This window comes from Plodia interpunctella, chromosome 11 (genome assembly GCF_027563975.2).
Source record: "Plodia interpunctella isolate USDA-ARS_2022_Savannah chromosome 11, ilPloInte3.2, whole genome shotgun sequence".
In the NCBI taxonomy this organism is placed as follows: domain Eukaryota; kingdom Metazoa; phylum Arthropoda; class Insecta; order Lepidoptera; family Pyralidae; genus Plodia; species Plodia interpunctella.
The window spans coordinates 5,294,916-5,871,631 of record NC_071304.1 but is presented as its reverse complement, the minus strand read 5'-3'; the positions used below and the strand labels follow the sequence as shown (position 1 = coordinate 5,871,631).

The 576,716-nt window shown below is 34.5% G+C and overlaps 50 protein-coding genes and 3 long non-coding RNA genes across 87 annotated transcripts in view; 23 read left to right on the top strand and 30 right to left on the bottom strand.

Annotated features, from left to right (window-relative positions):
- Window positions 1-15,981: 15,981 nt before the first annotated feature.
- Window positions 15,982-33,075, top strand: LOC128673922 (chaoptin-like). Its single transcript, XM_053752095.2, has 6 exons — window positions 15,982-16,260; window positions 27,187-27,363; window positions 28,385-28,529; window positions 28,621-28,731; window positions 28,818-31,807; window positions 32,371-33,075. Exons 2-6 carry the CDS (start codon window positions 27,189-27,191, stop codon window positions 32,655-32,657), a joined length of 3,708 nt encoding a protein of 1,235 aa, XP_053608070.1. The 5' UTR covers window positions 15,982-16,260; window positions 27,187-27,188; the 3' UTR covers window positions 32,658-33,075.
- A 48,102-nt stretch (window positions 33,076-81,177) lies between these two features.
- Window positions 81,178-83,967, bottom strand: LOC128673943 (uncharacterized). 2 transcript variants are annotated; one of them, XR_008405130.1, is made up of 4 exons: window positions 83,881-83,967; window positions 82,827-82,929; window positions 81,976-82,056; window positions 81,178-81,548 (listed from the first exon to the last, which is right to left on the bottom strand). It is a non-coding gene; the product is annotated as an uncharacterized LOC128673943 (long non-coding RNA). The 2 variants fall into 2 exon arrangements; XR_008405129.1 differs by lacking the exon at window positions 81,976-82,056.
- Window positions 83,968-103,963: 19,996 nt separating this feature from the next.
- Window positions 103,964-111,078, bottom strand: LOC128673931 (aldo-keto reductase family 1 member B1-like). Its single transcript, XM_053752105.2, has 7 exons — window positions 110,900-111,078; window positions 109,817-109,959; window positions 108,259-108,400; window positions 107,269-107,463; window positions 106,508-106,707; window positions 104,591-104,746; window positions 103,964-104,127 (listed from the first exon to the last, which is right to left on the bottom strand). The coding sequence occupies exons 1-7, from the start codon at window positions 110,975-110,977 to the stop codon at window positions 104,082-104,084; spliced, it is 960 nt and encodes a 319-aa protein (XP_053608080.1). The 5' UTR covers window positions 110,978-111,078; the 3' UTR covers window positions 103,964-104,081.
- Window positions 111,079-111,797: 719 nt separating this feature from the next.
- Window positions 111,798-112,730, bottom strand: LOC128673941 (uncharacterized protein). Of its 2 annotated transcripts, XM_053752121.2 has the most exons (3): window positions 112,592-112,726; window positions 112,304-112,414; window positions 111,798-112,182 (listed from the first exon to the last, which is right to left on the bottom strand). In XM_053752121.2, exon 3 carries the CDS (start codon window positions 112,175-112,177, stop codon window positions 111,962-111,964), a length of 216 nt encoding a protein of 71 aa, XP_053608096.1. In that variant the 5' UTR covers window positions 112,178-112,182; window positions 112,304-112,414; window positions 112,592-112,726; the 3' UTR covers window positions 111,798-111,961. The 2 variants fall into 2 exon arrangements, with proteins under 2 accessions (XP_053608096.1, XP_053608095.1); XM_053752120.2 differs by lacking the exon at window positions 112,304-112,414 and having other exon boundaries at window positions 112,592-112,730.
- Window positions 112,731-113,287: 557 nt separating this feature from the next.
- Window positions 113,288-117,083, top strand: PolG2 (DNA polymerase gamma subunit 2). Its single transcript, XM_053752104.2, has 7 exons — window positions 113,288-113,725; window positions 113,847-114,424; window positions 115,381-115,512; window positions 115,653-115,812; window positions 115,912-116,024; window positions 116,311-116,415; window positions 116,976-117,083. The coding sequence occupies exons 2-7, from the start codon at window positions 114,023-114,025 to the stop codon at window positions 117,030-117,032; spliced, it is 969 nt and encodes a 322-aa protein (XP_053608079.1). The 5' UTR covers window positions 113,288-113,725; window positions 113,847-114,022; the 3' UTR covers window positions 117,033-117,083.
- On the bottom strand, window positions 117,078-122,078 carry KdelR (KDEL receptor). Its single transcript, XM_053752112.2, has 5 exons — window positions 121,906-122,078; window positions 121,552-121,811; window positions 121,076-121,222; window positions 119,746-119,851; window positions 117,078-118,551 (listed from the first exon to the last, which is right to left on the bottom strand). The coding sequence occupies exons 1-5, from the start codon at window positions 121,994-121,996 to the stop codon at window positions 118,517-118,519; spliced, it is 639 nt and encodes a 212-aa protein (XP_053608087.1). The 5' UTR covers window positions 121,997-122,078; the 3' UTR covers window positions 117,078-118,516.
- Window positions 122,079-122,321: 243 nt separating this feature from the next.
- Window positions 122,322-123,141, top strand: Lamtor2 (Late endosomal/lysosomal adaptor, MAPK and MTOR activator 2). The gene is made up of 2 exons (XM_053752118.2): window positions 122,322-122,531; window positions 122,689-123,141. Exons 1-2 carry the CDS (start codon window positions 122,464-122,466, stop codon window positions 122,996-122,998), a joined length of 378 nt encoding a protein of 125 aa, XP_053608093.1. The 5' UTR covers window positions 122,322-122,463; the 3' UTR covers window positions 122,999-123,141.
- Window positions 123,142-123,972: 831 nt separating this feature from the next.
- Window positions 123,973-126,419, bottom strand: Mys45A (Mystery 45A). Its single transcript, XM_053752097.2, has one exon. The coding sequence runs from the start codon at window positions 126,275-126,277 to the stop codon at window positions 124,121-124,123; it is 2,157 nt and encodes a 718-aa protein (XP_053608072.1). The 5' UTR covers window positions 126,278-126,419; the 3' UTR covers window positions 123,973-124,120.
- A 719-nt stretch (window positions 126,420-127,138) lies between these two features.
- LOC128673929 (uncharacterized protein) lies at window positions 127,139-130,972 on the top strand. Its single transcript, XM_053752103.1, has 6 exons — window positions 127,139-127,329; window positions 127,423-127,704; window positions 127,984-128,135; window positions 128,978-129,181; window positions 129,343-129,580; window positions 129,854-130,972. Exons 1-6 carry the CDS (start codon window positions 127,263-127,265, stop codon window positions 129,955-129,957), a joined length of 1,047 nt encoding a protein of 348 aa, XP_053608078.1. The 5' UTR covers window positions 127,139-127,262; the 3' UTR covers window positions 129,958-130,972.
- Window positions 130,973-131,703: 731 nt separating this feature from the next.
- Window positions 131,704-136,355, bottom strand: LOC128673924 (translation factor GUF1 homolog, mitochondrial). Its single transcript, XM_053752098.2, has 11 exons — window positions 136,176-136,355; window positions 135,907-136,096; window positions 135,433-135,555; window positions 134,671-135,184; window positions 134,216-134,426; window positions 133,726-133,857; window positions 133,284-133,399; window positions 132,766-132,998; window positions 132,214-132,342; window positions 132,037-132,120; window positions 131,704-131,845 (listed from the first exon to the last, which is right to left on the bottom strand). The coding sequence occupies exons 1-11, from the start codon at window positions 136,241-136,243 to the stop codon at window positions 131,720-131,722; spliced, it is 1,926 nt and encodes a 641-aa protein (XP_053608073.1). The 5' UTR covers window positions 136,244-136,355; the 3' UTR covers window positions 131,704-131,719.
- A 1,150-nt stretch (window positions 136,356-137,505) lies between these two features.
- Window positions 137,506-144,630, bottom strand: rempA (reduced mechanoreceptor potential A). The gene is made up of 11 exons (XM_053752094.1): window positions 144,238-144,630; window positions 142,820-144,040; window positions 141,101-142,660; window positions 140,838-141,012; window positions 140,223-140,401; window positions 139,638-139,823; window positions 138,967-139,209; window positions 138,527-138,599; window positions 138,266-138,358; window positions 137,951-138,067; window positions 137,506-137,712 (listed from the first exon to the last, which is right to left on the bottom strand). The coding sequence occupies exons 1-11, from the start codon at window positions 144,382-144,384 to the stop codon at window positions 137,618-137,620; spliced, it is 4,089 nt and encodes a 1,362-aa protein (XP_053608069.1). The 5' UTR covers window positions 144,385-144,630; the 3' UTR covers window positions 137,506-137,617.
- Window positions 144,631-144,902: 272 nt separating this feature from the next.
- nbs lies at window positions 144,903-147,051 on the top strand. Its single transcript, XM_053752099.1, has one exon. The coding sequence runs from the start codon at window positions 145,037-145,039 to the stop codon at window positions 146,945-146,947; it is 1,911 nt and encodes a 636-aa protein (XP_053608074.1). The 5' UTR covers window positions 144,903-145,036; the 3' UTR covers window positions 146,948-147,051.
- LOC128673926 (uncharacterized protein) lies at window positions 147,039-149,773 on the bottom strand. Its single transcript, XM_053752100.1, has 5 exons — window positions 149,181-149,773; window positions 148,814-148,952; window positions 147,679-148,105; window positions 147,245-147,398; window positions 147,039-147,173 (listed from the first exon to the last, which is right to left on the bottom strand). The coding sequence occupies exons 1-5, from the start codon at window positions 149,540-149,542 to the stop codon at window positions 147,095-147,097; spliced, it is 1,161 nt and encodes a 386-aa protein (XP_053608075.1). The 5' UTR covers window positions 149,543-149,773; the 3' UTR covers window positions 147,039-147,094.
- A 23,628-nt stretch (window positions 149,774-173,401) lies between these two features.
- Window positions 173,402-193,377, bottom strand: LOC128673938 (uncharacterized). Of its 2 annotated transcripts, none has more exons than XM_053752117.2 (5): window positions 193,003-193,377; window positions 185,533-185,671; window positions 181,345-181,462; window positions 177,287-177,384; window positions 173,402-176,811 (listed from the first exon to the last, which is right to left on the bottom strand). In XM_053752117.2, exons 2-5 carry the CDS (start codon window positions 185,585-185,587, stop codon window positions 176,690-176,692), a joined length of 393 nt encoding a protein of 130 aa, XP_053608092.1. In that variant the 5' UTR covers window positions 185,588-185,671; window positions 193,003-193,377; the 3' UTR covers window positions 173,402-176,689. The 2 variants fall into 2 exon arrangements, with proteins under 2 accessions (XP_053608092.1, XP_053608091.1); XM_053752116.2 differs by having other exon boundaries at window positions 177,287-177,402; window positions 193,003-193,370.
- Window positions 193,378-206,189: 12,812 nt separating this feature from the next.
- On the top strand, window positions 206,190-210,156 carry LOC128673932 (uncharacterized protein). Its single transcript, XM_053752106.2, has 4 exons — window positions 206,190-206,405; window positions 206,487-206,769; window positions 206,979-207,289; window positions 208,432-210,156. The coding sequence occupies exons 1-4, from the start codon at window positions 206,293-206,295 to the stop codon at window positions 208,676-208,678; spliced, it is 954 nt and encodes a 317-aa protein (XP_053608081.1). The 5' UTR covers window positions 206,190-206,292; the 3' UTR covers window positions 208,679-210,156.
- LOC128673934 (uncharacterized) lies at window positions 210,149-212,548 on the bottom strand. The gene is made up of 4 exons (XM_053752111.1): window positions 211,849-212,548; window positions 211,175-211,266; window positions 210,883-211,096; window positions 210,149-210,669 (listed from the first exon to the last, which is right to left on the bottom strand). The coding sequence occupies exons 1-4, from the start codon at window positions 211,952-211,954 to the stop codon at window positions 210,299-210,301; spliced, it is 783 nt and encodes a 260-aa protein (XP_053608086.1). The 5' UTR covers window positions 211,955-212,548; the 3' UTR covers window positions 210,149-210,298.
- Window positions 212,549-212,891: 343 nt separating this feature from the next.
- Window positions 212,892-215,636, top strand: LOC128673933 (uncharacterized). Of its 3 annotated transcripts, none has more exons than XM_053752110.1 (5): window positions 212,892-212,912; window positions 213,186-213,325; window positions 214,231-214,322; window positions 214,524-214,734; window positions 214,957-215,636. In XM_053752110.1, the coding sequence occupies exons 2-5, from the start codon at window positions 213,244-213,246 to the stop codon at window positions 215,322-215,324; spliced, it is 753 nt and encodes a 250-aa protein (XP_053608085.1). In that variant the 5' UTR covers window positions 212,892-212,912; window positions 213,186-213,243; the 3' UTR covers window positions 215,325-215,636. The 3 variants fall into 3 exon arrangements, with proteins under 3 accessions (XP_053608085.1, XP_053608082.1, XP_053608083.1); XM_053752107.1 differs by having other exon boundaries at window positions 212,904-213,045; XM_053752108.1 differs by having other exon boundaries at window positions 212,904-213,045; window positions 214,231-214,339; window positions 214,550-214,734.
- A 9,841-nt stretch (window positions 215,637-225,477) lies between these two features.
- Window positions 225,478-239,070, top strand: LOC128673936 (protein dimmed-like). 2 transcript variants are annotated; one of them, XM_053752113.2, is made up of 5 exons: window positions 225,478-225,698; window positions 232,525-232,680; window positions 234,704-234,933; window positions 236,268-236,407; window positions 236,654-239,070. In XM_053752113.2, the coding sequence occupies exons 2-5, from the start codon at window positions 232,533-232,535 to the stop codon at window positions 236,757-236,759; spliced, it is 624 nt and encodes a 207-aa protein (XP_053608088.1). In that variant the 5' UTR covers window positions 225,478-225,698; window positions 232,525-232,532; the 3' UTR covers window positions 236,760-239,070. The 2 variants fall into 2 exon arrangements, with proteins under 2 accessions (XP_053608088.1, XP_053608089.1); XM_053752114.2 differs by lacking the exon at window positions 225,478-225,698 and adding an exon at window positions 228,409-228,537.
- LOC128673942 (uncharacterized) lies at window positions 236,487-240,310 on the bottom strand. 2 transcript variants are annotated; one of them, XR_008405127.1, is made up of 2 exons: window positions 240,099-240,310; window positions 236,487-236,818 (listed from the first exon to the last, which is right to left on the bottom strand). It is a non-coding gene; the product is annotated as an uncharacterized LOC128673942 (long non-coding RNA). The 2 variants fall into 2 exon arrangements; XR_008405128.1 differs by lacking the exon at window positions 240,099-240,310 and adding an exon at window positions 239,756-239,981.
- A 310-nt stretch (window positions 240,311-240,620) lies between these two features.
- dco (discs overgrown) lies at window positions 240,621-248,077 on the top strand. 3 transcript variants are annotated; one of them, XM_053751299.2, is made up of 8 exons: window positions 240,621-240,986; window positions 241,277-241,387; window positions 241,761-241,953; window positions 242,502-242,644; window positions 242,737-242,939; window positions 243,473-243,632; window positions 244,057-244,137; window positions 245,138-248,077. In XM_053751299.2, the coding sequence occupies exons 1-8, from the start codon at window positions 240,911-240,913 to the stop codon at window positions 245,221-245,223; spliced, it is 1,053 nt and encodes a 350-aa protein (XP_053607274.1). In that variant the 5' UTR covers window positions 240,621-240,910; the 3' UTR covers window positions 245,224-248,077. The 3 variants fall into 3 exon arrangements, with proteins under 3 accessions (XP_053607274.1, XP_053607273.1, XP_053607275.1); XM_053751298.2 differs by having other exon boundaries at window positions 245,135-248,077; XM_053751300.2 differs by lacking the exon at window positions 245,138-248,077 and adding an exon at window positions 245,105-245,127.
- Window positions 248,078-248,758: 681 nt separating this feature from the next.
- LOC128673457 (D-erythrulose reductase-like) lies at window positions 248,759-251,565 on the bottom strand. The gene is made up of 5 exons (XM_053751302.2): window positions 251,403-251,565; window positions 250,261-250,513; window positions 249,934-250,048; window positions 249,634-249,836; window positions 248,759-248,913 (listed from the first exon to the last, which is right to left on the bottom strand). The coding sequence occupies exons 1-5, from the start codon at window positions 251,452-251,454 to the stop codon at window positions 248,802-248,804; spliced, it is 735 nt and encodes a 244-aa protein (XP_053607277.1). The 5' UTR covers window positions 251,455-251,565; the 3' UTR covers window positions 248,759-248,801.
- A 1,029-nt stretch (window positions 251,566-252,594) lies between these two features.
- Window positions 252,595-255,427, bottom strand: LOC128673456 (L-xylulose reductase-like). Its single transcript, XM_053751301.1, has 5 exons — window positions 255,201-255,427; window positions 254,831-255,083; window positions 254,507-254,621; window positions 254,116-254,318; window positions 252,595-253,248 (listed from the first exon to the last, which is right to left on the bottom strand). The coding sequence occupies exons 1-5, from the start codon at window positions 255,250-255,252 to the stop codon at window positions 253,137-253,139; spliced, it is 735 nt and encodes a 244-aa protein (XP_053607276.1). The 5' UTR covers window positions 255,253-255,427; the 3' UTR covers window positions 252,595-253,136.
- A 361-nt stretch (window positions 255,428-255,788) lies between these two features.
- On the bottom strand, window positions 255,789-269,993 carry LOC128673557 (uncharacterized). Of its 2 annotated transcripts, XM_053751490.2 has the most exons (6): window positions 269,722-269,941; window positions 261,387-261,422; window positions 259,047-259,309; window positions 258,705-258,781; window positions 257,520-257,700; window positions 255,789-256,929 (listed from the first exon to the last, which is right to left on the bottom strand). In XM_053751490.2, exons 3-6 carry the CDS (start codon window positions 259,231-259,233, stop codon window positions 256,829-256,831), a joined length of 546 nt encoding a protein of 181 aa, XP_053607465.1. In that variant the 5' UTR covers window positions 259,234-259,309; window positions 261,387-261,422; window positions 269,722-269,941; the 3' UTR covers window positions 255,789-256,828. The 2 variants fall into 2 exon arrangements, with proteins under 2 accessions (XP_053607465.1, XP_053607464.1); XM_053751489.1 differs by lacking the exon at window positions 261,387-261,422 and having other exon boundaries at window positions 269,722-269,993.
- Window positions 269,365-274,074, top strand: LOC128673554 (uncharacterized). Of its 2 annotated transcripts, none has more exons than XM_053751484.1 (5): window positions 269,365-269,559; window positions 271,797-271,943; window positions 272,273-272,469; window positions 272,555-272,707; window positions 273,097-274,074. In XM_053751484.1, exons 2-5 carry the CDS (start codon window positions 271,806-271,808, stop codon window positions 274,004-274,006), a joined length of 1,398 nt encoding a protein of 465 aa, XP_053607459.1. In that variant the 5' UTR covers window positions 269,365-269,559; window positions 271,797-271,805; the 3' UTR covers window positions 274,007-274,074. The 2 variants fall into 2 exon arrangements, with proteins under 2 accessions (XP_053607459.1, XP_053607458.1); XM_053751483.2 differs by lacking the exon at window positions 269,365-269,559 and adding an exon at window positions 270,881-271,158.
- On the bottom strand, window positions 274,071-277,460 carry LOC128673556 (protein yellow-like). The gene is made up of 4 exons (XM_053751488.1): window positions 277,318-277,460; window positions 275,697-275,854; window positions 275,287-275,465; window positions 274,071-274,990 (listed from the first exon to the last, which is right to left on the bottom strand). The coding sequence occupies exons 1-4, from the start codon at window positions 277,324-277,326 to the stop codon at window positions 274,089-274,091; spliced, it is 1,248 nt and encodes a 415-aa protein (XP_053607463.1). The 5' UTR covers window positions 277,327-277,460; the 3' UTR covers window positions 274,071-274,088.
- An 866-nt stretch (window positions 277,461-278,326) lies between these two features.
- On the bottom strand, window positions 278,327-287,712 carry LOC128673555 (protein yellow-like). 2 transcript variants are annotated; one of them, XM_053751486.1, is made up of 4 exons: window positions 287,293-287,712; window positions 281,469-281,640; window positions 280,920-281,101; window positions 278,327-280,169 (listed from the first exon to the last, which is right to left on the bottom strand). In XM_053751486.1, the coding sequence occupies exons 1-4, from the start codon at window positions 287,525-287,527 to the stop codon at window positions 279,253-279,255; spliced, it is 1,506 nt and encodes a 501-aa protein (XP_053607461.1). In that variant the 5' UTR covers window positions 287,528-287,712; the 3' UTR covers window positions 278,327-279,252. The 2 variants fall into 2 exon arrangements, with proteins under 2 accessions (XP_053607461.1, XP_053607462.1); XM_053751487.1 differs by lacking the exon at window positions 287,293-287,712 and adding an exon at window positions 284,000-284,072.
- Window positions 287,713-289,390: 1,678 nt separating this feature from the next.
- Window positions 289,391-294,340, top strand: LOC128673889 (uncharacterized). Its single transcript, XM_053752043.1, has 6 exons — window positions 289,391-289,627; window positions 289,837-289,986; window positions 292,640-292,792; window positions 293,215-293,508; window positions 293,599-293,768; window positions 294,096-294,340. The coding sequence occupies exons 1-6, from the start codon at window positions 289,426-289,428 to the stop codon at window positions 294,240-294,242; spliced, it is 1,116 nt and encodes a 371-aa protein (XP_053608018.1). The 5' UTR covers window positions 289,391-289,425; the 3' UTR covers window positions 294,243-294,340.
- Window positions 294,341-294,527: 187 nt separating this feature from the next.
- On the top strand, window positions 294,528-296,168 carry LOC128673415 (ATP synthase subunit O, mitochondrial-like). Its single transcript, XM_053751227.1, has 3 exons — window positions 294,528-294,691; window positions 295,249-295,440; window positions 295,790-296,168. Exons 1-3 carry the CDS (start codon window positions 294,613-294,615, stop codon window positions 296,131-296,133), a joined length of 615 nt encoding a protein of 204 aa, XP_053607202.1. The 5' UTR covers window positions 294,528-294,612; the 3' UTR covers window positions 296,134-296,168.
- On the bottom strand, window positions 296,153-310,356 carry LOC128673412 (protein yellow-like). Of its 2 annotated transcripts, none has more exons than XM_053751223.1 (7): window positions 310,214-310,356; window positions 300,549-300,800; window positions 299,476-299,645; window positions 298,953-299,117; window positions 297,783-297,954; window positions 297,251-297,429; window positions 296,153-297,151 (listed from the first exon to the last, which is right to left on the bottom strand). In XM_053751223.1, the coding sequence occupies exons 2-7, from the start codon at window positions 300,766-300,768 to the stop codon at window positions 296,711-296,713; spliced, it is 1,347 nt and encodes a 448-aa protein (XP_053607198.1). In that variant the 5' UTR covers window positions 300,769-300,800; window positions 310,214-310,356; the 3' UTR covers window positions 296,153-296,710. The 2 variants fall into 2 exon arrangements, with proteins under 2 accessions (XP_053607198.1, XP_053607197.1); XM_053751222.1 differs by lacking the exon at window positions 310,214-310,356 and adding an exon at window positions 301,311-301,602.
- Window positions 310,357-319,641: 9,285 nt separating this feature from the next.
- yellow-e lies at window positions 319,642-346,264 on the bottom strand. Of its 2 annotated transcripts, none has more exons than XM_053751225.2 (8): window positions 346,203-346,264; window positions 331,202-331,475; window positions 327,520-327,717; window positions 323,729-323,873; window positions 322,329-322,515; window positions 321,423-321,617; window positions 320,832-320,964; window positions 319,642-320,498 (listed from the first exon to the last, which is right to left on the bottom strand). In XM_053751225.2, the coding sequence occupies exons 2-8, from the start codon at window positions 331,469-331,471 to the stop codon at window positions 320,394-320,396; spliced, it is 1,233 nt and encodes a 410-aa protein (XP_053607200.1). In that variant the 5' UTR covers window positions 331,472-331,475; window positions 346,203-346,264; the 3' UTR covers window positions 319,642-320,393. The 2 variants fall into 2 exon arrangements, with proteins under 2 accessions (XP_053607200.1, XP_053607199.1); XM_053751224.2 differs by lacking the exon at window positions 346,203-346,264 and adding an exon at window positions 340,240-340,398.
- Window positions 321,020-326,962, top strand: LOC128673416 (uncharacterized). Its single transcript, XR_008405077.2, has 4 exons — window positions 321,020-321,266; window positions 321,436-321,632; window positions 325,577-325,739; window positions 326,056-326,962. It is a non-coding gene; the product is annotated as an uncharacterized LOC128673416 (long non-coding RNA).
- On the top strand, window positions 343,295-349,493 carry LOC128673414 (uncharacterized). The gene is made up of 5 exons (XM_053751226.2): window positions 343,295-343,653; window positions 344,575-344,722; window positions 347,609-347,805; window positions 348,158-348,378; window positions 348,983-349,493. Exons 1-5 carry the CDS (start codon window positions 343,433-343,435, stop codon window positions 349,264-349,266), a joined length of 1,071 nt encoding a protein of 356 aa, XP_053607201.1. The 5' UTR covers window positions 343,295-343,432; the 3' UTR covers window positions 349,267-349,493.
- A 122-nt stretch (window positions 349,494-349,615) lies between these two features.
- On the bottom strand, window positions 349,616-358,081 carry Usp15-31 (Ubiquitin specific protease 15/31). The gene is made up of 13 exons (XM_053751659.1): window positions 357,643-358,081; window positions 356,553-356,879; window positions 356,203-356,337; window positions 355,717-355,820; window positions 355,375-355,495; window positions 354,948-355,095; window positions 354,562-354,708; window positions 353,823-354,007; window positions 353,430-353,536; window positions 353,045-353,176; window positions 352,669-352,764; window positions 351,560-352,593; window positions 349,616-351,476 (listed from the first exon to the last, which is right to left on the bottom strand). Exons 1-13 carry the CDS (start codon window positions 357,982-357,984, stop codon window positions 351,436-351,438), a joined length of 2,919 nt encoding a protein of 972 aa, XP_053607634.1. The 5' UTR covers window positions 357,985-358,081; the 3' UTR covers window positions 349,616-351,435.
- Window positions 358,082-359,372: 1,291 nt separating this feature from the next.
- On the top strand, window positions 359,373-381,612 carry Abca3 (ATP binding cassette subfamily A member 3). 2 transcript variants are annotated; one of them, XM_053752151.1, is made up of 32 exons: window positions 359,373-359,487; window positions 360,229-360,332; window positions 360,521-360,744; window positions 360,868-361,124; window positions 361,344-361,517; window positions 361,720-361,964; window positions 362,316-362,426; window positions 362,564-362,705; window positions 363,913-364,092; window positions 365,938-366,150; window positions 367,368-367,471; window positions 368,148-368,280; window positions 369,108-369,337; window positions 369,660-369,825; window positions 370,400-370,633; window positions 370,814-370,955; window positions 371,287-371,387; window positions 372,262-372,647; window positions 372,900-373,109; window positions 373,276-373,380; window positions 373,656-373,827; window positions 374,263-374,388; window positions 374,702-374,825; window positions 375,248-375,369; window positions 376,189-376,313; window positions 376,410-376,593; window positions 377,034-377,195; window positions 377,433-377,590; window positions 377,867-377,963; window positions 378,387-378,578; window positions 379,418-379,520; window positions 379,663-381,612. In XM_053752151.1, the coding sequence occupies exons 3-32, from the start codon at window positions 360,527-360,529 to the stop codon at window positions 379,841-379,843; spliced, it is 5,097 nt and encodes a 1,698-aa protein (XP_053608126.1). In that variant the 5' UTR covers window positions 359,373-359,487; window positions 360,229-360,332; window positions 360,521-360,526; the 3' UTR covers window positions 379,844-381,612. The 2 variants fall into 2 exon arrangements, with proteins under 2 accessions (XP_053608126.1, XP_053608125.1); XM_053752150.1 differs by having other exon boundaries at window positions 373,656-373,831; window positions 374,267-374,388.
- Window positions 381,424-401,941, bottom strand: LOC128673958 (phospholipid-transporting ATPase ABCA1-like). The gene is made up of 33 exons (XM_053752149.1): window positions 401,840-401,941; window positions 397,873-398,141; window positions 397,051-397,391; window positions 396,601-396,774; window positions 396,132-396,379; window positions 395,927-396,037; window positions 395,681-395,825; window positions 395,152-395,322; window positions 393,972-394,181; window positions 393,648-393,733; window positions 393,435-393,564; window positions 393,035-393,264; window positions 392,619-392,784; window positions 391,770-392,003; window positions 391,512-391,653; window positions 391,129-391,241; window positions 390,913-391,028; window positions 390,488-390,591; window positions 389,575-389,737; window positions 389,158-389,373; window positions 388,768-388,872; window positions 387,517-387,688; window positions 387,216-387,341; window positions 386,901-387,024; window positions 386,521-386,648; window positions 386,273-386,397; window positions 385,821-385,992; window positions 385,450-385,611; window positions 384,717-384,874; window positions 384,269-384,391; window positions 383,458-383,623; window positions 383,064-383,181; window positions 381,424-382,714 (listed from the first exon to the last, which is right to left on the bottom strand). The coding sequence occupies exons 2-33, from the start codon at window positions 398,106-398,108 to the stop codon at window positions 382,537-382,539; spliced, it is 5,193 nt and encodes a 1,730-aa protein (XP_053608124.1). The 5' UTR covers window positions 398,109-398,141; window positions 401,840-401,941; the 3' UTR covers window positions 381,424-382,536.
- A 5,036-nt stretch (window positions 401,942-406,977) lies between these two features.
- LOC128673499 (ATP-binding cassette sub-family A member 2-like) lies at window positions 406,978-430,535 on the bottom strand. Of its 3 annotated transcripts, none has more exons than XM_053751376.2 (33): window positions 430,381-430,535; window positions 425,773-426,018; window positions 423,903-424,375; window positions 423,648-423,821; window positions 423,225-423,472; window positions 423,030-423,140; window positions 421,891-422,035; window positions 421,427-421,600; window positions 420,372-420,584; window positions 419,889-419,974; window positions 419,672-419,801; window positions 419,185-419,414; window positions 418,936-419,101; window positions 418,615-418,848; window positions 418,199-418,340; window positions 418,000-418,112; window positions 417,604-417,719; window positions 417,223-417,326; window positions 416,655-416,820; window positions 415,895-416,110; window positions 415,125-415,229; window positions 414,722-414,893; window positions 414,427-414,552; window positions 414,196-414,319; window positions 413,857-413,984; window positions 413,423-413,547; window positions 412,781-412,952; window positions 412,302-412,463; window positions 411,510-411,667; window positions 410,372-410,494; window positions 409,546-409,711; window positions 408,352-408,469; window positions 406,978-408,265 (listed from the first exon to the last, which is right to left on the bottom strand). In XM_053751376.2, exons 2-33 carry the CDS (start codon window positions 426,006-426,008, stop codon window positions 408,061-408,063), a joined length of 5,361 nt encoding a protein of 1,786 aa, XP_053607351.1. In that variant the 5' UTR covers window positions 426,009-426,018; window positions 430,381-430,535; the 3' UTR covers window positions 406,978-408,060. The 3 variants fall into 3 exon arrangements, with proteins under 3 accessions (XP_053607351.1, XP_053607352.1, XP_053607354.1); XM_053751377.2 differs by having other exon boundaries at window positions 425,773-426,040; window positions 430,381-430,512; XM_053751379.2 differs by having other exon boundaries at window positions 425,773-425,939; window positions 430,381-430,510.
- Window positions 430,536-431,057: 522 nt separating this feature from the next.
- mRpS7 (mitochondrial ribosomal protein S7) lies at window positions 431,058-432,717 on the bottom strand. Of its 2 annotated transcripts, none has more exons than XM_053751380.1 (4): window positions 432,578-432,717; window positions 432,198-432,392; window positions 431,856-432,090; window positions 431,058-431,317 (listed from the first exon to the last, which is right to left on the bottom strand). In XM_053751380.1, the coding sequence occupies exons 1-4, from the start codon at window positions 432,643-432,645 to the stop codon at window positions 431,099-431,101; spliced, it is 717 nt and encodes a 238-aa protein (XP_053607355.1). In that variant the 5' UTR covers window positions 432,646-432,717; the 3' UTR covers window positions 431,058-431,098. The 2 variants fall into 2 exon arrangements, with proteins under 2 accessions (XP_053607355.1, XP_053607356.1); XM_053751381.1 differs by having other exon boundaries at window positions 431,182-431,317; window positions 431,830-432,090.
- Window positions 432,718-434,837: 2,120 nt separating this feature from the next.
- On the top strand, window positions 434,838-437,573 carry Polr1F (RNA polymerase I subunit F). The gene is made up of 4 exons (XM_053751891.2): window positions 434,838-435,168; window positions 435,453-435,644; window positions 435,800-435,952; window positions 436,835-437,573. Exons 1-4 carry the CDS (start codon window positions 434,990-434,992, stop codon window positions 437,178-437,180), a joined length of 870 nt encoding a protein of 289 aa, XP_053607866.1. The 5' UTR covers window positions 434,838-434,989; the 3' UTR covers window positions 437,181-437,573.
- Window positions 437,574-438,753: 1,180 nt separating this feature from the next.
- On the top strand, window positions 438,754-443,903 carry LOC128673689 (dual specificity mitogen-activated protein kinase kinase 4-like). Its single transcript, XM_053751714.1, has 8 exons — window positions 438,754-439,005; window positions 439,095-439,287; window positions 439,439-439,591; window positions 440,098-440,242; window positions 440,720-440,889; window positions 441,444-441,573; window positions 442,033-442,253; window positions 442,445-443,903. The coding sequence occupies exons 1-8, from the start codon at window positions 438,972-438,974 to the stop codon at window positions 442,626-442,628; spliced, it is 1,230 nt and encodes a 409-aa protein (XP_053607689.1). The 5' UTR covers window positions 438,754-438,971; the 3' UTR covers window positions 442,629-443,903.
- Window positions 443,904-443,959: 56 nt separating this feature from the next.
- LOC128673691 (uncharacterized protein) lies at window positions 443,960-445,083 on the bottom strand. Its single transcript, XM_053751715.2, has 2 exons — window positions 444,637-445,083; window positions 443,960-444,316 (listed from the first exon to the last, which is right to left on the bottom strand). The coding sequence occupies exons 1-2, from the start codon at window positions 444,908-444,910 to the stop codon at window positions 444,021-444,023; spliced, it is 570 nt and encodes a 189-aa protein (XP_053607690.1). The 5' UTR covers window positions 444,911-445,083; the 3' UTR covers window positions 443,960-444,020.
- Window positions 445,084-445,698: 615 nt separating this feature from the next.
- Window positions 445,699-448,349, top strand: LOC128673645 (uncharacterized protein). The gene is made up of 2 exons (XM_053751627.1): window positions 445,699-445,864; window positions 445,974-448,349. The coding sequence occupies exons 1-2, from the start codon at window positions 445,842-445,844 to the stop codon at window positions 448,330-448,332; spliced, it is 2,382 nt and encodes a 793-aa protein (XP_053607602.1). The 5' UTR covers window positions 445,699-445,841; the 3' UTR covers window positions 448,333-448,349.
- A 195-nt stretch (window positions 448,350-448,544) lies between these two features.
- On the top strand, window positions 448,545-469,553 carry SecCl (Secretory chloride channel). 5 transcript variants are annotated; one of them, XM_053751639.2, is made up of 8 exons: window positions 448,545-448,736; window positions 463,030-463,219; window positions 463,325-463,637; window positions 463,721-463,879; window positions 464,827-464,982; window positions 465,358-465,523; window positions 465,713-465,911; window positions 467,904-469,553. In XM_053751639.2, exons 1-8 carry the CDS (start codon window positions 448,669-448,671, stop codon window positions 468,165-468,167), a joined length of 1,515 nt encoding a protein of 504 aa, XP_053607614.1. In that variant the 5' UTR covers window positions 448,545-448,668; the 3' UTR covers window positions 468,168-469,553. The 5 variants fall into 5 exon arrangements, with proteins under 5 accessions (XP_053607614.1, XP_053607612.1, XP_053607615.1 ...); XM_053751637.2 differs by having other exon boundaries at window positions 463,721-463,885; XM_053751640.2 differs by lacking the exon at window positions 464,827-464,982 and adding an exon at window positions 464,652-464,807 and having other exon boundaries at window positions 448,546-448,736; window positions 463,721-463,861.
- On the bottom strand, window positions 456,902-459,312 carry LOC135309813 (uncharacterized). The gene has a single exon (XM_064436239.1). The coding sequence runs from the start codon at window positions 458,807-458,809 to the stop codon at window positions 456,902-456,904; it is 1,908 nt and encodes a 635-aa protein (XP_064292309.1). The 5' UTR covers window positions 458,810-459,312.
- Window positions 469,554-470,534: 981 nt separating the features above from the next.
- Window positions 470,535-491,646, bottom strand: LOC128673646 (kinesin-like protein KIF19). 2 transcript variants are annotated; one of them, XM_053751628.1, is made up of 14 exons: window positions 491,339-491,646; window positions 489,691-489,759; window positions 487,589-487,699; window positions 486,170-486,355; window positions 477,981-478,222; window positions 477,393-477,566; window positions 476,884-477,049; window positions 476,497-476,612; window positions 475,719-476,000; window positions 474,500-474,677; window positions 473,274-473,487; window positions 471,715-471,853; window positions 471,288-471,407; window positions 470,535-470,858 (listed from the first exon to the last, which is right to left on the bottom strand). In XM_053751628.1, exons 1-14 carry the CDS (start codon window positions 491,402-491,404, stop codon window positions 470,768-470,770), a joined length of 2,154 nt encoding a protein of 717 aa, XP_053607603.1. In that variant the 5' UTR covers window positions 491,405-491,646; the 3' UTR covers window positions 470,535-470,767. The 2 variants fall into 2 exon arrangements, with proteins under 2 accessions (XP_053607603.1, XP_053607604.1); XM_053751629.1 differs by having other exon boundaries at window positions 475,719-475,997.
- On the top strand, window positions 487,511-499,369 carry Dic1 (Dicarboxylate carrier 1). Of its 3 annotated transcripts, none has more exons than XM_053751643.1 (6): window positions 487,511-487,532; window positions 494,961-495,142; window positions 495,482-495,594; window positions 496,083-496,222; window positions 496,576-496,783; window positions 497,411-499,369. In XM_053751643.1, exons 2-6 carry the CDS (start codon window positions 494,971-494,973, stop codon window positions 497,654-497,656), a joined length of 879 nt encoding a protein of 292 aa, XP_053607618.1. In that variant the 5' UTR covers window positions 487,511-487,532; window positions 494,961-494,970; the 3' UTR covers window positions 497,657-499,369. The 3 variants fall into 3 exon arrangements, with proteins under 3 accessions (XP_053607618.1, XP_053607617.1, XP_053607616.1); XM_053751642.1 differs by lacking the exon at window positions 487,511-487,532 and adding an exon at window positions 487,612-487,749; XM_053751641.1 differs by lacking the exon at window positions 487,511-487,532 and adding an exon at window positions 494,035-494,775.
- Window positions 492,001-493,969, bottom strand: Elp6 (Elongator complex protein 6). 3 transcript variants are annotated; one of them, XM_053751645.1, is made up of 2 exons: window positions 493,859-493,969; window positions 492,001-492,780 (listed from the first exon to the last, which is right to left on the bottom strand). In XM_053751645.1, exon 2 carries the CDS (start codon window positions 492,777-492,779, stop codon window positions 492,033-492,035), a length of 747 nt encoding a protein of 248 aa, XP_053607620.1. In that variant the 5' UTR covers window position 492,780; window positions 493,859-493,969; the 3' UTR covers window positions 492,001-492,032. The 3 variants fall into 3 exon arrangements, with proteins under 3 accessions (XP_053607620.1, XP_053607619.1, XP_053607622.1); XM_053751644.1 differs by having other exon boundaries at window positions 493,855-493,950; XM_053751647.1 differs by lacking the exon at window positions 493,859-493,969 and adding an exon at window positions 493,719-493,856.
- Window positions 499,370-499,621: 252 nt separating the features above from the next.
- Dgkepsilon (Diacyl glycerol kinase epsilon) lies at window positions 499,622-505,536 on the bottom strand. Its single transcript, XM_053751634.1, has 12 exons — window positions 505,214-505,536; window positions 504,802-504,964; window positions 504,525-504,643; window positions 504,087-504,210; window positions 503,776-503,849; window positions 503,494-503,628; window positions 502,912-503,051; window positions 502,577-502,748; window positions 501,790-501,964; window positions 501,266-501,321; window positions 501,085-501,174; window positions 499,622-500,636 (listed from the first exon to the last, which is right to left on the bottom strand). The coding sequence occupies exons 1-12, from the start codon at window positions 505,406-505,408 to the stop codon at window positions 500,508-500,510; spliced, it is 1,572 nt and encodes a 523-aa protein (XP_053607609.1). The 5' UTR covers window positions 505,409-505,536; the 3' UTR covers window positions 499,622-500,507.
- An 815-nt stretch (window positions 505,537-506,351) lies between these two features.
- Window positions 506,352-508,204, bottom strand: LOC128673653 (26S proteasome non-ATPase regulatory subunit 10-like). Its single transcript, XM_053751648.2, has 4 exons — window positions 508,062-508,204; window positions 507,194-507,439; window positions 506,914-507,083; window positions 506,352-506,543 (listed from the first exon to the last, which is right to left on the bottom strand). The coding sequence occupies exons 1-4, from the start codon at window positions 508,161-508,163 to the stop codon at window positions 506,393-506,395; spliced, it is 669 nt and encodes a 222-aa protein (XP_053607623.1). The 5' UTR covers window positions 508,164-508,204; the 3' UTR covers window positions 506,352-506,392.
- Window positions 508,205-509,402: 1,198 nt separating this feature from the next.
- Window positions 509,403-523,622, top strand: oys (oysgedart). Of its 4 annotated transcripts, none has more exons than XM_053751631.1 (11): window positions 509,403-509,502; window positions 509,886-510,029; window positions 510,825-510,964; window positions 512,954-513,031; window positions 513,638-513,729; window positions 514,854-515,095; window positions 516,906-517,035; window positions 518,457-518,677; window positions 520,162-520,362; window positions 520,888-521,039; window positions 521,399-523,622. In XM_053751631.1, the coding sequence occupies exons 2-11, from the start codon at window positions 509,946-509,948 to the stop codon at window positions 521,628-521,630; spliced, it is 1,572 nt and encodes a 523-aa protein (XP_053607606.1). In that variant the 5' UTR covers window positions 509,403-509,502; window positions 509,886-509,945; the 3' UTR covers window positions 521,631-523,622. The 4 variants fall into 4 exon arrangements, with proteins under 4 accessions (XP_053607606.1, XP_053607607.1, XP_053607605.1 ...); XM_053751632.2 differs by lacking the exon at window positions 509,403-509,502 and adding an exon at window positions 509,544-509,628; XM_053751630.2 differs by lacking the exon at window positions 509,403-509,502 and adding an exon at window positions 509,544-509,723.
- LOC128673654 (uncharacterized) lies at window positions 523,612-526,138 on the bottom strand. Its single transcript, XM_053751649.2, has 3 exons — window positions 525,596-526,138; window positions 524,685-524,900; window positions 523,612-524,588 (listed from the first exon to the last, which is right to left on the bottom strand). Exons 1-3 carry the CDS (start codon window positions 525,879-525,881, stop codon window positions 524,455-524,457), a joined length of 636 nt encoding a protein of 211 aa, XP_053607624.1. The 5' UTR covers window positions 525,882-526,138; the 3' UTR covers window positions 523,612-524,454.
- A 544-nt stretch (window positions 526,139-526,682) lies between these two features.
- Window positions 526,683-529,549, top strand: SCCRO3 (Squamous cell carcinoma-related oncogene 3). Of its 2 annotated transcripts, none has more exons than XM_053751855.1 (3): window positions 526,683-526,779; window positions 526,957-527,191; window positions 528,170-529,549. In XM_053751855.1, the coding sequence occupies exons 2-3, from the start codon at window positions 527,119-527,121 to the stop codon at window positions 529,078-529,080; spliced, it is 984 nt and encodes a 327-aa protein (XP_053607830.1). In that variant the 5' UTR covers window positions 526,683-526,779; window positions 526,957-527,118; the 3' UTR covers window positions 529,081-529,549. The 2 variants fall into 2 exon arrangements, with proteins under 2 accessions (XP_053607830.1, XP_053607829.1); XM_053751854.2 differs by having other exon boundaries at window positions 526,692-526,871.
- An 8,884-nt stretch (window positions 529,550-538,433) lies between these two features.
- On the bottom strand, window positions 538,434-547,760 carry eRF3 (eukaryotic translation release factor 3). Of its 2 annotated transcripts, none has more exons than XM_053751596.1 (12): window positions 547,211-547,760; window positions 545,605-545,822; window positions 545,021-545,126; window positions 544,785-544,931; window positions 544,413-544,558; window positions 543,689-543,843; window positions 543,097-543,214; window positions 542,719-542,922; window positions 542,088-542,246; window positions 541,235-541,339; window positions 540,905-541,073; window positions 538,434-540,040 (listed from the first exon to the last, which is right to left on the bottom strand). In XM_053751596.1, exons 1-12 carry the CDS (start codon window positions 547,452-547,454, stop codon window positions 539,997-539,999), a joined length of 1,815 nt encoding a protein of 604 aa, XP_053607571.1. In that variant the 5' UTR covers window positions 547,455-547,760; the 3' UTR covers window positions 538,434-539,996. The 2 variants fall into 2 exon arrangements, with proteins under 2 accessions (XP_053607571.1, XP_053607572.1); XM_053751597.2 differs by lacking the exon at window positions 547,211-547,760 and adding an exon at window positions 546,909-547,026.
- A 484-nt stretch (window positions 547,761-548,244) lies between these two features.
- Window positions 548,245-576,716, top strand: part of snama (something that sticks like glue) — a 29,124-nt gene continuing 652 nt past the window's right edge. The window contains exons 1-18 of one of the 3 annotated variants that reach the window (XM_053752048.2): window positions 548,245-548,746; window positions 549,368-549,599; window positions 549,677-549,788; window positions 549,947-550,074; window positions 550,256-550,422; window positions 550,548-550,638; window positions 550,782-550,888; window positions 550,970-551,038; window positions 551,205-551,381; window positions 552,245-552,291; window positions 552,405-552,479; window positions 552,789-552,853; window positions 555,121-555,222; window positions 555,530-555,763; window positions 557,416-557,508; window positions 557,733-557,936; window positions 558,232-558,300; window positions 574,400-576,716. The exon at window positions 574,400-576,716 is cut by the window's right edge and continues 652 nt beyond it. In XM_053752048.2, the coding sequence (XP_053608023.1) occupies window positions 548,581-548,746; window positions 549,368-549,599; window positions 549,677-549,788; window positions 549,947-550,074; window positions 550,256-550,422; window positions 550,548-550,638; window positions 550,782-550,888; window positions 550,970-551,038; window positions 551,205-551,381; window positions 552,245-552,291; window positions 552,405-552,479; window positions 552,789-552,853; window positions 555,121-555,222; window positions 555,530-555,763; window positions 557,416-557,508; window positions 557,733-557,936; window positions 558,232-558,300; window positions 574,400-576,716 (4,455 nt within the window). In that variant the 5' untranslated portion in view covers window positions 548,245-548,580. The remainder of the gene's footprint in view (window positions 548,747-549,367; window positions 549,600-549,676; window positions 549,789-549,946; window positions 550,075-550,255; window positions 550,423-550,547; window positions 550,639-550,781; window positions 550,889-550,969; window positions 551,039-551,204; window positions 551,382-552,244; window positions 552,292-552,404; window positions 552,480-552,788; window positions 552,854-555,120; window positions 555,223-555,529; window positions 555,764-557,415; window positions 557,509-557,732; window positions 557,937-558,231; window positions 558,301-574,399) is intronic. The other 2 variants (XM_053752049.2, XM_053752050.2) reach the window with 2 other exon arrangements.

Genomic DNA, 576,716 nt, shown 5'->3' with positions numbered 1-576,716 from the left:
TTTTAAATAGTTTGAAACATTCTTTCTTTCACTTGATATCCTATTTAGATAGTGGGTATGACTAGAATAAAAGTAGGGCGACGACTGCGCATGTAAACTGCTGCTGCAATTCTTTTTTGAAATTAAGTAAGAAAATGGAATTAAAAAACCAATTACTCACAAAACACGTTACAAGTGAACGTAAATACTGTTAAATGTTAATGTATGTGTTACTTCTTTAAAAATTTATCTTGCCAAAAGATTTAGTCCTGTGGAATCATATAAGTAAACAATAAAAATATAGCTATCATTTTATGAAAAAAACTGTTACGAATTAATGGTTTAAACAAGACAATTGTTTACAGAAATCTAAAAAAAAATCAATTTCCCAAATGGAGCTTATAACTTTGCATCATTATGAGTTGATTAGTAGTTTTTTATAGTGAGGGCAATACATTTTTTGCGTATGTAAAACTATTTCGATTCAGAAAGAGAGTTCATAATAAAATCGTCTCTATTTTCTTTATTACTGTACTGAAGTCGACTCTCCGCTGATAAAAGTACACCCAGCTGTGTCAATATTGTATTTTTAAAGTGACTTGAGAAACTATTCGAAATGGTTTTAGACCGTTATAGTGTTTTAGAAGATATGTCTGTTTATAAATACGGTCCATAGGTGCATGCTGTGTTCCGGTGGAAGCGGTGGTGGTCCAGTGGTTAAGACCGATTATGATCGATAGGTCTCAAGTTCGAATTTCTGTGCGAATTCGAACGTTTGTGCTCCAATCTGACTCATGCCTAGAAGTTTACATAGACTTAGTAAAGGAAAACATCGTGACGAAGCCTGCTCACATGTTGACAAGCTTTAAGCGATAACCTGCCGAGTAACGAATTAACCTGAGTGTTGATAAACCTGAAGAAGTTTCTCTTCACATCGTGTCAGGGATTCCTCAAAGCATATTCATTATACGGGCACCTATCGTACCAGTAGGTAGTCAGATGCCTTCAGGCGACTTGAATGAAATCCGACACCAGTGTTGGCAATAATACAATCGATAAGAAGAAGACTATAATATTTTATATTATACCCAAACAATTGCTGTGTCAAAAACGACGTTTACACCATGTTGTACCTATGTTAATTGTTAATATTACCATTTGAAAGCCAACGTAATAGTGACAGACACGCACAAACATTTATATAATACCATCATGCCTGGGGTAGGTAAGTGTGAAAAATCCGTGACTACAAAAAATTGCAGACAATGAAATAAATAAATATTTATTACTTAAGGAGTTCGTCAACAATAACGTTTGTTATAAAGCTCTTCCATAAAATTAAATTCTTTATATTCAATTGAAAGCTAAAATAAACGACCCGTTGAATATTTTATTTTTTGGTTTGATTAATAAGAAAGTTTTTCATTTGAATTAATTTTATTGGTAATTTCCAAGAGAAGTCATACTACTAATAGTTTAAGATCATGTTTTCAAAGTAATTTTAATATTTAAATAAGTACAAAATTTTAGAACAACAGTATAGATTCAATCTAAGAACAATAACCGTTCTTAAAACCAATAATTTGTTGTGATAAATACATTAAGTTAGAAGTCGACAGGCCAAGTCCAATAAACATCACAACAACAAATTAATAATATTGTCATTCAAAAATTACATAGAGTTACAAGACGGCCCTTTGTGATTGTTTTAATAATTTCCGAGGCACTCTCGTTACTTATTCAAATATCCGTAATAATCAAAACTGAAAGTAATATTTTGCCAAAATATTTCTTCCTTTCAAAAATTTCTTTGGCTACATTGACGTTAAAAGCATTCCAGAGCTACTTAATCAACAGTCTACGAATATTAATTTAATTATTTAAAAGTTTTTATAACTTTTAAGTAAAAAGGTGGGAAGGAAAAAAGCCTTCGAAGAGATATAAAGAAAACTTCGGACTTTCAAAGCTGACTAACTAAATACATTTTATCTCACTGTGTATTTTACCTCTCTACTTCGGTGATCAATTAAAAGAATGAATAGCTGGAACGTTGCTGGTATTCTAGAGTGTGCAAGCGAAGGTCCGTTAAGGTAATATCTTGTACGTTATCGCGTTTCTCGCAAAATATGAGTGTAAATTGTGTAATGACTAATGTATATTCATAGCGGCGCAGGCGGAGCGAGGGCTCGGAGTGTCTCAGAAGCAAGATGTATTACAGCTCGCACGTCTCGGCGGAACAAATATGTAGGGTAACTATACCCGGGCGGCCCCCTCCGCCAGAGACGCTCCTCAAACATCACGTGCTATTTGTCGTCAACTAAAATTGAACTTTGCACAAATAAATTAACTATGCAAATAAATTTGCGCTTGTTACGAACTGGAAACTCAATTAAAATCTTTACACGGCGCGAAGTACGAGTAAGGTAAGCATAAGTATCTTAAATATACGGATGGCCACGCTGGCACCAATAAGAAATTATTTGAATTTGAAATCTACATACCTGAACGAGAGATGGCTATCGGGATCTGCAATAGGATTTAAATTTCCGATTTTATTCATGATTTGAATTTAATTTTAATATTATTACTTAATAACGACGGCGCTGACGGCACGGCGGCATCATATCTTCTCCGCAGTAATCTGGCAATCTTTCCTGAGCGGAAAAAATAAACACTTGGAATAGCTGAGGGTGAATTAAATAGTGAGCCGGAAAGTGTCGCGAGTTGAGCGTAATCCCGCTTTTACGTAAATAAAGCGTGGGAGATTCGAGTCCATGCCTTAGCGGGTTTCGGGCTCGCCTCTTTGAATGCTTAATGAAGGGCCTTTTTGATAATTAAATATACTTAATATTTGCTTTATGAATCTGACTAAGTTATTTTCTTATTGCTCTAACGGATATTAACTGTGAGCTAATCAACACATTTTAATAGGAAAGGGTGGCCACCCATTCCAATTAAAGTATCTTTTAAAACAGATTAATTAATAATAACACGTAAATTGTGTATTAATAACACGTAATTGTGTAAATTGTTGTCGTGACGTTTTAATATAAATGTGTATTCACAATATTATAATATTGAAACAACTGATAAAGGATGTAAAACGTTATTTTTTCATACTACTACCTCAAAATACTAATAACTTCTTTTATGTTAAATAAATATATAAATCATGTGATAAATTAGTAAACGGCACAATAAATAATCGTAGCAATTTTGAACATTATACCGCCTACAACTGCAACATAATACAGATGGCGTAGCAATGCTACGAACTGCAGACGGCGTCGTAGCAGCGCTACGACAATTCTACGCCGTAGCACTGCTCGGTGGGAATCTATTGTATTTCCCCTGAGAATATATTACAAAAAACGTGATACTTGTAATGTATTGTGATACTAGTTACTACTTATTTGTATGTTTATTAACGTGAAAAGTCATTCAGATTATTTATTTATATATTCAATGTAACAACATTATTATCATCTGAATAGTTGACAGTACAATAATATAAACTTTTTCGATATTAATGTTCTTTAGCACTGATATTCATGTTATAATTATAATTGATTTTAAAACTATTTTTTTGTAATCAGCACAATATTTACCTAAAATGTATAGCGTTGCGTAAGTTATAATTAGAATAGGACAATTAGTGTAAACTGGCAGTCGCATGTTTTTTCTATGTAAATAAATATAATTGTTACCGTCACGCAAATGTTTAATTATCGTACGTACCACTTACAAATACATAATGTACCCATACATATTGTCGCTTTCGCGACTCATCTAGTGTATTCATCTAATGATCGTCATTTAACTTTACGTTCTAAATAGAAATTCCACAATTTTACTCTCGTCATCTCGTATTAGTTATATTCGAAGCTACGTCGAAGCTGAAGCGAGCGAGCCGAAGCCCAAGGATCGCGTAAAAAATAAACCCTTAAAATTTGAATATTTGGCTATATGCTTATATAATCGGCTGCCAGCCTAACGTCAACTCGCTTTGGGGACGCTATTGTTGGCTAATCGTTGTTAAGGCATGTGTCCCTTAATCGCCTCGTATGTCATCCATTGGACGAGGACGTTTTGGAGAAATTTTATATTTATTTTTTATTTTCTATTAAAATTAGCTGTGTGTTTCCGATCTAATTTATCTGATAGGATTAACCTGTATCGTATTTGATATAAAAAAAAACATATCCATACTAATATTATAAATGTGAAAGTCTGTCTGTTCCGGTTTCAATCAACCCCCAAGTTACTACAATGGGGCGTGAAAAACACGCGGATGAGGTCGCGGGAAAAAGCTAGTTCTAAATTTGCTTTGTATGTGCTAAGCAAAATTTGCTTTGTAAAATCAGCGTTCGTTAAATTATGTTGTCTTTGCTAAAGAAATAGCCGAGATAAAATATAACACCTACTCCTGGCTTTGGAAGCGGAAGGGAAGTTAGGAACGTAAGTAAATTTTCTGTCTCGCCGAAGAAATTCAAATTCAAATCATTTATTCAGAAATTAGACCTTCACAGGCACTTTTTCTCGTTAATTTTTATATTTTTAGTTATTTCTCACAAGCTACACTACTGGCATTTCGGAACGACCACTGCTGAGAAGAAATGCCGAAAGAAACTCATTTGAACAGTGTTGGTCCCTATCATGCCAGATACAAGAAGAAAGCTTATTCAGAAGGAAATTATATAATTACCCAGTAATTTCTCTTTAAAATTAGTGTGCCGTTTTTCATTATTCCAGGTATCCTTTAATTAGTTTTTATCACGACTGGAACTTTAATTTTGCGCAAATTGGCCAAGCTTGTAGACTAATTGTCGCATTCATTTTTTTTTAATTTAAATGTTAATTTTTTAATTTAATTATGTAAAGTATATATTTGAATGTACTTTTTATATATAAATTAATAATAAAACTAAATATATAATAAAATTAAAACTAACTAAATTAAACTTATACAAAAGAATTACAAATTAATTAATTTTCGATTTTTTTTTCCACAACCATCCTATATCCACAACAAAAAAAAAGCATTTTTTAACGATCAAAATTACCATTTATATAAAATATTATCGTAAATATATTATAAATATTAAATACTATTTAAAATGTTTTACACACACGCCATTTGCATACTCGTAAATATGTGAAAAAGGATATATACACATAAATATTTGTGAAAAGAAATATTACGACCCATAAACATGTTATTGCTGTACAGAAATTACTAGCATAAGTTATAAACTGAATTACAATTATGTCATTACTGATACTTCCAACGCTGGGCAACCTTTTTCATTAAACATTATACAATACAATACTCTGATCCAAAATTTAGTCTTCCATTCCTCCACAGATAAACAGTCCTTCGTCTGCGCAGGTCCCAATGGTCACCCATCTTAGTTTATGTATATACGAAGGCGGATGCAATCACCCAACATAAATATCAGAGACTCCAACCCATTTGAATATAAGCCGCAGCGAGAATCTCCCGAGTCTTGACATCGCTAGCTGCGCATCATCGGTTATCCCGGGCTAAGCTGGTGCTGCTTGTACTGGAAATACAGTGCACCTGAGACAAGCGGAACTTATAAATTATTCAAGTAGTGAGCCACTTCAAATATAGCTCAGACTGAGACTGTTATTTTGAGAACCGCGACTACCGCCGACACCGGGCGAGCGTTCGGTGTTGCTTCGCGCTTGACCTCGTTTTGACGGCAGATTCCAAAAATAGTTATTGCACTGAAAATGAATACGTTCAATATCTAAAACACAAAGACTTTGTGTCATTAGATTATGGTGTAAATTGGATTTAGTAAAAACTATAAAATTACCTTTATTCAATGGCCCGACCGTAACGGGATGTCAGCGTGTCTGAAATGCATATGCTTTCAAATAGCACGTAGTTTATTCTATTATTTTTTTGTTTTGAAACAATCGTTACAACAAATTTTACATACATACACAATTTACACCATCATCATCAACCTACCCTTATCCCACTTTATGTGGGGTCGGTACAGCATGTCAGTCTCCTCCACTTTTCCATGTTACTTCCTTTTTAGCCATATGTTGCCTAATGCACCTAATCAACCTCTTCTTCGGTCTGCCCCTATTTCATTTCCCATTCAATTTCAAATCCATAACCTTTCTTACAATATACACCATTATAAAAATTGCTCAAGCTCTTACTCCATGCATATTACAAAAGTAAAAACAATGTTCGAAATGCTACAATACAAAGCAAAATTGGCTTGATCTTTGACTATAGGTATATATTATTATACTAAAAAGAGTCATCTTTATGTTTTTATCAAAAGACTATAAATTGTGTAAGTAGTTGTGATAAATGTTAGGGAGATTATACAAGATTCTACTGAGAGAAAAACCCTCTGGGCGCAAGTTATCTCAAACTTGTCAAGTCAGAAGAATATTTTCCTTGTCTTACTTTGAGTTTTGAAACATTTTTTTTATGAATATCATCAACTGTGCTTTTGCAAAACATCTTCGTAAAATCGTATAGCTCTACAATTTAAAAATAAATGTTTAATAATTTTTAGCTGCCTAAAATTTATTCCCCCAATTTTATCATGGGCTTAGTACTACTTCCATTTTTATGCAAATCTGGTTCAGTATTTATTAGCAATTCAAATTAATATGTATAATTTTGTAATACTAGTAACACCAGCCGTCTATCAAACGCCATTCTTTTGATTTTAACAATAAGCTAGTTTTTGCGCTTTCCCTGTTTTTAAATGTACGAAACATTTTAAAAGATAATATATCTAATGATGTAATTGTATAATGTATTTGATTGTACTTGATTATATCATTTTTTGATTATAGCACGTTATACTCGCAATGTTTTTAGCGTCTATCTAATGAGATTTTTATTTCATTTCAATTGTTCCTGCAGTACCATTCTTAGAAATGTTCCTTAATCTACTCTTAACTTAGGTTTTACTGTTACGGAAGACGTAGCGTGCGAAACTTCAGAACAGCGCGTAATAACAATTTCAATACAATGTTTCACTATATTCCTTTATGCAGTGCCACTTAAGATATTGGGAAAATACTTTATATATGTGTTTCTGAACTGGTTCATGCTGTTATGGGATTTGCAATGGGAGCTACTTATGTCTAGAAGTTGATTTATTTTTACGTATATTCTAATTGTTAAGCCTAAAATGTTTATATTTATGAGCACAGTAACAATTACATCTAATGATGTATTATAATAATGATGTAATTGTTACTATCGTTCTACTGCACAATATTAATTAAATAGATAGATAGATAATTCGTTTATTTGATTGCCACAGATACATTGCCACGTAAAAAAACCTAAAATTAAAAAAAAAATGATGTGGAGCAGTAAGCCATGTGTCAAACTTTCTGCATCTTAGTACAGAAACACTGATTTTCAGTTATTGCCAATATTATAGGTACGAGTGCTTATTTTAAACGTAATAAGAAGATCTTTTAAAGAGTTTGTAAAGTGAACAGTTTGTAAAGTGAAAAGCAAATACGTCTTAATCTAATAACTTTTAAAATTAATATAGCCATAAGTAATCAACTTAGTGTTGATTACTTATGGCTCCAGAACAATAAAAAACAATCGTGCAGCAATTCCATATTATGTGACTACTAATTCCAAATATTATGCCAATGGTTCTATTAGAGAAAATAGATGGATATCCAACCAATATAGTATTCAGTAGGCCGATAGTTCCCCGATCATGATTGTGATATATGTGTAACTAAACTATGTCTAGCAATAATCCGGTGCAATCCTAATATGTGGGCGTGTGAGATTGTCTGCTGTCCCAGTTCGATGAACAGACTTGCGAGACAAATATAAACATACGAAACATTATTTTTGTTCTGAAATAAAATTGTGATGGTGGCGCGTATAAGCCTTAGAAGTGAGTACGTTTACGGTGTGTTGGCACCAATTACTTACAAACCAAGTTGCACCAACATTTGACTTGGTTCATAGAATTTTTGATTATGTTCGATATGAAATCTGAATAATAGTAATCCATTACTTTATACTTGGTGATTTACCCGTATTTTTTATTTATTTGAAAATATATGAAAAATAGCTAGAATAATCTAAAATCCGGTTCAGGAAACATGTTTACATTTATTTTAAAACCTATGCGTATGAGCGCATTGTACCTGTCCACTCCCAGGGGTGTAGTTCCAAGTTCGTGACAGAGTGTAGAGATTTTTGAAACGCTCCCAACAATGAGAGCGAGGGGACAGGAGTGCGTTCAATTTAACGTACACTGTGGCAATCGTAGCTTTTGTTAAACTAAAATTCAAGCAGAATTGATTATTAAACTGAAAAGTATTGGCAACTTATTACTGAATGAAATAAAAAAAATGTTTTTTTATTACATAATACCAATTCACAATTACAATTTAATTTGGGATGTGGACTGAGTCTAACAAATAATAAATAAATAAATAAATATATTCGGACAAATCACACATATTGTGCTAGCCCCAAAGTAAGTTGTAGACTTGTGTCATGGGATACTAACTCAACGATAGTATATTTTATAACAAATACATATGTAGATAAACATCCAAGACCCGGGCCAATCAGAAAAGATCATTTTCCATCATGACGCGAACGGGGATCGAACCCGGATTGCGAATTCTTGCCTCTAAACCGAGAGGTTCAGAGGCAAGAACTTTACCACTGCGTCACCGAGGTCGTCAAACATATCTATAAATTTATTTTAATATACATACTTAAACAAATTACGATATTAACCACCTACTTCAATTTGTAAAGTATTCTAACTGCTGCTAGTATTTGCTTGCCACAATGGAGAACGACAACGAAGACATCAATAATACTGGTCGAACTCGCAACAAACATCGCTCTTCCCTTCGAACCACGACTTATCGCGCTACATCCATCCCAGAACTGACGAGCGCCTAAACTAATACACATAGCGAATATGTAGTTAATTCAATAAGTTTTTTTTATACTACCAAGCAGGTCTATCAACGCCTGCAACACCAGGGGAGCCACGCGCGTTGCCTACTTTGTGGCCTAGGATTTTTTAACTACAATAATAATAATGCACTGTCTCGCTCACCCTTCAAACCAGAACACAACATTGCAAGCACTGTTATTTGGCTTAAATTCTTAAGTATAGATAAAATAATTTATATCTTGTCACCTTTTACCGAACTAGCTACGTTCCCCTGAATACAACCTTGTTTATTTCACTATAAGTTGGTACTCAATTTATTAAAATTAAAGATGAATTTTGATGTTATATGTTATAAAATCACATTTCAAACAATGTGTGATTTTTGCTTTGACCTGTATTAACTTTATCCCGATTTTGTTTGCGAACACAAGTAGTTTTTAACAATCCTATCTCTTAAATAATTTTTAAACCACTCGTTGTTGAAGATGAAATAGTAAATTGTGAAAAAGTATGTCAGAGAGACGAATAAAGTATCTCTGAGCTGGGAACTTTACGAGCTGTTGGTCTGTGTAGCGCGCGCCAGCTACAATATTAACCTTGTATCAATTTCCACCACGGTCAGCGCTTGAATAAAATATAAATTACATCCTAGCTCTGCATTATTCGGGCTTACTCGTTCATTACTTTCTACAATACAAAACCCTTGGCCCTCGTATATTAATATGATTTGTTCGGGTTATTCATGAAATGCTAATACGCAATCAGGGTCATGCAGTCAAATAGACTTTAATTAATGTAACTTCCGTTAAAATCACGGAGCAACATTTATGTATTTATAAAATTTAAGTTTAAAGCAAAAATGTCATCTAAAGCCAAATCAAGGCTGGAAGAAATATTTACCATGTGTATAACTTTGTTATATTTTAATCATTTTTCTCTTGTTTTAAAAGATTATCTACACTAAATTTTACACTCTTAAATAAATATAAAAAATACAATAATTACGTAGTTATTTCCAAATCTATGAAAATCTATATAGTTATTTTACGTAAATATTGGAAATAAAATTGGATTTAATTAAAGTTTAAATTAATAAAACACGGATAGGCCGTACACAATTTATAGGCAGCTTAAGTAACAAGATAAAACAAAATTCTACCAGAGACAAAGCCTGTCCCGGTCTATAAAGATCATTTTCAAGGAAGGCGCGACTACCTGAGGCGGCCGCGGATAAAAATAAAGCCTACAACAGACGCCTTTACATTGCCTGTTATAAACAATTTTCGTTGGCTATATACTCTCCATCTCATGAATAGCTTGAAACACAAAATATTTGCAGCACAGAATTGATACATAATTATCCCTAAAGTACATACTAATTGTCTCAATTTTTATCTTAGTGTTTCATATATGTACACCAAACAAGTTGATACCAATATAAAATCGTTTTATTCGTTCATAAAATTAAGCAGAATTTATATTGAAATTAAATTAATAACATGCTAACAACGGAATAAATTATTTATGGCGCATACTTGTCTTCATCCGTCTCGGAATAGACGGTTATCGATATGTGACGCGTAACGTGTAACGCGTTGTAATTTACTTTCATTAATTCGGCTTTCAGAAATAGCTTAAGTATAAAAGGTAAAATCTCGTATTACACCGCTAGTCAAAATCGATACGTAACACGGATCTATTTTTATTTTCGTGTTTATTACTCGTTTGAGTAAATTATAATTTAAGTGTAAATAAGAGTTTAATTAAATTTATTAATTCTTAGTACTTTACTCGACTCAAATACCAGCCTGAATTTTACAATGTATTTATTTTACACATTTTTAGGATAATCTATTATGTATCTGAGTTATCCTTCTGTGTATTCACTATAAAGACTGAATATAAACTGAGGCGGGTCAGTCCAGATCGGCGCTCCGCAAACAAACATTTCGCGCCAACTGCGGCGTTATGTCACAGAATAATGACACAAAGGCCTTATTTTAAGAACCGCTATTATCTCTCCGCTGCACAGCTTTTACCACTTTTCCTCACTGAGCAGCGAAACCCTGTACCACGCAATGCGACTATGTAAGAAATTTATAATTATTTCAGCGACGATACGTGCGATGATGGGTATTTAGGAGTGGCCTACACCACAATATACACCAAAATACACACCCACCAAAAGAAATAAAGAAAATATTATTATAAATATTTATTAGCTAATCACAGCCGCACGTTTGATAATGTTGCATCGTGCCGCGTCGTGCACAAGGCAGCGCTTGTCGTATTTGTAGCTCAGCTAGGACGCCGTTAAGCCCGAGGCAAAATTAAAATATCTTGCTAGTACAGCCGAACCGAAGAAACCTTCCAAGTACAGTTTGCGAAATTGTAATAAAGTCCAAGTACTGCAACATAATTATCATAAAATATTTTATTATTATAACTAAGAATCCACGTAAAAGCTTTTGGTTACTGCATATTGAAAGAAAATGAGGTTTTGTTTATGCTATACATTTATAAGGGTTATATGTATATTTTTTCAGTAAAATTGAAGATTTTATTATAACTTTAATATGAATTAGAAGAATACTAGAAGAGAATGAAGTTTTTCCTCCCAATCAACATTTTTCAAAGTGCTTATTGATACCTAAATATGGAATTTGAAAAGGTACATTTTTTACACGGCCCTAAAGCCAAAAACATTATCTTACAGTCAACCGGTGGTCTTTATTCGGTGTATGATATAACAAAAAATAATTCATAAGTTACAATGGATAACGGACGCCATACACATTTACAAAATGGTGAAATAACGATGTATAAAACATGTGATGACATACACACATTTATGAAATGTAATGCAAAAAACATGTAACTTAAAAGCCTCACTATATATATATCATGAGCGAGCAAGTACTTACGTCGCATTTGCAAACCTTAAAAGGTTCTACGCCTTTGTTTCAGTCTAAATTTAATATCATAGCTCCCAGGTGGGTTTCAATTCAACGGTATTTTAGTTCAAATGTCGATTGAATGTGTTTTTTTTTAGTTGAAGATAATTGACTCATCACCAGCCATCTTAATGTCCCCAGTGCCCCAGCACTGGGGTCGTAAAATGCCCTGATACTGACAACTGTTTTCCTAACACTAAACAAGAAACAAGAACTATTGAACACAATTATTTATCCTTAAAAAAGGCCAGTGTCCCAGCACTGGGACATTGAGATGGCTGATGGCAACCTGTATGGTTGTATTGTAAGCAGCTTCCATGACAAGATCGAAGATATTGTACGAATTATGACCACAGAAGTAATTTTGATTTAATTAGATAAATTTCAGGAGAAGACAGATGGAATTAATATTAAATACTTTCATAGCTTTCCTTTCATTGAAGCTTTCCTAGGAAAGCTAAGAAAGTATTTATAGATCAAACAAAACATAGGTACAGACTTCATTTTATGAAAATATTAAACAGAGTTCATGAAGTAGTATTTCTGGTACTAAATGAACTTACAAGAATGACGAAGATATTCCCAACTTGCAATTTTTTTATAGTCATTACTGTCGTTTTCTACTGGACTGGATAAGTATACTATCCTGTAAAACCGACAAACTTATTATATCTTACATGATGCGCAATTTATAAAACTTTGTAGCTAGGAAAATTATGCAGACATACCTAGTTCACATAAGTAGTTACTTAGAGTTCTTAACACGGTTCGCCAGGGCGGCCGCCGCGCGCTCTTGGCGCGAACTCAAGACCTCTTCATTCCCCTATGTCTCGGCGGTAAATAATTGCGACTGTACCGCCTAGTACACTCACCTCGACAATTATGTGCACTTTATTCCAAGCCGCATACCCTGTCTTGGCAAAGAGAAGAGCCTTTTTACAATTGGTGAATACGATGGTTCCGTAATTGTTTCAGGTATGAAGTTCAAAATACTAGGTTTTTACAAATTAAGTTACAAATAATAAAAATTCTGAAATTATCCATATAACTATCGTCGAGCAGTAATAACTAGAGTTATTATGACTATCATGAAAACAATGTTGCTAAGAAAAGTATGATGTAGGATTTAACAACGCAAGTTCATGCTTTGTGTATTTACTTTGATGCACTCCATAACAATATTCATACAAGAGATAAGTTGGGTCAGGTTCAGTATCAAATTAATTTACCCAGTACGGAACGCATATAACGAAAGTATAAACTTCAGAAATTAAACGCGCTAGGACGTGGTGTAATGTTATCAAATATCACAATCTGGGTAGGAAAAGTTGGTAAACTCATTGTTAGATTTTAGTTCGGTTTATTTACCTGAACGTGGAAAATTTTCTATGCAAATCGCAAATTGGAAACTAGAATCTAATTAAAATTAGTAAACATTATGTTAACTGATTAAAATTTGTGAAGTTAGAGTTAATCAAAATTGTAAAAATGTAATCTATAGTTTTGAAATACAATTAACTTAGTTATTAAATACAAACTTAGCCAAATCAAACTAGAAATTGTCAAACAATACATTATTACGTATTTACTTAAAACATAAAAATACATTCAAACAGATTGGTGTCTCAGTACCTACATCTTTACTTTACTTTTCTTTAGAACATAATTCATCAAACATATCTACAATTGACTAATCGGACTACAGACTCACTGCTCCCCCAAGCAAAAACAATATCGTCTAGACGCATTCAAACAGCGCGAGTAGGCAATGTGCAAGCTGCGTGCTGCACGATTCAATGCAGGAGGAAAACTTTTCACACTTGTTTTTACGTTAGTTCCAAACTGTTTGGATCGTTTTCAAAGTTACGTTATTAGTGCAAACTGAATCTGAGGGAAATTTTTAATGCGTTTTGTTCATATTTTCAGTCGAGACTCTGGCTCGTATTAAATTATGAACAAACAAAATGTTAATTCACTGCATTCTGCTAATGTTCATATCGCATCATTCGTGTTCGATAGTAATTCTTATAAATAGAAACTACTATTGAAACTCGATTTTGTTATAGTAGTTTTATATTTGAGTAAGTGTATTTTTAAAATTTTCTTAGAAATCAAATACGTCAGCTAAATTAAATCTAAAAATGTTGGTAATTTTAATCGGTTGATTCATGAATTACTTATTCAAACTTGTTGCAATTTATTTGTAAAAACCCTTTTACAATTTATGCTTCGGCTGAGTTACATTTAAATCTGTCTATAAATACAGTCATCGTCAGGCTTCACTACACTATTTTTGCTACACTGGAATAGTGATAGCTTAAAATTTGTAAGTAACTTTAAAATTAACTTATTTTCTGTAACTAGTTTAACTAAGTTTTAGTTTATATCAATTTTAGAGATTTATGAATGCGGCCTAGTTCAGTTTTTGTTTGTGTGTGTTGTGTTTGGTGATGATGTTTTGACAAAAACAAATAAATGTAGGCATCATGAATGATTTTACCTTATGAAGAGCAATATAGAATAAAATTGCATATCAAGCTCCTCCTTGGTCCCAATTCAATTTATAGGGAAAAACAAAAAAACGATGGTAAAATCTTTTTCAATACATTGAATCTGGCGTCGCCGCGGGTCAAACGATCCCTTCCGTCAGAAAATTGATTCATTAGCGTATAAACCCATACAATTGGTGTCTGTAATACATCATGCGCTTGATAATGTTGACGTCACAAGATCTCGTGTTGAAATATATTTTTTTAACATATTTGCTCGTAAAGGGTCACTTATTTCACCAATTCAATATCGTATTGTATCTCATTAGGCATTTGTGCGTTATTGTAATGTAAAAGATATAATTTTTTTAAATAAAGTAAAACGCACGAATTATTAACATGCTCCATCTAAAAACGAACGATACTTATTTAAATCTTAGCAAAGAGTCATGTCAGAAAGAGTTATGTCAGAAAAGTGGTCAACATTTTATGAATAAAATTAACTTTAGATAATATGAATTTATAACTGCTTCAACAAGTAATTAAAGATTTATTCGTTTTCCGAGTTTTATTTAATTCCTCGCAAATATGTTATAAAACGTCATTTGACATACGTGCGCTTTTAAAAATAACAGGCTCTGGTTTCTTGTAGGCCTAGCCTACGGCTCCGGCTAGCAATATCGCCTCGGCTGTAATTTTTAACTTACCGCACTTATATCATAATGCAGTATTAACATACTTTATACCATAAAAAACAACACAAATAAAATATTAAATGCAAAATAAAATAAAAATGATTATATTTTGTTTCAGTTCATAATACATTACAAAATATTAACACAGGTTATTGCAACTATGCTATAAGCTATAACATTGAAATAATGATGTAATTTGTTAAATTTTCCAATGAACAGTAAAATAAAGTCTACATTACACATCTGTCGCCCATATTAATCGTATCATAATACAATAAAATAAATTACAGAAGAAAGATAATATTTGACGGAACTTTACTGCCAAAGCATGGCTGTTAAGTTTTATGATAATAGTCAATTTTTATAGCTCCATAGTTCAGTTTATAGCGGATTTGTATCGAATATTTATTGTTAGCATATTTATATTTAAAGCTATCTGGTACTGGGACTAAGAATACAATAAGTAATTAGTTTTCTGGGAATTTCGTTCAAAGCAATCTTGAGATTAATCAGAAAGCTTGCCAAAATAACTTTCAACTGAAAATGAATAGGTTAGGTAATAAATCGTAATTTTTTGCTTCAAAATATTTTCCGTGACAATGCTATCTAGCGCACCGCGCTGCATGAGAAATGTCTGCATGTACTCACTCAACTCTTAAAAAATACAATGCTTAAAATGTAATAAGACTTGAAGTAACTAAATAACACTCCAATGTCTCTGTCTTCAGAGAGGTTGAGATTTAAAATCTAAAATTTCTAAGAGGCACACGGTTAAGGCGACAATGTTATCGAGTTTGCAGAGCTCAATAAAGTTACAGTTTGTTAGTATGTAAGGAGGCAAATATTTTTGTTGGAAATTTTCAAAAGGCAGATAAGGTGCCTGGTACGGGTACCTGGAAGGTGTAGTGAGGTTGTGGCGCTGCCCGCCCACTGCGGCTCGCGACGGCAGTCCGCTGTCGGCCGCCGTCAGAGAGCGGTGTCCGTGTCTCGCGCTCCCAGCGCCCCTGCCGACCACTTAACTTAAACTTAAAATGTACCACGAATCCCTTTACACCCCAGTGAAACTAAAACTAGTGACTGATGTTACTGAATAATTTAACAGGAAAATTTTAAACTGTAACTTTGGATTCCTACCCGATTTGGTGATTATGCGATGTGATTAAATAATAGTTAGCAATTCGTAAGTACAAAACAAGTATTATTTATTTCAGTTATAATTTAGAATGCCAACTTTTGACAAATATATTTATTTTTTATTGCAAATGTAATCTGATTTAATTTAAATAGTTTACTAATTTACAACCGGTGACTAACTAGGTACCTATTCATTTTACTGGCTACTGATAGTAAAATTAAACCTACTAGTTAAAAAAATATAGATAGGTAGACTATATGTTTGTTTCGATTAAATTTTTGGCTTGTATGTAATTTGATTGGAACACAATTTTATTTACACATTGGCGGAAAATCCGAGCGACTATTTTTCCGGCGGATTCATCAATTTGAATATTTGTTCACATTTGAATCGAATCGAATTTTAACGAGTAATGCAGATATCCATTATTTAAATAAAATTTGCGTCATCTTCGTTAAAACTGCTATGATTAAAGTATCGATAATATTTTAAAAATTACAATGTGTTTTGAATACACGCAATCGACTGTAATATGAATTCGGTTTAAGTCTTTAATTTAAAGAAGGAAGAACGTAATCTTAGTGTGACATATATTATTTAAAACAGAAATAGCAAGAGATTACTAAGGCCAACAGTAATTTCCATGATCGCAATTAAGACCCATTGACAGTAATTTACAGCATGAAATAACTCACTTGAGCTTCGCTTTGATGTTTGGTGCCATTTTACATGACTCTACTACACTATACTTACTTTTGTGTGGGTATATAATAACAACCTTACGAATTCATTAAAGGAAGGTAACTATTTTGACACCCTTCAAATACCTACAATTCTTGTCGCGTTTTTGAAGGAGTATCAATTGAATTAAACGTCGTAAAGAAAATAAAATAAATGAAATTATAAGAATGATCCTTTTTTAATTTTCATTGTTTTGGGAGATATATTTATTATTACCCCTATTTCCCGCGAGGCTAGGCATATCTAGTTGCTACGATTGGTACAGTCAAGCTTGGGTTTTAAACCTGATTCGAATTGTGACCCGGTTCCTGTCAACCGCTAATGGATCATACCAGTTTCTCTCTTCATACATTTGAAAGATGTTATTGAAAACTGGAGCAATATTGTGTATATTCCTTTCATTTAAATCAATTTAACAAATAGATTGCCCGTTGACAGAAATATCAGAAGTATAAATCTTTCACATACCTCTCTCTCTCATTTTAGCCTTGTTGCCGGACGGAGCCCAGGATCCGTTTTCCTACCTATTCTTCTCCTTCTCGCACGGTCTTTCTCATGTTTTCAGACCGTTAACACGCAAATCACATTTGACGACATATTTTTCACATACTTAGTATAAATAAATAGAAATCTATTTTTCAGGGATATATTCCACATAGGAAAATGGAAGCAAAAACGGTATACTTATTCTTTTGTGTTAGTTTTGCTCCCATTTTCCAGAATACGAAAACGGTATTTCATATGTCGCCCTGTCTTTCAACTGTCTCTTCCCTTTTACTATTTGGCTTTCATTTCAATAAATTTCAATCAATCTTTAATTTTTTTTGAGCATTAGCTCGCTTGAAATTTCTAGAGGTTTTAGTAATATAGCAAAATATATATATATATATATATATATATAAATAGTTTTATCTTAATTGTCTCATTTTTACCGGGATACTAGAATTGGGACTGGAGAAAATTAAGTATATAAGAGACGACCACCCTAACCGAAACGAATATGAAAAAAACCTAAGTGACTGCATAGTAATGTAGTCACTTAGGTTTAAGAAATCAATAAAAGCAAAAGTATTTTAAATTTACATTGTACTTTATTTGTGCTTGTTGATAAATCAAAGAACAGAATAACGAAAATCATCGCCTTTATATCATATTCATTAGCGAAAATATATTCGCAATAGTCTCTGTGACAAACGAGTTGAGAGAAAGATATCTCTCCTAACATTTCCACTGGTATTTTATCAACGGACCGTCCTGCCGTGTTAGTTTTCCATTAACGACCTATTCCAATTATTATTCTACTTGCCTTTCAGTTTTTTATTGGTTTTATGCGAAAAAGGCTGGTCAAACAAAACACTGTTTACATGAAAAGCATAAAAATGACATCCTAGCTGTATTTTGACAGTATAGGTATAGAACCCTTTTTAAACTCGAGGTTTTTCGGGTGACATTTATAAATATGAAGCTTGTATAATGTAATATGCGCGGTAATATTCTACACATAGCCTTTGAGGAATAAAAATTGCCAGACAGATGTAACGTTGTTAAGTACTTACGTTTTTCAATTTTCAAATTTATTTTTTGTTAACGTAGAATCCAACGGTTTGACATGTGTGACATAGAACTAACTTTGATTTAGATGTTTTTGTCATGTCAATATTGGCCTATCTTCTCGCATCGCGCTACCTTGTATAGATTGGTAAACTTATCTAGCCTAGTGAGTGGGTCGCTGCTGTTGAATAAATGTAATAAGAAAATTACATTTTAAAATTACTTTTGAAATTTTCCAATATAAATTTGTCGCTTAGTTAGAGCTTGGGGTATAATGCATTAGCTCACCTGAATAAATACTTCGATGCACTAGAATAACACAAATGCGTGACACACAATCAAAACACGAAAATAGATATGAACAATTACAGAATTTCCTTTGTCGGTCTGCATATCCAATGTGATCTACCGATAATTCTCTACCTTCGATGGTAACCTTCATTCGATATGTGCCATCAGTTTGAAACTACTTAGGATGTATGTATAATTTATTACTCCGAGCTACGAAACAAATATTGTGTAGGGTAAGTCTCATCAATCGGTTGGATAGTTCTGGGTCACGTTAGCACAACTTCACGCCTCATTGACGACGAGACGCCATTTTTCCCAATTTCCATTAACGTTGAGTTAGGTATATAATACCAGCAACGTAATAAGAACTTACAAATACCATTTACAATATTTATTTACATACGGCATCGTTATACTTTTGGGATAAAAAGTACTAAAACTAAATTGGCCCAGACGTTTGAGCGCGAAGAATTAACAAACATAGGTACTCACCAAATATTAGTGAAATGGGATAGTGGAATATGAAATATATTCCACTTTAACATTAATGCCACTAACTGTTATATTTTAGTTTTCAAGCCTCTGCTGTGACGATATTCTTAATAAGGCAATTAACCATGGCATTTCTCGACCAGAATAAACACATCAAATAGGGCTAGAGTGGCATTTGTTTTCTTTCCCTATTTATTCCGTAGAATGGTACTTAACTGATTATTTGTTTTTCTTGAACCTGAAAAAGATAGTTGACTTATATATAGGTAGTATAGTAGATAGGGTAGTTACTTGGAACCCGGAGACGGACAAGTAGACTAAACCATAGCCCTCATTTTTAGACTTGTCTACTTGCAGACTTCCACTCAATTTTCAAATCGTCAATGATTTCTTCAAAACTTAGTTGTTATCCCTAATTAATTCCTCTTTTATAAGTCTACGTCAAAGTAGAAAGATACCGATACATACCGATATAGTTATTATATATTATAGTATACAATGTAACAGTGATTATAAACTTTAAATTAATATTTATTTTCTAAAGACCGCTCAACCTTCTCCCCAGCATCGTCTTTCACGTTGTTTAAGAGCCGTTCAAAGTTTCGCAAACAAGGAGATTATCAGACTTCGTAAATTTCCTTTACTTATAACACGTACGAAATCGCTTTGATTTTATGTCTAAAAATAAAAATTATAGTTTAATTATATAGTCTAAAAATAAAAATTAAAGATTTTTATTTTTAGGCTATTAAGATTAATTATAGTAGGTAATATAATTTGAAAGCAATGCTTTTAAATAATTATATAAAATATTAAGCATAAAATCCAATAAGTTAAGTAAGTGAAAGTACATATATATTCGTTTCCAATTGTGTTTAAGTATTTTATGTTACAATTTTCTAGATACCAATTTAATACTTACCTATAATAGTTCTTATCATGCACATTATTATACATTCAAGTGTAATTGGTCAAATTATGTACGGTAGAAAAGTATTATTTACTCACTGAAACGTTTTTCTGTTCGGGGACTAGCGGCACATAGTAGTTTCATATAAATGTTAAGCCTTTATTTTCCAAACACATTAGGCGTCCAAGATGGTGAAATAGTAGCTTCATAAAACCTATATAATATATCCAAAATAGATGTTTATGAATAAAATTAACTAATATTCAAAATTATTCATAATACTGAAATCGAATTATACATTTTAGCCCAGTTACTAGCTATATGTGCGACATCGTAATGTTTTTATATATTTCTTTTATCTATGGTTTTGATGCTTTTTAAAAGTTATCAAGCCAAATCTGATACTTCTTTTAAATAAAAAATTAATATGATTTACACAAGTAAATGTGATTGTAATGTCTGGTAATTGGTATGACATGATGATACGTAAATAATTTAATGAGAATTAAAAAATACCATCACACAATTAATACATAAAATTAAAGACAAATTAAACCGCAATACGTTTTCCATATTTTTTTATTCATGTTAGTAACATTAATAAAAAATATGTTAATAAGTATGATACTTATTTATTAGTGGTCGCACGAAGACGCTTCTAGACGCAGGCATCTTTCAGTCAGTCTTATGTCCAGCAGTGGACTTCTTGAGGCTGAAATGATGATAAAGCTTTAGATTTTAAAATCAATACGAAATAGAACTAACGAGCGGCCAGTTCAAGTTTAGTAACCAAACCACAATGTTTCAAATATTTATAGAAATGCTAGTTAATTAGGCTGTGGATAGCGGTCAAATTACGCAGTATTATGGTTTTCTGCAGGGAATTTGAACACTCTTTTATGTATAGATCATTTAAAATTGCGTATTATATTAAATATTCATTACCGACCTCCGTGACTTAAGGACTTCCAAAGATTATTGGATGTTAATTTGTATGTGAAATGTTTTAAAATATAGTATTGTTGAGCTATGTAGCTGAGTTGAGAGCTGTATGAAGCTGAGAGTCTTGATATTATTTATGAGGCTAATTCAATTTATGTGATTTGTCCCTATATGTATACTTAAGTAGAATGTCAAAGCGCTTTTAAATAGTTAATAGTCTTCAAGATGTGACTTGGCACGTTCATACCGCTTCCATAAATGGATTAATTAGGCTAATCAATTAAAATTTGTATACAAAAAAACTTTTAAATGCTTTGTTTAAGAATAAATAAAATAAAGACTTTTAGGAGATCCTTACAATGTAAGTTACACAGATGTCTATCATTATCATTTATCAATACAAAACTACTAGGCGTAAAAAGCTAATATTTCTGTATTTAGGGAAGCATCCCTAGATATAAAAATATCAGCTTAAGAGAGAATTACCTGAAATTCTTACTAGAATACTTAGCAAAATCTAGTCATGTAAATAAGAATAAGGTAATTAAGAATAGCAAGAAATAGGTTGGATTATGTTCCTGCTGCACCTGAGCCCTGTACAGCAGCAATTATTTTGGACTTAACACAAGCTTTTCAATTCCACACCAAGTAGTCCAGATATAAGTCAAAATCAAATAATTTATATATTCATGCCATATAGTTATTTACACTATGGTAGTCATGGAATTTTTAAACATTTCTCTTGATTGTACAAAAATTCTGGTATCCATAAAACGAAACGCTATCTTCTGAAGCGCAAAATTCAACTTTCACGGGTGTTTCACCCAATATGTTCGTACCATTGTTTCGATTTCAAACTACAGGCAAAACAGAACAGTTTTTTTTAAATCCTAAACGTAATGTATCTGACATTTGGTTAGTAAGCCATTACCGCAGTAATGTAAATCCATAATCAAATGACTTTGTATGGCAATCTATAATATAAGTCGTACTTTTAAATCCTAGGAAATTCTATTAAATTTAATGTATGTATTTATTTATCTACGTTGGGAAAATAGCAAAAACAACGATTGTATAAATTCCAAATATATTAATACAAATTAAACCTAAAAACAATGTATTACTTTAATTTAAATGGAAAATCCTTTCATTCATAGAACATACTAGCGACTCGCCCCGGCTTCGCTTGTGAAAAACCATAATAAAAATGTAGCCTTTGTTACTACTGTGGAAAATTTCATCAAAATCAGTAGTTTTTGAGTTTATTCCTTACACACAAATACATATCTTTTCTCTTTGTAATATTAGTTTGGACAGAAAAAATTGTCATAAATAGATCCCCTGAGATCATGTGCCAGTCAGGGATGCTGTTTGAAGCACAATCTGAATGAAGAAACCATTCTGTATTCTTTTTATGTTTGATTACGGCTTCGAGAATAATGTATTTAACTCTCGGAAATGCTGTGTTTCGCTACTTTGAGGCACAATCGCGTACGAATCGCTGCTTTAACATTGCACAAAGCGGGCCTCACAGAGTCGCCATTTTAATAATAATAATGTATATGTTTTTAAACTCTAATTATATGTTTTCGAAAATGAAATTATTTAAATTATATATCTGTGATACAACACCACATGGTGTTATACAAAATAAGCGTCTATACATAGGTATATGCGCTTCTTGTCACATGCTATGTCATGCTATGTATTTTTATAATTATAACATTTTGTTTGGTACTCTTTCCCTATATTTCAAACAAAACTGAATAACTTGCATAATTTTTTAAAATGTAGTGTACCATATTATTTTGTAACTACAATTAAGTAAGTATTTGTAACTTTCAATATATAAAATTTCCACAATTCATAACAAAAATTGTATACGGAAATTCTCCTGTACAGACCTTTTCCTAAATCTCTTGAGACAAAATTGCTTTTAAACAAATCAGAAATAACTTCTCTTAAGTGACTGATAGCCTCAGTAACTTGACATTTTCTTTTATACTTGCCATTTTCAAAACAAATTTTGTTTGCAACTTTATAAAGAAAGTGAAAATTTTGGAGTTTATTTAACAAAGCGTTAATTTTTATAGAAACGCTTTAACTTTAGAAGGCGGCTTGAACTTGTTTAACTGATTAAATCTATGGGATTTATCTTGGAGACCTATTGTTGCCCCTATTGTCATTCAATGATAAGCTACCTACTCGATCTGATAGCGTTCGATCTCCTTGCCAATAAGCCTATGTGAAATAAATTATCTAAGAATTATGTTCCGACGAATTGTGATTCCGACTTGCAACTTCAGTTGCTCAAAGCTTGTGTAAAGTCTTATGTATTTTATTAAAATATCGGAACCCAAATAACCAAATGTTCGTAACAATTTCGAGCATTTTTCGTATTCCTTCACTGAATGACTACAACTTATTTTTTAAATTGTAAAACGAATCAAAGGATAGCGCAGCAATGACAGACATTTTACCGTGAATCATTTTAAAAAAATTACGAATACATTTTAAGGTGACGCTTAATCCGATTGCGGCACTTGGAATGTTCCCAGATTACCATTTAACGTGAAAATCTGTGCAAAAACTTTTGTGCTACTTATTACTGCTTCGCATTTCTTCAAATAATTTCTCACTTGTTTCATCGAGGTACTTCATCTTTTAATTTCATTCTCAGTTCGTTTATTTTTTTCGAATTTCGGTCCCTGGTGCCTAATGTTTCAATTACAGCGTAAAAGGAAATGCAGTAGACAAAATTCAAATAGGAACTGTGTTGCGACGTGAATAATGATCACGGCAGAAAATATATAAAGCTCATCGCCATAACTAAATTGAATATATTTCTCACATTTACCTACTTACGAACGAATTCCAATTCCGAGCGCTGAATCCGATTTATGAATAAAACGTTGAAGCCAGATTTTCCACTATCCCCAGACTCACTATTGTTTTACATTTCCTGACTCTGAGTTCATTTATGTTCGGACTTTATGTTATTTCAATGTCATTTTGTATCAAGACAGTTGGATAATACTATTTCATGATGATCGTTTTCTATCGCACAGTCAATAAAATAGCTGTAGTTTGTTTTTAACTAATATAATTTAATTATCTAATCTAAACAAAAAAAATAATAGTATTTTACATTACCATCATTATAGTTCGTGATAATCATTTCCAATGGCTGTAAACAGAACTTTTACCTACCTAGTATTAGCACCAAATAGCGCATAGATACAGAATACTACGATTACATTAGTTTATATATCTGTAAACTATGTAATTAGAGATAGTGAGTCCTAAGAGAAGTTGCACCGCAGAAGGGAATTCATGAATACGACTGCCTACCTCCTACGTAAGCATATTCTTGGATTTTTTTTGATTTGCTTTTGAACACATCAAATAGATTTTATTAGAAATAGATCTAAAATAAATATCTATTTTTGCAAAAACATGATGACTGAAAATCAATCTTGGACAACTAAACTACTTTTATTACGTGTAACTATAGTTATTAAGATTATAATCTTAATCTACAAAGTTTTTCCAGTGAATTACTACACATATAACGAACTTAAGAAAACAAACTCTGAAGGTTTAAGTAAGGGTACCAAGTAATTATATTCTAGTGTAAGGAGAAAAGTTTGCCACACCCGATGAATTTAAAACTCTTAAATAGAAAATAAAAATGTTACTACATAAAAGTCTTATTGAATTAGTTTGTATTTATCTTTGTTTTTGTTTTTATTGAAGGTATTATGTAGGTACATAGTTTTAAATTTGGCTCGCTGACCTTTAAACTGGGGAGTAGAAAATGGGTCGCGATGGATTTGAATTGTTTATAAGTACTTTAATAAATAAATCTATTTACCCGATTCGGTGATTTATAGTGAGACTGTCGTCAGAGTAATAATATGGTGGTATAAAACAAAAGCGTATGACTGTTAAGTTCTCGAGTCGGTAGTACCATCGATTTGTACCATTTGTAATGATACAGATTTTTGTGGTGTGATTTTTCTTTAATATTATTACCGAATACTAAAATATTACGTTTAAATGGCATTTATTGCGTTTAATTCAAAGTTAATCATTAAAACCGGTATGTGAAAGAACGTTTTTATATAGGTGAGTGGTGTCGAGTGAAGCGAGCGCAGGGCCTCGTTTGGCGGCACTCCAATCTTTACTTTCTCGTCTTCCATAAAGCACCTTCGTAGAGCGTAAATAACCAAACAACTTTAGCTATCAAATAAATTCCCTTTGAGAGTTCGTGTGTATAAAATCAAATTTCTTTTCTTTTTGATTTCGCACGTACAAATAGCTATAGTTGAAGTGAAAGGAACGTTCAAAGAATTCTCAAAATGGCAGGGCTCGGCAGCGAAATCCTTCTCATTTAGATCCGATCAGCGAACACGTACAGTTTTATTAATTAATAAGACCCTTTTCCTTGAACTTTCACACAAAATGTTGAAATCTGTTACACAAAGTAGGGCCAAAAGGGTCAGTTTCGTATAAGTATACAATGTTGTTATAGCTAGAATCAAGGAATTAGGAAACTGAATATTTTTAATACGTTTCCTTGCTAATATACTTCTTTAATTCAGGGCATAATTTATAATACTAATAATACTGAAATCGAATTATAAATTTTATCTGTTATTTAACTGTTACATAGAACAAACCACTACTAGTTTCGAGATAAATATAAAATATTATATTGACTTTCGAAAACGTACATTATTTGTTTGTAAATACTTATTTAAAACTCATTCTTTTCAAACGCATGTCATCTCCTACTGGTAACTGCAAAATACGTACTAAAAGTATATTTGCTTTATATTTCGCAGACGGACATTATGATATTTACGATGACAGCAAAAATTGAATCACGATTCACATTATTGAGCGTGGATTGTCGTAAAACGCTCAATCCTCTACTCCCGCAGACTGGCGCTCACTCGCGGTGATATCCCAAAATATATTACAAAATAATCCTTCATCGAATGCATGCCAATAGCTATTCGGCATATAAATCAATGAATTTGCCGCAAACACTGTATTTGCTTGATGGGTTTTTATATTCCACTTTCGCGGTTAACTGTGATGGATTTCATGTTTCCGACTCTATTATTCTTTGACGACTGTTGCATATACAATTTTAAATGAATATAAATGGAAAGCTCTTATGGAAAATACAGAAAGGACAAAAATGACAGGTACTATATTTAATCAAATACCTTTATTAATAATCATGATAAAATTCAATTCAAATAAGAAAAAAAATATTGAATCAACGATTCAAACCCAGCACTCATTCGCAAATCAATTAAACGACAGCATGACATTCATACAATTAAATAAATAAAAAATATTTAAAATTCAAGTGGCAGTCAGTGTTTTAAATGGAACGATCCGCTGGACTCGAATAATTCTATTTATCTTTCCGCCTCGGCAAAATCGTGTAAGCCATTGGACGCCATCTTACTGCTTTTAGGAGCTGAATTTCGCTGCCAGGGTTTGAAATGTTGCCATTACGGGACGTGGTAACGTATGGCTGGGAACCAGAATTTATAGTTGCACGAAAATCACTGCTAAGTTTGAATTAATCTACGTTGGAATGCCATTGTTTGCTGTTAGTGCTAGGTTTCAATAAAATTATTTTAAGTTATGATTAGAAAAAAAAACACTATGTTTGGTTTACGCATGATACACAGATACATATGATTTCTGATAAGCTTATAAATTTCGACGTACAGTAATTCGGGGAAAATTTACTGTAACAAATGGACGAAGAATCACTCGCATGATCCAATAACGTCCGTTTTTCCGGTTTGAGATATGTAACGCTGAAAATTTCGTACTTTTTTAACTAGGCACCTCAGGGCGATTTTCATCGTCCATCGTTGTACCTGTATCGAAAATCACATAAAAAAGGAGCAAAAGTTCAGCATGTTCACATACGTAATTTAGTAAAATAATAGATGTTAAATAAGTTAAAAGGAAAAAGAAAGTGAAACAAAAAAAAATAAAGACAATTGTTACAGTGATGGTGTTGGGCTATGGTTGCGCGCGGTGGGCGCTCCAGAAAGCGGCGCTGGTGGCCTGCCTGTTGGTGGGCACACTGGCGCCCGAGCGACTGGAGCCTTGCGCGACCAGCCCGCTGTGCTCCTGCCGGGAGGCCCACATGTCCTGCATCGCTGTCCCACTCCACAGATTCCCAGGTCGGTATCGCTTCACAAGGAAGACTGCTAGTTGCCGTTTGGCCCGGGCGACTGAAGCCATGCGCGACCACCCCCGCTGTGTTTTTTCACCATCTGGAATTCAAATATTTATTACCGGTGTGTCATATGATTTTATGAGATTTATCCTAACATTCACAAGGGAATTAGTATTAAATAGCTACAAATTCTTTAATAAATAAATCTATTTAAACAATATAACACGCGGCAAAAGGGTGTGCGATGCTGATATCCTACGTTATAACTTCTAAAAACTTTATGAGGTTTCGCGGGCAAATAATATGTCTATAACCACGACCGTAAAATGTTTGAGTGTGTACTAGAGTGCTTTTACGCTACAGCTAAAAACTGCAGATCTAATTTTACTTCAAAAAGTGTAGTGACTTATTTATGTCGTTGGAAAGTGGACCCTTTTTCCAACGAGAGTAATTACAAACGGAGTTATATCAGTAGAGGTTCGGTAGTTGTCTACGCGGCCATAACAATTCCATGGTTAACCCTCTAAAAGTTTGCTCCATTTTTTATATCAATTTGCATATTTTGCATCGTAATCGAACACGAACGTTGGCAGTTGATTAATTTAGAAAATAACGGCTACACGATTATGTATGTACAGTCAACAGCATATCAAGTTAACCTGCATGAACTTCTATAGTGCGGTAAAAGCGGCGAGTTTGCAATGTATTTGGGTAGGTAGATGTGCTGTTAATACTAAATGTACTAAACATACCGCCAACAAACAATTTTGTTATTGTGTGCCTTTGCACTTTTTCAATTGTTTTTTTTTAATTTATTGTTTTTGATTATTTACATGGAGAAGGCAAGAATACAATTTAAAAGAAGAAGAAGTAGAAGAAGCAAGAATGGCAAACCACTCTATTAATATTGTCAAGAGAATTGTTGTATATCACGACCCTCCGCCATGAGGAGTAGGAGTATCTTTATTCAGTCTGCAACAGTATTTTTGTTTAGTTCAAAAATAAAAACCATGCTATTGTTACAGATTGGCCTCGCATGGAATTACAACACTTGGATATCAGCTTGTCAAATCTGGAAGTTCTGACAGAGAGTGCGCTGGACGGGTTGAGACTACAGACTTTAGTTTTAGTAGCAAACAAATTACATTACATCGAACTTCATTCTTTTAGGTAATATATACAGCATAGATATGCATAAATATTTTCATTCGTATTTATTACGGTAAGAACTAAAAAGTTCTCAAATTAATTTTCTTTACAGTTCCATGGCTACGACGCTGGCCTCCCTAGACCTCGGATACAACGAATTCACTGAAATACCGCAACAAGGATTGAGAGATTTAAAAGTTTTAAACTGGTTGAATCTACAAAAGTAAGAGCGTGTTTTGAAATTTGAATACTATGCATTTAAATTAAAACTTGCTGAAGTTATAAATAACTTTGTTTTTATTGTTCTAGCAATAATATTGCACATCTCGGACCAGAAATTCGATGGCACCACTTGGAAGAAACGCTGACGAGTATATCTTTGAGTAATAATCAAATAACCCAGCTGAAATCACAATCATTGACATCGCTGTATCGATTAGTACAATTAGACCTTGAAGGAAACTACTTAAGGAGTATCAGGCCAGATTCCCTCCCATCCACCATTAAAATTCTTAAACTTTCCAATAATTTTCTACACGAATTATCCTGTGATTTAATATTTAATCTTCCTAAATTACAATCGTTACACGTACGACATAATTTTGTTAAATTCGATAATAATACTTCATGTTCGAGCAGTAAAAATAGGAGAATTGAAAAGTTAGATTTAAGTAATAACAAAATTAATGACTCTTCGGAAATTTACGTGCTCCTGGAAGTGCAAATACGGCAAATAATACTAGATCTTAATGAACTTACCTTCGTACCGCGTTTGGTGTTCGCAAATAATCGAGTCGAGAAATTGTCAGTGTCGTACAATAAATTAACTTCAATCCATCGGGACCTGTTCTTGTCATTGAAAAATTCACTGGAGCACTTGGAAGTGGAGCACAACAAATTGTCTCAGTTGCCGGACAGCTTAGGCCAGGTCGCGCGCCTCCGCCATTTATCTTTAGCTTACAACCAGCTGGACGAGGCGCCCCCCCTCCCGAGCCGCATCCAAACGCTCTCGCTCGCAGGCAACTTTTTAACTTCGATACCCTCCGCACTTCAAACGCTAGAGCCAGGATCCATTCGTTATCTCGACTTAAGCTACAACCGGATATCTAATTTGTTACCAAACGAATTCCTCGACTGGTCTACTTCTCTGGGGACTATCAACTTAAGAGGTAACAGGATTGCGCAGATTTATAAAAACGTTTTCCCCCCGACCATGCTCGTAAAAGAGATTAATTTGAGTTTTAACGATTTATATTACATACACCCGCAGTCTTTCTCGAACATAACGGGCTCACTGCACGTGTTAGAGTCTTCTTCTACTCTATTCAGTGGATATTTTCCGTTCGAAATTGAAGGTCTTGAAAATCTTAGTTTGCTTTCGTTTGACAATAATGATTTCCATATTCTGAAACTATCCGACTTAATAACTTTTCCTTTTCTTAAATATCTAAATTTAGATTACAATCGTATTGTAGATATAGTTATAGGAGAAAATTATCAAAATATATCCTTACCTGTAAGCAATATAAGACTTGCTTACAATTTTTTAAGCTCTATACATATTCGCACGTTTACGTATATGACCAACTTAAGAAACTTAGATTTATCTTATAACCGAATCAATAACTTAACTAAGCACAGTTTCACAAACTTACCAAACTTGAGATATTTATCTCTTGCGGGTAACATAATCGATTCGATGGAAGTCGAGACCTTTGCTAATTTACCGAAACTGGAAATATTGGAGCTGCAGGGAAATAACTTATCGTATTTATCACTCAACTCGTTTTGCAATGTCTCGCATCCGGATGTAACATTCACTCTCAACGTGAGCAGAAACCACTTAAGATTTATAGACGGCGAATCTACTATTTCTGTGAATATACTAGACGGCTCCTACAATGAATTGTATGAAGTGCCAAATAATTTCTTTATAGCAGTAGAATCTTCTATACGACAAATCATTTTGTCTCATAACAAAATCACTTATGTGTCGAGTGAAGCTTTTGGCGATGCAATACACTTAGAAATTTTAGATTTGCACAAAAACGGTATAAACACATTAAGAAGAAAATCATTTTCTGAACTTGTATCATTACAAATATTAGATCTTTCATATAATGTTATTTCGCAACTGTCCGTAGAACAATTTTACAATTTAAATAAATTAAGGTATCTTAAATTGGAACATAATAGTATAAGATTACTGCCTAGAGACGTGTTTAAGAATACTATAATTGAACATCTAGACTTAAGCTATAATGACATATCTTTGTTTCCTGTCACAGCCCTTTCTCAAATAGGATTTACGCTGCGGTTCCTCGACCTATCCAACAACCGCATAGAGTACCTAGACAGTAATATATTTCGTAACACGCAATTCCTATTAAATTTAAATCTAGGTAATAATTTGCTGACGGTATTGTCTGACAACACGTTCTCGAGCGTAGGGGGACTGCGCCGCCTGGACCTCAGCTCCAACTCAATAAAAGCAAACTTCAAGGAGCTGTTTCACAACCTTCCGAACTTGAGGCATTTGAATCTTGCAAATGTAAGCTTAAAGTCAGTGCCTTATCTACCTTTGACAAACTTAACTAGTCTCAATTTGACTTCAAATTACATTAACAGTTTTAAAGAGACTGACGTAAAGCGGCTCGTGAATCTTCGACATTTAGATCTTAGTCATAATCGTCTTACCTCTTTAGTGCCAAAAATGTGGTTCCATTTGAATAATTTAAATGTCCTCGATATATCATACAATCCTATTGTAAGAATCACGCCAAATAGTTTCAAATGGTTGAGTAACTTATCTCATTTAAATTTAAACGGGCTTAAGTACTTAGACATAATTGACCAAGATTCCTTCCGTCCCCTAATATCCTTGCGAGTACTGCATCTTCAATCGTGGTCTAAGATAAATCATTCTACTTTCCGCTTATCCAATGTAACATCTTCCCTTCCCTCCCTGTACAAATTAATTATACACTGGGCAGATGATACTATGGATACTCAGCTGCATGGAATAGATGCAAGAAATATACGATATTTGGAAATAAAGGGAGTTAGTCTCCGTAGAATAGCCGATGAAGCTTTTGAATCGTTTTCCAACAATCAAGAAATCTTCATTAGGATAACTGAGACTTCTTTGACGAAGCTGCCCACAGCGTTTATGAAACACTTGGGGCAAATCCCGCAGTTGGGAGTCGACCTAAGTTATAACCAAATAACAACAGTGAATCCAGCTATATTCTATCCAAATTTCACAAGCTGGAGCCAAGTCGCAACAAAATTGTTGTCAGGTAAATAAAGTTATAATTTGTTATTGCTTTTTCTTGATTTTATGTTCTTTATTACATCCTTAATTTCATTTTTAGTTGTTACAATAATTTGTATGCTTTTTACTTTCGCTTATTTTCAGTTTAGGAATACTGGAACACTATTGTAACAAATCATGATAGATGATGTTTCATACTGTGGTTTAATCACGGTTTAATCAATCAAAATAGTTCAGTGAATAGGTAAATAAGGTCGGAACACTGACTGATCGTTAGAGCAACAAAGTTCAACAATGCATATCCGTTAGTTATATAGTTCCTTTGTCTACATATAATAAAGTTCATGTTAACTTAGTGGCCACAATTTTATGTTAATAAATAAGTACAAAATCTAGAATGAGGAAACGTGCTAACTACACAAAATGATTTAAAATTAATGTCAACCGCGCAAGCTGCGGGGAGAAGCTAGGATTTTATTAAACTTTATGGAGCCTTCCGTAATGAGTTTTAATTCTTAATAGCGATCTCGGAACTTTTCTAGGCATATTTAATCTAGGGGCTCGGTATAAAGAGGACATTTGTGGCAGGTGGGCTGATCCTGAGCGGGAATCCGTTGCGGTGCGAGTGCTCGTTGGCGTGGCTGGGCGCGTGGCTGCGGCGCTGGCTGCAGGAGAACGAGGCGGGCAGCGAGCTACAGCGCGCGGTGCGCAGCGCCACCTGCCGGGACCAGCTCGGGCGGCGCGTGCCGCTGCTGCAGCTGCGCGCCGACGAGGCCGAGTGCCACGCCAGCGCGCTCTCCAGCGACGCGCAGCCCAACTACACCGATATCGTCTACACCCTTGTTGCGGCGCTCTGGACCATCCTTCTCAGATGATACCCAGTAATGTGCGTCGAGTGAATGTGAATTTGTAGTAGCAATTTTGTAAATATGTTTACACACGAGGTCTATTAATAGGTCAAATTTACGATTTCGATGAACTGTAGTTGAATACAATTTTATACACGGTACAACTTCAAGTTAGGGTCGTTAAAGTTCTAAGTAGAGTACTTAACAAGAGCATTTGTCTATAAGATATCTGTGTTATAAATAAGGTCACGATAAGTTTTATAGTGTCAAATTACTTGTAGGGTTAAGTATTTTTTATTTTGCATATTATTCAACTGGACAAATCTTAATACACTCAAGATTGTTCATGAAAGCGATACTATTTAAATTCATTTATTCATTTCACGAATAAAAACTTTATGTTACATTACCTATGTAAATATTGTACAAAAGTAAATATTTTTTCAAAATATTGTCTTTCTGTTTTAATACTACATCAAAGATTCATCAAAGAAATAACGTACCTTCACGTAAATTGGTAGAAATGATTCATTACGCGCTTAGTAATTTTGAGGACTTCGTTAAACAGGAATTTGCGATTCTGAACGTACGTACGTTGGTATAATGTAATACTCATTGTGATTTCAGCATCAGACCTTTTCGTAGCATCGTGCTTAATCTCCGTATATATATGAACTCGAAGCAAATTGCCCCACTTTATTCTTTGTGTCAATTCGTGTATTTCTATGTTTATCGAAAAAGCGCGTTACTGGTGCGAGTAGAAACGATACGTGAACAAAGTCGGGGTCGTAACCGCATGCCAACGGGGTAATAAATCGCTGTTGTAAGCCAGTTGAAATAAATCAAAACATTAGCGATGAATACATTTAATTTCCGAACTAGCTTTGACGCCGTATCGATTCGCAGCTATTTCGGCGACCGTTAATGCGCTAGAATTAATTCAATTGGTCTGAATGGTTGTGATCGTTTGGGACGCAAATGTACTTTTAGTACCTGCAGTGGAATTAACACGTAGGTGTACTCTAATGTACAGAATCAAATATACAACGTTCGCCGTGTTGGTGGAGTAATGTCGCATAATTGTGGCACACTGGAGAATTTATTAAGGAAAGTTCCACGAAGTTATTACGACGTAATGAATGCGCGCTAGATTTGTGTTCTCATGTCACGTCCACTCGTCAAGGGTCTGTACTTGTGGAGATACTTAAAACATATTTCATTGAGGTACTTTTAATTTGGAATACCCTTAAAAAGTGTTCACAAAGACGGCAAATCTTGCGTGCGATTGAATTACAAACATGTAGCAATGTATGTAATTGTTATACTGTATTGAATAGCAGATACTGATTTTAATTAGGTCAAAACTTTTGTTTCCAAATTTCACTTATTAAACATATCCGGTGTTGAAACGCAAACAATGGAAATGAAAAGGTGAAAGATTATTTTAACAAAAATATTGATTTTTGTATTGTTGTAAATAAAAACATAAACCCATCAATAGAGCATGATTTTGGAGATAAGTTTTAAATTTTTTGGGCCGGGTCACGACCGACTAACAAAAGTTTACCATGCATACGTAAGTTACCCTTGCCCCAAAACATTAAAAATGTTAAGACCGACTTTAGGACTCCAGCCACTTTCATATGCATTCGATACAACTTTTGTTTCCGAAATATACGGATTTATTTCCGGTGTATAGAGCAAGATGTAAACCGAACAACCTACTTAATTTCATACACCTTTTGCACCTTTTTAATATGCAGTCTTATATTATGCAGTAGCTGGAAATTCTTTGTATATTTTTTTTCATTTACTAAAATATACAAAATGCCAAAATACACAAGAGGAGCTAGCTCAATGATCACAGTTGTGTTAGGCCTCAGCCTGCGATTGTGGCGGTTATGTCATTCTCATAATAGTCGGTCATTAGACGTGTGACCAAAAATGATTATCTTGAGCTCCTCCGTGCTTCGGAAGCCGTTAGTCTCGGTTATATTTGTAGTCGTCAAAACCCGCCTTTTTGGATTTAAGTATTTCACATTTGTTTATTAATCGTAGCCCCGTTTTTTTTCTTATATACTTAGGTAAGTGCCAGCTGCGTGCCAGAAATTCGCTCCCGTGAAATTTTCAGAAATTATGAATTTACAAAATTACACTATGGGTGAGTTGCATCAGTCAATTTTCAATGTTGTTAAATTTGACTGGTACAATCCACGGTATGTACCATTTCTGATTATATTCTACCCGTGTAATTTAATCGAAGTCCGTCCAGCCACTAGAATTTGCGTTTTTGTATAACAAACATCTTCACACACACTCTGTCACATCCGAACTTTAGCATTTATAATATTTCATAGATTTACTAATAGGATATTAAAATTATAAATCAAATAAAAGCAGTCGGTACACTATAGATAATCAATTTTGTATTCACCTCATTACCATTTTAGATTTACACAACCAAATATTGAGCATTGGCGTCAAATGAGCATTGGCGTAAAAGGGTGACAAGCTCAATATTCAACTGAACAAATATGTACTAAAACGCTTTCCACAGTTATTTCAGACTATAAACTTTTCTGAATAAAACTCGTATTGTAGCTCTGCCATAGAAAAATATTGTTTTGACAATTGATATTTGAGCGACATATAGCTAAGTCAATCAAGGAAAAGGGCTATAAACTGGAGATTCCTCTCACAGGCGATAAGCAAGCAACCTATCGCTATTTAGTTTCAATTCCACTAGTAAGCCCGCCAGTATTAGTTATATGTACGTTGATAATTATACAGAAATATTTCAGTAGTGAATGTATAAATCCTCATTATTATTTACTATCCCAAGTGAAATAGACAGAGCGCTTATACACGCTTAAGCTATATTACAAATCTCATTTTAACCGACATAAAAAAGGCGGAGGTCCCCAATTCATCGCGATCGATTATAGAATGTCTGTAAAATACAATATGAATTGAATTTAAAAGCAAGTCTACTGACACGTTCTACAGTTTGGTAATTGCATGCTGGCAGCCCACGAGGCATACCAATGTCGCACGTCGCTCTAATCTCGAACTAATGCAACTAATCCCCAGAGGCTCCCTGCGAAGATAACAGTAAATAGTGGAAGTTTGTCCCACTGGCATGTGTGACGTAACTACATAGATCATTGTTGAGATGTTTGCAATTAGCTTGGGAGATCTACTGAGTTGTCTTTACACCCAATTCATACTGTTCGAGTCTCTTAGACAGTGGGCAAAATAATTTACACCTTATGATGATTCGGAGACAAAATTATATCGATGAGAAAATGTACCTAAAATTAAAGTTATGCTTATTACATACATTTTCCTCAATTTTCTATGAAACAGTAAGCATACTTACATAAAAATATTTAAGTCACTCATTGTCTAGTCAGGTTCTGACTGCTCCTATACCTATACATAGTATAGGAGCAGTCAGTACCGTAACACAGGATGAATGATAAAAACGAAGAGCGATTTAAATATTTTTTGGATTTCGTAGTAGTAAAGGTAGTGGTTGAGACATCCATATGTGACCGAAAGTTCCAAATTCCAATCCTATTCCCGCCATATGAGATTTTGTATACCAATTTGATTCATATATGGCAGTTTTCATACACCGTCACTTGCTTACAGTGAAGGAAAAAAAAGGCTAAAATATACTAATGGTTCCTTTAGCTTTTTGAAGAAAATATAATATATGAAAAAATGCAAGAAAAATAGTTGCATTATGTTCCACGTAATGACACCAACGAATTCGAAATAGCAACTTAATAGGAAGTAAAAGAAGTGATAGTGAAGCAATTCGATCAATGTGAGCGTGGTCTGTATGAGATAGCAGCCGCTCCCTGAAACCACACCAAAACTTTCTCTCCATATCTCACTTACTTAATTAAAACAACATGTGACTACGTAAGTGCATGCTTTTACCTTGATATTGGTTTTTTCGTTATGGTACGTCGGGGGATCATTACCAATACATCTAGATATTATACAAGATATAATCACCATAAAAGCTTTTATGCTGTCAAGTCACCCTCGGCATTTATTCAATCAACTTGTCCATTTTAATTTTTTGCTGAAATTTAAAAGCCAGAAATGGCTTAGTTATAATATTGTTTGTTTATCTGTCAAAGTTCTGGGCTCGGACGCATTATGGCTGTGGAAGTAACCGAGAAAACTTTCAAATAAAAGAGATCAATCCATGTTTTTTTTTGTCAAAAGCAAGAATAATTATGGGCTATTGAATATGATATTATAACAAAACACAAGGTATTGTTTTGATATAATATCATATTCAATTGGAGAATGTTTTGTAGAAGTTCATTTATTATGGGAAAAACATATTTGATTACTTTGTTTCTGTTAAAGTTCCGAGAAGATATTCTCGGAACTCGGAGATCTTTATTATTAATGATATATCAAACCTGAGCACATCCTTTCATATTTTAACATAAAGTAAATTACTGTCCCTGTGTTAAAAATCAATTAAATAATATTACCGTGAGTAACCTATATAATACTCGTATAAGTGAAAATAATATTTCTTTTCACTTACTCTAACCGGAAACTTCCTAATACATAAAAGACGTTACTCATACTAAACAGCTTCTTTGCTTTGATCTCCAATGTACAAAGAAAAAACAAAATCACATACTCACTTTTCTCTCAGTATGTGCTCTGTTAGAAGAAGTACCTATATATTTATATCATGTGACGCTATGTTAATGACGCATAAGGAGATACATTTGTTTTCATTTTAACTGGCAATTAGCAATCGGAGACGTTTAATTTAGCTAAACGTTCGTAATATTCGCAATTAGAAACCGTGATATATCTGGCGCGTGACAGCCGCCATAACGCTAGCGTAATACGCTGGGATTAAATCCGAGACCACATTCCTGAAGATTCTCCTGATATCCCAACTCTCAGAATCGACCCCCTACGTGAGTCTCACAATTTATAGCTCAATCCCGACTCTAACTTAGGAACTGGGACAACTTCGGCCAACTACAAAAATAACACTGTCAATAGCCAAGTTCTTGGCTTCCTTTAAACGGTCGCCGTTATAACATTAAAGTATTTACAAAGTTGAATTTCCACTTCACTGTTAATATTTTATAGCCACTTTCGACATATTAAAGGACTTCAATTAAGGCTTCGTTAACATTGGCAATATCGAGTGTAGGAAGTTACTGATCGTTTATGATATTACACAATATAGGTGAGTAAAGTGCCTACTTGACGACGTATAGGGTTTTTAGTACTGCGCAATTATAATTTTACTTGCAAAATCCGAAAAAGATATTATAAAACAAAGTCCTCAACCGCGTCTGTCTCTCTGTTGTCACATTCATGAGATGACAGGGTATTCATGCGATTTTCACCAATAGATAGAGTGATTCCTGAGGAAGGTTTAGGGGTAAAATTTGTTATGTTTTTACCCGAGTCAAGCCGGGACGGGCTGCTAGTTTGAATATAAATTAATATATTAGTGTAACTAATAACTATTAGTTACACAAAAAATTGTAACTACAACAGAAATATTGATCTAATTGTGAATATGCGTCATATGTACTTATAGTCTTGACGACTACATAAGAATACAATGAGGTACATATACTAGGTCGAGCCGACAGGTTGGGTAGGGCTCTCCGTATCCAATAAACCCAAATCTTAAGGGTCACTTCTGGGACAGGAATATACGACGCTTCCGTATTGAAAACTAATTCGTTGTTTGTGTTAGTAAATACACATAACAACAAAGAGACCTATTGCAAACCTGTAAACATAATCGTTACACTTGTTTTCAAATTACCCACACAATAGTAGTTATGTCCGATGATTCATTCTAACCTTATCATGTTACGACAGCTAAGTCTATAGACGACTCGTGTGGTTTAGTTTTACAGCAGAAGGCGGAGACATGCTTACTGACCTGTAACTGTACTGTGCTTACAGTTCAAGAAGCAGTCCTCAAAACGACTGCAATGTTTATTTATTATTATTGTTCAAAACGATTACATCGACTTTATTCGTAAATATGCTATCTCTTTAATTAACAAATTAGTAACAAGATTTTTGGACAGCAATAATGCGGTATACAAACTAAATATATATGGATTCTTCTTCGAAGGCCAGAGCAGTGTATCGAACGCATAAAACAATACAATTGATTTTACTTCAAATCCACTACACCTACCTTGTATCGAGTACTTACGTACACCGAGACGGCATATCGGTATAAAATGTATAGTAGGTAATGCACAACGAAGTGTCACGGTAACGTTTCGTGTCGCCGTAATGATATATTAATTTAACTAAGAAGTTTGCCTTAATCAACAAGACATTAGCTACAGGCATTAATAATGTAGTATCCAAAAGACACGTTCAACATACGTTCTAAATACAACACATAATGGAAACGCAAACGGCACCGCAAGCGGCAGTGTAATCTATCCATTAAAATTCGCTTGGAAATGAAAATTAACGTAGTGCTTTGTATACCAACACCCCTGGCGTTGTGGCGCTATATTGCCTAATTCTCACTCGTGTTCCAACCAGCCTAATACCACAAGTAATAAAACCATAATATCGCGTATAGTTAACTAATTATTGTTTAAACGATAATATGGAGAGGAATTTTCATTTATCGGATAAATTTAACATGCGAGTTTATTATGGTTAACAAATTAATTGAGCAGTATTTTGCGTAGGCGGATTTTATTACCTACAAATACAATTTTTGTTTTAAGTAGCATGGGATTTAACCCTGTAAAAAATAAAATATTCTAATAATATTTCTGTATTTTAAATATGATGTTAACAATATAAAAATGTAAGCAACGTGTAACTTAAGATCTTCTTCCGAACACCGAAAAACAAAGCTGTCATCATCAATTTATACACCGACGTATCCAATAATCGAGAACCTTTTGTAAATAGTTGACCGACACGGGTACATCTCCTGCCTGCGCCGGGCCTGGCCCCAGAGCCTCGACTCCCTGCGGAAAAGGATTGACTGGCACACTTCAATTACACCGCACACGCCCTCTGAATCATCAACCAACTTTGTCGTTCCTCACACCACAATTTCCAGAACGCACTCCATTTATTTAGATGAGTCGTTCATTCTTTACGCGAACGCTAAGCAACATTCAAGGCTACAATAAGCCGAGAAATTTATTCATGCGTAAGTTATGCTGAATGTCGGAATTGTAAATTATTCTAAGTATCCGTCGAATTGTATTATTTTAATTTGTACGTTTATATACAAAACGTAGGCTATTGAGAATATTTCTTCATAGTCGTATTTCCTCATGGCTGAGGGGATCCTAAGAGATTCCACGTAATAACCACGAGGTTATTACGTGGAATGAAACACACACAACAACTTTCTTGGCATTAGTAATGGAGTGGTTTTTTCTCCATTTCACACACAAGTTAATAAGAATCAACCAGTGTGCAGGTTTTCTCACGATGTTTTTCCTTTATCGGAAGCAAGTGGTGGTCAAGAAAACTACTATACACGAGTCAGATTGGTATACAAACTCATGTGGCACGAGTAGGATTCGAACCTGTGACCTTTCGGTCCACAGGCGGGCGTCTTAACCATTACACCACCACCGCTTCTTGAGAATATTTATAAGGTACAAAATATCTTACTTCGAATTCATCAAGTTATGTACCATATGCTACCGTCTCTGAAGCCACCAAAAGTGATATTAGAAAAGTTTGCTCTGGAATCGACCCTTGACATTTGTTTGTCTCTTATTTTTTATATAAATAGATAAGAAACTTCGTAATCAATTGATAGTCGAAATTATAAAAGGTTATATGATCTATTATGTCATACAGACTGGCACAGAGAAATCAGACCCCCTAAGAGATTGTGTTCAAATCGCTGGGTCAGATTTCTCGTTGGCAGACGATACTTACGAATCCTAACTGATCGACGATATAATGAATATTTGACTTTAAGCTTCTCGACATGGAAAATACTCGCAACAGCCTTACATGTTTTCCTGGGCAATGAGATCATTCGCAGACCTTTGACACCAGCATACCCGGTTCCTCGTGAGGTAGTTGACATTTTAATAAAATTTTCAAAGTAATTTTACGTGGTATAATTTTGTATCGATATATGTATTGATAGACAGAAACACCACACAAGATTCCCTCCTGGCCGACATCACACGTGACATGACACCCCATCACACAACACTATATATACACAAGTTTAATTACCGGAACGCACTCTATTTTTGTTTACTGTTTTGTAACAGGAACGACCAACGGCCGCATTTTCAGACAATGATATTCGGAAATCGGAGGACCCTACGCGTTCTCTGAACCCCTTCAGATGTAGAGTAGCTGATGTAGAGTATTTTGTATATAAGTATTTTATTTTATTGATTTTTTATGAATAGCTATATAATTTAACATTGAATTTAAATTATTTATTAGCATTGGAAATTTGATACAAAACATATTTTTCGAAAACAAATACTAATGAGTACATTTTTGCATTTCTTCGAATTGAGTGAGTTCCGCCAGTCAACCGTCGTTTAGACAAAATGGCATGCATACTTTGTGTTTTTAAAGTTAACATTAAAATTAACTGGTGCCTAATAAGCAACTCTGGACTCGCGACTGTTCTCATGTTTGAACAAGAAAAACATATATTGCTGATCTACACAAGATTAACACATAATGTAACTTGGACCATCTACTACTCTTTGTGGATTGCACACGCGATGCAGTTCAACTACCTTTTAATTGCTGCAGTTATTTTAAATTGCGGGTGTTTTTGTTAAGTGAATCGATTGATGAAATAAGCTACATTTTAGTAAAAATATTGCTTATATATCTAGTGGCAAACATCTCGATGTGAATATAAAAGTATTTTATCATATCACAAGAGTTTTCAAGGATAAAAACGCATATTATATCTTTAATCAGTCCAGGTATTAGCAAGTCGATAAAACTGTCACTCAATGCATGAAAATCTGCTGAAAATACGTTACCTTTCTTTATAAAATGCGGGTACATTCATTTTAAAACTGTCAAAAATATAGGCCATCAATATTAAAACGGTTTCGTGGCGAGTTTCATGACGTCATCAGCGTGGCTGAATAAAGGCGATATGCTCGCCACCTCTCACGTCCGGGCTATAAAACAAACCGCGAAAGATGGATGTTCTGAATGTCGAGGTTCCACCACGGTTGACATTCTCAAATACTTGCCCTATTACATATAGGAACACATATACAGACACTATACTTATGGGTGGTATAGTCATTGTAAAAAATTACGTTAAGTTTTTTGATGAATGGTAACACAACGCTTAGTAGTACTACTACCTACTATTTAAGTAAATAAAAACATTGTATGCATCATCATACATAATTTAGAATACTCTTCTATGATCTATAATGATGATGCGTCGTTGGTATAAATCGCGTGGGGAAATCATGCAAATACTATATAATAGGTACAAAATTCTGGATACCATATGATAAATACGTAAAAATAAAAAGCATTATATTGTAGGTACCTTTTTATGTCTTTGACAGTTTTATTCGTTTCTATTGTGTCGAAAACAATAAATTAAGAAACTCGGGAATCCGTATAAGTTTTAAAGGATGTTTCCGAGGCAAAGTTCGAACTTTATTTTCTACCCTGAAAACGATAAACAAAAGACAGAAAACCAGAGAAGTACCTACCTAAATTGTATGAGGTATTTACAAGTACGTAGCCAAACAAAAATCGATTCGAACTCAATAAAGAATTGCGTAGATTTCATTTCAACTTTATGAGCTAATGCAATAATTCAGTTCATTTGAACGCCCTTTGACATTTAAATCAGTACAGGTTTAATCGAATAAGCAGCATTTAATAAGTTAACATCCAAGAGGGTTTATAATTAATTGCAATAATTTGCTCTCCAAGCCGCCCGCTAGTTTATAAGGATCAGCGTTATTGAAAAATAATAGAACCAGGAAAACAAGGGATCGGAAAAACATTGCCCTGTCGTAGCTTTGACCTTATTTAACTACAAACCAATAACTATAAAAACAAATATAGATATGACGCACATTGCATTATACCTTAAAAGGAACAATTTTATTTGAGAGATCTTCTGTAATGTCGTATCATAAAATTTGGTCGTCAGGGAATAACATTAAGAAAATTGCACGAAACCCGGCAGCAATAAGCAATAGAAATCGTTTGCTGTGAGTACGGACAATTACATTCCAGCTTGGAGACGATTCTTCTTTCAATTCGCATTTCTTTATTGAAAACGGAATGACTATCGCAGATCTTATACCTACAACAAATTAATGCGTAGTTATTTTCTTTTATTTCATACATATATTATGCGTAGTTTATTTCATACATATATTTTTTAGATTCTCATAATTAGCTACCAAAATTTCTAAATGAAAGAGAGGAGAAAAAAGGAACTACGGATTCTATGGTGACATAACTAACTGAAATATAATCCTTCAGGATTGATCCTTCAGGAAATGAAAGGTATAATAATTTTTTGTACATTCTCGATTACCTAGATGCTATTAAACCTTCTGTGCTTAACTATGTACATTAAGCAATAGCCTCAAGGGCACGGTAACCGTACAAAGGGCTCAGTTGGGACTAGTCTCGGCTGTGGCCGATGTTCACAAAATGGTTTGAAGAAGTAAATCGTCAAATGCCTGAAGGTCCGATTGGAGAGAAATATCTAATTAGACGGAAGGATACTGTGTGAATATTGAAATTCACACAGCCATAGAAAAACTGCATTTTTTGTTTATTTATTTAAGGAACACCAACAGGTTGCATAATCACACTTACAGACACGTTCTAGGGTACTTAGTCTAGCATGCAACCCAATTATAGGCGAACACAGCATTCGTAAAAGTAAGTAGGTACATTTCAAAAACACAAATTTACAATAAAAAAAGGAAACATTACCGAGTCTTATGACTTTATTTTATCCTTGAATTTCGGCAGAGAATCGTAGTGAATATCTAAGTCACACTTTTTGTTTACCTTATTATAAGCAGTGAGCTTCTCAGTATGGGCGTACTTCGCCCCAGGTTGGTTCGCGATCGAGGTATGACAAAGTTTCTCCGACATTTTGGTCTAGGAACCGTGTACCGTGTAACCGGGTCAAATTAAATAGAAATACTATCTATCATCTGGCGACGCTTATCAAGAGACATGGGCATTGGGCATTAGCTAATCAGGAACTGAAAGAAATCGTAAAGTAAATATCAATAAGCAAATGAGTAATCATACCATTTTCACAGGGTTTAACATTTCATAAAATCATATAAATATAAATATATCATATAAATTAGTGAAAATAAAATATTAAATTCTAATAAAAAAATTTACGCCGCGGACTACATATCGTGGTAATAATTGCACATAACTAGGGTTGGATCACGGTTGAAACTTGATTAGCATATAGGATTCTGTTTGACCCAGAATTCCCTAGAAAGTAGAGCCATGAGACTACAACTACATGGCCTACTGAATATGCATGAATGAGGTAAACATATTTATAGGAAAGAAAACAGGGCTATTAGGATAACATTATCATTATATAAAATAAGAGAGGCTGTTTTTTTTAATCTCAGAAGCACAATAGTTATTCGATCACAATAATGTGACGAATAAAAAGCACTTGTAACTATTTAAATAACATCAGCATTATTACCATGATCATTTGTTATAAATTTGCTCGCAGCTTCGCCCGCTTGGAAATTAATTTTCCCACATTTTCATATAAGTTTTACCTTCCCTGGCAAATAAAAAAATAATTTGGATATATAATAAATACAAAAACCATATAAAATTAAAGTTATATTCACTGAAACAGTAACCATACCTACTCTCACGCTATCATATTATAGCTACAATATATTTGGCAGGTACTCTGAAACGACATATTTGATATTAATATTTGATTTAGCCGAGCTTCAATTTGACACCCACTTAATCCCATTACTCGTTAATTACAGCCTTCAAATGTCATGTTATAATTAAGCTTACTTACTCTCGCCTTATTAAGTAGCTTTTCAGTACTGAGTATCAGTACGGCTTAGGGTGGGTTGCACCTTCAACTTTGACATTGACTTTAACCGGCGCGCCACTTAGACATAATGACGTACTTTACATTTTTCTGCGCATGTTAAAGTTAACGTCAAAGTTGACGGTGCAACCCACCCTAATATATTTAAATTTTATTCTATAATTTACTCGCCCCGGCTTCGCTCGGGTAAATTCATAATAATAATAAGGTTTCGCCTATCTTTGTACCAAATTTCAGCAAAATCGGCCCATTAGTTCTTGCGACGAAAAATACAAATCTTTTCTCTTTATAATATTAGTATGGATTATTAGTCTATTTTTAATTCCTATCATTTATGTTCACGTTCCTGCTTTTAAAAAATTACGAGCCGGATATAAGATAATACGCTTGAAGAATAAACAATTAACCTTTGTCCGAACTATCCGGTCCATAATAGCTGCTCCTTCACTTCCAGTAAAAACTGATGGTGCGGAAACAGAACGAAATGAACAACCGATGACTTTCGTTTTCTTTAATTCTTTGTTTTGCGGACGATCTACCACGCCTATATTATATGATACACTGAGCAGAACCAAGTACGAGCGAGGTGAGATAAGGGATCTACTAAGCGAGACACGCTAAAAGATTTCAATGACATAAATGTGTGTTATTTCTGAATTTAACATTTTCTTAGTAGTATTCGTTTTACAAATTTTCAGGATCTTTCTACACAATTATTTTCTTGGTTTGCCATTGCCATCTCCATATCACTCACTACATGATAAATTATCGACTAGTGTGTAGGTTTCTTCACAATGTTTTCCTTCACAGGAAGCGACCGGTGGTCGATGTAAACAGCCATATATTAGTCAGATTGGTATACATACTCACGTGGCATAAGTAAGTTTCGAACCTTTTCGTTCACAGGCGATTGACTTAACGATTAAACCACCACCGATGTCTATAGTACACACCGTCAATAAAAACAAAAAAATGCAAACTGCTAAGAAAAATATCATCCATTAATCTTAGGTGTATAAATAAATTATATCACTACAGATTAAGTATACCATTCCCAGTTCCACTTGTATACAAACACATGGGGTCTTTTACTGGCATAATATTCTATATCGCTTCAATATGTATATATATGGAGAAGGAAAACGTGGAGCCACTTGAGTCTCTACTTGAATTTCCCTTTTATTGTTTTACTGTCAAAGACAAGGATAACATCAACGATATGAATGAAAATGGGATTTACCAAGTGGGGCTCGGAATACAAAAATAACTTTAAGAGTATCTGATATGGCGGGATTCGGTTAGCTTAGGTAGACATTATCTGGTCGGTGTAAAATGAGCAAAAGAATTCAACCTTAGGAAAAATATATTAGATCATAATATGATATACATTAACGTACGAGTAAATCGTGGATATACTTATTCTTTACGTATTTGACATGTATCGACGTGACTGATAGACAGGAGGAAATTATTTTACTCAATTACAAAAATAACTGTGAAATCTCTTATATAAGTTGATATAAAAAGATCAAAGATAAGTTAAAATTTAATGTTTTGAGAGGAGAATCCATTTGCCGGTTAAAAGCTTTGAATTACTTTAAGAGGTAAATTAAGCAGACATTGAGAATGCGGTTGAAGGTTCGCAGTAAGAGTAAACGTTGACTTAGGCCAGTCGATGAAAGCTGTAAACAAACTGAACTGACCTTTCCAATTGGTAGGTAATTTGATTTATACCACATTCGTCCCTCGTGGGTTCGCCCCGCTTTAAAATATCTGCTTTAGCCGATGTCTGCTTTATATTTACCGCGTACATTTTTAAATTTAATGTAAAATTGTCATAATGTACTACCTGTCATATTTTTCACAGATATACCGCTTTATAATATACGTTTTAACCAATGTCTGTTTTACATTTGCCGTGTACATTTTAAAATCTATTGTAAAATTCACATAATGTACTATATCATATATATATATATGTAACGTTCTTATATATGTGATATTTTTGTTGCAACTGATAGTATATTAATTTATAGGTAAATGCGCGCGCCTGACATATAATTTATCTATATCTATTACTAGTTGCAGTAAGGTCGGGCTTACTTGGTTCGTATTGACCACATAAATAAAGTAACCTATCTCGAAACGATAATCGATTAGTTTATAACACTATAATTGTGCACTCGGCTTTGCTGGTAACCTGTAGCACGTAAGACAAATAAATATGATTATTTCCATGTAAGTGAATTTCTATCATTTTAATTGATAAAATATACTGTTGTGGATAAAATATTCTCATCATCAATCATTAATTAATTTACGAACTTTGTTCTTGTCGGTGAAGCATTTTCCATCTCAGCCATCGATTTCACCTCCCTATACGACACGACCTCTGCATTCTTTTTTATTTCATCTAGGAATGCCCTTGGCTTTCCTTTTCCTCTTCTTGCTTCGATTTTTCATTCAATCAGATATTTCATAAAGTTGTAGTGTCATATAAGGTGGCCAAACAGTGCCCCCTTCTTGTCACTATTGTTTTCAATAACGTTCTTCTTTCTTTAATCTTGTCTAGTACTTCTTCATTTGTTTTCTTATCTGTCCAATTAATTCTCTCCATGCGCCTCCAGCACCACATTCTCATACTTAAGATTATTTATTTATGTACAAAACATAAAAGTGTAAAATATAAAACTTACTTATACCTATTAAATAATAAAAGTAAATAAACTCAAATCACTTATTTTTTCCAAATAAATTAGCAAATATTGCAACATCATTCACAATTCTTATCAAGATTTGTTCGTTTGTCAGCAGTCCCGAGATTCATTGTAATTGCACTAATCCAATTAGGCGCCAAAGGAAAGATATCTAAATGTCTCATCGTTCGCGTACGTATCTATGGTTTGTGTTTTGATCTCTCCAACAACTCGCAAACCAACAACAACGGGAAATATTCAACACAAAAACTACCAAAAATGTTATTTAAGTACAATTTCATTAAACTGTATAAAAGCTTTAGATGGTTGCTTGTACTGCAATCTGATATTTTTTTAAATATGTAAGATTTTCCCAGTATTATTTAACATTCGAAAATAGTTTAACTCACAAAATTTAATTGTTATCGGTAGAGTAGTTAGGTAGGTCAATGGAAGTTAGATAAGTGTCTATAATTTACATTCCTTTTTTTTAAATCAATGATTTTTAGTTTTAAATAGTAGCTACATAGTTATATAGTACTACAAGTATACCAAGTAATTAAAAATATATATATTTGATTTAAATGTTGACTGCATTTCATTTCAATTAAAAATAAATACACGGACACGGAGTTACAAGGTAAAAATAACGAATGTCTCTGAAGTTTTGATTTCAATCGCACAGGTGACGACACTGTCCCTTATCGTTCATAGAGTTAAGTGTTCAATAGTAGTGTTGTTATTTTTTGTGAGAAAATCCAGCTCAATGTTGCAATCCAGTAATTTTATTACTTCATCGAGTTTAATGCACAACCGGCCGGCGCATTGTGCTGAGTACTGTTTAACTACGCTTTCACGCGGTGCAATGAAATTCTATGGTTAAAGTAGTACCTATATTTGAAATAAAATTGGCACATTCTAGACCCACACGTCTATTATGTAGGAGTTCACGCATGTGATTAAATTAGAAAGCGTCACTATAGAAATTATTCTTACACTTTGAAACCAAAGAGATGGAAATAATGTATGTATAGGTATACAAGTTTAAATCAAATACTTTGACGAAACAAAAGGCAATAAAACAAATTACTTCCATTGAATGACGCAACAAACACCACTCCGCTAACAATGGGTTTTCTGATGAATTATCAATTTTCTCTTTGTCGCACACCAAACAAAAACTCGTGATCGTTCCACCTGCAAGCGTTATCTTGGCAGAGACGTATCACCTTTATTTGTTCGTGTGGTGCGTGTACTTGTTGGTGTACATGTGTGCGTGGTATCAATCAATCAGCGGAGACAGGCGGACTGAAGGAATGCTCCCCCAATAGAATAGAAATCTCCAAGATATTATGGCTTCTTGGAATAAACGATGAAGTGATAAAGCACGAGGAAACGGCCAATTTATACTTGCTGGTGACGGATTTGTAAAGCCTAGCATCAGAAATAATGTATAGTCACGTATTGGATAAGTATGTGTCACAGTTATTCATATCTAAAAAATATGATAGTCACTTTAATGGCAATCAAACTATGCCACTCAAAAATTGCACTAATTCAGTTAACCGGACTACACCGGTACAATTATTGCTACCTGAGGTAAAGGCGTAATCTATTTGACAGAAATAGTTATTTTCTTGAGTAATTTCTTTATTTGACTTTGTACCTATCTAATTTTGAAATCGGTGCTAATAACAGTTCGATGAATAATAAATATCACTCATCGTAAATTAATTCAATAAGTCGACCTTCACATTAACGACATATCAATTACCTGATAGATTAATTTATGGAGACGTTTTCCTATCACTCACCTCTAGTGACATCGGTCACTAGAGAAATATGGAATAGAGCAATTTGTATTTGATGAGACATTGTCTTAGCGCTATGATGTCTACTGATCCACGTCGATTGAAAGCAGTTTGCATTCAGCGTCTTCCTGTGAATTTGACGATATCGTCAGAATACCTGGCTGGCGGATATTTTGCGCATCTCTTAACGGTACATGGATGTTACTCTTCTGCCCCTAATAGTTCTGTGCTAAAATGGAAACTCCCAGAAATGGAAACTTCTGTTGATTTTCACGTTCTTTTGTTGATTTCCTGATTCTTTGAAGCGACCTTGGCACATGATTCCTTTTAACAATTTAACATTTAAACTTTTGTATTCAGAATTATGTCAAAGCAACGTCGCGTCGCCATTAGACTCGAAGCAATTGGATGAAACAAAGATGATTGAGACTTTATTTACTTAATATTCAATCTTGATTCATTCATTGACCCACTTCACAAAATATCTAAAATCTACTTAACCCTTCATCGAGGAATTATAAGATGCTTCGTATGACAGTGTTTATGCAGCGACTAATTTTCGCTATGCGATAGTGGACAAAGGATGTTGAGACAGCAACTCTCTGCACAAAGGGCGACACTTGGGTTAATGACCAGGCTTGCTCACTCCGAAATGTTACGCGGACGAGTATCGTCGAGTTTGTATTCGATATACTTATATACATTAATCATTTCATGTTGATAATTTAGATGTATCATTGGGAGGAAATTGCACACTGGTTGATTATTTAGTTCACCTGTGTATATGCCATTACTGGACTCGCCACTACTACTAGTGGCGAGTCGTAGTCAAACAAGTATTAGTATTAACTGAGAAAAAAGTGAGAAAAAAGTCACTGATTCCATGGAAGTCTTTGCCAGTGGAACTAGAAAGAATGATCCATAACAAATTATTTAAGAAATAAGTTGTATTACCTATGCTAAGCCCCTAAGCTAATGCCTAGTTTATTATTTTTGTCTGAAAAGACTTCTTAAATCCTGTCGTTATGAAACCGTGTGAATATCTAATTTTAGGAAATTACTTTGAAATGAAGTTGTAATTTTTTAAGTCCCCTAATGGAGCATTTACAATTTTCGCTACATTTTATCGCCATTACTTCATATTTTACGCTCAAATTGCTCCATAGATCGGAGATAAAATAAAACAGGAAAGTAGATGAAATCAGCCACGCCGCGTGTCGAGAATTTAGTACTTGCGACAAATATAAGGTGCTATATAATTTTTATGGCCCACGAGAAGTTTCTTCGAATGTTTTGTTATGAATAATCGCACACTTCACCTCGGCAATTTATTTTAATAAAATGGAAATAGTAAATGGAACCCGCTCGGTTCTCCGTCTGTCTGCCAATACTCTTATTCTCAGGAATGTGTAGAGGTAACAAGTTTATCTAAAATACTCGAATTTACGGTTTCTTTTAGATGTAAAAAAAAAACAAACTTGAACATGAAATTTTACAAGATATCCACAGTATAAAAAAGAAATCTAAAAACCGTGAATAATTATTTTTTAGTATGTACTAAGAAAGTTATTCTTACGGTTTTCTCGGTGTTCAAGTTGACTCGCACTTGACCGGTTTTTTTTTACAATTATGGCCTTTGAGGATAAAAACAATTTAACTAAGTCACTAAAGTAGACTGAAACAAAATGAAGCTCGGTCTCAGAAATAACTGTATTTGCTACGAAAATCTTCGTAGTGTGTATGTAGATGAGGTTTACGAGCTACGAGAAAGCTACAAAATGTCGTAGCATAAACAATGATTACTGTATTCTTATAAGAACATGTTCAGTTCAACATAAAAAAAATATTGTGGTCCCAACTTAAAATGTGACAATTTATCAACATAAGTTATCACATTTATAAGACAAAGAGCCCCGGTTTTATCTGTCCAGGACAAATCTAAAAACGATTTAACGGATTTTTGCTGATTCTAGCTGGAGTAACGCACACCATTTTTCACCATTCGATTTATTCTTATTTATTCATTATAACTGCCAAATTCCCAAGATGACCGGTTGGAAGAGGCCTGAGGAATGGGATGACCTGTCATCCCACCATTTGTTAAGTGGTTGTCTCACACTCATTCTGGTTTGAGGTCACCATTCGCTGAATTATACTCACTAAAACTGAATTATATCCATTCATTCAAGTCAGAAACATTACAAAATTTAACTAAATTGAGATATCGCATATATACGAAACAAGGCAAACAAAAGCCATACGAATACCCATACGACACCGGCCACTCTGCTAATATGTAGTTAATTAAATATTGCTTTTTAATTACATTCATTACAACTATTAGTATAAAATACTACACCCGATACTAAGGCCAATAAACGATATTTTAGAAATGGCACAGAATAGGAAAGAGTGGAAAAGTCTATCAGATCCTCTTCGTGTCGTTGAGCCAGGGAAATAAATAAATATTTTTTTAGGCAATTGAAGTTTTTGCCAAACTGCAATCCTCTCCGTGAATTTGTATTATAAACCAAGCAAGTAAAATTCCAGAATTTGCAATGTTGATATTATCAGGGTTGTATTCAGGGTCGCAGTTCATACAGCGGGCGATGTCAGGGCCGGATTAGGGTCGTCGTTTGCGTGCACCTGCCACAGAGATGAATTTAGGCAGGCGACGCAAGCGACACCTGTCTGACACGAGATAATACGCTACTTATACGCTGGTGAAATATGAAATTCTTCGTGGGGATTATCAACCACAGGCGGGCGAGACCCACGTAACAATGGATCTTTTGAGTGACGCAAATAATAATGCGCGCTTGTCGGAACTGTGTAGTCTTTGAGTAGCAATGTTTGATTGTAAAATGTGTATTTATTTGTCATCTCTCTCTCTCTCTTTCTCATCTCAAATCCTGGAGCCTCGAATCCCAAAATTCGATAACGTACTTATTTGTTGTCTAGGGCCTGAATAAACTGCACTAAATGTTAAAAAATGCACTAAATGTTGAAATATAAATGGTAAGAACTTTTGTTTCCTTGGTTGGCAAAGAAGGAGGATTTTCTCAAATGTCACCTCAAAAAAGTATCTCTGGCATGATAGAATCAGAAGATTAATTTGTATTCAACAGTATTCGTTCCGAAATGTTATTATAGAATTTTGAAGTATTATTATTAGATCGTTTATAGCTTTGAGTAATAATTAAATAGTTGTATTTATAACGATATAAATTCTGAATATTTTTTTTAATTTCTTCTATTTTCGCGGTAAAGATGTTTTTCTTTAAGAAATTACAAGTAAATTCCTATTGATAAGTATAGCCAATTCACATTAAAAATACTGATGTGAAGATAATGCAGAAAAACGATAGCCAACCCTAATATGCAAGCGGCGGTTACCAAGTATTGTGGGCGCAGTGGTACCCGATATCCATTACGGTAACGAATTTTGTGCTGGCAGCCGATTCATTAGAAAGCCATTCATCTCACGAGCCACACAGGTACGCTACACCGACCTAATTGAGAATCGAATAGCTCCCTACTTACTACACCGCGTACTTTATTTATTAGTTTATTTCAGGATACCGACGTGTTTTTATGTAAAGTAACATGTCAATGACATTTATGAAATGAATCTAAAACGAAAACAAATTTAAGTAGGCCTACCATAAACATAACTAAGTAGATCGTGTACGCAAGAACTATGCGCTAATGAACAAAAGTGAACATACTACAATCATCTAATATCCTACATTGAATGAGAAGCAACAAAAGTGCTCGAACATCAGTACTAAATTCAAAAGGAAATTTATACCACAACAGGTAGTTAGCGCGGTTTAAAGTTTCTAACTTGACAAATGTAAAGCCCGGCTGAGCGCACAAACGGGACGGCCTTATGCATTTAGTTGAACGTAAACTTTTCGCTTTGTAAGGAGAGGTGTGCAGTTAAACTGCGCTCGGCTATCCAATATCCGTCAGAGAGTGAACATCGCGTGTGTATTCAGCTGCAGAGCCGCCGAGACGATTGTCCCGCTCCGCTGCCGCCGCCGTTCCATAGCGCGATAACAAACTCTCTCAAAAGCTTATTGTACTCTAACTTTTCTCTTTCTCTCCATATCCCACGCCTAAAAGCATTAAAGATAAACATTATTCGATTTTCGCGCGGTCCAAAGTTTTATTGACATAATTTTAACGGCACTCACATCCGAAAACATGAAATTCCCCGATGAGCTGGCTCGTTAAGTGTAGTGTATACGACGCTTGTTTGCGCGCCGCCCTCAAAACCGGCAAACATTCTCAAGTTACACCCTCACAATCTCTGAAATAAACATGCGTTGAGGCCACTATTGCTAACAACCTTAGCAACTTGGGCTCCGAAAGCTTACTAACTCTAGAGGATTAATCTTGAGCGAGATTCCCTTCAATGTATGTTACTAACTTTAATTAAGATCAAATATTAAGAAGTTGAAAACTTTCAGTGTACACACAGCATCAATATTAGATGTCGGGCCTCTCGTTAATTAGGGCAAAGTCGATAGGTTTCGTTTAGTTATTCCATTTACGTCGAAAATTTGGTGTTGTGGGAATTAAAAGCACTCCGACCTCAAACATCTCATTACAAATCGATAAAGAATTCATCGACTGGAATCTAAAATAACTTTTTTAAACAGAATTCATATTTCATCGTTTGACGTAAAGTTCATCATTGTTGGTTTGACATTTTGTCATAATTTACGAACTTATTTGACGATTATAGTATATCAAATAAATAATCGAACACGCTACAAGATCAAATTGCGCCATATTAAAAATGTCGAATTATATAAACTAGGCGGGTACGAGGTACTCTTCAAAATAGTGACATCGGAATGTTACCAAAATCAGGAATCTTGGCAATGATTTATAATTTTGTAACTCAAATTGACTGACTTAAATTGGTGGTAAATACTTCACTACATTTTTAGATAGATATATCTTGAATTTGAGAGTATTAAAGAAGAAACGAATACGTTTAAAAGACAATTTGTAGAAAATCCGAAAAACAACAAACAAATTATATTAATTAAATCGGTATTAAAAATTGAATTACCGTCATGTTCACCACGTACACCACGTACCAAACCGACTTGTTAAATAATGAAGAGTTTTAATTTTAGTAAGTGAAAACGCTGAGGCGAGATAAAGAATTTGTTACAAGTTGAGAGCTGAACTCCTGGGGCTAATTACATTGTTACATGACAAAACTTTCGGGTCGAGCGAAGTTTCTTTGCGTTCCTTGCAAGCTCACGCTCTGTTGAGACCAATAAAATCACCTCTGCATCAGAGCACACGTATCTTTATACTATATTATTCATATCCAAATATGTGTTTGATGTCTGATTCAGATATTTAACGGAATCTTTGTGGCCTGTGAAGTACGAGTATGTAAATGGTCTACCTGCTGTACTGATGTGTGTATGTTATATAGTATGTTAAGATAAATAAAATATTTCACTTTATTATGTGTTTACATTGATTAGAATTGTATTTACTTAACTATAATGTTTAAATTATCGTCAATATACGCGAAGACCACCCGCCGCCGACTATCCCCAATACGAGTAGGTATACCTGCAAATTATCGCCTGTTGCCATTCGCTTACGTCCACACAAATTGAATAGCCAAATACCACACCTCTTTCTTAGTAATTCCACGTTTAGCAAGTTATTGAAAGGTTGCAGCCCATTAACTTGCAAATTCGGTAGAGGAAAAACCTTTTTAATTCTGATCTCGTAGCAATCGACAGAGCGAGTCCATAGTAAAATGAGCGCAGGGTGACTAGCCAAAAAAAAATTAATAGGAATTTTCCAAATTTTGAATACAAAACAATATTTCATAAACATTTTAAAATTAATCATGTTTTGACCACGTCCATATAAATTCTTTTACTGAACGAATTATCAGGCTACCAATAAAAATATTTGCTTGAATGCCGCGTAACGTAATGTTTCGTAGTAACGATTTAATGACCTTTGAGAAAACGTGCATTACATAGAGGAAATTATATAAATCACATGATTGGATACACAGTTAATATCCTTACATGTAAGACAGATTGTTCTGAAGGAAATTTGATATTTCAGTCCCGATTATAATTTTATTTCAAATGTAAATGCAATTTTATAAAATATTTTTAATTTTACACTTTCTAAACTCTAATTACTCTGTTCTTTGATAAAAAAACAATCGACTATTAATACGTCAGATTTCTCCAACTTCACAACTTTATCGAGCTCGTCAATAAGATTTTTATGACCTCTCTTATGAGGAATGATTAGATACTTAGAACTTTGATGATTTCGCATTTTTGTGTGAAAAAGATTTTAGTCAGAAAGAAAGGAGACCATTTCTGTGTTGTTATGAAACCGCGTCATATCAAGAGTTACTAAATAATTAACCTTCAATCTGAATCTTTTATACCTACCATGTTAAGCTTTCACATAATACTTACCGCGTCTACTGTCACTTTCTCTACTGTGTGTATATAAAACAAAACTTAGCGCTAAAAATTATTAACCATAGTAAATTTGACATTCCGTTAGAATTGTTACGATTCGGTCTTTATACAAAGCGTAGGATTTTTCATTAAATGGGTGGGCATTTATGGCCTAAACCAAAACGTTATTCGCGTCTACTGAATAAAATTAATAACAAGCAGCGGCCGGGGCCGCCGTGACCTTAATTTGCATTCCTGAATGTTATCATAATTATGTCGGGTCAGATAGTCGTAAAATAATGAGAAAACAAAAGCTGAAAAAATATTGAGTTCATTAAATATTGATAGTGTTAGTTGGATAACACCTGTTGGTAAAATATGCCGTGCTGACATAAACTTGGTTATCATGTAATGATCGTATCCGATTACTATTAATTTTTTATGGACATTATCAAACCATTATAAATATGAATCACAGAAATTGTATTAACATACTTATACTTGGTATAACGACCATGATGATCTTTACATACGATATGGTATCCTTATGGCTGAGGATCGTGATCACTGTAGCTGTGGCTCTCTTGACTAGGGTAATCCAGGCATTGCCATATTATTATGCCCGCTTTACGGCCAGATGGACTTTGCTACGTGTGTTCCCAACGACGTCCAGGAGCATGACCAAGCAGGATGAGTTTCTCTATGTATGATGATATTATGATGTATTAAAAACTTTGTCGTTCACGTATTTATAATCGTAACATGTGACACATGCATATGGTATGTGCATCATTCTCTATCCTCACAGAAAATTGCGTGAAGAAAAGTTGAAAAATTATCAATGACTGACCCTAAGTTTGCAAGACGTTTCAATGAAGTTATTCCTGATATAACATATTTGGTCATTACAACAATACATATCTACAAATACCTACGTCTCATTTATAGCCGCAATTTTATCTAACCGAAACAAAAATTAATGGCATGGAAAGAAATCTCATCTTATTGGGCATTCCTAAAAATTACTTCGTCGGAAAAACAACAGTCTGATATTAATAAGAGGATTCGGAAGCCGATTTCTTTGTGGGTCATGTTTAATTCACAATTCAATAATCTGGGGCTGTAAACGTTTCATTTATATTGAACTGTGCGACTGAAGTGGTTCAGTCGCTTAGATAACTTTACAGAATTTTATTTTGAATGCACAATTCTCATTCCTTTTAAATAAAATGTTGCAATATATTTTATAGGGTTTAGAAGAAAAAACATAATGCATATCTGTATTCTTTCTTTCTGTCGTTTTCATATGGACGGAAAGAGATCTGCTCTTACAAATTTCCTTCCTCGTACAAGTCCAAACGGCGTCAATCTGGATTTACGTCTGCGTATGCAGTTTGATGTTACTTACATCAAACTGCTTTATGTCAATAATGAAACGACTTTTATTTATTATAATTTTTATAAGTAAGGTCTAAAAATTGACAGACAGCTAAAATTACTTTTTAATTTTGCGTTATCATTCAAGTCTAAATTAAGGTTTACGTCATGATAAAGGGTTAATTTCGGCCAGGAGCACTTTAACTTCAATGGCTTTTAAAGTAGCAAAGTTTAATGAATCCTTCGGTTTCTTACAATCCCTATCCCAAGTCAATCATGTCTTTAGAAGTCACGGATCGAGTTCTATAAAATAATGGTGAAACGAAAACGTCAATTCCAATTGATCCTTTATTTAATGAAAAAATCCATGAACGAGGTATTGACAACGGTTACCTAATCTCAGAGGTTTATTTTTAAACAGGGATTAATATTTGATTTGGATGAATATGCTCGGGTATGAATACTCAATATTTGGGATATATTGCAAATACTTTATATACGATCTTATTAATTAGATATTCTATTATGTAAAAATATAGTTGCCCGATATTTGCAATTTGCAACCATCTATTTCAAAAATATCGTTTTTTCGACTTTCAATTTTAAAAACAAACGGCAATTTAAAAAAAAAATCTGCTTACGTTGTTCATGGACGGAAACATAAATAAGTACCTACATCTATTTAGTTATTTCACTGTTTGAGACTCATTCAGTTTTGTTATTATTTTGTTTGCCCCCTTATAAAAATATAAAATTATTTCCATTACCAACATCTCTTAAGAACGAAACCAAGGTACTTAGTTTTCAACCACTTTTCAGCCCAGAAAAACGAAACGAAAAAGCGGAATCAAAAATTTAAGTGGCAGCTAATTCAACGTAGCCACAAGATCAGGAAGGCCTTATCCATTACTGGGGTCTGATTTGTCACGGTAGCTGATTCATTAGAGGCGCATTAATCTTAGACGGAGGTGTGAGTGCCGCGGGGAGGGGCAGGGAAGGGAAACAAACCAACTAGCGCGGTGATAAGACTTTACTTTGTTCAAGAAACCGTGACGGCTCTCAAGACATCGGGCTCGCAAAGCCCGACACTGGAATTTAATTAACCCAAATTTGTCCTTTTGTCTTAACAGTATCGGACCGACCCTCGCAAAATGTTTGTCAATATGTGGTTTCTCAATGTACTACTAGTTTAAAATAAGTATGTTTATTAATTTCGAAATAGTAATGTAATTTAAGTTGTAATTCCAGTAGCATTTATATTAAAACAACTTCAGAAAGTCGCTCAAATTAAGGATAATACTTATGTAATTTATACACGTTGACATTGCTGCCGGTCGCAAGCAGGGCGATATTGTATGACACTATTATAGAATAAAATCTGCTGAACATTCACAAGTCTCTCCACTACATTAACTTTTTATAGTTGTTATTGCATAGGACTGCTAGATTAACAAGAGAAATACTACTTAACGTACGAAACGTATTCCGGCGACTAATCCCACAAAGTCTGGACTTTAAATTGGATATAAAACTCTTCAATCGACATACATATAAATATTTTACAGTTAACGAAAAATTACTATTTTTCTACTACGACGACTGCAGAATAGAATAGAAATCATTTATTCCAAAGAATATGGTGATATAAATAGATGACAACAATCAAAAGTACAACATGTATCGTGATTGATGTATGTATTGTACAGTCGTTCAAATAGTATTAATTGGCTTGAACACTAGATTTTGGAAACGACATCAGTCGAGCCAGTCTTTGTGAGTCAAGTGGGCCCGCGGGGTCAGTTGACGGAATACTCGTTTGGAAATCCGTTTGATGTTGGACTTATGAAATCTATGCTTATCCCATGAAAGGCACACGTCCCGAGATTTGCGCTGTCAGTGTTTGTGTACTTAGATCTAGCGCCTTCTACGTTATACATAACGTGATTATATGCAATGCATATGAATAGGTTCATCTCAGGCAACATAAAAAGTTTTAAACCATACTGTTTCATTGTATTCTCATTCATGTATATCAAATCTTAAGACAGCCTTCCCTGAAACGACCCGTTTTATCTACATATACTTAGCCAAATTAGGTAAATTTTTCCCAACATTAGACCTTTCGGATGTTTCCAATAGAAACGACTTATCTTCTCTCATCCTCAGTTCAGAAGAACCTGTTTATAATAGAGAAAAAGATAAATGAAATAGTTATATTACTTACATTTATTAACTGAAATAAAATGTATTACTAATATATCGCTACAATAAATTGGAAAGTGAACAATTTTTTATATTTTACACGGATGTTTTAGTATTCCGTATTAAATCTAATGGTATCATTATAGTAAATACAGGAAATGAAAATATTATGATGTACATTAATAGGGAACGACGAATCAATACCACTTTCGAAATAGAAACTTTCTGCCCGAGCATACATCGAGAGTCATGACTTGTTTACGTTTTGCAGGAAGTAAAAATGTTAACCAAACCATTTTTTTTACCGCGTCAACTCAAAAGCTTTGTTTGAGGACTGCCCGTTTTATTCTTTTTTTATATAAGGAGCTCATAAAAGCGGATACCTCGCGAAGATAAGGAAGTTATACGAGGCCGCAGTTCGAGCTGGCAATCCATCTCACGTAATTGCATTATATTCGGAGTGCGTGGCCGGAGTGCCGGGGCTGCTAGTTATGATTTCTTTCCAATATCGACACTTCTTTTGACGTTTTTATCAGCCGCCGTCTTTGATGTCGATACTTTGTATTGTTTTTTACCAAAGACAAAGAAAACTAGCTAGTGTACCCAGAAAAAAGAGAAAATTCTATACATTTTCCCGACCCATCTCATACAAAACAGGAGATTTGGCCTAAGGCCTTGGCCTTGTAAAACTGGGTACATGAAATAGAACAAATGAAGTCCCAATCCGTTTTTTCTCATGTTCAAAGAAAGATATGACTCAGTCAGAAGCTGACTTCGTCATTAATTATATTTTTAGCAATATACAGGTGTATTTGTATATTTATTATAAGACTATTAATTGTTATTATTAACTGTTTATTTTAGATTTTTTAAAAGTGATATTTAACTAATTCGTTTCCAACAAGCTAAATCGGAAAAGAAACTGCGCCACAAATTTCACTGTGGCCATTCAAATATGGGTGCAACGAATACTAAAAGAATTTGAGAATAATTAGTTTGGAAAACTTCTTACGAAAAGTTTGCTGATATATAATACTAGGCTAGAGAAATTATAAAGTATTTCACATTTTCCTGAGCTTAGGGACCTCCCTAAGCTCGTGTAACAACTTTGACGTTTACTTGAAGCTGCTCAGAAAAACGCAAAGTACGCCATTTTGTCTAAACGTCATGGGCGCACAGGTCAAATCAACGTCAAAGTTGACTGGTGCAACACCCTTACTGTACTGCAATGCAACACAATATTTATCTAATCAGGTCAACCAATGAGCAGCCAGCTTTATTTCAGTCACGTCACCCATCCATATTCTAGTTTTGATATTTCGCGACACAGATAACTAAATCTACGTAACGCCACGGTTACAATGGACAGGGTGGGTTTACAATTAACTAAGTTTGGATTTCCGTCCGTAATTCAGCGCGTATTCCGGTTGGAATAATTTGATAAGCCGAGGTTTGCTTACCATTACTATACTGATACATACAAATTCAGTATTAAACATATTAGGTATATAAAGGAACTTAAATGATAATTTAAACTGCATTTACTGAATTGTTATGTAAGAAGCGGTTTTGCACAAGTAGGTAAATCTAAGTATTTCCTTTATTAACTCTATTTTAATATTGATTATTGAAGAAACATAGTACCTACGTACGACTGTATGGCCACTAGATTAAAAGCCATGCCAAATTCCTTCGAGTAGTTGAATAAAATATGATTATTTAGAAACAATAATAAATACCGCACATATTTTATTTTAAACCCAGTCAGTTACCCACCTCCAACGAAGGTAATTAATAAAAACAAAAATTAAATCATTCCTAATAATTAAAAGAACATTATTTAGTTTAACTGCTGCACATTACTAACAGCCTCTCGCGGACATAAATTAAATCTAATTACAGGCGTAAATGCGAGAGATAAGGTAAATATCACACCGTAGGGGAACATTTTATTTCCTTTCGTGGTTAGTGTGTAAAGTATTCGTAATATCGCCGTGTGTGTTGTAAAATAATCCTTATCACGTCGGAATAGGGCGATGCGAAATGATTGGCAAGGCATGGTGGTGCTCCGGCAAGCTGTTCGGAGCCCCGGGCGCTCCACGTGGGACCTCGTTACGCATTCGCGATTGAAATATTTCCGTACCGGCTCACACGTATCTCTATTTGTTTACTTGCGTCAATAAAGGGGTAACGCTATTCGTAGACCTTTATTTTATCCTCCTGAGGTTACTACTATATATTTTGTATTATAGATCCCACGCAAATGGAATTCCTTTGCGGGTAGTGAAGCGCACTGACGCGTTTCGGCCGGAAACGAAAGCGTCTAATTAGAATTCAGTGCCAACTGCATTGATCTGTGTTTAATATTATATCGCCGCGGTTAACTTCAATGTTCTCTGTAGCATTTATGTTCTCAATTTCAAAAGCTAATGAGTTCCGAAATTTGCACAAACACGGGCCATTGCTTTGGTATTGGGAATCCGCGTGCTTGCTTTACGGCTCTCTTACATGGGGCACCGCGACTTTCTGCTACTAGAGTTGACAATTTAAATGGCACGCGGGATCATTTATCGGTGATACAAATTATATAGATTAATTAAAATTTTTTCATCATAAAATAACACTGAAAATATCAACTGAATATCAACTGTTATTGGTGTAACAAAATGTTACATGTCGAAATCTATTAATACCTAACTAATAGATTTCGACTAAATTGTATTAACCAAATGTTTTAATATTATGCATAATCTAATGAAACTAGTTGTGTAATCACAACAGTAACGTATTCAGTGGTCACAAAACAGTTGACCAACATGCGTTGTGCCATTATACTTGCATGCACCAACTCATTTGGCTCAGTACGGACATACCTATTAATTTTAAAGTTTCACTAACTGCCCATGGTTATCTTTGCCAAAACAGATAGCAATGTTATATCGGTAAATACTACTAATTCGAGGATTCAATAAGTATGTCAATCAGATTAGAAAGACCTTCACTTTTCTAAAGTTCAACTATATTTAACTATATTTTTACATACTTATGTAATAAGCCGGATATGCACTATGTAAATGAAAAATATTGTCCACATTGAAATTACAATTTTCAAATATCCAACTAAGGCAACGAGCGAAGGCAATGAATCATGAAACATGATTAATATCGCTGTGGAATACAGGCGAAACTTATTTTCCACAAGTAAATAATGCCTAGCCAATTCTACTCCCTGTGCTCTTCGGGAAATTGCACTATCACTTATGTGTCTACGTACTATGTACCTAGTTGACTAGACGAATGTTGAACATTCACATTACATTTACACATCATCAGGATGCATACCAATGAGCTCGCAACTATACCACCGGGAAATATAATATGTATCATATACAGGGTGTATGTATGTATGTGTTGTAATGCCTACGTAATGTGAGCGTTTGCTTTGACAGCCATATTTGACATTGTCCAAACACGTAAGTATGCGGGCGCGTGGTCACAATCACAACTGCGTACAAAGTACTGGAAAATCACTTTAACTTATTCATTCTTATTAATACTTTAATGACTCTCCGTAGTAAGTAATTTATGAATAAGTAATGAAAATAAATAACCGGCCAAGTGTGTGTCGGGACACACACAGTGTAGGTTTCCGTAATTTAATACAACAACTAAAATTATTATTTTGTAACCAATGTTAAATAAACATGCATAATATAAACAAACTTACAACAGTCAAATTGTTTATAAGTACTCACCAATATATTTTGCGCCGGAAATACAAAAACTGCATTTAGTAAACGTAGCCCGTGTTTTGCTAAGACGAAGGGAAGTTGTCTCGCTAATCCCGCAATCCCGGTCTGCATCTGTAATCCCCAAATAGGAGAATATCGATACCCTGTTCCAATAAAAGTTGCGAGAAACTAACTTGCTATTATAGGACTGTTTGTTATCTTGGGGGACCGTTCCCTAAATACAAAACACATAAGTTTAAAACTGGGGAATCGGAATTTAATCCCTTGTATTTGGAGGGTAACATTAACGAGTGCTAATAGAGGCCGGGGAGTATTTCAGATCAGACCTGGAGCCAGGTGCGGCCTTAGGAAACGTTGTAAGTATTGAAACAACTGCCTTGCGCAGCGACATGAAAGGGCGCTAACTAAATTATGAATTTCAACCACGATATGGCGTGAATTATTCCAGTTTTGGAATAATATAGATTGTTTAGAAGTTACAAAAATATAATTTGTAATACATTAGCGCAAGAAATCTACCGCGTCTGATACACATAAATTAGATGCCTACCACAATTATAAACATTCTATTGCCCAGCAGATCATGTCTCCTCGGACACCTGCGAAGTTAGTAAAACTCATAGCAGAGACATTTTATTTGTATTTACTAACTGATGTACTCCTCTTCCAGTAGCCTTTGTGTGACCTCAGGTCATTAACTATATATACATAAAATTTTACTACATTCAGCCCAGTGGTTTGGCCGTGAAAGCGGGACAGGCAGACTTACCGACTTTCACATATATGTATGTATGGATATATATCTATGGATTAGAGAATTCACATTAGGGGCGCTAAGTGAATCTCGAGGATGGAACACTAGCAGTTGGATCCGCCCCTGCGCCGAACACCTATTACGTTCTCATTAACGAGGCCATAGTGCGCCGCTTTACCCGCTCGTTAACAATACCCCAGCAAATTGTGCCTTCAAAATGAATGTGTACGATGCCTTTAACCAGCTTTCGTCACTTATTGATAATTTTACCTTTTAGTAAAATAATAATAATTCACTGCTCAATTTAATTTGTTTTGGAAAGGCTTTGCAACGGCTAAAAATGAATAGTAGCAAAATCAGCCGAAATTAAATTGAAGCTTAAGAGCTTTGACCTCTATTCATACTTATAAACCAGTATCATTCATAATTCAAATATTTTCAAATATATGTTTATTTTGTAATGTGTATGATCGTTTGTGCTAAGCCGGGTGACTACGGCTCTTTTGAAGTAGAAAGGATGTCGACTGGTAACGAGCAATGACAAAGTATTTTTTTTACAAACCAAATAAATATCGGCCTTTGCCATCGCATTGCTTTTAAACTTGCTGTACCCCGGGGCTTCGCTCCCGTTAAATTCGAGTTAAATCGTATCCTATATACAATTCCTTATTTTATTAAACCCGTGTATATAATTTTTTTCGAAATCCATCTAGTAGAATATTTGTAATTGAGTAACAAAAATGTTAACATCCAAATATTCGTTTGTGCGATGGGTATTCTGAACCTGAAAATGTTAAAACATACAACAGTATTATATAGATTGTTAGTCAAAGCAGATGCTTTGACTAACAATCTTCCAATACTGTAAGGTATCTACCTTCAAAGGTACTTTTTCAAGTCAAATTCAAGTGAAATAGCATTTCTCAGACCTACTATCTGAGATTTTTATCTAAGATAGTAGGTCTGAGAAATGCTATTTCACTAACATTATTTCATAATATTCCCCATAAATTCAAATTCAAATCATTTATTCAGAAATTAGACCTTCACAGGTACTTTTTCTCGTCAATTTTTATATTTATAGTTATTTCTCACAAGCTACAAACTACTGGCTACTACTACTACAAAAAGACGTCCTGCCCGTCATATGTATGGCTCGCAGGACGTCTTTTTGTTCTTTTTGGGGATGTTACTCTGTATACTAATTATGTATGTATGCTAACTAAGCTAAACTTTCATTTCCATGTCAAATAATGATTCTACGTGAATTACATATGAGCAAACCTGTTCGATATTCACACCATATCTAAACAAGAGAAATAGAACAAAGAAGTAAACCAATAGAAACTTAAACATAGTAGAAGTCAAAGGCGCCTGTCGCACGTACTACCAAAAGGAAAGTTTGAATAAGTTGGACCGGAGTGCAAGTCACAGCGGTGGTTTTTATTACCTTTTTCTTCTGAGCACTGCTGGCCAGCGGTGAGGCGGTCTGCACCAGGTGCGAAGCCTTCGATAAAGCTTTTTGTATCAAACGATTACACGACATTTTTGCTGCAACTAGGAAACGAGAAAATGTAGAATGCTAAATCGTTTTACGCTATTTCCAGTTTAAGGTACTATGGTGCATTTATATTAGGTCTTTATTAGATTTCGAATAGGGTAACAAATGTAGGATATTGAAAAGTAGCTTTTCATCTATTTTTACCAGATTTAGGAATTTAACTTGCAATGTAACTATGCCAATATATATCGCTATGTGGAATATTGCAACTCAAATTTTAAGCAGATATCATCAACAGATTTTGTTCACACGTTTAGTTTGGATGACAGTGCATTACTATGATAAGCATATGATGGTGTACGTAGGAATGACTCCAGACTCTCCTCAACGGTTTACTGCACGGACATGAATTATTTGTCCCACGTTGAATGCAATAAGATATCTCTAACAACAATAAAAGCAAAAAAAAAACATTTTTATAAAAAACTCATCAACAAGATATTAAAAAAAAAAATGTCATTTTTGACAAAATAACATTGTTATAAAAAAATATGATAGGTCTTCCATTATGGACTTTGCGATTGTTTGCCCTTAGTCCTCTGTCAATTTAAAATCAAGGTATAAAATAAGGCAATATAATCTCTAATCGCTTCTATTTTTTATACAAACAAAGAACAAACAAATGCAGCACCTTCAATAGGTACGAGTATAACGTGATAATTACGCTGTTTGAATGGCGCTATACAAAATTACCAGCCCATTTACACAACCTGTCATAAAATAAAAACTGAACAGAATTAGCATTAGATTTAATGACCATGACATTCTCCGTAATGCAGAATGTATTGCTGTATTACTAGTACTTTGTGTTTCATACACATTAAATCTCGCATATTTATGGATCTGGAATTAAATTAACAAAATTAGTCTTTGATCTGTATGATATGATTAAAATACGGTGTAAAAGTTTTAAAAAAGGTGTACGATAAGTATGGATTTTTGTCCGTCTTATTTACTTGTAATTTGCAATATAAAAAACAAGCCTAATACAATTATCATCATTGTTTTCAGGACATATACATAATATACAATATCAGACACCAGTGTTGGTATAACACACTCGAAAAGAAAAAAGAAAGGACATCTAATGAGCATATTGCACATTGTTATGTTCTTTGTAGTGTCATTAATTTGCAAAATGGCTATTGTATATCGGTCTCCCTCGGTCAGCTTCCGGGGGGACAAATATTTGAATACATAAGAAAATTACTTGTTTTGCTTTCGGATGCTAAGATTTTATCATTGCTGTTTACTTTTTCTTCATTACAGCTGCATACCTATCTAAATAATAACTAACAAATGATGTTTCTCTGCTTTAATTGATAACATATTGTTATTGCACAACTACTTATATACAAATAACAGGTAGAAAATGTAATTTTTTCAACACAATTATGTGTATAAGTTTTTGAGCAATATCGTAAAAACAAATAATAAAACAACCTACCCCGATAATGCCTGAGACAAAATCAAATATTATGTTAAGAAAACTTCTATTTTTAAATCATTTTATGAAAACAGTTTTCCACCTGTCTGACCATGAATTTTTACGAATGACTGAGTAAAGTTAGCTATCAGTAACAAATGTATAAATAAAATCGATAACTGCTAAGGCCGTTATTCAGGCGCATCGAAAATAGAGGAAAATAAAGGAAAACAGTTGAAAACGGACAACAGGCACGCTAAAGGCGCCGCGCGGCACGGACAGGAATTACTATTGAATCGGGACAACTCAGTCGCGAATATTTGGAGCTGACGCAAATTTGCTGCCATTGCTTTGTACACTGCTGACGGTTTGGATTTCGCTCTTCGAGTTTTGTACTTGTTTCCAACGGAGATTTTCAACAACCTTGTCGATCGGATTTCTGATGCCTTTAAAATCAAAGTTTGTTCCAAGTATTATATACTGTATACGGTCCGTTCACGGATCAACGCAGAACAACCTATAAAATGTGTGGAGTTTCTATGTACATCAACGCACGTTAAACCCTATAGAAAATAACGCACCGGAGCTTCAACGTGCTGCGTCGTCGCAAGGGAACGCAGCAATGGGGCATAATCCAAAAGATTTCTACATGGGATAAGTCCACCATTATACATGTATATTTCTTATTATATATTCGTTTTTATTTACTTCTATTACGTATTTTCGTGCAATAAAGTTAAATTATAAACAATAATAAGTACACGTACACACGACTACATTGTTACTTATCTGAGCACATTTCAGCCTTTGTGCCGGTATTCCTTTTCGTCTCTGCGCATACTATGACTGATGGAAGAACATTCAGAGAGCTTTAGTGATAGCGTTCGTGTAATATAAATTATAACTCTGTAGGTAGTTGTACTCTGTAGATAGCTACCTCTACAAATAAATATAAAACAGGGTATTTATTTTAAGACAGCACAAGTTTTGTGAGCTTACACGGATAATGAGTCTATGGAAATCCATGTCAAAAAGTGTTCGGCCTGCATGATGCATATTGGGTGATCAGCTAAGCGAACTTAGTATAGAAAGTCGAAGGCTTTCGTTTTATTTCACATATATTTTTTTATATTGTTGTACTGAGTATGTCGTGAATTAGTTCGTAGGTTTAGTGAATATTGACAAAGACAATAACAAATGCTCTTCCAATTTTGCAACGAAGAATTTAATATGACTGTTCGATAGGACTGATCGAAAATGGAAACAATGAAAAAACTCATCAAAGAGTATTGTTAGATACACGCTCCGGTCGTTGTGTCGGCATGACTGGCAGAGGTGATTCCCGGGAATTACTATTGAATGGCACACGTAGTACAGTGCCGGCATTGAAATCAAATTCCCCTGCATTGCTGGCTATTGGGCAGATGATGCGGCTATGTTGTTATTAATTAATAACACGTTGTTGTTAAGTTTCTCACTTCATCAACAGCCATTTAAACGTCCCCACTGCTGGGACATAGGCCTTCCTTATGGATGGATAAGGAGTATGTGTCATGACCCACCATGCGGGCCCATTGTGGATTGCCGGGTTTTAAATTGCTATACAATCGAGACCGGCTTAACAAGCCTTCCGGAGCTTTTGGTCACCCATCCAATGACCCACCAATGTGGAAATGCCTTAACCTATCACAGGCCGAGCGCGCTAATCACTGTACCGCCTTTGAGCTCCTTTTATTAGATCGTCATTCCGGTTCTTCCTTATCCGCAAAGTGTTGGTACCTCCGACTAGTTCTTCCCCTCTTTGCACGGTTTTCGTCGACATTATTTTGTTCCGATCATGTAACCTAATTTGATTTCGAATAAGTATCTTTATGACAAATAAACTTCCTACTAAAGTTGTAGCTGGTAAAAAACATTATGACAGTACGCAGATGAGTGATTTCACTGCATTTAAAATTGGTACTGCAATCGAAATCAGTGGAGTAATTGAAATCTGTTGAATGTATTATCGTGTCAAAACTATATTGCTACGTATAACTTTAAAAATATATATGGTGTAATATTTTTTTCGTACATATGAACACACAACACGCTCTCGAATTATTACTATTATCATGCAGCGGCTTCCATTATGGTCGCAAGTTAAACCTTTACCTCTTTTGTATCGCCCTAGAACAGACTACTAAGGAACACACGTCTTTACAGCTGATAGAAAACACCCCCAAAGAGGGTTGACGCCAAGCTGGCTTCCAGTGATAAAAGCCAAAATCTTCAAATTTTTAGGATCTATTTTTACCGCGTTACAGCCGCGAATCACGCTTAACTGGGAGAGTATACTATTTTTGTATTATACAAATAGGTATGTTTATAATACATGATCGGAACTTCAAAGTGGAGCAGCGAATTAATTTACAGATGTCCGCCAAAGTTTGTAAGTGTATGAACCTAGCAAGCCAATTCCGCCGTTTAGCAAACACGAAATATTCGAGTCGACTATACCTAGCCACTTGTTAATGAGAACCGCCCATTAAGTTAGTCCCGCGAGCATTCATCGAGGTCGTGTCTGGGACACGTCACAATTTGGTAACGAGGTGGGATTATTGATTGAATCCAACATTCCCTTGCGAATTGTATTTATTAGCAGTGACGAATGTCTATGTTCCGGCCGCTTGTTCGTGAATGAATTAGGCTGTTTCATTTCGTTTTCATATACTCAGTTACTTTCTGCGGGTCTAAAATACTTTTTACTCTCTATTATATTGAGCTCCTTTTCGAACTTCTTTTATTTCACTCTGCGTTTGATCTCCGGGCGCCAAGTTATTGGCTTCAAGTCTTGTAGGAGACAATATTTCCATTGCTTTCTTTCTCGAGGTCCATTTCATATAACGAGTGTTTAAAATTTGAAATCTAAAACTACTTTTACAGTCCTACTGTCTGGAACTTGGTAATTGTCACATGACAAGACTAATAAACCTATTGATCAGGGAAATTGGGTATCAACTTGTAATCTACGATATTGATTGTGCTATTTGGCCTAAGATAGCCCGTCAGTTTCAGGAAGTCAATTTGTCGAGATGTTTCGTCTCTCAACACAGATAATTACTTACCAAGTCCTTTAGGAGTCAAACCGTTAGATGGTCATCACCTTGGCACAAACGGACATTCCGCATTAGCCGTAGCTATTTTAATGCGCCTTTCTCACATCTGAACGTTCTTCCGGTTTCTTCCTCGGCCGTCCGGCGTCGGAGCACAGTCTTCACATCGCACAGTCGTTGGCATATCATCCTAACGACATCCAGTGCCAGCACTTCTTCACACTTCCTGTTATAATTTAATGATAACAATTATGTTGTATAAATTCAAAGTCTCCTCATGTTGTTTAATGCTTTGCCTCAAACACCCACAGATTATTAATTGAAAATAAAAATATACTTATCGCATTTATAACACATTAATTAATCAATACATAAGTAAAGTAAATACGTATTTTTTTAGATTAGAATACTAAAAAAATACAGCTTATTTAACTTCGATGAGCGCTTGCAATCAATATATATTTTGTTTCATTCTAAGCAGAATTTAATAGCTGATTATGATACTCGACGATATATGATTTCGATATTCAGTCTCTTACAACATAGTACATATAACAGCAAAACCCAAAAAATAACCAAATTTTAGGTACATTTTAACACCCCACCTTTTATCCATACCACATTTTGGAAGCGATAGAATAATCATAATTTGTTGCCCAAATGAAAATCAATCAAAATAATAAAACCTTCCTTTATTTATGTATACATAATGCACTGCAACATTCGTCTAATTTTACTGCTTTTTATTTTACAGGTTCAAATTTATTATAAGAGTCTTTATCTTGAAGGACCACTAAAATGATCGAAGTCAAAGAATTTGAGAAACGTAGGCGTTGTTATATTGCTTGTTAGTAAAAAAAATAATTCCGACCGCCAGTACGTTAAAACAGAGTCAAGACAGGTTTCGGGGCTAGGCAGGAACACAAAGCCTTATCCATTATCGCGTACTGATTTGTCACTGGAGCTGATTCATTAGGCGAGCATTAATCTTGGGACGCGGAGGCGGTACATAGCAACATGATAAAGCTTTACTTTGTTTGACTATATATATAACACGTACATGATCAGGCTAACCGCAAAACACGCCAGATTTAAACCGTCATATTTTTTCTTTTGTGAATTACATACAGGGTGAATAGAAATGCGGCTTTGTTTCCTTATTCCTTTGTGAGTCCACCGTGACACACATACTGCTGTACCACAGCTTTGTCCCCATTACCATATCAAACTTTAAATATTAACAGGTCTGCATTTGGCAGAGTTTCGCCGCAAACGAACACGAGAATACTCAGACTCACAACGGTAAATATAAAACACGGGGTTTAAAAGACAGAACTGGCTTCGTTTTAAATTGTTAAACATAAATGAGAAAAAGAATATTAACACATTAGCCGCAGCTCGAAACCGTGGGAATATTAAAATATCGTGCCGGTTGTTTTATTTCTGCGTATATTTGTATTTTTTATTATAAAATAAATGTGAATACGTATAGATAAGACTTTAAGTTTTAAGACGGAAAATATTCATTCTTAAACCATTATAAAAAGCCATATTTGTATCATACAAACATTTAAAAACAAAGCCTAATATTTTTTTATTATATATAATGTTTTAACCATACATAAAATATTTGTTATGTATGGTTAAAACATGCAAGTATATTTTTGTGATCACTTTTCAAAATATTAGATTTTTGATACTTTGATGGTATTGGATTTTTATTTGTATGCAATTTGTGGAGTAGATTATCAATATACTCGTAATATAATTTGACCCAAAGCCGTGCCTTTACTCATTGGCCCAAAGCGGCGCGATGTGTCGTGACTACGCGCAAAACGTACGCGAAAAATCAAAACTATGGAGGTATATTACAGTGTCTTATATAGTCTAAACCGGACATATACTTCCATACATTTTATATTTAACCATTGCATCGTATCGCGCCGCTTTGCCTCAATGAGAAGAACCTGCGGCCCAAGCAACGCATCATTGTTTGCGGAACAACCCATGCGATGACGCGACCTGACGCGCCACGTATCCATGTAAACAAAGCCTAACAAAAAACAAAACATTGGTTGTCATATATGAACACACCTTTGTACTTTTGTATCAGTAAATCAACTTTAACATTGTTCGAACTAAATGTTTGTGTTGAGAGCGTTTCTTTGTGGAATCGTTGATACAATTCATACGGCGGATACCACGTAACATGTGGTTACGTACTTTCAGTGATTCTACCATAGGTCATGCAATGCTATCATTAGTACACAGTCTCGGAGTTCCATTTCTCGGCGATGAAGACAAAACAATATTGATATTGGATAATGGAAAAATGGCGTGTTAGAAACGAATTACGGCGGAGGAAAATTGCCATTTCCTTACTGTTTTCTATCTAGCGCTTCTTAGTTATTGCCTGAGATATTACAAGACAGTCTTTCGTAAATGACATGATTTCTGACAGTTGGATTGAAATATGACATTATTTTTAGAATCTAATTCGATGAATAGGATATACAAAATACCTTTATTGTACATTTTTATAAGTCAATTACTTATATGTAATTACTTACTACATGAAACTCATACGTAATTTTACTTGTATGCTATGCTATCACTGTTCATGATTCAAAATATGAAATTATCGCTGTACCTCTATACCACAATACCGATATTTTTTTACCCTGGTATAAAGAAATATTTTAAAATACTTTAATATATCACTTGATATACGATTACTTGATAAAAGTCTCTTTTATAGTGAGTTTTTGATATATTCCACTATCATCCAATAAATTTCATACGAGAATATGCGTATTCGCCATTAAGCGTGATTTAAGGGCTCGTAATTCAGGTATGACGTATAATCGATCGCCATCCCCTACAAGGACATATCATCCTTTTCCAACAGCTACCGCAGTTGGCAAGGATGGTGCCTTACAAATTAACCAGTGATTGTTACTTACATTAATTAAAAGTAGAACATATTATTAGCAATAATTTAATATATCACTGATATTGTGGTTGAATATTGATATTCAGGATTAAATCTATAAATAAGAAAAACGTTTATTATTTTCGCGGTTTCAATGGCCCAAATTGCCAAACTGCCAAATATGTATTTTTTTAAATTTTCATTTGAAATTGCAGATTCTATTTCATTTATATTGTATAATTTTAATAAAACATGACTGGCACACTGCGTGTTTGATGTCGAATTTACATATCAAATAAAATTTTTCATTACATTATTTATTTTTAATGCCTACATCGCTTTCCTACTATATTAACTAATTCCTTTACTCCTCTTTCCACTAAAACTATTATTGTAAAAGCTTAGATATGAGTGTGTATGTGTAAGTATGTCTGTTAGTCGATCACATATTTCGAAGAAATTTGTTACTTCACTTTACCCTGACATAGTAATAAGATTTCTTTCATCCTGAATTTCCCATAGCGAAGCCTCAGGGCGCAGCTAGTACAAGAATATTTTTTCAATAGGTATAAAAATAAACAAAACAAAAAAGTTAAGCATATAACAATAACCGATTTGGTACCCCTAGTGGGAAATTGTACGAGGCGGAAATATTAATATCAGCCTGTCACGTGGTGGGACCAGCCCTCAAGTTCGTGTAGCTTTCTTTCGCCTCTGATTAAAAACGTTGCGTGTCTCCAGACAGCAATAGATTCGCTTGCCGCCAATGTTTTGTGTGGCAACTTCAGACGTTTACCCTCTTTCTAACCTTTGCATTGTTTATTAAGTAGATTTCATGTCACTTTTTGTTTAAGAATGTGCTATGTAATAAATTTAGTTATAATATTTAAAAATTCAACGTAACTCATTACAAAAAAGAAAAAAATTACACTTATTGACATTTTAACTAGATAATTTCTAGTTTGGAGTAATATTTTAATACATAATCGTTGGCAAATTGGCTGCTTAATATGTAAAACATAAACTAAAATAACTCTAAAGTAAAGAAATAATATATAGGTTAACTCTTGGGCTGGCATATCTTTATAAAGCCCGTTAAAAATTAAATTTAAAAAACGATTTATCAGTTAGACGCAAGCAGAGCCCCGAGACATAGTGAATGTGAATGCCCGTGAATATGCAGAGTGACGTGATCTAAAGGTATTTTTACGCACAGCCTTCCAAAGTAATCATGTCACGAGATGTTAAGAAGTTTAATGTCACCAAAAGGAAGTACGCTAACTGTAATATATTATGCACGAAATTTGTTAGGGTTGTCTGTAATCCGGAAATTCATCACACCTGCGGTAGAATTATATAGGTTTTCATCGTCCCGATGCCTCTGATTCCCATATGTATTACTCCGCTACCGAAAGACTAGAAGGCTTTTCTTAAAATACTAATGTACAAAAAGTACGCCTTCGTAACCGCCCTAACAAAAAATAGACGTATTTGTTATCTGTGTCATTTACAGAATGCAGAAATCATGAAACAAGCAATAATTTCTTTTTCTTAATGTTAGGAATACATATTGATAACTTACGAGTACAATCCGAAATAAAGGATATTAAACATCATATTATTTAAATTTCTTTAAATGTGAACACGAAGAAACGTATGTACAAATTTTCGCGTTGCAAAAATACAAGGCGAAAGAGCCCGAAATTTAAAATTCAGTAGCACTGCATTTCACACGTGTTTCCTATTTATATGTTCAACTAGGTCGGAGTTATAGTTTTTCCTGTAGCTTTTGGGTTACTTTTCTCGTTTCCTGTCACAATTTTGACACCTTGCGTAGGTGAGTGTAACAGTAGACACTAGAGCCCCTGTCATTATTCATATTTCCTTTGATGCGACATCCTCTGAATTCACAGCATCGGGGGGGATTAAGTGCCATCCATATACAGCTGCGTCCTGTCGGATAAACATAATTTACTAACGACATCTGCCGACAGTACCAACACTAACTTAATAATCGTACAAATTACGCCTTCCAAGATAATTGTATCACGAGTTTTAGCTGACGTAAACGAGCAATCTCGGAATAGAAAGGATTGTTTTCTATTATTATTATAAGAGACAGGTACTTCTGTACGTTTATCGTTCCCGAAAAGAACAGGGTAAGCAAGTCCTCCGTCGAGCGGAGATTTATATACGTACAATGGACTAATCCGCTGACGATGGGATTGGAAAGGACACCTGCTGCTCACAAATGGAAACTGTTTTTCGGACAACAGATTTTTTGTGACTTGAAAATAAACTCGAGTTCACGCAGCTCCTAGCGAACGTAATGGAATCTGTAATACACGTCGTCGGTTGAGGAAGGATTATGCAGTAGGATTAAAACCGTAGTACAGTTCAGGCAAATACGGGATATTTTCCTCAGTGCGTTCTGGGCCCTTATACCCTTCCCATTAACACAATCTCGTCATGAATAGAAATCACGATGAACTTGATGGGAAAGTCTAAATTAAAACCAAGATTTCACGAGGAGGCCTTCCATTCAAATAAATAAATAACGGATCTTGATTAAACTTGTGATCTTTCTTTAATACTTTGGAATTTTGTTATTATAAATTCTTTTACGTTTGTACATAATTTAAAATCTAAATTTAAATGCTCATTATTGTTTTATCTATAGCAGTTACATATAACTGTATTTACAAAATTTACCATTATTTTATTTGGGAATAGTTTCGTGCCAGGAATAAATTCATACAATTTCCGGTAACGTTTCTCCCGACATTCTCTAAGAATGATGAACAAGTCCAAAGTGGTATAACACGTATTGTGACAGTTCTGACACGCGTCCCGAGCCTCTCTTCCCCATTCCAACATTTTATCGTAACCGAATTCTAAATGAAACACTGTTAACGTCTAGAAATTGCTACATCCAAAACCAAAGGATAAAATTTTTGAACATAATAAACAAGTCGTAAACCATGAAATCTTTATAGAAATCTATAGGAAAAAAGTCGAAGTTAAAGTATTTGTTCAGAAATTAGACCTTCCCAGGCACTTTTCTTTACGTTACGTTACGATAAATAATTTTTCTAAAACTACTATTTTGGAACGACCTCTGCTGAACAAATAGCGAAAAATATGCCACAGGAATTCCCATTACCTATTTTTATAAGCATACATTTTACAAATATAACATAGTACCTCAATAAAATATAACATTATTGTCTAGAATTAAACTTGACCAGTTACTTCACTGATAGATGTCATTCCAAACTACTCGGCAACTTAATTAAATAATTGAAAATTTCATACTCTCCTGGGAGAAACTCTAAGAATTAACTGTTAAACTATTCAAATAGATAATGCCCAAAACATTTACTAGGAACTGAAAACCGAAAGCTGTGAAAGCTACCGACATCAGAGATTTGTTTTAGAACAAAGTTATACTTGGTCAAAGCTTTGTTACCACATTTTAATCAATAAGACAAATGTAGGTGCACAATTTGTGAGATAACATTCTTAAAATACCATTGATACCTAAAGAATTACAAAGAGATACAGTACCGGCCCGTGTTCGAACAAGACTCATTCTGTGATTCATCATTGATAAACACCCTATTGTTGCGGCATACTTATCGTATATATTTTTTTCATTCCATAATCTATTTATGTCATGATGTCAATCCTCCTTGAAAATGCTATTGTTGCCTATCAGCTGCCTAGGCTATGTGTCCCTTAGTCGCCTCGTACGACATTTACAAGAGGACGTGGTGTGGTGGTGTGTGGTTCCGCCACACGCCAAACAAGAGATGCAATTTTATATTCAATTCAATTTTATTTCTGCAATTTTCTTATATTACGGTTAGTTATATCACGACTCAACAAGTAATTATTTTAATTTCTACATGTCAAATGACAATTTTTATTCCTATAGGTAGGTACCTAAACGTATAGGTGTAGGTGGGTATAGGTGGGTTCCTATAGGTAATAGGTACACGTGATAAGATAGATCTACTTAGCACGCTTGATGAGTATATGTTTACCTCAGTAGGAACATTATGAAAGTATCTAATAAAATATTTAATATATTAAAAATTTAAAAAACACAAGACTTTAAATCGAGTAATGAGTTTTATATTTGTTTGAGGAAAATTGTATGTTCATAATAATACATCTAGATATTAGAAATAATTAAACAAACTTATCAAAGATAGGAAATTATATGATTCATAGTTTAAAATTCAATGGATAAATCCAAGAATAGCGTGTAGAAATTGTTAGGTAGCAGGAGAGATACCAGGCTATTTTTTGCCGGAGGCGGAGCCAGGGGCAACAATAAGTTTTTAATAAGGCAAATTCACATATTATTATTACAAGCACCTAAGTATACTAACATTTAATGCCGGGTAGCACTTACATTTATACTTTTGTTTCCTTTAGTCGTAAAAAGTTTGGACATCAACGTTCTAATGATGTAAACTTCTTGTTTATTACTTATGAACTGCTATAATTATGTTTTGTTCAATTCGGTTATGCAAGTTAGAAATTTATCTTCAATTAACAAGTTACGATCATTATTCCTCAACTTTGAAAGTAAAACTCACAAAACATGTTATCAAAAACAATTTATTGGAAGTGTATTTAAATGTTCTGCCCACGTCTCGAAAAACATTTAGATATTCATTTTATTTATATTCTCGACTTTATTAAATAAATAAATATATTAGGACAAATCACACAGATTCAGTTAAAGTAAGTTCGAGACTTGTGTTATGGGTTACTAACTCAACGATACCGTATTTTATAACAAATACATGTATAGGTAAACATCCAAGACTCGGGCCAATCAGAAAAAGATCATTTTCTATTATGACTCGACCGGGGTTCGAACCTGCGACCTCTCGGTTCAGAGGCAAGCACTTTACCACTGCGCCACCGAGGTCGTCAATTATTTATTAGTATTGGAATAACATGACTTAAAAATCATCGATATCCGTTTGCGTTTGGAGCCTCGAAGCTCGGGAACATAGTAAAAAGTAACCTTAAAATGTTAACCGGCTGTGATTTTATAACTGTCCAACTGTCATGATGTCAATCCTACTTGAAAATGCTATTGTTGCCTATCAGCTTCCTAGGCTATGTATCCCTTAGTCGCTTCGTACGACATTCACAAGAGGACATGGTGTGGTGGTGGGTGGTTCCGCCACACGCTAAACAAGAGATGCAATTTTATATTCAATTCAATTTTTATTGGCACTATTAATGGAGTTTGCCATTGCTTTCTCCATTTCACACACAAGTTGATAATCAACAAGATTGCAGGTTTTCTTAGGATGTTTTTCCTTCACCAGAAGCAAGTGGTGGTCACTAGATTGGTATGCAAACTTATGTAGCACGAGTAGGACCCGAACTTTTCGGTTCTCAGGCGGAAGTCTTACCATTACACCACCACTGCTTCGTGAATATCAATATCAAATACAAAATTATTCGTATAGATTTACATCTTCGCACTATTTTTCGCACGGGATTCCTAAAAATAAAATATTTCACGTAATCACATGTTAGTGCGACCTCATGGGAAGTAACGTCGGTGAAATTAATAAATTCGAGTATTTCCGCTCGCAGTTAGAGCGAACTTTGAGAGTGCTCTGAATATTAATACACAGGTCAGAGCAAAATTAATTTATACGAACCTACCAACCTCTGTTTTACTGGAATTTTCTATTTCAAAATTCCTTCCTCGTCCAATTTGGGAATCACGGCCATCGGATATTCCTAATACTTAAAGGAGGCCACTTTTAATTTTTCTCATTTACTTTATCTTTCTCTTTACTGTTCATGACGTACCTAATGTCCGACTTTTTATTAGTAGAACTACAGTACAGTTATTATAGATAAGAATAATATTTAACTTTTGTTTAAAATAAATAATATTAAAAAATTAAACAATTGAACTAATATAAATTATGAAAAGAAAAAAAGGAGATGAATATAATTGATTTGGCTGTGAAACTTTTCAAAAATCTGTCACAACCACGTATGAATTTTATCAAAAGCATAGTCGCCAGCCATTGTTATGCTTGTTCATATGATTTAAAACTTATTAACATGAATGTACGTTGGCAAGTTGACACGATTACTACTAAATTTGGATATAGATGGTAACTTCAATCTACCGTTCCTGGATCTGACAGGTTTATTAGAGTAGAACATCGGATGCAATCTGCATATTCGGAAGATAATTTTAACTCAATTTCATACACGGCTGTAGCGACGTATCACGTACGTGTAATAGGTATCAAATCGATAATAAACTTAAAAAGTAAAAAACACAAATAATAATGAAAATGCCACCAAAATTATCAAACGGTAGTATATATAATAGGTATAGGTAATATTTGACTAAGTCTGTCTGAATAGCAGTTTCCAAAAAGGAAAAAAATCTTACGATAGTATTTACTTTAAGGACTGTATGAGACCTACTATTGTAGACTCTTTTGTTATTTTTAAAAGTTGTACCAGTCAACTTTCACGTCAATTATAACCTGCGCAGAAAAACGACGTTGACTGGTGCAACTAACCCTAAGTATATCAGCCAAATGAACATTTTAATATAAAAATTAGTTTGACTTTTACGTTGCTACCTCAGCAAGGAACCATTTCCCGTTGCGAACCTTTTATCGGATCCGCCCCGTGGCTGGATCTCCCAATTAGCATTTAATTTAGTTTTCATCCCTTATTTCATTTCAATGCTCAATAACAGCTAGCGACCCTCGTCACGAGAGTCTTTCATGGAAATATCAGGTCCTTTGTTTATTTTCTTTATCTTTTAGAGGGGAATGCACCTACTGAGCAATAATTACGCTCGAGAAATCAAAACTCATACCTAAAACAACACGCAAAATAGGGCACTCTCCGCTAGTAAACATAACATTGTCGGAATAGACACAGTGTGGACATAAAGGATAGTGTAACATTCTTGTAGTTCATAATCTTCAAAATTTATAGTAATTCTTTATAAAAACCAGAGAATATCTTGCTATTTTCACAATCCTTATCAAATGATAATGCGTTTACATTGCTGTGACACTACTTCTATGAAGTGCTTTAATATATTAGTGTTTTTTCACGTTTAAGATATTGCCTGATATTGTGTATGTACCTGATGTTATTTCTAGATACTTATTTATCCTAAATAACATAATGTCGCTTGTTATTTGACACATATCGTATCGTAGTTATGAGTATGGCTGAGCACTGGTGCGTAACTTTGCACGAAGCGAGGGATTTTCCCTCAAAATTTGCTTGTTAATATTCCAGTAAATCTTGCCTACTAACTGCACTGTACCTATATTAGACATATAAACAGTATATTTTCATCCAATTACTATTTTTTCGAGCGTTGTCTACCCTTTGTCTCCCTTTTTCATCGAGTTCACTTAATAAGTTTTTTTATAAACAAAATATTTTACCTAAATCTATTAATATGAATTATCTCTTTTTTTAATATATTACCTAACTGTTATATAGTAAAGTTTGTATCCCAATACAAACTTGCAAATACTTATCTTTACGTTCGTTGCAAATAGGTATCTTAAACTGCTATAAAGCGGAGATTGTCCAATCTCAATGTCGTTGTATATTCTAGTTAAAGAGGTTATAGAGAGCGCTCGGCCCTGTCCGGAGATCGCCTGATTTGCATTGATTTGTTGTAAATCGATTCACTTATAGTCGAGATTATTCAGGTCTATTCTAACACTATTGCGAGGATTCCCAAAAAGCGCCTGAGTGGGGTGGATGGCGCGAGAAAGCGACGCGCCTATTTATCTCGACTTAGATAATTCGCGCTGAACTGACGTAGGATGAGGGTAAACATCTTGACGTGATTAATAGTAATCCTTAGTAGTTTAATAGTGTAGGATTTAGTTGTTTGAATAATATTATCTAAAACAGCGAGGGCGGTAATTTGCAAAGCCAAGATGCAGAGTCAATCCGTGCGAGTACGTACGGCGCGCTCTTGTCTGGTTAATAGAGTACTATAATTAATATTTAAAATCCATTTCCATAAGTATTACTATTAATTGAAAAGTAAATAACACTTGACAACCAACAAATTGAGTTCCTAGTAATACATATGTTTTTTAAATATTATAATGACTAGTAGGCAAACAGGTATGCTGCCCACCTTTGTACATGGACAGTCCATGGTGGTTATTCACACGATTCAACGGCAATCGAATAACATTCCACCACAAATGGTAAACCGTAGCACTCGTAGCGAAAGCTACAAGTTATGGTTACGGCGTAGCACATGCTACAATAAAATTATTTTGTGGTGATACTCATATTTATTGCCCTATGTGGTAATACATATTCAGCAAAATTCAAACACAGCACAACAATTATTTAATCCCAGGTGTTAGGTAAAGAAAGTTAATAACCATTAGGTTCTATGATAATTTCTGTAACCTTAATATTAGTATATATTACTTGTCAGAAATAAATTTGTGTTGTAATTTGGTAACCTCGCGCATGATAAGCACGCACAACGTACATTAAACTCGTAAGCAACTTAAGCGCGCTTGAACAATATATTGGTTGTCCTAGAAATATGACACAGAGAATGAAAAACGCATAATGACTTCATTGACAATATTAATGGAGTGGCGCCATTACCGGATACCGGCCGCCACGTACTGAGGACGGAGAGTCGGCACCCTAAAAAAATAAGAATTGCACTTTCAATGTTAACATATATAATAATTAACATACATAATAACATATAACATCTTTCTCCCAAAAATATATATTCAAATAAGGAAAAATTATATTTGATTTATATACCCTTCACAAATAATTGTGTGATGTAAATAAAAATATGCGTTCAAATATGCCCTTATAGTCAAAGTATTTATTATTTATAAAGGCAGGCAAATTGATAAAGGAAACGCGGATTCATATTAATTATTTTATTAAGTTACAACAGTGCTATCTTAATCTGCACCAAAATTACTTTGTGTTGATTCAATAAGTTCTCAAACTAAGTAAATTAAAGACGTGTTCTTTCAGAGGCCGCAGAACAACGTTAGCTGAAGTAATCAATCAATAAACTAATTGAATTCGCTACGTGGCATCCGCTACATACCGCTGAGAGTATTTCCGATCTGTCTCTTCACGTTTTGACGCCATGGGGAACAGATCAGAAAAAAGTTTATCTGACCACCATCTATGATAACGAACGAATTAACGTTTTATTCAAATTTTATATCCATGACATTAAATATACAGTAATGGCATAATTCGCAATCGACCTATTGCAAGAACAATTGGTGTTACTGAAATAGGTCAAACTACATGAGTTTTTGTAATGAAGCAGACAAAAAACTATGATTGCAATTTGAACCAAAATTGTTAGTCCTTTCTTTTATTGTATAAATATTTTCATAAAATAATTGTTTATATTAAAGTCTGGGTACAAACGGGAATAACATTTTCATCTGTCTCCTATTGCTAATAGGAGGATAGATAAAACTTTTTGTCTGCCTAAGGGGACAAATCAAGGTGACAGATCGGAATAATTCCGTGCTGATACGATCGCGTCTGTAAACAAGTGGTTATCTGTGTTAAGATGGGAACGGGTGTGCAAACACTGGGCCATTTCGATCGAAGCCAAGTTACAAATTGCCGATTTAAAGCTAAACAAACTGGCAAATACAAACACCGCTTTTATTACTTCACTACGCGATTTCTGATCATTAAAGTCCAGACGTAACCTGTTGTGTAAAGTGTACCTTCAATTTTTACTTAGGATTTATTTTACTAACTTGATTTTATAAGGTTTTTGTTAGCTCTGATTCACATGGTACATACGATAATATAATAAAAAAGGCACAGATAATTGTAATCTTTGCTTATAATTAAATAGCCAATTGTATCAGTTTGTAAATTGTGTTACGAAATATTCAGTAACGCTATATACTTCAAAACTACACTTACATCATATGTTCTATATTGAACGTAGCAACCGATCACTTATAAAAGGCCCCATTGCTAAGTTGCGCTCCGTAGTCATTCTCGTACGTCTCCGTTGCGTTAACGTCTGTCGACGGATAAACGTACAAATTGTATTCAATTTCGACGTACATCGACGCAAGTCAATGTCAATACCTATTGAAAACAAACGAAGCGACGTCTACATCGACCCAATGGACTAATGGAGCCAGACTCATCAGAGAGATTTTCGTCTTAACTTCATGCCTAGCCCTAATTAACGTGTGTGGTGTCAGGGCTCGACCGTAACACATCGATGTGGGACGCGGACCGTCCTCGCCGACACGGCACCTGGCGTTACACTTCAGATATTTTTGCTAAATATTAAATTAATTACAAGAAAACAAAATATTGTACATATTAAACTTATTTCGACTAAAATTAACTTATTATGGCAAAATGTGTTCACATTAAGGTAAAAAAATATTTGGATCACTAACGTGAAAATTCCCAGTCGGTATTAATTTATTTCCGTGGCTTGCGACACAAAGGGGAAGGCTTTGTTTATAAATAATCTAAAGAAATCGAGATCCTGGTTCTGATCTAGCCGGATTTGCTATTATACCTTTCTTATTTCTACGTTTCTCGAAAAACAGTGAACCCTCGTCAAGAAGGATTTGTTAACTGAAAAAAGATGTACAATTTGCTTTTTATGTTTTGTTGCGTCATTTGATCACGATACGGCGACGAAGATCGCTTGTTACGAAAACTTCTGCGCTGATAACTTCGACCACTCACCACAACCATTCAGATTTTTTTCAATAAAATTCATATTATCACGCTTAAAGTTCATGAACGACTGCACAAATATTATTTAAAGTTTACTTTAGTATGATTTTCCTCTTGTTTTTAGAGTTCCGTATCTCAAAAGTTAAAGAGGGAACCTTTATAGAATCACTTTGCTGTACGTCTGTCTCTCTGTATGTCGACATTACTAGGGTATACATACAAACGAGTAGTTATAAAACTACTCGTTTGTATAAATGTAAGTAACACTTACGGCTATATTACGGCTAAACCCAGAAGTGCTGCTACACCTAGGTTTATCCCAGAATACTCTTGTGCTTTCGGGTTCAGCTTATGGTTCACCTTTAAACTTTTTAATAATAATCAAATAGTAATACACAGGAATACGAAACAAAAAGTTATTAATCAATGAATACGAGCGTAGATTTTCACATCGCAATCGACCGTTTAATCACGTTGTAACTTGGTTCTTACCTCATATAATATAATTCTACTTGCTCAAGTTTAAATTAAAATAACATATACCTAGCACCGTTCAAACACACGAGGACTGTTCAAACTTTTCTTGGAAATAACACACAAGTAACTTACGGAAACTTTTATCCTCCTTTATTTAGTACTTACGAATTTGACCACATTTTATAATTTTACAAATATAATTAAGCATTTTCTGTCAAGGTCGGTGTATTACATTATATTTGATAGTAAAGCTAAAGTATGCTTTGGCCATGGATCTTATAAGTTACTTCGTTGTACGGAGTACCTACTAATTCCATTACGGCTTTGGCACTATCGCACTTTACAAATTTGACATTGACAGAACAAGACAAAATCTATTCAAAGCATGCCTTTACTTTTCTAAAAGATGCCAACTAACGCAACTAATAGATTTTTATAATCGTTTATCAAAATGTATTTTCGGTATCTTCCCTCTTGTGCAATAGTCATATTACAACCGACGACAGGGACGCGCAGGATCTTTAGCAACGTCAAAAGAATCTACCTTAGATGACTTGTCAAAACACAAACCCAAATTAGAGGCTTTTTCGTTTACAAATCTCCCTTGACAAGGGTCGCCTTCCGGCAATACTAGATCTACGTACAAACGTATTCTCGGAGTCACCCCTTCCTGGGAATGTCATGAAAATGCTTACGACGGGAACCAAGGACCCGGATATCATCATATTCATATTTGAGACAAAAATATGCTCTCAAATTCACATTCTTTTGCACAATATCTGAGTAATCTGTTATTGTTTCGTCTGTGATTATCTCTACGCACGTATATATATTTAATTTCTAACAAATTGAACAATTTTGCCTCGATTTCTTTTTTAGAAAAGTAAAATATGCGAAGATAAGATCACAAGATTCATAACATTCAATAAATACTTGTAAATAAATATTTTCGATAATTCCACAACATTCGTGGGAAAACCAACTGATGAATTAGTATTTTTTTTAGTCATGCTGGAGTAAAAATATCATAAAAATTGCTCTTGTATCTCGGCAGAGGGGAACTCGTAGGCAAGGCGTATCGTTTACTACCTAAATAAAAATACTAATATAAATAGGTAGCGCTAAAATTAGTTTATTAAGTGTTACGCGCCTTTGAAATCATCTCAACAAATTACAATTTTGATAATTTTGATCGAATTGAGGATATCGTATAAACCAACGTAATTTATGCGAATTGACTACGGAAAAATATGTTTTAATACGCAATACGACGATGGGCAAGCGTTTTATGAGGGCATGAGTGGCTCCGTTAATCACACACGGTTGATTCGACGCAGGTAATCCTGGGCAAGATGGATGGCGCGCCGGCCGAGTGCCTCCTGCATCTCCCTACTACTGGACTACGCTATAGCTGATGTCGTTGCCTGTAAAATTACTCTCCTTTTTTATGAAGTTAATTTAAGATACATTGAAGTATTTAGTTGTGATGATTTACATAAGGGAATTTATCCCGGTGCATATGAAATTTGAAACCGATGTTAGTTATCAACAATGATATTGTAACTCATATAAGTCATATCTCATCACTTCACTCGGGTAAAAACACAAATTATAAACTTAAACCTTCCTCAAGAATTACAATATATATTAATGAAAACCGCATGAAAGACCGTGCAGTAGTTTTTGAGTTTATTATGAACAGACAGATATATAAACAGACAGGCGCGACAAAGGACTTTATTTTATAATATGTAAAAATTAGGATATATATTTTGTAAATAAATACAATTGTGACCAGAACTGAAGGTCTACCAACAATTTCCATAATATCATACCATTTACTTTTTCCAAAGAAAACTCCTTGGTGACAAATTGCCAAAGGGTCCTAAGAAAGAAACAAGACGATATTAAAGCATTGGGTCATTTCTGTCCGGAAGAAGTTCAACGATCCATCACTCGTAATTGCTACGGTTCCGAGTGTCCATCTCTCTTTATTTGATTATAACTTATTCATTTTCTTTATAACAATCTTTTCCGTTTAATAACTACTCAACAGTTATGCTTTACCATTTTCTCCAACACTTTAATTATGAAATTCTTAAATCTTTTTCTTTTTCTAAAGGCTTTGGCTATATTCCGTACGTAATTTTTTAGATTAAAACTTGATGTTGACTATTAATTTAAATTATAATAAATAAAACAAAGTCTATTTAGAAATCAGTTCTGGTCAGTCGATAAATAGTCACTTGAAGGAACAATTAATGACAGCCTTCAAAATTTTTCAACCCAGTTTTTGGCAATGAAAATCAGAATGTTAGACATCAGTCAGATAGCCACATGGCTCGCAGGATAACTGGTTTTGCTAACAATGGGCCCTGCGCCCCGCGCCCCCTATGCGAATCGACAAGCTGACAAAAATAGAATTTGAATCTTCACATTTGTTGAGCATATTAGTGTTTGTTTATCCTTCTTTCGCATCACAACGGTGCGATGAATTTTTTTGGGAAGATAGAAAAATAAACAGTAACGACATATCCGCTATGCTATTATTTCTCATTGATTTCACAAATGGCTGTTGAAAATATAATGCAAGACATGTGGGTCATCTATAAAGCCGTATATTAGGCAAAATGAATCAAAAGCTAAAGCCTATTAAGAATTCGTTTGGTAACTACCACTACTGCTACACCCCTTTGGATTGATAATTTCTATGTATTTGGATTAAAAAGGTTATCTTGTTGATTTTATGAAGTGTTTAAATAATAAGAACGGAATCGAAATTGATACATACAGTTTTAAAAATTAAAAACCACAAAATGACTAAATGAATGATTCTGTAATCTACAACACAGAAAATAATTGTAAGTACTGTAAACCGTGTGTAGAATGCAATTTGCTACACATATTGTCTGAACTAAATGAAATAAACGCTAACACAGTTTTCTAAGAAATTCCCAGATTTATATCGAGTATTAAGTTACAAAATGTGGGTTAAACTCGTTTTGAGCGTTTACTGAACCCATTGCTAAAATAGAACATCTGGAACAGCAATTAGCAGAATAGTGAAATAGGCTAAATTTACACATTATCTGCGTAATGGTAGCCTCACGGCGCGCTTTGACTCTTAGCCAAGCTTGCACAAGCTTCGACTTATATAACAAAAGGCTGGGAAGCGAAACGTTAAAATTTGAAAACCAAGTTTAACTTTTTAATAGTCTGGAGTTTTTAAATAAAAGTTTTATTTTTCAATTTTTGGTAAGCGCCTTCGACGAATGGATTAATTTTGTAGATTAACGACTTTCATTTATTTTACTTTTTTAAATCGAATGTAATTTAAATTGTAACAAAATTGTTTACAATTTGTTCAACGAAAATAACCTGTTATTAACAGGTTTAGTGGCCATTCGAGCAAATTTCACTGAGCACTTTCAATTAAATCTATTTACTAATTATAAAACTTTGAAAAAATAAATACAGTGACAAAAACTACATGATCTTTGTGTAGAGCTCGAAATAAAGATATCCATATATTCTCACATAGTCATGGTCTGTGTATTTTATTACTTATTTTCAGTTTATATTACAGTCACTTACGAAAAATAATTATTTCTGAAGAAGCATGGGGAAGGCTAGTTAGTTTGTTCAACGGAGGTGGAATGGAACACGTCAATCCGTTCAGAGCGGGCAATATCCGGCCAACGCCATTCATTACATACGTTTCCGCGCTGCGACGCGGGTGTTTGATTTCTCTAATTGTTTACGTTAAAATTATTTTGAAAGTCTAGCAATGGAAATTTACGATTATGTAGTACGCTTAATTATATACTGTATACTGTGAGATAAATATTTATATACTGTGCGATCAAATGGCCAGTGGAAGCGCAATATTAAAAACAGATACTACATTTGTATGAGTTAAGGCTGTTTTAACCATTTAACCATTACGTTCCTATACTTTCGCACATAATAACATTATTGGTAACAGAACAGATTATAATCCCTCGCTGAGATAGTTTCTATCTGTTATTATGAGCGTATATTATGTCGGTATATTATGGGCTAATATATCTACTTCATGAATAAATTGGATGTTTTTTTTATTTGTAGTATTTTATAAGATATATATCAAAAGAGTCATTTAGAATCAATGTTGATTTATCTCTACTATTGTGATACCAATACCTTTATATACAAGAATATTCCAATTCAAAAGCAAATTCAATATTAAATAATCCAATTACATAAAGCCGGAATAAAAAAATGAAAACGTCGTGTTGCAGGACCTTTGTTAAACTGTATCATGGGTGTGGCCGCGTTACATTTAGCGTTTGCTCCTTTTTTGCAACGTTGCGCGTTATTTTGTGTTTGAGGGACCACGAGTCCGCGGTGGGTTATCCAGTATCCTGTAAACCGGGTATATAACTTTGTAAATGCATGAGATTTTCGTTATTTTCCCCCGTGAGAGTGCGGCGAAGAGCCAGCGAGTAATTCCGCCGGTCGTATGGGTCAAACGAGAAAAAGTTTTGGAACTGTTATTTCTGTTTGGGTACATGAGATTAACTGACTGTTAACTGGCGCGACACGTGGATGTGACTTTAACCTGGGTCCGCCGAGGATTTGCGTAGGTACGAGGCCGGCATTTTAATGTCAGGGGTCGTCCATATTTTTCGATTCCCGTAAAGATGTCATAAAGTTTCCCTTCGGAGGCAGATAAGAAAGTTATATGGATGGCGCGACCCTTACGGCCGCATCTAACTCTCACTATCCATCACAGGTAATTGCAGCACTTCCTTCAGTGTTCACAAGAAGCATAAATGGGACGCCCTGCACGTGACCAGCCCTATCTAGCCGTTTATTACGACCTACTCACCTGTTTTCCACTGAAGATATTACGCACTTTGGTGTAGGTGTGCGTAATTGATCGAAAACTTGTGATTTGTAAAAAAACGAGTTGATATAATCTTACAATAATTTTTTGTTTAAACTACATATGGTTATTTATTTTAAGTGATTTCATACTTTGACTGTGAATTAAAGCTGAGCGCCCAAATTTAATTAATTGGTACGATATCATACTTTGACTGTGAATTAAAGCTGAGCGCCCAAATTTAATTAATTGGTACGATATCATACTTTGACTGTGAATTAAAGCTGAGCGCCCAAATTTAATTAATTGGTACGATATCTTTCAATGTGTCTGTTTATTGGTACATAATAGTTTACTCATGCTAAGCATGGCAAGCAGGGGAGAATTAATTAGTTTGACTTATACAATATACATATTAGATATTTTTAACATGAATAAATCACGTACTTCTTATCACGTCTTGGCCGTGAGTTCAGTCCATGCCACTAAATTTCATCCCTCCAATAACTCGCCAGTCCACGCCACTTTCTGTGGTTAATAAAATTGCCCACTAGTGCAGCTGGTACTCCCTGATAACACTGCATGTTTTTAGTTAGGAAAAGTGTTTTTAATAGTATCCAACTTTCTACCAATATTCTAAAATTGCAAATGTGCTTTATTCACGCAGAAGCACGTAGAGGTTTTTGATGAAGGCTAAAGGTATAAAATGTTATAGGTCAAACCTAAAATATATATACCTAAGCCAATTATAATTCTGGAATCACGAGAACTTGGCCCTGGATGTATCTAGTAAAATTTACTCATAAATACTATCTTAATTCCAACATACTCAAAGACTTTGTGAAACTGAATTATATCGGTAAGCCCACTTTCAAACAATGGCGCTAATCTAGCGTGCTTTGTAGTGGTCAGGCGCAGGGAGCGAGGGGCGGGGGTCGGGGCCTTGATTATAAATTCATCGGCCCATTATTCACAATTGGCTTCCAGCCATTGACAGCTGGACGATAATTCGTTAAGTCCAAAACTGCTGCGTGGGGACGATAACGCTCTCTCAACAAATACACTCTGGTATAGCGCGAATTGTGACACTCGTTTAGTTTAATCTTCTTTCGCTCAAATGTGGATAGTTGGATAACTATTTTAATTTTACATTGAAATGAACCGTTAAGTTATATAGAAAACTACTTTTACAAACCTTGACAATAGAATTAGATATATAAAAATTTGTATTCCCTATGTGTTTTTATGGGATTCCCCTTAAATCATAATGTAAGTCCTCTATAGTCCTATTTCAAAGCCCTACAAACAAAATAAAATAAAAATCTCGATGTGTTGACTCGTTAGCCAATCCAGTTACGCTCCCTACAAACTTTACCCAAAGCCTGTCTCTGACATATGCATGTAACATTCTGATTTCTGTATGTCAGTGTGTCAAAAACTTCCTAACAGTGCAACAAAATTCCGACTTAATATTTTTATACCTGAGTATTAATTTGAATTCCTCGTGCTTATGTTCCCTTAAAACGTCACCATTATCACCATGTAATGTTGCCACCATTTCATCTTTGCCTGTGTAAATACAATTTTTTTGCTCGAAAACTTTTTTATATGTCTATACAAGTTGAATTTTAAAAGAAGGCATATAAGTAAATAGTGTTCTAAAGACGTAATAATTTTAAAAACTAGCGGTTGGCCTTGTTTCAGTTTCAGAGTACTAAATATATTACATATACAATATGTTGGTTTAAACAATTGTGTAAAATTCCAAACAAACAAATGGTCACATAAAATTAATCAAATCAAATAAATTAAACCTCTCCATCGTATTCTGAGATTTAAAAAAAATCGTGAATCAAATGATTAGACAAAACTTAATTAGTGCGAATTTAATGAATTTATCTAATAAGGAGAGATGGACACTTGTGAGAACTAGAGCAATTACGAGTGATGGATCGCTGAACTTCCCTGCTGAAGCTGGACCGAAATGACCGATTGGTGATTGTTATCGCTAGGTTACTGATGACGACTTGAATCATGTAAATGTAAACTTATAAACTTTTAGTTTATAGGTTTACATGTTTGCTTTTTGAACCCGCCAACCAGCAAAATGTTAGCAGGTTTCGATGACAATACAGAGAAAGATATCCAAATACTGACTCATGGAAATCTAATCCCATTTTCCGGTAAATTTTCTTTTTACGCTTTTTACACATATCAATGTATAATCAGTATAAAGATTTAAGTATGATCTAGAAATGCACGTACAAAATGGACAATACAAACTTATTAAAAAAAAAGTTATGCATTCTCGCCATCCATCTTGCCCAGGATTACTTGCATCGAATCAACCGTGTGTGATTAACGGAGATAAAGAAAAAATCTATTAGCCTATATAATATGCATAAATCATGGCGCAATGACTATATTTGCATCTATAGTAATTATGAGATCATATTAGTAGATTAATCAGCCGAAATGTAATTTGATTGGATTATTGAGGCTGGTTGCATTAATAAGCCAATGAAATGTTATAACGTACTTAGATCAAACGTTAGTTAAGGGTTATAAATTTATTGTATTAAATTTTGTGCTTCATGTTTGCTTTTGATTTGTCGATATCGAATCTTATGAAAAGTCAAATTACAAATATATCGTAATTATAAATATATAAAAAATAAAAATAGTATTAACATATAGAATGAAAAACCAGTAGCAAAGATTTAAAATGATGAAAATGAAACGAAATTAACTAAGATTAAAAATTAAAAATCACGGTTGACGTCCAGGAGTTGTGAACTAAAAATTATCAAAAGTTTGCGAAATGCTGAAACAGCGGGCTGCGAGACGTGACAAGCGCCCGTTAATTCCGACTCCGGCGCTTCTAAACTGTTAAAAGAGTAAGGTAATTAAGTATGATGGATATTCGGAGTTATCGCGGGTGCAGGCGACGCGGCCACTCGCAACTTTCTTATCGCCAGGAACTTCGCGACGCCTTTATGAGACTAAATATTGCGTGCACATACGTTTCTTGTACTTGCTTGTTCAATTTGCAGTACACGGCTTTATCCGAGTCTGAAACGGTTTTCCGACAGTTGCTTCGTTTATGAACATTTCGTCGACAGAATGGAGGAGACGTTCTGTCAGCGAATCGTTCGTAGATGAAGGGTTCTGTCGTTCAAACGCCCGATGTCGAAACATTCTGTCGACGAAATGTTCGTAGACGAAGCAACTATCAGAAAACCGTTTCAAACTCGCTTTATCCAGTGTCCTGGGTGAATAAAAAATTGAATGAGTGATTTACTTGTAGCCACAATGAATCAGTCATACACGCACAGTGATGTATCGCGTCACCTGGGTAAGATTCAGTTAACCCAACCAATTGATGCTGTTCCATCCTAAGATCACAGTAACGACACAATATAAATTTAAATTAATTTAAAAATGTTTAAAGCAAAAATTATGCTAATTAAATTGCTAATCCTAAAAACTATCCCTTGCATGTGCCGTCATGTTTGGTTACCACAAACTAAAAAGAGAACTACTGGTATTAAAATATTTGTGCACACCTCGCTGACTGAACTAAATGGCAAAATGGATTAAACCAGACTTACCAACTCCCGGTGAAAAACACGTACAAAACTGTATATACACACTGAAACTGCACGGTCTGTCGATATGCATCTGATACATAGGTAAGTGAAAACATACGAGTACATTGTTTTTACCTCCATATAAAGTGTACATTGTCAAATAACTACATCAAGGAATATAATATGTTAAATAGCATAATTAGTTAATTAAATTGAACATAATGACTAGTACGCGTTTTACAACATTTATTTCACAATATTATTTGATGAAAGTTTGATTATAATATACATTATGGACTTCATAAATTTGGGTCAATAACAATTAACTCTGCTTTTTGCCTGTTAGCTAGATTGTAATTAATATTGGAGTTGCATTAATTTCAAATAATTATTGGAGATCACATTTAATTAATGGCTTTCTAAAGGTTGTGATGATGAAATTAATCATTAATCTTTAGGCAAACAATAATCAGGGATATCAAAAGTCAACGCCCCTTAGCGAGATTCAGTTGCAGAATAGTTTACTTCTGACAAACAGCGATTGTTGCTCAAATGTCAACAAAATGAAAAATGTTTGTCCAAATCAAGTCCGAAATTGAAGACTTAATGAGACATGTGCGTGTTGTATCGCGCTCGATTTTACCAAATTGCGACACGATTTATATTCCGTAAGTAGATCTAAGTTATTACAACACATATATGTAACCCACATCAACTATACATATCACCCATCATTTTCTCTAATGTTCAAAAATATGTGGTTATACTTTTAAAGTAGCCAGTGACAAATAATTGTATTTCTGGTGTGAATGCCCAGTGAATATTAGTGGCCATAACGTGAACCACGCTATGCTGTATTCGTACCGTTTGCTACGACGCTCGTAGCATTTGCTACGCCGTAGAACAATTTCGTATGTGATTGACTGTTTTTTGTTGTGTTAATTCTAAGCACATATTTTTCCATTACTAACTAAGATCCGGGGCTTCCTCCTTGAGAATATCGGGATAAAATGTAATCTACTTTATTCAGGAATAATAAATCTCACTCGCTTCCTCTATACTTATTCTCTTCATACATGCTCTTCGGCTATACTCTTAATATACCCTTCACAGTGGAGATCCGCAGTCTGATTAGTCTGCGGTAGGTTTTCGAGATTGACAGCAATATAATAGATCTCAAATCTCGACTACAAGTGAATCAATTTACAAGAAATAAATGCAAATCAGGCGATCTCCGGGCAGGGCGAGCACTCTCTATAACCTTTTTAACTAGAATATAGATCGACAGTGAGATTGGACCACCCCATTTTATAGCCATTTTAAGATGTCAATTTGCAACAAAACTTCAAGAAAGTTGTATTGGGACATAAAACAACGATAAATTCCGTCCGTCTTGCCTGCAGTCGTTTATTTGCGATAGGCTTTAGACCATTTTTAGATTCAATATTTGAACTTCGACTTACATAATGTTTAACCGCGGGGCTCTTTCTAAATGTATGTATTATGTTAATAAATCTACTATTAATACTGTATTGTTTATTTTAAAAAAATGTACATTTATGTCCATGAACAAAATATTCATTGTATGAATACAATGAATAATTTTCATGTAGTTCAATTGCATTTCACTAAGATCTTCATGTTAGTGTTTACTGTTTTTATGCATTTGTATTGTTATGCACTTTCCATTTTTATTCTACATAATCGCCAAATCTCACAAACAATATAAATTTGACTTACAGTTAATCAATTAAACGTAGGAATCATCTGATGAGATATCAAATACAAATAAGACGTAAAATATTGTTGAGCGAAGCCGGGACGGGCCACTAGTGGTTTTATATATAATTAAAGTCGGTATAACATTTAATATTTTAAGTTACTGAACATTTTCGTTTTATTTACGTATTGACTCTACAGTCGCTAATGTTTACTCTGTCACTATCACAAAGCTGATTGTATTTGAACTGAAAACGGCGTTCAAAATTTGAATGTTACAGATATATCAATTAGAAAAGGTATTTGCAGACTGAAAATATTATTATTTATTTTTAAAATTGGGAAGCCATCCAATACCATCAATACATTGATTGAATCTGTGAAAACAATGTAGTTCCCAAAAAAAAATATGCAAACTCAAACTGTGTTGCGGAACAAAACTGAAAGTGACAAAAGCGTAAAATGCCGTTTTATAACGTGAGGGAAGGTACTTGTGAAATTATTTTCGGTGCGAAATGTGCAGCGTTTCTACCTCAACCAGATATTGCAGATCCAAGCTGTTCCCGACGTGTATTGTGCTGTGGCGAACTCTGGAAATTGCTTTTCCTGACGATAAATATTTTAATCTGATTGGTGGTCTGTAACCAATTAATTGCGGCTTTAAATTTTCACAAAAACCTGCCATGCATTTGCCAATTTGGCTCCTCATTGCTTAAATAAGCGCAAACCAAAGTACACTAATTAAGAAATTCTGTTTTCAAATCACATTTGTAATTATAAAAACTGAGCTGCGTTTGTGTTTTACAACCAACTTCTATATACAATACACTTAGGTGGGAATAGTCATCGTATCATTATCATTATATTGTATAAAACAAAGTCGCTTCCCGCTTTCTGTCTGTCCCTTTTAGGTCTTTAAAACTACATAGAGTGATGGTTATGCGAAGCCGAATATAAAACAGAAATATTAACCGGCAATTTTGAAGGGAACCTTGAATAAAACTGCGCACCAGTGCACAGTGTTGCAAAATGTAATGCGGGAATTATGCAACATTATGATAATGTACCTTTCTTCGGAAAAATCATTGGGTAATATTTACAAATCAACCGACTGCCCCTGTACAGACACTGTTTTTTTTTCATTGTTATTATATACTTGTTTAATATTTTAATATTGCGTAACAGTGGTTAAATCAAATCTTCGAGTTGGTTGCATGAAAGACAATAAATTATACAAATATTTTTTTGTTTGTTTATATAACATAAGCCTTGCACTTATTATAGCAAAATCAATTAGATAGACTTGAATAGCTACGTAGTTTTTCAATATATTACAAAGATTTATTAAACATGACACTGAACTTATTAATAAGCCCATAAAAAGAGACTCGAGAAAACTGAATTGCATTAGCGTGATAAATTTTACTAAGGCAATATTTCATGATTTCGTATTCATAGTAAGCTCTTCTTGACCAAGAATAGATTTATGATTATTTAAAACGAATGTTACTTTAAAATTAATAATGTTAACGTTTACTTCCTAAGTCACTCTTGGATAGAACGGTTTAGTTGAGTAGAAGTTAAAGGCGTATAAACCATTGATAAGTAAATAAAGCAGACGTTCCGACTGCAACTCCAGTAAGACCGGCTGTTCATTTAAAGAGTTATCTAACTCTCCGGTCGAGTTTATCTTAGGACTTCGCCTCAGCCAGCGTGACGCTTTAACTTCGGCTGCATCATCAATGCCGAGAATTGTCGCCAACTTATATTTTGTAACAGAATTAAGTTTGTTTTGTATTTAATTAAAGTCGCATTTTGTTTTAATAAATTACGATGGTAATTACTGGGGAAATCATATTAGCCGCTCTGAGCCTGTGTCGCGACTTGCGGTCCGAGTGGTCGGAGCGAAGATAAGGCACAGCGTGTTGTTTTTAAGGATCGGGTTTTAATTTACAGAGAGTAATTGTTACTTTAGTAGCTGCATTCCGCGGGGAAAAGATAAAGAAAATAAACAACGGTCCTGTTATTTACCCATGAAAGCCTCTCGTGACGAGGGTTGTTTTCTGTAGCTCAGCAATGAAATTAAATGGATGAAAGCAAAATTAAATGCCAATTAGATACTCGCAGAATTCAAAAATGATGACCATAATACTTAAACATACTTACAATATTTTTAGCACAAATAATTTATTGTCATTTACAAGAGAATGAGTATACTATATTCTACTTCAATAGCCCATCTGTCTCAAGAACATGTTTTGTAACAAAAATATATATATTTACCGATATATCCTTCCCTAATGACTTCCTGAAGTAATTTGGCTAAAGATCAATAATTCTAATAAGTACACCGTAAAAGGGAAACGGCTAGGCAAATATGAAGCTGAACCCTTCATTTATGTGATAACTGGTGCCGAGTGGGAGCGAAAGGAGTTTTTCCCGTTTATTGGGTCGTTAGGATATAATTTCATCTCGTGTTTATGGCGCTATAAAAAGTTTGCAACGCTGATACAACCACTGTCAATTACCTCCGTCTCCCTCGCGACTTCGATTCGGAAATTCACCTGTTACTTTACCCGACCCAGTAATTTATCAGAAATATCAACATTGCCAGTTTAATATGCGGCTTTACGAAGCTGTTCATTTGCGACTCCGAACTGGTAAATATTAATTAGTTTTATTTCATAATTAACATTTTATTAATATGTTTATTGCTATTTCCGTTGCCACGTTGACCTGCTGAGACAGTGCTGTTATAAAGCAATATTCCTAGCAGGTAGTATGTCCGTAACAATAATCGCACCACCTATACATACTCCTCATGGTTTATGCGTACGATGTGTCAATTTACCTTTGAGTACCTACCTACAACATGTTTAATTATACGGTTAATAGACAGACACTCAATGGATCAATCCCACATATTGATAATAATTACCGGTGTAGACTACACCGAACGATAAATGTCGTTATCAGATCACAAACATTATTTGGTTAATAACTAGTTTCTATTAACGCGAGAGATACGTTTTAGATAATGATGAATGATGTGAAAGATGAATACATACCATAAGGAAGGTAAGTAGGTACATATTAAGTTTATTGATTCAGATATGCACTCACTTCAAACTTAATCGGATAAAGTGATTTAAAATCATATAAAGAACTGTTTACTGATCTTTCACACGATCCATTGTCCAAATTATTTTATAACAAAATAATATACTAACGCTTACTTGCCTAAAAATTTACATTTGTAACGTTCCATGGGTAAAGGTACTGGATGGATATTCGTGTGTTTTTTTTTAAATGATTTTGTTCAATTCTTGCTGGATTCCAGAACTGTTTTATCTCATTATTATTTTCAAAAATGTTTTATAAGTTTGATCTCAATAATTTTTGAGTAGCAGATTACAGAAACATGGTCGATATTTAGTTACGCATAACGAAATATCGACCATGTTTGTGATCTGATAACGACATTTATCGTTCGGTGTAGTCTACACCGGTAATTATTATCAATATGTGGGATTGATCCATTGAGTGTCTGTCTATTAACCGTATAATTAAACATGTTGTAGGTAGGTACTCAAAGGTAAATTGACACATCGTACGCATAAACCATGAGGAGTATGTATAGGTGGTGCGATTATTGTTACGGACATACTACCTGCTAGGAATATTGCTTTATAACAGCACTGTCTCAGCAGGTCAACGTGGCAACGGAAATAGCAATAAACATATTAATAAAATGTTAATTATGAAATAAAACTAATTAATATTTACCAGTTCGGAGTCGCAAATGAACAGCTTCGTAAAGCCGCATATTAAACTGGCAATGTTGATATTTCTGATAAATTACTGGGTCGGGTAAAGTAACAGGTGAATTTCCGAATCGAAGTCGCGAGGGAGACGGAGGTAATTGACAGTGGTTGTATCAGCGTTGCAAACTTTTTATAGCGCCATAAACACGAGATGAAATTATATCCTAACGACCCAATAAACGGGAAAAACTCCTTTCGCTCCCACTCGGCACCAGTTATCACATAAATGAAGGGTTCAGCTTCATATTTGCCTAGCCGTTTCCCTTTTACGGTGTACTTATTAGAATTATTGATCTTTAGCCAAATTACTTCAGGAAGTCATTAGGGAAGGATATATCGGTAAATATATATATTTTTGTTACAAAACATGTTCTTGAGACAGATGGGCTATTGAAGTAGAATATAGTATACTCATTCTCTTGTAAATGACAATAAATTATTTGTGCTAAAAATATTGTAAGTATGTTTAAGTATTATGGTCATCATTTTTGAATTCTGCGAGTATCTAATTGGCATTTAATTTTGCTTTCATCCATTTAATTTCATTGCTGAGCTACAGAAAACAACCCTCGTCACGAGAGGCTTTCATGGGTAAATAACAGGACCGTTGTTTATTTTCTTTATCTTTTCCCCGCGGAATGCAGCTACTAAAGTAACAATTACTCTCTGTAAATTAAAACCCGATCCTTAAAAACAACACGCTGTGCCTTATCTTCGCTCCGACCACTCGGACCGCAAGTCGCGACACAGGCTCAGAGCGGCTAATATGATTTCCCCAGTAATTACCATCGTAATTTATTAAAACAAAATGCGACTTTAATTAAATACAAAACAAACTTAATTCTGTTACAAAATATAAGTTGGCGACAATTCTCGGCATTGATGATGCAGCCGAAGTTAAAGCGTCACGCTGGCTGAGGCGAAGTCCTAAGATAAACTCGACCGGAGAGTTAGATAACTCTTTAAATGAACAGCCGGTCTTACTGGAGTTGCAGTCGGAACGTCTGCTTTATTTACTTATCAATGGTTTATACGCCTTTAACTTCTACTCAACTAAACCGTTCTATCCAAGAGTGACTTAGGAAGTAAACGTTAACATTATTAATTTTAAAGTAACATTCGTTTTAAATAATCATAAATCTATTCTTGGTCAAGAAGAGCTTACTATGAATACGAAATCATGAAATATTGCCTTAGTAAAATTTATCACGCTAATGCAATTCAGTTTTCTCGAGTCTCTTTTTATGGGCTTATTAATAAGTTCAGTGTCATGTTTAATAAATCTTTGTAATATATTGAAAAACTACGTAGCTATTCAAGTCTATCTAATTGATTTTGCTATAATAAGTGCAAGGCTTATGTTATATAAACAAACAAAAAAATATTTGTATAATTTATTGCCTTTCATGCAACCAACTCGAAGATTTGATTTAACCACTGTTACGCAATATTAAAATATTAAACAAGTATATAATAACAATGAAAAAAAAACAGTGTCTGTACAGGGGCAGTCGGTTGATTTGTAAATATTACCCAATGATTTTTCCGAAGAAAGGTACATTATCATAATGTTGCATAATTCCCGCATTACATTTTGCAACACTGTGCACTGGTGCGCAGTTTTATTCAAGGTTCCCTTCAAAATTGCCGGTTAATATTTCTGTTTTATATTCGGCTTCGCATAACCATCACTCTATGTAGTTTTAAAGACCTAAAAGGGACAGACAGAAAGCGGGAAGCGACTTTGTTTTATACAATATAATGATAATGATACGATGACTATTCCCACCTAAGTGTATTGTATATAGAAGTTGGTTGTAAAACACAAACGCAGCTCAGTTTTTATAATTACAAATGTGATTTGAAAACAGAATTTCTTAATTAGTGTACTTTGGTTTGCGCTTATTTAAGCAATGAGGAGCCAAATTGGCAAATGCATGGCAGGTTTTTGTGAAAATTTAAAGCCGCAATTAATTGGTTACAGACCACCAATCAGATTAAAATATTTATCGTCAGGAAAAGCAATTTCCAGAGTTCGCCACAGCACAATACACGTCGGGAACAGCTTGGATCTGCAATATCTGGTTGAGGTAGAAACGCTGCACATTTCGCACCGAAAATAATTTCACAAGTACCTTCCCTCACGTTATAAAACGGCATTTTACGCTTTTGTCACTTTCAGTTTTGTTCCGCAACACAGTTTGAGTTTGCATATTTTTTTTTGGGAACTACATTGTTTTCACAGATTCAATCAATGTATTGATGGTATTGGATGGCTTCCCAATTTTAAAAATAAATAATAATATTTTCAGTCTGCAAATACCTTTTCTAATTGATATATCTGTAACATTCAAATTTTGAACGCCGTTTTCAGTTCAAATACAATCAGCTTTGTGATAGTGACAGAGTAAACATTAGCGACTGTAGAGTCAATACGTAAATAAAACGAAAATGTTCAGTAACTTAAAATATTAAATGTTATACCGACTTTAATTATATATAAAACCACTAGTGGCCCGTCCCGGCTTCGCTCAACAATATTTTACGTCTTATTTGTATTTGATATCTCATCAGATGATTCCTACGTTTAATTGATTAACTGTAAGTCAAATTTATATTGTTTGTGAGATTTGGCGATTATGTAGAATAAAAATGGAAAGTGCATAACAATACAAATGCATAAAAACAGTAAACACTAACATGAAGATCTTAGTGAAATGCAATTGAACTACATGAAAATTATTCATTGTATTCATACAATGAATATTTTGTTCATGGACATAAATGTACATTTTTTTAAAATAAACAATACAGTATTAATAGTAGATTTATTAACATAATACATACATTTAGAAAGAGCCCCGCGGTTAAACATTATGTAAGTCGAAGTTCAAATATTGAATCTAAAAATGGTCTAAAGCCTATCGCAAATAAACGACTGCAGGCAAGACGGACGGAATTTATCGTTGTTTTATGTCCCAATACAACTTTCTTGAAGTTTTGTTGCAAATTGACATCTTAAAATGGCTATAAAATGGGGTGGTCCAATCTCACTGTCGATCTATATTCTAGTTAAAAAGGTTATAGAGAGTGCTCGCCCTGCCCGGAGATCGCCTGATTTGCATTTATTTCTTGTAAATTGATTCACTTGTAGTCGAGATTTGAGATCTATTATATTGCTGTCAATCTCGAAAACCTACCGCAGACTAATCAGACTGCGGATCTCCACTGTGAAGGGTATATTAAGAGTATAGCCGAAGAGCATGTATGAAGAGAATAAGTATAGAGGAAGTGAGTGAGATTTATTATTCCTGAATAAAGTAGATTACATTTTATCCCGATATTCTCAAGGAGGAAGCCCCGGATCTTAGTTAGTAATGGAAAAATATGTGCTTAGAATTAACACAACAAAAAACAGTCAATCACATACGAAATTGTTCTACGGCGTAGCAAATGCTACGAGCGTCGTAGCAAACGGTACGAATACAGCATAGCGTGGTTCACGTTATGGCCACTAATATTCACTGGGCATTCACACCAGAAATACAATTATTTGTCACTGGCTACTTTAAAAGTATAACCACATATTTTTGAACATTAGAGAAAATGATGGGTGATATGTATAGTTGATGTGGGTTACATATATGTGTTGTAATAACTTAGATCTACTTACGGAATATAAATCGTGTCGCAATTTGGTAAAATCGAGCGCGATACAACACGCACATGTCTCATTAAGTCTTCAATTTCGGACTTGATTTGGACAAACATTTTTCATTTTGTTGACATTTGAGCAACAATCGCTGTTTGTCAGAAGTAAACTATTCTGCAACTGAATCTCGCTAAGGGGCGTTGACTTTTGATATCCCTGATTATTGTTTGCCTAAAGATTAATGATTAATTTCATCATCACAACCTTTAGAAAGCCATTAATTAAATGTGATCTCCAATAATTATTTGAAATTAATGCAACTCCAATATTAATTACAATCTAGCTAACAGGCAAAAAGCAGAGTTAATTGTTATTGACCCAAATTTATGAAGTCCATAATGTATATTATAATCAAACTTTCATCAAATAATATTGTGAAATAAATACCATAAGGAAGGTAAGTAGGTACATATTAAGTTTATTGATTCAGATATGCACTCACTTCAAACTTAATCGGATAAAGTGATTTAAAATCATATAAAGAACTGTTTACTGATCTTTCACACGATCCATTGTCCAAATTATTTTATAACAAAATAATATACTAACGCTTACTTGCCTAAAAATTTACATTTGTAACGTTCCATGGGTAAAGGTACTGGATGGATATTCGTGTGTTTTTTTTTAAATGATTTTGTTCAATTCTTGCTGGATTCCAGAACTGTTTTATCTCATTATTATTTTCAAAAATGTTTTATAAGTTTGATCTCAATAATTTTTGAGTAGCAGATTACAGAAACATGGTCGATATTTAGTTACGCATAACGAAATATCGACCATGTGGTACTTTTACCCATGGAAAATCAAATATTATACCTATACATATCTATACTCTTTGTACTCTAAAAACAACTTTTACAACTGTTTCCAACATGAAATATCATGATCTAAAATAGCCATAGATGTACCAAAATCGCATTAATTATAAACATTGACACAAAGCAGATGTTTCATTTGTCATTTTTCACTTCTAAAATTCAGTTAAATAGAAACCCGAGCCAGAGTTTCGTATTCGGTTTCGCACCAATGAACTTCTGTGTCAAAGGAAATATCTAAAACAAAATAAGCCATTACATCTTTATCGCCAGAGCTAATAAAGTGTCAGTGGGAAATTATGAAATTAACTTTATATAATTTACTTAATAAATAATAATGTAACTCATGTTTTTGCCAAAAGACAAACTTTGTCTATAAATGAAACAAAATACGTAGATTTAGGTCAGTAAATACCGGAGGATGAACAAACTAACATGACAAAACAAGGTTATAAAGTTTCTTGCGGCCAACGAAACCTTAAAAATCCAATCGAAATTGCGAATGTGGGCAGATTACCTTCAAATCACGTCATTTTACGTTGGAGATTTATACCATAATCCCAGCTCATGCAAAAAAGATTTGCTATTCCGCGCGGAGGAATTAAATGTAAGCCTCCATCAAAAGTAATCAAATGGCAAAACCCCGTTTATGATCGTGACATAATAGTAATTAACTAACCATCCAACAGGCTTTCGTAGAAAAAAAATAGGTACGACCTCACATACTTTGTTATAACATTAGCTATGTACATTTGGAAGTAAATAAGTATCTTCTTAATTAAACATACCTATGTAGGACATACCTTCGGAACCCTTTAATGCCCTTGGCCCCACACGCACTTGACCACTTATTTTTCATATGCATTAGTAAAAAAATTGTTTCAACTATGAACTTTGTAAAATGATATTTGTGATGTGTGTTAGAGTTTAATTGCAAACAGTGCTAATCAAGTAATTATAGGATTAGAATGTTATTATTCCAAATACTGAAATCGAAAGTAAACATAATGACTAGGTAATTATAATTGTACTCGTTTAATACAAGTGATTGTGTAGTAGGTACGAAATTAAAAGCTAGTCGGAAACCTCGGTACCCGAATGTAAACAACTTGTTTACAGAATGACTTGGTTCTACTGGTTCATAAGTTTGTAGCTAGCAAGTAATAAAACACCGGGCGTCTAGTTCAACTTCGCGATATAAATTGGAATTTCGAATTTACATTCTTTAATATCGAAGCAACTAAGTTTGACCCAGAAGCTTTTCGTTGTATTTCCCCCAAGACTACGCAGCAGCAACGATTTGTTAGGTACTACAGAAATATATTTATAGTTATAAAAGGAAAAACAATGAGCGGTGCGACAAATGTAATAACAATAATCATATACTTAACAGTATTGTGATATTATTTGAATTCGGGCGTCGTAATTTTCAAAGGTTTCAAAGTTTGAAATGAGTATTGACTTCAATTTATTCGTCGCCATGGGCAAATGGATGATCCTTGTGCTCTCGCCCTCTGCAAAATGAGAAAATAATTTGAAGCTTTATAAAATATGGAATAAAAAAAATTAAGACCATGTGTGGATCGTGCTGATTAATTTGTATATATTTTTTACATACTCTACAGTTTAATTATATTTGTGATAAGTAAAGTATTTATCTCAAATTTGTCTTTACTTCAAATCATTTATTTTATAATTACCAACATTTTGTATTCATTAAATAAATGATTTGAAGTAAAAATTACAAAAATCTAACTACTAGTTCTTCCTCAAATTTTGAATGAAAATTGGAGTATCCGACACGATCGAAAGTTGTAAATTCCAACTCGGATGTAGCCGCTGTCACCAGTGTAGGAATTAACCTTTCGAACCACGTCTATCATTATCATTCGACTAATTGTGATTGCCACAGTGAAACCAGGTTGGTATGCTATGCGATAACGAACCTTCATGCCTTAAACAAAATACATCACTTACTCCGCTTGAGGGATGAGGCGACCATTGCAGTCCAGACTTCCGATCTGCTCCAAGTCCTGTGGCGTCAGCTTGAAGTCGAACACATCGAAGTTCTCAGCGATGCGTGACTTTGTTGTGCTCTTGGGAATCACAATAATTCCACGATCGATAACGCATCTATTATAAGAAATATATCGTTACTATTAAGTAAGTATATAAAAACTATAACGTTCAAAAGTTTAATACACTTTTTTTAAACTCTCAGTGTTTATTAATCTGTCTCATATAATAATTAAAATAAAATTACTACATAATTTGATTTCTTGTTAAAGTGCACTTCGTCTGTTCAACACCTGCGCAGTTCAGCGAAAACGCCTATTTAAATGAGCACTGTTAAGCAGAATAATCAAGTTTGCGTTTACACAAAGTGCGATGCAAATGTCATAATCGGTCTCTATTAACATTTCTATTGTGGACCGGAACTTTGCAACGATAAGCTGCCGGTTAGCAGTTACTTTATTTAGAGCCGCATTTCCTGACTCATTCTTCAACCGTAAAGTAATTAATCGGTGACATTTTAGCTGCCCGTTCCACCTCTATTTATGCAAAGACCCTCTATTTATATCAGGCCTACGGCCATCGATGTCCACTTTTTGTCAACGTAGACACTGCGCCATTAATCGTGCTACCCTCAGCTACCGTTTGGACGTAAGTACATATATTTAACAACACGTACGCGAGTGTTTATGACTACGGCGGGCAAGCAATGGCTGTGAAGCACGCGTAATGTTGCTGTCATTTAAGTATATTAATTTTGATGAACACGAAACATTTCGCTGAACTTTGGCGGATTCCGCATACATAGTTAGTTTTTCATTACGATAAATAAAAGCTCCCATACAAACTACGCAATGTTCTTCGGCTTTTCATTGTCTCAGTTCCGCGATAGTGTGTAGCTGGCATGATAAACATCAACATATTTCTATACGTGATAATACTTAGTATTAATGAGCTATATACATTCCTTAACATAAAGAAACTTTATGTTATGGAAAATATAGGTATATAGCTCAACTACAATATTAAGTATTACTTAAACTTTCTTTATTGAAAAATTACGTAAGTTCATTTGTTAGACAAATTAAAAAAAAACACTAAAACTTTTGAACGGATGAACCGATTTTGATCAAATGGATCAAACATATCTAAGAACCACCGCATAAAAATTTGCTATCAAATAAAAAAACCGCATCGAAATCGGTTCACCCGTTGATGAGCTACGGTGGCACGTAGGTACACAGACACACTTAGCGGTCAAACTTATAACACCCTTCATTTTGTGCCAGGGGTTAAAAATTATTGAGCTAGCCGCTCAATTTTTTTGATTTTTCAGTAACTGTTTATTAGTTAACATACTATTGGATTACATGAAATTGCCTGTTCATAGAAACTATATTTTCTTCCATAAACTAAAAAGTCCCACAAAAAAATCTTTGCGACTCATAACTTTACAGTAAAACTATAAATGAGAGTATTATATGGATGTATATGAGTCTTGCAACAATATAAACAAGTCAAAGGCGCAGCGGCATTATATTACGGCTCAGGGAGTACACTGAATTTCAGATAAGCTGCAAGATAAGGTTCAAGTTCGAAGGAATATTAAAAACATGTATGATATTACTGAACTTGGAGCCAGGAAGAACATTTTTAACGTCGGTTAAAAATGATAAGTTACGTTTATTTACATGTAGGTACTTATATATAAGATGAGTTACACAACTCATCTTATATATAAGCACCTACATGTTTGTGTATATATATGTATCCCTCTGTGGCATCGGTGAATCGTTTTTTATCTATTTGATTGGTCGATTATACTTGCAAAGAATTTTGCTTGGTCAAAATATTTTCGAACAGATATGTCACCTAAATTACCTTATAAGGACTTGTGCAGGTGATTTATTATATTTAGCAGCGATAGTCTTGATAATGGGAGTATCTAGTACATTGATGTCTCCAGGCTTGGCCCAGGGCCTCTGAGGACTGCCGAGGGGGCTATAGGCTGTTAGTGTGATACCTCTTTCTTTGCAAAAGCTGTGTAATTTCTTCTGGAATAAGTAGGGGTGACATTCTACCTGTAAATGGAAAATAACAAGGCAAACCGTGTAAATATTCATATATTATTACCTACAATTATATATATATATATATATAGTGAAAGTGTATATTGCTTGAAAAATCTTTTTCGTAGTTAAGTCTCAGAGAGAAGAGGCAAGTGCAAACTTATACGGAGGCATAAGATATTTCCATAGATTTAAAAATAATAGATAAAAATAATCTGTGACTCAGGTGAAAAAAAAAAATCATGGCAGAAAACCGAACTTAAAAACATGTTACAGCTATTCGACTGGGTAAAAATTATAATGTATAAAGATATTGAAATAATCAAACACAATAATTAAATGTCACTTTAAATGATCAGTTTTATTGTTTACGAGATTTACCATTTTTTCGGTCTCATTATAATATATTAGGAATGCTTTTTGACTTCAAAATCTGTGACGTCACAATTTACTGTCATACAAGCTCTGTATAAAATTTTGTTTTTAACATTTAAAAAAGTGTCCGATTTGACTAGTCTCAGCGTATTGCTTAGGTACCTATATATCTGTTTGGATATTATGTTAGGTGCTCACCTGATTTGTCACTGGTTTTATTTTCGCAGCATCCAACACTCGCTGTACTTGTTTCGTATTGAAATTACTCAGACCTATGCTCTTTACTAAACCCTTTGCGACCAACTTCTCCATAGCTTTCCACGTGTCCACATAGTCAACGTCTGAATAAATGATTTTCCCTTTTCCATCCTCAGGAAACGGGTCGGAGCCTTCCTGAAATCAATAAAAAATAAATATAATAAATAAATAAAATAATACATAGCATAATATAAAACAAAGTCACTTCCCGCTGTATGTCTGTCTTATGTACCTAAATAATTAAGTATGTTTACCTTAATCTTTAATAGTAAACAACGGATTTTGATGCGGATTTTTTAATAGATAGTGTGAAGTTTATTGTGTATAGTGGGAAGTTTTATTTCTATAATGTATTATGATTTTATACGAGCGCAGCCGGGACGGGCCTCTAGTATTTTTATATTGCGTTAATAGGCATAGAAATCATTTATTCTCGTACCATAGAACGAATTATTACATTCTCTTTCGCTCGTTATGAAAATCTTTATATGCGAAAGGGTCCACAACAATTCGTGATAACCTCCGCGATAGGACGACACAAGTCACGTCGTAGCTCGAAGTTTTTGACCACGCATATGTGACACTGCGATAACACGCACGTGCGGCCGTAGCAAATGGTACCTATTAGAATTGAATATAAAATAGTTTATTCGCCACTCAATTGTAAACAAAAAATCCACAATGTTTTCTTAATTGTGGGCGAACTAAGCTTCCGCTCCGCTCAACATTGGTCTAATAGATGCATCCTATAAATACCGAATAAATGAATCAGAGCTAGTATTCTACGAATACCAGGGGTATGGCAGAAGAATTCTCAATTTACTCTTAAGTCTCAAATTTAACAATTATCGCATTCTCTGTGAAATACAACATATCGTCTTGAATTTATAAACATGATAATTATCAACATTTGAAACATGGCAGTTTCACCTTATAAGCCATCGGCCAATGAATAAGGTAAAGATCCAGGTAGTCCAGCTGCAGATCGTCCAGAGAGATTTGAACAGCTTTTTCAACCAAATCCGGTCGGTGATAGGTATTCCATAACTTAGAAGTTATAAACAGATCTTCCCTGAAAAATTAGAATTTCGTTAGTCACGTGCATTTTTATAATCTTACTCATAATATAAGTGCGAAAGTTTGTGTATGTATGTGTATGTTTGTTCACGCAAAATCTACTGGACGGATTTTTATGAAATTTGGTACACGGGTAGAATATAAGCATTTTATCCCGAAATTCCCATAGGACCAAAGATCCGGGGCGCAGCTAGTACTCTATAAAATAATAAAATACATCTGTCATTTACGATAAGTAATTCAATCTGTTATAAGGATTAATATTTTTGTGAATAAAAACGAGACACTTTAAGATTATATAATCAAAGACTGGATACGGCATAATTTAATTAGGTATAACGGAAAGAACTTTGAAGCCTACAAGTCCCAAAACTTTTTTAAAATTCTATATAGATATAGGTAGGTAGGGTGGTTCATTTAACAAATCTCAATTTGTGGGCTCCTCATGAATTAATCACGATGAGAATTTACAAACATTACGTTGGCATGACATTATTGATTCAAGGGAGGTAACTACATAAACAGGATAATACCTATATCCACACGAGTACCTACAAGGGGCACACTTTATTGACACAGGTATTCATGACATCATTCTAATCCAACTGCAATCTAAGCCATCGCTCCTGTTTAATTGACTAAGACAGTTGTTTCAGTCAGGTAAAAGTAAGCAAAAATAAGGTTTGAAATACCTATCATGATTTCTTATTTAATCTCATAGTTTACGTTACACTTCATTTTTATTCTGTGTCACACCGATATTAGTTTATGTCGACGCGAATCCATGAACATTGCGTGGTTTGTATGGCTTTTATTTACCGCAATGTATAAACCACCAATGTATGCCGAATCCGTCAAATTTCGGCGAACTATTTCACAAAAATGTAGCTAGATATAGCCTGCATTACGACTACAGATGATTATGTACGACGATTATCTAGTGACAAATCGCATAGGTACAAAATATAAATATGAACACCAAGTAGGCTTCGATAAAATAAGCAGGTATATAAGTATATGTACTTAATTTATATATATAAGTATACTTACCTAATAAATTGTGTTCTTTTTTGTTGGCGCACAAAATCATTTTTTGTTTTTCCTGATCGTTCACTGAGTACTTAACTAAGTAATACTGTTAAATAGGAGACTAGTATGCAACACGATGTTTTCATCATGGATTTAGTAAGTACTTCGTGTACATACTAATTCCATGGTTTTCATTCACCAGAAGCAACTAAGTAGGTATTAAAGCATGTAGACCACAGATCAACAAAAAAGAAAAAATGCGATACCTATAGGCACAATAAAAATTAAATATAGGCCTATTTCAAGAATAAGTTTCGTATTCTCTCTCTTATCCTAAGTAATTGGTATTTATCATTACATGGAATAATGAAAGAACTCTCACCTCTTAACTACTCCCGAATTAATCTTGTCCCTAATCGCATCTCCAACCTCCTTCTCGTTGAAGTAGAGATGGGCGCAGTCGATATGTCGATAGCCAATGTCGATAGCATCTCTCACTGCTTCTCTGACCTCGCCAGGCTTTGACTGAAAATATAGGTAGGGAGGTAAAATTGAAAGGTATAACAAATTCTTACGGCTGTAAAAATGTAAATAGTATATCACACGTTCAAAGAAGATATGACCACTCAGTCATCACGTCGCAAAATCGGCAATGCATAGGAGTCCCATGTCGTGTTGCTAGTAGTTTGTAGCCTTGATAAATATTTTTTAATTTGGAAAATGACGTGAAAAAGTGCCTGTGAAGAATTTCTGAATTATCTAAGCTGAATAAATTATTGATTTTGACAAACAAAAACTCTAAATATATGCTGCATAATGAACTGAACGCATTTCAATAAAATTGGGTACAAAGGTATATGACACGGAACACGTCGGAAATATGTACTTTGTATTCCCGGTATTCCCTCTGGAGCGAAACCCCGGGGCGCAGCTATAGTATTAGAGTAACTACTGTACGTAGTCGATGCATTCAAATAATACTCCTATCACTTCCAATTTTCAACGAAATATTGGCTGATACATACATTTTTTTCAATTTCCACTCGCCAAAATCCGAAACGCACTTCAACCTTGTCCGGCGAAATCAATTGTCAGTTTCATTATCGTCTTTGTCGCCCACTTGCACCAAAGTATTTAATTAGGGTATTAATTTAGGTACATACTCCAAGTAATCGGTAATTATGAAGATATTTATTTTGTGTTTTTACATAAATATCGTTTTTAACCTTTGTTGAGGGAATGAAATTTCCAAAATTTATTTCTCCTTCCAAAATATCAAGTTTCTATGTTCTGCGGTTTTGGCTCTACTTGAGGATGGAGCCTAAGGCAGCAGATTTTAGGGGGCGGCAAAAGTGTAGGATGAACTTTTTACGTATTTGCGAAGTTACATTTCTAAAAATCTGAATTGCCTGCTGGCGGCAATTGTTTTAATCCGCCAGTAACCAACTATAGTATATAAACTTACCTGCCATGTTCCCAATCCCAATATAGGAATTGATAACCCATTGTTAAATTTAACCAAAGGGACTGTGCTGGCTGCCATTATGAATACAAGACAAACAGTGATCAACTACCCGATACCGGAATAAATGGACGTGTTTAATTTATACACTTATGTGTACGACAAGGTATATAATATTATATAGCTTGAAACTCATGAACATTGTTTAAATATTGATTGACGGCGAGATTTAATAACTCTGATAACCTCTACTTCTTTTCACGGCCACGATTTGATAAAGTGTACGAAATAATTGTAAATAAATTTAAGTAAATAAAGTACCTATCTATTAGATAAAACGTAGAGCAAGCATCCTCTTATGTACGATATTATATCATTATATAGTATACTTAGCTGTCCGCCGCGTGTCTAATATCGCGATATATTAACTCAGACAACTTGCTTTTTCCATGCGGTCATCACCAAATGGCGCGGTGAATCGAGGGGATTTAGGGAATAGTTAACGCAGACGAAGCCGCATGCAACAATTGTTATATGAATACCGAGCGTTAAGTCCGTGGGTTCGCCGGACGTCGACTCATCTCATCGTCACTCAAGGAGGCTCCCTACATGATACGTCTAATGTTAGCCACCAATGAGGCTGCGACCGTGGCGCAACTCAACTTCTGTCTGTCCAGAAGGCAAAGACCAATCATTAGCAGGCATTTTTGATTTGGTATTAGCAGCACTTTTGTACTTAACTACTTTCCGATTTACCTATCTCTTCTTGTATGTGTACTGTTAAATAAATAAATGACAGTGCTGGCTTGATGTATCACCACAAATTAGATGTGTTCCCTTATATTTCAAAAAAGATATGAAAACAGGAGTAACTCCATCAGACATTCCAAAAGGCCAAGAGGAATCATTAATATATTTAATTGTTTCACATTATATCACATCTTTATTTATAATTTTAACCAAGTAATTTCTTCACAACAAAATATCTACAAAACTAACAATATCCAATAATCTAAACAATAAATATTAAGCTTATATTATGTGACAACATAAGAACTACAAACATCAATCCTTTAAGTATAGTTTATCTGATGATCCTTCTGAAAGTAATTCTTGTTCAGTTGCTGCCTTTGCTTCTTGTATTTGTGGTCGAACGTACTTAAAATACTTGTAAAAATGATCTCCAAGTAATATTGATCCATATATTGTTAGACCAATACATACTATTACACCACCTCTATGTAATTTGTCATATAAATGGTTACGAGCATGTTTCCTCATCTTTCCTGAAAATTAAAAATAAATTATTGCTGTTAAACAAAGTTTGTTGTATATTTACATTAATGTAATAATGCTGAAGAGCTTGGATGTCTGGTTGTTTTTACGAGTTAATCTCAAACTACTTACCTACTATTCCGATTTGATTATTAATGGTACCTATGTATAACAACTACATTTCTAAATCTGTGATTACATTCATTAGTTAGGTTAGGTTACAATCTCGAACTCTACGGGTACCTACGAAAGAGAAATGGCAGAATAATAAAATCTATACTATTATTATAAAGATACCTATTTATTTATATTTTGATAGAACACTTCTAATGCTCAATTGATAAATCTAATATTCAAATAAGTGATAACATTCCTCAAGAGATAATAATCTACAAAACCACTTTTTTTGTATGTACATACCGAAAACTTTCTGGGTTTTAAATGTTAATATTTCTTCTTGTGATTAGGCTCCAATATTCCCAAGCTAAATATTATTTTAGGTTAGCTACCCAAACAGAATAGAAGACAGACAGACCAACCAACCGCCTTTGTCAAAATCAAAACAGAGACATTGACATAAAAAAACTAATAGGTATGCCAATCAAGATATCATGAAATGTACAGACCAACAGACAGATCACAGATTAATGAAATGAGATGAATGATTTCGGGTCCGGACGAGCGTAATATAGGTAGCTATGTTGCGATTCGATATAATATGTCGGATTTAAGAAACAGGAAATCCCTACAAACGGGGTACTTCACAGATATATAAATGTTCTGTGGGGTACATAAATAACATCGTTTTAGATATCACAGGATTTTACAATATGCGAAAAAGAGAGAAAGAAGCACATTTAGTTTTTACTGGCCAGACAAGTGCCAGACTGGCAATACCTAGTACCTATGCAATAAATAAACGAAATATCAGACTTAGTGTCACTGTCACTGCCAGTTAGACAGATTTGAGGAAGGAAATGAGCTTACACACTGATCCGTGTTTCATATATCATTATAACATATTCCGTGTCAATCTTAACCTTGACGTTGGCAAAATCATCGTTTTGGCGAACGAAATTAAAAAAACGAAATGAGCAAATCGTGTTCAATTGAGCTGATTGAGGTTATGTTTTGAGAAAGTTATCATACACGATTAGCTAATATTTTAATAATATTTGTTTGAAAGATTATATACATACATATTTTATACTAATTAGGTATTTAAAAGAGGTTTTAACTATACAAATTGTCTTAAACATCAATTATGAAAATTCGTTATGCTCTTACCAATCGTAACATTTTAAAGTATTTCATATTATCTAAAGGATATTGTTCTAAAGTTCCCGCAACTCCTATATCTACATTAGAAAAAAGAACAGAAGAAAACGTTAAAATAGATAATAATACTTTAGCTCTTTTAGAAAGACTATCCTTAGTGAAATGTGATACAATAGAAGGAGTAAAAGTATTAGAAGATTCTATTGCTTTTGCTGACAAGATTCTTCATATAAATACTGAGAATGTTAAACCTTTGTATTCTGTTTTAGAAGACGAGTAAGTATTTATTACTTTCAATTTTAAATGTGTTGGTTTGACTCACCAATTATAGTCATATTTTTTCTACTTGACTGTTTATTTATTTGTGATTGAGTAGATATATTCCTTGATATTTCAGGAACCTATTTCTCCGACCAGATATTATAACACAAGGTAATTGTCAAAAGGACATCTTGAAAAATGCTGTATTAACAGAGGATGATTACTTTGTTTCTCCTCCAGGGAATATACCATTACATGAAGTACAGTCAGAGGATACTTTAAGACAAGAATTGACAAAACAAGTTTCTGAAAATGACAAATAATATAAGAAATATTTTAAAAATTAGAAACTTTTTTAGAATTTTAGAGACAAAAGAATGTACAGTTAGATATATTGTAGAAAAACCTGGACGATTACTAATGCAAAACATTTACTGTAATTGGTTAAGATATATAAATACTAAAACATCAAAATATATGAACCTTTTTTCTGATATAAAGTATTTTCAAGAAACAAAAAAAATATCTTTACCTGTTGGATGTCTAAACTGCACAATACCTGATTTTAACAACAATATAACAATTGAATATAATCTTTCTGAGTACACTCATGTTAATAATTTGAAACTTGATTGTAATATATATGTTCCAAAGCAAGATGTAATGCAATATTTCATTCAGTGGCAGCGTTACAGGAAATTTTGGTGGAGTTCAGTAAGTATTTTTTTTTTAATTTATGGAAATTTTTCCATTTGTATCTATAATTGGTGTTGTAAAAGCCATTCCAGCTAATATAAAACTTTGCATGTTTATCTTACACTACCTTACTTTGTGCATTGAATTATTTCCTTTCAAATACTTGGTTGACTGGAAAAAAGCCCTTTCTGGGATAAGTCCGCCTTTGTATGCATCCCTTTCTTTATTTTATTGCTTTCTTTGTATGTGTTTTCTTTGTGCAATAAAGAGTTTACATACATAAAAAGTCCCAAGTTATGTTTTCATATCACTATCATATCTAGTGGCAAGTTGTCGCATACACAACTAAACTGTCAACCATGTTTCCTCACAATGTCCTTCAATGGATGCTTCCAGTGGTGGTCTATGAAAACGACTATATATGAGTCAGATTGGTTTACAATCTCATATGGCATGAGTAGGATATGAACCTGAGACCTTTCGATCCAAAGGCAAGTGTCTTGACCGCTACACAACCACAACTTCAACCACTTCCGCTTCTTCTTGTTTTCATATAAAAAGTAAAAATCCTTAATCCATACTAATTTATAAATGTGGAAGTGTTTGTTTGTCCTCCAAAAAGTTAGTTGTCCATAATTAAAAAGTTAATATCATCCTCTCAGAGACTCAAAGATCTTAGGCATAAAAGCTATGTTTTGAATTTTGTCATCATAATTTGCACCAATCCTGGTATTGAGATCAATGAACAATAAGTTGTACAGATGTGACGATGACGATCATTGTGACGTTTTTTCCACATGGAAATATTTTTCTGAGAATGTGGATATGATACCCTACCTACCATTTTCGGCTTTATATACCATTCACCAAACACCTTATTATTGGTAATAATGCTAATGGTTATTATGCTATTACCAATAGATACATAAAATGTAATTTACTTAGGTTTTATACCTTATCAATAAATATTTCAGATAACAACAACACCTAGTCTTTTTGCTATAAATGACATCAAATATGATGAGGACTCTGCTGAAGTAGACATTGTTGCAAAATATCCATGGGGCCAACAAATTGTAGAGACAGTGAAAATTTCACCAAGTCAGGTATGTATATTCTAATATTATACATCCATGTCCACCCATAATCATGATACTTGACTTAGGTCTGTGTTTATTATTATGACTGGCTTCTGTAGCTGAGAAGAAATTATATTCTGTAATAAATATATATGTAACAATTACAGCTATTAAAGAACTCATCGTGTTTGAATTGCTCAATGTCACTGGAAGGTGCTTTATTATATATTTTACAAGATGCACAAACAAATCAAAATAAAGAGCAGTACTTGAGATTGCACAGAAAAATGGCACCTTATAAAATTTCTTTTGCTCTGAAGTGTGAAGGTATGTGTATTTAGTCAATATTTTCTCAAATGATATTATATTTGTTGTTTGGACATTTTGTCTTAGATTAAGAAAAACTTATGCATTTTATGATTACAGAATCAAAGGACAAAACTGCGCTACAGGAGCTTGCCAAACTGTTACACTTGAGATTAAACATGAGAAATATTTCTTCTTGGCCACCAGATTGGTCCCATTCATCAGAATCACAGGTAATCCTAATTTTTCATAATTGATAAAATTATCTGTAGCACAGATCTCAGTAAAAAATACCTAATAATCAATTTTATGAAATTTGTGCTTCTACACATCATTTACTTTGTAATTTACCAAAAATATCCAAAATTGTAATTACCTATAAGTAGTTACTTCCACGCGAATTTTATCTCTGACTAATGATAAAATAAGCTAACTAATCTTAAACTGTTTTCTGCCTTTTCGACTTCGTAATTTTTGAATAAAAAGCCGTACAAGTAATTTTTTTTTAATCGTTTGCAGATAAACGAAAATTTACATATGGGCGTGACCTACACAGCTGTTCTGAGTCAGAAAACGCTTGAAAATGGCATATTTCATTTATTGAATAGCAGTACTATGTTGAAGGTGGTGTTATTGTTCTGTAATCTCGTATCAATAGTCCATAGTATTCTTCTCTCCTATCTACATTATTTTTAGTTTAGTGGTATCTGAAGCAGTACCTTTTGGCTGAAATTCCCGCCTCGAAACCCTCAGGGAAGGGAAGGCTCAGGATTAGTAACAAACACTGTGTCACCTAGGACTTTTCTAATAGTTGTGATGGTGTGGATAGCTGCCTGCTTCTGCATAACACTTATATCAATTTTACAATCTAAAAGTTCACAATATCTGCATAGACTTTTGCCTCTACTTCTGAACATCATACTTATATTTTTTCCATAGCCTATTTATTTATATTTTTAGTGAGCGGTACTAGCTTAGTTCTATTTCCTTGAGTCCTACATTATAATTTGATAGTACAGTTAACAGCACATCAAGCTACCCAAATTCATAGCAAACTCGTCACTATTAACGTGCCATAGAGGTTAATGCAGGGTAACTTGATGAGCTGTTGAATGTACTGCTAAGTCGATAAGATATGTCTTATTCTCTTTCTTGTTTATATATTTTATTTCTTCTATTTACAGGAAGAAGTCCACTTAGCTGATTTTGATGATTATGCAACTTTATTATTTAGTAATTAATCACGTAATGTAATAATATAGTATAACAGTCTCAATAAAAAAATATTATCACTTCGTAATTTTATTAATTCCAGAATTCTTATTGCAAATTACATTAAGTTCTTAAAATTATGTGTAAAAAATATGTCTGTTTGATCTTTTATGATAACCAATTAAATTACTGTTCAATTTTATAATTACAATTGACAAAGGCCGGAGCATATCAACGCGCGTGCGCGTACTTTTTTTGTATGTAATTTTAACGTGCGTATACATACGCTTTTCACCATTGCGTGACAATTCCATACAAAAAACCGGTCTGAGATGCCAAAACTTTCTGTGCTACAAAATACATACTTATCCATTGCGTATTGTCGGAAATTTGTTATACAGTCATTCATCCTCAACACATTAAGGTAATAAACAATTGTGTTCGGCCAGCAGCAGATATGGTTTAGATCGATTGTGTATATGTGTATGCATAGTGTGATAAAATTGAAATGATTCGTCGTAACTTTTTACTACCAACCGCCGGTGCCGCACACAATTGCCATGCCGACTGTAAAGGCTGCACCATACTTCTCATGAATATTTGCGCTCGCCTTTTCTACCTATACTATAGATATCACCTATCACTCGGCTAATGTACAGCCGGCATATGCCTTCATTGGCCTAATTAAAAAATTACAAACTTATAACATGTTTACATATTACTGTTGTTGTGCGACAATGTATGGAAGGTTTGGGGTTATTGTGTCGTCCCATACATTGTGTGACTGTTCTTACGTCGTTGACGTCACCCACAACAGCACTCTAGTTAATACATAATACTAAGTTTGGTTTAAGTTTATTAACCATAAATTGTGTTAGTTGCCACATATAATGGTATTTTAAAATATAAATGTTTAATTAAATGACATAACTTAATAGGATAATTTTCTAATTCGTTATTGGTTCAGTTTCGAAGCACAAGTTGGTGGTGAATTGGAAGCAATTATACTACTAAATCTTTAAGATCACCGTTCCTTATTTAGGATCACATCTGTCTACTTAGTTGTCTCTTAAAAATAGCCAATCAAACGAATCTACAATGTAGTTTGAGCAATATGGGACAGAAATAAAATTAAAAAATTACCGAATTAACAAAAAGAAACTAGAACAATATCAAACAAAACTTGTCCTGGAGATATGTTTTTATATTAAGTTCGTAAAAATAGATTGAAATAATGGTTAACAAGTAAATTATATCAAACATCAATCAAGAATCAGCATATGAACACAAAATGTCATATAGTGATGGTGGCAATTAGAAGCATCTGAAATGCTAAACATAGTATCGTTGATAGGAAAACAGAACTAAAATGACTATAGTACAAGTTTGAATTCATCACAAGTAATTGCGTTCATAAACAACACTTCACAACTGTACAGTAGATCTTAGGTAATTTATTGGCTTATATAAAATATCTCCATTTCTTCAATCACCATCATTTTTGCTTTAGCTTCTAAGCTGGCAGCTGTAACTTCTTTCCCTTGAGAACTGCAATAATAAACAAGTTTGTTCAAGGCTTTTTTCTCAATATATTCATTATCTATTATTACAAAAAAGGCTTAAAATATTAATAACAAGAACATAGATGTATAGGAAAATCCCGCGGCAATGTCTCTCTCTCTCATCTCCGCATTCCCGGTTCCGTTTGTGGCTGTGATGCCGGGAAGCCCGGCATCACAGCCAGGTATATCAGCTACCTAGGCTGAGTCCCTTAGTCCCTAGTCCCTTAGTCGCCTCGTACGACATCCACGGGAGGATATGAGGTGGATTTATTCTATAGCGGCACCACAAGCCTAATTCCGTCCCTTGTATGTAAGTGGAACTATCAACCACAGGTAACAGGCCACGTTATCAGCGACTGTAGCGCCGTGTCTGCGAGACTTCTTTCATGGCACGGACTCGTAGATAGTTTGAATCCGTGGTAATAGTGATTGAGACGCGCGCATGTATTAAAAAGGTCCAGAATATACTGACCCTACTACTACTCCTATGTACCTTTTTGTTATCATGTAGGCCAATCTGACTCGTGAAAGGCGTGTTATACTATCGGTTGTTCATAAAGGAACCACTAATAGAGAAGCGTGTTTGTTACTATATTCGTAAAACAGTATGTGAAAAAAAAAACAATAAAACCACAAACATTAGGTACGCAAGTCATTTATCACACATTCGTCACAGGTTTATTGATAAAAACGTGGTCAGCAATCTGAACTCAATATATAATTATTTTCAACCGTTATTTCAAATTCACTAGAGTAAAAATATCTTAGTTATCATCAAAAATAGAAAAGAATTGGACTCCTACTAAATTAATTAAATTTTTGCTGAACTTGTCAATAATATAGTAAATCTTAGATTTTTTAGTATGGTGAACTACATAGTAAAGTGATCTTATGGTTGAATGGTAGAGAACATGGCGTTAAGTCCATCATTTTGTATATATTTTTGGTAATTTTGTGCAATAAACTTATTAATAAAATAAATTAAAGACAAATTTCATAAAGAGACGACTTTTCTAACTTTGACATGGATTGGTACATGTTAAATAAACAAAGATAAATATCAGTACTGGGAAGTACTGTCTACTATACTATAATCCTTAATGGATTAAGATATATTATTCCTAAACTCCTCAAAAATTAAATGAACTTGGAATCTGAATATGTCTAAGTTTAATCTTACCTTTTGTAATATAGAGATAGAAGAAGTCACAGTATAAGACAGTTTGCACAATACCAGCAACAATAGCAATTATCTCATAATGGCCTTCAAACACATAGCGGTATACCTGAAAAATTACATACATATTTATATAATTACAATATTACGTTTCCACGCTGGTAGGTTTTGGGAGTTTAAATAATATCTTATAAATAATAATTTCAAAATTATATAATTTACTAACTAGATGCATTATGGATCTGCTAAGAATGCTACTTCTCAATAGATCCACTCTGGAATTGGAAAATGGAAAAGTTTGATCTATTGTGAAAAAAAATCGCCAATTAGGAAATAATTTCAATGAAATTTGATACACAAATACCTTTTTATAATCATTTTAATCCCAAAATTTTCACAGCATTGGATGCAGCTCCATAATACAGCAGAATTATGGAGCTGCATCCAATGCTGTGAAAAATTTGGGAAAGTTACCAATCATCACCCTGATTACTAAACCAAAATTAGTCATTCATTAATAGAAATAAAGAAAAATGGACTAAGTCAAATCAAAATAATCACTCTGTACTCATGTTTGTCACATTTTAACACATATTAACAGCTACATCAATTGTTCACTTATGAATGTTCCATTGTTGTTGAAGGAGATATGCAACTGTTATCATTTTTATTGAGTTTACTTGAACAGTCCACTTGTAATAAGCTTATTGTTGTTTCAAAATTTCAATGTTTTATTTATTTTATAAATAAATACAATACTTTGATCTTATAATTACAAGCATGTTCTATTAGAAAAAAAAGTACTGTAGTGTTTGTTACTAGATTATTACAAGGTGTTAAAAAATAACCTGAGTTGCTTCACAAATAGTGTATGGTGTGCCTGTACAGTGTTGGATACACTGTATGTATATTTAATGAGGTAATACTTCATTAACCTTATTACAACTAGTTAATATGAAACAGATCTCAAAGGTGAATGACCTCCATAGTAACAGATAATAGATTTGCTACAAAAAAATTATGAAATTATTCAACAAATAAATACTAGACTATAGAAGAAATTAATACTGTGAATATTACAATATTTATGGAATTCATTATTATTCCATATACCTAGTTAATTCACCATTTCCTCACAAAACATGGGTCATATTTGGTCCAGTGATTTCTCTATTTGCAATTTAAAATCTGACAGATATAGTAGATAAAGTTGTTAAAATAACCCTTTAGTTATATCAGGTTTTTATGTTCAATTTTATATTCAGTATTTCAAACACAGTGTAAAAATTGTTAATAATATGATCAATTTAAATTTATTGTTCAGATGTCTCACCCAATTAAAGAGGTAAAGTGTTCGGTACATTCCAAGAGCAAACAGGTAATGAGATGTGATACTCTCGGCTTCTCCAGTCTTCGACACCAGGAAGAGTTGCGGTAGTATTGCTACAGCCTCCAGATAAATCGAAAAAGTCCATAAAACCTGCAATAGGGAATCATTTAAACTCCGGTTTTGGATTATTTAAGTATTAAAAAAAATCAAATACTGACATTATGGTTATACCAAATAGAATTCAATTTGCTATTTTTATGTTGTTCATTGTGCGTATGGTATTAAATTGGCTTTACTGCACATAATTCTGCATTCATTTTTATGATCCTACAGCTGGGACACTGGCATTATCTACTCCTCCTAGCCTAACTATGATAACATCATTTATTTTGGTGTTGTTATACCAACTACTTACACAGCTTTAATCACATTTTTAAATGTTGTGCATTAAACATATAATGTAATAACACTGTACTAACCTCCATAACAGTGAACTCATGGTTTATCAACAAAGCTAGGACCACTGATGGGATCAGCAAGAACTCGATCCTGAAGGTATCATGGTTATGGTCGTAAGTCGCTTTGAACTTAACATACATCAAATAAACAGTCGCATACGAGCCGACAATGAAGAAGACTTTCATGATAGTGTTATATGGTGAAATGAACGTAGTCAACAAATCCACATATCTTGCAGTGTAAACTACTGAGAACAGTATCTGCGATTTTCCAGATATACCTGAAATCATGAATCAATCCAACATGTTATTTCCAACAGGGAGGTTCACCATCCAAGCCGGCACCAACACAATATCTAGTGTATCTATAATCACCTGCACATGATCTTGTTTTCCATATTTTGAGTAACAATATGATAATAGCTAATAGATGAGACAAGTCACCGCATAAACGGAATATATTCATGATGTATGATTTTACAAATTCTTTGTAGATCCGCCGCGTATACTTATTTCATTCAAAGCAAAAATGACGTGGCTGAAGGAGGGTAGGTAGGTTGACGGTTATAGTGTTTGACACTTTGTATTGTGTTGCCTTGACAAAAACACTAGTGTTGTGTTTGTATGCATATTTATTTGCAATGTATTTTTTAAATGTTAAAATGCTTTGCCTGCCATGCTTGGATAGCATAGCACAGTGGTACAATATTTTTTATCATTATTCTCTGTTGAAAACAGAGAACATATTTACAACAAAAGTACATATTTCACTGTCACTGTAATGACACCGTCACTAAAATTCAAGTCAAGAAAGAAATTTATTTGGATGGTTTTGTACGATTTGGACTTTTTAATTTTGATTAGATTTCAACTTACATTGGATTTCCTTTGTTTTCAATTGTATGTGAAGAAACAAAAATAACAATAGTCATCATGTTAAAACCTAAAGCATTGACTCAAGTACTGAGCCAAGCGAACACCGGAGGCGTCGAAAATACATTGTAAATATTATTTTGAATTAATAAATTAAACTTCCTAGCGCAGGTCTGTTGTGCGTTCTAATTTTATGGGTATTCATTTATTCAATTGATCCTTTTAAGTTTAGTTGCTTGAGAAGATTTATTTGACTTTTACTACAGTATTTGTTTCACTTATTAGGCTGCTGAATCATCAAGGAGCACTATTGGCCTACTCTGGCTATAACGACAAGGATGCAAGGGTGACTGCAGCAATAGCTAGTAACATTTGGTCTGCATATGAAAAGCATGGCAGGAATGTGTTCAAAGAAGACAGACTCCATGTGATATTTGTTGACTGTGCAAATGGAAAAATTGCAATAACACAAGTTGCTAACTTGTTATTGTGCCTTTATGCCAAAGAGACTGTTGGATTTGGAATGTTAAAAGAAAAAATCAATGCATTAGCTCAATATTTAGAAGGACCTCTGAAGCAAGTTGCAAGTTCATAATAGTTTTGTGGTGTAATATTGAGTTCTACAATAGTGTAAGATTTGTATGCATATTGCCTCTCTCTGGTGGATTTGAAGCTGGTGCAAATTAAATATATATTTGCCTGAGTGGTAAGATTTATAACAGTTATGGGCAGTTTTTTATGTTAACAAATTTTAATTCAAATGATTTATCACTGTACGAGAGAAAGTTTTGTTATCAACAGCTACATTGTATATGATTATTATGTAAATATCAAGATAACAACTAGGTTCAAATACAAGAGTATATAAAAATATTTTTTTCTTATTGCCTTGTAACCTTGTAACTATGAATGACATGACATATATAAATTAAATTACCTACATTGTTTATGTTTACATATCTAGATTTATCATAACTGGCTCTAATTATGGTGAGCTCATATCTATCATGAAGGTTGTGACAATCTTCATGAAGCCAATCATGATGCATATTATGTGTATGTGTGTGACATATAAACTTCACATACCCTTTTATTTTCATAGTAAGCAAAAGTCGCAAACTCTTGGCAAACACATTACTACTTCAGGCATAAGTGTTATGTATAAATAAACTGATACTAACAAAAAAGGATATACACACCACACACAAGTTCAATAAGTGGTGAAATATGATTTTACCAAAAAAGTATTTTTATTTAAAATGATTTATACAGAATTGTGAAAATACTGAAAAGATTTTTCCTGTTTGCTTTGGGCTTTTCTATAAAATTTTGTAAGCATTCTCCTTTGAAATACTTTAACATAAAAGATAAAATCAATGAACAACTAGCAATTTTATAGCAAATATTTTAATAATAACAAAACTTATATACAGGGTGATTTCTTACACATTGGCATTATTTTGTCTACATGCTCAGTCAGTCGATGGTACTGAACAACTTTTCGTGTAGAAGCAACCTTGATATTGCGAAAAAAAAAATCTGCTGATCCATATATTATCCACAACTTAGATATTTAATTTTGTATAGAACAGCAGATTTTTTTTTCGTGTTTATGGAGTTACTCCCATTACTCCTATAATAAAAGTTGTTCGGAATCATGCACTGCATGTAGACAAAATATTGCCAATGTATAAAAAGTCAACCTGTATAAATAGTCTTATTTCATTTTCTTTTGCTTTATAAGATAATTTCTAAAAGCAATTTGTTTGTCTTTAAATGATCTCTTAACTTTTCCCTTAGCTTTATGTTTGACCATCTGATAACTTTTAGTCTTGCGTTTTTCTCTGTTAGTCTTTGAACAGTGGATGTTCTTCCTACGATCTTTGTATCCAAATTTATCTCTTTCTTCTCTACCTTTCATAACAGTTTCTAGTCTAGCACTTTTATCATGTTTTCTTTTTTTATGAATATTTTCAATTGCAGATAGTTGCACAAGTTCACCTTCTTCATTTTCTTCTTCAGTAATGATTTTGCGTTTTAATCCTTTTACATGTTTTTTAGCTTGTGCTGATTCAATTCGTTTAAAGTCTTCATCAGTGAATATTGTTTCCATAGCAATTTCTCTAGCATGTTTTGTTTTTTCTTCATTTTCTTGTGCAGTATAAGCTTTATGTTTTGCTTTTAAAACTTTTGTACTATTGTTAGTATCTATTGTTGCAATCTCTTTATCCCCTTCACTTAGATTATCATCATCTTTACTTTCATCTTCATCACTCTCATCTGATTTGTTTGAATCTTCATCATCACTATCTGTAGATATTTCTACCTCAGAATCAGAAGATGCAACATCTATCCACTCATCACTGTCAGAATCATTACTTTGTTTCTGTTTTTTTCCAGATTTTTTTTTAGATTCCATTGTTTCCTTTTCCAGCAATACTTCTGAGCCAGGTATATGGTCCTTTACTTCCATTTCACCATACTTTTTAGTTTTGATTTCTAAAGATGCTTCTGTTGGTCTTCCTCTATCTTTTTTATGTAGAAGTTCTGGCATTGACAGCCGGTATAGTTGAATTAATGATCTTGCAGCCATCATTACAGATTTTTCTTTATAATTTTTGTACTGTACTAGATCTCTGAGAAGGTCTTCATTGACAGCAAGTGGACATCTTGAACAAATCTCTCTGACTGCATTTAAACCAACCGCCATAACATCAGTTGAATTTCTTTCAGTTATAAAATTATTTGCTATGGCTTTCATGACAGGTTCAAGTACTTCAGGTGGCACAAGTTCGTGAGAAGCCTGTGCTGCAAATTGCAATATCCTTGTCACTTCTCTTTGATGAGGCATTAATAATCTAGCAATGAATGGATAGTAGTTAAACAAGAAAAGATTATGTAGTCCAATTAACCTTGATATGACATCTAATGTCATCAATTTTACTTCAAATCTTTCATTTGATGACTCCAGCTGCTTAAAAAGTTTCTCAGCAAAGCCTTGTGGGTTGTTGATCAAATGTAAAGCAGAGAAATTAAATGCAGGAGCTTTTTGCTTTTTCTTTTTCATTTTCTTTGCAATTTTTTTTACCTTATCAACCATTTTCTCCCTCTTTCGAGTCTTTTTATTAAATTTGTTTGATATCATTGTATCTCTGGGATCTATTTCATCATCACTGTCTGAATCTTCCTTCTCTTCTTCATCTTTCCCAAGGAAAAATTTCAATGACGCTACCATCACTTTTGTTACTTTAGAAAAGCAACCTATGTCAGCTATTATGTTAACTGTTTTATGATCATTCCAAATGTTTTTTTGATACAATTCAATTAGAATATCTATTGACAACTTAGCAGATCTTGCATCTGAGTCCCGTAGCATGGAAAATATAAAGTTCTGCAAGGTGGAGTTAAATTTCATGTCCTTATGTTTCATATTAATATTTTTAATATCTGTAATAATGTGTGTTTTCAGAAATTCTCTCAAAAATTTGTCTTGACATTTAAGTAACTGGAAAAATAATTCCAATAAATCAAATGGAGTTATGAAATTCTTGTTTCTTAGTAATATCAGACATTTGCAAAGCGAAAGTCTCATATCATTATGCAAGACTGTATTATGTCTCTTCAAAACATCCACAATTTTCTGTGGAAATAGTTTCATTTCATTGAGATAGCATTGTGCAACTTGGGCCAAAAACATAGCCTGTTCATCAAATTTTTTATTATACTGTGTTGGATTTAGATTGAAAATTTCCAATGTTGTTTCAAAGTGAGCTAACTGCTGATGAAATTCTTCTTTGTACGACGCTGGATCTCTTTTTATTAAATTTTGAAGCTGTGTTAAATTATTTGGTAACTGATTGTTATGACGCACCATCGTGATTCACAATGACTGTGACCTTTAATGACGAAAAATATATCTCCGCGTGTTCTAAATTCACAAAATATACCTATCTACATAGCAGAAAACCACGACTTGTTAAAATATAACCTCAATTTATAGGCAAGGTTGGTACTACCTGTGGTACTACGTAGAGTAGATTACTGACTAAACCATCAAATCAAATTGTGACAATGACAACTTGAAGGCTTGACAGATAGAAAAGAATAGTGTTGCACTTCAAAAATACAAAATAAACTGTTTGTCACCCCTTCAGGCATTATTTACTTGACGGATTTTTATGACACGGGTAGAAAATAACCTGGAATAACACATAGGCTCGGGGTGCAGCTAGCTAGTCATACATGATAATCGACTATTTAGCGAGACAAATGTTTTCAGATAAAGCATTTTGTAAATGTTGTTATATAGTCTAAGGTTTAAAATAATAAAACCAAATTAACCATCAATCGGGCTCGCCGTTCAACAAGACAGCAGCTTTACAAATCGCAGCTTGCAAAACTGCGGCGGCGGGCGATCGTCCACTGACGAGCTATATCCGACCCACTGAATCCATCAGAGCTGCGCTGTATATTACATTATCGATAGTTAGCTCGTCACGGTTAACTGAGAGTTTGGTACAGAATGAACTCCTATAGATATGATAATATGTATAGATATTATACTCCTATTCCTATTAGCTTTCTAATTAACGTAAACCATTTAAAAAAAACACTTGTGTTGAAGTTTGGAAAACGTAGGTAACTTTGTGTAGATGCACAGAAAAATATACACAGGAGTGAAGTTTATTATTTCGTGTGTGTGTGGATGTGAATTAAAAAAACTAATGTCATGTCATTTGTCAAATTGCCGCAAAGTGCGATGAATGATGGTGAAGTAAAAATAAATTGATAAATAAAAATTATTTTCTAGTGTGTGTGTACATGTATGATTTTTAAATTACTATCAAAAATTGTTCGCCATGAATTTGTCGGAAGAAAATAATTTTGGTAATGGCTTATTATACGTCGGATTTAATCAAGATCAGGGTAAGTAGTGCAAGGTGAAGGTGTCTACATTGTTTTCCTTTACTTTCAAGAAAACGGTTACTGTTATATGATAATATATCAAATTTTCTTTAGGCTGCTTCGCGTGCGGAACGGAGAATGGATTTAGAGTGTTTAACAGTGACCCATTGAAAGAAAAAGAACGTCAAAATTTTGCAGAAGGCGGCCTGTCTTACGTAGAAATGCTATTTCGTTGTAACTACATGGCTCTTGTTGGTGGTGGGAAAACGCCCGTGTATCCACCTAATAGAGTCATAATATGGGATGATTTAAAGAAAGATTCTGCTATATCACTTGATTTCAACAGCCATGTCAAAGCTGTAAAACTTAGAAGAGACAGAATTGTTGTTGTTTTGGGTGAGTGAACTGAATTTATTTGTTATTTAATGTGTATTATATTAACAAAAAAGTGGGCATGCCATTTGCCCAACAAAACAAACAAAAACAACATGTACAACAATGAAATACTAAATTACTACAAAATTACAATGGGTCTCCATGTATGTGGAAAACAGAATAATGACAACCTATGATGACAAAATATTTGATGTGGAAACATTTTAATTTTATTTCTTTTTTATACATTATACCCTGTGTATAAGGATATACCTACTACCAAAATATTTATTTTTACAGAAAATCTGATAAAAGTATACACATTTACTGCACAACCACAGATGTTGCATGTTTTTGAAACATGTACGAACCCCCGAGGATTGTGTGTTGTTTGCCCAAATAGCAATAATGCTTTGCTAGCTTACCCAAGCCGCAAAACTGGTCATGTCCAAGTAAGTTACTTCTCAAAATTGGGGGATTGGGAAGGAGTATGTTAGTGGATTTAAGTGTTTATGTTAAAGCTCTTAGGTAGATACCCAAACACACACAAAGGTAGATATGTTAGGAAGATGTCTTATACACTATTTAGTCTGAATTGAAAATAAACAGGTTATTTTGTGGCAAATCAGTTCAATTATCAATTTGTTACTTGTAATCACTTCAAAACAAAAATTCATAATTGTATTTGTACATTTGTCAACATTTATTTTGAAGGCCTTAAATGTTCCATTACATGTTCCATGAAGCTATAACTGAATATAACAGTAATAATATAAGAGAAAGTAGGATATTGCATAAATTATTATGCATAGATGATAAAGTAAGAGACTGAATAATATTAATTTCTTTATTTGAATAGGTATGCATGCCACTAAATATTTTTATGTTCAAGATGAGATAAAATGGCTTTTGTATATAAAAGTCTGCCATTACATTGGACCACTACTGGACCTATTTTCAATAATTTAATGTCAATACAAGTAGTTAAATGTAGGTTTTTTAAACTACAATCCCCGAACAACTGTAATTGGGTGTGGAGTTTGTATGATAAGTACCAAAGATACCTTGTCCCTGGCGAAGCCATGGGCAAAAGATTTCATAGATTTAAAGTAAGTAAAGATTGTAGTCTGGTCCAGGACAAATGGCAAAGGGGGTGTAGAGTGCGGAAGCGACCCCCCTCCCCCAATAATTTCCTCTAAAATCTTGTTTAGGATTCTCCAGAAGAAATGAATTTATAATGCACTTTATTGTCTACTGACTATTCATTTATGTTGACTATTCATTTTATTTTTAGTTGGTGGAACTAAGTAGTCATGCAAGTACCAGTTCTGCTCCAGAAGGTCACCTTATCACTGCCCACGAGGCTCCACTCAGTTGCCTTGCTCTGAATGTTGGTGGTACAAGACTCGCCACAGCTTCAACTAAAGGAACACTCATACGGGTGTTTGATACCGTCACTGGGCAAAAGCTAGCTGAGCTAAGACGTGGTGCTCATCAGGTTAGACAGACTTAACATATCTGGAAATTTTATGACACAGTGATAAATATTTTTGATTTTCTTTTTCCATAAATTCAATCTAGCATCAGCCAGTTTGATTACATATTTACCTTTATTTATTTCTTATGCTATTATTCTTTATTGAATTTTCTGTTTTTCAGGCAACTATATACTGTATAAATTTTAATCATACAAGCACAAATTTATGTGTAACATCTGACCATGGCACAGTGCATGTGTTCAGTCTCGAAGATGAGAAACTGAACAAGCAGTCCAGCTTAGCGACTGTCAACTTTTTACCAAAGTACTTCTCTAGTAATTGGAGCTTCTGCAAATTCACCATTCCAAATGGCCCGCCTTGCATCTGTGCATTTGGTGTTGATAAAAGTTCTATTATAGGTGAGTATGCCTTCTTGAAACATTTTTTGTTGTTCTTGCTTTGGAAAGCATGTTGTAACTATAGGATAACATAATTCAATACAAGAGGATAAAAATTCTTATAACCTCGAGGATCTTAAACTCAATAGATGTGTGTGTGTACCTATGTCTTTTAATTTAGCAAAAGTGCATCAAAATTAATTTAGAAAATTACATGTGTAAATGAATGTCTTTATTCATTATGAGGTGTGTAAATAGTGATAATGTATTTTAATTCAAAATTATTTTTTGCAGTTATTTGTGCGGATGGTTCATATTACAAATATAAATTCAATGAAAAGGGAGAATGTACCAGGGATGTGTATGCCCAGTTTCTGGAAACATCTGAAGACAGATAAATTTCATATTTTGGTATTGAATGACGGAATACGGGAATTAGCTACAATACGTTAATTTCCATAATGACTTGGCACTGAAGCCTTGCTTTTAATTTCTCACTCTGATTATGCAGATTGTTCAGTCTTCTAATAGTTTTTATTCCGATTTAAAAAATAATACATTTTATTTTGTGGAATTAGAGTGAGAATTTATGAAGGAATTTGCCTGTTGCCTTAAGACCACAGCTTCATGTCGCTCATAAATTTATTACAACGACATTGATTACGTCGGCCTTTTACGAGCAGGTCTGAGTGCTAGGTGTAGTGGATACAGATTTGTTACAATCTAATTTTAAGCAAATTTTATAACTATATCAGGAAAAAATAATGTCTGTCATTGTAATAATATTATTGTTATATCGCCGTAGTCTTATTAGTATCTAGCGATCTCAAAATTTCGCTTCATTATCAGTATGACTGAATTTTAGAATAAAAATTCGATATACATTTACGTTTGTTATACATATAATGTGAATAATAATATTATTGTGTTTTTGGTTAAAGTAAAAAAATGTGACAAAGTAAAATGAAGTTAAATATTTAAAAATATTGTAAAATATACTATATCAATTTATAAGAGAAATCATACATTACAATGATTTACATAGTTTTTTCTTCAAAATTAATGTCGATTGGAATTTTGTGAAAGTTGATCATGTTCGGTTGTCCTGTTTCATTGAATATGATAAGTTCCATGAATAAGTCTTTTGAAGGTTTGGTCTATATAAGTTAATATCCAACATATTATTTTGAAATATTTAATACATTCAAACAATTCAGAGATTAATAAAATTGTTCCAATTTGTTTTTACATAGATGGGCAGTATTTTTGTAAACTTATTAAGAAAAATCTACAAATTGTAATTATACTGGAAATTAAAATATTGACTGAGATTGCCAAAGAATTTCCCGAATGATTATGATGTTGATGTAATAAATTGATATTGCCAATAATGAAGTAAAACATTCAATTATATACATACACTCTTATTTAAATTTCCCGGGGTTTCGAGGCATTTCAAATATGCTGAACTTTTATTAGTTCAGCAATATATTAATATGCTAACACATTCTACTTCTGTGAGGAGTGTGTTCGGATATAATCTAGTTCTGTGGATATACGGCGTGTTCAAGTTCAAAGTAAAAACTGACAGGACTATTTTATTAATAGAACACGGAATACACATAGCTGTTAATTGGCTTGCAAACTCAATTATAAAATAAACTTGTTGTGATGTCTGTAATTTTACTTTTTTTTAGGTGTGCTGTACTGATTTCCATAAAAAAGTTTGTTAAAAATTAGTTTACCATTTATTTAGTAGAGGTAAAATATAAATGAAAAGCTAGGCATTCCTTTGTAGGTATGTTTTTAACTAGATTACTGAACTGAAATTATTCTTATTATTTAAAAATATTGCTTTTTAAATTATCTAAGTATGTAGTTTTTGTGATGTTAACCATACAATGACCCTATACATATAATCATCAGCATTTTTAATAAAACTATTATATTTTTATAAATAAATAGTATTATTTAATGTATAATCCAAAGTTCGCAGATTTCCATGCCTATATTAAAAATGTGAAAGTTTGATCCTGGGCACCGACGCTCAGTGGCCGGTTATAAATGTGAAAGTCTATTTCATTGTTAGTCCTTATGGATTGGGGTGAAGCTAGTTGTCTATACTCATAAATAAAACTTACTAGTTTCCAGCTTTCCAATTTATTTTTTCAATACATCAATGAAGGTATTTCTTGGAATTTTAATGTTTGCGACGCTTCGCATCTTCTTTTTGCCCTCTGCTTGTTGCTTTAGTAACTTTTTTCTGCGTGTCACATCACCACCATACTGGAATGAAAAAGAAAACGTTTTTAGTCATCATTCATGTAATTATATAATAATATAACTAATGAGCCAGTTTGTTTAGATGTGAATGAACAAGAAAAATCTTTCTCTTCAAAAATATAGATAGGTGTAGAACCTGACAAGAAGATGAGAGTGACATCTGCACCGTTTTTTTAAATCACCTAGGTACTAACCAATTTTGCTGTAACATCCTTCCTAAATGCTTTCAATGTTTCTCTTGCAAATACTTTCCCACCGACTACCGCTTGAATGGCGATCTGTAAATGAAAAAGTATATATTTTTAATTTGTTTAGAATCTGTAACACATATTTATTTCCTTACAAAAATATTTATCGTGTAACATTCTTACCTGCACCATTTGCCTTGGTATCATTTCCTTCAACTTCTCAGTGAGTCTCCTGGCGTTGTATTCTAATCGGCTGACGTGAACTATAGTGGACAGTTCATCGACCATTACTCCATTCAGTAGAATATCCATCTAGAAAAAAAGAAATGTTTTTTACTTGCTTATATTTAGTTTCACCTGTCCCGATGTTAGTCTATAACCAAATGTTGCAAGTTGAATTTCACCTTCCGCTTGTTATACAGAGCTGACATTTTCTACGTCGCTTCATTTTCTATGACAATGCATTTATGATAAGCATGATCTGATGGTGCACCGCAAGGATCGGTTCTCGATACTTTTTAAAATTTAAAGCTATATCTAGCCTCACACAATTATTTAATTTCTTAGCGTAAAACAAAAATTGATCTTGACAAATTATGCTAACATACATAAGGTTAGCAAATAGCAAACGAAAGAGAACAATATTTCATAATATCGTCGAGTCAACACACATAGTAGGATTATGTGCTATTTATTATTAATAAATATGATAAAATTTATAAATGGCGTACTCACCCTCACTAATGGGCTCGGATGAAATCCGTAGTCTTGGTAATCGAAACTGGCAAATCCAGACGTTATACTTTTGAGAGTATCATGGAAGTCTACCACGACCTCAGATAAGGGCAATATGAACTGCAACATCGTCATTTTGTCATCCACAGCGTTGGAGGGCAGCGGCGTACCTCGTCTATCAATGCACAAAGTGGTCACTGATCCGATATACTCTACAGGGGTTATAATTGTACCTGGAACGCAAAATGAATTCTTCTTAGGTGTATATTTATTAACTTTATTACAAAAAAACTATTGTTTTGTTACTATCGCACTTCAAAATGTTTTAAGTTGACAGAAAGAGACAAAACATATTTTAGCTTAAAGGACAATTTAATTTTTTTCATGAACAACAGGGTAGGGCCAAATATATTTTTCTACCAAATATAATGAATACTAACTAAACAATCTATGTGTCTTTTATAGAAAGTTGTGCAACAATACCTATAACAACCTATAATATACCTATAATACCTTACCTATAACAAAAGGTTCATAATATTCTTCTATATTGTTTGAATCAGGTAACATTAAAGGATTTGTTATTAGAATTTCATCACTTTTATAGTGTTTTTTCAACTTTGATCCTATGATTCTGTAAAATAAATATATATTTAAAAAAGCAATTAGCAACAAAGTCTCTAGGAAAAAAGTTTGAATTTTATTAATTTTAAATCAACAGTTTCAGGGTTGACTAGTTCAATTTTTATTCATTAACAGTGCAATATCCATACCTACTTTCGAATTACGAGAAAATGTGTTTGGTTATTTTTCTTTCACGATCTTCTTCAATTCGGATTTCTTCGAGTCAGAATGACTATTCTTTCACAATGAGATAGGGCATTAAAATCAAAGTTGTCCTTTGGGTGGAGAGTGACAACAGCTAGTAAATAATATATGAATGTAAATTAAATTACTTACTTAACCTTATAGGGCACGGAGGGTGCCGTTAGAATAGCTTCAGCTTTATATTCTTGTAAGAGACGCTGCGTGAACACATCAAGATGTAACAGCCCCAGAAAGCCGATGCGCCAACCTTGGCCCAACGCTGGACTGAAATTGTATTTAACATTGTCATCTATTAGACACGAATCTATTTAGGGAATATGTTAATAACTAGGTCATTGGTTACTCAGTTTCATCTAAGATTTGAAGTACACTTATTAGCCTAATTTTGTAAGACAGCAGTTCTATCTATCCGTTTATATCCATACTAATATTGTGAAAATGTTGGAATTTGGAAAATTTGGAATCGTTATAGTTACTGACATTAATTAAAATAGGAACCGCGGATGGAGCTGCAGACAACAGCTAATTCTATATAAGTAGCCAAAACAAAATAATTTGTGAATTTTTTAATAGCATTCATTATATAGATTGGTACTGAAAGAATTTAAACTTTCAATAGTACCTCGAATCAGGAGTTACAGAGACAGCAGAGTCGTTTAAGGCCAATTTCTTTATTGCATCACTGAGCATTGTGTGTTGTGATTGGTCTGCAGGGAATACGCCGGCATACACCATGTGTCTTAATGGAGCCACTTCCTTTGCTTGGCCGCTCACAACATAGTCAGTTGACAGGAGCTGATCTCCGACAGAACCGCCCCCTCTGGGGCCGCAACCTGAAAGTTTAGATTAAATTAGACCAAATTTATTATGACATCAACATGGAAGTGGTAAATTTCATATCAGCAAATAATTTTTGATAACTGTTAAAATTTCACCCTATATGAAAAGTCAGACTTGGAATAAAAAGTCTTATATGATATGGGATAGTTTTTATTTAATTGTAGTATATGTACACAAAATATTTGAGATAATTATTACAAAAGATTTGATAATAAATTATGATCCAAGAAAACTTACCTACCATAACAACTTGGCCAGCAATAGCTTCTTGAATTGGTTCCTCATCAGGTCTCAAAAGCGCCAAGAACTTCACTGTGTGCTGTTTAAAATCTGACCTCCATTTAACAGGCTGCCCCACTTGCACTTTGCCAGTATGAATATATACCAGACACAAAACACCTCTATACTTATCATGCCACGTGTCAATGACATGAGCTTTAAATTGACCTCCGGAGTCCACAACGGGAGAGGGAATCCTCTCAATAACAGCTTCTAGGAGTTCCTTTACACCCCAACCTCTTTTGGCAGATATGCTCATGACAGTATCAGGGTCAATGTTGAATAGTGATTTCATCTGAGATTTTACATTTTCTGGGTTTGATCTGGGTAGGTCTACTTTGTTCAGTGTGGGTATAATGACCAGGTTATTCCTTTTAGCTAGGGAATGAACTGCAACTGTCTGTGCTTGAACACCTTCATTTGCATCCACTAATAAAATGACACCTTGACATGCTGTTACACTGCGAACCACCTGAAAGGCAAAATATATTTATCTATTTGTAATATTTAACTTTAATAATAAAAAAATCTGAATATCTACAAGTAGTAATTTGTTTTAAGTAATAACTTTTAATTATTGCAATCAATATCAACAGTAAAAATAAACAAGAAGTAGCATCAACAAAACTTTTTAAAAGGCCAATATAACAAAGCCCAGTCTAGTTTTTAAATAACCTCTTCACAAATAAATACAGTTTATTGACAACAGGTTTTACTTGCCTCATTTGAAAAATCAACATGGCCAGGCGTATCGATAAGATTTAGAAGATATGATTCTCCATTATGTGTATAGTTCAATGATGCTGTCACAGCTTTAACTGTGATTCCTCTTTCCCTCTCAACCTGTAAGTAAAGCCAGCAGTACATCATCAGTTTTACCCATGTATATTATATTATATATTAGTTTTAGCCTGAAGCATTGCCCATGTGATTTCGAGATAGGTACCTTATGTTACATTATTTAAAAAAAAAACAGTTGCCAGCAGCAAAAAGTTTATAAAAATCTCTCCACCCTCAAATTATCACCATACCCAAAAATAAATGTGAAAAAGGACAAACACATTTTCAATGGATTGGTATATTATCTTAATAATGCATGCCAATAAACAAATCAAATCTTACAATACCATTGTAATGTGAATCTTAGTCATAGGATGAGTTTTTAAATTAAAAAAATATATTTTTAAATTATACCTGTAACTTATCCAAAACCTGAGCATTTTTAGCTCCAGGTTTAATTACCCCAGTAATTTCAAGTAGTCGGTCGGCTAATGTACTTTTGCCGTGGTCGACATGAGCCACGATACTGAAATTCCTGATCCGTTTTAAATCCACCACTTTTCCCTGTTCGTCTGCGGAACTGTTCATTCTGCTTATTATACATCTAAAAGAAATAACTTTATTAAAGATCTATGATCAACATGAATTGATTTTGGGAAATAACTATAATAAAAGCAAATCACCTTTGATATTTTTTAAATGTATTCGTTAAATAAAGTTTGTTTACACTTCTTACACTATTAATAATCATAACTATTTCTCGTAACGTAATACATACAAATAATAAAACTAACGTAGCCCCACAACGTCCAAATGAAAAATAACCTCTAAACAAGTCAAACTAATCAAGTGACAAAATGAAAATGAAAACAGCTGATTGCAGTTTGATGTTCGTCAATAACTTTTTAATTTTCCAGCACAAAATAGAGGTTATAGAGCCGCAGTTGTTTCATTTACCTAATGAAAGGACATATATTATGCAAAGCTTAGCGCAGATGGCGGTACTGGTACAACTAAGGTACACAAACATTGCCAATGGCGGCAAAGGGCGCCAATTTTCAATATTGTTGCAGATTTACGACCAAAAATACCTTCTACGCAATCGTGGTGGGAGTTTAAAGGAAAAAGGAAGGATTAGTGGATTATTCTGAAAATAATAACACTATTTTAGGTTATCTTCTGCATTATTTGGTCAATTGTGGTCATAAACTGATATAAACTTAATTTTGACTGAAGATCTTACCTATATGAAGTCTATATTTTAAAAAGTCTTCACGTGTGAATTTGTTCAGAGCTTCTTTTCGACCATTACTAGCTCGAAAATTTTACAGCGTGAGGCGTATCCCATAGTTTTCGAAGATTTTTTATCTTAAGGAAAGCGATTTTTCCCAAAATTTCGGCACCCGAATATGCTACATTATTGTATATTTTCACAAACGAATGGTTACATAATGAAATTTGTGACTTGAATTTAATGATCTTATATCTGTGTATTCCACAATGACACTGAAATATTGTTCCATTTGGATTTTCAACATACACATAAATTCTATTTCTGATTTTATTTACCGAAATACGCGCGTGTGGTTCCCAACACAAATTAGGATCAATACACATCCTAATGTACTGTCCTGACCTTTAGATGAGCAACAAGAGAATTCCTAGGCAGTTGAAGTCAGGCAGGCGGATGGGTTTAAAACTTTAAATAGCAATCGAATCTTAATAACGTCGCTACGTGGTAGACAGAGCCAAGTGTATAGCGGGCTTATTTGTGGATTTGAGATTAGAGGTTGCTAACGAGCATTGTCCTGTATTGGTATTCTCCTATGAGAGGAATCTCCTGTATCCGATTGGGAAAGTAGACGGAACGTTCCAGGGGGGGCTTTCCCTTGGTTGACTTTTACAATCTGCACGAGATGAAAAGCATCTGGCACAAACTATGTTTTTCTTTCGCTCCCAGACCAGTTTGGACTCGTGATTATCAATGGTAATTTTTTAAAAAAGTACTATACGTTTTCTTGTAAAATAATTTTATTGCTAGGACGGAATAAGTTACAAATCACATACTATATATATCACTTACAAGTACTTACCTATTGAACTAATACGTCTAATTAACATAAAATTAAATTATTTCTTCTATGCTTTGTTCTGGGGAATCTGTAGATTGGCTTTCTACTTCTGGCTGTTTTTGTAAAGATCTCAGTTGCTGCTCGAATCCTGTTTATAAATAAATAAATAGTAAATAAATTATAATTATACTTTAGCGCTATAAAACATAGTATAAGCATAGTTACAAAATTTTATATCATGGTTTGAGCCAGACTGCAGTTATATGATGAATGGTGAAAGAATTTTGGAAATTAGTGTAGTGGCTCCGAAGATTACCCCATTACATACAAACTTACACTTTCTCTAATATAAGTGTAGATGATGTGGCGCTCATAGTCATACATACGTGTAGCTTCAGGATGGTTGTGGGCGTATTGTAGCATCAATATCAACACTTTTTCCTCTGTGATCAGCCCAGCGCGGCCGGCGACAGCACGGAGTAATTGCTGCCCGCTCATCACTCCTGAACATTTACAATACAATATATATATATATATATATATATATATATATATATATATATATATATATATATATATATATATGAAACCTAGCTAAAAGTATTTACTATTTATGAAACCTAGCTTAAACTTATTATACATAGGCTTAGTTCTTGTGAAATTAAATAAAGATAAATACTTTATAACTACGAATTAATTACCAGTATTCATTTCACCAGATTCTAAAGTCTTCTTTACATCTAAATATCTCTTGACTAGTGTGCTTTGTTCCTGTAGCGCCACAGTTTGGGATCCTAAAAATAATTAATTACATATTAATCCATGTGTCACTATTGTGTTAACAATATTACCATTATAAACACATGAAAAATTTATGAATTTTGGTAAAACAAATTTTTGTCTTAAAAAATATACGATTTTTAAAACAGAGATACTTATCAGAAAAACATTAAAATTCTAACCCGAATCAGGATCTGATGATTTTGATAGACATTTTGCAGCTTCTTTCAAAGATTCCAGTGCCTTTTCATAGTCCTGACGAAAAAAAAATGGTTTAAAATATATAATGGTTTAGTATATATATATATATATGTTTGTATGTAGTGAGTGCGTGTTAAAAAAAGTTCTCTCGTTCGTTCGTTTCATAGCCCACTGCTACCATCAATATACGTATTTGTTGGCAATATTATGGAGTACCATTGCTATTTTCACCCACACTAACTGAAAAATCATCAACCAGAGTGCAGGTTCCTTCACCGAAAGAAAGTGACTATTCCACTTAGACTTTGGCGCACTCAAAGTGAAAGGTGACCAGTTTGACATACATCACGAGGATCCAAACTGAGTTAACTACAAAACCACCATCGGTCGGTGAAATAGGTGTGAATGTTAATAGTCTCACATCAAACTGTTCTACTTGGACATTGGCGCACTCAGCGTGGAAGGCGGCCAGCTTGCCGTAGACCTTGGCCCTGGTGTAGAAGTGCACGATGTGCCGCGCGAGGTGCGGGCGGTCGCGCCAGGCGGCGTGGCGCCGCAGGTAGTCTGCAGCCATGAGCTGCGCTGCGCGGTCGCGTGTCGCCGCCGCGAACGTCGCTATGCGCTCCGCGTCGCCCGACCGCATCAGCCAGCGCATTGCGCCCGCCTGAAGTAACAAATTATATATTCGACTTTGCATTACACTAGCGGTTCGTGCCGGCTTCGCTCGGGTTAATACACAATGTATTATACATCTAAACCTTTCTCAGGAATCACACTATTGATAAAAAACCAAATGAAAATTCGTGCAGTCGTTTTTAAGTGTATCGCAGATAAATAGACGCGGCAGAGGAGTTTGTTTCATAATACGTAATGATAAATCATTTATTAATGTCAATGTAATGTTATTAAAGTCAACTAGCATACTAGCGCCACTACCTAGTATGCTAGTTGACATACTAGGCAGTGCCTATTAACAATATTTTTTATTTCTTAGAAAAAAATAAAAAATATTTTGTATTCATCAGCCAATAGCGGACGCGTATTTACGCGGCGTGCTATGATCGGTTATTAAAGTGGTAGAACTGTAACTACCTTGTCCCCAGCCGTGGCCCTATGCCTGGCGGCCTGGTGGTAGAGCCCCCGCGCGCCCAGCACATCGGCCAGCCGCCGCAGCAGCGCGTCGCGCCCGCTCGTGCCCGCCGGCGCGGCCAAGCGCTCGCTCAGCTCCTCTGTCAGCTGGGTGTCGGATTGCTCCACGATGTCTAACGCTTCCTCGTACTTAAGTAAGAACAAGATTAATGTTATTGTCTCTGTTTGCAATTCCACATAAGCGTCAATTTCATATTTTTATTTAGTAGCAAAAACTAAGAACTTTTTGATGCATGGTATATTGCTATCTGTTTCATTTGTGGCTTCTTCTTCTTTTTCATTTCATTTATGTATTACGAGTACTATACCTAGGTATAACGTATATTTACACTGCGTAAGGAGAGGTCGGGCAACAGATGAAAGCGATAGCGATAATAATATGTACTTTGCACCATAAAGTTGTCACGCGCTCAACACATCCGCCAACAGCGGCATTCTCTACGCAATGTAAAATTAACATAACATTTACATCGACGTCTATCCTAGTTTGTCGATAGTGTGTATCCGGGATAAGAAATGAACACATACCTGTCCGGCAGTGGCCAGCAGCGCGGCGGCGTGCTCGTGTCGGTCGGCACGGCGGAGATGCGCGGCGAGCGTGCGCGCCAGCTCGGGCTCCACGGCCGTGCCCAACGACTCCACGGCCGACACCATCGCGCCCGTGTCGCCGCTGCTCAGCGCCAGCTTTAGCGCCATGTGCGGCTTGCCTGTACACATTATCATTGTACAGCCAATGTCAAGCATGCTATGCGCGCGCACACTCCCTTGGTTTTCCAACTAGCCAATGAATCTTTGATAGGTATATTGATATAAAACTGTTTTGTGTGCTTAAATAAAGTAATATTTTAAAATTCTATATGGCACAGATGGCATTTTGCAATCGATAGAGTTGCGTGAAACTGATATTAAAGTAACGGGACTAATGTTGCTGACGTTTTAACGACTTTACAGTCGCCGTGTTCTCTGACAGATTGTAGTATTTACGGTATGAAGTTAGATGCAGTTTCCCATCAATCACATTAAATACTGAACCGAACAAAGCGCGTAAGCTAAAACACTTTTTTCTAAAACTGTGACCGTATGTTTTTCAAAATTTCCAAGCCTACATTATGTTACATTCGGCACAATAAATGATTAACATACCAGCTTTCTGATATGCTGCTATCGCTCTTTCGGCCTGGCCCGCATTCTCGAGTATGAAGGCGGCGTGCAGCGCATGCGCAGAGGACGCAGACCCCGCGCGCCACACGAGGTTCCACGCGCTTGCTTCAGCAGCCACGCGGATGGCAGATGATATGGCACCACATTTTATATACATCTGAAATAAGACCAAGACCATAAAGTTGGGTCATTTGTGTCCCTAAAGTATGAAAACTATTATTATTACAACAGATATAATTAGTTACCTTGACCGCAGTTTCAGTCTTATCTGGGTGCATTTCCAAATAACGCGCCATTTGATATAAAGAAGACGGATTCTTCTCACACAATTTTTCAGCTTCTTCTATACGGTCCATATGACATAAAAGACGAGTTTGTTCTCCAAAGTCATTAGCACGAGCATAAGATTCCAAAGCCCCGTCCATATCTCCAACGCTTTCGAGATAATGTCCCCACCATGTTATGAGAGCGACGTCATTAGAAGTCGCAACATATTGAGCTAATATTGCGGCTTGGCCTTGAGCGATCAACATTCTCGGGACATGGGGCACCAAAGTTCCAGCACTTTCGAATAGTTTTAAAGCTGGACCTGTTTCTCCATTAGCCCAAAGAACTTTAGCCAATTTATGCTGAGCGCTTTTTATAAGCAGTATGTTTTCGCCTTCATCAGTTCCATTGGTGATTTCATTTAATCCTCCTTCTTTTGCAGATATCAGTCTGGTCGTTAGGTCTGGACGTTCCGCCTGCCTAAACAAGTTTTCTGCTTCTTCTATCAAGCCAAGATTCACGGCCAGCACGGCAATTTTACAAGTGTCATCCAAATTATTATCATTCATTGCTTTACGCATCATAAGAGCACCTTTGATGTTTCCCATTTTACCTAGGCATACCGCCCCAACGTCAGGTCTCTTGCGCGATACACATACTTTCGCCAAACTGTCCCAAATGATAGATCCTTTACTCCCTGATATATTTGTTCCCACAACAACGGCTTTCTCTAAATGACCGGTAGTCATATAGTATAAAAAATCTAATACTTGACGGGTATATACTGGATCAGATTCATTTCGGCCTTCAAATTCACGCATCAAGATCTTCTTCAGATTTTGTTGCGACAAAATAACAACATTGGGGGCTTGCACATTGCATAACATAAAATCCGACATGAAATATTCTTCTGATGATATACACCAATTTTTGTACTCATACAGATTGCCTTCATGGCAGAAAAATAGGTGAACCTTATCTAAATCCGCTGATCTCATATGAACAGCAACCACTCTGGGGTCATTATTATCCCATAATATTGCTATGGGGACACTTTGATATGGAGGACTTGAATTATCAGACATAAGTGAATTAGTGATGACATCATTAGCAACATCCCAAAGGTAAAGCCTAGGATCTGGTGCAAGGCCCGCATTGGCTATGCTCAAACATATATACCTGCCAGATGAATTCACTGACGCCCTCATTACTTCTCCAAAATCCTCTATCATTTGATAACAATTTTTCGGAGGATATGGCATTCTAAGGCCCTTTTTAGTGATTTCAGCTAACTTCAACGTGCCATCCATTGTTGCAATAACAATAAATTTATTTGTGTTTGTAATGCCTATTGGTTCTCCTTCACCTTCAGAACTTGGGAGTATACCCAAACTGTTCCCTGTGATGGTATAACATTCAATATGAGGATTAACAATGCCTATAAGAACATCATTGTAGATGATAAGAACATCTGTTTTCCATGAAAAACTTCGAATGAGAGAAAACTTTGTGTCAATTTCTTTGCTGCACATCCAAATCTAAAAAAAAATGCCTATTTAAAAAAATCATATGAGTTCAGAGTTCAGAAAGCTTAATACACTAAAATTAAGTACCTAGGAATGTATGTGGCAAGGTAGCAAAGCAGAATAAAATTTTTAAAACTATCTCTTTCTTGATAAAATATGGAAATTATTTACCTGCACTTCTTTCCCATCTCCCAATGCCACATATTGATCTTTGAAAGCAAAAGCCTTGACAGTAATAGTTGTAGTAATACTTGAGGAGATATTATTTTTATTACAGATAGCAATTTCATTGGCAGACTTCTGTACCATCCACACATTTGATGAATAGCCCCAACAAACAGGTTGTTCCCGTAGAATAAAAGCACTAGTTATACAATTAACATGAAGGAGTGGATTCATTAGACCTTCTGAACCCCAGGTAACATCTTTCACTGTGCCTTTGATTGAAGTGCTACTTATAAGTTTCCATTGGTTTCTGTGATCTCTCCTCCACAAATACAAATTTCCCTGTGCTGTCCCACAACAAAGAGTATCACTCAAATTGCAGTAACAAATACTAGTAAAGATATCTCCTGTGGCAATCTCCTCTTTCTCATTAGGTAGAGCATCATTATCTCCAGTCTCACTATCCCACACTCTGATAAGTTTTTCTCCAGTAATAACTGCTACATTATAGTTTCCGGCTAGCACTATGCATTGACCGTTTCTGGAGGCCATTCTAACATGAGTATCAGTTGTCAAAGAGCCATCTTCAGCTGTGATGAACCTTGTGAGACTCAAAGCTCCTCCAGATTCCCATGCAACCAGAAGATAAATACTGTTGATGACACCCATGAATATTATATTGCCAGGAGCATTGAGTACTTCTGAACAAGCTCCAGACTGGTCAATATACAAAATTACCCCATTATCCTGAGCAGCATAACAAGCATGATTGTCAGGTTGAGCACCTTCCCTCATTCGAGCTGTAGTGCGGGGTCTCCAAGCAGCAAGAGCATCTAGTGCATTTTCATCACCAGCAACAGCTGCCCGAGCGAGACCTCTGATTGAAGTTTCACTATTTGGTCGAGGAGTACAATATGTGACATGGGTTATAACATCACCAAGCTGATGATGAAAAGAAGTCAAGGGTGCACCAGATGCAGACTGCCAACCTGATAAAGAACCTGCAGCATCTGAAGCAAGGAGGCGTCCTCCGCCAATGCTGAAAGCAACAGTTGTAAGAGCGGCATTATGAGGTGCTTCTAGTCGCGCCCAGGAATATTCTAGCCAAATATATAGTTCTCCTCCATCCCATCCAACAACTAACAATCGTCTTGAAGGATGCCAGGCTAAAGCTGTAACTTGATTTGATAACAATGTAGGCCATTCACAGCCTTCCAATGCAAGTCCCTAAAAATAAATGTCTTTTAGAATGCGCCAGATTGCTGTAAAACAATGTTGCAAAGTAAAGTTTCATATAAAAATCTTGAAGCCAGTGGATGTCACATTATATATATATCAGGAAAATCTTATACTGGTAGGAGTACCTATCTAAACAAAAGGTGTATAGGTAGTTCACAAAAGTCAACATTTAAATAGGTACTTACATTTTCTTGAAATATTGTAACGAATCCACCTTTTTCTTGAGTATACGAACCAACTGCAAGTAGTGGAAGCGATGGGTGCCATGCCCCAACAGTGGATATTACATTAATATCAGAAAAAGTTAATTTAGTATCAATATATAACGTCATTATATTCGGCTGGAACTCTTACGTAGGTAGCAAGTTCCTTTATCTTTGAGATATATTATTTTATGAAAGAAAATTGAAAATATGAAACGAGAAACATAATAACACACCATTCCCATGGAAACGCAAACCTATTCAGAGAGTACATACCACAGAGTACTTTCTGGTACATACCGACCTATTTGCCGACCTACCTTTAAATTTATTTGTTTTTCATACCTGCTGTCAACCTGTGCTGCCAGATCAAAAATTCAATAGAGCATTCTATTAGCAAAAATACAAGAAAGTGTACTTATAAAACTATATTACTTAATTATTAACACGTAACGGAAATACACCAAAAGGTTGTTATTCGCGACGGCGGCCGTTTTTGAAAACGCGATCACAAATATATAAATTGTTCGTTTAGTAGGTAGTATAAGATAAGGGTATAGTAATTTAAAATCTAGGTGGGTAAATTTTACCTATCCTTATATTTTTCTTTGGTTATTGGCGGCGTACGTCAAGAAGGGAGCGAGCAAATGACATGAGTGACACTGACATTACACAATCGGCGGTACAACAATCGAAATCTACGAGACAAATTTTGATTTTCTAGTTTTTGAAAAAAATGAGAGATTGATTGCTTTCTGTAACATAATTTAATTAAATAAAAATGGTTACAATGTGGTATTTAACATCAGATAGTGACACAAGAGTAATATATGTATTGCCGTTTAAGCAAATAACCATAGGCAGAAGTGTAGATGGCCAAATTTGTAACTTTGCTATACCGGATGATGCGTCTATCAGCAGAAAACACGCGACTTTAGACAATGGAGGAAATCATTTAATCTTACAGGATTTGGGATCCAGGTATGGTACTTTCGTCAACAATTCTACAGAAAAAGCAGTTAGCAATGTACCTATGCAATTGAAAGAGAAAGATGTGATCAAACTTGGAAAATTAAACAGTCTTTGGATAGTTAATAAAGCTTATTTTGTTACTTGCACATCTACATTAAAGGGAGAAAGCCTGCAAAACCTGAAGACTTGTTTGAATAAGCTTGGTGGAACATTAAAAAATGAATGGGATGATTCCTGTTTTTATCTCACAATGCCAGCTATAACCTTGACTATCAAAGTCGTTTTAGCTCTGGTTCAGGGATCACAAATTGTAACAACAGAATTTTGGAGTCATTGCATGGCAGCTGTCGACACTAATCAACCATTACCAGATCCAAAAAACTACACACCAAATATTGTAGAATCTACTCTCAATAGAGATGTTGTATCATTTAACCCTGATGCACGTAGAAAATCGTTGTTCAGTGGTAAGAAAATAGTATTTTTCTCAAAAAAACAATTTGAAATGTACAAGTTAGTTTTAACTAAAAGTTCTGGAACTCCTATCCTATTAAGTGAAGCTAGAATGACAAAATCTATGCTAAGTGAGCAAGATGTGATTGTTATTCAATGTAACATCTCCAATCCTGAGTCACAAGTTACAGCAAACCAAGTAAATGAAATTGTTAGTTATTTGAAGATTAACAACAAGAGAGTTGTTGCTGATGCTGAAATTGGGTTAGCTGTACTATACTGTAACACTGAAAAATATTGCAATCCTAATTTCAATTTCACTTCTGAAGTAATGAAACAAACTACTGATCAAGATAAAAAATCGACAAATATATTAGTTCAAGAGTCTCAAGAAAATCAAGCCATGTCTAAAAAAGAAAATGTTATTATTAATGAAAGTCTTACATCAGAACATATGGATGTGAATTCATCTAACAATCCATTCAAAAGAAAGCATAGCAATGATGTTACAGAAAATGCCCAAAAGAAACTTGCTACTGCACAAGCATCAATATTTAACAGCACAAATAATAAAAGGAAGAATGAAGATGTTAAAGAAGATCATCCCAATAAGAAAATGTGTGGACCTGCTGGTAATGATGATATTTTTAATTTCATTAGTTCTTCCACAAACTATAGTGACAATCGAGATAAAGGATTGGGAAACAAGCTCAATTTGTCAAAACCACAGAAGAGAAAACAAGATGGACCAGGCAATGATGATGATATATTTAATTTTATTCAAGATAAAAACAAACCTAATGAAGGTGTAACTAAAAATAATATATTTAATGTGATGATGAAAAAATCTCGCTTGGAAACTAGAGATGAAATTGAGGAAGAAGTTCCTATGGTAAAAAAAAAGGTTGATGAAAATATTGACATTTCAGCATTGAGAGGGCGTAAGTTAGAAGAGTTGATGAAGTTGAATCAGGAAATAAATGGCAATGCTATACAAAAAATAAAAAAAGAACAAGATGATGATCTTGACAGTAGGATGAATAAGCTAGATTTGGGCACTACAATAGTTGTTATTAATAATGACTTGATTGTTAAAAAAGAGCCTATTGTAGTTGAAGCTGATAAAACTATGGGAGGGAAGAACTTCAAAAAGTTTAAAAAAGTATGGCCCCTGAAAATGCAAGTGACTGTCATCTCAACAGCATCCAAATCTGAGGGCTATGAAGATCAATCATTCAGAGATGAGAAATGTTCACAGATATATTGAATTTACGATTAAGTTGTCATATTGGAATATAATTTTTAAGCTACTGTTTGTACTTCCATAATTCTGCATTATATTGAAATTTAAATAAAAATTTTCATTGAATATTTTATTCTTTTATCATAAGCAGTACAATTAATTTATAATTATTTATTGAACACTTTCGGGTTCTGCTCCTGCCATTACTTCATCATTTTCACTCTCCACACCAGAACCAGAGTCTTCAAACCTGCAGAAAATAAATTAATTTTAATTTTTTTTACAAATATTTTTTTTTATGTCAAATATTGTAAGGCTTACCCCTCTCGATCCTTTGATTTTAAGACATGCACTGTCCCATCGGGGGCAACTCGAACTCTGCTTCCTGGAATCGTTGATAATTCATCTTCTACCTCGGTAAAGTATTTAGGCTTTTTATTCATTATTCTTGGTACATTAATTGTATTTGATGATCCTGCAATATTGAAATAGAATTTGGGTGCCTAATTTGGTGTATCATGTGGTGCGACATGTATCAAAAGTAGTACGCACAAAGAAATTTCAGTGTTGCTGTTGGTGTACAAAAAAAAGCTGCTGCTAGAGTAAAAAAAAACTAGTATTAGTCAACACATTTTAATAAATATGTTTATCAGTTTGTTATTATTGAATACAAGAACTCTTGTTGGAATGCCAATGCCTAAATAATAAGTTACTATTAGCAAAATAATTTAATTATATGTTATACTAATACTTACTCAAGGTTACATATAGTGGTATGGACAAAGATAAGGGCAATTTCAAAGATATTGACCTTATATTGGCTTCTCCACCAGGGAACTTTTTTTGTAAACTTTCTATTAAAGACATAACATTTTCTTTTAGTTGTTTTTGGGGCATGCCCGTGTGTCCAACTACAATAGTAGATGTATGTCCTTCATTCAAACGCAGCATAACAGATCGCAAACCAGTGTCAATATCTTTCTTAATATCTGCTTTCTCATTGATGCGAACAGGTATTAACATGTTATGTTTTTTAAAGAACATTTTCCCCAATACATGTGATACATGGTTCAGGATTCTAGTATCAACCATAAGAAAATCATGCTGTGTCATCAGTCTCCGTTTCAGTTCAAATTGATCATATTCAACTCTCAGTTGTCTCATAGGTAGTATAGTTTTCACCTGTAGAGTACATTTTATATCAGTTGACATAACTATAAATAAATTTTTTATTAATTTTTATATTACTAAATAAATAAATAATTTTATAAGTGTTTTACAATTATAAGTAATTAGGATCATATGGCTACTATTGTGGATTTATAAAAAAATATCACTTTTTTATATGTCAGGTTACTATAATCAAATTGAAGATGAAGAAAAAGCTTGCTAGCCAGGCTATAGGGCCTGTGTTGCCACAAGTTTTTAATAATAAAAGTACATTAAACTGAAATTGTTTACGACATTTTTTAACACAGAATATTGACTTAAAAAGATAATAAAATCTGAGATCGAGATAGAAATCAAAGCAAAGAATTTATAAGCAATTAAGTGTATTTTCCATTTTGGTTTAACAAAATAGAATAAGTATAGTTTCATATCATGTCTCTATCTCTATCTAATCGGAAATTTCAAAAATGTACATTTCGGCTACTTACTTGAAAAGTACAATCATATTTCAATTTGTTTAGTAGGTAATAAAACTATCAGATGTATGCATATTCCCTATTGATATCTTTCATAAAGACAAAGATGATTTATTTGCAAAAATATGAGTTTACATTATTTGCCATATGGTGTTAAAAATAAAACTTAATCCTACATATTCCACTGGCTATGCAATGTATTGAGAACTGTTATTTTTTACTGACACTTGTGTTTGATACATACCGCAGTCACATTTGCTTTCCTCAATATTTCTTCCCAATGATCTATGGTTGGTTCATGATCAGGCTTTTTTCCTTTTTTTAGATCAGGAACAATCAGGCAAACCTCACCCGTAGAAGCAGCAGTGCTGTATGGAAGCACACTGGAAACAAACGTACCATACCATTGAAAGATGTACACAATATATTATTATTAAAAATTTAAATAAAATACAATCTCATATTAAAACGTAACTGAGATGGTTTTAGGTGTCAATCTATGCACAGTATGTTTTTATACAGCCATGTGTAGATTGGAACACATGGCTGTATAAAAACATATCAAACAGAAAAAATAATGTATTATTTAATGTACTCCATAAGACACTTACATTTTTATATTTCCCCTGGTATTCTGGATTTTTATACACTTGATTTCAGCAAATATTGGAGTCTCCTCATCGAATATTGCATTCTTATTCTTCGTAGCAGCAGTCAATTTTTCCAAGGCTTGTAAACACTGTTCTACTAACTTCTCAGTAATATATTTTGAAGGCATGAACAATTTAACTTTATTCGCCACATTATTGAGCTCATTTATAGATTTCTTTGTGATAATCTGTTTTTTTTTAATTGGTTTTAAAGATGCTTTTTCTTGTTTCAGTTGTGACTTTTTAATTTTATTTAGTTTTGATTTCTTACGTGTTTTTTCAGACCGTGCTTTTTCTGGTATAGGCTGCTTCATTGAAACCATGATTACAAATTAAGTGAAAAATGTATTTTAGAAAGAGTATCACTTCGAACTTGCTATTTTAGGTTATATTTTGTATACCTAGGTAGAGTCCGCACGTGAGCTAAATGTCAATGTCTATCTCAACATTGACAACCAAATGTCAAATCAAATGTTAGCAATGCTTAGGGGCTCCACACAGTGGCAACAAAATAGGAGGAAAATGTGAACCAGCAAACTCGCATACCACATTTTTCTACAAAATAGGTACCTACCATAAATTTAGAAGGGCCCTGCGCGCTGCAAACTATCAAAGTCACTGTCTTGAAATGTTTGTACTTAGCGCCTATCCTGCGCCCCTTTGTGTTTACGCCGGGTGTTCGTGGATGGATGGAAGACGCTTGCCAGGAATTGTTTGCAGTTTTATGAGATTGACGAATGTGAGTCAACCTGTTTAGGATGATGATATTGTGTTTCTCTAAGAAAATTTTGAAAGTGCCTATTTTTTTTTACTAAATACTTTAAAAGGATACATACAGTGTACCGTTGTATTTAGCTAAATAAATAAAATAAAATCGCATCTCATACCCTGTGTTCTATCTACTTATTGAAACGGGACGAAAATAACGGTATGGTAGTACACCTATCCATTCTTTTACTTTTTTTTATCGATGGTTTGACGACCTCGGTGGCGCAGTGGTAAAGTGCTTGCCTCTGAACCAAGAGGTCTCAGGTTCGATCCCCGGCGGGCCATGATGGAAGATGATCTTTTTCTGATTGGCCCGGGTTTATCTATATGTATGAAATATACTATCGTTGAGTTAGTATCCCATAACACTTGTGTTCGAGACTTGTCTCGAACTTACTTTGGGGCATGCTCAATCTGTGTGATTTGTCCTAATATATTTATTTATTTATGGTACCTACTTAGTATCCAATAACTTTCTTACTTTGGGGTGAACTCAAGTGTGTATGACTTGTCTATTCTTTCTCGGTAGTCGATTGGAATCAATCATGGATTTAGTAAGTACTTCGTACAAAAGTACCTACAAATTCCATGGTATCAATATCAATAACTATGTTTTATTTTAGAATTTCAAGAATTTAATAACTTTACAAAAAGCATCATAAATACAAAACAAAAATGCCGTTTTACAAATAAAAATAATCTTCCAACGTGTCACAGGGAGGCAACGTGCCCAGTATACTGGCAGCGTTGCCCCGTTGTATAGCGAGGCTTACACGCTGAGCAAAAAAGCTGCCAGCCCTCGAGTCTCCCGTTGCCTCCACGAGGCGCGTCGTTATTTCTCTTAAAAATAGCCTTGCTTCAGGACCCCAAGGACCCATCGTTTCAACAGCAAAAGGTAAAAAATAATAATTATCCTCCAGACCCATATATTTTCGCATTTTGCCTGCTTCAGCCGCACTAGCTGCCGCGCCACCATGAAGAGAGATGGACGGTAAATGTGACGGTGCCAAAGTGTCAACACATGTGGCATCCCAAACCAGGCTCCTTCCCAAGCGCCAAGGGACAAGGGACATACCGTCCGGGCGTTTACCGTCAGCACGGAATATCCCGTTGGGCTCCAAGATTGAGGAGATACCAATCGTTGCCAATGTTCTGCGAATGATATCATTGAGAGATGCATGACGAGGAATTCGCCCTGCACTTCTCACACAAGACAGGCCATGATGGCCGAAACTGTTAACGGCCACACCACATTGACAAATGTGGGGTTGATTTATTTTCGCACCCAAGCGAAGTCCCATAGCCAAGGTAAAAGTGGTTTTGTCTAAAAGAGTGCCTACATGTTTTGATGGGAGTGCCCGAAGCCAATAACCAGACTCTTTCTCCATTAAAGCTAGAAAGCGAGCACGATCCTCCAAACGGCTGCACTGAGACAGTACTCTCCTGGATGGCCTTGCATAAAGGACTGTCCCACTGTCGCTGTGAACTTCTGTTTAGTGGTAACTCCTCCGAACTAATTGACCGCCATACCTCCTCAGCCTCGCTCAAGCCGCACACCTCAATGGGACCCGAAAACGGGGACAGAATCCTACCACATAATGAGGATGCCGCATGAGCGGAGGACAAAAAGGCTGGAAGAGCCACATCAGATACTTTACGCACGCCTATGCCTCCAAAACGAACAGTGAGGCAAACTGCCAGGCCTCGCTATTTATTTCAGAATTGATCACTCTTACCAGTGAAACTTTAATAAGTTCATCAAGGACTTCTAGATGATTGTGATGCTTCCACAATAACGAGCACCGTATAGCATAAGTAAACTTGGGCACAAAGAGGCAGAATTTTATAATAAAGTAAGCCATGTGAGGATTAATTTTAAATAAAAGGTCTGAAGACGCATTAAATTTAATGACCTGTTCGTTTACGAAATTCTCAACAGAACCCTCCAACACCGAGGCACCCAAAATACGTAAACTATCCCCATTCACCAAAGTCAATCCAGGAGCTACTGCTAGAAAACTTGAATAAATATTGTCTCTGTCTGAATCTGCAAAGGAATCGCCTAACTATGTTGTTATTTATATACCGTGAAGTTGTTTAGAATGTAGAAGACATAAATCGAAAAATAAATCGAAAATACCTACCTACATAGAAAGTACCTAGCAAATTCTAGCAGTAGGTACAATGTTAATGTTTCATGTTTTCAGTGTAGAGGTGTTAGTTTAAGACATGAAGAGTAAAAGGTACAATTAAAGAGGCGTGATATTCCGTTGGGATTCTGGCAAAGTTCCATAAAAGAACACCTGTGCGCGAGAAAATGCATTTGCGGACAAGTCTAATGCTCACAGAGTTCCGAAGCATATTGCCAGCTTCGCAGGCTTAACGCAAAATATTATTTGGTTTTACAAATATATTTTGAATAGAAAATATAATAGCTTACAGATACAATGAAAAGTAGTAAATAATATACAGAGATTTGGTTCATAATACCTACGGTCCGGATCTTTATACTTTCGGCAAAATAAAATGTTAAGTATAGTTTGAGCTTTCTTATTTAGCACTAGCTTTTATCTGTCAATTTCCCACGGCAACTTTTTTTTTCTGAAAATATTAACTAGGTACCTAGTAAAAAACAAACTTGCTTTCGCATATAATACACCCGCGACCGTCCCGGCTTCACTCGGGTAAAACCATAAAATGGTACTCCTAAACGTCTAAAATCGAAACAGATACTCCTAACGTCTAAAAGTAAGTATAAAGTAGGTTACTATTCCCTATAAATAACGAAGTTTAGGGAATTCTAAGATCAAAGATAAATTTATTTTCAGGCTGTCATAAGTTATTCACGCAAACTTATTAGGGGCCTTGGGGTAACGGTAAGTAAGGTTTCACATAATGTCACATTTTCCACTATATTATAAAATAATTTTATGTTGGCTTTATATAATGTTTAACTAATAACTAACTTCTCGTGTTTTATTGAATCAACATTTTAGACAAACTTACATTAACCATGTCTCAGTTTAATATCATTGTTATCTCATTATTCAGATTTAAAACTAAATAGGTATTTTGAATGTGTTATTGCTATCCAAATTTCATTCAATTCGCTTAAAGGCATCTGACATAACTTTTACTACTACCTATCGCCATCTAGTGGTTTCCCTCAGCGGAAGTAAGTGGTGGCCTATGAAAATTATTCCAACCTGTATTTTGTTAGATAAGTACCAGCTTTTGTCCGCGGTTCCAACCGCGGGAATATCCTACGCAAACAGTTATTTTTAGGAACTTAATAAAATAATTGGCACTTCAAGTGGACCGGGGACCAAATGAGTTATGAGTCTTTGAAATAAAATAATATTTTTTTTTTATTTATTTAAATAGCAGGTCATTATTGAAACAAGAAAACCGATAGGTAGTTCCGAGAAGTGGAATTTAAAGTTTTGAAAAAATGTAATTTGATAACACAGGTTTGGTACATTTGTTAATATCTATAATTCACAACAAGATATATTTCTTTTATCTATGGTAACAAGTCTGTAGTAGGTAAAAGATAAAGTAGACTGATAGTTCCGGAGGTAACTAATTCAAAAAATTTAGCCTGCACAAATAAATAAACCGCCGCGAGACATCTGACATGACAGTATACATGCTAGATTTATTGGAAAACAAAAAGTTGGCATCACAGTTCTGATTTTTAGATTCCCGTATCTGCTGTATAAGTTTAATACCTACCTAAAACTGATTTTTAATTTCACGGGATTCTGACAAATGTAATTTTTCGAAATACGTGAAAAGATACTGTAGCCTTTGGGGCTTTTAGAAATTTAATAAAAATGCTTTAGAAATGTCAAAATTCCGTGCAAATAAAACTAGACTAGGTATCCTTAATTGAGTATACTTAAATTCATAACAATAGGTCCAATAGATTTTGCATGAAAGAGTAACAAATACATACACATACATCCTCACATACCTACCTACTTACACATACCTATTTTATCCTTTAGAGTAAGTTAAAAGTGGCACAGCTACTAGCACCTACCGTCAGGGTCACGACCCTCAGCTATTTTTTTTTTATCTTAACGAGTATAATACTCTTATGTAGCACAGCCTTCAGGGACTTGCTTTAATGGCGACGAACAAAGATATGAAAAAATCATATATTCAATTAGTCCTTTTATAGTTCGTCTGAGTTCACTGGCCCGGAGCCAAGAACGTTGGCTGCATTCCATGACAACTGAGCACAGTTCATACACTGGAGGCTACAAGATAGTAAATTTGGAAACTACTGCTTAGGTACTTCTTTCAATTTGCAAAGCTAAAAAAGGCAATCAGTTCCCAGTATAAAAATAGGTAGGTACTTTTTCAATATTCGGTTGAGGTAAGTTTGTCTTTCCGTAATAAGTACTTAAGTAAATAGTGCCTGAAAGGAATTGTTCACAGCGATACAAAAGTAGGGAAACAGCGATAGTCTTTTGCGTATATTTTGAGTTTCAAGTTTGTAATTGTTTTGATTTATGTACACATAAAGAAAGGGTTTTGTATTGTAAGTACATAAGTACGTAATGTGTTGTTTGTTGGTTACATGAGACCCCTGGAACACGGATTTGATTTTTTTTATTAAGGTGTAGGTACCTAAGCTGACTGTAATTCTGAAACTACCACTTTAAGCCGCGAGAAAAATTCAGATGACAATTTTTACAAAACTTAAAAAACCCACAAAAGCAGATTTGAGATTCTGATTCATAAAATGTAATTAAATCGTTTCCTAAAATTAATCTTAAATTAACACAGCTATAGCTGCGAAGATCTCGAAGTTAGTGATTCATGTGTATGTGGGGGTTAGGTATGTAGTGTGGCCCCAGGCTACGAGCCCTGAGTGCCAGCGGTCTTTGTATTGTAAGCATGTAATTAGTAGCCTACTACTATTACTAGTAAGTAGAGGTACCTCGACGAAGCACCTACTAGAAATTCCATGATTGTAACAACTAAAACTTATTTAATTTTCTTATTGTCGTAATTAATAGAATTATAATAAGGACTGTATCTAATTACATTAAATCTATCAGTAGGTATATGATGAATCTACACGCTAAGTTGGTGGAATCAATAGCAGAATGTTTTGTGATGTGCATTTTGACTGTTACCTAGTCAGGGCCCCAGTCTCGCCCAGGACGAGCTAAATCCGAGAATTTATCTAAAATTAGTGGCATTTATTCATACACAACAATTTGAATCAATATCAGAATCTGTATGACGTGTAAAATGTGGATGTAGTCGCAGCGCGGGGCCCGGGGCGAGCCGAGTTTGGGAATTTCTCATGCGTCACGCTGTTGTAGAATTTGAACATCCAAACGATACTCTCTGGAGTGATTCACTCGAACGAACACATGGAAATAAGTCATATAACAATAGGTATGAAACGATATTATTTGAAATATTTTTCTGAATTATTCTAAGTTGGCAATAAAATTCTAGTATCAATAATAAATACTTAATGTTACGAACGGCTATGAGCATAGATCGAATAAAATGACTAGGTACCTACTACAAGATAGATTAGGTACATATACCTACTTAATACGATTGAACCAACATGACTTACATAAGGTAGCTGAAATGATTTTTTTTTATTGATAACAGGTTTATATCACCTTCAAAACTTCATCATTTCCATGGGCCATTTATCCTTATAATTTTCTTTCTCGTCACGAAACGAGAGCACAAACACGCACACAGATTTATTCAGTATGTAAGATAAATGCGGTGGTACGTGACCATTTGTTCGTACCCCAGAGTAACCTAATGTAGTTATTTGGCAAGGCGTGTCGGCGATACCTTGCCTCGTAAAAGTCGACACGGTTTGGATCTCAGACACTGCATAGGCATTAGGACAGCCTTCGAGCTCAACTCTTTCTATCTATCTATAACGTGAAATTTTATCTGGCTTGGGAAATATCCCTATTTATAAACCGGTAATAAAAATTGTAACTATAACCTCCTTCTGTAAAATAGAAATACATTTGCAAAGGCTACTTACTACGCCAGTACCCTACTAAAATTATTTTCGAATCAAAATAGAATATTCTCAGAACAATGTTTACACTAACAACTAAACATTTAACAAAGCTCTTTTAAGTACAGGTCTATAATTACTGAAAGCTAAGTCATAAATTACAACTAGCAAGTTAGCAAGCAGGCGAGGAGGGAGGGTAGATAAACCGCGCTAGCCGGTCGCTCTCTCACATCGCCCACTTGCCTCCTGTGTTGAGTGCTAATATATTGTTCATGTGATACAATGGCCCTCGATCTGACACCGGGATTGTTAGGCCCAGATCTTGAAAATGCGCCAGAAAAGGCGTCCATCCCGTAGTTCTATTGGGTGAGCTATAAAATGGCTGCTAAAGAAGGCTTTGTTAAAGAAAAATGTATGACAGGTATTTATTTAGTTGTTAAGTATTATGAATGGCAAGTAGTTATGCCTGTTTATGTCCTTTAGCTTGGCGCTCATTCTTATTTACAAGAATTTCATTCCTGTGCATAATGTGCATGTGCAATACGCGACAAAATGCGTGTACGTGACAATACGAAATGTATGCGATAATTTGCGTGTTACTATATTTCAATTTTCGTACTTAGTTGCAATCTTTAAAATATACTTAGTTACGGAGTTGGACGGTGATACATAGATAAAGCTAACAAGGAGCAGCTTACTTGAAAATTGCTTTGGAAATTTTGTCGTAAATCAAAGTATATCTCAAGAACAAAGTAGCCATTTTGAAACGTCAGGAGATGAAGGCAAGACAAATAAAAGAGCCATCTCGGTGAATCTGGCACGGATAGATAGGCAATAAATTACATGCCGGGATCGCTCCGTACTGCAGATACGATATGTGCGATTTTCGAAACGAGACATATTTTCGATATTTTCAAGACAATAAAGAATATTATTATTATTATTATGTATCTCCTTTTATAAATTCACGGCACTAAGTCCGGTCCTTTGAGAGGCTTGCGTGGGGATATGGATCCAACACGTAGAGACCTTTTGGAGAGTTTTGATGTTGTGTAGGTCTCCCGCCAAAACCCGCTCGCGGATATACCAATAAAATGATATGCTCATGAGCAGGTCTCGGCGGGAGTGTGAACTATTGCAGAATAATGGATAGAAGTACTGGTCTATAAAATGAAATTTGGATGGACTGAGAATGGGCTATTGCAAAGAGTTCGTTATTATTTGTATCTCCTTTTGGGATTCACGGCACATAGTCCGGTCCTTTGAGAGGCTTGCGTGGGGATATGGATCCATTATTATTATTATTATATACTTAACTTACGTTACATTTTGTCAGAAGTAGACAAATATTTTTGGATGTTTACGCTTTAGAATTCATAGCCTATTTTGACGTGAACCTGTACACGATTACATCATCACGATTCTATCCACAAAGGTTAATTAAGAGGACAGACATTTATATAAGTTTCTATACAGACATTTATATAATTCAATCAAATACACGAAGATTTTTCCAAACCTCGCTGAAAGAGTAAAGAAAACCTATAGCCATTTGCTCTCGCATCTAGAGAGACGATGTTTTATTCACGAGATAACACTGGCCTTTGTGTTTGTTACTTGGTAGAAGCTCAAATAAATTATTAAGGACAAGGTAATCACTCCGTTTGCCAGGAAAATACTACCCAGGATGAAAAAATGTCTTTCAGCGGCTTAGAAGAATGTGTGTCCATTATTTAGAAGTTTGCACGAAACTAAAATATAAATGAAAATAAACGTACTTAGAATGTGAAGAAATTGTTAAAAGAATGCGTCGTAAATATGAGGTGTAGTCCTAAGAGCAAGTTCGCTTACATTTTCAACACTTTCAGGCTTCGTTTTAGGGTGGGGTGTCGGCGGCGGTGGCTGGCGCCGGGTCCAGACAAGGCCCACTCGACTCTGCTCCGCTGCACGAAAGTGCCACACTCGTTTCTACGGTCTCTTTAAAATTGAACAGCGTATTACAGATTACAATACACACGTAAAAAAGAAAAAGTATTCACACAGTACATGTTGTACTTTTTTCATTCATACACCACGCAAACCCACGTTTTTAGGGTCCCGAATTTAACAAAGGACCTTTATAGTTTCCTCATGTCTGTCTGTCCCACACGTCACTGGATTAGCTCAGAGACTGTTGGGCTAGAAACCTGTAATTTGGTAGAGATAAATATTAATCATGTGGACAAGATTGTAAAAGAAAATTAAAAAATATATTTGTTTCGTTTGTGAAATATTTTACTTAAAATTATTATTTTTTTGTCGAGTTATGTGTTCCCGTAAAACATAAGCGCAAGAGACAATAATTTTACAAAATCTATTTCAATAAGTTCACACGACACGCACTTAACTTTTTGTTACAATTTTATTCCCATATGCCACAAGAAATTATGGGCATATATCATAATATTTTTTATTCTGTTTGGGACAGCACCGAGGACTGTGGCGATTGACTCGCCCCGATACTGCACAACATTCATGAAAAAGAAGGCGAACCTATTAATAGTTCTTACTTAAAATATTCTTAAGGTAATATTACAGATAAATCTATAACAATTAAATATCTACTAAAAACGGAGGCGAATAAGTTTTCAAATCATTGTCATTTGAATGGAGAACTAACGAGAATTGAGAGCAGGCACGCGGGACGTTGGGCAGCCAACGAATGGAATAATTAATCTGTCACGAGGTGTCTGTGCTCATTGGAGAGGCGGCCACTACTTGACTGCGCCAGGCGCTGAAATAAACAAACAGGAAATACGAGCGATAAATAGGGCGCACACGTTCGTAAAAACATCCAACATTTTTAGCTTTCCGACTTACCCTCACAGGCGGACTCGGGTTTACGCCAGGCAAAAACTTTATGCCCATTTTATATGGCCGCGCGTAAATTTGTCTCTCGAACGGAAAATTTGCTGAGTTTGAATATTCGTACTAAGTACTTTAGTCGTATTTAATTAGAGTAATCTTAGGTACATGAATTTCACGTACTTAGTACTTAATTTATGTAACGTGAAAGCAACTTACTTACTCGAGTTCAGACTCAAAAATGTTACTTTATTTAAATGGAATATAACATAAGCAATCAATTTGTAACATTTCGACTGTTTCATCTAACATTATAATTATGTTGAAATGGTTGCATGTATGTCGCTGACCTAATATTCGCAGAGTAATTTATACTTCACGTCCTATTTCGCTGTATAATAGGAGCCTTCCATTAGGTGTCAGTTCCTTTTAATTATACCAGATACTTATTTTTCACGAAGTTGAATTAATTAAGTAAATTAACTAAATACTTACGCAAGTTTATTTATTAGACTACATGACCCAATCCTCAGAACCCTAGAAAATAATATTCAACATGTTTACACATAGGATGTAATATGGATCTAACGTATGCGTCGCACCTTTGCACCTAGAAATACCAACATTATCCGCTTGGCCGGTTGAAATGTGATTATGAAACATTAAACATAATTAAGATTTTCATTTCATCCTGAAGCCTCATCTCGCTGGGCCGACTGTACAATATACTATACAAGTATAAGTAGGTAGATTTTGCAAATACTTTGCCGCTTAGTTACCCCGAAAATCTTCCCTGATGTTATTTCTATTGACTGGCTTTGATTTTCTTTAACCATAACGAAAATTGAGAAGGGCTTGATATTAAATCTGACTTATCAAAATAATAATACAAATTTTGAATCTTCTTTGTTTGCGTGCAACTTCTATTAAAGAAGAATGCAGTTCGGCTGATTATAAATAATAAACAAATAAATCAATTTATTTCAGGTAATAACATAACAAACAGAGAATGGAGTACTGAGAATCTCTACAATCAAACATCTAACAGTCGTCGGAATAACATTTTTCCAAGACTATTTTTATTTCCAAATTATATTATACATTTTACTTATAAAAACAACTAGTGCACATAAAAACACAAAATGTGAAATAAAAGAAGTTAGCTCTATCGCCCGGGTTTAGATATCAGACTGAGACGATGTCTATTTCATGAGGGATAAAACGCAAATCGATTAATGATATCTCCACTTTAGTGTTCATCAAAATGAAAAAATAAAACCCTTAGATTTTTTTCCCGTCTGTTTATGATGCCAGTCTTTTTATTACTAAAAACTAAGAAGTGCCAGAGGCTGTAGATAGATATATTAGACAAGTTTATGAGTTTACGGTCTTTACTTGACATGATAAAAAATAATATACTTATGTACATGAATAATATCTTATTGCTCATTCCCTTTGTGCATATATCTATGTAATACCTATGTATTACTTAGATATATGCACCTAAGTAGATGTAACGAGTATGGGTCGAAAATTAAATAAAAGTAACCCTTTACAAATTGTGGGCGAAGGAAGTTTAAACAACATTTCAGTGGGTGCGCGCTACACTTTTCCCGCTAGTTTTCGTTTGCGCAATCAGAAAATTTAATAAGGTTTAGGAAATGTCGTGGCCTAATCTATTTGGGTGAGGAACACTTTTTCGTTTGTGAAAAATGACATAACAATATGCATATAGTTTTTATGCCATTCATTGAATAATTTATCCGGCCAGAGTAGAGCACTGTATGTTAGGTAGACAAAAGCTTTGCCGCCTTTTGCTATATCGATTAAAACGTTTATTTTAGAGTACTTTATTAATACTTTCATTATGTAAGTATTCGTTTGTGAAAATATACAACAATGTAGCATATTCGGGTGCCGAAATATTGGGAAACATCGTATTCCATAAGTTAAAAAACATCGAAAACTAAGGGATACGCCTCACGCTGTAAAATTTTCGAGCCAGTAAACGGTCGAAAAAACGCTCGGAACACTTCACACGTGAAGACTTATTAAAATATGGACTTCATACAGGTAAGATCTTCAGTCAAAATCAAGTTTATATCAGTTTATGATCACAGTTGACCAAATAATGCAGAACATAACCTAAAATAGTGTTATTATTTTCAGGATAATCCACTAAATTATCTTGAAAATAATAACACTATTGTAGGTTCCTTCCATTTTCCTTTAAACTCGCACCACGATTGCGTAAATCTGCAACAACATTGAAAATGGGCGCTTTTGCCTCCATTGGCAATGTTTGTGTACTTTAGCCAGTAGCGCCATCTGCGCTGAGCTTTGCGTAATATACGAATTATACAAAAAAATACAAACTACAAAACCATTTTTTTTTCTTATTGGCAATTAAGAGGACGTCCATCGAAGCGGTGATCTTCGAAATTGGAACGCGACCAGCTGTGTTCCTCGAGACTCAGATCGTTATGCACGAGTGTCCAATCCAATTGTCTCTCGAATTAATATTCTGCATTGGTTTGTTTTATTCTGTTTCGATATGTACTGTATTGCGGATATGTAGTTAACGAAAATACAATTTAAATTGTTATGTTTACATGAGATTATTTTATTTTAATTTACAAATGAAAAAAAGCCATTATTGGAATGAGCTACTAGATGACTAGCAGCAAGTTGATTTATTTTTGAAATTTATTTTGCTTTTTTTGGTTCTTCTAAGAAATCTCTTTCGTTGGTTTGGATAATTATTTCCGTAAGCGCCCAGTAAAACTATAATACTAAGTAGTTGTGTTTAAGGGAACAGCTCAAGACTCTATAATAGTTCGACACAGTTGTGCCTTGGATAATTCAGGAATTCGGCAAACATTTTTTCTATACTCTTTTGATAGGTAAATATTTTTTTAAATAAAAAAATACAGGCGGAATAAATGCTGTTCTCATTTTTCTCATGTACTGTCTGTAAATAATGGACACTACATATAATGAAAATATACTTTCATACAACAACTATCGTTACAGACTGTAAAAATAGAGAAGTGAGAACACGAAAAGGGTTTATGAACTCCGACATTAACTTGGTAAGTTTATATCTTTGCTTTCTTTCTTTAACATCCTGCAAGTATTGCATCGTATTTGGACTTAGATCGACAAATATGGATCAATATTAATAAGAATTAATAAAGATTAATATAATGACTATAATTATATTGTAAATTAATAAATATCAGATTTATATTTTATTATTTTGTATAGACGCATATGTGCAGTGATGTGGTGTGTAGCGAAAATAGTACAAGTAATTTAATTTTCATACACACACGGTATTAGCGTACAATATATTTTAAAATAACGAAAATAAATAAAATTTGAACGCAATACTTCAAGATGGTTCGATAAATAGGTAGGTTTGCTCATTGAAACGCGTCGCGAAATTCCCCTCGCTCGAAGCTCCTCAGTTTGATGGGTGTTTCGAGCAGCTGTCTCATTATCATTACAGCTGTCGAGTCACATCATTACGCGACACTACGTTGTTTTATTGAAAAATTATGCGTTATGCCCCACGGAAGCGAAGTTTATGCCTGAGTAATAGGGATAGAATATTTTGTTGGTTGTAGTTCACGACAGGTAAAATTTTGCAATACATTTACTTAGCTTAACATAGTCACAGAGCTACAATGACATCATAATATTTTTGTGAACCACAACAAGACTCCGGCTTCTATGTTTTCCAATAGCGTTTACGATAATGTATTGGGATAATTATTTAAGCCATAATGTATGCGACTATTGAGTCGCATACACGAATATATTCTTATTGATTCGTGTATTCGAAAGGCGATTAAACAATAATAAATTACCGTTTTATGGGAATATTCATACAATACTTTTTATGAATCTATTACGTTTATGAATTATAAAACTATTAGCGGGCCGTCCCGGCTTCGCTCGGGTAAAAAAATAATAAGTTAAGAAAACCGCATGAAAATCCGTGTAGTAGTTTTTGAGTTTATCGCGAACAGACAAACAGACGCGGCAAAGAACTTGGTTTTATAATATGTAAGGATGTAGGAATAAAAATAATGCAACGTAGATACTTTTTAGACAATTATGAGCATGCTAAAAAAAATAGAATAATCAGGTAGAAACGTAAATTGATAAAGCGAAATTGAAAGATCCCAATGAATTTCTGCGTTTCTACCCTTTGATGTTTTTAGGTTATTCACCTTTGAGAAAAATGTACACGTATCTAATGACAACTTATTGAGACCCATTTTACTCGAACATATTATTTATGTATTAGATATATTCACAAAATATTTATTTGTATTATTGTTATATCATTTGAGTTTATTTTCTCAGAAATATATTATATTTGTTCATTGTGCTACACATATTAATTCAGTCATTTAGTGAGGTGGTGTGTTGCGTTATTTTGGCGTTGTGATCGTAACAATGCCCTCATGCAAAATGCAAACTCCAGGCAGCACGAGTTCGAATAGCCCGGGAGATACGGAACTGTGGTTACACTAGTGTCGTCGGTTTGAATATTGTATGTGCCCAGGGCGAAAATTCTGATAAGCAGATAGGGTGCAACTTTAGGGCAACCGTGGGCACTTTCGCAACTAAAACAAGGGCGCCGTTTACTCCCTTTTCTATCCATTCTTTTTAATTCTAGAGCAGCCGTGTACGTACATTCGAAAGAAGCGCTCCTTTGTATCCAGAGCACTGGGCGGTCGGCATGTCCCAACCTAACGTCACTGGTCCCCTTCCGTTTCACTATACAAACGCATACCTACGACCCACCGCGCTTTTTACTTTTACCTACCTATTTTAAATTTTAAACCCACCACAGGATTGTATCTTTTACATAATACATTTTACTGCTGAAAAGGAATCGAGCCGCTTAAATATTTTATCTTTTTATGTTAATACAAGGAAACTGTAAACCGCCGTTTTACGAGCAAAAACGAGAGTGGCTAATGAGGAGTACGATGACCGATATTGCGTGGGAGCAAAAAGGAATGACAATATTGCGTGTAGCAAGAGATGAATCGTGTTGTAGTAACAGTTGTTTACACAGTCACAGTTTAGTTGGGAATATTTTTCTGTGTCTATGTAACGGCTTCCAACTGTAGAAATAGGAATATTTTTCGTCAAAAATGTTGCATATCTGGTCAACCTAGTGTTGAAAAGTGAGCATTTCAAAATACACAAAAATACTTGAGTTAGTACAGTTAACTCAGGTATTTTTGGGTATTTGGATAAACATAAGTCAGTTTTGACTAATATTATAAACTTTAATTGAATTTGCTTGGCGGTACAAACTCACAACCAATGTTATACAAACTGAGGATGATAAGTTTCTGTTGGTTTGATATTTGACATGAATAAATAGGTCGCTTAAATTTTTCATTATGGGGTTTCAGAAGGCCCGTGCCGGCCCTGATCCGGCACATTGGAGCTCCCTGGGATTTGTTAAGCAAATTGGTCGCAAAAGATGATTTATTTTCGAATCTGATACTCTTTTCTCTTATACTTATTATTATTATTTAATAATCTTTATTTTTCTCTTTATTTAGGTAAATATTATATTATAAGGACACTTATTAATTGTGCCACCCACCACGTACTTAATATTTTATTGTTCCATTCCATATTCCATTGTTTGTGAAATCATCTCAGAAAAATGCGACAGGTACATTACTATGCCTACCTGTGTACAAACAAACCCACACCTTTACTTACCATCATCTTTTAACGCGATCCACTTTATGACCTAAACTGATCTGCATCGCAAATTCGTATTATCAAGATGATATAACGATCCATATAGGTAGTGACCAAAACAATACGCCAATTCGATTTTATTCACTCATTTTGCATACTATTTCGCACCATGATGTGTATTGAGAACGTAAACTGGATCGCTTAGGTGTCGATTCAAAAAAAGTTACTATTTCAGATCGGTTTCCACGATAGAAGTCCCACAGACGTGGCGCTACTGTCGCTGAAAACAACGATGTGGTCTATCTGTTATTGATAGTTCCTAATTTTGCCACGGAAACTCTTTCGTGGTACGTTTTCTATGTTATGAACTTTGTGTTTAGATGTTATGACCGACAAATTTTTCTGTCTGCATAATATTGCATTTATTTTAATTTAAATATTTTATGTTATTGTGTTTTGTATTTACTATAGTCACGTAACAGCAATATAATAATATACATTTTTAATTTTAAGTAACAAAAAAGTGCGTATTGTTTGCCCAAAATGGTAAGAATTTGATATCGGAACGCACTTCTTGAAACGAGATAAAATAAATCGACATCGTATAGCGTTATCTCTTTCTTATATTTGGCTACTGTCACTGGGGTTTACGATTCAGAGACAATTTTTATTTTTTTTAAATTGATTTCATTCACTCCTTACGATTCAAATGAGACTTTGTTAAGATTAGTTGGTGGTACCAAATAACGCGATTCATTTTAGGTTCCTAAACTGAATTGCCCTACAATTGAATCGTTTTGTAATAGTTGATGGTAGGCACCTTGCGCCAAGAACTGGATGATTAAGCTTTAAATAAAATGATGAAGTGTTCATGTGATAAGGTGCTACGAATGCGCTACGAGTCTACGAGAGTGCTACGCAAATATGTGAAATACAATGATCGATGCCTCTCTTAAAAAGGCATATAGTTTCAACTGTAATATAATCCTAGACTAGTTACAGAGAAACCGTTTTGGTTTTACAATATTAAAAATTCTTGTAAAATCTGTTATAACAGATTTATTTTTTATTTATGATACTACACATAAATTTATTACTGATTATGTAATTAATTAATCCAGTATCTACGTTGTTCCGAGCTTACTGTGCACATGCATGCTCGGTTATTAATTTACAAGAGTTCCGGTAATAGACCTATATCACGTAGCTCGTATCAGCTTACTGGAATGTACACTAATAATAATATATTATTCTACTTAGTCTTTGTTCTATCGTTGCTCGTGCGAAAATTGCTTTCCTTCTGATGTTTTAGCTTCGAGTGAAATTTAAATATTCTAACACTAGCTCTTTCACGTAGCTTCGCCCGTGTCAAAATGTAAATGTTCTGGTCTCTAGGAAAAAAATTGGCTTTGTTTAAAATTGGGCCTTTTTATGGTTACCAAATTTTATCGGATGAATTTCAGCGGTTTACCTGTGAAAGCGTGATAGAGCAGATTTTTGAATTTATAATATTAGTAAAAGTGCTGAATGTTGACTTGCAATAATAAATTATTTTTTTAACACAATACTTCCACCATAGATCTTTGTAGAAATAAATGTTTGGCTTACTCTCCGCTCTATTTTACCCAGTCACAGGTAAAAAAGGTCCGAAGACAAGTGGCGGCGACGGTCCAGATAAGTTTATCCGGTTCTCAAATGGCTTGGTTGCTCTTCTATTGTAGTGAATAATTTAGATAAAGTGAATAATTTCGAGAATAAAAAAACTGGTACAATACTTTTATGTGTTTTTTTATCGATATATTTTTTCAATCTTACAAAGGTTTACAGATTGATTGTGCGCATTCAATCTGTACTTTACGTTACTTAAATTTCTTTGCTCCTTTTTGGTTAGTAAAACTAAAAAAACCCCACCTGTATTTATGAGCACGTAGAAAGATAGTTATGAAAGCCCAAGTTCGTGAACAATGTACTTTCTCATTAGTAGTTCGACGTGAACGTAACTATCTAGTTCAAAACTACGTGACTGTGAAGCTCTGAACATGATACAGCAGAAAAACTATCACTTGTTAGCGTCTCATTAACCACTTCTATTTCATAGGTTTTATGTGGCACGTGTCAAAATTTTGTTTAGTCACATATTTATATGTTGAATTCTTTATACCTATACCCTATTCATCTTGGACTGAGACAAAAGGTAAACAAACCTTGAACGAAAAATCATTATTTCTCGTTATTCCATTGTTAATTTTGTTCTTACTTTCATGTTAATGTTAAATTTTTTGTTGTTGTCGTTTTTAAATTATTTAAATTAAATAAGGTTTGTTTACCTTTTGTCTCAGTCCAAGATGAATAGGGTATAACTATGTGCACAATATTACAAGCCCAGAAATTAAATATTCCAAGAAAATACATTTGGATAAACACTTTTAAATACGTTTTGTTATTTTAGGTTGTTGAACTTCTATGCTTTATTTTTTATTAGACCAATAAAGTAGTACCAAAAAGCAAAAAATAACAAAAATCTTTGAGTAAAATTCAAACTTTGGAATTTATACATCGCTGAGGCAAGCACATAATTGCAGTTTTGCTGATGAATGCGAAGATTTTCAGGCAATTTCCCTCTGAAAAGAGACTCGCTCGCACACGTTCTTGTGAGCAAATAGTAATCGTACACTAACAGTTGGAGGGTAGTTTGATGGTCGCCATTCATACTTTTTATTATACTCTTTGTACGCAGTTAATAAAATAACACCATGACTTTTAACATTAACATGTATTTTCTAGATATATATAAAATTGAAATTTCAAAAAATGGATTCGATACGACACAGAAAAAATCAACTTTCTGTAATGACTTGCCATATTATTTTAAAATAAAATGGATTCCAAAATTGTACATAAACCAATCACCTACTTCACAATGTGTTCAAGAGAAAACAATTACAAAGTCAGTGCAAAGTTTTTCCATTATTGGCCGTCTCAAATACTTCCAAAGTAGATTATTCAAAATTAACAATGTTATCAAGCTCACTTTTGTAGAGTTAAAATCTTTAGAAACACTGTTTAAATTTAGGATGACAAGATAAATGACTGGAAGTTTGCAGGTTATATATATAATAAATAGTAGGCCAATGAAGGTACATTGTGGTTGTGGTCTGATGAATACCGGAAACTTGTGTTAGATCTCGCTTGTCGTGTGAACTGTCACCTGCCGTATTGCATGCCAATAACACAGGGTCGCACTTAAACCCAAGGGTTGAAGTACAATGACAATATATCTTGGTGCGCTGTTAAAATAAAAAGTTTATTTTTGTTCAAGTACCATAATAAAAACAATAGCTAACCCTCTCTTTACTGCCTTACTTCGATTTTAAAATAATTCGTTTCTGATTTTTTAAATAAATGTTTAGAACTAGGGACATTACTTATGGACTTAAGGATATTTGAACAAGGTTATCTTTAAAACAGAATATTTTACATTCAATCAGCTCATTACACACATTTGTACATATACACAATACATTTTTGAAGTAAATTTATGAAAAAAATTGTATATTAAGTGCAGTGGGTGTATACATGTAATGGTTAGCGAAGGTCTACGCATGTCTTAGGGCGAAATGAACATCCAAATAAAAATTAAAACAGAGGTTAATTGAATTTCATTCTTCACTTCAAAGGTCCATTTCATACGTAAGCAGGAACATAGTTGACATATACTTATGTGGCAAAAATTCGTGGTAATATATAAAGAGATGAAGCGGTCAAATCAGTTTCTTTTGGTCTATTAATTTTGGTATTTTTAGATAAAAATACACATACTCGTATGATGCATAAGATTGATAGTTTTGCTGGCACGAAAACGCGAAAATAGCACCCAGTTCAACAGAAATGGAAGGCATTATAAGAAATTGCTTTTTATATTTTGTTGGTGCGGGCAAAGTTTGCCGCCAGCGCCACGGTATTACATTTCGTCCGATCGATTTACACTAGCAATTTATTTATTGAAGTATTTTGAAAATGAAAAAGAATGTTTGAAGTTTTAAATAGCAAAATAAACAGCGTTATTTTCAGGGATCCAATCTCAAAAGGTAAATGTAACTCATTATAGGATCATTTCGTTGTCCGTCCGAGATTTTTCATTGAAACATGATAATTTCAAGAACACATCAGTTGATTTTTTTTGTATTATCGTGTCCTTTGGTCGCGCTCTAGCACAGGGTCACTCCATATACTTGGCAGCTGATAGGCAACAATTCATGCAGATTTTATTTAGACTAAACCATGGCCAGACCAACAAGATTTAGAAAATGATTTCCCGTGAGTAGTATAAGTGGGTTGTTACAAAAAGGTAAATATTGATAGGTTGCGGGCATCCATAGTTAACCGCGCCGGCTATGAATCAGATCTGCAGTAATGTAGGTAATGGCGCCGCAGCGGCCCCCCGATGAGTTACACTCGCAATCTGCCTGAATAATGAATTTCAGCTCAGCTTGTCCAACCAAACAAGCGGATTACACCCAAACAGAAGGTGTCATGGAATATTTTTTGCAATTACAGCTGTAAACATCTGTAATCTGCATGCAACGCAAAATTCTAGGTCACTACCGCTGATTTTATACAGTAGATTTTCTTTTAATAGACTTCATTATGTTATCACTGTATACTCTTATAGTATGTTAATTTAATAAATCGCTGGATCTTCAACTATACGAATATTCAACAAGGCCAATTCCAGATTCCTGACTATAAGCACATGTCGTCCCCGGAAATATGTACAAAAGAACGAAAAAGTGTCCTCAATTTGTGCTAAGTATTCCCTCAAACTCAATAGGCACCTCGCCTATCTGTCAGAGCAATTTATTGCAACTCCGGTAAATGTGTTCTTGTTCCAAGAAAATCTTTTATTTAAGAGGAAATTCTATTTAAACTAGGTGTATCATGTTCTTACTAAATTTACTGCTAATTGCCAACTTGAAGGGAAAAACAGGACAATGCATTATTTATTTCAGTATAACCACAGTAGCCGGCCTTACATTACGTACTTAATTAGTTATTGGATATCCGATTACTGATTATACTTTATTTAAAATATACGTGTTAGTCGTGTTATTCTAGTGTTATACTGGATCAATAAGATGAATTAGACTCAATGCAATATATTTTTTGAAAATATTAGTTAAAAAGTAAATATTATATATTTAGTGCAACTTTCTAAAAAGTTACCAATATATATATAAAGGTCTCAGATCTCAATTATCCATCTCAGATATAAATTATTTTAAATATTTAAATAAGAAATAAAAAATAACATGGTTTCATAGAACGTGACGGGATAGCGTAATCAACAGTGATTCACTTTCGATTAACAGATTAAAATTACAGGGGACGAAAGCTCTACCGAATTATTTATAACATGAGATTTAATGTTTATATAGATCAGTAATGATGAATGAATTGCTAGCAAAATGCTGACCTAATAGGATCGAAGATAATATGAAATTCTGAAAATGAACAATTTCAATCGGATTTATTTTTGAAACTGTGAACTGTATTTCACGTTTTCACATTTTGGTACTTTATCATTATTTTTTTATTGTGAAATATTCACCATGTGATTAGTATTTATCAAATAAATCATACATACATATGAAACTAAACTTAAATAAATAATTTATAAATAAAGAACGACTAAATTATATACTTACCTAAAGTTAAAACTGTAGTACAAATGTTTTAATATACAAGTATAAAATGTACAAAAGATAGATAGAAATAATTTGTAGTTTGTAAATATGACCGATAAAGGTAATGTATATCTACAACTTTATCCGATCAGCCGTCAAAATAACTCAGAATTTTTGTTTGGTAATCCGGACATGCACCTGACGCTTGTAAGTATTATACTTAACGGAAATTGTGATCAATACGTTACGAAATAGAAATTCATTTTGTTTTAGACGTCGTTGACGTCTAAATTTAACAGTGGACAACTAAATTTAATGATAGTACTAATATCAACTACTTCGGTATTAATATATTTTTTAATCTCTCTTATAATATTGACTCCTTACTAAAAATTGTTCGGCCACGCGAACGAATCCGCGGGCATCCTCAGTCATAGTTTACTACATATTTGATATATGACATATTGGAAAGCGTTTATTTTTTTAAACTATGGTTAAAAACATAATTATAGCTATTTTGGATAAATAATACATTTAACTCATCATAATTAAGATTGGTATGTATTAAGCAAATCACTTGAAGTCAAGTAAGTTTCGCAGTAAAAGATATACATAAAGTCGAGCAAATCAATTAATTTCCACGTACAACCCTAACTGTAGTAAACAAAGATTAATATTATAGACTTACTAATAATAAAGCTGCATACTGATGTTCCTTATCTATTTTAATTCCTCCTTCTACAAATAAAGTTTATTAATGAGAAAATGAGCAGGTTACAAAGACTGGTGAGTCGTAGTTATGTGGTTCAGTGGCCGATAGACAGATATAGCTCGTCGATACGGGCCATCGGTTTTATAGCTCTGCTCCGGTCGAGATTGTTTTGCCCTATGAGGTCAACTTTGTTCAGGCTTCGATACGTGGAGATACGGTGTTGAAAGGGCATTATATGGAATGCCAATTTTATGGGTCAATCTCGGAGACAATATATCTATGGTCAAACTCACCGGTAATCAATTGTCATCAAAATCACAATCATCCGTTGTGAATGATTTTCCTACGTGAATGAGAAAACAACAACACAAGAGGAAAAAAAAACTGAATCTTATCGAGAGTGTTATTGCTAATAAACTTATTCGTTTTTATTCCTGCTTCTGGTGAAGGAAAACATCGTTAGGAACCCTACGCACTGGTTGACGTTGAGCGTGTATGTGATATGTGACTACTTGTCACTATTGTCACTACATGGCGGTAAGTAGTCGTAAAAGTCGTGTCAGCTAGATGCCTTGAATTTTAACCTACCTAAGGCATTTAACCTACATTTAAATTTAAAGTACAGTTAAATTTCTAGCTTGTGCCGTGGTGAAATAAAAGTCCTTATTCGACCGGCAGCGAGAGCGACTCCAGCCGCATTTGTTTAACAAGTCTCACTCGTCGTTAGAGCCATCGACTCGAGAGTCCGAGGCTTAAAAGTTTCAAGCAACAATTAAGCACCTTTTATAATTAAAATGAATTAAATGCATTCTTTAGTTTTTTTTGACGCCTAAAGTTATCTGAATCCGAATTTTAAGACTCCTTTGCTTTTTATAACACTAATTGATTTTTTGATTTGATAACCTAAATTCAGAATTGAATCGTTTTCTTCGATGATTTGATGATGATGTGAGTGATATTATGTGTTGATTTGAAATAGAATATCCTTAATATCTAAATAAATTTTACCCTATAAGCATTGAGCTGCTAAATACTACTACCTACTTAATATTATACAACATAGACAAACAAGAAGTCGCATCGAAAACTTACTGAATAATCATAATGTGAGTGGGCCAACCCTGTTAGGTACTAAATCGGTAAGTAGATATTAAGAGCCCATTCGTTAGAGTTCCGCTAACAGTATTGCCATGTCGAATATTTACGGGCTGTCGGAAATGGAATCCTCTAATCTCGGTTGTTATGTTAATCTCATCTGCGGAGCTTAAAAATATTATGCTGAGGTTATTATTTTTTGTTCAAAAATGTTCGTTATTCTGTCATACCTACTCATAACAGATTTTGAACGAAAATCAAAATCTTAAATTGCGTGGGATCGTCGCGTGGGCTACAGAACGATGTTGTTATTTGATCATAATATTTATCAGTTGATACATTGTGCGGGAGTTTGTTATTTTAGTAAAATCTCTATTTACCTAATTTTGTATGGAGACGTGAATTAGTGGACCCTAGGCTCTGACGCCCAAGTGCTGGGAAGAAACTGGCAAAACGCTCCGATGAGAGAGAGACGTGAAGCTGAAATAATCCCAAGGATTAAGTACACGGCTTTTCGCTTTCACGGTGGTCTTCTTAAAGCAGATAAGTAGTATCTGTTGGAGCTGAAACCTACAATGAAAAGAATGATTTGTGAAGCTTTAAATATTGAATATCAATACTAGTTTTCACCCTCGCGTGAATGTTGTTTCGCTCGCTACGCTTCCGTTTCCTGTAACACTCCCGGTAGCAATATGTATTCCGAAATTAAAGCCAAAATACTGAACTGGCGTTCAGTCAGTTCAGCTTTTAACTGTCATTATTCAAATAAGTATGTCTATTAGGCACGAGCGGAAAAAATCATTTTTGTAGGCATTGACCCGATTTTGCTCGAAGCTTGTGTGACTTCTTTTAATAACGCTGATGAGAAAAGTATAGATGGGTTTACACCGTGATGTATAGGCAGTGTCAGACGAGAAAGGTTTTTGTGTCAGCGTCACTGCGCGCCGCCTCATGTCCTATATTTACTATGAAAACAGTTTGTGTGGTCCCTTTAGCCCACTTCCTTCCCCATATCACCCACTTTAGCTAACGTCAATAAACAGATCTGTGATATTACCGTGGCTAGATTTTATCCTATCATACCTATCTAGATAATCTTGAAATGCGGTTTGCTTTATGTTACTATATGATTTTTAAAGTGAAAACTTCTTTAGCGGCGTTGTGCACTTCTGTGATTGGTAAAAAATGTTTAACTTGTGTCAGGACATGTGACTCTGATCGAAAATTTGTAAGGCGTCAAAAGTGCACAACGTTAATATTCAAGTTTTCACTTCTGCCGGTATACTCCCGGAGTGCAACATTTTTTGTTATAACAACAATATCTGACGAAACATTAATAATAACAGCTGGTTTATGTTATTACATTTATTTGAATTTATTTGTGACAAATAATGACATACATTATGTATATAATTATATCGCTAAATATTATTTGAGCGTATGAGTTCTCTCAATTCCTAAATCAGCCAAGCCAGTCAGACCGCGAAATGTGAATGATACCAAATAATTTATAAAATATTTACATTTTTAATAGTACACATATAAAACGAAATTTGGCACAAAGTACATGAGAACAGATTTAACGTCTTAGTAAGATGATTTAAATTCGCATGGATTAGAATTCTAGGAATAGTACAAAAATAGATAGGGGCATACAATACATGCAATGGCAATCGATTAAGTACAAATTTTCACAATATTTCTAACAAATATCGATATATTGTTAAGTAATGAAAAAAATCGACGATACAACAATTTAATATCAATACTAATAAATATACACCAATAAAATATGAGCTATATTATCAGATAGGGATTAAAACAAATGGCCTGTAGTGTAGTCTTCAGTCCGTCCACACAAGCGGAGCACTCCATCTCATATAAAATGTAACTACAGGGTATCTAAGAGACCACAGCAGTGACTAGGATTGCCAAATATACCATCGTAAATCACTGAGGGTGAAATAATGAATAGAGGTGTACACTAGTACCTACACTGTTAACTGTGGTTTTACTTACATTGCAAATAAAATTAAGTGAATGTTATTTAGAATGACACAAAATGCTATTAGTCTTATTTTGCCAAAGCGTTTTCTTTTTCAATGGTCTACATTATTAAACGTAAATTAATAAAAAATGTTTTAAATTCAACAAATAAAACAGAAGAATTATCCGTGGCGATTTTCATGTCTTTTTTTTAATAACACGCATTAATAAAACTCAAAGAAAATAAACAGATTATGCCAAATCTATTGAAAAAAAAATATTTAGTTTATTTCTAATTCAATCACAACTGATTTTTAATATTTCTCATGGAACTTTTGACAACCCTACTCGCAGCTGTGTCATTAAATATACATTAATGTTATTAAAATGCCTAGACTTGAGATAGGCCTCAGTCATCGACGTTTTTCACTCGATTAAAATGTTTACCTTAATTTTGCTAATTGCTAAAAGGTTTTATTTATACAGTGCTTAAAAAGTTGACTATTCAGTCGGGTTCCTTAACGCTATGACGAACTTTAATGAACAGATTTACAACATACAAATTACAATGTATGAATTTTTTGTTAATAATTAAATTATTATTATTTAGTTGTGACATTCGCGGAGTTGAATTGAATTGAAACTTTTATGGTGTCATTGGGAAAAATGATAATATGAGTAGGCTATATTTTATTAAGAAATAGCTTGCATTATTTCGATGTTACATATGCCTTTTCTTCTATCGTCTTGTTTTTTGGAGAATAACGAAACCTTTTTTAATTCATGTCTTCTTAATCTAAATTACATACATTCATGCCTAAATCACAAAGTACCAACAGGGCACAATAAAAAACCTTAAAATGATCCTAATATGATCAAACCATGTTCGTGCACTTCGTACCTATCAAATATTACCTACTTATACAGCTTAAATATTACCGCAGTGATTTTAAATGTAAAAGCTTCTATCTACTGTCATTCTAAGTAACAGACATCTACGATCCGATCGACTTACGTTTATGATCTGTACAATATTTTAGCACTATAATTCTCGAGTTCATAAACACGCAACGTAAACGAAAGATGAAGTTGAAGTGCAAAAGAGATTGTGCCATAGGACGAGAGAGTCGATGTCATTACCCAGATTCTGAAGAAGGCGATATAGCGATGTAATTTCAAGCAGCGCGTGTACCATGCATTGTTTTTTAGTGAAATTACTTCACGGTGTTTATTCTAGGAGTGTTTTCGGGGTTCATACTTATAGGAGTTTTATATTAATGATAATGAATATATTAATATGACTAGGAATTTATCCAATATTTGTTTTAAAATAGGTAGGTATCGTTTTTGTAGTGGACAAAATTTTTAAAAAGCTAAGTACCAAATATCTAAAATTACTGGTATATCATTTCAATGATTAATTTTTTACATAAATGTATAATAATGATGTATACAAAATTGCCAAAATAAAATTATCAAAATGCTACGTTTAGTCACGTTTTATGTCGTTGTCTCTCAAATTGAGCCTTATCCTATTGCGATGGCAATTTCCATTTTAAAAGATATTTTTTCCAATTGACGTTCGTTTAGTTGAAAGATTTTGGTCCTAATTCACTTTCCTCTATTATTTCTATTAACGGGTTTAAATAATGATGAAAATAAAGAAATGAAGCTGGACATTTTACAAAAATACAAAATTAATCATTGGTAGGTGACTCTCCACCAAGGAAAGCGCATTTTAAAATCTATTGTTAATTACGTCCCTCTCAAAGTCTATAGAACGGTAAAGGCACGGTATTGATGTGTATTGCACTTATGGGATTACTTGTCCATACAGACAGAGAGAAGAAATTCTTCTAAATGGTTCAAAACACGCTCTTATCTACGAGTCAAGTAGAGGAAAGCATTTCAAGGCACATACTTTTAGAAACAATAGTAAGTGGTGCAAAGAGAAAGTACATAGCCGCACCACATTTCAGGTAAAATTACGTCAGGTGAATCCAAATTAGAGAGATCGCTAAAAGCGTACCCTACGATGATAGATCTGATAATAGTACTGTGAGTCTTCTAATTGGCTAATCCCGGGCGCTCAGTAACAGATACATCACGTGGTAGGTACCTTTGATACGATTACATACATTACATTCATACAATATAATAAAGTGAATACATACAAATTTATTTCGAAGCTCTTGCAGTTCACTAAAACGATTACCTGCACGTTATCATTATCACCGATTCACAAAGAAGACACTTTCCACAAAGTACACATCTGCGTAGCACACAACGTTTATCTCTAAGTAATTGATTCATTGTCGTTTAGTCCACCGTTAGCTATAGTGGAAATATGATTCCCGTTAGTCTTTTCATGAATGCGGCAAGAGCGATGAAAAGGCTCCTGTCAAAAAACTGGAGGTTCGTTTCTCCTGTCACAGGGGAGGCGGAGGCACGTGCCACGACAAAGGTGTCTGGCAGCGTGGAGGAAGGCAGGAGCGCGGGGCGGCGCGTGCGGCAGCGCGGGCGGCGGCAGCACGGGCGACAGCGAGCCGGCGCCGGAGACGCTGTCGCGCGCCGCGGACGGCGGGCGCTACACATGCGTGCACGCGCCCGCCGCCACTGGTCAGCCGCCCGCCAGCACGTCCTCGGGCTCCGGCGACCAGCAGTTGTCTGACAGCCAGCACCCCACCACCACCGTCACGAACCCGATTAGGAGGGCCAACACTATATACACCTCCGCGTTTCCTGATCGCATACATATGGGTTAATAAACATTATCTATAATCCACACTGCCCTAGATTAATCTTGTGTAAAATAGCATTATTTTATCAATGGCACAGTATTTAATATATTTACCCTGCTATTCATAAAAAAGTTAAAACATACTCGAAGCTCAAATATATTTTCTCTTTGTATCAATTTCAATTATTATAAAGTGCGATATTAACAAAATATATTTTAGCTTAGCCGAGTATATTTTATGTTGTTGTAAGTTTTACTTTAGAGTTTTTTTTTATGAATAACAGGGTTAGTAATTCTGTCTGTTTTTGTTTTGTGATAACTTTTACTCTTTGTGTATGTCTTTGTATATTTCTCTCGATATCCGTTCAATAGATTTGGTAAACTGAGTTACAAAAATTAAATTATCCACCCTCAGATAAGCCGGTGTTTTTATATATTTTTATTTTAATGATATAGGCAAAAATAAGGCTAAATTACCTAATTGTTTTCGGATACCAAGCGGTTGCCGACTGCGCCAGAGCGAGTTGATGAGCGTGGGGTCCCCGCGCGTGCGCCAGTCCCGGTAGCCGCGCCCTCTGGAATACTGACTGAATCTGCGACAAATACCACCAATATGTAATATGCTCTTGTTCCCACAAAAATGCCATACTTTAACAAATAACCGCCATGTTCATACTACGAGGCATATTAACTCGATCATAAATCTATCTACAATAATAAGAAAAAATCACTCTTTAATAAAACAGCAAAATTGCCGAAGATGCTCAGAGCGCAACGCTGGCGCGAAGCCAACCACTTTCAATGCCGAAGCTTACCGCCCATACAGGACTATAATGATGACAGCAAAAAAGCGAAATTGAATTGTTACAACTTTCCGTCCTCAGGATATTTATTGCGATTCGTGCACTTAAGTACGAGTACATAACTAATAATGTGTTCCATGCGAATGCAGTTATAACTACTGTGATAAAATCATGAAAAAAGTTCTAAAGCGAATTGATGGTTTTACAAAAAATTAATTACAGAACATCTTTTATAAATCATGGGCATTGTAAAAAGTGTTACACTTCACAACTTCTATAATAGAAAGAACCTGCTGTGTAAACAAACACAGAAAAAAAATGACATTCAATAAAACAATTCAATTTCGCAACTAATTTATAGACTTACAAGATAAAAATTACATTGTCTGTATTTAGTACTTATTTTCCCTGTACCTAATAACAATAATTTGTATATCAAGGTGTAAGCGCTAAGTTTATTATATATTTTTGTGGTACTTATATACAAAAAAGGTAGTCTGCTAAATAGAATGTCAAATTTATTGTAAAAAGAATATGTATACTTGTTAATATATCGAATTATAATATATACTTATATATATGAGTTATTCTTTTTTATTCAATAAGTATTTAGTTACGTTGGCACCATTAGCCTATGCTAAACTATTATTGGTGTTTAAACGTGCAAGTATGATGTAAAGTTTTAATTTCATGCAGCAGGACTATATTAAAATCATTAATCGGCAACAATAGATGTTTAACAGACAGATTTCTGCTGTGGCTCCTAATTATAAAAAACTTTCTGTAATTACATTTTCCAAGCAATAAATTACTTACGTTGTCTCGTCGCAGCCATTATGTTGCGCATAATAAAATAGTACAAGTGATATTCAGTGTGAATTCTTTAAAATTAACATGAAGAAAAAATAACTTTAAATATCTAACAAAAGTGGTGACTTTTGTGTTATTCAATTTAAAGATCGCACATATTTTACCTATATAGTTCTGAGAAAAATAATATTAATCTTTTCAACAACAAATACCTCTGTGCCCATATCAGGTATTTGTGATCTTGATCATAAATAAAAATATAACTAGAGATAAAAATCTTTTGATTCACAGTAATTTGAGAAAGAAAATTATCAAATAACTGTGAAAAATAAATTCCAGTAATGCTTTTCAGAAATAACCCTAGCAGCGTAGAAGTTACATTTTTAACCATGTTCCGGGCATAACGTCTGATGCATTTTGCAAGATCGTGTTAAATTTAACACGAGTTGTTCTAGACAGTGTGTCTATCTGTATGCTTCACTGAAGTGGAATAGATTTAGAATCGCCGGAAATATAAGCTAGTATGAACAGTATCTCAGCTTTACATATACATAATAATGATTTTTTTTCGCTCACATTTTAATTAATTTCAGCAATGTCTTGATTTCTGCTTCTTGTTTTCAATTTGCACAATATTATTTTTTAGCTCTAAGATATGATAAAAAATATTTAGTAAAATGATATTAATGTCACAGATTTATTTTCGAATTTTAGATAGCAGCTTAAGCGCGCCTTGGAGAGGAGATTGCGGGGCGATCCGATATCTGTCTCGGTTATCGGTTTGTTGTCGTACCTACGTGCTGCTTCATATCCTACATTTCACATCAAATGTGGTTACAAGGTTTCAATGAAAATGTTTTGTTGCTAGTATATTATAGTGAATAACTTTACGACACTTTGAAACAATACATTTCAATATCGCGATACTCCATTATGCTAACAAGTGTATCTCGTTATTCACTTTTTATTCAGTAATATCTTCCTAGTAAAATAATACTTATTCAGTCGCGTTATGAATGAGAATGGAAAATATTCCGCGGCTCGTCCATAGTCGCATTATTTATTCAATACTATATTATTTACAGAAGTGCTGTCGGTTTGTAGCATATTTTTGTATTGGGCAATTTGTTTCATAACAAGATTTGATGTAAGTATGAATACTGCCTAAAACATGCTATGCTTTAATCGTCAACTGTTCTGGGGAAGCATTGTTAAGAGCTATGTAGTAAGTATTATCATGTAATGGAAATCTAGTAACTGTAATATTCAGTATTTTGCAGATTATTCCAAAGCTGCGCAAGTGTTCTAGGAAATTTACTATCTATTGCTTATGTATGAGCAAGAAGCTCCGGTTGTGTACGAAACTCCTCAGATTTTTTAAACGATTTATACTTTCTCACGTAGTAACTTATTATGTCATTTAGTTGCTCAATTATTAGAATATGATATGGCACATGTTCTATAAAATATTTTTCTATTTTTAGCAGCATTCTACCTATATCGAACTGCTAAATCATGTGAGTTCTATGTGATCCGTATCTAACGATTTTAGTATGATAAACTGCTACTAAGTATTATATAATGTTATAAACATTATAATAATGTCGCTTTAGAGAAGATGTAGATGTGATAATGTAGGCAGTCAGTTGCACTGAAATCAATTAACGTACCTAATTCAAATTTCAAAATATATAGATTACTTAGATTCAGTTATTTTTATTTAACAGCATGTTTTAATATGTGTAACATTGCTCTATTATCTGTATCTTTAATAAAGTTGGCAGCATAAGCTATTTCAACATCATGTGCCTTTTTTATACTTACTATGTTCATAACGTACAATGAAATTCCTGCCAAAAATCCTCTATTGTTATTCCTTTTTAATCTACGGAGCATTTCTTTTTTAATACGCTCGAGTTTCCGTCACAAAAAGGTTTTATTATACTGTTATAAATTAGCCAAGCTTGAGTTAGTGCAACCGGCTGCCGTCCCGCCAAGTTTCGCGGATGAGTTTAGTTAGAGTGACATGTCCGGGGCGGGGCTAATGTAATTGCAACTGCGAACTTTACTCCTTTCTTGCTACTAGGATTGTTGGGGACAAATAATGACAGATGCTTAACAAATATTTTGTACGTTACCTAATTAGGATAAAGGTGACAGCACACGTGTAGGAAAAGCATGAACACCGTATCAACTCGAGTATTAGTAGTAATATTAGTCTTTGTAAACGTGGTTGAATGTTGACGTCTGGTTGACAATGAGACAAAAATCGATACAGTGCACAGTTTTAATATGTGCTTTTGTAATCTGGTACTGTAGTACCTACCTACTTATTGTCAACCACATATTCATTAACAATTATCTACAATCTATGATAAATTAGACTAAGTTTCATTAAAGAGCGTTAGCGTTTGTTAAATATCCTCGTTTATTTCGCGCGGTGTGTAACGCATTGCAAGTTTATTGAAAAAAAAAAACATTTCTACAGAGTGTTCATGGATAGGCGCCAATACACGTGTTTGTTTTGTGGTGAGCGAAGCATTACGCTGCCAGGGTTGGGCAGCGTAATGCTTAACGCCTCACGTGTCATCAAACGAGGCCTTAAGGCCCGAACAATTTCTTATTTCATCGCTAAGCTCTGTGATATGCGCCGTTGCTTTGCCATTCGTAGACGGATCAACGCAGAACTACGCAAACATTGTACGATTGTCGATGCACAGTATCGTCTATCTAAAACAACACAGGACTAAACTATCTAAAACAAAAGAGGACGCAACGAGAAAATGGAGTCCTTTATTCTTGATGTAATATTACCTGTCCGTTAAACAGATTTGAGGAGATATTTTAACAAGTGCAAACGCTCTCAGAGTGTCGTGTAATGTCGGTGGTTATAAGGCATGTGAGTGATGGTGGACAGGGTACCTGCGGACGCCGCCGACGCCGGCGGGTGGCGCGGTGCTGTGCGGCACGCCCGGCGGGACCTGCGCGCCGCCCTGCACGCCGCCCTGCACACTGCCTTGCGGCGCGCACACACAACACCCTGCGCATATATTAATCTTACATTACTGCTCGATAGTACTTATCAATCTATCAGTTTATTACTGAAATCTCTCCAAAGTCAAAAAAGACTCAAAAATATAAGATATAAGTTCGTATGAATCTTGGGACTAACTGACAGTAAATAAACTGTGTTAATATCTGAGTGATAGTATAAATATAAAGTGATAGTAATAAATGATAATAGTGATAGTGAAAATAATTTTAATAGGTAAGTATATTACAAATAAAAATTTCAAATTTTCATTAGTAGAATATTTAAACACAGTTTCGATATCATAGTCATGTTATGATATCGAATCTGTATTCAAGTATGAGGGATAAATCCATTAGTAACTTGTAAAGCTTTTATTTTCCACTTTCAACTCAAAATTGTATGAATATAAACAGCGATCTAGTTACATACATTCTATAATATATCAAGCTGTACTTATAGCTTTTACGTAACTAAATTGTGTTGTTATTGAACATAACACAATATAATGTATAGCTGGCATACTTAGCGGAGATATTAAATCACGCTGGCATACTAAGCACCACAGACATGTTAATCAACTAAATCTATGCGGTTTGTAACTATGCATCGTGCGATCAATTGATATATTAATAATAACCTGAATAAATGATTTCCTGAAATTATGTATTCATTTTAATTCGAATATTTTGCTTTGTTTAACATCATTTAATTTAGAATATGACGTGAAAAAGTACCTGTGATGGCCTAATTTCTCAATAGATTTTGATTTGATTTTGCAACATAAAGTATAGTTGCTATAATACACATTGCAAAAAACATGATGGCACAATATGTAGGAAACTGTACGGGATATCTACTTTACATCACATAGCAGGAAGCGGGATTGGACAAGTTTGCGGGAACGCAGCGGGAAACAGAAAATTGAATTAAAGATGAGGAAAAATGCGAATTTGAATCATATATGTTTACCAGTCTTACAGAGTATGCGATAAAATTACTGAGATTTTATGAAATTCACGCGGGCGAAGCCGCGGGCAAAAGCTAGTAAATAATAATAGTTGATATGTAATATTTTCATTATGTATATCTCTAGGAATTACATTTTTGCGTAAAGTTGAAATGACTATAAATCTAAGCTATTTTCAATAAATTACAACTTACTTATCCATATTACAGAACTATGACATTGCAAATGCAATATACACATTCGGATCCCTTAATAAAAACACGGCTATTTTCGGATGAAACACGATCGTTTTTGGTACAAAAGCAATGAAAGAGTTCTGAGCGCCATAAATGATGTTTGTCTGGCGGCCCTCGTCCCTTTTCGTTTGATCGTTTAAGTGATATTGCGAGTATTCGATTACAGTGAAATAATAATTCCTAACGGGATATTCATTTCGGTAGCTTGAATTGATTTAGTACTACTTCAAATAAAAAATATGAAATTGTTTTTCGTTCAACTGAAATCTGTTATGGTATTGGGTAGATTTATCCTATGTATGCAATATTTTTTATATGTGGCTATAATACTCGTATTAGATAAAGACTAATCTTCACATACGTATTCAAGAAGTAAAGAATGAAGTTAGAATAAACATAAAAATCGATTACTTAATTAGTTTTTTATTATTATAGAAAATTTATGAACGATTTTAAATCAAATCATAACTTTGGAAATACTTAGCCATATTCATTTAATTGTTATCTTCCACCGTGAAATTCAATAGACCAGCATAAAGCGGTGAGGAAGAAAGGCGAAAAGACAGCGCCTTTCAAAGTACGACCGCTGATAGAAAGTGCTTAGAATGACGCCCTTTGTTTCATTGTGCAGTAGGTACAGTCAACAAAACAATTAGTCTCTCAATATATTTACAGTTAGATGTAGCTGAATATCGGATCAGGGTGCGATATTGACTGTCGCTTCGATGCTTTATGGTTGAGGAAGAAATCGGAAAAGTGTTCATCTGAGTGGTATTTTATCCTATCAATAATTAAATTAATGTGTTTCTGTATTAATCATTTAGAGAAACAGCGATTATACAAATGACAAATTATCATATTTCGCGACGTGAATTTAATTAAGTTGTGGACTGTACCTATATTTCACTAAATAGAGAACATTTATCTTGCCGACACAAATAAACACTTTATTTGTGTATCTGTCTGTAACTATTTGTTTGATTAATGGAGCTACATTTATCCCAGCCCGACTAGCATATGTGACTACGCTAATATTCCCACTTTCATGTCATCACAGGAAATACTACATTGAACATAAATTATGAAGACTACAACAAGTTGTGGTTAATCACCACATTATTCGCTAACAATGTTTGATGCTACTTTGATTTGAGCAAGTACTCACTAGCAATGTTTGGTGCTACTTTGATTTGAGCAAGCACTCACTAGCAATGTTTGGTGCTACTTTGATTTGAGCAAGCACTCACTAGCAATGTTTGGTGCTACTTTGATTTGAGCAAGCACTCACTAGCAATGTTTGGTGCTACTTTGATTTGAGCAAGCACTCACTAGCAATGTTTGGTGCTACTTTGATTTGAGCAAGCACTCACTAGCAATGTTTGGTGCTACTTTGATTTGAGCAAGCACTCACTAGCAATGTTTGGTGCTACTTTGATTTGAGCAAGCACTCACTAGCAATGTTTGGTGCTACTTTGATTAAGTACATTTTAAGCTTATATAGTTAGTAATATGTAGGTACGCTAATAATGCCCGAGATGCAGTGGAAATTTATGTGCATACTATTATAATTATGAAGTATGTCCGTATGTCTGTCTAAGTGTTATGTACATCTCGGACCGATTTTAATGAAATTTGGTATGAATAAAGGCCCACTGTTACCCATAGGCCGATTTTGCCCCCAAAAATAAATCCCCATAATCCTGCATAAAAGCTAGTTTTAATATAACGTTTGTGTAATTTCAAATTAACTCTACCAATCACACCAGTATCTCTATATGTATATACAACATAACTGAATACATTTATGACTAAAGATAAAAATTGTTACACTTTTTTAGATGTGCTCATACATTATGTTATTGAAGTAAAAAAATACTACGAACAAAAAATATTTTGTTCTGCGCTATACAAAAACAATATTTTAGAAAACACGGATGACCAGGTTCAGGAAATTCGCTATCTTTTGTAGTAAAATGCCTGCCAGATTCGAAATAAATCTTGCGGGTTTATTTTATGGGAAACCCGATAAATTCAGAATTCCTAAAATCATTGACTTTGTTCCAGTTTCCTGTTTATTGATAAAGTTGCGTTATAGTGTGTATATTTTACTATGGTTATTGACTGTTGAATGAATACACTGCCAAAGTATATCCATCTCGTTATAATAAAGGCACTTTTATCACTTGTTGACCGGGAGTTGTTAATTGATTCAATGTTTGAAACATAATAATTGTCTACAAATCGTAGTTCAGTTATAGCATCTGTCTACGAGTCGTAGCTTAGCTGTGGCAACGCTCTACGGGTCGTAGCTCAGCTGTAGCAACAATCTGCGAGTCGTAGCTCTGCTGTAACAACTGTGTACGGGTCGTAGCTCTGCTGTAACATCTGTGTACGGGTCGTAGCTCAGCTGTAGCAACAATCTGCGAGTCGTAGCTCTGCTGTAACAACTGTGTACGGGTCGTAGCTTAGCTGTAGCAACAATCTGCGAATCGTAGCTCTGCTGTAACAACTGTGTACGGCTCGTAGCTCTGCTGTAACAACTGTGTACGGGTCGTAGCTTAGCTGTAGCAACAATCTGCGAATCGTAGCTCTGCTGTAACAACTGTGTACGGCTCGTAGCTCTGCTGTAACAACTGTGTACGGCTCGTAGCTCAGCTGTAGTAACTGTGTCCGAGTCGTAGTTTAGCTAATGCAACTGTCCACGAGTCGTAGCCAAGTTTTTCGTTTGTAAGTGGGCAAATGTAATGCAAAAAAATAAAATCATATAGTGTAGATCAGATCAGAAATTTATTTCCTTACGTTGTCACGTTGTAAATCGTGCAAAATGTTAGCAGCCCAAGACATTGTTGTATCAGAGAATGTGATGTGCGTACCGGCGAGTGCTGCGACGGCTGCCAGCGAAAGGAGGGCGGAGCGGCTGCGAGCCATGTCAGCAGGGCATGCCGCGCAGCGCGGGCCTCGTCATCGCCGCGACATGCCAGCAGCTCCACCGGCACTGACCGCTACCGCAACCTGACAAACATTGAAAAAGATAAATTATTTGCAAGAGTATAACAACAACATTAACAAGACTGTACAGCAACACAGTTATCAAAAAAGGTTGAGGAGTTCCCAAGTCTGGAGCATATCATAATAATGCATTGTTATCTAAACCAAACGTGCACAAAATTTCAGTTCATTCGGTTGAAGATATCTGCTTCAAAATTGATTTATATTGTAAGTTAATAAAAAGCTTATAAAATCATTAAAGGATTTTACCTAAAATTTTACATCTAATTTTGATGATCTTATGTAATATTACATAAGATCAGTATATATATATTATATAGTTATATAGTTATTTTATATTTCAGTACTAATATTGTTGCTTGATTTAATTGTAAATTAAAGTATTTCTGTAATTCTAATGCAGCGTTTTTAATAACACAGTTTACATAATAATGTGTTCATGTCATATTTGCCCAAGTATAACAAAAACTCGCAATACGATAATGTGAAGCCTGAATTTCGACAACGAGGGAACCACAACAGAGTCGCAAAATATGTAATTTAAATAAACATTTTCCAATATTGGATATTCTGAACTTGCAGCGATAAAACATTTTATGTGCATAGTGCACAAAAATATATACCGCGACGACATTCTGTTTGAAAAGTAATTTGTGTGGTATTAAATTAAACTTAAACTTTCAAAGTCATTATCTAGTAGATATCAAAGTTCTTGTCGGACCACAACTATCCATTTAAATTCCTGCTACGGAGTAGTTTAGCGTTGAATTTGGCTGGTGGTATGTTGGAGTTTATTAATGGGTTTCAAATGGGTAATATCTATGCATATCCAAACTGCCAGTCTCCACTATAGTCCTATTAATTTTCGCATACGTACGATGAATTATTTGCGGCAAATTGACTATGTAAATGGATCGTTCCTTCTAATAAATCAATTTGTCAATATTGGACTTTATAGGCGGAAAACAATATGGTAATGAAATGGTTGTATTGTATGTAGGTAGCCACATGTAATGGCTATTATATTGTCGCCGTGGTCAGTCAATCTCAAATCGAATGGGATAAATTTACCACATTCCTGCATTAAATGTATAGATACTGTATTAACATCATCACATCGAGTGTGTTATTGCTAACACTGGTGTAAGATTTTATTCATGTCGCGTAAAAGCATCTGACATGACTTTATCTGAATGTATTAAGGGTATGTGAATACAAACTAATTAGCTGTATTGTTTGTCACATTAGTATAGTTGAATAATTTAAAGCAAGTATAAACTTTAAATTAGATACAGGAATATAATGTTGATTATTTTAAAATCTTCTTTGTATTGGATGTGATGGGAAAAAGTAAACTTTACACTATACAATATTAAAAATGCCTTTTCGAGGAAAAATATGTGTTATTTCTTTTTCATAAACATAAAAAGAAAATGCCAAGAGGAACGACGGAATCGGTAAAATAAATGGTGTGACGTCACCATCAACTCAAGGTTATAATCAAAGTAAAAACAGTGGCGCTCCTCCGGGAACTCGTTTTCACATCACAATATTAACTTGCCATCATCTCAGACGAGGGTATACAACAGGTGGCCTGTATTTAACGGTTATTACAGGCTAACAATTAATTTGTTTGCCTGGTTATGCGCGATGCATGGATAAATTAAAGAAAGTACAGATTGATGTGTGTACCAGTAAATAAACATATCACTAAAATATTAAATATTGGGATCTCAAAAATATTTCTGCGCTAGCGGCTCGACCCGGCTTCGATCGAAAAAAAAGTAGCCTATGTTACTCCTGAATTTTATCTTTATACTTAATATTAAGTAATACTTAATATTGTAGAATAAAAACACACACTATCTTTTGAATCAAACGTGGCCATAAAATAGCATGTAAGTCAAATTGACTTGGCTAACATGTGGATCTATTTATTTTATAAGGCTGTATCAACTATACGAGTACATGTAAAAAAAAAACGAATAAATGTTTTCTATTTATTACAGATAAGTTTACTAGTCTATTTCATAAGATTAGATAGGAAGGGGTCAGACCGACTTGCCCCAATTGCATGAAGGTTTCATTTTGTTACGTTAACTAAAGGAGTAAATGGAAACAAGGCGAGAGGGAGATCTAAAAATAAATGTACGGATTGCGTAAAGGTCTGTATCATGTATAATGTCTATAATGTTACTTACCATATGTTTGTGGATGTGGGTATGGTTGAGACCATAATCCCTTCATATGGATTACAAATATTGAAAAATTTCCTTTATTAAGTATACATGGAGTTATGTATTAATGGTACAGATTCATCACAAACATTTGCGAATCTCAAACGCCACGCTTATCAGTATGATGAGATTATTACTGGAATTGATATTAAACAGTCACAGGTTGCTAGCCCATCGCCTATGAAAAGAATCTTAAATTTAGATTCTTTCCCTAGATTGACTTCTACAATCTGCTCAGAAGGTGAACCTGATGCATTAAATATATTTTTCCCAGACAAGCATGGAAGGAGCCATAAGAAATAAGATAAACGAGCTAGCTATTCGTACCATAATTATTTAATGGCGATGTCGCTGAAACATCGAGAGAGCGCCCATTGTTGCGGGTTCCGGACGCTCCGGGCTCTGACGGGGGTCACGTTGCCAGCTCAAATGATATTCGGAGAATTTGGGTACAGCTTGGCAGATTTAATTGCTCGGCAAACAAGGGTTCTTTGTGGGCCCTGTAGTTTGTGGCGTGGTATTTGCTATCAAAATTATTGTTATCTGACATTAACTGTCATAGTTCGGTTATCTGATGAACATTTTGACTGCTTCGGATATGGCCCCGTTCGGCCCGTCACTTACTTATGTATGAGTGATACGTTTCAAAGCAAACTTTGAAGAAAAGTTACTTTATAACAAAAATCTTTAGACGGTGTTACGTTTTTCATGTGTAAGAAAGAAAGAAAAATCGTAATGTGATGCGAAATCTATTCAGCCATTGTATAAAAAATATATTTTCTTTTTTTTATTATTTATTTAAATTGAGAACTCAAAATACGAATCGAACTCTATCACCGTTATCCGTGGCGTTACAACAAACGATTTAAATTACGACATTGTTAAAAAGCAATGAAAGTGAAACGATCACGATGTTTTTTATAGTGACAATTCTGTCGGAAGTAAAATTAACGTCAATTGTTCTCAAGGAGAAAATAAATAAAATAAGAAAAGGCAATAAAATTCGCGACACTATGATAGATGGAGGCCAGAGTCACGACAATAGACGCAGCGCACTCGCGGCCTCATAACCATCGACTCTAATTTATGGACGGTGCTCTGCCGCCCCTAGAGCCTGGAGACGCCAAAATATAGTTGTGAACCATCGTTAATCTTAGTTATGTCAGCTTAAAGCGCAAAGTGTTTAGTTACAATGAAACACTAGTTACGTGTACCATCTCGTTCAGAAGCTTGATAAATGTTAGTAAAATTGATTTACTTAGCTGCTTACCAAATCAGTTTCATAGAGACTGTTATGATAAGTTTCGGTTTTTATCAGCATTTGTCGTTCCGAAATGTAACAGTGTTTAACTTTAGAATTAATAAGATATAGACATTCGACGAGAAAAACTGCCTAAAAAGGTACATAATAACAAATTATATTAATCTCAGATGTTGACATTAAGCAATTTACGCAGCACGTACATTCAGTTATAGAGAACTCAACGATTTCATTCGTTGAAAAGTTTCATGCAATCATAAATTTTAATTAAGCTGAATCCGTCGTGCTAGCAAGGCACTAAACATTAAATTTTATTAGTTTTCACACTAATGAACTTCTTTAGTTTCAACATTTTTATACCAAAAACAATTTACATGAAAGTACACAATGTCTACTACTTTAAAAAAATGAATATTTAAGCTTTATAAACGAATACCTACCCTACCTAGTTTATATTATATGTGACAGACAGAAAAATATATGTTATAATATCATTATTATCAAATTTTATTGAAGAATCCACATAGAAACCACGTAGAGTACAAGTCGCTCCCAGTTTGTCCAATACCTAACTGTAAACGTCATATCTCCGTCAGTTATTGTGTTATTGTATATAGATTAATAGATTACTAGTACTAGTATTTTACTAGTAGTAATAGTACTAGTATTTTGACTTGGCCCACATCATACGAAGTAGTTGAAAAGCTTTTTGTAACTATTGTAGATACACGGCTGCAGCAGAATGACTTTCAGATGCACCACGTAACGAAATTAAGGTACTCAAACATTTTCACAGCACATTTTAGACGAAGCGTTTTTGTGGGTTGTTATTTCTGTAAACTGTACATTACGCTTTTTTTGAACGAATCAATTCCATAGATTAACAAAAAAGAAAACTAACAAATCAGATGCTTTTTAACACCCCATTAAAGAAGGATTATATATATACGTTTTACATATCTGTGTACCTCTGTGTATCTGTATGTCTATCCGTGGTATTGTAGTAGCCATACGGCTAAACCGATTTTGATTTCTGTTTGAAAGAGATTTAATGTTTCCCACTTCCATTGTTCCGCGGTAATTTTTACCACTTCTCAATATCACATTTTTTATATTTTTGTATATTGAGCATATATGTATTTTCGTCGAAAAATTTTATTAAAAAGCCTACTTCTTAAAAACTTAAGATTTTTTGGCAATTAGAAACATGGTAAATCAAAAAGTGGCAAAGCTACATTATGGTGTAGATCATAATCATTTAGTAGATATAAGTATATAATTATATAAAGACAGCCTTGCATAGTTTTATAAAGCCTCTCAGGAATACCTACACTTTTAAAATATCCGAGGAATTTTCAGAAGGAATCTACACCTTAGGCATAAAATGTCTAGTTTCCTTTGAAACCATATTTTCAGACGTTAAGAGCAGAGTTCGTACCTTCTCCAGAACCCATGAGACATACTTTAGTTTGTCCCTTAATTCAGTAAAATCAATTAAAGGTAAATTTGCAAGAAAATGATTTGTAATTAGTTTAATCCAGATTGGTTTTCAGAATTGCTTCAATTTTCTACTCGAATTAAGTTTCTTATCCAACTAGTAGTCTTATTAATTCATGAAAAGCCGGGCAGGCTCACTAGTCCGTAATAAAAATAATATACTAAGCCGAACAAAATTTATCGTTACTGTACAGGAAGTGTAACAAATTCAAAGAGATGATTCAGCGCAAACTGGCCTTTGTGTGTATTTCAGAATATTTTCCGACAGACATTTTTCATTTAGCAAAGGCTAAGGCATCCTAAAACTTTACGGTCGACACTTTTATATACAAGTCTGAGAAGCGATAATCTAGAAATTATATCAAAATTAAAATCAAAATTACTTTTTCATTTATGAATGTACTTGATGTATTGTTGTATGATAAATGTCCTATCTAATGTAATAAAAAAATCTTGAAATGTTCTTTAACTGATAAGAATAATGCGATTATCTCCTCTCAAAAATTACTTTTACTGTAGCGAAATTTTGTAATACATGGCTAAAACCAAACCATATAAAAAGCTTTCCATTTCTGGGTTTTATCCGAAGTAAACTCGATTTAATCCTTTTTCTGCAAAGCGGTTAAACGTGCCTCACACGCGCTAAAACAACACGGTGGTGGTTCACAATACGGTGGCCCGCAACTGAAAACGTGAAACGGACGGAGGTGTATCGCCATCGCCAATGTCCTTTTTGAAACTCATTATTTTGTATTTCCACTTGTCCAAACAATTGCTGAGAGGACAACACAAGTTACTCATGTTTTTCATTAACTACGCCAGAGTGGAGTTGTAGTTAATTAATATATTCATATTATTATGTAATTATCATAAATCTTGTTTCTAATCATATGATTTGATAAATATGATTAAAATTAAAACGAACGTTATATTTTTAGATCCCCTTATATTTTTGGTTTTAGATTTAATTGAAGAGGAAACAACTATTATAGGATCCAAATGTGTGTGGTAACTATATTGGTGGTGACTACCCACATGATGAATTATCAATTTAATTTATCAATTTCTCGCCAATATATTTAGAATTTATGATAATTTGGCAAAGTTGTAAGTGATAAGATTCTGCTATTTACTTAAACCGATGATAACTATATAAATAAAGCCGTTCATTATGCGGTTTTACGACTTTCGGCGGCCTGTCGTAAATTTCAGCATTTCAGATAACGCAGCAACTTAAACATTTTAGGGAGTTATAGGATCAAAGTAGGTATTTTCCGTAGGCATTTTGCAAAAATATTTTTTTAGAAACATTTATAATTTACGTTATTCAGATTTTGTGTTGTATCTAATGAGAGCACAAAATTGTTTGCAAATTAGCTATTATACTATGAATCATGAAATCTTCAATTTTTAGCATCTTCTTTGCTTCGTAGCTGTAATCGACATTTAATTACCAAGTACCTACATACGTAAACTTATTTGATTTTTTTAAATAAATTTATCGTCGATCCTTTGGAATCAACGCGCTTATTTTCGCAACAGTACATAGAGCGTTGTCATTGTTAATGATGTTTTTACTAAAGCGTTTAAGTAGTTCGTTTGTATGAAACATTATCTCATTAAAAATATTTTATCGGAGGTTTTAGCTTTCGTCTTACTCGAACAATTTATCCAGGGAACCGGATACGCTAACATTGAGGAATTTCCGGCTGGGAATCAAATCCTTCTGAGTATTACCATACCATATAATACTTATTTTGAGTATTATCTTCTTTTGTGGTCCCCATTTGTTAATGACTTTGACTATGTTCAATCTACTTCCTTTAAGATATAACGAAAATGAGCTGTCATTGAGTGCATGGTCACAAATAAATTGTAGAATTTCGAGAGATTTTAGTTGTGCGGAGAAATTGTAATCCACACTTCCATACTTCCTTATTACGTTCTATTTATCCACTCTGGTAGAGACAGAAGAATATCTTCAGGAGTAACATAGGCTACTTTTTTATTATATGGATATCCGCTAGTGACTAGTAAAATAAGTAAAAAATGGTATTATGTGTGTACTTGGATTGTACAAATTAACGCAAGTTTCTAAATTCAATAAAAATTGCCCTTTTTCAACTGAAACGCAATTTTGTTCACATCAGTAAACTAGATTTAGTAGAATAATATTCCAGTAAAGAACCAATTGTTCGCTCTCCCTAAACTCAATTAATTATGTACACATGCTTGCTTTGAGCGAAATTGTATTTCTTGGTGTTTTGCTCTTTGGTGTTTCAGGGATTTGTATTTTTTACATGAAAACAGTAAAATTTAATCAATTTAATAGTACTTACAGACTGGTTCCTGGTAACGATCTATTTAAAATCCAAAAAACTAAGACAGCATCTTGAAATCACGACTCAGCTTTGAAAGCACAAGATCAACTAACATTTTTCATTATCAACTGATCTGCATCTCACTAATATTATCAATGTTTTATTTAAAGCCAGCGGTATACATTTTGAGATGGGATGTTGGTTGGGCCGCGAGGGGCGAGAGTGGAGCGCGCAGGCGGCGGGCGTCGGCGCCGCTGAGCGCCACCTGTCGCTGTCGGCGCGGCGGAGAGCAGCGCGGAGCGGGCGATGACGGCGGCGGCTCTCCAGCGACTGAGCCCGGGCACGTGGGGCCGCCGGGCGCCGCGCCGGCCGCCGCCCAGGTGCACCTGCACCCTCGCCCGACCCCGCGCCGCCCGCCCTTGCTCTCGCCCGCCCAGCCTCCGTCACCGCTGCCGACGCACGAGGCCCCGCTTGCACCCACTTGCAGTCTGTCTGCACGCTCTCCTGATATTAATAAGGCTAATTAAAACATCCGGAAGACGTTTAATCTCACACTCGGTATGCATGGTCAACATTATTACAACGACATTTTTTTTTTATTACTTGCTAGTTCATTGCACTCTTTGTTGAGAGTGATAGCCTCAACGGGGTTACTTGTTTTTATGTTGATTATAATTTACTCACCCACATTTTCCACAATTATAATAATAAAAAATTACTACTCAAAAATTCGAATAAACTATCCACTGTATCTAGCTCGAAGTTCTCACGAAAACGAATTATAAAAATATACTTATTTAATTTAAAAGACAAAATACGAGTATATATTTAAATATTATAAACATTCGTGAAAATAATACTATCATAATTACGTCGCATTGAAAGTTTATGAATCCCGAGAGTTTTGAGCAATACGTAGCGTAGTCTAAACCAGACAATTAGTCTAGGAAGTTTGGAACATCGTGATAAGTCCCGGCTACTGCATCTGAGCACTCACGTCTTCGCAGCGTTAACGAAGATTAGTTATACTTTTATTGTGTTTTTTGCTAATCTCATGACTTGCAATCTTACGTGGTTTAGTTTTAAACATAAATAAAAGAATGATGTTGTTATTTTTGTTAACACAAGAGCAAAATGTGGGCAGTAAAATGCCGAAATTATTTGGAGTAGCTAATTAAGTAATACTTACGTAGAAAGTGTATCAACCAACAGAAGTGATATTATTAAAAGCATTTCTAGTCGAAGATAAGGTGAAAAATCTAAAATCCCGCGAATTCAAAGAGTTCCGTGTTCTCGAACTGAATAAAATTGTTCAAAGACTGTTCTGCACGCCCGCGTTCGCCGGAGCGTATGGGAGTGCCCTAACTTACAGTATCCATTCACACAAACTAAAAAATTCCAATTCGAACTCTCAGTACAACTTGTATATCGAAGTGTAGGTTGGTATGGATTGTTCCGCAGACACGCTGACGTTATAAAAAAATAACGGTCGGCGTCCGCTCCGAAAACGGAAGCTTTTTTCTATTGTTTGTTTTTGTTATTTCTCCTTTCCTTTCGATTCAATCTACACAATTCAATGGGAATTCTAACGTGGGTGTAAAGTATGAAATGCTGGAACTGAATTTTTATTAAATTGGAATCAGATAAATAGATTTACAAATTTCGCGACCGGTTTTGTTCTGTAAAGTAAGATTTATAGGGAATAATAGTAAGTAATTTGAAAGAGTGTTAAATATTAGGTTGTTATTGTCGTTTGAGCTAAATTGACGTGTTACATAAAATCTTGTGGATTATTTTATATATTTATCAGCATCAAAAACACGTGTTAAATGTTTACATAAAACAGTGAACTTAGTGGTCTAAGTGGATAAAGTTTAGCATGTTATGTTCTTTAACTAAAAGCGGCAGAGAGATAATGTGCTTAATGGGCGTAACGGTGGCGGCTTGGTCGATAGAACAAGTTATAAAATAAGTCGCGAGGGGTCCAGACACAAAGTCACAAGTTTGTAGAAATATGATCATAAACACAACTTATTAAAATACAAGGTTCTTGGGGGCTATAATGAAACATAAAACACGTAACACGCCATTACGTCTACACGTAGTCTCTTTTTTTTAATGATGCGTAAGTACATGTTATGGGTAAAGCAGACAGCATGTGTGGACGTTAGGAACGTGTTACGTGTGTGAATGTTAGACTATCTAACACTCGATGGGACTGATCAGTGATATTACTGATATGTCGGAGTTTGAGTCATACAAAGAATGTTGGTCTTCTAATTTTGAAAAAATATCTATAACCGTATTCATTACTAAAGACAATCCTCAAACTGGATAATTTTGTTTTAATTTTTATTTTAATCTTGTTTAATTTTAAAATTGTTACATTCAAGAGATTTAACCCATCGATCGTGTAGAATAGAGACACAATATAGACGTATAAATTTCGGGGGAAAATTATATTAATCTCTGTACTGTCTATATTTTGGTACGCGGTCCCAGCCGCCAGTATGAACTGGACACATGCCAAACCTTTGAACCCGCGCAGTACTCACAGCTTTGACTATTGAATCGCTTGCGGCTCGGGGCAGGAGTCAAAATTTAATTTTCAGTGAACAATTTGTTTGCTTCGATGCTGTCTCTCTGCGGATTGCGTTTTGCTCAAACGCTACATTATGTAGTTCAAGAGTGAAAAAGAAAAGTAAGTAGCCGTAGTAAAGAAGAAAACAGGAAAGGTCATAGGCTACTTTTCATTCCGGGAGAATTTCATAATTTCATTCAAGGATTTCCCGCGGAAAATTCATGCGGGTGAAGCCAGGGTAAAGCTAGTTCCTTTTAATAGGTATATTTTTACTTACTCAATTGAATAAGTATAAAAAAACAACCTAATGTTGTTAGGAATTCCTAACAACATTAGTTTATGTTGTTTTTTTATGTGCATACAAACTTAATGAAAAAAAAAAAGACTTTACAACAGTGTTCATTATCGCATTCCAAAACTTATTTATTTTGTACTAGCTGAACAATTTTTGGTAAGGAGTCAAAATTATTAGAGGAATTTTATTGTACCGACAAAGCGTAACGATAACTAGACATGCAGAACTGAAAAACCATTATGACTCTTCTTCAGGTGTTCCAAATTTTCGATTTTTCAACAGAAAATGCTCATCAGGCTGAACAACTTTTGTTAGGGCATCATTTCTATATTTCCTATAGTTTGTACCATAATTGTTCTCCATGAGGTGTTCCAGTTTTCAAAATCATTTGCCCAGGCTTAATTGCTATATAAAAAATCCGTCTCATCAAATCCGTCCAGTATATAGTTCCGAAATTAGTGTGTACAAACAGACAGATATATATATAGACAAACAGGCATACTTTTTTTCAAATTCTTACTCTGTTACCATGACTATCGCCTAATTTTGTTTTTATATAAATTTACTCAATGTATAGATTTTTTTTCTACTGTTTTATTATATGTGTTGATATTGATGATATAGATTACTTAATTCAGCAAATTTCGAAATACGCTTGCAGCACATTCCTCAGTCCCGGACGTTGCAAGTTTGATTCTCTTCACGTATTGTGAGCTCGAGCGAGAGGAATGTGGTTGTAATATCCTGCTTCGGATTGAGAAACTGAGTCGGGATTCAATACATATATTATATAGATACATATCGTGCAGTTATTATTTCAAATTAATAATTTTATGCCTTGTATACCTATTTTCTCTCGATGTGATTGGAAAAAATGTCGTTGTATATTTGCTCTGCCTCGGAAGACCCCGTGTCCTGGATGGGATGCCGTGGTCGCATGCTGATATTGACAGAAACTCGCGATCGAGAGGCAGTCTATTAATATTCCAAATGGATTCAGGGCTAAAAGCAGCTAATGGCATCCGTTTCACAGAGACGAATGAACCGTGCGAAAAATATTTTTGTCAATCGTTTTCACTTAACTTCCATGGTGCAATTAGTTCATATTTCAATATATTATTTTTACCAAAAGCAATATTTATTAGTCCCTTGTCGGCGGAACCCGATTTAGAAAGGGACCATTCGATATTCTCCCGCGGGTAAGGAATAGCCTCGGCAGCTATTAGACAAAAATTTTCAAAATATTAATTGAAAATTGTTAGGTTTTTTATTTTAAAATATTTATTTAGTTGGTATTTACTAAATTAAATACACCAAATAAAATTAAGTTTAAAATTAATACAATAAATAAAAACCAGATCCCTTACCACGCCAACAATTAATTTAACTATATTATGTAGATAAACCAGTAATTTTACCAGAAAGAGCTCAAATATCCTTTCATTTGCAATATTAACGGTTTTGGCAAGTTCCTAATGAATCTGTAAAAGGCGTAGCATTTTACTACTAAGCTATTCTACGAGCTAAGAAAAGCTATTCTACGAGCTTATACGAGTACATGTTACGCCACTAAGCAACGGAATAATAAACGAATTCTTATTTAAGTACAAATAGTCTAAAACGATTCTAAATATGGTGCATTTTTGATATTTTTAAGTGCTTCTACCGTGTATGTAGATTAAATACCAATATGTAAGCGATGTAAATGTAGCGATTTACACATATAATGACTAAGTAAATGTTAGCTTGTGTGTATGCGTCCCTTGCGGGTGTATCCCATGGACAAATGGACCTCAGTCGACATCCGACCACCGTCGCGAGTAACCTCTTGGTGTATTACCGTTACGTATTAATAATTAAGTAATATAGTTTTATAAGTACACTTTCTTTTATTTTTGCTAATAGTAGATGTCTTTTGTTGTTGTAATTTATAAAAAGTCTCAGTTTTGGAATTGCTGACTTTGTTTTAGTTAAAAGTAAGAATAGTAATGTGAAATGAAAAATTGGTAAAATCTCAAAATATTATTTTTGATTCCTTGCCAAGCTTGAATCGTTTCCAAGGAAAATATACGCTGTATAGAGGACGTCAAATATAAGGAATTGATTGGTATAGAAAATGAATAATTCATACCTTGTGTTCCATTCATTCGCGGAATATTTGGTTATTATTTATCTTGTCGTAAAATGAATGTGACAGCAACCTGAGAAAGGGAAATGTTTTGAGAAAATATGTAAATTAACTGAATAAATATTCATATATTTATTAAAAATTACGAAAATTTGCTCTCAACAAAATTTTGCATTCAACAAAATTGACAATAAAATGCCACTTTATTGCTTTAATAAGTGAAGTAATAAAATATAATGGATTACTTACTTATAAAGTTTAATGTGATGAAAACGGAGTGTTTGTCATATATACTGAACATTAGGTTTCTGTCACCAAGTTAATAAATAATTATCAAGATTTAGGTACCTTTATAAATCAAACTGTAATTTACTGATTACAATTTTTGAGGCGTATTATTTGGAAGGAATCCTAGCTCACGATTTACAGCAACATTTGTCAGCATCAGACTAGCGGGGATTAGCAGATTCGCCTCCTTAACTCGGCAACTTGTACGCTTACAACTTTTAATATTTAAGCATAAAACATTTCGTTCAACGGCTGTTCTAACACTGTTTGTGTTTTCCAATTTTAATGATGCAAAGTTTTATAAATATTTTAAATTCTTATTATAAGAGTTACTTGTGATGTTAGGCGGAAGAAGTGCTGGCTTAATGTAGTCAAGGATGATATGTGGCTGGATGCCCTTATGCCATCCCGCACAGAAGTGGTAAAGTATGCGAGCAGATTTTAGCTCTGATTCTTTATGGTTGAGGAAGAAACCGAGCTCAGTTAAATTTGTCAAGATCAGTTCGATACTAAAAGTCCGAAATTCGTACGAAGATTAATTAATTAGTCGGAAACGACTTTGAAAACGAAATAAATAACCTCATGAATACCTCAGCTTTGTCCGTCGACCTCTGCAGCTCATCTAAGAGACGTAACAAAGCCGCTAATGTTCACTGAATATGTATTGAGTTGCCGGCTTTCGGCGTTTAGCATAATGACGAGCTGCGATGCCAACAAAATTATTAGTAAACAACAACACCAGGTAAATCAGATAAGTACCTATCTATTGTAATATTACGTACTTATTTTTTTTACGTTAGGTCACATTCTGCTTCTTTTTCATTTCTAATTTAATATCATCTGAAGAGGAGAAAAAGCACTAGAGTTTTATGATACAGGCCAGGCGACTCCAGTCTCCACTAATCTGTGATGATTCTATAATAGAAAGTAAGCAAACTATTTGTATATCTTCTACCAATTTAGGTTACTGGGGAAAGTAAATGTATTTTTTAATTTTAATGTACTTCGAAAACGCTGAATATTTCAGTTATTTAACACTAAGACAGGAAACAAGTTGCGTTTTAAAAGTATTTGTTCCACTAAGTTAACAAACTGTGTAAAATGGACGACACGGCGGCGTCGATTAGACGAACAAAAGATTGGACGAACCATGACCAACTGTTTACTAGTATCTCAGTGAACTTTGCTAAATAAATGACAGATTTTCACATTTTTACCTGTTAAACATTATATATCCAAACTTGCTATTACTATACTTAGGTACATGATATAGGTATATCATACCTGACTTCTAGCTGTTTACCGTGTACCTTCGCACTAAAAGTTCAAATTTGGCAAGAGTGTTGCGCTTAATTGAATCTGACTTAATTAGTCTGGCTTATAAACATGAATTTATCTTTCAATAATGCCTGTTACTTTCTCGCCGTCCCCGACAAAGGATGATTTTTCATGCTACTTGGTTATCTTTAGCTGATTTACCACATTACCAGCCTTAAAGCGTACGTCGATTAGAGATACTTATATAAATTGGATGCCTATCAAATACACTAACTTATAGGAGAATCTTTACTATGATAATAAAACAAAGCTCTCTACCGCGTCTGTCTGTTCGCGATAAACAAAAAACTACTGCACGGATTTTCATGCGGTTTTCACTAATAGATAGTGTGATTCATGAGGGAGGTTTAGGGGTATAATTTATTATGTTTTTACCCGAGCGAAGCTGGGACGGGCCGCTAGTAATAATATAATTAGGTATAACAAACATTTCTAGGTACATTTCATGGGTTTTCTTGTTGAATTGTCAACACAAAATATCGACTCTGAATGTGTGTTGGTTCAACAGTTAAACAAACGCAGATCGAATATTATTCATGTCTTCCAGCGGAGTCGAACCGACATCATCGACGGGGAAATATCGCTACAATACAAATCTCCAGGGAAATTCTTCAGCTTTAACAATAAGGGCATACTTTATTTTCACGTAGAAATCTGAGATTTTATCGTTTTCACTGCAGATGAAAAAGGTATACAATTGATAAATAAGTACTTATGAGGCTATTTAGTTTAAAAAAGCGGCCAAGTACGAGTCGGATTCAGGATTCAGTTTAGAAAAAAATGATATTAGAAACCTCAATAACATTTTTGAAGACCTATCCATATATACCCCACATGTATGAGGTTCAGTTCTAAGTATGGGGATCTCAATTTTTTTTTTCTATTTTTGTATAATCTTAAAGCGGTTCACAAAATACATCAACTTACCAAGTTTCAACAGTATAAGTTCTTATAGTTTCGGAAAAAATCGGAAAAGACTGTGACAGGTACGGACAGACGGACGGACAGACATGACGAATCTATGTTCCATTTTTGTCATTTGACTACGGAACCCTAAAAATGAAATCCGTTTCCATGCATGGACTCATTTCTCTAGTTTATTTCTATCTTGTAAAAGGTCTTCTTCTCTCGAAATCCTGAAATAAAAAGTACCAATCCGATTATATCGCATATAAAGAGATATTGTAGAGATATTTCATTCTTGTCACGTAATGGTACAAATTCGCATTAAATTCAGTAAGACAAAGCAAATAATTTCTTTGTAGTCCTGAAATCAATTTATATTTTACTCTTGTTTATTTTGATTTTAGGACTTTATGACGTAACTTTACCGAGATTATTTTACTGCAAGTTTTTGTTTTGTTCCTTGCCTTTGCAGATTTGAAAAAAAATATTTACCTATAATTTTTATTAAAACTAAGTACCGTTTTGCACTAACTTCAATCCATCGTTCATCTTTGTCAAAAAGTAATGAAATCGTTTTCTATCAGGTAATCTGATAGTGTTATAAAGGATCTAAAGAGGTTTGGTCTGACAACGAAGTTTGACCTCTTCCTAGAGCCATTTCAAACACGCCCGAGGCTTCGTTAAAGTTATCGGTCGCTGACGAGGGATAAATGCTGCTATTTGTCACAGTGCCTTCGCACTCCACACTTCCTCCAGAGTCAGTATATATAATTATATCGATAGATATACGTTATTGTATACCTAATTCTCAATTTTGTCGATCTAATATACACATAACATAGGTATCTATTATTGATTCTATTTCAAATTATTAATATTTTAAAATCCTGGACCAATATACCTATGTATGTTTAGTGTATACTTAAGTAATTGGTTTCTTCGAAACGGTACTTAAGTATTTAACATATATAGTACACTAATAAATAATATATTTTTAATTAAATTTAATCTAAGTACTCGGTTGAGTGTCATGTTTGTTATTATGTGTTTTCATCGGGATTAAGAAATGTCTGGGAAGTAAAATTTTAGTTATGGAAAACGTTTTCGGTTCATGTCATCATGCCTCCCATAGGGATAAGCAACGACGGACGGAAGTCACCAACGTAGGCATGATGACATGACCCGAAAACGTTTTTTCATAAGTATAATTTTACTATACTACAAATAAGTACATTTTCAATTTAACTCAAGCGACGGTCGGTCGCAAAGCACATTTGTTTTAATACTTAATTCGCTTATTTAAACCTAATAAAGAAAGAAAGAAAATCAATTTATCTGGTATACAAGATATGCCACTAAACTTAAAAAGATTATAACTAAAAACTAAATCACAATTTTAATGTACCAAATTGGCACTCAGCATATGTCGTGGCATAACCATGACGCTGGTCTTCCGTGAGTACCATAATAGATATATAACCTGAGGATTACTGGTATTAGTCGAACTCAGTATAGGTATCTAATGGCCGATCGTAGCTATATACCTACATAAGTAAGGATATTCAGCTTCCAGCTAACAGCTTACACAGCTTGTCCGATCGTGATGGATGGCATAGAGCTAAACGTTACTTAGGGGAAGCAAGGGGTAGCTTTACGTTTCCAATGGACTGATAAGCTAATACTATCGCTTTTTCGCATGTGATTTTGCAAGCTTTTATTTAACTTGCAATGTAGGTACTTATGTAAGTACCTATGTATATTCAACGGTTTACGCATGGACATTTTTGTAGCGCGTTTAATGCAATAATAGATAATAGATCTCTGACAATAATAAGTTTGTGTCAAAAATATCATTTTTGTGAAATAATGTAGGTATTTAAAATATTAGGTACCTACAGAATTTATGACAAAAGATTCTTACCTACATGAATGTCAATTTACTTAACTAATAGAAGTTGTTATATCCGGAATTTTAGCACTTACTCCGGAAGTTTAGTTTAATTTTAGTCTACTTACGTAGCTGATTGAAACTGAATTGTAGAACCTGATGTAAAGTATAGGCATCTGCAGACAAAGTGCGCTTTGAACTCCTCCTGCTCAATTTTAATTAAATGGTGCATAAGTAGGTACTGTTGCGTGTAAATAACAAGATATACCTAGGTACCTGCCTACCTATACCTACCTACCTAGTGTAGCAAAATTTGACGATGGTCGTTCAGGGAACAAAAAACGAGCAAGTCACGTTAATGTAATTTTTTAAATGTCTAAAACATGAGTGTATAGTAGGTAGGTATAATGATGTTCAACGCATTTTCAACGGTCTATGCGCAAATTCATCAATCGCGTAGCGGAAATTGACCGCACCGCGGCGACATCGACTACCTACCTACCCTCAGCCGTGAGGAGCTTGAATAAGAGTGCTGGTAAATTGAGAAAGTATTTTGATAATCTAATATTTTAAGAGTCTGATATTTTGAGAATCTCATATTACCTATGTGTAAAGAGTAGGTACCTACTTCCCTAAAAACACAAGCGATTGCTAAGCACACATTTTTTTTAACATATTTATTTAAATGTAATATTTTCGCATGTTGATTCAACAAAATAGCCGTAAATTGACACCAACATGGGGTAACGGGAGATGGAATATTAACGGAGTAGTCGCCAGTCAGGTCACGTATGCGCGGTCCGGTGTGTGCCCAACTTATCGTCGTCGTAACGAACGGATATTTAAATCATTTTAGCTGGTAGAAAAGTTCTTTAATTATTAATATACTCACTTTTACCCACTTGTATTTACCGGGATGAAAAATTTACCTAAATACAATACTAATAAGTATTGTATTTAGGTCATTATGATTGGTTGGGGATATAGAACTCTATTAGACTTCTAGGTTAATAAGGAGATAAACTTGAGTAAATAACAAACTCACTTTCGCGTTTATATACGTTATACGTATATTTTAAGTGCAAACTTACCAAGGTTTAAAAAAGTACTAACTATATACTTGCGATCAAAGAAAATATGGAAAATATAAGGTTAGGTATTTCGAATAATATATGTAGGTATAATTAATCAAGCCTTAAGATGGATAGATACCTACCTCTGTATTCTCGCCATAGTGAAAAATATCTATTTGATTGGATCGTTCCCAGCCTCTTCTCCGTATTTAATTATTTACTCTTAACAACCAGCTTTAGTCAGCTTCTCACGTGCGTTTGGATACCGAAGTCGCTCATTCATGAATAAAATAAAACCCTCCCCTGGGCCGGCGTCCCAGAACAACGACTTTTCTTTACACCTGCATAAATCTTGGTGGCATATTTTATTAATCGATGTTCACTACATAAATGCCAAAATAGAGCAACCCAGCTTATATGTCCATACATGAACGACGTGGCACATGGCGACCATTGGGAACCATTTGATTTTAATATTTCTGTTATTTCTTACTATCGCTTTTTTAATCCATTGTTTCCACCATCTTTTTTATTTAACTTTTAAATTTAAATTGTAAATAACGTAGTGTGTTCCATACGTAGGTACTTAATTTCCATCACTTTTAGGTAGTTATGTACCTTGCATTTGCATCAAAAAGCTCTTAGGAATGCTGGCTCCTTGCTGGCTTTATATAGGTATAGCTTCATAGTCCATAACAAGCGATAGCGTTAATTAAATGATACGTCTCCCACTCCCGCTTTCTGCAACGCGCTTTCCACGACGTATTAGGTACGTCCCTTTTTTTATTAACCAGGGACGAGGCAACGGCCTCTTTACTGAGGTGTCGGTCGCTGTCTGTCAAAACAGACAGGTCGTTGGGTTGGGAAAGTGCCACAAGAATGGGGTCTGTCTTAATACCTATCTCGGGGCGCGATTTCAGCTCGAGCCGGTAATGGGGCGGTAACTCCCTGGATTCAAGACATTTTTGTGGGGCTTGGGAAGCATGATGACACGACCTAGTTTCCAGATGGAGGGGTAGTGGCCCATGCGCAAGACTCCGTTATAGAGTCGCGTCAAAACTGCGATTGCTCGCGGAGGGAAGTGTCGCAGGGCTTCGTTGGGGATGCCATCGGGGCCTGGGGCTTTGCGTAACTTCGTTTTTTTGACTATCTTAAGGACCCGGGGTAAAGACTACAGGGTCTTCGTCCGGGGGGATGGGACGACGGAAGTACTCATCCAGGAGCTTCTGGATGTCTTCAGCTTGCTGAGGGTCATCAGAGGGGTTCGGTTTAAATCGCTGCTCTAAATTATCCGCGAATATTTCCGCTCTATTATCCGCTGTGTACCGGGGGGTACCGTTGGAGGCGTTGAGGGGGCGAATAGGCTAAGGCTTGTTGGAAACTTGCCTGCAGAGCCTGTGAATAGACGTCCAATCGTCACTCGCCGACTCTATGGTCCGTAGCCAAGACTCGGAAAACCAAGACCTCTGTTTCAGGGCTTTCGCAATCTTTGCTGACATAGTGTTCACTCGAGTTTTGAGGGATGGGCATCTGGTTCTACCAGCGTTTTCACAGGGTTCTCTTTTCGGCTATTATCTCTAGAATGTAGAGGGGGGTAGGGCGTCTCTTGGAGGTACTAACGGTGTCAGATGTAGCTTGTTTTAGGGCCTCTTGTGTTATTTCACAGATGTGGGGAGCTAACTGCTCTACGTCAGCCGCGTTGCTGACCGGTGCCGAAGAGAGGTGCTGCTCTACATACGTGCTGAACTTAACCCACTTAATTCGGGGTTTGGGGGAAGGGGTTGGCTTGGCAGTATGGGACTCATCCACTGTTACGAGGACAGGCTGATGGTCGGAGTCCATGTTGTCATTGAGCACTTCGGTGGTAACCTTTTGTTAGGTGGTAGGGTAATCTCAGGTAGGGTTGATAGGCAAAGGCAGACAGTTGTATAATAATATAATTAATAAATAAAATACAGACCCCTTCAAGGGTCTATAAATAATTTAAGATATTTTATTATATATATATATTATTATTACAGCGTACGTGTGGTACGTGCCATGCATGATTCAAAATGTGATTTCAAAATATCAAGTAGAACAATAATTTAAAGTTTTGGAATTTAGACTGAAAGAAATAAAAATCATGCCAGCGCGCACGCGATATGACTAAAGAGGTCATAATGCGTGGCGTTACACTTTGACGCTGAAATGCCTTTGTATCTGCGTGAGATCAATTACGTCCGGTAAATAGGCGGCGGCTGACTTTGTTTCTGAGTCAGACGTATATATATATACAGATTTCCGCGCGCGGGGCCCTTATATTATCTATGCAGATTTCCGTGCCGTTTGGGTACCTATAGACATGGAATTAGTAGGTACTCCGAAGTTCTTCTTAAATCCATGGGTATAAGTACCTACAGTTTTATATGGTACCTGGGGCTCGATTCTCACACAATCGAAGATCATTTCAATAATTTTCTCCATTTTAGAAAAATGTTTAACACGGTTTCTTGAATTACGAAAAAAGTTCAATTCAATGTATCAATCGACCGATTTTTCCCATTGAAATTTGCTGAAAACCTTCGGAAAAAAAATTAGAAAATTAATGATATGAACTTCGATCGCGTGAGATCAAACGATGGATCAAACCTGAGATCGGGCACCTGGGTAGTAAGTGTCAACTGTCAAGTTAAGACAAGACTGTCAGGCAAGTCAACTTCAAACAATCAATTTGACTTTTCATGTGGCTATGGCGTAAATTGGTTTTACAGTTTTTAAGTGCATTGCATTGCATGCGGAATTAGAAGATAACTTCTAGAAAATAATATTATGGCTGCACGTGGAGAACGAGGTGTAGTGCGAGTTTTAGATAAATTAGAAGCTTCTGTTAATTCCGGCCAATATTATGAAGCACATCAAATGTATAGAACTCTGTATTTCAGGTAAAATAAAACCTGGTTGATTATATTTGCAATATATTTCGTAAAATATATTGCAAATATAATCACTTTCTGTAATTTCAGGTATTTAAGTCAGAAGAAATATGCAGATTTATTAAATTTACTGTATAAAGGTTCTACAATTCTCTTGCAACGCGATCAGCAAGGCAGTGGAGCTGATTTAGCTATTCTGCTAATCGACGTACTTACGAAGTCCGAAACGAAACCGTGCGAAGAATGGATAGAAAAAATAGCCAAACTATTCGAAATCATGGACTCAAGTATACCAGAACGAGAAAGTTACCTTACTAATGCTGTTAAATGGTCCATGGATAGCAACAAGAAAGGACATCCCTTACTTCACAAGGTTAGTGCTTTCTTACCTAATAAAAAGTGTAAAAATCGTAATTTCAATATCAAGGTTTTTATTAAAATGTTGATCGATCTTGATTTTCCTTTTAGGTTTTAGAAAACTCAGTATTTTGTAAAACTATGGTTCATGCTCTTGCTTTCGTCATTTGCTTAGTTGGATAGATGTAGTGTAGATATTCTGCTCATGTTGTTTTTTTGTTTCAGAAAATTGCTGAAGTTTATTGGAGGGAATCAGATTTCACATCTGCCCACAGACATTTCTTGCACTCATGTGATGGTTCAACATATGCTACAATGCTGATTGAACTACATACATCTAAAGGATTGAAGTCAGAGATAGACTTATTTATAGCACAAGCAGTGCTACAGTTTTTATGCCTCAGAAATATTCAAATGGCAACAGAAACTTTTAACAAATACACAGGCTCACACCCAACTATTAAGAATGAAAAGGGCCCTCCTTTTTTATTTCCATTATTAAATTTTCTTTGGTTTCTGTTACGAGCTATTGAACAGTAAGTATTAATAGTATTTGTAAATCTGATTTTTTTATGTATTTTTAAATGAGATGAAATATGTGAGTATCTCAAAAACACCAGACTTCTTTTCAACTCTCATGAGTGGAAGAAATATCATTTATTTATACATTATAATAAAACTCTAAATGGGTAAAGTTTGTACATAGGAGATATTAAAGAAAAATAATTAAGGGGGATCTTTATGGGACTAATAGCAGCCAAAACAATTTTTGTTAGAATTTTTGCCTGTCTGTTTATGCATCATGCAAAAATGACTGACTGGAATTGGATGTTGTTTTTACAGTTATATAGCAGATCTATAAAATCTGGTATAGGTTTCATCACAATTTGTTGCTTAGAACCCGAGACAATAATAATTTAGGAGCCGCAGGCAAAAGCTAGTCCTAACTAATGTTATAAATACGAAAGTAAGTTTGTTTGTTATCTCTTAATGCTCTATCTACTCAACCAATCTTCTTGAAATTTTGCTTACATATAGTTTGAAATATGGAGAAGTACAAAGGGTATCTTTCATCCCGTAAAAACACCCTGCTGCCTTGGGAAATCACACAGGCAAAGGCTAGTTTGAAATAAGCAGCACTTTTGTACTGACTTTCCTGTTTACTGTCTGTCTCTTTTTATATCTCTGTGTACAGTCAACAGCACATCAAATTACCCTGCATGAACCTCTATGTAATGTGCTGTTGACTGTACATAAGCTGTTAAATAAATGTAAATCAGTGGGAATTATGAGTATTATAGTCAGATAGATGTAATTTTCCTACCTAAGCTATTTTTGTATATCTGTTACGGCACGGCCTAACCCTGAAGTGTGACTACACCTTGGTTTAGCCGGCTAGACCTAGGATTAGTTGGTCTCTGTTGGCTACAGGTAGGTGTTGCCGTATTTGATAGCCGACATGATAAAGGCTACATACTCTGGGCTAGCCGAACGTAAGCAGGCCACACCTAGGTGTAGCCAACTGAGACCAGATACACCTAGGTGTAGCCGCACTTTGGGATTTCGCCGTAACAAATTGTAACATATCCATGTGCAAATGTCTAGGTTACATTGGTACCTACCTATAACTATTGTAGTTGAAATGAATCAATGTAAAGAAATGTATTTTTTCTTTCAGGAGACATGCAAATCAATTCAAAATATTAAGAAACTGGTATGCTATCAGTATCAAGAGAGACCCAAATTATTCAGTATATCTGGACAACATTGGCCGTATTTGGTTTGGCATAGAAGTTCCACCCAACAACAGGAATTCGACATCTGTATTCGGAGGGCTCCTAAAGTCTATTATTGGCGATGCTGATAGTTCTGATGAAGATGGTGACTTTATGGGTCATAGTGCAGCAGCACCAGATTTAGATTAAACATTTGTCTACCATTACATTTTTTTTTTACATGGACATATCAGTTGGGCCTGCACTCTATGTGTAGGTAGGCATTATTTGGTTTTTGATGAAATAAGTAAGAAAGATACTCCAATAATTTTAATTAAATTTTCTTGATGATTTGAGTAAAAATATAACATGTATAGATTCTTCACATTTATAATGTATGTATAGTAAAATGAATCAATCTGTTTTTAAACCACACTCACATTTTTGCACAAATGAAATGTTGAAATAGGAAAAAAATCTGTGCTTACAGTTGACCAACTTAAACACAAGTATTATGATTTCACAAATTCCAATTCTTTATTTTTTTCTGTTCAGTTTTATAGTGACTTATTTATTGATATGAATCATTAAATTATAATCATAAATGTGTGTTTATATTGAAGCAAGTATAACAGTGTGAGAACTAAATATATTGAGTGGAATGAATGTTGTACTAGGTGAATATGTGCATGTGAATTTGTATTTATATGGTTATAAAGCCAATATGGAACTGTTTTTGTGCTTTACTTAAATCAATTAAAATTTTGGGTATATAAAGATTTAGATGTAAATTATGGAAAGTAGTAGGTATATGACGAATAAAAGACATTGCACGGTGGAAGTTAAATTTGACTTTCACAGACTTCAAACTTATGCTGATTACATTATTCTGAACCCAATCAATTAAATTTTATTCCTCATTATGTCCGTTTCATAGATTTATAGAATTGCCTATAAAAGTATCATTAGCTAAATTATATTTCAATATTTAATATTGATCACTAAAAATCCACATTTTGCTGTTGTTATTTTATTATGACATTAATATTTAATGAATGAGAGGACTGTGCACCCGTATTGTGCTCGCACGGGCGTACCCAAAATTAAGTAACTTTCTGAACCTGTGGATGTGTGTAATTTTTATTGGTTATTAGAATATAATATAATATAATATAGGTAATGATGGTCCATGTTTTCGTTGTGTAGACATAGTTGGTCAATAGAGATAAGTTGTTCTCATCCTATTCATCTGCCATCCTATTTATCTCAGTTAAGTTGATCACTATGGACTGGCTAGAACAGGTAGTTTATAAGTATGGTTTTAAGTTATGAATGTATTTATTTTATTATTTTGTTTTAACCATTAAGTAGTGGCAGTTAATTTGTTAACTGAGATATCTATAGATATATAACTGAGATATATAGAGGGCTGGTCAGTACTGAGTATATTTTGATGAAAGTATGTATGGTTTCAGAAATGAAGACTATTTACTAATTTAAATTTATTTTTGTATATTATATAACAATAACCATCTTAGTAAAATACATTTACTAATTTCCATGAAAAACTCTTAAATTGGATCAATATTCAATTTTATTGGAATGTATGTAAGAGCTACACATTTTTGAATTACTAAAATTATAAAACAATTGTCATAACTCAAAATAAAATTGGTGAAATCAATAAATATATTTTTATTTTACAGAGTTATTAATACTAGAATTAGAATATCACTGTGTGATCACTGTATTATATTAACAAAATGGTAACTAAAATAAAAAAACCCACCCTGAATGTTAATATGAAATAGATTTACAGTTTTAGTTACATCATAAATCTTCCATAACAAGAGAAGTCATATCTCGGGACAGTTTACCCAACGTTATAGTACTTTTATTGAGAGATAGTTTAATGTTTCTCTTTTTTAAGTCCAAAGCTTGTCTTATAATGAATTTATTGCATTCAAATACATCAGGATGATTCAGATATTCCTCTATGTCCATCCATTTACAATCCTTAATTTCCAGATCAGATTTCGTGATGGTTTCAGAGGTAGCTTTTAATATGACTATTGCATAGATATCAGAGTTACCAAACATTGCATTATGAGTATGTCTGAAAGTGACCAATGAATCAAATTCAGTATTAACACCAGTCTCTTCTTTTACTTCCCGTATGGCAGCATCTTTTATGTCTTCACCTGAAATATAAAGTTGGATGTTGTAGCTTTACTAGTTTGTATATATAAGTGTACCATTATAACCCTCTAACTTGAGAAAATGGGTTACTAACAAATTATAGTATTACAAGTAATGCCAACAGTTAATTTCTCATCCAGTAATAGGCAAATTTAGACTTATGTGACCATATTCTTTTTAATCTGCCTATAATAACTAGTAACAAATTAAATTACCTCTTTCCACATACCCTCCAGGAAGCTTCCAATGTGGGAACTCTATGAAATGGTTTTCTATAACAACCAATAATTGATTTGTACGATTCAAGACAATCCCTCCAACTCCTAAGTTAGTGTGACAAGCTGGTGGCAAGTTTGGTCTAGTGTCAGTAGGCAACCATTTGTACATCATCACAAAACTGTCTCTTGAATGGTGAAAATCAAATCCTTCCTAAAAATAAAACAATTAGAAAATAAATATAATTATAATCTAGGTATATAATATTGAAATTATCTCTAAATTACATACATTTGCAAGTACTGGAACCCAAGCTGCATCTTTTATATTTATTTTAAACCATATGCACCTTTTTTTCTGTTCACTCCATGTTTTGAGTGATTCTGAAAATATTAACATTAACATAAATAATATATTTAGATTTTATATAAAAAGAAGTCAAGAAATTACCAAATTTGTTCAGTTTTTACTGATAGATAGTGTGATTCTTGAGGAAGGTTTTATTATATAATTTATTAAGATTTTAACTGAGCAAAGCCAGCATGGGATGCTATTGTATTCAAATGCATATTAAATAATTACTTAAATTAATTAATCACACACATTGATTTTTTCCAAGGCTTGCTGTCTATCCACTAATAAGCAGTCAAGATCCAGGTTAATCTGAAATAGATCTTTTTCGAACTTGACCTGACCGGGGATCGAACCCTGTACCTCCATTGTAGCAATCTGGCATGCCAGATACCAGATATTGTATTTAGATATTTTGATGTCAACTTTCAAAAGAGTGCAAGGATACTATTTATTTCAAATGAAATCTCTTCCAAATCTTCTTGAAAATTGATCTTATCATGCTTATCAGTTTTAAATAATTTTTAAAGTCTGAGAATAGTCTAAACTTTAGTGTTTCTTTCACCAACTTATGTAGTAGGTAGGTGGTAGCGGAATTTATGTATTTCTCTCACCTGATAGTTTATGTATGAAAACATCTCCTTCACAAGGTTCTTTTTCAGAATCAACTGTAATACCATTATACCTATCTTCAATGCCTTGAAATAAAAGCGACGTCATTTCTTACGTTTTAGTATTTGTAAATAAATATCAAGTTCACTGTGTTACATAAGTATGTAATAAATAAATCTTTTCCATATGAGGTACATTTCTTTATGAATTCACATCACAAAATGAGATACGAAATTAGGTACTTCCTGTTTACAACATATTTTAGGATCTTTTGACTTGTTTTTGAATTTGATCTAATCTCTGGTCTAAAACTACAGTAAGAAGGTAGTGAAGCGCGCGATAGGCGACTATCGATTCGATTGTATGTAATTTTCCCTACCGATATATTAAATAGGTATTGCAGAACTATCAAAAGGTTATCAAAGCTTACAAGTTATGTTATCTAGTATCGACAATATCGATAGAATTAAAATCAAAGTATTTATTTTGCTTAAAAATACCTATGATTTGATTTGATACACCTAGCTGTTTCCACCATGCAAAAATTATTGCGCCTATATACGCTATCGTTCGTTTTAACTATCGTGATTCTTACTTTTGCTGAATCATAAATAGATTATCAATATTCTATAATGTTGCTTTATGTCGGAATCATCATAGTTCCACAAACGATAGTTCTATCAACATGACTTTGACTATCGAACTGCAACACTAGGTAGGTACCTAGGTACTTAAAACCATGGAATAGTACCTACAGTACTTTTTTTTTAATTTCGTGGCTCCATCGTTCGCCAAAACGATGATTTTGCCAACGTCAAGGTTGAAATTGACACGGAATATAATATGTTATAATAATATTATAAACACGGATCAGTGTGAAACCTAAAATATAAAAGTATATACATACATACGGATAAAGTAAGTAAAAATTATAAGTAGATATTATTATTTTGTATAAATTTTGCCAATATAATTATAAATGGAGAGAAAAATAATGTTAACTACAGTACTTTACTAATCCATGCATAAAACTGTCACTGTCAGTACTGTCGCTAGTTGGAAATAGGTAAATAAAAATATCTAGGTACCTACTTAGTTAGAGTTAGAAAATATCAAAATTAGGAAATAAAAATGTTGCCTATGAAATGTTTTAGTAGATTAAATTGTAATTTAATTAGTAGGAGAATTATTAGCCTGAGGTTCGTATTAGACCTAAGTACTGTTGTTTAAAATTTCCTTGCATTCACTTGCAAAGTGCAGTAGTAGTACCTAGGTATTTTTCGTATTTCCAAAGTTCTCCTTTTCTTACTCAATACTCATGAAATTACATTTTTTTTAGTTGCCCAGTTTGTCACACACATTCTAATCAAACTTTACCTCAGATTTTTACTGGACAAATGGACAGATTCAATGGCATTACTATAGATTCTTCTTCAGAAAAATTGGTTGATAAAGATTATTTTTCTCGCAAACTTGACGGTAAGACATTGATTTTTTTTAGAAATGTACCTAAATGTAATGTAATTCTGGATTTTAAAATAAATTCCACTATGGTTATATTTATTAGAAAGATAAGATATAAAAACAAATCCAGTCTCTCAAATTAGACCAAACTACACAATACAATTTTGGCAAATTTTTGGCAGGTTATTGTCAAAAATAAAATATATATGTTACTGTAAAAGCATGAACTATGGTAAATCTTTAGATATTCCAGTAAAACCTAAGATTTACCAACTCTTAATGGTAAAAGTCCGAACAATTTTGTGATTCTAACTTTTACCACCATTCACTTGGTAAATCTTAAGATTTATATCAAAGGCATGGTAAATGTTGAGAAAATAATTTTACTTTTGTTATTTTTTACTATTTAAGAAGTATTTTAAAGGTAAGGTTATACTATACCTTTAAAATATAAAAACATTTATAAATAAAAATACGTACCAAATGAAAATATAGGTAAGGATTTGATTTTTAATTACTTAGTTAATTAATTACTCTCATAATTATGATACCTACATAAAATATGTATGGTTTTGACTGAAAAATAAATAATTAATAAGAATTACTCATTGTTTGATTCCCAAAACCTACATTTACCAGCCCTCAGTAGCAAAACCTAGCATATACTAAATTCTAATGGCAAAATCCTGAAAAAATCGTCAATTATTTATAATAAGTCTTTACGTTTACCAACCCATGCTGATAAATCCTAAGATTTTCTGAAAAAACCTAAGATTTATCTGTATACGGGCTTTTACAGTAATATATGTATTCAAAGATAGATATTTCTGAAAGGTTCACCATTTTTCACAATATTTGCACACACTTCACAATATTTGCAAACATGCTTGATTGCACCTTGTTCAAAATGTTTTATGTAGAATCTCTGGCTAAATGGACCGAAGAGCAAAGGAGGTGTATTTGGTTTAAAGTTAATATAAAAGACTCTATGCAGGTTCCTATATTGGCGCAAGTAAGTGTTATATTAAAGTAAGTAATAATTAATGATTGCTAATAAACTATCTACATATCAAAAGAATATCTTGTAAGTACATTATTATTAAACAAATTACTGTTTCAAATTTGTTAACTGTCCAGCATTTTTCAAAGCAATAGTTTACTGCTTACATACCTATTTATTTATTTTAATAAAGGCATACATTAACATCCTTAGAAAGGGTTTAATTTCCATCATGCCAGAGATGACTATGTGATGATGTTCAAATGGCTGCCACTGGATTGCGAGCCCAATTTGCCTCCAGCTAGCCATACCAACCTAGGAGTGGGTGGCTTGGTATTCAACAATAAGGACCAACTCTTGGCTGTATCTGAAAAAAATTATACTTACGGACATTGGAAACTACCTGGGGGTTATGTTGAGAGAGGTAAAGCTATTTATTATTTTGTTTTATTATCTACATTTTATATTTTATTACTGTCTGTTATGGAAATATGAAATAACCTGTAACTGTAATCATAAATTAAATGTTCAAATTTAACCATACCATGTTAACATATTATCAATCTTCTAATCCAAATCCTCGATGGATTTGGTTTTATATCTTCAATTGTTTTAACTAATTCAATTGTTTTGTTTTATATTACAGGGGAAGATATCATAGATGCTGCTGTAAGAGAAATAAAAGAAGAGACAGGAGTAGATGCAGCATTTCAGTCCTTAATCACCTTCAGACACGTACACGACATGATGTTCGGAAATTCCGATATTTATGTACTGTTGATGATGACTGCCTTATCTGAAAAAATATCAAAATCTGAAAGAGAAGTTCAAGAATGCAAATGGATGAATATAGAGGAATATGTAAATCATCCAAATGTTTCTGAATTTAATAGACTTGTTGTACACAAAGCACTTAAATATAAAAGTAAAAACCTCAAAATGGAATTTAAGAAAAGGACTTTTAAATGGCCAACATTTGTTAGGGTTATTAATTTCTTAAATGTTGAAATTTAATTGGATAAATTAAATAAATTATTGCTTGTCGCCCCAGGCGCATAGTGCGCTATGCGTGACGACATTATGAAGAAGACGACAGAATTAAGTGACTTCTATTTTTAATATCCAGGGCAGGGTATATAAATGCTTAAAATGGTATATATATATATAGACATTTTATTTATTGTTTTGTATTATATTGTACAATGTCACTGTATAATGATATCGAATACTATTTATATTAGATGATATAATTCAAAGAATGTATAAAACGGTGTGTTGGGTATATATGTTTATTTAGAAGGAATTAAATGTATACTTACGTTTTTATTTGTTGTTTTTATGTCTAGACATAAAAGTTAAAACCTTAAAATGGACTTAAGAAAATTGATAGATAGATATTACAGTATTGGACTAGTCCAATATTGTAATATACTATTGGAATACATATAGCTCGAGGTCAAACATTATAGCTGTGGTTAACAATTAATTTTACATATACTTAGTAGTTTCGAGTTTTCGTTCGGGAATTTCAGGATAAAAAGCCGTGTAGTAAAATCAATCATCAGCATTACCTGCCTCAATATTTACACATTTTAAAAGTTTTAATGATGAGACTAGATTATTTTAAATGAACTTAAAAAATATAGGCCATTGGCCGGCTCTAGTGTGCGGCTGATATGTCCAATATTTTTTTAAAGTAAAACCATCACGTTTTCATCAATTTCGCTTTAGTATTAAATATTCCATTACAACTTAACATTGAATTATAATGCCGGCTACAAACTATCACCTAACCGACGCTGCGCGCCGACAATGCGAATGAAAGAACATTGCGTAGTTTGTATGAGAGCTTTTATTTACAGTAATGAAAAACCAGCAATGTATGCCGAATCCGTCAAAGTTCGGCGTACTGTTTCGCGATATGGTAGAGCCGGCATGTATGTAATCATCTTGCTTAAAATTTACTTTTGTTATAACGTCCTTACAGTTACAGTATTTTTTTTCTAAATTAACGATGTCTATATTCTGTAAAGGTAGGTGGATAATATCTTATAAATGTTCGATAAAGTCGCGAAACAACTCCACCGTCACCTAGGAAATTCTGAAATCTAATAAGTCACGTACCTACTTACAATGCACAGTAAAGTCAATACAAGTCACGCAATCTAAGCTCTTTGGTTCATATCTACCTGTTATATCTACTTCTTCGAGAATAGGATGGATGCAACTATACCTATACCTACGACTATACCTAGATAACTATGTACGAATATTTTTATGTAAAAATCAAGGTCATTGCTCTCAGGTAAGGTAGTTGTTATTGAAATCAAATATTTAGGTACATATTTAACTATCAATAATTATTAATAACCTATGCAAATACATTTATTTCGTTACAAACTTATACATGTTAAAGTCTGTCAGTATAAATGGTAGACCTGTTGTTGTCAGAACAATACTGAATTTTTTTGGGAAAAAATATCCGAGGAATTTGGTTCCAAGATATTAACATCGACTTTTGTTTCTTGCTGCTGTTGGACGTCTGTAAAAGAAAAAGTATGTATAAGCACTTAAGTATTTAAGATATCAAAATGGAATCCTTCGTAAAACAACAGAAAATGTCTCTCATCTGCGTTTTCTCGGTCTTACGCAGATGTTGACGACATCAAGCCAGCTCTTGGGTTTGCCCCTTCTGCCAGGCAAGGCCAACAACAGAAAAAAGGCTGCTAAACAAACTAATCGAATCATCTCACCCGTGTCCGTTTTGGAGGGTGTGCCTAAGTCCACCGAGTAACATTTATTTGTCTCCACAAAAAAATGATTTAAATACATAGGTGACGCAATACTTAAGTTAAATCATTATAATACTCGCAATGGCATATCCCTTTTTATTTATGATATAATAATCTCTTCAATTATATTGGAATTTCGTCACTATTACCACAGCATAAGATGTATTTTTCACAATAATATGTATAAGGTCACATCCGCGTTTTTATTGTACGAAACTACTTAGGAAGTCCGAATATCTAGGTACTAAGTTATTTAAATATTTTGTGAACAAAATAAGTCACGACAGAGAGTATACAATTTCACAGATATCAGAAAGTAATACCGACTTTTGCAGGAGATTACAGTTATTTATTTTTTAAATAAATAGTTAACGATGTTAGTTTATTCACAAACGGTAGTAGCAGGAGCTTCATTTCAAAATAATGTCTAATTTGTGTTGCAATCCATAGTTTTTTTTTATTCCATTCTTCTTTGCGACATATTTATTTTAAGCGAAGGTCGTCACACTCCGTAGCGGATGTTTCGAATGTATTTATTGCAGTTAATAAATGAAGATAATATTCGCCATAGAACATTGAATGGCAAAAAATGTAATGAGATTGCATGTGATGCGACAGAGATTTTATCGATAAAAATGATGATACTTATATAATGGAACTTGATAGAAGGTTCAAGATTTCGAATGGAGTGGTAAGGGTAAGTATACAAAGAGGATTCTTGTATACTCGAAGTTCAAAATTGAAAATCAATTTCGATTTTTATCCGTCTAGGTGGTAACTACCTACCACCTGAATAAATATCTTTAACAAATTATGTCATAAGTAAATATGTATTGTTAAGAAATTTCTGCAGAGCTTTATTTCCGGTTAATTCAGATAAGTTCAAGGACTTGCTCTTAACAAGAACCTAGAAGTTTCAGCATTTCCTAGTAATTAAGACTTACGGTCATAAGCTATACCTATTGTAACCATTCACCTTTTAACTCGGATATGCTTGGGTAAATTTATTCATGAATATAATTTATTTAAAATTAGGTACACTTAGGTAATTGTTGAAAACTCACCGCGCATTCTTGACTTAATTTGTTTTTAATTGTGAAATATATAGAAAAGCTCAGGAACATCAACTTGATGGTGATTGCTACCGTCACAACAATAATAAACGCGTAACTCATTTTGCCCAATTCAAAAAGCTTCATCGAAAATTGCTCAGCCACGTAGCTAACTTGTCGGGGCCACAGCGCAAGCAAAACTGCGAGCCATTACAACAACGGACCAAATGGCTTTTTTTATCGACACTGAATGTTGGTTTATAAATCTATAGAACTCTCATTTTGTTTATATAGTTGGAAGGTGTACATACATCTAATTAGAATAATTAATAATATAACTGTATGCTGGGCGTGTGATGCTTTGCAGTCTAGGTATATTAATATGTACAGTGTTAAAACGTCATGTTTCAGGTAGATTACAATTACTCATTGTTATTTTTATTTATATAAAGGACAGTTTACGTGGTCCTATCTATAGATAAGTACACGCCGTATTTATATAGGTAAGTATAAGTGAGGTAAATGAATTAGATACCTGTCTACATAAAATTAACATGTTGACTTCTGACATTTTTAAACACCTGTGTAGCATTTTTTTTTCTCCAAAACCTGTCTACTCAAACGTTGGTCTGGCCGAGATTGTTGTGAAAATATCGTCTTGTAATGATATTCGCCGCCATTGTTCAAAGGTGTGTCTAAATAATTACGTGACTTTTGCATCGGCTACGGCATTGACCAACGACGGGAGAAACGCAAACTTGACTTAGACAAATGCAGGGCTAAGTAAGTACTAGTACATACCTAATATATCAAGCATGGATGCTTATTCCTTACCACAACATGCCTTAAGCGGTTTTTAAAATTCTCACACGTTATTGCTGAGATAAGACTTTGCACCCAATCTGATTGAACAGGGAAAATATCCTTTGATCCACCGGTTAACATTACATACTCTTAGATTCAAAAGTGGATTACCTAAATGATGAATAAAATTATCCACTAATCCATCAGTGGATCTTAGTCAGTGGAATGAAGAATCTTCTTAATAACTAGCTATGCCCTGCGGCTTCGCTCCCGTTGGAATACTTACTTCGGGATTTTGGATAGGCTGCAGCCTTTCTCATGAATGTAGCTGTCATACATATAAATATTTTTTACTTACTTATTGACAAGTAGTTCCTGAAATCGCTCGTCCAAATAAACATACAAAGTTTAGCTTGGTACACAAAAATATAAGATTTTGTAGCACGATACCTAAGTACTATCGCAATTGTTTCACTAATTTCAAGCCTGTAAAATAAGATAACTATTGTTATTTTCCTTAGTCGCGTCGACTTATACAACACTCAGGAAAAGAAATAAGTAATTATAGTTACTCTTCTGACTTGGACTTCTCTCATCTGAGCGTTTTCCTTAGTTACTTACTGTTTACTCAGAATCAGGTGCTGAAGAAAGTATCAGAGCTTGGGTCCACTTTCCTTCTATTTCTCCACTTCGCATGTTCAGGCATCCATAGGTCAGAAAAAGCAAAGATTGAACGAGTAAAGTAATTTTATTCAATATTCTCTCAACGGAGATTAGTTATTCCTGTCAGAGCAGCGGCGACCTGAAGGTTGCGGAAATTCGGTTTGTCGCCTTCCTTTCGTGTTACGAAGTGTCCTTATGAAGGTAGGTACATAAAACAGCACAAGCCCCCTGGAAATTCGTCGCGGTAAAATGCATTCAGATTTAATTCAGGTCAGGCAAATCTCTATGATTTGTAGCCATGGGCTCAAGGGGCGCCACAAATCTTTGGATAGCGTTTGTGTTTGATTGTACCTACATTTCGCAACAGAACTTATGATAATGATTGATTAATTAGGTTCGTCGTCGTTTAGGTAAAAGATACAATCTCTTTAAGTTACAATTTCAAGCCGCCACTGCATAACCAACACTAGGTGGTCAGTTAGTGGTAAGGCTTTTTTTTCAAATAAGAAGGCTTGCGTTATAAACTGCTTATACTTACATGAACAAGGTTTATTAGTTCTCTTGAATTTGTGGCAAACTCATTTTTACGAGGCGATGACCTTATTGTTTAGCGGTCGCTACCACTGTAATGGTGGCGACGTAGGCCTGCAACCGCACCTGCAGCTTGCTGTTGCTGCAGTGACGCTCTGAAGGCATTCCATAATTATGAAAAATAGTCATGGAAACCGCTTAAACGATATGAACATAAACAAACCAAGTCACTCAACGCTACACGTGCCGTCGGCAGATGCAGTTTGAAGCTGCGTTTGAAACTTTAGCGACCTTTATGTTAGTAATAAGTAGGTACCTACTGTAAGCATTTGTTACGCCGAAATGCATTAAGTCAAAATTATAACACTCCTTTGTTTACGACGTAGGTGCTGCCGTGGTATAAAAATCCATTATGTCTTCGGCGTTGTAATGGGCAGCAATTACGTCGCCGAGGACATAATGGTATCTTCTCAAAAAGTATTTGTTGGACATTTTTGGAAAATAAAACCAGGTCTGGAGCAGAGGTATTAGTCTCTTCATGGGTTTATCTATATAATGAGCGCTTCTATTGTATTCTAATTATACAGGAAGTTTGTGACTTGCTGCGATAGTGTGTTAATTCTTAAATCACGAAAGTACAGAACAGTGTACACCGAGATAAGTGTTATACATGTACTCTGATAAACATATACATTTAATAGATTGTAATCGATAAGTACCTAACTTATTTATCTCTATACCATATTTAGCTATCCAACGATTACGCATTTTCTGTAAGTTTTATTCAGAGTTTTTTGAGTTTCGTACAAAAAAAAGGAACCTTTATAGGATTATTCGTGTGTCTGTCTGTCCGTCCTTCCGTCTGTCATAGCTAGCTTTTATTGACCTCTAAACTTCTTTTGGTAGAAAGTATCTTGAAGAAAAAAAAAACAAGTTCACAAGTACCTATCACTTTGACTACACGCTAGAGGAAAGACACTGCGACGATTAACTTTGCGTTTTAAATTATTTAATTACCACATTTACCTAGTACCTACTTCACTCTATTTATAGTTTTCCCCTTGATGGTTACAGGATAATTATTATTTAGTTTCCTACGTTTTTCGACGTCAATAATTGCAATAATTTTAAATTATTGATTAGTTACAGAGATCGTGGTTAATGTTAGATTAGGTAGATTGACCTGCAGATCAATTTCTATAACAGACTGTTTTTTTCTGACTGTGTTATAGCATATAAGTTATTCACTGTTGTATAGTAGTGCTGTTGGTGCGTATTCGTGAAATATTCTCAAAGATGATCACGTGAGCATTGCTGAGGCGGGCCTCGGAGTCCTGGCACGAGAACGTAGATGGTGTTATGGATACTCTCGGCACATCCTGGAAAATATATAGTGAATTTTAGTCCAACGGAATGGTAGACAAATAAGATAAAGACAATTGGCTACTCTCATACTAGTCAAAGTAGTCATTCTATGGAGCTTGTATGACAAAAATTGTGAAATGTGACGTCACGGATTTTGGAGTCAAAAAGCATTCCTAATACCTATATGTACTTTAATATGATTGAAAAAAATGTAAATATCGTAATTAATAAAATGTATCATTTAAAATTGTATTTGATTATTATGTGCATACCTATATGCGTTTTATTTTATACCCAGTAAAGTAGTCAATTAGACGTATTTAAATCAAAAGCAACCTATTTGGAATTGATTTCGAATGAAATGCTTATAAGTCCTAAGAGCAACGCGGAAATTTACGCAGATTTAAAACCTTGCCAACCTTAAGTTAAAAGTTTAAAGCATGGAAATTCCTGGCAATTGCTAAACCAAGTTAATACAAGAAACGTTCTAAAATTGCTAACCTAGTCCAGTCATGTAGACTTTTACGGATGTCCCCTACATATGTAGCTATACTGGAAGTCTAGCAGTTGCTTTTGTTTAGAGACCTCACTTTGAGAGTTTATTACCTTTTCATGTAAATATTAGTTGGTATGTAGATCTGATAAAAATGTATACATAACTTATCGTGATCAGATTTTAAAACATACTTATCTATATGTAAACTACTCAGCCGTTGCTCTGTTCGCTCGCCCGCGCGTAGCCAATGTTTGACCCTGGGTCATCAAGAGCGGCTTCGCGGTTTAGCGCTAAAAGCGTGACGTACCTATACGTGAAGTAGGTACTTATTTTTTATTATAATTATGTAATTACTGTTTCGAACATCATTTAAAAATTTCTAAGTAGTTCATATCTATCGTATGTGCCTATAATACGAGTTCCATTTTTTCGAGGCAAACACAAACTACCTAAGTAAGTGCTTATATAGACACCTACATCTATATGAAAGTAGCATTAAATGTTTCAATCACAAAATAACATCAGTTCAACTCATTCGTGATTCTTAATCAAATTAAATTAACCCATTGCTGTTGGTGGAAGCATCGTTTTCTGAGTTACAATATAAAACTTTGAAAATAAGCACTAAATAGGTAGCTAAACTAAACAAAAAGTACGCACCTTATCTATAACGAGCAGTGTATACATTATCGATCCCGCTAGAAATATTAAATTGATTAATAAAAATGCTCCCGCAACTGGTATAAACATTTTAAATGGATTATTTAAATATATTATTATATTCTTATTGGACAGCTGCTTCAATGTGACTGTGGCTGTGATTTGCAATGCCTAGATTTTTTATTTTCATATCTTGTCTGATTGTAAGTATAATGATTGGAAAATATACCTATTATTAATCAATATGTGACTACGTATCAATTAACCATATTTGATATCAAGATAAGTAAGATAACTTTCGAAAAATAATTAGGTATCAATTTATTTACATTAAAAGAATATATTCAGGATGAAAGTCAATAATTAGAAGCATTCAAAAAGTGGTTAGGTAATTGCAAGTGGGACTCTCCATTAGGGGATCCTTTAGGAGGGATTAATGATTTATCATCCAGTCTGTGAAATGAAGAAGGTAATGGTAAACCACTCCAATAATTATGTTAAGAAAGTTGTTGTATGTGTTTCCACGTAATGGTCACGACCTTCCGCCACGAGAAATACAACTCTATAAAGAGAAGAAACGTTGCGGGAAACAGGATACATTGCGGGAGTTGGAAGGGGTCACGTTAGCGGGAAACGAGACGGGACACTTATTGAGAAATGGAACGAGAAACAAGAGTCAATACTAATTTAATTATTTTAAAGTATTTAAATATCTTTAAATGTCTATCCTTATACGTTTGTCTTTAAATATTTATTCTAACCATGACTCTCTTTTGTATGGTAAGTAGTAGGAGATATATGTATTATGAGTGCAAATAATTTTTTACGGAAAATTTACGGTTATGGAACTGTCAGAAAAAAAACATTTTCCCCCAATATGTACGACAATAATATAAATAAATAGCAAAAATTACGCACATATTTATTTTGCCTGTTGCAAAACGTACCGTGATCTCGTCTCTACCTTTCTTGGGGAATCGCCATTTTCTCCTTATAATATAGAGTGACCCATCCCTTAGTGGAAGGGGTTGTACTGTATATAGACTTTATACCTATATATCTAAAAATAATATAATTAGGTTTATACCTAATTATATTTAATTATTTAAACCCACCTTAGACTAATAACCACGTTACAATATCCATTGCTTGGTTTAGGAGTTGCAGAACTATACATAACTGTAGACAGACGATTGTTATTTTTTATATATAAATTCATGTATTTAAAAATGAAAAATATAAAAGACGTGTAAAACAAACTAACCAGAAAACAAGTTAATAAAATTGGCACTAACTCTACGTAGAGCAGCGGTTGTGAGTTGGGTCGGTTCCAAAGGGCTTGCTACCTCACTTGTTGAGCCTGCAGAAGTGTCTTAGGGACAACAGGTTGTATGGTTGACATAAGACAATTTGTTATGTTATTAGGTACCGCCACATAGAAGTCTGTGTAGAATAATTAGAGTTTACTGATATGTTAATAGAGTCGCCATTTTTTTTGTCTTCTCATTAACAAAATGATAATTGGCTACAAAACAACTTTTATTTTCTCTGATTTTCAATACCTCGGTTCCATCCTCCAAAGCGACGAAATTCTATGTGAAATGACGGTGACACTTAATCCAACACGTTGTAATGTCATCTGTGACTCTAATGACATTACAACTCAAGGGCAAGATCTACAAGACCGTATGGCTACCAAGGTGACAAATGAAAAGCGACTGCGTGTAGCGGAGATGAAAATGCTTGAAAGTGGATGTGAAGAGTGACTAGTATTGATAAAATAAGGAACGAATATGTGAGAGGAGATCTGGAGAAAATTGGAAAGTAATAATAGGCTCCAATGGTATGATCACGTTATGAGAAGCGAGGAGAGTAACGTTGTCAGAAGGGTTATGGATTTTAAATTAAATGGAAAAAGAAATAGGGGCAGGCCGAAGAAGAGTTGGATATGGATATGGTTGAATTGAGTGCGGATATGGCTAAAAAAGATGTAACAGATTGGTTGACATCAGACAGGGTGAAGTAGAAGAGACTAACATGCGGTACCGACCCACACAACGACGACACATAAAGTGGGATAAGGGTAGGCTGATGATGAATATAATATGAGATGTTGTTTTGTCGGACAGAAAATAAGTTTTTGAGGTTTTATTTATTTTATCAATTTCTACATATGATAAATATCCGATAGTGTATAAAAATAAAATTAATAATATTGATTACGTGTTGGTTTATATTGAGTACGTGGTTTCCTGATAGGTACAGATTCAAGAGATTTTAAGAAAAATTTTAGGGCAACTTTTTTGAAACAGTTTTGGTTGATTTTAAATGTTACACAATTAGTTTTTCTTGAATTAAACGACCAAATATTCTATTATTCTATTTATTGACATATTACATATTACTTTCTGATATAAAGGGATCCGTATCCATTAGTAACATTTAATAGACTCTGTATCAAAACGAATTAATAAATACTTATACCTATGTATTACTTTATTTGAATTCATCAAATTCAGCGATAAGATGCCTGAGGCAGGCAAGTATAACTTGTAGGCAAATATACATTTTGAAAATAAAATAACTTTTATTTTTTAGTTTTCCAATACTCAACAACATAAACCCTATTTGTGTGCTAATAAACCCTATATAGGTCCTAGTTGACGTTGATCAATAGTACTCGATTATGTTTTCAATAGGATGCAGTGCGGACGTCATCTGAAACAGAATTTCCTTTATTTTCCGAAAGCCTAGGCCCGGGCCGGACCGGCGCGCCGGACGGGATGAGCGCTCGCGCGCCCGCCTGCTGCCGCTGCCTCCACTCTGAGTCGCGCAGTCACCGCGTGTACTTGCGCCTCGCTCATACTTAGGTACCTTTTATTCCACACAATACTTTTACTCGGGCCTAATATCGCCGCGTGCTGACAACGAACACTGTCACTTTCGCTCGCTCTAGATACATTGCAAACATGATAACGCAGTGAATTTTAAGTGCTTTGGACTTCCTCTGCGGCTGGACTCCAAGGTAAGTCGGAACACAAAGAGAGTTAAAAGTCTACGTGTCAGTTTCGATATCAAGTGAAAGGCAAAGTTTGATAGAAATAAACACAAAGTATTTCGTAGTTACATCATAAGCGATTGCTCTACATTTTAATGTTTAAAGTTGCAAGGACTGCATATTAAGATTATACTAACAAACACTTAGGTAATATTAGGTATAACTACCTGTTTTAAACTTTTGTTTTGTGTGTTTACTGAAAGTTTTGCCCTATTTTCTTAATTTTTTCAAAAGTTCTTCAGTTACAAAGTGTTAACTAACTTATATATACCTATTACTCAAAGTTTTATTTAGCTGTATATTTAAATATAATGTAATTTTCGTAACTAAGTAAGTATTAATCTTTGATTTTGTACTAAGGCAAGCGAATTTTTAGTATATAGCTTTCAACGAACATGTTACTAACTATAATTAACGATTTAGCTCTTATAGGCACTATGTAGTTATGCTGATATAACTCGAGCAAGGTAACATAATATCGTTGATAGTGAAAGTTAATCTTGATATTTTAATGCTTACCATAAATCTATAATGTTGTCACGGAAATGATCGAAACAGGAATTTAAAAAACATAAGAAGATAAGTTATTTACGCATGTCATTACTAATAAGCAAAAGGTAACTTGTAAAGACAATTCGTAACTACAGAATTAAGTAATTTTTACGGAAAATACATAGTACTTTCTAAATAAAACAGAAATATATAAAACGTTTATCAAATACATGTAAAAATAGATAATCCAATACAAAGAGTTGTAATTTTAAAGTTACCATCTTATCAGTTCAGTGGTATAATTAAATTGCATTTTCGTCTGATTCTGCTTAATGCATGAAAAATTTCACGGATTTATGGAAATAAGTAAAATTTTAGCAAAAATTTGATTGATCGATATATTAAAATATAAACATTGTATAAACATTAAGTATTTACATTACCTATTACATATAACTTTTACATATAATTATTTATAAAAAGGAACTAAACTTCGGAAAAAGTGAATATCAAATAGAATCTAGAACTTGAACATGTAAACTTTATATGAGAAAAATACTGTGCGTGCAGATCTCTTATTAATTTCATAGTTTCGCAAAACGTTGAGATAGGTTGTTACTGTGACATAAATATGCTAAATCTTAACATATTTCTAAACAATTGTGTACTGCTCTTAGTTCTTTTCATGATTGAAGTTTTTAAATTTATCAACTGGTAGCATTTTGTAAGCGGCAATAAAGTTTATGAATATTTATCATGGCTTTAGATAATAACAATAAATACAGTTATCTATTTTAAATAATAATTGTATGTACTTTGTTAGTTTAGTAAATAAATATATAGATATGTATAAATAAATAAATCGACGCGAAATCGTATTCATGAGCGATCGTGACATAAAACTTAATATCAATGAAATTAGTATATTGGATTGAAGAAGTGGCATAATGACAAGACAAGAGTATTACAAAATGGTCTTTTTAGTACAGTATAGTGGTTTTATAATTAATATATCCATTCTATATATTACGGATATAAATATGCAAATATTATTCTATGACGAAAGTAAATACCTTAGAATATCTGAAAATTATTCATTATTAAGAATTTCCTATAAAATTTAGCAGTTCAATCTTTGACTTACTTTTATCAACGGCGTAATAGCGACAAGTATTGGTCAAAAATCATATTCAAAAAACTGCCTCAAAAATGCTATTGGACGGTAGAGAGTGACACAATGTGGGCGAAAGTACTATAGTAATACCTTCACTTTTCGTGTAAAATAGCAGTAATACCTATGTTTTAGTTACTATGTTTTAGATCCGCTTACTGCCTACTTTGAAAATAGATATTATAATTAGATGAACACACAAATCAAAGGGAATATGATTTAGTTGTTATAGATAGATTTTGTTAATTCAAATATTGTTTATTAAATAAATATCATCCTATCAGTTAACCTACATAAATCCTGTCTAGTTACCGATTGACCTGGTTAAAATAGTCGATAAACGTAACTTGCATCAAATTCTGGGAATTGCAGGGTCAGGCTACGTAACAGGCCCTAGGCAACGGTCGCGTCGGGAGCCTCTGAGTGCTCATTCTATTTATAGACACACACAACACAACATATGCAACTATAGCATAACCTAGGTATCTATTTTAATGAAATGTTATCGTAATAACTTGCGAGTGTGCCTTTCGGTAACGTTTTATGTAGCGAAATTTTTACATTTATGGTTTTATTATCTTCGTTAGCGTTACAGTATTTTTCACAAAACCAAAAGTTAGATAGGTATACTAAATTATTGTGGTTGCTTTGATAATTTATCAGCAAGTGTGTGATAGGTATACATTATAAGACACTATTTGATAAATCATCGACTAAAGTGCAAGTTCCCTTGCGATATTTTCCTTCACCGTTTAATGTTTGAAACAGAAATACATATATAAAATGGATAGGTTGATAAAAATCTTACACGTTGTAGAGCTCTAGCAAGGTCTCTTTATAACTACAATTTGTTTTGAATTGTTTAATGTTTAGCCAGCTGGTACTACAATAACTGATATTCAAAACAGCTTGCGTACACTATATTAAAACATATTGATATGGATCACGTTCTTGCATATAACCACGCGTGCGAATACCGAATTTATCTATTCGTATCGATATGCTTATTCGTGAGCATCATTGAATAAAGTGTGCATCTGATATGAAAAAATGTAGATAAAATTAATGAAGAATCAATATATTAATACCGTAGCTCACTTATCACACACCCGAAACTGCTGGGCGGTGAAAATTTTAAATTTGGTACGTAGTTTCCTTAGAGAGTGTAGGAGAGCACTAAGAGGATATCACGAAATTTCTACGGAAACGGTAATACGGAATTTTTACAAGCGTGCGAAGACGCTCGCTATAATTTCCATTTTCTTGTATCTAAGCCAGATACTGACCAATTATTTGTCAATCTAAATTTTATCCTTAGAATATAAATTGTAGAACGTTAGCCAAGGTTCGAAAGATATCCGAGTTGGAATTGATGACAACCGTGACAAACACTCAATTTTTCATTTAGAATAAAAGGAAAGTAATAAATAGTACATTATTTTTATAATATCTATTGATAAATAATATAGAGAGATATTTAATTTGGGTGCAGCTTAACTAACAAATTATCTACTTTAAAAACAATCAGTGCTAATAGTGTTAATGTTAGGAAAAAGTTTTGAGGACAAGTTTTCTTCCTCAACCAAGCAAAGCTGCAATGGGCAAACGTCGTACTGCATTTAAAAGGAGAGGTTTGTGGTAGATCTATTACCAGTAGCAATAGACACATGTAGTCGATATTTAGCTGTGAAAAAATGCGTTACGCAATCAATAAAGTTGTTAGCGATAAGCGTAAATAGGCTAAGACGGTGGCCAGCGAGTAAAGGTGAAAGTACCGAGGTAGCGGGACACGCGAAGGTCATCTAACATGCCGTCCATGGTCGCTGGCTGCGCGGTCTCGGGCGATGGACTCCACCTGACCGAGAAAATAGTTGTTCTTTTTCCAACAATAGAAAGAAATGTACCAATGCGGATGCGATTTCTGATGCTCTCGACTCGAAAACGAGTCAACAGTTAATTACAATTCTAAATAATAAAAATAATGAAAAATCTATCGCATGATTATGGTCTGTTTGAAATTGCTGTCAACGAAAAGGTAACATGTTTCCGGCAACATGATGCCTTAACATAACCTTTAATGAAGTAATTTTGCGCATACGCACATCGGTCGTCGTCACGTCACGTGTTTCTTTCTGACTCGAAATGTCACGCAAATGTCAATATCGATGTGATTGCAAACCTGTTGTTTCGTGGTAGGTACGTCCAATGTCATTCTAAAATTATACACAGTTTTTAAAAAAAAGGACCTTTCAGCTTAATGTACATGTACATTTGGTACGGTCACAAAGCTGAAGTAAACAAAAACGTATATGTTTAGTCTGAAACATAATACTATTACCTCGTGCACTTTGCAATACTTGTAAATATAATTTATAATTAGTAATTATAAATACTTACTTAATTGAAATCTGTAACTACCTTACGGGGTCACAAAACTTTTAAGTCAATAAAGATTGGTGCTTAGATTTAAATAATAATCTCACTTATATTAAAAATGATATAGCCTGCAAGGCTGCGTATTTATTGAAACAGCTGCAACAAAATGTGACGCAAATGATGCTTGCGGGAGCAAATACAGCAAAGATAAATAATGTGGTGGCTTTATGAAGGAATAATTTAGATACAATTATGAAAACAATACAAGAAAACGAACACCAATTGTATCATTGTTTTTCAAAATTTACTGCATCTGTAATTTACGTGATAAATAATTTTGTTTATTTCCATTTTATAAAGATATATCTTTGGTATCCCACAGTTCGCTAGACAAGTCCCAAGATCTGTCCTTATTTTCCATAAGTCACTTTCCAGGGCATCCATGGTCTTAAAAAAGCAATAGAATTCCGCGAGTAGTAGTTGTTATTTTCATTATTACAGCATAACGGCTTTCGAGTGCATTTGCTTTGTTTTACGTGTGCGAGTTAAAAAAAACGAGGGCCGCACGTGGTGCGAACACGCGATGATTTTAGCGTGCTCTTAGATAACCATTAAGTGTGGAAAACATCCGGAATAAGTATACGAAATCGATCTCTAGGTTAAATTAATGATTTTGTGGGTAAATATTATAACATAAATCATGGAACCAGTTTGAGAATTAAATAACTATTCTAGCCTTGACTCTTGATACAATTTTTACATTTTGAATATATATTTCTTATTTTTTTATTTGACCTTGTGAGGATATCGGTTCCTAGGGATCTATTTTGAGTGACAAGAAAATTTTACCTGGCTAATATTACCTGTTTGAATATAATATCTGAAACTTATTCACGAACTAAAGTCAGTTAAATAAAAATAATACCCATTTACTTCGTTAACACCATAGGTTAACACTGAGAAAAGTAGGTACTTATTAAATTTAAAGGTGTAAAGAATCTAAGGACATCGTGCCAGCAGGTTTATGTTTACAGTATAATAGAATTAAAAATTGTTTCAGAATAAATTCGTTACGAGGCGAGTGAGGCTTTAGCCGTAAATTAATAATAACCACGTGTTAACTGGTTTCACTTTACTTCTGCAGTAAGTGATGATTTGATTATACCAATTATTTCGACTTATTTGACATGAGAATGACGTCACTTGATTATTGTATTGGAACGAACCACAATATCCAAAACCTAACATAGATTTTTGACTTTTTTCATATTTTCATTTAGTAGTAAAGTAAATAAATATATTTATAATTTCGGTAATTTCTTTAGAAAGGTAGTGACTGCTTGGCTTGGTGAAAAATACTGTACTCTCACTGTAAAAGTCTGAATTCCAAAAGTCAAAAAGTCCTTATTGATAGGAACGCGTAGAACTCTACGAAATTATTCGTAGCGCTCATCATCAAAGCGTAGGAATCTCGTAGCACTACAGTGACGTGGCGTCGCGTAGCAGGGAACCTCGTAGAATCTCTACGAGTTTAGGTGATACTTTTTATTCCCAGTAACATTGTTAAAAATATATTAGAAAAGTGAGAAATATATTAGAAAAGTGAGGAATGAATGTATCTTTAAATGTTGATAATCGTAAATATTACTTAATTATATATTAATTTCGTATTTCAACGTGTTTCTAAGAATTTATTTAAATATTTCAGAGAAGATAGAAAAGATGATTAAATAAGAATATTCTGTAAATAAAATGCTTCTTTAACATGTTACATTTACATACGAAATTTTGGAAACAACACCAAAAGTCACGTATTCTAACAATGTATCATTTTTCAGCGCGATCACGAATTTGCAATAATTATATCCACATAAACATATTTATGAGGAAAAGCGTACAAAATTATCCCTATTATATAGGTATTACATTAGTTATTATATACAAAAATGTTATAATTATTAATGCTCATCATTATAATAAATAAGAGGGAGGATTTGTCAGGGGACCAAGCACAGACCAGTACTAGGAGAATTAAAAAAAATATCTGCGGATTCAACAAATGTAGGTGTTGTATGAGGTACCTACATAATGAGTGTGTAGGGGTGCCGGCGCCGGCGGTCCGGGCGCCCACGCGGCGCCCAGCCGAGCGACAAATGACACCCATGCTCCTTAGCGCTAACACCCGCGGTAATTGAAAACAAAAAACAATTATTTATTATCAACTTGTTTGACCTTTTTATTATTAATATGTATCGAGCTGCTTGTATTCGTTTATTTCTTTTGATTAATTCATAATGTTATGTGAAAAACAGATAACTTGTGTTTTCTTTTAAAATATTGCATGGTATATAGTATAGCTAGGTCGAGTAAGTTTTCATTTTTTGCTTCCATAAGTAGTTTGGATTGATTTTAGTACATACGTTTATATACATACACAGTAAAAAAGTGCATGTCGTATGTCATTTAATTCAAAATATATACTAAATTTATCAATTTATATATATATATATATATATATATATATATATATATATATATATATATATATATATATATACATTTTGTCGCGCAATGTTTTTGTTTGTTAAATGTAACGTTTATTAAATTTGTACTCGACGCCCACGACACAGGCCTAGTCTAGTGTGGGATTGTTTGTTATTTTATATACATGTAATTCTTTACGAAAAATAAATAATTCTTTACATTCTTCCATTAAAAATGAAATTAATAAAGAACGGGTACTTTTTATTTCAGGTCGAAATATGCCCCAGTGGGCAAGTGAAGGAGGCGGGTCAGAGGCGGTGTCACCAGAGCAAATGGTTCTATACTATGACGACGAGGCTGAAGGGTCGGAGTATTTCGACCGAAATCAAGATGTGGCTGTCAAAATAGAACAAGCTGGAGAGGCTGGTAAGAACTTATATTTCATTTTTTTAGTAATACTTTATGCTACTAAACGTTACGGCAAACTAGACGTTCATTCTTCGCTCAGAATAGATAGATATTAATACTTCATTGCTTTGACACGCAAAAGAGTCTAAAAATCTATTTTAATATTTAAAAAAATTATCTTACCTTGGCTTTGTTATCGCACATTATGTACAGAGTTTTAAATTATTCATGAATATACCTATAATATCAACGTGTTAAAGTCTTCAGAATTCTAATGAAAATATTGTTATATGTAGTACAATAGTAAACGCTTCGAATCAGATAAGAGCATTACGAAAATGGCCGTAGTGCGTCCAAATCGATTAGTCTGCGCTGCGCTCGCGCTCTTACGCAAAGTAGTTATCAAGCGTGCGCGTCACGTAAATGTTGTTGCTGGCAGGCTTGTTGCACGAACTCGAAGTTGATGACAATATGCTTCGAAATTTGAAAGTTTCCAGTCAAATGTCATAATCATACTTTGAAAGTGTATGTCTGGGGAATAAAAGCCTAGTTTTTTCAAAGGTGTTTCTACGGGGAAAGGGTAACTCTGGGGAATAATTCCTAGGCTCATGTCGGTGAAGTTCCTTCCATTTCTATTTTTATATAAGTATGACACGATAATAAACCCATACAGCCTAGTTTTTATGTTTCATTGGATCTTAATATTTAAACGAGTTTAATTCAAAGACGGAAAGAAACAAATAAAAATTCTTGCATGAACTAAAAATTGGTGGTAGAAGATTTATTTTGAAATAAAAGCGTAGCAAAGCTTCCAGCAACAGCTATACAATGAAACAATGAATTTTCAGCTTGCTTGTGACTACGTATCCAATATAAGCTAAATTACTAATTAAACATTTTTCACTTATGACATTTCTCAGTTATGAAGTTGTTTCGTTTTTGAAATGCCTTAACAGAAAAACTGGGAGCGATTAATTCGAACAGTTTCATGCAGATAGGATAATTTGCAAACGAAATGACTCGTGACGAGATCGCCATGCGATGACGTGAACGACACGCAACTCTTACAACAACACGTATGATAGCCGATACTCACACCCACATACCAAACTTGTATCATAAACCTCGCGGTCTTTGCGTCTGTTATGATAACAAAATATATACATTTTGACATCAATGATTTAGTCATGTTGAGGAAGCTTGTAAAAAATCACGAAAAACTTGAAAAATAAATTTAAATCACACCAACCTGACATAACTAGGTTATAACTTAGTCTTATCTTTTCGTGTCTTTTAATTATTTTGCACTTCCTGCTACTTTCTCTACATCACTGTCGGTTGTATAGTAGAAGAAGCTCAAGCTTCATTTTTAAAATAAAATACCTAATTCTTTGTGGATATGCAAATTACATGTTACGTGTTAAGAAGCGTATTAATCCACGTCGACGATGCACAGATCTTTTGTATCGAATTTGGTGATAAGTGAACCACTTTTATTTGCCAAGAAGAGGTTAGTGATCCAAATAGCCAAAAATACAAGTGAAAGCGGAGATAATCGAAGCCAATAAGTACAAAAAATTGTACTTAGTTGGCAGATGATTAGCCGATTGTATATTATAGTTACGAGTACTATGTTATTTTTAAAAGATAAATTGACATTAGAATATAGGACGGTAAAACTGTTTGCAAATCTCAGGATGATTTAGTTAAGGTATACTACTCAGGAAAAGATTGTGAATGGAGAATATAGAGGAAGTTAAAAAAATTAAACATCAAAGTACCAAGCCACTTCGGACTCCCTACTGTAACATATTCAATAAATATATTATTGGACAATAAAATGTGTTTACACTAGTTAGATAGGTAGGTACCTACTTACTTAGATATAATGTATTCAAACTTCTACCTACCTCTCTGCATGAAGAAACAAAATAGAAAGTTTAGCAAACAATTATACTGAAAATAAATTCATTAGCAATCTCATGTTTCAATAACAGGTGCAATAAAAATAATCTATAATAAATATAAACGGTGATTTCAGATTTCTACGACAGCGGGAGCGGCAGCGACGAGCAAGTGCCGCGTCGCGTGAGTAGGCCGCGGCGGGCGGCTGCTGGGTCCTCCTCGTCAGCCAGCACCGGCGGCCCCGCACCGTCCGGGCCCGGCCGACGCCGCCGCTGTGGCATATCTGCCAGAGAAAGGAACCTACGCAGACTGGAAAGCAATGAAAGAGAAAGAATGCGAATGCATTCTCTCAATCGTGCGTTCGAGGTGTGTGACCCTGGTGTTTTGGTTAAGAATTAGAGATATTTTAATAAACTTGCGATCCGTCCTTCGTTAGGGCAAAAATATTGTATACCACACTCTATTGGTGAAAACCGCATGAAAATTCGCTCAGTCGTTTTTGAGTTTATCTCGAACAGACTGACAGACATACTTGGCACAGGGTTTTGTTTTATAATATGTAATGTTAAAGAAGTGTAAAGTAACATAAAAATACTATTGGAGATACTATTGTTGAAAACATATAGAGTAATACATTCAGTTATTCGTTCATATTCGTGTAATGAGAATACATAAAGAGAATTACCTCTCGTTACGCAACATTTTCGAAAGTTGATAATAATAGCCCCGAATTGTGCTGTGTATTTTGACTTCGTTTATCGTATTTGAAGTCAATCACAGGAAGTCTTAATAACAGTATGCTGTGATTAAGCACTTAGTTATTTTGTTAAACTCTTGGAAAAATTATTAATCTGCACTCTGCCCTAGGAACCCTGGATTATTAATAGTGAAGTTTTCAACATTGACCAGCATATCAACATATCACCATAAGTTCAAAATTGTTTGTCGTTAGGAATGATGACGCGATGAATACTACTTCGAAGAAAGCCTTCGATTATAATAACTAATTCCGTGGTTCTGTGTGGAATTAGCGTAATTGGTAATCTGGTGGTCAAAAATAGTCCATATTGATAAAAAATTATTGACTTTGCAAATTAATAGTTATTACAATATTTGATATAAAAAAAGAATTTGATTTTACTATAATAGTACATGCCATCATCACAAAATCGTGCACTTTGCAAAATGTTACTTGCAATAAGGTATAAACGTGCTTGACTAACTTTTAGTTGATGTCCTAATGGAATGGCCATCGATGTCTCGATTAAATACTTTCACTTTTATTGTCTACTAAATTATTAATATATAACTTAAAATAATAATAAGTGTTTATGCTTCAGCAAACTCCATTATGATTACATTTATCCAAAAAAATTATAACCAGTCAAATTTCCGTATATTATATTATCCAAAGAAATTTGTAACACAAAATTATTTTTATTTTTGGGTTTTCATAAAAATTACAGGTTATTGAAATTTTTGAAAGTATGTTCTTATTCCGTAGTACTTAAATTTATTCTTGAGGTTGTAGTATTAAATTTACGAGTAGGTATCTTATTGTGAAACTAGTTGACGTTCAAAAAGCCACTGCTTAATTTTTAAGTATTTTTACCGGCCATCTAATATGTTGATCAGTATGGTAGGTAGCTTATAATTTGCTTTGCACGTACAAGTAATTCATTTTATTTTCGATCACATAGGAGCTCCGAAGAGTGATACCGCATGTGAAGAAACCCAATCGCAGTCTTTCAAAGATTGAGACCTTAACGCTTGCGAAAAATTACGTGAAGGCCCTTACTAACACGATTTGTAATATGCGGGGGGAGGAGGTTAAATATAAGTAAGTACCTCTTTATAATTACATAGATAAAGAGAGCTATATAGGTTGATGCCTAGTAACTTTGTTGTAAAAACTGCTGTGTTATCTGTATGTGAATATATTATCATATTTAGGTACATATCGAAAAAAGTTTCGCCTTTTGCTTTGCAATACAGAAATCAGATCTTTACAGACACATAGATTTTTAGAAAATATTATAGCATAGGTAAATGTGATGTTCGTTTAAAACATTATATTTCTTGTCAGGTTCAACAGCCTCGATGACAACGTCGAGCCAGTTTTCGTGCTGACCCGTGAGGAGCAAAACAACAACGTGATGGAGCAAGAGCTACAGATGCACGAAAGTCCCTGATCGGAGGACCGCAGCCGGCGCCGGCTGACCCGCGTCCACAACGTCCCCTACTGCAAGACCTGCCGGTATTAAAAATACAAATGAAATGCTTACCAATTGCTATATTTTTTCTCATCGATGTAAAGATTTTTCCATGAAATTAGTAAGTACTGTACGGAGTACTTACCTACTAATTCCATGGATTTATCTTCGTGTTTGTTGACATTTGAAATGATATATAGTCATGTTTTATGTGTTTGCTATTCACGGAAAACCATGTACTTGCCAATTTATGTACTTAAATATATTTTATTAGTAATAATAATAAGTACTTCTAAAGTGTGATAAAAATTATAAATAGAATTATCTTGATGTAGGATAGTGACAAAATGGCAAATATTCCGAGTTCTAAATGTACTTATGTACTACCTACTCGTGTAATCGTTTGATTGACACATACGTTTATTTTAAACTTTATTTTTGCCAGATCGTCACGTATGTACCTAAGTACTTATTCGGAAAAATTGAGATTGGTACCTGTAGGTACTTTCTTATAAAATAGCCAGGGCTGTGTCGTATAAAGAGTTTAATGAATTTATTATTTAATGAGCTGCAGAGCAGAAATCAACCTTTCCTAAAATAAAATTACATTTTTATATTTTAATATAAAAATGTAATTTCAATTTATAAATTATTAAATAAACTAAATTTAAAGACGTAGAATTATGTTATTTATTTTATTTAGAATGTACTTATTTTGAACTATATCTATCAGCTTATTCCAGATGTAAATAATTTAAACTCACTATAATTATGTTGGCAATTATGTATACGAACAAGAATCTCAAAAATATTATATGATAATTATGTATTTTAAAAATATTCTTTTTATTGCTTACATAGGTATAGGTTGTTTATTCAGAGTCTATTATAGCAATTCAAAAGCCACAATTCCTACATAGTTACCTACTCGTATTACCTACGTAGGTAATAACCTAAGTGTTTGTAGAGTCAATTTATGCAATACAGATTAGTAAAAAAAAATAATTAAGTAGATAAATATATTGGTGCCAAACTGTTATAAGATGCCAAATGAAGGTACCTACAAGTACAAAAAGCTTAAGTATATCATAATAAGTATTTATGTTTCTAAAATGGTGTGCAAGGCAAGTATTCGATCGGTAATTTCTTAATTTACCAACGTGAATTTTTAAATTAATTTCTTAATTTACCAAGGCTTCCATAGGAATGTGGGATAAAAAGATCCGATAGATTGTAGGGGTTTCTTCACATTCTCACTAAGGGCTGTCAAAATTTTCGTTTTTAATATAGGTAGTAGAATTGATTACAAACTTCAACAAGTTGGAGATCATAATTTATACATCAACCCGCTGTTAGGCCTCCATTTTTTCGCGCCACTTTCCTATGTGGGGGTAGCATAGTTTTCTAAATAGGGTACCTACCTAATCCATGCGCTTGCACATTACGACTACCTATCTACCATACATATATATATATATATATATACTTATATCTTATACCAAATACCACCACAGAAAAATATACATACCATAATTACCAGAAAAGACCCGGTTCTTTAGATTTTATTGTTATATAATTTTTAATTAAATATGTAGATTTTTTCGAAGGAAACGTGAGCAATTTTAATTGTCTATTCTATGACCTAATTAAATTAATATATAATAATACATAAATAAATATAAAACAGGTAACAAATAGGTAGCAACTAAAAGTTGTAGGTACATATTAGTTACGTACAATGACTAGTAAATCACAGAATGTGTCAAATAAAACATGTACTTAATTAGGTATGCATGGCTATAGGTATGTGTTTAGTAGTGTTCATCTAGAAATGTACAAGGTGTCTATAAAATTACGGAAACATTTAGATACAGTATTTAACAAGTTTTTGAAAATCTCAATGTGAGTTACCATTATAAGTATAAATAGTTAAGTACCATCACCATGGCATAGATATTAAGTACCTACTTATATAGTAATTCCAAAAGAAAAGAACAGAAAAGGTCATAAGATTGGTAGTTATGTTGTGTACTTAATTTAAGCTATGTACGAATGTTTTATAGTAAGTATTTGCGGCGAATTGAGTCTACTATCATTATCTAGGTAGCATAATGACAATTATAATTATGTTGATGCATTGCATTTTTAGAGTTGTTTAAAGACAAGACTTACACAAAGAACAGAGTTATATTTGTGAAAGTTTTGAAGTTGAATTTTATTTTGAAAACTATAAGCTATTTTGTAAAGTTTTATTATATTTTTTTCTGTAAATAAATGTATATTATACCTACTTAAACATGGTTTACGTAAAATTGCCTATTCAATTATTATTAAACGGGAAAACACAAGTATGAGAATAAGAGAGATTCTCATACTTGTGTTTTCCCGTTTCATTCGAACGGAACAAAAAATACTTATTTCAAAGCCAGTGTGATAAAAACATTCATGACGGCCAGCGCCGATCACGTGTTCCATTATTTTAAAAATCATCCCGGCTAGACAGACACTATCGCCAAAGCTAAGATATATCTATAGGAAAAACGGAGGATTTTTTTACGTGATATTTTTTCTGCTTAGTTCAGTCATGGAATTAGTAGGGTTGCACAGAGTACCAAGGTACCTACTAATTCTATGCTAATATATAGGTACCCACTAATTCTATTCTATGCTTCACACTTGACGTTTAAAAATAGTACCTACGTTTTTGGAAAATCCTAAGAAAATTGTCCTTTATTGGCGGCATTTTTTTGGAGAATAATGATGGTAAGAATACAATTATTTAAAATAATAGCCGCTTACTTATTTTAAAATAATATATTTAATATTTATTATTATTATTTTAAGTGTTTTAAACAACCTCTAAAAACAATTATACTCGTAAGTAACCCAATAGTCTAACAAAGAACCAGCCAGCCAGCCACCAAAAACACAAAATAGGTACACTGAACATCAGAAAAGGAACTTTAGGTACATACCCATGTCCCAAACTCCCGGAGAATAAATTAATATTTGAGTCCGCTTGCTAATGTCTCACCTTTCAAAATATTTTATGCCGTAAATATTATATTAATATTTTATTGAACTATCGCCGAACTCGAGCAGATGCCGAAACGTATGCACGGACATTGTGTACCTAGGTATGTATGAGAGCTTTTATAAGTTTTTTACGAAAAACCAACAAAGTATACCGAATCCGCCAAAGTTTGACAAACGGTAATGCGATAAAGTAGGTATAGCCGGCATTAAATATTGTATGCCAGTTCCACACTATCGCGAAATCGTGATCATTGCGTAGTTTGTATGAGTTCTTTTACTTACCGCAATGAATAACGAGCAATACATATGTACCGAATCCGCCAAAGTGTGACAAACTGTTCGACGACAGTGTGGAGCCGGCTGTAGATTCGGCTGTCAATCGATACTTCTTTATTATAAATGTGTCTATCTGTTCGCTTTCATGGCTAACCCGCTGAACCGATTTTTATGACATTTGACACGCTTTGCTTAAGAACGAAGTTCATTGGAAGAGCGAACACTATGGCGTAGCGCCCTCGTGTAGAATAGAATATTTCAGTAACGCCTGTCGGTGATAATTTTGCACTGCGCCATCTCGTGCTTGCCAGATAAACTATTTGGCCTATATTATTGCCAGGTTACAAGACATTATTTCATTGAATAAAACATCAATGAAGTCAGTCAACAAATAATTTAATTAAAATATTTTAGGAGTTTTGGGAAAGATTTCTTAGATTCTTTATTAATTATTTATTTCGAGTAATTAAAATGAAAATGTGTGTTGCTATCTTTTTTTCTTATTCATTGTGCTGCCATATTCAACATTATTTTTCCCTAGTTGTACTAAAATTCCTCGTGTGCGTGTGTAGCTAGGTCGTTCTATTAATTTTCTAATTCATTTTATGTAATAAAAGCACATTCGATTAAAGCTAAAGTTTTGATATAGCATTATCAAGATCCTGAACTTTGTTACAACGTAAAATCAAGGAACCTATTCCACCCAAAATTAAACAGTTTACCCAAATAGACATCTGCGTCTATTGCAATATGGCCGTCCTGTAATGATTCGGTGGTCAATGATATTATTGTGATTATATCTCTTCTATAATAAGAAAATGGAGCTTCGTGTTGGTAATAAATACCGGCTGGGTCGCAAAATTGGCTCAGGATCCTTTGGAGATATTTATCTTGGTAAGTATGCCAAAGGACGATTGTAAACAAAGAAAGATGGTCATAGTAGGCCAGCTGCATTTTTTTTGTTTCGAAATAGATAATTCAGATATTACAAGGAGTCTGGAATGCAGTTGTGAAGTGAAATCCAAAATCTGAAATAGCATGTTGTTATCCTTGATATTTTATTGATTATACATCATGAGGAGTCATTGGACATGTGATATCCTCTTGAACTTGTTTCTCGTCCATGATTTATAATCTGGTTAGATCATTTTGGTAGTGTAATAAATCGTATTGTTATTTTACAGGAACTAATATAGTGACCAAAGAGGAGGTAGCTATCAAACTAGAATGTATAAAAACAAGGCACCCACAGCTACATATAGAAAGCAAATTTTATAAACTTATGCAAGGAGGAGGTAAGAATGCTAGTATCAGAAACACTATTGTTAAAACAAAGTTTATTATGCAAGAGTATGGAATATGAAATGTTAGCATAATGGTCCCTATCAGCATATTATGCACAGAGCTGTCCATGATTAATTTGTCATGTACAGAGTTTGGTTTATTCCAATAATTTCCCACAGTTTCTTCCTATACAGTCCACTGCAAACCCGTTTGCTGGATAAGTTTTTGGGAAGAAACTAGTTCAATATTTGGAATAAACCCATCTATGCTTTTATACCAACTCTAATGAACAGGCCTGTGTATCTCTTGTACAGTCTACAGCACATCCAACATACACAAATTCCATAATATTGATAGTTATGAAGTGTGGTTGTTATTTGACAGTTGGTATTCCGGCAATAAAATGGTGTGGTTCAGAAGGAGACTACAATGTAATGGTAATGGAGCTTCTTGGTCCATCACTTGAAGACCTATTTAATTTCTGCTCACGTCGATTCTCACTCAAGACTGTGCTCATCCTCGCTGACCAACTCATTACCCGTATTCAAGATATACACTACAGGAGTTTCATTCATAGGCATGTGTATTAATTTTTTTACCTTTGTAATGGGAATTCACTGCCTTATGCATAGATTTATGGTTGTGTCAAAACATGGTTGTCACAAAAACTTACATTATATACCTATAAGTACATAAAAAAGAATAATTTAGATAGGTATATTGAGTTTATGAAATATATATTTTTTAATTCATTTTGAATAGATGAAAATTACATAGAGAACAAATGTCTGGCTATGCCACTTCCTCTTGCCCTGGCAGAAGGGGCCAACCCTAGAAATGCTGGCTTGATGTAGTCAAGGATGCGTGCCAGTGGTCGGCAACTAGGGATGCCAACAACCATGAAAAGTGGAGACAAAAGAGTAGGAAAGTGAACCCTGGAAAATGCTCAGAAGAGAGAGATTAATATATACATTATCTTAGACATTATTATATTTGTATATTTATAAATATACAAATTATCAAGATAATTTGTAGAAAATTACATGTAATTTTCTAGTGAAACTATGCTTCAATTACGTCTTTCACAAGGTTTTATAACTAATATTTTCATGTTTAATTTTTCAGAGATATCAAACCCGATAATTTTCTTATGGGCTTAGGTAAAAAAGGGAATTTAGTTTATATTATAGATTTTGGCTTAGCAAAGAAGTACAAAGATCCACGCACATTGCAGCATATTCCATACAGAGAAAACAAAAACTTGACAGGTAACCAAACACAATTTTAATTAACAATAAAGCATACAACTACACTAAAATAAAAATTTGTTGGTTCTAATTTTTTTTACATTCATTTACAGGCACAGCCAGATATGCATCAATAAACACCCACTTGGGCATAGAGCAGTCACGTCGTGACGACTTGGAGTCTCTTGGATATGTGTTGATGTATTTTAATCGTGGCAGTCTACCATGGCAGGGGCTCAAAGCTGCTACAAAGCGCCAAAAGTATGAAAGAATATCTGAAAAGAAACTGTCCACACCTTTTGATGAACTATGTAAAGTGAGTACTCAATATGTTATGCAATCACTGGACATTTTGATTTTCTCCTTACAATGTAAGTTACCAAATATTTCCCCAGCCAAATTAAGAATCAATCAACAATCCACAAAATGAAGTCAGGAGTCTCAGTCTGAAAACTACCAAAATGTACAAATGTAGTGACTCTGTTTTCAGTCATTGATAATGTTATAAACAATTGAGATGAAGCAAGCCTGGCAACTGGTTATTATTAATAAACCCTACATTGAAATCGGAATAAACGCTAGAACTTGAAGATATGTTTGTTATAACAAAACAAACCATAAATTTGTGATTTCGTCATCCCACGAAAACCCAATGTATTATTTTAAGACAATATATTTGTGGATATTTACAGCACATTCAAATCATCGAAATACATAATTTGTTCTAAATATTATTAGTTAACCTTTTACTACCACCTCTCAAGTATATGTTAAAGTTGCAGTATTTTCTCCAAACATCAATATAGTTTGAAAGATGAAATATTTTAATATTGCAATGTTTATTTCCAGAACCACCCAATCGAGTTCCAGTTGTACCTGAAGTACTGCCGACGACTCCGCTTCGAAGAGAGGCCCGACTACAGCCACCTCCGGCAGCTGTTCCGTACACTATTCCATCGACAAGGATTTACATATGATTACATGTTTGACTGGAATATGCTTAAATTCGGTACGTCATTATTCAATATTTTTAACTGTAACGAAAACTGGGATTCTCCTTTCCTATCTTCCTAGTATTCTTGGTTATCAAACATCTCTCATCTCCTTGTCGACATCAAACTCGCACGATAGATGACAGTCGTGTGTCTCGTCATGATCACTTAGTCGAGACGCACTCGAGCACTGGCCACGTTTATTTTGGTATTAAATAACAGGTGACCTCTATTGATTTCCCGATCGATAGGCACTCTATCGACGTCCATGCCCATAAAGCAGACATTATTTTCAATTAATAATAAGTGGATGATTACCTATCTATTTATTAGATATTTTTTCAAATTTAATTTTATTATTTAAATTTAAATAAACTTAAAAATAAAGCTAAAATTATTAATTGTAGTGCGATTACAATAATATTTTACCCAACATTGCAGGAGGACCACGAGGAAACTACCAGGCGGGTGGTAACGACCGTACGATTAGACGTCACGAACAGAACCAAGAACAGGAAGCTGGTAAGTTTAATTGTTTACAAATTATAAACAGGCGCGTCTTATCAAACTGGCGCAACAGGCTCGTTACCAGTTAACAGGTTGGGTCAAAAAGTTCGCGAGATGCGGGAGGGTAAGGCGAGTGATCGGGGGTAATTTCTCACATAATATGTGTATATTATACTCTATTGAATAAGCATCTCTTTAAAAGTATATATTATAGTTTCAATGTAATTCTGTAACTAACCATTTAGCTGTCGTCGATTAAGAAATTGTATACTGGAAGATTCAATCTTCAATTATGAAGAAAACTGAGTTAATAGAAAGATCTGAGAAATGCAGTAGGAGTAAAGGAGATTATAATTATGATATTATTAATTAGAGGAAAGATAGAACTATATTTTATATTAATTTCTTTCCTCCCCAATCTGCGAATTTTTTGATCTCCTTTTGTATTCTTCTTCATAGTCGTATTCCTTATGACTTAGGGTCATTACGTGGAATGAAACACACAACAACTTTCTTGGCATCATTAATGGAGTGGTTTGCCATTGCCTTCTCCATTTCACACACAAGTTAATTGAATCAACCAGTGTTGCAGGTTGTTTTCCTTGTTGTTGTGTCTCACGATGTTTTCCTTCACCGGAAGCAAGTGGTGGTCGATGAAAACTTACTATACTTGAGTCAGATTGGTATACAAACACACGTGGCACGAGTAGGATTCGAAAGTAAAACCATAATAAAAAAGTTGCCTTGGTCACTCCAGAAGGTTTCGTCTATCACTGCCAAATTTCATCAAAATCGGCCCAGTAGTTTTTAAGTTTATCCATTACAAACAAAAAAAAATTCTCTAGTATTAAAAATTGATATCACTGTAAGAATTTAGGTCCTGACCTGAATAGCATTCAGAAATGATAGTAAGTCCCCTGGTATTTTAGCTCAATTTAAAAATGAGCCTCATGTTAAAGAAGGTAGAATATTCATGTACCAGACGGGTGATCAGTACTCTGATTTGACCCAGCAGCAGCGGTCGCTGGGGGCGCCGGGGGCGCGGGGGGCGCGGCGACGCAAGCGGGCGGCGCGGTGGCGGCCGTGGCGGAGTGGCGGTGAGGGCCGCGTCCCGCCAAGCGGCGCTGCCCGGGCTCGCTCGCGCCCGACCCCTAACCGTCTCCGCATCCGACGCGACTGAGCAAACGTTTTGTATGCATTCATGTTATCGTTCATATTATATTGTAAATTATTTAACTTAGACTAAGGTTACGAGTGGACTAAATGAAATGGGAGGACGACTTTTATAAACGTAGATATTAATTATAGGCCTATCCGCGCATCCGTTGTACTTTATGCTCAGTTGTATTTAGACGTAAGTTTATTGTGAATCATCCGGAAACGAACGAAGTATTTGTCTTTCTCCTGTTTGACTATTGGGATGCATGCTATATTTTATGATAATTGAATTTGTGATTTAAATAGAGGTATAGAAACCTACGATTATTTCATTTTCGTGAATAATGTCGTCGGAGGCGGCATGTAATTGCTAAAAGTTAAATATTTAGGGGACTTTTGCAATTTGAATCAAGCTTACCAGAAAGTGCATTTTGCTTTTCTTGATTTCATAGTGTTTGATGTTGTAAAATCACTTATTATCCACTGAAGGTACCACTGATATTGCCTTCAATTTCAGAATATGTATGTATATAATTTAGCCCAAAATATTTTGTGCAATATCTTTTTCAGACTTTAGTTTTGCAAAATCTTAGTTTCGTCTTCCAAAATTATTATTGTACACGTGACCAATATTGTAATTCAGTCGGCTACTCTGTAAGGATATTTAGTGTTTGTTTGTGCTTAGAATAATAATGTGCTTAAATTCAAGCCCAAGTTAGATCCGAAAATTAATATTTGAACCTGACGTTAAAAAAGGTCGGAGAATTTATAGATCGCACCAATTGTCATTGTGCCCTGTACACTAAATTTCGTTAATGAAATTAGGAATTACACTTTTGACTTAAATTGCTGTTGACACTGCCATAGTTTTATCTAAGTAAGGTTTGCTAATTCAATTTGACTTAAATTGTATAGAGCTTGGCTTGAAAAAGGCATATATCTAATTGCATAAAATAACTAAATACTTTCTGGAGAAATATATGTGATGTCTATTTACCTAAATTGTTGTGACGTGACTTTCATGTAGATATTCAGACATTTCTACAACAATCGTCACATTTAAAAGAAATCTTATCTTATGATCTCATCTCATAAAATATTTACCAAAATTTGGTTTTTCTAGCATCTACATTAGCATGCAAATAAATATAATAACGTGTACATATTGATGCTTGTGACTGTACGCGACAGATGACTATGTTTGCAGATAGTAAATAATTTATTTCCTAACGTCTCTCTTCTGTAACTTGCATTATTTACCCAAGACTTCCAGTGTGATGTGGTCACGGTTCATGTGCACGGCGGATCACAGTATGGTCTATATTTGTTGAATCCTCATATAATTATCAACAGTGGTCGTATATAAATTCTTGTTTGTTCAAGACTATGTTTTTATGGATATGGGCGATTTTTATTGGAAGTTTGTAAATATTACTTCATAAGGTCTGTACACAAATGTATTGAATCTGGCTCGAGGCATTGGTAATTGTGTTTGTATGTACTTTGATTGGAATTGGACCATCATTCTCTTAAATATGACTGAGAATTAGGTTCAATTTAATGTAAATACGTTTTAGATTTGTTTTTAGGGGTGTGTTGCAAAGATTTAGTTTCTACTTTGACACCCATGTAAAATTTTTAACATTTATATCTCCATTGATATGTTATTACTCTCAAACTAAAACTATATTACCCCTCCATTATACAATTTTCAATTACTTCACATGTTTGATTTCTTCGTTCCTTATTAAAATTGCACATTGTGATTAGTTTTAATACTGCATTATATCATGTCTGTAAGTCGTTTAGTCTACAGGGTATATAAAGCATTTTATTATCATTGAATGCAGATTGCTGAAATTGATTTATTTTATACTCAAGACCAATCACCACCTTATTTAAACCAATGAAGGGTTCTACTGTATTATTTGATGATGTAACTGTTTTGTGGATGTCCAATCGCTTGAAGGACTGTGTCAGTGTCCAGTGTCGAGCGTCGAGACTGGACAGAAGCTCAGTGCCGTTTGCGTTGCGAATTGGCGTGGCTTGCTCCTAGCGTTTAGTCTACGCTCCAATCGAAGAAATATGGACTTGGATTTTGTATATAGTTACTATAAGGTATATAGTTAAGTTGACACACTGTTTTTTACAATATCGTAAGTAATGGAATTAAATACATACATAACTGTTGTAGTATTAATGTCATTCGATTGTTTTGCTGTTATTCTATGCATACATTTTGATTGGTCGAGTCTTGTGTAGCTGCGTGTCTTGTGTAGCTGCGTGTCTTGTACCGATTAATATTTATGCTTTGAGGTATGCATTCTATATTTCGAAAATTTACTCGTTAAACTGCAATGGAAGGAGGGAATAAATCGATATTAGTAGTCTTAGATTGAATAAGGGATTTAGAATGATGGGCTTTTATTGGATATTATAAATTCTAAATTTAAGTATTTGAAAGTATTTGTTCCCTCCAAGGCGAGTAACAGCATTCACGTGCAAATCAAAAGGTTTAGAAACATTATTATGTACCTTCGCACTCACATATTCGTGTTGTACAGAAATGTCTGATTACATGTGTGCTAATATAGTACCCATACTAATTTTATTGTTATATAATAGCGATTGCTATGTTTGTCCTCGGGTCCTTAAATATATGTAAGTATTTCAAATTTCATAAAAATCGGCCCAGCGGTTTAGCCGTGAAAGCGTGACAAACTGACCGACTTTCTCATTCGTATTAGTATGGAAGTATTACAAAATGGCCGTCATCGTTATTTCCAAAAACAATTTAGCCAATCCAATTTAAAAATAAATTTGATCCTAACTTTTTCTTTAATGTTAAACATTATTCGATGTTATAAAATATAATTGATTGGCTAAAATAAAAAGTTTGTATACTATTTAAATATTGAAAAGAATAAACCGATTCAACATGAACAAGACTGCAATCATTACACTCTTAAAGTAGTAAGTAGCATAAAATTAGATATAGCACTAGAAAGAAAAACAACTATCGTAATTCAACAAAGACAAAAGTTATGTAATTAAAGAAAATTCGTACCCGCACATACGAGTACCCTGTATACAGGGTCTTGCGAGGTTGCCGGTGTTTATAGTAACACCGTATACCGCTTTCTATCGCGGATCGATGTGCTAAACAGCGGGGGACATGTTCAATAAATGTAATATGCTTCTAAAAGTTTTCTGACAGTTAAACCTTGGGTTAAGTAACGTTCTCGTGGTACTACCAGTTGGACATAGCAGTTGGACCCCGGGAGGTTTGCTCCCTTCGTCACACGCGCGAATATGTGAATGCCATTTTTATGGTTGGAACTCACCATGTGGTATATTTTCATTTATAAATCACATCTATGCTAGCCTACCTTAGCATAATATCCATTACGATATACATCATATAACTCGTTATTCTTGAATTGTTTCCTATGTCCATGAATTAATTTGACACAATAAATTGAGTAAAACATAATCGGTATTTGCTTTATTATCTCATAAAATTATAATGCCAAAAAACCTCCGTCAATAGGCAAGTGGACTCCAGAAATCATGCTTGCTTGATCGCTCAAGAGAAATAAAACTGCATTCACTACTTCATGCACTTCGCCAAACCTGAAAAATATTATTTTATCGAATAATGCTTAGTATAATAAATATACAGACATCTGTGACAGACACACATGAATTTTTGTGCCACGTTAATAGATTTAAATATTTCATGTAGTCTACATGCATGAAATTTTCAGATAGGTATTTTGTAAAAACCCACGAAGAAGTTCCCGAGTCTAGCGCTGTAATGACATTCATTTTTATCGATTTCTTTTATAGCTAAGACTTGAAAATGGCACAGGAGATTATGCTACTAACTAGGTAACGGATTTATTAGATATAGGTACTTAACTAGTATGTACTTATTATAGTTTTCCATTATACAACAGTAGCGGCCGTCCCGGCTTCGCTCGGGTAAAAACATAATAAATTATACACCTAAACCTTTCTCAGGCATGAACTACACTATCTATTGGTAAAATCCGTGCAGTAGTATTAATCTGTTATGTTGTTATTAAACCGTTTAGTATATAGCGAACAATATACTAAACGGATTAACGGAAAACGCGGCAGAGGACTTTGTTTTATAATATGTAAGGATTTAGTCACAATTTACGATAAGGATGTTGTTTGTTTTTTTTAATTTTTGACTCATATTTTCTTTTTAGTAAAAAACTAACTAATTTAAACTACTTTCTAATAAAGCCAATTTGTAGTAAGTACTAGCTTTCGATAATTAAGAAAATAAATTTATCGCTAGTGTGCGGGATAATCCAGTCTTACCTTCCCAAGGGTATTTTGGAGAGCATGCCATGTGACTTCGAGGGCTCTGACCATACTTTACGTCCCATTTCAGTCATGATGACTGTAGGGTTAACAGTGTTTGATCGTATTCCATAGGGTCCCAACTCCAATGCCATCACACGGGTTATACCATCTACGGCCGCCTTGGATCCACAGTAGGATACGTGGTCTTTAAGTGCTGCCTAATATATACATTTTAGTAAGTTAATAATAATATTGACATCATTTTTATGAAGAGAAATGAAGTGTCAAATACTATATATACTAAATAGAGCTTACCTTTGATGCTTGCGACGATATGTTCACTATCGAACCTTTTATTCCATTTTGAATCATTTTCTTGGCAACTATTTGGCTCACATTTACAACTGCTCTTACATTGACGGCAATTGTCCTGAAAATTTAATAATTACATCAACCTATAAGAAGAAAATGGGCAGCTTTGTTAAATAGCTACTCGAGTTAGTTTCTAGACGATGAGCTATCTATTTGAAGGATTTCTTTTTCGGCTTCTTCACCATGCACGTGAAAATGTTCATGCACATTTAGTTTTACATATTACGCGCCTCATTAGGAAATAACATAGATATATATGTGCTGTCTTACTCATCAAAATATTCTTTAGTGCATTCCAGGAATGGTTGGTTCAACGCGACGCCAGCATTATTTACTAGTCCATCGAACACTCCCAAGGATTCCACCGCCTCCCTGGTCCTATCCCAGTCCAGTAAGTCCACACAAACAACCTCTATTGTCGGGTATTGGCTCTTCAGTTTTAGCAGGTTTTCCTTTATACTGGAAAGCGCCACGACTGAAGCTCCTTGTCTCCATAGTTCTACTGCGATGCCATAGCCGATACCTGGCGGTTGTTAGAAGCAAATGGTGGGTTGTTAGAAGCAAATGGCGATAGTCGATCATCTCTTATACATAGGACATAGGTGTACTTAAATGATTATGTATTCGGTGTTTTTATTTAGATGAATTGAAACGTCTGTTAGGTAACATCATTATCATACATTTTTAAATGTATAGCAATTAATTTAATAATGTCATACATAATAATTATGACATCAATCGTCTACTTATGGTAATTATCTTTATTGTGTTGATACTACCTACTTACATAATATTATTCACATTGTGTTTTATACTATATATAATCCCAAGTAATATAAATGCAAAAGTAAATTTGTTTGTTACCTCTTCACGCAATTATCTACTGGACCGTTTGTTATGAAATTTGGCACACGGGTAGAAAAGGACTTGGAATAACACAGGGTACTTTTTATCCCGAAATTCCCACGGGAGCGAAGCTAGTACCTATACATATATACCTTGACGACCTCGGTGGCGCAGTGGTAAAGTGCTCACCCCTGAACCGAGAGGTCCCGGGTTCGATTTATTATATATAATGCACCTACCTATTGGGTGCTAGGTAGGAATAGTCTAGTATACCTATCACTATAGTACCTACTAAAACGTAGTGATTACATTCTCTTACCACAGGTACCTTCCTAGTTATGTACAATACGCACTTATACATGTTTTCCTTATTACCATGTACCAATCAGCTTTAACTAGTAGCTGTAGGTACCTAAGTACCTAGTTAATGAATTCAATGTAAGCTTAAGTCTTATTTATAATCAAGTGGTACTTACCTATATTATGTAGATAAGTAAGTATAAATATATATGTATTAACTTTATACTATTTTGATGTGCTTATTATGTAGGATATGGTCGACTTACCTCTACACCCGCCAGTGACTAGTATTCGTTTTCCTTTAAAAATTTGATTCATGTTTTTTGTCAGAATGGTTCACTTGAAGTGATGTATTTGTTTTGTAAAAGTCTTAAATATTATTAAATAATCAATATCATTGGTGTGTGTGACGGCTGATAAGAAAGCGGAGTAAAAACAAACAGGGTAGGTAGGTATTTTAGATAAGAATGTTAAACAGAATGAAATTAAGAACTAAGTAGTAGGAATTGTACGTATGATTTGGAAGAAAACTACTTAAGCACTAGGTAGATATGCCTACCGGTTGATAATAAGTTACAACGGGACTTAACGTCATGTACCTACCTATTCGTGAACTACCTAATTAATTATAAGTAGGTACCCAACAGGTAAGTAGTTTTCTCCCTATTATAGGAACTTAAGACATGAAAACCCGACAACTTTTCCACTTTTTCTATTCTCAATTTGCCAGATTTTTGGTATCCTTAGTTGTAAGATCATTGTCGGCACGCAGGACACGCTTATTCTCCTTGACATCATCAAAACTAAATAATGTCGATTTACGCATGTAGTCGTTCTAGTGCTTGTGAGCGGCACCAGTAATTGTGTGAGGGGTTATCCGTTATGCTATGTCAAGAACATAAAGATCGCTGCGAATGCGTGAATACCAAAATGACATATTTCTAGACTTGTCCTTTCAGTCTGATGTTTGTACGTTATATCAGGTCTTCGCGCGTACAGGCTATGTACTTAATGTCTTCGCCACACTTAGTTACATTTTCCAAATGTCGTCTTTCGCCGAATTGAGTTCGAGGTGACGTCATTGTGTGCGAGCGAATGAAGAAATCACTAAAAGAGTGACATCACGAGCCGAATTACACGGCGGCTTAGCTTTCCGCGTGCAAAATGGATCTGATAAATTAAAAATGGTTTTCAAATCAATCATCATCAATTATGTAATAAAATTGAACTCAAAATTCGAATTACGACCTCAGGCAGAATTGATTTGAAATAATTTTTATTTTTGTATCGAATAGAGCGGCTTGGAAAGACTTGGGGGGAGACCTTTGCCCAGCAGTACCTACCCTATATCCTTTTTTTAACCTGTTATTGTGATATTTGGCCGAAAACTAAACTTTCAGTTGATATACCTACGCTTTTATACTGATTAGTTTTCTCGTTAAATAAAACAATTTAAAGTAACAAAGAATCAAATTTATTTAACGAAACGAAACTTTAATGAATAATTTAATTGCGAAGAAGTTTAATCTAATGGAGACATTTAATTTATAAATAATTATAATTATAATATGAATTAGGTAGGTACTTATATTCGATTAAATTTGCATCGAGTTTTAATTACACCAAAAGGTGTAATAGAATCATCATAAATGTACATTTATATTGTAGCTAAAGAAAGTTGTAAGTAGGTAGTTACCATAAATTGGTTGGTCAAGAGTTTGTTAGTTTAATTATTAGGTATTATTACACACATTATGTTAATGTTTAAACATAATGTACAAAATATAATATGGCATCGATTAATTAGTATAATATACATTAACGTCCGAATTTTAAAAATAAATTTGTATTTGCTTATAATATTCGGCTGTTTATATTTTTATACAATAATAAGTAATATGTAAAAAAAAATGATTTTTATCTGGAAATTCTTTGGTAAAAAAAATACAAAAATAAAAATGCCTAATTCGAGTAGTTGCTATAGGCAAAATGATGGGATTTTATGTAGCTAGAAAACCTCCATCAATGGGCAGCTCGACGCCGTTGATCATACTGGCTTTCTCGCTTAGCAGAAATACTACAGCATTTACAACTTCTGACACCTCACCGAATCTAAAACAATAAAGCTTATTATACACTGGAAACAGAATGTCATCTTCTCCTGAACGTTATCTTCTTTCCATAAATGTGGCATTGTGTCAAAACGTCGTGTAAGTCCTTACACGAAAATAAAAATTCTGAACGATGACAGTGTTGGTATTGTTACCCAAGCCTATTAGAAATAAAGCCTACCTGCAGGACCACAAGGGCCACAAATAAATGAAATCTTGGTCCTGGAATACATTTAAAATTAATTTGTGCACATCATTGAATACCAATAACATATATATATTTCAGTAATATTAAATTATTCCTATAACTAACATTTGATAAATGTATATCTAACTCTTCTTATCATTATGTGATTTTTCAATGTCACCTTAAGAGGTCAAGATCAAGATATTAACGTTAAATAAAACTGTTAAATATGGTCGTCAACAATGTGTGAAATGGTCCCTAAATAGGACTGATCACCCTTCAGGTGCTTGCTGGGAAAACCAGGAATGGTTGACAAAATATCTATTCACAGCCCTTATTTTGACGACCTCGGTGGCGCAGTGGTAAGATTCTTGCCATTGAACCAAGAGGTCCCGGGTTCGATCCCCGGTGAGGTCATGATGGAAAATGATCTTTTTCTGATTGGCCCGGGTCTTGGATGTTTATCTATATATGTATTTATTATAAAATATAGTATCGTTGAGTTAGTATCCCATAACACAAGTCTCGAACTTACTTTGGGGCTAGCTCAATCTGTGTGATTTGTCCTAATATATTTATTTATTAGCAGCCCGACCTGGTTTTGCACGGGTAAAACTATAATAATAATAAAAATGTATGGGTGAGATTCTTGAAAATATGTTGCAACTAAAATATCTTTACCTGTTTAAAGGAATTTTTGCCTTCATTTCATTTGCCTTGGCTGGCTCAGACCAACCAACTTTTGCCATTTCTGTCATGATTACTGTAGGATTAACAGCATTTACTCTTATTCCATGAGGCCCAAGCTCCAATGCCATGGCACGGGTTAAGGCATCAAGAGCTGCCTTAGATGCAGAATAAATAGCATGATCTGTAAGAGCAGCCTGTAAATTTTTAAGATATTTTCTAATATTGTAGCAACTCACCTTAAAAACACTTTTGAAACTGTATCATACAAGATAAACATTATTTAGATAAAGGAACAATTATGAGCCTCACAATAATCTATTTAATAATCTAATAACAATTATCGGATCTGCTATAAAGAAATAAAATTTAATCACTGATTTACCTTTGAAGCTTGGGAAGATATGTTGACAATAGCTCCGCGAGTTTTATTCTCAACCATTTTTTTTGCAACTATTTGACTAATATTCAGAACTGCTTTAACATTTACATTGAAAGTCCTGAAAATTTTGTAATTATTTTTAACTCATTAATAACACAATATGAAAGCAATTAAGTACTTGTGTTTTCCTTTTGATATGTCTTCATAGTTTGGTTAAAGCATGTAATACTGCTGTTAAATGCATAATTTCTAGACATAAAAACTATTATGTTTAACAATAAAGACTTAAATATACAAATAACTACATAGGTACTAAATTATACATACTTGTCATAAGATTCAGCAGAACATTCTAAAAAAGGTTCGCATATGGCAACTGCAGCATTGTTGACCAAGGCATCAAAGTGGCCAAGAGATTCTACTACCTCCCTAGTCTTATTCCAATCTGCAATATCTACATCTACTATGTCGATGGATGGATACTCGCTTTGTAGGGCCTCCAAGTGGGATCGAGTTCGTGAAAGAGCAACAATATTTGCACCGGCTCGCCATAATTCAACAGCAATGCCACGACCAATACCTGAAAATCATAATATTGAAGTTTCTTGTGATTTTTTTATAGCAAACTATGATTAAACAAGCGCTAATTAGGCATAAGATAACGTCACAAGCCACAAGTAATTGGATATTCACTAACCTTGCCCGGCACCGGTTACCAAGATCCTTTTTCCTTTAAATGAGATTTCCATTTTAATTTATTATACTGAGACTTTGATTTATTTACTTTAGCTAGCGCGATACTTTGTATGTAGGTAGCGTAGCGCAGGGAAGGAAATCTTCACGTGAAGTGAATAAACACCAAATCCAACTAAAAACTACATAAATTCAATTCAGCTCGTCGTTTTCGTTTAGTTGGACTTTTTGACACTGACTGACTTTGACAGATGTTAGACAGTAGAATCAGCTTAAAGGGCTAACTCACAGTGCGAAGCACATGGATGAATCAATATGGCGAGCATGGTTACAATGACTTTGGGCACCGTCACAGTCAAGCTGATCGTCTCTTGCACCGTCCTTTTTTACAAGCGTTTATTTTCAATGTGTATGACCGTATCTATGTCTATATAGCAACTCGCAGCTATTTAAAGCATATATTTTCTGCTTAAACTTAAATTTTTTACACTTGTAAACATGTGTAAAAAATTGACGACAATGCAATAATATAATAAGCATGCACCTGATGATGCACCCAGGAATGGCTCCAGACTATTTAAAATAAAAATACTTTTGTTACTTTTAAATATTTATTCACATGAATTAACATTAATCATTTTCTTATAAATAAATTATTACACGGAATAAGTTATTTGTAAAAGGTACAGTTTGGTAACAAAACTTTAAATTTTATTATTTATTTCACCTTGATTTTTTTGATTTATTTAATAAAATCACATGTGTTTAATTTATGATTCACCAAATAAAATATCTTTTTACGACATAATAATATCATATCATCACCAAATAGGATACATAAGCTAAGTCATATTTTGGTTTGACATTTAGATAGCAAGATTTGATTAGTCAGACGAGTCAGACGAAATAAAATTAAAAGTTATCAATGAAATGCACTAAAGCACCTATAGGTACCTAAACTACTACCTACCATTAAAAATAGATCCTTACTTATATAATTTTGAATTGAATTACATAAGTAGAAAAGGGCAGTTCATATGTTCAGTAGGTTAGAAGATAAAATCACCTATTGAATATTTAATTAGATTAGGCAGGTACAGGTAAAAATAGGTAGGTAAGGGGCGACGGAACTACTTACAATAGCCTAGCTTATAATTTCGAGTAATTACGAGATAACTATAACTAGGGGTTTTCACGTGAAATCTTTTTGACCCGTCGTCTGTTCTACCTCAGACTGTAGGTACCTTAAGTAGGTACCTACAGTCTGTCCAGAAAGTGAAGGAATAAAATGCGGGCGCTATCTCCTGTTGGCTGACAATGGATGACCATTATATTTGGTATTGCAATGGCAAAAACATAAGTATTTCGTCAAAAATCCGTTCTCTTCACTTCCTGGACAGACTGTAGGTACTTTGAGTACTTAGAAATGTATAAAACTAAGTACATAAATATTCATATCATAAGAGTCGTTGTTTTAGTTAGATCTCAATCAGTCTAGTTAGAATTCATCAATTAGCCATGAAAAAATATCCTCTGAAATGTCATGTAAATTACTTAATTATATACCTAGTTACATACGTTTTACTATTACAATAAATGTATAGTTTTAAAAGTAGATCGAATTATAGGTCCCTATCGCCGGTATGGTGCTTTGCGATATCTGCCTCTGGTTTCTTCATCACGGATGTTCAAATAATGACTGAACACAACCGCCCAAGCGTATAGATATACACCTGAAATTAAAAGGAAATAAGGGGTTTTACTAGAATTTTATAAACTGTAATCGATTTAAAGTAGTTAATCCAATGGATTTATCTACAAGATGTATCACATTCGGAAGTTACGCTAGTAAGTGGTACTATTTATGCAAAAATATATTTTATAAAAAAAGATGATAATATCAAGAAATGAAATGTGCGTTAACAACAGAATTTTCAAAATTGTAAGGTTATTTTTCACGCTGAACCCGAACTTCACGGCGTCGTAGCCCCGACAGAGAAATACCTACCAAGGACCAAAAAGAATTTATTAGAACTCAAATTTGACCAAATGAAATAGAAGATTTCCATATTCCAGCGCCCAATCCGGCTAATCTCATAGTGGCAGATATGGCCGGGCATATGATGAGGGGCATACAATGTCTGGTTTTTTATCGTTTTAATACGCACATCTCTTTCTCGTGTGAGCGAAAATGAAGATATGATGGGGTTTATAACTTTCTCGGTCTACGCTACTTATATACGCATGTATAGCACAAAGGTTCTATTAGATATTGCCTAATTAGGAATCGAACCCAATGTAGGTTACGTTACATGGTACTTACACAAGTAAATAATGCCGCCTATCAGTATAGCCGTCGCCAGCAGTATCTGGTTGTACCGCTCGTCCTCGTCCTTGTAGTCCATGAGGTAGTATGTGATGGAGGTGTGCAGGATGCTGATCAACAGCCCGATGGCGAGCACCACGCCCAGGACAACGAATGGTAGCATCAACCATGATCGCCGCTGTTCACATACAAAAACATGGATCATTAAATAAAACTGGGCCTACCGCTTTTTTGGATTTGCTTACTTTACTCATTAAGTTTCAAATTCTGCTTTGTCCAAAAAAATCTAGCAACACTTACCAACTCGCGCACTAGCGCTACCATCACGTTTTAATCATAACACCCAGACAAATTAAATTGTAAATGAGGTATACACAGGGTATGTAGCATGCCAAGAAGATTAAGGCAAAGTTCTTCTACTTTTATCATTTTATATTTTACAATGTGAAATATGGTAGGTACCTAAGTATAGCAAGTGCATCATGCTAAATAACTGATTTTATTTTATTTTATGGGGGTGAGTAATGTGAGTATTATGTCACATTTCCGCTATAAAAAAAACTACTTTTAAGACTTTTTCAAATGCTACACTATCTGGAGCATTCACTACTTGTATAAATATTTGCTTTGGATTGCACTGATTTGTTAATTATTTTCTAAACATCTAAATAAACGATAAGACTTGGTTTTGATCATACACTGTTATTAATTAATTTCATCTACTCGTTGGTGTAATGCGTACCTACACATTTATGTAAAAATATATACAATGCATTAATATGGTATCTAACCAAACAAGGATTCTTTTTCTGCTACGAGATGCAAGCACTTACCGCATCAGATTTCTAAGTAGATTAAGCATGTAACAAAAAAATTCTGATGAATTTAAACAGATATAATTATAATAACATACCTGTTTGCTTATTTAGATTATTTTAAATGTAATATTCCATTTAATGTGAGTCACTGGAATTTAAATTAGAATTTGTTTTGTTTGACGTCAAATACCTACATAGGTACCTAGTTATGACTGTTGTTTTCTCATTCTTGAAGGAAGACAAAGTTAAACTATAAATGAAAGTTGAGTAATAAAGAAAAGGATATTTTTATTTTAGTTTAAGATGTTGATTTGAATAGGTGTAAGTATCTACTAAAAATAGAATAACAAAAGAAATATCTTACCTTACAGACTGCTACAATAAGTACAGAACAAATTAAGATCGTGAAGCACAAGTTGATTGTAATGATGATTCTCGGAACTGAAAAGAAGAAATGAGAAATATGATTAAGTAATAAGTACTTCGAAACAAAGGGACGCATCGTTGTCGCTCTTCTTGACTATTTATTTCATAACCTAAGTAGGTAGATAACCTATATGCTATCATTTAGGAAAATATTATTTTCTATTGTACTTATAAATACCTACTAATTCTAATACAATATTAGGCATATAATACCTAAGTAGGTGCATTAATTAAATACTTGAACAAGAAATGTTACTCAGAAACCATAATAGGTACTCACTGTCTAAATCAGCAAGCTTTTTATCGAAATCTTCATCGAAAATGTACGTCGTGAATTTGACGAAATGTTTTTCGAAGAGCCACACAGCAATTATGGTGGCGATGGAGAGGATGATGCCCACCACTGCCGTGATGATGCAGCCCGTGCGAGTGGTCGCACAGCAACAAAATGTCTTCAGCCTCTTCATCGTGAGATCTATATACTTATTTATTTTTTTATTGACGACGATTCTGTATTAACGGACATCTACCGCTTCATGACTTCTGTAACAAATAATTTAAATTCTAAATTAAATATTTTATAAAAACTTAAATTCAAAGTCTGTAAGTCTGATTGATATAGAGGTCGTTAGGATGGAATGGAAGAAAATAACCGTATTTGATACAAAATTCCTGTGTTGAGGCCTATAAACAGGCTAATAATAAATATATATTAAATATATACTTATACCTACGTACCATGCCTACCATAGTCTCTTTAATTCAGATTCCTATTGCAAGAATATTATTTGTGACTGTTTTTACCTGTGGTAATTAGTAAATGCATAGTGAGTAAAGGTAAAAATCTAATAAAAGAACGAAGCTAAAATAAAAATACATATAATTTTAGGTACCATGCGTTAACGTTTGTAATAGTGTGGGAACTAAGAGTGGGCGTTAAAAATGGCCAAACCCGTTATATTTCCAAGTTACAACGATTTTTGGAAAGGTCTACAAACCGACCTACTCGGTGGGTTTAGAGTCTTGTGGTTAGTAAACAAAGTTATACCATGTCTTGTTTGAATAAAGTCGAAAAAAGTATTAAGTACAATTTTTTATTATACTTATTATCGTCCGACACATGTTCCCGTGGGAAATTCGATCAATAACATAAATAAATAATGTTGTCTATAATCTATACATATATGTCTATCTATATATTTTTCATCTCAGATTTTATTCTATTAATAAGTTACGCTAGTAGTAAAATAGTAGGGAAAATAAAAATAACACGACGACGCAACATCCTGTCGCATAACTAGCCTAATGTGTAAAATAAAAAATTATAGAAGGACAAACTCATGTCAAAAAAAAGAATAAATACGAGTTTTTACCTGTAAATACAAAATCATTAATTTTGGATAAAATAATAGCCCAATGTAAATTCTGTGTTGTGGTTAGCTCTAGAATAGGACCACTTTCGTATGTTCTATGAGACAACGATTAAAACTGATGGACAACCACAGCTCAAAGAATTCCAATTAAAATTTATTTACTTAGCCTAATGTCGACGAAGTGGCGCAACAAATATGGTGGTATTTGTAGTTTGCTGTCAGAAGCAAGAAGGTTAATGCCAAACAAAAGTAAATACTCTTCATAATAAAATATTTTTTAAAAGAGAACTCTGCATAGCTTTAGATTTAGGAAGTTGCTGAACTGCCTTGACTTGACTTGAATAGTAGTTAATTCTGTACATTCGTTAAATTGCATGGTCGTTATCTGCGGCACCAGTGCGTGGTGGTGGACATACGAGATGACTATTTTCGGCTGCCTGGATATTTCGTAGACAACATCGTCAACCTTGCCGCACGTGTCACGAATAAGAGTTTACTCGCCAGATAGTTACCATATTTTTTAGTGATAGCCATATCATTACAGGTACCGACAGTTTTAAGTAATTTGTTTTATGCTGTGACCAACAAACCAGTTACTACACAGTTTGACAATAAATAATTAAGTACATTACATTATAGTATACCTACTTAGTTTATAGTAATTATTAATGTTGTTTGTGCAATTTCGGCGTGTTTTAGTTCGTGGTGGGTTTAAATCGTATGGGAGAAAGTTTGAATTACTTATGAAAGGATATTAGATATAGATTTAGACGGTTTGCCTGTCTTGTCATCTGGATAATTTGGATTCTGTTGATTTTAGCCACGTCCTATATATATATTTAAAAATGCATTAGTAATATCTACGTGATAAATCTTCGATAACCATAAATCCTTAAGGGTTCCTCGTAATATTAAAAAAATACATCTAACAATTTTAGGTACCTAGATATTATGAAAAATACGGACAATATTATGTAAAATCTCTTTTATCAATGAATGATTTGATTCTAAGTCGTGTATGAAACCAAGGCACCGCTCGAGTGGGATTAATGGCAGCATTGTCTAGAGTCCCACTATATCACCCGTTAGAAACCAAGTGACCTAATTTGCCATCGTGACTATAAACTCTGACATTTAGAAGGCTAGATCACGTTCTATTTGCTGGAGACTCAAGTTACATAGTTCCATTGATTATCAGCCTGCCATAACGTCGTAGTACATTCCTTTGTTTTGCTCAGAATACCTACCTAAGTCCACGGCCAGTCCAAAATAAGTCTGCGTACCTAGACAGAACATTATTTATATTAGCATAGAAAGTACAAAAACGATTTCTAATATCTCTCATATCCACTTAATTTATTTTATTTTATTTTATTATTTTGTGTTAGTTAGAGAATCAATTTGTTTAATCACCAACTCCTGCAGACAGAGTTAGTCTGTGTTAGTCACTATGTAATCTAGTTAATATAACACCAGAAGTACAGGTTTGTGATAAGAAACATTTATTCTGGCAGGCATGTGTAGTGTAACCAGCTATTCTCGTTACGTTTATAATTTCGCAATAGCAATCCAGATGATTGACTGCATCGGCAATACTGTGTCCAGAATTAAACCTTAGCCAATACCGATATGGATTGTATAGGTAGTTTGTGGTGTGGCTTTTGGTGCAGCGTTTTGATTCAATTGAAATGTCATTAAATGTTAAACTAAAATGAAGTTGGTCTCATGTCAGTTACATTATAGTACTCAGCCAATGCAGTGGCGTAGGTACCTAACCACTGGTGGGTTAGATATACTAAGTCTAATAAGCCTCTTATTGGGAGCAGTCGCTCCCAATAAGAGGCTTAGGACCCTGACAAATGAATATTTTTTCGGCACATATATTTTTTCTACATGCTCAGCCCATGATTCTGAAAAACTATTAGTATGGGAGTAACTCCGAAATCGTGAAAAAAAATCTGTTATTCTATACAAAATTACGCCTAACTTGTGGAAAATGACTGAGCATGTAGATAAAATAATGCCAATGTATAAGAAATCACTCAGTATAGGTAATAAAACTTACAACGCTTTATATTCTAAATACATAAATAGGTACATATTGTACTTTATTGAACTGACTATGACTATGACTGGGGACGTTGATTTGCAAATGGCATGTAATCTGTGCTGGAAGAGTCAGGGGCAACGATAACCCTACCGGCGACATTGGCCTCTGACCCGCTGTGACCTACTTCGCATATCGTACGGCCCTATTAGAAATAAACGCCCTACCTCTGATAAAACCCGCTAGATTCACCAGCCATTACCAATTTGCACGAATAACCCTGAAAAGCTTTTACAACTCAAATATCAAATGACACACTGGTTGGTGTTGGGCAAATGGATTTTTTTGAATTGTTTGTTCATCAATGTTTTGACTGTACCTACCTATAAAAACGATAATCTCTAGAAAACCAAATGATGATACTGGTAAACAAGAAAAAAATATAGCGGCTTTAATTTGGGTACCTAGTTGTAGGTAACTAAAATGCAAGAAGTTAGAACACTAAAATAAATTTTCATTATGGTTGGTCTTTGATAATTTCTACAAGCTTATCTCAAATTTCAACAAAAGAACGACACATACTTCCTATTCCGTCCGAGCGAGTTGTGATTGCAACACAACATGTTTATATTAAGCCTCCACGTGGAATAAAACCGTTGTTTCCTATTGTATTGTAGCCATTAAAATAATGCGTTAATACTATAGCAGGCGCGGCACAAAAGATTATGCATTATGTGGCGCGGTGCTCACTGTTATTTATCGTCGTGCCTGTGCGCTTGCGCAACTTTCGGTTTCCTAGCTGCGCGCTGGAGTGTTACACGAAGCGATGTGACGCTGTGCATAGTTTTGATGATTACAGCGAGAACATAAGCAACGAAATTACATTCGATGTTGACTCGCCATGTTGCGCTGCATGCCGTGCTTGTCGCACACCTAGGACGCCGTGTGATTCCCGTAACAGATGTCATTCACGACATGAACATAAGTTTGATAGACCCAGATAAATCGTTTACACAGAGCTAGACAGACAATAAGTAAGCAAAACCCGGCCATTTATCATATTTTTTCAGGCTTATTAGATGCCAGGCTTTGTAATAATAAATTAAAATAATTAGGCTAAATTTCGGGCGGTAGTTTTTCCGTAGCTGTGCGAGTAGTTTTATTTAAAGCCGTGAAATAAAAATTTAATCTGAGCAGAAATTTTTCTTTATGTATTAGTAATATATAAGAGGATGTTTGGTAAGTACATACATTTTTGTGTATAGAAGCGTCATTCATCTGTATAACGAAAAAAATACTGTGTGATTGTCGATAATTCTTCAATTTTAATTAATTACTAACTTGTATTAATATTTTAGAGCATAATAACTTAATTGAGAATGCTAGTCCCAGCCGTCAATGATGATGAATTGAGTAAATATTGTACATAACAGATATTAGATAAATTTATTTAATAGGAAATTTAAATACCATTTACCTATCAATTCTCTCGCGACCCCCAATCTAAAAAATTTGGATCCTATTGTTGTTCTATTATTTTTATTATCTCTAGGATAGAAGGGTTAATATTGACTTCTAATTCGTATAACTAAGTTAATGATTAACATAATACCTTACACAGCACATATCCATAAGTACTTCTATACTGACCAACCCACGACAAACACGAACTCACTAATAAGTTAATGACAATGACATTGCTCGGTAATTATCATAGCTAGACTCTACATTACTCACTTTAAATTAAATTTTTGAAATTTTAGAAATTCTAGAATTAGCATTGGATGTGACCATCACTGCTTACGGAATTTCCAAAATCTCGGTCAGTTTGTAAAAACTTAGGTACAATTGCTAATTTTTTATGTCAGTTAGACCTTTAACTGACACCGAAATAGTTCGGCTTACGTTTTGTTTTGAAGTTAATATCTAAAATAGTTTAATAAAAAATTAATCTCATATGATAATAACAGTGAACGGAGAATATACAACACATGTGGTAATACGAACTAATATGCGTGGGTGCGCACACGCAGCCGCACGCAACGGTATGACGATTCCCCTCTCAGCGCACCGATTCGAGTAGCTTCTGGTTATGTGTATGATTAGATAATATTTTCTTTTTCGGGTGCCATTTGAAAAATATAATTAATATCTCCAATCACTTCGAGCTCTACGAATTTTTTACTAGTTTTATTTATTTTGAAGAATTTAAACAAAATATAAGATAGGTAGATACTGTAAGAATAAAAATACTTATTCAAATAAGCTAAGCAGTTATCTACTGACAGTTATTGGAGTAGTACCTATTCGAATTGGTGCTCTAAAGGAATACTATAATGGAATGTTCAGGCGGTTCTCACAGATGGTTGCAGCAGTGCACTTCAACAGTCCCTACTCCTTGTCTCGAGTCGACGAATTAGACTGATAACAATCGTGATTGGTTGATTGGCTTGGGGAACGTTCCATTGCACGGTTATCTGCTTCTGTAAACACGGTCGACTAAATAAACTAGATCGTTTACTTACCTACTTAAAGTAGATATTTTCTCCTCTTAGTTGGTATCAACTCAGACTAGCATCGTAGCAATAATATCACAATATAAATGAGTGTCTATTCTACGTATGCTATAATAAATCATTTTAACAGATGGCCATTTAATGCATACCCAAAAAAAAAAATCTTTTTAAAAAGTATTTTTTCAAACAGCATTTGTTTAAGCAAAGATTTCGGAAATATATAGGTAGATACAATACCATTCCAAAATATCTCTAATGGTTAGGTTAGGACGGTAATGATCTTGTCTTGCAACAATGAATAAACATAAATATCACAGTTGACAAGACGAAGCGAAGGTCGCGCCGAGGTGCGCGGGAGTCGCGCGAGAGCTGACGTCATCAAGTTCATTACTAGTGTGTTACTAGTCGTAGGTATATATTATTGATCAACTGTAGTAAAATAAAAGAGAGAGCCATATGGCAAACAATATCCTATGTCATCTCTATGTGCTAGCTATCTCGCAAGGTGACAGAGGCATCAGCACTCAGGCATAGGAGAATAAATAATTTTGATGTACCTAGTTAGATAGAATCGACGATGTAGGTACTTGTATATAAAATTATATTTACAGAACCAAAGTGAGAGAGAGTGGTGTCATTATCTTATTTTTTGCTGTATTTTTTTATACTTAATTTCAGATTTTATCTTTTTATTAGGTAGGTATCTTGCGATAATAATAATTTTGAAAATATAGGTACACGATCGTACAATCTTATTGATCATTAAGACACGCTAGTCGCTACCAACTGCGTATATTATTTTTAAACGCCATAACATTGAGACCCCTAACCGCAATGCCAATGCCATTGAATTCGACATGACTTACGATTCCGTGAAGAGGTGAGTTGGCGCAAAAACTATATATGGTCACAGACCTTACTGCTGGACTCGCTTCGCGTTACATAGCCAGACCAAGGTCGACCGGTCTAGTGATACTAAGAAGGTTCCGTGGTCTTTACATTGAAAACTTTTCACATCCGCGTGAAGTATTTGGCATCACAATTGCTAGGTACTAGAAAGTGAAATGAACCGATAATTTTTGTTTCAAGTAAATGTACTACATTTTTATCCTGCTATGTTTTATAGAAACTGGATTAAGTCGTTATTAATCGTCAAATTGTTTGAAGTAGTGAATTTTCTATAGAATAAGTAGTTACCTACACAAAAATGTAGTTACATTATTGTATAGTGCAAAATAACTAAGTCTGTATGACTGAGTAGAATTTAATAAAGTTATTACTTCATAGCATTCTTTACAGTCTAAGGTTCGTGGTAGTACTTAATGTTATTCTGATGCGTAACTCGATATGCAAGAGAAATGAGTCATGCAATACTACAAAGAAGACGACTCATGACATAGCTACTCGATATTCGTAGACTTGAACCAACCCTAAGCTGCTTAAACATTCGATTTATCTTGACTTAAGTCTTGACGATCATTTTGCTAACTATGTTCATCCTGCGAATATATTTTACTAGCTGGCGATGGGCAAACCTAATGCCGGCTTCGTACTATCGCGAACCAACATTGACCATCACATTATCTAATTAGAATTCGAAGTTATGTATGAGTCATGAGCACTACTTTTAAACTGTAACAATACCGTTGCCTTCATAGGGTTTGTTAACAACTTTAATGAATGCGATAATGACGAACTGTCTAAAAAATTATCGCTTCAAATTACGAAATTTATAGATCTTTTGACTCATAATGCTTTAGGTCATGGACCTGGCAATTGTATGCCCAAGTATGGCAGTATTTGTCAGAGCGTTGTTTAAACATAAACAAGCCAGGCTTTGCGTCGTCGTTAAGTCCGCTATGGCGACTTTATTTCCGTGTCTGATGCATCTAATAAATTATTGAATGTTGCAGTTAGTATTGTCTTTACTGTTGTTTTATGAAGATAGCGAGAGATGAGATTCCTAATCCTAAAACTTATATTATAAATGCGAAAGTAAGTTTTATTTGTTACCTATACACGCTCTATCTGATTAAACAATGCGTTTCATCCCTGAGAAATATGTTCCCGTGGGTCCACGTGGTCGAAGCCGCGGACTAAAACTAGTATTAAATATTCCTTGTGCTGCGGAACCCTGACAATTAAGGCACTATTACTACCCCGTTTCTAATCCGTACGTATAGAAAGTATGGGAAATCGGGCCCATTGGCTAGCGGACCATGTAAGACATGTTAGGAATGGTTCCGTACATAGAGAGACCAGATACTCTCACGTACGGACATTAACGATCAACTGTTATCGCTTCTGCATCCAAGATACCGTTCAGTAGTAAATCGTGTTTATTTCTAAATAGCAGACAATAGATATAATGTCGACATAGGTTTTTATTTACAATAGCCTTCACATTTACCGACATTAAAGAAACTTATGTATTTTCTTCAAATGTTAGACCATTGAACGCATTTTGAATTATTGAAGTAGTTTGAATGACGTTTCGCTATATAGTATAATGTATTATTTCAGAAATACTCCATTTAGAGTAGCATTGAACATAGACAAGTATTTTAGTCATAAGTAATAATTGACCGTAGCCAAAGGGCTGGAAGCATGGTGTTTCGAAATGTATTGTATCTCGATAAATGTCTGTGACTGGAAGCTTATTTGGCCCGAGGGTCAGCTTTGCTATTCAAATGTTGCCAGCCTTTCAGGCGCGTTGCCATGGATCTATCACCTCCCCTGATTATCGACCCTCATACAACTTGTAAGTAGATTTAATGTCTCACAACACTTAGGTATGCGTAGTTTAGCATATTAGTTTTATTTTATTGTATAAAGACTCTTCTTAAGTCGACATTAGGAGAAGGGCCACATGTACATCATAGAGCAGGAATTCCGCTCGCTTGTTGTTGCACGTGCTTCCGCCAGTCCACGCCACATCGCTTTCATAAGAAATGCTTTATTACAAATCTGAATAGTAATTTATAAACCGAATAAACTTGGATATAAACATATCAGTTAGGCATCAAAATATAAAATTTATTTAGTAGTTTTTTTCCATTTTTTTTTCAAAAGAAGAAAGGAAGAGGTGGACTTTGCCGAACAGTGGGACACATGATCAATAGACTAAAGAAAGTATTTTTTTTCTGTTTTTGTAAACTCTTCTTTTACATTTTCAAAAAATCTAAAAGAAAAACGTTTATTAATTATAGATGAATGTTATTTTATTTTAAATGTAATACTAATGGTGATGACGCTTTCAATATAATAGTCTAAATATACTCGTATGTATAACAAAAAAAGTATATGGAGGTAGTAGTTGCTTCGCTGTTGTAATTATTATAAAGAGGTAAGCATTTGTGAGTTTGTATGTTTGAGGCGGGTAATCTGCGAAACTACCAAACCGAATTCAAAGATTCTTTCACCATTAGAAAGGTACATTATCCATGATTGCTATTGGCTATATATAAAATATAAAATTCCCATGGGAACGAAGTCCCGGGCAACATGTAGTTAGTTATAATTGTAAAAGTGATAAAAGAGACAATTAAATATTAAAAACCAAATAAATCGTATTGTGTTGCAAACAAACATCACATTGTATATGCATTAAGTAAATATTGAGTTCATGTATCTGTAATATTAGTATTGACTGCTAGCCTTGTGTTACCCACAGCTGGGTTTATTTACATTATCCACGCAGGTAACACACAAAAAGCGTCATAGAATGTAACAACAGCGTAGGCCGTTTCATTAAACCAACTCCCACGACACCACATATTTTAGTCATCTAATACTTAATTTAATAACAACTTTGACATAATACGTAGTCGCCCATCAATGGCGTCAACCTGTCATCAGTTCCTTTGATACGGGGATCAGTTTTTTGTAAAAAAAAATAAATGAGTTACCCAATTTCTCAGTTTTTCTAATTTAAATTTAGTGTTACGAAATTTGATACTCGATACTTAGTTGAAAAATATTTAATTTTAATTTTCGCTATGTTTTTTCGTTATATTTAATTTTCGCTTTCATGGATGGCGGAATGAGGCTTTTCAGAAAAACGTTCTGTGCTAAGTGCATACCTACTATGCCACTCCCGCCTGGACCTTTGGTAGAAGTGGCTTGATGTTGTCATGGATGGCGGAAAGGAAAGCTGACTCTGGGTTCCAACGCTCAACGGCAGAGGACCCGCGAAACGCTCAGATGAGAGAGAGAGAGAGAGAGAGAGAGGGGGGGGGGGGGGGAAATAGTTCGAAGCTCACTTTTTCAAGTATTTATATTGTAAACTGTTAAATTTTTATATTTAACCATTATTAATACTTTTGATTCATCTTTTTATGTAACTATACAGTCACTAAAATCAAGTTTACTCAGAATCATTGATTCAGGCATGCTCTGTAATACGTTGTAAATTCTACATTACATTGCATTGCATAGCATGAATGACATCATCAGCCTCTCAGATGCCTTGTTTACGTTACTAAAATCAAAGTTATTTTCTCTCCATTATACAATAGGTATACCTACCTAGACCAAGACATTTTCATTTATATTAAAATGTAAAAAGGATTCTACTTAAATGCGACGTAGAAAGATTTGGAGTTAGTTTGTGTTAAGTACTTACTATTGTACATCGTACAGAGTCATTAGTGTGACGATTATTAACTAGAAACAAACAACAACAACAAAACGACTGAATTTGTGTTTTATTTTTCCTGTGAAAATATTGAGATATACTATGCAAGTAGTCAGTTGCTTATGAATTTTTAATACCTAGTAGAATTTTACGATAAACACATCACGGAGCCGAATCTTTACCGAAGTCTTAAAAATAACGCGCGACTCATTCCGCTCAAGGTAAGGACGCAACCCAAATTATATAGTATTCTGTAATAAAATCAAGGTCTTCTAATCGGGATCAGGACAATCCTAAATTACTTTAGGAAAAAATAAAATACTTATTCTTAAAACATGTTATTGCCTAATGCGGTTAATTATAATAAATAAATTTGCATTTACCTTGACCATGGACCATTAAAAAACTACAATAAGCACTGTTTTCACTGAATTATTCGTATTTGAAAAATATGCACCAATCAATAAAGTTAAACCACTATGTATTTAATGATCGCGAACAATCGAAATGACGAGAGAAAATTCGTGAAAAACAAGCGCGCGGCACCTTTGAGTCGACCGCTCGGCAATGCTCCTGTGGCAGTCTGACTGGGCGTACCTACATGATTCTGTGTCATTGCTGACGCTAACGTCAAGACGCCAACACGCCCTTAACTATGACAACACCAGCGTTGCTTGCACCGAAATATAACGATTGAAACTAATTATGCTAAATGATAAAGTTAAGTATTCCAGTTTGTCTAGATTGAATTTAATGGATGTGTGTTCGCGTTTGGAGCGATTATTTATATAAATAGTGAAGATACCACGATAAAGTTTAATACTTATATTATAGGGGACGATAGATGCTAGATCTCATTTAAGCTGTTCATTCCTTACCTTTTTGAAACAAAATAATTCGTTGTTATCATAATATATTTTAATAAATGAAATAAAAAAATAGAAAATAATCTTTCAACCATTTTTTCTATTATAGGTACATTATTAGATCTAGGTTTTCGACTCATATCTGAGAGTCTAAATAAATATCCAACAATTAAATAAAAATTGAAAGTGCACCAATCAATAATAGAGTTCGATAAAAATCACGTTGTAACCATTTATTTTTTTATTTGTACTTAAATCGACATTTAATGGATTTGGAGATTACCCTATTCGCACCTCGAAAGGTTTTAAAATTCTCCTTCATTATTTAATTATAAATGGATCCTTAAAAAGAGCTACGATTGAGTGCCGACATGGAATTAGTATGTATTTCAGAGCCGTACAAACGTTGCCATATTTTTTTGCTCTTCTCAAAGATTTTGGATAAGGCATTATCCAAAATCTTCTGTGCATATTTTCAAGAATCATTAGTTTTTAGGTTGGAGGTTTGCTGGACAAAGAGTCAAGAAGTTTCTGTGAGATTATGCAAGAAAGAACTCTTCAAAAGGGTACCTACTTGTAATTTACAATAAAACTTTTCGTATTATTGGGATTATTTGTTATATTACATAATGTTAAAAAAGTAAAATGTCAACATTTTATTGACATTCAAGCCCGAAGTCGTACAAAATGTCATAACACCTCCTACCTACCTATCCAAACCATTACAAATAAAAAACAATCCGACAACTTAAGCATATTTCAAGTCACCTAGTAATGTCAGAATCGACCACGTAATTATGTTAGCTATTGCAATAAAAAAATAAAATGTTTGTGAATATATTATCGTATTTGGGCATGAGCGTTCAGTCGGAGGTGTGTCTGTGGACGCTCTTGGGGCTGGTACGCACGATCTTCGACGCAACGCTCTTTAAAGTCAACGCTAATCTAAAACAGGTATGTAACTACCATTGATCTGAATTTTGTATCATTCACGTCAGAGAGCCAGATATACCCATCGCTGATGGCTTTTGTTACTGCAAAGTCAACGCTAATCTAAAACAGGTACAATAATACACTATTCATCAAGATAAGATGATTTAGTAGGTTTTAAATAACTTGAATCAAATTGCATCTAAGGTTTTCAATATTAAATACTGCATCCGTTGAATCTTAATATATCCTAGGGAATGATATAGAGATATCATTCCCTAGGATATCTCTATACCTGGATAATTAGCTGTTGGTTAATGAATCAAATATATGTTGCCATCTAATAAATAAAGGATTTCTATTTAATTTTGAAAGTTAATTTGTGATACTTATTTGAATTTATGTTAAAAAAATGTGGACGGATGGATGGATGTCAAAATTAAGTAGGTATTCGCGTAAAATAAAAAGTTTAAAACACATAGATCGGGTCCTTTTTATCCCAAAATTCCCGCCGGGGCGGAGACCCACACGCAGCTGGTATAAAATATTTTTCAACACACTTGCTCGAAGACTCAGCACTAGTGCTTTATTCGACACGATATTGAATTGTTTTATGACAAATTTACACTTTCGACTTGTATCACAATGTAGTATTGTTGTAGGTGTGGCAGATGACGATGCCGCCGGAGCTGTCGCTGCCGCTACAGCGGGTGCTGCGCACCGTCATCTCAGGCGTCATGCTCGTCCAGTGCTTCACGGTCTACGTCTACCTCGCGTCCTACATCGTTCTGCTTTACCCTGTCTTCTTGGTATTGGATCTAAATTATAAACTGTATAATTTAAATGGTGTCAGATTATTGGTAGATACTCGTATTTTCGTTTTCTTTTTCTTTTGAGTGCGTCGACTTGGTTGGTTTTTGTCATAACTAAGTCAATACTTTACCACTGCCCAGTGTAGTGTGCCTAGATATTTTTCAGATAAACATACATTTTGTTGGGAGGACGAATGGACCTTGAAAACGGCCCAAACTTGAATATAGGTTTACATTTGCATACATTCTTAGATGATAAATAAATTGTTGTTACTGACTTAATGGTACTGAGGTACTGTTACTGACTTAAATAATTTTGCTCGTAGGAAGAACGTCCCACGTTAGTGCTGCCATGGCTCCTATTAGCTGCTATAAGAAAACTTTTATGTGAATTGACGAGCTTGGCACTTGGTCTCGGAACATGCGTGTTGCTGGGAGCCGCCAGACCACCATGCATAAGATTCGTCATTTTAAAAGCCATATCGATAATGCCAGCCTTTTATATGTGGATGCTTGTGTATAGGTAAATTTTAATCTTATACGTTATGTTTGATATATTATTGAACAGTACTATTTATAAAAATGCTGATGCATATTTTTTTCTGCAGCTATTATGATTTGCTAAAGGCTAATTCAGTATATAAAAACTATGCACTGTCGCAATTAGAAGATAATGATTATGGACTTGAGCTTGCTATTCGTAGGCGGCGAACGAAATCTTTACTGAGAGAAGATCAATTACGAAAGTTAGTTAGTCCTTTGTAAGTATTAAGCTAAACTTACTTGTTAGTTGCATTTTTATTATCATTTCAGTATCTAAATTGAAATTTTGAAACGATGTGTGCGACATACACACATTCATAAATGCTTTGTAAATTGATTTTTTTTATTTATATAATTTTATCTTGATGTTTATGTCCTGAATAACTAAGTCACCTGAAGTCGTTGCCTGGTTATATACTAATTTATTATTATATTTAAAACATTTTGTGAATAATTTCACTTGTGCACCAGAATTGTATCCAAAATCCACCCAAATGCCAAGAATCTTCATTCTTAGCTTAATCAATTATTAGTTGGCAAGGTTAAGTAATCTAGATAGTGGCAGTGACTTCAATCAATAGTTTATATTATGAATGTGCTTTTTCAGTAACCATGAATCTTCAAGTAAAGAATCAATTCGCCCAAAACTTCATATCCAACCAGATGAGAATACTGAAGATGCATCTATTCCAAGTATAGAAAACGTCAAAGGTGATTATGACCCCACAATACATCACCTATCTACAGTTTCTCATCGTAACATATCTGACATAGGCTGTTATGAAGACTGGTTCGGAAGTGAAGTCAGGGTTCCTCGTGATACCGATCGAATTCTTGAACAGTTTGGAGTAATGATGCTAAGAATAGGCGCGTACTTGAATAAATTCTCTGTTGATGCCCTTAATACACTCCCGGAGTCGCAATCTTTTATTATGCCTTTTAAGCGAGAGGATATGGAATGCACTACAATACCTTCTGATGTACGCGACACTCCAACTGAGGTTGGGAATAGCAAAGTTAATACTTCATCCTACCTTCAGGAATATCCACAAATTTTCAATAAAAAACATTCAGAGATACGACTACGCCTTCGATCTGACGATAAAATTCAAAGAACCGCCCCCCTTTTAGATCAAGAAGAAAAGGATGATATAATTCTGAAATGTAGCTCTTCAGCCATAACTGATGATAGTACTTCACTTAAAAGTAGAACATTGACTGTCAAACTTAAATCTAATAGCAGAGGGTCTATATATTCACAAAAGAAAATAAAACATGAAAAATCAAAAAATATTCAAGAAAATAGTAAAAGTAGTGGCCCAATTATTGAAAATTCTAATAATTTGCAATTAACTTTAAGTAGGGATCGTCTGCTTTCAAATAGTCAATCTTCGGAAGAAGATAAAAAAAAATCTCATGCAGACCAATCATCTCAAACATCTGTAGATGCTGCAGGAAATAAAGCAACTTCAACTAAGTCACTCCGAAGTAAAAATAAAAACGACAAGAAATCTTAGAACACAGTCATATTGTAAACTTAAAATATAATTAGATTTCACATGATAAATAAACATTACAAAATCAATTTACGTCCATTTATTACTCAGGAATAGAGGGTTGACAAATAGTATCTTGTACAGCTTTTATAGGATCTAAATATATGACCCTATAATTGTATTCTTCAGGATTTATCAAATTAAATTGATACATGGGTAAACGATTCGTTACGATCCATAGTTTTTGAGGAACCTCATGGTCTGCCCGCAAGTCATTTGGAAACACTAGTGTTTTGTTATTTCTCGCTACAATATCCAAGTTGTTGTTTTGGTATGGTTTGCGTGTATCCCAACATCCGATACTGTCCTGTGAAATGAGGTTGTAGAACATAACACCGTTGCGGTCGACGGCTGCGGCCGAGACCTGCCCCTCGGCGCCGCGGCTCTCGCCGAGCAGCCGGAATTCCCCCACTGCATCGCTCACTCGCGCCGAATCTCTTAACACCGCAGTGCTTACAACAAACTCGAGCGAGCTCGACATTGAATGGTAGTATAAAGGTCTATCCCCAGATTGAAACTTTCCGAGGGACATTCCAAAAAGACCATCTGACCATTGATAATTCAAGCCGTGTAGAGTATAATTTGATAGCAAAGGCTCTGGGTAAAATGTGTAATGGCTGAATCGCCAGAATGATTCATCTTCTTCTCTAAACACAATAAGCCCAAACCGCCAGGCATCGGCGATGTAGACGTGGAGGTCTCTGCAAAGCGCATCTCTCGAGTCAACTATGATATTCGTAATTAAAGAGTTCTGTAGTACAAATTCATTGGGAATTGGATATTTTCCAACGACACTGTCTGTTTCCAAGTTGATGGCGAACAGTGTGGGCGGGCACAGTTGTCTCGGAGTCTCGAAGGCTTCTACTTGGCCAGAATCAAGCACCCACATAACACCGCAATGATCGACAGCCATTCGGAACACGGAAGTGAAGCCCGTACAATTTTCTGTTGATAAAAAGTTTGTTGTATAAATAATTAGGTCAAATATTCACGTATCTACATTATTATGAAGTAAGTAGTTACTTATTTTATTAGTATGACATGATTTGGTGGTCTATAGAAAAAAGATGGAAAAATAAGTGGAACTACTTTTTTAGCTTAATCATATAAATGTATTTTATCTCGAATAACTGTATAATTAATCGCATGTCAAGTTATACCAGCATATACATTTATTTTAAATGATTTTGCGTAGATTGGTATTTTACTGACTATACGTATAATTAATTTTGAGTACAAACCCGCATTATGCCAATCCCATGAGGGATAAGGTTCTAGTAGGGGAGACTCATCGTTGCTGTGCAAAGGCAGCGACGACAACGTGGCCGGAACCCCCTTCTTCCAGCGAGGGGTGCTGAGGAATATTCTTTCTTTCCATCTTTCTATACCCAGTGTTATCACGTTGGGCTGTATAAACTCCCTGAAAATTTCGTTCAAATAACTATATCATAATAATTTGTAATATTCTATATCTAATCTGAATATATTATATACAGCTTGTTTTATACAAGTTTTATAGGTCATCTATAAGTATGATTTGAAAAGAGTAGGTATCCCCTAAATTCCGATACAGCACTGTGGAGATTTCAAATGGTTATGTAAACATGGAAAATAATCTCTTTTGACCGATAAACAAAGCAAAAGGACTTACTCAAAGTTTATCGCTTCTTGGCGCTCGTCATCAGTAGGGTATGCAAAGTCTATTTGTTTCCATCGGTACAGAGTGCCTAGTGCTTTATTCTTGGCAAATACTTGGTGGTGACATATCGCTACTGTTAGTACGACCAATGAGCATTTCAACATCGTCATCTGAAAATATAAATTTAACTGAATTTAAGATTTCAAACGTAGGTCGTTAATATTTTTGCCCCTTTTAAATTCCATCTAAATCTTAAGTTGGATTGAAACTGAGTCAACACTCAGTTTCAATCCAACTCATGTACTTAGATCAGAAGGTAATATTTTTTTACTCTTTACGGTTATAATTAGTACGGGTGTAATATTATTATAAAGCGTGCAACAATTGTTTATTGCATACGAGCTGGGATTTTCGCGAGGCAAAGCCTTATTATAGCGCTCGTCTATTCCTCGTGTGAAAATCTCGACTCGTACTTACCTATTTAATAACCAACAGTATGGCTTAAAATACATATACGAAAAAATAGATTCCAAATTCTAGTAGATACTTAATTTCGTGATTAGTTTAATAACAGACATCAGTCTAGTTGTGAATTACCTGCATTTGCTTCTGCTTTAACTGATTTAATGATTGAAGTAAACAATACCTATACCCGTGCCTAAATGTTGTATTGTTTTAAAATGTATCGGAAGTACATATTAGGTTTATTAATGAATTTTGTCCGAGGCTGAGGTTGGCGAAGGCTGACCAAACCGGTTCGCAAATGTCTCAAGCCCACATCGAGCCAAACTGGATGAATTTACTACACATAGTCGAAAATTATGCAAACAGTAACAGGAAATAAGGTTGCACAATAAATCTAGATATTCCATGCCTGCTATGTGCTTAAGTTAACTTTTTTGAAAAAAAAAATAAAGGAGAAATGATAAAGTTCTCTTTAATTAGTATGTCTTGGACTGTCTTCCTGACTGAATTTGGTTTTGTTATTGAATCTGTATTCTGTATAGAAGTAAGTACTTTGCCAAGTTTTCAATAAAATTATATATACTTAGATAAGTTTGGGTTGGCTTTTTTTTAGCTGTGATGTGCGGCTATGAACTAGAACGCCTACCTGCTCCGTTGTCCGGTATTCAAAGTCGCGTCGAATAAAATAATACAAACAGCGTAAACAAACTTTGAAAGCTTTAATATTTTTATTAGAGAAAAAGTACCAGGTAAGTATCTGCATATTTTTTTATTTGATAGGTCCTTATATATTGTAAAATTTATCTCGGAATAAACTTAAGAGGTAGGTTTTACAATATAATTTAGAGTACCAGAGTCTGTATTCTACAACGCCATCCGGTAATTCTAGATTTACTATGGCCAGTAAATAAGATATGTATTTGCTTTTAGCAATTTTTACTAAGTAGGTGTAATGTATGTGCCCCGAAGATACAAGATAAAGCCTAGTTTTATTGTTAAGACACCACTGTAATGGGAAACTACTTTAATTAGGTAGGTAAGTAAAATGTTATAACTTGTACATATTAATTGATTTGTTAAATACAAGGAAGCAAGAGTTTAAATTATTACATAAAAAAATTATGTAAGTAATGAATACTTATAGACAATATGTAATAATGTTACGAACCTCTACCATTAGGCGCACTTCCACGGAAAACGCTCGAGCGCTGGGTCACGGAACGTTTGGCTCAGCTGTTGGTCGCCGCACGTTTGAGCAAGCTTGATGTTCTTGAAGGCTGGTGGATGGTGTTACATAAATAAAGAACTCTAAACAAGTCTGTTATTCAATAATACATTTTCATATATAGCAGAAAATGTAATCGTTAATTTGAAATGAACATGTAAATTGAGCAGAAATCAATGTACCTTCTGCTGAACATCTTCAATAGATTTTCATATAGATCGTTACACTTGTAGTACCTACTTATTTACCAGTCCGTTAATAGCTACACCGATCCTTGATCTACGGAAATTATCATATGCCTAGCTAATGGGATACAACAACTCACTTTTACAAATAAAAATATTGTGAAACAGACATTTTCGACTTTCCATATCAGCTGAGAGTATGTAAGTGCAATATTTTGTAATTTTTCTCTTATATTTATTTTCTAGGTTAGGCGGTCTTTCGTGGGTCAAAGTGTAAAATTGTTCAATAAACTCACTGTAGAGGCTATTAACTTGCCAATGTCAAAATTTAAATCATATATTAAAAATGCTTTGATGGCTAATGCTTATTACACAATTAGCGACTATTTAAATGATAAAAAAACTTGGACCCTTCCTAAAACTTCTACCTTTTGATAATTATTGATATATTTTCTTGACATGTTTATTGCATATATTTTGACATTTACTTGTAAAATATATACGTGATTTGTGATCTTCAAGTGTCTGAAAGTAGCATAGGTTAAATTATACATAAATTTATATTTTAAAAATGGTAAGCACTTCTGGTATAATGGGGACCAACACTGTTTGAATGAGTTTCTTTCGGCATTTCTTCTCAGCAGTGGTCGTTCCGAAATGCTAGTAGTTTGTAGCTTTGGTAAACATCATTTAATTTAGAATATGTTGTAAAAAAGTGCCTGTGAAGGCCTAATTTCTGAATTGATTTGAATTTCTTTGATTTGAGTATATGGCTGATCAAATTAAAATTCAAATCAAATTCAAAGCATTTATTCAGAAATTAGACCTTCACAGGCACTTTTTCTCGTCAATTTTTATATTTATAGTTATTTCTCACAAGCTACAAACTACTGGCATTTTGAAACGACCACTGCTGAGAAGAAATGCCGAAAGAAACTCATTTGAACAGTGTTTGTCTCTATCATGCCAGATCGGCTTACCATTATTGTTTCTTGCAATGTTTTTTTTTCTAATAATATATAAAAGTACATAATGTACATAGTCAAAAGGTATAACAAAACAGGTTATGATTGTGATCCGAGTGCTGATTATAATATATAGATAGATGTGAAACACAATTAACTTACATGAATTGGAACTGATGCTGATATTTGAACAGCTACCTTTGTAATACATGTGCATTATGCAGATATATAAATTTATAAATAGCGTTTCAGCGTAACACCTGTGTATATTATGAAAATATGCATACTCTGATTTTATATCATGATTTATAATGTCAAATTAAATCAATTAAAGTCAATACCTCCACGGTTTAATTATATTCACTAAGTAAATTAAAATAATATTTATTACTGTTTTTATTTGCAAATTCACTGATTTATAAAGCTTATAGAAATCAGCTTTGTCATCATACGCTTACATACACAAGCATTCAAGAAATACTATTTCATATAAATGTAAATAGTGCATTTTACAGAATTTATTTATAAAATTACATGACTAGGCGCATTTCTATCTAAATAGCAATAAAATAAACATACAAGTATCTATGTATACAAGATTGTCAAGGGATACTAAAATTACGATTGAAAAGCATTGATTTAGCAATACCTACTATGAAAAAAAAATCAAATAGACGGCACTCTATTGCAGCAATTTGATTTGATTTTGATATCTATTTGTAGGTAGCTTATTTTTTTATAGTGTTTATATCTGGATCGCATATTGTCCCCCTGACCGCCTCGACCGCACCCGCGTACAGGATCCGGTAGTTGTAGCTGTCCGGGTGGAGCGGCGCGTTTTGGAACATCGGCAACCTGTTCGAGATGACCCACACGTTCTGCTCGTGATCTATCTTCACATCATTCGGATAGATCAAGGTTTCGCTGTTCTTTGCTACTACTATATTATTATCTCTATGGAATATTTTATTTGTGTCCCAACAACCGACGCTGTCCTGAAGGACGAGCCCGTAAAACATTACTCCCCTGTCGTCAATCGCCGAAGTGGAAGCTTGGCTCGACGGACCTCTTGTCGCACCAACTAGAGAAAACTCTGAAGCACTTCTGTTAACGCGAGAAGGGTCCCGTAAAATTGATGTAGACACATAAAATTCTCTAAAACTTGACATCGGATGGAAAAATAAAATTCTATCTCTGAATTGGTTGACTGGAGATAAAGCTAATCCCATAATTCCATCGGTCCATTGAAAATTGAGCCCCTTAAGAGTATAATTAGATGCCAATGGATCGGGGTAGAAGAAGGGATGGGTAAATCGCCAGAAGCGGTGGTCACTTAACCTAAATACAAGTAGTCCAAACCGCCATGTGTCTGCCATGTATACGTGGACATCGGAGCAGGTAGGCGTTCTAGTATCGATGATTATATTAGTGTATAAGGAGCCTTGTAACACAAATTCTTTGGGTATGAAGTAGCGGGCTAGAAGCTCATCTCTCGCAAGATCGAAGACTAATATACTTGGTGGACATCTTTGTTTAGGAGTATCTACGGAATCAACTTGCCCTGAATCGAGTACCCATAGCTTGCCGCAGGGGTCAACGCTTATTCTGAACACTGAAATTAATCCGTCGCAGCTATGCCCATTTCCTGAAAGTATTAAAACAATAATAATATAATAATTTATTTATTAATTATTTATTCAAATTAGTTAGTCTAATGAAATAAATAAGGAAGAAATATAAACCTTCAATTGTTAAAAACCTACAAGGGGTGAAAATGAGAGGGAGTAATATTATAACTATATTTTTAAACGTTATCTTTAGATTATATTTAGACCTAATATTTATTAAAAATGTATTTACCAAAATGATATAATAGACGGATATAGTTTTTATATTGCAATCAAGAAAGATTGGAAAATTGAAGACCATACCTACTTATTTCGAAACTCCAAAAATGAAGTGAATTTGAATCGTAAATAACTCAAATCTGACACCAGTACGATAGAAAAGTAAAAACATTATTTTCAGCAGCAAGGTCTAATGTTACGTTGTTTTAAAATGAAGATAACATTAATTTCTTTCTAGTAGAGTATGGTATTACTAACACTGGTGTCAGAGGGCTAAGTGCGGGTTTGCTATTTACAACTCACCATTAAGTCGATTCGAAGTGAGACGCAGCGAACTAATCACATTGCAGTGTGGTTGTCATTGCGTTTCAATGATTCGACGGTGAGAAGTGAAATACAAAACCGCAAAGACTTGAGCAAAATCAAAGGACTTAGTCCTTTGATTTTACTCAAGTCGCCTAAACGATATCTAGTCTCGTAGTCGTAGTGCCTCGTAGTCGCATAGGTACACACTCACTATTGTTAACTAGTGTGCATTTTTCACTTACTAGGCAAGACGTTCATAGCCCAGTTAGGGTAGGGCTTCAAAGGCGGGGACGTGACGCCACCAGAGCGTGACACTGTCGCGAGCGTGGCCGGGACTCCTTTCTTCCACCTGGGATTGGTGATGAACACGCGGGACCCCCATACTTCCAGCCCTAGCGGGAGGTTGTTCTCTGGTATAAATGATCTGAAATATAATTTGTCTATTAGCTGTGTTTGTACTTTACACTTTAATCTGAGTGGATGTTTCATTCTAAATGTATTTAAAATTCTAAAATCTTCTCTTTCTCCGCCTATCCATTTCGATGTAAGATATTTTCAGTGTGCCCTAGATGTTCATGTATTTAATAAGTTTTATAGGTATAGGATATCGGTTGCTTAACATTGCTACCGAGACAAAAGAAGTTTAATTGATAGCATCATATCAATTAAACTTATTTTACCTATAACCGCGAACCTATTAACAAAATTTTCATAAGTACTTATTTACTTAGCATGCTTTGCATATTTTGCAGCTACAAGAAATAAAACTGAATAAATAAATATCTACCGACCCATCTAGAAGTGCTCGCCGCCGCTGCGTTGGCGATGAGTATTCAAAGTCTAACTGCTTCCATTTGTACAGAGTGTTGAACGGAGGGGTTTCCATATCAGCTGGCACCGACTGCGCCTGCGCCAGACCCAGCATTGTGAAGAATATTGCGAGGTCAGCTACCGACGGTGAACCTGGAAAGGCAAGTCAAAATTTAAAATTTAACACTAGAAATTTTTTGATTGACAGTTTAAAAAATTAAAAAAAATTATTAACGCTTCGATAGAAAATATCAAGTAGAAATTTAGGTATGGGCAGACGCTATTTCCCGTTTCCCATTGTCATGAATAGCCATCAAATATCAGTTATAGATTTGTCCGAATCTAATGTGCCTTGAAAAGCAAATTATAGCTAGAATTTGTCAAGACAATTTTGAGCATAAAATCATCAAATATGTTATCATCACTCTCACTGAATTGGTTATGTACAGTCAATAGCATATCAAGTTAACTCGCATGATCCTCTATGGCGCGGTAATAGCGGCAAGATTTCCATGAGTTTGGGTAGGTTAATGTGCTGTTGACTGTACTTCAATTGATATTTTTTATGCAACCAAAGACAGCATCATTTAAATTTTTATTACAGCGAATATATCATGCACCCAAGATAATCAATCAATCGTGTCAATAAATAAATAATGATTGCAGAAATCCGGATACTCAGGTCTATTATATAGGATACTTATCTATAGGATATACGGATCACTATTTTTTTTCTTAATGAAAATAAAAAAATATTCTAATAGATAAGTAACTTTAATAGAAATACGAGGGCTGCTATTTATGTATCCGGAATAACAAAATTAAACAAACATATATTATTACATATGGTTTTATTGTTTCTCGAAGTATTCTCCGCGATGATCTATGCACTTCTGCATACGATGAAACCAATTTTCAAAGCACTTTTTCCATTCTGATTGAGGTATGTCCAAAACGTGTGTTTTGAACGCATCAACGGCCTCTTCGCGGCTCGAAAAACGTTGACCACGTAATTTATTTTTAATGTTTGGAAATAAATAAAAATCATTGGGTGCCAGGTCGGGGCTGTACGGCGGATGACCCGTCAATTCAATTTTTTGACCCTCCAAAAAATTATTTGTTTCAGCCGACTTGTGGCAGCTAGCATTGTCGTGATGAAGTATGATTCTGCGTTGTGGGTTGTTCTTTCGTATTTTTTCAAAGACTTCTGGCAAACAAATGGTGGTGTACCATTCAGAATTAACCGTCCTACTATTCTCTAGTGGCACTGTAGCTACATGTCCGTTGATACCAAAAAAACAAGCGACCATTTGCTTTAAAGTGCTTCTCGCACGAACAACTTTTGTTGGATTCGGTTCATCTTGAAAGACCCACACCGTTGACTGCTGTTTAGTTTCAGGGTCATAAGCATAGATCCAGGTTTCGTCACCTGTGTAGATATTATAAACAGCTTTTGACGTGCCACGGTTGTATTTTTTTATCATTTTCTTACACCAGTCGACACGAGCCTGTTTTTGATCTACGCTCAAGTTGTGCGGAATCCAAAGCGAACAAATTTTTTTAACAATTAAATGTTCGTGTAATATCGCGTGTATACTCGTCATACTAATGTCCAGAGACGCCTCTATCTCGCGGTATGTAACATGACGATCTTGCATTACTAATTGTCGCACAGCATCAATATTTTGTTGTACCACTACCGATTTAGGACGACCCTCCTTAATTTCATCCGTGAGCATAGACCGTCCACGTTGAAATTCCTTAAACCAATAATACACAGTGGTTTTCGATGGTGCTTCATCTCCAAAAGTTAAAATCAGTTGTTCGATGCACTGTTTTTGAGTTAATCCACGCCGAAAATCATAATAAATCATCGCGCGAAAATGTTCACGAGTTAAATCCATGGCAATGAAGACAAGCTATTTTCAAAATTGGCGCCAATTGAAAAAAACAAATGACAGGGACATGAAAAATATTTATTCTCTAGCCGAAGAGTTCTATTTTCAAATGTTGTAATTACTTTTTAAATATTCTATAATTATTGGCCAGTTCCGGATACATAAATAGCAGCCCTCGTAAGGATTTGTTTTGGCTGCGATGATTTATTATTTTTATATGTGACTTATTTTAGTTAGTACCAAGTGTACTAAATAAAACGTATACCTAGATCATTATACGAGTTATGATTAAATATAATCATAATAGATAATGCTACAGGAAATTACAATCGCCTACTAATCCAAGTGATGTAATCCTAACCACCATAATGTAAGCTATAATATAATATTAGAAAGTGCATTAGTGGAATATAAAACAATTTACTCAGAGCAACAGGATTAACACAGTAACTCCAAAGAAAATTGAACACCTCGGGCTTTATATTTTTTTATTATTTGGATAACATTCTTTTTAGTTTTTTTGATAGAACCAGCATATAAAAAGTGTTCGGAATCTTGGCATTTTTTATACCTAAGTGTTTTATATTAAAAACAATCCACCTAAAACTACTTACCAAATGAATGCATCTCTGTAAACACGATATTAAAAAGGAAAACCAACCAAGTGACAATTCGCACTGTGACCAATCCAACACAATACTGGCTTGTGGCTTATCCACAGCATTTCGACAGGGAAGGATTTTATCAACACAAATTTTGGTTACACTTGACGAACAATGGTATTATTGTTAAGAAACATGAACATCATTCAGCCAAATTAATTATTGATCTGTCAATAAATGATACAAATAATATAAAGATAACATTTTTATGATACAATTACAATGAACGCCGCCGCCGTAAGATGAGCGAGGCTCACCGGAGTTTTTAGAATGCTTTGTCTTTCAATTTCGCAACTCTTGGCCCTGTCTAGCTCGTCTTCTAATACTTCTTCATAACGTGTCGACTCGGCGAACCAGATTAGTGAAGACCTAGGCGTGAGGCTTTTGGCGTCCAATATCAAAAGTGAAATAACGTCCTATCAAATAAATGTCATGTAAAGCGAAATAAGACGTGGTGGAAAGATCAGCTGGATTGCTTCGTAAGAACGTGATGCTGATGCTGTATCTGTATCTAAGTTATTACTTACGCTACACTATCACACAAGACCGTGTAGTTTTTTTGAATAAGCTTTGAATTATGTAAACTTTCTCTATAATATTTTATGTTTTTGACTACCTCTGTAGCCTAATGGTCATCAAGCCAGACTACTACACTGGAGGTCCTAGGTTCGATCCGCAGTCAGATCAATATGGAAAATATTTTTTTAAATTGGCCTTGGTCTTAATCTATGTAATTTGTCCCTATTTATTTATTTATGTACTCATACCTTTAACAAGTTACTTTCACGTTTATGCTTCACATCTAAGTAATTGTTCATCAAATTCTATACAATTATTTCGTGGAGTTACCTACGCGCTTCAGCAGGTATGGCAATTATTGAGAACGGAAAATAACTGCGAAAGTAAGAACATAAAAGATAACATTGTGATAATAATAACAGATACTAAATTTGATCAAAATCCGCGGTTTTAATCCAGCGGTTAAGGCTGAAAAACAGACAGATTTTTGCATTTATATTATACTAGATGTTGCCCGGGGCTTCGCTCCCGTGGGTATTTTGAGATAATGTACCTTTCTAATGGTGAAAGAATTTTTGAAATCGGTTCGCTTTAAACATACAAACTTACAAATGCTTATGTCTATACATAATAGTAACTTAGTTCTCATCAAATTCCCATAGACTACAGAATAATAGTTCAAGAGCTAACTGAGTAAAACAGCGTAAAACTTTAAAATATTTTACACAAATGATCAAAAAGTGAAATGAAAAATAATCTCATCCTTCGTGTAAAATGAATACCTGCTTAATATGAAAATTCACAACGAAGTTATTGGGATTCGAAATTGGCCTGAATTTGAGTTTGATTTTGGTATCGTTTTGAATACCGATATGTCGTCGATCTAAATTTATAGGTATTTTTATAATATGAGTTTAAGTTAATGTAAATTGATATTGCCTGCTAACTAATCAATGTGGGTTTGACTGAGTTTACTTTCACTTAGGCCTTATGATTCTACTAGATTACACAAGACCATGCGTGGAGGACTTATGTGTTTATTGTAAGTACCTAACTATAGTATATAGGTGGACATTAAACATATTTACGCACACTAAAATGAATCTCCTAAGTATATTCCGCTTTTTTCTTACGAGTCCAAATATGTAAGCAATCTTCACAGTACTTATAGTTGATTTTATTGAAAATGAAACAAATATAAGTTTACGTTAAGTAAAAGATTTTCCATCGATTTTAATTTATAATTGCTGTAAAATCATAGAAATAAATGGTACTTAACATTATTTACATAATAATAGGATTTGTAAGAAGAAAGGGAATTTATGTACATAAAGCGATAGGCAAGTAGAAGTCAAAAAGTAAAAAAAATGTATAAATATTGTTATACATAATGATAATGGTAGGCTACAGAGGTATTCAAAAAACATTAACACATTGCAGCCAGTGGGTAAAAGAGAGAGCGGCCATGCAATAAAAAATTGTATCTTTGATTGCAAAACGTGAACTTGTTGCACATAATATTTTCAATAGAAAATTTTATTTGCAACTTTTCATTTTATTTTTATTGTTCTTTTGAATATGACCTTTTATATCTTCTTTAATAAGAATACCTATTATCAATGAATATTACCTGTTACCTAAATGTGCTAATTTATTGGAATGGATGTTCCCAATCACGCTTTGACATGCACTGTGATGGATTTTGATGTGGCAGTGGTTTCCCGGGGCGAAACCAATTTGAATGCGAAAGTTTTAGATGAAAGTCGAATTTTACACATTCGGCATAGAAAAGATTTAGCTACAGCACCTCAGCCCAATATAGAATACACTGATGCAAAACATATGATAAGTAATTATAATGAAAATGGATCATATCACTACTTCCAATATATTATAATATGTTGGAAGTAGGGATATAAAAAGGAAGTGTTTGTAAGTTTGTGAGTTTGTATGTAGGGGGTAATCTGCGTAACTACTGCATCGATTTAAAAAATGTTTATACATGTAAAATGGACTATTCTTACATAGGGAGACAAAAGGGGGCAATAAAAATAGCTACGAATACATTTTCTTTTTTATTATTCGAGTTGTAATTGTAACTTGTGTTATATAATGTTAACAATAAAAATAATAATCCAAACGAAATCTATGGGAACCATTAACTTAAACGCAGTTATAATAGTGTGGTTAAAAAGCATGAACTTCCAGCGAATGAAAGCAAAGCGACTGCTTCAATCAGTCACAAAAAGTGCGTTAGCATCGCACCGGATACGAAAAAAGTAAATTCACCAGCTAATCTACTGAAATTGATCTATTTCTTTTATGCAAAATAGTCATTTTAATGTAATACAAAGTTTGTTGACTAAACAGAATTTGTAACGCTATCACTGACACTTGCGTCATAGACATGTTGATAAAGAAATTTTGTTAGATTAAATTATTATTTTAGTTTAAGTACTTATAATAATGTTATATTACTTATGGACGTAATAAATATAATTTTTGTAGAATAATTACTTAATAATAAATGTTTACTGTGTAATTTTATATCTGTGTGTAAATACCATAAGCCACAAGTAGGCAACGCACGTGTGACAGGCGTCTATATAGAGCGGTAACCACTTACTATGTGGTGAAACATGTACCTTTGCCTCCTTGATAATATAAAATAAAAACTAACTATAAGACGGCCGATTTTATAAAGTATAGTAATAAAAAAAACTCACCATTTTCAGGAGCTGTATCCACTCGGATTCTGTTATAAAAATATTTATTAGTTTCTAAAGGTTCACTTGAAGAAGTTCTATTATTTTTTCTTCTCTCACCACCCCGACCTACTTTCCAAGACCACTGAGGAGGTTCGTTACTCCAATCGTTCACTGCACTGTAATGGTAGTTGATATCAGCAAATACCATGGACGGAGAGGTCCACTGCACAAACCACTGATGTGATACAGCCATCTTATTATGAATAATAATAAAATAATTAACTTTACATGAAGAATCTGAAGCTTAAACGCGACTTAAACAAAATAAACACTGGGAAAGAATGGTAAAGGCTAGTGTTAACACAATACGCGTTATAACCAGAACAGTTCTACGGCGGACTGTCCGCCCGCCCTTTCTTTTTCAACATCACTTCCCCGTAAAGAAACCACCCGATTACTTATGTTGCAAACCACTAAACTTCACTTTTTATATAAGAACACATTTCACATTTCATATAAGAACAATTATCAATAATTTTGTACATGCTTGAAGATTGATCCAAAGTTTTTAGATCCTGAGAAAGAAAGAAAAATGTATTTGCCAAAAACATGAGTACAAATAGACAAATTGATGTCAAGATGAATTAAACCTACATGTTTTACCGAATATAGGTATGCAAATATAAATAAATAATGAGGAACATGCTATCCACTACAAATCCAAACAAAAAAAAAGAATTATAATGTATACTAGCCCTAAATTCTATCCGAGTATATCATTAAAGAAATTATTTAAAGTATAATAACCTTTATCAGTTAATAAGACTTGACACGTTAGTTCCTAACTAACGTGAACGGTTAAAATTTGTCCTCACAAAAAATGGGAAGGCTTTTCTCTGAGGTCAAATGTACACACATTATAGAGAGAAGTAGTTCTATAGAGATATAAACTTAACACAGTTTGTGTCAGTTGCGTACAGTACACTTGTTTTCTCCGCGATATATTCATTTTCTGTGATCATAATTCATGATTCGTGACCGGTGAATCGATTTAGTATAGTTTTATTACACGACATTCGGAATTGAACTAAAAGCCTATTAAGTAGATATTTTATCTGTGTCTGTGTTATCTAGAATACGATTGAGCAAAGCCGTTCCTAAACTTGGGTGTACAATTTGTAGCTATTTTATCTTGCATACTGCCAGAAAGGGTATTTTAGGTATTGGCACGCAGGCGTTATGGAAATTTAAAGTTTATAACAACGCATATACCTAAGTAGGTCATATAAGTGTGTTCAATGTTATTATTTTGACATTTGTTATTCGTAATCGTTCCAGTTAGCATTCAAGTTCCTTGATTATTTTTTGATAACAACAGAATTTATTATCTTTTGATAACAACAGAATAATTTTGTCAGGACCCTTGAAGAGTCTGTTACCTGTATCTACTAAAAGGAGAAAATGAATGTAGGTACCTATCTTTAAAATAATTTGATAAAATGTAATAAAGTGTCTCCAGTGTTCAAATTTATTATTATTTGCTTCAAATAAACTATTGCTGCTAATAAATACATAAATCTAGCAAATAACTGATACAAATAAATTATGTGTTAAATTTATGGCGCAAATTATCATTATTGGGGCATATTTTATGTTATAATTTTATATGATAATAACTGAATGTCGGGTTTCGCTCCCGTGGGAATATTGGAGTAAAAAGTACCTTATATCATTGAAGGGTCATTTAACTTCGTAATAGTGAAAGTATTTGGAATACAGTTAAATAGTTTAGTAGATTGTCCCACAAACACACAAAGTTACAAACTCGTCCACTTTATAATATTTATCTAGATTACGATTACTTAAAATTTAAAAATATTCTGTAAGAAGAACATTATATCTAACTCTCAACTCATACAAATTAAATAAGTTGTAAGCTTTATCAGACATGTAGTGAATTATCTGTCAAAAATTAGGGCACCAAATCTACGTGTAACAAGATTCTGTGAATAATTTAGTTGCAATCCCGTAAAAACACGTAGTTACTTCCATTCCATTCCAATTATTTACTTCCACGTATAACTTTAGGAGCCCTAATCTTCGTGTTACTTTCTCATCGTACCAATTCGATAGCAACCATTTCTGATTAAAATGTATGCGAGTCACGTCGTTGTTTTGTTCGCTTTTATTAACGTTTCTTTGGCAATATATCCGTATTTTGACACCCAAGATTTTATCTATAATGTGCCTAAAGTGTTCAGAATTTCAATAACTCTTGACAAGCTGTTGGATTATTATGAAAGAAAACCTTCGAAGGACCCAGAATGGTACATAGCTTTAGGGTTAGCGAGAGGTATGGAATCAATGTTCTTGAACCAAATATGTAGTTAATTTTAACCCAAATGAAATATTAAAATAAAAAAATAAAACCTAAAATAGAATAATCATGTCTTTTAAAAATAGCTTCCTACTTATTTTAAATTTTCAGTTTCAACTTTTCATTTGTTTTCAAGTTATGGTCATGTGCAACCAAATAATGTTTTTGTTATTGTCATATTTTAGGTCAAATGGAATACACCGTTAATGAATTGGACAAGTCAGTACCCGAAAAATTGAGAGAAAATCTGAAAAATATAACCAGAAGAATGGACCGCATCCACAACAAGACTGATATCACAAAACTTGTCTATCGCAGTAAGGACTACGAGTACGGTAATAGTTTTTAATGTTTTAATTTAATTTAACCTATAGACAGATACAATATTTTTAATTTATTTATAATTTTTTAAACATGTATTTTTTAAATTTTTCGAATAATTTTTTTCTGGTTTCAAAGGTTTCTGGATTCACCTACAGCCGCGACTGGTTATGTAACTGTTTATAGCAAGCCAAAATAATTATAACGATCCAAACATACCATTTTTTTGTACTTCTTACTATCACAGTATGAGAAAGAAAATCTATATATTAAATTCTTAACCGTTATTTGAAGCTTAATAGGTTGAGATCGGCACTTCCTGTTTTCCGTTGATATTTCCCTCTCTTTTTACCTCGTGTCATGTATCCCTCTCGCACATCCACCCCACTACCCTCAACAGGCAGGGCCCGTCGAGTTGTGATTCTCGGCGGTCGTTGTTCGTCATTAGCGTCTTGTTTTCCGCCGCGAAAGGTTGACTACACTATATATTCTACTAACTACATATTCTTACTAAGAATATTATTAACAAATTAATTCTATTTTTATTGTGCATACAGCACCTCTGAGCATTTTTCTACTTATTTGAAAAATTAAATGGTTTTTTCCGTTCGTTACTAATATTTATTTTTAGCAAATTATTTATTTATTTATAGCAAAGTTGCACAGGTAAGTTCTTAGAACTTATTTTTAATGTATACTGTGTTTTACTGTTTATTCCACCTCGTATTTTAAAATAGTTTAAAATGAGTGACCCAAATATAATAGCGGGTTCTTCAACGTCAAGAGAGCGTACTCCAAAAATGACGCGTGATCGCAAGCGCGTGGAGTCTTCTAGCAGCTCTATATCATCATCATCATCCAGCTTGAGCTGCGGCTATTGTCGCAAACAACGTCATCATGCTAACAAAAAGAGGGACTGGAAATATGGTGATCAGATCCTAAGCAACCTAGCTCGGCAGGTTAGAGACTTTTGCAATAATTTACGTGGTACCTGAAACTCAATATGCCTCTTCGAGGCCCCTTACTGCATGTGAACCTGAACCCCTTTTGGATTTGAATATTAGTAGTGAAGTATATCAAAGTGATGAGTTAACTGGGGCTACACCTAAAGAACCTTTTGATTTTGATATTGAGACAAAAATTAAAAGAACAGGTAAGTGCCGGCACAGAGGAATCCAAAAACATGACTTCGATCATATCGAAGATGAAGGAACTGTGAGTATTAGAAGTGGCTCAATGCTCTCTCAGCTTCCTCTCCACAATGTTCCTTACACTGAACAAGTACGTCATTATAGAGAAATTCAGCCTAGTAAATATCTTTCGTATACTAAACTTCCTCCAAAGGAACGATTGGCTCGGCAAAGTGGACCTTTCCCAAGCATATTTTCAATTGCCAATTGCCGAAAGCCACAGACGCTTCCTACGACTAATCTACAATGGGGAACTATTACAGATGACCTACCTGCCCTTCGGCTTGAGTACCGCACCAAAAGTATTTGCCTCCCTAACCAATTGGGTTGCCCAAACCCTAAGGGAACGTGGGCTGCGAATAATTGTCTGCTTAGACAATTTTCTACTGGTCCATCAAAGCATGGAAACTTTGTGTTCCCATGTCAAATTCCTACACGACCTAGCTCTACTACCTGGGTTGGCAAGTCAATCACGAAAGGTCCCTGGTCATTCCACAAAAATATCTTGTCCTTTTAAGGATCCTCTAGGATACTTGGCTAAAAAAATCCCTTCCCAAAGACAAATTAGTCCAGATATCCGACAAAGTATCAGCCTTGATAAGGCACGGCAAAGCTTGCGTAAAAGAAATAGTAGTGGGGCGGATGTGCGAGAGGGATATACGATACGAGGTAAAAAGAGAGAGAAATATCAACGGAAAACAGGAAGAGCCTATCTCAACCTATTAAGCTTCAAATAAGGTAAGTATTTAATAAGCGTTTTATTTTCAGGTTGCTATTCTTTGTCTTGTTGAAGCAGTTATTACAAATATTTTCACGTCTTTAATTATATTATTTATCGTCATCACGTATAGTGATGGGTATCTCTATGTAATTAAGTATAATGTTTTCTTATTATTATTTTATTTTCTTGCTAAACTATCTAACTTCCTAATAAATGTACAAAATAAAAATTAACATAAGTTTGTTGTCTTTGTGGTTTTTAAACTTATTTCATTTTAAAATATTTAATATTTTATGCACAGTTTACTTTCATATACCTTGGACTTCCTCAAATTAAATCATCTGGTCTAAAAAGATATTACATTGTAAATCAAATATCTAAATAACGTCGACTAACAATATAATTGTGCAATATTTAATATACTTACCAATCAACGTAGGTATAGACGACTGAAGTTCTCTTTAAAAGCTTTCACCAAAATTAAGTCATATCAAGTCAAGGTTATCAGGATTTTAATGTCAGCACGATATCTTATGATTTTGTAACAAACCTTAAATAAAATAAAAGATAAAAATATTTATCTTGCTACAAAATTTTAAAAGAGCAATAAATGAATAATATCTTCATAAAAAGTGTTATTCCAAATTATTTTAATTACATAAATAACATAATTTATATATAGTAATTTTTTCACTAGTGTTTTTAATAATATAAGGACTTCAATTTATCATCCAGTAATAATAATTATATTCGCAGTGGCAAAAGCAATGTTCGAGAATATGGACGTGTTGTCCAGTTTCATGGAGCCCATCACAATAGGCACCATGGGCACCCAAAAGCCGTACCGTTTCACCTTCGAGCAGTACGTGCAGGAAGCCCGGACCAAGATGCCCAGCAGGAAAGCTTCTGGTAAACTTTACCCTATAACCAGACGTCGTTACATGGCAAAATAGTCTCCATGTCTTAGTAACTCCTTGTAACTAATTGTTCTGGATGATGTTAGTCTTTTTTCAGATTCCTTTAAGCCTCCTTATTTTCTGATTTTCTTAATGGTATATATATCACGCCAATAAATTTATTTAAACACTATTTTCCAGTTATGCAAACCATAATGATAGGAAGATCAATTTAGTAATTTTATTTGTACTTATATCTATTCCGACCCACATTTTTTACGAAACCAGTTTTTACTCATATTATTAAGTATCCATTCTGCTGACAAATTTTAAGAAAAAATGGACTATAAAAGGTCGTTTGTAAACTTAGTACGCATAGCTAAAAACCAATAATAAAGTGAAAGTTTGTAACAGTTTGTGACATGGTCGTTACAGATGCATGCACTATGCAAATGCTGATCTCGGCTATGGAGACACAGACGACGCAATCGGAGGGCGAGTGCGAACTGACTCCGGAGTGCCGCATGCAGGTGCTGCAGGGCTCCGGGCTCGCCTTCCAGCAGACCAGCCGCGTACGCACAGCTGTCTTAGCCAAACTATTCGATTGCATGGAAGGCGTCGATCTTTCGGCACAAATATATAAATTATGCATCCAAATTTATAAAGAAACAAAATCATTGGAGGCTTGGGATCATCCCGCCGGTACTAGAACTTTATTTATGCAACAAAGTAAGTTTTTCAGAAAAGTTACACTTCCAACGAGTCTTATGTTTTAGATTTCTGTTGTGACATTTTATATTATGTAATTGAATTTTTTAGTCTGGTATTGCGCTGCCCAAGGCTACGGAGAGTTCATAAAGCCTCGTTGGATGAACAAAATCATGTCATGGCAAGAGCCTAAGGGTTGTTATGCAGATGATCGACAACCGTTCTTAAAACTGACCGGTTATGTAGGTGCAAGTTCTGCAACGACCAAAAAGGACCAAGAGGTACGGTTGAAATTAATACATTTCTGAATAAATAAAATAAAAACATTTCCGACGTTTTTACCTTTAAACAAAATAACAATTAATTAACCAGAATTAGTAAGTGGTCAATTTTAGTTTTCAACCTTACTAGCTTTTGCCCGCGGCTTTTCCTGTATTTATTTCTTGTATCCACTCTTAAATTATTTTTGTCTATATAACGATATCTTCTATACATATACAATTTATAGAAACCATTCCATCACCTTTTTTTTTCAATAAAAATAACGTGATGCACACGAATTTCCATGGTTGTGGCAGAACCTGGATTATATTGTTTTGTATTTTCAGGAGGAATACCGAATCAAGAAAGCTGCCGAGTCGGAAGGCGGGTCGTGCAACTCGCTCACGTCAGCGATGGCCCTCGGATCCCTGGTGGTCTATGTGCGAGCGTTGCTCGAGACTAATCAAGCTTTCCAATATGACGTTCTAGTTTAGATTTTAATTCAATTTTTTTGGTACTTGTATTGGAAGTGATTTTAAATAATAGTAAACAAAATAAAATAAAATTCATTATCTTAATAAAATTTTTGGCACACCCGACTTTCTAATCAACGAAGTTCCCTAACTTTATAAAGGAATCCTTCATTGCAGCTAAAAGCATTAAATGTTCTTAAAAATGTCTTGTCTGTTTTAAGGTCTCTGTGGTTTTTATTTTAAATAGTCGTCAATTATTTTTTATAATATTTGATTGAATGCTGTCATAGGCTGTCATCACAAATCGTCACAAAGTTGTCTTTCAGAATGTCTTGTCACTGATTGATTGTTGTACAGAAATTTAATGTAAATTTAGTAAAATAGGCTTATAATGCTACGTACGTTATTTATAAGGCGTATGTGCAGTGCACAAACCTCGGCGACGAAGAAGCCGCCAATCCCTGTTTTTGGTATGTAACATTTATATTATAATATAGAACGTCGACTGCAATATTCATTTGGTAGGTAACGGTACAAATATTTCCAAAAGTCTCAACATTGTTCATGAATCGACACATAACTTTAGAATCGGTGGGTTAAATTGTTTGTTTCAAACTTCCACTACTACTATAGGTACTGTATTCTCAAGGAACTCCTTTATTTAATAACTCCAGGTGACTTCACAAAGTAAGTTAAACGTAATCTATTCAAATCCATTACTTAAAAATACTGAGTACTATTTCGGTAAGTGTGGGCTTTCCGCAATAACATGCAGTAGAGACTTTGCTTCTAAAAATATGCGGCAGGATAATGCAAAAATAGTCATAAAGAATTTCTCCAACATAAATTGTTACCTGATGATGATGATGAAAGATCCTGAATAAATCTTGCGGCAAAAGATTTTATAATTTTTTTATTTTTATTCTGTAGTAAGTGTTTTATTGTCGTGGTGTGTTTTGAAAACACGCGACAAATAAATTTTGAGCAGTGAACGTGTAAGAACAAAACGTTTGTCAAACTACAATAGGTATCGAAGGTCGTTATGTGACGGCGCTGTACAGCGGGGCCAGTCAGTTGAACCAGCTAGAGGATGTGGAGAAGAGTCTGCGCGCGCTTCAGAAGGAGCTCACTAAGCCCAAAATTATCGATTTCGTAGAGACCAGCATGATTTCTGCAGCTAATAAAGCAAAATTATTGGCAGAAATTGCAAAATCAGCAGGTAAAAATATTTCCACATTTTATTTAATTAAGGGATTTTGTTCTTTAAACCTTTTTTATATAGTCGATGTCGATGAAAACTATCATAGAATTGTCAGATTATCCTATTCGTTTCAAATGAGTGTGTGTCTACAAACTCATGTGACACGAATAGGATTCTAACCTGGGACCCGGGACCTTTCGGTTGTGAGGAAGGCGTGTTATCCACTGGAGTACTACACAGCTACAGCATGTCCGTACGTTTATCTCGAACCAACCATATGGTATTTTGCCTATATACATTTATTAATTTTATTGTTTATACAAAAATAATTCTACGTCTAAAATCAAATATATTGTGGTATTTTTAGGAATGCCAGCAGCCGCGGTAAATTTTTTGACTGTGGTGGCCGAAAACAACCGCTTAAAGAAGTTGAGGCGAATGATCACCATGTTCATGGCCGTGATGGTGGCACACAGGAACGAGGCTCTGTGCGAAGTCATCACCGCCAAGCCTTTGGACGACAGCGCGCGCAAATCACTCATGGATGCCTTGAAAAAATTCGTTAAACAGGGGAAAAATATCACGTTGACTGAAAAAGTTGATCCCTCCATCATCGGAGGCATGATTGTTGGAATCGAAGACAAGCATATCGATATGAGCATTGCTAGAAAGATACAAATGTATACTGATATTTTGAAACAATCTGTGTAATAGAAATAAAATACACATATGTTGGTAACTTTTTATTGTGTGATTATTTTAATTTGGTAATTTTGATAAATAATTGAATTGATCTGATAAATAATTAAATTGATAAATAAAACATTACAACAGCGGCCCTAAATGCACCTTTTTCCTCTAGGGATGGCCAGAAAAAACATACATACAATGATGTTTTTTCTTATTTTAATGATAGTTTTGGAACTACAAATGCCTGTGTTCCATGTTCATGAGCTAGATTATTGTATATTTTGCGAAATGATCTGAGATTCCTTAGGCACACATCTAAATTAACACTGATTATGGCAACTCTAATTAGTTTTTTTATATATTCTATTGTATGTACTTTAGTAGGTAGGTGCCTCGTTAAAGAGGCATTGATAATATTAGACGAAATTACTAACTTATACTTAAATTAATTATTGTGTATAATATATAAATTAGTTACGTATTTTGTGTTTTTTATATCTACAGTTACGTAAAAGGCACGATTTTCAGTTTAACCCAAATGGCCAATAATTATACCACATAAAACCACTTATTATGTGATCCGACATTGCTCGGATTTCTAAAGAAATGATACAGCGCCATATCTGTAAGTTATATGTTTGGGACCGTGGTTCTGTGTAATACGATTCGCATGGTAACCATGGTTCCGATCCTTTGGGGGGATCCTACAAGGAGAATTCTCTAGGAGCCTGTCAATTTTCTCAGCGTGAATCCTGAAATTAACTTTGTCAGAATTCAATGATCCAGTCATTACTCTCTGGAAACTGGAAGTCAGTATCCATAATTCTTGTTCTCCCTTCAAATTGTTGACCACTTTGACTCCGCTCGCAAATTGCAGAGTCTCCTTGTTCAAGGCTATTTGATGGAAGTTTCTTGGAGTGTATTCCGTGGCTGAATTCCAGCACCAGATACTAGGGGGTTCCATAAGACCAAAGAACATGATGCCATTTCGATCCATAGCTTCGGCGGCTGATTGGACTGGTCTTTCGTCAGGAAAAACCTAAAAAGCATAAAAATAAGTTAAAATCACAGAACGTTAATAGTTAACGGTAAGAGAGTTGCTGCATCTGGTGCTTAATTTATCAATATATTTACTAACATTTATAGACTGTGGGTCAGCATTAGAGTCCTCTATGAAGGATGAGTTGCGTATGACAGAGGCCCGGACCACGTTTTCGGTGGTGGAAGCGAGCGCATGGAAGTAGAGGAAGCGGTCACCGCTGCGGTGTGGGGACAGCGCCATGCCCAGCACTCCGTCCATCAGGTCGAAGCTTTCACCTGGGGAAACGAATAAAAACTTTAATAAAGATAATTAGTCTTTTTTTTCCAGAAAAATAATACAAAGAAAGGGCATTATAACAAATAATCGCCAATGAGAAAGATACTTAGTCTTTAATCTCTCGTAGGAGTATCTCGATTTCTATTTCCTTATGAGGAATGATTTAAAAAGTATTATGATTAACCAGGCTGGAAGTTATTTTTTATCTGAGAAATTTATGGCTAAAGATATTTGTTTTTCTAGATCTATTGCATGTTTCCTCAAAATCGGCCAGTGGTTTAAGTGCGAAAGTAACAGATGAAAGACAGACTTGCATGTATATATAAAAAAATGTATTCAAGAGTGAGCATACCGTCAATGGTGAAGGTCCCGTGGGAGGGGAAGGGGAAGAAGAGCTTATGCGTGACCCTCCAGGAGCGGTCCCTGAGGACGTCCACCACCAACAGCCCGAAGCCGGACACGTCGGCCACGTATACGAAGGTGTCTGAGCAATCCTGACGTCCGTTGCGTCTGATATCCACTACCTGGATTTGTAGTAAAGTACATGTCAATTTTGTACAAACATTTCTCTTACTTTGTCTTCTTCGCGTGACGCCATGTAGCCCGAAGAATAATTTTAAAAACGATTCCGATAAAGTTGGTTGTGGCGTATGTCAGTTTATAGACTGACATACGCCACAACCTAGACAGACGCCACAACCCAGACTTTATATCGAATTATAAGTATTTACTTAACCAGGGTGCGGCATAATGTAAAAAACAATGTTGTGTTAAATCGGAATTTGAACTTAACGGTAAGTATTATGACCCACTAAGTACGTGCATTATTATAAGAATTTCCACGAAGTAAATTTTCCATTGATCATAAAGCAAACCTAGGTAAATAAAAGGTATATAGGTATAAAAGGTATAAAGGTATATAGAGTCGGGTTGTACTTGCCATGACCGTGATCATGCGTCATACCATATAATCTTGCCTATATATGGTCTGTATTTGTACTGATGTCATTTCAGTTACCTAGTTATTATTCTAAAATAACTCATCTTTCCATTTTAGCCCTTCTTCGTATTACGTACATACTCAGTTTTGCCACAACATTTTATTTTGCCAACGTAAATAGTTATAATAAGATTGTTACTGTCAAAAATGCCGATGTTACGTTGTTGTATGTTGATCTTATGTTTGTTACCACAAACTTAAATCTTATTTAACTATTTGATATTTACTCAAGTTATATTCTTAATCTATGCCTATATCGGTGTATAGCCATAGATTAAAAATGTAACTTGGATAAACATCAAAATACTAAAGTTTATGTTAAAATGATAAATTAAGTAAGATTACGTATTGTGAACAGTTATAAAGTTAAGCTATTTTCATGGCTCGATGATAATTCAATTACATTATGCATTATTAATTCCATTTTTTCTTAATTTCTTTCCTGTTTTTACGATAAAACTTCCAAATTTAGGTTTAAATCTATAAAATTCAAAATTTTTGTGTCATTTTGTGTGAACATACCGGAGTGATAAACAAGGAGTTCTGAATATAACTAGAGGCGTTCACGACGTGCTGGTAGATGAGGTTGTCGGTGTTCAGGTCGAAGGCCAGTAGCTTCGGAGGGCAGTACTGCGTGTCACCGATTTTGCCCGTATCCATTACCCATAGCCGGTTGCATTCGTCTATCTGAAAATGTTGTTATTTGGAATTAGAATTATTTTAATTCGATCCTATCATCTTAACTATCAAATTAATTGGAAACTATTTACTATATAATATATTTTCTTTGAGTTTAGAAGAAGATTCGAAAGACATCTACAAGTTATTAATTTATGGAAAGGTGAATAGACAATGACGGATTAATTTTTTTTAATGATGAGATTAACATTATATTTTGTTAGTAGTTTAATCAGGCAGGTATATAATTTGTGATGTATTTTAAAATTATATGCAATTCAGATGCCATTGATATCTTACTACCTATGTTATGAGTCATTTCATGTATAATCAAAATATTATTAAATACAAAAATACTGTCAATTACAGCTGTTCTGAAGACAGACGTTAGGCCATTACAGTTGGAGCCCTGGTTGTCGTGCCAGGAGTAGTCAGGATAGGCGGAGACGCGGCCCTGGTCGTCCACCGTGCCCAGCGTCACCGGCCGGCCCTCGTCGAACCGCGGGATCGTGATGAAGATGCGGGATTTCAGCGCTCCTGAAGACACGGGAAATGTATTCTATCTATAGTCTATTTCGTGGGAAATAACCCTGCACTACTTTTTTTTACTTTCGCCGTTATTACCGCGTCATAGCAGTCCTATGACATTTCCAATATATTGCATTTTGGACAGGTTGATGAACCGCTGACTGTAGGTTACCAAACCCTCAGAAAATAATTAAAACATAGGAAATAAATAATAATTAATTTTGTGAATAACTGAAAAAAATATTAGGTACATGTCAGACATATTCAACAATTCACGTACTGTACACACACATACCGCAACAAATGGCAACGAATCAGGTTTCATCAGTAGATATGATTACCATTATCATACCACAATAATGAGACTGCGCATCACATCAATGAAACAAATAGGGAAAACGTGAGTTTGCGTTCTACAGAGGAAGTGCTCGACACGGATCGGACACGCGCGGCGTGGTCAATCGGATTTGGTTGTCGATACGCATGTTACAAAACATCGATGTACTTACTACTTTTGTAAACAATCCAAGTCAACTAGAACTGCCCCGACTTCACACGCATTTATTTTTCACGAACGTCACTTTTTCAAGTCACTTTTCCCTTAACGGGACAATGTATACCTACCTAAGTACCTAAGCAAAAATGTTTGATTTATCAGATTAGTATATAAAACGTGCAAGCGAAGCAAATAAATCTACAAATACGTATACAAAATCTACTAATCAAATCAGTTTGCACAAAAATAAATTTAAAATCAAAAAATGTCATGCCTGCGTGTAGCTTATTGAGACGTAGGTATTATATACCTAATTTAAAATTTGACTTGAAAAAGTGCCAGTGAAAATCTTATTTCTGAATAAATGCTTTGCCTTGATGACGTGTGTGAAGGAATATCTAAGTAGTATCACTTACCTTGTCGATGATGAACATCGACATCAATAGGAACGGAATTCCCCGGCACATAGTACCGTCTCTCCATGGCCACGCCCATGGCTATTTCGTTGGGGAAGACAAAGTCCAGCTGAGACCATTGCCTCACAATCCGCAACTCCTTGGCTGCGCTGGAGAAGGCTGGCCAGCAGCACGCCAGGCAGTACGACAGGATAAAGAACCTTTCGATCCCTTGTGACATCTCTTGCTTCAACGTGTTCAGTAGTACTGGGTCTGCGGAACCGAGAAATAATTAAACGGTCATTATATTAGCATTTACTAAGTGGTCTATTACTTGAGTATCCTCTTGATTATCGACTACTATTAGTCGATCATAGCCTCGTTGAATCATATTTGGTGTGCCAAATCGTTACGATTTTTGCTTTAATGTGAAGACAGTATATCATATGTATGGTTTGTATTCGATTATATCGTGCTTATATAAATAAGAAAACTTACAACTTACATAGCTCTCATCTCATTCATTACTTTTTCTATGAATATCAATTTCTTAATATCACCAAAATATATTTATTTACTATCTAGACATATGAAACTTGCTTTTTCTCACGGTACACTCATGGAAATAATTTTACTAGGAATCACTCCTATATTAGTTTATTAACGTTTAAAAATCAACAACCAGATTTATGATGATACTAAATCTGATACCAACTAGGATTTATTAAAATCCAACAATATTTAAATCTATAAAAATAAATATAAGTATTTAAAAATAGTTACCGAATTGACTGAGAGCAATATCACAAAACCTGTTTCTCATATTTACACACACACATTATCTGTACCCGAAGCTGAGAAGAACAAAATGGTCTGTACACCGATACAGGTATCCGGTCCTAAGTCACTATACAAAAATGTTTTCGACACTGTTAGTTCACTTTTCGATGTATTAGCTCATTGTGGATTTCATTTATTAATCAATTACGAGTTATTTCGTTAATTACATTTAATTATAAAGTTTAAAAAGGTAATAAACTGCCTTTAATTATAAAGTTCGTTAATTATGAAAAAACTTTGATAATATTATGCATAGAATCGAAAATAAACAATTGAACATTAGAACTGAATATAATAATAATATCAACTTAACAAAACAACAAAATCATCTTAAGTCATTAATTATTATTTTAATAAAAACTTTAAAATATTTTAAAAAATGGAAAATAATTATCTTAGATGACACTAGTGAGGTTGAATGTCACTCAAACTCCGCTGGTCAGAGCACACTGCCGCTAATCTCTGATAAACCAAATTTTAAAAGTGGTAAATAACGGGAAAGACACGTTATATTCTTCATATGACATTTATTTTACACTAATTAGCACATATTTTAAACAAATATTAAAACAAGTTTTTCGGAAAAATATTAAAAATTGTTTACACGCCGGAAGAAAGATCGAATACCATTATAGATTTGTTATTCAATCACAGACGATAACTGAAACAGGATGGAGTCGGTAATTTTTATACTTTTCTGCAAGGAAAAATGATGTAATTAATAATGTCTAAGTAGCTAAGCTGTGTTCTGATATTGAAGCAGCAGTTTCATTGTGTAAGATGAAGGATAGATTACTCTTGTTTTTCTGAGTACAAGGAAGCTGTAATTACATAAGGTAAGATATGCTTTACAATAGATCAATCAATATATATAAAACTCTTGCGTTACTGAGTATGACTGAATGACTGACTGACTGACAGACAGACAGACAACGTACAGCCGAAACTGGGCGTAGGAAGCTGAAATTTGGCATGTAGGTTCCTTGGGGAGTATAGGTGAGCACTAAGAGAGCATTTTTGGAAATTCCACCCCAAAGGGGGTGAAAGGGGTGAAATCTTTTATATAAAAGTTCTACACCGTTGAAGTTAGTGACTTAAAAATTTGGATTTTAGTTGAATACAATAAATTAAAGAATACGTGTTTAAGGTTTTTCTGAAAATTAACGCTCAACCCCTTGAAAGGGGGAGTGAAAAATTGTATGGGACTTCAAGATAAAAAGAATAAAACTTTCAAGATAAAAAGCTGAAATTCGTAAACATATACTCTTCATAATTTTTGAAGTGAAAATAATTTGAAAAAATAATAATAATACGTTATCAAATTTTTAAAATATTGCATCCTTAGAGTAGGTTTGTAGGTGTGAAAATTTACACGAAACTTCATTATTTTTGAGGAGAGACCCATAAAATATTTGATTTACGTTTGTGGTTAATAAAAAAAACGGGACGTAATACGTCGTTGAAAATAGGACTGCACGCGTTGCAGAAAGTAAGATTGGGAGACGTAGAGGGAAATGGGCAAGGCAAGTAGTGGGAAATGGAGCGGGGCACATTGCAAAAACGAGATGGGACAATATGTAGGAATCGGTACGGGATCCCTACATGGAAGGAAACGGGAAGCGGGATTGGACAAGTTGTGAGACGATACACGTAGCGGGAAATAGGAAATTGAACTAAAGATGAGAAAAATACGAATAATTTGAATCACATGTGTTTCTAAGTCTTACCGAATACGCGATAATACAATGACCGAGATTTTACAATGAAATTCACGCGGGCGAAGCCGCGAGCAAAAGCTAGTCCTATATAAAAAGTAAATATTACAGTAAAATAACTGCACTTTAAATTCAAAGCGAAACTAACCCTAAAAATCTACATGAAGTATGTAGTACGTACGACAAATTAGCTTTAGAATAGAGTAATACAGTTTGAAAAAATAATTTCGATCAATTGGTGAAATAAAAAGATAAAATCATCAAAGTTTTTCCCACCTCGAAAAAATAATCATTCGTAGCTAAATAATAAATAATTTTTAATTCCAATAGTCTACTGTTCCATCACCACTTTTATCCATTGTATGGATTGTGGTGTAGCTCCAAAATTGGCACATGCCCGTGACGTGTGAATCTTACTAAGTTGTTAATGAAAGTGTTTCGATTGGCAATCTTCACTAATTAGGGTTCCGTAGTCCTACAGACAAGGAACCATTATAATTTCGACACGCGTCCGTCCGCACGTCCGTCTTCGGTCTAGCTTAAAAACTATTAGTACTAGAATGATGTAATTTGATATCGATATACATACACACCTACAAACTGCTTAAATAAAATCTTGAATAAATCAAATCTTTAGAGTACCACCCCTACACGTGTAGTGGGTTGTTATTAGGTCTTTTAACAATATTACAGGTGTTGGAAGACCGTTTTTAGATTTAGGAAACCGAAATTATCAAGTTATAATAATGCAATTGATTTGATAATGGATTCTAATGTGATACACGAGCTGAATACAACCTAAAAAGCACATTGAAAATTCCGCGAAATATTAGCCACGGGATGCAGAGACATTTATTTGAATTTTCAAATTACCTCATCATTTTCAATCATTAAGTCTCAGAATCATCATAACTATTTTTTTAATAGAATTTAATTGAATGATGAATGAATAAAGGCAAACTGATTGCAAAATCCAATTACAAAGTCACTAAAAACATCTACTATAGCAAAAATAGCATCAGTAATTTAAATTAGGTGCACTGAAACTACTTAATCTATAACAAAACAAATGCAATTAGGTGTTACTTACACTTATTCAATAAAAAAGACTATTATAATTTATTCACCAGCTATTCAATTCATTAACCTTCCGTTCACAAGTTCCACGTAATTATTCATAGATAGCTAGGAGCTACCATTTAGCTAAAGTTTTTCATTCAACATAAAATCAGATATACCTGCAGTATTTATAGGTCTGTGGGAAAAAACAGTCCCGATACTTAACCCAAAAACATTTTTATTACATCGCATAAAGGCTATTTACTTGAACTCAATGTTACATTTTAAATTTTTTTATCAGGCAGCAGGACCGATAGTGTACCAAACTGAAAGTAACTTTTTTGTTATTTCTGTATTTTTATTGCAAAAAAGACGCGTTACTGTATTTTAAAACCTGTTTTTGAAACGAATTAGTAAATAAACCATTAGGTTCAGTTCAAACATTTGCCGTGTCATGTCCGTCTCTCTGTTCGCATTCGTGGTGAAACTAGGTAATCATTGGCTTTTAGGCAAAAAAATCTGGGGCCCCGACCCTATCAAGTATTTTTTTATCTTTTTAAATACATACGAATAGTTTTAATTTAAATGTAACTATGAACTCTGTACCATTTTGGTCAATTCAATTTAATTCAATTCAATGTGTTTATTGCATTCATATTGTACATCATTTCAGCAGCGAGGCACACTGTATAATTAGGTCCAATATTAACCCTGTTGGGTATTTGTGAAACAAGGAAATGGAACGGCAAGAAGATTGAGTAATAATAACATTTGTCAAAATATTAAATATTATGATTTTTTAAAATAGTAGTAGTAGTTTTATTTTTAAATGGTACTTATAGGTTTCGACTCAAAGTCTTTTTGCAATTTCTTCTAATTTTGCTAGGACGAAATATCTGTGATACGTAATATAAATTATTTTTTTTATTACAAGCCTTTATTCAACTTACAATATAGGTAAGTACCTATACTTTTATGTATCTTCGGGTGGAATCTAGCAACTCAATTTTGAAGCAGGTATCGTCAACCGATTGTATTGAAATTTTGTAAACACGTTTAATTTGGATGACAATGCATTATACGATAAGAATGACCTAATGGTGCACCCAGGAATGGCTCAACGGAAGGGAACTCCTCAACCGTTAACTACACTAACATGATTTAATTGTCATTGAATGCATTAAGATCTCATAGACAAGCAATAAAAGCTAATATGTCGAAAATGGCATGTTGTAAAAAACTTAACCCATTTCTATTCCCCACGAATATATTCCAATTTAGACTGTTTAATTTGCGCATTCAGCTATATAATTGATGTGTTATTATACCACACAAAAATACATTTTGCTTTTCATACATAAAAATATAAATTCATCGAACCGAATAATAACGTACTATCTATTAGTACGAAATACATTTTCCTTATTTCATTTTATATCTCTTCTCGAATATATGCCAAGAGATAAGACTAACAAAGAATCTAATATTTTATTAATCAGATATTTTGAAAGTGAATAAAGGGCGTAAATATATTCAAAGTTTCTAAACCGCTTTGCATACGTGATACCATGCCATAAGTCATCAAGGATGAATTAGCACGCGCCAATGGTGTAACAATTTATAATTCCGCATGTAATGTGAACAATAAAAACCTACTATTTCCATAAACACGTCAGATACCGATTTCTATTGAAAACGAAATGTCAATCAAAGTTGTAATCTGGTTAGTTGGTAATAAGTTGATAATTGTTAGCGTTCATACCTAAGTAAATCATGCGATACCCTAAGTGGTTTGATTGTATACATTTATTCTGATAATATAATAATAATAATGTTGCAATTCTGTATTTTCTACTTAAATATTATATTCTAGAAAAACATTCGAAATCTTAAAACTTTATTTTTAGTTTACCATGGATTAAAATGCAAAATGAACAATGAATATAATAACTTAATACTTACCTATATAACTTATATACGCAAAAAATATTAAATAATTTATTTCTAAATTATTTTTTAATAATATAAAACAACCAGTCTTCAAAAGTAACGTTTCGCGCGCCAATCATTCATTAAATAAAGCCCGAATAATTAAATTGATCAAATTTTCTAAATAGGAGTTTATGTCACTGCATGTAAAATTGATTAGATGATAGGCATCTAATCAATTTTACATGCATTTCAAATTGCGTTCTTTGGGGCATATTCTATAACGAGTATGGAAAGTCGAAAGTTTAAGTTCTCCTTTTATTGATTTTTTTTAAAGTTGTTGTAAGTATTTGTATAATTATGTACTTACTAATATGAGTGATCAGTTAGCATTAACTTGCATAAATACATATAAATAATATTATAAGATTAGAAAAAAATATGACTATGAAAAAAATATGAATATGAAAGTAATGAATACGTGTTTCAGATTTTTCTGAAAATTAACCCTGAACCCCTTCATAAGGGGGCTGAAAAATTGTATGGGACTTAATACAACTTCCAAGATAAAAAGCTGAAAATTGGCACACTTACTTTTTATAGTAAATAACATTAAAAGTAAATACAAAAATGTTTAATTTACGTTTGTGGTTAATAAAAAACCAGGACGTAAAACATCATGGAAAATGGGACGGCACGCGTTGCAGAAATCAGGAGTGGGAGACGGAGCGGGAACTCGGAACACGTAATGGGAAACGGGACGGGACACATTGCGAAAAACATGATGGCACAATATATAGAAAACGGTATGGGATATCTACATTACATAACAGGAAGCGGGACAAGTTTGCGGGACACGCAGCAGGAAACAGAAAATTGAACTAAAGATGAGAAAAAATGCGAATTTGAATCAAATATGTGTACCAGTCTTACAGAGTACGCGATAAAAAATTAGTGAGATTTAGCTATGAAATTCACGCGGGCGAAGCTGCGGGCAAAAGCTAGTAGAAAAGTAGTTAGTAATTAATAATATTCGTGGCAAATAGTGGTACGTATACAGTAGTATAGCAACAACAACTCAAGCCAGGCATCATACTATGAAATTCAGTTTGGACAGATGTGACACGAATTATGCCAAAACAATAGTGCAGTTGTAGATCGCATACAAAGTGCGCAAAAAATGCGCGAAGGTGCCGGTAAAAAATGAGAATTTCACAGGCAATTTTTTACGTCAAATTTTAAACCTTACTACTAATATTGTTTTTTCAGTCTTTAGGATTGTACTTGTTGACATGTATAGTGATGACTTCCAAAATTTAATCCATGTATATTAAACCATTAACCTCTTAAAACACTAAATATATTACTAAATACTCTCTTTTCTCATGTGAGCGTTATCCCGGATTTTTTCGACGCCTTTAAGAGATATAGCGATAGAAAAGCGAACCCGTCGCTTTTCTAATCATTCTATCGAAACACACCCACAGTATTCCAAAAAAGTGAGAAAGTTTCGTTTAAAAAAAATCGTATTAATAGTTGTTTACAAAACGTTACACGTTTTATCTACAAATCGTTACCAACTTAATATGATTTGTAGATAAAATACCATAGGCGGTCGAATGTTAATTACAATAAAGCGTAGTGCCCACTGTGACAGTAAGGCGGATCGTCTGCGGAAAATTGAAAATAGAGGTATCTACTTACCTCGGGAACTTCGTGTAGTTATCACAAACATAATTTGTGATGAAATTGTGATATATATATATATATATATATCAATTATAGATAAATTGTAGAAGATTTGTTAAGCAGTGATTAAAGTGTGAAGTGGTAATTCATATTTATGCTCACTTTCGCATTTTTAATATTAGGACTTTTCCTTTTCCATTTGATCAGTAGGTACTCCTGATACCTAAGTACCAGGTGACCTTAGTCTACTACTAGAGCGATCAATGCGATCTAATCACATATTATTATGATATTATGATCATGAACTTTAGATACTGAGGTGATTGACCTCAGTGAATATTAAGATAATAAAAAAAGACAATCCTTACTTATTAAAATCCTTAACTAAATTCGGAGTTTAAATCATCAGCAAAAACTGCAATCATCCAACGGCATTTGTGAAAACTTTCTAAGAATTAGAAACGGTGCCCTAAAAAAATGTTAATTTACTGGCAGTGGCACTTTAAAAAGGCAATTTACCTAAGATTGATTTTCTGGTGATTGTTCTGAATAAGCAGTCAAGTCAAATAATGATAAAGATAAAATACTTTCAAATTAATGGAGCATGATTCTGCAATACAATAAATACTAATTTATAATTTAAAAATGTTTAAATCCTTAAAGCCGGGTAGACTACGCAGTTTAAGTTGATTATCATATTTTGTACTAACTGCTCTACTAAATTTGACACATAGACATAAATATTCTCCACCATATATCATGTCTCGATGTCATTCAAAATAAATGTAATGTCACTATTTTGATCACTAAATTAATTTTAGATTTGTATATAATCACACCACCTTTTGAACTCACGATTAGATGTAAAAAAAAACAGAAACCACAATTCTAATTATGATATCCGGTTATTCCAGCTTCGTGTCATTATAATCTTCGAATGAAACCATCGAGCAGAAACCTCATACTCATATTCATATTTTTTAAAAATCTCAAAGACGTGTTGAAGTAATAATATTTTGGGCGTAGTACCTATCTATCTAATGCTTCAAAACAAATTCCTCTACGCCTTTAATGAATGAATAAAAAATAAACAGTAACAAACATATGCTTATATTAAATGTAATTTGTAGAACAGTTCAAAGTTACAAAAGTCGACGTTAAAGTATTGACAATATTTTCCTTCATTTCTCTTGCATCAATGATTCGTTTTCCTTCTGATTTGTTCATAAATGCGACCCTATAGTCTCGTAGGAGCTTTTTTTTGTCGAATTATACTATATAGTATACTCATTTATTTTATAAAATGACAATTTGTTGGTTTAAGCAAATTGACAGTGTATTTATTTTAATACACAATTCATACTGATGGTGTGTAAAAAGTTATATTTTCAATCACAAAAACTGTCTTTTTGTCGTTCTCTTTTTTTGCTTTATTGTAAAAACGGTATAATCACACCCATATAAAATACATATTAGCAAAACAAAATGTAGTAATAAAATTACTCTGGGACGTGACGTCGGTCGTCTACATACCTATCATCTACGAATCTTAATCATATAAGTCTAATCAATAGTTGGTATATTTTAATATGTGCAACTCGATAGCTCTGATATATATACATATATATACATATATATATATATATATATATATGTATATATGTATATATATATATGTATATATATCTATATATATATATATATATATATACAAAATAAAGTAGCAACAATAAACCAGTAGTATATACAAAGTAATATATATATATATATATATATATATATATATATATATACAAAATAAAGTAGCTTTTGTCTGTTGCTGTGCCCACCTGAATTTTCTACGGAAACTATAGTATTTTCTCCTGTCTTTTGGTTCCATACAAACCCTTCATACAAACCCACTTTGGTGTTTATAACATTAGTTGAGGCAATCCGATTAGTTTCTATCTATTTTCTATATAATCTGATGAAATGGAATTTACCCAAAATGGTGTTCATACAAATAATATCTTAAATGTTTATCCACAACTAACACAAAAAGGACTTGGGCTGCCATAACAACCGGTTTTTAAACTTTTCGCGTATTTCACATTGGTCATGGTTAATGTTTAAAATAATTTCGGTTTTGTAACATTTGTTGATTGTATAGGACAAGCATATGAAGGCAAAAAATGGTTAATAACATTCGAGAGTTCATCATTCATAAAATCCTTTAAAATATTTAAGAATCTTTACTTTGATTTGACTTAATTGATGTAACATCTTCAAGAGCACACTTCTGCATAATAACATATATATCTACTATATATATATAATAATACATACAAGTTTATAATTGAGATGAGTATTACTAAGATCTGACTATATCAATTGAACATTCGTTAGTTGTTAAATACATACACAAATCAAAACTATTTCAAAAAATACTCTGTTAAATAGAAAATTTAAGTTTACCTTAAAAACGTCCGACTTTTTCGTTGATTGTTGTCGTAGTGAAATATTTTTTGTAGACTGTTGCGGTTGTGTCATGTGGCGAGCCTTGTGTCGATGAGATACAAACGAGTACTGTGGTTAAATGACTCCGGCCACAACTGATAAACGCGCTATCAAATAACACCGCGATCATTTTTGTTTACAATAAAATCGAATTATCCTAAAGCGTCACTCAAACTTTCTTACGAATTCTGCTTTCACCGAATTTTGTAATTGTATTTCTTTAAGTTTAATTTAATTCTGTGAAAATATGTATCTCTGAAATATCAAAAAAATACCTTGGTCTGTATTCTTTTTAATTATAATGTTCATTATTCATTTCTAACTCGTTATACTTACTCGTACAGATTATTGTAAGTTCTTTATACTTTAATCTGCAAGAAATTAAAGTATAAAGAACTTATAGCTATCGAAGTTTGTCTTTAACTAAAACTTGGTTGTCGTATCTAAAAATGAAACAAGATACAAGTTTAGTGGGTACCAAAATCATCGACCATGGCGAACCTCATTTGTTTTTATGTTATTATAGTTGTTATCTACTTACCTCCGTACTTATATGGATAAGTAGATGATGTGTATGGACCTAACTAGCGTACATACAATGTATTTTTGTTTAGAACTTATCGGCAGAGAAAATATTCAGAATAGACAACCTCGCAGCTGCGGGCCAGTATTATATAAAATTAGTTCAGCGTAGCCTTTTAGTTTTTGCGCTTGCGATCATATTATTGTTCAATTTTTTTTATTGTATCCAGGATCGAAGGGTTCATATTGAAGAACATATTATTACCTGCTTTCTCCTAAACTCGTGTATTTGCATACGTAGGAGATGCGTAAACGTATTTCCCCAAAGTATCAGTCATTACACTACAATCAAAGCGCATGGTACACGTCACGGCACGCAAGGCTTAAGGCCCGTGCACACCGAACTTGTATCCAGCACGTGCACAATATGTTTGCAAGAAATTCTAACAATTATTAATAAATAATAATAATTAATAAAAATAATAATTTATATTAATTTATACGGATCAATTCCTCCAATCACAATGTGTGTAAATAAAAGCGTGTTTACATATCTATACGACCGTGCAGCAAAAGTGCTGCACAGGAATTCGGTGTGCACGTTCCTTTACTACTCCCAACACGGGCGTGTTAATGCATCATAAACAATAGATTATGCAGGCCATCAAATAAAAGTAAATTACTGTGACTCATTATACCCACCCATATTACAAAACGTGTGTGAATTGGATGTTTTCCAATCAAGCAGGAATTACTGGATGAATTTTGATAATAACTCGCAAACTCACGGGCAAGCTAATAAGTTACTGTTCATACAATATTGATGACCATGATTATTTAACGTTATTTATGTTTATTTTTTTAGGGCTCCGTACCTCAAAAGGTAGGAAGCGGTGGTGGCTGAGTGGAAAAGTCCCAGGTTCGAATCCTACTCGTGCCACATGAGACCACATGTATCGTAGTTTTCATAGACCATTGCTTGATTTACATCGTAAGGAAACCCGCTGTCTAATTGATTATCAACTCGTGTGTTCGTGAATGACCATTGGAAACCACTCCATGAATAGTGCCAAGAAAGTCGTGTGTGAGCCAGAAGAATAGAGGTAGAAGATGTTAAAAGGTAAAAACAGAACACTTATAATATTACTTCGTAGTCTTACTGTCAAGACCTACCTACTTTCGCGGAACGCTTCGAAGTATCAAGTTGAAATTCATATCAAATAGGTAACCCGGATCTAATATTATATGGGTAACTCCGGTAAATCTCATTCATCTGTGAAAAACTAAAGTCAAATTATATCACCATTTACATATTTATGCAAAATATGCGTAAATGGTGCAATGCACATTTATTTCACAAGGAAATAACTATGCAAGGAAGCAAATCATAAATGTAGTAGTATTATTGACCTTTTATGGAATATTACACAGAACGTCCCTGACTCCAACTCGCACTTGACTGTTTTTTTAACAGAATATGCGTTAGTAATTTCCAATTAGTGTGTTTGAAGATAAACACTGTGTGAGTTCACTGAACTAACAAGTTTAGGATGGAAAACCAAGAGTTAGGTAGTTAGGATGAGTTTGACCAGTCAACTTTGTTGACGTCAGCGTTGACTTTAACCCTGCACGCCACCACTGACGTTTAGACAAAATGGCGTAGATACTTTGCGTTTTTGGCGCAGGTTAAAGTCAAAGTCAAAATTGACGGTGCAATTAGCTCTTAAAGTAAAACCATATATTTGAAATAGAATGCACGTTCTATTAGCATTCGTAACTTTACTATTATTTAGTGAAATTGCTAATTTCTGCTAGCAATAGGCTGTAATAAATAAATTGTGTGCTTCATGCTATTTCTGGAGCATTTTATTTAAAACCTTTCATTTATTTTACGACCTATAACTATTGTTGCAGTTACATTGTTTTTTATCTATATGCAAGTTTGATAGTCTCTTGTTTCCATTTAAGTTTAAAATGTAATGGGCTGGCATGCCAGCCAAATCGTCTGGGGAAATACGCTACCGTAGAAGTGCGATAGAATACCATGTTAGCTAAAACAACACAATATATTTTTATTGTACCTCTATTTCTCATGATTCTTGCTAGATCAGAGAACCTAAGACCAGTGACCTAAAAATCTATTTTAGGTCTACCATGAACTTGTCACAGTTGTGAAAAATATATGTACTTGCTAATTTTAGATTATCTCTTGCATTAAATATGAGATCAAGGTCTTACCATCGAACTGATATGATGCTCTATTTTTGTTCAGTTGAAGAGGTCTAGGCTTTAGCTAGGAACAAATTATAAAACCAATTAAATTGACAATTTTATTAAAATATGTATACATATAAAAGTAGATATATAATTATATATTCAGTCATTATTACTAGATCATTTTCTATTTTAACACTTTTAATTTATTTGTTAGACATAGTAAAGATGTTATATAAAAATATTTTTTATTTCTCGAGTTTAGTTTTAATATTTACACGCTGGTAAACATTTTTGGAAAAAGGATAACCTTTTTATCAATTTTAGGTAATTATAAAAATGTATAATAATAGTCATGAATTTGGTCAGATAACAAATGAAAATTATAATATGTGCATATATGAGAGTGGGTTGCACAAGGCACCTTTGACGTTAACTTTAACAAGCGCGCCTCTCTACTACTCTACGTTTTATTGCGGAGGTTAAAGTTAACGTCAAATTTGAATGACGCAACGCGCCCTAATTAAATACTGTGCATAGTGCATCCATCGCTTACAACTTACGCGAGCCTTATTACATCTACTTTCTTTATTTTTATAAGAAATATTACACTTGCTCAAACACATTTATCGACTTATTTAAAAAAGTGCAATTAATTTATTAGCCATAGCATTGTTTTGATAAAAAATTCAAACAAGTAGAAGGTGATTTTAAACATATTTACATATTCCTTAATACTTATCTATTCACTAAGTATTTACATAGGTACTTAACTGATAAGTGTTTTCTTTGCAAGTGACTTTTTGCAAAAGTTTAAAACTCATTTGTTTCTGATGTTTCAAGCATGCCGTACGCAGCAGTGGCATTCAATTAAATTTCTTTATTTGCTTGAGGTTTATACATAGTTGTTTTAATTAATTACATAAATTACTTTTAGTTAGTTTTGCTTTCATAAAGTACTCCAATTGATCAAAAATGCATTGCCAAATCAATTTCATTGCATTCAAAAATGGTCTAATAATATTATTAAACTCTCCACAAAAATGTCTAAATATTTTTTCTGTATATTCCTTTTGGAAATTGCCGCTTTTGACTGCATTATTTACCTACAAACCACTTAGAATTAAAAAAGAAACTGTTACTTAGAAGAAAATGGGTTTTTTGTCATGCAAAAGTAATCGTTCTCCGTTCTCATGGTCCGAAATTTCACGGTAGTCCCGCTACTTCGGCACAAACAGAATCGCCGCGGGACATTACCTCCGATGGCTTCCCATCGTAATTAGAAACGTCCATTCCAAAGCACATCAACCTGTTTAAATTCATTGGAAATTCATAATTATTGTCGTAGCATACACGTTCGTTAATTTCCGCAAATTGTATTTAGGCTTTAGGTCGGCTGTACTCAATCGGCAGTTTGCCAATCTTTGGCTGATTCGGCATGCATTGTAGGTAAATTCATTGCGGTAAATAAAAGCTCTCATACAATCATACAAATAAAACTATGCAATGTTCATTAATAAGCGTCGTACTTGAGTTCGACTATGATGTTTACCTGTACTGCTGCGGCTCTACAGTTTCAGCAATCGTCATAACAAATATACATATACATATATATATCTTAATCTGTAAGTACTTGATAAAAATATACAGTAGTAGGTCTTGTGACAATGATAAATGTCGAAATAAATAAAATAAATAAAAAATAGAGATTAATTAGAGAGTTTTGTAAGAATGTTGTGTTTCCCCAAACACAATTACAGTATAGAAGAAAAAAAAAGTTAAGTACGAACCTACTCGATCAAAAATTACTGTAAAGCAACTGTAAATGTTAAAGACACACATATAATTTCAGCAAGAGACTGTATGTAAGTACTGCTCAAGATAAACATTTTTTTTTAATTGAGATAGATACGCATTGTTTTTTAAGATAGCCCAAACTATTGAATAAGTATTAAAAAATTGTCAAATCGCAACTTTTATATAAAAGAAGTTTGCAAACAAAACATCGAGAATAAAAAGTTGTTAAACAAGAACTAGCCCACAATTTCTTACCAAAATCTGTCACACATTCAAATTCAACATTACGGCTACATTAAAATTAGAGCGCTTAATTAATTATTTGCAATTGTGTAACATTTTCGTCACGTAGGTATAAATAAAACCCATTAAATACGTTATACTGGTTGACTTTAGAAAATCACATAGAAAAAAAACATTAATTTAATTTAAAATAAACTAAAAAGTGTGTAACATTCATGAAATAACATGGCACTGAACTCCTGGGTACTTATCCCACTGAAAAATGCAATTTTGCAAAGACGTTTATTATTATTGATTATTAAAAAATAAAAAAAAAAAGACTATGGCTTTGGTGCTTAGCAACCAATAATAAAAAAAACGATCTTTTGAGAATTCTTACAACATATCTTTAATTTTATTCCCTTAACCACTGCCCAATTGAAGTAATTTAAGTGGTTATGGGCCCAGAAAAGCCGATCAAGGGAATAGATATTGAGTAAAGAGCAGAAGAAAGGAAATATTTTCCGGGAAATTTTTTTCCAAAGAAAGTGAAGATCGCAATTCAAAATGGAAGTGTCAAATTCAATGAAAATTGAGAAGTTTGATGGTAGAAATTTCAAGCAATGGAAGTTCCAGGTCAAGTGCGCCTTGAGAGCAAAAGGCTTGAATATTGAAACTCCAAAACCAACTGAAACTGCAGCGCAAGTGCAATGGAACAAAGATGACGGTATGGCTATGTTTATTTTGACCTCGTCAATGGACCTGAATCAGATATCTCTGATAGAAAACTGCGAAACTGCGAAGGAAGTTATGAGTAAATTAGAAATTTTATATGAGCATAAGTCGGAATTCAATAAAATGATGGTGCATGAGAAATTCTACCAATATTCCTATTGTTCGGGTGATACAATGGCACAGCATGTTTCAAAAGTAGAAGGGTTAGCCAAACAGCTTAGAGAATGTGGTGAGAAATTAAGTGATACGGCAGTGATAACTAAAATTTTGAGCACATTACCATCTACATATCGTTCTCTGCGCCAAGCATGGTTATCACTTGATCCAGATAATCAGACGATCCAAAACCTAACGTCACGTTTGATTGACGAAGAAGCAAGTCTACTGAAAGATATGAAAGATGATACTGCTTTGCTAACCTCGAAGAAAAATTTGAAACAAGTAAAAGAGAATGATAAACCTAGTTCCGTGAGAAATGCAAGTACTTCAGGTCATAGATTTATCTGTTACAATTGTAATAAACGTGGTCATTTTGCTAGAGAATGCAGAGCGCCTAAGAAATCTATTCGTAAGAATCAAGAGCAACAGAATATGTTAGTATACAATGCAGAGAGTGATTGGTCATCTGCAAATGGAGACAACATATGGATATTAGACAGTGGAGCATCCATGCACATGACATACAGGCGTGAATTCTTCTGTCAATATATGGAATTTAATCAGAATGATAGTAACAGGACTGTCAAATTAGGAAACAAACAGAATATTGAAGTACTTGGTGAGGGAACGGTTTTGGTAAAAAGTAAGTTGAAAGGAAATTGGCAAGAAAGCAGATTAGAAAATGTACTGTATGTGCCTGATTTACGAAGAAATTTATTTTCTGAAGGAGTTGTAACCAGAAAGGGTTATATAATAATGAAAAATAAAGAAAGTGTTCAAATAATAAAAAATAATGAAGTTGTAATGTCAGCACATCTGAAAGAAAACAATTTATATGAGCTAGATTTAAAAGCAATCATACAAGAAAGCTGTAATATTGTGCAATCAGATATTAAAGTGTGGCATGAACGATTAGGGCACTTAAATGTAAAAGAGATTAAAAATATGAGCAAAACTGGAGCAATTCCCGTAGTATTGACTGGAAATGGCAATTTTGTTTGTGAAGCATGCCAATATGGTAAGCAAGCCAGAAATCCATTTAAGAAATCCATGAGAGGTGCAACACAAGCAGGAGATATAGTCTACAGTGATGTTTGCGGACCTATGTCGGAGTCATCAGTATCAGGTAGTCACTATTTTGTTTTATTTAAAGATGGTGCTACGAGTTATCGCCATGTATATTTTCTAAAGCACAAGGATGAAGTGCTTGAATGTTTCAAGAAATATAATGCGATAGTCAACAATAGATTCCAGCATGATGTACGTATCCTGCACACAGATAATGGTCGTGAGTATGTGAATAAAGAATTTAAGAACTTCCTGGAAATTAAAGGAATAACTCATGAATGTACAGCCCCTTATACCCCGCAGCAGAATGGAAGGTCTGAAAGAGAACTGCGAACAATAATGGAGAGCGCAAGGTCTATGCTTTATGCAAAAGATATCCCCATGAACTTGTGGGCTGAGGCAGTTGACTGTGCTGTTTATTTGTTGAATAGAAGCTCGTCTAGTCAAACTATAGATGTTTCACCTTATGAGCTATGGTTCAATCAAAGACCGAATTTGAATCACATTAGAATATTTGGTTCAGTAGGGTATGTACATATTCCTAATGAAAAACGAAAGAAGTTAGACAAGAAAAGTACCAAAATGATGTTGGTGGGATATGAGCAAGAAAATTATAGAATGTATGATCAAAATACGAAAAAGATAACTGTGTCAAGGGATGTCAGGTTTGATGAGCTCAGTAGTGTAACAGAGCCAAGGAGAAACTATGCGGAAATAAACATTGATGGACAGGCTGAGGAAGATCAGCAGACAAGAACTCCACAACAAAGTACCTTAGATGAATCTGATACCCTAGAAGCATCTTCGTCAGATGAAAGTATGAAAAGCTCTGAAGATCAAGATGTTTGTTATCAACCAGCTAGCAATACAGGCATGACATTAAGACCTCGGAAAAATAAGAATATGGAGGTGAATTTAACAGAAATCAACGTCCCAGAGACGTATGAAGAAGCTGTGACTGGGCTGGAGAAGAAAAATTGGAAGAAAGCTATTGAGGATGAGCTTAAATCTCATGAGAAAAATAATACTTGGAATATTGTGGATAGAACACCAAAGAAACCTATCACATGTAAATGGGTTTTTAGTATTAAGAAAAATAAGGAAGGAGAAATAGAGAGGTATAAAGCTCGCCTATGTGCTCGGGGGTTTTCCCAAATTAAAGGTATGGATTACAAGGAAACTTTTTCACCGACCTCCAGGTATGATTCAATTAGATTAATATTGAGTATAGCGGCAAAAGAAAATTTAGAGATTGAACAATTTGATGTAAAGACTGCATTCTTGTACGGTGATCTTTTGGAGGAAATCTATATGGAGGTACCAGAGGGTGTCGAAGCAGACTCGTCGAAAGTATGTAAGTTGAACAAATCGTTATATGGTCTTAAACAGTCTCCCCGCTGTTGGAACAAAAAGTTTACATTGTTTCTTACTACTTATGGGTTTAAACCGTGTCATGCAGATAATTGCATCTTTGTTGGATATTTTAATAATATTCAAGTTTTGTTAATAATCTATGTAGATGACGGATTATTGTTATCAGAAAACAAAGACATTTTATCAGTAATATTAAATGACTTAGGAAATAATTTTGAAATTAGAACATTAAAGTTGAATTCTTTTGTTGGTATGGAAATAAATAAGACACCAGGTCGTATATCTATAAGTCAAAGATATTACATTGAGGGTGTAATAAAAAAGTTTAATTTAACAGAAGCTAAAGGCTGTAGCACACCCGTGGATGTAAATGTAAAACTATCTAAAAATGAAGATGAGAATGATACTGTTAATAGTTTTCCATATAGAGAAGCAGTGGGAGCGCTAATATTTTTGTCTTCGGTGTCTAGACCTGATATTACTTACGCTGTTAATTTAGTGAGTAGATATGTAAGTAATCCAGGTGCTATACATGTCAATGCTGTAAAACGTATTATACGTTATTTGATTACTACAAAAGATGTGTCAATTGTATATGAAAATGGTACAGAGTTAATTGGATATTCGGATTCTGACTTTGCAGGTGACATAGATTCTAGAAAATCCAATACTGGATATTTATTTTTAATGAATGGTGGACCTGTTACTTGGGCAAGTCGAAAACAGAATACAGTAGCATTGTCTACAACAGAATCCGAATATATGGCTGCTAGTGATGCTGCTAGAGAGATTTTGTGGTTAAGACAATTTTTATTGGATATAGGCAAACCACAAAATACTGTAACATTAAAAATTGATAGCCAAAGTGCAATTAAATTAATACATAACCCTGTATTTCATAAAAGAAGCAAGCATATCGATGTTCGTTATAATTTTATTAGAGAAAAGGTGGAACTGAAAATAATTAACATAGAGTATGTAGAAAGTTCGTATCAACTTGCTGATTTTCTGACCAAGGCGTTACCCCTTAGCCGGTTTAACTTTATTAGAGATAGTATTATGAATAGTGTTTGAGTTATTTTCAGTTAACAAAGGGTTATGGAATATTTAATTAATGTCAATGTAGGTCTTTTTAATTTAAGTGGGAGTATTGATTATTAAAAAATAAAAAAAAAAGACTATGGCTTTGGTGCTTAGCAACCAATAATAAAAAAAACGATCTTTTGAGAATTCTTACAACATATCTTTAATTTTATTCCCTTAACCACTGCCCAATTGAAGTAATTTAAGTATTATAATAACGATCGATTCATTATTATTTTAAAATATATAATCAGTATGTATACACGTATGTACATTCATCAGTGAGTCGTCTCGTGTCATAGGTTACAATGGTTAATTCGATTGCTTTGGTAAAATTTTCAGGGTGCGACGTGCCAAATTGTTATACGTTTTAAAGTATTAAAAAAACCTGTACTAAGGAAACCCTTTTTGCGAAACCATAACGAATTGGTCTAGTTTTTATATAAGGAGTTGTTAAAAACCAGCCATCACAATGAGCTGCTGCTCAGTACTCTGAATGTTCAATAAAAAAATGTTTTGATTCTCCCAATAGATTTGTTAGAATACCATCTTTCATCATCTATTATAGCTGTTTACAAAGAAACGTAACAGGCAGAGTAATTATTGAATGGGCCTCATTTATCGAGAACCAACTTGTATATGGAGATAACTTGCGGCCTGTCATCTATAATTTTATTTATATAAATATTGTTTTATTTTTTATCATAATATTACATAAACGTTTCATAATTTAATTATTATGGAGCAAAGAAATTCAGTTCCTGAAGAGAGATTTCCAGGCATGTTGTCGAGTACCTAAGGCAATGCTACGGACTTGCGCCCCATATGTTGTTAGACCTTATTTTTGGTCATGTAATACTCTCTAATATGTTCCATTCAGTCAGGTGATTTATGCCATACTTGCTGCTTGCTTGGTTTCGCGCAGACTTGATCCAGCACTAATGTGTGTAAAAGGTGATGAGTGTCAGTGCAGCGTGGAGTTGCGCGGGGTGCGCGCGGCGCGCCGCAGCACGTGCGGCTGCAGCGCCGCGAACCCCGTCTCCGGCACGCGCACCACGCGCACGTTGATCTGGGAATAATAAATATATTGATAACTCACAAAAGCCCATCAGCGCATGTATCGGAAGTCCACTAAACAACACAACTAGAACCGCAGACACGCAGACTCATCTATGAACCTCGAACTGGGAATTGAGCCCATAGGAACGGTAAAGGCGCAAGTTCGTGAAGTTGTGACCTAACCACTATATTAAAACATATACCTATCTATTAACGATGACAACTATGAAAAAAGCAATGATTGTCTTTGGCAACTTTGCCGAAATACTTTTACATGTCCTAACAAGTAAATGACAGCATAACCTATTCTGCCCCCGATAGTTGATAAAGACGCATACACTACCTCGTGCTTGGAGACGGATCTGCGGAAGAATTTGTGGAAGCGCGTAGAGAGCCCCCACACCGCGCCGTTGTCGCGCTCCGCCCACCGCACCTCCGCCAGGAATTGCAGCTTCTCCGCGTCCATCGCCAGGAGCCTAAAAATACAAACAACATTTGTTTCTTTTTTATCCATTTTTTGAGAAGTTAAAATATCACATTATATGTGTTACCAAGGACCTTATATACCCAGTAGTACGGACTGTTTCGATACTTTAAATTTGAAATATCCGTCCTCAGCCGACAGTTCAAATTTGGAACAACATTATTCATGTGTTATTCATTATCTACGCGGCGGTGAAAAATACATGTCAGTATAAAATTGGAACATTTCCAACATTTCGAATAGGTGTAACAAAGGCAATTCTGGTAGCCGTACGTAACCATTAAGAGTAAATAGGTACCTCACCACTTTCTTCACCAATATTGTCCAAACTTATACACGTATATTTTTTAAAGAATACCTTTTAGAAATATTATGTGGCACCGGTATTCTTCCGTATTCAAATTTCGCATCTGTTAAAAATTCTACAATAGGTATATATAAGTATATTACTTGTGCGTGTTAGCGAGCGGGTTCCACGCGGCGATGGCGGTCTCGGTGATGGGGCTGAAGATGATTGTGTCGTCGCGGGGGTCCACGGCGATGCCCAGACCCTGCGAGGACTTGCGTCCCACCAGGTTCACTGGCAACTCCGCACCCTCCGCTGGCGGCCCTGAAGCTAGCACTGCTGTTGATACGCTGAACAGTCTGGAAACGAAATAGGTATATGAAATACATTTTATACAATTCGACGCTCATTGATCAGCATTTATTTAATGTATGGTACGCAGACTGCTGTAACATAGATTAAATAATATTTAGCAGTAGCTGAACAATATTTAGTTGTAGGTCATCGGTCATGATATTTGGCGTAGAACTCATTTATATACCTAGTAAGTAAATAAGCATAAGAAGAAAATTTCTGAATTTCCATTTAAAAGGGTGAAATAGAAGTCAAATAAAATAAAATCTAATGAAATGTGAAGTCGCAAAAGAAGACCTACTCGAAATATGATAAACAATTATTCCTACCTATTCATAAATATTTTATGCTCTCGTTGATCTATATCAGATATAAGTGCTTATTCGTAACTTATCAAATCTTACCACTTTCGTGGGAAATTTTATATTGAGCTAATATCACGCCAAACGGATTAATATTATTTTTGGTTCAAGTGTAACTATACCAGTCATACGAGTACTTTGCAAGTATAGTACCTAAACTAGTAGAGTATTAAAAAATAAAAATAAAACTTGCTGTTGTCCGCGGATCCGCCTGCTGCATAAAATACTGTATGTCACTTTCTAGCTCTCTAACTATCTTTACCAAAATTCACCTCAATCCAACCACTCCCACACACTTCGTTACTACATTAGTATATAGGTACATGGAAGTGTGGATGTATGTGTGATTAGTACCTGTCTGTAGCTAAAGGCTGGTAATATAACAGGCCCTGAGTGGGGGAGTGGGCCAGCCCTACAATGCCATCCATGAGTGTGAACCTCTCGCCCCCGATATCGTACTCCCCAAGGTCTGGGTCCGGGTACATTGAGGCGTGGGTCACGCGCCACGCATTGTCTCGGAGACCGTCGTACACGATGATGCCTGAAATAAAGGATAAAACTTAATAAATAAAATTCCGTGGCTATGTACGGTTGAATTCCCTTGCCGTGATCTATATCTCTCTCTCTCTCTCCAACTATTTAAAAGAAAGCCACGAGGTCAAATATAGGCTAACGCGGGCAACAGCGTTTTAAATACCCAAGGGGAAGCCTGCACCCTCCAATTTTTTTTCATAAACCAATTAAAATTGTAATTACACTTCATATAATAAATAATACAACAGCACAGTATTTCATATAATAATAAATGCTTTTAATTTATATACCTATTCGCTATACTATATCTTTGTTACACTCGTCCAGTGTTATTATAGTGTTATACACATTTGTTGCGCAAAAATCTCAATTTCTCCGTTGAAATAGGCAGCATGTCAATTTAATTAGTATTTAGTCGTCAGTTACGTCACTTTATCAGAGAAAGCTTTGTTTTGCACGTGTTTCGCAGTTTCGGACGACATGCGACGCTGAACAAAATGTTTTTGATGTACATACGTACCTACATGTTGTAAATATTTCTTTAAGTTTTAATTTTAATTCACAATTGGTTATTGAATTTTAATATACCAATTAATATAAACTATTTGGCACCAAAAATTCTGTTGTTTGTCACTAGTTAGACCTGTCTAGTTAGACCATAGCAGCACTATACTTAAGAGATTTATGACTTGAAGTTCTTTAGAGTATTGCCGTGAGACTGTTGTTAATTTACAAGATAGTATCTGTTTGAGGCGGCAAACAATACGTTGAATAAGTAGGTGCGTATGTAATCAGTGTGAGAACTATCATCGTGTTTGTCATCAAGCGTTACGTAATTCTTCAAACGAATGCAAGTACCAACGAACATAATTAGAGCAATCTTTGTTACTGGCTGTAATGAATACATATCATTTAATATTTATTTTTTTCTTAGACATGTTTATTTAAAAATGCATGGAATTCTTTTACAAATCAAAAATTCATGGAAATATATTTTAATTTTTATAATTTCGTATTACTTTTTAAATGGAAATAATAATTGTTTGAAATGCTATTTTTAGTTGATACCTATTTTGCAAAGATCCAAATAACGCAGAAGTAGGACCTATAGGCATATATTACGTGTATGTACCTCGTGATACTTAGTAACAGTGGCAGATAGCTTTAGTCGGCCTTATATAATATATATCAGCAGCTCGTAATTAAACTAAAAAAATTACCTGGAGCAACAGTGTCACTGATGTAGGCGAAGATGTTGTCGCAAGTGGAATGGCGGGTGGAGGGCGACCTGGTGTCGTCCAGCACTATGTTGGTCAGCAAGGAGGCTGGGCGCAGCAGCTCCCTGGGGAAGTACACACTCCTCACCTGGAATTTGTCAAAATCAAAATATCAATATATATAAAACTCTTGCGTTACTGAGTGGCTGACAGATAGACAACGCACAGCGAATCTACTGGGCGTAGAAAGCTGAAATTTGGTGTGTAGGTTTCTAGGACAGTGTGGCACAGGGAGCACTAAGAAGGGATTTCCTAAAATTCCCGGATTTTTACTCACATAAGAAGTTGTGGGCAAAAGCTAGCTTATTATATATTATGTTGATAAATATGAAAAGAGGAAAGAAATTGGGGCAAATCAAGATGATTCCATTAAATAAAATCATGCCGAATGGAAGGTAAAAACTTATCACATGAATTAAAAATGTTTTTGTACCATTTTGCTGTACAGCGACAAATGTAAATGCTTGTTGACTCAATTTATTAAATTATTAATCACAGCTCAAGAGCTCCTTTAATTAATACCTTTCATGACGGCGAACATTTATCTTCATAACTATCATAAACCAAAGTATATATGAGTTGGATTTGATTTAACGTAGATTATGATTTGTAGGTAACTAATGTCAAAATAATTTTGTGACTAAGGAATAAATTTACGTTTAGTACCTACATAAGTTATTATTGCATGCTAATATTATAAAGCGAAAAGATTTGTATATTTGTTTGAATGAATAAACTCGAAGACTACTTAGCCGATTTTGATAAATTTGGCACAGAGACAGACGAAACCTTCAGTGGAGTAACATAGGCTAGTTTTTTTATTACAATTTTAACTGGGCGAAGCCGGGATGAACCTCTAATAGCATACTAATTTAGTATTTACTTAAATATGCAATGTATTAAATATTTCTAATATGTAGCTATTATCTAATGACTGGTTTTCACTTTTTTAGTTCAAAATTTTTCGTATCATAAATTCAATGTATTTTGTATATTTTGCAGCATTTATACTTACCAATTATTCATTTTAATATGAGCTCACAGATCAAGCAAATTTGAAAATATGCTGTATACAAAAATAATCTCAATGTCACTATTGAGCAGAGGCACACCCAGTCGAGCAATTAACTAAGTATTGTAACCAAGCCACCCACAATGGCAGAATAGTCACAACCACAATCATAGTAGCCATGGGTCGGCCACACCCTTTCACGTAAACAGCGACCTCGACGCCTCAGATTGATAGACGGTAACAGTTACCAATATTATCAAAGCTGCGTTGTTTTAACGCGGACCGGACCTGATTCATTTCCGGTGGAATTTTTGACGTAGTTTTGGTAAATACTACGATAGATACTACAGAAATTTTAGAGACACTTTTTAGAATCTTATCTATATAGTGTAAATTTCTACATAAGCTTGTTGCTAGCATTTCATAAACTTTATGATATGACTTATCTACGAGAACGGCGCGGACTCTGCCCTCAAAAAAGGTTATAGTTTCAAGCATTAGGGAAAAATTTGTCTTAGCAGAAGTTTATTTTTCGTAAAAATATTGTTGATAGTTTCTAACTAACCATGATCATAACTAGGATCACATATTTGTGTTTATATAAGAGAAAGTTTGGATTATCTTTTCTGTACTATAATATACTATACACATAGGTACAGATAGAGGTAGGTACGCTACAATCTATTCCTATTACAAAAATATTGAAATGAAACGGTTATAAAAAATTGATAAATTATTTTATATAGAAAATAATAATTATTTTTTTGTTACATACATAGCAATGTCATTAAGGTTGTGGGCATGTTCAATTGCCCACGGTGCTCATAACGATGGGTCCGCGCCCGTGACAAGGGCCTTGTTAGTCGACTCGACGACCTACAACATTCGTCATAAACTACATACAATATGATCGACAGTCATATGTATTTATTTATGATATAGGTATATCCTTTTGCATAACAACCTGCTATATAACACCTACTTACTGATATCCAACAACTTACCATTTTATTCTCTAAGATATCTACTCTTAATGAGCGTTCACAAAATCTAATTTATCACGGGAAGTTGAGGATTTATTTTTGCTGTTTAATTATATAAAATTATTTATTTATCAATTAAATATACCATAAATTTTCTTAAAATTTAGTCCTAATGTCTAAGCATATCTTCGATTGAAACCTGTTTACTGTTTAGGTACACAACTTTCCAAGGCAAGCAATCGTTTCATAACTTCGCGAACCTTTATTGTTTGTAGATAACGGCGTGTCCTACCTAGAGGAATATTTCGCAACACCAAGTTCCTGTTAAACCACTGTAACCGATTTAAGACGACTTGAACCTATAGCAACTCAAATATACATGCAGTATCGATATATTGTTAGATTTTTGAAAACTGCTTGTCAACCCTTGTGGTCAAACAATTGTCGAATATAGACATCTTACAAAATTTTAGCGTAAAAAAATTGATCTAATTAGTATAGGTATATATTTATAGTTGAAAATAACTGTTTTTGTCTTACTTAATTGATTAATTGAAGTTTTCAAAGAATCTAACAATATATCGATACTGCATGGATATTTCCCGTAACATTACGGGCATAGTTTTAATTTGCGTTCTCATTTCAATTTTCGTGTTGTAAATTAATTTGTTAAGTGTCACATTACCGGGCGGATCTCGAGAATAGACCATTGTCTGTCTTCAATTGAATTAAACGAATTTAGCGACCGTGAGCGAGTCAAGATCGCTATTTGATCTTGAGTCGCGAAACAGCTATTTTGAAATAGCACGTGTTCATATCACGTCGTTTGTAGTAAGTAATAAACCAGTCTAATTGTGTCTATCTTGACAGGCTTTAACGCCTAAAAAAGTTAACTTGTGTTATTAATTGTAGAAGTAGCTCGAAGCTCTTCGAATTTCATCGTACCTATTATATGTATATATTATATGGGTTTATATTTTAAGGTCGATTAAAAAAACGAGAGCAAGTATTTGTTGATGAAGTCTATCAGCTACTTATTGACCATCAGTAGATAACAGGATAGGATTTTTCTATTCATAGGCAATTTTTGGTTGCAGAAATTAAAGTACCTTTATTATTATATGTAAGTACTTTGTGTACGTGTAGTTTTTTGTCTAATTAAAATCAATTTCTAAAAATAAATACTCTTTAATTGATCCGATACTTAATCAAATAACTGATGAGTTTGTAACATGCAACAATCAAACCTCACTAATTAATACATCGAGAAAGGATCATGCAAAAATGTGTGCTTTGTGATTTAACGACAAAAAATAATAACAATAATTCCATAAGTTTCCTTCCTTTCATTTGTTACGTACGCATCAATCAGAAGATGTTTTTGCTTGTTTAGTAGTAAGTATATCCGGTATTACCTAAGACGGTTCAATAAACGCCAAAACTATAAAAAAATATATCATATAAAAATATCGGGGCCAGAGTCAGTATTTGGAATACATTGACGGCGGCATTGGAATAAACTTTTAGAATTAGCTTTCAATAACTCACCATTTTTTTAAAATTCCTTTGTGGATCATGACTCATAGTCCTTATCCACCTATAAGGAAGACCAGACACGAAGCACTGGGGTCATTAAAAATAGCTGATGTGAATTTACCACCTGCACACTTTCGGTGGCATTGTTTTGGTCCTAACAAATATAGCCTAGTCGACACGCTAAGAAGAAGAAAAATACTTACTAATCTGTCAGTAGCCATGTCGAAGATTAGGATCTTAGGTGGGCAGACGCGGCGGAAGTCGTCAATGCTGGTTAGCACGCCCGCGTCCAGCACCCACAGTCTGTTGCAGCGGTCGGCCCGCATGCGGTACACGGAGACCAGCCCGGTGCAGTTGATGTCGCCGCGGCCGGCGCTGTGCCACGACCAATCGGGGTACGCCTATGGACATTAAATTCCATTATTATTTCTGTATATTGTAATAAATCACGTGAAAAGCGAAACAACTTTGAATACCTGGTAGAAAAATACCTTTTTATTAATTCTATATTCTCCAGTACCTGGATCTTTTACAGACCGCAGGTACTGGTACTGGTTACGAAAATGACAAATCTAATATATCTTAGAAGTTAATATTTTTTCTAATATCACGGTAAATGACAATAACAACATAGGTTCTACATATTCGTAACAACATTTTTAAAATGAATTAGCAAATAGTAGAAAAAAATAAGACGATTAGATACTTTGTGTTTTTGAGCAAGGAATTTCTTCACAAAAACTTGTCGGGGTGGTGACCTCAATCAAAATACACTACGTTTTAGCACACGATAAAGCCATGTTGAAAATACTGACTCAATTTATACGACACATAAGGCAACACGTATCATACCTGCTTCGTAAACGCACCTCTGGTAGTGAATATGTTACAGTGGTCAATAAGTCAACGCACTATATAGGTACATTTGCAGAAAAAACATCATGAATTGATTTTACACACGAAGTATTAGTTTCCAATAGAATTGCAGTTTTAATAGTGTACCTAATTCCATCCCAACAAATAATAAGTGTTTGTTACTTTTTGAAATTTCGCATATTTACTTATTGTCACTAGCTCGAAGCAGGATTTTGTTCATCCGAAAAAAAAAATTCTGTACCCGTGGAAAATTTACGCAGACAAAACCATAGCCTAATAATAATTTTATATATAAATAATTTGTGTCATTCTCGTGGAGTGCAAATTATTTCCACAGGGAAACGTGACTGTTAATATTAAACAAGTATTTCTGACGAAGAATACAAATTACTTTTGGAACAAAAGAATTTTATTTTTATAACTTAGGTCATCCTACCTGTAATAAAGAGTCGATAAGATTGCCTACGAGACAATTCTTACGCTATAATGTTTATTTAATTCTTTAGTTCCTGTTTTTCCTTAATCGAAAGTTCTACACGGGCGGATCGTTACAAGTCACAATATTTTTTGTGCAATACTTGCAAAATATGAAATAAAAATTGTAAGAAAAAGATAATATAATCCCGGTAAAATAAATAATATAATAAGACTCAGATAAAAATACGTAGAGCAATTATTTCAAGCTCAGCTTGTCTGATATTATCATTATGGCATTTTATAGGTACCGACTGAGTTTTGATGAAGGAAATCCAAAAGTTTTGAATGCCAGTCACATTTCAAAACGACCTAGCGTATGACTTTTTCTTTTCAAATAGCTTTGCAGATAGCAGTAGTGATTGTCACAGGGCAAACTCTGATAGAGTCCGCCTGCCAAGGTTGGTGTAGTATAGAATTGTTATAGTCTGCTTGCCCTTCACAGTTTCGCAATATACTCAAATCATTGTATCTAAACTTACCTTACAGTATAATTTCCATTCCTAAAATTAATCCTGAAGAAATGTTTGCTGACAGAAAAACTCATTGTACTTGTGAGTAACGCGGTTCAAGCTTGGTTCAAGACAACGACGTTTTTTGATTTATAAAAAATAGTTGCTATTATATTTATGAAAACAAGTAGGTACTTATATTAAAATAAGATTTCTCGCAGGTCTTTTAATTATTTTGATTGGGTACTAAAATAATGTCTTAGCCAGACAACAAAGAAAAAGACCAAAATACGCAGCACATTAATATAGGCCGTCTAAGAACCGGTATTGTGAACCTAAATGCAGATTGAAAGTGCATAGTCTTGGAGCAACTATACGAGTACATATATGCCCTCACCTTGCGTGTCGATATTTCAATATTTTTTTACAGTTCAGAATAAATATTTACCTAATATTTCAATAATTAAGGATTCTTTTCTTAAGACAATTGTAATTTTGAAAAAAATAAAAGATATTTTGAAGAATATTTTACTTCATATTGCAAAATACGCGATGTGGTGTGTTTTGTTAACTTTTAATGTTTAATAACCGCAAACACAATTAATCATAGTCGATTAAACGTAAAGGTTGGTAACTTAACGGATCTAATTATATTATTTGTAGAATTGACTGTTTACCCAATTCATATGTATATTTCTTGATTTTCCGACGTACAACAATGTACACAAGAAACTAGGTCAGATATGCGTGCGAGTGTGAATGATACAATCATATTTCTAGTATCTACGTCAAACTTATTAGACGCGAGATTAGTTTCCTCTTGTTCAATATTACTTAATAGAATTTATTGAAAGCTATAAAAAATGTAAGTGATTACTTCTTACTCATATAAAAATAAGATGTAAAAGTAGAAAACACTTAAGAGTCATAAAGTGTTTTCTGAACATCAAATTTTGAAGAATATCCAAATATTTATCTTTACGCATATAAAGTTTTCTATTGTTAAACTAAGTATTATAATAAGTCAAAAAGTACCTATCATATATAAAAAATATATTTGTATTTAGTAATTAATAAGTAATTATAATAAGTCAAAAAGTACCTATCATAAAAGCAAAAACGAAAATCAAATAAACGTTGAGTACGGGCCATTTAAAAATACTAAAAGCCTCCACGTAATCCTCCAGCCGAGGTAACAAAATCGCAGCGATTCGAGGACACGTCTTGGCAAATCACGATTGCCTTAAATACCGGGACTGATCGATTTCTCGTCGCGTGTACCTAAACATTTAATAGTAGATACTTATCTACTTATAAAATACTTGGGTCATTAATAAATTTACGTTACCTCAAATGTTATCGTGTTACAGAATCTGTCAAGATTGTAGTGGGTAATAAATATGACCGTGTCTTACTTGTTTTATGTATGAGTAAATTAGCGTCATCAGTTTTTGTCTAACTTGTTATATAATATATGTAGTAGAAAGTAGGCCTACAATTTCCTGATACTACTCGAGTCGATACTGACATTGAATACATTGACAGTTGAATGTTAGGATTTAATTAAATTAAAGCAGTTTGCGTGTTAACGAGAGTCATACCATTACAAAACTGGTTTTTACATAGCTATTACCGTGTCAAGATAATCAAGTAGTTAATTTTCGTTAGCACTGCAGAAATTCACAGACTTGCATTTTTAGATGTGTAGGAAATATTTCCGTTGTTAATCAAATGCTTATTAGTTATATCGTCTAATTGGATTTCAATGTAAAGATGAAGCACTATAACTAAGTACCAGGTGGAGAGTACAGGTATCGAGGTATGAAGAGATTTCTTTTGAAATAAGTAGCACCCTTATACTCATTATTATCACGTAATCTATAATACAAGTTTTAAGTCTACATACATAGATCTTTACTTCATATTATAAAAATAAGTCCCCACCTCTTGCGTCTGAACGAACGCGATAAACTCGAACGTTTAGGTGTAGGTATGAATAATTTATAATGATTTTACCCGAAAGCCAAGCCAAGCCCCAAAGCCGTCAAGTCATAAAAATCTTAAAAAATATAAATAAATATACCTGAAGTACGGGACTAACGCCGGGTGGCAGGCTGCGAGGTACCCAGGCCATGGTGGCCGGGATGCCTGCCCTCAACCTTGGGATTCCCAGATAGATCTTGTCCCAGCCGATCTCTAGACCAGTGGGAACAGTATTTTCAGGCTGGAACTTCTCGAGCAACACCGGGTCGGGGGGGAAGTCGAACTGGAGGAGGTTCCATTGGTTGACCACCTCGAGCGTGGCGGTGGCGGTCGCTAGACACGCGCAGAGGAATATAGCACGCGTCCCCATTATCCTGAAACAAAATTTATCATAAGTTAATTTAGTTTGATAAATCTTGAATGCGGTCACGTGGTTAAGGGTTAGAAGGAATACGTCGTGAGAATACATCAGTTAGGCAGTCCTTAGTCAATACAAAAAAAGTGGGTTGCTTCGTAACACTTTGTATTTTAGGTTGATGATTATCAGCTAGTGAAATGAAGAAGGCAATGGGAAACCACTCCTTTAATATTGCCAAGTCGTGTGTGTTTCATTCCACGTAATGAGTACTTAATCATTGCATGTAGATATATAGATGTAAATTTAACAACGCATCGATGAATGGTCGAAAGTGCATTGCGATGAGGTGCGTGAGGCGCTAATATCTCAGATGGTTGCGTAACTGGTGACATGCAGAAATTAGCAGATGTTACTGCTACTATACCGATAGCGACCGCAACAACACTGCGGTTACGATGTCACTCCCGTGACCAACTTTTACTCTCAGTTCAAGGACGCTTCCAAATTTAACCTTAAGATAAATCTTGTTATGCCATTGATTGTTTACTTGTATCTCAAAATAAATATATATGCGGAAATTGTCTCTGCGTCGATTTATTTTTTAGTTAAATTAGTTTTCACTAATTATCTTTTTTTCTTTATTCCTTTGTACCTATACAGCTCATGCTTTTAAAACGCATTATTATAGATTAGATTAGAAAACAAAATTTGGTTTTAGTTTATTTTTACAAGAATTTATTTGAGTGAAATATATACGTTTATTCGGGTGGAATCTTGTAATTACTTTTTGGAGGCAGATATCTACAGCAGATTAAACTAATTTTTTGTGTATGTATAAGGGTATAGGTGTACGTTTCATTTGCATGATAATGTATGATGACAATAAAATAGATTGCGACATAAATATATTTTTTTGTAAAAACTTATACATAACGCCTAAATAGTTTCTTCCTACGTATATTGTTAAAATAATAGCTATAAATTTTACATAAATCCCAATCGTTTTAAAACAATAGGTTGCTTCTTAGAAGTGACATACATGTCACTTCTAAGAAGTGTTATGTTATACTATGAGATATGATCACATCACAATGCACGTGTTTCATGAGGACCAATTTACATGTCACCATCAGTCGTCGTCAGTCAAGCTGTCAACGTACATACAAATGCGTTATTTATGCCATTTTCTAAGGCTTCTTACTATAATTTTACTACTTAGAAGCCGTCCATTAATCACGTGATGTTTTTTTGAGCGTTGTGAGGTTTAAGGCTACAGATCACGTGTATTTTTACCACGCATCACGCCGCTTTTCTGTCTAGAAATCGCGCGTTTGACAATAAAATAAATATACGTGATATCACCCGAAATATCACCAGGGCCCCATTTCAAGCCTCACGTGATTAATGGACGACCCCTTATTGGTTCACTGACTTGAAAAAATGATTAACCGAAAAGAAAATCTTGAAGGTGGATACGAATGTAATAAAAATGACTGCATAATGTTTCTTGTTTACATAACTAAAGGACCTTTGTATTGGACAGCCTTTACGTTTCCTGATTGACTTGTTTATCAGATTCTGTTGGTAAAAGGTGAAATTGAACTGTTTATCATGTGGACCGCATGCCTGCTCCCTGCATTATTGTATAAAAAATCTTTATGCATCGTTGAAAATATAGGAAAATAACCAAATCTAATTTTAAATATCTAACTAGCTACATACCTATTGCCTATGTCGTATCGACTGGATATTGCGAGGCAAGGCCGCACAGCATTCACCATCGCTTAGGAAGTTCCTATTGTGACGCGAGGCAACAACTAGACTATATCCGACACATATTTCACTGGCAAGTAAATCTGCGGATAAAAATTACTTGAAACACGAACGAGTAATTAGCCCGATATGCGTCAAATTAAGAAACGTTTTACGTTGATTAACTGTATTTTTTTATTACCGTAAGACAAAGCACGGCTTTAATACTGATCTGGGACAAAAAGCCTTTAAACCCTAAAAACCTTTTTTTGGAATGTGGAAAAAGAAATCTGATCTCGAGAATTAAACACAATTATGATTTTGTCGTAATGGATATATGCCTATAATTTTTTGGCATCATTTTATATAATATAAACTTGCTAGACTTAAATCTCTGCTAAGCCTTTTTCAATATCATCATTCCTATCGCAAATAAGAAAACTTATTTAACACTCTACTACCTTTGATTGAAGGTTCAATTGAGCGGAAATTTCAATTACTTAAGTATTACTAAGTAATCAACTGTTAAATGATTAGTACTCATGATACACAAATTAAAATTACTCTTAAACGATTGTACGTTTTCAAACACATAATAACACATGCGTCTCTCACTAAATACGGTTACTGGAATCATTGACCTCAATTTTTGTGTATCATTATATCAACGTAAATAGTAATTAAAATATCGTAGATTCTTACTTGGTTTTAAATCACTACTTGAATAAGAACTTGCCACTTAAACATATATATATATATATATATATATATATATATATATATATATATATATATATATATATATATATATATATATATATATATATATATAACGGAATCATTTGTTTTGTTACTCGTTCATGGAAATCTAGTAGATAGATTTAATCTTCTTAATAAATATTTTTCCACGGAACAAATTAAATTACGGAATATAGTAGAACACCAATATAACTGGTAGATTTAAAAATATATATATACTTAGCGATAAAATACTTTGAAATATTACCTATATTTAATAAAAAAACGTATAATAAATACGTAATAAATAACAAAAAATACACATAACACACAGGATTTTTCTTCTTTAATTCTTCATGTAAGCTTTGTATATTGCAGGTGACTAAGCACAACAAATAAGTAGGTATTTCAATTAAATTATAACATTTCCGGGTCACGTATCTAGTTATTATCAAGTAATTTAGTTTAAAAAATAATTAGTTAACTTTACGCAACTGATCAAATAGTAAGGTTTGTGGTCGTAATACTTCGATAGAGTGTTACGTTGAAACAAAGAGTCTCACATACATAAACTGTCTTAAGTAACTATTATCTATAATAAAGTTTGATTAGTGTACTGATATTATTGAAAAATTAGAAAAATATATTTTAACGTACTTATTTTTGTAATTATTTTCGATTGACAGAATAAATAATTAAATTACGACAAAAAAGAAAGAAATATATATTAAAATAGATAAAAAAATATTTTTATATACATATTTATGTAAGAAATACTGCTAAAATAGTGTAGTAGTTTCTTTATTTACTAGCATTTGGTCGCGACTTCGCCCGCGTGTTTTCCTTCCAAGGAAAAAATCGAAGTAAAATTTCCAGCAGTACTGAATCTAAACAGTTGCGTGTCTTGTCGTTTTTCCTGCAATATGTCCCGTTTCCTACAATGTATCTCGTATTGCTACCAGCCAATGTGTCATACCACATCCCGTTAGAGCATAGATATGACATTGTCGATACTAATCTTCTACTTGTTAATTTTAATTATTTGATTTCATCTTTTACACAATGGCCTGGCGCTTGATGGTTTTGTGTTACTATTTCCAACAGCTATTGTACAGTCAACAGCACATCAACCTACCAAAATTCGCTATTACCGCGCCATAGAAGTGCATGCAGGGCAACTTGATATGCTGTTGACTGTACTAGTAAATAGTAATACTTGAAATCAGAACCACACCATCAACAAAACATATTAGGTAAACATTTTCAAATAAAGTACTTATGGCATAATATATCAGTTTGATCTTATTACTTATTTTATCTTAATGGTAGGGTCAATCGCTACCTTAACGGTGGAGCCACACCATAAATCTTCAGTACGCAATCAGTTGCTGTTGCGGTGACCAGCAGCTGTAGTTATGTCATGAGATCAGTTTACTGCACCTTGCTCTATTAAACCTCTATTGCCATACGCAAATCTTAAAGGTCAAGTGAAACTTGATATAGCATTGAGTTTTGTGTACCACATAATAAGGTAGATTGATGAGTATTGTCTTACTAAGTATGTAGTGAACTGGATTATAATTTAAAGGTACATCATTATAACTATCATCAGTTTCGTTCTCATTTACAATATAATCATTGAAGATGATGTTTTTATTTATTTTAAATTTTTTAACTTTTTTACATTATACGTACCATGTATCTTTGTTGAAGGTTTACAATTTATTGGTCAGGTACGATTCGGGGCGGCCTTATTGAGTAAGTTATAGATTTGTAATGATCATGTATTGACCTTAGGAGTGTTAATCAAGTAATATATTAAATAAATTGAAATTATTTCGAAATAATTAAAAATAATTTTGTAATAATTAAATTATTCCATATTTAATATACACCAAAGTTAATGATAAAAATTTTATGATAGATAGTTTTATGTTAATTTTTAATTTAACAAGTTTTTTCTCGCGGCTTCGTTCGCGTTTATTTTGTGCGTCTGCTAATAATTTATTATCGTCAATATCTCGGGTTCTGAGCAACATATCGCGATGAAACCTATTTTAAGTTAGACTATCCCCTATACAGTTGTGCAAATAAATGCATCAAGTTTCATCTAGTAGTTTTTGCGTGATGCGTGAACAAATATACAAACAGGCAAAAATTAAGTAAAACTTGTTTTGGCTTCTTCTAATCCCATTCCCCATAATTATTTTTCTTTAATATTTATTATGTACAGACATGACCCACTTACAGTTTTATTATATGTATAGATTTATGTAAACTTTATTGCACAAAATCCAATAACTATGTAAGGCACATATAGTGTACTTAAGGCTAAGAACATTAACAAACAGTCTATCTTCGTGTTGGTATTATATTGATAGATAAAAATATTTATCAATGTTACATTTTCCATTAATCAAATTGTTCTCTTTTTTTATTTAAATAATTTGTAATGTATCCATTTATAATTTCAAGGTGTGTGTATACAAACAAATAAAACTGTTTTAAATTAGTCGAGATAACCTACATCATAATCCTGTCGTACCTGCCTTATAAAAGACTTCAACGAGTTAGTTCGAAGAACATCGTAACTCGTCTTGTTTACCAAAACATAGCGTATGCTCAGTGACGCAACCTCACGTTCTTATGGGAAAGTTGCCGTGTTTCTTACCTAAAACGGTCCATAGTGCAGCTTATTACTTAGAACAAATCTGAACCAGATTCATATAAAGATGTAATCGTAAGAAACGTCTCTTTGCGCAAGGATAACTAGTGGTGACTGTGTGGACTGAGGTCTGTGCCTTGCTCGTCTCTAATTCCGCAAGTCATTTTGAATAAGGTACTTGTATATACTAAACTGGAGAAACATTTTATGTAATCATATAGACGTCTCATTTCCTATATCAGTTTTTGTATGTTAATATATACTGAGGAACACCATAATGTTAACTTCTACAATCTAATTTAACAAACACGAAATATAATATTTAAGGAATTAGTTTTTGAACTCTTTGAACCGAATAATACATTTATTTAAATATTTTTTAAAAAGTGCCTATTTGATTAAATGAATTTCGACCCTGGAGAAAATAAAGACCACTGAAAAAAGACAATTGAACAACAATAGGATCGCAGTTCGATCGGAGCGCGCGGGATTTAAAGCACAATTAATAATTGATGTACGTAATTATATTTCTATACTAAAACAAGAAACGATATGAAATTCTTAAACATTGCAAAATCTGTTGATATTTATGAGCATGATTAACATCGGTAATTATTAAACATCTTTAAAGTTATATATTTATGAGAAGAACCTAGATACCTGATTAAGGCTTATGAGAATTGAATGTACCTAAACTTAAAATATGCCAAGCAATTTATGTAATGCGAACAAAGCATTGTTTTATTCTATGTCAATGATCAATCATATGCTAGCTATGGTCGGTATTTACATAATTTGTCCTAATTTGACATGGAACTATTTGTTAACACGTTAACACACCTGTGTTCGTAATGTTAATTTTTATTAATGGTGTCAAATTTATAATGCGATTTTTTACAGATAACTTGATATATTCTGGGTGTGACATGTTTGAGCTGATTATAGACACCATTCATTACGCTTCTTTTTTCATTATTCGGTAATCAATCAAAGTTTTATAGAATAACTATTTATAAATGGATCTTAAATTACATAAGTATGAAAATATTAATACTGAAACATTTTTATTTACTGGTAAATAATTACTTTTTGTTTTTTTTAAGCAATTTTATTATCTATTCAATACACTAATTTGATAATCACAATGTTATCTTCACCAGAAAGTGTGAGTCATATTGATATACAAAGTCATGTGGCCCGAGTATTTAAACCTAGAACCTTTTGATGCTATGCCGGCGTTTAATCACTGAATCACTACAAGAAACCCACAGAAAGCTTATGCCAAATTAAGAATTTATAAATTCGCAGTAAAAGCGAAATCATTGAACCACGTGCGTGAGCGCAATCTTAAATACTTTCACTGAGGTTACATTGTGTGTGAATTGCAAGCTTTGCAAAATATATTTTTTTATTCCTTATTGTTATCTGATTATATGAGTTATCTAAAATTTTATACATTAATATACTTTAAATTTAATTTTTTATTGTAAAATTTGATATACGAGAATGCGAAAAATCGTTCAGTATCGTTGTTTAGCCTGGCTTTTGTTTTTTCTTTTTATGTCAAATTCACAGTTAAATGAGCGATAGATCAAAATAACTTCCTGCGCTTGTTAGAGATACATTGCGCTAATGTTTGTAAACATCTCACCGTAAAATTATCGGACAATGAACTATTGTTTAGGAAAGATAGGTATTACTCAATTACATCAACATTATCCCCATGTTCGCCAACAATGAGCGTTTCCTCAAGGATGACCATATATTTCATACCTGAGCGGGTTTTGTCTAATTTTGTTGAGGGTATTCATGTGCGGTATATATCTCGATCTAGAAATAGGACCCCTCCATATTCTCCACTAAATATATATCTAAACGATGAAAAGGTTTGTCTGCTGATACACAACAAAACCATTCTCAAAGACGGTTGACGACAGGATTTTATACGACTTCCATAAAAGAAGGAGGTTAATAAACATATTTTTAATGCGAAACTGTAAAAGAATATTCACTTGTGATTCAAAATTTGAAGTTAAAATATATCGTACCGGTTTCTAATGTTATTATATAACGAAACATTTTTTACTAGGTTTTTATGTGCATTGTTCCTTTATCCAGCAGTGGCGTATTAAACGGTTAAATGACATAAAAATACTTCAACAATGTCCTCTACGTACTTATATCTATCTTAACTATTCATTTCTCCACAGACTAGTCGTAATATTAAAAAACAGTATTATTACTTATTCCCTGTCAAACGTCTATGTAAATGAAACGCCTATATTATTTCTCCTATTCTCTTGAGCTATCATTAAACACATGATTAAATAGACTAACACTACTTACAACGTTTATCCAAGCAGAGATTACTATGAATTTCAAAGATTTACCAAAGAGGATGTAAAGCGTAATGTTCATTCACGCGTGTCATGAGATAATCAACTTAATCACATGTTCCGGCCTGATTTATGAGAACTCTATTACATGACGATTAAGATTTATAGCGTCTTGCATTCTATTGTCTACGCGTGTAACAACTTAAACAAATTCAAAATGTATCTAAAAGAAATACTTATTTCCAAATTGCCAATTAACATCATCAAGCGATCGTCAATATGTGTACGTATTTGAATCTGAAACGGTTCTCCGACAATTGCTTCGACTACGAACGTTTCGTTGACAAAATGTTTCGACATTGTGTTGATGATGATATAGTTCAACATATATATTTTAAACTAAACTTAAACTATAATTACATAAAAATATATATATAAGTAGTTGATTGATTTTTGTCATAAGAAATCGAGACCAAACGCCATTTATTTCATTTAGCATTTCCCCATATTATTCAGGTATAATCAAAAACTTTACTTTTCGTGATCAAAATGTTGATTCCCTAAGACGAAATCTCCCGGTACGATCCGTGCGTGATCCATAGTATGTAATATTATAATAAATTATTAAAAAATGCGTCCCGGGATTTATCGAACTTTGCTTATCATTACTAAATGTTAAAGAGTATATATACATAGTTAAATAAGGAAATCCTACTAATATTACAAATGCGAAAGTTTGGATGTGAAGATGTGCGTGAGGATGTTTGTTGCTCGTTCATGCAAAATCTCCACGGATTTCGATGAAATTGTACATAGTTTTATAGAATAAGAAAAGCACATAGTAGGGGTACATGTTATCCCGAAGTTCCCACTAGCGTTACTCATTAATAAACCACTGCAAATTAACTTAATAAGTTTATAATATTTCCGTTACAAACACATTATAATTATTTTAAAACTTGCATATTTACAGCTTGTAAGGTCAACCTTTACAGTTTGCAACATAAAATTCAATTAGGACACTGCACTTTCCGAAACCGCCGTGTACTTATCTGTATCTATCGACGCCGTTCTAGCATAATGCAAAATACGTGACACTTTACCATGTCGATTGTCGAACAAATAATATGTATTTCGATTTTTAAATTCAAGATTTCAATACACAAATTTATTAAAGTATTGGAACATTTTTCAGGACTAATGAAACTTATCCACTTGACTTGACCAGGCCGTTTTATAAAACAAATAGAGTATATCTTAAAAAAAAAAATTTGGATTGTAGATAGTACCTGTGCTGAATTTAGATCGCCGTGCGTAATGCCGGTATGATACGATATCGGACACGTGAGAATCGCGGACTGCGCGAGAAACGCGTGCGAGCTGCGTGCTTGCGAGTTACTGCGTGCTGCAGACACCATCGCGACCGCCGAATTTCCTCGCCCCTCTACACACAAACACCTCGAAAGTAAAAGTGGTCGATCCTGAAGGCGTGGCTGCAGACATACCTCGACATTGCTCGCTTTAAACAAAACTATTATCGCACAAACAACAGCCGCGATTGCTGAACGTGATACGCACTTCACGATTTTTTTAGGCCGGAAATGTCAAGGTCGAATCGCGTTTTATTAACCTAGCGTGAAAATCGGACCCTGGTAGTTATTCTATTTCTAAATTTAAATAAATGATTAAGCTAGCTTCACATTCCGTACAGCAACGTCTATTGATAGTCAAATGGATAGAGTGCACACTAGAAAGCACTTATTTTTCGCAACATACTATGGAAATGGTTTCTTAAAATATATTATATACCTAAACAAATAAAAAATATTCTTCCAAAAAATGTATTGTTTCTGTACATTCGACGACAAATCAACCAAAACAGTCTCATTATAAATTTGCTGCTATTACTGCAGCTTTAAGGTCCATATTACATTACTCTATATTACATTGTACATAGTCCTTGGTATACGGTTGACTGTAACGCAATTTTCATTTGCAATAAATTAATTTTAATGAAATTGTGTTTTACATGGTCCGGTACATCTTATAGATCCGATCGATTTTGACATATTTGGGTTGGATGCAATCTGTTTGGAACCACCTCGCTGTAGGCCTGCCAACCCACCGGCACCGTTTCGAAGGGATTACATTTTGACATTTTAAGGCTGTAGGTACAATTGCAATCGGTCCTTATTAAATGATTTTTAACTTTAAATTATGTCAATGTATTCAATCCTAAACTGTGGGAATCATTTTCTCCTTAGGATCTGATAATGAAACATATTTTGATGAAAAGTTTATTGACTTTTACCCACAGCATCACTCATGCTTGTATTTCTCACAGAAATAATACAATAAAACGTACGGTCCGCCTAAGTTCAAACTAAGTAATAATAATAATTATTAAACAATAATTAATAACTAAGTAATAAATAATATGCCGATTGGAAATAAAACAATTTGTATCAAATCTAGTGGTTTTTACGCCACTGATTAAGAGATGACCGCTCTTTAATGCAAGTTTTTTGTTTCAAGTTTGCATAATTTAATTTAGTTTTATTTTGGCCTAGTTGAAATTTCTAGGGTGCAAACAATGATGCTAGATCAATAGCACTTGCTAAGGTACTATTTCAGCATCCCTTGATTCTCGCGCCCTCGGCTGCAGCCTAATTAGCCTACGAGTTTATAAGGATCTGCAAACCACCTGCCTAATGAATTATATATAATAATAAATTATGTAGTTAGGGGGATAATTAATAAAAGATTGGATACATTACGTCCTGTCTAACTGCGTAAAAATGCCCACCTCTGCCATTTTTCAACCTCCACGCAAAATTGAACCGTTTAATTAGTCTTCTAGTTGCAATACAGTGATTTACAGTGATTAACTGATTGGATAACGTTGCAAGTAGCTCTGCGCGTACCCTTGTGGGCAAAGTGACTTAGAGAGTGAGATTAGCGGAGGTTTTGCCTTGTATTAAATATAATTATAATAAAAAAATAATGTAAACAGCAAAAAATAGAGGTTAATATAATATCTAAAACAATGCACGATACCTAAAGAAAATTATAATGTATAGATCAGTAAAAGAAATACAATAGAATCATTTATTTGTACACTATATATAAGTTACATAAAAGTTACACTTTGTTGACTATATATAAAACCTACTGAATCATTATCAGGAAGACTTACTTACAACTACAAGCTACACAAAATAAGGAAATACATGAAAAAATGCCTTTATTATTATTTAATTAGGTTATAGCGGCACGCATTTAGAATATTATTTCTCAATTCAATTGTTTATCTACGTCTCGTACCAAATATTAATTTTATCACTTTACTGTTTATATCATTGACAATAATGGAACATAGATATTTAGACAAATTGTGTACTACGTGCGGGTATATATATTAATTTAAAGTTAATCAATTGAATAAAATCTAATCTATCCTTCTGGGGCTTACTTATTCTGTTATTCGAATAGGTACTAAAATAAATGTGTACCCACAGCTGTTCGCGTGCTAAATAGCGCAATAACATTCAGTTCCCAGGCGCATACAATCGGGCCTTTTTGTGCTGATCAATAAAATGGCATGGTACAGTGGCTGCAGAGGAAACCCGAGCCCAACCCTCGTTGCCTTTCCCGCACCGACACAATTAGAGCGAGAAGTCTTTCGGTCACTATCAATTTACATACGAGTCTGTCAGTTTCACTTCGCTTATTAATCGTATTATTTAATTCTGGTTGTGATTTACACGGAAGCGCGAAATGATACGTCAACCTTCTTGTAAAAAATTTAAACTGTATTATATTTATGAGATCAAATTTATTTCATATTCAAATACATTCACTAGATACGTGGTAATCTAAGCTTCTACATTGTTAGTTACATTGTAGGTTAAGAAACTACTGTAACTCAAAAGTTGCACTAAGTACCTAGTTCGTTTAACCAACTACCAACAAAACCATTGTTACTATATAGAGGAAATAAATCCAACACCAATATGGTGAAAAAATTACAATATATTCTAGCCAAACTTTCTCGATTTGGATGGAATCTATTTTTCACTCCCAAGCAATGATTAGTTGAATTAGAATTATATTTTTCTAAAGAAATAAAAATTTAAATCTTTATCACATCTATTTAAATTCATAAGGTAAACCTTAAGTTATGAAATACCTACTCTTCGTTATCATTTAATGTTTTTATGTAGGATCAGCATATTAGCATTCCTTACAACAAGCAATGCTTTTATTAGCTAAGTAGCAACAACATCGAATTTACAAAAACATCACAATACCTACAAGAATCACACAAATTTCTTGAAATTACAAAATTACGGGTAATTTCGCTAACAAACACAAGTTTCCAGTAATCAAAATTATGCTACGTGTTATACCTACACGTACAGAAACAGATATCCATCTAATACGGTATTAGCAGTCATTGGGGTATGAAATCGGTATTAAACGATGTGTTACCGTTACTGGTTATGTTTTAGCATGTGTTTGGTTTCACTGTGGGAGGAAGGAGCTGGTCATCCTGGCAACCTGGTGTGGAGCGGAGGACCCGTTCATATGGAGTGTGAGCACAGCGCTGACTATCTCACTCACAGCGGCCAGCATGTCAAGGATAATGTGATAGCTATTAAAGCTGTTACCTACAGCGATGAAGTCTATGTTATCACTCCCAGGTAATTCATTTAAATTTAATAAAACGATAAAAGATATTTTTACGTTGTTAACACAAACATAGACGTAAGAATATTTTAACAGGAACAAGACCTTGAAAAGTCATGTTTATCCTTATGGCTTATATCAAAATTCGTAGAACAAAAATTGCTATTGATCATAGTCAGCTTTCTAGTCCTACCGAAATTGCTCGTGTTTTACTAATAACCCAACATAAATTAGCCATAACACATGTCATATTTTGTTATTTCATGATTTTTTGTGTCATGGAAGTCAGTTAAGTTTTTTGACTATACTTTTGAAAAATGCAAGTAATGCAACACGCAACACCTTTTCTTATTAAGGCTTTTGACCTTGTGTGTCAAGCACATAATGCAAATCAAAGTAATTATAGCTTACCGATCTATGTGATAAATTGTTTCTACTTGATTTAAAGACTTGTCGCCAGCGGCTTTGACCGCCAAAACTATTGAGAAGTACCTAAGTACTTAATAAATTGCATCTTTCGTTTATTTTCTCTATTGAAAACCTCTTCGTTTGTTATTCTAAATTTCATACTCCACGAAATTATTTTTATTTGTAAGTAGAATAATAATATGCACGTAATGACACAGAGACAAGAGCAGCTCACCTCATAGCTCAGAGCGAGCTAACTCTCACTAACAAAAAAGGGTTAGAGCATCCTAGAAAACCCTTCTCAACTTTTTTATGCACTTAATATATTTTGTGTGGTTTGTGTTGATGGATAAACCAAACCCATGGAATTCCATGGGTTTGGTTTATCCAGGTAGGTACTCCGTATACCTACTAATTCATGACCAAACCACATACGTGAATCAAAGCGAGGAGAACTTTTATAAAATATTTAAAGCCCAATGCAAAAGAGACAAAAGCCAAGCCTTAGAGATTTATTTATTCTCCAGATTCAAGAGGGGAGTAATGGCGACGGTTTGGCAAGTGGTCCGAGGTCGCGCCGGTCCTGAACTCCTGGCCTTCCCGTCCCTCCGCCCTCACACCGTAGGGGACTGCGATGCCATACAGAACGCGATTGACATCCACCTCGATCATATAGTAAGCATAGAATTTATAGTTTTTAGTACGAGGCAAAAGAAAGGATATAACTCAAGTAGAAAATTATTTATAGCAAATTATAGTTATCGCGATACTCAAACTATATGATGGACCAATTTTTTATTTCTCGATATTTATTTCTTGTTTTTAATAACTTCATTGCACAAAAAATAATCACATAAAAAGATAGATAAATGTTTATTTTAAACTGCTATAGAAAGTTTATTGGTTGATCGCACGCGACATCGCATTTCATCAAAAAGTATTAAACACCAGTTCTTGTGTAAGCATATAGGTACTCCTTACTTATTTATGCATAAGTTGTTTAGGTGTTAAATGGTTTTTATCGCACTTTAACTGCTGAGCAGTTTTGAGTCAGATTTACAAAATCCAAATTGTCAAGATTGATTGTCAAGAGTGATTTTCCAGTAATCCAGAAAGTCATAAAATAATAGTTTTATAATATTATCGATCGAATAGTATCTTAGACAATGATGTTTTGCCGTTGTTTTATGGTTGTGACCTCCCACATAATTATTAGGGTCTATAAACTTAAGCAATGGGTTTGTAAACTTAAACAATGAAAACCGTGGGGCCGATCTCATACGAGTTGCTTCACTGATAGATCGCACACCTTGTATCGATGGCTTGGGTAACAAAACAATACCCGTAATTGTTGCTTATTAACCGTCAGTAGAACGGTATACTATAATATGAAACATTACTTCGGACCGTTTTAATGTATGGCTCGAAATCCTTGGCGTTCAAAAAATAAGGTGAAGCTCGCCTTCTACTGTTTGAGCGAAAATAATTGATTTTTGATGTTAACGTACAGGTAATTAAATTTATCACGATCTAAGTATATGTTACATAGGAACAGAAAATCGTGTGAGATTAACATTTTCTTCTCCATGCATAATACTTACGGCTGTGTAAACGAGCCCTATATATGTAAGTTACCAGCTGAAGAACCGGAAAGCAGCATGAACATTTGCAAGAGATCGGTACTAACATCGTTTAATTAACACAAATTCACATAATTAATAATACTATGAGGGGAAACAGTACCTCAGTAGGTGTTGTAGCTTATTGTGTAAGATATGATTGATACTATCATTATATGTATGTCACTATAGGGAATCTGACAGAGATACTAGGTATGTTTTGTTTGACTTGTAAACTTTACAGGTATTTACTCGTAATCCTTGCGGCGTAACTTCTTGGTAAAACTCGTTTTTACCACTGTCGCTCAATAGAACAAATAGAGAAAAGAGAGATTTAGTCACTGGGAAAATAAAAAAAATACTTAGTAGTTTTAAAATATTGTAGGTAATAAATTTATCTTGTAAAGAAATTAAATTAAATTCTCCTGAGGGACGTACTTTGGAGAATTAATGCCATCTTAATCCAGCGGTAACAATAAGGTACCTCCTGAGTCACTTTAAATGTTGTAAAAATGTATCACAAAAACTAAACTCACCTGAAGGTTGAAAACTATGAACAAGCCAAAGCAAACCTTAACTTTTACTAACAGTTAGGCATAGAACGAAGCTCTATTTTATTACCCCCACTAGGTTAGATTGGTTGATGGAGCTGAATAAACGTCAACATGCTGTTGCCATTGCATCGCGGCAAATCTAATAAAAATATAGTCTCACACACCATCAATGAACTACAAACTTAGTATGCATGCATCTCTATGCATACTACTAAGTATGTAGCTCATTGATACGTATATAGAATACCTACTCCCTCATCAAGTACAGGCACATATACTTAGGTACTCGATCATTATTATAAAATCCTGTTGGTTTCACTTCTAGAAATACTATGTTATTAACTACTTAGTTCATTTTCAAATTTATGAGTGCAATCGTTTGCTGAGCCAAATAAATTAATTATAAAAATGCTGTTTAGAACAACTTCATATAGATAATCAAATCTCACAATTTCCGTAAAACTTGCTTCACGCGTTGCAAGACCAAGCGACAACATATTTTTTTCACTAAGTGCAATCTTCTCTTTCCAGACGATAGTACTTAAATGTGTTCACATAAGAGTACTAAATACACAAATATTTAAGGAATTATTATTATTTTTTGCTTATATTTGCTTTAATCTACCTGCCTTTATAATGATCGGCGTCGTTGTTCACTACACCATTACTTGTGAAATCCATATATTTTTTAAATGTACTATATTAGACATCATAAAAATTCAATGTATTTACATTATTATATTAAATGTATTGTACCTGTCGAAGTATGTGCGAAGTACCTGTTTACTAAGACATCGAGACATATCTGAGGCTGTATTCAACCTTACTATTTGTGTAGGAATCACACAAATAGTAAGGTTTATGTATAATTTATTATGGTTTTACCCGAGCGAAGCCGGAACGAGCCGCTAGTAATCCTATAAGTATACTTATAAGATCCATTCCATACTATCCCGACTCTACACTACTTGTATCTCTACTTGCTCTACCGACCTCATATTGCTTCATATTCCGTCGTTATGGGTAATGCAGACTAGTCATATAAATAATTATTTATTTTTCTTATACGTTAGGAACTCGGAGTTATGAAAAAACTATATAACCACCTGCTTATATAAATACTTACAGCAATTCCTGAGAAATAAACTTAAAATTGAATTTCATAATTATTAATGGAAAAATACAAATATGATTATTTATTTTAGATACAAACATAGACATTAGTCTCAACATAAATGTACTATTAGTATTCTAAGAAATTCTACGATATATCAAAAGTCGTAGCACGGTTCTATCGATATTTTAAATTTGTTGATTTAAAATTTGTCATACCTACCTATTTCAAAAGAATTTAGAATATGGCATAGTACGGTTGTTGTTTATTTCAGGGCATATTGTGGATTTTGGACAGTGGTACAGTAGAATCGCTGGAGTCGCCGCGTTGCACATGTCCGCCGAAGGTGGTAGTCGTCAGCATATTGCTGAGGAAGGTCACCAGGAACATAGACCTTTCCTCACTTACCATGTCTACGTCGTTGCTCCAAAGCATTGTAGTGGAGTACGAGTTAGGAGCAAAGCCTTTTATGTAAGCATACTATTTTACAAACTTTTCCGAATTACTTAACTTAGGTGTAATCAATGCATATGTAATTTTTTTCTTATAAATCGGAGGCCTATGACGAGATGGCCGGATGACATCAAAAAATCAGACAAAGAATGGCAAGAGAACACCAAGGATAGGAATGCGTGGAGGAAGTTAGGGGAAGTTTTTGCCCAGCAGCGTGACCAACTATTAAAAAAATCCGATGCGTATGCTCATTCTAAACATTGGCCTCATAATAAAACAGTATAAGGGCCAGAACCCAAATAATCTGAGATACAAATTCTTAGTCCTAAAACCCCGTTTTCCTTTTTTATTCATACTGTGGTTGTTCTAGATACATATCAGACGCAGCTCGTGGTGCCATCTTAGTCCACGACGTGACCTCCGGCTCAGAATGGTCAGTGCTGGCGTGTCCTCCCGCAGCTGGTCTCCAGCTGGCCCTGGTGCGTCAGACACCCGCTACTATGTTAGTTATGGTCAGACTTCATTACCAGGGCTTACTGGAGTTGGACACCGCCAGTCTACGAAGGAAGAGTTCGCTTGCTCCACTTAGAGGTACGAATAGTACGATAGTCATTATACTTTCTTCTAGGTTTCTGCTATTCATGTGTAGATTGTGAAAAGGGATGATAGATACATATAAGTATGATTTGTATATACATATGTAAACCATAGGCTAAACGACATCCTCACGGCTAAGAATCGTGGTTGCCATTTTGTGGAATGAAACATTACAACGACTTTATGTGTAATATTACTGGAGTGATTTGCCATTCCCTACATAAGTAGATATTCTTCCCATTTTGTACATGGAGTTCGCAAAAACTACGAACTGTTTTGCGATAATGTATAGCCGGCATAAGACTGCGAAGGTTCTTTGTTAGAAGTTGAAGCAAAGTACAGATAGGGTATAGGGTACACATATAGCCATATACAAGGTGTTTGCCAAACACCTTGTATATCCAAATCAATCGATGGAATCTGCAGTGCTCGATATTATTCAATGTCAGGTTTGACCAAATCCTATGTAGGTACGCAGTTCGGTTTCAAAATAAGTAGGTACCTAAATAGAAGGGTACCTATTAGATTATTATCAATACTTAGGTAGTCTTAAGTTTTCGTAAACATGGATTATTAAAACAATCTTTTTATATTTCAGTGTTTGGTGAAAATTCAAAACGTGTTTCCATCCTCGGGTTTGACTCGCACCACGTGTACCTACGTCACAGGGAGTGCTCCGACGTGCTCGTGTGGAACACCAAAGAGGCCTACAACGCGTCCAACCTGATCAGCATTCACTCTCCCGGCCCGCGGCTCACGCCCACCTCTGTATCCGCAGACCCTCTCAAACAGTTACTGATAGTGCTCGATTCAGATTATGGAGACACTATCCATACAAATCTGCCCACTTATCATAGAATAACCTATATTGGCCAAATTTAATTATATTTTTACGATATTTAATTAAGTACATAATAATATCGCATTTCATTTTTTTTTCAGTCGTTTTCTCATATCACAATATGTTTTCAGTCGTCATTCAATATTGAACAATACATAACTAATCGACAGCATCAAGGTTAACAACTTTCGGAATATTAATTGAATAATCGATGGATAAAATATTAAGGACCTATGTATAACTAACCTAGACAAATCCTTTTGACTGATAATTTCCTTTAATACCAATTTTTTAATGTAAGTAATAGTTGATCTTGCCAAACATAAAATTTTAAATGGCGGGATGAAGAAATAGTTAACGTAAGTATAATTTACCAATAAAACAACTGACTGTGTAGATAACACTTATATTTTGAGATAACGTGGTGAAATTATAATAAACATCTTTAAATTAAAACAACGAACATAATACAAAATATTGAGAGATAAGACGACCAAACTGACACGAGATCTTTATGGAAAAAACATGGATAAGTTTTTTGTATAAAATCCAATATGAATAGGTCCTCTATAATATTATGTTACAAACAAAATGACAGTACAAATTAAAAAAAAACAGTATTAGTAGGTAAACTCGTATACAGATTGACCGGCTTATGTTTATAACTTAAAATACATGGAACTGCAAATCCCTCTTGTAATAACTGGTGCTTCGGAGAATGGAAGATGCAGTTCATAATGAGAGCAAACCATCTACCTCTAAAGATCATAAGTATCCTTTTAAATTTGATAATACCCTTGAATGATATCAGATTAACCCTCCGTGGGTATGCATTTAACAGCAGTACGCATAATCTACGCAGCTAGTATCAATCCCTTAATTGACATTAAATGGACAATGCTATCGGAAGATCTTGTTATTTTGCGATAAAAAGTAGGTCATTACGCACCACAATGAAGGTAACAAAGTGCGCCGTACCAAATATGCTGACGTTAATCACAGGTACGAAATTAGGCCACTTCCAATGGAAAAACCAAATTATACACTGATAATGTCTTTTATAAATCTAACGCCAATACATAAAATCTACTATAAATTAAAAAAATCACATAATGTGCTGTATACAAATCTAAATATGGTGCAATTACAAAAATAACTACTCCGAATATTTACAAAAAAAAACTTTTCGTTTTAATAAAAATGTATTATTTAAACAATGTATTGTTTTCAGTAAAAAATATACGAAAGACCAGTATATACAACTTTATATAAAAGAAAATGTACATACAAATCACAAGACATTTTTCTAACCGATTGCGAATTATGTCTACATATTTTTTAAATAATAAGACACAAATGAAAGTTCACCTTATATCACAATAATAAAAATAAATTAAAATATATCTTCGTATAATCGATTTAAATCCATAAATTACATGCCATACCAATTATGCAAATCTAGTTTTATATAGTAGTGTACGTCAGCAAATCTATTTTCCGTTAATTTTAAAATCACAACATCCCTAGGGCCAAGGCACAAATGTGGCATTTGTAAGATAATTCGATTATTCCGCCCACTAACTACATAGGATACAAATTCATATATGGTGATAATCACTAGATCATAAACCTAAATATAGATTTTATTAGACAGCGCTACAATTCCTTTCTTATTTCTTATATATAGTTATCCAATTATTTAATTAGTGTAACTAGGAAGACCATCTGAATGTGGGTGTCTAAAATTTTGGTCCGTTTTATAAACATGAATCGTATTGTTTCGGTGTAAGTATATCATTTATTTTGCCACTTCAGAGGCCTCCTTATAAATGAGTATGTTTTTTAACCAATCTTTGGTAATTGCGTAATGAAAATTTTTAATATAAAAATTATGAATGATTGTATTAAAGCTACATGTTTTAGACATGTAATCTTACTGCTGCCACATAATATTTTTCCAAAAAAACTAAAAAAAACAATTATTAAAAATAAAATAAATAAAGCAAACAAAAAAAGCCTCTCAATTAGAGCCCTGCAGATAAAATATATTATCAAAAACGCGTCACGAGTAATATCCACTTACATTCACAGCATACACTTAAAGTAATCGTAATAAGTTAAACTAAACGTCACCTAAACGAATCCAGATCTAGGTTTGACAATATAGTTGAAGATGTATTACAACATCCTTCAGACGAAACGAGTCGGTCTCATGTGGATATTCGAGTTTTCCATGCAGTAGATTTTTCACCTGGAAGAAAAGTTCACAGATATTTGTTATATTATGGTACACAATTGGTGATATTTAAATATTGCTAAACTAATAATACTAACTTGTAGGGTGAGATTCGCCAGAGATGTGGTTTCCGTGCCTCGGAACAATATACTTCGATTCTTGGAACATCGAAAGCATTAAATCTTCAGTAGTGGGATGATACTCCACCCCATTGATGCTCGCTACGAGCGGAGAGCTCTCGTAGTTCCTGTTCGCATCTTTGTTGGTCGCGGAGGAGCGCGCGGGGTAGTCCACGGAGCGCGGCCGCCGCGTGTCCACGGGCGTCATCTTGGGGTTCACGTGGACGTCTTTATGAATGTATGGTTCGATAGTAACGGTCGTTTCGTTTTTATTCGCATCGTCGTTCGTTTTATTCCCATTCACCTCCACTAACAACGGACGTTGCAGCGTCGGAGACTGTATTATGGAAGCCGTGTTATGAATTAGAGTAGTGGTAGTTTGTTTCAATGGAGAAGGCGCTTCGTTCATGGAGTCGTCTGGTAAACTTTCGATACTTCTGGATAGCGGGCTATGGGTAGGGGCGGTGGCGTCGGTTTCAGACTCCGGCTCGTTCGGTATTTCATTTTTGCCGTCCTCGACATTCTCTTCTTTTATCTCGGTTATCTCGTTCAGAGATTCAGTTATTTTTGTGAACTTGGGCATCCTCAACGCCCAGTGAACATCATCGTCGGTGGAACAAGAGTGGGTTACGATGGGTTTTTTGCGTTTGTAGAATAACATGTATGCTGTGTTGTTAACGAGTTCACTGTAAGCGTTCTCATCGTCGACCTGCGAGACCCTGGAGTCGTCAAATTTGTACCAGTGGCCATCGTAGGGGTTCTTACAAGCTGCGGTGTAGTGTCCTGTCTCGAGGTCGTCTCCGTGGTGGTAACAGATAGCATATAAATCGTACATATTCTCTTGTAGAGTGCTAGATAGTGTTTTGGAGTGTCTTCTCCGAGGAGATCGGGAATGACCGGGCGAGTCTACGACACTGGTGTTTCTCCTTACAAGATGCGGCGTCATGTCGAAATCGTTTAATGGAAATTCAACCATTGTCGTGAGCTTCGTACTGGTCCGACCTTTGGCTTGCCTGTAAAATATTTATTATGAAAAAAAAAAACACTGACATAAAACTTTCCAAGTCTATGTAGTTAAAAACGCTTACTGTCGAAATCTCTTCAAATGGATGACAAGAATATCCGGCAGAGACCAAAGTCCGAGGGTCTTCACTACCGGCATATATCGCTGACACTGAGGGCACCTGAAATTAAAATTATATTTACACACCAGTCATATTTCTTTATACTAAAATCTCATTATGTGTTCAATGTTTTTTTTATCTTCGATTTCTATGTCGGTAGCGCCAAGATCCGCTATTCTAAGACTTAGCCCTCAGAGAATTGAAAAACGTCTGATGCTGCGATTTTAAAACGCTTTCAATATTGTCAATTTTCAATTTTCAAGAAATAACATTCAAATCACGCCCGTCCATCGCTCAGGACCACCATACAGTCATTATGTTCAAATACGTCATAATTTACCTCCAGGCGTCCTCCTGCGCCAGATGTTCCGCCCTGGTGTAGTGCTGTAGACACGCGTGCAGTGTGAGTGGGTTCAGTCCCGTGCCGCAAGACACGTGAACCTCGCACGCTTCACTCGCCTCGCGGATTATGCTGAATTGATTATACAATACGAGTATTAAAAAAGCACATTTCTCTTAAAATGACCGAATAAAACTAATACTAATAAAAATTAAATATTCAATCAATCTTATCAAATCAATCAGTCAATCTTAAAGTCCTATATAATGTCAGATTTAAGCGCTTTTAATATAATTTAAACACTTCAACTGCGCGTTGTAGACTTGTCAATTAGTTCCGTGTATAATTACTCATAGCGCCACCTATCGGCGTCGTGCAACATTACCTGTCCCTGTGCCGCGGGTCCCACAGCAGCTCGAGCCGCAGATGCGGGTGAGTGTCGTGCGCGCACAGCGCCTGCTCCACGGCCAGCGCAAACAGCGGGTGCGGCAGCTGATAACACAACTCTCTTTTATCTAAAGTCTATTAAAATAGCTGGGGAGAGGGGAAATTTAAATCAGGAAATGATCAAAACACCTGAATTGGAAACAAACATAAACTGCCACAGCGATGGGATATAGAAAATTTCCATTGAATAGCTATTGTGCTTATTTCAACGGATTTGCGGTATGTATCTAAAGCAATTTCATACGTTGCAAAAATAGCAGTAGTTTTTGAGTTTATCGCGAACAGGCAGACGGGCGCGGCAGAGGAAAAAGATTCCGAGATTATACACTACCTCTGGCTGCAAATAAGCCGGATCTTTCGGGCGATGCGCCTCTGCGATCCTGGCGCGGAAGATGTCGGCGCGCTGCTCGTGCTCCAGCACGCGCTCGGCCACCACCTGGCTCATCTCCTTCAGCATCAGCTTCTGCAGGTCCTCGTAGCAGATCTCGCGCGGCACCTGCATCGCGTACGGCGAACCTGCAACGGGAAATGTTGCTACAGTGAAGCCTCATTTTCATTACGATAATTATGACGTCAAAGTTCACGTGTAAAAAATTAATAACTGTAGATCAATCAAAGATCAGATAAATATATATTTAGGTTTATAAAATATAATATTTTAGCGATTTATCACCGCTACTCCACCGCTACCCATCGCATATACCAACTTTACTACACACACAGTACAATACAATACAATCTATTACACATTCATATAGTATCTATTATTTTATTCAAGTCGCCTGAAGTCATCTGATGGCCTGATGGCCTAAAGACTTTTACGACAACTTACTGCCATCTAGTGGCAAGTAGATACACAGTATAAATTGTAGTATGCAACCAATGTGCAGGTTTTCTCACAAATTTTTCCTTCACCGGAACCAGGTGGTGGTCTTAAGTCAGATTGGTATACAAACTCATGTAGCACAGTCGATCACAGGCGGACGGTCCTAACTACTGGGTCAGCTCCGCTTCACATATTTTCACCATTCTATTGCACATGAAGCAAACCATGGAGTGACAGTACTCACCAAACCTGTCTCCCTCGAGCAGGTTGACCCACAGTATGAGCAGGTAGGGGGCGGCGGGCGCCTGCAGCAGCGGCGGCGCCTCCATGCAGTACAGCGCGCCGCAGTCCATGCCCGCCGCTTCCCAGCCCGCGCGAGCTACGCACCAACCTGAATATTACATTAATATATTTGTGTTTGTATTCATTTTAAATACCAAACTTATATATTATTAAATTATTTATTTACATACAGTTTCAATAAGATATAGTTTATCTATTGTGTTGATATTGAAAGCAGCTCTACGCCGAACGACCTATTTACGTAGTTCCTACAGTTGGATTTCGAACGCCTCCGTCCATGATGGCGCTGGGACAGCTCCACGCGGATGGTAACGGTAACCACCTCACCTGTGTCGTTGATCTCAGCCAGTATGATGTGGTCGCGGTCGATGCCGGTGTCGGCGTGCAGCGCGGCACGCAGCTCGTCCATGGTGGCGGTGGGCGAAAGCTCCACGCCGATACGGACTTGCCGCGGCTGCTGGTTCACGTACACCACCTTTCAAATCAGAAAATCAACAATAAAGGCCATGTAAAGTGTTGTGTATGTTGCTAGATACCTGAAGATCCCTAAATGTTGAAATTGAATCTTTGCATCGAATCAAATTAATTAATACAAAAATGTGATTTTGAATATGATGATTTTGATTAAATGCAAAATAATATGAGTGATAAAAATTTAAAACTTTCAATGTTAAATATGAAACTTTTTTCAGATGAACAGGGAAATATATATAATTTGTTAAAATAATATAAATGAAATTATAGAAGTACTTACATTAACAGGTAGAGGTGATGGCTGAGCAGTTGCCAGTCTTGACGGCAACTGTACACTCACACAATGAAATGGATCAAATGTGCATGATGTTCTCTCACACTTTGCGCATGTCAATGCTGACCTGAAATATGATACATGTACATTTATCTACATTGTTTACTACAAGTTAGAAAATTATTTCAACAATCAATAAAAAAAAAATCAAAATGCCCTGGAGGATAAAATTATTAAGTACTTGAGTACCTATATATTCATACTCTTCAGTTCATTTATGAGTTAGTGTTTAAAATGGAGACATTTATCTATTGTGTCTCCTTTCTGCACTATCGATGGATTAATTACCTGTACTGAGCCTGAAAAACTGCTTGGACAAATGAGCTGTTTCTCCGAGCATGGTTGGCTAGAGTTTCTGCCGCTACTACCTCATCTGGCTTGCCACATGTATTCTGTGAAACCCATTATAATATACTTTTTACCTCTCTGCAGAATATGTGTTCAATTTAGACTTTGTAAAATTTTTCACAACATATCCTTATCTTAACATATTATAAAACAAAGTTATCTGCCGTGTCTGTCTGTCTGTCTGTTTGTGATAAGCTCAAATATTATGTATGGATTTTCATAGTTTTCACCAACAAACCCGGAAGGGCCTCTAGTTTTACATTGATCAAATAAATAAATCTCTGATAAATACTTCCATGGCACAAGATGTCAGGGTTATGGATTAACTAAGGCCTAATACATTAATACATTTAATTAGCATTATTGGAAAGATAAGGGGGAAATCTTTGCCCAGCAGTTGAATGAATTAAATAAATTAAAAAATACCTTTATAGTTTTATATTTCTTTTTTGTTGCTGTATTTAAATCTTCATGTACTTTATCTAACAGCCAAAATAGAAACTCTTGTGCATCATGCTGACTATTTCCTCTATATTGTGTTCCATGTCTTTCGACTACACCCTGCAAAAAATATAGTAGAAGTTTGTGCTGATGTACTCATTTCAAACTTTGTATGACTACAAATTACTCCTGATTAGCTGTATTATGTATTTTGATTTGGTTTTCACAAAAGGACAATAAATTATTTAAGATGATTTATAAGTAGTATATGTACACCCTTGTGTAACCTCAGACATGCTATCATGTCAATAACATTACATAATGTATATGCTCACCTTAAATGTGGTACTCATATCAGATGTATAATGACAAGCCCAAAGTGCCTTTAAAAGTGATGCTAATTGTTCTGTCACCTCTCCTCTGGTCCCATACTTTTTTGAGTTTATTTTATTTCGTTTCTGAAGATCCAACTTGTAATGGTCTAACACAAAATATTCAGCAATTACATCAGTATGAGAAAGGCACTGTAGGACTGCATTCATGTAACAAGTATTTCCATGGTTTTTAATTCCAGTAGCCGCTGGGGTTGCTCCCGGAGGCCAGGGGGGCTCTCCACTACATGGCACCCGTTCACCACTTATTATAGCTGGGGCTGATTTTACCTACAAAAGGGAAAAAATATTAATACCTGATTGTAATAGATTCTTTGTGCTGAAAAAGAACTTAAGTGGGACCTCCATATTACAAGCCAACACCATAAACATAATAATCTTACAGAGAGGGAGACTGCACAATGGGCTCCAAATAGGATCACAAAATAAAGGCATGAAACAGTGAAGTAGTTATTTTAAGTTTTAATCTCTCACATAGTCTTACTGACAACCTAGTCTTATTGAGATGTAGTCATTAAGCTTCTAACCCAAAATTTCCTATTCATGTTTTCTGTGTTCAATCAATCATCTTGAAAATGTAAATACTATACATAGAGAAGAAAATAGGGCATTTCAAGTTAATGTTCAAGTTAGGATCAAACATTTGGTATAGGGCATGTTTTATCCCAAAAAAGGGTAAAGGGTAAAATCATAACAGTAAAAATATATATAAATTATGACGATATTCGTAACGTTGGGCATAGTTGGTCACAGATTTTGTTGTAATTAGTATTTCATACAAGGTAAACATACCTATATTCTGGAACCTAATAGTCAGACATTTAAAAAAACTTATAGTACCTACTTACCATGAGAAAGAATCACTAAAGGTTGGAGTTGAATAGATAACCTCTCAATATGTTTCAACACTTTTGAAATTTAGTCAACAATTTATAGTAGGTAGTATATAAATCAAGCTATATTTATTCTGAACTTATTAGCCATTGCCTAATATCACTTAATGATCAGAGAATAATTATCGCTTCATACTTACGGCGGAAACATTAACAGTACTCATATGCTGAGCTATTTTGTTCAAAAATCTCTTCCATGATGGCCTTCTGAACAACTTCCTCTCAAGTGTACCAGTTTCTTTTTGATTGTCAATATTTTCGGAGTTGGAATTTAAAGATTTATCATTTTCGCTATTTTTACTTTTGCTGGTTGCAGGCTTCATTGTCCCAAATGGATTTCGGGGCAATGTAAAAGTACGTTTCAATCGTGATCCCTCGACTTGCTTTGGTGTCATGCTGGTATCGGAAATTTCATTTATCAGCTCACTCTCTGAACAAGATTTTAAAACTGAAGCTAGGTTATTCGTCGACATGATATACATAAACCTATGTTTATTGTTTTTAATGCTTAATTCCAAAGAAATATATAATAAATTTTACGAAAACATTGATATGTCAAAGTAACAAGCGCCATTTTAATTTTTCTCTATGTCATGTTCTATGTATGATATCATGCATCATGCCCATAAACAAATACAGTATTGTTAGCATGCATGGATTAAAATGGATTTAGTAAGTACTTCGTAGTATCTACTAATTCCATGTTTGCATGGAATAGGTTACGTAGTTACGCCAAGTTCAGCGCAGATGGCATTAGTGGTACGACGAACATTGCCAATGGAGGCCAATTTTCAATATTGCTGCAGATTTACGATCCAAAAACACCTTCTATGCAATCGTGGTGCGAGTTTAAAGGAAAAAGAAAGGATTTAGTGGATTATTGAATAGGCTTTCAGAACACAAAATGTTAAATACGACAAGACGAATTTGCTAAATTATTTAAATTGCCCATTGTAAAACACAATACCTTCATTGTGTATAATTATTGAATTGCACTAATTGTGGGATTGGGATATGTATATTATTTTCGACCACCACTTCTTCAACATAATCAATAGGGAGTATTACTGCACATTTATCCCGCCAGAGTACAGCACTATATGCTAGATACACAAAAGCTTTGCCGCCTTTTGCTGTCGATTAAAACGTTTATTTTAGAGTACTTTGTCAATCCTTTCATTATGTAAGCAATCGTTTGTTAAAATATACAACAATGTGGCATATTTAGGCGCCGATATATTGGGATAAATCGTTTTCCATAACATAAAAAAAACTTCGAAAAGTATGAGATACGCCTCACGCTATAAAATTTTCATTTTCAGATCCAGTAAACAGTTGAAAAGAAGCATGGAACACTTCACATGAGAAAACTTATTAAAATATCGACTTCGTACAGGTAAGATCTTCAGTCAAAATCAAGTTTATGACCACAGCTGACCAAATAACACAAAACATTACCTAAAATAGTGTTATTATTTTCAGGACCAGTTAACCGCCCTTCAGTTTTCTTATGGTCGCGATTTCAGTCTCAAAGGGATGGAAATTTTTAGTCATTTAAGAATAAATTTAATATAATCTACGCAATTCGCGATTACTCTATTTTACTATTTCATTGCTTATTCTGATTGTAAGTATACAATAATTATCAACAAAAGAGATAAAACTTACATTTGACAAATATTTGGAATACTCACAAATAGATATACATAATGGAATTAGTAGGTACTCCGTAGTACTTACTAAATCCATGATATACATCAATAAGTAAAGATCTGTGGGAATCGACCACAAACGGCCTTTTATACTTCATTGTCATTTCAGTCACGTCAAGTCATTGTCAATTTCCAATCAAGGTAAACATCAGTCATTCAATCAATGTCAGTCAGTTGTTTTAGTTTCATGAGAGGAGAGGGTGTGATTTTTGTGAATTGGAAATTGTAACTACGAAATACTAATATATAATTGCAGATACGACGGTCGATCTGGTATTTGTCTGTTTGTATATACTATAGCTACAACCCATTGAATTACAAGTTTACCTTTAATAACATTATACATGATATAAAGCCGAATATTTACTATTTTAATTTTATGTATTACCTCGGTAAAGTCTGTAGTTATACTTTCCCTTTTCTTTGGAAATAATAACATAGGTATGCTAGTTATACGTTAGCCACAAAAAAACTGTGTAGGTAGTGGATATTTACGTTGGATCCAGCACTGTACTAATTCACTCACAATTTTTTAGGGTTCCGAAGTAAACGGGGGTAATAGGTATTAATTTAACCAATTTTAACTAATCTTAATCTTTTTTGTCTGGAGAGTTGAAACAAAAGTCTTTGTTCCATTATGTGAAAAAGAATTATCTGTTGATCTAAAAGTGTTTTCACATTAACTCCTACCATAGATGGATTTACTCCTATTTTCCCACTTTCTGATAGAAAGAATTAAAGAAAATGCTTTATTCGGCAAAAGAAACATAAAATTACAATTTTACATTTGTTATACATCTACAAATTAGGGGTCTATGCCGAAAAGGATCCCAGCTGATGGTGGTGCAACACAACAAGTAGATGGGCTTGTGCCAGACTGTTAGAGAAGAAACTGGGAAAATACTGTTTAGTGTCTAACAGAATATGTCTATAATCTAATACATGTATTATTACAATTTCACATTTTAGACTATAATGTATAGCTTGATCTTCATCCTTTGAGTTATTTTTCAGTATGAATAATTGATGATGGCTAATTGGTAAAATCAACCCCACCATGCAAAAACTCTAGTCTGGGTACACTTTCCTTTGGAAATCTATGGAAAAGTGATATATATGTAGGTAAATTTAATTCAGTTTAAAAATTACTTTATTTTATATATATTGTCAATTTCATTGAAAAATATTTTTATTTTAATTTTAGTGTAAAGTGCAGTGGCATGTGACCTCCACTGCACTATAATTTATTTATGTAATGAATGAACTGGGATGTTTGCAGAATTTTAATGTTATCTAAATATTTCAGATAAACATGTCTCACCTTGAAAAACTAAAACTACTAATTTGGAAAAACTTTCTCCTTCAAAGACGGCACAAATGGCAGACTTTGTTTGAAATTGCATCTCCTGTTATATTTTCATTGTTTCTAATATTAGTGAGGTTCCTTGTTAATCCAATATCAAAACCAGATAGATCTTATGAATCTTTTATGCCTACATATGTCAATATGAGTGCCAATTTTGATAACATGTAAGTATTTTTTATTTATTTTTAGATTAATAATTTAATATATTAGTATAATTTATTAATTAATAAAGTTTTTTTTTTTTTATATTTAATATAATTATTGATCTGTTTTGTTTTTATATACAGGAAAGATTTACTGGGTTCTGATAACCAAGGTAATCTTGCATTTTCCCCTGAGAATAATCTCACAAGGCAAGTTACTAAAGAAGCTATGTCAGATGTAGCTAAAGACAATCTTGGTATGCTTGCTTTTTTGTTCAACACCCAGATGATTCCAGAGCCAGAAGGATTTGAAAATGCCTTAGCAATGGAAAAAGCTCTCACTCAACCTTTAGCTATGAACAAATACCTTGCTGGAATTCAGTATGATGACAGAATGATAAGTAAGCACTCAATCTATATATAGTAGTTTTATGTTGATTATTTCTTTTTTTCAATGTGCCAGGTTAAAAAATAATTGTCTAAGTTGTCTAGGTACACCTTCCTACTTATGATGTAATAACATCGATAAAGAAGAAATAATTATGATCTTAACATTTGTATGATTCATCTGTTTTCATTCATAGTTCCCTACTGTTCACAGTTCAATTTTGATATTTTAGATGCAACTGAATGGCCAGATGATATTGTAGTAACTTTAAGGTTTCCTGCAGTTATGAGAACTCCTATGCTTGAGCATCCTCTAAGAGCTAGTTGGAGAACAAACCTCTTATTTCCATTGTTCCCTAGACCAGGGCCAAGGGAACCTGATAACATGTATGGTGGAAAAACACCGGGTAAGTAGCTTGTCTAATGAAAATTACTTTTACATCCTTTTATATATGTTCTATATAGATACAAAAATATAACTACATGTACTTGTAATAAAAGAAATTGCCACTGTTTTATGCCATTTATAAGTATATTTTTTCTTATTTAATATTATTTAAGTGCCTACCTTGCCATTATAAATTAAATAGAAAGATGCATTGATTTTAGGGTATTCTCCCGAGATGTTTCTCGCAGTTCAACATGCAGTTTCTAGAGAAATAATAAAGATCAAGACAGGCAAAGACTTTGATACAACAGTTCTTTTACAAAGATATCCTCAACTAGCCTACAGAGATGACCAACTACTTGTAGCCCTAGAGAGATTCATCTCAATGATAATTATGCTCTGCTTTGCTTATACTTTTGTTAATACAGTGAGAGTGATCACTGCTGAAAAGGAATTACAATTGAAGGTACTTTTTTATATTAGCCGAGTCGACACGCTAAGGAGAGAAATAGCTTCTCCTCTGGTAGGCTTGTTTATATATAAATACAATAGTTACAACCCTTTCTATTTTATTTGTATGTAATCCAGCGTTGTCTGATTTTTTGTGACAAGCGAGATTATGAAACCTAATGTTTAAAAAATCGGAATTAATTCGTCAAACGTCGAACATAAGAAAAAATACGCAAATTAATAAAACTAAATAGTTTTTTTTCATATTTTTAATAAAAATACAATTGTACATTTTATTAAAAATAAAATGAAAATAATTTAACTATCTGTATTATTTACAATAATTTTATTTTCTTTTTTTTTAAAGGAAACTATGACAATTATGGGTTTACCGTCCTGGCTCCATTGGCTAGCATGGTTCATCAAACAATTTTCATTTTTACTCATATCTGTCATCTGTATGGTCATATTGTTCAAGGTAATTTTTATTTACTGATTATCTGATTGCATTATACAGATTTTGTACTAAATTACAAGGTTACTGTTATGTTCTTCTATGAGTACACTTGTTTGGCTGTCATTTTACATTACTTACAACATTTTGAATAATTTTAGGTGCCGTTAAAGTGGACTTCTACTGGAGAATCGTATTCCTTGTTAACATTTACGCCATGCTCAGTTTTGTTTTTCTTTTTAGTACTGTTCGTAATGGCTTCATTGGCCTTTAGTTTCATGGTCAGTGTCTTCTTTACACGTGGTAAGTGATAATATTTTATATTTTTATGTTAAAATCTCAGAAATATTGTAGAGTCTAATCGTCCACTCTTTATGAATATGGAAGTGTGCAAAATTTCCACTTTGTCGGTTGAGTGGTTATTGAGTTTAACGGGGGCAAACGTGAATTTATCTAAGTATTAGATACTTAGCTGCGCCCCGGGGCTCCGTGTTATTCCAGATTTCATCTTACACGTGTAGAAACTAATTTCCACGGAAATCCCACCTGTGGGTCCGACCTTGAAAGAGTATCAAATATCACAGTCATAAGCTTACGTTTATAAAAACTACTGAGAGAGACTAGGATAGATGTAGTAAGTTGTCGATTGGATGGTATCTATTAAAGATCATCAACATCTATTTATTATTACAACGCGCTTTTATTATTCACGAAATTTTTATATAGTTGTTGTTACTAAACTAAATTCTAATAAGGTAAATTAATTCTATTCTTATTCTATTCTAGTAAGGTGATCATTAGGCTACCTAATAAGTATTGAATGTATGAACGTTTATATTATCAATCACTCATTGCATAATCTACCTATACATACAGTAAATAAAGTATTAATTGACAATCTCAACGTTGGTATTTTCCACATTTCCAACCAGTTATGATTTTCGTGATGCCGCTTATCACTGTGATTCTCCAATGATTAATCATTCATAACTATCATATTTTAACGAGTCATAATACAGTACACGTTCCATAATTGAGATACGAGCTTGCATTTGAGGTCATTGGAATACAGTTAGTTATTATTTGCTGTCTTTATTTCTTTACAGTGTCATGAAACTGTTATTCTATTCATTAAGTAATGTAAATTGGTACATATGTAATTAGTTTCTTTCGGCGTTTCACGGCGACGAAATGCTGGAAATGACTATTTAGCGATCAATGGCCTAGCTAGAACCAAGGTTTCTGGTGTAAAAAAAGAAATTGGGAAATGAAAATTGTTAAATTAGAACTTATTAACACTGTCTTCTTGACCTACTAGACTAGACTAAATTCCACCCCAACTTAAAAAAATTCGTTTATTTTAGGCAACAAAATAGACCTACATTAAATTAGTAAAAAGCTGATTAAGTTTTATTATATGAAATCATGCGGATAAGCTTTAGGGTTCTTGTATCGGCACCGACTATTCCTCCGGTACCGCCACTAATTGTGATTAACTTATTTGTTGCAGCAAACACTGCAGCATCTTTTATGGGTCTTGCGTGGTTTTCCACCTACTCTGTATTCATGCTGACACAAGTTCTCTATGAGGACATCAGTTTAACCACTAAAATGGTTCTTAGCTTAGTATCCAATGCTGCTATGGGATATGCTTTTCAGATGTTGATTATGTGCGAGGGAACTTCTAGAGGTGAGGTAACACTTTTTTATGTTCTTCCCTGCAATTCCTGTATCTACTAGAACATTGCCAGAAAGCGAAAGGAAAGAGGAGACGCTTCATTGCCATTTCTCGTAACTAAGACCTTTAGGATTCTTACATATTAGCTACTTGCCTATTATGATATGAATGTTTGCCCTTTTGTATTTTTTTTGTTTTTGTTTGTCTAACACAAAGTCTCTATTACGATATAGAGTAAATAAACAGGTAGGTATATTGAATCGAACTGTTTGCTTCTGAACATACCTATTCAATATTCATGCATTGGAGATTGTCCCTATCAAATAGTTCGATTCATTGGCAATTGTCATTGTGGTACATGGCAATTGTCATTGTGGTACAATTGACAAGCAACTAAGGTTCAACGACATCTTTCACGCTCGTGACGTTATTTTTCCAAGAAAATAAATTGAGTTCACGACAATGAACATGGATTTGAATTTTAGGAGAATGTACACAATCTTAACATGTCTTTTTATTGAGTTACCTACTAATCAGTATACATATAATGTACAGCTCCTAAACGTTAAAAGATAATAAACAAACTATATTTTTTATGTCTAACAATTTTAGTTGGGTACTACTACAGGTGATTTCTTATACATTGCCATAATTTTATCTACATGCTCAGTCGATGGTAGGTACCTACTCACTACCTACTGAACAACTTTTCGTATGGAGGCAACCTTGAAATCCGAAAAAAAGAATCAGCTGATCCATACATTTTCCACAACTTGGTAAGTATTTAATTTGATATAGAGCGGCAGATTTTTTTCGCGATTTCGTAGTTACTCCCATAATAAAAGTTGTTCAGAATCATGGACTGAGCATGTAAACAAAATATTGCCAATATATAAAAAGTCACCTTGTATAATACCTACTGAATTATAAAAATCAATATCTTTGCACTTTACAAATTAATGACTTCACTACATAAGTAGTACTATAAAACAAAATCGCTACCCGCTGTCTGTCGCTATGTACAGTACACCTATGCTTAGATCTTTAAAACTACGCAACGGATTTGACGCGGGTTTTTTTTAATAAATCGTAATTTCTGTGGATGGTTTAGGTGTAGGTTTATTTTATTAAGGTTTACCCGAGCGAAGCCGGAGGGTCGATAGCTATTTGTATAAATAACAAATTATTAATGGTTAATATGCAGAATAGGTATTGAATTTTAAAATATATACTTCAATAAAAGACATAACACAATTTACCTTTTTAACTACCTACCTAAATGGCATAGTGATCGGAGACGCAACTGTTTTTCTATTAGGTATAACAGCGGGAATCGTACCATGTGCTAGTTTTTAGTATGTATGACCTGCATGTATGCATACTGCTCGTTCCCACATTTTAATCAATAATGTAATGGGCCACTTGAATGGACATCATTTTGAATACGTAGTCCTTCTATAAATAGGTCTGGTTGCTGCCTCTGAAAAAAATTTTCGTGAGAAAACTTGATCTCAATTAACTAGTGTAACATACTCGTAGTACCTACCTATACTGCTATCGTCAGTTGGTATTCGTGGTCATATTTGATATTATGTCATTTATATTACTGACACCAGTAATACGAGTAGTAGCATAGTAAAAAACAGTCGTGGAAGCATTATAACCACATAGCTAAATCGGTAGTTTTGAATTATGACGTCAATTCGATATAGTGGGGGTATGACTATATATGTCACATTAGTCATGCATATTGAACAGCTTGTACATAGATATACAATAGAAATGAAACTTGAATTATGATCATTTTCTCTCTTTTATATATATAAGTGTTAGGTATAATATATTAAAATATTCTAGGTCTACAATGGACTGATTTCTTCAAGCCTGTATCGTACCACGACAACTACCAACCTGGCCACGTGGCGCTGATGCTGGTCCTAGACTCCATACTGTATATGCTAATTGCCATGTATGTGGAAAAGGTTAGGCCGGGGCTGTACGGTGTGCCTTTGCCTTGGTACTTCCCCGTTACTAAGAGTTTTTGGATGCCGAATAAAAACAAAGTTGCCGGTGAGTGATGTTTATTAATCATACTATACATATATGTGTAGTACTTTTTACCGAAATACCATTGACTGTTACCATTGACAATTAGGGTAAGTGCTATGATGAAATAATGAAAAATGCTTTCATAGTTAGAATCGAAAATTGAATTTAAACCTAATTTCATAAAAAAGAAAATGAGAAACGAATATGAAACTTTCTTTTGATTGTTTAAATTCCCGCCACCGCCACATAGTAGATATGGCCTTACACCACTACTTTCACTAACTTAAAATACACCATTACAGCTCTAAAATATATGTTAACGTTAGAATTTACGTTAGATTTCGCATATAGTCCCTAGAACACCCTATTGTTTGATATGAATCCCAGTTTATCGTTACTTCCTGTTATTATATAAGTATTGCGAAATTATCAGTACAACATGTTTCCTTTTATAAGTATATAACTAAGCAATATATGCTTTACTATATTTGACATAATGGTTCTATTTGTAAAGTAATTTAAATAATGCTGGTAATTATTTAAATTTTGTTTTCGGAGCCCTGATTTATTGTCGTGTTTTTGAGATGTGTGGTTTCAATCAGTACCACTCAATATCCACCCATGGATAGGCGACTAAGGGGTAAGAAAACTTGACAGCTGATACATAACAATACATCGCACGGACATCAGTTTAGAGAGATAGAATGAGACAGCAATACATCGGTGGTATATATTGAGAATCTTAAGTAAAAAAGTGCATTGCGAACAACATGTCGATCGTGATTCTCTTGAAGATTTTGTGAGTTAGTAGAATTACGTAAGCATATTCTATTTTTATATCATACCACGCGTGTTGTTCTGGTGCGCTATTTATCACTTAGTACATGTAGTACATGTGGTCTTCATCACTGCCGGACGTGTACGTTATGGAAGTTATTTCGCCCCTCTGGTGTCGATGTTTTCTCATTACTCGAAAATGCCACTTTTAATTGTTATGTACATACCCTGCTCACATTTATGTTAATTGACATTAACACAGTTAAATATTTATCTCGCGAATGAAAGCAAGATACGCTATCAAATAAGATGGGCCATACGCAAACGTTAGATTGAGAACATGTTTTTGAATAATATTTATTTATATTAAAGACGTACCTATTCTACTTCAAGATTGTGGTTGACATAAAAACTATTGATTAATGTAACATAAAAGGCTACGTAACTATGTCTATTTTCAGCGTTGACGAAAGATAGCGGTGCTGATGTGGAGTACCAGGACGCTCTTCTCAAGGTCGTCCATGACGAAGAACCGAAGGGCGTGCCCATGGGCGTCAATATAAAGGTGACTCGGCAATTGTCCCATAATAGTTACGTAATGGTCATAAAAATAATTAACTTTACATTTCTCATATTCGGTAAGTAGGTTCTTATTACCCCTAAATGGGGCTTGTAGGTGACCAATAAGCGCTCTAGGGTAATAATGTAGCTAGAAAAGCCCAATGACCAAAGAGGTCGCTTCGCTATTTAGCCTTGTCTTCGTTGAATATTATAGTCATCAATTTTAAATAGATATCGAACCGCGAAACTCAATTTCGTTCTTGAAAAAAAAAAGTTCTTTACTCGGTTCTTTTTAATGAAAAAAAGCGGGAATATAAAACTTTTACTTTAACGTTTGTTTTTTGTTTTTTTTTTTATATAATTACATGCTAATTAGGAAAAAACAATTTTTTCTACTTACCTTACAATTGAGATGTAAAGCGGAGTAGTTAGTTCGGATGTAAGAATCAATTGCACCCTCGAACTATAGCTAAATATACCTAAATATCTCGGGCTGCAATTGATGCCTTACAGCCCTTGGCTACTAATTTACTATTATTACTCACTAGTTACAAAAGTCACATTTTATGTACTTATGAAACCTTTGAAATCTAAAAACTCTTCATCGTCATTACGTTTAGGGTTTACGTGATAATGCGAACAAATATACCATATAGTAATGACTAAATTTTTCGTTTCAGAATCTCACTAAAGTATACTCAGGAGATAAAAAGGCTGTAGATAATCTCAATCTTAGAATGTACGAAAATGAAATAACAGTATTATTAGGTCATAATGGGGCTGGGAAAACTACAACAATATCTATGCTTACAGGTAAAAAAGACTATTAACTAAGCTAAAATAATGTATTTTCGACCTTATTGCACTGGATAATAATGCTTACATTGCTTAGTCATGATATTGGCTGTATAGAGTGAGCGACCATTCTAATTAATTTCTGCACGCAACTCGCCTTATTAATGCCAATTAAATAGTTGGAAGTATTTTATGTCCTAACTAGTAGTACTACTACTTAGTGTGCATTTAAACGATCTAAACAGATGTGTCCCCATTTAGTCACTGTTACCTGCTGTAGTCGTTCTGTGTCACTGTTCGGCCTTGACACCATAACGTATTGTTTCTCCAATAAATGGCATATGTTAATGACGAATGAAATACTACAAACTACATATGTCAAATTTCCTAACTGATTTATTTTCGTTATTCTAAAGTGAATAAATTTATGTCTGCACGAGTATTTGTATAAATTGAAAATGATCATCTTATATCAATTATTCAATCTATACGATTCAGGTTTGGACCAGAACTTGTTTATAAACCACATCCGTTTTAATCCGTTTTATTCGTCTTGATAGTAAAATAATAAATAAACTAGGTAATTTCTAACTCAAATTTATTCTTATAAAACCAACTTTTGATACACTAAACAAAACTTTGATGTATATCCGCAACATCTTTTCACAGAAAGTGTATAATTTACGACAGAAGAATCCGATTAAGCTTCGTCAACGTTTTAAATTATTTATTACTCATATAAACCTCTATGTACAAATGGTAGACTTTGACGCTACCAGTCAACAAATAAGACCAAACATGTTTTCAACTTCTCATTGATTACTTATGTTAATTTGTCCCGATAGGCATGGTGCCACCGACTTCTGGCACCGCTGTTATAAACGGCTACGACATTGTGACAGAGACCCATCTCGCCCGCGAGTCCCTCGGCATATGTCCGCAACATAACGTTCTCTTTCCTGATCTAACCGTAGCCGAACATATTATATTCTATTCAAGACTGAAAGGAGTTCCTAAATCAAGAATCAAACAAGAAGTAGACCATTTTGTTAAGTTATTGGAATTAGAAGAGAAGGTACGATCAGTTTATTGTTGACTTGTATCGGTTTACTAAATAGCGCCATACGATTAAGGTATGGCGCTATTTAGTGTTCTCTAAGTAAATCGATTCCGTGTTGAGAATTAAAATATTTAATTGCCCTAACGAAATGTAACAATTACTATATGAATACAACAAAACATATAGCGCGTGGACGACGTTATCCAGAGAAGAAGACTAATAAAAAAAAAATAGACATAATTTTGCACTACCGTATTTGCTGCATTCAAATGAGTCCACACGAGTCTTATCGGCCCACTTTACATTTTATTTGTTACACCGCGTATCATACTTCCAGAGAAACGTCCTGTCAAAGAGATTGTCAGGCGGGCAGAAGCGGCGGTTGTCGGTGGGTGCTGCTATGTGCGGCTCGTCCCGTGTGGTCTTATTGGACGAGCCCACTTCTGGGCTCGACCCTGCCGCGCGACGGGCCTTGTGGGACCTACTGCTCAAAGAGAAGAAAGGTTAGTACCTCAGTTCGACCCCAAGTCAAATTCAAAGCATTTATTCAAAGATATGCTTTGAAGATAACTGGCCCGGCTTATAGATAACTTAGTACGCACGGGGTTATTCTTTCGAGAACAATTGTTCAAGTAACAATGAAATCTGCATCAAAATCCGTTGCGTGGTTTACAAGAAGAAAGCTTAGAAACATACAAACGCGGAGGGCGACTTTGTTTTATACTATGTAGTAATAAACATAATCGGATGGTGATTAAATCGCGAATGCAGTAAATTTCATATATAATAACTTGGATTCATATTACCATAATTAGGTACCGTAAATTAAATATCTCTCTACTCTATCTAAAATGTCTTCCTACTCGAAGTAATCATGCGCAGGGTAGTGTAACTATTTCGACCTACAAGTTGGACTGTAAGCCTCTACTAACTGGCAACTATATTTATGATTAGTTCACAAATCCAGAGCCTACCCACATTTTAAATCAAAATACGTTTTAAAGCAATGTATATAAATATAAATCATTTAAATATCAATAACTGAATTAAAATTTTATAGCTGATGAATTTGAACAGGTCGAACAATGATACTGACAACTCACTTTATGGACGAGGCGGACGTGTTAGGCGACCGAATAGCTATAATGTCCGGCGGAAAGCTGCAATGTATAGGCACATCATACTTTCTGAAGAAACACTACGGGATCGGCTACAAGCTCACTATAGTAAAGGCCGAGAATTGCAAAGTGGAAGAAGTGACTCAGTTCTTCAAGTCGTATGTACCTGATGTAAAAGAAAACACGAATATAGGTAACACAATAATTGTTTATTATATTATTACTCGATCCACCCATTTTTATGAGTTCGTAATTGCCGACAATAGAAATCGCCCTGATTCTAAATTTCATTTTAGTATAAACATATAAAAAGAAATTAGAAATTATGTTATGTTGTAAAAATGTAAAGGATTTAAGTATTTTAACTTTTTAGGATCTGAATTGACATATATCCTGCCAAATGAGGCAGTGAGCGTATTTCCCACTATGCTAAAAGATTTTGAACAGAAAAGAGAAAACCTGCAAGTTTCCAGTTATGGACTATCGGTCACCAGTCTTGAAGAAGTTTTTATGAAGTAAGTCTCATATTATAAATGTGAAAGTCTATCTGTCTGTTATTATTTCACAGAAAACCGCTGAACCAATTTTAATAAAATTTGGTGTGCATATTTGTTATTACCTGAAATGAATTTATATATTATTTTAAAACCAACAATCTCCTTTTTTTTTCTTGAAATTTCTTTTCCAGTAATGAGGGTTTGTATTGTATAACAAATAAGTTCGCCACCGGCAACAGTTATTATAATTTTTTTTTAGTTTCTGTATTTATATTTACTTTTTACCTCTTCGCGGCATGAATATGAAGCTTCATATAAACTATTATACCTATGTACCTTTTTTTTTCAGAGCTGGTGCTGAAGATATGGTGGAAATTTCACCTTATAAAAATAATGATACAAATAGTAAAACCGTAATAGTGCCATTTGACAATGTTACTGATAGTGTAGGTGAGTATAGAAATTATTGCTTCTTATGATTATGACTCCATCGATCGTAAATATTAATTAGGCAACGCAATATAAGATTTTATAACAAGCCATAAATTAAGTTGCAAGAATTTGAAAACACAAAACAATGAATATTTTAAAAGTTTCGTATGATATATAATTCATAGCTAAGGATACTTAGTGCTGAATTGGTAATTGGGTAATATTTATTGGTATGATCCTATCATAGTGTTGTAAACACTTGGGGAGTGTCCCTTAGTCACTTCACCTTAAAGCCTTCACATGTAAAAACTGCTAAACTGCTATGCAATATGCTAAAAACTGCTATTTTGAATAGTTACCAAATAGTGGGAAGGGGAATAGGGATCATAAATGGATTTAGTAAGTACTTACGAGTACTAATTCCATGGTTCATAAATGTTAATGACATTGACAACAACAGTACAAACATAACTGACAGACACTTTGACCTACTATGTATATATACTGACAATAATAATTGGGCGTTGTAGTGGGGCGCCACCTACGTTCTAAATAAGAATTTTCAATACCTCAACGTTTAGTTTGCTTTTCTACCACCCGTCAAATTATGCTTGTCAGACTGTATTGACTTCCCATACCACACTCAAGTAAATATAATTATAAATGTACAAGTCAACGGCTACTGTAATATCTAAACTTGTCTAGTGGTATGTGTACGTACACAAACATAGAAATTACTACAACACAATCAGGAACGCAGATAAATATCTATAAAATACAAATATTTAAATTGTAATTACGTATATAACGCATGCCGTAAGGCTGCAACAAACTATGAACAGATTCAGTGAAATTTATTTCGGCGTCAGTTCATGAATCTTTTTTTTTTCAGTGAACAACGATCCTATAGAAAAAGTGAGGGGATTCAAACTACTGAAGAATCATATTAAAGCAATGTTTTTGAAGCTCGCGTACAACTCTATGAGGAACAAGTTAACGGCATTAATACAATTCATAACACCTATTATAAACATTACTCTATCTGTGATAATTTCAAGATCTTGGAAATTTATGTCGCAGCTACCTCCATTAGAACTTAGTTTAGAAAGCGGGTTTTCATCTACAGAAACACTTATATCCAACACTAATATCAGTAAGAACAGTTTAGAATTTAAGGCGATGAATGCCTATAAGAAATATTTTGACGATTCTCTGGATCCAGATATGAAACTTACTGACGTTGGAACTATGGATATTGCCAACTTTTATATAAAATTGGTAAGTTTTTAAAATTGCATACATCTCTATTTTATATATATTATATATTTTATTTTAAAATATAACATGAATCCGTGGGCTTATAGTCAAGCATTTGGATAGTTACTCATTATCGGTCTCCACTAGGCCATAAGGTTCTCATCATTGGGAATGGCAAGGTTTCAGATAACAAAATTGCATGGCTTTGCAAAACACATATCGATAATGTTTTTCGTAAATATCGATAGGAAGCTGTATTTTTTTTAATTTTAGGCTAAAGAAGATTTCACAAGAGTTAGATATGAAACTCTGATTGGTGCTACATTTTCTGACAACGAAATAATCGGCTGGTTCAGTAACTATGGTTATCACGACTCTGCTATCTCGCTCGCTTACGTAAATGATGCCATACTTCGTGCTCATTCACCAGAAAGCACCTTAACGATCGTGAATCACCCATTGCCGTACTCTATAGACAACTTGGTAAGTAATATTGAATTAAATGAGAATAAACTTGAATACAGAGCGAAACTTAATGACAGCCTCATTCTAGGCACAAGCTCGGCTGTCTAGTAAATATTAAGGCCAATACACAACTGTAAGAATTCTATGATTATACTATTTCTTTATACCGTGATTTGATTTGTAGGTTAAAGTAATGGCTACTGGGAGCAGTATGGGATTTCAATTTGCGTTCAACATTGGTTTCTGTATGGCTTTCGTCACGGCCTTTCTCGTCCTATTTGTGATAAAGGTAAGCAAAACAAAGGGTTCTTTAGTAATAAAACAAGATGAATATTAAAATACCTATTTTTATATTCATTTTGTGTGTTTGTAACTGTTGTAAAGTTTTCTTATATTTACCGTTGTGTCAAATTTTATTCATGATTTTACGACAACAGCCATCTTGCGGCAGTATTCATTTACAACTAGAAAACTCAAAAATCATGTAGTATGCAGGTTTCTTCACGATGTTTTCCTTCAACGGAATAGATTTTTTATAGACTGACTTACGTATACGCTTACCAGGAGCGCATAAGCGGTGCGAAGCTTCTTCAAAGGATATCTGGCGTTCGGCCGGCTGTGATGTGGGGCTCGGCGCTCGTGTGGGACTGGACATGGCTATTTCTCGTACACCTGTGCATAGTCACCTGCCTCGCATGCTTCCAAGAAACCACGCTGTCCTCGCCTACCGAACTAGGCAAGTGGTATAATAGGACGTCTGTTAAACGAATGTTTATATGGCATTCTATTTCAGACAAAATTTTCTTTGTTGGTAATGAAATTTGGTATATAGGTGGAATCAATCCTCGAATAACACGTGTTGTGAAACAGTTACTTATCCCAAATTTCAAGCAGGAATGGAGCCCTGGGGCGCTGCTAGAAAATATTAGATTGGGCTTTCAAAAAACAAAAGCATCAAATTTCTGAATCACCAAATCAATGAAAAATTCAGGTTTCAAAAATTTGCTTTCAATATTCACATTGCTGACATTACAATATTCAAATTGCTGACAATATTCGCCTCTAGTGAAATAAAATTGATTCATATGGCTAATATTCATTTTACACATTGTTTACGCCCAATAACGTAGGTAATAAATAATAATATTTTAAATGTTTGAATTTGTTTCAGGTAGGGTGCTGCTAGTGTTGAGTATATTTTCCTTTGCTACAATACCGGCGCACTACTTGGCTTCGTTCTATTTCGAAGCTGCCGCCACTGGGTTCTCCAAAATGTGCTTTATGAACATATTTACTGGTGAGTAGTTAAAATTACGGTCCTGTTATCGTAAATACGTCAGATACGAAATTGAATTATTTGTTTTACCCAAAAGGGACAGCTCGATGTCGTCAAATAGGGCATACGTGACAATGTTGTTACAACTAAGAATACCGAAGACCTTGGGATGGGAGAAGAAAAAATAGGAAAGCAAACGGTTATAGTTTCCATCTTTTATGTTGCAATAAATATTTTTGAAGAGAAATTCTGAATGCTTGATTATTACCTACTAAATAATGAATTAATATCTGATACACCTATTTCGTAATGTTTTCTTGTTTTTACATTGCAGGCTGCATGCCATTTCTGATAACGGAAGTGCTGAGAATACCGGAATTGGGCAGTCCATTTTTTGCGGGTATTTTCGACTGGATCTTCATGCCTTTGCCCATTTATTGCTTGAGTAGAAGTTTTAGGTAATTATCTTAATAGTGGTTAACGTTCTGTTAATATTTAATAATAGCTTGCTGTCGCGTATTTATTTTTTCATTATTATTGATACAGTCATAAATATCCTTACATATTGTAAAACAAAGTCGCCGCGTCTGTCTGTCTGTTCACGATAAACTCAACAACTTTCAATTTTCATGCGGTTTTCACCAATGGATAGTGTGATTCCTGAGGAAGGTTTATAATTTATTATGTTTTACCCGAGCGAAGTCAGTACGGGTGGATAGAAATAGATAATAATCTATCCGTGATGTACGTATATCCATTACGAATAGATATTTTTTATTAAAATGCTGTAATCGGTTGCGCGATTAATGCAATAATATTTTGAATAATTATTTCAAATTAAATCTGAACATATTTATACTATAAAGGGTTGTGTACGCAGGGACACGAGCGTTTCATCGTTCTCCATAAAGGCGTGCGATGGACTGTGTAACCAGTTTATAAATATAAAAAATTGCTCGCGCGACACATTGTGCACCAGGCTCAACATCACCGTCTGTTGTAGTAAGTGAGTCTTTCTCCTCTGTTCCGTTTTTTAAATTTATTTTTACTTTTAAAAGTCTTAGATAATTTGTCTACCAAGAGTAGCAATTTAAGCCATTCCATGCTTCCAGCTTCCATGTTTGTGTAGTGAGTACATTTTGTACAACAACTTTCAATTATACTTTTTTGCTTTGGTAGTAACTCGTGTACTTTTCAGCCATTCATTCGTTCATTTGTGATTGATTGTCCAATAGTACTGATTTTAATATGTATTTGTTTTTAATTTATTTTCATTACCAATTTTTTTATTATTTTCTTCTCATTTTTCTAATACTTTACTATTTAGTTTACTGGCGGATTTGGGCGATTAACTCCCGACGTTCCGCTTTTTCATTAATATTTTTCGTATGTATACATGTATAAAATCTCCAAAATATATTTAATACATTAATTCTATCTGGATTATTTTCCTTTAAAATTGCCTATTCATCATGAAATTGATATATAGAACGTCGGGAGCTAGGCAGGGCAGGGCAGACTCAGGCAATGAATTGGTGTTTGAGGAGTTAGAAAGCGGATACAGAACCTAGTATGAGTTATACTATAGCGACTTCTTCACTGAAAACTCGTAGAGCAAATGTTGTTTATGATGTCAGCTATCTAGCCCTGCAACGTTGCTTCTGTTTTAAAAATAACCCTGTATAATGTATTTAAATACTTTTTATCCATCTTGTTTTTAAGACAATTCTGACATTTGGATGTTATTTATTTTTAGTCATTTTTTATATATATTTCACTTTTATCCAAGAGTGATTTAATAACTTCTTGTTTTGGTTGCAGTCGATGACAACCCATTTCTGGAATTCAGTGAACCTGGGATTGGACGGTACTTGATAATGATGATGTTGGTCGGCCTGCTGACTTTCATATTGTTACTTGCCAAGGAGTATGAGGTGTTCAAGAAGGTTCGCTCTTTCCTATGAAGACTTACAAATGTTTTATACAAACAAACCGGTATTTCTTACCTAGTATTTAATTTGATTTTATTTATTGTTGTTTAGGGGTCTAACAAAATAGCGCAAGAGCCGCTCCCGCCGTTGCCCGAAGAAGAGGACAGTGACGTGAGCGCGGAGCGTCAAGCGGTGTACGCGCTCAAAGCCAACGAATTTTCGCAGCACAGTCTTGTCTGCAAGGACCTCACTAAATACTACAAGAAGTTTCTAGCCGTCAACCGGGTTACTTTCAGTAAGAATCTAATTAATGTTATACCTAGGCAATTAAAATACAGAAATAAATGATTAATTTATTTGGGTCACTCCATCAAGTTACAGTCTGTCAAGAAAGTGATGAAAAATAAATTCCGTCGCGGCGTCTTCTATTGACTGGCAACACTGGTCGTTCATCCCCCTATGTTTATGTTTGGTATTGCAATGGCAAAAAAATGCAATTTGTTTAAAATCCGTTGTCTTCACTTTCTCGACAGACTGCGTATACTATTAGTAATACCTACGGTATAACATGTTGGAATATTGCAATAACTCTCTATACCGTATATTTAACTTACGACATATACATTTATGTTAGGGACCAATCTTGAAAGTTCAAAGATTTTGAAATTTTTGTCACACGTTTAACACGCTTTATTTGTTTACGCCACAAATGCGTTTTAAAAAATCATATTTCAGTGGTGAACAAAAGCGAGTGTTTCGGGCTCCTGGGCGCCAACGGCGCGGGGAAAACAAGCACGTTCCGGATGCTGACGGGCGACACCGCCGTCTCCGCGGGCGACGCGTACGTGCACGGCCTCTCCATCAAGAATGACTTGCGGAACGTGCACTCTTACATAGGTGACACTGCAACGTTATACCGTCTTACTACTAAAGTGCTGCTGCTAGTTTTGTAGTTATTTATTTAACTTTATTACAATATTATTAAAGGCACGCCGACAGATTGTAATAGATAGAGAGTCATGTTTAGATGCGCAAAAAACAAAGGTTTTTCGTTTCAATTAATTAATTTGTATGGCTTAGTCTACCCTGTATGTGATATAGACGTGTGGGGTATATGACTTTATATTATTTCAGGTTATTGCCCCCAATTCGATGCACTGCTCGATAACTTGACGGCCCGGGAGACTCTCAAGATATTCTGTCTACTGCGCGGGATCCCTTCGAAAGTTGGCAAGGCCAGAGCTATGCAACTCGCCAACACACTTGGCTTCATTCGCCATTATGATAAAAGGGTGGGTTCAATAACTAGATTTTGTCAACGCCTTGAAGTTACCGATTTGATAAGGTCCCTTCAGCATGTGCCTTTATTGTGTGCTTACCATGAAATCTAAAAAAAACAAATTATTCTTAAGCTACGTCCACACTGAGCAACAACTTTTACATTTCAATCTCTTTTTATCGTCACGGTATTAATAAACATTTTGTATATAACGCGAAGAATAATAAATATATACGTTCCTATGAAATGTATGTCCTATGAAAAGATTTTATTTTTATTTTTTATGTAGGTAAACCAATGTAGCGGTGGTACAAAGAGGAAAGTGAGCACAGCTGTGGCATTTCTTGGTGACGCGCCATTGGTTTTTCTGGACGAACCAACAACGGGTGAGGCCTAGTGTTCTTTTACGAAGTTTTCGGCAATATGTTTGATATTAAATCTAATTAATTACAAACCACCGACAAATAATGTACGTTGCAGACTATTAGTATTAGCTATTTAGAATAAAGTAAAATCAGTTTATTTCCTAAATGTGAAATATATTAATATTGTAAAATACGGGTTACTCGTGTGAATCGAGTCGACGGGAAAGTCTACTAGTAGTATTTCTCACGTTAGAGGGTCAAATGCGTTTGCATTTCACTTCTCACTATCGAGTCGATTAGAAGTGAAACGCAGCGAACCAATCGCATCACGATGTGGTTGTCGTCGCGTCACAATGGCGAACTGTGATTGCTGTAATAGCTGAAACTCACTGCGAATCGAATCTGCGGTGAGATGTGAATAGCAAAGTCGCACTACGAAAACAGGTATGGACCCAGCGTCGAAGCGGCTGGTGTGGTCGGCGGTGAGCGCGGCGGCGGCGGGCGGGCGCAGCGTGGTGCTGACGTCACACAGCATGGAGGAGTGCGAGGCGCTGTGCTCGCGGCTCACGGTGCTCACCCACGGCCGGCTGCAGTGCCTCGGCCCGTTGCAGCATCTCAAGAACAAGTTCTCCCAAGGTGACTTGACGGTTCTTCTTTTCGAGTGTGCTTTTATTTCGTGCTCATGTCAGATTTTATTTAATACTAGCGACCCGTCCCGGCTTCACACGGATGCAATATTATGCATGGTATAAACATCTTGAATTACTCCTATTAAAAAATCCGCATCAAAATCCGTTGCATAGTTTTAAAGATATAAGCATGTATAGCGACACAGACAGCGGGAAGCGACTTTGTTTCATCACTCCTTCTATTGAATTAATACTATGTAATGATTAACAACTGACATGAATATTTAGTACGACTACCTACTTACTACGGCTAGTGGCAACTGATCGCATACACACTAGTGAACTTAAACTGTCAATTAACGTCCTGGTTTCCTCACGATGTTTTCCTTCACCGGATACAAGTACTAGGAAAACTACTATGTGGCACGGCAGGATTCGAATATGGGACAATTCGATCTCATGCGGAAGGTTTTAACCATTGGACTATCACCGCTTCATTCATTCACAAGGTGACAATGGCTTGTAGCTTAACTCTCATTATCATAAAAAATTAACACTGCTCGCTGATTGCTATACAAAAACTCATACCCAATAGATATGCATGCGGCTTAATGCCAGCTACATACTAATGGGGAACTGAAAGAACATTGCGTAGTCTATATGAGAGCTTTTTTCCGCAAGGAAAAACCAGCAATGTAAGTAAACCGCCAAGCTTGGTTACTTGTCTGCTGAAATACCGAATGTCTGGAATTACGTGCCAAAAAATAATAATAAGTGATTGCTAATTTAATTTCGGCTATTGTAATTATTGAAATCTGAAATGAAAATATAGTTACTTTGTTACAGGGTATACACTAATTGTGAAATGCAAATCGGGACCAAACAGAGATGCCGACATAGAAAAAATAAAAGAATTCCTTACCGATAGCTTCAAAGACATCAAACTAATGTAAGTTTTACATGTATTGGCCATACTTTATCCTACCTGTTAGTTTTCAATAATATTTATTATATGGATATTACTTTTTTGTGACTGTTTTGTATGTACCTGCAAATATGATAAAGCCTTTGTTTCTTATTGAAAATTTCAGAGAAACGTACCTAGGCATCAGTACTTATTCCCTAAAGGACCCAGACTTGCCGTGGTGGCGCATATTCCACGTGATGGAGGAGGCGCGCAAGGAATTTCCTATTGAAGACTATGCCGTGTCCGAGACCACACTGGAACAAGTGTTCCTCAGATTCACCAGGATGGCTGCAGCTGATGTGTAACTCGCAACTGTATACATGTCGGAGTATTGTTATCGATTAATGCCCTATGGGCATGTGAGCAAGCCAGCGACAGATTTACAATTAAATAATAATAGTATTTCTATTTATGTCAGTACAAAATACTTGCCATGTAATGGGAACACCGATCAGAGTAGTTTTCGAGACATTCGAATAGACACGTTTGACGAATTGTACTTAAAAGTTTATAAGTATGCGTTGTATTTTTTTCCTTTTGCTAATTGTTGATAAGCTTTACTCATTAATGATGAAATCTGACCATTATGCTCTTGAAATTATTGATTTCTGACGCACTGGTGAGATGTGGTTAATATTGATTTTCAATATAGGTAATCTAAAACTATAAAAAAGCCTTTTAGTTAAAAAAAGGCTAAAATTAAATTATTTGTAATCCCTACAAGTTACTTGCCATATTAGTTTAGAAATCCCTGAAAAGTAAATTGTCATAATTTTTGTGGTCTTTGGATGTAAAAATAACTAAGCAAATAAAAATTCAAAGACTTCATTATTTATTTTTGATAATCACTATTTTCATAATTACAAATATATCTTTACCACTAATTTATATATTACTGAGTGATGAAGACAAGAAAATTAATCAATTTCTTAATTTCGAAATTAATCAAGATTTGGTATGTTGATTTTTATTATGAGTATAAAATATGTGAATTTATGATCTGAATTGTTTTTCTGCGATCTCTATTATTACAGGCTCATTAGGGTATTTATTATCAATATTTTCTCCGTTTACTGGATTGTTTCCAGAATATGTCATTGTAAACTTACGTCATCGTATCTCTACGTAACATAATGTATACGTACAACCTATACTTAATTATACAGTTATTGCAATAAAAATGTTATCAATCGTTATAAATGTATTGTGTAATAGTAAATTTATAACTTACATGTGGGTATTGAAATGTTGCTTTTGTGACGCTATCGACTGTGATTGTATATTGCCATAAGCACAAATTTTCTAAATAGATAAATATTTTGTTACTTATTCTTGTAATGCTCAGGCTATACTACTTGCTTGATGCATGATTCTAGGCCATTGGGAAGGGAAGTACCTACACCTATCCACATAAGTGTTGATTGTGACAGAAATATAGGTTGCTTCTACTTGGTGTACCTGGGTGATATCACCCAGGTACATAAATTGGGATAAACCGATATATGACGATACGTTATGTAAATGACAATTAACTTTAGACACTTTAAAAATAGTACGGTCTTCTAATGGACTTCCCCTTATGTGGCCAGGGTATATGAATAGGTAACAAGCATTTAGGTATATTACCAACGCTATTCAATCTCATATATTGAAGTATCGTCAATTTTGTGTATTCATCGTGTATTATAAATATTTACAAATCAATGGTATTTACATTTGGTATAGTTGTAATAAATGGTTTTATGAACAGTCTGCTAACATCCAGTGATATGAATTGTGATTTTTTTGTACTAAGTACTTAATTGGTTTATTTTGTGTGTGTTTCTGGACTTGTATTATATTTTAACTATTAACATATATTATATTTATGGAAATAAAACAAGAATTTTATTTTTCGTGTATGTAATATAAAAAGGACAAAATATGTATTTGTTTAATGATAAACATAAGTGGCATTAATACGTACCAAAGTTCTAGAAATATTAAATAGTCGCCCTACTACATTCATAGAGGGGCATGCGACGGGAAGGATGGGATAGTTTCATGCAATATTCAAACACTAAAATTAAAGAAATTATTAATTAATTAATAAAAAGAGTCTTAATCAAAAAGAGTAATAATTAAAATAACTTAGACTAAGTTAATACTATTTGTCAATACCTACGATATAGAACGCTTACACGATTTTGTGCCAAGTTCCAATTTTCTTTCCTTTGGCTGCTATCGTCGTTTACGTTACCCCAGCTAGAAAGTAGCTCCTAGAGAAATTTGAGTGGAACGTATAATTAGTGTCTAATCAGCTATGTATGTGCTCGGCATAGAAAGTTTGTGCCTATTCTCTAGGAGCTACTTTCTAGCTGGAGTAACGTACACGTTGTCGTCGGCCAAAAAAAAAGACGGGAATTGCAAAATACTGTGATGATTAAATAAAAAGCTACTGGATTATTATTTCCTATAAACTTGGAACAACTTTTGGATGGAACTATATCACAATCAACCCAGTCTTAATTTGTTAGAACCTTGATGAACTACTAACTGAAATAACCCTCTTCGTACACTCTTCTTTAAGGAGCTGTAGGGAAGGTAAACTAGTCTTGAGACGTTCGCATGATTTATAAACATTATGAAGCTTGAGATAAATGATTTAACCAAATAGTCAAATCCCACCAGCCTTATCAGACAGTACCTGTACTAAAGATAACTAAAAGGTGGCTTGTGCCTATATGGTTAATAACAATATATTATGAGAGTGGTATTAGAATGACGATGAATTGAAAAAAAAAATTCCAGTGGCAAATCTATAAAAAGCGTTCAGATCTTTAGACTCTATACTACATGCCAATATTTAAATGTTGTATTTTATTTATAAAATAGCGCCAATGTGGTCCATTTAGTACCGCCTTGATTTAGCATGCCACATCGGCGGCAAAACCACCGGGTGGTTTAAAATCAATGCAAATACAACTAAAGTCTCAGAGGAGGCATTCAATATACAGATTTAACGTTGTTGACTGTACTTGGTGAACTGTAGGAATATTTGCTCGAGCGTGGTCTGCGAGATGCTGTAGTCCTCGACGGCCTGATCGCGCTTGGCGCGCTCCATGATCCCGAACAGCCGCGACCACGCGATGCTGCGGTCCGGCAGGTAGTACGTCAGCAGACCTTGGTATTCCTCCCTGTAACAAACATATCAGACTCATTGTATGAATTTTTAATACCTATATTTTAGCTATTATTGCCTATATCAGTCGATGTCGACTGCCTCGCCGAATCCTGTCATCCGAAAAAAGATCGGACCGAAGAAGTAGATGTCCGTTATCGTTGAAATGCGCTCCACCTTGCATATTTGTTGTCGGTGTAAAATATAGGTACCTACTTACAGTTGGTGATCTATGGGCAATAGCGCCGACTTCCTGACAGGCCCGCAGGGTTGGCCATGTTATTTTCGTATTTCCCTTCTGTCGAAATTTTATCATTATTGCGTTAATCAACAAGTACTTAAATAGAATCGAAAATTGTACTTACATTAATTTAGGGCTATCAAAGTTATTGTTAACGTAGTTTTTGAGTGCTTCAGTCGCTCTTTTAGTTGCTTCGGGACTTGACGCTTCATTTGTTTTGATTTTGATAGTCAAAGTAAATCCTGAAAAATGAAGGAAAAAACAAGTTAAAACTGCTTTTATAAATAACAAAGGGATAACTTTTGTTATTTACTCTCCCGATCAGAAAGTCTAAGTAGCCAAACGTCCAGCAAAGCAAAATATCTAATGAGCAATCTGCCTAGCTAGCTAATCGGCCATGTAGCAAACGTCTAATTACCTACATTTGCCTTTTGTAAGAATTATGTTGTAACCACACTTGCCGCGACCACAAACTGATGCAAAATATGGATATGCCATCAGGTAAAATTGTTACATACCTTCAGAGAACTTGTTCTTGAGATGCTGCGGCGAGCCGATGCACCGAAACTGCCCGTTGACCATGATGGTGAGCCTGGTGCACAGCGCCTCGCACTCCTCCATGCTGTGTGACGTCAGCACCACGCCGCGCCCCGCGCGCTGCGCTCCTTGGATCGCTCGCCATACCTGCAGGAGAGGGGAGATGTACCGATCATTGTCGGGGGATTTCGGCCATGACACATGGTGTTGCCAACTTAGCAAATTTTAAGCTAGATATAGCTATTATTCGCTGACAGACAGCTACTATTTTATGAAACATGTACTTTTACTAGCAACTATTCAAGTATGCCAATTATCGATAACCCAGAGGACTTAAGAATAGGCTAATAACTAACTTCTATTAGGTAGTTATTGAAACACCCTTAGCAGTTTGAAGAATTGACAATATTTCAATAGCATCAACTATTGATAGACTCGTGCATACATAGGTATAGGTAGGTAGTTACTGAACCCCAACAATCGAAATCTTCCTCTTTCATAGATACGAGTCGTTTGACGTCACGTATTTTTTAAGTACTTAGGTGTTTATTTCAACGCTCTAACTACATAGTAATACAAGTATCTTTTTCATATATCTATATTTGAAAAGGATGTATTTTATATCAGAGATTGCCTTCTTCGTAAGTACATATCTACTTATTTTAATATTTAGCTACATCTAGCATCTTCTTGAGGTAAAAAAAAACGAGCAATATAGCAATTTTTTTGTAAATGTCCAGCAACTGCTGCTAGCAGTTGGCAACACTGCATATCAGTGGGACGACGCGGTACCTGACGCTTGGCGGCGGGGTCGACGCCGGTGGTGGGCTCGTCAACGAACACCAGCTTTGTGCGGCCCAACAGCGCCACTGCTGTACTCAACTTGCGCTTGTTGCCGCCGGAGTATTCCCGGACCTGTCAAATAGGCCTATTTTTAGCATCTTAGCTATTATGACACTAAGTACTTCAATCAATAACTGATATACCTACGATATATCTAAACCTTTACGAAGAGTCAAATAATATCAAGGAAAATTACCCATATCGTTAGAAAACATAGATCAGCAAAAACGAAAAAAAAAACTGAAAAGTCTTGTTTTAAAAATACTAGGTATGTGCATGGGTATATGGATTTTAATTCAAGCACCGGCAGTATATATACTGCCGGTGCTTGAATACTTACAAGATGGAAGTTTAGAGCGACGTAGGGTTTCCTGTGAGTGAATTGTCGCGTTCTAACCTTCTTTTCCAGATGCTGCGTGAAACCAAGCTTGTGCGCCAACAACTCAGTGGTGGTTGGTATGTTCTCCTCGTGTAGGCCGCGCAACAGCGCGAACACGCGCAGCGTCTCTCGGCCCGTCAGCTCGGGAAACACCGCGTCGAACTGTGGGCAGTAACCTGCGACAAAAATTCCAGTAAGAAAATAACTAAGTATATCACGTTAAGTAATTATAAATAAAAAGGTCAATAGCGAGTTAGTCACGTGCAAAGTCAATTTTTCAACACAAATCAAATTTTCAGAAAAAGCGCCTTGACAGACGGACAATAAAGTAATCCTATAATGGTTTCGTTTTTACCTTTTGAGGAATCCTGAAAAACTGGTCAGCTGATCCACACATTTCCGGGTTCACGCAAAAAAATCGGTTACGTACAACCTGTATTCATGAACTCGTTCACACAGCTCCGTGTCAAGCGCCTCCGCATCGTCAGTGTCCCGGAGCTCGCTGTGAGGCACACGACCTGACAGTGCTGTTCGATTTTTTAAGTAAGTACGTACAAAATGAGCACCGAAAGGTTGATAGAACTTGTTCGACAGAATAATTACTTTACATCTCTCATATTCGGTAAGTAGGTCCCTATCACCTCCAAATGGGACTTGTCTAGCGCTTAATGTGGCGTTCATAGTACCTACGCAACCATCTCCATATGATACCAACTGGCACTTGACCGATAAGTAATAAGCATTTACTTACCAATATTCTTATGGACTTGTGTAATGTTCTTCTTAACAGAGTTTCCGCTGACAAACGCGTCACCACTAGACATGGACTCGTCTCCCATCAGCATTTTGAAAGTAGTTGTCTTGCCCGCGCCATTTACACCCAGCAAACCGAAGCACTCAGAATCCCCTACAGCTAAAATTAACAACATTTATTACTCTACATTAAAATTTCTGACTTCCCTATATTGTATGGTCTTTCCCACGAAACTTCTTAACTGTTGTCTACAGGTTAAAATAGCATAACTCTGTAAGCGTATCGGGTTGGGAACAGCCTATTAGGCAGTACCGAGTACCTATACCTAATTTCATTGTTAAATAAGTTAATAATTGCTAGTAACTCACAGAAGGAGACCTGGTTGACTGCGAGATGTTTCCCGTAGTACTTGGAGATGTCCCTGGCCACCAAGTTATGGCTGTTGTCATCAGCGCGGCGCACGCTGCGAGCCTCCTCCAGCACGTCCCTGTCGAGGGTGCTCTCGTCCAACATGGGAGGCTGACGTGTCCTTGTGAAAACCTAAACAGTAAGTCTAATTAGACCCATGTACCGCAAGAGATCTGAAATCCTTCAGAAGAGCCGACAAAACGAAAAGAGAAGAAATAAGAAAAGAGAAGAAAATATAAAAGTGTTAAAGGTAGTCTCGGAGCCCAGATTCTCTTAAGGTCGCTGCGCCATTGAAGCAAATAGGTACTTAAGTTAGGTAGTGATGGTGATGACGCCGATCGATTTCGGTCATGGAGACAAATTCAACGTAGTAAGTAGTTTCTAGACTAGAGAGAATATATTGAATGTTTACCTTTTGTATCAGTCTGTATTCGGCAGTAAGAAGAATCCCCCAAAAAACAAAAAACGAGATGATCATGGCTACCAAATAGCGGAGAATCCCTGGCTCTTCCCAATCAAAGTATGGGTTTTCACGGACTGAAACAAGTACACAGTATAATTTTTTTAATGATTTTCGCGATGGTGATATTACGGATACTAATGAATAGAGTAAAAAATTTCCTAGTTTTTGAGCAAATCAAAATAACGTAATCTACCAACCACAACAATGGGTGAACTCGTTCTGACACAAGACCTCCATGGAGCACTCTGTGATGTTTACCAAGGACGGCGAGTAGTCGCAGGCCATGAGGCAAGAGTGCTCTGTCAGCCCGATGTGGTTCAATGACCTGAAAGATGTTTATGATTATAAATAGTATCAAGCGGCTATAAAATATATACGAGTACGAAATCTTATATCACCACCGAGAACATGTTTGTGGAAAACCCTTGTTTGGAAGATGTTCCTTGTCTGCCGTCTAATAATCACATATTGTGTAATCATTAGCTTTTTCTTTGACCGTACGATAGAGTTGCTGACTAATAAGAGATGCGTTTCCTGAAACAAATCTTTCAACTGGATAGCTATTTTTAGTACCAACCTAATGGCAGCCACAAGGCTGTATAATGGGAAGAACTGCAGAATAGATCCCAGAATTTCTCCTACGCGCGCCGTGGTGTTTCCTGCCATTTCCAACGCCTCGATTATCTGCGGGCCCGTCATACCTGACACCGATAACGTGAGTTTCAAGAAAGAATTAACTATGATAAAAAGAATAATAATAGTTTTAACAGTTGACAAAGTTAGAGTTAAAAGTCTGTGTAGACTTAAGAATCAAAGGATATCTACCCGACGAATATTCAGTTCACGTTTTTTTTAACAAAACATTTGCACATTTACTTAGGTAGGTCCTTACCAAAAATGACACTAGCAAAGTACATGACGACGAATCCCACTGCTGGGAGTTGGAATAAGTAAGAAGCTAGGTAGTGCAAAGGTAACATCGCAGCACCATACACCATGATGCAGAAGTACATTCGACCTGAAGACAAAAGAACAATTTCAATTATAATCATCATAAAACGTAGATGCATTCTTCGAACTTCGAGAGGTCAGTGATGTCTGATTTCTAACTACAAATAGGTATCAAGTAAAATAAAGCATTGTATGTAACTATTATAGAGCAATATATAATGAAGAGACAATAATGAGCTTACCCAGTTCGGCGAAAGTTGACATTCCAATTACGCCGAAGGCAGCACACGAGATGACGATAGAGATGGAAATGATCATCAGCCACAGCCAGTCGAACAAGGCTGCGGCGCCCCACATTGTGATTGGCTGGATGCCGGCCGCACGTTGGAGAAGCTTGGCTCGAGACGTTCTCTCCTGATATTTACAATATTTATTTAAGAACTTGGGAAGCAAGTGAGATTTGTCTGGTTCGTGGGAAACAAGCGTCATAATTCTATACGTAATACGTAATAGTCATTTATATTTATTTCATTTATTTCCTTATCAATACTTACATACCTATGATAAAACAGTAGAAAAAAAACTGTACATTGAATTAGTTTTACATAAAAACAAAATTAAGAGATTAGAGTCATAGTACTTAATTGAATAAATAATCTGTCGTTTTACCGCTAATTTTCGGACGAATTTGAATGAAACTTTTTTGTTATGTAGCTTTTAAGCCTGGGCAACATATAGAGTATAAATGATTTTGAAAACTGGAACACCAGATGGAGAATAATGATGGTACAGCTAAACTATAGGAAATATAGAAATGACGCCTTAACAAAAGTTGTTCAGCCTGATGAGCATTTTCTGTTGAGGTTTAAATTAAAGATCTAGAACACCTGATGCAGACCTATGATGATCCAACTAAAGTATAGGAAATAAAAAAATGACGCCTTAAAAATAACTGTTCAGTCTGATGAGCATTTCCAGTTGATGTTTAAAAATAGAAAGATATCTGGAACACCTGAAGAGTCTATAAGAAATATAGTATTTCAGTCTGATGAATATCTACTGTATGTATAGGTAACGTTACGATTTGTCTGTACAATTAAATTTCTCTAACAATTTTGACACCTTAACATCAATTGTTCGGCCACGCGAACAAAGTCGTGGGCTATCTGGAGATAGTCCTTTTATATTATAAAACAAAGTCCTCTACCACGTCTGTCTGTCTGTTCGCAATAGACTATCTACTGCACGTATTATAATGCTGTTTTCACCAATAGATAGAGGAAGGTTTAGGGGTATAATTTATTATGTTTTTAGGTACCCGATCGAAGTCAGGACGGGCCGCAAGTACGTATTAGTGTCATAAAAAATTTACTAGGTATAATTCAATGTTAGCAATATTTTTTTTCACATGACAGACTAACATATACCTACCTACCTACTTTCTCCGAAAAAGAATGCAATCTTAACTAGGTAAAATTGTAAAGTGAACTCACCCTTATATAGAACATGACAAATACTGCACTGGCTACGCCTAAACTGTTTCCGATTGACGATGAAAGTTGGTTCGCTATAAATGACACCATCGATTGTATTTCACTCTGAAAAGTAAAAGAAAATGTTCTAGGTGTATTTGTGAATTACCACTACGTTCATTTCATTCATCATTTATAATAAGTACGTTAATAATATATATATATAAAATATTTGTTATGATGACACTTAATACTTTGTTTGAAATATATTACAATTCAGTAATAAAATAAATAATATCAGTACAATGTTACATACTGAGCGCGTTACAACTCTACTTAGGTTGTCATAGGCAAAGAAAAATAATCACTATGTGTCATAGGTTTCGTGTTCGGTTCGTCCAAATCGTTTACCTGATCTCTGTAAGTAGCCGTCAGCGGATGATTATAGACATTGATTTCAGCAGCCGCATCGTAGGCCTTCAGGAGCGCGTTGTGTACTGCGGCCATCGATGTCGGGAAGTCGTGGTATGCGAAGTTGCTGAACCAGGCCGTCACCGAGTCGTCGCTGAAGGTCGCGCCGGTGAGCACACTGTGACGCATATGGCTCATTTCTGAATAGTCGCTGGCCTAAAATGTAAAAAAGAACATTCATTACATATTCGCATTTTGCACTTCTGATAATCCAACTTATATGTACCTTCCCTCACCTGAGCGTATGTCCTCTTGCATCTTTTGTTAGTTCGTTTAGCATTTCCTGGACTGAAACGATCGCTAAACTTATAACCTACGTACTTGCTCATAATCTAGTAAAAAAATATTCATACTCACACGCTCCAAATAATATTGGTCGACGGGTTGATCTACAACAGTCACTTGCATAGTATCTATGCCGGAGTTATTGACCATGTATTCGTATGCAGCCTTCGCCAAGGCTCCGAGAGAAGTCTCCTCACTGCCGTTAAAACTCAGCAAGCTTTCAGTGTTTGAATACCTGTATTTTAGATAATGATTCAAACTTAATTATTAGGCCTAGTACATAAAATAGTTGCATGTCATACTCATATAGATTTCAATATGAGAGGCGAGATCGTTCTAGACACAATACATATTATCTTATTAGCTGATGCCCGCGACTTCGTTCGCGATCAACTTTTGGTAGGAGGAGTCAATATTATTAGATAAATTTAACTTTTTTTTTAAAGACTTAAACACGTATGTTGATGCGTAATTTGTAGTATATAATCTATAGTTTAGCTGGACCATTATGAATCTTTCTTCAGGTGTTCCAGATCTGCGATTTTTATGCTTCAACAGGAAATGCTCATCAGGCTGAATAACTTTTGTTGCATCACTTCTATATTTCCTATAGTTTAGCTGGACTATCATAGTTCTCCATCAAGTGTTCCAGTTTTGAAAATCATTTATACCCTATATGTTGTCTATGCTTAATAGCTATTGAACAAAAAAGTTTCATTCGAATCCGTCCAGTAGATCCGGAGATTTGCGTGTACAAACAGACATACAAACAAACAGATTTTTTCTTCAAATTGCTATGTCTCTGTCGCCTAATTTAGTTTTTATGTAAATATATTTAATGTACAGATTATTTTTCTACTGTTTTTATATATGTATTGATAAAATATTATACTTACGTTAAGAAAACCAAATCGTGTCGGAAAAATAAAATAAACCCATGCCCAGAATTTTCAAAAATTCAATCTTCTCAAAAATAAATAATTACCCTTCAGCCAACGTTAACCATCGAGAATGAATATTAGACGAAGACGACGTGACGATTTCGACCATGCCGAGCAATAAGTTGATCTGCAGTATTGGCACCAACACCTGAACAGAATTGATATATTCAAATATTTATTGTTATTTACAAGACTATATGTAACTTTAGCTGTAAGACAAATACTTCCAGCTAAAGTTAGGTACATATAGAAATGAAAGTATATAACACAAAGATAATTAAAATTATTCATAGGTAAATTTTGAATCCAAGTAAGTAAGTAGTAATTAATGGCTACCTATCATCCACCACGCGGGCCCAATGTGAATTAATGTGGTTTAGACAGGGAGGTGCTCGAATAAAATATTTTGGTCTCTAGATTTGTAATATTAACTTAAAATTGAAACAACTTATGTATTAAGTTCAACAACCTGTAACAGAAGAAGACCCCATGAGCGAATCTTCACTAGCCACAGTTTTATCCAGATCGCGCGCATGTGTTGCCAAAGTAAGCGGATTCCTGTCAGTTTGTCGTCAGCACCATCCACTAAAAATTCAATATATGTATATAATGAAAGAATTTTTGATTTAACTTCCGAGATTAATTTAAAAATCTACTATACGATATTAGTTACAGAGTTACTTACGTCGTTCGATAAAGGGTATATCGTGTTCTTGTCTTCGCCCAAAATCTGACAACTCGGTAGCAGTGCTAGTCGCGTCAGAATCCAACCCCGTGGATACCGTAAGCGAACCGACACTGAGCACAGTAAGAAATGTTAATCATAAAATCAAAGATTTTTATTAAAAAAAAAAAACAAAACAAACTTCTAGCTGCGATCCGAAGATTGGCTCTACGGGTTGTTATTGACATGTACTTCATTAGATCCATGTAATAAATTTTAGAAAAATTCGTTCGGTAGCTTTTATTAGAAATTCTATGTCAAATCAATTGATTTATTCATAATATCTGTAGCATATACTGGTATGTATGTATAGTTTTAATTAATAAAAAAAATCTTATACTTACGATAAGAAGACATCCTCCAAAGTAGTTGGATCAAGGCCGTAGTTCTTGAATTTAATAACATGAACATTTCTTTCTAAGTCGTTAAGCATGTCTTCAAATCTATGCGACAAATCAGATTGTAAACTGTACGTCAGTTCAGTTCCTAAAACAAGTATATTTTTATATAAATAATATAGGTATGTTCTTGTTAATAGCTATAGTTACTTTGGTAGACTTTGGATTAATTAAAAGAATAATCAAAAATCTATAAAAACTTACCTCTATCTTCTTTAACAGCAATAGCCGGAATGTATTTACTAAGAATATCAGTGCATGCTACCATATCAAAGCCTTCATCTTTGACCACGACAAGTGTGTAACCGACACCGTAGTGCTGCTTGAGGAAGTAAGGCGAGCCCACGCACTGCAGCTGACCGTGCGCCATTATAGCCACTCGGTCGCCCAGGATGTCTGCCTCGTCCATGAAGTGTGTCGTCAGGATCATTGATCGACCTTAAACAGGAACATAATTGCACTCTTTCGTGTTTAACCATTTATTCTATAGAGTTACGTAGAGAACAAGTTATGCAAATTCAAAACATTTATTCAGAAATTAGACCTTCACGGGCACTTTTTCTCGTCAATTTTTATATTTATAGTTATTTCTCACAAACTGCAAACTACTTTCGGAACGACCACTGCTGAGAAGAAATGCCGAATGAAACTCATTTGAACAGTGTTGGTCCCATCATGCCAGAAGGGCTTACCATTATTGTTTCTTACAATGTTTATTTCTAATAATATATAAAAGTACATAGTCAAAAAGTATATCAAAACAGGTTATCATTGTGATCCGCTGACAAATCTTATTCGTCGAAATAAAAGTATAATTCAGACACTTGAAGATCGCAAATCACGTACATGTTTTGCTGCTTCTGTGCAGTCTTGGCAGAAGGGGCATACGCCAGTGCAAGATATCGAACCCCGTCGAAGAGGGCGAGTGTTCATGATTAAGTAATCTGGAAAGCTCTCAGAAGAGAGAAGAATTAGAGAATAGACATATAATCCCTTCCGCTCGCGACTATAATTTAACCATGTAAACTTATTACGCAAATATTTATTACGAACCGTGCCTCTCTTTCTGCAGCAAGTCCCAGAGCGCTCGCCTGGATGAGGGGTCCATGCCGGACGTGGGCTCGTCCAGCATTACAACACGTGCGTCTCCACTTAGTGCGATTCCAACACAGAGACGACGTTTTTGGCCTCCAGACAACCCTTTTGCTCTGTAGTTCCTCTGGAATATAATGAAAGTTAATTTCTTGCCAATGTTTAGGGTTCCGTACAAAAAAACAGAACCCATATAGTTCACTCGTGATCGAGGTGGTGTTATCCTATGACCCAAACACAGACGTGTGGAATATTTTTTTTGATACCTTGCCGGTGTCGCCCCCTAATAAATTGTACGTATCCCTCGTCACGCGAGATCAACTCACACTTGACCGCTTTTTTAGAACGTATGAATTGTGATATCCAAACAATCTCACCTTTTCTTGTAGTTCTAATTTCTCAATCAGCATATCTACTTCCCATTTTAGCTCTTTTCCTTTAGAACCTTTCAGACTCGAAAAGAATTCTAAATGTTCCCTGACTGTCAGCTCATCAAACAGAACATCATGTTGTGGACACAGTCCAAGATGTCTTCGCGCTTCGCTAGTCTGGTGAGTCACGTCGTAACCTGCTAGCTCTATCGATCCGCTACTTATTGGAATATTACCTGACAGAAAATAAATTACAGTTACCTAAGTATATGAATTACTAATGATTCAGTTCTATTTAAATGTCGATAATAAAAAGTGAAGTGACGTTCATAGCGGACATACCTCCTCCGTTAAAAGATACTACAAACTTTATATATAAACGTTAAGACTTTTCATAGATACCAACCTGTTAACATAGATATAGTAGTTGATTTCCCAGCACCATTGTGACCCAGTAGAACTGTGATCTGGTCTTCGTAAATGTTTAACGACAAATTGTTTACTGCGGTATTAAGGCCGTAGTGCTTACACAAGTTCTGAAATAAAATGTTTCATTAGGAATTAAAAGAAAAATAAATAAGTAGATAATTAGGATATGTATTTATTTTCTATTTCTTACTTTAATTTTAACACCAATATTGAGAGTAGTGGGATCTTGTTCCATAACTACTCGTGACCCTTCGAGTGTTCCAATTGATATTTCACCTGTCAAAATTGCAAATTAAAAATTCATACATGTGTCCTTTCTACTACTGAACATAATTTAACTTAGTGAAAGATAATAAGACAAATAAGATGAGTACTTATATAGGATACGAAGTATTACCTTTCGAATGCGTACCTACATTGTAAGATATGATAACAGGCATAATGATTTGGTCCATGATATTTAAATTAGCCTTCAATCTTTTGTTGAGATCTAAAGGCAATTCGGATAGCTCACCTTGAGATACTTTGTTGTAGCACCAGAAGTTTTTTTGCACGAAGAAATACCAAGGTTTAGGCGTGCCGAAGGGTCCAGGCAGGACTTGTTCTAGATATAGAGCTACCAACATGTAGAGAACGCAGTCGACCACCAGCATAATAACCACGTGGCCAAATAACAACCGACTGTCGTCCGAATGGGAAGTCATAAACTCGCCCCATGATAAACCTGAAAGATACTCTCGGAGTTATAGCTATGCACATATAAATTATAATAATTATTTACTCTCAAATTAGTATTCCTTAGAGCTGACGAGAGAACCGTAGTAATTACATGAAATTAAATGACAAAGTACCTATAGTTATGCAACACTTTCTTGAAATGTTAATGGTCTGACGGACAAAGCGTGTGTGTATGGAGAAAGAAACTATAAACTAGATGGCAGTTTTCATTGCAACTTTCTGCATTTCTTAATTATTAGCGGCCCATCGCGGCTGGGGTAAAACCATTAATAAATTGTACACATCCTTCCACTTCAATCACTCTATCTATTAAAAACAAAATCCGTATCATTCGTTTTCATGCTGCCTCCACACTGTCGTCGAACACTTTGCCAAATGTTGGCGGCTGGTTTTTCATTGCCGTAAATAATTTTCGCGTCAGCATGTGTTTGATTTCGGCGACTGTGTGAAGCTAGCATAAAGATTAAGTACATATGGACAGACAGAGGGAAGCGACTTAGTTAATAAATAAATAAATATATTAGGATAAATCACACCGATTGAGCTAGCCCCAAAGTAAGTTCGAGACTTGTGTTACGGGATACTAACTCAACGATACTATATTTTATAACAAATACATATATAGATAAACATCCAAGACCCGGGCCAATCAGAAAAAGATCATTTTCCATCATGACCCGACCGGGGATCGAACCCGGGACCTCTCGGTTCAGAGGCAAGCACTTTACCACTTCGCCACCGAGGTCGTCAAACTAAACAAGTTATACTATGTAGTGAAGTAAATATCATTATTCAAGGCAACTTACTACCACTTACCATGGTAATGATTAACGTCAATAGTAATACTAATCGTAAGTACTTATTATGTGCCCTTTGATAAAATATCTTAATACAGAACGTTTTTTAAATTGACTTCTGTGTTCTCTGTTCTCTAGATTGACTTCTGTGTATCTTACCGTCTAAACTCTCAGCAGTCATTAGCAGATTGAACCCGTACGCCATGGCAGTGTTGATGCTCAGGGAGAGTGTCATCAAGACTCCAACTGAGTTGTCATCCACGGTCACCATGGTAGCCGGGATGTACGTCAGGAACCAAATCACGCCAGTGAATAACGCAGCTGTGCTTCCTAAAAGATAACGATTATTTAATTTATTCGATCTTTCTCCCAGCATTTTCTCTGTCCCTTCACCACCTAAGCGCCGGAAACCAGGGTCCGCAATCCTATATCCTTTTTCTTTTCACGACCTTGGGTATCCTTAGTCAATTATTTCATTTATTCCATGGTAACAGAATAGGGGAAGACCTTGGTGTCTTCCAAGGTTTTATTTTAAGGCAATTACATCGATGAACCTCTTATGGGATTTAGATAAAAATGAGACAGTGAATAGAGCCGCGATTGTCTTTTTATCGTTCTTGGACAGAGTCAAATATTGAAACAAAAGTTTTATAATTATGATATAAGATAAAGTCAATATTGTGATTACCTTTAGAAAAGAATCCACTTATCATAAAACAAAAGAAGATTGTGCAAGCACAATAAAGCGCCATAAGAAATAGGATAATGGTCCAATGCGTGTGCGTAAATATAGCGTAGTCACTGAAACCTTCTTCATTCGTAAACCAATTGACCTAAAACATATTTAAAAGTTTTATTTAATGTGCTATTATGAATACAGGCACAACAGTAATTGAATTGTGTGGAAATAATGTTCAAATTCTATTCGACATACCTTCATTATAATAACCACAAGCACAGATGCAATTAAGAGAAACAAAAATTGTTTCAGGAACCACGACAACCAGTGAATCCATGTCGGCACGCCCATTATTTTTAAAGTTTCCTAAAATCCGAAAATAAATTACGGTAAACAATATAATGCTATAGGTATTTGTATTCAAAATAACTAGGTGATTCTTCCAGACACGATTACTAACTTTTAGCTGCATCTCCTTTTCGCCTGTAATAGCGCCGGTCGTATTGATCGCTGTATAACTGAATGTCAACATTATGAACATGGGCAATAATAGTTGCATGATATCAATAGCAAAGTCCTCATGGAATGCGGGGTGCGGGAACCTTTGGAAACCCACCCTAAACCCGCTCAGGTCCTGGCCAGTCACCTTAGAAATCAGTTCGGTTGATATAACGTGCTGCAGTTGAATAAACATTTCTATAAAATATCCTGCAAGTAAAAGAACATAAACATATTTTATTATCATATTTAGTGACTGGAATCTGAGTGAATAATAAGTAAATGCATGTAAAAATATATTTTATCTATGGCTGTTGTAGTAAACTACGGAACCCTACAGTGTGCGTGGGACCACGCACACGCACTTGGCCTATTATTATAAATTTTACTTATACCTATTTCTACTCAGCTACCAAGTCGAGTGTACCTACCTGGATCATCGCCGCCCGATGGTGAACTTCGTTGCCTGGGCCCTGCTACCTCAAAAGTAGGAAACACGGATTCCGTTCTCCAAACTCTCGAGCCGATTAAGAAGAAAGAATTCAAACGAGGCCGTTCAGGAAATCTTAGAGCGTATGATATTTTGTTTGGTAATATTGTCGCACCTGTAATTTAAATGTTACTTACAAACTCATTGTTTTATTTCCAAAAACAATTCAAAAATATGAAAACCATTCCAGAAGCAAGTCAAGATGATATCTTCTTTGGTCTGGATGTGTTCCGTGCTTTTTTTGGTTTGTAATGTCATTCATGTTATTTACATAGTTAACTTAGAAAAAACGTCGATCCTCGAAACTCCTCCCTAACAATAAAACATCAAACTTAGCATAATCCTATAAACATATAGTTTTTAATGTTAGAGACATGTGAAATGTACAAACCTAGAAGTTCATCGTCGAACTGTACGGCGGCTATAACTCTACGTATATCTTCCTCTTCTGCGTAAATACCTCTGAGTTCGTCACTATTACTGTAAGCTTGTATGGTCACGAGAGACCCTAAAAATTCAGAAACCTGTGGTGGAAGCCCCGTTCCTGCCCAGTCAATAGCCGACCAGTCTATGTCAGGTAAGTTCCAGTCTCCAGGATTTGTTGTTATAAAGGAAATCAATTGTTCAGCATTTTCTAACAATAATTTTGTCACGGACTTTCTAACTACATCCTCCAAAACTTCACTTTTTGGAGAATATGCGATTGACATCCTTTCCAAATCCATTTCATTCCTAAAATGTACAGTTAGTAAGTAACACTTTACTTTTTTTAAATGTAAATTTGGTTCTGAATTGATGTCTCATAATGAATTTAAATAGTTCCTAGAATATTTTTCTCCAATCGTAAGTAAATTACAGATTATGTGTCTAAAAATGTATTATTAATTCAACAACTTTGCCGTTCAATAGTTTAGATGATTAATACATTTTATCTTCATACTTATCATTGTGTTGTGGTTACACATTTTATCTAATCCAATTATAACAGATAATTATATTCTTAAAAAACTACGACTGCCTAGTTTCAACATTAGGTGAGTCTTAATACTTTAATATAATTTGAAGTCATAAGAAAAAAAAACGACTAATTTAGGCTTCAATAAAGAAAAGTTATAAACTCCTGTGCACGCTGAATGCGTATGCAGTGTAGTCGTGCACTTGTCGTGGCTTTGATATAGATAATATTCTCTACACAGGCCAGATGAATACATACAACACTAGAAACGTGTCGCTGTCATTCAGGTTCAGGGGATCCCCCGCGGGGTACTGAGAGACGTCGATGGTACGAGGCTCGATTTGCCACCGTATCAGCAACACCACCGCCATGAACGCCACCGGCACGAGCAGCTCCGCTGCAGTCTGGATCGGGTGCCTCCACTGCAGCAGGAAATTCTTCCACATCATCAGCCTGAACTTCTCCCAAGCATTTGCTTCGTTGTGCGACCTCATTGTGAAGCTTCCTCTCTTGGATAAAGTGATGCCCTGTATAAAATAGGTACATTTTAACTAATACTATTCTATACAGTAATATTGTAGGGTCTACGTTGCTATGTGGGTGTAGTGATTTCAACCGTTTCGGAACATTATCTATCTATCAACTTCGCAGGTGGATTCGGGAAATGAGGAAACACTGTGATTATCACCTAGTTCAAAAATGAATTTAATAGTGGACCTCATAAAGCAATCGAAAGAAATTGCTGTTGATTGGTACTTCTAAATGTTCATTACAATTAACTTACTACCTATTGCAAGAAAGCTTCTCCTATAAAAATAAATATCAAAGAATTTAAGAAAGGAAAAGAATGTATCAAAGAAAGTAAAAGATAAATTTATGTACTTTTTTGCATCTCCTTCATTGAATATAGGTAACTATTACTACCTAGATATGATTGATTAGATTATATTTTATTTCAGGAATTTCAGGTAGATAAGTACTAAGTAACTAAATTTAGATAGTCGCTACGATGAATCATATACATATTGGAAATATGTTATCTATCCTTTGGTGATATGATATTAGTTCTAGGAAATCTATAGTAAAGCAGTAAAACACTGTGTATCTAAATTGAAAAAACATAGCAGAAAAAGACCATGTGCGAAATGGCTTCGCCTAACACCTTATATAAACTCGCCGTTTTTTACGTACCCACTCGACCTGTTTGTCATAAATAATTTAAAATGTACACCTCAATGTGATTTATATTTTTTAACTTATGGTTACCGAGCGCCCGAACTATTTTGTTTCTATTTTTTAACTGTTTTTAATATCTCCAAGATAGAAGTGTACAGAATATGTCATAAAATGTTAATATTTTTATTTTTATGTAAGTTAATTGTGTTTCACATCGATATATACATATTATAATTAACACTCGGATCACAATCATAACCTGTTTTGACATACCTTTTGACTATGTACATTGTGTACTTTTATATATTATGAAAAAAAAAACATTGTAAGAAACAATAATGGTAAGCCGATCTGGCACGATAGGGACCAACACTGTTCAAATGAGTTTCTTTCGGCATTTCTTCTCAGCAGTGTTCGTTCCGAAATGCCAGTAGTTTGTAGCTTGTGAGAAATAACTATAAATATAAAAATTGACGAGACGAGAAAGTGCCTGTGAAGGTCTAATTTCTGAATAAATGATTTGAATTTGAACCAACTGTATAAATGAAAGAAAAATTTTAAAAGATCATTCATGGTAAACAGTTACTATGTGAATTTAAATATTTAGAATACTATATACAGATATATAAAAAAACTAAAACATAGCCGTAAATACGTAAGTATATAACAAAAAAGCACATTTCACGGAACGAGAGTTCCGTGAAATGTGCTTTTTTGTTAGCACAACACAACTGAGAAGTTGTTAGTTCAACTTCCACCTATCCGTATTTTTCTTAAATATTTTTAGCTTAATATAGTTTAAAAGATATTATAGGTACCTACGTTTTGTTTTCAGTTAGTTACCCAAGTAACATAATCTGGTAGTATAAAAGATTAGAGAACGTTTTGGAACGTGCTCTTATTAAGCAACAATGCATCAAAGGATTTTGTATGCTTATCCTTACAAATTACAAAACAAAGTCTTCTGCCGCGTTTGTCTGTCTGTTCGTGATAAACTCAAAAACGAATGCACGGATAAGTAGTGAGATTCCTGAGGAAGGTTTAGGTTTGTAATTTATTAAGTTTTAATCCGAGCGACGCCGGGGCGGGCCCCTAGTGATATACTCAAAATTTTATAAATACATAAGTCCATGCATATGCATAATAACTGTATGTAGTCGTTTGGATAAACTCATAGCAAACGATAGAATCATGCTTATGATATTGATATCTTATCATACATTTGTAAATAATGAAACATCATGTCATCGATATCAGGAGCAGGTGTCTCGAACATGCGCAATATCTATGATAATTCTTAATGCTCATCTTAATGCATAAAGTAAATAAATGTAAAGCATGGATTTAATTAGTACAGTACCTACTATAATTCTATGATGCAAAGCTCCTCGCAGGATACTGATACATCACAACGTTTGTTCAATGAGTTGTCATAATTGAAAACGTTTAGAAAATATTGTTTGTTCTATTATTTGGAAAAAATCCCAGTAGTCCCATACTATGATAGTACTAGAGAATAAGAAAAGAGGTCTTGTTAGTTTCTAAACAGCCAGTGAGTAAGTTGAAAACAATAATATATCTCAGAAAAATGTGCGCTGATGACTATAGAATGCAAGCTCGCGTGTTCTATTATTTAATACATTTCGGACCCGTGGTATATAGGTCGTGAGTAACATCTTTAAAATTATAATATATAACATTAAACAAGTTTTTTACAAAAATTACATTTTTGCCACAATCTTTTTGCCAAATTGCCAATTTTTGCCAGATCTTGTGGCATTTAATGCCTGAGAAAAAAACCATGTCCGTGCTGTAAACTGTTGAGGACTTCCCTCGTTGGGAGTCGATCCTGGGTGTACCCTCAGGTCATAATTATCATAATAATGTATTGTCGTGGAAACTGAAGTGTCATGGGAAATTTCAATTTTGTAGGACAACTGAAAGTACGAGAAAGCTTACAAGATTTGATTACAGTCAGACAAGCAAACATCGAGCAACAGGTGAATCTAAATAAAAGCTTATAAAATTTATTCGTCGCAACCCGTTTCAAGTTTCTAAGTAAATCTGTTTGTCAAGGAGTACGAATTAAGTTGTTGTCAAGTGCAAGCTTTCGAGATCGCCGTGATGATCCTTTAATTCAAAGTTTACACTTTCGCGGACGCTCAACGAGACACAAAAGAAGTTTAATTGTTACGCTATTATGCAGACATAATATACAATATGATAAAATGCATTTTTAATAAAAATACATCTTCAGGCAGTTTATTCAGAATGGAAAACACGGGCTTTAAAATTAAGTTCACTCATCTATATACATATAATAAAACAGTAAAAATATTTTGTGTGTACATTTAAGTATTTTTGACTCAAATGGACAGAGGGACACTTAAAAATAATAGAATGCAATTATTTTATTTCTTGACTGTCTGTATGTATGATTACGCTTATCTCCGAAAGTACTGGGTGGATTCGAATGAAACTTTTTTGTTATATAGCTAATAAGCCTGGGCGACATATAGGGTATAATGGCCCAGCTAAACTATGGGAAATAAAGAATTGAGCCTTGAGAAAAGTTGTTCTCAGATTGATGAGCATTTCCTATTGAACTATAAAAATTTAATCGAAGCAGAGATTCTCACTGGGAGTGTTGTCGGTGAAAGTGTACTTATCACGCGTATACCGTTCATTGTGACTTTATGTGACTTTCAAGCCCAGGGTGAGTAACTCTTTAGGTCTTTTTCTATTGGCGTCCGAATAAAAAATCCCCAATACGGTATATAAAGGCTTTTTAACTCTCTATTAATTTTGACTTCTTACGAAAAATTCGGCCACGCAAACGAAGTCGCGGGCAACAGCTAGTATGAAAATAAAAAATTCTTACTCGTAACGACATTTATTATATATCTTCTTCGTCGAGTCGATCATTCAAATTTCAACTGAACATTATTAATTTTTTTTAGAATACAAGTAATACGTTTATAATAATGGTTTCTATTAAAAATTTATTAAAGAAAATAGTTATTAAAAATACATTAAAGAAAATACTTACTATGCGTGAAAATAAATCAAAAACACTATCATATTCACCAGCACTGAGCTGTTGCCCTCACCACATCTGACTGCTATCCCAACCGCAAACTATTCTTGTTTTATCTTTTCGCTAAAAATGGTATCGGTTATATTGATATGTTTATAAAGATTACCATCACTTCCTACATAGATATTGATTTTTAGTGGATAATAATAGTGACTGTGCGACGACTATTTGCTAGACATCTTTGCATCGCAAAGGTTAGAATATATAAGTGAAGGTCGTCATGTGCTCCATCAATACCGTCATTGTACCTACTTATTTGAAAATAAGACAGAAAATAGAAGACATTGTTCACTCCAATATTAAGTTGCTTCTTGACGGCGTAGTCATATTAGGCACTTTGAGTTGATGAATCGCTGAAAAATAATGAAAAAAAAATATTTTTACACTCAATGTGGATCGCCGGTGAGGCGGGCGGGTAAGGTGGGACGGGACGGCGACACTAAAGTGAAATCACAAACGGACAAATGTAAAGACAATAACTTATCGAAACTCGTAGAGCAAACGTTGTTATTTACGATGTTTCTTTCTTGAGCTGCGAGGTCGCTGGTGTTTTAAAAATAACCCTTTATACCTAATTCTAATAAAAAATATAGAGAAAACACGGCTACAAATTAGGTTCATAGCAAATAATCGTAGCATGTCCGCGGCGTAGCGTTCTAGCTACGCCGTAGTTCGTAGCAGCGGCGTAGCATAGAGTAAAAAAAATCTGTACATTTAATAAATTTACATAAAAACAAAATTTGGCGATAGAGTTGTAGTAACAGAGAAATTTGAAAAAAAATCTGTCTGTCTGTATGTCTGTTTGTACACGCTAATCTTGGGAAATACTGGGCCGATTTGAATGAAACTTTTTTGTTATATAGCTATTAATCTTGGAAAACATATACCGCCTTATTAATAAACATTTAATTCTCTGATCAGGCTTGGAGTAGTTTTTCTTTGTTTTGTCCCTCTCTCTCTTTTCAGCATTTGACATTAAAAGAACGAGACAATACAAAGAATAACTATTCTGAGGCTAATCAGAGAATAACGTTTTTATTAATAAGGGGCATAGGGTATAAATGATTTTGAAAACTGGAACACCAGATGGAGATCAATGATGGTACAGCTAAATTATAGGAAATATAGATATTGCGCCTTAACAAAAGTTGTTCAGCCTGATGAGCATTTTCTGTTGAAATATAAAAATCGAAGATCTAGAACACCTGATATACACCCATGATGGTGCAGCTAAACTATAGGAAATATAGAAATGTCGACTTAACAAAAAATATTCAATCTGATGAGCACTTTCTTTTGAGGTATATGTAAAATGAGGTATAGGTAAATCGAAGATCTGGAACATCTTATGTAGACCCATGATGGTACAGCTGAACTATAGGAAATATAAAAATGACGCCCTTACAAAAGTTGTTTAGTCTGATGAGCATTTTCTTTTGAGGTATACAAATCGAAGATCTGGAACACATGATGCAGACCCATGATGGTACAGCTGAACTACAAGAAATATAGAAATGACGCCCTAACAAAAAATGTTCAGCCTGATGAGCATATCCTGTTGATGTATAAAAATCGAAAATTTGAAACACCTGAAGAAGAGTCATAATGATCCAACTAAACTTTAGGAAATATCGTTTTTCAGTTTGATGAGCATCTTTTGTATATGTAGGTATCATTACGCTTTGTAAGTTTGACTTCTTACCAAAAATTGTTTAGCCACGAACGAAGTCGCGGGCATCAGCTAGTAGCAAATAAAAAAAAAATTAAAACTTTATTTTAAAGATGTGTCATTTGAAGAAAATATTATAAGTAAGACAAGTGATTGATGTCTCCGCCATAACGAGTTATGAGTAATTTTGTTCAAGATGACTTCTTAAAAACCTTTTTCAAAAGAAATTAACTTTAAGATTACTGTTCTAACGACTAAACTAAATCAGCCGAAAACTTTCGAGTCATTATGATTAGCTGACTCGAAAATGTTTACATTATCTGTAAACAAATTGTGATTGATCGTAAAACTTAAATGATTCATGCATGCATCATTCATGTTTTATCTACATTTATAAATAAGTAATCTTAAGTTGTAATTTAATTCAATTCATCGATAATTTCCAACTGACCAAATGATAAAATGAGAGAATTAATGAGTAATGGCTCGCAATATGACAGGCAACATAGATAAAATGCACGGAACTTATTCATATTTTTGTATAAGTTCATCCAAGATAAAGGTTCAAGAACTGAATTTGCCTTTCGATTTTAATTTTTTTGCTTTAAATTATATCACTAAAATTAACTAGCTATTGCCAGCAGCTCCGCCCGCGATAGCGTACAGTTATCATCGGGTCATTAACGATATACCTATATATTAAAAATCATTAAAATTGGCCCAGTGGTTTAGCCGTGAAAACATAACAGAATGAAAGACAGAAAGACTATCGCATGTTTAATACCAGTACTGGTAACGATAATTATTAACCTAAGACAATCGTGTCCTAGGTTTATTTCGTTCGTCTTTGCCTGCGAAAATTTCCCACGTGAACAGTACTTTTTTCCGGGACAAAATGTATGTAATGTAATTTCATGATGAGACATTGATTAACTAGTAAAGCATACATCTTTCTGAAAGGTTAGAATGCTAGAAGTAGTACAAATAAAAACATTAATAATGCTTACTTATCACGCTTTAAAATCACACATGATATATTTTTGTTATGCAAACAGTTTGGAAAATCTTCAAAAAGTGCCCTAAGCCACATATAAGTATAGTCTTGTGTAACCAATGCACCTTTAAAATTAATTTGAGTATGTTGAAAAGGAAATAATAGTTATTTGCTTAACATAAATATACATTAAGATTGGATATCCTAATATTATTACGATCTAGCCTCATGCAGAGTAATCACTACATATTATATTTAAAAAAAACCTCAACCGCGTCTGTCTGTTCGCGATAAACTCAAGAATTATAGATAAATTCCTAAGGAAGACTGAGATGAGAGAGATGAATAGTTTATTTTGTTTTTGCAGCGAAGATGGGTCGGAGTCGCTAAGCTAAGTAATATAACATTGGTCAAGTGTCATAAATGTAGAAGACACAATTATTAGTAGGCTAATAATAATCAACAATGTTACCTATCTTACTAAGCTCATTGAAGGTTTCTGTCGATAACACATTCCTTGTACAGGGAGTTAGAGTGATAATAGAGGTATACTTTTATATAAATGCAACTCAAGATTTTATTTCAAAAGTTTATTGTAAACTATCTGATGCCCGAGACTTCGTTCGCGTGGCCGATAAATTGGTAAGGAGTCAAAATTATTAGGGAAATTGAACTGCACAGACAAAGCGTAACGATACCTATACAGATGATGCTCATAAAACTAAAAAACGTTCATTAACTCGTCATTTGTATATTTCCTATAGTTTAGCTGGGCCATTATGGCTCTTCTTTAGGTATTCAGGTATACCAAAAATGATGAAATTCCATACAAACTTGTTCAAACCTATTTCACCCTCTTTGGAATGGAATTTCCATAAAGTCGTCTACATTTTTGCTAAATTTCATATTTCAAGGTTCAACGACCCTGGGCTATAGGGGGCCCCCTGTGTAAAAAAATAGAAAATGCTATAATGCCACTTAATCTCGCATAAAAAATTAGGAAGTTTGATATAAATTTGCAAACTGCCGCCTCCTCGAGGATGGAATTTTCAAAATCTAATAAATGCATATATTTTACTAACTATATACGTATACATTACTAACTACAAATTTCAATAGAAAATTTCATGTGACTCACTTCAAAAGTGACGATTCTTCATACAAACTTGCAACATCTATTTTAAACCTATAAGAATGTAATTTTCTAAATCTAATTAATGTAATTATATTTTTTTACCAATTACAAATTTAAATTTAAAAATCATGTGTATCAAAATGACGAAGTTTCATACAAACTGGCAACTCTTATTGTACATAAAAGGATTTCAAAATATCCTTTCCTATTCTTAGCGGACGTCTCCTAGTCACAATCTATCTTCCTGTCAAATTTCATCTTCATGGGCTCAGTAGTTTTCGACATTTCGTGATACGTGAGTGAGTAAGTGTTTTTGCTTTTATATATATATATATAGATAGATATACATTTTGTCTGGGCGAAGCCATAGCGCATTTTAAAAGTCTTGGTGGCGCCATCTATTATCTTTATGTTCAAAACTAAAATACAACAAAATTAAATTGAAAATTGATACCTTCTAACTATATCTATATCAGACTTTCATCAATAAAAAAAAAGTTTATATTCTGTTTACACCTTTCTACAAAATTTTAAAGTTAATCGGCACCGTGGATTGTTATTTTAATTTTCCTACAGGACCCTCCTCATTTTCCGGCACGAAATGTCTAGAAGATGCTAACTCGGGATTCCGAGGTATGTGTTATAAAAAATCCGGTCAAGTGCGAAAAAATTACAGTAAAAAATGTTGCCTGCCTAACGTCAACCCTCTTTGGGAATGCTATGGTTGCCTATTAGTCCCTTAGTCGTCCCGTAAAGCCGCTTTTCACCATTCCTACGAATGGTGAAAAGCGGGCGTATGCACCTATTTTGTACGAAACTAATTACTATAACTTTTTTTCTGTGATGTAAGTATAAATTAACAATTTTTTCCTATATCAGTACGATATGCCCCAACTTTTTGGCAAATTTCATGATTTTTGGTCTACGGGACCAAGAATCATGAAATTTATTTACTAAGTATATTTGTATTATGTCAATTTATTTACTTATCTAAGTATTACGTATACAAAATCATTTGGATTGTCATTTCGGGGATACATCTTGCTGTAAATAACATTAATCTGTGCACTGGATGGTTTTTTATGGATGCTGGTGCGGGCACTACATGGCATCTGTATGAGCTTAGCGTAACATTCCCTATTCACACTTTTTAATTTTAATCATCCATAATGATTCCATCACGGCTGAACAGCTTTTAACCAAGTAATGATTTGGCTAATGCCAAGTTTGAGAAAGACAAAATCAAATTAGGTATTTATGGGTGAAAGGCGCTAATGCATTGCCACAATATATAATGTTGTGCGTAATCCACTTTATTATTTTTATAAAACATTAAAAATTATATATATTTTTACAAAATTTATAATTATAGATAATAAAGAAATTCCAGCTCGTCGCCGCTTGGAAGGGTTCCAAGAAGGCTGGCAGCATTACCCCTCTGAACCGCAATGGCAATCCTCTGTGCAAAGTAACTGCCTTCCCTTGGATCGTCCGTTACCTCACGGAGACGCGCTGAAATCTCAGACAAAAAGGATTTTGCCTCAGGACCCCATGGGCCCATCGTCTCAACAGCAAAGGGCACAAAAATGTAGCTCGACTCCAAGTCACCATAAGTCGCTTCAAATACGCGGCAGTGGCCGCAGCCGCGCCGGCCCTCAATGAGGTGGACTGCAGATGGATGGGTGTGCGTAATCGCCTACTAATATTGATGATAATTGCGATAAATTATAAAGTGTCGCGACTAAAATATGGCGCTATATATTATGATAATGAATGGCAATAGGTCATAGTCTAAAGGTAGCCCGTGATCGAAAGGTTCAACAAACATACCTACAGATTGATATACAAATTCAAGTAGTCCGAGTTATTACTCGACTAACCGCCACTTGAATTTTTAATTTTGTTTATCAATCTGGTATATTTACATTGACCACCATTTGTATTCCGGTGAAGAAAACCACAAGCGACATCTAAGTACTTTTTTGTGTTGTGAACAGGATATATATGTTGCGAGATCAAGGGCGAAAAGCAGTAAAGCGGTGACAGAATGATATCCAAGGGATGGTAAGAGGAACAGAGGCACATATAGGAATCCACTGTGATGGACGACGTGAAGCTGACCACTGGCCGTAACTGATGGAGACTGACCGGAGATGATAATGGCTTCCTCTGGCCGCCTCCATTGAGGCTATGTCAATAGACACACTGAAACTATTTTAGCCTTACAAAGTTCACAATATTTTTAACTTGTTAAGAATTTTATTTTATTAATTATAAGGTTACAAAATAGAATATCACAGTTATACATCGCACACATGACTTATTATTAAATTACTTTTGAGTAGGTATAATTAATTATCTATGTAATGTTTAGGTCATATTTGCGTAGTCAATTGTACTCCACTCGAGTCTTTTTGGTACTTAGTAAACTGCAGGAATATTTGTTCGAGCGTGGTTTGCGAGATGCTGTAGTCCTCGACGGCCTGATCGCGCTTGGCGCGCTCCATGATCCCGAACAGCCGCGACCACGCGATGCTGCGGTCCGGCAGGTAGTACGTCAGCAGACCTTGGTATTCCTCCCTGGATAACATGCAAAACAGACACATATAACATCTATTGTTTGATGTTGTAAAATATTAACAATGCAAAACAAAATGAGTACTTACATTAATCTTGGGTTGTGAAAGTTATCGTTTACGTAACGTTTAAGAACGTCAGTCGATCTATATGTTTCTTCGGCTGTTGACTCATCGTTCGTTTTAATTTTGATAGTCAATGTGAAACCTAAAATTGTATAAAAAATTGCTAATTTAAATAATATTCATCAATATACATACAATTGAAGAAGGTCAAATTTTCAATACATATAATAAAATTTAAGAATGGTTAAATCTGTACATTGGATTTTTTTAAATTCTTCATGGAATATACTTAGTTACTGACATAGATGACGAAAATATAGTTTTGGAAATTTATGTCTGTCTGTCTGTCTGAACGCGCATCACTCGAAATCTACTGAACCGATTTGCTTGAAATTTGGTATGTTATGTGATACATTTCATCCCGATAAATGGTCAGGTTCCCGTAGGATGATTGAAAACCTAATAATGAATAAAAAATACCTCTAAATCCCGTGGTGACATTTTATAGACATTTCATACCGGACAATGAGGAGGGTTCAGTAGGAAAATTAAAATAAAATAAAATAAAGAAAAATTAAAATAAAATAAAATAAAGGGGTGAAAAACTGTTAATATGAAAGTTCTACACCGTTGAAGTCAGTGACTTGAAAATTTTTGGTTTTGCTTGTTTACAACAAATTAATGAATACGTGTTTCAGATTTTCTGAAAATTAACCCTCAACCTTCAAAAGGGGTTTAAAGATTGTATGGGACTTAATACAATTTCGAAGATAAAAAGCTGAAAATTTGAAAATAGTAAATACCAGTAAGTAAATACAAAAAGTGTTTAATTTACGTTTGTGTTTAATAAAAAACCGGGACGTAAAATTTCATGGAAAATGGGACGGCACGCGTTGCAGAAAGCGGGACACACACACATTGCGAAAAACATGATGGCACAATATGTAGGAAACGGTACGGGATATCTACATTACATAGCAGGAAGCGGGATTGGATAAGTTTGCGGTACGAGACACGCAGCGGGAAACAGTACGTGATAAAAACTACTAAGTATAACTACTGATACTCAGATTTTGCTATGAAATTCACGCGGGCGAAGCCGCGGGCAAAAGCTAGTATAAAATAATCTCAAACGTGTCTATTGCATTGAAGTTACGGTTAGTTTAAAAGTATGTATTCATAAGTAACTTGAAAGTTTTTCCATTGCTGTCAACATACCTTCAGAGAACTTGTTCTTCAGATGCTGCGGCGAGCCGATGCACCGAAACTGCCCGTTGACCATGATGGTGAGCCTGGTGCACAGCGCCTCGCACTCCTCCATGCTGTGTGACGTCAGCACCACGCCGCGCCCCGCGCGCTGCGCTCCTTGGATCGCTCGCCACACCTGCAGGAGAGGGGAGATGTACCGATCATTGTCGGGGGATTTCGGCCATGACAGATGGTGTTGCCAACTTAGCAACTTTTAAGCTAGATATAGCTATTATTTGCTGATAGACAGCTACTATTTTATGAAACATGTACATTTACTAGCAACTATTCAAGTATGCCAATTATCGATAACCCAGAGGACTTAAGAATACTAATAACTAACTTCTATTAGGTAGTTATTGAGACACCCTAAGCAACTTGAAGAATTGACTATATTTCATTAGCATCAACTGTTGATAGACTCGTACATACATAGGTATAGGTAGATACCCCAACAATCGAAATCTTCCTCTTTCATAATCACGAGTCGTTTTCGTGTCGAACGTGTCGTCGTCACGTATTTTTTTAAGTACTTGGGTATTTATTTCAACGCTCTAACTACTTAGTAATACAAGTATCTTTTTCATATATGTACCTATATTTGAAAAGGATGTATTATGTATTTTATAGCAGAGATTGCCTTTTTTGTAAGTACATATCCACTTATTTTAACATTTAGCTACATCTAGCATCTTCTTGAGGTAAAAAAACGAGCAATATAGCAACTTTTTGGAAAATGACCAGCAACTGCTGCTAGCAGTTGGCAACACTGGATGTCAGTGGGACGACGCGGTACCTGACGCTTGGCGGCGGGGTCGACGCCGGTGGTGGGCTCGTCAACGAACACCAGCTTTGTGCGGCCCAACAGCGCCACTGCTGTACTCAGCTTACGCTTGTTACCGCCAGAGTATTGATGAACCTGTTAACATTGAATATTTTTCAAGCTGTGGAATTTTCCAAATGTCAAAACTCCATGAAATGTCGAATGTCTGCTAAAATATCATATTTTAATCTGATTGTTAAACTAAAAACTACTAGATACCTCAATATTTGTGAAACACAATTTTTAACGCTATCTGTTCGATATGTTACATGTACATAATATAAATAGACCTATTATATATACCGATATACCTATTACGTAAATGAATTTGAAATGATTAATTTTGTGCTGGTAAAAGAATTACTCTGAAATAGTGAAAAGCTAGAATTGCTCTGAAATAGTGTCAGAGTCGATCATTAGCCTTACCTAATGGCTCCTCATGGGTTTGCTGGAAGAAATTTCAGTTGAAATAAACAGCACTTTCGTATTTGTCTGTCAGTTTTTTGAATCTCTGTATATTTACGAGTAAACTGTTAAATTACTAAATAGTATAATACAAAGACGCCCTTCGTGTCTGTCTGTTTCTAAGCTTTCTTCTTGTAAACTACACAACGGATTGTGATGCAGATTTCATTGTAATTTAAACAATTTATTTTGTAGACATCTTGCAAACAGAGCCGCTCGCAAGTAAATAAATAGTGTAGTCGTCCCCTTGCTTATTTACTGGCGTGCTCGCTTATATTGTAGACGGACGGAGGCCTATACCCAGCAGTTTGTCACGGAGGGCTGCAGATGATGATAATTACTCTTCTAACTATTAGGACTGGGAGACTGGGAGAGAATGTTTTTAGCGTTGAGGTTTTTACTTGGAACAATGAAGTTCTAATTCTACTAATATTATAAATGCGAAAGTTTGCGATGACGAATGTGTGGATGTAACCATGTTTGTTACCATTTCATGCAAAATCTACTTAACTGATTGTTATGAAATTTGGTACACAGGTAGAATATAACCTGGAATGACATATAGGATACTTTTTATCCCGAAATTCCCACGGGAGCGAAGCCTCAGGGTGCAGCTGATAAATAAATAAATGATTGCATTACGAACCCTTTTGTCGAGATGCTTGGTGAAGCCGAGCGCGGCGGCGAGCGCGGCTGTGGTGGATGGCACGGCATCCTCGCGCAGGCCGCGCAGCAACGCGAACACCCGCAGCGTCTCGCGGCCCGTCAGCTCCGAGAACACCGCGTCGAACTGTGGGCAGTAACCTGCCCCACCACAGGTATTTATATACAGGTATACATTATATACAGGTATACAGGTGTATACCTGTATATAAGTAGAGTGTATACCTGTATAGAAGTATTTATAAATCTACAGATTTATAAATACTTCATTCTTCTTATTTGCGTGGCGATTGGGTATTGGGTGCTAAATATATTCTTGCCAGAATCGAGCCACTTCGATGTCTCAAGTCAGCTCAAGTACAAGTGTTTGGGCAATACTTACTGATCATTTGATCAGTATCTTACTGGTGTAAAAATCCTATAAATGCTGTACGGGCTTCATCTCTTTTTCTTTCTTTTTCTTTCTCTCTCTTTCTCTGAATGTTTTCCAGGTTCCTCCCTCACTCACTGGGAGTCAGAGCCTACGGTTTACTCTTCTACCTTTTCGTCTCCACTTCACACGTCAGACCATTGTACACATACCATGACCATTGACATCCGTCGCGACATCAAGCCAGCACTTCTTGGGTTTGCCCCTTCTACTAGTGTCAAACAGGAACGGCATAGATATTATGTCCCCTACGTAATTTTCAGGTCTACGCAAAACGTCGCCGTATCAGCTTAAAAAAAAAACAAATAAAGTGTAAGGAGATTTTATAAAAAGAAGACTGCTCACCTATATTCTTATGAACTTCTGTAATGTTTTTCTTTACAGAATAACCGCTGACAAATGCATCTCCACTAGATATGGATTCGTCTCCCATCAGCATTTTGAAAGTAGTCGTCTTGCCCGCGCCATTCACACCAAGTAGTCCGAAGCACTCAGAATCTCCTACAGCTAAAATCATAAGCAGTAATCATAACATTTTATGTCACAATGATGTACCGCTAAATTAAGCTATAAGCGAAAAGGATCAACAAACAAGATATTAAGGACAATTCAGATATCATAAACTATGTAATATATTTATAAGACCTAGCGAATTTCGCAACTCTTGACTCTGTCTACCCTGTTATAAATAAAGACAGACATGGACCCGTTCAGTAATGGATAAATCGTAATCGACTTCTAAGAAAACTATACTTATTATTCAAACAAATCTCAGATAAGAATAAAAATGGTCAAAATAAGTCTTGTAAAAACTTGTTACTTACTGAAGGAGACCTGGTTGACGGCGAGGTGTTTCCCGTAGTACTTGGAGATGTCCCTGGCCACCAAGTTATGGCTGTTGTCATCAGCGCGGCGCACGCTGCGAGCCTCCTCCAGCACGTCCCTGTCGAGGGTGCTCTCGTCCATGGCAGGGGGACTCTTTGTGCGGGTGAATAGCTATAAACAATTAAATTTTTTTCATTCCGTACTTGCTCTGAGAGCGAAAGAAAAACATAGAATGTGCCAGCTGCTACTCTTCCCTAGTAGATAGTAAAAGTAAAAGAAGGAAATTAGCTACAAACTTTAAAAGATTCTTATAGTGGTTCATATATAGAGAAATAAATTTCACCAAATAAGCCCACCTCTCTTAACTCTGTCTACTCCGTAAGGGATAAAGACAGGATACTGTATCTACCACAGACTTATATATTTACATCTGTAATTCAGTTTAAGATACACTATTTATTGACGAATCAATAACAGAAATGTCGTGAATCTGAATGGAACAGATATTAGTGCTATTATTTATTTTGGTAACTAAGAACGCTATAAAACAGCATCCCATTTCAATGGATAAATAAATCATAGTTGTTTGAGTACATACAGTAAAATTTACATTTATGATAACTAGTAGGTAATACTCTGACCTTTTGCAGCAATCTGTATTCTGCGATCATAAGGATGCACCAGAACACAACGAATGAAATGACCATAGACACTAAGTAGCGGAGTACCCCTGGCTCTTCCCAATCAAAATACGCGTTCTCTCGAACTGAAACGGAATACATTGTTGACATATATGAAAATGGCATAAATAAGACTTAAGTATTTAGTATAAATTGATATCGATCGACTTATCTTCGGAAACAGGTACATGGTACATTGAATGAATAGGAATTTCGAGTGAAAGAGAAGCGAAAATCAAAAAGGAAAGAGTTAGACACTGTACCAACTCCTCATATATTCTAACAAATGGACAAAAAAGATGGACTGGATTAATTTTCATGAAATTCACATTTTTCCAAAAGAAAAAGTTATTAATAAAGAAAATAAAATTCGAGTTATTTCTTCAGATACTAACCACAGCATGCGGTGAAGTTGCTATGACACATGTTCTGCATGGTGCACTCGTTGACGTTCACAGTGGACGGCAAGTAGTCACACGCCATCAGACACGAATGCTCTATCAGCCCTATCTGATTCAAAGACCTAAAACAATACATTGTTTGTCGAAGTATTAACAGCAGATTCTAATTATAAAGGCTTACCGTAAATAAAGAATCAGTTTCACTTCTGTTCTGATAGGTACAATCTTGTTATTCTTCAATTTTTATTTTATTTCATATAACTTTATTGAGGAAATTAGCACTAAAAGTCTTATGGTGGTACTAATCAAATAACAATTTTAAAAAATAAGCACCTTAGCGCCGATACAAGGCTGTAAAGGGGAAAGAACTGCAAAATGTAGTCCAAAATCTCGGCCACGGCCTGCGTGGTCAGCGCTGGGGAAGCCAACGCCTCTACGATCTGTGCGCCCATCATTCCTGAAACACATTTCGAATTATCATATAGTTAACATAACAATTTAGATTTCTTTAAACGCAAAAAAGTTTTCCAATAAAAGTAACATGTGAGTAAATTCAACACTTACCGAAAATCACATTAACGAAGTATAAAACAACGAATCCGAGAGCCGGTCCATCGAATAGATAAGAAGCTATGTAGTGGAGCGGCAACATCGCCGCGCCGTATACCATGATGCAGAGATACATACGACCTGCAGATTATATATATAACGAGGGTTAATCAGGGTAGAAGAAAATATTTGAAATAATATTTTCAACACAACCCAAAAAACTATTTCTCTTTTCATGTTTATCACATTGGGATTCTGAAGTTCTGAATTACTATTTGAATATTTTGATTGAATATTGCTTGCAACTTACCTAATTCCGCAAAAGTTGACATTCCAATAACGCCGAAGGCAACGCACGAGATGGCGATGGTGATGGAAATAATCATCAGCCACAGCCAGTCGAACAGAGCTGCGGCGCCCCACATCACGATAGGTTTTATACCTGCAGATTTTTGGAGAAGTTTGGCACGAGATGCACGCTCCTGTTAATAAAAATTTTGAGTTAGTACGTATTTAGTTTGTACACAGTAAAATGTATTACTATAAGTATTTTCCTGTTCAAAGGTGAAGAAAGACTTCCAAACATTAGGTACTTGGATATCAGAATATATCCAAACTTACAAATTAAAAAAGTTTTTATATAAGTACCTTATCTTAATAAAAAGTATTTTTTGTCTGTAATCTCAAGAAAGAATAATAGAAATAGTCAATACCTTGATATAGAACATGACGTATACAGCGCTGGCTACACCCAGACTATTCCCGATTGATGAAGACAGTTGGAGCGACATAAAAGACGCCATCATTTCCATGTCACTCTGGAAGAAATAAATAGATAGACTTGAGGTAAAAACTAAGAACTTCTACATGCTCTTCAAACCTATAGCGATTATTTATAGATGTCGCATACCATTTCGGTGGCTCTCGTGACTCGTCATGAGATGTGCATACCTACGCCCAACTCTTTGGTAATGATACGTTGCTGACCACTTAACCAGGTGGAATACACCATTTTAATTAGTAAAATTAATACTGACCTGTCAACATCGATATAGTAGTTGATTTCCCGGCACCATTGTGACCCAGTAGAACTGTGATCTGGTCTTCGTAAATGTTTAACGACAAATTATTAGACCAGATAGGTCGCCTTTTCTATTTTTTGACGCCGTGACATTCTATCAAAGTTCGCAAAAAATATTTTCACGTAGGTATCTTTCTTTTCCTCGATTGTTGTCTGAGAATGACAAAGTTTTCTTTACGACAACTTTCTTACACTCATTATATGACCGACCACACCAACTTGTTTCCAGACAATTTGAAGACGTCCACATAATATATGGATCGTAAATCCTCATTTCGGATTCTGCCCAGCCAAAACTAAACTAGGCTAGAAACTATTTCAACGTTTTAATTTCTGCGGAGTAAATTTTTTTAAGTAAGATCAATCTTCCTGCTTAATTTTTCATAAAAGTCAACAATTTACCTGATCTCTGTAAGTAGCCGTCAGCGGATGATTATAGACATTGATTTCAGCAGCCGCATCGTAGGCCTTCAGGAGCGCGTTGTGTACTGCGGCCATCGATGTCGGGAAGTCGTGGTATGCGAAGTTGCTGAACCAGGCCGTCACCGAGTTGTCGCTGAAGGTCGCGCCGGTGAGCACACTGTGACGCATCGCACCCATGGCTATAGAGTCATTTGCCTACAACATGAACATTATACTAACTGTAAAGTACCTACTACTAAAACAGCGCTTTATGGGAGCTCGTAGGATTCGCAGTTTGCACGTTTAAGCCTGCGATATTCGTGGTTTGTTAAAATCATGACAAACAATCTAACAACTTAGAAATACAGGGTGATTTCTTATACATTGGCATTATTTTATCTACATGCTCAGTCCTTGATACTGAACAACTTTTCGTATGGAAACAACCTTGAAATCGCAAAAAGAAAATCAGCTCATCCATATATTTTCCAGAAGTTAGGTATTTAATTTTTTATAGATCTGATTTTTTTCGCAATTTCGGAGTTACCCCTATACTAAAAGTTGTTCAGAATTATGGAGCATGTACAAAATATTGCCAATGTATTTATTATAAGTCACCCAGTATACATATAACATAATACTCATTTAATAAGTAGTTTAATCCCCTTTTTCGTTTATTATATAATTTTCGTATATAAAAATTAAGTCAACTGTACCCAAACCCCTTATAACATTCACGTACATTCACAAGTCTACTTACACGATCCAAATAATATTGTTCAATAGGTTGGTTATCTACTACAGTCACTTGCATAGTATCGATACCGGAGTTGCTTATCATGTATTCGTATGCAGCCTTCGCCAAGGCTCCAAGAGAGGTCGTGTCTGTTCCGTTGAAACTCAGGAAACTTTCTGTGCTCGCGTATCTGCATTTTAAACATCAATTTAGTTTTCAGGATTTATTTATTCAATCAAATATCTTGGCCAAGAGAAAAATATCCAATAAAAACAAAGTTAGTTTAGTGTTATTAAGGAAGCCTTAGCGTCATCTATGTACCAAATTATACTGAATAACTCTTAAATAAATAAAATTAATAATAAAGTGATAATTAGCTTTATAAATAAAATGATCAATATTATTTACTTCAGAGTTTTAGTATCTAATGTATGCTTTGCCATTACGTATGTTAGTTCATTTATGCGACTACAAAATCCGTGACCCATAATTAACAATGTTAAATTATTTAACTAAAAAGGGAAGTGAGTATTTATTAGTCTGACAAATGCTAAATGCTAAATTAAAATTAATGTCTGAATTTGTATATTACCCTTCAGCCAATGTCAACGCTCGTGACTGTATCATAGGCACCAGAGACACGATATATTCCATAACACCGAGGGTAGCATTGATCTGAAGCAGTGGCACCGATACCTGAATACGATAAAATTATAATCATTATAAAAAAATTACTACACACATTTACTATACACCAAGAAATTGTAAATTTACACGTCAGTTACGTGAATACTTAGTTACCGAACAGTAGGCAGCGCCCTTCGTTTCATAATAGAATTGATAACTCTCTCTTTAAACGGCCACTATTTACATAAGATGTTTTTTCTCTAGGTACTTGTTTGTATGTAAGAAAGAATAAATAACTAAAAGAATAAAATTAATATGGATACGAAAATAATATCGAAACGTATACCTGTAAGACAATAAGACCCCACGATCGGATTTTTACCAGCCACAGTTTGATCCAAATAGCGCGGACATGTTGCCAAAGCAGGCGGATTCCTGTCACTCTATCACTGCCACCATCCACTAGAATTCAAACAATAACTATATCATTGACTAGATATTGCCTTTCGAGTTTTGAGATAAATATAGCCTATAACAATCTTTGATAATGTACCTTTCTAATGGTGAAAGAATTTAGGACATCGGTTCTACCGAACCGATCGATCACCTACCGTTTAGGAGATTACCTGCCTCAATCATACCAACACACAAACGCAGAACGCTTACAATAAAGTATAGATTTGCAATGGCTAAATTGGTTAATCTGAAATGTGAGTTTCACTTAGAAATATAACAAGCTTACATTTTTCAATAGATGAAGAATCGAAATCTTGGCGCATCACAGAATACGATATGTCAGTAGTAGTCTCAGTGTCGTCTGATTCTGTTTCTCCTTCAACCACATCTGAACCAACACTGAAATAAAAAAACATTATTATATAACTTACAAAACATAATTAACTAAGTAGGTACACTATGAAACATGTTCAACAAATACTTACGACATGAAAACATCTTCCAAAGTAGTAGGATCAAGCCCATAGTTCTTGAATCCGATAACTTCAATATTTTTCTCCAGATCAATAAGCATATCTTCAAATTTATGCGAGAAATCAGTGGTCAAGCTATAAGTCAGCTCGGTCCCTAAAAGATAAATGTTGAACTATTTGTATATAATTTGGTATAACTACTTTATACATTAGATGGAATATTTACCTATATCTACAGGTTAAAATCGTTTGCTAAATATCTGCATTTAGGCACTATCCAGTTGAATTACTTAATTAATTCCAATTATTATTATATGACATACTGATAATGGGAAGTGATAAAGATCGTCATGATCGTCACAAATTTGTCACACCAAGAAGAATGTGACTAATTAAAAACTTTGAAGAGTATAAAACAACATAGTTACCTCTGTCTTCTTTAACAGCAATATCTGGAATATATTTGCTAAGGATCTTAGTGCACACATCCTCGTTAAAGTGCTCATCTTTGACTATCACCAGCGTGTAGCCGACTCCGTAGTGCTGTTTAAGGAAGTAAGGCGAGCCCACGCACTGCAGCCGACCGTGCGCCATTATAGCCACTCGGTCGCCCAGGATGTCTGCCTCGTCCATGAAGTGTGTCGTCAGGATCATTGATCGACCTTATACCATGCAAAAGTTAATTAGTAAGGTAGTAGGTACACATGTCTATGATCATTATGTAAAATTGCGCAATGTGCCACACCTACCACGCTTCTCTTTCTGCAGCAAGTCCCAGAGCGCTCGCCTGGATGAGGGGTCCATGCCGGACGTGGGCTCGTCCAGCAACACCACGCGCGCGCCTCCACTCAATGCGATACCAACACAGAGACGACGCTTTTGGCCTCCAGACAACCCTTCGGCTTTGTATTCGCGCTAAAACATTCATATTTCATAGGTACATTCATTTTACAATATTTTGTAATACTAGATAGGTAATACAGATTCTATCTTATCACCTTTTCTTCAAGTTCCAGCTTCTCAATAAGAGAATATATTTCATGATGTAGCTCTTCGCCTGTGCATCCTTTCAGCCTCGCAAAAAATTCTAAATGCTCGCGGACAGTCAGCTCATTAAACAGAACATTGTGTTGAGGACATAGTCCGAGATGACTGCGAGCTTCACTCGTCTGATGAGTCATGTCGTAGCCAGCTAACTGTATCGAACCGCAAGTTATTTCAAGATTACCTGATAAAATAAGAAATACTTAATATTAAATATTTATGGGTGTGTGCAACACAATGACACAACACAATGATTCATCCTCCCATTGAGTTGACCATGAGAGCTGATAAGATTATTTATAGATGTCGCATACCATTTCGGTGGCTCTCGTGACTCGTCATGAGATGTGCATACCTACGCCCAACTCTTTGGTAATGATACGTTGCTGACCACTTAACCAGGTGGAATACACCATTTTAATTAGTAAAATTAATACTGACCTGTCAACATCGATATAGTAGTTGATTTCCCGGCACCATTGTGACCCAGTAGAACTGTGATCTGGTCTTCGTAAATGTTTAACGACAAATTATTTACCGCAATATTATTCCCGTAATTTTTTGTCAAATTCTGAAAATATGGAACACTTTTGTTAAATTCAGTCTCAAATGAAAAAATATAAAGCAATTATAATAACGCAATTATCGAGCTACTTACTTTCATTGTAACTCCAATGTTAAGTTCCGAGGGATCTTTTTCCATAGTTATTGCTTCATTTTCGGGATCATCAGATATGTATTCACCTGTATAATATCACAAACTTTTAAATTAAATTAATATAAAAATTTAATTTTAACAAATGTTTAATACAAATGTGTTGTTGTACAAAGGTAAACATTTAAACAATATATGTATGTACTCGATTGTATTTATGAAATTTTTCTAACTTGCAACTTAGGGAGTATAGTGTACCGCCCACGACTCGTCCGATATAATTAATTAAAATATAAACCTGAAAATCTAGTCTATCACTGAGCCAAGTTTTATCAAAATCGGTTTCAGTTACAAATAAAAATGGAAATATTTTCTTTTCATAATATTAATCAATATATATAACAGTAGAAAACATAATGAAAAATAATTTTAGTAAATGGTAAACACAGAAATAGTAATGGTAGCACATAATGTTTACAAATTTACCTGGAGACGTCTTACTGTAGAACCAGAATTTTTTTTGTACGAAGAAATACCAAGGTTTTGGAGTGCCGTAGGGCCCGGGCAAGACTTGCTCTAGGTACAAGGCTATCACCATGTAGAGGAAGCAGTCGACCACCAGCATGATGACGACGTAGCCGAACAACAGCCGGCTGTCATCCGCAGCGGGGGACGTCATGAAGTCGCCCCATGACATGCCTGAAATGATGTCACGGACAGACATAGGTACATATAAACAGACACGTTAATATAACTCCCCTCCGTCTGTCATTAGCACTGTTTTCAATTCTGTTTTCCTTTCAATCCCATTCCAACAAGCAACGGCAAGAAACGTTAAATAATATAAATAAGTAGGTACAACAATGTTATCGCTAGTCAGATTGCATACGACGCAGTGCCGTATTTTTTATTCATATATGAATATCGTCTGTGCCAAAGTCTATTAAAACTTAGTTGAATTTAATTGCTAATTACAACTATATTACTTTCTCATGGCATGCTTGTATCTATCAGATTAGTAAAGTCTATAATATTGAACGCCGTCGTCTTGACGCATGTATTGAACGTTATGCTAATACTTTTTATTAATTAACCTTGCATTTATCTTGGGTGTGCCGTGTTTGTGATACAATCTAAATAAAATCACTATCTAAACTTGCAATCCTTATTTCACCCCTTCCCATTAAGTACATTCCAGATGGATGGAATTTCCAAAATGTATCTGGCAATACACCAGTCATAATGGCTTTGTAACTGCCATGATAACTATTATCCGATGGCTGTTAAATTGCAAGTTAAATAACAGCTTGTAAAAACTATTTAATGACTTGAAGGATATAGGTACTCAGTTCTTAGATCGCGATTGGGGCGAAACATCTATCTAGGTTGATCCCATAATATGTTTCGGAAAAAGCGATTTTTCTACATTTTCATTCAAATATTGAAACCCTAGTAAATATAATAGTCAAAATAGTAAATCCATTTAGGATACAGAATGTTTTTGAATAAGTAGGTATGATTAGATATTATTAGTTAGGTACCTCCAATACTCTCGCGACCCAGCAACAGATTGAAGCCATACGACATGGCGGTGTTGATGCTGAGGCACGTGATGATTTGTGCGGGCAGCGACATGGTGATGTCCAGGTTTAGCAGCATCGCCGGGATGTATGTCAGGAACCAAATCACTCCGGTAAACAGTGCAGCGGTGCTTCCTGAATGATACGAAGGAATGTAATTTGCACAGAATTGAACATTTATTTTGTTATTTTGGCCACTTCGTCAGGATCGCGGCAAGCAGAGCAGAATATCCCTAGGGATATTCCACTTGCTTTCCACTTCCGAGACTAGTTTCTGCTTACCCCCATGGGAAACAGGCGTGATAATATATATGTATTTTTGTTTGTTTTATACACGTATTTAGGTATGTATTCGTAAACGTACACATCCAGGTTGATCAAGCGATTATATAAATATTAGTTAGATAGACTTATAACTTTTTTACCTTTTGAAAAGATTCCGCTAACCATAAAACAGAAGAAAATTGTACAAGCACAATAAAGAGCCATATAAACAATGAGGATGGTCCAATGCGTGTTTGTAAATACGGCGTAGTCCGTGAGTCCTTCTTCACTTTCAAACCAATTTATCTAAAAGTATACAAAAAGGTAGGTAAAAGCTATACGATACAACATCGGAAAATGCACACAAAAACAAATAAGTACTTATGTAATGGGTACCTACAATATACAATACTTAATAGTACATTGTTCACCGAGGCAAGAAAGTACCGGATTTCAACGAGGGTGACATGTTAATCCCCCGAATTGAAAATCGTATTTTCTTCCGAGTAACAGTGCTTTATAGGAAACCCGCCTATAGCGGTGTGTCATTAAATAAAAATATTTTTCCAACAATAGTTTAGTCATGCACATGCGTGTGTAGGTACTTTCGTTAACCCATGGTGGAGTTATATGTTCAATACTGTCACTAGACGACAATATGTCGATATATCATCAAATATCCAAAAAGTCTTCATTTATGAAAATGTAGTATTTGTCCGCGGGTTCGCCTGCTTGAATTTCTCTGGGAAAGCGGAACAGACACGATTTTCATACAAACTTAATTATAGTCATTTGGGGATTGATTTTTGATAAAAAAGTAGCCTATGTCTTGAACTACATGCATACTAAATTTTATCAAAATCGATCCAGCGGTTTACAGACTGACTTTCGTATTTATATTGGTATGAATTAAAAAATCCTATATCTTACTAATATATTATTTTGTAAGTTTGTTACCTCTTCACGTTTTTCTACTCAACCAATCTTCTTGAAATTTTGCATATAAATAGTTTATAAGTGTATCTATATGTACCTTCCGCAAATTAACTGGTTCCGCGGGCGACGGGCGGCCGCGAAATATATAAAAGTGACCGGCGATGGAAGTCGGCTTTCAGTCAGCATCAACTATTATGAGTTTTCTTTTTATAAGAATTGTAGAATTGTCATCGTTGTCATCGTTTTCTAATATAACACTATATTTGATCTAATAAATAATCAGTATCTAGATACAAATTAGCAACTCTACAAAATGAATTTATTTAAGTACATTTCTATAACTAGCCTAGCCTTTTATATTTACCTTCACTATAACAATTAGAAGAGCAGATGTAATTAAGAGAAAAATAAATTGCTTCCAAAACCACGCCATCCAGTGTATCCAGGTAGGTAAGCCCATAATTTTTAAGGTTTCCTGAAATGGACTAACTATTTTATTAAGAGTTTAAATAAAAAAAACATAATTACATAAGCATCTTTAGAAAAAAATATTACGAACTTTAAGTTGTAATTCTTTTTCGACGGTGACAGCTCTGGTTATATTGATCGCTGTGTAACTGAATGTTATCATAATGAACATGGGGAACAGCGCCTGCAACACTTCAATGGCCCTGTCGTCGTTGTAGGCAGGGTGCGGGAACCTTTGGAAATCCACCTTGAAGTCGCTCAGATCTCTGCCACTAATTTTAGATATCAACTCCCTTGATATCACGTGTTGCAGCTGAATAAACATTTCGATGAAGTAACCTGTATGTAGGTAATAAATACTTAGATAAAAATAATGACCTAATTTGCAACTCATCACAACTAAGCAATTCATATGATAAGGCAGAGGACAAAAATTAGAATGCTACCTACACTTTATTTCCTATTTGGTACCTAATTTAAGTACATTTTTTTTATTAAATTTATTTGCTCATACCTGGATCGCTACCGCCTATCGGAGAATTTGGAGACCTGGGTCCTGGTGTCTCAAAAACTGGAAACACTGTATCAGTTCTCCAAAACCTTGAACCGGAGAGATAGAATGAATTTAAACGCGGCCTCTCCGGAAACCTTAGTGCGTAGGATATATTTTTGGGCAATACTGTGACACCTGTAATGACAACCAATGTTTATAAATGTAATATTAAATAATGTTTGTTATCATTTTAACTCAAAAGATATATTAACAAACCAAGAAGCTCGTCGTCGAATTGTACTGCTGCTATGACTCTGCGTATATTCTGCTCATCTGAATAAATATAGCGGAGATCATCACTGCTGTTATAAGCTTGTACTCTCACAAGGGACCTTAGTAATTGTAACACTACTGTTGAATTTGGCATATCGAAGTCTGGTGGGATCTCGGGCCAATCGATTTCGGACCAATCAATTTCATCTATGTTTGGCCAGTCTATGTTAGGCCAATCTATATCAGGCCAGTCTATGTCAGGCCAGTTTATGTTAGGCCAATCTATATCAGACCAGTCTACGTCAGGCCAGTTTATATTAGGCCAATCAATATTCTCAAAATGTTCTTTTAAACCCTGTATAACATCTCGGACGTTCTTAACAACAAATTTTGCAACTGCGTTTCGTATCACCTCCTCTAGAACTTCGCTTTGTGGAGAATACGCAATGGATAGATTTTTAAAATCCATTCCTCCCCTGAAACATTATAACATAACTATAATTTAAGATACAGGTACATTAAGTAAGTAACAAATTGATCTCGTTAGTTTATAATATGTTTATATCTGCTACGTAGGTATATAAATACAAAATGTAATGTATTCATACTCATATAGAAAGTTTATTTAGTCTACCGAAAGATATCTAAATATTTCACCAAATTGGAGCTCTGTTCATTCGTTTCGTAGTTCTATACTATTTTAATTTTCAGTTTCTCTTAGTTAATTTTTACCTAAATATACACACGGTCACCTATACTTAAGTACCTATACCTACCTATAAATAATCCTATCTCATCTGATAAATAATCAGACAAACGCAAATACATACCTAGGTACCTACTTACCTGTAAGTAGTATTTTTAATGTCTCTAATAAATTCGTTTACGTAGGTTCTCTTATCTACCTTCTTTTTAATCTTTTGTTATCTATTTGAAGTTTAATCGTTTAATTTATTCACTAATTCTTTTCATTGTTATTTTGTGCCAATTCATCGTGTTTGCCCTTGCAAAAAGGAAACGGCTACGAAAACGGCATACAATTTTATTTTCTCGCAATCGTTTACAGTCTTATGAAAAATTACCAACTCAGAAAAATTAATTAATGCTATTTCATAACCATTTATTAAAAGAGAAAATATAGCGAAATATAGCGGAGATCATCACTGCTGTTATAAGCTTGTACTCTCACAAAGGACCTTAGTAATTGTAACACTACTGTTGAATTTGGCATTTGGAAGTCTGGTGGGATCTCGGCCAATCGATTTCGGACCAATCAATGTCATCTGTTTGGCCAGTCTATGTTAGGCCAATCTATACCAGGCCAGTCTTTGTCAGGCTAGTTTATATTAGGCCAATTTATATCGCGCTGAGAGCTGAGAGTATTGCCGTGGCTGATTACCCACTATAACCAAATATATTTTTGATGGTTTGATAAATCGATTCTTATACCTAAGCTTAGGACTTCGTTAGCTAATTGATGTTAGAAAATCCTCGGCCAAACTTTAAAACATTATAGTTTTAGTTATGAGGTAGGTAGGTACCTAAGTAACTCAATAAAAATAAAATACACTTAAGTAACTGTATAAAAATGTAGGTGTACGAAACCCCTGTATGGATTATTTCTGTAACTATAGATAGCATTACATTTTTCTGTTGTTAATAAATTTCAAATCATAGCTACTTATACCTACCTACTGTCACGAATTTTTTTGTTTTTAATAAATTTCAAATCATAGCTACTTATACCTACTGTCACGAAAAATATTTATTGGGTACCCAGGTACAGTATCTGGCCAAAAAGGTTCATGTTACACTGCGGCGGCATTGCCACGCTTACGATAGTTTAAACAAGAATAACTATTAAAAAACTCACAATACTTGAAGCGTCCTGGTATCGTTGAGGCTGTCGGCAGTGACAGGCCGGTACAACCGGACGTCGACCGCATGCGGCTCGATCTGCCACCGCAGCAGCAGGATCAGCGACATGGTGGCGACCGGCAGCAGCAGCTCCGTTACCGTCTGCAGCGGGTGCCGCCATTGCTGTAGGAAGTTCTTCCACATCAACAGACGAAACTTCACCCAGGCGCTGGCTTCCGCGCGTGGCTTCATATTGTGATGTCTATTTGATTAAAATGTTTGAGCTGTGATAACAGATATAAGTATAACTGCATAAATATTTAGACTTCGTCGTTATATACGTTGAAATAGATCAATTATGTTGAAAATAACTAACTATATATATATATATATATATATATATATATATATATATATATATATATATATATATATATTTGATTTTGATAACATTTAAAAGGTATGTAGGATCTGCCAATGGAATTTTTAAGTTCGTGGGGCAACAAAATCGGTTAAGCCTTTTTATATAAATATTCACAATTTTGTAAAATCATCAAATTTATTGTTTCGCGAGGAACAACTAGTTTAAGTAATGTCTAATTATAATTTTGGTTGTTCTTTTAAAGTAGGGTGCTAATTTAAAAGAAGAACTTTTTTAGTTACGTAGAAGAACAGACTCAACAAATTTGAAAGGCCAGACTCGTTTCTAAGAGGTATGACTTTCGAGTATTAGTCAGGACATTAAGTGCCTTACTAAATCTACTTAGGTACCTAAATAAGTGATAGAAATTACTTATCTATGCGCCAATCTAAGTACGTATACTACTCAAAACGTGTGAATAATCTATAATACCTACGTAGTATATGAAATAGTCATAAAATTAACAATAAGTGGATAGCTTTCCGCCCTCTTTGAGTACTAATGCACCCGGACCAGTAAACAGACCACTCACTGGCCTCGCATGACTAAAACGAGTTGTTTGAATGAAGTACTTTTACTTCTACAATTAGGTACTGATGCTTACCCCTTCGCTAAAGCAAACGCGAAACGCACGCGTCATCAAGCTTGCATGGATACCTAAAAACTACATGTTCTCAGATTCCTAGCTAGACCTAGTCGATCGCGCGATTAAATAAGTATTTAGCAACTTTTATTTAGCAACCGCGTTCTTCAGTTTTCTTCCTCCCGCAAAAATTGCTTGGATGATGGAACAGAATGCCAATGTCCAATCCCGGGACCCGGAGAACTTTTTCTACTTTCATACAGCTTGATCATTTTTCATTTCCTGCCTCTAGCCAGAAACAGCCCTATACCATAGCCGACCGACGTCAACCATCCTACTTGTTTCCTACCGAAAATCGTATATCAAATATCTATGCAGGGCATACCTACATATGTAGATCATTTCCGGAAATTGCAATTTTCGGAAATTGTCTATTTTGTAGTTTTAACAAGTTGTCGTTCTCAGCCTGAGGGCGATCAACAATAACAGGACGAAAATATTTATCCTTAAATATTAAGTCCTCTGCCGCGTCTAAAAACCTCAAAAACGGATTTTCATGCGGTTGTGGATCGAAAGGTCTCACGTTCAAAATCTAACAAATGTAAGTATAGGTAGTAGAATTCATAAACCTGGTGGTTTATGTATACTACTATACTTACATTATTACCTGCTCCCGATAGAGGAATCTGTTCCAACATGATGTTTTGTTTCATGATGTTTCATGAGGAAACCTGGGCACTGATTGTTTGTTACCACTCAGGTAATAGTTCCAAGAAAGTTGTGTGTCATCATATCATTTCACGTAATATTTAACCACGTCCCTCAGCCATGTGGCAATACGACTATACTTATAAAGATAAGTACGTAAGCCATCATCATATCGAGTTGTGTTACTGGTAACACTGGTGTTAGATTTTATTCAAGTCGCCTAAAGGCATCTGACATGTCTTTTACGACTACTTACCGCCGTCTAGTGGCAGGTAGTCGCATACATACTAGTGAAACTACTGAGCCCATGAAGATGATATTTGGCAGGAAGGTAGTTTGTGACTAGGAGACGTCCGCTAAGAAAGGATATTTCGAAACTTCATCCGTAAGTTGCTAGTTTGTATGAAACTTCGTCATTTTTGAACACACACATGAATATTTTGATTTAAATTTGTAGTTGGTAAAAAATAATAATGCATTAATTCGATTTTGAAATTAAGTAAATTAAGTACATCTCTAGGGGAATGATGTAGGGGTGGAAATTTATGCGAAACTTTATTATTTTGGAAGAGAGGTCCATGAAATGTTCGGCACGCGTTACAGGAAGCGGGAGTGGGTCACGTCCGCTACGAAATGGGATGGGGCACGTTGCGGGAAACTAGCTAGAAAGCTTATCTAGCCATATCCACTTGTATAAGTTCACGTGTACCTACTCGTACTTAGATTATAATAATACCTAAGTACTTCCGTTTACATAGATGAATCATTTAAAACTCGAAAAAGTATAAGTAATTCTCCCTTCTTTTCCTATACGCCAACTAAACAGCAATACTTTTTCTAATAGTACAAAAAAGCAGGCGTGGTAGTGGCAGTGGTGGATATCTACCTAGGTATATGTAGCTTAGGTACTGTAGTATAGAGCTTATACTCTACTTGCATCCAGTACAATGGTTATTCGAGAGTTCTGACCGACCCACTATGGACTACGTTCATACAGACGCCAGCGACTGTATTTTATATAATGTTACGGCTAAACACCGAAGTGCAACTAGATCAAGGTTTAACCGGCTGGAGCTAGATGCAGCCGGGCTCAGTTGGTTACACCTAGGTGCAAGCCTAATACTACACAGCAGGCTACATCTAGCTGTAGCCGAACATCTACACCTAGGAAACCGTACTTCGGGGTTTAGGAGTAACATCATCATACTTATAATAAAACTGTAACTGGACTATGTCTGTACATAGGAGATATTTACGAGAAATAAATAGGAGAGGTCAATAGAAGCCAAAACAATTTTTTTTAGATTTTTTGTCAGTCTGTATGTTTGTACTTGCATCACACAAAATATACTGAATGGATCTGCATGAAATTCGGCACAGAGGTAGATAGATACCTTAGTAGTGGCCTGGTTTAGAATATACTTTTTATCCCGAAATGGGAGAAATAGGGAGTGGAAGTTTGTATGAAACTTTTGTTATTTTTGAAGTGAGACACATACAATGTTAGATTTACGTTCATCTTTAGGTTGAAGTTTCAAAAACAAGTTTGTAATGATTTATTTTATAAGTATTCAGTATTAATTTCGAAAATTAAAAATCAAACTCAAAGTAACACCGAAGTGCAACTAGATCAAGGTTTAACCGGCTGGAACTAGATGCAGCCGGACTCAGTTGGAAAATTAAAAATCAAATTCAAAGTAAGTCTAACTCGAAATACGTACGCACATATGACCGTTTGGATTTTCTATTCGAATAAAACAATGCATTTTCCTAACTATGCCTTCCCGAAAACGATCTAATCTTTCTTCCGTTTCTGCGCATGCTTAAGAAGGTTGACAGAAAGTCGACCAGATCGTGATGAGCGATTAGCTTCTCAGCGTTCCATCCCTTTCATCCCATCCAAGATGTTTGGATGGTGCCTCTCAATCTATATCAATAAAATATATTGAATTTTCTCAACTTGACTCTATAAACAATATATGCCCGCAATGTCATGCTTCGAAATGGCACGGAGAGCCCAAAGGAATGTGTTGTTCATCAGGCAAAGTTGGACTGCTACTGGAACAGTTGTTATATGGAGAACATCCCCAATCAAAACACTTCCTGGATAATAGGTAAGGGCCTACAATAGCGCGTTCCAAACGACGTTTTTTTGGAGCCAATTAAATTTCAGAAAGAGCTTTCATCCTTCACGCCGGCCAAGTTTATCATCTAATTGGTTAATTGCTGCCAACTGACGTTCCAAAATTTCTGCAAATATCTTTTGTAACCGGTTATCAAGACAAGGCAGATTTGAGGCTACTATAAAAAACTATTCCCGTGGAATTTGCAAAAAACCTGTATTCTTTTAAAGATGGCGCTAAATGCGCTGAGTGAATTTCAAATCCATGAAGATTAAACTTCGCAGGAAGGTAGATTATGGATAGGAATTTTGGAAATTCTTTGCCCAAGGGCGTGAAATAAGCGTTGCAAGTTTGTATGAAACTTATACTGTGACTGCCATTATAATGTTTTGAAATTTAGTACTATAAAAACATATAGTTTGAAATATGGAGGACATAATGGTCTCTCATCCCGGAAATTAAATGTTCCCGTGGGAAATTTACGCGGGCGAAGCCACGGGCAAAAGCTAGTTGATAGATTGTCAAAGTATGAAAAATTGAAAATAATATAGGTGAAGTATTAACATCCTATGTTATTTATTTTCCACTCCGGAATCCTCCACATAGGTATATGTATCGAGTATTGATAATATAGGTATTTCCTATTGATGAAACCGAAAAAATAAATCGATTATCTATACCTACATAATTAGGAAACAAGATAATAATTTATTCAATTTATTCTTACAAGCAAGAACCTACTCGCATTGTAAATTAAGTAAGTAGATATAATATTTTAAAAATACTCACATACAGAACAACTTATTTGCTGATAGAAATCAATTAAGAAATATGTACATGTTCCACTAAACCACAATATACAACACTCCCGAAACCGTGCACTGTGTAGTCTCCCGAATGCGCACTGAATTGATAATGTACATATAAAGTTACCTACCCGAGTAAATCTGGTACCTATCAGATATTGATATACCTATGTTATTCACAGATAGGCATTCAACTATCAATAGATACGGACAGATATCGATTCACAATAAGGTAGTTCCCTGTGTATAACATAAAATGTATATTAAATGAATTAAATGTAATAAAATACGATACATAATCAATGTAACTTTAATTGATTAATTTTACCTACCTAGTAACATTCAGTATTTTTTTGTTCTAAGTACTGAAAGTATTGTATAAAAGTGGTTTTAAGTGAAGTTTTAAGCTTTTTATTCCATTTGTGACGTCACTTGAGCCCCCTACTATACCTACATGGAAAAATGTCCCTGAAATGTATACCCTATTCAAATTACAGCATTTGCAATTTTGTAATGAAAACTACAATGAGTTAAATTGATTCACAAATTCGTGTGGCACAAGAGGGATTCGACCCTGGGACTTTTCACACATAGTCTTCTTAACCCATTAGACCACCACAGGTTCGCTTTTGTATGATAGGTAACAATAATAACACACAATTTGATCAACTATACTTTATTACTAAAACATCTCTCTAAGACTATTGCCATCTGTAATGAGCATAAGCCCTATTAGCTTCACACTGCCTGTGCAAATCCTGCTTCCTTTTCACAACCTTTCCAGTATTGTTGGCTGCATCCAGAAGCTCTCTAGCAAATTGCTCTGGAAAATGTATTGTTCTGTCTTTGTCATTAGTTGCCTCTAAAAGCCATTTAATTGCTAAGAATAAAGACCTTTTTTCTGTAATAGGTCCTGGTACCTGAAAAAAAACAACAAATATTAGATTCACAACACAATATTGTTTCCCCATTGGAATTCTTGGAATAAATATAAAATATATTTTTAATATAATATAGATATAGTTCTTGTATGACAGTTTTAGTTACCATACTCCTCAGAAATGGCTAGACTGATTTTGATAAAATTTTATATGTATGTTCAATAGGTCTAAGAATAGGTTATCTATTTTGTATGACCCTAAGCAATAAGAGTGGTGCAAGGGAAACCGGGACGGGCCTCTAGTTTAACATAAATATAAAATTAAATAATTTCATACATTATTTGTGTTTTTTGATAGTAATTTTTTAAAACATATTCATAGCATAAATCTGATGAATGCTGAATATTACTTATTTTTTATAAAAACATGTCTGCATTAAACATTTTGGTACATATATGATATGCTGAATATAGTGTTTCTAATTATTGTGTTAATTAGTGTATTCTTAAAGTAAATGCATTTTATTTTGTTTTTATTTATTTTTAGCCCACCTGGTGTACTGATAATAACTGCATACCTGGTAAGTGATACCCCCTCTTTTAATAGGTGAGAGCTGTAACAAGGGTTTACAGTTGACTACAGCCAAGTGCAGAATCTCTTTGGGATTCAGCACTATCTTGGCTTTGTCCTCAGGTGTTGACGCAAGGTGGTATCTTTCAATCTGCCACCTTTTAATATTTTCAAATGCTTTTTCAACAAGACTTCGAGCCAATGTCTTTTTGCCCATCTCCATAACATGATTTATGACTTTGCTGCAAGCAAAACATTGTCTTATAAATAAATACTACTTTATGTTGTCTTGTGAATGCTCAAAAAATTGACAATGATTGGTCTTATGTGATAGACATACAATACTTACTTGACCAATGGGTCATGGTACACTGATGAAGTTTCATAAGATGCAGGTGGTTTAACTGGCACAGCAGCATATTTTGAAAGTTCTGATTTTTCAATTAAAAGAGCTTGATCTTCTTTTCTAAATATAGGGTTTTGAAAATAGTCTGGGAAACTAGTTGGTCTTGAATAGTTACACTTTTGTGCTGCTACGTACCACCTGAAAAACATTTCAAGAAATTATTACAAAATTAGTTACTAAATGCTCTATATTTTTAATGGAGTGTCCTGCAGGTCTGCCGCCTTATTCTGAAGAAGGCTCTGACGATGGTTGGCTTTCAAAAGGAAATTGCAAGAAGATTCCAGTGTGTAGGCATCAACTCAGTTTTGTCACAAAATATGCACCTCAAATAGATAGGATTCTGGCCAAAGCACTTTGAAAAGGTAAATAAACTATTTGATAACGTATTCATTTTGTGTATTATATAAAGTTTAAATTAAAAAACTTTTGTTTGACCGTATAATAAGTCCTAATTGGTCCTAACCTAAAAAGTCAAGATTTGACACTGACTGGTCGATCGATTCAGTGTTGCCACAATTTAGTTCTTATACGACTGCCCAAAGAAGTGTTATGTTTTAAGGGTTCATGTTTGTAGATATGTATGTGTGTGAGAGTCTTTATGCCAACATAACTCGGAAACGCCTTATTAGATATCGAAGTGTGAGGTATCATTAGATTTCTTTCATTATCGTTGGCAGCCTAAAATCAATATAACGGTAAGCTGCAAAAAAACGGGTTGCACTCCGGAAGTGCCGCCAGAAGTGATAACTTTATTATTAACGTTTTGCATTTTCGACGTCTTAAAAATTTTTGATCAGTGTCAATCAATTACGCGTCCTAACGCGAGTTTACCATCTTTACCCATTACAAAAAATGCACTATGCCGCTAAAGAAGTTTTCACTTCAAAAAATGTAGACCTACATTAATCGAGTGGGGTATCAAAATGAAGGTTTTTATAGGTGATCAACAAAAATATCTTCTATATTAGTTTTGTGTGAAAATTCGCTGATTTGGAGAAAGGAAGGCAAGGTTTTATAACATAGGTTATTACGCGACTGACTCCTATGTATAATAAAATAAAATGTTACACGTAGTTTTTAGTTTAATGAGAACAAAGACAGAAGAAAAACATGAATGAAAAAAAAGGTACTTACGTAAATACACATTTACGAGGGCCTTCTAAATCTATATTATTTATATTGTTAATATTCTTGGAAATTCTCGACAATTTTCTTTAGATCAGCCCGGTATGTCTTAACCCGATGAAAATTTTTAAGTTATAAATTTACAAGGAAAGGAAAAAATTTGATCCGCGCGGGGCTTTTTCTAAATTATTGAAGAATATATAGTATATTGAAAAAAAAATCCCTTGACGTCGGTACCCATTAAAACAACTTTCAGATTAACCTTAACCAATAATACCCTAAGGTAAGGTAAGTTTAGATTGCAGACAAAGAAAACCACAGGAAGAAACTATAGATTACGTACGTTTCGCTATAAGAGATGATGTGCATATTAATAGAAATACATGGAGGAAACGAAACAGAGCACTGAAATCTTTTGTCTCTCATCACGTGTCCGACCCAATCTGCCTGCTATACCACTTTATATAAAATAAGCTAATTGGACCGAAACGTTGTATGCACAGAGTTGTATGGAAATCTTCTATCTCATTTAATCAAATGAGATAGAAGATTTATTTATTTATTTATTTAAACGACGTCACGATAAACGAGTGTAATCGGCTTAAATAGTTTTCTTGGAGTGCGGTGCGGGCATGCTGGCAAGGGTGCCGTCTACCGTCGTCCCCCTCAACAAAACCACTCTGAATTAGCCCCTTGGCCCTTTCTCAATCTATTGAGGGCTCCGCGCGAGGCATAGGAATAGGGAGTAATACTGCACATTTATTACTGCACTGCCCGTTTAAAAATGCCCACCCGTTTGAACGTGGAGACGTAAAGAAGTAACAAATGTAATCACAAGCAAACAAATCTAAAACAACATGGTTTGGAAAATTAACAAATTAAATTATAATAAAAAAATAATAACTTATTTGTGAAAAGTGATTCCATCTTTTGTTAGACTGGACTTAGAGCACACTTTCCACACCATTTCACAGCGCAATACGGCATCATTGTTTTGATATTATTTTAAATTCCAAGCAAACTGACTCAGCCTTCGTTTCGATGCTCGCCGGCGGTATAGCCAAAAAAAAGGGCCGGACCCGATCTTATGTAGTGTCACGACATAAGCTTGGCGAGCGATTGGATATGCCGGTGATGCGCGGTCTTTTAAGATTCAAGGTCTGTGGCCGTATCCCATAGTTTTCAAAGTTTTTTATCTTACGGAAAACTATTTTTCCCAATATTTCGGCACCTGAATATGCTACATTGTTGTATATTTTCACAAACGAATGTTTACATAATGAAAGGATTAATAAAGTACTCTAAAATAAACGTTTTAATCGACATAGCAAAAGGCGGCAAAGCTTTTGTGTACCTAACATACAGTGCTGTTCTCTGGTGAGATAAATGTGCTAATACTCCCTATTTGTCATCAATGACATTGCCTCATATGTGTCATCTCTTTAAGTATCTCTTGTCTATGAATTCTATTCTATGTTGATCGATTGAAAATAAAATACAATGTGACAAAGTCAAACAAAATTGCATTTCGAACTGGTTATTTTTAGAATTTAATTGATAAAGACGATGAGAATACATGTATTAGGATAAAATTGAATGCGTCTGCGAATATGACAACTATCATAAAATTTGAACTCAAAGAGCTCCGAAAGTTAGCAAACGACAAGGATTCCTGTGTTATTGAGAAAAAAGTGACTCAAAATCTAGCACTTCAGCCTTGGTGTCTTGGAAACCTAAAGGAATCTATAAAGAATTTGCTAGATTATAAGATAGGCAAATATGACAAAGAGTAAGTAAAAATATAAAACCTAAATTCAGGTGTAAAAAAATATTGCATACAAACAATCACAATTTCACATTTTATAATATTAGTATGCATCTAACCATACCAATTTTTATATGCATGTTGATATGACCAATCACCTATCTGGTGTTTGGGTTCATGTCCCTAACCAGGAATAGATGGATAATACCGCAGTTGGTCATAGCAGACAAAAAGTACATTCATTTCATTTGAGTTACTGAAAAGCTCTTTAAATTCATGTATTATATTGGCATTACAATATATTTCAGGTTCAATGGAATCCTCCTAAGTTACAAAAATCTCAACATATTGCAAAATATTGGATCAATAAGAAATGATAATGCTGACATAAACTTTCAAGTACAGGCCGATTATTTTATATTTCGCCCTTACGTGGGGGCAATGTTAAAAGGTGTTGTTAACAGGAAGAGTCACACACATTTAGGAATTTTAGTACATAGGTACTAAATATAACCACATAAAATTAGTAATTTAAATGAAATATTTATATAAAAGTAGTAACTTTTCATTTTATATCTAATAAACTATAATTTCTCCTACTTTCATGAAAAAAATTTCATTTCATTATTTCAAATTTCATTTTCATTTATTTCAGAGTTTTCAATGTAGTTATACCACGACCTACTGAAGAACCAGGCAATAAGTGGATAGGAATGTCTGTTCATGAAGGCCAACCCATTGCATTTCGTGTTGTTGTTCTAGATTTATATGGAGCCCTTCCGTATATTAGAGGAGAGTTAGATGAAAGGTAAGTAACTGAACACACATATTGCAGTACTTTGACCATGTTTCCAAATGTGGAAATGGACGTAATAGAGTGGCTTGTTGTGCAAGGAAAAGTGGAGGGAACCACCATCTGCGCTGGACCAACCAAGTAAAATTCGCAGTTGGAAACCGAGTGTCAGATCGACATTGTGCAAACAGAGGGAGATGGGGAGATCATAAAGAAAGCTGTGTCCGTGGTCCAATGTGACCATGACCGCTCTGCCAAGAGCGAAATGACAGAGTAAGAAGTAATTGAAAAAAAAAATTGTAAAATATTTGAAAATCAAGTCAAGAAAATTAAGCATCTTTAAAGATAGGTGCACACCACATGCATCTTTTTCTGCACAGTATTGTGACTGGCTAAGCACTTTTTGAATACAGGCTGCGTTTACACCAGCCTTTAAAATACAAATTCAAAATTCAAATTCAAATTCAAATCATTTATTCAGAAATTAGACCTTCACAGGCACTTTTTCTCGTCAATCTTTAAATTTATAGTTATTTCTCACAAGCTAGAAACTACTGGCATTTCGGAACGACCACTGCTGAGAAGAAATGCCGAAAGAAACTCATTTGAACAGTGTTGGTCCCTATCATGCCAGATCGGCTTACCATTATTGTTTCTTACAAAAAAATTTTTTTTTCTTTTCTTTCTAATAATATATAAAAGTACATAATGTACATAGTCAAAAGGTATATCAAAACAGGTTATGATTGTGATCCGAGTGCTGATTATAATATATATATATATATATATATATATATATATATATATATATATATATATCATTTCCAAAATGAGATCAGATCTGTTGCATATGGAATTGGGCAAGTAGATGTTAATTTGAAGTTATTTTCATTTCAGATTTATAAAGCTGGGACTTGATGGACATGATGATATTTTAGATAATACACTAAATGTGAACTATGTGGATTTTGAGAAAACTAAACCATTTTCTCAAAAGCAAGGAGGAGATGGATTACCTGAATCATCCTCTAAAAATATACCAAGAATGAACAATAAGCAACAGCTTTCTAATAGATATGCCAAAACAAATGGAAAGCCCATTCCGGACAAAAATAAAATTACTGAAAAAGATACTGTCTCTGTAGAAAAGGACAAATATAAAAGGCAGATTAAAGTATTCGAAACAGAATCAAAACAGCAAGAATCAAATTCCAAATCTAAGAAACATAAAAAAGACATTTAATAAGTCTATTAATGGATTTGAAAGGCAGTCGGATAATTATTGTCCCTTTTCATGCATATCAAATAGTATTAAATATGTACCATATGTTCATACATGTTTAGGTTCTTATTTATACATCAAAAATATTAACACTGATGGTTTTAAATGCCTTCAAATCGTTATTTCTGTTTATGTATAAAAATTCATGACATGTATTGGTACCAATGTTTTACTGAAATGCAATAACATTAATAACAAACAGAATACCTATTATTATAACAAATTGTGCAGATCAGATACTCATAAAGTCCAGTGTAATTTTCAGTATCATGTTGGGTGCCAAATGTTATGAATTTTAAAAATTTATTTTATATGTTTTCAGAATTATATTTTAATTATACATTTAATTCTTGATTCTATTTTATTTATTTACATTCTTCTGAGTAAACCAAACCAGTAAATTCCTTTAAACCGGTTTCTCTATATCTTCTATCAAAGAAAAAAATACAAAGATTATTTTGCTCTTTATACAGCAACCAAGACGTATGGTGGAAATGAAGAAAATTACTAATTTGCGAAAAGAAAATATTTTGATGACATTAACGAGCAGGGAAGGGGTCGTCCATTATTCACGTGAAACTTGGGAGGGGTTCAGAAAAAATCAAAAAATACCACCCCACGTCTACTAAAATAAGACTAAAATCCATCTTTGGAGATCCATTGATGGATATTTTTGCACTCAACTATGTCCACTTTGACAAGGTTTGTAGTAAGACATCACGTGTACCTATTTATTTTTCCTTAAACGCGCGATTTGTAAAGCGAAAGTGGCGTGTAGTATTTTTATACCTGTCTGACAATTTAATTCACTACATGTACATGTAGTACCTAAAAATACACGTGATTTTGGTAAAGGGACGGAGGTTAAAAATGCAAAGGTTAAAAAGGACATCACGATTAATAACGGCCCTAAAGGAGCACATGTGCGTGTGGTCTGAGGGCCCACTTCTTGAAATTCTATGAAATTATGCTTGGGATTTAGTGAACATCTTGAAATAAGATTTTGTGAAAGCCAAATAAGCGAGTGTACATTTAGTTGTAGTATGTTTTACGAAAGGCCCTCAGTCCTCATAGTGTCGTCTGAGGGCCCACCTGTATCCTCGACCTCAAAAACTATACATGCTACAGATAAAGTTTTTACCCCAAAGTCTAAGGTTTTGCATTACAAAATTTGTGAAAACAACATATTATAGTTAAACACTGTCCTATATTATACAATCTTCGTTTGAAATTGGCCCTCAGACCGCACGTTCGTCAAATTTTCCAAGCTGACGATAAGTTTTCGGCTTATTGTTATTATTTTGAAAATTTGGACCCTCAGTTCTCCACTTTTTGATATTTCTCGTTATTTCTAGTTAACGACGAAACATACAAGAAATACAAAAAAGGCATCTTTTTGTGAAACTTGTGAAACCAATTGATGTAGTTAGTTATTGGGAAGAATTAAGATTCAGTTATAATTTCATAATTATTAAAATCGACTTATTCTCTTTGCGTATGATGAAAGAGAGGGCAACATTGGTTGGACAAACTGTCAAACGTTGTCGTCGTTGGCCGTCGCCTGCCGATGTAATTTTCTGAATAGGTACCTACAATACAATGCTTACATTTACGGCTACTTCATTGTTGTTTAGTATGAAAACGTGACCAAATTTATCGTTTTAACGTTCAAATGGATCATTTGGAAAAAATCACATACACCAAAGATTAGTGAAAATAAATTGAAACGTATTTATTACTGTAAGACTAAAAATGTCGAGGAATGGCGAATTGACATCAAATCAAGGTAAAAGCTACAGCCAATGTTGTCGTTAGCCATCCTACTTGTTCTGTTACATTAAATATATGTAAACAAGAGACTATATTATTTTTTAGGTCCTAGCCGACCAAATATGCCTAGGCCAGACTTGAATTTATTTAATTCAGAAAAACGCAAAGTATTGGAATTACCATTAGGAGGAACATCAGGTGATGGTGCTGCATTTATGCCGTTTTCTGCTAATAGTTCTACCCAGAAACCACGAGTGCCATCTCGTACTATCAGAGATGTACTGCCTGAGAATACAAGGTAAATGTTTGTCTGTGCAGGTACTGTGATAATTTGACTGCTAGAACTTAGCTTCAAGTGCATTCTATCTGCTGGAATGGTAATAATCAGCAATTAATTGTCTATTGTGTTTTAGTTTTCTGTGTTCAATAACTATGTGTTTATCTTACAGAGACAGATGTCGAATTTATCCATCCATGCAATCTTCAGGCAAGTTACAGTTATCTGCAACAGAAATATATGATTTCACAGCAGACGACCTCCAAGATTTGGGTGAAATAGGCCGAGGTGCATTTGGAGCAGTCAATAAAATGGTTCACCGAAAGTAAGTGCCCAAACTAGTGTAAACATTTCGCGAAATTGTTCCTTCTTTTCCAGTGTGTTATTTCTAACACTGGTCAGATTTTATTAAAGTCGTCTAAAGGCATCTGACATGACTTTTATGATTACCTTGCAATTTATTCTGGGCCATATGGACTGTTTTGAAAGTAAATAAAAGGCTATCAAAATTTCGGGAAACCAAAATTAGGCAGTACTAAATGTAGCTTGGTGCACAACATTTTTTGGAATATTTTTATCTTAAATATCTTAAACAAAAATATTTCATAAAATGTTGTGCACCAAGCTACATTTTGAAATACAAAAAATTAGTGGACCTAATATAGACCCTTTATCAATCAAGATTACAAATGTAATCAATTACACTCAACACTTGCAAATAATCCAATTTGCATTTTTATATTTGTGTGGAAAGGTCTTGTTTATCATATTTGCGTAATTTCTCACTTTGCTTATTTGAATTATGTAGGTAGCATGTTTATTTTATTATAGGACTAACCGAGTAATGGCTGTTAAACGCATTCGCTCAACTGTTGATGAAAAGGAGCAAAACCAGTTATTAATGGACTTAGAAGTAGTCATGAAGAGTAATGAGTGTCCCTACATTGTTGAGTTTTATGGAGCTTTATTTAAGGAAGTAAGTTGTACTTTCTTCTTCTGCACTATGACAGACGGCTTTAGACTTAGTACTGACGTCAGAATGACTTATATTTAATCCTAAACTTAAAAATAATTGCAGTTTATAGTTGAAATTATAATATTTCATCATTATACTTACAACAATGATATGTGCCTTGTTTTCGATAATATAATGTTATAAAACATTTCAACTATTCTCCAGCTGGAATATAGAGGTCAGGAAATCAAATCAAATGAACTCAAAACATGAAGCGGCACAATCCAAAAAACAACAAAACCTAGTAAAACTATAATTGCAGCAATACTATTAATATTGTTTGTATTATTGTGTGAAGTGTTACTTCACCATTGTAGTGATACTTGAAATAAAGGTTTTTATTCTATGTGTTCAAGACTTAGGGCACAACCCAAAGTAAAGCTTATTTAATTTTATTATATTACTACAAAACATTTCAAATTTGTCTTTTATCTGCAGGGTGACTGCTGGATCTGTATGGAATTAATGGATACTTCATTAGATAAATTTTACAAGTTCATATGTGAGAGGATGCAAACTCGAATACCAGAAAATATTATAGCTAAAATTACTTTGGCTACTGTCAAAGCTTTAAACTATTTAAAAGAAAAACTTAAAATAATACATAGGTAAGTGCAAACTATGTATAAACTTGTATTAGGTACCTATATAATTTCCCAAGGGAACATTACTTTTTCCATTATTATACCCTATACCATTCTCTATTCTCGTAACTACATATATGTATGAGAAATTAAAGTTTTTACAAAAATGTCATTTTCGACAAGCATTTATTGTTGTCAGGGAGATCTTATTACATTCAATGTATGACAAAAACAGTAGTCCGTGCAGTAAACCATTGAGGAGTTGAAGTCTCATCTGAAGCTCCTAGGTGAACCATCAGGTCATGCTTATCATAATAATGCATTGTCACCCAAACTAAATGTTTGTACAGAACTTCAGCTCAATTGGATGAAGATATCTGCTTCAAAATTGAGTTGAAAGATTCCACAGATGGATCTCTTTCATCTGAGCATTTTCCCGGTTCATCTTCAGCTGTTGAGTCTTGGGATTCATAGTCCAGAAAAAATAATTCATATTGTATAATAATAATCAAATATAAAACTTGCTTATTTTTCCCATTTTCATGTACACAAAATAAAATGATGTTTGTTTTTAATAGAGACGTAAAGCCGTCTAACATATTGTTAGACAGGAGAGGAAACATCAAGTTGTGTGACTTTGGTATATCTGGCAAGCTTGTTGATTCAATAGCACGAACTCGAGATGCTGGCTGCAGGCCTTATATGGCGGTGAGTACATAGTTTATTATTATTTTAGTCCTTACAAATCTGAATTAAGGTAATAAATAGTACATGCCAAGTGTATTACCATGGAGCCTTCAAAAAGAATTAATATTAATTTGTCATGTAGTCTGTATTAATTGCCTGTTTGAAATGGTACAACATGCTGTACCAATTGATTATAAAAAAAATCTAATTACTTATTCGAATTTTTACTACCTTATAAACAGATTGCATTGTTTACAAATTTTGTAAACATTATATTTTTGTTATTGTAAATCTTTTTGGTAGGGCATAGCTAAGTTCATACTTTATTCCACAATGATTTAAATTAATGAATTTAAACAATAAGGAAAAAGTACTGGAACAAGAAAAAAATATCTCATTATTTAAATTTATTTTCCAAATCATGTGTAACATGCTTATACCGATATAAAATAGAATTATGAAATAATGTTTGAATTACAGCCAGAAAGAATTGACCCTGGACGTGCGAGAGGCTATGACGTGCGGTCTGATGTGTGGTCTCTCGGCATCACTCTGATGGAGGTGGCCACCGGCGCCTTCCCCTACCCGCGCTGGGGCTCCGTCTTCGAGCAACTGCAGCAAGTGGTGCAAGGAGACCCGCCGCGTCTCACCAACAATAATAACGTATTCTCCAACAATTTCGTTGAGTTTGTCAACACTTGGTGAGTCTTTTTTTAAGCAGTTTTATTTTCACTTGATTATATTCACTACAGGATATGCGATGAGCTGGGAAGTTGTATGGAAATGTTCTATCCCATTTGGCTATGCTAGTTCGTTGTCTTAGTTTTCTTCGTCTTTTTCATATTAGTATGATTGTAGTTCCAAGTTTAATAGTGATATTTTCTTATTACAGCCTTATCAAGGAAGAAACTCAACGTCCAAAATACAACAAGTTGTTGGAGAGCCCATTCATAAAAGGCATCGACCAAAGCAGGGTCGACGTCGCCGCGTATGTGTGTGAAGTCCTCGACGCTATGGAACGCAACGGAGTAAGTCCCTTCACCACAGACCAACCAGCACAGGCGTGGGTGGAATAATCAGTCAATAAGAAAATATTTTGTGCAAAACTGTTCATACACCTTTTATTGTTACATTTATTAGTTTGTATAACTGAAAACACTTGTACACACGTTTGATGATTGTTAGTGTCTATGTTGACTGGCTTGCCTCCTAATCATACATGCTGTGACGTCATTACTATAGAAAGAGTCGTAACTTTACTGTAAGTACTATATGGAACGTTTTATTATATGTTAGAACAAGTAGGACAATTCTCTAAATCTTTATCTTGAAGTTTTTATTATGAATAATGACACAAAAATAATATACATCTACATAAGATTTTCAAATAATTTCATGTTGTTCAAATAATTTATCAATTGGTTAATTTACTATGACATTATTTGAAGCTGATGTATTATCAGTGGAAATCTAAATAATTACTGCAACTGTTAATTTACTTAAAAAAGTTACTTTTGCAATTGTACTTGTATCATAATATTCTGGGATTCTATATTTATGGTTAAACATGCCAAACACTGTGTTCACCCTAACATCCTGTATAAGCACAAATAGTAAGGTATTGCTACTCCTGTGGTCACTGATCGGAAATTAATAATTAGATAAATATTTATTGCTGCTCAGTTTCTTTACGAAAACGAGGCCTGAAGGCTTAATAACCTTTAATATTAAATCTTCTAAAATATTCTTGTATTTTTTTCGTGTTCTTTTCTGGCCATCAAATTTATAACTATTATAACTAAATTATAACCTTTGTCTTAATAAATATTGTTGTGTGATATTGTCTCATAATGGCAGTTTCCACACATAAAACATTTTTTGTGTGAAATAAATATTATATTAAATTGAACATACATAATAAAAAATGGCTAATTTGAAGTACCAATAGTAATGTATTGCTATTAAGCTAGAGAAAATAATCTTCAAAAATTAGGCCAGCCAAGCAAGCCAAGACATCGAGCTACAAGTTTACAAACTTGGTAACTTGTGTCAACCCATAAGATAATCTTTACCATCATGTTTTCATGTCCTTTTATACCACTTCCTTAATCCTACTTCTTACTTCGTCGTGATTGACAGAATTGTTGTAGGTAATTTTATAAATTTGTAAATAATGACAAGATTAAACAATAAATAAATGACGTAACAATTTTTCCATGAAAAAGTAGTTGAAATGGCAGGCAAATGGAAAATATATAATAAGCATATTTGCAAATGAATTTCGCAATATGAAATATAAATATTGTTCTTAGTACTATTGTATATTTTAAGAATAGAATATGATAAATTAGTACTATTTTGTTTTATTAATTCCATTTATCACCATTAGTTCTAAATTAAAAGCAGATTCCTGTTGAAATTGTTTAATAACAAACAGTAAAATTATTTATATTTACAATTATGTCTACTTATTCTAAGACTTTACCAATTTTGTTAGAATTGAAAACTTTACCAAATTTAATTAACAGCTTGTATTTTGTTCCATTGGTCAACTGAGGTGTTAAATAAACAGCATCCATTGTCTTTGGTGGCAGTTCAAGGAGAGGTATCCAGTCATCAGTATTTATGATGCTATCTTTTCTTTTACCCCAGAAATCAACAGAGGATATTTTTATTTTATTATTATCTTCACTGATGTAAAGAAATCCTATAACATTATGAAAAGGCCAGGTAACAAGAGACAATACTGCTCCTGCCGTCAAACCTGTAAAGAAAGAACTGTTGTGTTTATAGGACACTTGTTTATGCCTGCAGTTGGACAGAGACAAGAATCAAAGCATTTATTCAAACATTGAACTTCACACTTTTTACTAGTTAGTAAATATAACCAAGTTAACCAGTTGGTTGATTATGGTAATGATTATTGTGGAAAATCGTAAAAGCAAGGCAGGGATATTTAAAAGATTGTGTAGTGGCTCCAACGTCATTCAACTCCACTCCATGGCAGGGAAAAAATAAAACATTAGGATGAACAAGACTAAAATTTTAGACATTATTTACTTATCAATAATAGAGATGGCTTACCAACATATGCAGTGGATAAAAATGTGCTGTGAGGTACTATATTAACTACTTCTAATAAGCCACATAAAGGTAATGCTACGGACGATCCAATAAAATGATAAACTTTTAACCTATTTAAAATAGCGATATATTTTATAGAAGGCAGCGAATAGACTGTTTCAAACTTATTTTCTTGTTCCGCCGGGCATTTCGAAACACCTCTCACGAAATAATCACTGAATTTTATGTGGTTTATGTACAATCTGTTATATCGTAATATTTGGGTTATCGACATAGTGAAGGAAATTTTCTGATATTTCTCAGTAATATTTAATACATATTAGTTTAAATTTTATTAAAATATTATTATTTATTTTTAAGCTGAGAATATTGGATGAATTAACGAAAGATAACCTACAATCAGTTTTACGTTATAAAAAATGTACTCTGTGGTTTTACGCTATTTTAACGACATGACGTGAGATCATGACTAATGACGTTATAATAGGGCATATTACGCAAAGCTTAGTACAGATGGCGCCACTGGTACAACTAAGGACGAAAAATACCTTCTACGCTATCGTGGTGCGAGTTTTAAGGAAAAAGGAAGGATTTAGTGGATTATCCCGAAAATTATAACACTATTGTACATACATACATCAAAAATGCGCAGAACCCTTTCTAAATCTATGAAATATACCTACATGGCGTAAAACTATGCACACGATGAGGAATAAAATTTAAACAGTCTCGTTTCTTGTTTTCAATATTCTGTGAGTTTCATATTTCATATGAGCGAAACGAAGATGTATGAATGAATGTAGACATTGTTACATTTTCGTTTCGTACATCTTAGTTTATAAAATATAACTTAAGTTATATTATACTAAGTAGTAAAATATAACGAGTTATATTTTACAAAATACAATAGTTCTGTATCTCCGCCGCCTTGGGCAGGATCTGACCCGCGCGCCCCCTTTCTAAATCCATAGGCAGGATAACTGTCCTGTCTGTATGAATGCACACCACGGAGCCAGCACAGCACCATTAGCTACAGTGACAAAAAAAAAATAAAATTGTGACACTGACATGAAACAATAAGCTGTACGATCGTTAAAATAGAAAATGTTCTCTGTAAATATAAACATGTGCTTTTAAAAATTTATTAAATTTTAAATGTAAAGCTGAGTAATTACGATTTGATGGAATAATAAAAATTAGCCATCATGACAAATGTATTAAAAGAAATGTAAGTACCTAAATATATTTGTTATTCACAAAATATGTAAGTATGTATGTGTATCCTTAATTTTACGTAAAATACTGTTTTATTTATAGTTTTCCTTTTTATATTCCAGTTATGAGAAAACAGCGGAATACACCGCCTTTTATACTGGTGGAGATATACAGTGGTCAGTAGATGGGGCTAATCTGCTTTGCCAATGTGATGATATGATCAAGGTAATTGATGTCAATACACTTTCTACTAGTCTAGTCATTGGCGACCCCGGTGAAGATGCAGAGAGTGACCAAATTTATACTTTTCTAATGTCTTACAACAATGAATCAGTTGTGTCTGCACATAAAAGTGGCCTAATGAAACTTTGGGATCGAACTTCAGGCAAACAGCTGAAGGTTTGGCGATCTGGCCACAAAGGGCCAGTAGCTCGATTAGCATTTGATTCAAACAATGAAAGCCTGGCTTCTGGGGGCTCTGATGGCAATATCAGATTATGGGATCTCTCCCATCATACCTGTACAAGCAGTTTGAGAGGTGCTATGGGAGTCTTTACTGTATTGATATACCACCCGGATCCTTCAAAAGAATTAATATTTGGAGCAGCAGATGATACAAAGATTAGGTCATGGAATTCTAAAAATGGAAAGGAAAGTGGGATATATTCTGGTCATTTCAGTAAAGTTACATCATTACAGTTTACTTCAGATGGTGAGCATATGGTGAGTTCAGGCAGGGACAGGGTACTAATCTTATGGAAATTGAATGAAAGCAAAGCTTTGAGGGTAATACCTGTGTATGAAAGTATAGAGTCTACTGTACTTTTGCCTCCTTCATTTAAAATACCACATTTCACAAAAAAATTGGAGACTGATGGCATTTATGTTGCATGTGCAGGAGAAAAAGGGGTGGTAAAAATTTGGAACATGCATATGAGTCGTTTGATGTATGAACAAAACAATAGTTTGGTGTCTCCTGCATCTGAAGAGGGTGGCCTTGCTGTCACACACTTGCTGTACAATCAGGCTCGAAATATGTTATCTGTGGTCACTGTAGATCATAATATAATTATACATGATTTGGAAACCTTTGGTTGTATGAAGCAAATGATTGGTTTTACTGATGAAGTGCTGGATATTATATTTATAGGTAAAGATGAAGCCCATATTGTTGTAGCCACAAATAGTAGAGATTTAAAGTATTATGAGTTAGATAGTATGAATTGTCAAATATTAAAAGGTCATACAGATATTGTTTTATCCATGGCTGCATTTCCAACTAAGCCTGAAGTTTTTGTGTCATCAGCTAAAGATAATTCCGTGAGAATTTGGATACAAGATACTACCAAAATTGTCAAATGCATAGGTGTTGGAACAAGGCATACTGCATCAGTGGGATCTGTGTATGCATCTCAAACATCCTCAAACTTTTTTACATCAGTCAGCCAAGATAATTGTTTGAAAGTTTGGACTGTTCCAACTGATTTAGATAATTGTGAGCAGCAAATAAAATCTAGTTACACTGAGCTGGCACATAACATGGATATTAACTGTGTTGCTATTTCACCCAATGATAAAATTATTGCCACTGGTTCTCAAGATAAGACAGCAAAATTGTGGACGGAAGATTTAGCATTATTAGGAATTCTAAAAGGCCACAGGAGAGGGGTGTGGTGTGTTAAATTTTCACCTGTTGATCAAGTTGTGATGACTTCTTCTGCTGATTGTTCCATTAAACTTTGGTCAATTGCAGATTTGAGTTGTTTAAAAACATTTGAAGGCCATGAGAGTTCAGTGTTAAAGGTAGAGTTTCTTAGTAGAGGTCAGCAAATTATTTCAAGTGGTGCTGATGGGCTTTTGAAATTGTGGAATATCAAATCTTCTGATTGCAAAATGTCATTAGACAACCATGATGGCAAAATTTGGTCTTTGGCTGTTAAAAAAGATGAATCTGTGCTTGTAACTGGAGGGTCTGATTCAAAATTAGTGACACTTAAAGACGTGACTATAGAACGACGGGAAAAACTTGCCAAGGAACGAGAACAACAGATTTTGCAAGAACAAGAGTTAAATAATTTATTACATGACAAAAAAATGGTAAAAGCTTTGAAACTGGCGCTGCGTATGGAGAGACCATTACATGTTTTAAAGATTGTGAATGAAGTTCTAAAGTCAGGAACTGATAAGCTATATGACACACTTAAAGAAATCAATAACACCCAAAAAGAAACACTGCTGAAGTTTGCTGCCGAGTGGAACACAAATAATAAGAACTGTCATGCTGCACAAATAGTTTTTAATATCTTATCGCCAGAAATAATATCTGGTAACTTGAAACTACCAGCCTTAGCCAGTTTTATTGAAGGTGCTCTGCCGTACAGTGAAAGACATTTTGAAAGATTGACCAATTTATTGCAAGACTTAAATTTTATTACATACACTGTAAACTGTATGCAACCCCACTCTATAAATAATCAATAAAAAATATTTAAGGCTAATTTGTTTTTCTTGTCGTGTGTGTCGTGCCCCCAAGTTAAAACGATGCTAATCACTAAAAAATATTTCCTTCTTAGGCATAAGGCGTAGTGGTGACGCACTATATATACCTGTATCATCAGATAAACTTGAGAAATGTTAATTTACTTGATCTGTATGTAAAAGCTCAAATGATATAGCATGCGGCGGCGCCCGCGCAGCCTCTGTTGGCGTGTAGCTTGACGACTCGCGTGCAGTGCTAGAGATTCGATCGTGTGCACCGGACCGGTCGGCTTCGCGATTCTGTTCTTTCTGTTGCGTCCTAATGTTTCATTGATCATCATGACTTCAAGGACTTTGCTATTTAGTTTGTGTTTTATAGTAACTTCGAATAACGTCCATGGACAAAAGTAAGTGCAATTTGATCGTATCTGCAATATGTAAAATGTATGTAATACATAATAAAAACTTTTCGTTGCGTATACGCATAATTCAAAATAAGGTCCCACATAATATCCCTACTAAAATAATCACAAGTTTTTAATTGGGAAAAATCCCGAATTACACCGAATGTATAAGAATTTATTAAATTACTTTTGACTAGGATTCGAGCACTTAACAGAGCAGAGAGCAGGTCACTGAACGAATTCCTTGTTGTCCTAGGAAAACTAAGTTCTGAGCGAAATTTGATTATCCAATCAGATTTAAATGTGTCTGAAGTGTGACCGTTTGTCACCCCATAATTTGAAATATAATGGGCTGATGACATCGATGAATTTCACATAGAGTAAACCTAGGATACCAAGGGTACTAAGTAATTTTATATTGCGTGTTTAAATTTAAAATATACTTAGACAGCACGGTTCTATATTGCAAAGTTGGTTTTTATAATCACTATTGAGATAGTGCACTAAACAGTATGCCCATTATTAGTTCTATATCAATCAATAAGAAAACAATGGGCAGTAACAACCGTATATATATATGGGATGTTAGCCATCAGCGTTTCGCGATGTTCTATACTTACACTAATAACACAAGTAAGTGCCAAACTGTTAGTAACAGTGTATACTGCTTCTATCGTCTGAATACTCGTAGTTTTATTTCCAGGATTCTATTGAGTCTATTACATCGTGAAAAATCCTGCACTCTAATTGATGATAGGTATACAATACCTATTGTCTTTTATTTTTTCAATTGGCTATTCGACTGGATACAAAATTAAATTTATGAATATATTTAAATAATCAAAAATATTAATTAAACATCACTTTAATTGATCAGTTTTATTAATTACGAGATTTACTATTTTTTCGGTCTCATTAAAGTATTATTAGAATGCTTTTTGACTCCAAAATACGTGACGTTAAAATACATTAGTGTTATATAAAATTTTGTTTTTTACATTACAAAAATGTAGGTATATTTGACTAATTGGAGAATAGCCATGGCTATGAATTAGTTAGACCACGAGGAAAAATGAATCCTGTTAAATTAGTGAGACCGTTTAGTTAAGCGATAAAGATGTGTTTTCAACAAAATGATCCTCGGCAATGAGGTATACGACTTTAATACAAAAGGGGTACTTATATTTACCGGTCTAAAATGTATTTGTTTACCCTTCCATTATTATTATTACGAAATTACATTTGAACTAAAGACGACGAAAACGTTTCTCAAACTAAGTATTAGATAAATCTAATCGTCGAACACCCATAAAAAATAACATAGGGTAGTAATTCATATCGGACTGTCCGATTTGGATACAACATCTAGTGCATCAATATCGCGTGGTACAACCACAGACGAATCTTCAAAGTCGTTAGTAGTCTCGGACGAGAACGTGAACAACAAAGAGAATTATTTTGTATCTTGGATTAAATCGTCTTATTTTTAATTTCACGATTTGTTAAAGGTTCTTTGGTGGTTATCAGAGTTAAAATATTTTTCACGTGACTCTAGTTGCGATTTCCATGAATTATCTTAATAATTACTTATTAAGATAATTCATGGAAGGTTCCAGGTGGTTCCAGGAGATCAGGATCTTACTGCTCCCAACGAGGAACCTCCTTACGCCGGTTAACGGGGAGTGATGTTTGAATGTTCTGATCTTTATATTCATCTGTATCGTGTTGTAAAGTTTTTGTTTATCTGTCTCAAATAATTGATAATAATAGATGATATGAAGTTGTTCAGACATTTCGGTCTCTTAAGGGTAGGTGACCATGTGACATCATAAAATGATTGTTCAGTATTCATCCGTCATTTTTATCTTTCATGTTTTATGGCAGTTGTAACCTTGAATGAACTATAATATAATGCTGCTTACGGTGTCCCTTGTAAATTTTGGAGTCTTCTGTCGTCCGAGATAACAGTTTTAATTGATGATATTTGTAGATACTTATTCCATAAATATATTCTGATCCTGGTAAATCCGAAGCGTGCGATTAATTGATGATATTTGTAGATACTTATTCCATAAATATATACTGATCCTGGTAAATCCGAAGCGTGCGATTAAGGAAATATCGAAAATTCCATTAACATAGGTTTAACTTAGCACATGCAATAAAAAAACATACTTATGTTGTGTGTTACCTTTTAAATTATAGAAATCAGATTTTTATTATTGTATGTTAATCCATTATCTTCCAAAAATGTATAACATTTTCAGTAAGCACACAATCTGATAAAACCTTTCTGTCTCAATGGTTAGCTCAAATTATGACCATAACGAAAATTTCCAATTTGTCAGAATTACACGCATCATTTACTAACTCGGATGGGTTACCTCGTGTCGTCGCTCGGCTTGGGTCTTACAGACTTACTACAATTACAATTTTTTTAGTTATTATTATTTCCTTATTCGTTACATAGTTTTCGGTATTACTGAATCGATTTCCAAAATTATTTTAGTTGCAAGTTGGAAGCTTCATTATTCCTGAATGGCATTGGATAAAATAAAAGTACCTACGTACTTTTTATTCTGATCTATAGGGAGCGTAACCTCAAGACGCAGCTATAATTTGAAATCAATACATATAATAAAATAGTAAAAAAGTTGTGTCTGTACATTTATAATGAAAAAAAATAATTTAGGGCGATGTAGAAACATAGTAGAATAAGAATTTTGAAAAAATGTCTGTATGTCTGTTTGTACACGCTAATCTCCGGATCTACTGAACGGATTTGAATGAAACTTTTTTGACAAAAATTGTCCGGCCACACGAACGACGTCGCGGGCATCAGCTAGTTAGTAATAATTTTCAGTTGTGATAATGATAATATATTATGCGATATATTATTATTATCACAACTGAAAAATAATAGAAGGTAATTTTGCTTCGATGTGAGTCTGTCGCTGACATGCTTCATTAGGACTAGTTATAAAAACTGGAGACACTTTGTTCAAATATACTTTTTGTACAAATTTGCAATGAGAATTCTGAAATATAGAAAATCTTCTAAGTACTTATATTGTTTCCGTATTCCGTCCGTTTGGACCAGTTAAAAGAATAATCATGAAAATAGTAGATCATTCATACAATTTTATTAAACGCTCTCAAAATATCTACGAACCTTAATATTTTGTTATTAGGCTAAACAAAATCGAAGCAGGCATAATTGCGAATATCGAGGATGAGATGGGAGAAACAAAGGTAAACTACATTATTCTCTTAAAGGTAGGTAAATGTTGTTAGCAATCACGTGATTAGGACCATTGATCCTCGATCGAAGTTAAGAAGTAAATAATCACAATAAAAGGACACTATCTACCGCAGGTAAATGCCTATGTAACTTATGTAACTTTTGCTTTACTCTGATCTACAATAGGTAAGTACCTATTGTAAATCAGAGTAAAGCAAAAGTTGTGGTCTTTCTGTTCCTTGATATGACTGTTGTCTGGTGTTGAATAATTGCAAATATTTGCATAAAACCGACGTCAATTTTATTGTAATTATAATAAGTCACGAGTCCTTTCCTACTGTTGAACTGATTATAATGAATGATCGTTAGTCATTACTGCCGTGATTTAATAAATGAATGAATTTACAAGCGAAATAATTATGTTGTGTTTCACACGAGCAGATGCATAAGGGTAACAGAGACCATTTAGTCTTAGGGTACCTAATCACAATGGTCTGTGGTACCAACTTGCAACTATTCGTTCTTAGTATGTACTTAGTACATCTCCTGACCGTGGGACTCTCTTGAAAGTACAGCGATTTTATTTTCATTAAAAATAAGTTTTATTCACTGACCCAAATAATTATTAGGTTATGTAGGTAGGAGATCTTTCATCTACTAAGTTATGCTACAAATAAATTTATACTTGAAATATTAATGAAAATCGCAATAATAGATGAAACAACCTGCAATATAATTGTGGAGCTTTGGCAATTAGCCAACCACTACTAGGTTCTCACGTATATTAATCAATACATATAATAAAATAGTAGTAAATAATTTTATGTACGTGGAATATATTTACATTTAAAAAAATACGATAGAGTCATAGAAATAGAGTAAGAATTTGAAAAAAAAAATCTGTCTGTATGTCTGTCTATCTGTTTGTTTGTACACGCTAATCTCCGGAACTACACGGACTCGAATGAAACTTTTTTTGTTATATAGCTTTTAAGCCTGGGCAACATATAGGGTATAAATGATTTTGACAACTGTGACACCAGATGGAGAATGAGATGAGATGGGTTCAGCTAAACTATAGCAAATATACAAATGACGACTTAAGAAAAATTGTTCAGTCTGATGAGCATTTTCTGTTGAGGTATAAAAATCTAAAAGAGATTATAAATTATTTGAAAGAGTTTATAAATTATTCTCCACAAATTACTGCCGCACTAATGCAGGCAAAAGATCTCCCCTTTATCGTCTAGTCGATTTGTTTTACCAACATTTCGAAGGCAGACATCGTAGACATCTTTAATTTATCACTTTCTAAGATTAAGACGGAGCTCCGTATTATACTTAACAACATATAAATGTAATTAAATAGTAGGTATATTGGATACTCATACTTTATATTGTATTAAAAACACAGTAAAACTTATTATTACGAAGTGCGGGTTTGCATTTCACTTCTCACTGTCGAATTGATTCGAAGTGAGACGCAGCGAACCAATCATATTGTGGTGTGGTTGTTGTTGCACTGTGAAACTGCAGTGTTTTCTTTCTCTTTAAAATCTTTCGGCCACGCGAACGAAGTCGCGGGCATCAGCTAGTTCAAAGTAAAAATGGTTTTGACACCAGTTTCCGATAGTTGCAATAAGAAGATTAGATACAGATCTTATAAATTCAGAATGAATATATTGACACTGTGGCTAAAGTTTACCAACCTTATCTACATTGTAGGTGTGTATAGAAAAAACATTGAAATATTAGCGGCATTTTCACTCTTTTATCCTTGGATTATCTCCCAAGATCAGATTATCTGTCGTGACGTAATAAGCTCTTAATTACCTTGATTATCGCATGCCGACTCGTTGAGCTATATTCCAGTGAAAGTATTCCTAAAACCGCTGAATTTTTATTATTGTAATAGTGTCCTAGTTCGGTTAGACATAAGGATTAAACGTTTAATATACAACATTTTACATAAACATAATGGGGAGAACCAAATTCAACTACCAGGATTCCTACGAGGATTTTCTTGTAAGTTTTGTTTACATTCGAAGCAAGCGTACTTACGTACATGCTCTTATCAATCTCTACGTCAGTCCGGTATCATTGCGGCTAAAATTTAAAGCTTTTAAATAAGCTATTGTTTTCCTAAAAGATTTAGTGTTGCCATGATTGCAAAGATATATATTTTGCGTTTATGGGTCTACCTTTATCGATTATAAGGTTGGCTACACCATTGAGAAACCTTGTGACTACAGTCACGGATTCACGGAAATCTAGGAATATTTTAAAAATCTATCGGCGGTGACATCTGCAATTAATAATTATCATTCAAATTTTTACTTTATGATTCAAGTGTATGAAAGAACCATTTCATGCTGGCTGGCAATAGGTACTACAGGACGTTACAAATTAAATAAAAAGTAAATAAAAAATATGACATCAATTCTAGAAAGTGCCATGCAAGACGCTTCATTGAACCTTAAAGAAAATATCGTGAAGTAGATTGTCACTATCCACAGGCACCTTGAACAGCGAAAAACATAGTAAAAGGTCAATCGGCCGCTTCCTCGGTCCATCGCCCAGACGCGCAACAATTAGCTAAACGTAATTACTACAGCTGGACTTTTTTTTGTTTACTTATGTATTGAGACTCCTTCTGAAGTAGGTGACTAGGACTTCTTAGTATGACCATGCATACCTTGCTCTGCAAATTCAATGTTTGAGTTCCATCCAACTTTATGATCAGCAACGCATAAATCACTTATTTTTGCGAGGCCTTATAATGAACTCGAAGTGTTCACTTTTCAGTTTGACATACCTACTTAGGTCTATTTTATGAATGCATATCATAAAGGTAACGTACATCTTTATGATATGCATTCCTCTTCTTCATGAGCTTTTGATCGCAACCTCACAATTTGCAAAAGGTTGCTTTGAGTGTTTATATCAGTACCTATCTGTTACTTTAGTACTTACTTGTTACTTATTTGTTTCTAAATTTTATCCGTTTGGTCTTCAGATAAGTATTTTGGTAACTAGATAGTTAGAGCATTCCGTTGGCATTGTACTTTCCTCGATTTAAGTTTCCCTCTTGTTATACCTATATAAGTTTAAAGGCTGACTCTGTAGTAACATGCCTAACTCATTTTCAATTAAATTACGACGTCTTGTGTTTTTCCATCTTTACGGTTCACCGGAAGTAAGCGGTGGACTATGAAAACCGCCATAATCACCACTGTCCAACCAATAGTCCAGCCCATTTTCTTCGCAATATTTTGAATTAGTATTCTGTGCAATACGAAAAGTTACATCCATGGTAATAATTTCTAACCGAAGGCACATTTCATTGCACAGGCCGATTTTATTAACATGCTGTGATTTGGCTGTTGTAAAAAACACTCTTTATATAATTAATGCCTTTCGAATGTTTTCTCATCATGTATTGTCGCACGACGAAACCATGAAGTCTAGACTCGCAATGAATCTTAATTAGGCAGGTACATATAGAAAATCCCAAACAATGCATGGAAGTTTGTCCAAATTCAAGATAGTGCCTAATATGACCTTTAGCCCTGGAAATTTAGAACGTGATCTTGAAATTTAGTAGGCACATGCATACAATATAGGTACTGTAATATGTTATGGGCCATTACAGTATGTACACCTTCGATAACCGATCATTACACACTATTAAAGGCAATGTCTAAGCTATCATATAGAGTAATATTATATGAAGGATCCATTTATTGTTACATACATGCATTAACCTTTGCACAGGTGCCTAATAGCTTATCATATTCTTATCATAGTCCCTAATCTTAATCATTATTATAATATCACTTTACATATACCCATTTATATCCAGGGTTCATTAGTTAATAACAAGCATTATTATATTTCAGATTCTAAACAACGTTTAGAATCTGATTTTATGGTTTGATGACATTCCGTCTCAACTATAGTTTTGTATTTCTTATCCGTATTTTATTTGCAAGTAAGTAACTACCATCTGAGTCACATAAGGTAAATAATTAACGATTAGTGTCCAGCTAGCGTGTAATATGTGTTAATCTGAGCCAATTAATGTTTAAATGTGGTAGCGTGACGATTAGCAAACGGTAGGCCATCAGGCGCCGCCGCCGGCGCAGCCTGACTAGTGCCAGTCACATGACAGAACCATTGCACCTTCGCAGAAGTTCAAGGTAACTTGCTGACACTGATTACAAAGCGAAAACATCAATACTACTTTTTATACGTACATTTTCCTTCAATGGTTGTATGTGTGTATTTAAATTAAGAAATCTTTTAATCAATACTGTCTTCTGTTCGTACTTCATTACCTAAGTGATTTATTTTTATGAATATTTAACTAGACTTACACAAGTTAAATCAAAAATTTCCGTGTTTATAGAATTATATACGGAATCAGCTCGACTCGCTTTATTAGCGCGAGTTGCGAATGTTATGATACAAACCGCACATGGACAATTTTTGGAATGTACCTAATAATTTTAAAATATATATACCTAGGTTGTATTTTAGTCAGAAATGTACTAATAATAATATAAGGTAAGGTCACCAAATAAGGCCTACCTTATTTTTTTTATTTCTTAACTAGCAGGTTTATAATAAAAACGCACTGGTTATTTGAAAAACTTATATTTATTGATTAAACTTTGTAATAAATGAAACAAAATTGCTTTAAAAACGAAAATCACACTTTTGTGAACATAAATATCTAAAAAGTCACTTTGGCCTTATTGGGAACCCTGTGTCTTAATAAAGCCTTATTAAAACAAGTGAGCATTCAACTTCTTAATTAATACAAAACATTATCAATACTTGTATTAAATCTAATGAGATCCTATTAATTACTTTTGGTCATTTTAGATCAGACTTAACGAGTTTCTCATCATGTAAAAGTACTTAATTAATCAGCCTTTTTCAACTTTTTTTTTAAACAATCTCCAGAACAGTAAAATATTTTATCAGTTGATGTGAGTCCAACACACAGCTCATGATACCAAACGCCACAAGTAAGACATTGTCGCATATCATCAACTCGATCTTCTTTACAAGCTGGACAGTACCAAGAAGATTTCTTATCGTGACGTTTTGGTTTTGATCCCGTAAGCTTATCTGCTGTCAAAGAAGCGGTCCTCGTTGCAGCGACTGCAGTTTGTGCAGATGTACGGCCAGTGACTGACGTTGATTTTGGTGTCTTTGTGTCAATCATTATCATTGAAGAAGTGCCCGGAACAGCTTCTGCTCTTGACGATGGTACAGTAGTCTGTGGTGTGGAATTCGTAGCTTTGTCACCAAACAAATCTTTTGTTACCTCTTGAGCCCTGTAATTCAGAGACTTCTTGCGTGGAGCAGTCGCTTTAACTTTAAACTTAGGAGTTGGTAAAAATTCATGAATTTCACACGTGGTGGATTGATTGTCTATCTTATGTGGAGTTTCAGCATTCAGGTTATTTTTAAAGAGCAAGGACAGTGGCAAATTTTCAGTATCTGTGCCTGAGCCATCTGAATCTTCCACATTTGCAGTTGAAATCTCTTGTTCTCCCGTTTGTCTTGCTTCATCGGATAAGACAGCCATATTCTCACTGTTTGTAGGTATTGGAAGTTCTGACAACGCAGAGGGCGCAAACGCCTCTTCAGGTACAGCATCTGGGTTATATGGATACAACCCTGTAGCGCGAAACCCATTCGAGATATTGGTAATAGTCATACATTTCGGCCATACTTGTGAGAGAATAACATTGAAGCTTGTCTTGTTAACGGTTCGTTCGGGATGCTGACTGACGTATTTAATCAACTCTTGGTCCCAATGGTGCTCAAAAGAACGATAAACGGATTTATCCATGGGCTGTAATTCGTGAGTGGTATTTGACGGAAGACAATATAAAGTGATGCCACATTTCTCAGCTTCCTCGACAATAGTAAAGTCCAAGTGGCATTTTGCACCATCAAATATAAGGAGACATGGCCCTGATGTTCTGTATTTATTCAAATGATTAATAAACTCTATGAATGTTTCTGTTGTCATACTTCCTTTTGGCGTCATCTTCACCAGAGATCCTGGTGGTAAATTATCTTGGTATTCTGGCTTTAGTCGCTTGCCTTTAAATAGTATCATTGGCGGAATAGCCGATCCTATAGCATTTCCGCAGCCTACCACAGTCACACTTTCAGCATGCTCATTCGCTATTTGATGAACTCTCTTTCTCCCTTTGGCTGTCAGAACTTCCTGCTGATGGTGCAAAGATATGCGACAATTTTTCTCATCAATGTTGTAAATGCTTTCAGGTTTATGTTCCATTCCAAGTTTATCCAGCACGCTTTTGTATTTGGAAAAGTGATCTCTAACAATATCTTTATTTAGTTTTTGAGCACGAGCTGGATTCATCATCTGTGCTTTACGACGTGCTAATTCAGGGTGTCGTTTGAGGAATAATCTCAACCATTTTTTCCCCGCTGCATTTTTGGCATCATTGAAAGTGTTTGGAATTTTCTTAATTTTACAGAATGAGAAAGCCTGTACGCGCAACATTTTTGAAGTCATCGGTACTCCAACATCAGCCAAACGAATTATTCTTCTGACAAGTCCAGCTTCTTGTTCTGTAGTCAATATAGTCGACCGACCTAGTTTTCGTGTAGTCGAACCACTCTTTAGATGGTTGCGTAGGGTTCTTCTTGGGATGTTGTATCTAGCTGCAGCAGCATATGTAGATAATATACCCCTTTCTACCATTTTTACAGCGTTTTCCATCTGTTGCGAAGTCCACTGAGCCCTTTTTTTCTTTGTGGTAGTAGCTGGTGATTCGTTTTCCATGATGTTACTGAAAACAAGGGTTTACTATTGTACTGTGATACTTTTCTAATTGACATTAAACAGTTTCCTAATAAGGCCTGTACCTGTACCGTAATAAGGCCTATACATTTTTTTTATAGGCTTTATTAGGGCATAACATATGGTATAATAAAACAACAATTATACGGAATACACCCATATTACAACTTTTTGACTTATGTGAGGAGATGGCTTAACTTATAATTAACCTATAGACAAAACACAGCACACCGTGTACGAGTAAAAATAGAAATACTTACTGTTTACTCTTCCAGAATTTTATAAAAACAAGCGTGCGCTCCGCGTCGTGGTTGTTTTCGACTGCAGGTTCCAACACGCTCGCGGCACCGGCCCCTTGCTGTGCTTGTATGCGTTAGTTAATGTACATGCACACTTCTACAAACATTTGGCGGTCATTTGAAATCGTAAAGCGGGAAATTTAAAAACTAGGCCTTTTTTGGACATAGGCTTTATTTGGGTCACCCACCTTATATAATAAAACCTGAAATAAAATGTATTTCAGGTAATAACATAAGTACAGTATAAAAACCTAATACAAATGCCAGTGACCCATATTATAAATACCTTACAGACTAACATACATATAAATACCTTATGCAAATTGGGTAATCATGGTACCTACCTACAACACACTTGTATTCAATTATAGTGCAAGACACTTCTCACACATCTGATCATCCTTCCTGTTAGCACTGCGACTACATATTTACTTATTTTCTATACTTATAAGGTATTAAAGAAATAATTGGCATACGATACGACCGATCCTAACCTTACAATATGGAGCTTTTTTCTAATAACTAGTACTACATAGAAAAAAATAGGTATAATATATATTTGCAGCATATAAATTTAGGCTGTGCATTAATAGGTTTAAACGGACAAAAATATATCAAGATTTTATGCTCCTCCGTCAACCTTGCGAAAAAGGTAACTTATTACGAAACAATGCTAGGAAAGCCCTGATTTTATTGAACTCAATTAATCTTTAAAAAAGGCATTAATGGCAGATTTGTTTATAAGGATAATTTTCCTCATTTTCTACGATATCGAGTAATTTAATCCTAATAAGTCTGCAGTAGGTACATTTGACATTTAGATTAGTAATCTCCGTAACTCGTAACGCTGATGTTACGTATTTTTAGTTCGAATTAGTTTATTTTGTATTTAGCTTTGTATTCGTCTGGATACAAAAATTTACAATCAAAGAGAATATGTAACTGATTTATATACAGAGCATTATTAAAACGCCAATAGCTACAAAATGTACGGATAATGGCTACAACACGGAAAAGTCAATTAGAAATCAAATGTTGGTAAAATTGTGTGACACTTCACCCAAGCCGCAAAATAAATAGTCATATAAAAGTTAAGACGTTTACATACAAACAACTACAGTAAACTCTCAGCTAAGTTTCATCATTTATTGACAACGACCTTCACAATCTTCAAGCGTGGCTTTACTTTACCTTACATTTATACCAAAGTGATTTGGTACAGATATCATTTTTATCTGGTGTCTCTTAATTAATTTGTCATGAATTCATGACAGTCGTGGACGCATGTCGCAATGCGTGTTCCCCTTATTACGCGCGAGCAATTAGCGCGCTGATATGAAATCTGAAGAATTACATGCACCGCACTGAAACTAATTCTGCCAATATTATGTTACGACTTAACACTTACGTGTCACAGTTTGTTGTTAACCAAATTGAATAATAAATAAGAAAAAAATATTTTTAAAACATAAACAAATATTTAGCGCAGAGCTGTGCTCTACGAAATGTTTATTGTAATTCTTATTTATTTAAGGAAATCATTTTTTATTATTATCTTATTACAAAAAAAAAATTGTTAATTCATGCACAATTTTCATTCAATAAAACAGGCAATTCATGCACATTAGATTATTCTTGGTCACTTGAACAAATATTATTCATTCATTCATAACAAACATATTGGATACGAACATTACTGCTTCATTTACTTTAAGTACTTTGACTTACAACTTTTACCAAATAAATTGATTATTAGTTAGCTACCAAATACTTAACTATCAGAAAAATGTGAGACATTTGCTTGTGTATCTTGGCACCTTATTGCGTGATGCGCTAAGTACAGCTATTAGAGCTACTCGTAGTAATATTTCTTTCTATTTACATAATTTATTTCGACTTCAGTTATGGATGATCGATGATGATTATTTTATGAATGCACTTGAGTACATTTTCAGGCCGAAGCAGTATACCATGTTCTTAAAACTCCCACAATAGTTCCTAAATAAATACAATTATATTTAAACTAGTGGCCCGTCCCAGCTTATAAACTAAAATAAAAAGTAGCCTATGTCACACCTGAATGATCACTCTTCGTCTATCTCTGTGCCACATTTCATCAAAATCGGTCCAGTAGTTTTTGAGTTTATTTATTACAAACAAAAATACAAATCTTTTCTCTTTATAATATTAATGGATAATAAATTAGATATAGATAAGTACATAATTTATATATACACTTATTTTTATAGGCAGTATTCTGTATGTTATCTAGTCAATTAAAACAAATTATCTTTATGTCATTTATCTTTTATGCATAAAAGTTGCATCACTGACTTTCATGCGTTTTTCGGTCTAAGTTTCTACTTATCTACGACGTATTGAAACAAAATGCTTATGAAATATTGCTACCAAACATTTATTGTAGCTTTTATAATTTTTCGAATGATGACTTTCATACATACATAGAATACATGGCATATATCAAAATGTCACATCCAATTATTTTATTGTTTCATAAACACTTCCATGTGACAATCTCAAACTTCTCATACTTACCTACCGTATTTATTTTATTTTATTATGTATAATTTATGCGGAGCTCTCAGTTGGCACCTCTCTGAGTCACAGAAATGATTACAACTTTTACTACTCAGTTTTGTGTGACATCACAGCAGTAGTCACATCATTAATATAACTAATGTTATCCAAATATGTAATAAATATGTAATAAACACTTACATTTACAACATTTTATGAGTCTCATTGTGTATAAGTTTGCTTATTGCAAGCTATTCTAGTTATTTAGTCATCCACTTGCAAATAGGGTAAGATATTTATAAGGGTTAATTTCCTGTAAAATATTAGTCTGGATTTAGATTAGAACATGAAATACATGTATGATATTTGCTTAATATATGAATTAACTAGCGGCCCGTCCCGACTTCGCTCCGGTGTAAACATAATCATTACATAGTAAAAACAAAGTGGGTTCCCGCTGTCTGTCCCTTTGTATGCTTACATCTTTAATGCAACGGATTTTGATAATAAATTTATGAAAGGAAGGAGCGATGTTAATACATAAATGTTAAAAAGTTAAATATTAAGTAGTTACAACTCCCTTACTCACTACGAATGCATGTACTTACATTCAGACAAAATACAAAATCCTCGTGGTTTTGGGAGGCAAGTTGATTTCATACAATTTAATTAAATAAATAAAAATTAGGTAATAGTTACATTTATTTTTAAGTAAATACGTAAGTATATTCGGCATGTTGAAAGTGTGGAAATTTCTGATAAAGTAGATACTTTGTTTAATAACGCTAAATACACTTCGGTTAATGTAGACACACGTAGCGGCTTAGCGGCTTAATCTTAAAGCAAATCTCGTTGGTATCAGAAAATCGGTCCATAATGTTATCAGTTTCAGAGCACAAATATTGGCTTTGTTGTCGCCAGCAGCTCCCACCGACCTTGCTGGTGAGTGTGTCGTGAGGAACTAGCCGACTTCTTTATTATTAAGTAAAAGAAACATTCATTAGGAAGAAGTAAAAAAAATAAGTAGAAATAAGTTTTTATATAATTATATTATAATACAATTAAATTATGGAATATATAGGTCTATAGGGATATAATAGGTCTTTTTGAATATGTAATTTACTAAGCTTTTTTGAAGCGTACAAACCCTTTTATGTTGAAGTAACTATGCTACTTACCCCTTAAATTACCGTATTGTTCTGTATTTTGAGTATAATACCCATGCATTTAGGTCAGCAACTTCACAAGTCCAAATGAATTCCCAAGATATTATTAATTCTTTCGAGGCGTCGCGCAGCCTTAATGTCCGAGTTTGCTACATTTACCTTCATCAAACTAGAATAATCAGCATATGAATTTTTGAAGGGCCATAGGACTGGAGTGTCCATCGCTGGACAAAGGCGACAGCTACACGCAGTCGGAGTTCCTCTCGCGGCTGGCCAACGAGTGTCGGTACGACCGCTTGTTGCTGCCCACCTACATCTCCGGAGACACCGTCTACGTGCACGCCAGCTCCTATATCTACTTCATACAGCCTGCGGAGGCCCATGATCTGGTCAGTAGAACTGTCCCAATAGATCAGTAAAGACAAATTATGCATATAACTGCACAAATATTTGCAATTGTTTAATACGTACTTGATTATCTTTTTATATTTCAGAATTTCAAATTACATTTTTTACTACAACTTCGATGGTCCGATCCACGTTTGGCATACGCTCTATTTTCTCCACAACGTGTAAACATTATCGGGGAGAATGACCTGCGGCAACGGATTTGGGTGCCACATCTGTACATGTCAAATGAGCAGTCATCCAGCCTGATGGGCACGGATAGCAAAGACGTGCTGATCTCCGTGGCGCCCAACGGGGAAGTCGTGTTCAGCCGCAGAATGCAAGCCGTCTTGTACTGTTGGATGAATCTGCAGAAGTTCCCTTTTGACGAACAAACTTGTTCTATGAATCTTGAGAGTTGTAAGTATAATGGATATATTAATAGTTACCTACTGTGCTTTAAAAATATTAATGTCCTTAATCTTATCGTTTGTAAATTCCAGGGAAATACAACGCATCCATTTTGCGCCTGATGTGGGAAAAGGACATACCGCCGGTTCGTCTTTCACCTGAACTGCATCTAACAGAATATTCTCTCATAGACTTCTGGACAAACGAGTCCGTAGTCAGGGGTGACATAGCAAGTATGCGCCTCATTGGAGGTAGATGTAATAATCACTTTCTTTACTATTCCTGTTGTACATGTAAGTTTTAAAGTACGTGACACAATTTACAAAATAATTACTTATTTTCCTTAAATCAGTGATGGCGATTGCTTGCAACAAAACACTGGATTGTTCATAGCATTTAATAACAAGTATTGGGTTGTGTCATGTCCTCCGTTAATGGTTTGTGTTGTCCTGTATCTACTTACTACACATTATTTTGCATAACATTGAAAACTAGTTTCATTAAAATAATTATATTACGGATATAACTATCAAGTGTAATTTAGACCGTAAATATTTTATTATAATTTTGCACACCTTCCATGCATGTCACCTATAACATAGTGTTTTGGGCTTTTTAAATTACCTGAACTGAAGTTTTACGTTACCTGCTTTGCAGGTACTAATTTTAGGCAAAATTAAGTTTTGACTAAACCAACTCTTTAGGCAGTTTGCTCTGTATGTTGAGATACTTAAAAGAATGTAAACAAACCATAAAAAGGGTTTTTTTATAGGCAAAATTCGTGAAAATATGGATAAATTATAAAAATACCTCAAATGCCCTATGCCTTATTCGTTTCGTTCGGTACACGTCTTTTATATTTACCAAAATAACTTAATTATAGACTTAGGTAGCTCGTGTAACGTTTTATTTGTCTTCGTGCAAACCACGAGGGAGTTAAATAATATTTCCGTATCTTCCAACTAACTTCATTGTGCAAAATACCTAATCTTTCGAGTAGGTACAAAGAAATTACTTTTTCAGCTGGTAACTACAGCGCCCTAAAGTTCACTTTCAAGTTAGGGCGCGAGGTCGGTTACTACCTGATGGACTACTTCATCCCTTCCATGATGATAGTGGCCATGTCTTGGGTCACATTTTGGTTGCAAGCTGATGCTTCTGCTCCGAGAATTACTCTAGGTACGTTCTATTTTTCCAGCCGACAACTACAGCGCACTAGAGTTTGCTTTCCAGTTAGGACGAAAAGAAGGGTTTTACCACATGGACTACTTCATCCCTTCCGTAATGATTGTGGCCATGTCTTGGGTCACGTTTTGGATAAGAGCGGACGCATCTGCTCCAAGAATCATACTAGGTATGATGCGTCAGGGTTTTGTTACTAAGCTTGGGATGTTTGTCTGTCCTGTCTGTCTATACGGTGGTCTGGCCAACCTTCAAGGAGCTGTACCTTTTCGACTATGTTAAGATAATCAGCACTTTAAAGTTTGGGTTGCACCGTGAAACGTTGGCGTAGTAGTCTAGTTACTTACCGTCCGGTCCGTAGTAATAGTTGCTCAATTAACCTGTAGAGTATATGTCTAGCTATTGTACAAACGAACTGACTGCGCTAATTTATTTCTAACACGTTTAGATAATTACCAATATGTAATTTACATGAATATGGACCATATGCAAGGTAAGTAAGAATGTTATATAACTTGGCATAGTTGACCTGTGTTTTGTACCGCAGGCACGAGTACAATGTTGTCGTTTATCACGCTCGCGTCGAGTCAGGCTAAAACGCTACCCAAAGTGTCGTACATCAAAGCCAGCGAGATCTGGTTCCTGGGCTGCATCGGGTTCATCTTCGCCGCTTTGGTCGAGTTCGCGTTTGTCAATACTATTTGGCGAAGAAAGTAAGTTACTTCAAATTATCAATTAAACTTAATTTTAAAGATTTCACAGAAGTACAAATTAAGACCAATTTGTTAATTAGACCATGTTGTCAGTAGATGTTGAAAAAAAGTATGCAATAAAGCTATCAGATCTAACTCAAAGAATACTTATCAACATGCGTAAGTTACCTTTTACACCTATGTTTCCAGGAAAGTGGTTAGTTTGAAGAAAGTGAACAGCAAGTACATCCTGAAGAGTACATTGACGCCGCGGCTGGCGCGCAAGGAGCTCCAGAAGGAGTTGGAGACGTCACCCCAGCTATCCAAGTCGCGCTCGTGCTCCTCGCTGAACCAGGACACCAGCAGTGACCCCGCCGGCCCCACCTACAATAACTACCTCACCGTGCACGTAAGTATAACTGGAACTTGGATAGCTTCTATAAATTTAAATAGCCCCATTCATGCAAAATATTATACTATAACATAGGAAATTTGAGGTAAGTCATTTCGACTTAGATGAACTTAAAACTATATTTCTCATTATTGAATCTCATGGCTATATGTGACTTCATGTCACAAAGATCAGACAAAAAGATCAACGCTTTTTGATGATTTACATGCCTACTTTCTCAGGTACCTTCACAATCTTTTAATACTCATTTTATTAACTAATTAATAACACATACGGTTTACCAAATACTGCAATCGGCACAGATTTATTAAAAAAGAAAAGGGAGTATTTTGCATTGGAATACTACGAGTACAATAGGTAAAACGGAACTAAGTATTAAATTCCTAACCTTAAATATGATATTGTTGTTAATATTTTATTCTCATTGCTTTGAAAGTGAGAACAAATCTTACCTCTTTATTATTGCGTAATGACAGGATAAAAGGTAATAATGGTAAAACTACCAACCACTCATTTTGTAAACTCTAGCAATTTGTAAGTTATGAGCACGAAGTGGTGTCTATTGTCATACGTACAAAAGCCATGCAAAATAATTGTAAATTTGAAAACCAATTGAACAAAGCAGTGGATATCATCGCAAAGAATTAAAATAATAGGCTAGTTGAGAGGGTCTTTGAATTGTAAGACACATGTAAATTCATGAGAAAACACTAAATCAGATAGTTAATCGTATTTAAGTACAGAATATTCGTATTTGATTTTTATCAATAAGTAGCAGAGCAGTAGAATATTTTAGCTTCTAATTATTTCGTAGCACAGATTGGACCTCGAACTCGTAGCATACAATTTCTTTGATAGAAAGTACGATTTGACCACTAGGACGTGTTGATCGTGTTGGGGATTAAAAAATATATAACTGAGATTGAAGTGAGATTTAAAGTTTACAAAGTTTGTCTCACGAATTCTTTGCAGATTATTTAATCGAATTTTTGGATCCGTCTTTCTTGCTAAACCGAACAGGCATGTCGGTAAAAGAAATAACCCAGCCCGTTCACTTGTCTTACCATGCTAGTTGATTGTATTCAGTAGTCGTAAAACGTCACATAAACAGCATTCAATTATCATATATGGATTTCAACGGAACTCAATACTATAATTTAAAACATTGCACCGTTATTTGTATAACTGTGATGCGGATTGATTTATATATAACACCATCTCGAGAGATGATTTGTATAGTCTCGTGTATTCATTGAAGGTTAGTCTTTCAATAAGTGACTATAAATATCACCGTTTCATTGTATTAGATAATGATTTTAAATAATGGTACGTAGCAGAGGTATAGATAGGTACTTTTTGTTTCTGTTGTTTGTTATGTTGAGATGTGTTTGTAAATATTTCATAGTGGTTTTTATATTAGAACGGGGCAATTCGAATCTACATGCTTATACTGCCATTAGCATCGAAATGGTAAATCAGGATAAAGTTCTTGTCCATGCCGCGATTAGGAGTGGCGAGTACCTAACTATTAATTGAGACGTAATAGAGCTAATAAAAAAAAGAGTGTATTGTACTAGCTAGTCACGAGACATCACGCTCCTCAATTTTTTTCTCGTAATGGAGTATTTCTAGAAAGCTTATGTTTTGTATCATATTACAATTAGCATTATTTTACTAGGTATTTACAAAGCGTGTAACCTATTTCAGCCTCACGTTTTGAAGCGGTTTAATTTTTATGCAAATTAGAACTAAACAAAAGTATTGTTTTGCGCCCTGTTTATGCAGGGTAGCATTCGCGTTATCAGTTCTTGTTCAAGAGTATAGATAAGAGCCATTAGATTTTATTATGTATAGAAAATGTAATTCCACCCAAGTCTCTCATGAATTCCTAAGTTAAATAGTTATAGTGTGATTGTGTGTGATTTTCCCTTCGTTAATCTTTTGCAATTACATTAAGTACACTGAAAATTTTAAACGTGTCCATTGCAGAGCTTCCCATCGGCAATGAACTTGCCGACCATCACAACGCAGAGTTACGACGACCTCATACAGGGCCCGGGCGGACACAAGCCTCCCGGAGCTCCCAACGGCTCCGGCAGCGATGGCTCCGACGACCCCCCGAAACAGCACACCTGGACGCAGATGACGCCGCAGGAGATCGCCACGTGGATCGACAAGCGCTCCCGGGTCATGTTCCCAGTACTCTTCATCTTCTTCAACATTATTTACTGGACTTTCGTCTACTGCCTATGATTACACGTTGCCAGCTTGAGCAATATCGAATGACAATGAATCACGGTGCGTCAATCATTTGGTTCCTTGACGAATAAATGTATCATAGGAATTTTGCGCAAGTATAAGGAAATATACTTGGAATTTACATTGCTAACTACTTGTTCGTAAATTTTGTTGTGTGATATGAAAGGGCTTGAACTATACATAAAAAAACTGAAATTTACATACAGTCATTCCTTAGATTATGTAGCATAATGTATAAATAAGATTTTGTGTTGGATGTTGAGGTCAATCATACGGTCAATCGAGCGCCAGTGAGACAGCAAAGATCGTTTTGCAAACAAACGAGTTTTCATTCATAGAATTAATGCAAAAATATAATCTACGGTTTTCCTGGGCGTAAGTTTCCGATATAGAATATACCTTTACGTATCATACGACTAGAACGTGGCCATATTTTTTTAAGTAGAAAATTTAATGTTAAGAGTAAAAAAAATTGTTCCTGTTATTGAAAAACCTTGCCTAAATTCGAAAGAAAAAAATATACAAAACATGAAAGGTTGGTTTTAAAAATCTTATGAAGTTGCTACTTCCACATAAATAAAATCAAAATATTATTCTACATCTGAATAGAAAATTGCTATGTAATCATTCAGTACTATTAATAATAGTATATTAATGCCTACATCGTGCGTTTTCTATGGATAGTGTGTATATGTATAGTTTTAAATAATGCAATTTTGATCCTTAGAAACTGTATAGGTACTTCTCACAAATTGAAACGTAATTAATAACGGAATGGTTGTGAATATTGTTACTTAGATATTATATATTTTTTAATGTAAATTCAATTTTTATATTATATAAGTACTTATAATCTAAGTACCTACCCTGTGAGATTATTGTTAATGGTATTTAATATTTTAGTAGGTGATCATATATTTGTATAAGGCAATAAAAATAGGCGAATGAAAATATAGGTTAATTAAATTGTGCCTGTGGGTACTTAATATTAATAAATAAATATATAAGAACAGATCACACAGATTGAGTTAGCCCCAAAGTAACTTCGAGACTTGTGTTATAGGATACTAACTCAACGATACTATATGTTATAACATATACATATATAGATAAACATCCAAGACCCGGGCCAATCACAAAAGATCATTTTCCATCGAACCCGGGACCTCTCGGTTCAAAGGCAAGGACAGGCAAAGACTTTACCACTGCGCCACCGAGGTCGTCAGCAATATTAACGGAATCTTAAGAAATGCTTAATTTTATAATTGTCGTTATTTTATTTATGTTCAATTAGGAACATTTTAAACTTACAAGCGGAAACAAATTAAATAAAACAAAATTTAACACATATACAAATATTTTTTATTTTAAGATTTTGAACTATCCAAATACACAAAATATTTATATAGATACTTAATTTTAAAAGCGGAAGTCATCTGAAAAACTGTTGCCGTTGTTGATGTAATTAAAATCATAACGTAATATTAAAGCATTATATCAGTGTTAAAACATCTACTGCACAAAGACACGAGTGTTGACTAACCGAGGTAGCTCTAAACTATATCAAAGAATAACTAATAATACGTACGTATTAAGTTCAATATGGTTTTGCTTCAAAATAATTGATAAATAAAAATTTTATTATGTATCAATCGTTTAGGTCCGGTGGCAAATGAAAAAATAGGAAAAATGGAATTCGTATCGAGCTGAAGACTGTTTGAAATCATAAAAAGATATCGTCTTTTATATATATGTATATCGCATAAGATCTAGTTATGGACAGCGGTTACAGATACTTTTATGCTATTCAAGCGAATAGGGTTGAAATTAGTCAAGGTATTTATATATTTTTCTAACAGCATATATTTTATTGTGACATAATCTAAGCAGAATTATTTTTTGTTTTTTATTTCTCATTATTGCAAAAAATCCAAGTTCATGAATCCAGTCACAACTTGACAAAATAAAAAATGGATTTAAAAGATATTATATATACTTACATATCATATTTATGCTGAATCCGTTTGTGGATTTGCTGGAATGCCCGGCAGAGGCAATAAATATCAAGTAATGTAATTTTACAAATATCTACATTAGGTAATTTGCTAATAGTTTGTACAAAATTATTGAACAGAGAACACTGTCGTAATGTACTGAGGTGGAATAAAAGACGGAAGATTCATAAAGATTAAGAGAAGACAGAGGCAATCTTGGAACATTGCAAAAATATCACTTCTGTACTTTTTCTGTAGTTAAGAAAAACTACTAGCTTCAAACTTTGTACACCGTGAGTAGATATTACCTACTACCATGAAAAATAAAATCACATGAAATTTTTTCTATGCTATCATTTTTTTCTCGTTTTCACCCTAAATTTCTGCACATTGAACGGGACCACCAACACTCGAACTAAGACAGACGCCGACTAGAATGAACATACATTGCTTAGTTTGTATAAGAGCATTTATTTAGCGCAAGGGAAAACCAGCAATGTACGTCGAAACATCAAAATCTGGTGAACCGTTTGCCAATAGTGAATAGCCGGCATTATGATAGGGACACATACAACACATTTGTGAATCTCTAGCGCCGGTTCAGGTCGCGCCGCGGTCGGGCGCGCGCGGCGCCGCCGTCACCAGGCTGTCGTCGCTCGCGTATCGCTTCAGCGTCGCTGCGCTCGCTTGGCTGCGAAATTACACAAACATATAACTAGATATTTCGTCGGTTCTTGTTTTTTATTAACTATGGCTTAAATACCCATTGTTTTGGTAATGGAGCAGGCAGACGCATCCTCCTTGACAATATCGATGTGACATCAACAAGAAAGGGCACCTTCTGGAGGGACGTCGCTTTCAATGCATAATACGCAACAAAAAAGAAATTCAAAACCCAAAATCGCCATAAATTTCTCTCCTTAAGGTACCTACCTTGTTCGTTTTCTCTGACTAAGGTTGACTGGACGGGATCGCTTTTATCGCGGGATCGCGATTAGTCCGCATTTGTGCCATTTGTATTTTTTTTTCTTTGGTGCAATAAAGAGTGCTGTTCCTTTTTTCGTAGAACGTCACTAAGGAGATCGTAATGAATCAACCGCGGACATCAGCTAGTACCTACCTGTACCGCGTGCGCGGGCGGGGCGTAGGCGCGAGGCGCGGCAGGCGGTGGTCGCCCGAGCCCGAGCTCGAGCCGCGCGCCGAGCCGCTCGAGCTCTCCGACCACGTCAGCTCTGACATGCTGGAAATATTGAACAAACAGATGCTTATTAGCACATTTTCGTGCGTTATAATGGCTAATCAAGTATCAAATAACGAAATACTGTTATCAATAAACGGTTTTAAGTTGTTGTGCATATAGCTGCCAAGGTTTAATAGTGCCCCTTTATTCGCCTCGTACAGCCGCAACAATATGGACTGGTCCTATTCTAGGGCGGGACCAGGATCACACGTCATTAAAGGTTTGTTGAATTGTTAATTGTTACATAGGACATCCGGCAGCTAATGTAGAGAATTATTTTTATAATAGTAAGGATTATTGAATGTACCTGGTAGAAATAGGCGGCAGGCGGTACGGATAGGGCGGCGTGTAGATGTCGTTGCTCTCCGTGTAGGTGGAGGCGTGGATCTCCTGCTGGTACAACTCGTACATCTGGGCCAGCTCGGAGGTCACACCGACGCCCAGCTCTGGAAGTAACAATATGGTGCTCATAACAGAACCAAACAGCATACTAATTGTAAGATTAATGTGCAAAAAACATGAGAGTTGTTGTTAAAAGAAAAAGCTTAAAAATCCTACGTTCTTTATTAAGAGTATGAAAAAAGAAATAAATAAGGATCATGCTATCTGTCACAAAATACCGAAAATAAGTATTATGTCACAATTGAGTGTAGTTCCCATGTGTTCCGTTAGTTCCGACCCTAGAATAGGACCACTCTGTATCCTATATCGTACTTGTTGACTAAGGGTTAAAATTGCTTCACAACTGGTCGTAAAGCCTAATTTTCAAGCGGACCCTGAACCCTTTGAAGCGTCGCAGCTGAAAATGTAGGTATCTGTGATCACGCTCAGATGAGACAGAAATGGACAGTATCAAATTCACAAGTTTAACTGATAACTCAATGCTCTATTTAATTAATTTATTGTATTGTGTTTATTAATAGGTTTTTAATTGCATTGATTTTATTGATTTAATTACATACATCATTTAGATTATATTTAATGTGTCGCCATGTTTTAATTGTAAATGTAACTTTTTGTACTTTATGCCGAAGTTACAGGACTAGTCTAGTGTGTAGTAAGATGTCATTTTTTTGTGGCCATAATATACTTATTCACTCAAACTTATTACTAACCTAATCGCATGATTGAATGCATGCATGATTAACACAAGAAATAACATAATAGACTGAAAGTCATACTGAAGTATATACAAGAACTGCCACGTGAACGTTAACCAATTTTTGAAAATTACAATGAGATGAAAAATTCTTGAATCCAGCGGGAATTGAACCCGCGCTCCTCTATCCGGGACAGTGATCTTGACCATTTTAAGACGTAAACCTCGCGCTCCGGACCGCTGTTAATGCGGGCTGGCAGTTCCTGTCATTACATAATGTCCCTTTATTGACTTTTATTTACCAGCATTGCATGCTTGTAATTATATATTGTATATAAAGAGATGAATTAATTTAGCCGATCTGGCATGGTTTCGATAGCTCAGTAGTCAAGAGCACTGTCCCGGATAGACAGGGGCGCGTGTTCAATTCCCGCTCGATTCCAGATTGTTTTTGTTCAAAACATCCTATTTGTGTTCAGTAGTGTGTTTGTATACTATAATGTGCTTTTCGAAAAATCAATTATTGTTATTCTTATTACTACTACGTACTAGCTTTGTTCCGAATCTAGAGTAAAGCTGGTGCGACTCACGATTGAGTGGGAGGAATCGCTTGAGATCGACAGTCTGAAACTAAACGTAGCAAGCGAACGGTATTTACACCTCCGAACATGTGTCATGTGTGTACGGACCGATTTAAAAACCTACAATTTGTACTTTGCCACCGGGAATAGGGTCAGATGAAAGAGAGAGTAGACAGCAGGAGCTACCTTCTAACGCGCGCCGCTGTCGTGTGATGATCTCGTCGGAGAGGCGGCGCTGCGCGTCGCGGCGCTGCAGCGCGAGGTCGCGGCGTCGCAGCTCGTGCGCGCGCGCCGCACGCTCGCCCTGCAGCGCCAACTTGTCCGCCTCCAGCTCGTGCACGCGGCACACCAGCGCCAGAACCTCGCGCTCCGGACCGCTGTTGATGCGGGCTGGCAGTTCCTGTCATTACATTCATACTTACATTTTTAAAACATCTTTGATTGACTTTTAATTTACCACCATTGCATGCTTGTAATTATATTGTCATTAATTTATTACTTTCCCGTCCCGTTTTCACTCAGGTAAAACCATAATAAAAAAGTAGTCTGAACTTCTGAAGGTTTCGTCTGTCTCCGTGCTAAATTTCATCAAATCGGTCCAATACTTTTTGAGTTTATTCATAATAAACAAAAAACCAAAAATACAAATAATTTCTCTTTATAATATAAGAATTGATTATTAGTATGGATAATGTACCTACAAAATGGTTAAATGATTTATCTATTAATTTTATTAGGGCACATTTAGAATATATTTTTCTGACATTTCAACACAAAGTCACAATGGTTGTGACCATACACAATATGACTCAGATTTCGACGAAAAGAAGAAGATGGAAAAATACCATTGTAGATAATTTTAGATTACAAAAGTGTGAAGTGTGAACTACGCCAGCAGCTACGAAATGCTACAAGGTCGTAGCGTGCAAAAGCTACGTAGTGCTACAGCTGCCTACGATAATTAGATCACCTACGAGATCCCTGCACATGCTACGAATTTTATGAGGCCTACGATCGCTACGTCGTAGCTGTAGCACATGTGATCTGTTGTCAGATCCAATATATTTTTCAAGGTGATTTTCAAAATGCAATTTTACCTAATTGCTCTTTATTTAAAGTATTCGTATTGGTCCTAAGATGGCTAAAACGAAATTAAACTGACAGCAGGTCCATTGGGGAAGAGTCGCAAACGACAGACAGCCGTGAAAAGAGTTGGAAGAAGCTTTTGTCAAGAGGCACACTATACTCAGTGACATGTAAATACATTAACAACTGAGACGAGAGTTAAGGATAACGTCCCAAAGATAACAGAATGGTAAAAAAATTGATCCTGAAGGTAAAGTTTAAGTTGCCCAACGTACTTTTTTTCCACCGCTATCTCGTTGACTATGGTAGGTTCCTACTTAGCATACCTGTTCGAGCTGCGCGCCCCGCAAGCGCACCTGCTCGAGCTGGCGCTCGACGCGCTCGCGCTCGGCGCGCGCGCTCTCTTGCTCGCGCTCGACGGCCGCCAGCTCCGCCCACGCCTGCTCCACCGCCACCTCGGCCTCCGCCCGCTCGCTACCGCTACTTGACAGCCCTGTGCCGCCTCTGCAATTTTTTATTTGTAGTCCCGGCGTCGCTCCGGTAAAAACATAATAAATTAAACAATTAATCTTTCCCAAATAACCACACTATCTATTGGTGAAAACCGTTTGAAAATACGGGCAATAAGTAGTTTTTGAGTTTTCACGAATAGACACACAGACGCGGCATAGCACTTTGTTTTAATAATATTAATCGTAGCATCAGTAGTTCAAATTATGGGTACTTTTATTATGTAAAAAATGTAGGTTACAAACAACAATAATTCAATTTATTTATTTAGGTACACTTCACCTTCAGATGTATGATTTATTTTATTGTTATTACTCTTGATCGTATCAAAACACGGTGACCTTTAAAAAGAAAATATTAACATGTCGACTTTATTAGGTAAAACATCGGGCGATGTACTAATAAAACAAACCCTAATTATTTTGGGTGGTTCGCAGAGCGTTTCGACCGCTACGGTCGCGCTGTCATTACAATTATTCAAATTTTAACAAAGACAAAAATTAGTTTTACTCACAGACCATTCGTTTTACAATATGACTTTATATTAATTACTATGTACTGTAGTAATGTCAATTTTATGAATGATTGATTTTGGAAATGATTCCTTCCTCAAGAAAATTGACGGATTATAATGACAGCGCAGCCGCACCGGTCGAAACGCTATGCGAATTACCCTTTTACAGATCTGACATTGGAGTCGGACATAAATTTAGCGATAGTTGTTACGCATATAAGGTCATTCATACATAACAAAACTTATGCTTACAAAAATGTAAGCATACATATGTACTATACATATGTAATATATAAAAATATATTACATATGTATAGTACAGAATAATGTTATAACATTAGATCTTTTGTTAGCTCGCTTTAAAAATTAAGTAGGACTAGTTTATGCGAAAATTTAGCTTATTCTTATTAACAAGCTTGCATTAATCGAACATCGATTGTCTTACAAAAACTGTTAAATTACATTTATAAATCAGTAAATCTTAAAAATACATGTAAACAGTGATCTCTGCAAAGGCCTACCTGTAACTCTGCTGAGTGCTAAGCCGCGATCCCGCCATGCTAATAGGTTTGTAGAGGCGGTTGAAACGCGCCTCCCAGTGGGAGATGGTGGCGTGTTGGCGCTCCGCGTCCAGCGCCAGGCCCAGCAGGTGACTGTCCAGCTCCATCAGCCTTCGCCGCAAGCGCATTTGCTGCTTAAATGTGGACACGATTGCCTCTCGCAAGGATTTCAGATGGGCCGCACTCTCTGCGTCCTCCTCTTTACTCACGTCTCCTATGAGCTGGAGGTCTTCTTTCGATCTACTGGCAAAACATTATTTATTTAACAAAAAATATATACCTAAGTACTTAATTAATGGGTATGACGATGACACCCATATAAAGTTACAGAAACCGATACTTATAATTGTGGGTTTCTTTGATCTTATTTATACATAAATGTAATTGCCGTGAACGTCTCAATTTCTGAATATACCTTTTGTAATTTTGAATGTCAAATATTTATCTGCTACTAAACGATGTCTAAACTACACTGTTTAAAGAATTCATACCAATAAATATGTAATTAAGGACGTGGGATCTAAGAATGGACGATAATTATAGTTAATGTTAATTTAATGTTAGACAACGTTTTATACGGAAGTTGCGAGTACAGATAGATACTTTCAATTAATTTCTCGTTTTGTTATATCCACAATAACTATTTGTAGCACATAGTTTTTGTTCATTACATGTACATTACAGAAAATTGAACTGAGCCGTTATTTGAAACGTTCAAGCCAAAAAAGTACTAGGGTACCTGGAACGGTCGTCTTTCATCTTGAGTTTGAGCCGCGATATTTCCTCTCGCAACTCATTAATAACTGAACGATACTGTGACAGATGCATCGGAGTCTCTACCAATTCGCGTTCAACCTAGAAGCATGATATAGTGATTTACAATTTTAATTTTCTCTCATCAACATTTTACATGCTCCGTATATTTTTGAAACTTCACGCTGTCAATGCAAATATGCGATATATCTTGTTTGTTCGTATACTAATAAATTTATTGTACGAAATAAAAGTACCTATAAAAATTAAAATGTATACACGATGTACATACAATAGCGTACAAACTTATCTATATATATTATATACTACACTATTGGTTGGGAGAATCAATGAGAGTATATCAACAACTCACCCTGTTAGTGATGGAGGAGGCTTTCTGGGCATAATGCAGCGTGGAGCGCGTGGTGTCGCGGTGGTGGTGGCCAGGCGCGACGTGCGCGACCATCGCAGTGCGGCAGCGCCCGCCCAGCACTTCGCGCAGCAGCCGCGTCAGCTTCGAGTCGCGATAGTTCACATATCTGATCCAACACTACTTAATTCATATACGTACATACATAAGCACAGGTTCGAACTCGACCACAACGGACACCACTACATACAGATACACTCTCAAGTCACACGTCTTGCCTTACATTGTAAACATTCTATGTTTTTTCGCTCCTAGAATAGCATGGAAGGCGCTAAAACCTCACTATATAATAATAATACGTAGGTACTTAAATAAGGCTGGCTAGACTATCGGCCGGTGCCTAGTATTGTTACGGTAAATAGTAATAAATCTTGTAAAGTAACTAACAAATTTATGTAAGTATGCAAAAAAAAAGCACATTCCTTAATGATCAAGAAATTGCATACTCCCACCTGGCTCCTCCAGAAAGCGCCATGATGCAGTTCCCGAGAGCCAGCAGTGAGCGGTTGATGTGAGCACCCTCGAGGCGGCGCGCGCGCAGCCCTGCGCGCTCCGACCCTGCCAGGTCGATCAGAAACAGACGTCCACGCTGCGTACCACCTTCCACCGGACAACTCACAGTAACACTAAAAAACATGCACCAATCAAAATGAAGCTTACACTTCCTACTTTTAAAACTATTCGACGGAAAACAAAAAACAATAAAGTGAAAAATGTAAATTGCCCTATTTAGGCGGTAATTACCGCCGCCGAAAAAGTAATTGGCCATGTGTAGTATTCCGGGTTTTAAACTATTCATAATGAACACGTAAACAAACGCCGTGTTTCTTTTTACCTAAGTACATCTCTAAAACTATATTTTCTAACCTTATTCTAATATTTATATTCGAAGCCAACGTGAAGCCATCTTTTAGAAGAAATCATTACAGAAAAATCTTATTTTACCACAAATTCACACGTAAGAAGATTACACTCGCAATACGAACGTGCTACTGACTCAAGTCTATGTCCTGCTGGGCAGCCAAATTTTTATCACAAACCTCAATAAGGCGTGTCCCCTAGAAGAGTGCTGGTTGGCGTGCGTGGGTTCCGCGGTCCTGGCGCGGTCTCCCCTGGCTAGCAGCTCGACGACGTGCGCAGCGCTGCTCGCGCGCACCTCGCTGAGCCCCGCCACCACGGGCGCTCCGCTTCCGCCCTCGTCGCGAAGCTCCAGCGGACCCGCGCCGGGGTTCAGCAAGTCGCGGATGTTCTCGTTGTAAATCTCTATGTATGACATTTTCACCTGTTCGTGAAAAACCTCTTTTAGTCCACTTTCAGCTTCAATGGGACTTTTGTAAGGCAAAATTAATAAAACTTAATGTATGAAGTCGTGTAGAAATCTGTATAAAACCCAAAACCACAATTGGCAGGATTTTTATCGGTCATGTGAAAAAAATATATTTAAATGTGGAACACATCACGATTTAACCATCTATTGGCGGCCAGTGAATCCTGGACTATAGGCTGCACATTCTCCTCCTATTCATAGCATAAAATGCTTACGTAATATTTTAAAAACACATATTTCTAGAAATTAATAATAAACAAAAAATTTCAAATGAGACTTGAAATCTTCAGAATAAGTAAATATGTAATTTCAATGAAACAAGTGACGATCGATAAGTTTTGCCATTAAGGGCCTCTAATGATCTATTGTTGAGGGAGGCATACTTTTATAATATTCAAGTAAATGATGTGCGTCAAGTAAATGTCTGTATAATGAACATTTACCAATTACATTATGAGAAAGGATGACTGTAGTATAGACGACAGTAGTTAATTATTTATAAAGTGGTTAGGTGCATGACTTAATATATACGCGACCAATTTCAAGTTTACACGAAACGGGTATATTTATGGACACATTATACAAGCACTTTTAGCCTACCATAAAATGAATCAGCATGCAAATGAACAATAATTTAAAGTAATATCACTCGGGTAAGGGTGTTTTAAACGAAAGGCTTTTAAAACTCAGTGGGCCAAACCATTTCATTTATATTTTGATCTAATAATTTGTTTTATTTATTTTTAGGGCTTTGTATCTAAACTCAAAGGGAAAAACTTAACGCTATCTCTTCATTGTCTTTCTGAAGACTTCATAGCCAGAATGCATAGCTCGCTTCAAGATTGGAAAAAAATAATTCCATTTTGGATCTGGTTTCATATTGGGATTTATTTTACGATACACTCGGTGCACGAATCCGACTCATTCTTGACCATTTTTCCAAAAACCAGTTAAACAATGGTACTTCTTAATTCCTAAATCATCAACAATTTATTCCAAAAATTGTTTTCAATTTACTTACATACTTGGACTAGCATAGTAGTAATTTCATATATGCTGTATGTTGTATATTTGATGATGTGAATTACGGGTGAAGGAAAGTAAACAGAATTACTAGTCTATGAAAAATGTATTGTAGAGCGTATTGTTTATTCGACCGACTATGAAAAGTGTCTGTCATGGCGTCGTCGTAAATGGTTTGTTTGATTCATAGATGACTAGACTTCACCAAGTCTAGTTCAATAACCTTCATTCGAAAACTCAAAGAATATACCTATACAAGAACATTTTTTACTTCAATGTACTATGAACGTGCCTGTTTAGGCACTTAATTCCTTTAATATGAACTTGTGATGTTATTGTGAATGATTCTTTTTTCTTTGTGCGCACTTTCAAGGGACACATTTCACATGCAAAAATAAGGAAAGTAAATGAGAAAAATCGAAAAAGCAGGCAAAAACCGAATTTAAGCATACACATATTTAGGTAGTACCTTCTGCATCTGTATAATTTATTCAAATTTAGCAAACAAAGTTACTTAAATTTAACCAAAAATCATAGTAAGCCTTTTACGATTTAGAAACCAATATAAATACTAACAATACCTACTATCAAAAGCACACGTTAAGCAAACTTTCCTAAGTATATTTGCAAAGATAAAAATGTAATAAAGTTAGTGTGGGCACTCTGCGGCAAGCGTAAATAATCGCCAATGGCCCGATTCGCGTTATCAGATACAGAATGCAGAACTGCTCGCCCGTGGCACATGTTTCACCACAACACACAAATTATAAAAAGCGACGTTATTAACATACTAGAGAATCGTCTCGGCTTCGTTCGGGTAAAACCATAATTTTAAAAAGTAGCCTGTGTTACTCCTGAAGCTATCGTGTATCTCTGTGCTAAATTTTATCAAAATCGGTCAAGTAGTTTACCAACAAAAATTCAAATCTTTTTAATTTTTTTTCTCTTTTTCGTTTCGTTCATTTATTTCTGAAATTGTTGAAAGGAGAAATGTCCATACATTTACATAACACTAGCTGCTGACTGCTCTTTGCGCGGTATGTTTGACCCCGGGCCATTAACTATTTTGATAAAAATAATAATTTTCACAAACATAAATCGGACAAGTGGTTTATCTGTAAAGCGTGATAGGCTGACTTACTTACGCATTTATAATATAAGTGTGGATAAACATAAACTGACATGTAAGGAAGGCAAAATATTTGCACACTACATATTTTATATGAACACCCACACCTTAACTGTTATCGACGGTATCTGCTTGCTACGCTAAGCGCTATAGCTTTCAAAATTAAATCTATTATACTTATATAAAAGTACCTACTACACACCGCAGTGTAACCCGCGTAATTATTTAAAAAAAACTTACTTTTTTATACACATTCTACTCTATAAAACGACATTGACTATTTGACTTTTTGACCAAATCCTTCGGAAATCGCGTACTTTTGAGATAAAAATTAACCTATGTGTTAATCCAAGGTATCGGCCACCTCAATATCAAGTTTCATAAAAATTGGCCCAGCCATTTGAAAGTAAAGAAGTAACAAACATTCTCGCAAACTTTCGCCTTTATAATATTAGAAATATTAGAGGGATTTTAGTAAACGGGATTATATTTATTGTCATAGCTAATTGATAACTAAGCAATAGCTTGATTAAAAAGTGTAGGTAAGCTTAAATAACTATGCATATAGGTAAAAAATGGTCTCGCTAGTCTCCTATTGAATCCATATTAGGTAGTTAAGTAACATCAATTGTATTTGATTCAATATTCAAATTTCACTACGTAGCCACTACGAATAAGTAATTTGAAATATTTTTATGAATCACCTAATGAAGTTAAAACTAATCCAATTAGTCTTCATTATAAGAGATTAGATTAGAATACTTATTTCTTCTCACGAAACAGAAAATAATGAAGCTAGAAGTAGTAGTAGTCTAGTTTTTATTTTTGACCATCTAATATATTTATATACATTATTTTTTACATATTTTATTAATTAAATTGTTTATAGCATTACTGTTACATGATATCCACGTGTTTACAATCTACGCGTCTTTACGACATTTTTATCATTAGATCTGCCTGCCGTTCCATTTTTTGCTTTGCAAATACCCGGCAGGGTTCATAATTGTACCATACTGTAAACAGTATATCCATTAATCTATCGACATATCAATTGATGTCTATTGTTTTTCTTAAGAAAAATGTCTACTTCAAAACTGCAATTACTGCGAAGACTATGTTTTGACGCCTAAGGTCAATCGTCTTGCAATATTCAAGAATATTCAATATGACGTCACTTCTTTCGTCGAGGCTCCTTGTGACGTCAACTACCTCCAAGGTGACTCTTACTTAATTGAAAGGTTATCGTAATTAGAGCTATATATTCAATAGATTTCAAATCTATTGAAAAGATCTTATAAAACAGAAAGTACTCTACTCTAAGATAAACATAATAACAAATAAAGATAACCTGAGCTTGGACTAAGCCTTGAATTCTTGTGGTGTCAGCGATTTAACGTAGAGCATGGTGATTATTTAACAGGAGCACGCTGGGTGTCAATCACGCGGAGCAGCCAACACGTCGGCATTGACCTTGGCTGGAGGCTCCATTAGTGGCTTACTGCCCGCGAAGTCGGGGGTGCTGGGGGTGCCACCCGCTCCCAAACACTTGTACACGTTTACGTACTTTTATTTTACTAGACCTTTCCACAAGCCTAATGATCACAACGATAAATCAATATTTATGTGAAAAACCTCAATTAAAAGTTTAATGAATTTCAAGTGGACATGAATGGATAGTACCTATTGAAATGTTTCCTCCAAGTTGTAATGATATTTGTGTCTTGCTGAGATTTGATTGCTGCAATCCTATTATTTAACCGTAGATGCCCAAACGACGTAGATGTATAAAAAGATCAGTCATAATGGACATACTTCTCATTCTACAGGGTTACTGCTATCTAATGCATAACCTTCCAAAGGCGTATAAGGTACATAGAGACTAACATATTTCGTTCTACGACTTTTGTCTAAACGAAATAAATACAAAAATGTTCCTCTGTTTAGTTATAATGTCGATTCTATAAAACGTTACTCTATGTTCGATTTCGCTACGTAACACTACTGTACTATCTCGTGTTGCTTGGCTATTACATTGTTAAGATGTACATCGCAAATTAGTTTTTTTTTTATATGAAAAAAAAAAACTACGAATCACGAAAAGTTATAGAATAAAAGATGCTTGTTTTGATGTATGCAAAGAAGGTTTTGCGTTTGATACCAGTAACCCTGTATAAACGCATGATACTCTTTACTTACTTAAGACTTTTATAAAACAAAGAAAAAAAAATTCTGGAAATTTCGTAAAGCGTGCAGTTCACTCGCCTTCAACGGTTTGCATAATAAATAAGTACTTATTACCTAAGAATTAAAGCAGTTCCGGCCGGTCAAGGTTCAGTTACATTTCCATAAAACAATGGTTTATTATTATGACGGAATGTTTCGTTAACACACTTACATCTTATTTAAAGAATTGTAATGTTTCCATATCACATCATGATTTCTCAAGAACTTATTTTTAGTAAATTGTTAGCCTTGATTTTCATTGAAGTTAAAGGATCGTTCACATAAGAAAAATAGTTTATTAAAACTCACGGCCATAGTCCCTATATACCTCTACATAGCTAGGTATAACAATTTGGCAGAATAACCTATCATATGAACATTTCTTAGTGTCTAATCTAACCAAAGACAATTTTTACTCTGACGAGAATCTAACTGTGCCAAGGACCCAAGTTCCTGACCTTAACTATATAAAAGGTATACAAAAGATGTAGAGTCAATAGCGATGCATAACAAAGGAGCCTGTAATTAATGTAGAAATGCTGAAATAAAAAAGACAAGCTTTTATTTAATTTATTTAAAATAGCGGAAATGAAAATCTTAAGTGCATAACAAAATAGGTTATATATTGCTTATGAAATAAAAATCTAGATCTATCCATTTTCAATGGTAAGAGTATATTTTTTTCCCACAAAATGCAAAAAGTGTTCGTAATTTAATCAAGAAATAAATTACATTTTTGTTTATTTATTGTTATTGAAATAACAACGGTACGTTAAATAAGTTTGACGATTACTTCTATGTATGTATCTGCGCGACATACGAGTAGTACCTCCATGGTAACTCCCAAAGGACAAACTGTATTTTTTGTCTGACTCCAGAGTTCAGACATGACTTTGGTATCTTTTAAAAAATAATAATTTATAGGTATTTAACTATTCTCCTGATATCATTATTGTATATATATTAAAGCGGTGGTGGTGCAATAGTTAAGACCCGCCTGTGGATCGAATGGTCTCAGGTTCGTATCCTACTCGTACCATATGAGTTTGTAACCAATTTGTATACCAATCTGAATCTGGCTGAATCTGACTCATATATAGTAGTATAGTATAGTTTTCATAGACCACCACTTGCTTCCAGTGAAGGACAACATCGTGAGGAAAACCTGAACCCTGGTGGACAGTTTAGTTCCCTAGTGTGTATCCGACTTTATTTTAGGCGACTTAAATAAAATCTGACACCAGTGTTAGCAATAACACACTCGATATGCTCGACATAAAGAAACTAATTGTAATTTCAAACAAACAAAGTCACATTCACATCACAAGGCTCTACAGATCACGAAAATTATTTCTACAATGTGCATAAGTATAGATGGAGACTAAGAAACTTACATAGGATAAATATATATACCTACTGGGTTTTTATCTATTCTATGTGTTTTCCACAGGTATTTAGAAAATCAATTTAAGAAATCATTGAACTCAATGTAATGCTTTCGATTTCCATTATTGTAAGCAGAAAAAACCTTCCAAATGTTAATGAAACTAAAATATGTTGTTAGATCGTAATCACACCGTGATTCACCTATCACTACCACCAGGCATTTTTTGTTAAAATTCTTGCGTTATAAGGCTCCTCCTTTATATATGTATATATATGTATCTATATAAGTATATTAACTAAGTACACAATGTCTTTACAGCTAAATACAAAAGTTAATTCATTGACAACCGAAAGTGCGTTAACTAAAAACTAAATTGCAAAGAAATACGCGAGAAGGTCGCTGTTGGCAGGCTTTTCACGAGGGCGAGCCCGGTGACTCTGTCGGAACTGTCTGCCAATGAATAATGAACCTAGCTATTAGCCGCTATTCACTGGGATCCCGACAATTACCTTTGTATGGCGCGAAAAGAAAGCATTGAATCAACTCTATCTTACACGTCTTTCACAAATTCAACAATAGATGACGCTCTGTGTTTACATGCTTACCTAATGGAATTTATTTATGTGTATGAAGGAAAACCAAGCGATAAAATTGCGGATTGGAAAACCTAATGAGCAGCAGCGAAATGAAGATAGATTGTTGAAACACAGATTGGAATGGAATTTAGGAGAAAAATGGGAAAACTACTGGCAGTTTTTTCACTTTTTAAACTTTTCCAATTTTACTATACTTCTATCCTCAAAAAATAAACCATAAATTTCCCGCTTGTACAACGACGATGACATGAAAAAGTTTATACGAGTTCAAATATCAATGTATATGTATGACTAGGTATGTGAGCAAATACTGCAGCAAAGAGTAGGTAATTAACTAAAATCGATATAATAACCACTGTAATGGCACGTCATGCCTGTCACAAAATAATAGATAGGTACCTAACTGAATTCCCGTGCTGAATTCTAATTTAATGCACCATAAACTAGCAATGATTACCTACCTGAGTATCGAAATACTTAAGTAATGCATAATATATTGCATGGACTTTTTTAATTTTTTGTACAATTTATTTTAATGTAAACTAAATATTAATATTAGGGCTTAAGACATTAAGGCACTACATACTTAGGTACTTATTAATATTTTTTTAAATATAACTCTCCCATATAAATACATATGTTATGGGATAAGTCCCCAAAAGTGGGGAAAAGAGTATTAGTTTTAGAGATGTCTATCAAAAATATAAAGCACCCATAAAGCACCTAACTACCTACAATTTAAATTGTACTTACATTTAAACATTACTTACTTGACGCGACGCCTACCTATATTAGTTCATACTTATTATAAATATTATTTCTATTTATATTATTTGTGTGTTATAAACAAATACTACACGCAAATTCAACAGAAGCTGAAGTCCAGAAATCCTCTACTTATGTATTATATAATTTTATGAAAATCCATGCTGGATACAATTTCATTCTGATAGGTCAAAACAGAATCCCGTCGTTTATTAATATTCGTTTTTCAAATTAAAATTAGCGATTAGTACTCTTTTTCCAAAATAAGTATTTACAATACAGACAGCCAGAATATTTGATTCTCTTTTTTTAAATACTTATGGAATATTGCGAATGTTAATTTGATGGTTATTGTTATAAATATGTGTCACTAAAATTTGTATTTTATTCGAGAGTCGTATGTCTTTTTATACGTTAGACGTTAGCATTATTTTGTCTACGTGCTCAGTCTCAGTCCATTATATTTCGGTTACATGAAATTTCTGAGTTGCTCCCATAGGTACTAAAAGTTGTTCTGCTTTTCGTACCTATAGGAACAACTCCCAAAATGCGAAAAATAGATCAGCTGATCTGGTATTAGATTTCGTATGGAACAGTTGATTTTATTTCGCGATCAGTATCACGGACTGAGCATGTATACAAAATAATGCTAATTTATAAAAACTCACCTGTATAGCACTTTGCAATATTCGAAAGAAAGTACCAACGAATCACAAACCTGGTTATAATGTATTAAGTATTTTATTTTCTCGGTGTAGATACATATATGCACTTACCTCATAAGCATTAGAATCCTCGCTTTCTGCGATGCTGGTGAAGAGATGGCTGAGGGCCCTCGACATGAGACCGGTCATGGTGTGCGTCTTGCCCGCTCCAGTAGCACCGTACGCGAACACTGCTCCAGCAAACCCTTTGAGGGTGTTGCCCACCAACGGCGCACATACTGCTTCGTAAACATCCTCCTAAAATAAATTCCATATAAGATGTGCCAGATCTAAATCCCAGAAATAAATTTAACTGTACAGACAAAGCGTAACGATACCTACTTATACAGAAGATGCTCATCAGACTGTAAAACGATTGTTAAGGCGTCATTTCACCATTATAACTCTTCTTCGGGTGTCGTAGGTACGTATCAAAGATCTGGAATCTTCGATTTTTATACTTCAATAGGAAATGGTCATCATTCTGGACAACTTTTATTAAGCCGTCATTTCTATATTTCCTATAGTTTAGCTGGACTATCATGGATCTCCATCAGGTGTTCCAGTTTACAAAATAATTTTACCTTATATACTGACCTGGCTTAATAGCTATATAAAAAAAATCATTTGAATCCGATCAGTAGTTCCGGAGATTAGCGTGTACAAACAGACATATATTTTTTCCAATTCTTACTCTATTACTATGACTCTATCGCCTAATTTTGTTTTTATGTAAATATATTCAATGTACAGGATTTTTTTCTACTGTTTTATTATATGTATATTGATTCGTTCACAACGATATCGGCTTTTGATTGAATAAGTCACGATGTTTTTTTTTTTTACTTTTTTACTATGTCGACCTTTAGTTCACTTTATCGATATTTGTTTATAAACAAACGCTCTTCAAGTAAATAATTTCCGTAATCCATAATATATATATATATCAATATTTTCCATTTTTACTCTTGGTCCTTCGTTTTGTTTGTGAATCCGTAATTATTCGTACGCGTATTCAGTATGTAGTTAAGAATTTGCCTCTCAAACTTTTGTATTAATTCAGTGATTCTCAAAGTATCTCTCCATTGTTTTTGTGGTAAGAAAACGTGATAAGTTACAAAAGTATCTAAGTAGGTATACTGTTTTATTTTCCAAATGAAATTAATCAACTAGATAAACAGACAGCCTTGTAAAGTCAAAAGATCTTTATCTTCCATAACGTTGATAAAGCACATAAAATATCTCGATTTCCTTTAGTTTTCTAAAGAATAGGTACCTTAAATTATCTTTAAATATTTTTTAAAACATATAGGTATTATTAACACAAGTAGCGGAGAATAACCATAAGTTTGTACGCTTTACATTGATAATCACAGCTGTTCTGTCAACACTATCGCAAAAGTTGCGTAACAGTGACAAACAACAAGTGACATGGGTAATGATTTTACTGAACATTTACTGTGGCTAGATCAATAACGCTGTGTGACGTACCTGAGTGCTGTCCTCGCCAAAAACGCGGTCGTATACGTAGTGCTTGTCGTTGCCCCGTCGCACGCGCAGCACGTCGCGCCGACTGTCCGCCTCCTCCTCCAACACCAGCATCTGTTTGTCATCATTGGATTATTGTGAAACGTGTATTCGTGTCCCAAAAAGTACGTACCGTATTTATTTACTATTTCGTGCGTGACGCCACCGGACGCGCTTTCTATGGATTGACTGATGTGATAATCAATTAGCTTTTTTAAAAACAAATTGTTTAAAAACAGTGTTTTAATTAGTAAATATAAACAATTTGTATAAAAATAGTTTGGGTTATGCTGTCATAACAATTTGTATCTTCTTATAACTAATTTCTAAAAAAAAAACACTTAGCTATGTAAGTTGGAAAGAAATTATATTCACTGCAAATTCCAATTAAGTGCTGCTACATAATTGCTATCTCAATGTCAGTTAAGGACAATTAACACTATTAAATATGGTAAACGTAAACACAGTATTACCCAGAATGTAACAAAAAGTATTTGAGATATTTCGCTGTAGTTTCACCAACAACCAAATATCGCATTGCATCCGGTTTTTCCAGGAAATTAAACTTCTTATGTCCTTTTTATTAGAGATCTAAGCATGACTTGCCATTTCATATTTTTATAAAAAGTGAAAGCCTTGATTTTTTGAGAAAAATATCAAAACCCTTCAAATTTCAACTCATTTGCAATAGTGTAAATTTATTTCCGTGACCTACCTAACCCTGCCTCAGGAATCACGTATCAAACCAGTGGTTTTTGAGTTTATCGTGAACAGACAGCATAATATTTGCTATAATAAGCAAATTTTTTTGCTTTTTTTGATTAAGTAAATTCTAGATATTTATTTAAAATCAATGTGGTTTGGTTATTTTCTTCAACATTTTGTGTTTTTTGTTGTTGTTTCTAATATAGTAATATATTTGAAACTAGCTGATATCCGCGACTTCGAATTTGAATTATTAGAGGTTAAAAATTTCCTTATATAACTATAAATATTGGTTTCTTTCCTTCGGGCGCCAAGTTATTATGATAAATTATGAACAAAAGGAAAACTTTATGCTGAACAGTTTAGCTAATCTCTATGAACTCCATATCAGATGTGCCAGATCTTCGATGTTTTAAATATTTATAAACACAATGTTTTTTTTTATCTAGCCTAAGGCCTCCACCTTATTTTTCCACTCATCTCTCTCCAAAGCAAGTTCTGGCCATCCAGGTAGAAATTTGTCAATGTCGTCTCCCCATGCGCCATCTCTTTCAATGTTATGAAATAAATTTAACTATATAGACAAAGCGAAAAACGTTTGTTTAGCGGGACCATCATGACTCTTCTTCAGGTGTTCCAGATCTTCTATTTTATACTTCAACAGGAAATGCTCATCAGATTGAACAACTTTCGTTAAGACGTCATTTCTTTAATTTCTATAGTTTAAGTGGACCATTATGGGTCTGCATCAGGTGTTCTAGATCTTCGATTTTTATACCTCAACAGAAAATGCTCATCAGATTGATCGATTTTGGTTAGGGCGTAATTTCTATATTTCCTATAGTTTAGCTGGACCATCATGGGTCTCCATCAGGTGTTCCAGATCTTCGATTTTTATACCTCAACAGAAAATGCTCATCAGGCTAAAAAACTTTTGTTAAGGCATAATTTCTATATTTTCATCCATTTTGGTTCTCCATCAGGTGTTCCAGTTTTTAAAATCATTTATACCCTATATGTTGCAGGCTTAATAGCTATATATAACAAAAAAGTTTGATTCGAATCCGTCCAGAATGAGTAGTATTTTTTTTGCTTAGTGTGTATAAAATAGAACCATCAAATGTGAATATATCTGTATTTATGATCCTAGTTTTACCGAAGTATACAAAAAGTAGAAAATAAACATTTAAATTATCTTTAATTAAGTAGTTCTGTTTCTGCCTCGATCCCTGAAACATCTTTATCTCGAAGTTATCTATCATACTGTAATAACAGAAGATAACAAGCACGCACAATAAACATCATTGTATTACTTATATAATACGTTACCACAGATTAGACAATACTTGCAGCAGCGTTACCTTATCGCTGACCACGTGCACGATGCGAGGACCTTCATCCGAACGCAGGGGCCGCACGCGCACCGCCACCTGTCACAGACACCGGATTCTGTAATAGACCCTCGGCTTTGATAGTTTATTACGGCATATAGTTAGTTATACGAAGGATTTTTTAAGTATTTACAACTGACATCTATCAATACAACCCAACTCGAAACTCGCTTTTTAAAAACCTATAACAAACTAAACCAACCTGTTTTATATGATTAAGGGCATACAGTTTTCTCATGAGAAAGCCTTCAAACTCACACTACTAGCTGGAGCCCGGATCATTAGAGGTCCGATGATCCGCGTGGAGTTCTAGAAATTACTGTATGGAGTGTGATATGCACCCACAGCACAGCATATGTGTGCCCAGTAGCGGTTTTGTTGATATATGTTAGCATTGAATTGAAATAGATTGTTTAAATTGCCTAATTTTAAATATGGAACTTACGTCATCAGTGCAGATTAAAAGGACTGTAGTATGTCTTTCAAAGATATATATTTTTTTTAATTCTGAGAAGCTCACAAGACCGCAGACCACTCGCGTTTGCGATTTGATCGTATTTCCACCCGACACTCGAATCAAAAAACACTGCTTTCCAAATATGTGAAATGAAGTAATTTTTCGCCTATGTAATGGGAATAATTATTTATAAAATAACAACGTGCGAATAAAAGAAATCTTTCGTATTTTATTCGCAACCTCATAAAGAATTCATAAAATATATAATTCTACTATTGGCAACGGAAGTAAAGTTACATACATACAGTAGCATGTGTAGGTATAATGCGCAAGCATGCAAAATGCTGATTAATCCTACCATGACCTTAGATTGCACACTTCTCTTCCGTTTACGTAGCTGCATACATATGAGTAATTTATGTATAGCAAATTCAAGAGCAGGGTTACTCTATTTCTGTACCTACTACAAGGGATATTTTTGGTACACATAAAATATGAATTAGGTAGGTATGTAGTTTCTTGCTTCTACTTAATTCCAGAACTTAAAGAACTGTTATCGACGTCTGTTTTAAAAATATAAGTATAACCAACATTTTAGATAGGACCTACATAGGACCTATATAGTTCATTTTAGGTAGGACCTAGTTGGGAGTAAAATTTTTAGAATTCTTTCGCATCGTATGGAAGACTAGCAGCCCGTCCCGGCGTCACTCGGGTAATACCGTAATTTAAAAAAATCCTTTATTACTCGTGATGGTTTCATCTATCAGTAGTTTTTGAGTTTACAACAAAATACAAATCTTTACTCTTTATAGTATTCGTAGTAGTAGATGGAAATATTGCGCTGATCGGATTGCTAGATTGATTGCACCTCTACATCATTAGGTAAGTACATATTTATGTCAATGAGATATTAGAAAATAATGATATCTAAATCTTTGCCTTCTTAAATAATAAATATTTTTTTCGTAAATATTATTAAGTAGGTTGGTAGTAAAACTCTTTGATGTTACATCTCTACCTGGAAGATGCAGAATTTTAGGTACGTAGTTAACTTAATTATAAATTAATTTAACAGTAAGTACCATATTTATTAATTAAGTAATTTTATATATCCTATCTAATTTAACATTAAGTACAATATATTATTATATATCTTACCATCAGCTTTTCTTCAGTGACAGTGCGTAGACCATGTTTATCGGAATTAGAGAGACTATGAGTCATCGCATCACTTCTTGGACCAAAGTTTACAGCAGCAACTTTATCCTGAGTGCACTTTCAAACTTTTACCACAACACACTGAGCCGAACGCTACAAACTGTATTAATTTACAATATGTAAACCTATCAATCATCCTGAACTATTAGACAACTAAGTAATTTAGGTCAGAATGTGGAATAAAAGCGAAATGCGTCAATTCGTTTGGCATGATAATTACAGAGGTGAAGCAAGACGGTTTTCGCCCTCGTCACTTCACGTGGACTGAGCGATGGTCAAAATACAGCCTTCACTTTGAACGGTCGCTGGGGCAACGGTTAATCACCACAAATGAAAATTTCATGCGCCGTTTCAGTGGTCCCCAGTAATAACCACCTAAAATATATAAAACTATATACCTATACAGGTATACGTAATCTACACTATTGATGAAGAAGTTTAGTAACCTGCGTAATTTGACATCTTTATAGTAACATCTTTATTGTATAATGTAGTATCTAACATTCGAGAATGTCGTACATATTAGCTAAATGCATAAATAAATCGAATTAATCAAATATGTTACCTAGGTTTCTTTTGAGTTGAATTGAAATGAAAGTACATTACGTTAAGTATATTTTATTTCAATAAACCATTACACTGTTCCAGGTGCCATTAATTTAACGCCCCGATCAAACAACTTGAAGAGATATTTACTGAATTTCAAATCCATCGAATAAAGATCATGTTCATCTTCAAATTTTCTGCCAATGTATTTCATTGCGAGGTGTCCGGATACGTCGGCACTCCATCCAGATGGCAAATTTTCAACTTCTAGAAGTATATCTGATTTATGGGACAGGAGATTCGACATCACATTTGAAATATCATCGTCGCTTGCCACATTGCAATGGAATAATAAAAATGATTTCTTAATATGCCTGGCATTTTTAATAATTTCGTTACAAAATGAATTCACCTCGCTTAGATTGTAATTCATATCAAACAAATGCGTGATACCGTCTAAAATTATATTCACAGTTTCATATTTCTCTTGCATCTTTACTATAGTTTCATTTACTTTGCTCAATAAACAAACAATAGGTATATCTTGATTTTTCATTAATTTATCGGCATATTCGGCACCTAAATCGCAGAATATTATAAATCCAGCGTCTATATTTTTCTGTAAACTATAATTCATTTTGATACCGACATTTTGGTAATGAGATAACGATTTATGAAGTGATATTAAAATCACAGCAGATTTATTTTTAATACAATGGCTCAGAACACAACTGATTATAAAGGAACTATCACAGTTTATAATCTCCTTGACAGCGATAACTCTTCCGGACAATTCTTTGTCTAACTGTAGTGTGGTTACGATGTCTGTAGCCATTCTGAAATGAAAAGAAAAGAAAGAATCTGTAAAACTGAATTAGTAACTAGGCAAGCATATCAATATCATCCTCCACCTTACGGGTACACGTACACGCCGATAGCACAAGAGGGTCTCTAAATATACATAACGAAACAAAAACTATTTTTTTTTTATTTAGTTTAGTGGCCATTAAACTATTTTTTACAGAACTTAAAATTGTCCATGCAGGATTTTGATATCAGGTTTTGTAATTTCCATAAATAAGTAACTATTTAACCGAGCGGGCAAACGAGCGATTTCTACAAATCAACTTAACCTTTTATTTAAGTATGTATGTTTGTAATGTAACGCGTGAACTTTCTAACCGTTGGTCTGATTTTGATGAAATTTAAAACCTACGTAGGATCTGTCAATAAAAAATTTAAATGCGTAAAATTGGTTAAGTCGTTTTTGAAATATTCACAATATATTGTGTTCGCACGGTCTAAGTTCGCGGCGAACAACTAATAGTTATATTTAAAAGTAGGTAATTATTATAGGAGGAACATGCCTATTAGGTACAAAAAAGGGAATTAAAGGTAGGTACTTATCTCTCATATATTTTTGTGTAAGTTGAATTGTGTTTCACCTCTATATATGTATATATATATATATATATATATACATATATTACTACTCAGCACTCTGATCACAATCATAACCTGATTTGATATATAAAAAAGTATAAGAAACAATAATGGTAAGTCCTTCTGGTACATGATTGGGACCAAAACTGTTTAATCAATTGAGTTTCTTTCGTCATTTCTTCTTAGCATTGGTCGTTTCGAAATGCCAGTAGTTTGTAGTTTATGAGAAATTACTATTTAATATAAAAATTGACGTGAAAAAGTGCCTGTGAAGGTCTAATTTCTATATAAATTATTTGAATTTGAATATAAGAGGAAATCCAAAACTTACTTTGGTTATGCGCGTTCGGAATCTGTACTGTACAAAAACAAAACAGAATCTATGCACTGATCTGTCTAGTCTAGTGATGTATCGAGACAAACAAACAAATTGTAGGCATAAAGTCAGAGTATTAACCAAAACTTACCTACTTTAAGGTTATAAATGCGCGTTCAGTCAGAATATTATGTCTGTACGTTGTACAAAAACACAACAGCAAAGACTGCTAATCTGAGCTGACTGATCTGTCTAGTGATGTAACGTGACAAATAAAATATGGACAGATTGGACAATAATTGGGATATCAATTTTTTAGCTGAAACGCCCGATCATAGTCCTGTAATTATAAAAGAATTAAAGCATACTATATGCTAAAGTATTTGGTAATAGTACTAGAGAAAGTGTATTTGGGATCTAATATACTAACTAATCTGTTAAAAGTCATATAGAAACGAGCCTTAGTTGTGTTCCCCGTGTTCAATTTGATAAGCATTTTCTGTGATTGAGGTATAATTTACGTCACATTCGGCGTTTACGGACATTTGTCGAAAATGTATTTGGACAAAATTAAAACTAGGCCAGTAATGTAACTGTCAACGTCATTCACCATATGATTATGACAGATCTGTCAGACATACATAAATAAATAAATGTTAAAGTCGCCTTCGCTCGCTCGCTTCCCAACAACTGGGCAAGCACCGACCGTGCACCAACTTCACTTTCACTGCATAAACCTCAGTATAATCAGCATAAACGAATCAGATTTTTAAATCAATCAACGTCGAGTTTATCAGTTCTTTCTTCTTCATGTTTGCCTTTGCAAGCATTTTTTTACATGCAATGCAGTATCAGCTTAAAGAAGCACGAGTACTATTCTGTTACCATTTGCATCACATACTTGATTCCATTTCATTATGAATTAAGCGCCCTTCTCTGGTTATCTATGCGTCTAAATTACATTATGTTGTGTACAATGTGAAGGAATGTTTTATTGAAAGTTGTGATGTGATGAACCAATCAATATTTTGATTGAATTCACCAACACAGATTCTAGATCTTATTTGAACAGGTAGGTAATTAGTTTTATGAAACCCCTATAAGTTTTACTTATCATTTCCTCAATATTGTGACCTTAATTGACTTTTCACAATGAAGTTATTAATTTACATATGTGCCTATGTGTTTTTGTTTTGTTCAAACTTTGTTTTAAGATACTTTTTGACTTACTACATATCTAATTATTACATTTTCCAGGAGACTCAAAATGACGTTAACAAAGGAAGTAAGATTGTCAGAATGGTACTTTGGAGGACTGGCATCGGCTGGAGCTGCCTCCATGACTCATCCTTTGGATCTGCTTAAAGTGCAGATGCAAACACAAAAAGGAAAAAATGTTTCCATGTTGATGTTAACTAAAACTGTTCTGAAAAATCAAGGTAAAGTAGTAGTAGTATAGTCTGTATTTTTTAAAAGGTAATTTCAATATAAATTCACATCAGGGCAAATATAGTCAACAATACTGTATATAAGAATCAGTAATTGTTTGCACTTATATTAATATGAATACAATAATAATATAAAACTACATCAACACAGGAACTTCGATGCTTTCCTGTACCAACAGATGGTCCATAACATATTGTCGAGATGGTTTATTTTCAACTGTACTGTTAAGTACTAATAAGTGCTGTTGTATCAAAATGGACTTTAGATATTCATTCAGGCTTAGCTTAAGGTATTAAAATGTGATGATCTGTAACAAATTATATTCGCAGGAATATTTGGTCTTTATAATGGAATATCCGCATCACTTCTAAGGCAGTTAACATATTCAACTGCAAGATTTGGAATATATGAAGTTTGTAACCAACGGCTTGCTCCTAAAGATGTAAGATATATATTTTTTTCTTATATTCTTCTATAGTCCATGGTGTTATTATGAGTTAGGTGCAGACTTGTCCCTGCCATGAGACTGCTCTTCCCATTTTTTTATTTTGTATAATACCTAGTATTTTTACTAAAATACTTTATCTTCAAAAGTTGCTAAGAAGCCACAAAATCCAGGGTCAGTATAAAATAACTTAAAATTTTTAAGATTCGGCTGTGATTTTAAAACTCGCTACCTGCATGACGTCGACGCTGCTTGGGAATGCTAATGCTTCTTTTACAACATGCATGGGAGGATATGGAATGGTCCTGTTCTGTGGTGATACCACCAACAACCTAATATATTAGTATTGTAACTATATGTATTACAAATGTAATCTAGAATATTGCTATACTCCTCGATACAAAGATTTAATTTAATTGATATTGAAATAGCCATTAGGGCTATTTCAATATCAAATTAAAATATAGTTTTTGCATACATTTCAGGGCAGGCCAATGCCGTTTTATATGAAAGCCTTCTTAGCAGGTCTAGGAGGATTCGCAGGAGGATTTGTTGGCAACCCTGCAGATTTGGTTAATGTCAGGATGCAAAATGATATGAAGTTACCACCAGATCAAAGGAGAAAGTTAGTATTTTTTATAACAAATTTTCCTATAATTGCTATATTTGTTTTTACCTATTCATTTTAGAAATACATATAAAAAAAATTGTGTCTACAATCAACCATATTCTTGTAATTCTCCAAATCATTGCCTGGAAAAAACTGCTCACAGCTAGAAAGCCTCATTTTAATTAAAAGTAATTTAATTTTCACGGTTGTTATATAACATACCATTAGACCACGAGGAAAGTTTTATTATAGATGCAAATAATACGTCGTATAAGACCCTGCGTTCCATAAGATACCTAACCTGTGGAACGTCACATATTTTCTTGTTTTGTGCAACTATATTGTATTGAATTTAATATTTATTACAGTTACAAGAACGCCATCCACGGGCTGTGGCGGGTGGCGGCGACGGAGGGCGTGCTGCGGCTGTGGGCCGGCGCCTCCATGACGTCGGGCCGCGCCGTGCTCATGACCATCGGACAGATCGCCTTCTACGACCAGATCAAGTCCAAGTTGCTGCTCACGGGCTACTTCGACGACAACGTCATTACACATGTCACTTCTAGTTTATTAGCGGTAAGTGATATTTCTTGGAACGGTGGAAGTTGTAACGGGTTGTCCTCACTGAGACAAACCGCGCGCCGCGACAAGAAAATATAAAATGTATGGACTTGTATGGCCTTGTCTTGTCTAAAATTTAACATTTAGTATTTTCTCGTCACATTGCATCGCGCCTTCATTGATTGGATACTATTCACCTTGATTGATTGGATACTAGGTTTGACTTACAGACCTCTCATCTGAACGTGTTCCCGATTTCTTCCCCAACCATTAAGCATCAAAGCCCAGGGTCCGCTCTGACTTGCAGACCAATTTGTCCTAATTGATCATCACTTTCTGACTAAAGACGTTAGGAATCCCTGTAAATTAATTTTTCCACTGTCAATAGATTTCCTAGAGATAATGAACAATCTAGCGATAATAACCGTGACCTAGTCGTGCGATAACCGATACTGATCACTTCTTATCTTCATCTTTAATACCTAATGTTATTACCTTCCTTGTTAACTTCGGCATCTTTAATACCTAATATTAACACCAGTTAGAGACTTGCTTTGGGGCAACACAGCTCTGTAATGTAACCATGAGAAAATGCACTGTGAAGTTTAATAAACATATTAAGGTATTATTATGATTTCTCAGGGAGGTATCGCGACAACGATGACGCAGCCGGTAGATGTCCTCAAAACAAGGCTACAAAACGCAAAACCCGGTGAAGTGAATAGCCTTCTCCAACTCGTCAAGAATACGGCAAAGGAAAGTCCTTTGGCATTTTTCAAAGGGTACATTCCGGCGTTCGCGAGACTTGCACCTCATACTATTCTAACCTTCGTGTTACTTGAACAACTTAGACTCAATTTTGGCAAGATCCAAATCGTACCTGCATAGGTTTCAGTAGGAATTTAGTACAATTTAAATACGGCAACATTTAGATTTTTAAACGGTTTTATTTATTATGATTTAGTTGCATTTAGAACATTCGCAGTGTTACCTTTATTACTTGCAAATATAAGAGTATAATTAAAAGTGTAGTATACATGAATCGTCGTTGTAGCACTTCAATGCCATTTAGGATATTAATGTCTGATATTAGTGTGCTTTCTTATTATAAATGTATAATGTATGTGTAAATACATAATTAATGTGAAGTTACTTGCGATGTTTATCAGGTACTTGAACTGTTAGTTGCCAACAAATATTTCTTTTATTAAGTTGTGCATTTTATAATTATGCTACTATTTATTTTGACTACTTTGCTTGTGTTTTATCAAAATGAATATTTATTATTTAATCCGACAGAACGAAAGTCTATTAAAATACAGTCTTCTTGTTCCCATTGGGTTTGTGTCCGAATAACAAGCATTATGTATTTATATTTTCGTGGCTGTGATGGTTTGATTGGCTGTCAGGCAAAGTGAGACAAAATATATGTTCCAATCCGGACACAGTGATCCGGCGATTTCTTACATTAAAATTAAATGAGATTATATTTTTTTATTTGCAGTATTTTAGTTATATTAAAAGATGAGTTTGTATTTTGTGCCAAATAGTAATTTTTAGAGATCAAATATGTTTGTTCCAATACATACTCAGGTTTATTTTTTGACGTTATATATTTGAATCCACAATTACATTCCTGTGGAAATTATAAAGGAAACTGAGCATTTTTTGTGGGAAACTGCTGTTCAACAGCACATTATTTTGTAATAATATAAGAAATTAAATACTAGGAAATGGTCCATGTACCAACGGAAACAGGCATCATTTCTTACCTTTTTAAATTTACTACTGATATATACGTATACAAACACATTTGCATACATAGTATGCATCGCAAATGGTAATGGTGACTCTCGCGTAGCTTTTCAATTTCGTAACAAGCGGTGAAAGAGATAGCAGTGTTTGGTGCATAGCATGAATCATGTCAAACACATGTCAAAACACTTTGAACACGTTTTATGGTGAGCCTGCCTATGCGTGTACGCGTAGGTAGGCTCACCATAAAACGTAACTTTTGGTAGAAGTTATAGTTATAAATCGTAAAAAAATATTAATGAGATGACGTCATATTCGTAAAATTTACTCCCAACACACAGTTTTGCTAGTCACAAAGTTGTTTGAAAATGAGTTTGGATATAATAAAAAGTAATTAACATTTTCTCATTTTATTTATGTATGCGATGCCACTGTTTAAAGCTGTCTTTGAGTAACTCAACATTTGTACCAAATTGTAAAGCTTTTGGTTCATAATATAGAAGTATTGCCCAGTTTCCTTTAATGTACACATTTTTAAGTGTAGATACGAAGCGTTATTTATTTTAATCTTTATAAGAATAATTATGATATTAAAACTTTCATATAGTGTTGATTGACTTGCCAAGTGTTACTTAATTTCATTCCTATATAGACAGATATACTGTTATATTTTTATAAAATTTATTTTCCATCACTTCTGTGATTTGGAATTTTGTTTTTTTACACTTGATATGAATTTTATGATACACCTTGTAACTGACAAAAAAAATATTTCGTTATAATAAAGTTACTACTCCATTGTTGTTGATTATGGTTGTCGTTTGTTAATAAAATGTTATCTGGTCATTTTGTTTATTTTTCTGTATAAATATAGGTATCACTTTCTAATTAAAAAACGACTAGCCTTACAAATATCACTTTTAGTTTTTATTCCCAGATCCCGCGTATGCACATATTTACAAAAAAAAAATATTTGTCAAATTCTGCTAAGTTCTTGGTGTATTTACAAGTAACCTGTACATGATTACATAATATATTAAACGATAAACCGATAATTTATGCAACGCCGGGACGGGCCGCTAGTTAAAAACAAAAAAGAATCATCAAACCTTAATAATTTATTAACCACTTCTGTGCAATCAGCATCATGAGTTTAATTTGTGACAATACATTATTCACTAGTACAAATTGAAAAAACACGCCCAGTTGTGCCCAGTACAGCATGGTAACTGGTTTCGTCACTGCTTTGATATTACATTCAATCTATCGGTGTATGCTAAGGTATATGTTACGACTAAGTTTTAAAGTCTAGTTTAGCCGTATTCTAAATTAGACTTAAGTTTAGCCGGAACCTAGGTGCATCCGGTCAGATGGTTATATACCTAGATGTAGCCTGCTTATATTTCTTCACCTAGGTGTAAAAATCTGTCTGGAACACGTGTCTGGCACGTATGTATGGTCCGGAATGACAACGGCTAAATCTAGGTCTACCCCATAATAAGTAGTCTACACCTAAGTTTAAGCAACTTAGACCGGCTGCATCTAGCCGCACTGAGAGGTTGCAGCGAAAGGGCGCGCCCACGGCCGAGGCCTTTAAAAAAACTCATTTTAAAAATGAATACAAAATAAAAAATATATCTAGGCCATATAGCCGGTTCTCACGCCGCCTAAAATCACTAAGTAAATTACATTTGAGGGGCGTATGATTTCAACTAATTTCTACCGTTGCTTTACTTAGTACTCAGTAAAGCAATGGAGAAGAGGCTCGGTGTGGACATATAATGAGAGCCATGCCCCATTGCTCAGTCATGCTCCGTTACGTCAACGCAGTACGTTGCAGCTCCGACGCGCTCCGTTATTTTCTATAGATTTTGACACTGACATACATTGCCGTACGTCGAAACTTCATACAATTTCTACGGCGGACGTCAAAATGACGGGGCGCGACTAAGCCGTATGGCTCTTAGAGAGCTAGATTCGCGGTTCAATCAGTATCAGCGGGGGCCGCCCTGAGCATGAGGCTTTGCCCGGCGTGCTCCATGAAGATGGTGGCGGGGCCCTGCATCCAGGGCTCACCGTCCACCTGCATCGCGCACGAACCTTCCAGATCAATCTGGAAATAGCCAGTTACGATCAGTTTTAGTAATTACGTAAATTAGGGTACTATTACACACATTATCTGATTACATTATTAGGAATGTTTTTTAACTCCGAAATTGTAGCGCCATACGTTCCATACGTATTTTTTTGTTTTTTTAAACAGAAATAAATGTCTGATTAGATGAATACTGTCTGAATGGTTGAAAGTTACCCATTCGATGCTGTTGCTGATGTTCAATGGTGATGTTTTTTTGGTTTAAGCACATAAACGCGATAATTTAAAGACAGTTTTTATAGATTTTTATTAATCATGTGATTTACTTTTTTTGATTGCAGAAAAGTAACGTAATTCCGTCATGCATGCAAGTTTTATTTTATTTGTTATTTTAATAAACCAAAATAAAATTACTAGCGTGGAAAACCAAATGAAGAATAATTAATGAGTGAATGAAAATACCTACCCTTAATCTAGATGCCTGAGTAAACCGATATGGTTCGGCTAAACCACACTGCAGCCGAGCTATATGGAACGACGAAGAGATTCCTACTACCTGTAAACAATAGTATACATTCCTGTAAAAACCCCCACACATAACTAATTTTCGTACTTATTATTTCATACTTATTAATTATTTTTTTTACCTCAATTTTTCCGTCGTTCATACTCTGTTCCGGTACTTCTCCTTCATTACCCATTCCTGCAAAATATGTAAAAAATCTGAAGAGACCATTTTATGAAGTTAATCCCTCAATCCCGCTGGATTTCAAAAAGAATAGGCTATTTGCTAATGCTAAGGAATTTAAAATACATTTATAATCCAGATAGAAATCTGACGCAAAATGTGCATTTAGCAAAATGAACACTTGACGCAGAATGAGAACTTCGCAAAAATATTGTTAAATATATGATCTTTCAAATACGAGTAGTTATTTAAAAACTATCTATTCCAAATTGTAATAAAATTCGAAATAAAAAATGTTAGTATAATAGGTTGCCTATCGCCTAATATTATTAATGCGAAATATTTTTATATCACAATTTCACAGCATAACTGCTCGGCGGATTGATAAATCATATATAGATTTCAAATATCTAATTTGGAATAGATAGTTTTATAAAGCTAATTTTGTTGATTTATATAATGAAACATAATATCAGGACTGACGCCAGAGGTCGACGCCGGCGCCCCAGGAGGGGATGTTGAGCGCAACGAGCGCCTGCAGCGGCGGCAGCGCTAGCGCGTCGCGCGCTCCGTCCGCGCGCACGCGCACGCGCCGCTCCAGCGCGCCGCACGCGCCCGCGTCAAACGCGCGCGTCGCACCCAGCAACGCGTACGCCATCTAGCGACATAGACGTACGGCCTCAACCACTACAAGCCTGGCTTAGCGAAAAAAATCAATTTTTAAATCGATATAGACATAATATAATAATTATTTGCATACCTCGTTAGAAGGTAATGTGACGGGACTGTAATTAATTATAATATCTATATTACATTGAAACAAATAAATGGTTTGAATAGCGAGGACGCAATGGGCTTTCAAAATCAAAGCATTCAGAAAAATACCTTCACGCGCACTATTTAACGAAATTTTAAATTATATACTAGCTTTTACCCGCGGCATCGCTCACGTAAATTTCCTATAGGTACGATTAGGTGTTTTTCTGGGATGTAAGGTACCCTAGATGTATTTCTCTATACTTCAAACTACATGTACGCAACATTTCAAGAAGATTTGTTGAGTAGATAAAGTGTGAATAGATAATAAACAAACTTACGTTCGCATTTATAATACTAGTTAGGATTAGGATTTCACAAACAGCTACAAACTACAATCATTAGAAACGGGAACGCACGGAAGGATATTTTTCACGTTTCAGCCGTGTCCAGAATAAACTAGATGTCAATTTATCAAGTCATCAATATATAATCAAGCAAGTTATTCGCTCACATAATTAAGTGTCCTGTTAGCGTATCGGTAGAGGAACTGTGTGCGCGCATGATGGAAGTCAAGCGCCACTTGCGCGTCGACGCCGATGCTCGCGTAGTTGTATGCGTACACCACGCGGTCCGCGCGCAGGCGCCCCAGCCGCCGCCGCTTCGGCTTTATTGTTATCTTCCATCTGGTTAGTTGTTATTTTATTACCATTTAACGAATTCTTCAACTCAAAACTCATTGAGAAACTCATTCATTAATTCATCCATGTCCCTGGCGTTAAATGGCTATTGATGATCAACGATTTAAAAAATTGCCTCTCATGTAGCACAGCACATTACAGCACACACCTGTCAAGCGGCTGGTCCTGCGCCCGCCTGAGCGAGGCGATGATGGCGTGCGCGTCGAGGTGCGAGGCGCACGTGGCGCCCCAGCCCAGCACGCGTGAGAGGTCATTGCCCGTGCCCAGCGGCAGGATGCCCACCGCCGCCTCAACACAAACCAAACATATAAATAAATATATTGTTTTATGTAGCTATCAGGTCTCACTGCCACTGCAAAACAAAAGCTTTTAGAATTAATGAATAAAAATAAATTCAGCACAGACTTTTGATACACTTTATATTTTTTTATTAGCCCATTAATGACAAAGGCCTTCCCTTCATTTTTCCACAAACCGACGGCAGCCTGTACCATCCCAGCGAGAAACCATCGAAATCGTCCCGCTACGACGAAATTCAACCAGATCCATAAAAAGAAGTCCTGTCGCGTCTGTCTGCCTGTATGAACGCAATAGACTCAAAAACTACTGGACGGATTTTTGTACGGTTTTCACCAATAGATTAAATAGTGAGATTAGCTATATGATTTATTATATAGGGTTTTACCGGAGCGAAGCCGGGACCGGACGCTAATATAATAAATAAACTCACTTTAACATGCGAGGCCATGAGCAAAGTGTTGAGTATCCAAGCAACGGTGCCGTCCCCGCCCGCGACCAGCACTCGACACCGCGCCGGCAGCCATCGCAGTACGCTCTCGGGCGCCGTCGAACTGATGTCCACTACCTTTCAGAGTACAACAATAATGGATGTATGGCTGTAGGTCTTAAAAAAAAAAATTAAACTTTTACATTTATAAAACTCAAATCATTTGTATCTGTCTTCTTCTTGTTTTTAACAACTACTATTATTATTTATTTTCGTGGGTCATACCTGCATAGGATTAAGGAGTCCTTTGAAAATGGAAAGAACTTCGTCACCTCTATTGCCTCCCGATTTTCTGTTTGCTAGGATAATTTAAATTAAAGATATTAGTATATGATATTGCCAATATTTTACAAGCATATATGTCATTTCTGTATGTTTAAAATAACATCTATTCTCCATGGTCTAATCTCAGTCAGCGAAATCAGTATTGTTAGTGAAAGACTATATTTTACATCTTTAGTAATAAATATAGTCTTTCATGTGACCAAATGAATTATCAACATTAATTATCTAATATATTTACAAAAGATACATACCAAAAATTATAAATGGCTCCCAATTTTTATCTTGCAAAGGTTTAATGCTGCTGATCTCCCCCTTCTCCACTTGGACACAAGGAGGAGGGATTATTATATTTTTGTACTTCTGAAAATCACATTCCTGTAAACAACATTTCAACAAAGAATTAGATTATATAAAATCTGTTTCAATTTATGTAAGTACTTATTTTCATTACAGTGAAGTCATCACAAATAATTACAGTTAGTTTTATGAGTCCAGGATTCACATAAAATTTACATCAAAACTGGTCAAATTTAACTGTAAGTCACACTACTGCTCAAATAGCAAGACTTGTTGAAAACATCTTGGGAAACTTATAAAAATAGCTGAAATATGAATTATTAATACAAATAGACTTATGGGTAAAAAATACTTATTTAGTTATGATAAAGTAATTATATCAAATATATTACCTCTCTTTCATTCAGAGAATTCTCAGGGCAGAGTTTTGTTCTCTGGCACCAACTACAAAAAAACTTTTTGATACAATCCTCTATGTTGTCAATACTGTCATCACCCCGTGGTATTCCAACTATATAAGAAAAAACTTATATTAAACACAATACTAAAGAAATATAATTATATCTGTGCCATTCCTGTTCACAGTCTTAGTGTACTGAATACATAAAACAAACTATAGCATTATTTTAGTTACAAATTAGATCATCTGAAAATAATATAAATTCTTACCATTTACCCAATGATGAAAGAAGGGTCTATCACTGGGCCATGTTATAGGTTTACATTTGATTTTCTTTCCTATAGTAACATGACACCGTTTGCATGCACTCAGTGCACAACATTCACAAAATAATCCCACCAGTGGAAGCATGAGTTTTCCACAAACTGTACACTAAAATGTAATGACGCATTTTAGAAAAATTAAGCATTGGTAACAAATAATTTGTTTCCTTTCATTTGAAAATAAATATTTTAAGTTGTTGAATAAACGTTTCCTAAACTTAAAATTATTAGAGCAACTATTATTATTATTAAAGTAAGTAGCGACATTTCATTTATCAAACAAACACAAATGCAGCACTAGCACCCTGTCGCCACAGCCTAACTAAAAAAATAATAAATTATTTCAATATTTACTTACATAAATATTATATGGCAAAGATTTATTGCATTCAATGCTCCTCCAACTATGTCCTCTAATTCGTAATTTCGTCTGTATATAATTGATATCTCCCAAAACAGAATGAAATATACGATAAACTAAATAACTAAGAAATAAGCCACCAATTAAGAAATAATAATAAATTCCATCATACAGTTTAAAAAAAGATTCCATATCAAATGAAATAACGTATCCAAATTTTATTTGGATTTATACAATTAAAGATAAAAGAAAATTGCAAATTATTCAACCATTCCATTTGAACACAAGAGAATATAATTTTGTTTGTTTACATATGTCAAAACGGCAAAATAGTTGTTGTGAGAGCGAGCAAGCAAGTAAGCAGCGCAGCAATCCCAATGAGCAATTCACAGATAAGTGAACATTACAATGCGAAATCACATAGAAGATGATCCACATGCGAGTAAAGCTGCCAGAGGATCAAACTAATGAAACTATTAGGATGTCGAGCTAGCGTAGTCAAATGAGATATATTCCATACAACTTACCAGCCTATTACAAATGGGCATATAGGGCCTTGTAAAACTGCCAAAAACAAGGACAAGAAAATGCACTCCATTATTTTTTGTCCCTGTCTAGCAGAAGTTTTGACGTCTTACGAATTTTCGATATGTCCGCTCCAGCCTGACGAGTTTTTCCCCCCGCGCGCAGGGCCCTTTCTAATCAATGTAATGTTTTTATATCTGTGTCTAAATCTATGTTTTTTACCTAAAGATCTTTAAACTTCAAAAAAATAAGCTGCAGCTTTATCGGAAAGTCTACCGAAAGTCTGTCCACAGAGTACTTTCTATTTATAATGAAAATGCTGTCTTTTTCCCATATCAGGCGAACTTGACGCAATGACGTGCTACGTGTTTTAAGTTTCCCCCCCACATAAATATTTTTGTATGCCTTTAGCCCGTGTTAAACTCTCATTTTTCTTGTATGATTGAAACAATAATGTTAATGTAATCATCCCAACTTTTTTATGAATATAAAAAAGTTATAATATACTTCAAGCTAAAGTGTGTTCTGTCTCTTTCTGTAAATGGGAAATATTACTTAGTTCTAAGGTGACAAAACATATATTTAATTTTTTTGTAATAAAAAACCATGATATTATATAACCAATAATAATATAATAATGAAATTTTAATTTCAAAACAATAACTCAGTCAAAATTTTCCTTAGTTTTACAGAACAAAGGTCAAGTGGTGTTTTGCCTTCTTTGTTTTTATTATCCACTTTAGAACCAGACCGAACTAACATGCTTGCTGTAGCTTCTCTGTCTTCTTCACAAGCTAAATGCCTGAAAACCCAAAAAAGATTAGACAAAACATTTTACACCTTAAGTAGAAGATGACATTTCAGTAGTATTGTTTTTACATACTTGAGTAAATGTGAAGTGCACTACAATGTCCAAAATTGAGACTATATATTCTGCCAGTTTAAGGCAGATAAGAAATAATTTTGTTTTTATCTTAAAGGACCAGCCCAGCTTCACTCAGATAAAAACAAAATAAATTATGGTGTATAATTTATTTTCTTATTTATTTTTAGGAATCACACTATCTACTGGTGAAAATCTATGCAAATGTTTAGAATTTATTGTGAACAGAAAGACAGATGCAACAGAGGAGGTATAATATCTATGTAAGCTATTATAAATAATTACGTACAATGCTGTTGAACCTGTGGAATCACATAAGTCAACCTTTACATCTGATCTTGACAAAATCAATTCCACAATATTGTTTCTCCCTTGAGTTGCAGCTCTGTGTAATGGTGTAGCTCCAAGTACATCACTTTCATTGATATTGGCTCCGGTTTCAAGCAATAATTTTGTCACCTGTAATACATTTTACACATTATAACAAACTAATATAACTTTCATACAAAATATATAAAAAAATCTCACAGAATAAATTTGTAAATTTGTCATTTTCACATTCATATTACCTCTAAATGACCTTTGGAGCAGGCATAATGTAGTGATGATTGACCACGATTAGTCTTATGGTTGACATTGGCTCCCTTACCAATCAATAATCTAACCACTTCATATCTTCCTGCTGATGAAGCCAATATTAGTGGAGTAGCACTTGTATCATCTACAGCATCCACATTACTTCCACAATTAATTAAATAGTCAACTAAATTTTCATTGCCTCCTAAGGCAGCCCAATGAAGTAGGAGACGACCATTCTGGAATTTTTTTTTATAGTACTTAGTTAAAAAATTTTGATTAAACAAAAAAAGAAGAAAATATTTATAAACTTAATGTTTACAAATGTTTAATTTTAGATAATAGCTAAATTGTTTGGCATGTACAAAATGTAATAATGAAATATAAAAGTAATTAAAGTTAATGCAATTGTATTTACTGGCAACTAGGTAAGTACCTAATGAAATTTTTACTTATTACAAACATTTCAGGGATGCTTTTTAGGTCACCTTACATCAGGAGGAAAAATTTGAAACTTTATTTACATTATACTGTGTAAAGCTTGAATTGTTAGGCACTAACAGCCCTAAAAGCTAGTACTGATACTGAAAATAAAGTTATGTATTGATTTCAAACTATATTACAATAATATAAATAACTCTGCCATTCATATAGATATCAACAGAACCAGAGGAAACTAATTTAAAATACTTTTGTCGCCTATGTTTGAACGGAGGTCATTACGCATGTAGTATTGTTGCATGCATACCAAATTTCATCAAAATTCGTCCAGCGGTTTAGCCGTGAAAGCGAACCAACAGACTATCACATTATAATATTAGTATGGATTATTAAATAATAATGATGACTGTTAGATCTTACCGAATCCGGTGTTTTGGCTAAAGATGCATTTTGATCAATTTTAACCTTAACTTGGTTAAAATCTCCTTTGTATGCAGTTTCATATACTGATCCAATAGACATTGTAGAATTGTTTTCAGTTTTAATATCTACCTATTTTAAACTACAAAACTGTAAGTAGGTACCTATTTATTTTTTCAATGGAAACAAATTCTACAGTGAGTTGACATATTTACAAACCCCCAAACAAACTTTACTACTTTCGAAGATTTTGACAGAAATAGGGCTGTAAACTATCGGACGCTCGCGAGCGTCCGACAGTTCATCGATCTCGTAAATTGTTTATATATGCATGTTAGGGACCAATACTGTTGAGTTTCTTTCGTCGTTTATTCTCAATAGTGGTCATTCCGAAATATAGTTAATATAGTAGTTTGTAGCTCTGAGTATTATTACAATATATTGTATAATTTACTAATAATATTTAATAGTACAATCAAATAAAGGAAGTAACTATTGAATATGTAATTTTCATTTCCTATTTTTTTAACTTTAATTTATATTTATTTTATTTTATTATATTATTTAAATATCCTAAGTACGTATTTAGTCCTTGTGTATATACAAATATCAATTATTTGAATGTTCAAAGCTATAAGTAACTTTATAATATTAAATCGAAGATTTGAATAATCATCTACCAAAAACTGAAACTTTCATTGAATTGTATGTCATCTTAATCGCCATGTAGGTAAGGTGTAATAACTCGTGAATACTAGACCCTTAGTTCTGTTCAGTTTTTTAAAAACCCACTTTTAATTTCTTTTCCCGTGCAAAAAAATACAATATTTTTTTTCTCAGACATGGAGCAACACACGATCTTCATACTATAACAGGTAACTAAGGGAGGTATACTAATTACAATAACATTTTTTAATTATCAATCTCTGACAATCAGTTTCTATGAGTATGAAGCGTGATTTTCAGACCAGTGTAGCTCGGGTTGAACCTTGAGAATAAATCATTTCTTTAGTCATTGGGTCAAACGGACCATGCTGTTGTCTACACATGTCTATGGATTTGAAGTACTTAGTACGAAGTACGTACCTAAATCCATGGTTGTTTGATTTCTCCGCGCGGGGTCCATAGGGCATATTACGCAAAGCTCAGCGCAGATCGCGCTTCTAGTACAACTAGACACAAACAAGGTACACAAACATTGTCAATGGAGGCAAAAAGCACGTGTACCTAACATACAGTGCTGTACTCTGGCGGGATAAATATGCAGTAATACTCCCTATTATATGGTTTTCTTTTCTAGCTGGCTTTATTTTTTTTGTTTAGAATGTCACTGTCTTAAAAGTAACATAAACTGTCATACTAAATCATATAAATATAATTTGGCATTACTGTTTTATTGGGGGCGCTACGTACGATACAAATATAAAATCTTAAAACCTAGGTAATATTAGTTCGTTTTTCTACCATACGCCAATAATAATTGATCTCTCTGTCTAGCTCTGTCTTTGAATAACTGGTGAATTGGATTGGCTAACATTCTTTAGAATTTCATTGCAGTTTAATTTAGGTATTACATAGTCGTGCTGTGTAGCAATGATGCATGTTTTGAATTAAATTATTAATATTGAAATCAGCAAGATTAAACTTGTAAATTTCAGAGTAGTAAGTACTTGCATTGCTACAGTATGGTGACTTCGTTCGTGTTACAATATATCTTGAAGAATTTATAGCCCATAGTATTTCCATACAGCATTTGGATTATGAGAAGTGTCGAAGTTTTATGTGATTACTTATTATTAATTCCGACTTGAATTTTAATTTCAGTTTGTGTGTTATAAACATCGTCAGTGTTACACTTGATGGTTTCAACCTCCTCTATCCAGAATGTCGAGTGCATACTTTGACTACTATGATGGCAGTAAAATATTCCAATTTCTTTCAAACCGAATTGGACTTCCATTAGATATTGTAAGTACCTATAAACTAGTAATTAAGCATGAATTTTAATCTTTGCTTTTGTAGTAAAATACTTTAGGGTTTAGTAGTTCATAATGTTTACAATCACAACACCAATTTTCAGAGTGAATATAAAGTGATCTGAACTGATTGGAAATCAAATTGATTAGGTTATTTTATTCTTGTTTTTACAGAGTTACTGGTATCAAATGCAAAACCTAAAGACTACTTGGGTACATCAAAACAAGCAACTTTTATTCTACGACTTTTTCGTTTTGGTGACATTTTCGTGATTCGTAGTTTTTTATTCATGTTTTAAATATAACAAAAATTCAATCTAATTTGTGATTCTACACAGCCTTACTCTATGTAATAGCCAAGCAACAGGAGGCAGTAACAGTAGTGTTATGTAGCGGAATCAAACATAGAGTTAACATTTTATAAAAACAACATTAAAACTAAAAAAGATTTTTATTTATTGTGTTTAGACATAACTCGTAGAATAAAAGATGTTAGTCCCTATGTACCTTATGCACCTTTGGAAGGTTATTTGTTAGATATCAGTAACCCTGTTTAACTTAAATTTTTATAAAAGATATGCAACAACTTCTACTTACCAGATTTTGTAAAAGATTACATGTGAGCTTTCTTTTCTCCTTCAGGTCACATTTTTTGATAAAATGTATTGTTTCAAGGTATTTTAATTTGTAGATGAGTGAGGCTTTTAAATGTTTGCATATTTATTTTATTTCCATATGTGTGCACATCAATTATTAGTTTCATAACATTAAATTTTCCTTCCATTAGGTTAATTTTTTGGTCGCACAAATAGCTGCACTATGCCTGGCCAGACTATTTCGGAAACCATTGAAGCTTGCTTCGCCAGAGTTCCGTCATTCTTTGTGCCTTTTTATAGGTTTACTCATGGGATATTTCTGCTTTGGAAAGTAAGTTCAATGTTACGTAATTTGTGCTTATTAATAGATAAATAAAAATGTGCAAATAACATACAAATATATTAACTGCCTGTCAATGTATTCCTAGATGGAATACATTGAGAGGTATGTGTCTAATTTTTATCACTATTTATATCAACATTAAATTCATTATATTTACTAGAAACACTTACTTCAATTAGCATTAAAATATATTTATTAGTGCAGATTTCGGATCATACCGGAAAATACCTCTACAATATAATCAGGCAGTAAAGATCAATGGAAATGACACAACATATATTTTATACCACCATTGTAAGAGGCCCTTGGTGGCAACAGCTAGGATTGGCACTAAGCATTACTTATATTTTTATTAACAACTACAGATAAGAAATAACTATGTGGGTATGTGTATGTCACATTTGTCCTAGTGGACTTTTATTAGGTCAACACAGGAAATAAACACAATATAAGAGTTTTACAATCTTTGTACATAGTAGGGTTTTAAATTCTGTAGGTAACCTATCTTCCAAAGGTTATGTCAATTTGAAATTATAGTATCTACTACTACCTACCTATTATTTGTTTATAAAATGAAAAAAAATCAGTTTCAATAACACTTTTAAATGCAACTAGTTTTGCTGAAAATTTTAGTGCTTAACTGATTTTCTTAGCCAAGATTGAGTATAGTACAAAACAGTAGTACAAGAAGCTTCTCGCTGTCTGTCTGCTTGTATGTATAATTTATTATGATTTTACTCTAGTGAAGATGACACAGGCCGCTAGTATCCTTACATAGTTTAAAACAAATTAGCATTACACTCACTGTCTGTCCCAATGTATGATTAAATCTTTAAAATTACCCAAAGGATTTTGCGTTTTTTTATTATGTCTTTAGGCCTAGTCAATAATAAACCCTTAAATTTTGTAGATTGGGCTGTGATTTTACGATCGCCTGACGTCAACCGTTTTTGGAAATGCCTATTTCTATGAAACACTAAACAACTTTGTAACGCGTATGCGTGCTCGTTTTTTTCTAAAGAATCTTGGCCTTGATACATCTTTATTATGATTTTGAACTCATTTCGCCGCTCGTCGTCGGTCATTGGCCTTTCGATTTCAAGTTCGGCTATTTAAACTTTCTATTTTCTTAATACTAAAATAGGTAAAAAGTTCACTTTCTATATTAATAGGCATAAGAAACTTTACTTCTCAGGAATTTTTCAATTACTTGATTATCGCATATATTCTTTGATCCATATTGCATTGTTTTCAAGAAGTATTATGGCGTCATTGTTTACCATTAATACAAACAAAAGTCACCGTTTATGTTAGAAACTAATCTCTACCGCCTTGTAATAACGAGCACTTTTGCTTGTGCCACAGACAAATATGGGGTAACAACTTGACATTTTGATCTTGAATTTTTTAAAACGCTAAGTACACGATATTTTTATTTTTAAGACACCTTTCAGAATATGGTAAAATACATCTTACCTTCACATCTACTTTAGGCCCCTTCACCCTATATAATTCAAAATCGAATTGATCTGTAAAAATTTAAAATAATAACTATTTTTTTCCATTGAAAGGGGTTTAAGTTACTTTGTATGTATACCACATAGCCAGAGGCGACATATTATCATTCAACTGATAAAATTAAGTACTGTTTAATTAAGTACTAATTCACGCGGGCGAAGATGCGGAAATAAGCTAGTCTTGTTGGGGTTTATAATATACCTAGGTATTGCTTTTTTTGAATAATTTTAAATTAGTTTTGTAAAATATCAAATAAAATGTCCACATAACACAAATCTACATACTCTGTATATACTCCATTATATACGGGGCGCAGCTACTTATATATGTATATGATGTTCTTCCAAAGTGCATGGGCCTCATGATTTTTACAAAAAAGATGCCCACTTTACCCAAATTCCTTTGCACGGCCCCTTTGGTATATCTGTAATGGTACTTAATGATTTTTTAAATTTTCAGACAAGCAATACATTTATCAGTATTGCCTATGATGACATACATACTCCTAAAGACTGTACCTGAAAACGTCATGGCAAAGTAAGTTAATTATCATCATTTTGTAGAACATTTCACCGCTTTATTTGCCTATTAGAACCTAAGATTAGAACTGTGCTGTGGAAATTCGTTACTAAAGGCATGTACACGTACTTGTATACGTACACGAGCAAGAACTTTCTTGCTGTGTAGTTTATGTATTATACATACAAAGGTACATGTACATATAATATATTACGCACAATATTTACCGTTCAATAAATATATTTATAAAAACGTGAACATAATTATAGTTAATGCTGAATTACGTAGATTGAGTAACTAGATCCATAACTTACAAAACATTTTATATGTGGAAAGCGTTTAAACGAATAATATTGTTACAAGATTTCTGTATTTTTTAAAACTACATACTTAATGGGCAAACAGGCATGCGGACCACGTGATGATAAGTGGCCGCAGCCTATGGACGCCTGTAGCACCAAAGTAGTCACGCGTGCGTTGCCTACTTTGTGGCCTAGGTATATAGGGTCTGTTCCACAAACCCTGTATTTATACTGCATCTCAAACGGGAACACAGCAATGCAAGCATGCTATTTGGCGGCAGAAATATTTTTACATGTTCTTTAATATTCATTACATTTACAGTGTCGTATTGGCGGCGTCAATGATTTATTTGTCATGCTTACATTTACATCGGCAACTGTACCACACTGCGGATTACACTTTAGACATTACAGGTTAGTTCCAAAGTCAAAATTAATTTTTTGTGTTTCATTTGTGTACATAAATCGAAATAGGATATGTATTCAAGGTCCAAGTATCAAGTTCCTGAATGGATTTTAATACTGCTTTTTAACTGAGCAAGTTTTGGTATGCATACTTCTTGTATTACACTGCTGCTGCAATAGTTATAAAACTGCGTGTTTTTAAGAATAATAATAATATTGTCCAAAGAGCAGAATGTAGTATCACACAGTTAACAAGAAATCGGCAGTATTCATGTATGATCGATATGATATATGTACTAACAATAACGCTAAACTGTTAATTTCACATAACAATTTAGCGTTATTGTTAGTACATATATCATAGCATCGATGATACATAATATATATATATATATAATAGTTTATTTCTCGCTTAACATATGGGCCGATTTTGATGAAATTTGGAATAGATATAGTTAATGACTCGAGGTCAAATATAGACTACAGTGGTCGGAGCTGCAGCCAACATCTAGTAATAATATGAAATGCACAATAGCCGAGTCTTTCTGAACGTGTGTAGCTTTTCATGTCGTCAGGCGTAAATAGATTTGACCTATTAGTAATTGAAGAATCACGAGAGGTCAATATGAATGATTGTGCCAAAGAAATAATAAATACTAGTTGCGCCCAGAATCTGCTCCCGCAAAAATTGGATTGGAACTTATACTATTCCAGGTCTTGTTCTACCCGTGTACCAAATTTCATCTAAACCGTCATGTAGTTTTTGTATGAAGAGCAACAGACTGTCATTCTCATTAATTTTAATGTCTATTCTAAATGATGCCCGCGGTATAAAGGTACAATATATCATTCTCCATACTTTTTCATACACTGATTTCAGTGCTCAATTTTAACGTGGAAGTAGGACATAAAATACCAACAAACACTTTCATTCACAATTATAGTTTATTATTTTATTGTCTTCCATTGTCTTTCTTCATTAACAGAAAATCTTCTGCGTATAATATAGGTACGCTATTTTGGAAACAATATTATATTTATTTAACTCTTAGACATATAATATAACAAGCGAATGACAGTGTAGTAATTATAGTAGTATTGTGAGTATACTCTTAATTAATATCGCATTACAGGTCCTCTCATGGTGATAACACAACGAGTAACATCGTTGGCCACGTCGTTGCAAGATGGCCTAATGAAAAAAGAGATTAACTCCAACTCTACAAGCCAATCTCATGAGGAGTCAATTGTGGATAAGATACCATCGCCATTAGAATTTTTTTCTTACACCCTGGCTTTCCAAACGTTAATGTGCGGTCCAGTCGTGTTCTATAAGGATTACATCAGATTCATAGAAGGCGGGAGGATTAATGGGGTAACTCCAAATATTATTTACTAGCGGCCGCCCGCGACTTTGTCCGCGTTTAAAGGCAGCCTATGTAATTGCTGAAAGTCTAGTCTATTTTATGCAAAAAATTTTGTTTGTTCGTTACCAGTAGCGTAGCGTAGATGGTCGGGGTTTGGAGAGGCCTACCGCCACTGACGCCAAAATTTTCTCTTGTACCTTTTATTCGCCTGGTCAATATAAGGGGCGGCAAATTTGTTAATTCCACCGCAATAGTGAACCACTCACGCCACTGTTCGTTACAAAGAATACTACGAGCCTTGTCTATTTATATACCAGTATGGTATAAAGAGACAGGTAAGTACTTTATGATATTGTGATATGGGTAAGGAAGTACTTATTATTTATTAATTTAAGTATGAATAATAATGCAAATTATATTGTACCTACTTGTGTATATTTACAACGACTAAATTAATATACATTATTCTGCGACACCACAGCGTATTTCCATTGAAAGGGCGATCGATAAGACAAAAGTGTTTTATTTGTTTATTGTGTTGTAACATTATAAAAACGGGTGACCTTTGATTCGTTTAAAATGTTTGTTTTTAATTTCACTTCGTCAAACCTTATTCGCAAACTAAATACAAATATTGTCCAAACTAAATTAGTAATACAAAAAATTAGGGTCGCCGCGTACGACATCCACGCGAGGATATGGACTGGTCCTATTTTAGGGCGGAACTACACGCCACTTTAGTTTTATTGAACGATGTAAATCTTACAATTGAAATAAATTGACCATAACATTAAATTACTTATGGTTGATCACTGCAGTTGATGAACGATACTTAATTAAATCTATATCATCCACACAAACTGACAAAAAAGACAAACCCGGGGGGCGACTTTATTTTATGCTAGTGTTCCTACTAATATAATAAATGCGAAAGTTTGTGAGGATGTATGTTTGTTTGTTACTCTTTCACGCAAAATATAATGGACGGATTGTTATGAAAATTGCGGTACACGGGTAGAATATAACCTGTAATAATACATAGGGTACTTTTATATAATAATTCTTTATTTGTCAGAATGGTCCATGTATTTTAAAAACGAATTGAGTCACTGTAACGAGATTCATGTGCGTGACACAGAATCTCGACCCAGTGTCTCATTATTGGACAGTCAATCCTGTCAGACAACACATTTAGAATGCCGTTGGTGCTGCTCCGAATATGTTACATCAACGAGGCCACTCTTTTCCCTAATGATTGCATGCATCAGTGCGCCTCTCCGCAAACATACCCGAAGCGCTACAATGTTTTGGAAGCCCCAACAGCATTCTAAATATGTCGTTATACTGAATGCGAAGTGCGTTGATTGCCCTCTGAGTATAGCTGACCCATAGATTGCAGGTGTAAAAGGACTGGCAATATGCCTTAAATAGGGAAACTTTTTCATCCTGTGAGCATTTGGCAAATCTACGAGCCAGCATATTTCCTCGGACAGCCAACGCCCTTCGCTTCCTCTCAATGTCGACGACATCCGAGAGGTCTTCCGAGATCCAGTGACTTTTATCCCGAAATTCCCACGGGAGCGAGGCCCCGGGGCGCAGCTAGTCCTAGTAAATGCGAAGTAAATTTGTTAGTTACCTCTTCACGCTCTATCTACTCAACCAATCTTTATAAAATTTAGCACACATATAGTTTGAAGTATGGAGAAGGATTTAGGGTTCCCTTCATCCCGGAAAATTAACACGGGCGAAGCCGTGGGGTTGATATTTACAAAAAGAATCTGATTTGACTTGTGATTTATAATGATGTGATGCTATTAGATACAAAAGGAAACCGATGAGTCGGAGCCGTCGCCGCGTCGCGCCGTATTCTACAAGGTGTGTGGCTCCGTGGCCGCGGCCTTCCTCTACCTCACGCTGTCCAAGAAGTATCCAATGGACGTCATTAAAGGTACGTTTTGTTAAGATGAATCGTTGTGCCGTGTTCTACTTGCTTTATAATTCCATAAAATAAAGGCTGGTGTATGCAAGTATCCTACATGCGTGCTCTTTTTTTAGGATCCTTCACATCTAGTATAATACTTTGTTTCGTAAATATAATCTCCCTATAACACTCTCTCTCTCTCATCTGAGAGCTTTCCCGCTTGTTTCCGCCACCATTGTTTGTATCTAATATTCTTCGCTCTATCACTATAAGCTGCATAATAAATTATCCTAACTAAAATTATAAATCCGAAATTATCATGTGATATAAAATTATAAGTTAGTTTTCTCTATCACGCTCTATCTACTCAACCAATCTTCTTGAAATCCTCTTGAAATTTTGCACACATGTAGTTTGAAGTATGGAGAAGGACATAGGGTACTTTTTATCCCTGATAGTTAACGCGGGCGAAGTCGCGGGCAAAAGCTAGTATATAATGATAGAGAATATAATTTTATCAAACTGGATTGTGATGCGATGGAGTCATGATCATTTATATACTTGGTAATCAAGCCGTCGACTCATGTACATATATCGTAATCTTTATTGCATCATTGCAATAAACCCGCTTTGCTGAAGATACGTCTTGAACACATGAACTTGTTCATAAATGTATGAACAAGTTCATGTGTTCAAGACTTATTATTATATTCGAGACTTATTAGACTAGAACTTTTTTACAAGCCTCTGTGAAGGAATAGTATTTTATCGGTTATTAATTTGACTAAACTAACTGACTGAACTGGTTAAGTATATTCATCCTACTTTTTTCTTCCTAGATACGCGGATATTATTACAAACAAATTTTAAAAAATATTGATTTGTTATTATAAGATTATTGGTCCCGTAGTCCTTGGCCTATCTGTATAGCCATAACGTCATTAACCGACCCGAAATTATTTATTTATATGACACGACTTTATCGACAAAAGTCAGCGAATTTAAAACCTATTCTGAAAGAAAATGGTTTTTAATTTAATCAGCAATTAGCATTTCAATTGAGGGGCGTCGTAAGTAGTATCACGCGTTTTGCGAATGCCAGGAGACTGTTGACCATTGTTCTTTATTCTAGCATGGTATCGTTTTATGACAACCCAGACTTTATAATGTTGCAATAGGCAGGGTACTCTCAACTAACTCATGATTTTCAACCTTGCTGTCGAAAATGTCAATTTAGTAAAAAAAAATTTCTTAAAATTTTAGTACATGCTCGGGGTATCCCCTAACAATATAAAAAAATCACGCACTGCCCTACCATTGCGACTTGACATATATTTATCCGCGGTATAAAGTTTCCTAAAACGAAGAAAATTATATTTTCAAATAATTCAAGCTTAATGAGCTGCTGTGTGTTATAAATAAAATAAATAAATAAACGTTATTTACAGAACTGATGGACCCATTATCGGAGGTGTCTCGCACTTGGTCGGCGCTGTACCTGCTGTGGTACACCAACCTGTCGGTGATGCTGTTCCGTTGCAAGTACTACCACGCGTGGCTGCTGTCCGAGGCCATCTGCAACAACTCCGGCATGGGCTTTAACGGCTACGACCACCTCGGCGAGCCCAAGTGGGACAAGGTCTCGAATATCGACGTCATTGGATTCGAAGTGAGTTCGCTATTTTAATTTCCCCTATCTGAGGGCGAAGTGTGCATATGCATTTCACTTCTCACTATCGAGGCGATTCGCAATGAGTCACAGCTAACCAATTACATTGCTGTGTGGTTGTCGTTGCGTCACGATGGCGCACTGCGATTGGTTAGCTGCGTCTTATTGCGAATATACTCGATATGATGAGTGTAAATACCAAACCCGCACTAAGCCCTCTGATCCGGCACAGCATGTTACATAATATTTACCTTGTCTCTTTGTTACTTAAATGTGACAAAAACAACTAGTAACATTTTGTAACATGGTGTGTGTAAGAGGCGTACTCTCACAACTTGTCGATGATGCTATACCGGTGCAAATACTACCATTTCCCATAGTTAATGGTGATCCTAACAACATATTATAAAATGTTACATAATAATTGTCTCATTTCGTTATCTTCTTAGGTGTGATGTAACAAAGACAATCACATTTTGTAACATGGTGTGTGTATTTCTCTCTTCTGGGCGTCTTCCACAGCTGTTAAGCGTCGGAGTCCGCCCTAGGGTCCGCTGTGTAGGGATTATGGAACCTTATATTGTAGTTGGCAACTGATTTTTTGGGCTGTGTATAACTAAAATCGGTTGGTCGGATGTTGTAAGGTCAGACGATAATGGGGGACTTTCGCCCAGAAGTAAACTAATAAACGTTAAAAAAGGTAAATAATTAATTAGTGAATTCTGTTGTGAATTAGAGCGGAATTTAAAAAATAAGTATAAATAAATAATTTTAACAAATTGTATCCTACATCGAGATATGGATGCCTAAAACAAATATGAAATAAAAGTGACCTACTACTATTGTATAAAAACGCAACGAAGGTTATGCATCAATTAGGAATTAATTACACTTTATTTATTGGAAAAAAGGAAATGTTTGTAATTTTGTGAGTTTGATAGTTTGTATGTAGGGCGTAAACTGCGTACTGTCAGGATGGACATAGGCTATATTATATATTGTTTCATAAAATAACAAGGTCTTTCCATGGTACCTAACTGAATTTGCAAAATAAGTCGACGAAAAAAAGGTCAAGCGAAAGTTTTTTTTACAAACGCTGCTTTACTGGTAGGTAAATCAAGTTTCTGTGAAAAAAATTAAAAATTAAACCTATAAAATTGCTGTTAAAGTCCGCGACAGCAATATATCTAGCTTCCATCGTTTAGCCACAACAACTACTTTTATGTTGTAAAGATATGATGCAAATTATTTTCTATAATTATTAATCCTTATCAAAACAAATAAGTGTACTTGATATACTTACATGATTTTTGCTTTTTACTGTTTATAATTTAATTTGGATCAATAGTTTACGAAATATTCTAATGCTATAAATGCTAAAGTTTGTTGCTGTACCGTTTCTATAAAACCTTTTTTTGTGTGATGTATATCTACCTCTACAACTGCCAAACATATTTGTAACTAATAATAAATATGTTTGTCAGTTCGCGCAGAACTTCCGTTGCGCGATCGCGAGCTGGAACAAGAACACGAACTCGTGGCTGCGCGCGGTCGCGTACGAGCGCGGCGGCGCCGCGTGCCGCACCGTGCGCGTGTACGCGCTGTCCGCCGTCTGGCACGGCTTCTACCCCGGGTACTACCTCACCTTCTTCGCCGGGGGCATCTTCACCGTGGCCGCGAGGAAGGTTTTAACTTTTTATAATAAGACATTTATTAAACAAGTTCGCTTCGCTATGTGACGTGTGGTTCCTGTCAAGAACGGGACCACTCCGTATCTTCTTTTGGATGTCTTTCGAGGCCATTATAGGCAAGGACAGCATTCCCAAATACACGTCAGACAGGCGGTTGTAAAGTCATAGGCGTCACGGGAATATGCGAAGGTGGAAGGTTATCAATAACTAACAACATAAAATTTTAATTTTAGATTAAATCCAACGGATTTCAAAAACCCAATTATAGGTTCTCGCTGTACTGTAAAATGGTAGTAAGCATACAATTTCAGCGAAATATGCACATTTAAACCATACATAACCTATATACATAACTATAAAATATTGCATCTATAAAAGATTTGCCTTACCAAATGACCGATGTCGAGAATATTTACACTGTAATTCGGACAAGGTTTTTCTCCTATGATTGATAGAAGCTTGTACAGCCTTTAATTTTTTAAAGGAGGCATTCAAGTTACTAATGAAGTAAGTTAACAGATTCGAGCGGTAGTTCGGCCCATGTTCGTCGGGAGCCGCTACAAGAAAATGCTCTACGACGCAGCGTCGCTAGTGACCACGCGGGTGGCCATGACGTACGCCACTGTGCCCTTCATCTTGCTGCACCTGGGCCCCAGCCTCGCGTTCTATGGGTGAGCCTTTTCATTTGATCATAAAGCAACCAAAACAAATAAAACTTAGCCACTAGCGTTAAAATCCGTATCATCCTACCTACTAATATTACAAATGCATGTTTGTGATGATGTACGAGTATGTGTGTATGATTGTTACTCTTTCACACAAAATGTACTGGACGGATTGTTATGAAATTTGGTACACGGGTAGAATATAACCTGGAATGACACATAGGGTATTTTTTATCCCGAAATTCCCGCGAGAGCAAAGCCCCAGGGCGCAACTAGTTGCCAATAATGCCACTGTGTGTGATTTCCTAAGATAACATGCATTGAATTTTATTTATTATTGATGATTACATTACTTTCTGTTTCAGGAAACTGTATTACTCTTTACATTTCCTGGCGTTGGGCGCACTTTTCCTGCCTGCTGGTAAAAGCAGACATCCTGCGAAGGTTTCCAGTCAAAATCTTCAACAGGCTTCTTCCATAGCTAGTACTGATATCAAAAGTCTTCAGACTTCTGTACCTAATCTTATTGCCTTATCAAAATCCAGTGAAGTTATTGATCCTATTGTGGAAAGTAATGGAAAATTGAAGAAAATATAAACTTTATTTTTATTTTTGGAAGCGACAATTTTGAAGTTTTACCTTTATGGTGATAGTTTAGCAGGGCAGAGTTCCTGTGTCATTGTATGTCTATAAGGAATATTTTTCCATTATTTTTTAGTAATGTTAACTGTAACTTTACTGCTATAAAAGTGACCAAGATATTTTAACGTACCTAATTGTTTTCTTAGTTTAATAAAGTAGATATACTGATGATGTAGTTGGCACAAAATATTTATTTTTATCTGAATTAAGTTCAGTTAACATACATAAATTATAATTATTATTTAATTATGATTATAAATGTAGGTAACATTGTGCTTTTATTTTCATGTGTTATTTGTAATGGCTATGTGGATGTACAGAATACCTATGGTAAATAATGTGCTTGGATTGGGAGTGGAGTGAACTGAACTGCGCCAAAAACGAGTAACGAAAGAAAACTATATTGTAGACCTTTTACTACTTCTATCACTTTAAAAAAAATTCTTATTGGCTCAAAAATCCCCCATTAAAACGTACATACAGCCAGAGCCACGAGCTCGAGTGCTGTGATGTGAATCAGACATACATATAACGCTCAGGCTCGTAATTTTTGACGTTATTTTTTCATGCAAGCCGCCTAAAATAAGATTTAGCTCTAGAGTAGAAAGTAAATTCCATCTATCACATCTTATAGAACAAAAACGTAAATTTTCGTGTGTAAGTAGCCAGTAACTTGATTGGCCAAGACAAGTAGGTGCTTACAACCATGAAATTAGAATGCGTAACAATAAGATTAATTTCCTCGCAAACGAAGTAAAAAGTAGAATATCTGTAACTATCCCCGAATGGATAATACCCATCACCTAAAATTATATTTTCTTGATATATAATCTACTACTCCACCCACTATAAAACATATCAAATTTAAAGTGGTTGCGCCAGAGATTGCTCGCAATTCAAAATTTCTATTAATATCTTTATATTACTGGTATCTAACGCATAACCTTCCAAAAGCGCATAAGGTACATAGAGACTTAACACTTTTGTTCTACGACTTTTGTCTAAACATAATAAATACAAATATTTCCCTTTTTTTGTTTTAATGTCGTTTCTATAAACGTTAACTCTATGTTCGATTCCGTTACATTACTGTACTGTCTCGTGTTTCTTAGCTATTACATAGAGTTAGGATGTGTAGAATCGCAAAGTAGATATTATTTTTTTTGTATGGAAAAAAAACTACGAATCACAAAAAGTTTTAGAATAAAAGTTGCTTGTTTTGATTGTACCCAAGTAGTCTTTAGGAGGTTTTGCGTTTGATACCAGTAACCATGTATAATATTAATAAATAAAGCCTGTAATTAGCAGCATTCATGCCAGTGCCATTATATGTTTACCTACAGAATGTTTTTTTAATCAAAAGTTTATTGCGAACGTTATGTCAGCGTATTGCGTGGGAAATCTGTTACTCTATATTCCCAACATTGGGACGTTTTGTAAGCATTAAAGGTTGATTAGTAAAATAGCTCACTCAGTGCTAAAGAAATGTACAAAATGTGTATGTTCATTTATGTTGGAGAAATGTTCTGAATTTCTAGTATGATGATATGTAATTAAATTTATTGGACAAGGGACTACAGGTCCATACATTTTTTGTGCCTAGTTTTTATTTCATATGATGCAGTTGGTCATTAAAGCCCACGTACATAGTACCTAGTTCCAATAATTATTGGCAGTGAGATAAATGAAATAGATACAGCATCTCCAGATCCTACTGAGTATTTTTGGCTGTAAGCTATTAACAGATTATAGGTTGTGGTAGTGAGTAGGTAGTTTTGTTTAAAATAAAGGCCATTTCAGTATCATTTGCTGTTTGCTTTATGAGTGGCAATATTATGTTCTTTGCTGTAATACCTCAGTATGGAATTGTATTTAATTTTGTTAATGACTAATTTTATATTAATGTATTTTACATGGTTACAAATAAAATTATATATTTTGTATAAATATTCTTTTTATTACTAAAACTATTTAAATGAGATAAAGAACACATTATTTGGAGAGAGTGCAATTGCAGCTGGAATGATAATATCAAAATCCAATGTTTGTAAAATGACAAAAATGTCTGTCTAGATACCAGCCTGTGTAATGCACATCATTATTAGAAAAATACTTGCGTTTTTATGCACAGTAGCGCCATCCTAACTTTCTACTCTTCTTAAAATTTTGCATACATGTAGTGAGCAGTATAGAGGTCATAGGGTACCTTTCATCCCGGAAAAATAAAATAACGCGGGCGAAGCCGCGGGTAAAAGCTAATTCTATCGAACTTTGTGACCAAATCATACTGCATACTTTCAGGATAAAAAGTAGTTTTAATCCCAGGTTTCATTATCTCAATACCAAACATAAAAATTGGCCCACCCTTTGAGCATGCAAGGCTAATTTTTATGTTTGTTACTTCTACAAACTCTCGCCTTTACAATATTAACAGGATTAATCAATTGGTCTATATTATAAAATCCTAGAAGTATGACTATTATACATACAAATGCATATTGCTAAGTTTTTAGTTTTTTATAAGAGTTTAGTTATAAAATAATGAATTAGAGTACAATACATATGTAAATTAATGAAATTTAAAATGTTTTAAAATATCCAGTGAGAAATAGAATTAGGGTGGGTTATACTCTCAAATTCAACATGTGCGGAGAACCAAAGCAAAGTATGCTATTTTAATTAAATGTCAGACATCAGCGGTGTGGTAAACTAAAAAAAAAAGTGCATTAAAATTATTTGATGATCAACTCATATACTTATATACAACTTATCTAAATATTTAATATCTCTTATTTGCTCTTATCAAAATAAAAGCTTGTCTCACACTGCATAGGGCTTCTGAAACATCATTTGTTTCTTTAAGTTTTCTTTGCACTTCTTTAAAATTGGGAAGATTTGGTGTCATACAGAGTACTGAAAAAGAAAATGTGTTCATGAATATGTGACACTATATTGAATAATGTTTCCTCTTTAAATACAAATGAATATGATCTATTGAATGTCTCTTACATTCATAATTTCCAGTATTAGTATTCCTCAGCAAGCGCATGGAGTAGTTTTCTGAATCCTTTTTCGATTCAGTGAAGAATTGTACAAAAATGGTCTGCTTATCAATGTCTCTTGACTCAATAGTATAATACATTTTCAAGAACTTTTTATAATACTTCTTAGCTGTGAGAAATGCTTCATGTGTTTCTTTTATTTCTTGTGATAGTTGCTTTTGATCTGGAAAAAGTAAAATATTTATTTTAAGCAATAGTGAAAATGTCATACCAATTATCCGTTTCATTTTTCAATCAATCAATAATTTATTAGTCATACATAGGTACAATGATACAATAGTGCAATATTATTATAGTGTGTCTTACTATGTACAGCAAACCAATATTCATGTGGTCATGTTATATGTTACGGCTAAACCCCAGACCTAAAGGTAACCTGCTTATATTTAGTTAGAGCCTGTATTATATGGACTAGGTTTGGGTTAGTTTGCCTGCATCAATTTTTAGACATAACATGAATGCTAGGAACTAAAAACAAGTGCATACGATTTTTGACTTAATTGACTAGGTAATACATATTTTTGAAATCTTTAAATCACTTACAAAAATAAGTATATATTAAAAAATATAAATGCTGGCTGCATTTATATTTTTTAATATATAATGCACTCATATTTACATACAATACAAATATACACATGATAATAATCTCAGACTGCTTCTGTAAAGCCAGTATGATAAAGGCTAAACCTACATTTTGATGCATCATGCTTATTTTTGGCTAGAACCAAAAATAAGAATGATGCATCAAAATATAACCAACGAAGACTTCAGACTTCTTGATCTGCCTTGTTGGATATATAAACAGCAACTAGATCAGAAAAGCTGCGGCGTAAACATAGTTGATTTATGACAAACCTTGCTTATATTTTTCATACTGTGATTGTTGACGCGTTATTCCTTCCAATTTACAATCAATTTCTTGACGTAGTTGCTTATTTTTCTCCATTAGCATTTTAAGTTCCTGGTCATGGCTTTGAGCTAAGGAACCACCATTGTAAACAATGTTAGATAGCTTAAATTCATCATCTAACAGGTTCAATATTTGTTCGTGGAGATCTAATAACTTCGATTTGAAATTACTGGCTTTGTCAATATCTTGCGCATCGAAACGAAAATTCCAATCATCATGAAACACACTCATTATGGAAAATTATTAATTAATACTCAAACACTGCGGTACTTATTCGCTTCAGAAGTTTCTGTTCTCACAAAAAAATAAATGGAGAACGAACAGTTATGATTTGAGTATTTATATGATATTATTTACAAGAACGTTCATCATCTAATATCAACATCTAATAGAAATAATTCGTAGGGATTTACTATTTCTTTTCGATCTTTATAAATATTGGAAAAATTACGGTAGGTTAGTTTGAATTGAAATGACATCAACGGTTAACGAGAGACCAAATAAAAAAGAAAATGATAAACATTGTAAATTTTGTCTATGGTGGCATTGTCTCCATTGTCCTGCCTGCTCCTGCCTGAATTGGTGCAATTTATTGAATGCATACAAAAACAAACAGAGGGGGAGGCACGTAAGTTATAGAAAGAGAAGTAGTAGGGCTTCTTCTTCTTGGTCGCAACGTGAAGTTGCACAGTCCGTGCATAGATTTAGAAAGCGCGCCCGAATCACGCATCGTGCGTGCGTGTTTTGGGCATGGAATTAGTAGGTACTCCGTACGAAGAACTTACTAAATCCATGGTTTAGGGCCCTTACTACCTACACAATTTGCAGTTGTAACTTTTTTTATGAATAACTAGTAGGTACTTGATCCTTAGACTTGATCTGAGAATAACAGGGAAAGACTACTATTTTTGATCAAGTTTTGAACGCAGCTAAAATCTGCAACATCTTACACGTTCGGCCCCAAATGTTTAGTGAATGGGCTACAAAGTTAAAAAAATAATAGGAATAGACAAAATATGTCAAATATATATATAGGTAGGTAGGTAATATGTCATCAATGTCTATCAAGTTTCAATTATAGCTTCAGTTTTTCCGATTTTAGTAAATTTTACAAATAATAATTTAGTTAGTAAGTACTCTTACTGTGGATAATTATGCAGGAAACAAGGTCTTTTTGGAAGTATCATTTGATTTACATTTGACCACTGTTATTACCTTTAGGTAGGATATACTTTGATAAAAAATCTAATAATCATGTATTTTTGAGCAGTATTTTTATTGGTGTTTCTTTTTATTTTTGTTTCAGATCTTTCAAAAAAATATTTAGGAAAACTTGCTACATTATATTGTTTTCTTACCATTATGTTTTATAGCATTTACAATAAAAAATTAACTATAACAGATTGGGTTGTATCTGTATATGATAAGCGTTTCAAGTCTTTTAATATCGCCATAGACTCTTTATCCAATGGGCCATTGTCTAAGTTGTTTCAAAAACCAAGCTAATGCAGATATTACAACTTCTCAAAGAAAAAAAGATGGTAAGCTAAATTTTATTTGTTATAGATCTAACTAACATAACATTACACATAGTATATTATAGTGTCTCTTTATACTATTATGGAGTCATGTCCTATAATATCACTTCATAATATAAAACAAAGTTTCTTTGCATTGTCTGTAATATATACTTTAAACTTATTAATATTGTAAAGAGAAAAGATTTGTATTTTTGTTTGTAATGAATAAACTCAATAGTAGTTTTTGAGTTATAGTAGTTTTTGATTGATTTTGATGAAATTTGGCACAGAGACAGACAAAACCTTCATAACATAGGCTATTTTTTTATGGTTTTACCCGAGCAAAGTCGGGGACGGACCTCTAGTCATCATTTCTCATAGTTCATTGGACACTAATAACAATGAGTTAAAAGCCCAACCACCTCCACTAACTCAATATAATAATCTACAATAATGGCCTGCTCACATGCCTACAATGTACTAGGATTTTCACCAACAAGATTACTTGTGTCATGCATATGAGGGAGTTCAAAATTCTTGATGCTTTCACCATGATCAATATCAGTTAGAAAACATATAAGATATAATATTCAATCAAATTGCATTTTCCAATACAACAATACTTGAAGTACAGGTTTGTAACAGTGGTAAAAAATGTTCTACCTAAGTCCCATTACTCTCAAAAATTTTATATTATAAGTTAGCAGATGCATTTGATTGATGCTTGACCTCATTTTAGTCTTTATGATATAGTCTTCTGAATATCATTGCATAAAGATTTGTATTAATTTATATCTTACAAAATGACAACATCAGCATCATCAAAGAGCATCAGCAAACAGAATCTTAAATATATATTTGTTACTGTTATTGCTTTTAAGGACGCTAGTAAGATTAGATCTACTTAGTTTTGATTATTGTTAATGTTAGTATATAAGACGCTAAACCAGTCAAGACAATGTTCAGCCTATAATCACAACTTGGATTATTAATTTTCAGAGATGACAGAAATTGTCGCAACACATCAAGTGCCTGCTGTGATGGTATCAGATTATCATCAGGAAGAGCCACTTTTACAAGAGAATGAAAGTGTGACCTGCTACAGGAATTCAGCAAATTTACAGAATGCTAATACATTGAACTCATTTGGAGAATCATGTCACAGTGACATTACCTTACAAAGAACACAACCAAGTGCTGAAAAAGCACCAAAACTGTTTTACCAAAAGCTGCCATCAATTCCACGAACCATGTCATCACTAGGATCAAGTGAAGTCCGTGTCTCTGATTCCAAGATAAATCAGTTATTTGACCAATATAAAGATTCATTAGAAGATGCAATTTTAGCTGAAGGCATAGAGAACCTCTGCAATGATTTGCAACTCAACCCTGATGACTTTAAGGTTTTAGTACTTGCCTGGAAGTTAAATGCTAGTCAAATGTGTCGGTTTACAAAAATTGAATTTATCCAGGGACTGAAAAGTATGAAAACTGATTCTATAAAAGGCATACAGCAAAAACTAAATGAAATAACTAGTGAATTGAAGACAGATTCTGAGCATTTTAAAGATTTGTATAGATTCTCTTTTAAATTTGGATTAGACGTAAGTACTGGTCAGCGTATTCTTCCAACAGACATTGCAGTAGTCCTATGGCGACTTGTGTTCACAATCAATGAGCCTCCAATATTAGATAGGTGGCTGAACTACTTGGAAAAGAATAATCACATTCGTGGCATCCCAAAAGATACTTGGTACATGTTTTTGAATTTTTGTGAATTTGTGGGAAATGATCTCAGTATGTATGATGACACAGAAGCATGGCCCAGCCTTTTTGATGACTTTGTGGAATACGAAAATGATCAAATGAATCAGAATGTCTCAAAAAACGATATGAAGATACAGGATTAAAATTCTATATTTGCCAAATTTTAGATATTGTAGGTACTTAAATAAAGATATTGAGACTGATAAACCCGGTATGGGTGTTTCATGATGTTAGTCCTGTATCTTTCGATTGGAGGTAAGATTAATGTAATTTATGTTGAAGTGGAGGAACATAAATTATGAGGACATAGTGTAGGTACTAACGAGATTAAAATTGATTTAAGTGTACATACGTAAAGTTATTATAATATTTTTTAAATTAATGACTTGTGAAACATTGACTATGTATTTTTATGTGTCTAGTTATATACCTAATTGTAATATATTCCATAAATTGAATTAGAAATTTTAAAATAATGCTTGTGATGAAATTTCATGGAACATTGTCCTTGTCCCGTCATTGATTCTTCTGTACACAGTTTTATCGCCTAAACCTAGCACAAACCGAAAATTGCCTAACAAACAAAATAGAATTATAGAATTTAATCTCTAATATTGTTTACTTTAAACCTTACTAATTTTATTCAGTAACTAGCGGCCCGTCCCTGCTTCGCTCGGGTAACCATAATAAATTATACACAAACCTTCCACTTTATTTTAATAAACCCGCATCAAAATCTGTTGCGTAGTTTTAAAGATCTAACCATACATAGGGACAGACAGCGGGAAGCGACATTGTTTTATATTATGTTTATAAAAAAAACAATCTTTGTTTTGTTTTATAAAAAATCAAAAATCGCCTTGTAAATCAATGGCCCCAAAAATTTTGTCAGCAATAAATTTCGCAGCAATGGTCAGCATTTTCATAAGCAGGCCAGCAAATTATTATTTAATTAGCAAAACAATCGTCAGAAATTGAAACAAACGCCAGAAAAAAAAATTTGATAACGAAATAATTAAAAAAAAAATAGACTTGCTTCGCACACTGCTGTCGACCATTATTTGGTTGGCTTGCTTATGTTTAATTACTGACTATTATCTTGCTAAGCATATTATTCCGCTGTCCAGAGTGATGATCGCGATTTGCCGGGTTGCAAATGTAGGAAGATCTTTGACAGGGCCACGAGCTTCCGTTCCAGTTAGTGCGCGGAGTTCACCGGGCGAATCGCTGAGACGTGCGGCGTCAGGTTGGGGGAACAATAGTACCTACGCAGCGAGCGATGCCACACGGAACTCTTGAGAGCCAACCGACGCAAGTGACTTGTCTTTGCCAGGAGTATTGAAAAATATTTTTTATATCAAAATTAACAACGAGGCTTTCATAAGCGGAATAATAAACCGACCAACTATATGGATGTCGAAACATAAAGACAAGTACTATAAAAAGATTATAGTAAGAAAGAAATAATGTTTTCCAGAATTGTTTCGATATACATACCTATCCGCGATTGTATGTATTGTGTATGTGTGAGGTACTGATGAACAATGGATACAGGTTGAAGCATCTGGTCCGTACCTACTGTAAACCGTTGAAGAATTCCCTCGTTGGGAGCCGATTCTGGGTGCACACACGGATCATGTTTATCATATATGTATATCGATTTCATTCATATATGTCTATATATGATTGACTGTCCGGCCCGGCCGTGTGCAGCGTGTGGTTCCGCCCTAGAATAGAACCACTCCATATACACCATAAATTCTCAATTATACCAAAAAAATTAAAGGCTTAATATTGAAGACCCTACAGTGAGTAATCAAAATTTAATATTATACTCCGCCGTTGCATCCTCCAGATTTATTTAATTCACTATGTAGTTCCACTCTTCAATGTACTAGGCATGTAGCACAATTTTAGTGTCAAAATTCAAAATTTCATATTGAAACGACTTATCTCGTTCCTGAACACAATAAGCGATGACTTCAGCAGTACTGGGGTCTCAGCCATGGACACATCGACCGGCCCGATTAGAGGTCGGCCCTACGGAGGAGTAGCTCTGCTCTGGCGGCGCAGTGTATTTTTGAATGTGATTGTGATTGAGTGCGATAACCCGCGTATTTGTGCGATTAAGGTAATATCAAATGAGAGATCTTTCCTAGTGATGTGCGTTTATATGCCTACGGACGAGAATCCGAACTTGGCTGAGTTTACAGACGTCTTAAGTGCGGTAAGTGCTATAATAGACACTTGTAATATAGACTGTGTATACATACTGGGAGATTTTAATGCCCATCCCTACGAACAGTTTTATTATGAACTATTAAATTTTTGCTCGGATCTGGAATGGTCTTGTGTCGACTTTGACATGTTGGGTTTAGCCAGTAGTACGCACACGTATGTTAGTGAGATAAATGGGTCTAGGAGATGGTTAGATCATATTTTAACTAGTAAAGCTGCAGTTAACTCGATCCAAAATGTCTATGTTGTCTATGATGTTTTTTGGTCTGATCACTATCCTCTAGCTATGGAGTGCAACTTAGACATTGTTTTGCCTACAAAAAATAATTATAATATCTCTTGTCATAATGAAGTTGTGTGGGGGGAAAGGACACAGGAGCAAGTAGATTTGTATAGGCAAGAATGCAATCAGAGGTTAAGGCTTATTGACTTTTCTCCTGAACTGAACAACTGTTGCGATAATATGTGTAATAATAATAGCCACAAAATTGTAATTGATAATTTTTATCGAGATGTAGTTCTGGCCCTTAAAGAATCCTCCATTATTAGTAAAAAATGTAAGAAACCAAAAAGGAAAGTGATCGCGGGCTGGAATAAACATGTGGCTGACGCTCATGGGAAAGCTAGACTTAAATATCGATTATGGGAATTACAGGGCAAGCCCGCAACGGGTAATGTCTATAATGAAATGTGTGAGGCTAGAAAAATATTTAAATCACGGCTAAAATGGTGCCAAAATCATGAGACGCAAATCAAGATGGATATTCTGGCCTCGCACCATGCTAAAAAAGATTTTTCATCTTTTTGGAAGCACACCAAACGGTTGCAGTGCAGGCCGGGCCAACCCGTGAGCGTCGGCGCGGCGGAGTGAGCGAGCCCGTAGATATAGCTAATATGTTTGTAGAACGTTTCAAAGTAAATTCCCCCCTCGGGCCCTCGAAATCAACTCTGAATGCTGAGCCCGACGTGGAAAGAAAAATAACTTTCTCGATCAAAGATATAGCCCTTGCGATTAAATCGATGTCTAAAGGTAAATCACCAGGCCACGACGGGCTCAGTATCGAGCATCTCAGGTTTGCTGGCCCGCACCTTCCACGTGTGTTGTTTTTGCTATTTAACTATTGTATAGCGCACAGTTACATGCCAGACGATATGATCAGAACAATAGTTGTGCCAATAGTTAAAAACAAAACGGGAGATCTTTCAGACAAGAACAACTATAGGCCTATATCGTTAGCAACGGTAATTTCAAAAGTGTTTGATAGTGTGCTAAACAAATATTTGAATAGTCATGTGAAGTTGCACGACAACCAATTTGGGTTCAGGCCTAAACTATCTACTGAAAGCGCTGTACTATGTGTTAAGCACACTATCTCATACTATGTGGAGCGAAAAACACCAGTTTTCGCCTGCTTCCTTGACCTGTCGCAGGCTTTTGACTTGGTTTCTTATGATATCTTGTGGGAAAAATTGCAAAAAGCTCACCTACCAGTAGAACTCATCAATCTCCTCAAATACTGGTATGGAAACCAGGTAAACAGCGTGCGATGGGATGGGGCTATGTCTAGATCGTACAGGTTGGAATGCGGGGTGCGGCAGGGGGGGTTGAGTTCGCCCTCGCTTTTCAACTTGTATGTAAACGACCTGATTGATGGGCTGAGCAGCACTGGAGTCGGCTGTCACATAGACGGCATCTGCGTCAACAACATCAGTTACGCGGACGACATGGTGTTGCTGAGTGCATCCATCTGCGGTCTGCGTAGACTGGTGTCGGTTTGTGAAGAATATGCTACATCACATGGATTGGCCTACAATGTAAAAAAGAGCCAAATCGTTGTTTTTGGGGCCGGGAGTAGATATGACAATATACCACCTGTGCGAATAAATGGTAATATTCTACAAAGAGTTTTTATGTTTAAATATTTGGGCCATATGTTGACTCCCGACCTCAAAGACGATGAAGATATTGAGAGGGAACGGAGAGCGTTGTCAGTGAGAGCGAACATGCTGGCACGCAGGTTTGCACGGTGTTCGCGAGAGGTTAAGACCACATTGTTTAGAGCCTACTGCACATCGTTATACACCTGCAGCCTGTGGGCTAGATATACTCAGAAAGCTTACAACGCTCTCCGTGTTCAATATAATAACGCATTCAGGGTGCTACTTCAGCTGCCTCGCTTCTGTAGTGCATCAGGGATGTTCGCCGAAGCAGGTGTAGACTGCTTCTACGCAACAATGCGCAAACGGTGCGCATCCCTGGTGCGCAGGGTACGGACCAGCGATAACAGCATCCTGAACATGATCGCTGGCAGGCTTGACTGCCTATATGCATTCGTGCGCCATTTCGGGGGGAGTGGTGCAGGAATGGCCCCTCTAAAGTCTACAATTTTAATTATATACTAACATAGTTTTTTTTTTTTAAGCTCTACTAACAAAATGAGTCTTTGTTACTTATATAAATAAATAAATTCATTCATTCATTCATTATTTGATAGTTCCTGGCGGGTAGTACCCCCACCAGAGGGGAGGGGCGGAGGTAGTACAGTATCTTGATATATTTGTTCTTGTGATTTTCTAAGTACCCACTATGGGTAAAAGAAAGAATAAGGATTCTTCGGATTATATTAAAGCAAAGATACGGAAGTTGGAAAAACGTCTACGCCGACGACGCCGGGAAAGTTCGTGCAATAGTGTTGTAAGTTTAATGTAAGTTTATTTTCTATTTTTACGTAATTAATAGTTAGTAACCTATGAATTGATAAAATTGAACCAGTGATATTTTATTACAAATGACATTGGATTACAATGAAAAACACAGTGTTAGATGTTATAAATTATCCACCTACCTACGTATATATATATGGAAATAAACTTTCTATACACATCTGCTTAGTTCGGAGTAGATTATTGAATATGATGCGATCATAGTCGCGCACATAAAAGTACTGTGATGCGATCGTAGTCATGTGAACCCTTGGTTTACTATCGTGATGCGATCACGATGATACTATTACGCGAATATTTAGTCATGACGAGATCATGACTATTATTATTATGCATACTATACATATTATACATACTAGGTCTAGGTATAGCTGCTTTGACAAATATAATATCATCACTTATCGAGAAAGACCTGGACAAGGTAGACCTAATTTAAACATTGCTTCTCTTTGCTTCCATCGTAAATCACAAGACAAATACTTTTGGATGACTGTTCATTCTGACACCTGGTGGAATTAGTAAAATCTTAATAGGCCAATAATTGCTGCCCATTTGCTTCTTTAAAACGAGATATGTGATTTTGAAAATATGACGAAAACCAAGATTATGCCCCAATTCTTGACAAAATTATAAGAGCAATAACGTCATAAAAGAAATAAAGAGATATTAATATTTTTCGGACAGGGAAGATTTTAATTAAAAAACTATAGTAATTAAACAATTTACTTTTTATTATACTGATTTAAACTATATAATAGTTTTTGACTTGATAATAGAGGTAGGTATACTTTTTTTTACAACTACTTAAGTATACTAACCCCAAAATGCTAATCAGGCTGAACATTTTTAGCGTGATTTCTATATTTCCATCATGGTTCTTCATCAGATGTTCCGAGAATTTAAATCCTCAATAGAGAATGATCATCAGATTGAACAACTTTTGTTAAGGCATGATTAAGGCTTCATTTTTTATTTTCTATAGTTTAGCTGGAGCATAGCGATATATGCGAAACCACATCAAGTGTTCCAGTTTTCAAAATCATATATTATATGTATTAATAATAAAGCACCTACAATATAACTAAGTATTTAAATTAGCATTTTTTGACATTAAATGAAGCATCATGGTACTTTTTCCTATTATCTACATATTATCCTCCGTCTACATATTATCCAACGTCTTGTATAATTATGGTCAAACGTCGCTAAGGAAAGTTTGTTTAACCATTAATTATACTTCGCCGTTGCATATTTATTTAATTCACTATGTTTAGAGTTTGTAAAATTTGGAGTAGTACAGGATCAATTACTAAAAGTATTTTTGCAATGAATATTTTAATAACGAAATGAAAACTAATTAGCTTATACTTATTTAACAACTTATAAATGAAAATTTATTAATAATTGCTTTCGCGAAGTTGCTTCTGTCGTCACATTCATTTAAAGGACAATTATAGAATTTAGCAAACGTAAAACTGTTTCCTGACCAACCAGCGGATTTTTTAATTAGATCAACGGACAGCCCATGGCGGAGCGCCGCCGCCGAGGTAGAAAAAATTTCAATATTTATCCCGCTTTTACTCATTATCTCCTTGATCCGGCGTTATTAAATGGTTTCCTGGTGGTTAGGAACAGTCGTTCTGTATTGGCTATAGAACGATGACATTTTGTACAATCTATGTAAGACAGAAGCGCCCTCGCGGGACAAATTTCTTTCCTATCAAGAAAGGACGGAATTACCTACCAAATGAGGCATGGAACGATTCAGATCTGGGGTTTTAATCATATCATTAATTCTAATATTTAATATGTTTTTTAATAATTTCAATTTTAGACTCATGAATTTTAATATTTGATAGTCTTATCAGCGACAATGTCTGAACTCGTTATCCAGGTGACAATGCGAGTATAATTGCTACTTTTTTAGTGATTCTTGTTAATGATGATAATTCTTCGTTGGGAAAAAATTGAGTAACAAAATCAAACACTGTATTAGGATCCCAGGTGGATTGGTATCTTGGGAAGCTAAGTCGGGATCTAAATACACTTCTCTAAAACCAAACGACTATGTCATTTTCACTAAATGATTTACCGAAAACTAAACCGAGTGCAGAACGATATGTATTTAAACTGGAGTAGCTAATACCGCTGTTAAATATAAAGGTTAAGAATTCTAGCATTACGGGTAAATTATAATTTAAAGGATCACAATTCTTTTTAATGCAAAAATGCCACCAATTTATTAACGCAACATTATACTGTTTGATAGAGTTATTAGATAAAGACGATACTATTATATTGATTGTTGCTGGGTGAAGTGAACGTCGTCTGAATATCGTCCTGACAATTGACATGATACCAGGGTAAGTGTCTTCCATCGAGGGTGAGGTTCCCTGGAAGGATAAATTAATAATTTTTTATCTGATTCAAAGCATATTGGTTCAGCTCGTGACTCACGAGTGATTGTAGCAGAGGGTACCATGGTTGGCTTGGCCAATGTGGTACAACAATAATGCCATCTGCTTCATCATTTATAACTTTTCTGAGGCACTTGAGAATTAACGAGAAAGGTGGAAACATATTAAAGAAATTGGTAGACCAGTTTAAGGTAAAGGCGTCAACATTGGTGGCGGAAGGGTCTCTCTTCCACGATACATATTTTTTGCATTTCGCATTGATTCGAGAGGCAAAAAGATCGATTTCCGGTTCCCCGAATTATTTCGTTGTAAGCCGTGGAAGATAGATTCCATTGCGTATCTATGTTCCCTCGTCTAGATTCTTTATCTGCCTCTAAGTTTTCCCGAGATCTGATATCTGAAGCATAGATATATAATTGCCTTTCCTCACACCACTGCCATAATTCGCGAGTTATGTCATTAAGATGGGTAAATTTTATTCCACCCATGCGGTTTATATATGAAATGCCTACGGTATTATCGAAACGAAGTAATATTTCAGAATTTCGTAAGTTGCTGGCGAAACATTAAGTCCTATAAAGGCTGCCTTAAGCTTTAGAAAGTTTGTGTGACATTCCGATTCTTGAGCGTCCCAAAATCCATTTGAACGTTCATGCACCTTGACAAATTAAACCCCAACCAGTTAAAGACGAATCTGAGAAGATTTCTAAATGAATCGGCTACTACGAATAGGATTGTAAGACTTTTTTATATCTCCACAGATATGGACAGACAGGGTCTTCCACTCAAAATCATGTCTTAGATTTTTATTTAATAACATATAGTCATCATAATTATCATTAGATTTCTTTAAGGCTAAACATTTTTCTCGTTCGAATACCTTCGTATACATCCAACCATAAGAAATAGCAGGACAGGCGGATGTTATTACCCCGAGATATTTTGCAAAATCTTATAGTTGATTCCAATATTTTTTGCTTTTTCTCTACAGGGAGTCCTAATCTCATATTATAAGAATCTGTCTCGAATCCTAAACAAATTATAATTTGACATGGTACCTGCTCGCTTTTATCGTGGTTTATTACGAACCCCAGAAATGTCAACAAGCGCACAATTTCTGTAACACACTTTAGGCAGTCTTCATAGGAACAACCTCACAAATAATCATCCAAATAATTGACCAAGTAAAAACCATTTTTTCTAAGATAAATAATAACCGGCTTCATTAATTTTGTAAAAATATACGGTTCTGAAGAAAGTCCAAACGATAGAATCTGGAATTCGTAAGTATGTTGCTCAAATTTATTTATTTTTTGATGATTCATGCATATTTATTAAAAAATATGCATCTTTTAGGTCAATGGTAGCTACATAACAAAATCTAGACATTAACTTAGTAGCCGTCCTATAATCCTCCATTTTAAAATGGCCCGGCCCCGTCGATTGCCACGTTGATTTTGACGGGGAGGGCCCCTCCAGTTTCCCTGTTGTCCTATAGTCTTTTAAGACGTTTCTTCGAAGCTTCTGCCAAATTCGTCTTCTTAATCTGTAGACCTGACATCTCGGCAGATTTAGAGGCTTTTATCTTACAGTAAGATTTTCACCGAAAAGAAGGGAACCTCTTTCTACATCTTGTATCATATCCAAGAATTTTTTGTCTAAAGAATATGCTTAATTAATTTACGTCTATTTGATGTGTTTTCAAAGTATAAGTCCAGTAAAATTTTGTTCAGAAAGTCGTTTAAACATACGTTCAACGTTGTATATGCTTAGTTATCCTGACGGACACCATTCGCGGCAGTCATGTCCGTAACATAACTCCAGGAATGCTGCCTGGGCTTTGTGGCCATCAATGTCTTGCGTTGCTGTTGCTCTTGCCTGGCCCTGGCAGAAAGGTCAAATCCAACGAGGTTCTACGCTTTTGAAAATTGAAGAAACATTGATTGGTACGTTTGTCACTACAATTAAATAGCAATTACTTCTATAATCCTGTGTTATGGCACCCAAAAATTAGATACGGTGATCAGTTCTTTTTTCTAAAGGAAAGAAAAAAAACACGACACTTGTAGTCATGTTGTTTTGGGGTACTTATGTGTGTATAAATAACTAATGCACAGTTATTAATAAAATTTTATTTTATTTTAAACAAAATAATATAGTTGCAGCTTGCCAGTGCTCGCTCGGAGTCGAGGCGCCGAGGCGCCCCCCGGCAACAAGGCACTGACACCTCCGCTACGTTCCAAGCGAGTCCACGTAACTATAGCACGAGGTGGACCGAGTCGGGGCAACCACGCGCCTCGCTATTTGTCCACTGATATACACAAAATATTGATAATAATATACAATCGCCCCAAGACGTAAATCTGATTATATTAAAAAAGCTGAAAATTTATAAATCCATAATATACATTTACTATAACAATTCGGAGGTTGAGCCGAAGTTATATGAACTTTCTGTTACGAACCGCCTTTTACATATATTCTGCACAATATTATCGTAAGTACTCTTGATGATTCTAGTTTACCAAGAATAAGAGTAAGAAGCTAGACTTCTAAATCGGCTACCATTCACCACAGAAAATGAATGGAACTGTCTGCTCAAAGGGCTGACATTAGTGTCTCCGATGCAATCTAGTCTATAACATAGTTAACTCTGTCAATGGAAACACGTTATCGTTTACAAATAGATGGCTACGAAATAAATTACAGTCTAATCATAATGGGGTAGGACAACATATTGTTGAATCACTATTAATTAAAAACATACGTCCGTGACTACTTTAGATCTACATAAATAAATGCTACATACTTCAGTCATTGACTGCATTACAAACGTCTTTATAAATATGTGTATTTATGTAGCAAACTATTTAAAAACATAATTTTGTGAAAATTATATAATCATGTTATAATATGTGAAAATAATATATATTATATAAAATGTGTCGTTAAATTGACCACCTTGCAGTGTTAAGACAGAAACAGCTTTGTAGACATGGTAATTCAAAACAAAACATCTGCCATTGATTGTCGATACTGCACCGGTGATCATTCTAACGACGATACGAGAGCCTTATCCCGCTTACACCACGTCACTAAAGATAAAACAGTTACAATGACACTAGTAACGAGAACCCGATCACAATTTAAGCTTTATGAATGAATTTGAATGGAATTAACTGTTGGGCATTCTACACGAAGCTCTAATAATCGCTCATAAATATAATAAATAAGATTTGAAATTGTTCCCATCGTATTCATAGTTACATTATAGAGTAGATACATTGTAAAATTAACTTTTGTTAAAAAAAGTTCGAGCGACTTGAGCTAAGACCATAAAATTTGTAGGATGAAACATATATATACAAAAGTAACATTCTATAGTTTAACAACGCTACATAACGCCATTGGGCTTGAAAGTGGGCGTCGGCGAGTGCGATAGGCGTGCCGTGTAGAGCCCAACACTTGCATAAGCAAAAGCTGTAAAAAAACTGGACTAGCTGTTCTATTAATATTAAATTGCAAAATATATTTTTCTCATTTGTAAATGACGAAGCAATACACTCGAGCACTCACATGATACAGACCCCAAAATTCAGAATTACATTTTACATGCATTCTTTGTTGATATAGGTTTGGAAATACCTATTCTAGCTAGATTACAAATTGTAGTGCCGAATTTACTCAATCACTTTTAGGACTTTTCCAATAGCAATAGTTTTATCTGAAACAAAAAAAAAAAATATTATGGTACAAGCTATATGTGTATCTAACTTGTGTTTATTATAGGAGAGATAGGAGGAGAGGAAATGAGTATTGGTTGAATGAGACAATTTTCAGATCAGTGGGTTGGGGTTTCTTTCTTTCTGACTGAATGTGTCATTGGTACAACTGATGTCAGATTTTATTCAAGGGGCCTAAATGCATTATAAAAAGTAGGTAGAGTAGATTTTATGGACATGTTCGATTAGTTTCTATGCAAAGTTGGTGAAATTCATATATTTGTGACAAATAAAGGATAATTTAGACGATGTTTTTAAACAGTAAAGTATTAAGAGACGACTTCTGTAGCCTAATGATCATCATGGCGGACCGCTACACTAGAGCTCCCGGGTTCGATCCCCGGTCAGGTCTTTTTCAGCTGGGTTGTTGGTTGGATAAGTTAATCTATATATATAAGTTATAAAATATTAAAATATTCGATGAGTTAGTTTAACATAACACAAGTCTCGAACACTTTGGGGCTAACTCAATCTGTATGATTTTTTGTCTCTATATACAATCTGATTTTTATTCTACGCAATTCTGGCACTTCATAAATGTTGCCAACATTGAACCAGCCGAACTGAGAATGGAAAACATTTGATTGAAATAAAAAAAAATAAACTTTAATGAAACACAGCCGAACTGAAACTTGGAAAAATAATTTAAATGAATTTTTCGTTTTAATTAGAAAAACTAAAATTTGAAAATATAACGATAATTTTTAAAAGTGATTAGATTTTTTATTATCGTATTCAGAATTCCGTAGAATTAATAATCAGGGCATATAGTTTTATATACATATATGCGCAATAAAATTACTTACTCTCGTCTCTAAGTGTGAATCTGCCCATTTGAGCAAACTTCTTGAAGGGTTCTAAACAGATGACGCCGGCGCACTCTATCCTCATGATCGCCACTTGGTCCTGTTTCACGAAGCGCGGCCGCGTCTTCGATTTCTCACCAGTCTTCTTATCCACCAAACAAATTAGAGCCTGTAATGTAAAAATATATTAAAAAAACGCAGTCATGATTTATCTGTTTATCGAAAACATTATCGTTATACTACAAAAATGTAACATAATTCTAATGGTCCAATAAGCTATAATAAGAAACGAGAAAATAACTAATTGATAAATGAAATAGAATTCATCACCTTTACAGTAACTTCTTCAGCTGCGCAGTGTATGTGCATGACAGCTGAGTATCCAGCACAGATGATCGATTTGTGTTCCAATATCACAACTTGAGCATCGAAAATCTGCAAATTATAGGTTCTTGTTATTTTTTAGCTGTTTAAGTCCCACTGCTGGGCAAAAGCCAATCCAAACTTCCGCCATGCATCCTCATAGGAATCTCTCAAATTTAAATTAAACATAGTAAAAATACAGGTAAATTGAAATTGGAGTGTTGAGTTTCTTAGGACAAAATATGTTTAGATTAAATTGTGATGCAAATGTTCAAAGCCAATAAAGCGCCAATTAGACTCATGCGCGAATCACGCGAACTGCGAGTAAGTATTGTTTCGTGTCTAATTTAATTTAACTAGCTGAGCCCCAAAAAGTACCAGATGTTTATATTCTACCCATGTACCAAATTTCATAACAATCGGTCCAGTAGATTTTGCGTGAAAGTGAAACAAAAAAACATACATACATCCTAACAAACTTTCGCATTTATAATATTAATAGGATATTGGTATATCACACATGCTTTATTTAAATAATGAGATTAAAAATTCGTCTCTCGAGCGGGAATCTACCTCACATCTTCAACCAATTTAGCTGAAATTTTGTACACATGGATGAATGGATGGACAATAATGCATTAGTATCACCAGGAACGGCTCCAGACGTGGGAAGATCTATAGAAATGTTATTACATTCAATGTGTGACAAAAAATCATGTCCATGCAGTAAACCTTGAGTTCCCACGTTTTTTCAACTTGTGTCAAAAATAACATTTTTGTATATACTATGTTATGTTATAACATGATTGAAGATACTTACTCTTCCAGTGGTGATAGGTTCGGTGATATCGCACAGGACAAATCCGGGCGACACATCCTCTTCTTCAATACCTTTGAGTTTCACCTTAACATTTTCGCCAGGACCGATGGATGTCACTTCGATATCGTCCGACCACAGCTGGTCGACGTTGACTTGGGCCTGATGGCAACAATAACGAAATTTAAAATGAAGATTCACGGTATTAAAAGGTCGTGCTTGTTTAATAATTAAAATTATTTATATAGTGGCCCGTCTTTGCTTTGCTCAGGTAAAACCATACATTTATTTAAAAAGTCGTGCTTGTTTAATAATGAAACCATAAATTCACCACTATTACCTACATCTTCCTCAGGAATTACACTATCTATTGGTGAAAACCGTTTAACAATCCTTTAGGTAGTTTATTGCATTCATACAGTCAGACGGTCAGTTGAATTTGACTTTATAATATGTATACAGATAATGAAAGCGATAGCAATAAGGTAGCGCGAAAACAGAACGAACCGACTGTCCTCGGTCGATCTAGCCCAAATTAAACAACGCAAATTCGGTTGACCGGATTGAGAACTGAACCGAACCGAGACCGGCTAAACCTCAGTGTGCACATCAGGTTTATGCGCAATGGACTCACCCTGTTAGGCATGAGGAATAAGACGCTGCCTTTCCTGGTCATACCGGCCTCCACCTTGCCCATGAGCACGGTGCCCATGTCCTTGTATTTATCCACGACGGGCATGATGAAGGGCCCGTCCATCTTGCGGTTCAGCGACGGCAGCTCGTCTATGAGCTGGATGAACGAGGGCCCTCTGTACCACGGACAAATTTCTTCTGTTACCTAAAATATTATGCAATTTTTAGCACTGATCAAATTTATTTACCTTTTCGTATTATTAATTTAAAATAGCTCCTAATTATTGGTTGAAATTATTCAAAAATGACTGACAACAAAAAGTTTGGTGTGGTTTCTGAATCTTGTAATTTTTTGGGCTGTAAAATGAAACAAACTTACTCTTTCCAATAAGCCTTGTCCTGTTTGTCCAGAAACAGGTAAGAAAGAAAGGTCCTTGGCCGGATTAAATCCTAATTTTTTGAGGTATGGCATAATTTTGTCTCGACATTCATTGTATCTGAAAACATTGGTAGATATATTTTCTATGTTGTAAACAAGAGAAAATTCGTAGATTAGCACAGACAACTAATTGATCTATCGACAGGGAAAATTATTTAGTGAAAAAGGTTTTGGTTAGTTTTTTGTAAAGTCATGGTTTTGTTAAGTCCTACAGACAAGGAACCCTTGTAGTTTCGCTATGTCAGTCTGTCTGTTCGTCGACCGTGTCTAACGAAAACTTTAATCACATTTAAGTTGGTTTTATAAGTTTACCAGTAATTGTAGATCAACTGTATTCTACTATCAAACTTCGAACAACTGGTGGCATGGTATTAAACTCTCAGTCAGTGAATACAACTCACACTTATTTGGTTGTTGTAGTATTGGTACTTGGTTATTGTTTCAATCTATCGTGTTCCAAACTCATATGATACTCTCTCCCTACTGGTGCAATCTATCCATCCAGTAATTTATATAATAGAAATATATGTACCTCTTCTCATCCCAGTTGACAGTGGGGTCGTCCATCTTGTTGACGAGAGCAACCAAATGTTTCACACCAGCGGTTTTGGCTAACATAGCATGCTCACGAGTTTGTCCTCCTCTGTCAAATCCAGTCTCGAATTCACCTTTACGTGCAGATATAACCTGAAATTAAAATGTTGTTCTTATTATCTACATAGATTTAAAAAGTGGAATAGTGTCTGATTGACTCAATGAAAACTTTTTAGATCTATGTGTAATATTTCGAACTAATACTGTCAAGAAATCCTAAAACTCCACACTGTAAAACAATGTTTTAGTTGTTTCATAACATTGTACATACTTTATGATGAAATCTCACCACTCACCATACCAATTTGAACAATTCAATGGATATCATTAATAAAAGTAAAGCTGTCAAATGAAAATACATGTTGTAGTTTTCATAAACCACATACTCCACTGGTTGTGATTTTACAACTGGCCATGTCTGACATTAACCCTTCTTAGGAATGCTATCAGGTGCCAAGGCTTTGGGTCCCTTAGTCGCTTCGTACGACATCAACGGGGGGATATGTATCTATTCCAGGATGGAACCACTGTGGGATGTGTGATGAAATACATAGGGACTTTCTTACATATATATTAAATATTTTACTTTTATGCCATTACACCAAAGTATTTTAACTAAGAGCAAACATATGAAGATTAAACTAGTTATGCCCTATGCTTACCAACACAGCCAGATCAGCCTGCGCCGCGCCGCCAATCATGTTGGGCACAAAACTCTTATGACCCGGCGCGTCGAGTATTGTGAAATGCTTCTTTTCAGTCTCAAAGTATGCTCTCCCCACTTCCACAGTTTTACCTTTATCACGTTCTGAAAAAAACAGTCATTAAGTACAAGTTAAGTACAAGTTTGATTTTTTCCAGCTGAAAGAGACCATAAACCTGGGTATTTGGTATAAATTTCAACTTGATACCTTTACCGTTCCTGAGAAAAAGGGTCTTGACAGACAGAAAACAAAGTGATCCTATAAGGGTTCCGTTTTTACCTTTTGAGGTACAGAACCCTCAAAATAAATACATGCTGAACTATTATTTACCTTCTTGGTTAGTATCGAGGGCCCATGATAAGTACCAAGACTCTCTGGACTTCTCTCTCGCTTCTCTCTCATATTTCTCTAGTGTTCTCTTGTCCACCATTCCAGTCAATGACATTATTTGACCACCAATTGTAGACTTGCCGGCGTCTAAAAAATAATAATTTAAAATACAATAATATTTTATATTGCGAGAGATTAACTTAGAATGTGGTAAATAATATTGTGTGTTTACTCACCAACATGTCCAATAAATACAACATTAACATGCTCCTTCTTGCTCCTAGTATCTTCCACTCTAGGTGGCTTTTTCTTAGGAATCTTTTTTGCCGTTTCGCCATCCTCCTGGGACAATAAAAATAATTATAATAAATATCACAACATATTTCAGCCATTACATGTTTAATTAAACATTCTGTAGAAAATTAGGAAATTACATAATGCTTAAACTTCATCGGAGATAATAAATTAGCAACACTATTCCAATGTTACGCCGCAAAGTGCGTTGCCTCTACTAACTCAAAGTTATGATCACATAATTCATCATTTACGTCATTGACATTGAACATACACCACAAAAGGTTGGGCGATAATTCAGTGTAGATACTTTTTCACAATATTCCATGCAAACTTGTTATAGTTACATTGACATGTTCTTGATTATACTCACATATTAATTGTGCTAAACAACCCGAAATAAACAAATTTGAGTAAAATCCATACTGTATCCAAATTTTGACAGGGATAGACAACATGTGCAGAGACTTTTTATGGAACATATTAAAACTGGTACATCAATTTAAGAAAACAATAAATATGAGACCTGTGGATCGATTTCTTCTTCATCAGGTTCGTTGTTTTCTTCAGGGGTGAGTAGCGCGTCATCAGCCTCGGCTTCCCAGCTGTCGGCGGTGGGTGACACGTCAGGCGGCACGGGCGGCGCTGCTGCGGCCACCGCCGGCACAGGAGGGGGCTCCTCAACACGCGGAGATGCCGACGCAGCCCCGCCATCTCCACTTTCGCCACCTCCGTCGCCGCATCCTGTCAATACCATTTACTTTCATTTAAATAAATCAACCAATGGCAATAAAGTTGATATACTGGTAAACTGACAAAATTTAAATATCAGGTGGTTTAAAAGCTTATATACATTGTACAGGCAGCATAATTTGATAAGTATCAAGTTATGCTGCCTGGATATGAAATTGCAATGAATTTGAGTAGTTTAATGTGCTATTAGGGTTAATTCAAATGAACCCTAATAGGAAATTTGTTGGGTTTGTTCCTGGAAAATTAAGAATGAGAAATAAATTTAAGTATGAAATTTGACTGTTAATTTGATCTCAACAAAAATAACAAATTGCCTTATACATACAAAACATGGTGATATGAATGGAATGAGTAAATTATATATGTACCATTTCATACAATGATTATGGTTTTTTGATAAAAAATGTTAAACATGGGTAGAATAAAAACCAATAGTAGGGTTCTTTTTTATTAAAATGATCTAGTGTAACCACAGGAAGCAGGGTAATGTGAAATTGGTGTAAACAATATACTAATGGGAAATATTTATAAGATCGAAACCATGTTACATTTAAAGTGGGCATATACCAGTATTCAGCTATGTCATAAATATAAATATAATATTGGTATCCTCTAAAAATACTTGTGTTTGGCTGTTACAACTCTGGCTGGTAAATACTAAGTTGTTGGTGTTAAATGATTTCTTAAATTTGTATAGGTACCATTCAAACTATATGTCATTTACTAATTTTCAAATTTGAGCTTTTTCAGTCTATTTAGACTGTGCTGTGAATCAATTTCACAACACGTACTCAGTATCAGAAATGGTAAAATATACTAGGATTAAGAGACACCGAAAATGTAACAACAAAGTTATATTGTACTACATAATTAAGCTATTTTACCAGGAACAAGAATAGGTAGTCAAATAGTTTAATTTTGTCAACAACAGTTTGAATTGTCTATTTTAATATGATTTGCAATTAGGAACACAATCTATTTCTGTAAAAGTGAAAGTTACTGAGATAAGGGTTGACTTGACATACTATATTAGTCATTATCTTAGTGTTAGATATATTGTTAGAAAATAATACTGACCTCTCATAATATTCAGTTGGTACAAATGTTGTTCAGTTTAGGGTAAGAAAGAGAAAGTTACGAAATAGAGAAAAGGAGTACGTTGCAGCGCGCCGCGTGTCTCGACTTAACCCGTTAGAACTGGATTCGGAAAAAAAATAAAGTCATCAAAGTGTATGTATGTTCCATTCGTTTATGGAATATCCATACTTTTACTTTTACATATAATTACTGAAGCTACTTGAACTTTAAGTTTTTATACCTGTATTCTATACAATAGATCAATTTGAAAACGAATAGTTATGACAAGATATTCGACTCACCGTTTAAGACAGGACTTCCAGCTGAATTTGTGGATGCACTTTCAGATTTTTGTGGTGTAGTGGGGGAATCGGAATCAGTATTGTCGCTAGCCTGCGAAGGCTTACAAAAAGAAGGCACGAATTCCACGGCATTTACATTCAACGTGGAAAATTTGGTAGACACATCATTGGAATCTTTTGCACCTTGTTCACCTATAACATCCGCTTGACTTTCCCAGGAGTCCGGAGCACCGTTATTGGACATTTTATTAAACTGACGATGTAAAGTTAATAAATAAGTTCGCTTTTTGCGATATTATAAATTTATTCGCGTTCTTTTCTCGATAGATCCGCGTGTGTCTTTATCCTACACCGGAAGTTCATGGCAATTTGCCAAATGGATAATATTCGTACAAAAATACCTTCTAATTAATACGAAGATATTTTGGACTACAAAACAAAAATACAATACGATATTGATTTACTGTTAATAATCCATGATAAATATTTTTCTACACAAATAAGAAAGCTTTATAAAATTTAAGTTACTGCAAAATGTTTGACGATTTCCGGCAATCAAAAATTGTATTATTGCCATGTACGAAAAACCAGAAAATCATTGTACGATCAATGAACTGTTATATTATTTTGTGAAGACAAATTGTGTTTGTATGAGCTTTGTGAAAAACTAGGTATGGATCTTAGATAAGCTTCTAGCAATATCAAAATGTATAGTGTCCAATGATTATAATTAAATATTGTGTTTTACAATAGATTAAAATTATTTATCAAATACGTCTTGTATTTAACACTTTGTGTTCTAAAGACTATTCAATAATCCACTAAATCCTTCTTTTTATTCTTTTAACATCGTACCACGATTGCGAAGAAGGCATTTTAGTAGTAATCTTCAATAATACTGAAAATTGGCGCTTTTTGCCTACATTGGCAATGTTTGTTAACCCTAGTGTATCAGTAGGGCCATCTGCGCCGAGCTTTGCGTATTACGTTTTCCATGTTCACGGCATTTCGTTTGTCATTGTCATTGTTAATAAAAAAAAGAAAGAAATATGGCGTAGGTAGAGACTAGTAGAGCGGTGTTCCGGCGATTTTATTCTTTTGTTCTACTTTGGCGACCACCGCTTTACATTCGTTATTTCTCATCTGCATATAGATACCTATTATTTCGTTAAACTATTTTAACAAGTATTACAGAATTAACTTTGCTTTCTTTTATTGGATTTGTTGAAACTGAAGGCAAGACCACGGTGGCAAGACTGAGATATTAGTGTTTAATATCTTATCCAAGAAGCGGTTTATGAACAAGATTATCGAATTCTGTCGTTTGTCATGTTACTAAAAAACATAACATCTTGTTGTAAATTTTTGAAATGTCTGTCCATTACAAATTCAAAAGCGCATTGGATTATGACACGGTTACTTTCGATGGACTGCACATATCAGTAGGAGATTTGAAAGCAGCTATATCTCAACAAAAACGGATTGGGAAAACTTCGGACTTTGATTTGCAAATTACGAATGCTCAGACAAAAGAAGGTGAGTTCAATCACTTCCTTCCATTTATTGATGGGAAAAGACTATTGATTAAGTTCCTACATCTATAAGTGCATTTACATAAAGTGCGACATCATAACCAATGGCTGGTCATAGCCTGTGGCCAGCTCAGGCTTCATTCACTCCGATGGTATAAATTAGCCTTTAGAGTGAGAGTTTAGAGTTGGCTGTTGAATTCATACAGTCTGAATGTATTTAAAATCAACTCATATGTAGGTGAAATTCAGACTCAGATTTCATGAGCTATATTATTATTTGTAAGATATAATAAAAATGTATAAAAACTATAAGAAAAATAATATTGATTAATGTTGTATAAATGCAAGGCATGCACCATGATATGGGTGTCAATGGCCCAGCATCACCACTTCACATTGTCTTCTGCATTTTGTCAGAAATTTGCAGAAGACAATGTGAAGTGGTGATTTTGGGCTCTGATGCACTATGGCCAGAAATGACTTAAATGTAAGGGGTAAGGGGGATGATAGTGCCTTTGATTCCTCATATAAAAAGAGCATGGTCAAGAGAAATTTTGAAAAATAGTCAAGAGAAATGAGAGTGCACTGCAACTTATCAAATAAACTTATGTTATTAAATTTTCAGTTTATGTGGATGATAATACTTTAATCCCAAAGAATACGTCTTTGCTTGTTGCTAGAGTTCCACTCTCTCAGCAACCAAAGAAACAGTGGGAAGGCTCTAGTGGCAATTCATCAGGATTGCACAAAGATGTGGCTCCAAAAGGACTTGCTGATTTGTCTCGTATGGAAGGCAGTGAACAGGATAAGATCAATGCTATGATAACTCAGTCTACTTTTGACTATGATCCTAGCAAGTAAGGAGATTTTATTATATAGTTTAGTTATTATTTAGTACAGTGCATGTATTTATTCTATTTTTCCTTTTTTACAGCTATCAAAAAATTAGAGGTCAGAACCAGAGAGGAATTGTCCCTACTAATTACATTTGTTACAAGTGCCAGAAACGTGGTCACTGGATCAAAGATTGTCCTATCGCAAACTCGGTAAAATAATTACAATATCTTTTCGTCTGTAGTTTATTTTGCCTACCCAAGTCACTTAGATTATTTAAAAAAATGTTTCACAAATGATGTTATTATAATTGATGTTGTGATTAAATGTGAATGATAAGACATTAACAAAATGATGTAATGCCTTTCAGGGAGATCCTGTGGAAATAAGGAGAAGTACTGGCATACCTCGAAGCTTTATGGTACCAGTGGAAGGTCCTAAAGCACCTGGAGCCATGATGACCCCTAGTGGAACTTTTGCTGTACCAGCAGTTGATCAGTAAGTTTTATGCATTAAGCTGAATTCAATCCATTCTAATATTATAAACAGAAAAGATTTGTATTTTTGTTTCTTTAAAAAATACGAATCTTTTCTATTTACAATATAAAAACTACATTTTTCTTCACAAAGAAAAATTGTGTGGTTCTTTTACCATGACATTATTTACTTAAATTTTTAGTGAGGCCTATTTGGCCTCTGAAAATGCGGGAGGGGCCGACACTCCAACAAATGCGCCGGCTGCCCCTGAACCGAATATACCCGATGAGCTGATCTGTAGTCTATGCAGAGACTTACTCACGGATGCTGTCATGATACCTTGTTGCGGCAATTCTTTTTGTGATGAATGTAAGTATTACAATATCTTAATATGACATCATTGATATTTAGTCAATCATGCATTGCACTTGAATTATAAGTGTATAGTTTTGTCAGTTTCTGTGTGTATCCTTATAAATTTATTTATATTTTAGGTATAAGAGGAGCTTTACTAGAATCTGAAGATCATGAATGTCCAGATTGTAGAGAAAAAGAAATTGCACCTACTACTCTTATTCCAAACAGGTATTATTTGTTTTATTTTTATCTATAAATAATTAATATGCCTGTTTCTTTGATGTAGATTTTGAATCAGGAGAGGCAGTTGAAGTCCTTTTCATGATAAATGTAATAACTTCACACTGATAATTTATTATTTTATATTTCAGATTCTTGAGGAACTCTGTGTCCTCATTTCGGAACCAAACTGGGTACAGTCGGAGAACTCCGCATCGTCCTGCGGCCCCGCCTGTGCAACAGCATCCTCCTGCTCTAGGTATGTTTATTCTGATCAATAATGAAAATAAAGGTTAGTCGTGGTAATTGTGGTTATTTTGTCTTTTTTATTGTCCTCCAGAACCTCCTCAGGCTATACACGCGCAGCCACCTCCCAATGGGCCAGCGCAGCCGGTGATACCACAACCAGGTTAGATATTTTTGTATTTCGCCCTTCACATCAAATTAACATTAATTCAACAGTGAGGCTCTCGGTGCATGACAAATAAATTGTTGCTAAAAATACATACACTGATAACCGTGGACGCCGTAGTGGGCAAAAAGGGGGGTGATTTAAACCGGCAAGTTTGTGATAGATTTGGGCGTCGTAAGCGGAGGGCGAGGCCCGGCGGCGTACGATTCTGACGGGTCGGCCGACGACAATATCACCGTGACCGTGCCGCCGCCCGCCGCCGCCGCCGCCGCGCCGCCGCCCGCGCCGCCGCACCGGCCTCCGCCGCGACACACTAACATGCACCGACCGCCGCGCTACGGTACTTATTTCCCCGCTGACATTCATACCGCTGGCTTTGTATTTTCCGTGCATGGCATATTTTTAATAATTTTATCAAACCCAGTTTGAATTATACGGTGCGCCAATATTCGCATGGTCGTTTATCTTTCATTAAAATATAAGTACCTGTTTTTCGAAACGGTATATTTTGTGCTACTTTAAAAATATAAATAAAGGGGATAGTAAAAAAGCTGCAGGTTGTATAATTAAGACAGCATGGTCTGTAATTTTTCACGTTGGTTTTTGGGGTACAACAATTTTACATCGACTTTTTCATCTTTATAATTTTGATTGGGTATTACATTATACTGGTATCAAAATTATTTTGTTCATTAGTTATATTGTTTATTATATTTGCTATAATAATTGATAAACTCATTGAATATTGCACAAATTATTAAAATATTCAATATTAGTTTAGGACTAGACAGTTAAATTTATAGGAGTATGTGAAAGTAAATTATTTTATTTGCACATCCCGCTACTTTTTCTACATCACCCGCTTGGTATGTCCGGCAGAAAGCCCAGAAAATAAATATAAAAGGCAGAAGGCAAAAAGTAATCTGATTTTCTTTTTTACTTTTGTAAGTAGTTAATAATGAGAATACACAATCGCACTTAGCATAGAGTTAGCCTAGACAAGAAATCTCAGAGCGGGGGCGACGGGCGACTTTATAGTTTGCAGTGATATTGAATCATGTAGTGATTATGGATGGAAACTTACTGCATGGAACACAACACTTCAGCCTTCAGCTTTTTCACGCTTTTGAATATTTTTTGAGATAAAAGTAGTAATCTTATACGATTGACCTTACATATTTTATGTTAAAATTTTTGTCCTAGGTCCACCCCCATTAAAACCTGGCCTAGAGCCTCCGCCTAATATGAACGTAAGTAAAATATTTGTATAAAATATATTTTTAACCATTTTGGACACTTGAAATTGTTTTTATTATCCTTCGGAAAAATCCTAATATATATTTTATATAATTTTTATTCGTAGATGCCGCATAGAGTTGACGAGCAGCGGGCGAGCACGCCAACCATTGACGAACGGCGAGATCCCATGTCATCTCAGGTAAATATGCTAATATTATTTTTATTTCTCTCTCATCTGAGCGGATTCCCGGTTCCTTTCTCAGTCATTGAGCGTCGGAGCTCCACTTCGGACTGTCGTCGGCATCCCTAGTTGTCAGACCATTGGCACACATATCATCCCTGATATTAAATATAGTCAAAACCCCAACGAATAATCTGAATTGTACTTCATAGAAACCGATCTGACATCTGATAAAAATCCGGGACTATACAGTCAACCATGAAAATTCTAGACTAGATTTATCATTTACATAGTAATAATACTATGTTATTGTATTCTTTGTTTCAGGCTTATAACCGTGGCCCTCCTTCTTATATGCCAGGACCTCCACCGCCATCGCGTCGCTATAACAAGTCAGTATAGTTTTTGTGTGCATCCTATAAGCTTACATTTTTAGCAATTTACTTTTGCGTGTCTACTTAAAGAAATTTCTATGAAAATAAGTAGGTACTTTGTACTGGGTAACTACAATTTTATGGTTTATGTTTAGGCTGTTTTTTATTGTGTGCATAAATAAATAGAATAAGCATCCAAGAATTAGCCTCAAAAACTTATCTTTCCTAGACTGAAACTTGTTCAATAATGCTGATTATTTTTAATATGGAAATTTTAACATCAGCCGTTAGAATTATGGTGTAAAAGTACAGATCGTTTGTTTCGAATGTTGATTTATGTACAGTAAGCTGCAAAAGTCCATACATAGCTTAATTACTAAATTGGCGTGCACGCAACTCACGCACACATCGACATAAACTACAACAAATGAATATCAACTTTAATTGAGAAGACATAAGGCTCAATATATTTCTATAAAATACGGGGACGGTTGTCAGGCTGCTGTTTTGTTTATTATAACTACTAGTCTGATTCTTTATTTCGTCAAATGACTCATAGTTACAATGGTCTTGCGGCTCACTCTCGTCTTAGACCAGCAACACAGACCATTTAACCTTAAGACGGCGCATCACCGGCATATCCATTCGCCAAGCTTATGTAGTGACACTACATAAGAGATAATAAAGATAGAATCACTTTTCACCAACAAGTCATTATTTTTTTATTATAATTTAATTTGATAATTTTCCAAACCATGTTGTTTTGGAAACAATAATATAAGAACAAAATATATCTAGCTCTTTCTTTCGCACTTAAATAAATATGGCACAAACATAATTATCTCGCTCTGCTTTGGCACGTGTAAGGTAGTGGTAGTACGGGACACATAAGATACGATAATCAATCGATGAACTGATGATAATCGAGGATGATGGCGCTAGTGTGCGGGTATGTAACGCCTTATGTTTATATATTTTTTTAATTGACCTTGACCTAGGATAATAGCCTATTGAGAAAGACTTGTTTGCTTGTTATTACGTTTGTTATTTCTTTACGTCTTCACGTTCAAACGGGTGGGCAATTTTTTTAAGAAATTTGGTTTTGTTGAGGTAGCTGATACCTTGTATTTTTATCTTTTATAGAGTACTTTTATCCCGAAAAGTTTGCGACACTTGTAGGGTTTGGTCAAAAAGTCTGATAGTCAATGACGCGATGAATTTATAAAGTATGGGCCATGGTTTTCCTTAGAGACTATGCGGTTATTCGAAAAGGACGTGAAAAGATTTACTCGGAGTCATAGTGAAACGTAGACCAAACTTCTGTTAAATATGAAAAAGTATAATTCATCAAAAATTACTGCCTACTTTTAGTTAAAATATGTTTTGTCTCTTTCTGTCAAGGAACAAAACATAATTTGAACTCGAAGTAGGCAGTACTTTTTTATGAATAATAAACCCTTAAATTTTGAAGATTCGATTCTTTTTTTATGACCGGCGACGGCCTAATGTCGATCCTTTTTCAGAATGTCTAAACAAAACAAATTGTGATATCATTTATCTCAACAATATTTACTATAGTAATAAAGATCAAATAAATAATATATTGTCTTTTCTTTATATTATGTTTCTGTAGCATTATTGTATTGTTAGTCATACAGATATATATTTCCCGAGACCTCCCGTACTCTGTTCGAGACAAGAATTTTTTTCTCTCACTAATATGGGACATGTGTGTCTGGCCTTAGAGATTCTCGATTGAAGTAATTGTGTTGCCCAACACTAGTAAATTGTCAAAACCTTGTCAATTTGGACATATTTTTGAACGCTCCAATGAGAGCTAAGCTACCTTCCCCCGCACTCCATCACAATTTAGAGATTTTTATAATTTCTGTTCCTTTTAAAACATTATAACAAACTTAAAAAAACCACAAGATCACTGTGGTGGGGCTTGAACCGATGTCGATTCAATACCGCAACACCACCGAGCTAGTGATTATTTTAGCGAAATTACGGATATGTTACTTGGTTAATTAAAGGATCAAAGTGTAGTTTATTTGTTTACTTATGTAGATGTGTGAGTGAACGCGACCGAACGTGACCGCTGCATACGATACTTTTTGTTCACTCTATATGGACTTTTGCAGCTTACTGTACCTTCAAGGTTATCTGCCACAATCCACAATGGATTGTGATAGGCCAAGAGGGGACCCTCTAGGCCTACCTATTTACATCCGGGCTTGGGACTTCAGTTGTTCGTTTTGTGTATAATGTTAATCTGTTCCCAGCCGGCCGTACGACAGACACGGCGGCCCGCCTTTCGACGATCGCTACCCGCCTCCCGAACCTTACCAGCCGCCGCCGCCCGGGATTAAAGACTCGCCCAACGGGTATGTTTACACCATTTATTATTCTGTTTTGTATCTATGTAATATATTTTAATATGTATTATTACTATTTACTATATCTGTACTTACTATACTTTAAAGGAATGTATTTAAAATGAGTTCGATGTTAAAATATTTGTCGGTACCTAAAAATAAAATAATTAACTTTTGTTGTTTTGATTTCAAAATCAAATTTAAGATTTGTGCGCGCAACTATTTGATATATATCGATCGCATCTATAAAAAATAAAATACAAGTATTTAGTTACTCACCAACAAAGATTTACGTGGAATGAATGTGTTGTCGTAGGCGCAATGAGGATCCTCTCGAGGCGTTCAATAGAATGATCCGCGAGAAGGAAATGCGCGCGAAGCGGCGCGAGGAGCGGCGGCGGGCGGCGTCGGGCTCGCGCTCGCGCTCGCGCTCGCGTTCGCGCTCGCGCTCGGCCGCGCGCTCGCCGCTGCGCTCGCCGCCCCGCTCGCCGCCTCGCTCGCCGCGCCCGAGACCACGTAGTCGCGGCTCCAGCAGACTTCGCTATTCTAGGTTCGTGTCTCAGCTTGCCTTGTGGCTTGTAATGCTTGATCGTCGTGTTGGTAGAGGAAACATTTGATCATTTTGCCTTCTTAGAATAATATAATTATCATATTTCATTTGTATAGCCCGTTTATGTATTTGCATGTATGTTTATTTCTTTTGATCACTATTACACTATACCAATTATATTGAACACAATTGTTTGCAAATTACTTTTTCAATGTAAATTGCATTTACTGCTATTGCACGCCTTTGTATGTTGATACATTTTTGATGTGCTTTGGGTGGCATACTGTACAGTAGTCCGGACAGAGAAAACTTTACGAAGTCAAAATCAGTTTAATCTCTTTTGCAAGTCTGATCGCTTATTATTTACATTAGAATTCAACAGATTAACTGCAAGATAATGATCTGGCACTTAATAAGCTGTTGAATTACTTACTTGAATTACTTACTAATTATCAAGTTCTTGCACAATGGTGCAAGAACTTGATAATTATGCTTTTCATATATAAACCTGTACTTCATTACCCGAATAATATGTTAAATGCTTAGTATATTTCAAATATATAAAAAACTATCCATATTAGGAAAATCTGTGGTTTGGGACATTGTAGAGCATGTGGTTATTGCGGTCTTTTTATTAAATACAATAAAATGTAATATTCACCATTTCTGATAATCAATACATATAATAAAACAGTAGAAAAAATCCTGTACATTGAATATATTTACATAAAAACAATATTAGGCGATAGAGTCATAGTAACAGAGTAAGAATTTGAAAAAAAAATCTCGTCTGTTTGGCTGTGTGTTTGTCTGTTTGTACACGCTAATCTTCGGAACTACTGGACGGATTTGAATGAAACTTTTTTTGTTATATAGCTATTAAGCCTGGGCAACATGTAGGGTAAAAATAATTTTGAAAACTGGAACACCTGATGGAGAACAATGATAGTACAGCTAAACTATAGGAAATATAGAAATTGCGCCTTAACAAAAGTTGTTCAGCCTGATGAGCATTTTCTGTTGAGATATAAAAATCGAAAATCTGGAACACCTGATGTAGACCCATGATGATACGGATAAACTATAGGAAATATAGAAATGACGCCCTAACAAAAGTTGTTCAGTCTGATGAGTATTTTTTGTTGAGGCATAAAAATTGAAGGTCTAGAACACCTGATGCATACCCATGATGGTCCAGATAAACTATAGGAAATATAGAAATGACGCCTTAACAAAAGTTGTTCAGCCTGATGAACATTTCCTGTTTATGTATAAAAATCGAAGATCTGGAACACCTGAAGAAGAGTCACAATAGTTCAACTAAACTATAGGAAATATATATATATCAGTCGTATGAGCATCTTCTGTATAGGTATCGTTACGCTTTGTCTGTACCGTTAAATTTCTCTAATAATTTTGACTCCTTACCAAAAATTGTTCGGCCACGCGAACGAAGTAGCGGACATCAGCTAGTTCCCGAACAGATAAAGCTAAAAATTGTGTTTCACAACTGTTTGATAGGTTTAACTGGCCGATCACATCAGACAGATATTAATATGTTAGTAGGCTGTTTTATCTGTCTGATTACGATATTTCACCAGATAGTGGTGAGACAGGCCCTGAAATGTATAAAATATTTTTTTTTTTTTCAGATCCCGTTCGATATCCCGCGGTCGTATTCGGCGGTCGCCGTGGTCGCCGCGACCTAGACGACGCACTCGCGAGCGGACGCTATCGTTAACCCGGTATGTTGATATTGTCCTTCTCCTTCTTATTGAGTGTGCTAACATTGGTCGGATTTTATACGGTTTTACGATTTTATCCACCTCAATATAATATCATGATTGTTACTCGAATATATTTGTAATATCCTGTACATTAGGGAACTCGAAATAATTTCAGAATATTACCTACGTAGATAAAAAACAAATACTATTTAGAAGAATATGAATCATTTTTGTGTGTGTAGGTCGCCGTCCCCGCGACGCCGGCACCGCTCGCCACTGCGGTACCGCTCGCCGCTGCGTTCGCCGCTACGCTCGCCGCTACGTTCGCCGCTACGCTCGCCGCTACGCTCGCCGCCGCGCTCGCCGAGCCGCTCGCTGGCGCGCGAGCCGCGGGAACCCAGGCGCTCCGCGCTGCGGTCGCCGCCCAGACCAGGCTCTCCTCATCGGTATGTTTCAATTCTACTTTATAAGCTACACTTCTATACTATAATTATAAAGAAGTAAGCGTTTGTGAGTTTGTACACACACAAACGACGAGGCGGGTAATCTCCGAAACAACTGAACCGATTTCAACATCGATTCAACAAATGGCTCACGTGATTGTCATTTAGGTCCAAGGCAATGTAATGAGGCCAATATAGTAGTGTTAACATAATGTATATTAACACTTACCAATTCATATTTATTTCTCACATATTCATGTCTGTTATATAATTGACCGTGATTTTGATTTGTTGCCAGGTACGCTGGAGTATATGACGAACTGTTGTCGCCGCCGCGTCGTAGTGTAGAGCCGCCGTACGGATCCAGGTACGATTGTCAAATAAATTGTGGCCACGACCGCCCCGCCCCGGCACTCATTTGCGCGCGATTGTTCCTTCACGTTATATTGCCGAGCGGACCGAACCAGCGTTACCAAAAGTGTTTTGACTCGATTTCAATCCGGAATATTTTATTTATATGCGTTTTTAGCCTTAAGTTTAACCCTGCAAATGTTTTTACTCAATTTGTTTCAAGAACTAGATTTGTTGTTATTTCGTCGACATCGCAATTCACAGCGTAGTACAAGCTCATCTAAGAACAACTTTAACGTCGGTCATCGGTTATTGACTTCGAGGGCGACGCTGGCGTACTCAAATGAAGAAGATAAAAAATTATTGCTTGTTAATGTTTATAGATTGTAATTTTGTTTTTTATTTATAGTCTACCTATGACGGCCCTCATTGTCACGACTTGGCTGAAAATTTAATTTAAATAAGTGTAAATTGTTATTATTCTACATTTAAAAATACAATACAAACATGTATGTGTTTTACCGATGCCGTATTACCTCAGATGATGCCATGTTCTGAACGAAGTGTTAATTGGGCTTAAAAGTCACGTTCGGCGGACGCTATTCGAAACACAAAGCATTAATGTAGTAAGTTCAAACCTAAGACACAATGCCACCCACGTGTTTGGTCACATAACCTGTTTTGGATAAAGCAGATTGCAGTTAGGAGTTTATTTGTTAAAATAAAGTTACACAAAACCCAAATCGATACTTGACATTAGACAAAATCAATGGACTCACCCGGTTATTAATAGACAATTTTATAGTTCCAACCCATTGGATTGATAATCTCATCATTTGCTACTTGGATTAGATTATTATTTGGATTAATGTCCATAAAGAAATTTTTGTTATTCACCATAAAGTTACTAGCACCACTGTTGTAAGTAAAAATTACTATCTGGTATCTAAATGTGTCCTGTCGACTGGAGCAATCGTTGTCTTGTTGGCTTTCTTTTCTCGTTTTTATTTTACAAAGCGCCTTTGTGTGTCCCTTTTTACCACAGTGATTGCTCATTAATAATAATAATAATAAGTGCGTAGGGATGTGACGACCCCATCGCCCGCTGGATTTCCAGTGCAATCAGTCACCGCGGGGCAGCTTGTGGCGAGCTGTTGGTGAGCGGCGTCACCACGGACCCGATCTCCAGGGGACCACACACACATGCACCTACACACACATACACTCAGTAACACGTCCCTGCCTCTGTCTTGCCTTAGCCGGCCGGTCAGAGTGGAGTAGCAAGAGCAGAACATTCGCTCCAGGGTGGAAGTGTATTGCACGTAATGGCGTAATAACGGGGAAACCCGCTCTCGGGCAGCACCGTGATGGTGAAACCGGAGCCGCACCTCTCGACACCCTCAGCCGCTCTACTAGTGTTGCCCTCTTTGCTGCAATTTTGCATCGTGCAGCTTTTTTCGGGGGCCCATTGACAGAGCTGGCGAGTCACCGCCTGCCTATTTTATCCGTGTTTATACATTGGTCAGGCAGGCGACATAGTTTTGTCTCATAGACCTGAATACACATACACAAGCCTATTCAACCCATTAGCCCTATACGTTGTAGTATACATTATATTCCAATAGTCCTGCACTTTCTAAAAATTGTTCGCAAGTACATCTCCGTGGTGTGCTTGGCGAGCATGCTTTGGATTGTGCCCCACACCATTTTAGATCAAACATCTCACAAGGCCTCTACATGTTGGACCCATGTCCCCATGCAAGCCTCAAAGGACCGGGCTAGAGCCCGTGAAACTTTTGAGAGATACAAATAATAATAATAATAAATCTTTGTCTCACCATAACCACTAAAAGTTTACAAGACAACTTAACCGAAGAAGGATAATGGTGGGTTGATACCTAAACTAGGAAGATTCCTGTATCTCAGGTTATCAACCCTCCACAACAGTAAATGTATTAACAAAAAAAAGAGACGAAATCATAAAAAATAGCAAAACAATGCAATTTACCTATTTTTTTAAACTACCCTAACACAAAGCTTATTAGGCGCAGGCGCCTCGTAGCAAGTAAACAAGTGTCCATGCCTATTGCACCGGCAGACTTTTTCTAATACAAAAGAATGGCGATATGGACTTAGTTCGACAACATCAACTGTGGACTGAAGTAACTTTTTAATTTTAAGTTATGTATACAATTATCTTATTATGTAAAATCCATTATTGTCCAGATTTCAAGACCCATATAGCTTATAATATATACCATATACATATTCTACACGTACACATATATATGTATCACAATCACAATGTCCAAGTATACATTTTTTGCGTACTTACATATATATATATACATATATATATATACATATATATATATATATATATATATATATATATATATATATATATATATATATATATATATATATATTGCAAAAATGGTAAGCCCTTCTGTCATAATAGATTCCATACATGTGTAAGTATCTATTTATTTATTTATTATAATTATGATTATGACACACGTCTAAGAATGTTTTCAGTTTCGAAATAAGACAATTTGTGGATGTGGCAGCTCCTCCCCACACTGGAATACAATAGGTCAAAATCGATTGACAGAGAGTATAATAAATCCTTGTTATGAGGGTTTGGTTTGTAGAGTCTCTTAAATTTCTGAATATGTGTAGTAATTTACGAACTCTTTTACTAAGACTTGATATCTGTGGGGCCCAATTAAGATTTCGATCCATGATAACGCCTAGATACCTGTGTGTATTAGTTTCTTCTAAAACGGGCCAACTACATGAGGATGGTAGGGTGTTATGTAGCAGATATCCTCCCGAGTGGCACTTGAAATCAAAATGGTCGGGTGGCTTTGGGCATTACAAGTTCTAAAGCAAGGAGGAGGCCCTCTTTGGCGTGCTTTTTAACTTGGTACCACGTCTTACCCCGGAAAATTAGAGCAGTGTCGTCGGCAAAAGCAATCAAACTACCATTGTCCATTTGCAATTTGCATAAGCTGTTAATATAAATAAAAAAAACTGTTGGACCCAGTTTGCTGCCTTGGGGAATTCCGTATGTAACAGGTGAACTAGAGCTGTAAATGTTGGAGACTTTAACAATTTGGCTACGATTAGTCAGGTAATTTTTGAACCAGTTGAGAGCAGAACCCCTGATCCCAACATTTTCCAGCTTTGATAGTAGCAGTGAAATATATACGGTTTCGAAGCTTTTTTAAGATCTAGAAAAGCTACGAGACATCTATCACCTTTGTCAAGAGATTTAGCAACTATTTCAGTCAGACTAGTAACCGCATCCTCTGTATTTTTGCCAGATCGAAAACCAAACTGATTACAAGCTAAGAGTCCTTAGCTATCCAAAAAATTTGTTAAACGGATGTTTACTATCTTCTCTATGATTTTACTGACTATGCTCAATAATGAGATAGGCCGATAGTTTAACACTGAATCGGTTCCACCACCCTTATAAACTGGGACTACGACGACCTTTTTGAATATGATAGGGAATATTCCTTCGGCCATACTAAGGTTGCACAAGTGAACTATAACAATAGTAGGTATTGAATCGATACCCGCAGCACTATTGTTTTTGAGCTTACTTATGATTCTGTACACTTCAGCAAAATCTGTAGGAAACATAAACATTGTCGGTCCAGGCTTAGAGGAAGAGCGTTTAGTCGCCAGCTGAGCCTCCGTTGTATTCAGTTTGCTCAAGATATCAGACGCGAGTTTCCCCCCAATCGATGAAAAAAGGTTGTTAGCGAAGTCAAGGGATGCCTTTGGTGAGGTCCTCAAATCTAATAAAGAATCGGCTTGAGAACGATTACATTTAATGTTACACAAGTCTTTAACTACTTCCCAGGTACCTTTGTTGTTCTTAAAATTCTGGTTAAATTTAATCTTAAGTTAACCGTCTTCTTAAGTACAAAAGCTGAACCACCTCCATTAGAAATCTTGCGAGCATATCCTTGTAATAGTCTTGACTTGACCAACTCGCTCGAGAGTCGCTGATTTGTTGCAGTCACCGCAGCCAAACAGGAGACAATTGTGTCATAATCCGACTACAATCTACTCAGTAAAATTTCGGCGAGTTCTCAGCATCTTCTATTTGTCTTCCTATATCAAGTAATTGCTGCACTAACGTGGTTCCTTGTTCTATATATGATCTAATTGTATCAAAATCACTATATTGTATTTTTATGCAAACTACGCATCAACATAACACATCTGTATCATAACAGACCTTTATAATCAAAAACGTATTACTATTATATACTATACTACTATTCCAAGCGTCTGCTTGGAGCTGTCTTACAATTTATAGCAAGACTCGCAATCTAGAGCACGCCAACTGTTACCTTCATCTGTGTCGCATTTCTCGACAACGTCCCATAGTGCTTCCAAAATTAAAATATTCTGTATAGTGAATTTCTATGTACGGAAATTTGCAGGCCCGTCCAGTTTCTCGATCTCTTATTTAGTGGCCACTGTAAATTGGCCGAAGTGTAAATTGGGTGTAAATTTCACGTTTGGCGGACGCTATTCGAAGCACAAAGCATTAATGTACTAAGTTGAAACCTTCGATGCCACCCGCGTACTTGGCAACGTAACCTGTTTTGGTTAAAGCAGATTGCAGTGAGCGGTGAGGAGCAAATACGACGTAGTTTCCATAAATTTGCGTTTAATTGTTAAAATAAAATTAAACAAAACCCCAATCCATGCTTAAAACAGACAATATTTAATTAATACGACGAAAAGCACGTCCAACCATGACTCATTCTCACTGCCAGTAGTGTATCGCTCCTCATCCAAAGTATATGAAATAGAATCGTCATTCATATCGTATTTACAATCATTTTACTCATTTTCAATATAGCTAGATTGTGAATAATTAAATTCATTATTAATTAAAATGTTATTTTCATTATCTTGAGTACCAGTATCCAGTACTATTATCTGAATTATATCTGTGTAAACATGATTTCCATCATGACTAGAACCTTCATTAAATGAGTGTTACAAAAATGCAAAATTCCTTGACAGTAAAAAACTTTAAGACGCGCATCCAGAATCCAGAAACCAGGCATTGTTCTGATGTACCAGGAATGCTGAAGCGAAGCTAGACGACTCTTCTTTCTTCTTTTCATTCAATTTAATTCAAAGCACTTGGCCTTAACATGACCAGGCTTATGCTATATACACCATAAATTTTTAATCATGCCGAAAAAATTAAAAGCTTAATTTAAAGACCCTATTAATACATGTGAGTAATCAAAATTTAATATTATCGTTTATCACCAAAGTTATTGATCACCAAAGTTATTGATCACCAAAGTTATTGATCACCAAAGTTATTGATCACCAAAGTTATTGATCACCAAAGTTATTGATCACCAAAGTTGATGAGAGTGAAGCTCCGATTATTCCAATTCATAATTTGTCGTGTTCGCTCGCTCTCGCGTGTATATACTGTAATAACCCTAGGCAAAAAATAAATAAAAAATAATTGCCCGAATTTATCAATGAAAATCGAGTGTGTGAACCGCTGCACTGGTGGCACACTCTTAAGTACCTATTCATAGATTTTTTGTATAAATTTTGGATTTCGATTTTTTATGTTTTGACTATACACGCACATATTATCAGTAATTTATCATCAATAGTACTGATAGCCCCATTTTATTTTTTGGCTTATATAAAAAATTGTGGTGTATATTATTGCGTTTTGATTTGGAGTGCCATCGCTTCCCCGGAGCTCTTCTTGTAACAGACGAGACCGCATTGTCTCATTTGTAACTTCACTGGTCAAACAGAAACTAAGCATTCAAACTCCTGCGGCAAGCCACTTAATAACAGCTCGGTCATTTAAGCATCATCAATTTTTCGGCCAATGTCTGTCAGCTGTTGAACTAAAGTCTTACTCCTCATTAATCTGACATGCTTGAAAAAATAGTGTAATTTATTCGATGTAGCTGTTTTAACAGGAGAACTCGACTTAGTAGAGTCTTATTTCAAAGATATCTGCCAAACTTTATAATATATTGATATAAAGCTGGCTGGCTTGCCTGGCAGCTGGCTTGATCCTTAAGACTATACGAGCTTGGGCACGCTAATTCTCTACTATATCAGTCTCGATTCCCTCAATTGTAGTTCACAAACCATACATGGTTGCGGCATGCAGACTTCCAATTTAAATAATTTTATTTTCACTCCAATTTGTCAATGGATGACAACACATTGCTCGCCGGCGTCCTCGACGTGGCAGTACTTTCTCCGGACTCTCTTCGATCAGAGGTCGCCATACTTCCGGACACACTTCGTCTTCGAGCACACCACACCATATTGGAGTATTAAATACACATATCAAATATAAAACACACTATACTTGCGTACATAACGCATTACGTTTAACGCGATATTATACATTAATGGAAATTAAATTTGGAAAAAGATGTCATGTTGTACAAACCGCCATTGGGCGAAAGGCTCGGATGCAAGAGACAGTGTTGCCAAACAGAAACAAAATAAAGCACACCATTCAGTAAACATTACATTTAAAAGGTATATGAATCTCATTACTGTATTCACATAACGGCAATGAAATACAAATATCCGGACAAGCTCACAATTAACGCCCCCGTCCTTGTCAGTGATGTTACACAGTGACAAAAACCGTCCAATGTTAAAATCATTTGAGTATCAAATTTCCAATGAACCTCCAAAAAAGGTTCTTTTGCAATGAGATTCACTTCACAGTGCCAAAATCCGTTCAATTTTACATTATGTATTAGATCAAAACTAACAAAACATAACAAACGCTTTTGTTTTTGATGTTAGGTATTTAGTCCTGCAAGGTTGTTTTATAGATATCAGCTTGCTATATAGATAGCTATTGCTCTTATTCTTATTAAATAGGGTATGACATTGTATTAAAATATAAATAATAACGCTATTATTATATAAGTTTAAATAAAACAGTTAGAACCTTGCTTTTTCTGTCGCATAGAGAAAGCATTGAGGTCACGCTCTGGCCTCGTGGTCCCACTTCCTTTGTCCTACCGATCGGACGACATGAACTTTTCCGGTCGGTTCGTTATATACTGAACTCTATAAATCAATGTAGTAATTGAGTGTAATGACATAATATGCTTGACCTGAGTGATAGATTGAGTACGCATCTAAACTCCATAGACTAGAAAAACGTGATATTGTACATATATACCCATTTATATAGATGAGTTGTAAATGTGATTATTATAAATTTCCACTCCATAAAATATGATAATCTGTCTAATCATAATATTGTGATAATGTCCTGTGATAAATTCGTAGCTCTTTAAGCTGTGATAGATTATTTGTTGTTATTAAATTGTAATTATAATTAATAATTATACAATATTATAATTGTTATTCATAAAAAAATATAAAGCATACTTTCAATTTAAGTATGTTTTTCTCGATCTGTCATTGCCTAATTTTGTAAAGTGCGATAGTGACGAAACATACTTTAGCTCGAAAGTATACTTTATATTTTTTATGAATAACAGGGTATTTATTCAGCGATTTTGTATTATTTCCAGTAAGTAATTATTTTTTAATCGCTCGTGGAATAAATTAGGATCGCTTTGTAAACTTTGATCTCGAATAAATTATATCTTTATTAGTGAGGTTGATAAGTCGCGAAATATGTGTAATTAAATTTATATGAAATATTTTTTGGGAATCATTATGCTTTGTGCAGTGGGGACTGCAATTTGTATATTCTGTGAAATAAACATTAACTGTTTATATACCCACCATCATTTTTTTTGGCCTATACACCTATATAAATCTTTTTATCTAACAATTACGAAGTAACATTCAAAATAAACTTAATAGGAAATATGGAAACTGGAATACTTATACTTAAAAAAGATAAAATGGTGAGTCTGTGAAATCAAACATGAAAACGAATAATTTGTTAACAAAAGTTTGTTTCATCTATTTTTTTTTCAAAAGTTTTCATTGTATATTACTTATGGCCGATTAGACTTTTAAGTCGGAAGTTTGTGCCAGGAACTCGAAACATGAATGTATTTCGTTATTTGAAAAATAAAATCATAGCTATACTATTTGTATTTGTAAAGAAGATTTATATGGTTTAAAAAAAAATTGAAATCTTTGCAAATAGGGAATATACTCTATACTATTGTTATAAAGATCTAAGCGTTTGTGAGTTTGTATGTATGAGACGGGAAATCTTCGAAACTACCAAACCGATTTCAAAAATGTTTTCACCATTAGAAAGGTACATTATCCAAGATTGTTATAGGTTAAAATTTCCACGGAAGCGAATTAGCGAAATATTTCTTTCATTTTATTATGAGCGAAATATTCCATATTTGCAAAGATATTTCTTTGTCATTTGCAACATTGTAAATTGTCTTTAAAATCTAAATAGCTTTACAACTTATATTAGATTATTGACTATATGTTTTCCGAATCATTTGTGTATAAATAAATCTATTAAATCTAAATCTATTAGGACAAATCACACCGATTGAGCTAGCCCCAAAGTAAGTTCGAGACTTGTGTTACGGGATACTAACTCAACGATACTATATTTTATAACAAATACATATATAGATAAACATCCAAGACCCGGGCCAATCAGAAAAAGATCATTTTCCATCATGACCCGACCGGGGATCGAACCCGGGACCTCTCGGTTCAGAGGCAAGCACTTTACCACTTCGCCACCGAGGTCGTCAAATTTGTGTATGTAAACAATGTATGTATATTTCAATAAAAAACCTATGTATAAGTACCTACCTACTAAATTTTTCTTATATTGCGCCCGCAAACTGATGCGGTCGTAGGTCCTTTCTTTCTGGTGCTGTTACTGATGATATGTGTTATCTCCTTTATTTCTTGTGAATGTTGTGGAATTTTGCAGGATTTTAAATAATGTATGAATATATAAATTTAAAAAGCAATATGCACTGCAGTTTTAATGCAAACCGGTTGCATTAAAACTGCAGTGCATATTGCTTTTTAGGTTTAAAGATCTTTATTGACTCATAAAGAATAAATTCATTTGCAATGAGTCTTATAAACTAATACAAATAATATTAAATAATTAGCTTTAAAACAGTATTCAAATTAGGCACAGTTGTCACTTTAATAATTTTAAACTTTGTCGTAAATATGTTTCTTCAATCTTTCTGTAAACAAAGTCAGAGATTTAGACTCTTTTAGTTCGTTTGGTAGTTTGTTGTACATTTGCACCCCTTCATACAGTATGTCTCTCTTGCCATAACTGGTTCTAGGTGTAGTAGTTTTTATCTTATTAGTATTTCTTAAATTATGCTTAAAATTTCTTTTGCTGAAACTTATTTGTGAGTGGATTTTTTTGGTAAGAATTTTTTCAACGAGAATACACATTCTGTATTTATAAAGTTGTTTAAGGTTAAACAGATTAGTTATTTTATATATATATATATTCGGTTCTAGTCAAATAATGAAAATTAAAGAGGGTTTTTATTATTTTATTTTGTGTCCTTTGTATTAAATTCATATTGGTTTTATTAGCACTTCCCCAGATTTCAATAAGGTATTCCAGAAAATGATTTCGCCAAAGAATTATATAACATATGTTTGACTTTGGATGGAATACAAGTTCTGATTCTTCGCAGTATACCACAAATTGAGCTAAATTTATTTCTAAGGTGTTCAATATGAGATTTCCAAGTGAGTTTATCATCTAGGTGTAGCCCTAGGTATTGTTCTTGGTTGGAGCGATGTAGTTCGATATTATTTATGCTAAGGGCAGTATAGTGTGGTATCTTTTAATTTTTAGCTGAAAAAATCATGTAACTAGTTTTTTTAATGTTGATTGTGAGTAGATTACATTGACACCAATAGTTAAATGCATCTAGTTCTGTTTGTGCTCTATCAACTAGCTCCAAAAAGTTACTTCCCAAAAAAGAATAAACAAGTATCGTCAGCATATAACGTGATATGGCCCGTAAGACCTATTGTTGTGACATTGTTGATATATATAAGGAACAAAAGGGGCCCTAATATAGATCCCTGAGGAATCCCACATGTGATATTTTTTGGTCCGGAACGATAGTCTCCTATCTTTACTATTTGCTGCCTATTTGAGAGATATGATCGAAACATTTCTAGAGCTGTGCCTCTGACACCAAGGTTTTCTAATTTATCTAACAGTAACGAATGGCTTACGGTATCAAAGGCTTTTTTAAAATCGATAAAGATACCTAAACAGAACTTTTTTTGATCAATATTTTAATTTGGGAAATCAGGTCTATTGCAGCCGTAAGTGTTGACGATTGATTCCTAAAACCATATTGCTTGTCAGTAAGAAAGTTTAATTGAGTAAGATGATTGTTGAGCCTGCGATACATGACTTTTTCAAAGATTTTTGATATGATAGGTAGTATTGAAATTGGCCTGTAATTACTCGGTTCAGTTCTTTTGCCAGATTTAAATATCGGTGTAACACGTGCTATTTTTAGAGAGTCAGGAAAAGTGCCAGTTGCCAAACATTTATTGATACAGTTTGCAAGATCCTGCGCGATAAGGTTTGAGATGCATTTGATACATTTAAGACTAATTTCATCAATACCTGCACTAGCACTATCCTTTAGGTCCTTCATTATATCAATGATTTCATCAGCAGTACATGGCTCAAATTCGAAAACTTCAATATTAGGTTTTGTATTTATATATGTTAGTGTATTAACATTTTTGTCATGAAACCTAACAGGAATGTCGTTCGCAAGCTGAGTACCAACAGATGAGAAATAATTATTAAAGATTTCACAGATTTAATCTGTCTATCAGAAATTTTCTTAGAGTAATATTCTTCTTTCGTTTTCTTAATTAAGGTAGCCACATTATTCCTCACTGTAAAATATTATTCTTTCTTTTTTTTGTCAATCTTTTGTTGTTCCCATAGTAAGTTCCTTTCTTTTATTCCTTCGATGACATTTTTAGTGATCCAATCTTCTCTAGGTGCATTGAGTATCTTAACTTTAGGTATTTTATTTTTTATAATGCTACTTTTGATGTGGTTTTCCAAATGACCGTATGAGTGATTTTCATTACAGTAGTCTGTATTTCGAACTGCTTCCTGTAGGCCTACATAATCGACTGCGCAATAGCTAACCCTTTCCTTGACAGTGTGATTTTTCTTAAAAACTTCTAGTACTATTTGTTTATGATCAGATAACGGTGCATCAACAATCGTAAATCTGTAGGGATTTTCATCTAGACTCGAGCAGACGTAATCAATTATGGATATTTTGTTATCTGCTTCTCTTGTACAGTGGTAGGCATCTCTGCAATTAAGTATCTCGTAATCAGCTTCTTTTAACACTCTTTTATAATCGATAGCATCCTTTTTGTTGGCAAGAAGATCAATATTAAAATCACCGATGACAATCCCTCTTTTTCTACTTTCTAGTTGGGTCGAAAAGGTATCCAAAAAATTAATTCGTTTTTCTTTTATTTGGTTTGTAGATGGCACCAATGTTCAGAGCAAACTTTTTAATATACACCCATAAGTAATTTATCCCATGTTCATATGATTCTGTAGTTACCTCATGTTTTAGGCTATTATGTATATATATCGACACTCCCCCTCCGTCTTTTCCTGTTCTTATATTGTAAATATGCTTGTAGTTATGTAGGTAGAAAGATTGGGCCTCTGTTTCGGTCTTAATCCATGTTTCTGTAAGTACTACAATGTGTACTGTTTCATTCATTGATTTCAATATAGCTTGTAGCTCTTCAAATCGGCCAGATTTCCTAATACTTTTAAGATTTGCATAAAAGAACTTGAGGGATGTTTCACTTATAAATAAATTGTCGTAAGTACACGTATTTTTAATTTTTTTAAATTTATATATCCGCCGTGTTGGTGGAGAAATAGTAATAAGCATAGTTAATGTAAAATAAGCATATTCTAAAATTTAAAAACGTAAAATTACACACATGTAAATATTTTCGCCCTTGTTATTGTGAACATACTCGTACAATAGAACTGTGATTGATGTATACAGTCAACAGCATATCAATCTACACGACTTCGTTGAAAATTCACCGCTATTACATATTGGTTAATTTGATATGCGGTCGACTGCACAGTAATATTTAGAGAATAAATGTACGAAGAATCATTTTAGAACTAGACCTTTATTTTTAGAATGTTTATTCTACCAAAGGAAATTTGATACAGTTTATGGTGTATATTATTGTTACTTGTATTTCTGATCATATCCTACCTACTACATATTAAAACTGTAGTTGTTGTTTCGTATTCATCCGATGGCGTCTCATCCGCTTCAATATTTCCTTATTCGACCGATTTATGGTCCTCGCTTAGCCAACGACAATTTTTTGGACTTTATAATCTGTGCCAGTATTATATGCTCAACTCATTGTGCTAAACTATATTTAAATAACCATATTTTGTAATATTAGCTTCTTTGAGTAAAATAAATGCACTTCGAAAAGATTTGAATAATGCTATCTTATGAGAATATATAATAATTTCGAATAAGTGATGAAATAGAATGAGACGTTCATCGGTCGAACCTAAAATAGTACAAACTTCGCGCATACGAATTAGCGGGCATAGGCTACTATACAATTTTTTTTCTGCACCTCATATCATATTCATAATTTAATAGCTCTTGCCCGCAGCTCCGCCAGCGTGATCTTTCCACTGGAACAGTTTTTTCAATTGCTCAGATTAGATAGTTTTGAATAGGTGAATAAAATGTGGTCTCTTATATTTTTTTGCATTTTTAATTTATGTATCATTTAATGTGTTTACTGTTTGTAACTGTAATTCTAATACTATTTTTTATTTATTTCGTTCAACAAATAAAATATTATCTTCTATACTTTGGTTTTTCTATTTCCCATGCGTACATTTACTACTTTATTTTAGAGTTTAATTAATATGAATTTTATGATTTTCAGAACATCATATTTTTATGAATTTCATAATGTATTTAAGTGTGTATTAATTACAGATAAAATTAAAGTATTGTTTCCAGGAGCACCGTGCAACGATAAAACGTTTGGAAAATTCGCTTGTTGAAAAATTATAGACAATAAGTAATAATAATACTTCCAAATTTGTATCATAGAATGAATATGCTAGGTAGGTATGTACCTAGCTACTTTTCAATAGGTTGTATTTATTGTATTTAATTATTTCAGAAATCTAGACCATTCTAAAATATATAAAGCATTATCAAATGCCACAATATCCACAGGTTTAGCGTTTTCTAGCCGATAAACGCAGTCCTTACGCAGCAGCATCACATGCATAGTCGTTATTAATTGAGGGATCAATAAAAACATACTAATATTATAAATGTGAAAGTAGTTTGTTTAAAACGCAGGACGTTAATGTTTTTTTTTTGTATCGAGATAGTTGAAAGTGCATGGCATAGATTACTTTTGTGGTCGCGGGTGGAGCCGCGGGTAACAACTAGCCACAAGTAAATGATTAAACAGTGACATCCATTCGAATTATTTAGCTGAAGAAGAAAATAGTTTTACCTATGCTACTGACACATTACTTTGCCCCATTTTGAAGATTTACAAACTCAAATAATAACGTCTTAAATATCATCAATTAATTTAAGAACTTTATTCTTGTCGGTGGAGCATTTTCCATCTAATTATGTCCTCAGCCATTGATTTCACCTCCCTACACGACACGATCTCTGCCTTCTCTTTTATTTCATCTAGGAATGCCTGTTAATGGATGAAAATATTGATAGGACTTCTTGGCTTTTCTTTTCCTCTTCTTGCTTCGATTTTTCCTTCAGATTCAGAATCGGATATTTCATAAAGTTTTAAATAATTTACAGCTTTACTTGTACATACAAATACGAGCAGAAAAAAAAAATAGCAAGTTAGTCTAAGGTATTCTTAATTAGAATAATTTTAAATCTATGTTTCTTTACTTATTGGTCTGGTGGTCAATGCTTTTCAGGCATTCCGTATGCATTTTTGCCTACCTACCTGTAGGACAATAAGAAGCAGGTTACGGTTAAAAAATCGTAAAAATTCACGTTTTTTGAACTTTCTCTCTTTAACTCATGCTGAAGTATGGCTTGGCTACCGGCTGCGGCCACGGCGCCTGCGAAACATGAACATTAGCTGTATCCCGGGGCTTCGCCTCATTAGGCATTTCAGAATGAAAATTACCCTAGTTGTTAGTTTAGGTTATATTCTAGCCGTGCATTTCGTCGTCATCAGTCCAATAGAATTTTCTAGATTGAGGAGCTAAATTCATATCATATCACTCGCACATATTTTCACAAACATCCAAATTTTCGCATTTATAATATTAGTAGTAAATAGGATAGAGATTAGTATAAATGTATCCAATGGCATAGCTAGGAATTAAGGAATGACGTAGTAGCCTTCGCCCAGGGCACTTAAATGTCACTTTGAATGCGATGTTACAAGACTTAAAATCCTCTAAATAATTGAATTATTGGGAAGATCTTATGTGAGTCCCCTATCTGAGACACAAGATTGTTTCAAGTCAAGGTAATCCCGTGTAACCAAAGCTTAAAATTACCGGTTTAAATTCATATCGATTTGAACAGACGTGATTTATATCGCTATAAAAAACCTTACCGGTATCTGGAATACCGATATTATCTAGATATTATATATTAAGTATCGGTATACCAAATACGGTCGAAATATCTTTATACCTAAATAATATGTAATAGCGATATATATACCACTTAAAATATATGTAATTTTACCGGTAAACGCTAAACGTAAACGATAACATAACTCCCGTAGGTACCGCTTTAATATCGATATTGAAAATATGTTAATATTAAGAAATATCAATATGTTTTCGATAGATGTAGACTGTAGGTATAGTTATTTATATTTTCGGTGTACATAACGATTACGAATAGACCGTACTGTCCATTTGCTATGGAGGGATCATAATACTTGTAGATTGCTTTATACCAAAACATACCGTTAAAGTTTAAAGCTCTTCGTGTTTCAGGACTCTCTGCCTAACATTTATTTTGTCATACATATGTTTAATATATCAGCACTAATTAATTATTCGTAATGCATTTACTGCTTCGGCTAATTACTAAGGTATTTAGAGTCCGTTTCATCACTTACTGTGTTGTTAACCGGATCCAATACTTGTGAAACATCTCTTCGATATATTACAGATAGGCTATCAGATACTTTATCAGATGCAAGCGGTGAAACAGGCTATTAATGTGTACTTTTGTCGCAATAGTTATTTTTGACATAACATATCGCCACAAATCGTGATATTGAAATCGTAGCCGGCGCATAATATGATTGTTAGTGATGCAGATGCAGTGGAGACCATGGTGCGATTACAACAAGGACTAGAGTAATCATGTCTTGACAGAATAAATTATATGCACTTCTGTTAAAAATTAATTCTGTTTTTCTAACCTAAAAATTCTGTTAAAAACATCTTTGATATTTTAAGTAAAAATCTTGAGTCAAAACATTATAGTAAGTTTGGTTCCGTACGCAAGGCAATTAGATAAAAACTTGATTATGGTAATTAGGACGATTTCTGGGAGATTACCTGAAATTTTGATCATAACGTCTAATTAGCATGTAGGTAGGTACTGTAAATATAATTAACATCTAAGTCTAACAGATGGCGAAAATAAATCCCTTATTATAACTTTTATAGCAACGAATATTACCATGTAAATCAATAAATTTGTATGGACAAATCACACAGATTGAGTTGGCCCCAACGTAAGTTCGAGACTTGTGTTATAGGTTATTAAAACAATGAACAGTGTTTATTGATTCAATAAAACATATTTATATATATATGTATAACCAAAGTACGTAGTAGGTATGTTAAGCTTCTTGGCGTGCATAACATGGGCCAGTTGTAATAGTAATCCGTAGTGTACTAAATAATTATTAGTAAACTAGGAAAACCTTGAACTACTTCATTGCAATGAGTGTTAATATTAGTACTCATTATTTCTAAAAGAAACAAATGAATTAATAATTATTTTATCTGTTTACAGATATGGACCCAGAAATAATGTGCCACCACCCGTATACCCTCCAATGGGTGCCAAACCAGTTCCTTTAATGGGAATACCAATTCAAGCGGAACCATCCACTAATTATAGAGCACGTTATGATGGCCCTCCATTTGAAGATATTCCACCAGGAGTGGAACCTCCGGTACCTGGTTTTGAACCATCGCCATTTGAAAAACCAACGTTCGGCCCGTCTGGTCCCTTAGAACGAGATAGGCTTCCACCACCTAACTACAGAGAACCATTTAGGCCACCATTTGTAGAAGGTCCACCAGGATTTAGGGACGCGCCTTTACCTAATGTTCCAAACGAAATTCCTGTTCATGTAGGAGATCAGGGGCGCTATCGTGATAATTTTAGATCTGGGAATGCCTTTCGAGATCAGGGCTCATATAGAGATGGCCAGCCTTTTCGTGACATTCCTGGATCACAAGGACCATACAGAGACAGTAATTTCAGAGGAGGACCACCACCCTTCCGCGATAGCTCATATAGAAATGCGCCTTATAGAGACAGTGGTTTTCGGGAAAATCCTCCACATAGTTTCCGGGAAGGTGCAGTGCCATTTAGGCCACCTAGTGCAGATCCTCGGGATGCACCACCTAACACAAACTTTCATGATCCTACTTTCAGAGAAGGTTTTAGAGATGAAAATAATCGCGACCCTATGCGTCCTGGCTATAGGCCTAGTGTACGAAGTAGGATTGGGTCACGACGTAATCCTAATGCTGAAATAGACAGACATAGAGATGGCCGTGACAGGGAGAGATATTACGATAGTCGAGATCCTCCTGAACGTTTAGATAGACCTAAAATTAGAGAAGTTCGAGATGGGCGTGAAGACCGGCCAAGAGATTATGAACGAAATCGTGAATATGATAAAGACAGAGAACGTGAACATGAAAGGTCTACTCCAGAAAAGAAATCTCGTATGTCTCCTAAAAGGAGTAGAGAAACTCGGGATAAAAAAAGAAGTGAATCGAGAGGACGTTCGCGTGATAGAGAAAGTAGGCGGGAAAAGAAAGATGAAAGAAGCTTACGAGAAAAAACGTCTGCAGACAGGAGTAGAGAGCATAAAGAAAAAGAGAAGGAGAAAAAATTAAAAGAAAAGAAAAAGAAGAAACGTGAAAAGGAAAAGGATTCGGAGAAAAAGAAAAAGCGAGAAAAGAAAGAGAAAAAAGAAAAAGAACTTGCAGTCAAGAAAGATCAAAATGATGAGAAGAGTGATACTCAAGTAGACGGAACTGAAATTGGTGATGGAAATGCGCCAGTAATCGATAAAAATGGTGAAACAAAAATGGAACAGGATAATATTGAGGTAATTGTTAAAAAAGAGATCAGCCCTATCCCAACATTAGAACCTGAAAATAAAATTGATAATGATCTATACGGAGATGAAGCTCCTGAAGCAATTGATAAGGAAATTATTCAAAATTACGGTAAAACAGAGGATACCGAACCACAAGTGAATAAAAATGAGGAGAGTGCTAAAGATGAACCATTTGATGGAATTGAACTACAAGCTTCTGCCGAGGAGTTGGATTTGAAAGTAGATGTGGAAGTTTCTGGTCAAAATAAAGAAATGTTAGCTCCCCTTCCCGAGCTTTCTAAGTGGGAAGTCGATGAAGATCATGTGGAAAAGACGAAGGAACCTGGAGAAATATCGTCCCCAGAAGCAGATGAAGGAGGTAAAGTAACATCTGATGTCATAAAAAGAGCTGAAAACGCTATTTTCGCCAAAGCCATACATTCATTGAGACCTATTGAAATTAAGAAAATAAGTACTGATAGATTGAAACTTTACGGTGATGAACCACCTAAAAGTTCTATTCAAATCACGGTGCCCGTTGCAGATTCCGAACAAAGACAAATTGAAATTAATGAAAAGAAACGAAGATTATCAAAAACGCCGCCACCAAGATTGTCTGTTAAAGATCGTCTCGGAGGGAAAGTTGAAGATATTCGTAGACCAAGAGAAACTCGTGTGGTACAAAGTACTGTGGAAAGGGTTAAATCCAGGTCCAAAACGCCTAAAAAAGAACAAGCCTACAGAAGAGTAACGGTTGATAAAGAAAGAACCAGAAAAACGGAAGGCTTGATTCGGTTTGATAATTTGAAGGGAGAACGTGCAAAAATATCAGAAAAACATCGAAGAAATAGTCCATCTGCAGAAATAAGCAAAAAGAGAGACCATAAACATTCTAAAGAAGAAAAGAAGTCTAATCCTGAAATGTTGTTGGAAACTCATATTAAAAATGGTAGTAACGAAACAAGCAAAGATACAGACCGTGAAAGAAAA

Excerpts from the sequence above, each read along its gene's own strand:
- LOC128673922 (XM_053752095.2), top strand. The coding sequence starts at position 27,189 with ATGGTGTTGGGCTATGGTTGCGCGCGGTGGGCGCTCCAGAAAGCGGCG. Across the intron at positions 27,364-28,384 it reads CCCACTCCACAGATTCCCAG|ATTGGCCTCGCATGGAATTA; the intron begins GTCGGTATCGCT and ends CTATTGTTACAG. Across the intron at positions 28,732-28,817 it reads AACTGGTTGAATCTACAAAA|CAATAATATTGCACATCTCG; the intron begins GTAAGAGCGTGT and ends TTATTGTTCTAG.
- LOC128673931 (XM_053752105.2), bottom strand. The coding sequence starts at position 110,977 with ATGGCAGCCAGCACAGTCCCTTTGGTTAAATTTAACAATGGGTTATCA. Across the intron at positions 108,401-109,816 it reads AATTCGGGAGTAGTTAAGAG|GGAAGATCTGTTTATAACTT; the intron begins GTGAGAGTTCTT and ends CTAATTTTTCAG. Across the intron at positions 104,747-106,507 it reads CCTGCACAAGTCCTTATAAG|ATGCGTTATCGATCGTGGAA; the intron begins GTAATTTAGGTG and ends TTCTTATAATAG.
- LOC128673941 (XM_053752120.2), bottom strand. The coding sequence starts at position 112,177 with ATGAGGAAACATGCTCGTAACCATTTATATGACAAATTACATAGAGGT.
- PolG2 (XM_053752104.2), top strand. The coding sequence starts at position 114,023 with ATGACAAATAATATAAGAAATATTTTAAAAATTAGAAACTTTTTTAGA. Across the intron at positions 115,513-115,652 it reads TGAAAATTTCACCAAGTCAG|CTATTAAAGAACTCATCGTG; the intron begins GTATGTATATTC and ends TAACAATTACAG. Across the intron at positions 116,025-116,310 it reads CCCATTCATCAGAATCACAG|ATAAACGAAAATTTACATAT; the intron begins GTAATCCTAATT and ends AATCGTTTGCAG.
- KdelR (XM_053752112.2), bottom strand. The coding sequence starts at position 121,996 with ATGAATATATTCCGTTTATGCGGTGACTTGTCTCATCTATTAGCTATT. Across the intron at positions 121,812-121,905 it reads GAAAACAAGATCATGTGCAG|GTATATCTGGAAAATCGCAG; the intron begins GTGATTATAGAT and ends TCATGATTTCAG. Across the intron at positions 121,223-121,551 it reads ATGAGTTCACTGTTATGGAG|GTTTTATGGACTTTTTCGAT; the intron begins GTTAGTACAGTG and ends TCCCTATTGCAG.
- Lamtor2 (XM_053752118.2), top strand. The coding sequence starts at position 122,464 with ATGTTAAAACCTAAAGCATTGACTCAAGTACTGAGCCAAGCGAACACC. Across the intron at positions 122,532-122,688 it reads GGAGGCGTCGAAAATACATT|GCTGCTGAATCATCAAGGAG; the intron begins GTAAATATTATT and ends TTCACTTATTAG.
- Mys45A (XM_053752097.2), bottom strand. The coding sequence starts at position 126,277 with ATGGTGCGTCATAACAATCAGTTACCAAATAATTTAACACAGCTTCAA.
- LOC128673929 (XM_053752103.1), top strand. The coding sequence starts at position 127,263 with ATGAATTTGTCGGAAGAAAATAATTTTGGTAATGGCTTATTATACGTC. Across the intron at positions 129,182-129,342 it reads TAAGACGTGGTGCTCATCAG|GCAACTATATACTGTATAAA; the intron begins GTTAGACAGACT and ends TCTGTTTTTCAG. Across the intron at positions 129,581-129,853 it reads TGATAAAAGTTCTATTATAG|TTATTTGTGCGGATGGTTCA; the intron begins GTGAGTATGCCT and ends TATTTTTTGCAG.
- LOC128673924 (XM_053752098.2), bottom strand. The coding sequence starts at position 136,243 with ATGATTATTAATAGTGTAAGAAGTGTAAACAAACTTTATTTAACGAAT. Across the intron at positions 133,858-134,215 it reads TCTGTAACTCCTGATTCGAG|TCCAGCGTTGGGCCAAGGTT; the intron begins GTACTATTGAAA and ends ATACAATTTCAG. Across the intron at positions 131,846-132,036 it reads AGGATGTTACAGCAAAATTG|TATGGTGGTGATGTGACACG; the intron begins GTTAGTACCTAG and ends TTTTCATTCCAG.
- rempA (XM_053752094.1), bottom strand. The coding sequence starts at position 144,384 with ATGACGTTATATATTGATACTAAATTAACTTTTTCTGATATTAATGTA. Across the intron at positions 144,041-144,237 it reads TTACAATATTTCAAGAAAAT|GGACTTGCATTGGAAGGCTG; the intron begins GTAAGTACCTAT and ends ATTTATTTTTAG. Across the intron at positions 140,402-140,837 it reads AGCAGCATATCAGAAAGCTG|GCAAGCCGCACATGGCGCTA; the intron begins GTATGTTAATCA and ends TAATGTGTACAG.
- nbs (XM_053752099.1), top strand. The coding sequence starts at position 145,037 with ATGGTTACAATGTGGTATTTAACATCAGATAGTGACACAAGAGTAATA.
- LOC128673926 (XM_053752100.1), bottom strand. The coding sequence starts at position 149,542 with ATGGTTTCAATGAAGCAGCCTATACCAGAAAAAGCACGGTCTGAAAAA. Across the intron at positions 148,106-148,813 it reads GGAAAGCAAATGTGACTGCG|GTGAAAACTATACTACCTAT; the intron begins GTATGTATCAAA and ends TGTACTCTACAG. Across the intron at positions 147,399-147,678 it reads ACCACTATATGTAACCTTGA|GATCATCAAATACAATTAAT; the intron begins GTAAGTATTAGT and ends TCAATATTGCAG.
- LOC128673938 (XM_053752116.2), bottom strand. The coding sequence starts at position 185,587 with ATGGCTCGCAGCCGCTCCGCCCTCCTTTCGCTGGCAGCCGTCGCAGCA. Across the intron at positions 181,463-185,532 it reads AGCCGTCGCAGCACTCGCCG|GGTGTTGTGTGTGCGCGCCG; the intron begins GTACGCACATCA and ends ATATATGCGCAG. Across the intron at positions 177,403-181,344 it reads GGCGTCGGCGGCGTCCGCAG|ATTCAGTCAGTATTCCAGAG; the intron begins GTACCCTGTCCA and ends TATTTGTCGCAG.
- LOC128673932 (XM_053752106.2), top strand. The coding sequence starts at position 206,293 with ATGGCTGCACGTGGAGAACGAGGTGTAGTGCGAGTTTTAGATAAATTA. Across the intron at positions 206,406-206,486 it reads TATAGAACTCTGTATTTCAG|GTATTTAAGTCAGAAGAAAT; the intron begins GTAAAATAAAAC and ends CTGTAATTTCAG. Across the intron at positions 206,770-206,978 it reads GACATCCCTTACTTCACAAG|AAAATTGCTGAAGTTTATTG; the intron begins GTTAGTGCTTTC and ends TTTTTGTTTCAG.
- LOC128673934 (XM_053752111.1), bottom strand. The coding sequence starts at position 211,954 with ATGACGTCGCTTTTATTTCAAGGCATTGAAGATAGGTATAATGGTATT. Across the intron at positions 211,267-211,848 it reads TTTCATACATAAACTATCAG|AATCACTCAAAACATGGAGT; the intron begins GTGAGAGAAATA and ends TAATATTTTCAG. Across the intron at positions 211,097-211,174 it reads GGGTTCCAGTACTTGCAAAT|GAAGGATTTGATTTTCACCA; the intron begins GTATGTAATTTA and ends TTTTATTTTTAG.
- LOC128673933 (XM_053752107.1), top strand. The coding sequence starts at position 212,978 with ATGTTGCCTATGAAATGTTTTAGTAGATTAAATTGTAATTTAATTAGT. Across the intron at positions 213,326-214,230 it reads TTTTTCTCGCAAACTTGACG|AATCTCTGGCTAAATGGACC; the intron begins GTAAGACATTGA and ends TGTTTTATGTAG. Across the intron at positions 214,323-214,523 it reads AGGTTCCTATATTGGCGCAA|AAAGGGTTTAATTTCCATCA; the intron begins GTAAGTGTTATA and ends TAACATCCTTAG.
- LOC128673936 (XM_053752113.2), top strand. The coding sequence starts at position 232,533 with ATGCCCCAGTGGGCAAGTGAAGGAGGCGGGTCAGAGGCGGTGTCACCA. Across the intron at positions 232,681-234,703 it reads AGAACAAGCTGGAGAGGCTG|ATTTCTACGACAGCGGGAGC; the intron begins GTAAGAACTTAT and ends CGGTGATTTCAG. Across the intron at positions 234,934-236,267 it reads CTCTCAATCGTGCGTTCGAG|GAGCTCCGAAGAGTGATACC; the intron begins GTGTGTGACCCT and ends TCGATCACATAG.
- dco (XM_053751298.2), top strand. The coding sequence starts at position 240,911 with ATGGAGCTTCGTGTTGGTAATAAATACCGGCTGGGTCGCAAAATTGGC. Across the intron at positions 240,987-241,276 it reads CTTTGGAGATATTTATCTTG|GAACTAATATAGTGACCAAA; the intron begins GTAAGTATGCCA and ends GTTATTTTACAG. Across the intron at positions 242,940-243,472 it reads CTTTTGATGAACTATGTAAA|AACCACCCAATCGAGTTCCA; the intron begins GTGAGTACTCAA and ends GTTTATTTCCAG.
- LOC128673457 (XM_053751302.2), bottom strand. The coding sequence starts at position 251,454 with ATGAATCAAATTTTTAAAGGAAAACGAATACTAGTCACTGGCGGGTGT. Across the intron at positions 250,514-251,402 it reads AGTCACTGGCGGGTGTAGAG|GTATCGGCTATGGCATCGCA; the intron begins GTAAGTCGACCA and ends AACAACCGCCAG. Across the intron at positions 249,837-249,933 it reads TATCGTCGCAAGCATCAAAG|GCAGCACTTAAAGACCACGT; the intron begins GTAAGCTCTATT and ends TGTATATATTAG.
- LOC128673456 (XM_053751301.1), bottom strand. The coding sequence starts at position 255,252 with ATGGAAATCTCATTTAAAGGAAAAAGGATCTTGGTAACCGGTGCCGGG. Across the intron at positions 255,084-255,200 it reads GGTAACCGGTGCCGGGCAAG|GTATTGGTCGTGGCATTGCT; the intron begins GTTAGTGAATAT and ends TATGATTTTCAG. Across the intron at positions 254,622-254,830 it reads TCTGCTGAATCTTATGACAA|GACTTTCAATGTAAATGTTA; the intron begins GTATGTATAATT and ends CAAAATTTTCAG.
- LOC128673557 (XM_053751489.1), bottom strand. The coding sequence starts at position 259,233 with ATGAAGAGGCTGAAGACATTTTGTTGCTGTGCGACCACTCGCACGGGC. Across the intron at positions 258,782-259,046 it reads AAAGCTTGCTGATTTAGACA|TTCCGAGAATCATCATTACA; the intron begins GTGAGTACCTAT and ends TCTTCTTTTCAG. Across the intron at positions 257,701-258,704 it reads TTATTGTAGCAGTCTGTAAG|CGGCGATCATGGTTGATGCT; the intron begins GTAAGATATTTC and ends GTATGTGAACAG.
- LOC128673554 (XM_053751483.2), top strand. The coding sequence starts at position 271,030 with ATGTTTGTGAATATATTATCGTATTTGGGCATGAGCGTTCAGTCGGAG. Across the intron at positions 271,159-271,796 it reads TCAACGCTAATCTAAAACAG|GTGTGGCAGATGACGATGCC; the intron begins GTATGTAACTAC and ends GTATTGTTGTAG. Across the intron at positions 272,708-273,096 it reads CGAAAGTTAGTTAGTCCTTT|TAACCATGAATCTTCAAGTA; the intron begins GTAAGTATTAAG and ends GTGCTTTTTCAG.
- LOC128673556 (XM_053751488.1), bottom strand. Across the intron at positions 275,466-275,696 it reads CAAGAAGCGATAAACTTTGA|GGAGTTTATACAGCCCAACG; the intron begins GTAAGTCCTTTT and ends CGAAATTTTCAG. Across the intron at positions 274,991-275,286 it reads ATGGGATTGGCATAATGCGG|AAAATTGTACGGGCTTCACT; the intron begins GTTTGTACTCAA and ends TTTTATCAACAG.
- LOC128673555 (XM_053751486.1), bottom strand. The coding sequence starts at position 287,527 with ATGGCTGTATCACATCAGTGGTTTGTGCAGTGGACCTCTCCGTCCATG. Across the intron at positions 281,102-281,468 it reads CGGCGAGCACTTCTAGATGG|ATCATTTATACCAGAGAACA; the intron begins GTCGGTAGATAT and ends ATTATATTTCAG. Across the intron at positions 280,170-280,919 it reads GGCTATGAACGTCTTGCCTA|GAAATGGGCATAGCTGCGAC; the intron begins GTAAGTGAAAAA and ends TAATACTTTCAG.
- LOC128673889 (XM_053752043.1), top strand. The coding sequence starts at position 289,426 with ATGTATGCGAGTCACGTCGTTGTTTTGTTCGCTTTTATTAACGTTTCT. Across the intron at positions 289,628-289,836 it reads AGCTTTAGGGTTAGCGAGAG|GTCAAATGGAATACACCGTT; the intron begins GTATGGAATCAA and ends GTCATATTTTAG. Across the intron at positions 292,793-293,214 it reads GCCCAGCAGGAAAGCTTCTG|ATGCATGCACTATGCAAATG; the intron begins GTAAACTTTACC and ends TGGTCGTTACAG.
- LOC128673415 (XM_053751227.1), top strand. The coding sequence starts at position 294,613 with ATGCTACGTACGTTATTTATAAGGCGTATGTGCAGTGCACAAACCTCG. Across the intron at positions 294,692-295,248 it reads GCCGCCAATCCCTGTTTTTG|GTATCGAAGGTCGTTATGTG; the intron begins GTATGTAACATT and ends AAACTACAATAG. Across the intron at positions 295,441-295,789 it reads AGAAATTGCAAAATCAGCAG|GAATGCCAGCAGCCGCGGTA; the intron begins GTAAAAATATTT and ends TGGTATTTTTAG.
- LOC128673412 (XM_053751222.1), bottom strand. The coding sequence starts at position 301,350 with ATGAGAAACAGGTTTTGTGATATTGCTCTCAGTCAATTCG. Across the intron at positions 297,430-297,782 it reads CGGGACCTTCACCATTGACG|GTGAAAGCTTCGACCTGATG; the intron begins GTATGCTCACTC and ends TCGTTTCCCCAG. Across the intron at positions 297,152-297,250 it reads CTGACCCACAGTCTATAAAT|GTTTTTCCTGACGAAAGACC; the intron begins GTTAGTAAATAT and ends TATGCTTTTTAG.
- yellow-e (XM_053751225.2), bottom strand. The coding sequence starts at position 331,471 with ATGGGGACGCGTGCTATATTCCTCTGCGCGTGTCTAGCGACCGCCACC. Across the intron at positions 322,516-323,728 it reads CAGTGACACTGTTGCTCCAG|GCATCATCGTGTACGACGGT; the intron begins GTAATTTTTTTA and ends CCTTTATTTCAG. Across the intron at positions 320,965-321,422 it reads CCGCTCGCTAACACGCACAA|GCTCCTGGCGATGGACGCGG; the intron begins GTAATATACTTA and ends TTGTATTTTTAG.
- LOC128673414 (XM_053751226.2), top strand. The coding sequence starts at position 343,433 with ATGTGTTACCGTTACTGGTTATGTTTTAGCATGTGTTTGGTTTCACTG. Across the intron at positions 347,806-348,157 it reads TTAGGAGCAAAGCCTTTTAT|ATACATATCAGACGCAGCTC; the intron begins GTAAGCATACTA and ends TGGTTGTTCTAG. Across the intron at positions 348,379-348,982 it reads TTCGCTTGCTCCACTTAGAG|TGTTTGGTGAAAATTCAAAA; the intron begins GTACGAATAGTA and ends TTTATATTTCAG.
- Usp15-31 (XM_053751659.1), bottom strand. The coding sequence starts at position 357,984 with ATGTATATCATGTCGACGAATAACCTAGCTTCAGTTTTAAAATCTTGT. Across the intron at positions 356,338-356,552 it reads ATATGAGTACCACATTTAAG|GGTGTAGTCGAAAGACATGG; the intron begins GTGAGCATATAC and ends TATTTTTTGCAG. Across the intron at positions 353,537-353,822 it reads CGGCTTATTTGCAGCCAGAG|CTGCCGCACCCGCTGTTTGC; the intron begins GTAGTGTATAAT and ends TTGTGTTATCAG.
- Abca3 (XM_053752151.1), top strand. The coding sequence starts at position 360,527 with ATGTCTCACCTTGAAAAACTAAAACTACTAATTTGGAAAAACTTTCTC. Across the intron at positions 367,472-368,147 it reads CCATGGGCGTCAATATAAAG|AATCTCACTAAAGTATACTC; the intron begins GTGACTCGGCAA and ends TTTTCGTTTCAG. Across the intron at positions 376,594-377,033 it reads CGTCAACCGGGTTACTTTCA|TGGTGAACAAAAGCGAGTGT; the intron begins GTAAGAATCTAA and ends ATCATATTTCAG.
- LOC128673958 (XM_053752149.1), bottom strand. The coding sequence starts at position 398,108 with ATGAGGTCGCACAACGAAGCAAATGCTTGGGAGAAGTTCAGGCTGATG. Across the intron at positions 395,826-395,926 it reads TTGTGGTTATTATAATGAAG|GTCAATTGGTTTACGAATGA; the intron begins GTATGTCGAATA and ends AATATGTTTTAG. Across the intron at positions 383,624-384,268 it reads ACCCCGCCGCCAAGCGTCAG|GTATGGCGAGCGATCCAAGG; the intron begins GTACCGCGTCGT and ends CCTCTCCTGCAG.
- LOC128673499 (XM_053751376.2), bottom strand. The coding sequence starts at position 426,008 with ATGAAGCCACGCGCGGAAGCCAGCGCCTGGGTGAAGTTTCGTCTGTTG. Across the intron at positions 418,113-418,198 it reads TTGGAAGATGTTTTCATGTC|TGTTGGTTCAGATGTGGTTG; the intron begins GTAAGTATTTGT and ends TTTTTATTTCAG. Across the intron at positions 409,712-410,371 it reads ACCCCGCCGCCAAGCGTCAG|GTGTGGCGAGCGATCCAAGG; the intron begins GTACCGCGTCGT and ends CCTCTCCTGCAG.
- mRpS7 (XM_053751380.1), bottom strand. The coding sequence starts at position 432,645 with ATGAATACGTTATCAAATAGTTTATTTACCTTTTCAAAGTGCTTTGGC. Across the intron at positions 432,393-432,577 it reads CAGAATCCTATCTATTTGAG|GTGGTACGTAGCAGCACAAA; the intron begins GTGCATATTTTG and ends AATGTTTTTCAG. Across the intron at positions 431,318-431,855 it reads GAGGGGGTATCACTTACCAG|GTACCAGGACCTATTACAGA; the intron begins GTATGCAGTTAT and ends GTTTTTTTTCAG.
- Polr1F (XM_053751891.2), top strand. The coding sequence starts at position 434,990 with ATGACAACTATCATAAAATTTGAACTCAAAGAGCTCCGAAAGTTAGCA. Across the intron at positions 435,645-435,799 it reads TTAGGAATTTTAGTACATAG|AGTTTTCAATGTAGTTATAC; the intron begins GTACTAAATATA and ends CATTTATTTCAG. Across the intron at positions 435,953-436,834 it reads AGAGGAGAGTTAGATGAAAG|ATTTATAAAGCTGGGACTTG; the intron begins GTAAGTAACTGA and ends TTTTCATTTCAG.
- LOC128673689 (XM_053751714.1), top strand. The coding sequence starts at position 438,972 with ATGTCGAGGAATGGCGAATTGACATCAAATCAAG. Across the intron at positions 439,592-440,097 it reads AATAAAATGGTTCACCGAAA|GACTAACCGAGTAATGGCTG; the intron begins GTAAGTGCCCAA and ends ATTTTATTATAG. Across the intron at positions 440,890-441,443 it reads AAACTTAAAATAATACATAG|AGACGTAAAGCCGTCTAACA; the intron begins GTAAGTGCAAAC and ends TGTTTTTAATAG.
- LOC128673691 (XM_053751715.2), bottom strand. The coding sequence starts at position 444,910 with ATGTCGATAACCCAAATATTACGATATAACAGATTGTACATAAACCAC. Across the intron at positions 444,317-444,636 it reads TTTATCCACTGCATATGTTG|GTTTGACGGCAGGAGCAGTA; the intron begins GTAAGCCATCTC and ends CTTTCTTTACAG.
- LOC128673645 (XM_053751627.1), top strand. The coding sequence starts at position 445,842 with ATGACAAATGTATTAAAAGAAAT. Across the intron at positions 445,865-445,973 it reads ACAAATGTATTAAAAGAAAT|TTATGAGAAAACAGCGGAAT; the intron begins GTAAGTACCTAA and ends TTTATATTCCAG.
- SecCl (XM_053751637.2), top strand. The coding sequence starts at position 448,669 with ATGACTTCAAGGACTTTGCTATTTAGTTTGTGTTTTATAGTAACTTCG. Across the intron at positions 463,638-463,720 it reads TTCTATGAATCTTGAGAGTT|GGAAATACAACGCATCCATT; the intron begins GTAAGTATAATG and ends TGTAAATTCCAG. Across the intron at positions 463,886-464,826 it reads GCGCCTCATTGGAGGTAGAT|CCGACAACTACAGCGCACTA; the intron begins GTAATAATCACT and ends CTATTTTTCCAG.
- LOC135309813 (XM_064436239.1), bottom strand. The coding sequence starts at position 458,809 with ATGGAAAACGAATCACCAGCTACTACCACAAAGAAAAAAAGGGCTCAG.
- LOC128673646 (XM_053751628.1), bottom strand. The coding sequence starts at position 491,404 with ATGACTCATAGTCTCTCTAATTCCGATAAACATGGTCTACGCACTGTC. Across the intron at positions 477,050-477,392 it reads GCGCTTTCTGGAGGAGCCAG|ATATGTGAACTATCGCGACT; the intron begins GTGGGAGTATGC and ends GTGTTGGATCAG. Across the intron at positions 471,854-473,273 it reads ACAGCGGCGCGCGTTAGAAG|AGCTGGGCGTCGGTGTGACC; the intron begins GTAGCTCCTGCT and ends TGTTACTTCCAG.
- Elp6 (XM_053751645.1), bottom strand. The coding sequence starts at position 492,779 with ATGGCTACAGACATCGTAACCACACTACAGTTAGACAAAGAATTGTCC.
- Dic1 (XM_053751643.1), top strand. The coding sequence starts at position 494,971 with ATGACGTTAACAAAGGAAGTAAGATTGTCAGAATGGTACTTTGGAGGA. Across the intron at positions 495,143-495,481 it reads AACTGTTCTGAAAAATCAAG|GAATATTTGGTCTTTATAAT; the intron begins GTAAAGTAGTAG and ends TTATATTCGCAG. Across the intron at positions 496,784-497,410 it reads TCACTTCTAGTTTATTAGCG|GGAGGTATCGCGACAACGAT; the intron begins GTAAGTGATATT and ends ATGATTTCTCAG.
- Dgkepsilon (XM_053751634.1), bottom strand. The coding sequence starts at position 505,408 with ATGGAATCTTTTTTTAAACTGTATGATGGAATTTATTATTATTTCTTA. Across the intron at positions 504,644-504,801 it reads CTTTCATCATTGGGTAAATG|TTGGAATACCACGGGGTGAT; the intron begins GTAAGAATTTAT and ends TTTCTTATATAG. Across the intron at positions 501,965-502,576 it reads CTAACAGGACACTTAATTAT|ATGGCGTACGCGTTGCTGGG; the intron begins GTGAGCGAATAA and ends CTATGTCGCTAG.
- LOC128673653 (XM_053751648.2), bottom strand. The coding sequence starts at position 508,163 with ATGTCTATTGGATCAGTATATGAAACTGCATACAAAGGAGATTTTAAC. Across the intron at positions 507,440-508,061 it reads TAGCCAAAACACCGGATTCG|AATGGTCGTCTCCTACTTCA; the intron begins GTAAGATCTAAC and ends AAAAAATTCCAG. Across the intron at positions 506,544-506,913 it reads TCCACAGGTTCAACAGCATT|GCATTTAGCTTGTGAAGAAG; the intron begins GTACGTAATTAT and ends TTGGGTTTTCAG.
- oys (XM_053751631.1), top strand. The coding sequence starts at position 509,946 with ATGTCGAGTGCATACTTTGACTACTATGATGGCAGTAAAATATTCCAA. Across the intron at positions 510,030-510,824 it reads TTGGACTTCCATTAGATATT|GTTAATTTTTTGGTCGCACA; the intron begins GTAAGTACCTAT and ends TCCTTCCATTAG. Across the intron at positions 515,096-516,905 it reads AAGGCGGGAGGATTAATGGG|ATACAAAAGGAAACCGATGA; the intron begins GTAACTCCAAAT and ends TGATGCTATTAG.
- LOC128673654 (XM_053751649.2), bottom strand. The coding sequence starts at position 525,881 with ATGAGTGTGTTTCATGATGATTGGAATTTTCGTTTCGATGCGCAAGAT. Across the intron at positions 524,901-525,595 it reads GTATGAAAAATATAAGCAAG|ATCAAAAGCAACTATCACAA; the intron begins GTTTGTCATAAA and ends TACTTTTTCCAG. Across the intron at positions 524,589-524,684 it reads TAATACTGGAAATTATGAAT|TACTCTGTATGACACCAAAT; the intron begins GTAAGAGACATT and ends TTTCTTTTTCAG.
- SCCRO3 (XM_053751855.1), top strand. The coding sequence starts at position 527,119 with ATGGGCCATTGTCTAAGTTGTTTCAAAAACCAAGCTAATGCAGATATT. Across the intron at positions 527,192-528,169 it reads TTCTCAAAGAAAAAAAGATG|AGATGACAGAAATTGTCGCA; the intron begins GTAAGCTAAATT and ends ATTAATTTTCAG.
- eRF3 (XM_053751596.1), bottom strand. The coding sequence starts at position 547,454 with ATGTCCAATAACGGTGCTCCGGACTCCTGGGAAAGTCAAGCGGATGTT. Across the intron at positions 545,823-547,210 it reads TGGAAGTCCTGTCTTAAACG|GATGCGGCGACGGAGGTGGC; the intron begins GTGAGTCGAATA and ends TGGTATTGACAG. Across the intron at positions 541,074-541,234 it reads CTGAAGAAGTTACTGTAAAG|GCTCTAATTTGTTTGGTGGA; the intron begins GTGATGAATTCT and ends TTTACATTACAG.